This window comes from Sorex fumeus, unplaced genomic scaffold (genome assembly GCF_029834395.1).
Source record: "Sorex fumeus unplaced genomic scaffold, SorFum_2.1 ptg000045l, whole genome shotgun sequence".
Classification (NCBI taxonomy): Eukaryota; Metazoa; Chordata; class Mammalia; order Eulipotyphla; family Soricidae; genus Sorex; species Sorex fumeus.
Window position 1 is genome coordinate 15,118,127 of NW_026606102.1, and position 467,438 is coordinate 15,585,564.

Sequence of the window (467,438 nt, forward strand, 5' to 3'; positions counted from 1 at the left end):
TTTTGACTATTCAATGATTGTATTTTGGGGTCTAGGCATATTTGAGCCACACCCAGCAATGTCCAGGGCCTACTCCTGGCTTTGTGCTTAGAGTGAACTCTAGAGGTGCTCATGGGACCATATGTGGTGCCAGAGATTTGAACCAGGGTCAGTTGCATGCAAAGCAAGTGACTTATCCCCTCTACTACTATCCCTATGGTCCAAGGATCATAATTATTAAACAATGTGATCTAAGCAAAAAGGTAGAATTTTGTCTTTCATCCTACTTTTACTCAGGCATTTGTTCCTGCAAGTAAAGACAGCCCAATATAATTTTATTTAATTCTTTTTGGGAGTTACCTACAGTTAATTAGACATAAATGATACTGCCGTATGTGTCTACTGTACCCCTTTAAGATCTAAACACTCTGGGTTTGAACCTCAATTTTTATATTGCATAACCTGGGTAAGCTGGAAGGCATTCCTGAGATTTCTGAAAGTTCCATGAGAATCTATGCTCACACTTACCTCTGCCTCCAGTCTTCTTTTTCAACTCATATCTAGCCCAATGTCTAATTTCCCTATTCAAGTTTCAACACAACTCTCCTCTCAAGAAAACATCCCTAGAATGGGCACTGGTGGAGGGATGGATATTCGACTATTGTTTGACTGAATTACGAAAGTGTGTAAGTCTGTAATTCTATCTCACAATGTTTCATTAAAATATTGAAAAAATAAATAATTAAAAAATTAAAAAAAAACATCCCCGAGTTTAGTGAACTTTACTAACATCCATAGAGGCACAGAAAGTGGTTACATCAAATGAGCAAAAAACTTTTTCTGGAGCGATAGTGAAGGGATTAAGGTGCTTGTCTTGTATGTGGCTGGTTCAATCCCCAGCACCGTCTTGTATGTGGTTGACCCTGGTTCAATCCCCAGCACTGCATAATGTCCCCCCTGAGCACTGTAAGGTGTGATCCCTGCGTACAGAGCCAGGAGTAAGTCTTGAGCACTGCCAGGTGTGGCCCCAAACTAAAAACAAAACAAAACAAAAAACAAAACAAAATGAAATTATATCCCATTTTGGGCACTCCAATGCTTAAGCTCCCCCTTTTCCGCCAGGTTTGGGAATCTTTCTTCTGCTCCTTTACCATGTAGCACCTCCCCTTACCCCACTAATCTTACTAATCTTTTTCCTTCCCCACCTATCTCTCCACTCATTTGACCAAGTAAATCCCATTTTATCTTCCCCCCCCCCATGAAGCTTTTTTATTCCCCCTCTCCTCTGCACTTACATATCCTTGTTTCTCAAGAGCCTGAGTAGGACAAAATGCCATCTATGCAGCAGGGCTGGTTCTTCTGGGGAGGCAGTTGTGGTCGAGCACCACTTTCGCTGTTCTAGAAACTACCGCGTATCCTATTTATTGAGTGCTTACTCTGCCTGATCCACAAACACTTCCCCCAAAAAGTCTCATTTTCTCATCTAGTTTTCAGTGTCATTTGTACCAACAAAGACAAGTTGTGCGCATCAGAAAAATGAGTTAATTTACAAAGGATTACAAAGGATTAGTAAGCATGTGAGGGGAACAAGGATGAAAAACTTAATTTATCTCACCCCAAACCTATACTCTTCCTACTCTAAATGTGATCTTTCAAGGAGGAGAGTGATCAGAACTGAGGGTACATACATCACACCAAATGCTCTCCCATTGATAACTTTCTTTTTAATTGAATTCTTCCAAATGGTGCTTGGAGGATGGGGGCAGGAGAGTGGGGGTCTTTCCCAGTGATGCTTAGCCAGTTGACCCAGTATCCATGTTTGGACTTGAGAATACGGTGCAGCTTTATCTGGGGACTACCGGCGACTCCAGGGTTGGACCCTGCAATGCTCAGGAGGCCATGTAGTGTTGAGGATTCAGCCTATGCAAGGAATGCACCCCAACCTCTGTCTTCTACCCCCATCCCCTGTTAGACAACTTTAAAAGAATGATTCGATATGTTGTTTTATTTTTCCTGTGAAAAAATAAGCAAATCATTATCAAACCCATTTGGCACTGAGAAAGCTAGGGCTCATGGAAGAGAGGGTGCGAGGGCCAGGCTCTGTCACTGGGGGAGAGAGGGAGTGAGGGGCAGGCGGCACAGGATTCTTGACTTTGAGGCACAGAGGTACTAGTTCTGGATGATGAAAAATCCCTGGGTGGAATCTCGGGGGAGCCAGAGCCTGGGGGTGAAGAGGAGACCAAAGACTGAGGGAGACCCAGGAAGCACAGGGCTGCTGAAGTCACCAGGGGGATGACAGCACAAGCTAGTGAGGACAGTGAGTGGGAAAACAACGGCAGGGACTGGAAAGGAGCCTGGAGAGCAAGATGGAATCTTTGTGTGCGGGTGAGAATGAGGGCACTGAGCCCACCGCTGGCCTGAGGGTACCTGAAAAAAGGAAGAAGCTGCCTCATGGAGGCTGTGAGAGGAGTCTGTGAGGGCGGGCTCAACGAAGATGAGGAGTCACCTGGGCACTCTCTGAGAAGCAGAGGCTGGCCAGGAGCAGGCTCCTCGAGGGCACAGGGGGACAGGCTGACAGGAAAGGGGACCAGGAAGATGAGTGAAGTGAGGAATGGGGAAAGCTTGGGACAGTGCTAGGATGAGTCTGAGAGAGGTGGAACAACACCTGTCAGAGGGTTGTTCCCCAGGCTGGAAAGATAAATTTTATGTACAGTCATGATGGAATTCGTACAAATGGATTTTTGGTATCTGATTCAGGCCTTTAACATTTGGGATGGGAGAGAGTGTCACAAAGGACAATTCCTGAGGTCTCAGGATGACCTGAAGGCTCACCCAACTCATGATGGGAGGCGGGGGCTAACGGCCATCTGTACCTGACCAGGGGGTGGGGGACACCTCTGCAGAGCGAGGCCCCAAGGACCAAACAGGACTAGTCGCTCACTCCAGTCTACTTGTGACCAGTGAACGTTTTCATGTTTTATTTAGCAAGATGAAGATGAGATGGTGACGCTAAGAATTGCCACTCAAGCTGCTGGTGTAGAAAAGAATCAGAGAGTTGAGGAGAGTCAGTCTAGGCCAGAGTGACAGACAAAGCCTGGGTCTGGTGAGAACCAGAAAGGTGAAGAGGGTGGGTAGGGATGCCCCTGCGATGTGGAGGTGTTCTTACAGGCCCCAAGTGTAGAAAACAGATGCGTCCCTCCTTTCTACCACACACACACACACACACACACACACACACACACACACACACACGCGCTGGTTTCTGGTTCCTTCTGAGTGGCATTTCGGAATCAAGGGCGAAGAGCACAATCAGTGCGGGGGTTTCTCCTCTTGCAGTCAGCCCCCCAGGGTCCCTTCCTCCTTGGGTCCTGAGAAGATGGATGGGCCATAGGACCAGGAGCGGGCTTTGAGGACACAGACCGCGGTACCCAGCATCCCTCACCTCCATGATCATCAAAGCTCTCTGATCCCCTGGTCAACCCGTAACATTAAGGGTGGGACTCGGAACAGTCGCCCAGAGACTGGGGGACCAGGGGGTGGGGGACACCTCCGGCGCCCCAGCACCTGGAGGGGCGGGGCTAACGGGGACTCCGCCCCGGGGCGTGGCGGGGGCGGGGCCTGGACGCGGTCGGAGCCCGCGAGCCGAACTGGAGCCTCAGCGCTAAGTCGCCGCCCCGGGGACCCGCCCGCCCCGCGCCTCCCGGTCCGCGCGCCCCGCAGCGTCCAGCTCTCCGCTGCCCAGCCCCGCGCCGCGCCGCGCCGAGAGGAGCCAGCTGCTCGTCCTGCCCCCGGAGTCCAGGTAAGGGGCGGGGGCGCCGAGGGGACCCGTGGAGAAAGGACGCGGGGAGGCCGGGGGAGGGTCCGCTGCAGTGCGCGGCGCGGAGGTGGGGAGGCCTCGAGGGGCGTTCCAAGGGCAGGGGCTGCGGGGATGGGGGGCAGGAACGGGGGCGCCGGCTGGGGGCAACGCCGGGCGGCCGCTGGAGCGCAGTGAGGGGCGCCGGGGGGGCAGGGAAGGGGTGCGGAGACGCCAAGAGGGGCTGTGCCGAGATCTGGGGGCGAGCAGGGGCCAGGGGAGCCGTGGAAGTGAGGGGTCTCGGGGGGGGGGGTGGGAGGGGACCTGCGGGGGTCGCTTGGAGCCCGGGCGGAGGAAGGTGGTGAGGTAGGGGACTCGCGGGAGGAGCGGGGTGGCCGGTGGCCGAGGGGTCGGGGGGCGCCGCCTGGGCCAGGGGGATCAGGATCGAGCGCGAGGGGTGGGGCTCGGAGGTGGACGCCTGGCCAAGGGGAAGGTGGATCGAGGCGATGCGCACCCCGACTGCAGAGGCAGGGGGCGGGGAGGAGCTCTGGCTGGGGTGGTGGTGGGGTGGGGGCGTGAGGGGCTTCGGGGTGAGCTGCGAGCAGGCAGCTGTGAATGCGGATCTGTCCGAGGTCCCGAGGGTTAGGCGGTGGGAACGCCCGGGCAGGTTGGGGGTGGGGGCGGGGGCAAGGGGTAGTGTGCGCGTGAGCAGGGGCCTCTGGAGGGCTTGGGGCCTCAAAGGCTGCTCTGGGGACCCTGTGTGAAAGGGGAGGGGGGTCACTATGGAAAAGGACAGAGGGTGGAGCCCGGTGGCACGTCGGCCAACTCTCCCCACTCCCCCAATCCGAAGGGAAAGGGAGCCCGCGGAAGTGGGTGTGGATGTGCACAGGTGATGCCCACCTGTTCTGTGCCTACTACACAAAGAGGAAGACCCGGGGAGTCTGTCAGAACCGGTCCCCTAGGAAACCCCGCCCTGTGTTCCAGGGAGAGGAGAGACAGTGGTGGGGCTTGGACGGCGGTGGGTATGGGAAACCTTGGTCACCAAAGGTTTGACTGGCCTTGGAGGACAGTAGGGTCAGCAAGAAATCAATTTCTGGTTCCTTAAGGTTTATGATTTGAAGGACAATACCCAGTTAGCTTAAAGGGATGATTAAAACAGGTTCCCCATCCACAATGGGAACTTAGGGTGTGTATTTCCTGGGGCACAGCACAGGTGTCTGTAAATGCTGAGAGAATGGTTGGGCCCTGGTGCCTCAGGGTCCTCACACCTGGCCAAGAATAGGAACAAGCAGACGAGATGGTAGGTGAGGAGAGCCTGGTAGCCCACACAGCACTGTACAAACAGAGAAGCCACGGGTGTCTTTGTGCAGGTGTGCCGGCCTCTGGGGGAGCGAGCACGAGTGTACTGCTGCACCCAGAGTGCCTGGCATTTGGGAGGTGCTCCCTAAATCTAGCCATTACCATGCAGTTTCTGTGGCTCCGAGAGACCTGGAGAAGTGTTTAGGAGGTTGAGGGATGAATTGGCAGTGGGGAAGAGTCTAGGAAAAGGTTGAATTAGAAAAGTTAGGAGAGATAGTACAGTGTGTCCCCTGAGTCCTGCCAGGACTGGTCCCTGAGCACAGAAAAGAGGGTAAGTAAGCCCTGAGCATCGCCAGGTATGACCCTCCAAAAAGAAAAAGGAAAAAAAAAGTCAAGAAAAGTTAGTTGGGTGTTTCTTTCAGGAGGAGGCTGGATGTGGTATGTGAGGTCTGCATTTGCCTGACTTCCTCTTATTTTTACTGAGAGTTGTTTTCAAAAGGAAGATGGAATTACATCTATTGACAGCCAGGGGTTCCAACATCACCTAGAATTCTCTTAACAATCCTTATTTTACTAATGAGGAAACTGGACTTTTGTCATGTAAAATGACTTGTCAGAGTCTCACAGTTATAAGTGATAGAGCTGGAAACTCAGTCTACTGTGTTTGCTTTGGAATCTCAAGCTGTTTCCAACCATCTAGAATCACATGGTAGAGGAAATGAAGCACTAAGAGTTGTGTGTGTGTGTGTGTGTGTGTGTGTGTGTGTGTGTGTGTGTGAAGCGAGGTAGTTTTAATAAAACTTATTTAGAAAGATGTGAGGGAAAGAAAGAGAAGCATGTGCTTGAGAGAGAACACAGAATAGAAATAAGCCAAAAACAGAGAGACAAGCAGGTGAGATACGTGTTTAAGGGAGCGCCAGGTTTAAAGAGCTAGCAAGGTTTTTATTTTTCTTAAAAGAGAGATTATAAAGTGCTTTCCCCTACACTGGTTTTCATTCTTGAAAGCATGTCAGGAGTTGTGTGATTAACTCATTATGGATGAGGCAACTGAGCCAAATGTGATCTGCCTCAGGTCTCCCAACCATCCATTCTTCATCCATTCTTCACCACGTTTATAGTGAATAATGTTCCTTTCCGATGGCTTTTAGGGTTCTCTCCCGTCTGCTCCCTCTCCGCTGGCTTTTTCCTCAGGTCTGTCTTCCGCGTCCACTCCTGCAAGTTGGTGCTTATTTTCCACACCAGCCCACGGGTCAGGGGTGACTTCCCAGATGGTCCCAGGCTTCATCTGCGGTGCCAGTCACGGAGACGCCGAGTCTGTCCGGGGACCGTCACTGAGCGAAGGCAGATCTGACGGCCGCTTATCTGACAGACGCTGCTCTGCGCGCGCCTCTCGCGGCGCCCTGTCTGTCAGAGCCGCCTGAGGCGGCCGAGCGCGGCTGCCGGGTGCCTGTCGCGCGCGTCAGGGCAGCGTTGCCCGCTCCAGAGGAGAGCCCGGGGCGTCGCTGTGCAGGCGCCTTCCACCGCACCTGCCGCCCTCCGCTGCTGCCCGCTCCCACCCTTTCCTGCCCCACCTGACAGGACTTCGGAGCGCCTCTGTGTGGGGAGACCGCGGGGGTGCTGCCACCCAGGGCCAGGCGCTGGGGAGGAGATGCTGGGTAGGGGGCGCGACTTTACCCCCCTCCTCCAAGTTGTGCCTTTCTTCCTTTCTCTTTCTTTCTTTCTTTTCCTTTTTTTTGTTTTGCTTTTTGGGTCACACCCAGCAATGCACTGGGGGTTACTCCTGGCTCATGCACTCAGGAATTACTCCTGGGGGTACTCAGGGGACCATATGGGATTCTGGGAATCGAACCCCTGTCTGCCGCGTGCAAGACAAATGCCCTATCCGCTGTGCTCTCTAGCCCCCCAAGTTGTGCTTTTCCTGGTCCCTGAGTCCAATCAGAATGTCAGTAGATATTAGAAGTTCTCTCGTGATGCTCAAGCCTACTTGCTCTGAGATCTTGGAGAAATCATCTTTTCTTTGTGGACTCTCAGTTGTGTTTCCCGTAAGAGGAAAGGGGATGGATCAGATCAGGAAGGGAAAGGCTGTTTTTCTCTTTGCCTCCCTCTCCACCGTGTCAGGTGCTGCCTAAGAGAGGAGGCTTTCTTGGCTTTGCTGAAAGCCATTTCCCTCTGCTGATTCTACATTTCCCATGCTCAGCACAGCAGACGCAGGAAGGCCCCTTATCAACAGTCTCTTATTTGAAATTCATACTAGCCTTAGATGAAGGTAATATTATCATATCATATGTGCAAATACTAAGGCTCACAGTGTGACTTGCCCAGGTCACCGAGTTTCTGGAAAAGAGGGGACCAGTGTTTTTTTTTTTTTATGATAAAGCTGCTATTTCACCCCCCACGTAGTTTTAGTAATCTAAGAATTAAGTCAGCAGCACCAATAATATGACATTTCCATTGATCATCTGGCCCATGGCAAGTGCCCAATAAATTTTCACTGGCAGAAATACTAAGTCTGTTTACTAAAGACTCACTGGTGTGACAAGGGTATACGGAAGGATAAAACTACTTCGATCTTGAAGGGGATAGCAGAATGCTCCTTGTAAAACAGCTCCAATGAAGTTGAGATCAGGGAGAGGGCACTTGATCAAGATTTGACTGGAGAAATGAAATAATATTTACTGAGTTCTTCCCACACACCGAGAAGCCATGCCAGATTATTTACAGATGGTTACTGCTCCTCTTTTTCTATCATGACTCTGTGAAATAGACAATTCTTGCTTTTAAAAAACAATCTTTGGGGCTGGAGCAATAGCACAGCGGGTAGGGCATTTGCCTTGCACGCGGCGGACCCAGGTTCGATTCCCAGCATCCCATATGATCCCCCGAGCACCGCCAGGAGTAATTCCTGAGTGCATGAGCCAGGAGTGGCCCCTGTGCATCACCGGGTGTGACCCAAAAAGCAAATAAATAAGTAAAGAAATAACAGTCTTTAAAATAGGGGCCACACCCAGTGGTTTGGGCAGGGGGTGGGGAGGAACCACTCTTGGTGATAGGGCCTGATTCTTCAGTGCTCAGGCCCAGCTCTGTGTTGCTTGGGTCCAGCAGTGCTCATGTGTCACCACGATGAGTGTGGGTCCAGTTGTGCCCAGGAGCAGAGCAGTATCTTATGGGCCAAGCCTCTCACATGCCAGCTGTTTCTGACCCATATCCCTGGTTCCTAAAATATTTTTCTAATTGAGGTCACATTGGTTTGTGACATTGTATGTTTTAGGGATGATCTTTCACATTTCTTTGAAAATCAGTTGTAACACATGCCTACCACTGGACCCCCTTAACCCATTGTGCCCTCTACGCTTTCCATCTGGCACCTCAATCCTTGATCCTAGGGTTGATTTACCTGTTTCCTTGCTTTGTTTCTTTATTTCTACATGTAAGTGAGATCATCTGGTATTTATATTTTTCTGACATCAGTTTTGCTCACATTATACCCTCCACCTCTATCCATCTTGTCTCAATGGCAAGACTTCATCATTTCCTGTAACTGAAAACATTCTATTGTATATGCAGACAATACATTCATCTGCTCACCTATCACTGGGTGTTTGGGTTGTTTTCATATTTTGGCTACTGTAAATAGTGCTGCAGTGAATACTGCAATGAACATAATAGTGGACATGTCCTTTTCATTAATTATAGGGGCCAGACTTAGCAGACCTGGGACCCACAGGCTGGGCAGCCTGGCTATTGGGTGCTGGGTTCCAGTGATGTAGTGCTTCTTGGCCCATGGAAGCTTTGGCCACTACATCTGTGGTGCCAAGGATCAAACTTTGGGCCTCACATGCCCTAGGTATGTGCTCTACCACACATGTGATATCTCACCAGCTCTATTTATCCTTATTAGTTAGTATTTTTATAATTATTAAAATTTCTCTGTATTTGACCAAAACAGCGAAGCTTGGGGTTTATTCCTGGCTCTGCACTCAGGAATTACTCCTGGGAGTGTTAGGGGGACCATATGGGATGCTGAGGCTCAAACCTGGGTCATTGTACCTGCTGTACTATTGCTTCTGCCCTATTTTCTCTATTTTAAGATAAAAATGTTACCACATTTGGTAACATTTTGCTTTTGCTGTCACAGGTGCCATGACTTGCCTAGGAGTGCATTTAAGGAGTGTAGAAAAGATTTTTTTTTAACCTTTCACAAAAAAGTCCATACCATGTCTACTCTCAAATGTTGGCTGTGAGGCTTGGGTAAAGTTCCCTTAATTTATGCCCCTCAGTTTCTTTTCCAACCAAATGGGTTTACTCTCTGGCCTTTCATCTTTACTTCTCAGTTTTTTTTAGGGATAAAAGAAGATAAAGTGGGGCTGGAGCGATAGCACAGCGGGTAGGGAGGGTGTTTGCCTTGCACGCGGCTGACCTGGGTTCGATTCCCAGCATCCCATAAGGTCCTCCGAGCACCACCAGGAGTAATTCCTGAGTGCAGAACCAGGAGTAACCCCTGAGCATCGCCGGGTGTGACCCAAAAAGAAGAAAAAAAAAAAGATAAAGGATATGGAAGTACAGATTCAATCTGTGTTTATCAATCTTGCTTGGTTCTCCTAGGCAAAGGAAATAATTAAGAAAGTGAGCAATTAATTATGTAAAGAAATGTTATGGTTGAATTTATAATAATTAAGAATAGAAAAATAAATATGCATTAAAGGTTTGAACATCATAGGATGAAATATAATATAGTTGATTGAAATTGTTAATAAACAGGTTTTTCTCCCTTCAAAAGTCCTCATAGGTCGGGGCTGGAGAGATAGCACAGCGGGTAGGGTGTTTGCCTTGCACGCGGCTGACCTGGGTTCGCTTCCCAGCATCCCATATGGTCCCCTGAGCACCGCCAGGAGTAACCCCTGTGCATCACCAGGTGTGACCCAAAAAGCAAAAAAAAAAAAAAGTTCTCATGGGAGAGAAGAAAAGTGTCTGCTGAGGCAGGCAGGTGGGGGAGATGGCAGGAGAGAAACTGGGGACATTGGTGGAGGGAAAGGAACACCGGTAAAGAGTTGGGTGTGGGAACATTGTATGACTGAAACCCAATCATGATCACCTTTGTATCTGTGTATCTCATGGTGATTCAATTTTTGAAAACAGTCCTCTGAGGAAACACCTCCAGGAGAATTTTCTTGAGCACCACTGTCTCCAGGTCGGGGCAGACCACCTCTCACGGGCTCACTCCTTCTCATCATTATCTGATCCTTGTTACCCTGTGCTAACAAACTTTTAACTCTTCGTTAATGAGACAACATTCTGATTCATATGTGTAATTCCCTATGTCCAGCACAGGACTTGATCCAGAGCAACAGGTTCAGTAAATATTTGCTGTGGAAATGAAGGGGGGCACTTGGGTTCCACCCCCAGCCCGAGACAACATTGGGGGCAGGTGCACTGAGTCTTTCCTCAGGGGTGCCGGGGTGGTTCAGAGTGAGTGTGACAGCCATGAAAAGGTTGATGACTCGGGGTGACACTAGGGGTGTGTCCAGGAGTGACCGTAGGCTTCTTTTGCAGATGGCTTCCGTGACCGACAGCAAAGCTGGTGTCAAAGATGCTTCTGACCAGAATTTTGACTACATGTTCAAGCTGCTCATCATTGGCAACAGCAGTGTTGGCAAGACCTCCTTCCTTTTCCGCTATGCCGATGACACCTTCACCCCGGCCTTTGTGAGCACCGTGGGCATCGACTTCAAGGTGAAGACCGTCTACCGCCATGAGAAACGAGTGAAGCTGCAGATCTGGGTAAGTCTTGGCCATCTGGGGAAGGGTTGTCCTGAGAGATAACTTGTCAGCTTATACAGAGGCCAGGAGTAGGCCAGTTTGGAACTCCTGGGTTTTATGGTAGAAGGTTCTGATCGATGCAGTTTCAGATCTGGCCCATGGGCTGCCCCTTGCAGGTTTTATACAAGTTCCTTTGGGAGCTCAGTTATTTCCATGGCTTAACTATGCAAGAGGCTCTGTCCTGGTCGCAAATGAATCACCAAGAATCTGGCCTTTGGAGTTAAAAGACCTGAGTTCAAATTCCAGTTCTGCCACTTATCTGTTGTGTGAGTTTGACTAAATCAATTAACCTCTTTGGGGATTAGAATAGCAAAAAAAAAAAAAAAAAGCACATTGATTGTTTACAGCTGTATTTATAATCTATCATTGCCTAACAGATCACTCCAAAACTTGCGGGCTTCAAATAATGCTAATAACACGTCACACAGTAGAGCTTTCAAATCATGTATTCTTTATTATTTGTCCATTTTGCTTGCTAAATATAAGTTAATACATTATGAATACATCTTATTGGTATAGTTTATATACATACTTTTGATAATTATATCCATATAGCAATATTATCTCATAATTAACCTTTGAGGCAGATATTTTTTCAGACGTTATTTTTAAACTGTCTTACAGGAAATATACAAATTTAGAGATTAAGTAATCTGCTTTAGGAATATCAAATAACTGCAAAATGGGATTCTAACTCAGATCTTTAGTTCTGGTGTTCTTTTGTCTATAATGTATATTAGGCCCTACAGTGCACATATTTACAAAAATTTAAAGTTTATCTTGTTTTTTTACTCTATTATTATTATTTTGTTCATATTTTGGGTCACACCTGGCCATTTTCAGGGCTTACTCTTTTTATTTCAAAAATTTTATATTATTATTATTTAAAAAAATTTTTTTAGTGAAACACCATGAAGTACAGTTGTAGATTTAAAAATTTTTGTGCTTGGGTTTCAGTTATAAAGTGATCGAGTACCCATCCCTCCACCAGTGCCCATTCTCCACCACCAATGATCCCAGTATCCCTCCCACCCCCTATCCCCCCCATCCCACCCTGCCTCTGTGGCAGGGCATTCCCTTTTGTTCTCTCTCTCTTTTTGGGTGCTGTGGTTTGCAAAAGAGGCATTGAGTGGCAATCATGTTTGGTTTACAGTCTACTTTCAGCATGCATCTCCCCATCCTGGGAGGATCTTCCCAACACCCTTTATTTGGTGCTTCCCAGGGCTTAATCTTGACTCTATGCTCAAGGATCACTTCTGATGGGGCTTAGGGGACCATCTGGGCTGCCAGGGATTGAGTCAGGGTTTGTGCCAGGCCAGGGCCCTACTGCTGTACTATCTCTCTGGCCTTTTATTCATTGTATTAAAAACAATGAAGAGTCAGGGAGATGGTTCAGAGATCTGGAGCACATGCCTTGCATGCAGGAGGCCAGGTTCAATCCCTGGCACAGCATGGTCTCCTGAGCATTGCCAGGTGTAGCTCTCCCTCTTCCCCTGCGATGCAAACTAAAGCATTAGGAAGCAGACATCTGTAGAGACAGGAGTGGCTTTACCAATATCTTGCTCACTGCTCCTGGACGTGTGTGTCCAGGTCAGCAGCAGCAATACTCCTGGGAGCTTGGTAGAAATGCAAATTCCGATTCCCCTCGGATCCTTTAAATCAGAAACGTTGATTTAGTGTGGCTCAACATTCTGCTGTCACACGCCTTACAGGTGATTTTGAGGGGACCTGAAATGGAAGAACCAGTGATGTATTGAAACTGCTGCATGGCGAGAATCAATAAGCATTTGTAAAGAGCAGTTATGTGCCAAGTGCTTCCACCTGTGTTGCTTGACGTCATGCCATCATCCCAGCAGCCAGTGCACAGAGCGGGGGAGAGGCAGGATATTTGGGGCATGTGAGCATTACAGTGAAACTGGAGCAAGGCTGTGAAAGCAGAAAAGCAGATAAGGGGCACTGAGAAATTTGCTGGAGAGGCGATGGAGCTGGGGGTGGATGGCGGTGGGGGACAGAGAGGCCTTGACCAACAAACAGAAAGTTCTGCCATGGACCAGAGGGCATGTCTCCTTAGGGAGCTGAAGAAACAGTTACAGTTTATTTTTAACCATGAATAGAAAATAAATGTTTACTATGTGAATTGAAAGGGGTGGAAGGATAGCACAGTGGTAGGGCATTTGCCTTGCACGCATCCAGCCCGGCCGAGCCGGGTTCGATTCCTCTGCCCCTCTCGGAGAGCCCGGAAAGCTACTGAGAGTATCTCGCCCGCACAGCAAAGCCTGGCAAGCTACCTGTGATGTATTCGATATGTCAAACACAGTAACAACAAGTCTCATGATGGAGATGTTACTGGACCCACTCGAGCAAATCGATGAACCACAGGAGGACAGTAAATTGAAACAGATACCTTCATTTGATCTCCACATCAGATGATAACATCTCCGACATGCAGACTCTCTGAGTGATGTTCTGACATTGTGAGGATTTGGCCATGAGGGTTTATCATACGCTATTCATTTTCAGCTCATTTTGAGCTTTTGCAGTTTTGCTGTGCCTTGGTTTATTTATTATTCTACCTCTTTTTATCCAAAATGAGCCTGCACAAAACAGACTGTGTGGCCTTCAAAGAGTACTTGCAAAGAAACCTCTGATTGAAGACAATATTAATTATAAGGAACCTAAGTGAGTACAGAAAACAATTAAACTGATGCTGCTCTGACTCCTAGAATGAGTTCATTGTCAGTCATGCTTCAAGATAAAATCAATGATGATCTAGTTAGATTTGACATTGCTTTTGATATTACTTGCAGTTGCTTTTGTAAAGAAAAAATAGAGAAAGGTTTGTGTGTATGTGTATGTGTTTTCCTATAGCAAAACCCAAATTTTCTATACTGTTTATAGATACATATAAATACTATCTATAGATACACATAAATACTGTTTAGAGACACATAAATATTACTTTTCACTTTTATGTATTTTTAACATCTTTGCATAGAAGTAAATATGCATCAATAAAAAAACATTATGAATGCTGTCCTTACATTTTTCTTACCTGGAGAGACACACATTTGTAGACCACAGGCATTGGGGAAGTCCAGAAGGATTTTAAGAAGGTCCAGTATTCATTGTAGAAAAATATGCACTTTCAGGTTCTGATGGAATCAAGGCAAACAGCAGTGACCAAAAAAAATAGTCAAAGAGATGAGGGAAATTGTAAGGGTTTAGATTAAGTAATGTAGTTGGCTTGGGCTAAAATATCAAAGGTGGTAGACATAGGCTACAGAAAAGTATTTTTCTCACAGCTCTGGGGATGGAAAGTCCAGAAACAAGGTTGGCAGGGTTGTCGTCTGGCGCTGTCTCTCCCCACGTGTGACAGAGGACTGCCTTCTGGCTGTGTGCTCACATAGCCTTTCCTTGGCGTTTACATATGGAGAGAAAGTGAGAAAACCCTTTGTTCTCTTTCAGTTTACTTTTATTCCGTTTTTGAGCCACACTGGGTGGTGTACAAGGAATACTCCTGGCTTGGGACTCAGAAGTTGCGGTGATCCTGGGGATGTGCAGGGGACTATGTGGTGCCAGGGGTTGAATCTGGGGCTCTAACATGCAAAGCCTGTGCTCCATCCCTTTGAGCCATCTCTTTATCCTCTAGTATTATTTTTATAATGCACTTATCTTATTAGTTCAGAGCCCCCTTCCTTAGACTTTCCATATCCAAATATAACTGTATTGAGGGGAAGTGCCCATTAGAGTTTCAACAAATCCATTTTAGAATACAAACATTTAGTCCCTAACACTAAGATAATAGCAAAATAATCTAAGTGTGAGAAATGAGAGCAGTTTATGAGTAGAATATACAGAATTTCATGATCAATTAATTACATAGAATCAATAAATTACACAATTAAAACAGGGAAGGAGGAATACATAGTCAACTTAAATATGTCAATATGAATTCATCTAGTTTTATACAAAAATTTTGGTGATTTTTTAAAGGGGGGGTTGGTTTTGGATCAAACCTGGTGGTGTTTGGAGGGCTAGGTAGCCCTATCCTTGTGGCATACAAGGCTTGTGCTCCTTTGAGACATCTCTCTGGGCTAAATGTTTTGTGATTTTTTTGGTTTGATTTTTTTGCCACAGCGAGTGGGGGCTCAGGACTTCCTCCTAGGTCTGCACTCAGAGAGCACTCCTGATGGTGCTCAAGGGACCATGTGGGATGCTGGGACAGGCAGCATGCAAGGCAAAAACCCTACCTGCTGTATTATTGCTTTGCTCTTGTGTTTTTTACAAAACTCTCTTTGCATTCGGACACCATCTCACCATTGTGCTGGGCACATTCAGTATGCAGCCAGCCTTCTTCCTTTCTCTGTTCCCGATGCACATGCAAAGACTGTGGCTCCCTACCTGGGCTTCAGGAGTTCTGGGACAGCACCCAGGGACTCCCTCGCTGTATGAGAAGCACTTCACACTCCTTCAGCTCATTCAGCTGCTCATAGAGTGTTTCAATGTAGATTGCGGAGAGGGAAGAGGAGATTAGCAGCATCATTGAGCCAAATCATTCACAAAAAAGAGTTTTTATCACCTCTGGGGTTGTGGGCCTTGAGGGCTTTGGTAGTGCCCTGGGCCCCCTGGCACATAGGTCCTAGAGAGTCCCATCTGTTTCCTGAGAGATTAATTATTGAGAATCAGAGACTCTTAAGGGGAGGTGGAGGTAGGAAGTCTCCTTAATAGGGAGTGAGAATATGCACAGGTGTGAAGGGAGGGAGCCTTGGTTCCACAACAACAGCCTGACTAGAGGCCACTGGCTGCGGGTGCTGGTTGCCAAGCAACCCTTTGAACATCTGTGGGAAGAGAAGAGCAGAGAGTCCCTCACTCTGTCCAAGCAGGGCTTGTGACAAAGGTTGTTGAATCTGGGGCCAGTCAAAAGAAAAGTCAGGGGGTCTGTGGAGGACCAGGCTGATGAGAATGCTGGAATTCTGAGTTCCATTCCTGGCTCTGCTCTGTGCGGTCCTTTTGTGCTCTGGGATCACCTTTGCCCTCCAGGGGCCTGTTTTCCCAACTCTCGGATGAAGACAAGCATTTTAGCTTTTCCTCCCTTTTGAGTTGTGAAGATCAAGCGAGGAAATGGGAAGGAATGTCCTTTTATGAATTATGAATTCTTGAGTAGATGGGGCAGGTCTGTGGATGTTGTTGTGTGTCTTTAATCAGGGGGATAGTTTCCTCCTTAAAAATGGGTGACTGAAGAGATAGTACCTGGGTTAAGGCATTTGCCTGCACATGGCCAGCTCCAGTTCAGTCTTCGCCACCACAGGGTCTCGGGAGAACTACTGGGAGCAGTCTCCAAGAACAGAGCTGGGATTAGCCCCCAAGTACTGTCTTCTGCCCCACAAAATAAGGGGGTTTGGTTGAAGTTGCAAATGACAAGTTACTTGTGTGGAGCACAATTGTTGACTTCATTCTTTCACTCCTGGAAAGCTAATTATCTGGGGCTTACTCTGTGGGCGGCATTGTGCTGCCTAGGAAAACACCCTCCCTGCTCTTGTGGAGTGTTCATGCAAGTCAGGAGGTAAACACTAAATATTGAAATAAGAACTATTTAATATTATGGGGCAGGGGACTCTGATGGAGGGTGTGGTGTTGGAACACTGTGTGCACGAAACTCTTGTTAACAGTATTATAAATCATGGTGCCTAAAATTTAAAACAAACCAAATGAACTAAAAAAGAAATATCTAACTTCATTCGCAGGATCCTGAAGGAAAAGAACAGACTTGTTTCACACTTATAACTGGGACTGAGACTCAGGAATCACTGGGGATGACTAGGTCTCACTGCCTGCCTTATTGCTGGGTGATCTCTTTTCATACTGCAATGGTTAGTTTAACTGATGTTCCTCCTTACACCAGTTCAGGGGACACAGTGGAGGCAGGGACTGCCACTTCAGGTAGGTAGAAACTCCTCCTTCCCACTTACAGCAGTGAAACTGTTTTGGTGACCTGCATGTCAAGAAGACGTTCAAGATAGGAGTCTCCTGTGCAAAGATCAGGGAATGACTGGCTGGTTTGCCCAACATTCCGCTGTTGAGAGTTTGAGAACTCTGTGTTTTCAGCCAGAGCTAGCTCAACAGCCTGAGCACAATGCTTTGCATACAGGAGGTCTGAATTTGATCCCTGGTATTTCCTGGTCTCCTGAGCACTGCTGGGAGTGACCCCAGAGTAGACAGGATTATCTCCTGAGCACTGCTCAGTGTGTTCTCCAAACCAAAAGCAAACAAAGAACTTTGTCCTTTGTGAAGGCTTTATAAGGATCTACTGTTCCTACTCCTGGACCTGTCCTATTAGCATGGTTCTTCTTTTTCTTCAGCTCCTTCCTTGAAAGTCCTCAGTCATTACAGTGCTCATGTGGACCTCCATATTCTCGGCCATTATTCTGTTTTCTGTTTTATAATGTGGATGATGATTTTTAAAAAGATAATATATGGGCGGGAGTTATAGCACAGCAGGTAGGGTGTTTGCCTTGCACGCAGCTGACATGGCCAACCTGAGTTCGATTCCTCCACCCCTCTCAGAGAGCCCGGCAAGCTACCGAGAGTATCTCGCCCGCATGGCAAAGCCTGGCAAGCTACCCGAGATGTATTCGATATGCCAAACACAGTAACAAATCTCACAATGTTACTGGGCCTGCTTGAGCAAATTTATGAACAACGGGAGGACAGTGACAGTGACAATATATGTCACCAATTTACCAGCACAAAGTAAACTTTCAACAAAGAGGAGCTTGAAAAGTTTAGATTCTAGTGGAAATAAATAAAACTCTTTTCCTTTTCTCACCTAAGTTTGGAAGCGATTGAAAATGGTGAGCCAGACTTACTCCTGATCAAAGCAGGGAAGGAGCACCTGATCCAAGACTGGCAAGTGGGACCTGCTAGCACCTCACTCTGCGGTCAGCTAGACAAGACCCCCTTCTTAAGCTGACAGAGGTTGTCAGCTGCCATTATCCTAGACAGCATACACCCTAGGTGGAAGTCCATATGGCTCAGACTTACTATTGATTACAGTCTAGGTTATCAAAGAAGCTTCTTTCTCCACTCACCCTCAATCCCCTGATAGGGGCATAGAGGCTTCTCTGCTGACAGCCTTTTTTGTAACTAATGACATAGGTAGGAATAAGCATGAACTTCAAAGGGAAGCTGGAAAGGATGATGAAAGCTGGGACAAGCAGGAGAAGGAACCAGAAGAGGTTCCATGATTTCCATAGTAATGAGAGTGACTTCCTCTGAGAGTAAGACTTGGGTGCTGGACACTCAGAGGGCTATCGGCACAAGTCAGCTGACGTATTCCCACAGAGCTGCATCAGTGAAACTGCAAATGACCACTTGGGTTCAGAGTCACTTAGAAATACTGAAACAATAGCGTATTAAATTTGGGGATGTAAAAGACCTGTTAGAACAGAGATTATAATGGGTCTTAGAAATGTGGGAAAGAGAATTCTTCTAGAAACATCTACCAAGATGGAGGTTGATCTTTGAACTGTCATTTAACAAATACCATGCCAGACACTGGGGACAGAGAAGTGAACAGGAGTATAACATCCTCTTCTCCAGAAGCAAGTGAGACTGAATTTACCACAGAGTTCAAAAATATAATAAAACCAGTACCATGGTTCTCTTGTTCTGGATGAGGGAAGCAAATAAGGACATCAAGAAAGATAGATGTTCCCCTAGAATTGTAGAATATGTCATCTGTCAGCAGCTGTCTGATGGGTATCTGTATTCATTTCCTATAGCTGTGCTTGCAAATTCCTGTAAACTTACAATTTAAAACAAAATCAGTTTATTACTTTACAATTCCAGAGGCAGTCCCCATTTTTAACATCATACACAAAAGTCAAATCAAAGTGAATGAAAAAACCTTGATATTAGGCTTGAATCTATAAGTAAATTGAGGAAAAATATAGGCAGAACTCTATACGACATTGAAGCTTTAGGCATCTTGAAGGATTCAACTCTGTGAATCAAGTAAGCAGAAACAAAGGTAAACAAATAGGACTATAGTAAATTAAGCTTTTGCACCTTAAAGGAATAAATGACAAGAATACAGAGACAGACTTCACAGACTGGGAGAAAATACTTGACCACCACTCATCTGATGAAGGGTTGATATCCAAGATATATAAAGCACTGATAGACCTTTACAAGATAAAAAATTCAGGGGTCAGAGTGATAGTACAGTGGATAAGATGTTTGCCTTGCATGCAGCCTGACTGGGTTTGATTCTTGGCATCCCATATGGTCTTCTGAGCACTGTCAGGAGTAATTCCTGTGTGCAGAACCAGGACTAAACCCTAGGTTTTTTACATCACTAGGTGTAACCAAAAAAAAAAAAAAATCCAGCTCCATCAAAAATGGGGAGAAGAGATGAACAGAAATGACATCAAAAGCATGCAAATGGATAAAAGGCATATGAAAAAATGTTCTATGTCACTAATCAGGGAAACACAAATTAAACAAAAAAGGTGATATGACCTCATGCCCAAGAAACTAATACACATTAAAAAGAAGAAATCAACCAGTGTTGGTGTCATTGTGGAAGGGGAAAGAGGGACTCTCATTCACTAGCAGTAAGAATGTTGACTGGTCCAGCCTTTTGGGAAAATAATATGGACACTTTTCAAAAAACTAGGAATTGAGCTTCCATATGACCTAGCAGTTAAACCCCTTGGAATATACCCTACGGTTCCAAACATACAATGCGGAAAAGCCCTCTGCACTCCTGTGTTCATTGTTGTACTATTCACAATAGCCCAAATCTAGAAACAACCCAAGTGCTCAAGAACAGATGACTGAATAAAGGAATTGTGGTACATATACACAGTGGAATACTATTTGGCCCTAAGAAAAGATGAAATCATATAATTTGCTGCTATGAGGATAGATTTGGAGAGTATCATGCTAAGTGAAATGAGTCAGGAGAGGGACAGACACAGAATGATTACTCTCATATGGGGGATATAAAAAACATATTAGGGGAATAACAAATGTCCATAGGATACTTTCATTAGAAAGCATGCCACTGGCAGAGTGAGGGGCTGGGGATAGGGCAGGGAAGGGTAGGACAGGGAAAGGAACACTAAAGTGACATGCATGATATCAGTAACAGTATTGTAAATCATGGTGCCTAAAAGAAAAGGGAAAAATAAGAAGATGCCTGCCACAGAGGCAGGCGGGCAGGTGGGAGGGAAACTGTAGACATTGATGGAGGGAAGTGGCATTAGTGAAGGGATTGGTGCTGGAACACGGTATGCCTGAAACTCAATCATGAATAACTTCGTAATTCACGTTGACTCAAAAAAATTTTTTAAAAAAATTTAAACTTGGGTTCCCTCAGCTCAAATTTGACATGGTGACGGGGCTGTGCTATCTATATTATCTTCCCCATTAAAGCTCAAGGGGTGATTCTGTTTCCAGGCTTTTTCTGGCTCCTTAGGGCTACTTCCTTGGGACCCCCTTGTCTATTTTTTAGACTGGCAAGCCTCTCTAACTTCCTTCCAACACCCTTTCCCTTATAAGAAACTGTGATGGTTTTGGATTCAACTGATTAATACTATCTCAAAATAATTTAGTCTCCTTTTTCCATGCAAGATAACATTCACAGATGTTGTGGATATTGGGAGGGGAAGGGTGTTGATATTCTGAGTACCACAGCAATAGCAAGGAAAAGAGCTCATATAAATTCTTATCCTTTATGGTTCTAAATCAAGTTCCTCATTCTCAGATGTTCTCCCCCTTGACTGAGTGAACGCTGTGCCTTCTCTATCTCAGGATCATGATGCTCCCTCACCCCTCCACCCTCCACCGAGAATGCCCAGACTTCGTGAAGGATCCAGGTGAAGATTCCTAACACATTTTATTACTCCCCCTGCTGCCTTCAAGAAAGGAAACCCTGGCCACCTGATCATAAGCTGGGGACCTAAAGAGAGACCCCCTGACAGTCCAGAGGAGGCTGAAACGTGGATGGGGATCAAGGGATCTAACAGGTCCCCTTGACTCCAGGAATAAGAAGCTATTGAGTACAACATCATACTGTGTTCTTGTGATAATCAGAATTGATCTTTCTACGCAGTAAACTGCAGAAACATGTTAGTACTTTCATCTCCTCAAAGCTGCTGAGGAAGGTTTAATCTGATTTTTAAAAAACACAACAAAGAGCATGCGAAGGCAATGCTGGATTTCAGGTCTCCTCTGTTTTTGTCATTTGCAGATGAATTAAATGGAATCCCAGAGGCCTTCAGTCTTTGAGGCTACCCCATCTTCCCTTCACCTACATGGATATAGGAGAAACCATCTGTGCATTCATTCATTCAGTACATCATGCATTAGGTGTTAGGTGCTGCCACAAGAGGGCAAATAAATAGCCTGAATATGATATAAATGATATAATAAAGAGATAAAGACTCAGGAAAAGAGGCACTTTCTTTCTGAGGAAGTTATTGAAGGACTCACAAAGGAGGGGACACTTTTTGAGCTGAGTCTTGGCAAATAAGAAAGAGTTCTCTCAGGTCCATGCAGGGGAATATCTTTAGAAGGCAAAGAAAAGACATTTATCAAAGCCTGGTTGCTTGTCAGGACCATAACGTGCCTGGCTGGGGTGGGGTCTTTAGAGGGGGTGAGCCATCCTGTGCCTTCAAGAAAGGAAACCCTGGCCACTAGTTTCAGTGACACTAGGCATAGTGAGATAAAAAATACCCATGATGCTGCAGACTGGGGAAAAGGTCTTACAGAAAGTTTCATGGTGGTTTGTAGAGAGAATGATTTCTCAGCTTGAGGGCATCAGAGAGGGCTTCTGACTGGCAGAAGTGGCCTGATGATAATGAGAGTTGGTTCAAACAGATAAACGCAGCCTCCTGGGCAGGACTGACTGTCTTAGTCATCCAGTTCTGTAGACCAACAGGTGCGGGCTGACATCAGGGTTTGATTCAATAGCAGCCCTGATATCCCCTGAAAGAATAGCACTCAGCGGGCTGGGAGATAGCTCACATGGGTAAGCGGTGCCTCGCATGCAGAAGCCAGGAGTTCATGTCCCAGTATTAAAAGGGCGGGTTTGGGAGTAGAGAGGGGGAGTCTCTTTGGAGCTCTGCATCATGTAGTTCAGAACCCAGCCTTGGCGCCAGGTCTGTGCTCCAAATCCATTTCTGCCACCGTCATCACAAAAAAGTCTCATGACCTCCCTACACCTCAATTTCTTCTTTCCAAAATAAGGATAATTTTAGTAGCAATTACATAGTGTTGTTGAGAGAATGAGATGCTGCTTTCGCTCAGCGCCTGTGCACAGTAAGACTGTGAAATGATGTTCTTCCTGAGCAAGAAACCAGCCACCCTCAAGATTTGCCTTGTGGTGGCAGGAATCTGGTGGTCGTCTGCCCGGGCTGTGTTTCTAAGATTGTGGTCGTGGGACCTGCTCTGATGTGCATACCCGTTAGCTGGGGAGGGAAAACAATTCAGAAAAAAATAGCAAAGTGGATTATGTGGTGCTACGTGGATGCAATAGAAGTTTAAAGGTCCCAGAACTGGGGTGAGTGGGAGGGAAAGGTCTCTGGGAGGAAGACAGTGGAGTGGGGGCAATGCAGGATAGAAAAAGATGGGAGAGAGAAATGGAGCATCCAAACCCTGAACCGGTGGGGGGCAGATACTAAGGGAGAGGGTACGTGTGCTTTGAGGGGATGAGAAGCACAGAGGTAAGAAGCTTTTTGCTCTTCTTCCTTTGAGGTCCCAGGTCTCTGCCCACCTCCTGTGCCACAGACCACGTGCCTCACCACATTCCACCTCTCCAAGCTTCCCCTTTATGTCCTCGTTAATTGATTAGTAAATTTAGCAATACGTATGTTCTAGGCAGCAGCATTCTTCTAGGTACTGCAAATACGACAGTGATAGAAATCAAGTCCCCCATTCCCATCTCCCTGGAGATTAGACTGGCCATAAATAAGAACCTTTTCCCTGGGTTCTCTGAGGCATGCCCAGAGAAACATGAAGGGAGGTGCTTTACAAATTGAATCAGGTGGTAGGGGGAGCCTCACGGAACAGGGGACTTTTGAGTAAAACACAGAATGCAGAGGAAGGGCAGGAGGGTCAGCAAGCATGGCCCTTGGACAGGTGTATCTGCAACTCAGCTCAACTCAGATCATCAGCTATATCCTTGCCCTACCTCCTCTGATCCTGCATCCAGCCCAATGTTCTTTTAATTTTTTAATTTTGTATTTTATTTTATTGAATCATTGTGACATACACAGTTACAAACTTGTTTATGATTGGGTTGCATTCATACCCAATCCAACACTCGTCCCTTCGCCAGTGTACAGTTCCCATCACCAATGTTCCCATCTTCCTCCTGCCCCCTTCAAACCGACCTCTTGGCAGATACTTCAGCACTCAGTTCTTGTCCAGAATGATTGATTCCAACTATCATTGTCATGGTGGTCCCTTCTCTGTCCTAACTGCACTTCCCCACCCTTGTGGCAAGCTTCCACAGACTGATTTTCCTGGACTTCATTTTTATTGTCTTTGGGTATTATTATCACACTATGTTTTTTCATATCTCACAAATGATTGGGATCATTCTATGTCTGTCCCTCTCCCTCTAATTCATTTCACTCAGAATGATACACTCCATGTCCATCCATGTATAAGCAAATTTTATGACTTGATTTTCCCTAGCAACGGCATAGTATTCCACTGTGTAGATGAGCCATAGTTTCTTTTATCTACTCATCAGTTCTTGGGCATTTGGGTTGTTTCCTGATTCTGGCTATTGTAAATAGTGCTGCAATGAACACTGAAGTGCAGATGGCTTTTCTGCATTGTGTTTTTTGGGTCCCTAGGGTATATTCCCAGGAGAGGTATTGCTGAGTCGTATGGAAACTCAATTTCTAGTTTTTTGAAGAAGGCCCATATTGTTTTGCAAAAGGGTTGGACCAGTCAGCATTCCCATCAGCAGTGAATAAGAGTCCCTTTCTACCCACGTCCACACCAGCATAGTTTTTTTCTTTTTGATGAGTGCCAGTCTCTGTGGCATGAGATGATATCTCATTGTTGTTTTGACTTGCATCTTTCTGAATATTAGTGACTTAGAGCATTTTTACATGTGTCTTTTAACCATTTGTATTTCTTCTTTGAGGAAGGTTTGTTCGTCTCTTCTCCCCATTTTTTTATGGGGCGAGATTTTTTTTCTTGTACAATTCTACCAATGCCTTATATATCTTGTATATTATCAAATAAGTGTTGGGTAAATAATTTTTTCCATTCCATGGGCTATCTTTGTATCCTAGTCATTGTTTCATTTGAGGTGCAGAACCTTTTTAGTTTAATGTAGTCTCATTTATTTATCTCTGCATCTACTTGCTTAATCAGTGGTGCGTCCTCCTTGAAGATACCTTTAGCTTCAATGCCTAAAGAGTTCTGCTTACATTTTCCTCTATGTATCTTATGGATTCAGGTCCGGTATCAAGGTCTTTGATCCATTTTTTTAAATTAATTTATTTATTTATTGAATCACCATGGGAAAGGTTACAAAGCTTTCAGGTTTAGGTCTCAGTCATGCAAATATCAAGCACATTTCCCTTTACCGAAACTTATTTTTTACCATGAAGAACCCCAATAAAACCCCACCCCCACCCCTCCCAGTCCCTGTGGGGCAGATGAATTCTAGTTAACACTCTATCTGCTTTGATTAGATTCATTGTTTCAATAAAAGATTCACCACTATTATTTAGAGGAGAGCCGCTCACAGGGGGCAACTGGTGACCTTGTTAGGGCGTGAAGGACGGACCAGAACACCCCCCTTCCCATGAGGTTTTAGTCGCCCCCACACCCCCGGCTCATACCTGCTGTCCACAAGGCTCCCATGCGGCCGCCATCTTTCTTTCCAGAGAGGAGAAGGCGACTGGGGCAACACCCTTTCCCCTCCGGACAGACCTGATGGCCTGGATTAACGCATAGTCCATTCACTTTTCTGCTCCAAACTGCCGGGTTCTGCATTAAGTCCTTGTGCTTCTGGGGCTGTGGCCGTGCTGGAGAGCCGCTCATGGGGGGCAACTGGTGACCTTGGTAGGGCGTGAAGGGCGGACCGAAACGCCCCCCTTCCCATGAGGTTTTAGTCGCCCCCACTCCCCCGGCTCATACCTGCTGTCCACAAGGCTCCCATGCAGCCGCCATCCTTCTTTCCAGAGAAGAGAGGGCGAATGGGGCAACACCCTTTCTCCTCCGGCAGACTTGATGGCCTGGATTAACGCATGGTCCGTTCACTTTTCTGCTCCAAGCTTCCGGGTTCTGCATTAAGTCCTTGTGCTTCTGGGGCCGTGGCCGTGCTGGAGAGCCACTCGTGGGGGGCAACTGGTGACCTCGGTAGGGCGTGAAGTACGGACCGGAACGCCCCCCTTCCCATGAGGTTTTAGTTGCCCCCACACCCCCGGCTCATACCTGCTGTCCACAAGGCTCCAATGCGGCTGCCATCTTTCTTTCCAGAGGGAGGAGGGCGGAAGGGACCAACACCCTTTCCCCTCCGGGCAGACATGATGGCCTGGATTAACGCATAGTCCTTTCACTTTTTTGCTCCAAGCTGCTGGGTTCTGCATTAAGTCCTTGTGCTTCTGGGGCCGTGGCCGTGCTGGAGAGCCGCTCGCGGGGGGCAACTGGTGACCTCGTTAGGGCGTGAAGGATGGACCGGAACGCCCCCTTTCCCATGAGGTTTTAGTCGCCCCCACACCCCCGGCTCATACCTGCTGTCCACAAGGCTCCCATGTGGCCGCCATCTTTCTTTCCAGAGAGGAGAGGGCGGGTCTTTGATCCATTTTGACTTGACTTTTGTGCATGGCATTAGATACGGTTCTTAGGGCTTTTAAAAAAATTGTTTGTTTATTTATTTATATATTTTACATGTAGCTGACCCATTTTCTAGCACCACTTATTGAAGAGGTTTTCCTTGTTCCACTTCATGGTATTTGGATATTCAACTCTATTCCATTGATCTGAAGATTTGTTTTTTATTCCAATACCATGCTTTTTTAATTGCAGCCACTTTGTAATGCAGTTTAAATTTGGGGAAAGTGATGCCTTCCATCTTCTTTTTCCCAAGGATTGCTATAGCTACTTAGGTAGGGGGGGTGTTATTGTTCCATATGAATTTCAGGAGTGTTTGATCTATTTCTCTGAAAAATTACATAGGTATCCTTATAGGGACTGTACTAAATCTTTGCAATATTTTGAGGAGTATTGCCATTTTAATTATATTAATATTTCCAATCTATGAGCAGGTGATGTTTTCATTTCCTTGTGTTCTCCTTTATTTCTTAAAGTAGTATTTTGCAGTTTTCTTTGTATAGGTCTTTCACCTTTTTAGTTAAGCTGAGTCATATTTGTTTTTCTGAGACACAATTATGAATGGAATTGTTTTTAAAATGATATTTTTTCTCTTTCATTATTTGTGTATAGGAACATCATAGACTTGTGTATTAATTTTTGTAGTCTGTCACTTTACTATATGTATCTATTGTTTCTAGGAGCTTTTTGTAGAGACTTTAGGATTTTCTGAATATAATATGTCATCCACAAATAGTGAGAGTTTGACTTCTTCCTTTCCTATCGAGATACCTTTGATATTTTTTTCTTGCCTAATTTCTATGGCAAGTACTTCCAGTACCATATTGAATAAATTGCCTGGGTATTTTGTGCCTGGTCTCAGAGTGAATGACCCCAACTTTCTGAGGTCGTAGGAAGCCAGGTCATCAGCAGAGAATGAGGATGGGAAGGAGTCACAGAGTGAAGGAGAGAGGAGGATGTTGTCTAGGAAGGTGGGAGATGAAAGAGATGAAAAATATATCATTTGATTGCTTATTAGCATGGAGGCACCACTGGAAATGAGTGATCATATATTTAAATTCATGAATTGGAAACATGGTTTTGCTTATCTCCAGCCCTTTTTGCTCTGCGAATCCCAAGGTGAAGCATTAATAAAAGGGTTGTTTTGCTGACTGAGTTTAATAGAGCATGAGCGAACCAAGGGAGGCCAGAGTGCATGTGAGCCATTGTCTGAGTGGACTGTGAAATTCAGGCATTCAGGCAATTCAGAGTGTGTGGGTGCAGGTGGGTGGGAGACAGTTAAAGACGGTTGGGACTGAAGTCTGTTGACCATAGGAATCTGGCAGGAAAGCACCAAGTGATCAGAGTGTGGGGTACTGGAAATGACTGTCGGGAACCTTAGTGAAATGCAGGGTGTGACTGTGAGAGGTGTGGCTGAGGTTGGGTACAGCTACCCAGTGCCTGGAGTAGATGAGGGGAAGTGAGAGTGCAAGACATTGGAAGGCAGGTCCACGCCTGCGGATAGAGAAGTCACCGTGGATTTCTGATCATTTACAGTGGACCCTTCCTCCCTGCTCTGGAGAGGGAACAGGCAGCACCATCTCTTTTTGTGAGATCCTGAGCTGGCGGTGTTTTGTTTATTTGTTTTTTTTTTCTTTTTTGTTTATTTGTTTTATGGGCCACACCTGGTGGTATTCAGGACCTCAGAACTTCAGACTCTGTGCTCAGGGGTCAACTTCAGGTGGGGCTTGGGGGACCCTGTGTGTGTGCTGGGGATAGAACCGGGGTCAACCTCATGCAAAGCAAGCGCCTTATCCCTTGCTCCACCTTGATTCCCCATACTATCTCTCCAGACCCAGGGATTTCTTTTTTTGAAGGAGGAAAAGAGAACGATCTGGAAGCAGGTGTGAAAAGCAGTCTCTTACCTCCTGGTCCAGAGATTCCAAGGCAGTGAGAGAAGAAGCAGTGGTAAACTGGAGACTGGCAGGGAGCCTCATTCTCAGGGAGAAGCTGACTCTATCACAGCATAGAAGAGAAAAAAATACTCAGGGAAGTTGAGGAGAAAGAGATCATTCTCAGAGTTCAAAGTGCTAGCCATTACAGCATGGAACCAAGGGGTTGTTTTCAAGTAACTGCATTTCAGAGGACCCCATGAAGGGTTTTAGTGGTGAGGGGAGGAGATGAAGAAGATGAGCAGAACTTTGGGGGTGGAGTGACCCAGGAGATCTGGAGACTTCTTGTCACTACTGACATAAAGATAAGATAAAGATAAAGACCCTCCCGTTGATCGTCGATTTGCTCCGAGCGGGCCCAGTAACGTCTCCATTGGAGACTTTGTTGTTACTGTGTCTGGCGCCCTTCGATAGCTCAGCTGGTAGAGCGGAGGACTGTAGACTGACATGAAGAGAATAAAAAATGTCCCAAATAAATGATGGACTGGAGAGATAATACAGGTGGTAGGACATTTGTCTTACGTGCAACTGACTCGGGTTAGAACCTCAGCGCTGCATATCGTCCCCTGAGCACTGTCAGGGTCATGTTGAGCAAAGAGCCAGGAATAGCTCCTGAGCACTGCCATGTATGGTTCAAAAACAAACAAAACCAAATGACAATGCAGACACCAGTAGGGGGCGATATGGGATGAGATGATGGGGGAGGCATTTGTTTCCTCAGATTCTGTTTTTAGGGACACAGAGATCAATAGAGGTGCTATTCTCCTTCTTTTCCTCCCCCTCCCCTTCCTCCTCTTCCTCTTTCTGTCCCCCAGCAGAGCTGGGACGTTATTCCTAGCTCTGTGCTCAGGGGTTGCTCCTGATAGTTTGAGGAATCATGCTCTGGAGGAACATGATCAGACTGAGGAGGGTCAGACTGAGTTACCCAGCCACATGCAAGGCAAGTGCCTTAATCCTTGTGCCATGTCTCTGGCCCCTCTTGGTTTTTGTCACGATTTTCGTTCTTCAGGTCAGTGGTGGCAAGAAGCCCAGATCTCCCAGGCCATTTCTACCTGCTCACCTGGCGTCTCTCTGCATGTCCCATCAGTAACTACTATGGCAATAGACGGCAGCCACCATGTGTGGAAAGTCCTCCCTGTCCAGTCGGGATGTGCCTGCTGCTTTTATCAACTCCTCTCTCCACAGCTTCCTTCAGACATAGGTGCCGTTCTTGCTCCTGGTTGACAGAGAACTCCCTCAAGTTCACAGACTTACAGATGTGCATCAAGATCTGACTCAAGCCCATGTATGTTCTATTTTCTCCACCCCTCCCCTCCTCGCTGGCTCATTAGGTAGTAAGGACTCGGGTACTTCTAAAGCACTTCACAGATGGTCAGAATGCTGGCTGGGACCTAGCTCAGCGAGAAGGCACTGGCTTGCATGTATGAGGCCCTGAATCTGATACCAGGCACCGACAGTCACAAAATATTCAAAGTTAAAATGTAGTGGGCAGTAACTCTATATGATGTAGTATTTTACATACTTTCAGGGAGTTATAACAAAACTATTTCACAAGAACCAGTTAGAAAACTAAGAGTCAGAAGTTAAGAATCTTTTTTTTTTTTTTTTGTATTTCCTTTTATTTTATTTAAATTTTTTTGGTTTTGGGTCACACCTGGCAATGCTCAGATGTCTCTTCTGGATGATCTGCACTAGAAATCACTCCTGGCAGGCTCGGGGTGGGGTGGGGGGTGGGGGCGGAACACCATATGGGGTGCCGGGGATTGAACCTGGATCGGCTGTGTGCAAGTCAAGAACCCTATCCACTGTACTATCTCTCTGACTCCTTTTTTTTTTTATTTCTTTATTGAATCACCGTGGGAAAGGTTACAAAGCTTTCAGGTTTAGGTCTCAGTCATGCAAATATCAAACACATTTCCCTTTACCAAAACTTATTTTTTACCATGAAGAACCCCAATAAAACCCCACCCCCACCCCTCCCAGTCCCTGTGGGGCAGATGAATTCTAGTTAACACTCTATCTGCTTTGATTAGATTCATTGTTTCAATAAAAGATTCACCACTATTATTTAGAGTTTACCCCCCCCCCCCCCCAAATCAGACATGCTGAAAAAGCATTGTGAAGTGATTTGCTTTCTACAGCTGGGTTCAAGAATTAAATGTTGGTTTTGGATTTCTGCTATTTTACTTATTGAACCTGGAAGTATTTCTACTGAAAGTCAGATAGTTAAGAAATTGGTTTCTGTGCACTGGAGACGTGGCCGTGCTGGAGAGCCGCTAGTGGGGGGCAACTGGTGGCCTCGGTAGGGCGTGAAGGGCGGACCGAAACGCCCCCCTTCCCATGAGGTTTTAGTCGCCCCCACTCCCCCGGCTCATGCCTGCTGTCCACAAGGCTCCCATGTGGCCGCCATCTTTCTTTCCAGAGGGAGGAGGGCGGAAGGGACCAACACCCTTTCCCCTCTGGGCAGACATGATGGCCTGGATTAACGCATAGTCCTTTCACTTTTCTGCTCCAAGCTGCTGGGTTCTGCATTAAGTCCTTGTGCTTCTGGGGCTGTGGCCGTGCTGGAGAGCCGCTCATAGGGGGGCAACTGGTGACCTCGGTAGGGCATGAAGGGCGGACCGAAACGCCCCCCTTCCCATGAGGTTTTAGTCGCCCCCACACCCCCGGCTCATACCTGCTGTCCACAAGGCTCCCATGCGGCCGCCATCTTTCTTTCCAGAGAGGAGAAGGCGACTGGGGCAACACCCTTTCCCCTCCGGACAGACCAGATGGCCTGGATCAACGCATAGTCCGTTCACTTTTCTGCTTCAAGCTGCCGGGTTCTGCATTAAGTCCTTGTGCTTCTGGGGCTGTGGCCGTGCTGGAGAACCGCTCGTGGGGGGCAACTGGTGACCTCGGTAGGGCGTGAAGGACGGACCGGAACGCCCCCCTTCCCATGAGGTTTTAGTTGCCCCCACACCCCCGGCTCATACCTGCTGTCCACAAGGCTCCCATGTGGCCGCCATCTTTCTTTCCAGAGGGAGGAGGGTGGAAGGGACCAACACCCTTTCCCCTCCGGGCAGCCATGATGGCCTGGATTAACGCATAGTCCATTCACTTTTCTGCTCCAAGCTGCTGGGTTCTGCATTAAGTCCTTGTGCTTCTGGGGCCGTGGCCGTGCTGGAGAACCGCTCGCGGGGGGCAACTGGTGACCTCGGTAGGGCGTGAAGGACGGACCGAAACGCCCCCCTTCCCATGAGGTTTTAGTCGCCCCCACACCCCCGGTTCATACCTGCTGTCCACAAGGCTCCCATGCGGCTGCCATCCTTCTTTCCAGAGAAGAGAGGGCGAATGGGGCAACCCCCTTTCCCCTCTGGCAGACTTGATGGCCTGGATTAACGCATAGTCCTTTCACTTTTCTGCTCCAAGCTGCTGGGTTCTGCATTAAGTCCTTGTGCTTCTGGGGCTGTGGCCGTGCTGGAGAGCCGCTCGTGGGGGGCAACTGGTGACCTCGGTAGGGTGTGAAGGACGGACCGGAACGCCCCCCTTCCCATGAGGTTTTAGTCGCCCCCACTCCCCCGGCTCATGCCTGCTGTCCACAAGGCTCCCATGTGGCTGCCATCTTTCTTTCCAGAGAGGAGAGGGCAAATGGGGCAACACCCTTTCCCCTCTGGACAGTCATGATGGCCTGGATTAACGCATAGCCCATTCACTTTTCTGCTCCAAGCTGTGGGGTTCTGCATTAAGTCCTTGTGTTTCTGGGGCTGTGGCCGTGCTCCAAACTTAACTATGATTTTCAGAGAGAAGTGTTGGGTGGTTTACTTTGTATATATGAATCACTTTGTATGTAGAGAGATGTTGCGCGGCCGCGCAAGCGGCCGCGCGGTTTTGAGGAAAAGTCCTAGTTCCTGCATACTCGAGCTGTGGTTGTAGAGGCTTCTGGTCACCGGGGTTCCATCTGGGGGAGGCGGGATGCGAAACCTACCCCATCTGGGGCTTCCCGATGATCTCGACTCTTTTTGGAACCTGTTTTTTTTTTTTTTTCCTTCGGGATCTGCGGGTCCCGCCCTCCATGTTGTCCTTCTCTTTGGCTGAATGCTGTAAATATGGCGCTGGGGGGCGGGCTGTGGGTGTGACTTCCGGAATCAGAGGTTACCTGGGAGGTGTAGTCCCGGGAGATTTGAGGAAAAGTCCTAGTTCCTGCATACTCGAGCTGTGGTTGTAGAGGCTTCTGGTCACCGGGGTTCCATCTGGGGGAGGCGGGATGCGAAACCTACCCCATCTGGGGCTTCCCGATGATCTCGACTCTTTTTGGAACCTGTTTTTTTTTTTTTTTCCTTCGGGATCTGCGGGTCCCGCCCTCCATGTTGTCCTTCTCTTTGGCTCCAGAAGTTAAGAATCTTGATCTAGGTTACTGGAAAGATAGTAAAACAGGTTGGGCACTGCTTACCATTGTTCAATCCATAGTTCCCCAAGGCCCGTCATAAGTGACTCTGGAGTGCTGAGCCAAGAGGCATCCTAACTACCTTCTCCACATGTCCCCTTGCTGTGATATCCCGGGGATTGTTTGGTAAGTCAGTGTGACAGCTGACATCAGAGGTTCCGACCAAAGCCTGGCTGAAAGTGATTGGCCATCTGGGGGCAACTATTTCCTGTCCTCGGTCCTGCTGCCTCCCTTTCTATCACCCACCCCTCCCCATCCCGGAGACCTCCAGGTGACAACTTCCCAGCTACTTCCAATAGGCTGGTTGTGTGCCCTGGCAGACAGGCAGGTAAGGGAGTGACTGCTTCATCGGGAGCTTTGCAGGGAGGTGCCTCAGGTTCTGGCACAGGCAGAGGAGGAAAGGGGACCTGGTTAGTTCAGCCGTGTAGAAACAAAATGAACATATATGACAAGCCATGTGACATGGTACCATATTTGTGAATGTTGGCTTCCATAGCTATAAAATAGGAATAATACTAATGATAAGCCCTTTAGAAGGACCATAAAGATGAAATGAGACAGGGCTGAAGAGATTGTATAGGGGATAAGACACTTGCCTTGCATATGGCCAACCCCAGTTTGATCACAGGCACCAGATATAGTTCCCAAGCACTGCTAGAGTGACTCCTGAGCACAGAGCCAGGAGTAAGCCCTGAGCAGTGCCAGATATATGTGTGTGTGGGAAAGATTAAATGAGACAATTCACAGAAAGGTCCCTGATATATTAGGTGCTCAATCAAGTTGCCCAAAGTTGCACAGAAGATGGTGAAGCAGGAGAGATTCCTGAGTTTTGCTGACTGTGGCTGACTTCAGTTACTTTTCTTTTGTGTCAAGGAACTCTGGAGTTTACCTGACTCAGTTCATCAGCTGACTAACTTGTACTGTAATCCTTTTACAGTTTTTAATGGATGGAGAGAGTGGTGGGGGGGCGGGGGTGCTCTATCCCTGAAGAAATGCTGAGGAGTGTGGAGTGGGACCAGGGAGGACCTAGGATTTGGGATGTTCAGTTCCTCCCTCCACAGAGCCTTCCATTGCCCTATCAGTTGCCACTTCCATTACCTTTCAATTGCCACTCCCGTCCTCTGTCCTTTCTCCTCTGCTTTTTGCCTTCTGTTGTGAAGATTGTCAACTTTGTGCTAATGACGCAGAGGCTCAGGGTCTGGGGGTGGAGATGGAGGAAAGGGGCAATAGATAGGAAGTCCGGTACAAAAGGATATCTCTGTTCTCTTGAGCATCCCCAATCACTGCTCCCTACCCCCCTCTGCCCCCGCCCCCCTCAAAATAGGAGTGACTCCTCTGTTTTTCTCAGCTCTGGTTCTACTCTTGCAGTCATTCATCAGAGCCATCAGTTCTTTCTCAAATTTCTTTTCACTGCCTCCCTTTCTTAGTTCTGTGACTCTGGCTCTCCCTGAGCCCCTGTGTGCCTACAAATTTATTGTTCTTGGGCTGCCTTAGCAGTGGCCTAAATGGACTTCCCTGCTCTGGGCACTGCCTCTGCCTCCCTTCATGTGCTGGCTCATCCACCCACACCCAAGTCAGCCCTTTGCTTTCATTCCAGATGCCTTCTGGCCTCAGGGCTCTATCTTCAATGCACTAGCTTCAGGCCGTCCACACACCACTAGCTTCTTCAGGTCCCCAGGCTAAGTGCTGGAGGCAGGATGTGAATGGACACCACAAGACTGCCAGGGAGACGACACAACTGAAGTCAGTGGAAAAACTCAAACAAAAGATGCACTTAAAAAAAAAAAGAAGAAAAACAAAACAAAACAAAAAACCCAGCAGGACCAGAGTGATATTACAGTGGATAATGTGCTTGTTCCATGGACCCTGAGCATCGCCAGGAGTAATTTCTGAGTGCAGAGCCAGGAGTAACCCCTGAGAACCACTGGGTGTGGCCTTCAAAGCAAAAAAAAAAACAAAACCAAAAAACAAAACAAAACAAAACAAAACAAACAAACAAACAAAACCCACTATACTCTTTAGAGCAGTTTCATATTTACAGAAAATTACAAATATGATTACAGAGAATTTTCCTTTGTCCCATAACCGGTTCCTCTATTTTTACCACCTTCCATTGGTATGGTACATATGTTCTAAATGGACTGATACTAAAACATTGTTATTCACCAAATTCTAGAGTTATTTAGTATTTTCTTAGTTTTTACCTACTATCCCCTTGCTATTCCAGGGTTTCATCTGGAAAAACACACTTTTTTTTTTCAAAGATACCTACAAGGGTCTGGAGAGATAGCACAGCGGGTAGGGTGTTTGCCTTGCATCCCGCTGACCCGGGTTCAATTCCCAGCATCCCATATGGGCCCCTGAGCACCGCCAGGAGTAACTCCTGAGTTCAGAGTCAGGAGTAACCCCTGTGCATCACTGGGTGTGACCCAAAAAGCAAAAACAAACAAAGAAAAAACTCTACAAGTAAACATTTATTTATGTATTTATTTTGCTTTTTGGGTCACCCCCAGTGATGTTCAGGGCTTGCTCCTGGCTCTGCACTCAGAAATTACTCCTGGCAGTACTTGGGGCACCATATGGAATGCTGGGGATTGAACTCAGGTTGGTCGCATGCAAGGCAAATGCCCTACCCGCGGTACTATCATTCCAGCCCCTGAAAAACACTCTTTAGGATTCATTGCTGCATCTCCTTAGGCTTCTCTTGAAATCTAACCAGGAGTGACCATTCAGTGCAACACAAAGCCCCAGTCTCTCCCATCCTGGGGGTGGGAGGTACTGTTCGGTGGGAGGAGTTTTGAGTCTCACCCAGCAATACTCAGGGTTCTTACCTCATCCTCTCACAAATCCGGTCTCTCAAGTAGTCAATGTGGGAGATAGAGAAGGTGGGTTCTGAGTGGTTCTTTTGGAGGGGGGACAGAAATGGGAGCCAAGGCAGTCCTCAGGGCTGACTCCTGGCTCTGTGCTCAGGGGACCATGTGGGGTACAAGTGCTTTACCTGCTGTGTCATCTCTCCAGGTCTTTGGGGACTGTTGAAAATGGCACCAAGGTGAGACCACAACCCTGTCACCTGGCAGAACCTTTCCAGTTTCATCAGCTGGGACTTGGGGAGGAGGAGAGGGTTGAGGAGGGGAAGAGAGAAGGAGGGGGGTGCATCTAAGGTGGAAGGAGATGTCCTGGGAGGTGCATGGTGGGGGGGGGAGAGGGGAAGTGGGGATGAGGATGGAGAATGTCTCCACAGGAGACTGGCTTTCCCCGCTGCTGTGTTGCTGTGAGCCCAGAGGCTGGCCTGGAAATTTACCACCAGCAGAGGCATAATTAGTCCTTTAATTTCCTTTCAGTGGGAATTTGCTGAGACAGGCCAGTCTGCTTCCCCTGGCTCCTCCCTCCGAGTGCTCCTCAGCTCTCCAGAGTGCCCCCACCTTGAGGGCAGAGAGGCAGATTACTGAGGGCAAACTGGGCAGTGAAGAGGCTTCTGAGGCTTCCAGTTGCCCCAGCACTGCCCCTGCACTTGCCTCATCCTCTGGCCACACTGAGAAAAATAGAATCATCTACCCTGCTGGACAGCTAACATGTGCGGCTCAGGATTCAGGGTACTGAGCCAGGGCCAAGGCAGCAAGTGGCAGGCTGGGAATTCAACTCAAGAGGTGCTTCACCCCCAAATCTATACTCTTACCCCCCCCTCACAAATCCGGCTTCTCAAGTGGTCGGTGTGGAATGGGATGACACACACAAGTGATGAAGGGACCCTTCAAAGAAGGGAGACAGAGAAGGCGGGTTCTACGATGCTTTTTTGAAGGGGGGAGAGAAATGGAAGCCAAGGGATAAAAATGTTTTAAAAATTTATATTTTTGTCTCATTCCCAAAGGAATTCAAAGTGGCAGAGAAAGACTAGGAATAGGACATAGGACTTCATCTCCCCACACCTTCTCCTAGTTTGATGCTGACTCAAACAGAATTTTTTTTTTGTTTGTTTGTTTGTTTTTACCATTTTTGGCAGTGCTCAGGGGTTACTCCTGGATCTGTACTCAGGAATTACTCCTGGTGGGCTCGGGGGACCCTATGGGGTCCCAGAGATCAAATCAGGTTTATCCGTGTGTAACGCAAATGCCCTGCCTGCTGTATTTTTATTCCTGCCTTTCAAACTTAATATTTTTCCTGCTGTTCTACTGCCCTGCAATTTCATCCATCATACACAAAAGCCAAACCACAAAATTTAGAACAGGAAGAGTTTATTGTCTGGAAGAAGAGACCAACACCTTGGCAATCTGATTTCATCTGTTTTAAGAGAGGACAAAAGGGATAGGGAAGACTGTGAGGTCAGATATGGCCTAGCTTCGATCTTTATATTCTGTGTGAACTTAGGCAAGTATTTTAGCTGAGTCTGAGCCTATATCTAAAATGGGCTAAGGCACCCTCTCTCAGAAAGTTGCCCATTTGCAGTTCTCTGAAATAAATTCTGAATTATAAGCAGTGACTGGTTTTGCAAGGCAGGTGGTTCCAGCAGAGGGAATAGTATGAGAAAAACACAGTCACCTTGAGAAACACAATGTTTGGGACCTGGGGAGAAGGAACAGGGGGGAGTGGCAAGAGCCAAGGGCAGTAAAATTGTTCGGTTAGAAAATCAGTTTAGGAGCTGGAGCAATAGTACAGTGGGTAGGACTTTTACCTTGATGACTACTTACCCAGATTTGATTTCTGGCATCCCACATGGTACCCTGAGCAATGCCAGGAGTAATTCAAGAATGCAGAGTAAGGAGTAACCCCTGAGCACCACTGGGTGTGGCCCCCAAAACAAAAACAAAAAAATTCAGTTGACCCCCTACATATTGCTGGTGTGATCCCAAAAACACTGTCACTGTCACTGTCCTCCCGTTGTTCATCGATTTGCTGGAGCGGGCCCAGTAATGTCTCCATCGTGAGACTTTATTGTTACTGTGTTTCGCATATCAAATACCACACGGGTAGCTTGCCAGGCTTTGCTGTGCGGGCGAGATACTCTCGGTAGCTTGTCGGCTCTCCAAGAGGGGCAGAAGAATTGAACTCGGACCAGCCAAAAACACTAAAAAAGAAAAAGACAATCAGTTTACCATCCTAGAGAGGTGGAAGATGGGATGGCATTAGAGGGTAAACTCCTAGCTTCAATACTTGGTAACTTAGGTAACTAGTCTGTGTCTCTGTGCCTTGGTTTTCTCAACTCCTGTCCAAGAGCTGGTTGCCAGTACTGGCAAAGTAGTGCATAGAAACACACTTGCCAAAGTGCCTGACAGAAGCGGCTCAACTCTGGCTCACAATTATTGTAATTATTACTATTTATCCTGATTTCTTAGTGCTTTAAAGAACTCAAACCATCTAATCAAATATCCTGATTTAAAAGATGGAAGTGGGGGACATTCATAGCCCCCCAGTGCAAGTTAACGGAGAACTTAACTAATACCCAGGCTTCCTGCCTCCTTGCCTGTCCCCTGGGGCCCCTCCCTGCTGTCAGCCTGCCTCTGACTGCTTCCCCTTCCCCCGCTTGTCAGATGATTGTCTCCCCTCCCTTGTAAATAAATTTCACATGCTTTGTGGAGCAGAGTGTTTATCCTATTTTTAGAACACTCTGGCACCTGTATGCAAATGATCCTCTGGGGACTTGTCTGCTATGGTGACTCTGAGACAAGGCAAAGTGCCGCTCTGGGTAGGAAAAGAGCCTTCTTGGGGTGTCTTTCTAGTAAAGCAGGCCGGATGGACATTCTGAAGCTGCCTTCATAGGGACCTCAAACTCCTTGTGCTTCTGTTCGAACCTGAGTTTATACCTGGTTGGCAGGAGCAGGCTCTGAGCTGAAATTGTGGCCTTTAGCTTGACCAGAGACTCCAGAGAGTCTCACTTTCAGCAACTTGGAAGAAATATGGGAGACCAGAGGTGGACAGTGATTTTATTTGGCAGTAGTTCTGCTCTGCAGAGTGGAAGAGAACTGGGATGCAGCCATGATGGGAGAAGAAACAAGACACCTTTTCCTCAGATACCTTTTCCATAGCAGCCAAGGTCCCGCTTCAGCAGTGGAGTCCCCACCCTCAGTGGCCTTGCCATGAATGTCACACTTCCTCTGAAGAAGGAGAGAGTTAAACCTCAGAGATCCCTGTTTCCCTTCAGGAGAAAGTTCAAGCCTGAGGAGACCTAATGTTTCAGACCATCAGAGGTAGCTCACTTCCAGGCCTCCCCTCCCTAGCTGTGGAGTACCTTGCTTCAGAGAATTAAAGATGCTGCTTTGTCGAAATTGCTCAATGGTCTGGAACATGTGCTTTGCATGTGGGAGGCCCCGTATTTGATCCCCAGCACCTCAGGGGGACCTCCAAGCATTGAGCCAGGAATAGCCCCTGAGCACTGCTGGATGTGACTGAAACAATAGAAATGCTCTCCGTTGAAAGATATAAGCTTATTTCAGAGATACGAAAATGAAAAGCAAAAAATCTCAGACTTTCGGAATCCCAAAATGAGGCTGTTTTACAATGCAGTCCTTTTCAGATGTCTGCTCAGGACTTTGTGACTGTTAATACAGTTTTTTAAGCTGTTTATGATGGAAACTATCAAACATATACTCAGTCAGGGAGATGAAATATTAGTTGAATCCTATCATTCATTGCAATAACTATTAACTCAGCTTATTATTCATTTTTTCCTCATATTTTCTTCTCCCAGAACTGTTAATAGTAACAGCAATGGCCAACACTCACTATGGATATAGTTTTTCTTAATTATACGAGTAAAAAGAAGAAAATATTGTATTTGGGATGTTTTCTTCCCAGTTTCTTTTCTTTGAAATTTTAATTGTTGAGATCATATATTCAATGTTGTATCTTGTCTTTTAAAATATAACGTTAGGGGCCGGAGTGATAGCACAGCGGGTAGGGCATTTACCTTGAATGCGGCTGACTTGGGTTCGATCCCTGGCATCTCATATGGTCCCCCAAGCACCACCAGGAGTAATTCCTGAGTGCAGAGCCAGGAATAACCCCTGAGCATCGCTGGGTGTGACCCAAAAAGCAAATAAATAAATAATAAATAAATAAAATATAACATTAAGTATAATCAATGTTATAACATTTTAATGACTGTTTTCTAATTGTCATTATAGGGAGGATATATCATATTCACTCATGAGTTTATTCACTCAGCAATACATTTACCATATTTTAGAAATTCTACACAGTGATAAAAGAATGAGGCACAATGGTCCCCTGAATTTCCCTTGGTGTAACTCCAAGCCAAACAAAAGAATAAGGCACAATCTATGACCTCTCAAAACTTAGTTTTCCTGGGGGTATGGTGCCGCCAGCAGGTCAATCTGTACCTGTGCATCAGCTGCCTGATGGCGCCTTCAGACTTCCAGATACCCCAAAATTGCTGCTGTGCCTTTGGCCAGACCCCAAAAACTTGGGGCAAAGTTTACCAAGAAAGTAAACAGCCAAAAGTCAGGTATGTGGGAGACATACCCACAAACCACCTCCAGCTCAGCTATATAATTGGAGGCATGGCCTCTCTGGTTCCTGATGGAACTGCTTAACGGCCATGATCCCAGAGACTCAGAAACAAATCCTGAAACCCAACAGCTTTTGGCAGAAATGCGTCCTGTTCCTGCAGTAGGTTACTGGCACCGGACCACCCCAGGTGGGAACAGGTTTGGTGCCTTGGCTTGTTCCCCTGGTAGTCTGGTGGCCGCCATCTTCCAGAGGCCACTGGACAGTCAGGTTTGGGCCCACAATGACGAGACATGTGGGGCCTCAAGGGATGGGGGTGAAGCTGGCCCTTTTCTCCCCATCCCAATGAGACCCCGAGTTGCCACCCATGAACGGCCTCTCTGGCTCCTGATCAAGCTGCTTAATGGCCATGATCCCAGAAACTCAGAAACAAATCTTGGAACCCAGCAGCTTTTGGCAGAAATGGGTCCGGTCCCTGCAGTAGGTTATCGGAGCTGGGCCACCCCAGGTGGGAATAGGTTTTGTGCCTTGGCCTGTTCCCCCTGGCGCCATCCTTCTTTCCTCAGCTTTTGCAAAACCTGGCTCTCACCTGATTTTCCTTTCATCTTCCTGCCCTGTTCTGTCTCTTCCACTGGCCTTTTAACTGTTTTTTAGATTCTTCCCTTCCAAATTTCAACGAGAAACTTCCAACTGTCTGCTGGGCTTTTCTGTGTGAATGCCTCTGATGTGACTATAGTTGACTGTTACTTATGACCTACTCTGTCTTCACTGGCCTTAGCAGCACACAGCACTCAGCACCCAGCACCAGTCTGGGCACACAGCAGGTGCTTGAAAGAGGCCATCAGGAACGGTCTGGCATGGACAGATTTAGCGTTGTGCTATCAATCCATCTCCTCTTCATTCTTCCTGCTTCCAAATTGACAACAGCACCATTCACAGCATTCTGAGAAATCTCTCTGGGGAATTCACTTAATTTTCCACCTTCAGTAACCTTTATGTGACTCACCCAGCTCTTTATCAAGACAGGAAGAGGTAAGGGAAGAGGTGAGGGGGAGGGAGCCAGAAAAGAAAAGAGGCTTGGAACAAAATTATACTTAATATATCCCCAGGTCTTGGCAAGTAAAAGGAAATGAGAGTCAGGTCTCGTACTGAGAAATTGGTGTTGATAAATATAGAATTTTTGTTCAGGTAATTCATAGAAAATGAATTATTGATAAATATGTAGATAGTTGTTCAAGAAGTAATTGCAGAAATATCATTAGAAATGGTGATATACCATTTTTAATTATTGAATTTGTTTAAATTAAACTAGGATAATATTCAATTCTGCAAAGGTACAGTAAAATAGAAATTTTACTAGAGAGTAAAATTTCTCTCTTAAACCCAAAAGCTTTGTAACTTTCTGAGACCTGTAACTTTGTAACACCATTCTGAGAGATGGTGGAATCAGAGAGATGGTGGATAAGGCATTTGCCTTGTACATGGTCAAACAGGTTCGATCCCTGCCATTTCATATGATCCCCCTAGCACTGACAGGAGTGATTCCTGAGTGCAGATGCAGAAGTACTCCTGAGTATCATCATGTGTAGCCCTAAAGTTAAACAAAATAAAAAGATAAAGTAAATAATCTGAAACCTAGGAAAAGTTTAGCACTTTGCATAAGGTAAAAAAAAATGCAGCATGATTCATAATAGCACCAAATTAGTGGTAGTTTAATATTAGTTAAACTCTGGAGTGATAGCACAGAGGGTAGGGCGTTCGCCTTACAAGCGGCCAACATGGCTGACCCGAGTTCGATTCCTCCACCCCTCTCGGAGAGCCCGGCAAGCTACCGAGAGTATTCGATATGCCAGACACAGTAACAACAAAGTCTCCAATGGAGACGTTACTGGGCCCGCTCGAGCAAATCGACGATCAACGGGAGGGCCTTTACCTTTACCTTTGAACAATGGAAAACTAAGTTGGGTTTTTTTTTTTTAATGTAGGAGTACTGCTATTTATTCAGCCACTGATTAGCTGATTGAATTGGGCATGAATTCCACCTTACTTTTTTTTTCATTTTTCATAAGGTTTATTTATTGAATTTTATTTATTGAATCATTGTGAGAGCAGTTACAAAGCTTTCGGGTTTAAGTCTCGGTCATACAATGAAACATCCGTACCTTCACCAATGCCCATTCTCCACCACCAAAAACCCCAGTATATCCCCATCCCACACCCTCCCCCTACCTGTGGGGCAAATGATTTCCACATTACTCTCTCTCTACTTTGATCACATTCAATATTTTGACACCAGACCCACCATTATTATTTGGGATTTTACCCCAACACTCAGATCTGCTGGTAAGGCAACAGTAGACAATTTGTTTTCTATTGCTGGTTATGAATAACTTATGATGTTGCACGGCTGCAGTAGTGGTCACGTGATTTTGAAATTCCAAAATTCTAACACTTAAATCTGGAGGGATTTCTGCCAAGACCTGCTGGGTTCTGAGATTTATTCCTGAGTCTCTGGGATCATGGCCGTTAAGAGCTTGATCAGGCGCCAGAAAGGCCGTTCGTGGGCGGTGACTCCAGGTCTCCTTGGGATGTGGAGGAAAGGGCCGGCTCCACCTCCATCCCATGAGGACCCACATATCTCGTTACTGAGGGCACAAACCTTACTGTCCAATGGCCTCTGGAGGATGGCGGCCACTGAATTGCCTAGGTGAGCAGACGGAGGGACAGCACCCTTTCCCCCCTGGGGTGGCCCGACGACAGTAACCTACTGCGGTGACCAGACGCATTTCTGCCAAAAGTCACTGGGTTCTGAGATTTGTTTCTGAATCTCTGGGATCATGGTCATTAAGCAGCTTGATCAGGAGCCAGAGAGGCCGTTCGTGCCACAACTCAGGGTCTCGTTGGGGTGGGGAGGAAAGAGCCGGCTCCACCCCCATCACACGAGGTCCTGTGTGTCTCGTCACTGCGGGCCCAAACCTCGCAGTCCAGTGGCCTCTGGAGGATGGCGGCCTTCTTTCAGTGTGTGTGTGTCTGGGGAATGGTATCCTTGTTTTTTAGAGCACATTATTCACCCTTTTCTAGTTCACTCATTTCCCTGTTCATTTTCTATTTTTTGACTAACTGCCAGGTGGTACAGAAAAGAAAGGCCTGAAGCTACAGTGCACAGGAAATGGAGATGGGAGTGGAATCCTGTACTTGATGGGTGTGGTAGTATCTGCATATCAAAAATACATAGTGAAGACTTCAGCTCTGTCAGACATGTGGAAGAATGAAAGGAAGTCTTTAGGTCTTTAGTTTATCTGCTTGAAGCCAAATTGCATGTCCTTATTTTAGTGGGTATCTTGGATATCAGTTGTCTGAGAGGTTTGGAGTGATGAGTTTTTGAGAGTTTTTGTGTGGTGGAACAGGGTCCCAAACAAGAACTCAGGGTACTCACTGGCCCTCTGGGCTTCCAAGTCCCATCTGTGTGCCTGTCCTAGGAGATGTTGCATGAGTGGTCACTTATGCTCTAGGTGGTTTTGGGGAAGAATTACATGGTCTTACTCACAGGGAGCAACACTGGCTCGATAAATGTGAAATTGGTTCATCTTCTAGGGTCCCTTTGCTCTAGGAGTCTGTGCTCTGCTTTGACTAAAATAAATGCCTGATGGATCCAGAGAGATAGTACAGTGGATAAGGTGCTTGCCTTGCCCGTGGCTAACCTGATCAATCTCTGGCACCCTATATGGGCCCTAAGGCCCCATTAAGAGTGGTCCCTGAGTGCCGAGCCTGCCAGTTGCAGTCTCCAAACCCCAAGCAAACAAATAAATAAAGGCAAGCTCAAGTTATTCTGTGGAAGCCTAGAGGAATAATGACAGATTTTTTTCATTTTTTAAAATATTTTATTTTCATAAAGTTTCATGACAGATTTTGATGTTGGATCACCCCCAAATTTCCCAGAATAGGTGCCCTTGAGTTAGATCTCAAAGGTTTGATAGGAATGTGGTTGGCAGAGAAATGCTTTAGAATCTTCTGTGCAAGATTCTGGGGATCCCTTTCCTGCCCTCTTCTCTCAAGGACCCACTAAGTACTACCTCTTGTGTGATCCCGGGACCTCACAGCTCTTTAGCAATAAAGACAACAATTCATTATATGCCTCAGACAACACTGGATATAGAGTTGGCATATCTGGATTTGAGTCCTGACACAGCCTTAAAGTAAGTTGTTGTGTGACCTTATGAAAAATCACTTAACCTCTCTTGTTTCCCTACCTGTAAAATAATGGAGTCAGCCTGGATGAGTTGTAAGATTTATTTCTTTTGGTTCTAAAGAGTAATACAGGTAAAAGCTGAAATTTTCTTCTGCAGGAAAAAAAAATAATTTGCCTATGTCTCTTTCAAAAAAAATAGTAATACAGGGTCATTGAGGAATTTGTGAGATGATGCAACAGAAATGCTTATAAACTATAGGGTTCTTAACAGTTTACACTGCTAAGGACTGTAGCACTGTAGCACTATCCTCCCGTTGTTCATCGATTTGCTCGAGCGGGCACCAGTAACGTCTCCATTGTGAGACTTGTTACTCTTTTTGGCTTATTGAATACGCCCCAGGGAGCTTACCAGGCTCTGCCTTGTGGGCGGGATACTCTTGGTAGCTTGCCAGGCTCTCCAAGAGGGGCATAGGAATTGAACCCAGGTCGGCCACGTGCAAGGCAAACGCCCTGCCCGCTGTGCTGTCGCTCCAACCCACTGCTAAGGACAGATGGGCATAATACCAAGCCAGGGATTACTCACCCTTGAGTTCTCTGCTTCTCCCAGCTTCCTCAGAATCTACCTGAAAAGCTCTCTCCTTTTGATTTCCTTCCATATCTGCAGGCCACAGTGCCTCAGCTCCCATCGACAGCAGAAATAAAAAGGGCCTAGAGCCTAGCAGGTGTAGATTGGAAGTAGGGGCACCAGGAGACTCAAGCTGGGAATTCCCATTACCTGCCTCCTTGGTGCTCATCATCTGTCTTGTAGTGTGCCCTTTCCCCTAGCTAATCCTCATTCCTGCACTTCTATTTATTCCCTCTAGGCTCTGGGAATAAATAGAAGTGCAGGAATGAGGATTAGCTAGGGGAAAGGGCACACTACAAGACAGGTTTCAGGAATGGAAGGCCCAGAGAGAAGCAATTACCAGCTGTGTGACCTTCCCAGTCCTGCCGCTGTCATCAGCCTTCATCCCTTGTTCACAATATGGAACGGACCAGAAAGAGGAGGTGCTTTGTCTGATCTCACAGGCCATTTTATTTAGTCAATATTGAGTGCAAATGGGGTTTTGGTACAGAACCTATAGGCAGCCCTTGAGTTTCATTAACCCTCATTATTATTAATTACCTAATTGTATCAGGTGATATGATTAGGGGCCTGGACTTAGCTAAATATAAGGCCTAGTTGCAAGATGCTCATAATCCAGTGAAGAAGATAGATAAGTAATCCAGTCAAATAATACACACGATGCATGCAATAATAAAATGCCAAAGGACAAAAGGAGATTTTAGGAGGGGCAACTTTTACTTGAGGGAGCAACTTCAGAGAGACTGTGAGCTTTGATTAAGGTTATAAATTCTTAAATAGAAGGGGATTCCAGGCAAAAATCAGTATACTGGCTTAAGGCCCAGGGGTGTGAAGAAGCAGCTTATTTGGGAAATCACAAGTAGCTGGGCAAAGCTGGGACTTGTTGGTTCAGAAGAGGAAGGAGAAGGAAGAAGGAGGGGTGGTGGGGGGCGGAGGAGTCCTGGAGGATCTACATATTCTCCCGAGAAGCTTGGACTCTGTCATATGAGGTTTGGAAGATATTTAGATCAAGAGAGATGATGAGATGGTTTTAAAAAGATCCACCTGATGGTTAGTGTCCTCTGCCAAAAATGTTGCAGACACCCAACAAATCCATCCTTTCAATAAGTGCTGATTAGAAATATCCCACCTTGTGTGTCAGAGCTGTGCCAAGCACCAGAGGCACAATCGTCAGCAAAACCGGACATCCTGTTCTTGTGGCACTTGCAGTTTGGCAGGAGAGATCGACCTTAATTAAATAATTGCACAAATAATGCAGAGATTGGTTGGTGGGGCTGAGTGCTACTGAGCAGCGTGCAGTGCCAGGAAAGCCTGTCACGGGGACATCTGACTTTGCCAGGATGGCCAGGAAAGCTCCTCTGCTTAGCTGAGCCACGAAGGAAGAGTTGCCTGCGGAAGGCATGGGAAGCATCCAGGGGAAGGACCCACACCTGATTCCAAGCCCCACCTCTGAACACTTAACATCTAAGGGAAATGGGCATTGGAGGAAGAGCAGGAATATTGTCCAGCTGTATTTATTTTGACTTTGAACTTCAGGACCTAGCCAACACGGCAGAGAGTTGGTGCCCTAAGAAGGTTTGGGGGTGAGGGAAGGAAAATACTTCTTTTTGGGGGGGGGGTCACACCCAGCGATACTCAGGGTTAAGTACTGGCTCTGTACTCAGAAATTACTCCTGGCAGTGCTCGGGGGACCATATGGGATGTGGGGAATTGAACCCAAGTCAGCCACATGCAAGACAAATGCCCTCCCCGTTGTACTATCACTCCAGCCCCGGAAAATATTTTTGATACTTGAAGATTGCAGTAAGATTCCCCTAGAGTACTAAATATCTTCTTGGAATTGTTCCTCCCAAGATACTCTTTTTAAGTTCCCTTTCCTCTTTTGGTCACAATATTAATGGTCAATGTCTCTTTGACAGATTGTTTGAAACATCAGATGTGCTGTGAAAAGATCATTAATTTCTTGAAGCTGGAAGACCTTGTTTGATTGAAATCTCTTTTTGTCATTCACTATCTGTTGCCTCTTCAAACCTCAGTTGTCTTTTTTTTCCCCTGTAAAATGGGGATATTGGTTCTTCTATTATAGGATTTCCCTGGTATTAACTGAGATAATGAGGTATAAACTTTGTAAATCATAGAGTTAAACAAGCATAGGATTTAAATATTTAGAAGACTGCTGCCTAAGTGAAAAATTAGATTTATTCTGCGTTTCTAGAGAACAAAATTAAATCAATGGCTAGAAATGACCACATGCAGATTTCAACTCAGTAGATGAGAAAAATGTTCTACCCATGGAATGCATGGAATGGTGGACCATGTAAGATGGTGGGTACCCAGAACTGGAAACACTGGGGAGGAGAGAGAGAGAGAGAGAGAGAGAGAGAGAGAGAGAGAGAGAGAGAGAGAGAGAGAGAAGGAAAGTGACTGCCATAGAGGCAGCTTGGTGGGGGCATGGAAATGGGCATATTGGTGGTAGAAAATGTACACTGGTAAAGGGGTGTGCACTGTCACCGTAGCACTGTCCTCCCATTGTTCATCGATTTGCTTGAGCAGGCACAGTAACATCTCCATTGTGAGACTTGTTACTGTTTTTGGCATATCAAATACGCCACGGGGAGCTTGCCAGGCTCTCCAAGGGGGGGGGGGGGGCGGAGGAATCAAACCTAGGTGGCCACGTGCAAGGCAAACACCCTATCCACTTTTCTGCACTTCTGTTGTTTGTAAAACAGCCTCAATTTTTCAGTAAAATTGGCTGAGGCTTGTAAGATAAGGTCTTGCATTCTCTGAACTCTTATTTCACTTTAGTTTTAGGTTTTAGTATCGCAGCTCTTCCTAAAAGGAACAGATTCTTAAGTTAAAAAAATTTTCAACTTTAATAAGCATTAATATTCTTCCAATAGAAATTTAGATTGAGAAGTTTTGCTTTCTCTGTAGGCTCAACATTCTGATAAGAAATCTTTGTTTAGGGGCTGGAGTGATAGCACAGCGGGTAGGGTGTTTGCTTTGCATGCGGCCGAACTTGAGTTCGATTCCCAGCATCCCATATGGTCTCCTGAGCACCTCCAGCAGTAATTCCTGAGTGCAGAGCCAGGAGTAACCCCTAAGCATCACCAGGTGTGACTACCCACCCCCCCAAAAAAAATCTTTATTTAAACCTGGTCTTACAAGTTTTTTTGGCATATCACCTAGATATGTTTTTTGGCAAAAACACCTAGACCCTTTAAATTGCTGGACTGCATAGCACTCTGATCATCCCGTGATGATCCTGCTTCCCCAGGTCTAATTTCTACTACTGATTTTCACTCTGGCTCCAACACTCGAGTATTCCACACAGACGGACAGACAATGAACTGACTAAAAACACCACACGTATCTGTGCACACGTCTACAGTTGATCGATCGAACTGACCTTCAAAAATGGCAGGGAGAAAACTGATGGACTGAGAAAGGAAGGGTCAGTCCCCAAGGCAAAATTTGCTCTGTTGGCCGATTGGAACCTTGCCCCCCATTTCCCAGCCTGATCAGCCAGTTTCCTGCTTGTTAAAAATGGGTCAAAACATCTCCCCTCAATCATATGCTTATCTAATCTTTGATAAAGGTGCAAGTAATGTGAAGTGGGGTAAGGAAAGTCTCTTTAATAAATTGTGTTGGCATCACTGGACGGCTACATGCAAAAAATAGGCTCAGAACTCTGCCTAACACCATGTACAAAAGTAAGATCAAAATGGATTAAAGACCTCAACATCAGACCAGAAACCATAAGGTACATTGAAGATAAAGTTGGCAAAACCCTCCATGATATTGAAGCTAATGGTATCTTCAAAGATGCCACGCCACTGGCCGAGCAAGTGAAAACAGAGATAGATAAATGGGACTATCTTAAACTAAGAAGCTTCTGCACCTCCAAAGAAACAGTGACCAAAATACAAAGACAGTCTACAGAATGGGAAAGGATATTCACCGAATACACATCTGACAAGGGGTTGATATCCAGGATATACAAAATACTGGTTAAACTCCACAAGAAGAAAACATTCAACCCCATCCAAAAATGGGGCAATGAAATGAACAGAAACTTTCTCAAAGAAGAAATCCGAATGGCAAAAAAGCACATGAGAAAATGCTCTACATCATTAATCATCAGGGAGATGCAGATCAAAACCACAATGAGATACCATCTCACACCTCAGAGACTGGCCCACATTCAAAAGAACAAAAGCAACCGATGCTGGCGTGGATGTGGCGAGAAAGGGACACTCCTTCACTGTTGGTGGGAATGTCCACTGGTTCAGCCCTTCTGGAAAACAGTATGGACGATTCTCAAAAAATTAGAAATTGAGCTCCCATTTGACCCAGCAATACCACTCCTGGGAATATATCCCAGAGAGGCAAAAATGTATAGTCGAAGTGACATCTGCACTTGTTTGTTCATTGCAGCACTCTTTACAATAGCCAGAAACTGGAAGAAACCTGAATGCCCAAGAACAGATGACTGGTTAAAGAAACTTTGGTACATCTACACAATGGAGTACTATGTAGCTGTTAGAAAAGATGAAGTCATGAAATTTACATACAAGTGGTACAATACGGAAAGTATCATGCTAAGCAAAATGAGTCAGAAAGAGAGGGATAGACATAGAAAGATTGCATTCATCTGGGGGATATAAAGTAACAAAGTATGTGATTAATACCCAAGAATAGCTGAGATCAGCACCAGGAGGATTACTCCATAACTTAGAGGCCAGCCGGGTATCCTAGAGGAAAGGGCAGTTCAGATAGAGAAGGGAGCACCAAATAAAGGATGTTTGGAGGATCCTCCCAGGAGGGGAGATGCATGTCGAAAGTAGACTATGGACTGAACATGTTTGCCACTCAATGCCTCTTTTGCAGACCACAACACCCAAAAGGAGAGAGAGAACACAGGGGATTGCCCTGCCACAGAAACGGGGGATGGGGGGATGGGGGTGGGAGGGATATTATCCGTGGTGGTGGAAAATGGGCACTGGTGGAGGGATGGGTATCTGATCATTGTATAATTGAAACCAAAGCACAAAAAATTGTAAATCTACAACTGTAAAAAAAATAAAATAAAATAAAGGGAAAAATGGGTCAAAAAAGAGTTTTTGTTGATATAAACTGGCAAAATAAACTATGACAAAGTTGTTGAAACCTAAGGTGGTTAGATGTTACCATATTTGATCAAGGCTAGATTTGAGGCTGGGAGCTAGTATCTTCTTATCAGACATGGGGATAGGCTGCCTTAGCGACACACTTTTTTGTTTCTGATATCAAATAGTTAATCATATGATCTTGCATTTTCCTGCCTCCTCTGCTTTGATAATCCCATTTCTTTTGTTACCTGCAAAGATCTGACTGCAAAATGGTCTGGTAATGCAAACTGCCATTCACTGGATATCTTTCCCTGTGCTCTAGCTTGTACTCAGGCCACGTGGTGTTACAGAGGTCAACAAGACGTTCCTTTTTAAAACTATCTAGCTGGAGGCTCTTCCAATGTTTCAATAAGCAACCCAAAGGAGAATATTTGGGTATCGATGTAGAATTTCCCTTATCTCCTAAATGCCAGCAATAACCAATTGAAAGAAAGAAAAAAAAAACTAAAATAGGATAATTCCTTGGCAAGCTCTTCTCCTGGTAATTTCTCCCATGGGGCTCTGTCCCCTTCTGCCTGAACTGCTATGGTTCTAGAGGGTTCCAGTGCAGACATGACCACAACTGCATGCCAGCTTATCAGAAATGAACTGTTGTGGTAAAGGGGTGAAGAAATTTTTTTAAAAAAGAACCTCTGATCACATGACCAAACTATTGGAGTCTGCAGCCCTTGACTTCCAGATCCATTAAGCCAATACAATGAATAAGTGGGCTCCTCTTATTAGTGCAATGAATAAGTGGCCTCTCTTATTAGAATACTATGGGATAAACTGCCTTTTTGAGGTGGGGTGGGAGGAACCAGAAATATGGGTGGGTTGTGGTCTTTGTTAAAAATGCACAAGCTCTGGTCAAAGAATAGAATTTGCGTCCTTAAAGGACTTGTGATTCTAGCAATTTCCTTAATTCATTCTGTTAAATTTTTTCAGTAAATCAATATATAAAATGGCAATTCAGACTTGTCCTGGTTTGTACTGATAAAACAATGAGGAGAAATAATACAATATAAGGGAATCCTGGAAGGAGTGCAGGCTGTGGATGCAGACAGCCCGAGTCTGAAGCTCAGTCTGCCACAAGCTGGGCTCCAAGATGTTAGGCAAGTTATTGAACTCTTCTTCATCTGTAGGCAGAGATAACAATATTTCAAGGGTATGGGCTGGAGTGATAGCACAGCGGGTAGGGCGTTTTCCTTGCACGTGGCCAACCCGGGTTCGATTCTCAGTATCCCATATGGTCCCCCAAGCACCGCCAGGAGTGATTCCTGAGTGCAGATCCAGGAGTAACCCCTGAGCATCTCCGGGTGTGACTCCCCCCACAAAAAAACCCACAATATTTCAAGGGTATTTGGAAAGTTAAATAAAATTTTTAAAATGCCTCATATTGTGCCTGACACAGCAATGCTCAACCAGCCGTTTTCTTTTGTTACTACACATAATAAGTGAGCTCCCACATTGGAAAGGCATATTGGAGGGCTGGCACACAGACTCCGTCAGCTGCTGTGGCCCTGCCCGTGTGTCTGCCTGCCACACTGGCAGGGCTGCTGGGGCCAGGACAGTGGCTTGCTCACTGTCTGCTCCATTCTGGGACATGAAGCACTGCCATGTGAAGAACTTAATGACTGTTTAGTGGAAGTGAATTGATTACCGTTGATGACACGGGCTCCTGCCTCGAGTAGCCAGTGAGTCATGTGCCTTCTCCTCCTTCCTGTCTCCTCTTTCTATTTCTGACTCTCATCAGTGGGAGAGGAATCAACGTTTATCAAAGTGATTTTAAAAATAAAATAGAATAGACTGAGAAGCTATTTTCCGGGCTCCTTTCCACTGAGTCCGGGATACTGAGAGCAGGGCTGTTGTTTCTTCCAATCCTGCCTTCTCCTATGTGAAATATCAACACCGTCATAGGAGCAGCAGCTTTATGAAACATTATTTTTGAGAGGGGAGTGGAGGGAGAATGCATACACTTGTGGTGCTTAGGAGCTATTCCTGGCTCTGCCTCAGGGAGCCATATGTGGTGCTGGATATTCAAACCAGAGTCCACTGCATGTAAGACAATCTCTTAGCCACTTTGCTCTCCCTCCCTCTGGAGCTTGAGTGAGCACCTACTATGTTCCTGATGCTCTGCCAACCTCTACCTATCATATTCCTCATGCAATCACTTTCTTCAAGACTGGTATTATCCTCCCCACTTTACCAATGTGGTTAATTAAAGCCTAAAAAAAGCTAAAAAGTAATTGAAATACTCAAAAGTCCTGTGTTTGAGTCAGATATTATAAAGTCTATTTCAAAAACATTGTTTAGTTATAAGTATCCTATAAACTAGGCATTATGATTCCCACTCTAGATGTGAGAAAACTGAAACTCAGAGTTGGAAAACAAAACCAAAAGGAACCTAGTTAGTACAGAGGTTAAGGCTCTTGTCTTGCATGTAGCCAACCCTGCTTCAATCCCCAGAACCACAAATGGTCCCCCAAGTACCCCCCCATGGTTCCCTCCCGAGCACAGAGCAGGAACAGTCCTTGAGCACCAGGGTGTGGCCCAAACACCCTCCTCCCCACCCCCACCCCACAAAGAAAAAAAAAGAAAGAAAAAATCCAAGCGGTCCAAAGTCACTGTTGATGAGGGGCCAGAGTGGGGAGTCAGACCACGCTGTGCTGAGCTTCTGTGCTCCTCCATTTTCTTTCTACACGCCATTTGCTCCTCTTTGAGAGAAGTGTCATATTGAGACAGGCTGGCGCAAGCCCTGGGCTGGTTTGAGTGGAGGGAAATTGCACATGGCAGGAAATACATCAGTTCAAGCTGGCCAGAGACCAGGAGACGGGGCCGGCTGTAGGGCTTGCGCGAGAGGCACAGGAGCAATATCTGATGCCTCTACAGCAGGTTGGAGGTGTCAGGAATGATTCTAAACAGGGAAGATGCCGCCACCTTCTGAACCTTCAGAAAGACTTTCTGAGGAAGGCGTTGTTCTGATTCCCATTTTATAGAAGAAACAAAAAACCCAAAAGACAAATTGGCCAATATTACATATTGACATATATGTATCATGTATAACTTTTTTTTTTTTTGCTTTTTTGGGTCACACCCAGCGATGCTCATGGGTCATTCCTGGCTCTGCACTCAGGAATCACTCCTGGCGGTGCTTGGGGATGCCAGGGATCGAACCCAGGTTGGCTGCGTGCAAGGCAAACGCCCTACCTGCTGTGGTATCGCTCCGGCCCCCATGTATAACATTTTAATGAGCCATCTGAGGGAATGTTAATGCGTGCTCAAGCATTGCACATTCCAGAATTGTAATGATGCAGAGAAGATGGCTGGTTCCTCAGTCAGGACTGGACTTTGTAAAGCAAACACACTGGCGTGCTTGTAATGCTTTGCTGTAGGTTTAATTTTGCTTATTTACTTATCTATTTGACTTTCTGACTAAATTGTGAACTGCTTGAGAAAGGAATTATTTTAGTCATTTTATTTTATTTTATTTGGTGCCAGGCAATTGAACTCAGGATCTCCTACATGCAAAACATATGCTGTACCACAAAACTACATCTCTGACCCATTAGAATGAGATCTTAGTCATTTCAAAGTAAATATGCTTTGAGTTCAGATGTACTGAACCAAGTTTCCCTCCAAGACAACAAGGTGTGAGCTTGTCTATCTCTCTCCATCCTCACCTCTGATGGGAATTATTATTTTAAAAACAGGTAGTGCCAGGGTGGGGTTCAGAGTGATAGTACAGCTGGTAGGATGCTTGCCTTGCATGTAAACAAAGCGGTTTCAATCCCTGGAACCCCTTATGGCATTCTGAGCCCCATCAGGAGTGATTCCTGAGTAGAGAGCCAAGAGTAAACCCTGATCGTCGCTAGGTATGGCTTTAAGAACAAAAACCAAAACCAGGTTAAACACTTTGTACATAATAATAATCTGTTCACAGTTCTTCTACAAATTGTTCATTCTTTTAGCCCATTTTTTTCTATTGGTTTTGGTTTTTAAATTCTTTTCCTATGAATTTCTGTGGGGTTTTAGAACAAGTATTCTAGTCAATACAGTGTAAGATACATAATAGGCTCTCCTTAAATAAACGTTGAATTATTAGAATGTCATGCTAAGCACTTTGTGGATGGTGAGGCAGATATTTCAGATGCCAGCTCTCCCATCTCTCCGCAGGACACGGCTGGTCAGGAGCGGTACAGGACCATCACCACAGCCTATTACCGGGGAGCCATGGGCTTCATTCTGATGTATGACATCACCAACGAGGAGTCCTTCAATGCTGTCCAGGACTGGTATGAGCTTGCTCCTTTCTTCATTCCTTCATTCTGCAGACTCTTTGTGCAAACCTCTGTGTGCTTGACCCTCTGCTGTGTCCTCTGGAAATCTGGGAGCTTTAGACTTACCTTTTGTTTCCTGAAAAAGTTGATCCCTGGGCCCTCAAGGACCCCAGGCCACATCCAGGCCAAGTTTGTATGGATTTGACTCACAAAGAAAATCAGCACAATGCCCCACAATACAACATCTGAACAACTTCTCTCTCTTCCTGGTGCAAAACTTACAGGGCAGGAGGTGGTATGGGGGTGATGGGTGAGCAGAAGGCCTTGTGCCCCTGGTCCAAGGCAAGGTTGAGGATAGCAGAAAGAGAGGCTGGTGACTGACCAGGAACAGGCTGGTTTCCTGCTCCCTTTGACTCCATGGTTACCCTTTGAGGACTTTACTCCCAAGGAAGAGTTGCTGCCACCCTGTGAGGGACTTTGGGTGTCTTGGAGACTTGAGCTGGAGTAACTTTGCAGGCTTTCTACTATACCCCTGTTCTGAACAGCAGCTCCTGTGCTACGGGGCAGGCGTCTATCAGTTCTAGTGGTCTGTATTCTAAGCATCTAGGTTATCCTCTTCTTCCTTTCTCTCCTTTCCTTTAACAACTCTTCCCTGCAGTTTCCTCCTTTTTCCTCTTTGTTCCTTTTCCTCCCTCCCTTGTTCTCCCTTTTTTCCCCGCCTCTTCCTTCGAGTCATCATTTTTCTGCCTTCTTCCCCTTCATCCCTCCCTTCCCACCTCCATGGCAGAAGGATTGGTTCTTTACATATCTCGATGCTGCTCCGTGACCTCCTTCTCTTCTCCCTCAGCCCCTGTTCTTTCTGCCTCAGGGACACAGTGACTTGAACACCTGGTGACAGTTCCTCCAAGAATAGCCTGAGTTGCTAATCTGGGAGCAGAGTGGATGAGGAAGGGGACAGGTAGAGCAGCTGGGGGAGATGGGGAAGGTCGGCTCCAGTTACCTGCCTTCAAGACAGAATATCTCTCTTCCAAGCTGTGGTCTTTGAGCTTTGTCATTGGGAACCTTCATCCCCGCCCAGCTCAGAGCCCAGCATGGAACCTGGCCCTTTGCCAGCCCGTAACAAGTGATGGTGGAGTGAACTTGTGGGAGTGGGCTCAGCTTTAGGATCAATGGTGATGGTCCTGGCTGGATGGCTGTGAGCACCTAACTGAGGGACCCACCACTTGACTCACCCAGGAGCCAGAGAAGCTTTGTTATTAGGACATACCCAGTGATACTTAGGAATTACTCCTGTATCAATTGCTTGGGGATTACTCCTAATGGTGCTCACATAACTTTGTGGTTCCAGGGATTAAACCCAGGCCCTCTGCATGCAAAGATTATGCTCAACCCTTTGGGCGTCTCCCCAATCCTCACACTCCCAGATAAGGTTTTTAAGAAAGGATATGTCAGAGCTGGAGAAATAGTATAGCAAATAAGACTTTTGCCTTGCATATAACCAACCTGGGTTTGACCTTTGGCATCCTACTTGGTCCCCTGAGCACCACTAGGAGTAATTCCTCAATGCAGAGCCAGGAGTAACCCGTGAGCATTGCCAGTTGTCGCCCCCAAAGAGGATGTATCAGGGCTGGAGAGAGAGGGAGTACAGGGGTGAAGCCACGTGCATTACCTGGAGTCAACCCTGAATCAATTCTTAGCAGCCCTGAGCACTGCCGGGTGTAGCTCTAGAGGCCCGTTGGCTCTGCTGCAGTCGTCCACGTGAGCCCGAGCATACAGGGCCCAAGCAGTGTCGCACGCATAGGCTGGCTTGGTTGGGACATTGCTTAGGAGACACTTCTCAAGTGTTCAACAGCAGCAAAAAGACAGACATTTGCGAAAGAGCTCTCAGGGCAGGGAAGAGAGACAGGCCTCTGCACTGGAACCACCAAAATGCTGGGAGAGGTTTGCACCTGGGGCTCAGGGCTCAGCATCTGGGCAGTGAGCAGGGAACATGGTTCTCTGTGTCCGTCCATGGCTGGATTGATTTTCAGTAACTCAGTGCTGCTGGCCCCGTGGAAAGGAAATTGCTCCTCGGAGCAGTGCAGAGTCCTTTCCCACCTGGGCTGGTGTCTCTAATGCCTTCTCTCTTCTTCTCTCTTTAGGGCTACTCAGATCAAGACGTACTCCTGGGACAATGCGCAGGTCATCCTGGTGGGGAACAAGTGTGACATGGAGGAAGAGAGGGTGATTCCCACTGAGAAGGGCCGGCTCCTTGCTGAGCAGCTTGGTATGTGCCTGACACATGTGAGTGGTATATGACTGAGCTGTGTGTGAGCATGTGTGAGATATGCACACAGGAGTGTGGAACAGAAGGGATAGGCATGTGTTTGTACTTGTGACATTAAGGGAGAGCTGTGACTGTAAATCAAGATCCTATGTGCTCTGCGTGTTTTATTTTACATTTGTCCTAAGTACATGTGGGGCTCTGTGCTGGTTTTTAGGTAGTTCACTATTTATGAACAGGGATACTTTGTTACATTAAATATGTAAGTACAAATTTATTATTGAACCTGACTTAGAGTTCTTTTCAGAAACTTCTTCTGCAGAGGATTTGAAGTGACTTATAAAAACTATTATAGGACATCAATAAATCAGCAGTGTGTGTGGAGGGGGTGGTATAGGTGTATATCCAAACCAAACCAGAGTCAGCAACACTGGAAACATGAAATCCAAACTACAACAACCAAATTTTAGAATGTGCCTGTCAAGGAAGCAGGCCAGGGGATGGGAGGGAACCTGGGAACAGTGGAGGAGGGAACTTGACACTGATGGTGAGATTAGTGCTAGAATATTATATGTCTAAAACTCAACTATCAGGAACTTTGTAGATCTTGATTCTTTAATAAATTTTTTTAAAAAATCAATGATGGAGGCCAGGGGGTCAGTGCTGTGGAGAGGGTGTTTACCTTGCACACAGCCGACCTGGGTTCAATCCCTGGCATTATATATGGCCCCCACACCCCACCAGGAGTGATTCCTGAGCACAGAGCCAGAAGTAAGTGGGGAAACACAGCCAGGTGTGACCCCAAAACAAATTAACAAAAATCAACAACAACACAAAAAAATGGAAATGAAAGGTTTCACACTTTCAGGGACAGAGATAGTAGACTGGTATGGACCTTGCTGGCATATGACTGACTCTGATTTGATCCCCAGCACTGTCCATGGTTCCCCGCACCCAGCCAGGAGTGACCCCTGGGCACAGAGTCAGGAGTAGACCCTGAACAATACCAGATGTGACCCCAAATCAAAACAAAACAAAACAAACAAACGAACAACAGAACCCTAAAAGAGTGTGTTTCATTCTGTTCTCTATTGGGTCTCAACATAAGATCACGTCAGAGAACCCATCCCTAAGATAGATGCGTGCTCTGCCGAGCTTCCACTCAGTCCAGGCTGTAGGGGCTTAGTAAATAGGGGGGTTGGGTTGTCTTGGGTCTCACTGTTCTCCCCCCATCCCAGTCACTGAGGATTATCCAGAAAGTACCTCCACTATCAGTGGTTCATAGAATAGTAAAGATGGGGTGCAGCACCCTTGGCTGATGTCAAGCTCTCCCTTTGTACTTCAACCCACGGACCCACCAGGGACTCCAGCATCCCCAACTTCGATGGGAAGTTTGGAGTGTTCTCTTCTGTTCCCCACACCCATGTCCATGCAGTTGGTGAGCCCCGCCGCTCTCCAGACAGCTCAGGCTTTACATCTTCTGCCTCCCTAGAGCTCCTTCGCTCTCATGCGTCCTTATTTATTGTTCCTATCCCCCAAACTCCTGAGAACAGGAAATGAGTCTTGTTTATCTTTGTACACACAGTGCCTAGCGTGCAGTCTGGCCCCATAGAGACTCTGCCAAAAATTTTTTTTTTATTTTGATTAAATTTTATGATGTCAGCTTCTTTATTTTCCTTCAGTCTGTTCCAGACTCCCTGAGGTCCCCTGTGAGGCCAGGTACTGGGCTGTGAAATTCGATGCGCACCTTGTCTGAAGGGCAGAAACAGTGCCAGAGAGATGTGTTGGGATGTGGCCACAGAAGACAAGGCAGATTCATCGGGGTTCAGAGGCCATGAAGCCCTGGCAAGACTTGAGGACAAATAGGAGCAGGCATGTGTGGAAGGGAGGCCGGGGAGGCAGGCCGTCCAGGCAGGAAACAGCAGAGGCAAAGGCAAAGGCAGTGTTAGGAGCTCAGGGACCTGTAAGTGGGTGTGAGCCTCGGGCAGTGTGGAATGTGCAGAATGATTCCAATGGTATATTCAAATGTATATTCAAATATATATATATTGGGGCTAGGACTGTACTTCAGGTGGCAGAGCACATGCCTTGTATATGTGAGAGCCTGAGTTCAATTCCCTGTACCATATGTGTTCCCCACACCCAGCATTGCTGGGTGGGCCGCTCCCACCCCCCCCCCCCCCCCAAAAATCCCCTGAAATGAAACATATAGCCAGCACTTACAGGTAAATAGGCCTCCATTGCTAAAAGATGGGTTCATTCTGTGTTAGGAAAAAATATAGTCAACATTCCAAGTTTTTATGACTAAGGTTTCCCACCCCCTGCCGGTTTGGGAGCATTTCCCTGTGGCTCTCAGGGATTTCTCCTAACTCTGTGCTCAGAGGTCACTTATGGCGTTGCTTGGGGTGCCATCTCCAGTGCTGGGAGACCGAATTAGAGTGGTTGATTGTGTGCAAGGCAAGAACCTTACACACTATACTCTTTTATCCAGGCCCATGACTAAGATTTTTCAAAGTGTGACTTGAATAAATATTCAGTGTTTACCTCATGCCACGCACTATTAAAGTATTACTTGTTTTATCAGTTTTTTAAAAGAAACACACCGTCCTCCCATTGTTCATCGATTTGCTTGAGCAGGCCCAGTGACATCTCCATTTTGAGACTTGTTGTTACTGTGTTTGGCATATCGAATACGTCATGGGTAGCTTGCCAGGCTTTGCTGTGCAGGTGAGATACTCTCGGTAGCTTGCTGGACTCTCCAAGAGGGGCGGAGGAATCGAACCTGGCTCGGCCAGGTTGGCTGCACGCAATGCAAATGCCTTACTGCTGTGCTATCACTCCAAATTAATTTAAAATTTTAAATTAAAAAAAGAAAAAATAGAATAAATGTCATTGAGGACAAAAAAGTTTAAAAAGTGAAGTATAATTCATTTTAATAGAGTGGTAAAACCCTCTGAAATATGTACCTTTATTATTTCTAAGTTGCTTTTTTTTTTCGACAGATAAGAAAATTGAAGCTTGGGGAAGTTTAGTAACTAGCATAAGCCCACACAGTGGAGAAAGAGTCAGAATTTTTATTTGTTTGTTCGGAGCCACACCCTGGGGTGTTCGGGGGTTTCTTTCAACTCAGTGCTCAGGGGACTCCCAGTGGTGCTCAGGGGACCATGTGCTGCCAGGAATCAAGCTCAGGAGCCCCATTTGCAAATAAATGCTCCAGCACTTTGAACTATCTCCAGCCCCATGAATCAGACTCCTAACCCAATCTAAAGTGGAGGAGGTAGCTCAAAGGGCTGGGGTACGAGCTTCACGTGTGGGACTCTGGATTTGAGCCCTTGGCACCACATGGTCCCTTAGACACTACCTAGTGATCCCTGAGCACAGTTTGGGGAGAGTACTGCCCAGTGGGACCTAAAAAACAAAAGCAAAATAACTCTGAAAAATGAGGTTCAGAAAGAGTACGTAGCTTGCTTAAGATTACCCAACAAGTGGCAGACTCAGTGTAGATTTATCAAATTTAAGCAGGGACACAAAGTGAGATTAAAATGTAGCTTTCAGAGGCCCTTGAAGGCCATAATGAATCAGATTGGAGAACTCAGATAACCCATCTGTCTATATAACTACCTCCACTTTCCACTCTTGCTCAGCACTCCTGCCTACTTATTCCCTCTCTTTCTAGACAGCGAGAGTCGCAGAAGTTATGTCTAATTTGTTTCATTATCTCACAGTCCCAGAATAGGATAGCTACTCGTTTGTCATACGTTTGTTCACTTATTCATTAAAAAATTTTAAAATTTTATTTTATTGGGTTTTGTGCCACACCCAGCAGTGCTCAGGGCTTACTCCTAGTTCTGTGCTCAGGAATCACTCCCGACTGATTCAGGGAACCATATCAGGTGCTGGGGATCACACCCAGGTGAGCCATGTGCAAGGCAAGTATCCTACAATCTCTTCTATTGCCCCAGCCCCTGTAAGATTCTGTCTTGACACCTAGAATATAACAATGTACAAAAAGAGTTCAGACCCTTCCAATTTTGGAACTAATAGATAATGATACATTAAACACACACAAATACAAATAAACATTTAATGTGTAAACGGGTGAAATATATGGTGTGAGAATTACATATCAGTAAAACTTTTGTTTTGTTTTGGGGCCGTACCTGACTGTACTCAGGTCTTATTCCTTGTTCTGTGCTCAGGAATCTTATCAGGCTTGGGGAACCATATGGGGTGCCAGGAATCAAATTCAGGTTGGATATGTGCAAGGCAAGTGCCCAAGTGCCCTATTTGCTGTACTATTATTACTCTGACCCTCAATAAACTCTTGAACATTGTGGTAAGCTCTGCCTTGGTTATGACTAATTATGCCAAATGACAAAATGACAAATCAAACTAGATGTAATAACATAATAGAATTTAGGGGATGGAGAGATAGCTCACAAGGTAGAGTGCCTGATTTGCATAAGGGGGCTCCAGATTTGATCCCTGGTCCATGTGGTTCCCTAAGCACCTGGACCTACAGTAGTCTCTGAGCATCTATGAGTGTGACAAAAAAACAGACAAACAAACAAAAAACCCTAACATTTGGGGCCAGAGAGATAGCTCAATAGGCTGAACTCATTCTTTCTGTGAAGGAGGTCAGGGTCCCATCACTACATGGCCCCCCAGGCACCCCCTCAGCTCCAGAAATAATCCTGAGCACGACAGGGTATGACACCCCCCAGATTATTAGCATCTATAACTGGAGAGAGCCCTCCCCACCCCAAGGGACCCAGCCCCGGCAGCCGACCTCCACTACCACCAACCACCACCACGCTCCAGGCCACTTTCCAGACCACATGGCCGCAAAGCAGCCGTGCGACACATTATGAGACCTATTTATGCCTCTCGGAGAGCCTGGCTATCTACCGAGAACATCCTGCCCACACGGGCAGAGCCTGGCAAGCTCCCAGTGACATATTCGATATGCAAAATACAGTAATGACAATAGGTCTCATTCCCCTGACCCTGAAAGAGCCTCCAATCATTGGGAAAAAAACGAGTGAGAAGAGGCTGCTAAAATCTCAGTGCTGGGAGGGATAGAGACATTACTGGTGCCCGCTTGAGTAATTTGAGGATCAATGGGATGACAGTGATACAGTGATAACTGGAAAGTTCAGTCTTCCTAGGTTCAGTTATACTCTCCATATTTTAGCTGTATTCGTATTCAGCCTCTTTTTATGGCCAGACTCTGCTTGGGGAATTGGTGGATGCTCCAGATTTTTATCTGCGAAATGCCACTTCTCTCTGCCATCACTACATCCCAATCTCAAGGGGAGCTGGAGATTGCCTCCCCTCGCCCCAACAAGAGCCACATGCCTGTCCCACAAATGCGGGGGGCAAACTGCAAGTTCCACTTCTACCACAATTCTTTAAAATAGAGGGTCCTGGGACCAGAGTGATAGTACAGTGGGTAGGACATTGCCTTGCATGTAGCTGACCCGTGTTTGATCCTCAGCATCCTACATGGAACTCCGAAAACTGCCAGGAGTAATACCTGAGCTCAGAGTCAGGAGTAGCCTCTGAGCATTGCCTGGTATGGCCCAAAAACAAACAGAAAAATAGAGGGTCTCAGCTTGAAGAAATGATGGGTAGATCAACATAACCTCAATCTACCTCAAGTACAATGAAGAAAGTGAAAGCAAGAACCTAATTTTATACGCAAGAGTAAAGAGTTTCTGAGAAAATAACACCTCAGCTGAGAATTAAAGGATGAGAAGAAAGTTGGCAAGGCCAAGAGAGGCCTGCAGGGAGAGGGAATGTACCAAATCAGTAATGGTCCTGATGTGGGTTAGTATCAGGAGCATTCAGAATGAGAGAAGGCCATGCCCAGGGGACTGCCAAAGTAGTATGACCTGAGAGTGGAGAGGTAGGTAGTGGCCTACTGACCAGAATCTGTGGATTAGGTTCAGAATTTAGCAAGAGTGCAGAGTGAGAGTTCAGTGGCTAGGGCATTTGCCTTGCGTGCAATGGACCTGGGTTTGATCCCAGCATCCATATGGTCCCTTAAGCCCACCAGGAGTAATTCCTGAGCTTAGAGCCAGAAGTAAGTCCTGGGCATCATCAGGTGTGCCCCATTTCCTACTAAATAAATAAATAAATATTAGCAAGGGTGTGATTTGATCTGGTGACAAGGAGGAAGAACACCAAGCCTTCCTCATCTCCATGCCAGTCCCTCCCTCTGCTCTATCAGCTCTTACGAAAGTTCTTACATCCTTTTGTTGTTGTTGTTCCTGTGCCACACTTGATGGTGCTCAGGAATTACTCCTGACTCTGTGCTTAGGGATCACTCCTGGCAGGCTCAGGGGACTATGTGGGATACCAGGGATCGAACCCAGGTCAGCCACATGCAAGGCAAACGCTCATCCACTGTACTGTCACTCCAGCCCTCTTGCATCCTCTTGTTTGTGAGGTAGTGCCATTCTACTTACATGGCTTGCAGCGAGCATTAACATTGCGGGAGTCCGCACAACTGACCTTTTCTCTTCTCAGAGTTCCTGGGACCCAGGTGAGACTTTCAAGACACCGAGGCAAGTAGATCTTTGAGAAATGATGGAGGAGTTTCAGGCACTCCTGTTTCAGGAATTCTGCATGATATTTTAGGGTGTTGTCTCATTTTTGTGCCTCTCAAAAAGCAACTTCTGGTCACTTCCCTGACTGGGAATGGTCTGATCAGAGCATAGGGAGGTTCTCTACATTTCTGCCTTTAAGAGAAAGACCTCTTCAAACCAGTTTCTCTCTCTCTCTCTCTCTCTCTCTCTCGCTCTCTCTCTCTCTCTCTCTCTCTCTCTCACACACACACACACACACACACACACACACACGGAGGAGAAGCTCCATAGTCATGTCATGATTGTTTCACACACTCACTATTCAGCACTCAGATACAACAGACACTTGGAGACTTAATTTGGGTGTTTAGTTTGGATGAATTTCTCAACAAATTCATTTTGGATTGAGACAAACAATTGTAACTTTGTTTCACTGGGTCTGGTTTCAGAGACTTAGTTGGTGTTGATAATAACAGATTTTGGTGCAGAAACATCCAGTTGACAGTGTGCTGTCAAGACAAATCTCTTGTGTCCTTCCCAGTGGCATTGACATCAATTCTATTATATTGAAAAACAGAAGCTAAGTCAGGCCACTTGTGTTCTCTTGAGCTTTATGAGTTGTATCACAAGACCCTGTCTTTATCTTTTCACTATAAGACTATGTACTTTTCCAAGCCAATATGTAAGAGGTGGTTAGGCCTCAAACTCAGTATTTGTGTTCAGAATATTAATGTTCCCATTATAACAACCGATGGTGTTTCCCCCAAAGTTTGACATAGTTTCTCTTCTACTTTTCATCCCCAGTCCTAGAATTAGTCAGATTTCTTTAGAGTATGTCACAGTAGCATGGTATCTGAGTCAGGAGTTCAGATAATAAAAGTTGATTTTTCACTCACAGTACACACCAGTTCATTTTTGACCATGGAGCTCATTTTGTCCTGGGTGCTCCAGATCCCTGCCATAAAAGATTCTACAGGCAGTTTTGCTCTGGACATCCTCAGTAATTAGTCTGAATTTTCTAAATGCACTTCATCCTTCTGCTGATCAACAAAGCTCACTTCTAATACACGACTTTTGAGGCCATCAGATAAAACGTTGGTTCCTTGAGTTCTGATGACTAGTGTTCTCCCAATATTTCTTATGTTAAAAATTTCTGGTGCTTTCACATCATACCAGTATTCTTTTTTCTCTTGATTTTGGGGCCATTCCCAGCAACACTCTGGGGTTACTCCTGGCTTTGCACTCAGGAATCACTCCTGGCAGTGCTCAGAGACCATATGGGATGCAGGGGATGGAATCCGGGTTGGTCACGTGAAAGGCAAGTGCCCTACCCACTGTACTGTACTTCTAATTTCATACCAATATTCTTTTTTTTTCTTTTTTGGGTCACACTCAGAGATGCACAGGGGTTACTCCTGGCTCATGCACTCAGTAACTACTCCTGGTGGTGCTCAGGGGACCATATGGGATGCTGGGAATCGAACCCGGGTCGGCTGCATGCAAGGCAAATGCCTTACCCACTGTATTATCACTCCAGCCCCCATACCAATATTCTTTAGAAAATGGATCAGCCATTTTCTTCTTGGCTCCTTTTTTGTCACCTTTTATAGACACTATTTCTGCTAACTGCCATAATGCTGCTCAGAGAGCCAAAGGGCTCTTAGTTTAATTTTTAATATCTCCCCTTCTCTTCCCTCTGTTGTTTTGCTGCTGTGATGAGTGGGGGTTGCAAACACTTAATTGTAGTGCTCACACACTTGGGTGTGGTGCTCCTCAATGCTCTCACACACCTGATTTTGGTTTCCAAAGCTTTGTACCAGAGATTCAATGTTTTGTTGAAACACCAGGGATCCCAGTGGTAGAGCCATCAAATGACACTCAGCTTATGAGGCATTACTGGGGATTAAACTTGCAGCCTGGGGGAATAAATAAATAAACTGGAGACCTCATGCCTGTAAGGCAGGTGATGTATCACCGAACCGTTCTTAGGGTTCATATTCCCTCTGGCTTACATTTTAGGAATAGTTTTCATTTTCCTATTGGAATTTGAACGGTGTGGCAGCTACTATGAGCCAACATAGGAGAGGTCTGTTGTTTGTTCTGAGTGGGAGATGGATGGGGAAAAGAAAAGGGAGCATTCTGGAATCAGTAGTTCTATAGATGAGTAATGAAAATGATCCAGAGTCGGAGCCAGACAGTATTCACATGAACAAAAGCAGTGAATAAGAAATGGTAGATGTTTCTGGAATATAGACTGAGCCAGGAAAGAAGGCTGGGAAGGAGACAGAGATCAAATCAGGCAGGTCTTAGATGTGTTAAATGAGGCTACATATTGCATTAATTAGACCTCTTTTAGTTCCAGTGACATAAATCCAAGTCAAACTAATTCAAGTTATAAGGGCAGAGTTATAGCAGAAGCAAAATGGAAGAGAAGGTCACTGGAGATGAGATTGTCAGGAAATTAAAAGGCCAGGGTGTTAGATGGATTGTCCGCAGAAAACCGAGAGTTCCTGAGAATGAGAATAGCCTGGAGTAGAAGGGAATACAGTGAACCCTCACCAGAATCATTACTGAGCTGACCAGGAATATTGCTCAGCAGCTGAGCTCCACCTTCATGTGGTAGGCTCCGGATTCAGTACACACACACACACACACACACACACACACACACACACACACACACCACACATACAGTACCACCATCACCACTACCATTGCCACCACTACACCACCACCACCACCACCATCATCATCAGTGACCAGCAGACTGTGAATTGAGTAATAGGATGGAGAAAGAATTCTAACATTAAAAACAGAGAAGTTCCGGGGCAGTGTTGGGATGAGAAGTGTGTTTGACTGGTTGAAAGCTTCTAAATAGATTTCAGAAGCAGGCAGCGTGGCTGCTGGACCTGTGCCTTGGGACCAGTTAGGTAAATCCTATCATTCTGGAGTGTGGGGTGGAGGGAGTGGGGAGTGGGCATCTCCGATTCAGTCGAGAATTGGTCCCCATTAAAGATAGCAGAAAATCTATTGTTTGAAGCCAATTAGAAGGATGATAGGACTAGAGGCTAGTCTGATTAATTGGTTGTCATTTTCCTGACCTCACTGGATTCTCAGCTCCTGAGAAATTTTTAATGATCCTGAGGAAAAGGTTATAATGTGGGTGTGCTAATGAACAGCCTCCGAGGAAGTCTGACGGGAATTGGGCGGGGTGCTTGGAGACTTTGATGCTAGAAAAAAAGACCCACGGGCTGGCTACTTGTGGCGGAGTGTTTTCTACCACGGGTGCTGTTGAGTTGACTGTGAAGCCATCTCTTTGGATGCCATTCCATCTCTCGGTCTCTGGCAACTTTCTGCCTCATTTCTCACCACTTTGAGGTCCATGCTCTAACTAGGTAACAAATTACAAACTACCATGATTTTTCTAGCATGTACCAAGGTTGGTTTTTTGGCCCCTTATGTGTACTCATGCTGTTTCCTTTGCTTGATATCGTGCTCACAAAGACACCCACAAGCTCATGCCTTTAGCTAATAACTGCTCATGAAGTAGCTCCTCCGAGAAGGCTTCCCTACACGCAGACTGTCAGGTGTCACCTCTGTGCCCTTCTCATTTCCTGGATGCCTCCATTCTATTTTTCAAAATAGTAGTACTAGCCTGTCTCCCCCACAATAGAGTAATTCTCCTCAAGGATAGAAACTGTGATTCACCTCAGTGTTCCCAGAACCTACCATCTTGTTGAGTGGCATTCTCACCACCTCCACTATCCACATCTCCTCACCTGCATCCCCATGCTATCTTCACTAACCTGCTCGCTTAGCCAACACTCACCCACAGCATCTGTTCCTCCACTGAGCTCAGGCTGAGATAAAAACATGGACTCTGGCCGGGAGCTGCCTCTCAGAGGGACTTCTACATGCTCTTCTGAGGGGAGCACAGAGCAGAGTGAAGAGGACATGTCTCAGCTGGGTCCTAATGATAACTTCTAGATGCTTCCTCCTTTATCTGCCCCTCTCTGTCTCCTGCACTGCCTTCCTATATGATTTCTGGTTTTGATCTACCCAGATCAGAAATGTTATTGTCCGAACTGTCACTGTTCCAGCTGAGAATGAAACAAAGGGCCAGGGGGAAGCATAGAGCCTTGGCTTATAGCGCATCTCGGAGCCTAAGTTTCCCCGTATATAAGTTATGTGTGATCATTCTTGCTTGCCCCATTCTCCTCACAGGTTATTTTAATTTTTTGTGTATGAATTAAAGACTATATACATACATGTGATGGACACCATAATAAATGTCTTTTCTTCACTACTATGTTTGTGCTGACACTTAGTACAAGACCTGACACAAAGTGAGATTTCAAAATCTGCTTAGGGACCAGAGACTTGACTCGATAGCAGAGCACATGCTTTCCATGGACAGGCCCAGGCACCCCAGCTCTGCCAGGAGTGGCCCCAGATCTCCGAACACTGAGGAAGATGATTCCCAGAAGGCCAGGAGCAGTGAAGGAGTGAGAGACGGGACTCGGCTGGGCTGGAAACCTCCTGGGACAACTGCCGTGCTTCCCACAGGCCAGTCACTTTACATGCTTCTGGGCCCTGAGCTCTCACGAACCTGCGAGATGGAAGACTCACTCCATTCAACAGAAGGGTGAGAGCGGCCAGTAGCAGCCCAGGCTCTCACGCTCGGTGGGTCTCACAGAGACTCTCCTCAGCCCTGGCGCTCTGCCTCCTGGGCCTCTCTCCTCTGCATCCCCCTCCCAGGGTGGCACACGCCCCTCAGTGCCAGCTCCTCAGAGAGATTCGTGGCCTTGTCACCAGTCACACTGATGGAGAGAGCGAGTTTACATCTTTACCTGTGTATCCTTTCAGGCAAGTCACAAATTCCCTTCCTCCAGCACAGACAGTGTCACCATGTGAAAAGCCCAAGGCCAGCGAGTCCATTTCCCTGTTAGTCATTAGGGAGAGCCACATGCTGGCAGGTCTCTGAAGCCTGCTGGGTTTCTAAGGCCTGAGCATAATGAGCACGGTGGTGGCTGCCTCCGTCTTCACAGGCTGCCAGAGCAGGCACAGTGCGCTCCTCCTCCTCAGACTGGGAAATGGGCCAGACGCAGGCTGGCAGCGGGAAGGCCAGGACAGAGGAGCCACGTATGCCCTGGGCCATTAGCCCGCTCTGGGAACCCTGGAGAGCAAGGGAGAGGGAGAAAGGAGACAAGAGACCTCCTCCTTTGGGACAGAAAGTAATAAGGATAAAGAGGAAGTTGAAGGAGCAAGATGAAAGAAAAACTCAAAGAAACTCATCACGGGCAAAAGTTTCCTACAACAATTTGCCCATCATCTCACTCAGTCCTCCCAACGCTTCTCACAGGAAGACAGTGTTAGGCCGAGTTGACAGGAGTGTGATACTCAGAGAGGTTAAGTGAGTCAGAAAGACGTAGTGACTTGCCCAGAATCAGACACTGTGGTGGTTGGAAGGTTCAAGCAAAGGGGCCAAAGAGATGAGTAAAGGGAAGGGGTGGGAGTCCCATTTGGGTGGGGGATTACAGAAGAGTGAAAGGAGCATAAAGAAAGAAGTGGGAGTCAGGGCTGTGCCTGGACTTCGGAGCTGGCCAAACCCAGATCTAAACCTGATGTCCACTAACATGGTCATGTGACCATGGTATCTCTTTGGAGTCTGTGCTTTTCATATATAAATCGGAGCTGATTGTATTTATCTAGAAAGCTATTATGAGGATTAAGTAAGATCTCTGTTAAGTTCCTAGCGTTGTGTTTGACATATGTAGGTGCTCAGTAATTATTAACAATCCCAAGAAAATATGAGAACCATCAGGGAAAAGAAAAAGCCACAGTTTTTAAAAAAAAAAAAAGAAGAGAGAGGCTTTGGAGGAGAAATAATGATGGACTAGGAAGAAAGAGGATAAGGAAGGCAGACAGAAAGAAGAGAAGGGAGGAGGCTGGGCAAGACGATGCAGGAGGCAGCTCGGGTTTGCTCCAGCCCCACAGAATGATCAAGACCACCCTAAGGAAAGCAACCACACTGAGCCAGGAGAATTTCTCTCTCTCTTTCTTTCTTTCTTTGTTTCTTTCTTTCTCTCTCTCTCTCTTTCTTTCTTCCTTCCTTTCTTCCTTCTTCCCTCCCTCCCTCCCTCCCTCCCTCCCTCCCTCCCTCCCTCCCTCCCTCCCTCCCTTCCTTCCTTCCTTCCTTCTGTTCTTTCTTTGTTTTTGTTTTTGTTTTTGGGCCACACCTGGTGATGCTCAGGGTTTATTCCTGGGTCTGCACTCAGGGATCACTCCTGGTGGTGTTCAAGGAAACATATGGGATACCAGGGATTGAACCTGTGCAAGACAAGTGCCCTCCCCGCTGTACTACAGTTTCTTTTCTGGTGTCTCTTGGGACAGCCAAGTTCTGTTCATTGTCACAGAAAGTGTTATGGGGATCTTGAGGTACAAAATAGATAAAAATATTTCACACTCAGGTACGATTTGCCCTGGGGGATTTTGAACTGGGTTTGTGTGGGAAGGGAGAACCGAAAGTAATTTGCTGAGGAGTTCCGGAAGGAGAGACCTAATTGAGGCCATAAAGCAGCACCCTTTGGGTGGGAAGGACAAATGAAGCCAGGCTTATTCAGCACAGATCTTGGGTTCCTCCCAGAGTGAAAACTGGAGAAGTCCAGGCGGGGTGAGTGGGGGCAGGGCAGAGGTGGAAGGGCACCGCTCAGAAAGGCCAGTCTGGGCTGCTCATCCAGGCCCTCGTGGTGTCTGTCTTAGGGGACAGAGCAGACTGCTGGGCCCCCTTTCCCCCAGGAATGACACGCAAAGCCCAGTAGCTCATGGATGTGGCAGTTGTTTTGAAGACATGGACACATCTTCACTCCTTCCGTAAACTCTGAATAACCTGCCTCTGTGTCGAGCGGGGGTCTATTCTATGCCTTTCCCATGCACCATCTTGTTTTCATTCTGGAAATAATTCAGTGAGGTAGCAAGAGTCAGCTCCTTTTCTAAACCAGAGAACTGAATCATGAAGAGAAGAGGTGACTTGACAGGGGCTCACAGCCAGGAGGCAGAGCCAGGGGCCTGTGGTATTTTGTCCGTGGAACCGAGTCTCCTGGCTGTGAAGCTGGGCACAGCGCTTCATCTGGGAGCCCTGAAAGAGAAGAGCACATTCTCATGTCTCTCTTTCTCTCTCTCTCTCTCTCTCTCTCTCTCTCTCTCTCTCTCTCTCTCTCTCTATCCTCCGCCCCCCTCCCAGGGTTTGACTTCTTTGAAGCCAGCGCCAAGGAGAACATCAGCGTCAGGCAGGCCTTTGAGCGCCTGGTGGATGCCATTTGTGACAAGATGTCTGATTCCCTGGACACAGACCCCTCCGTGCTGGGCGCCTCCAAAAACACGCGCCTCTCCGACACCCCACCACTGCTGCAGCAAAACTGCTCATGCTAGGCAAGGCCCATCCTCCCTGCACCCCTCACTGTTGGCACCCCACCCAGTCCGCTTTTCCCTGTTACATCTTGTCCTCCCCAGTCCCGAGCAAGCCGATGTTCTTTGCCTGCAGCTGAGGTGCCGGCCTGCCCTCAGGCTCTCTGCGCATGCCCCCACTCACAGAGGCTTAGCACTGGACCAACGGTGTGAGCCACAGTGCAGTGGGGAGGAGGGGAGTCAACAGTGGGAAGAAGACGTCATTTTTCAAAGGGGGTTCACTCCAGGGACTTGGAATGTGAGTCTCTCCCGCCTTTAAAATAAGATTTTCTCCACTGACCAAGTGACACACACACACACACACACACACACACACATGCGCGCGCACACGCACACACACAAATTCTGACAGGCACCTGCCAACTATGTAAAGTGAAACCCATGTGCATTGCTAATCCTATTAAAGAAAACCTCTTAAACCGAACATGCTTGTTTCATACCAAGCTCCCTGTGGGGCTTCCTCTCACCACAGTCAAGCTTTGGCTCTCAGCGACCTGTGCCTGTTACCACGGAGGCCCACGGGGCCTGGGCAGTTGCTGTGGTGACAGGCCTGAGCTAATCTCTGGAGAGCTCAGACGCTAATGATGCCGAAGGAGCAAAGGCTGAGTCAGAAACACACTTAGCAGAAAAAGATTATCCCCTGCAAAATGTCAAAGGTTCCTGCTGTAGGACCGAGCAAGGGTGCTCAAGAGAGACAAAGAGAAAGAGGACGGGGTTTCTGGTGTGACTGTCTTCCAGCTGGTTCTTAATTCTGGGAGCTCTGAAATTGGCTACCAGAATCTGGAGATGTGGAGAGTTGGTGGAATCCCAAATATTACCTCCGCTCACTGCTCAGTTCTGATTCCCAGGTCTCTGACAACTGGGGATCACGCCTCACCACCAGAACTTTCTTCAGAAGCATGTCATTGTGCACACCAGCACTGGGCTGAGCTCCTAATCAGAAAGCATTCTCTGCCATGAGGGAAAAACTGCCTCCTTCCCGCCCCATTTGTGCCTGCTCTGAGAGTACCCCAGTTCTTGGCTCCCTCTGCTGTGAGACATCCCTAATTGACTTGAGAACAGACACCTCCGTGATTCCTGAGCTCTGTCATTCTCTAAGCCAGACAGTTCTGATTCCCTCAGACCCTCTTCACAGGGCCGTCTCCCCATCCTGTCCTTGCCTCCAGCCCAGCTTGCCCTACCTCCTGAACAGTACAATCTGGGAAATGGGATTCTAAGCAGAAGGAATCTAAGGGGCCAGGACCCTGAAAAACACCTGGAAGGCTGGACTTAGAGGTTCCAGTTGCAACCTCATTGTCCCGGAGCTGAATTCTAGTTTCTTCCAAATGGCAGAATACGCCTCTCCTGGTGAAAGACACTTCATGAAATACCTGAAAACAAAAAAACTTGCTGGCATCAGAAACAGACAGTAGTTTGTTGGGACATGGGCAGATATCTCGTTTGCAGCCACTAGAGTGACCTGCATTGGCAAGTGATTCCCTCAAATTATTTTTTCCAGGCCTGCCTCAGTTCCTAGCTCCCTCCCCTCCTCTTAGCTGTCACACCACCCTTATATCTTGGTGGGGAAATGGGGAAGAGTGCCCCTCTCCCAAGTTTCCTCTCACTTTCAAATGCAGCATGTGGTCAGGAAGGTGCGTTAACTAGCAACTTATCCAAGGACTTTTTTATGAAAGGGGCCTCCAGGGTTCACCTTGAGGAGACGTTTTCTTTGAAGATGAAAAACGAAGCTTCAAATTTAGAATCAGGAGACCTGGACTTTATGCTTAAGTCATGTGTCACACTCAATGAGTTCCTCCCAATCCCTGAGTCTTAATTTCTTACTTAGAAAACTAGGGGTTATGGGATGTATGTGGATAATTTTAAGGTTCCTTCCAGCACTGATAACTTGTGATCCCCCCCATTACATCATTTAAGTTGTAGTTAATTGCAAAATAAATCTGAGATGAGCACAGTTATCCCAGTGTTATTGTAGTGAGCCCTAATGTCCTGCTTGCTCAGTGGTGTGCATTATTCCAAGTGTTTTATGTATATTAACTCATTTATCTTCCTAATGTCTCTGTACAGGCAGCTCTACCATCAGCATTATCTAAAGATGAGGAAAGGGGCTGGTGTGATATTACAGTGGATAGGGTGTTTGCCTTGCACGCGGCTCACCCAGGTTTGATCCCCGACATCCCATATGGTATATGGTTCCCTGAACACCACCAGGAGTAACCCTTGAGCATTGCAGGATGTGACCCAAAATACAAAAACAAAAACAAAAAAAAAAGAAAATGAGGAATGTAAGGTGCCAAATATTGTGCTGGTCTTAGTTACAAAAAGATTAAAGGGTAAAATGAGGGCTGAGTCTGAGCCAACCCAGCAGCAGTCTTCCAAGCCCATCTCTTAAGCCAGTCTTTACTCCATCTCATATAGAGAAACTGTGATTCAGAGATTAAGAGACTTAGTCAAGGTCACACACAGCTGACAAGTGTCAGAGCAACAGAATTCAGTCCCCAGACCATCAAACTCCAAGTCTACTGGAGAAAAGATGTGTCTCTAGTCTCCTAACAGATGGCTCGACTCCAGCTAACCTGAGGTGATGGAGGGCTAACATTTCCTGGTGAGGAGAAGCCATTTCTAAGCAACCAAGTCCCATGAGCCTGAGCCAGAATGCTTGGTGCTTCTCAGCCCCAGGTCCTGGCTTTCCCTTATCGTCCTCCGTGAGTACATTCTTGGCTTTTTGTGCAGCCCCAGGGTCATCCCAGTGTTACTTGTGGTTGGACCCCAGGGGTCACACATAAGAGACCTGTGTTCCACCCCTCAGCCACAGCCTTAGCCCGTGTTACCTGGCTCCCAGGCCACTCTCTGAGTCAGCGCTCTGCTCCATCAGTAGGGTCAGGACTGGATGAACTCTGATTGCGGATGAATATGGTTTCTACAGTGCTCATGGTTTCCTGAACTCCTTCTAGTTTTGCTTTTTTGCAAGGTTGCATTCCATAGAGGTCAGGAACAGTTCCTACTTTTCTCGACAGTAACACTTATTTATCTAAGTGTTAGAATTTTGTGTGTGGTTGAGGGCATGGGATGGATACCTGGTGGTGCTCCAGGATTACTCCTGGCTAGGTGATCAGGAATCACTCCTGGTGGGGCTTGAGGGACCTTATGGATTTCCGAGGGCTGAACCCAGTGTCGCTGCATACAAGGCAAACACCTCACCTACTGTACTATCTTTCCAGCTCCAGTACTGGATTTAAGACCAAGCTTTTCACAACTCTTGGATATTTTAGTATACATATTTGATCATTATTTTTTTTTACTGATGATTTAGGTAAAGATCATTTTACCGAAGAACTGTTCTTTGCAATTCAGGAGTTCTTTACAATTCAGGAGCCAATTCAAGGGAGAAATCATCTTTATAACAGACGGAATCAAGAGATAAATGTAACAGTGCAAAGTCTTCTACTGGACCACAAACAGACCTGCTGGTTAGATGTCCATCTCCACTGCTCCGTGACCCCCTTTCTGCAGAGTGCAAGGCTGCATCTCCCAGGGCCTGTGGGGATGCTCATCCAACACAGTTATTGCGCAGTTAGACCAGGTCTGAGCTGCAGGCATCATGAGAGTGGTTACTTGTCCCCGTTTTCTTCTTGCTTCAAAATTCAAACACAGGAAAACTAAAAAGTAAATTCTTGCCCTTTAAAGAGGCAGAAGTAGGCCAAAAGTGTAATCTGGTGTTGTAGTTATTTACAGAATCTATTTTTGTTGCATGTGTGTGTGTAAATACAAAGTAATTTGTGACTTCTTATTGTCTCCCCAGCATTATTAATTTCTCGACACAGCTATGGGTTCGAGTGTGCTGAATGGTCATAGACTTGATAATATTCACTATGGAAGTGAGATCAAAGAAAACCTTCTCTTCTTTTTTTTTTAGGCAAAAATGTCATTTATTTCTTTTTTTTTTTTGGGGGGGGGGTCACACCCAGCAATGCTCAGAGGTTACTCCTGGCTCTGCACTCAGGAATTACTCCTGGCAGCACTGAAGGACCATATAGGATGCTGGGGATAGAACCCAGGTTGGCCGTATGCAAGGCAAGTGCCTTACCCACTGTAATATCGCTCTAGCCCCAACATTTTTTTTAATGTTCTACCTTTTAACTTATTTTCTCATTCCATTCATAAGCAAAGTGAGTATACTATTTAGTACATTGGAACTTACAAGATTTAAAAAAAATTTTATTAAGAAATAAACTATCTCACTGTGAGATACAGTTACAAAGCTTTCATGTTTGAGTTTCAGTCATACAATGATTGAAGACCCATCCCTCCACTAGTGCACATTTTCTATCACCAATATACCAAGTATCCCCCCTACATCCAACCCTCCGCCTGCCTCTATGGCCAGACTCTCTTTCTACTTTTGGGCATTATGGTTTCCAATACAGATATGAGAGGCTACATGTTTGGTCCTTTATCTACTTTCAGCACACATCTCCCATCCTGAGCGATCCCTCCAACCATCATTTACTTAGTGATTCCTTCTCTATTCCAGCTGCCTTCTCCCCTAGCTCATGAGGCAGGCTTCTAATCATGCAGTAATATTCCTGGCCCTTGTGTCTACTGTCCTTGGGTGTCAGTCTCATATTATGTTATTTTATATTCCACAAATGAGTGGAGTCATTCTATGTCTGTCCCTCTCTTTCTGACTCATTTCACTTAGCATGATAGTCTTCATGACCATCCACTTATAAGCAAATTTCATGACTTCATCTTTCCTAACAGCTGCATTGTATTTCATTGTATAGATGTACCAAAGTTTCTTTAACCACTCATCTGTTCTCAGACATTCAGGTTGCTTCCAGATTCTGGCTATCGTGAACAGTGCTGCAATGAACATACAGGTGCAGATGTCATTTATACAGTGCTTTTTTTGCACCCTCGGGATATATTCCCAGAAGTGTTATTGCAGGGTCATATGAACCTTAATAGAACTTACAAGATTATACGATGCAGAGAAGGAAAACTATTCCTAAAATATGCTTAACCAGGAGGCCAGTTCATATGCCAACCTCCAAGAACATGAAGATGAATATAGTCTGCCCCCTTCTGAACCTTCACTAACCACCATTCCATAACCCTCCTTTAGACCCTGGTGGGCAGCACATTTCTTGCCAACAATCATTTAGTGTCCAAGAAGCTTTCATCTTCTGCTGCAGAAATCTGGGTCATTGGTGTTTTGGGTACCACCAGGAAATGTATTGGTACATTAAGGGATATATGGAAAGAAGAACACTGCTCATCTTCATAATGATTTTGGCTGGGAATTTTGGGGATTTCCTTGCAGATGATCTTCCTGAAGGTTGGGTGATCTGAGTCTTGGAGATCTCATCTGCCATTTCTGCCTCCCTCCCATGCAGCTGTCTCAGAGAAAATCTTATCCAGGTGTCTTATTTTACAAAAAAGAATGTTGAGGTCCAGGGAGCAGTGTGAAGATGGGGGCTGATATTTCCTATGGTTGCCCTGAGAGTATTTTAGTGATGGAACTATGATGAAGTTCTCAATTGCCTTAGGAGAAATCTACCTACTCTCTAACAGTATTAAATACAATGCATGTAGATAAAAGCAAATTATTCCTGCTTACAAGATCCCAGTAATCAGGGAAGAACTGTTTTTAAAATGTTAGTATCCCAATTTGTCAGGCAAAGAAAGCAAAGCTTAAATGTTCGCACTCCTAACTCACCTCATCTGAAGCCCCCTCTCACTGACTCATAGTTTTTCTATTTTTCTCTTCAGATTGTCTCTCAGATGAAGCATATTTGGGTTAATGATAGTAACAGACTCTGCCAAGGATTCTCAGAGTAAATTAAATGCCCTCAGTTGGAACATTAGTTTCATAATGACTGTGACTGTAGCCTTGTAATATTGACAGGATGATTCAAACATACCTCACATCTGACTCCAACCTCTATCCTACACCAGACTCCTGTTTAAGGCTCCTTGCTTGGGTATCAGTTTTCCAGGGTGTCTTGAGGAAGGTTTGTTTGAATTTGTTTGCCAACAGTTTAGAGCACTGGAAGGATTTATTGTAACTGATGTCTTGAGAGCTTATCAATTTCTGATTCCCCTCACCAAACCTACACCTGATACCTGGCATCTCAGGTAGGTCAAGTTTGTCCTTGGGAGTATGTGCAAGAAATACACACTCTTTTTTGGAAGGGGGTCACACCCGGCAATGCACAGGGGTTACTCCTGGCTATGCGCTCAGGAATTACCCCTGGTGGTGCTCAGGGAACCATATGGGATACTGGGAATCGAACCCGGGTCAGCCGCGTGCAAGGCAAACGCCCTACCCGCTGTGCTATTGCTCCAGCCCCAAAATACACACTCTTAAGTGATGTTTATGATGGCCCAGATTCCATATATAAATTTAAAAATACCCTCTATTTTGTTTTGTCTTGGGACCACACTTTGTGTTGTTGGGGGATACCCTTTTGTCAGGGTTTGAGGGTCACTCCCACTGGTTCTCAGGAGATCATCTTTTCTGAGGATCCAACCTAGGGCTCCTACACGCAGAGCATGTGCTCCAACCCTTCAAACAATCATCCAGCCCTAAAAACGCCCATCCAACAGGTTAGAGTCTAGAATGTGCCAAAATATAAGAGGTGGCAAATATGACATTCCTCAGTTGGTAAAGCTTAATGTCCAGTAGTTTGTGATTTAACAGATCGTAAAACAATTACCTAAGTATAATTGCAAAGTTCTATGAAGGAAAGGTAACAGGTATAGTTGAACCATAATTTATTTGCGAAGCCAGCGTCATCTTTGTAGGTTTGTTTTAGAAATTCCTCTGCTTCTAAATATCCTCATTACCCAATAGCCATTCCTCAACTAAGCTTTTCTATTTCAGTTCAAAAGTTTGATAACTAACAAACACAAATCCTCTATCGAGAGTAAGAGTGAGAGACCAGGTGTGAAACACTTTTCACCATCTGGTTGACAGTTACCTGTCTGCTGAGAGCTACAGAAAACAATGACTTAAAATAGCAAGTATTTATTACTTCTCATGGCAGAGTCTCCTGCCCCTGCGCCTGGCTGTCCTTACCGGGGCCCCTTGGAGAGGGGGCGGGTTGAGTTTCCCTCCCCACCCTGAGCAGAACCCCGGCAGCTGAAATCCTCTGGAACCAGTCACAGCCATGCTTAAGACCACTCTCCCCATGTTCAGATGAGCCTCACGCATGAAGGAACCAGCAGAGGAACCCAGGTGTGCGGGACCTGGGGCTGAGACCTCCAAGCCTGCTCAGATAGGGACTGGGCCTCCTCCACGCAGATCCCTCATCTTCCAGTAGCTAGGCATTACACCCACCAACTGCCCCCAGCACCATGTTATCCCATCAATGGCCAAGACCCAAGGACTATAAAACCCAGCTCCTGGAAGCATGCGGCCGCATTGGCAGCCGCACAACCTCTTATTGTCTAGTTCTCACTCTTGGAAAACCCGACAGGCTACTGAGTATATCCTGCCCTCAGAGCAGAGTCTGGCAAGCTCCCTGTGGCATATTCAATATGCCAAAACCCAGTAACAATGATGGGTCTCATTCCCCTGACCCTGAAGGAGCCTCATGGCCAATGTGGCACTTGCTAAAAGCTCAGGGGTAGGACGAATGGAGATGTTACTGGTGCCTGCTTGAGGAAATCGATGAACAATAGGATAACAGTGATACAGTGATTACTTCTCATGGTTTTCTGGCTTGGCCCAGTGGTCAATGGAGGAGACAGGATGAGCTCGAGGACTTTATTCTCCTGTCTGAGAACCTAGCTGACACATTTGTGGTGGTGGCTCCAGTGGACTCCAGCTCTCCTTCAGGTGATTGCATCCTCCTGACCGGTTCCCATGGCACCAGAAGCATCACAGGAGCCAAGAGGACAAACTCCAACACAGACACACTTTCAAATTTCTCTGCATCCAGCGTGTCTCTCTCCCACTGATTATGCAGGTCACACAGCTGAGAGCTATTTTTGTTGGGGGGGGGGGAGCAGGTCACACCTGGCAGTGCTCAAGGCTTCCTCCTGGTTATGTGCTCAGGGCTCATTCCTACTGGGCTCTAATGAAGTTCTCTTTATTAGAATCCTAGTCTTCCATGTGCAAGAAAAGCACCTGAACCCCTGTACTATCTCTTTGCCCCCCACGCTCCTTGTACAATTTTAACTTAAAGGTGGAGGAACAGTCCAGTGGGTAGGGCACTTGTCTTACACATGGCCTACCCAGGGTTGATCCCTGGCATCTCATATGGTACCCTGAGCACTGCCATGAGTAATTCCTGAGTGCAGAGCTAGGAGTAACCCCTGAGCATTGCTGGGTGTGGTTCCACCCACCTCAAAAAAAAAAAAAAGATGAAGAGATAGGTGCCAGCTCTTTCGGTTTTTGTTTGGTTGGTTTATATGGTACCAGGAATGGAACCTTCACTATTTTCTCTTTCTGTATCTGAATGCTTGAAAAAGAGGAATTTCTCCACAAATAGTAATAGATAGTACAGTACAGGCAAAGGCCCTGTGATTAGGTGCACACCAGTGCTGGCCTCCTACAAGCTCAGAAGACACACAAAATCACTGACTCCATACCACTGTCTCCCCACATTTGCCAGCTCAGTGACATTTGCTCTCTTGAGAGAGCCCTAAGAACTAGGCTGAACTGGGTAGCATATGCTTTTCCTTGCCACTCATCTATTTTCAGTGACCCAAACAGCAAATATTCAAGTAGAAGTCTTTGTGAGACCCGAATAAAAGTCGAGTACAAAATTGATCCAGTACAAAAGCAATGTCCCAGAAATGCGAATGTCAGACAAAATAAATCAGGAGTCGCAGAGCATGTGATTAGGAGTCCCAGATCCCTTCAGTCTAACGCAGCTCTTTCCCGGCTAACCAATGGCCGGGGATAAAGCTAAGAGGCTGTGCAAACTTGGTTAAATTACTCCCCATCCCTGGAGCTTAGACCATCTGGTTCTATAGACTCTCTTGGTGCGCATGCTCTGGGGGGTGATGTAAGAGCTATAAGTGACAGAAAGGAGTTTGGCAGGAAGCCTTTCATGATGAAAACCTTTCTTCTTGGGCACAATGAAAGTAGCCACAGCTGTGTAGGCCCCTCACCTCTCAGCTGGGTTTAAGGCCCCAGTTTTAGAGGAATATAGCTTAGCTATGAAGTGAATCCGATTAGTTCATGCACGTTTTTCCTAGGCCAGAAGTTCTTCAAGTGTAACAAGAGAAAAGAGAAACTGGAAGTTCTGAGGAGCCTTATTAAAATGGAACAATGAGCATTCCTTTATGTAGATGTACTATAGTTTTTCTTTAACCAATCATCTATTCCAGTTGTTTCTAGATTCTGGCATTCCAGTTGTTTCCAGATTCTGGCTATTGTGAATAGTGCTGCAATGAACATAGAAATGCAGATGGCACTTTTGTAACTATGTATCTCACAATGATTCAATTAAAAATAAAAATAAATTTTAAATAATGGAGCAATGAGCACTATTACAGAAGAGACACCAAGATTGCTTTCCATAGTATGCAGCAAGGAGGCCATATGGTGCTGTTCTCAGTTTCCATCATAATTTAAAAAGAAAACTTTCTCTATTTCTGGAGCCCTTGATGTTTTGTACCAAGAAAAGCAGTTATAAGTAGAAGGATCTTGAACTTGGAATAGGAGTCAGGTAAAACTTAGTCAGAGACAAGAAAGGAACATTCAAGAAAACATCCTTAAGATGCACAGGGGTTACTCCTGGCTCTGCACTCAGGAATTACTCCTGGTGGTGTTTGAGGGACCATATGGGATGCTGGGAATCGAACCCAGGTCGGCTGCATGCAAGGCAAACACTCTACCCGCTGTGCTATCGCTCCAGTCCCTTCATCCTTAAGCATCTTTGTTGCATGACCTTGTTGAACTGCTACTCCCAGGACACCTGCCTGGAAGATACTCCAAGTCCTTCCTCCTTCTTCCTAGGAAATCAGCTTCCAGGAGTAAAGAATGAGTCAAGGGTTTAGAATGTTCTGGAGTTTTGTGAGACGTGTTCAGAAAAATACAGAATGTATGAGACCTAGATTTGAGTTCCTATTCTGCAATATGCTGTGTGACCTTAGATAAACACTTTTACCTACAAAATGGGATCAAAAAGTGAAGTCTAGACATGGAAATGCTGTGAAAATAACAATTGTTACGTTGATGGGTCCAGTGTGAAAGTCCAGCAGTGTTCATCCCTTTCCAGTCATTCCCGAGGCCCCTCCTCCTGCTCCCCATACCAGGCCAACATAACTTAGGCTCAGAGGTTTGGTTTGGTTGAGGAACTTCTGGAGCTTAAGAATAGACAAGGGCTAGAGAGATAGCACAGTGGGTAGGGCATTTGCCTTGCACATGGCTGACCTGGGTTTGATTCCCAGCATCCCATATGGTCCCCTGAGCACCACCAGGGAGTAATTTCTGAGTGCATGAGCCAGGAGTAACCCCTATGCATCGCCAAATGTGACCCAAAAAGAAAAAAAAAGAATAGACAAAAAGAAGCAGCTAGCGATGCTGGGATTGGATGCCCAGAGCACTAAACTGAGATGGGGTTGGGACCAAAACAGGGCAGAGCACAGCATGTGCTGGGATGAGAATACCAGAGCCAAGACAGTAAACTTTGTGCCTGTCACTTTCCACTTCTCAAAGCACATTTGGGTCTCATTCCAGCAGTCTCTGACAGCCCTGTAAAGTGAGTTTTATTACTCCCAAGGCTCAATGGGGACAATTGAGCCTCCTTCGTGGAAGCAGCAAGCTCAAGAACTGAGAGAGAAGGCATCTAGTGGCTTGGTGGGTGTCAGGACAAGGTGGGGTCCCCCCACCCCAGAGCAAATAGTCCTGCTCTGACACTGTATGGAGAGGGATGGGGCAGCCGGAGAGAAAGGCTGGGCTGAGCTGTGTATTCCCGATGCTCTGTCCATGGGACACGCACCATCTCCACAAACCGTACAGTAAGCCTGGGGCAGGGTTGAGCAGCAGGGGCAGATGGTCTCTGCGGTGACACAGAGAAATGTCACCTTACTCTGTATGCACACCATCTTCAATTCCCCCAATTGCTCATTCTAATTTATTCAGTCAGGCACTGAGCTGGTCTTATGCCAGCCTAGGAGATGTACCAAAACAGGCTTGACAGAATTCTGCAGGAGAAACAATTAGAAAAGCTGGAGCTGTCCTAGGTCTGAGAGAATGATTCGCTTCGTGTATCTTCCCAGCAGATTCTCGCTAAGCAGACGTTTTCACGCCACCATCTTATGATTGATAGACTCTGCAGTCCTCCCTGGACAACATATAAAGCATGAAATGTCACGTGGTGGTGAGACAAGTATAGATTAGAAATAAGAGGAAAGATGCCATTTCCTGTTTGCAAATATCTAGGGTGTCTCCTTGTGTTGTTTTATTGATACAAACAAGATGTGTGTTGGGGGGGGAGGGGGATTGGACCCAGAGCATCACACATTTACTCACTTGCTTTCTGCTGAGCCATTTCCCTGATCCCCAAACCAGCTTATATTCATGTGTGTGTATGTGGAAATGGGGGCCACAGGGTCCATACGTGCCTGTGCTCGGGTGATATTCCTGGCTCTGTCCTTAAGAGTGACTGCTGGCAGTGCTCAGAGGAACTTATGATGGGATCAAACCTGGGGTTGGAAGCATACCAGGCAAGCGCCTTGCCCCTGTACTCTTTGGCCGCGAAAAACTTTTCTTGAAGTATCTGAGCCTTATATCGGTGGCAATAGCAGTCTGTTCATTAAAGCTCATCTCAATAATTTCTCATGTCTGGAGTGACTGACTCTTCCCTGAATGTGTGCAAAGAAATTTAGGAGGAAACGCCCATCTGCAAAGCTCATGAAAAGGACATGGAAAAACAGATCCAACACCAGTGTGGTTTAAAAAAAAAAAGCCACAATACAGGGCAATAGCTCATGATGGGCACAGAAAAGGGGGCGTGGCCTGGGTGGCCTGAAGCAAATAGGGAAGGATGGGCCCTGGGTGGGATTGGGTGGGGGCATGGCAAGCTCAGAGGTTCTGCTGAGGCCCTGTGGGTCCTAGCTCTGTTCTGAATGACATAGAGAGGAGACGGGGGACCCCAAGGAGCAGGGCAGTTTTCCAAGCCCCAGCTCAGTATTAGCTTCCAGCTGAGAGTTAGGACACACTAGCGAGTAAAAGCAAGATTGCTGAGCTGGAGAAAGTAATGACCCAGCAGGAAAATGAAGCAAAAATGCAAACACAATCGGCAGCTCCAGGGAGGTACAGAACCTACCCACTGCCAGCTACCCCCCCCCCCCCCCCCCCCGCCCAACACTATAACACATGATGCGCCGCCAGAATGAGATTACAGCGGGTAAAGCGCTGTCACACATTTTAACTGGCCCCAAATTCATTCCTTTCTTCCACAACCCCATACAGACTACTGGAGGGACTTCTCCTTTTTTCCTTCCCTCCAGCCCTTGGTGCAGGGATTGAACTCGAGACTGCACACCTGCTCTGTTGCAGAGCCATGTCTGAGAACTACCTTCCCTTCTGTTCGCCTGGGTAACTCCCAGTCATTTGTGAACCCAGGCACGAAGGTGTCAGTCAGCCAGAACGGAGGTGATGCTGCGGATACATAGGGGCATGGTAGACGCAATGTTCATTCCGGTCCTTCTGATGCGGGGCATGGATACACTTTCATTTGTTTGTTTATTTTCTTTATTTTTTGAGGTACTGGAATTTACAATATCGTTAACCACATTCTCATGCATGCATCATTCTCACACCATGTCCACCACCAGAGCTGCTTTCCTCCACCAGTGTCCCAAGGACCCTCCATAAGCCTCCCGCTACTATGCCACCGATTTAAGCTGTTCGATAGAATCTTCAGCTCCAGTGCCTTTGATCATTCATTGTTCTCGTACCATGTTTCCTGCCCCCGACACCTATACACATAAAGATGAATAGAGTTAATATGAAATTACATAAAATTGTAAATCAGAATTTTTTTCAAAAGGGCTGGAGCGATAGCACAGCGATAGGGCGTTTGCCTTGCACGAAGCCAACATGGCCGACCCGAGTTCGATTCCTCCGCCCCTCTCGGAGAGCCCGGAAAGCTACCGAGAGTATCTCGCCCGCACGGCAGAGCCTGGCAAGCTCCCCATGACGTATTCGATATGCCAGACACAGTAACAACAAAGTCTTCAATGGAGACGCTACTGGGCCCGCTCGAGCAAATCGATGATCAATGGGAGGGCCTTTCGAGCAAATATTTTTAGAGGTTTATAAAGTTAAACATTATTATAGATACGTCTGTGCTTCTCCATTTTAGAGTTTGCATGAAAAAAGTAAGTCCTTGAATGTAAAATTTAGTAAGAGTGAAGAAAAGAACATTTAAAGGTAAAAATCTGAATAGGGGGGCTGGAGTGATAGCACAGCGGGTAGGGTGTTTGCCTTGCACATATCCAACCCGGTTCTATTCCCAGCATCCCATATGGACCCCCAGCACCAGCAGGAGTAATTCCTGAGTGCAGAGCCAGAAGTAACCCCTGAGCATCACTGGATGTGACCCAAAAACAAACAATAAAAGTCTGGATAGGTCTATAAAAGTACAATATGTGTACTAAGAAAAGGAATTTTTATTTATTTATTTTTATTTATTTATTTTTAATAGTGAGACATCATGAGGTACAATTACAGACTTACACATTTTTGTGCTTGGGTTTCAATTATGCAATGATCAAATACCCATCCCTCCATCAGTGCCCATTTCCCACCACCACGGACCCCAGTATCCTTCCCACCCCCCAATCCCCCCATCCCACCCTGCCTCTGTGGCAGGGCAAGAAAGGGAATGCTGACTTTATATTAAAAACATTGTATATTGCTTAAGCGTCTATATTAGTAATAGATTGTCATATAGCTCTCAATGGATGTAAAAAAACTAACCAGACAGAGTACTCTATATATAAATGAGACAATAATTTGTTACTGAAATTGTATAAAATCTCTTAGGACTAAACATAGCACTGGAGCACTGTCCTCTCATTGTTCATCGATTTGCGGGAGCAGCCACAAGTAACGTCTCCATTGTGAGACTTGTTACTGTTTTGGGCATATCAAATACGCCATGGGGAGCTTGCCAGGCTCTGCTGTGTGGGCAGGGATACTCTCGGTAGCTTGCTGGGCTCTCCGAGAGGGACGGAGGAATCAAATCCAGGTTGGCCGCGTGCAAGGCAAACGCCCTATCCGCTGTGCTATCGATACAGCCTAAACATACCAGGCTAAAAATACCAGGACTAAACATACCAGGACTAAACATAGCTTTCCTAATTCAGTAGGGGATGACCATAAGTGCCACGAGTGGGAGCTACACTCAGCATCACTGTGGGAACCTTCACTTTTCCTCCTTTGAAGAAGCCCCTTTAACAGTTCCTGCAGAACTGGCTTTTAAAAAAATTTTTATTAGTGAAACACCATGAGGTAAAGTTGTAGACTTACAAATTTTTGTGCTTGGGTTTTAATTATACAATGATCGAGTACCCATCCCTCCACCAGTGCCCATTTTCCACTGCCACTGATCCTAGTATCCCTCCCATCCCCCCATCACCCCCATCCCACCCTGCCTCTGTGGCAGGGCATTCCCTTTTGTTCTCTCTCTCCTTTTGAGTGGCAATCATGTTCGGTCCATAGTCTGCTTTCAGCATGCATCTCCCATCCTGGAAGGATCCTCCCAACACCCTTTATTTGGTGCTCCCTTCTCTATATGAGCTGCCTTTTCCCCTAGCATGTGCAGCTGGCCTTCAAGCCATGGAGTGAACCTCCTGGTACTTATCTCGGCTATTCTTGGGTGTTAGTCTCCTATTTTGTTATTTTATGTTCCCCAGATGAAAGCAATCTTTCTATGTCTGTCCCTCTCTTTCTGACTCATTTCGCTTAGCATGATACTTTCCATGTAGTACCACTTGTATGTAAATTTCATGACTTCATCTTTTCTAACAGCTACATAGTACTCCATTGTGTTGATGTACCAAAGTTTCTTTAACCAGTCATCTATTCTCGGGCACTCAGGTTTTTTCCAGATTTTACAATAGCCATATTGTAAACAGTGCTGCAATGAACAAACAAGTGCAGATGTCACTTTGACTATACTTTTTTGCATCTCCGGGATATATTCCCAGGAGTGGTACTGCTGGGTCAAATGGGAGCTCAATTTCTAATTTTTTGAGAATCGTCCATACTGTTTTCCAAAAGGGCTGAACCAGTCGGCATTCCCACCAGCAGTGAAGGAGGGTCTCTTTCTCACCACATCTGCGCCAACACTGGTTGCTTTTCTTCTTTTGGATGTGGGCCAGTCTCTGTGGTGTGAGATGATATCTCACTGCTGTTTTGATATGCATCTCCCTGATGATTAATGATGTAGAGCACTTTCTCATGTGCCTTTTTGCCATTCGGATTTCTTCTTTGAGAAAGTTTCTGTTCATTTTGTCACCCCATTTTTTGATGGGGTTGGATGTTTTCTTCTGCTTTTAGAAGAGAAGTTCCAAGGCTCTTGGGATTGACAACAAGCTCTCTGAAATGGGATGTTGAGGGAACTCCTTCCTTGAGTTGAGGAAAGGGCCAGTTCCCCATTTGGTGAGGCCCCACGTGTCTCGTCACTGCAGGCCCAAACCTGACTGTCCAGTGGCCTCTGGAGGATGGTGGCCACCGGGCACAAAACCTATTCCCACCTGGAGTGGCCCAGTGCCAGTAAACTACTGCAGGAACAGGACGCATTTCTGCCAAAAGCCGCTGGGTTTCGAGATTTGTTTCTGAGTCTCTGGGATCATGGCCGTTAAGCAGTTCAACAAGAAACCAGAGAGGCCATGCTTCCAATTATATAGCTGAGTCAGAGGTGGTTCGTGGGTGTGTCTACCACATACCTAACTTTTGTCCGTTTACTTTCTTGGTAAACTTTGCCCCAAGTTTTTGGGGTCTGGCCAAAGGCACAGCAGCAATTTGGGGGTATCTGAAAGTCTGACGGTGCCATCAGGCTGCTGATGCACTTGCCTCACAGGTACAGATTGACCTGCTGGCGGCACCATACTCCCGAACTCTGGAGAATTCTTGACTATAATTTCTTTAACTATTGGTTCTTGCTCAGATTCACCTTCCTGGTCCTCAGGGAGAAGGTAGAGGGTGCATGGGAGTTGAAATCTATCCTCTGCTCCAAGTACTTGTGCATTCAACTTCCCTTTTCCTTATAGGCTCCATCCTATGGCCTGGCCATTTATGGTGCTGCTACGTTACTTACGTTTTTCTCAGAACTTATGCCTGCGATTGTGTTAGCATGTTTTCTTCAGAACCTATGTCCGTGATTGTGTTAGCTAAGTTAAAGATAAACCTGGACAGCCTGTTTGCTAGCCCAATTTGTGCTGAACCGGTACTTCTGTTAGTAAATGCAGAACTGATATTAATCACAAAAGCAGAGCTGAGTTTAATCACAGATCCCTATTGTCAGTTTGATTAAGATTTAACCCCATCACCCATTCATTCATTCATCTGGATTTTGAAATTCTGACCTCCAGAGTTGTAACAGAATAATTTTCCATTGTTTTTAGATCCCTAGCCCCCCACCCCAGTTTGGGTTACTTTGCTACAGCATACACAGGAAACCGATACAGGTGTTCTATGGGGGTAGGGGTGGGGTGGCAGCAACCCAGATATGAGAAGGTTCTCTTCTACCCCAGGATGCTGGGAGCAGACCTGGAAAATGCAGATACTCCAGAGAACCCAGTAGAACCCCAGACCTCCTCCAGGACCTGCCTCCTAGGAGCATCCCAGAAGGGCCTGATAGTGTGACCAAGCTGCCCAGAAGAGAGGGGGCACCACTTCTGGGTTTGAAAAATAGACTGGGGAATGTCAGGTTTAAGTCTCTGAATAAGCTGTTCTTACTGTTGAATTGTACTGCCAAATAACTGCCACTGAATAATTGTCAAACCCTCATTTAGTTTTCATTGTTTTTCAGTAATATTGGCACCATTTGGGAAAAAATGTTCAAGTAATGGTCACACCGTGCTTTTCTTTTTTTGCAAAGAATTTAGCACAAAATTGGCAATGGTTATGCAGTAAAATATGGCACTCCTCTGTCTTAGAAGTGGTTAGATGTCTCCTCTAGGAAATTGCGCCCTTTCTTTTCTTCTTTCAGAGAACTTCCTGTGCAGTATTGTAATTTTCTAGTTACTATAAGGAATAGATTGTCCCATGATACAGCACACATTTTTTTTTTCCTGTGAAATAAGCATATTTTTCTATGAAATAATCCAGCAAGCAGTAGGCAAACACAAATAAGGAGCCTGGAGAAGCACTTAAGCAAAAGAAACGAGATGTCAAGATTTTCAGTAATAAGATTCAGAGTTTTGAGAATGAGGGGAGGTGGCTCTGAGCACCAGGCAGGGCAGAGTTGCGGGCACGTTGTTCCTCACAGCAGCGTCCCTGGCTCTACCACTCTCATTCTCTTTGCATTTCTTCATTGCGTTAATCCTCATAACATTATTCTTTGTGTGTTATGAAACTTTTAGGGTCACAGGGATCTTGCCTCTTTGTTCTTCGAGATAGTCTCAGAGCTGTTTTTTGCTTAAATCTGCTACAAATCTCTCATTTGTGAAAGGTGCCGTCTTCAGACAGGGTCACTGAGAGGATTAGTCACTGAGTGGCTCACGGGGGGCCAGGGCAAGAGATAGTGCAGAAGCAGCCCTAGGCTCCTGCCCAGCACTTCAAAAAAGAAAGTAAAACAAGTTAATGTAAGAGCTTACCTTGGTGCGAAGCGCTTAGTTGGCAGTCAATACTGGCCAGCACCTTCCATAGTGATTAGTGTCATTCACGCACTATTCCAGGTCCTCTGCATATTCATCAGTTTCATCCATGAAGCAAAATTATAAAAAAAAAAGTTCTGATTATTTATATGAGCAGAAGTACTGCTAGATGCGGCAGAAGCTGGGAAAAGTATTCGTTACGCCCGCCTGTCCTTCGCCAACTACAAGACCAAGATGACTGCCCTCCGACGTCCTGATGGATCCATCACATCCTGCAGAATGGCAATGGAGAAGATTATCCATGACTTCTACTCAAATCTCTTTGATAGCCATGTCCACTTGCCGACATACCAAATTCCACAGGATGGATATGTCGTTCCCAACGTTCTCCCTTCCAAAATCCGACACGCCATTTCATCGGTAAAGAACCGAACAGCACCCGGCCCAGACAAGGTCAGACCTGAACACCTGAAGAACCTGCCGTCAGTACTCATCAATACACTGGCTCGGCTCTTCACTCGCTACCTGTCTGAATGCAAGGTTCCGTCTCAATGGAAAACCAGCAGGACCGTACTACTGTTCAAGAAAGGAGACATCCATGACATTGGCAACTATCGCCCGATCTGCCTATTGTCTGTCATCTACAAGTTGTTCACTCGAGTCATCCTGAATAGGATTGGCAGAACATTAGATGAAGGACAACCATGCGAGCAAGCCGGGTTCTGCAAAGGATTCAGCACCATCGACCATATCCACACAATAACCAAGCTCATTGAGGTTTCTCGGGAGTTCAAGATGCCGCTCTGTTTAACGTTCATTGATTTAAAGAAGGCCTTTGATTCTGTTGAGACAGAAGCTGTCATTGAAGCCCTAGCCAATCAGGGCATTCAAGCCCAATACATCAAGATCCTCCATGAGCTGTATTGTGGATTCACTACCAGGATCTCACCATTCTACAAAGAAGTGATCATTGATGTCAAGAGAGGGGTTCGGCAGGGTGATACCATTTCACCGAAACTCTTCAGTGCCACCCTCGAGAACATCATGCGACGACTGGAATGGGAAGGAATGGGAGTGAAGATAGATGGTCGGCAATTACACCACCTCTGCTTTGCTGATGACATTGTTTTAATAACACCAAACATCAGCCAAGCGGCACAAATGCTGGCCGACTTTGACCGTGAGTGTGGAAAGGTAGGACTACAGCTGAATCTTACGAAGACAATGTTTATGAGAAACAGCCTCGTTCCTGATGCCCCATTCGCTCTCAACGGAATGACCATCTCCGAATGCAACAGCTATGTGTACCTAGGTCGAGAAGTCAACATGACAAATGACCTGGCACCTGAGCTGCGCAGGAGGAAGAGAGCGGCTTGGAACGCCTTCAAGAACGTCGAAGAAATAGCTAAGAGGACGAAGAACCTCCGGCTCCGGGCACATCTCTTTGATTCCACTGTTCTTCCTGCATTAACATATGCCTCAGAGACCTGGGCCCTACGCAAACAAGATGAGAACGCTATTCAGGTCTCCCAAAGAAGAATAGAAAGAGCTATGCTTGCAATATCACGGTTCACTCAAATGAGAGAAAAAATCCGGAGTTCCGACATCTGTCGACAATCAAGAATCAGGGACGCTGTCTCATTTGCCAAGGTGTTGAAAATCAGATGGGCTGGTCACGTAATGAGATTTAAAGACGACCGTTGGACTAGAGCTGTTACTCACTGGATTCCATGGGATGTCAAAAGACCACGTGGCCGCCCACCTACCAGATGGTCAAGATCATGAACGATCGGTTTGAGGCTCTTCATGATCCCAGAGCGAACAGATGCCATTGGGCTACACTAGCACGGGACAGGGACAAATGGAGACGTTACTGGCACCCGCTCGAGCAAATCGACGACTAACGGGAAGTTAAGTGATTAATTGATTATTTTATTTTGGGTTTGGGGGCGACACCCAATAGTGCTTAGGGGCTACTCCTGACTCTGGGCTCAAGGGTCACTCCTAGTGGGGGGAACCACATGCAGAGCTAGGGATTGAACCTGGGTTGGTAGACAAGTGGTCTACCTGCTGAACTATCTCACAGACCCCAAAAGCAGGGATATATAGATGCTGTGGCAGAACTTAAAAATCTAAAGAAATTATTAGCACAGAACTCAGGATGACCTCTGTGGGGGAAAGGAAACTTGTGAAAAATGAAGCCGTATGGGAGACTCATTATATGCTATACTGCATTTTTATATTTTATTTATTTATTTATTTACCTTTTGGGTCACAACCAGCAATGCATAGGGATTACTCCTGGCTCTGCACTCAGGAATTACCCCTGGTGGTGCTACGAGGACCATATGGGATGCTGGAAATTGAACCCAGGATGGCCACACAAGGCAAACGCCCTACGCCGCTGTGCTATCACTCCAGCCCTGTACTGTATTTTTAAAGATAAGTTGTAGATGTGTATTTGCTTTGTAATTATTCCCATATTGGTCTCACACATGTTAGATAACTTTTGTATGTATGCTGTCTCATTACAAAAAAATATATAGTAAATTCCTATTCGGATGAAAGTTTGTGAGGGCAGCCCCCCTTCACCCTATCCCTCTCTTAACCTCGCTGCAGCATTAGATGTGCTCTTTCTCTTTAGACAGCAAGCTCAATGAGTTATTTAAAGAACTTGATTGCTGTGCTGGGAAGATAGCTCAAAGGGCTAGTACACCAGTTTTGCATGATGGAAGCCGGGTTCAATCCCCAGTAGCTCCTGGTTCCTAACAAAACCGGGAGTAGTACTGGAGTACTGCTGGGTGTGGCCCAAAACAAACAAACAGCATTTGCAAAAGTCTTTTGTTGTTGTAGTTTGGGGCCACAGGGGTGCAGGGATCCAGTTGGCCACATGCAAGATAAGTGTCTTACCCTCTGTACTATCTCTGATTCCAAGAAGGTCTTATTTCCCAAATTGTGGTTTGATTTCCTCAGCACAGTCATATTAGTTTAATTCTTCCTCCCATGAGGAGATGAAAAACAATCATGTGTGGGCACAGAGAATAGCAAGAAGCACAGAGGCTTCAAGCCTAGCTTCTTAAACCAGGTCGTGACCCCCTATGGGGCTGTCTATTGAATGTGGGGGATAGTTTTAAAACCATTTAGCACTGTAGCACTGTCCTCCCTTTGTTCATCGATTTGCTCGAGTGGGCACCAGTACAACGTCTCACAACAAATTGTAAGAGTTGTTTTTACTGTTTTTGGCATATTGAATATGTCATGGGGAGCTTGCAGACTTTGCCGTACTGGCGAGATACTCTTGGTAGCTTGCCGGGCTCTTCAAGAGGGGTGGAGGAATCGAACCTGGGTCGGCCATGTTGGCAGCTTGCAAGGCAAACACCTTACCCGCTGTGCTTTCATGCCAGCCCCAAAACCATTTAAGTTGAATAAAAAGATCACGATCACGATCACAACCATCCTGTTATTCGTCGATTGCCTCGAGCAGGCCCCAGTAACGTCTCCTTCGTCCTAGCCCTGAGATTTTTTAAAAAGTGCCAAATTCAAGGCTCTTTCAGAGTTAGGAGAATGAGACCCATCATTGTTACTGGTATTTGGCATATTGGGTACGCCACGGGGAGTTTGCCAGACTCTGCCGTGTGGGCAGATTATATTCGGTAACCTGCCAGTTTGTCCAAAGTAGGAATGAGATAATAAGATGTTGTGCGGCCACGCGCTTCCGGGAACTGGGTTTTATAGTCTCTGAGTCTTGGCCATTGATGGAATTACACGGGGGCCAGTTGGTGGGTGTGACCCCTGCCTACTGGAATTTGGAGGATCTGGGTGGAGGATGCTCAGCCCCGATCTCAGTAGGCTTGGAGATCTCAGTCCCGGGACCCGCATGCCTTTGTTCCTCTGCCGGTACCTTCATGTGTGCGGAGAGTGGTCTCAGCATGGTGGTGACTGGTTCTGGAGGTCTTCGACTGCCAGAGCCCTGGTCGGGGCAGGGAGGGAAACTCAACCCGCTCCCCTCCAAGGGGCCCCGGCGAGGACAGCCAGGTGCGGGGGCAGGAGACTCTAAATAAAACAAATTTTATTAGGTTGAATAAAACAAATTTTATTAAATTTAAGTAAAACACAGTCTATTTTAAATATATATGAACTAGTAATTATTTATTAAATATTAAATCTATAAAAACTTATAGTTTATTTAAAATTATTTAAATAAGAGGCCGGGCCTCTCTGGCTCCTGATCAAGCTGTCTAATGGCTATGATCCCAGACACTCAGAAACAAATCGTGGAAACCCAGTGGCTTTTGGCAGAAATGCGTCTAGTTCCTGCGGTAGGTTACTGGTACATGGGAATAGGTTTCGTGTCTTGGCCTGTACCCCCTGGCGGCCCGGTGGCTGCCATCCTCCAGAGGCCACTGGACAGTCAGGTTTGGGCCCTCAGTGACGAGACACGTGGGGCCTCATGAGAAAGGGGTGGAGCCAGCTCTTTCCTCCCCGTCCCAACGAGACCCTGAGTTGCCACTCACAAACTACCTCTCTGGCTCCTGATCAAGTTGCTTAACGGCCATGATCCAAGAGACTCAGAAACAAATCTCAGAACCCAGTGGCTTTTGACAGAAATGCATCCAGACTCCGTAATAGGTTACTGTTGCCGGGCCATTCCTGGGGGGAAAGGGTGCTGTCCCTTCGCCTGCTCCCCAAAGGTGGCTTGGTGGCTGCCATCCTCCAGAGGCCATTGGACAGTAAGGTTTGGGCCCTCAGTGATGAAACACGTGGGGCCTCACGGGATGGAGGTGGAGCTGGTCCTTTCCTCCCTGTCCCAAGGAAACCCAGAGTCACCGCCCACGAATGGCCATTCTGGCTCTTGATCAAGCTGCTTAACGGCCATGATCCAAGAGACTCAGGAACAAATCTCAGAACCCACCAGGTTTGGGCAGAAATCCCTCCAGACTTACTTGTTAAAATTCCAGAATTTCAAAATTGCGCGGCCACTGCTGCAGCCACGTAACATCATATATTATTCTTAACCAGCAATAGAAAACAAATTGTCTATTTTTGACTTTTCAGCAGATCTGAGTATTGGGGTAAAATCCTAAATAATAATGGTGGGTCTGGTGTCAAAATATTGAACGTAATCAAAGTAGAGAGAGAGTAATGTGGAAATCATCTGCCCCACAGGTAGAGGTGGATGTGGGTTGGGGGTATTCTGGTGTTTTGGGGGGTAGAGAATGGGCACTGGTGAAGGTACGGGTGTTTCATTGTATGACCGAGACTTAGACCCGAAAGCTTTGTAACTGCTCTCATGGTGATTCAATAAGTAAATTATAAAAAAATTTTTAAAAAGTAAGGTGGAGTTCATGCCCAATTCAATCAGCTAATCAGTGGATGAATAAATAGTAGCACTCCTATATATATAAAAAAAAAAAGTGGCCAGGGAGATAGTACAGTGAGTAGTGCATTTGCCTTACATGTGGTCAACCTGCGTTTGATCCCTGGCACCCCATATGGTCCCCCAAACCTACCGGGAGTGATCCGTAAGCACAGAGCTAGGAGTAAGCCCTGAGCACTGCTGGATGTGGTCCCCCAATAAAATTATTTAAATAAACATTTATTTTCAATAAATGTCTGATTTGTATGCCCATTTTTCATGACTTATTACACCCAGTGTGATGCAGACATGTTTTGGGCAAAAAAAAAGGGCTGAAGAGGAGTGGGAAAGGTTTAAAAATGTCTGGACTTGACCACCTGCCTTGCAGGCATTTGGTCACCAACTCAGACCCCTGGTATCAGGCCAGCAAGATAGCTTAAAGCCCCCAGTCCTTGGACCCATTTAGGCACTGCATGACCTCCTGAGTACCATCAGGCACAGGTCTGCCCCTTGAATCTGGCAGCTCCTCTATCTGATACCTGCCAGCACAAGCAATTTCCAGCCACACTACAGTCAAGAGCGCGGAAGTAGCACCAAGTAGAGTGACCCTAGAAAGCACGGCAACTAAGTAGATTGCAAGTGCCGTGGCCAGCAAGAGCAGCCTCCAATGAACATGTGTTAGCACCGCAATCAAAGGAGCACAAACCCTGACAAGCACAGCAGCCAAGGGAGCAAGCGCTGGGCCCCAGGTTTCAGCTGACACACAGCTAAAAGTGCGAGAGCAGCACAGCCATAAGTGACCGCGCAAGGCCCTGTCATCACATCATCATTGACAAGGAGGCAATAGAAAGATCTTCTTCGGGGCAGTGTGGAGACATTCGGCTGGAGCAGGCGGTACTCACACGGGCGGTGCAGCACTTCATGATATTGAAATTTAGGGCTAAACTTGGTCAAGTCTTGAGTAGCAGGAAAAGTTCTGCCCCGAGTGGAAAAGGAGGTAGTAATTGAGGACTAATTTCAATTATCCTAGATCTTTTAAGGGCCTAGGGAATGGTTCCTCAAGACGTGGTAGTTGAAAATTGGTAATTCTGATTTTCACTTCCTCCCCAATTATTTCTTAACTCCTCTGAAGCGAGAAACCTATTTATTTTGGACCCAGAGAATTAGTACAGTGGCCAAGGTGCTTACCTAGTACACATCAGACCTGGGTTCGATACCCAGCATCCCATATGGTCCTCTGAGCCAGCCAGGCGTGATTCCTGAGTGCAGAGTCGGGAATAAGCCTTGAGCACAGCTGAGTGTGGTGCATAAACAGAACAACAACAATAATAAAAAAAAAAACCAAAATGAAACCTATTTCTTTTTCCTGGTATAGAGGAAGCCAGACTCAAAGGAATGTTCTGAGTACTCGGCTTCACATACTTAGAAAGTTGTAAGAAATAGAGCTCCAGTGACTCCCTATTTCAGCACTATAAGGGAACATTTATTAAGCCTTTGTTTTGAGTCAATTAGTATTATCTCATTTAGTTCCCATAGTATTTTTTTAACCTATGAGATAAATTCTTTTATACTCATAATACATGAAAAAATTGAGGCACACTCATAGTATGTTTCTTGTCCAATGTCTCACAGCATGAGAATCAGGATTTGAATCCAATTAATCTGACTCCACTATGTTTGCGAATGTCAATTTGCTATAATTGCTTGGTGTTAGTTCATTTATTTAACAAATATTTACTGGGTACCTCATGTATGCCAAGCTTTGTGAATAAATGAGAATAATTATCAATAAAGCAGCAGACTAATTTTCTCATTTTCAGGATAGCAGAAAAGCCAAATTAAGATAAAACTCAGGATAATTTTCTAGGCATATTAAGACATTGCTTGGTCAACAACAAACAAGCATTACTGCACACTTACTGTATGCCTTACATTTTGATAGTAACTAAGGATAAGGATGAGGACAAGGAGTTTAAGACCCTGTTTCTGGCGAGCCCAACTTGATAGGAAAAAAGAGACATATATGACACTTCTTTAACAGCAGACAGAGTTGAAGGCATGCCATAAAAATATCAAGTTCAGGGGCTGGAGCAATAGCACAGCGGGTAGGGTGTTTGCCTTGCACGCAGCCAACCCAGGTTCGAATCCCAGCATCCCATATGGTCCCCTGAGCACCGCCAGGAGTAATTCCTGAGCACAGAGTCAGGAGTAACCCCTGTGCATCGCTGGGTGTGATCCAAAAAAGCAAACAAGCAAACAAACAAAAATATCAAGTTCTGTTGGCAAACAGAGGAAGGAAAAAGCGCATCTGAGCTTAGGGAAGGTCCTTAGACATGATGGATGGCACTTTGGAGCTAACATTATTAAATTACAAAAGTGCCCTATGTCCTGAGTTTATTCCTTAATACATTTTTAGTGGGCAACTCTATTATATTATTTATGAAACATTTACTATTTACAGACATTGCAATGTGTAGTTATTTTAATTCTTAAAATTTTGATATAATTGGCATATATCTTTATATATATGTTTTAGGTGTATGACAACAATTTGATATATGTAATAATATATCGTCACCTAATACATCTAATTAGGGGTTGAGGAAATAGCTCAATGCACTGGAGTACAAGCTTTGCATGTAAGAACTTTGGAATCAATGTTCAGTACCACGTGACTCTCTGAGCACTGCTGGAAGTTACCCTATAGTGCTAATCCAGGTAGTAACCTGAATACTACTGGGTGTGGCCCCCAAATGTTCTATTTTTGAGGGGGCAGGGGTTTGAGGACTACATCAGGGTGGAAGGGGTCACAGGAGCTGAAAGCCTCTTCCTAGCTCTGTGCTCAGGAGTGACTCCTTGCAGCTCTCAGGGAACCATATGTGGTGTTAGGGATTGAACTGGGGTTAGCAGAGCAAGGACCTTATCCACTGTTGTCTCTCTCTCTCTCTCTCTCTCTCTCTCTCTCTCTCTCTCTCTTTCTCTCTCTCTCTCCCTCTCTCTCCTCTCTCTCTCTCTCTCTCTTTAGCCCCTAATGTTCTGTATTTATGTCAATTCCATTTTGTTTTATTTTAAGAGAGTTTGAGGGCTAGAGTAACAGTAGAATAACAGTACAGTGGGTAGGATAGGGTGCTTGCCTTGCATGTGGAATATCCAAATTCAATTTCCAGCACCCCATTATCAGTTCCCTGAGACCCTCCAGCAGTTCTCTGAGCACAGAGCCAGGAGTAAACCACATACTGTCAGTGTGCCACCCTTAACCCTTCTCCCCCAACAAGAGAGAGTTTTGAAATCAGAAAGCTTGATATCTCCAACTATATTTTTATTTTTGGCTTTTTGGGTCACACCTGGAGTTGCTGAGGGGTTATTCCTGACTCTACAGTCAGGAATTACTCCTAGTGGTACTTGGGGAACCATATGGGATGCCGGGGATCAAACCGCATTCAAGGCAAATGCTCTACCCGCTGTACTATCGCTTAAGTCCCTCCAACTACATTCTTTCCGTTAAAATTCCTTTGGCTTTTCAGGGTCTTTCTGATTCTAAATAAAGTTTAATTTTTTTTTGTCTATTTCTAGTGGAAGGACCACTGAAATGTTGATAGGGATCACATAGATTCCGTAGATTGTATGGTGTGGACATTTTGATAATGATAATTCCTCCAATCTATGAACATGGAATATCTTTTCACTAATTTTGTGTTCTTTTGTTTGTTTGTTTGTTTGTTTTTTGGGCCATGCCCGGCGATGCTAATGGATCACTTCTGGATTTGAGCTCAAGAATCACTCCTGGCAATGCTAAGGGACTGTATGGGATGCTGGGCATCAAAACCAGGTTGGCCTTGTGCAAGGCAAGTGCCTTACCTGCTTGTATTATCTCTCCAGCCCTTATGTTCTTCAATTTCTTTCATCAATGTCTTAGAGTTTTCAGTATATGTGTTTTTCACTTTCTTAGTTAATTTTATTCCCTAGTATTTTATTTTTACACGGTTGTAAATAAAATTGTTTCTGTTTCTTTATAGTAATTCATTATTAGTGTTTAGAAATTTAAAGATTTTTTGCATATTTAATGAAACATGAAACTTTACTGACTCATTGTAATAGGATCTTTTGTGAAGTGTTTTTCTTTCAAATTTATAATAACTAACTAACTATTTTGTTTTTATAAGACAGATAATAAAAGAATTTTGGGCATTCAATGTTTTAACTCCAAACCCACCACTACTGTTAGTATCCCACTGCCATCCACCAAGGATCCAAGGTTCCTTCCATCTCCCACTCTGCCTGATTAAGCAAACTATTTTTTAATGTACTTAGTAGCGTTTGGGTCATGTGCTTACAACAGTTTTGGCTCTTAGGGTTTTGATATACCTCTGAAATGTCCAAGATCCTTGACCAATGCCCTTGTTTTATCACCAGTCCTACTCCTTATCCACCTCCCCATAACTACTCTTTCCTCATCATTCTCATGTCTGTAATCCAGGCCAAGGCATTCCCATCATTTGATACTTTCCCTTCCCTTGTCTAGATAAATAAGAACACCCAGCATTGGTCCTTCTCCCTCTGACTCACTTTGCTTAACATAATAGCCTTCACTTCCAGTTATGTTACAGCAAACTACATGATTTTAATTTTCCTTATAGTTGCATGATATTCCATTGGGTGTGTGTTACACAAATTCTTTATTCATGTGTGGTTGGAGGTTTGGTTTGTTTCCACATCTTGGCTATTACACTGTAGTGAACATAGGTGTGCATGCATCTTTCAAATTAGTTTTGGTGTGTGTGTGTGTGTGTGTGTGTGTGTGTGTGTGTGAATTTTGAGGGTAGATGTCAAGAAGTGAACTTGTTTGGTCCAGTGGAAAGCTTTATTCTTAGTTTTTTGTTTGCTTTGGCAATCTCCTCACTGTTCCTTACAGGGGCTGAACATATTTCCACCAAAAGTGAATAGGAATTCCTTTTTTCACCACATCCCTTCCGACCTGGGGCTTAAGGGTCATTCCTAGACCATATGCAGTGCTGGAGAGCCAACTGGGGTTGGTTATGTTCAAGACAAGTACTTTTCATCTATATTATCTCTCCAGCCCCAGTAATGCTTTCTTAAATTCTGGAAGTAGTGATACTTGGAGGCTGGTATTTAATAGCATATTTAACTTTTTAGTAATGTTGATTTTCTTGAATTCTAATTACAACAGGGACATGTCTACAAGATCATTCCTTGAAAATGATGAGTAGATTATTAAATAAGCTTATCATAATGGGCTGGAGCGATAGCACAGCGGGTAGGGCGTTCGCCTTACACGCGGCCAACATGGCCAACCCGAGTTCGATTCCTCCGCCCCTCTCGGAGAGCCCGGCAAGCTACCAAGAGTATTCGATATGCCAGACACAGTAACAACAAAGTCTCCAATGGAGACGTTACTGGGCCCGCTCGAGCAAATCGACGATCAACGGGAGGGCCTTTTATCATAATATACTCTCAAAGTGCTTCACTGATAACAAAAGCCATTCCACAAATGCTGGGAAGCTGATAGACTCCAGGAGTTCTATTTGCATGAGGACTCAGTGGGCTTCTTAAAAAATAAGTATTCCTCCTAGAGCAGAGGAAAGACTAAAACAACTTCTGGTCTTTGGAAAAGAAAGCGAGACATACTAAAGGTTTTTGTTTGTTTGTTTGTTTGTTTGTTTAAATTTTATCGAATCATCTTGAGATAGTTACAAGCTTCCATGTTTGGGTTACAATCACACAATGATCAAACACCCATCCTTACAGCAGTGCACATTCCCCACCACCAATATCCCTGGTGTAACCCCCCGTTTCCCACCCACCCCCTGCCTCCATGGCAGATAATATTGCCCATACTCTCTCTATATATCTATACTTTTGGGCATTATGGTTTGCAATACAGACACTGAGAGGTTATCATGTTTGGTCTTTTATCTACCTTCAGCTCACATCTCCCATCACTACCGGTTCCTCAAGCCGTCATTTTCTTAGTGATCCCTTTTCTATTCCAGCTGCTTTCTCCCCTTTGCTCATGAGGCAGGCTTCCAGCTATGGAGCAGTCTTCCTGTCCCGTGTATCTACTATCCTTAGGTGTCAGCCTCATGTTATGTTGTTTTATACTCCACAAATGAATGCAGTCCTTCTATGTCTGTCCCTCTCTTTTGGACTCATTTCACTTAGCATGATACTCTCCATGGTTATCCACTTATAAGCAAATTTCATGACTTCATCTCTCCTAACAGCTGCATAGTATTCCATTGTGTAGAAGTACCAAAGTTTCTTTAACCAGTCATCTGTTCTAGGGCACTTGGGTTGTTTCCAGATTTTGGCTATTGTGAACAGTGCTGCAATGAACATATAGGTACAGGTGTCATTTCTACAGTGCTTTTTTGCATCCTCGGGATATATTCCCAGAAGTGGTATTGCAGGGTCATATGGAAGCTCAATTTCTAGTTTTTGAAGGACTGTCCATATTGTTTTCCAGAAAGGCTGGACTAGTGGGCATTCCCACCAACAGTGAAAGAGCGCCCCTTTTCCCCCACATCCACGCCAGCACTGGTTGCTTTTGTTCTTTTGAATGTGTGCTGGGGCTGGAGCAATAGCACAGAGGGTAGGGCATTTGCCTTGCACACAGCCAACATGGCCTATGCGAGTTAAATTCCTCCGCCCCTCTCGGAGAGTCCAGCAAGCTACCGAGGGTATCTCGCCCACATGGCAAAGCCTGGCAAGCTACCCGTGATGTATTCAATATGCCAAACACAGTAACAATGAGTCTCACAATGGAGACATTACTGGGCCTGCTCGAGCAAATCAATGAACAACGACAGGACAGTGACAGTGAATGTGTGCCAGTCTCTGTGGTGTGAGATGATATCTCATTGTTGTTTTGATTTGCATCTCCACGATGGCTAGTGATGTGGAGCATTTTTTCATGTGCCTTTTGGCCATTTGACATAGTAAAGGTCTTAACTCAATGTTATAGTCATCTTCTTTGTACTGACACCACATTTTCTCCAGGTAGAAATAAAACACATTGTTTTAATTTTTTATTGATATTCTGTAGTTTGTTATGTTATTAATATTGATTTCTTATGTGCATAATTCCATCACCAAACCATCACCAGTGTACCCCTTCCCCCTCCCAAGGACCCCAACATTCCTCTCTCCCAATCCCTCCCCCAACTCACTTAATTGTCTGGATCAAAATAAACATAGGCTAAAACTAAATAATATCTAACACCAGTGAGAATACCACATATAAAAATCATGATCACGATCACAATTATCCTGTTGTTCGTCGATTGCCTCGAGCAGGCACCAGTAATGTCTCCTTCGCCCTAGCCCTGAGATTTTAAAGTGCCATATTCAAGGCCCTTTCAGGGTTAGTAGAATGAGACCCATCATTGTTACTGGTATTTGGCATGTTGGGTACGCCACAGGGAGTTTGCCAGACTCTGCCGTGTGGGCAGGTTACATTCCGTAGCCTGCCAGGTTGTCCAAAGCAAATAATAGGAACAATCCTATTATGTTGACGGGGATGTGGTGACAAAAGAACTCCCATTCACTGCTGGTGGGAATGTTGTCTCATACGACCCCCGTAGCGAACAGGATGAAGCATTCTCAGTAAACTTAGAATTGAACTGCCATATGACTCAGGACATAAAAAACATTCTCTTAAAAGACATATGCACATCATTTTTCATTACTGCACTCAGTACACTAAGACATGGAATCAATGTAGGTGTTCAGCAATAGATGAATTATGAAGATGTGGTGCATATATATAATATAATATAATATAATATAATATAATATAATATAATATATACATAGGCTCTCTGAGAGGAGCAGCCGCGCCTCTTGGAGAGCCTAGCAAGCTACCAAAAGTATCTCGCCCACATGGCAAAGCCTGGCAAGCTACCCATGATGTATTCGATATGCCAAAAAAAGTAACAACAAGTCTCACAATTTGTTGTGAGACATTACTGGTGTGCGCTTGAGCAAATTGATGAACAATGGGAGGACAGTGGACAGTGCGATATATATATATATATATATATATATATATATATATATACACACACACATACACACAGTGGAATACTATGCAACTGCAAGGAAACGGTGACATCAATTTGCAATTTGCTGCAATGTGGTTGGAACTGGAAAGTATTATGGAAAGTATTATGTTGAGTGAAAGAAGAAAGGCAAATACTGGATGATCTCTCTTACCTATGGCATATAGAATACTGGATGAGGAGATGTAGTGTAGTAAAAAGATAATGCCCAAATCACCCCTGATCCCAGTGTTTAGCAAGGAGAATGTCAGAGAAAGAAAGAAATCAAGGAGGGATGGGGAGAAGAAGGGAGTGGAAGAACAGGCAAACAGGCACCAGAGATTCAGTTATACTTGGTGATATGGGTGAGGGGAATAGCCATATTCCAAAACACAGACTCAACAGCACTGAAAGCATGAGATTTAAGCTGCAAGCACTGAAACTTTGAATGTGCCTGACAAGTTGAAAAGCGGGGATGGGGTGGGGTTTGAAGTGGGGAGGGAATATGGAAACACTGGTGGAGGGAAGTTGACACTGGTGGTGGGATTGGTGTTGAAATACAATATAGCTAAAACTCAGCTATCAATAACTTTGTAAGTCACAGTTCTTTAATTAAAGAAATGAAAAAATAATGTGAATCAATTCTTCCCTTATGTTGCCTTTGGATGTTTGTTCTTGTTTGGTGTATACCTTTAAGCATTCCCACACATGAAAACAATTATTCTGCATCTATCCATTTCAGAGCTGGAGCGATAGCACAGTGGGTAGGGCATTTGCCTTGCACGAGGCCAACCTGGGTTCGATTTCTCCATCCCTCTCGGAGAGCCCCGCAAGCTGCCAAGAGTACCCTGCCCACATGGCAGAGCCTGGGAAGCTCCCAAGCTCTCCGTAGGGTATTCAGATATGCCAAACACAGTAACAAGTCTCACAACGGAGAAGTTACTGGTGCCCGCTAGAGCAAATCGATGAACAAGGGGAGGACAGTGCAGTGCTACAGCACTATCTGTTTCAATCTGACTTCATTCAGCATGATATTTAGTTTCATATTATATTGCCACAAATTGTATGATTTTTGTTTACGAAGACCTGCTTAGTATTTCTTTCTGTATATATACCCCAACTTCTGGATCCATTCATCTACATTTGGGCATTTGGGTTGTTTCCATATCTTGGGTATTGTACTGTGTGCTGTGATGAACACAATGTACACTTACCCTTTCAAATTAATGTTTTTGTTTTTGGGGGATAGATGCCAAAATGTGGTTTTGCTGGGCCATATGGTAGATGTATTCCTATTTTTGGGGGGGGGGATAGAAAAAATATGGAACAATTCATGAATTTGCATTTCATCCTTGTTCAGGGTCTATGCAAATATTCTGTATTGCTTCAATTTTAGTATATGTTGCCGAAGTAAGCACATAAAACACAGTATTAAAGAATATCTACTGAATACTTTGTCTCTCTTATAAAATACAAAACCAAAATCCTACCAAAGAAGAAAATTCAAAGACTCTTGTAACTAATGAACACGGGTTAAATGAACATGAATGAATGTGGCTTAACGGAAGGTGGTTTTTAATCAAGCAAAATCCAAATGAAAGGGTTTTCTTTTTTCCCCCCTTAAGTCTAAAAATACTTATTGAAGAGTAAGATACAGTCTACTGTATCTTGAGCTCCACCTTGTGGTTGACTAAGAAATCACCCATTCTTGTGGATGAAAGAAGCCATTAGCATCTTCATCGCTGCTTTTGGTGCCTAGTCTCTGACATAAATTTCTCAAGAACCTAACATTTAATCTTCACAAAAGCCTATAGAGGATGCGCACATACATGTTTATGTGTATCCTATCCATATTCCTGGCCCTCGAAGTATGTATTTTATAGATGATAATGCCAAGGTTAAGAAAGTTTGCCAGAGTTTTAAGTCTTGTCCAAGATCAGACACGTGGCAGAGTAAGGACCTAAACCAGCTCCCTCTAGGCTTTTCATGATTACTGATCTGGGGATGTGATTCAGTGGCAGAGAATAAGTCCTGTATGTGTGAAGTCTTGGGTTTGATTGCCAGCACCACCAATAATCACAGGTGATATTTTGCTGGAAGTACGGCTTGGTGGCAGGACAACTGTTTCGCATGTATGAGGCTCTTCAAGAATAGAAACAATACCTCTGCTCTTTTACTATTGTCTTTCTTCTGCACCGAGTACCTGCCTAGCACTCCCCCCACCTCCCTCTTTTATACCATAGGTGCACAACAATCCTTTCATTTAATCCTCTACTGGAGGAACTTACATTAATTTTTCTCCAGCAGGGATTTAAATTTTCAAGGCCATAAGAAGTGGATGATGCAAAAAAATTGATCACTTGATCACTTGACATCTCATTAGTCATCGATTTGCTTGAGCAGGCACCAGTAACGTCTCCATTCGTCCCTGTCACATGCTAGTGTAGCCCAATGGCGTCTGCTTGTTCAAGGAACACAAAGAGCCTCAAACCGATCGTTCAGGGTCTTGACAAAGAAGTCTGACCATCTCATAGGTGGGTGGTCATGCAATCTTTTGACGTCTCGTGGAATCCAGTCGGTAATGGCTCTAGTCTAGCGGTCGTCTCCAAGTCTCATTATGTGTCCAGCCCATCTGATTATTGACGCCTTGGCAAACGAGACAACGTCCATGATTCTTGATCATCAATGGAGGTCGGAACTCCGGATTCTTTCTCTCATTTGAGTGAAGCGTGATACTCCAAGCATAGCTCTTTCCTCTTTGGAAGACCCGAATAGCGTTCTCATCCTGTTTTCGTAGGGCCCAGATCTCTGAGGCATCTGTTAATGCAGGAAGAACCATGGAATTGAAGAGATGTGCCCAGAGCCAGAGGTTCTTCATCCTCTTAGCTATTTCTTCGATGCTCTTGAAGGCGTTCCAAGCTGCTCTCTTCCTCCTGCGCAGCTCAGGTGCCAGGTCATTTGTCATGTTGACTTCTCAACCTAGGTACACATAACTGTTGCATTTGGAGATGTTCATTCCATTGAGAGCGAATGGAACGTCAGGAACAAGACCATTTCTCATAAATATTGTCTTCGTGAGATTCAGCTGTAGTCCGACTTTTCCACACTCACGGTCGAAGTTGGCCAGCATTTGTGCTGCTTGGCTAGTGTTTGGTGTTATTAGAAGGATGTCATCAGAAATTAATCAACATATAAATTTAAGGCACTAGGGTCTGGGACTCTTATAAGTGTTAGGCCTTAAGTTCCATCCCCAGTACCTCCCCCCAACCCCAGCACCTGCCCCACATCACACACACACACACACACACACACACACACAAATTGGAGGCATCATAGGGCATTAGGACTTAGAGGGAACTATTCTTCATAAAAAAATAGGTAAAGGTAAAGGTAAAGGCCCTCCCGTTGATCGTCGATTTGCTCGAGCGGGCCCAGTAACGTCTCCATTGGAGACTTTGTTGTTGCTGTGTCTGGCATATCGGATACTCTCGGTAGCTTGCCGGGCTCTCCGAGAGGGGCGGAGGAATCGAACTCGGGTCGGCCATGTTGGCCGCGTGTAAGGCGAACGCCCTACCCGCTGTGCTATCGCTCCAGCCGAAAATAGGTTAATGAAAAAGCAGTGAGATTGGGTCGGAGTGGTAATACAGCAGGGAGGGTGCTTGCCTGGCATACAGCCAACCTGGTTTCAATCCCAGCGCCACATATGATCCCTGAGCCCTATAATGAGCAATCCGTGAGTACCACTGGAAGTACCCCTCCCACAAATAAACAAAAAACAAAAAAAGCAGTGAGATTTGTAATAGAATTTGAGTTTGAATTCTAGATCTGTGAGTAGCTGTATTATCTCTCTGATATCACTGTATTACAGTCATCCCGTTGATTGTCGAATTACTCGAGTGGGCACCAGTAACGTCTCTATTCCTCCCAGCCCTGAGATTTTAGCAGCCTCTTCTTTTGTTCTGTTTTTTTTAAATTATATAAACTTTTTTATTTCACAAAGTGTATAATTTATTGAATTTCGATGCTCAGAACATTACATTTCTTAAAAACAATAGACATAATTGTTATTATAAAGAATCCTACTTTTAAAAATGACTAGTGAAAGAGCCCTTGCCTTGCACATGGGAAAGACCTGGGTTTATGCCTCTGCATAGGAAAGAAAGAAAGAATAGAATAGAATAGAATTTGGGATGGAGGACGGAGATATAGTGGAAATACAGTTCTGGAGAAAAGGTGCTTGCCCTGGGTATGGCTGACCCCAGTTTTATCTGTGGCCCTACAAAAGGTCCCCTGAGCATTGCCAGAAGTAACCTCTGAGCTCATAGCCAGGAGCAGCCCCTGTATACAACTGGGTATGTATCCTCCCCTCAAAGAAAGAAAAGTTAAAATGAAGTAAATTTTGCTATTGATGGGCAGGTCTTAATTTTGAAGTAATGAAGATAGCTTATATAGTCAAAGGGAAAAAAAGACACCAAAAATACACGGTCAAGTTAGCAGCCTCTTCTTACTCATCTTTTCTCAATGATTGGAGGCTCTTTTAGGGTAAAGGGAATGAAACCTGTTGTTGTTACTGTATTTGGCATATCGAATATGCCACAGGGAGCTTGCCAGGTTCTGCCTGCATGGGCAGGATACTCTTGGTAACTTGCCGGGCTCTCCAAGAGGCATATATTTATATATTTTTCTCTCTGGTAACCCCCAAATATTAATGAAAAAATAATAAATTAAGGAAAACTAGGTAAATTTTAATAGAAATTAATTTCTAAAAGTTAATAACATATTACTAATGCATCCAGTTGGTATGTCATGATTGATTTTTAGTGGATAGAAGAAAGATTCACATCCTGAGTTAAACTTTTAAATATGGGCTAGAGAAAAAGTACAGTAGGTAAGACACTTGCCTTGTGGATAACCTGGGTTTGATTCCCAGCACCACATATGATACCCTGAATCCTGCCAGGAGTGATCACGGAGTACTGCTGAATGTTGCCCAAGATCAAACCAGAAAGATGTTAAGTGCTCAGTGAATCTCTGAGAAGTAAAACTTCAAAGAACACGTGAGGGGAACAGAACCCTCAGAACACCCACAAATTAACCATTAGATTTTATAAATCCAAAATAGGGAGATTCATGGTCACGGTCCTCCCGTTGTTCATCGATTTGCTCAAGCGGGCCCAGTAACATCTCCATCATGAGATTCGTTGTTACTGTGTTTGGCATTTGAATACATCAGGGAGCTTGCCAGGCTCTGCCTGAGGGCAAGATACTTTTCAGTAGCTTGGCGGGCTCTTCAGAGGGGCAGAGGAATCGAACTCGGGTCTCGGGTCGGCCATGTTGGCTGCCTGCAAGGCAAACGCCCTACCGCTGTGCTATCGCGCCAAGCCAATAGGGAGATTATTCTGAATTATATGATAGCACCAATTTAACAGCAAAGGTTGTTTTATGTAAAAAAGCTAGTCAGAAGAAGTAGAGGAAAAAAGGCACAGGGAACTGTTTTATTGTTTGCTTTGAACATAGAAAAAGGGGGGGGACACACATCAAAGAATATGAGCAACATTTAAAACATAGAAATGATGAAGAAATGTTCTCTTCTGGCTTTTAGAAAGGAGCACAGCCCTGTTAGCACTTAATTTTTTTAAAATTTATTTTATTTTATAAAGTAGTTCACAATATTTGATTACATTTAATATTCTAATACCAATCCCCACCACCATAACACCATCCCTCCACCATATTTTGGATGTTTCCATCCCAAATCGCAACCCCTGCCCCAAAGCAGAACTGAAATAATTTATTTTGTACTGTTTGTTATGAATAAACCACTGAAAATGCTCCAAAAAAGTTTCCTTAGAGGAAATTGTGTGAAGATTGTTATATTTCACCCAGGGGCCATTAATCCCTTTTATAAGAGATCACTAACACGTTGTTAAAGGTTGAGCCTTGTGTGATTTTATATATATATATATATATATATATATATATCTGTAAAATATATTTCCCTCTAAGATTGCTAGCATTTAATGTAAACTTAACATATATGATTTATTGTAAGACATCTTACAGGTTAGGTGTTTGTGTTGTATTTGCCTATAGATTTGTGGCAAGTCATCACAGCAGCAATTGAAAACTAATTGTCTATGACCATCAGTGTGTCCAGACCTACCATCTTTCCCAAGAATGGTGTGGGAGAAGCACTGTATTTGGAATCACAAGACCAATGCTGGTGTTTCAGTTCTGCTATTAAAATACAGTATGATTTCCAGCAAATCACAGCTCCTGCCTCAGAGTGTCAACCATGGGCAGCACCTTCCTCACCAAGCTGTTATGTAGCATAAACAAGATAATAAATATGTAGGTGCTGTGTAAACTGTAAAGCATTCTATGCATGTGGGCATGGTTATTTACAGTACCAGATACATAGTACACAAAAGTTATTTGCTAAGTGCAATTAATTACTAACAGTCCTTGAGATGTGGAAATGGAAAACACAGCAAATACTTTGGGGAAGATACAGAGACCATATCTGCTGTCATATCCTGTTGATTACAATATAATTATGTAGATGACATGCTGATGGAGAGTAAAAGAACTCACGTTTTATATAAAACAAAAGAAGTCAGAGTTACATATGATTTAAGAACCAAGGAAGTTATATAAAATAGACATATCTGGAGTTAATGTATATAATGGCTGATGAGAATGGCCTGGAGTTATCAAGGAAGCATCAAGGAAATTATCAAGGAAGCATCCTTGGAGGAAGTATTCTTGAGCAGGATCCTGGAGGGTGGGGTTGGATGAAGAATAATTGCTATTGCTCCATCCAAAGAATTTTTTTCTACCCACAATTTCAAGAGTACACTTTACATTTAAGGCACTGGCAGTTTAAATGTATCCATTCAAATGGTAATCTGTGTGACCTCCTTAATAGCAACATTTTTTATTTTTATTTAATAAAATTTAGAACTTACAGGTAAGTACAGAGAAGGTTTTTATTTTCTGGACCTTTGAAAGTAAGTGCCTGAATTGTGCCTCTTCAGCAACAAATTATACAAACCTGGGAATTAATGTCAGGGAACTAGATGCATTGCTGTGATCAAATCCAATGACCCAATTAAAACTCAGATAATTGTCCCAATAATGTCCTTTAACATGGTGCATTTGTCATATCCTGTTACACTTTAATCAAAATATTTCCTTGGTCTTTATTTTCACAACCTTGATACATTTAAAAGTTAGAGGTGAGGTCTTTTATAGAAGATTCCTTTATCCAGTTATTCAGCTCTTTCCTCTTAATTACAAGCACGTAATGCATTTTTAACTGGAATTGCACAGAGCTGATACTAGTTTTTTCCACACTGCATAAGGAGGTAATGATTTCAGCTTGTCCCAATACCGATTTGTCCCCTTAACAGTGTTCATAGAACTCCCATTTGACCTAGCAATTACTCTTCTTGGAATATATCCCAAAGGACTAACGACACAATATAGAAAAGATATCTGTACTCCTGTGTTCATTGCAGCAATATCCACAAAGTCAAAACTCTGGAAATGACCAAAATGCCCAGGAGCAGATGATAGAATAAAGAAACTATGTTTGATGTACACAGTGGAATATTACTCCACTTTAAGAAAAGATGAAATAATGTAATTTGCTGCTACATGAATGGATCTACAGAGTATCATGCTGAGTGACGTTAGTAACAGAGAAAGAGACCTACACAGAATGATCTCCTTCATATGTGAGACAAAAAGAAAAACAGCTGTGGAAGAATAAATGTTCAAGGACAATTGAAAGAACATGACAAGCAGTTTTCAGTAGGAAGTGTGCCACTTTGGCTGAGGGGTCAACAGAACAGGGAAAAGAACATTCTGACAAAGGTGGAGGAAAGGGGGCCCTCAGAGGAGGTGGTGGTGCTAAAGGTGTTGAAAGTGTTACGCATGGAATCCTATCAATAACAGTAATGTAAACCACAGAGTCTGAATTTTATAGTTAAAGTGCCTGTCATAGAGGCAGGCTGGTGAGAGGGTCCTGGTGGGAGGGGAACTGGGGATACTGGTGGAACACAATGGACACTGATGAAGGGATTGGTGCTGGAACATTATATACCTGAAACCCAAACTTGAAGAACTTTGTAATTCATGATAACTAAAAACAAACAAAATAATGTTCATAGATTAAGTGATACTTGACAAATTTTCCCATTGTTATGTTGTTCTCTATTTAAAAATTAGTAAAATTAATAAGTATTTTGGTAAGTGGGTATGTGGCTGAATCTCCAAAACTGGGCCTTCTCCACCCAGATCCCCAGTTTTCCAGTAGCTTGGCAGTCACACCCACAAACTGCCCTCAGTGCCATGTAATCTCATCAATGGCCGAGATCCAGAGACTATCAACTAACGTACAACAAGCCAGTTGACCAAAAGCTTACATTCGGTAGACTGGGAACACCAGTGAAACTCCATCCCTCTCCGAGAGCCCGGCAAGCTACTGAGAGTATCCCGCCTGCACAGCAGAGCCTGGCAAGCTCCCCGTGACGTATTCAATATGCCAAACACAGTGACAACAAGCCTCACAATGGAGACGTTACTGGGCCTGCTCGAGCAAATCGATGAACAACGGGAGGACAGTGACAGTGACATTAGGATGGGGGTGGCACAGGAAATAAACAAGGTCAGAGAGAGTCCCAGTGGGAAAAGGTTTGAGAAACAATTGTTTACATAAATTTCTTTCTGTTGAATTGATCATTACTATTATGACTGTCAAATGGTGATTTTTCTAATTCCACATCCTTCTACATTCACTGTTAGCATTGTACTTTAATAAAAGCCTTCTTCTTTTCCAAATTATGTCACTTTAGGCGCATTGATAGCAATCTGATACTGTGAGTTTCCAAAGAAAAGGGTGGGGGCACGACGGACTCTAGTGTTCAGTGGCCAAGAGCTGCCTCCCCAGGCTGGTCCGCGGCGACAGATGGGCGAAGGACCGCAGGAACAGAGAGACAGTGTCCCAGGCTGCTCGGTAGACAGTTTATTACTTTCTCCCCCCATAGCATAGTCCAATCTCTCCCTTACAGCTCAATCATAGTCGTACTTTTGGTTGTAGTCCCAGTCATCATAGTTCCTTCATCCTAGTCTCCTCGTAGACCTCAAAGTCCTGTCCCCTCCTACCCCTTACAACATCACTTGATCACTTGATCCCCCGTTATTCATCTATTTACTCGAGCGGATGCCAGTAACGTCTCCATTCATCCCTGTTGCGTGCTAGCATAGCCCAATGGCATCTGTTCGTTCTAGGAACATGCAGAGCCTCAAACCGATCATTCAGGGTCTTGACGAAGAGGTCTGATCATATTGTAGGTGGGCATTCACGCGATCTTTTGATGTCCCTTGGAATCCAATCAGTAATGGCTCTAGTCCAGCGGTTGTCTGTAAACCTCATTATGTGCCCAGCCCATCTGATTTTTGATGCCTTGGCAAATGAGACAGCGTCCCTGATTCTTGAGCGTTGACAGAGATCAGAACTCCGGATTCTATCTCTCATTTGAGTGAATTGTGATATTCCAAGCATAGCTCTTTCGATTCCTCTTTGAGAGACACGAATAGCGTTCTCATCCTGTTTTCGTAGGGCCCAGGTCTCTGAGGCATATGTTAATGCAGGAATAACAGTGGAATCGAAGAGATGTGCTCATAGCTGGAGGTTCTTTGTCCTCTTAGCTATTTCTTCAACGCTCTTGAAGCATTCCAAGCCGCTCTCTTTCTCCCGCGCAACTCAGGTGCCAGGTCATTCATCATGTTGATTTCTCGACCTAGGTATATATAACTGTTGCATTCAGAGATGGTGGTTCCGTTGAGAGCAAATGGAGCGTCCAGAACGAGGCTGTTTCTCATAAACATTGTCTTCATAAGATTCAGCTGTAGTCCGACCTTCCCACACTCATGGTCGAAGTCGGCCAGCATTTGTGCCACTTGGCTGATGTTTGGTGTTATTAGAACGATGTCATCAGCAAAGCGGAGGTGGTGTAGTTGCCGACCATCTATCTTCACTCCCATTCTTTCCCATTCCAGTCGTTGCATGATGTTCTCGAGGGTGGCACTGAAGAGATTTGGTGAAATGGTATCACCCTGCCGAACCCCTCTCTTGACATGGATGATTACTTCTTTGTAGAATGGTGAGATCCTGGTAGTGAATCCGTAATAGAGCTCATGAAGGGTGGGGGTACGTATGGGGGGGCTTGAACATTGTCATAACCAAAAACAGAGGTAAAGATACTCCTTCAGATGAGTTCTAAGGCATTAACTCAAGGACAAAATCTCATTTGAGGGTTCAGCACTTCAGATTAGTAAGAGATCCGCTCAAAGGCAGGATTCTATCCAGGGTGTGTTGCTTTCTCCTTTCCTCAGCTAGCAATCCATTTAAACAGTCACAGTAAATTTACTTCTTATAATATTTCTAGTCATTTTGTATGAACATATTAAGCTTAAAGGTTGGCTTTACCTGGGGACATCTTGCTTTATATCCCAGACTACAGTCCTCGGGCCAGGTTAGTCTTTCCGAACCCCAGCAGGGTCCTTATTTAGTTACTTCTTTTTGGGTCATGACAGAGTTTGTTCCATGATCATGCTTTTAACTTATTATATTTATGGTGCTTAGCTTGTCCCCTTTTGAAGCCAGGGTAGCTTACAGCTTGTTCCTGGGCCCATCCAGTCCCTTCATCAGGACCCTACTTTTGGAGTGTTAGGAACTAACACTGAGGCTTAAGTCAAGTAAATAAGGATACCCAGGAGTAAATATTATTTTGGAGTCAATTAACTTCCATGTTACAAAGCATAGCATGAACTGTCTTCCTGTGTCTATACAAAAAGGACATTGCTAAACCATGCAAATGACATAAAGGAAAGAGAAAAGCAATATAGTATTATTAGTGCTTGATGGAATTGGGTGTGCCTCAGGAGCACTGTTGTGGGAGTCACTCAATAAACCTAAGCTCCATGCCGGAGAAGCAAGGACAATCCAATATTATCCAACAGATATGATCCTTATTTTGATTCTCAAATTGCTTCCATTCTGGTCCTGTGGGGGTATTCAGGGATTCTTGGCACTGCTTCTATGTCTTTAAAATTTTTAATCAATTTTTAAATACCTCCTTGCTTTCTGACATACAAAATGCTCCAGATACATGTTCCCTCCACTGTACTTGGAATCAGCCATTTCTCTAAGTACTACTGGTTTCTTTTAGTGTGAAAGTGTTGTTTCAGTGGAGAAAAGCATTTAGATAAAACGATGGAGATTCTGGGTGGTCCCCAGTCTCAAGAATATGTCCATGTACACTTACATAGATTTTTATATCTGTACTGAACGCTACATCTATTTTTTATGAGCTCACACTGATACCTACAATTCTAACACTACAGTTTGTTCTCATTTCTCTTTCCATAGCTATAATTCACTTCTTTTCTAGTAAGAGAAGTGGTTCACAGTTTCTTCAATATATAGGATATCTCTCAAAGTGGTGGAGCATGTGTTTGGCATGGAATCCCCAAGTTTCATCCCGGCATCACATCCTCCTCACATCTACGGATAGCCCTCGAAGGCTGAGCACCACTGAGAAGGACACTTACAGAGGCAGGAGAAAGAAATAGGTTTTGGGGCTGACATGACTGGTGACAAGGAGCCCAGCAATGCGAAATGTAAATGAAAGAGAGACCTGGCAAAGGAGCACATGTAATGGAACTGCCCTAGTGTGCTGAAGGACATTAAAGAAGTCAGTGTCAAGTAAAGGGCAGAAATAGTAGATAGACTGTAAAATACAGGGATAGAACTCACAAGTGAGCCTTGTGGGCTATGATAAACAGATTTTATTTAAAGCACAAAAAGAAGTCGCTGGAGAGTTTTTAAAAAGGAAGGGAATCTAGGAGATAGATTAGAGGGTGAGAGGGGCAGGTCCTGCATGGAGGCCCAGGTTCAATTCCCAGCATCACAGAAAGTGACTCAAATACTGCTAGGACCAATAAAAGAGGGAAGAGATGAAAGGCCAGAGAGATGCCTCAGTGAGCTAGATCACATGGTTTGCATGAGGAGCCCTGGGTTTGATATTAGACATAGTAGGATCTCCCAACTCCACTGGGAATGACTAAGCAACACTGGATGTGTCGGCAGAAACAAAAAAAAAGAACAAATAATAAAAGAAATAATTATCATCAGATTTTATTCACGTTTCAAATTTCATTTTGTCCTCACATTTCTCCTAGACTGTCTTAAAATCTAATCTTTAGAGAACTGCTTAGTTAGGCTAATAATATAACTTTCATTTGCCATAAACTATTTTTTTAGTCATCGTCAACTTATTTTGAAGTTTGAGTATCAGATTCTTTATAGGACTACATTTATAGTACAGAATATGATTTTGATGGTCATGTGCATTGGTGTCCCAAGAGAAGGCTTTGCCAGCAGGCCTGCCTACTTCTTAACCTAGATTCAAAGCTACAAATGTGACAAACAATGTGGGCAGGGCATTTAGTAACTAGAGCTCCAAAGATGTAATTGAGAGCCTAGGACAAAATTATAATTTCTCTTGTGACCTACCTTATCTTCGTGTGCTTTTCCCTCCACAAATTAATAACCTCTCCACTTAGCCCAAGTTCATGATGCTCTCAAATTGCTCACGGTATGCCTCAAAAGGGGAGAAAAAACAAATCCATTCACACAATTGTGTTCTTTTCTGGGGGGTTTGTTTTGGGGCCACACCCACCATTGTTAGGGCTTACTTTTGACTCTGTGCTCAGGGGTCACCCCAGCTGGAGTTTGGGGATATGGTAGCCCAGATTGAACCCGGGTTTTTCATGTGCAAAGGCAGTGCCCTACCCACTGTACTATTGCTACAGCACTCATGACTTTCATTTTTTAAACTCCGAAGTTAACATTAGCATAAACTATTAGTTCTGACCTAGAGAGATCTTACAGGGGTTAAGGCACTTGTCTTAAAAGTGGCAGGTCCCAGTTTAATCCTGGACACTACTTACGTGCCCTCCCCCAAACACTGCTAGGATTGATCCCTGAGCACAGAGTCAGGACTGAACCCTGAGCACTGCTGGGTGTGGACCCAAAACAGAATCATTAGCTCTAAAGAGGACAATGAATCACTGACAGGGAAATTTAAAAAAATGGGGCCCATCTGGCTGTACTCAGAACTTATTCCTGGCTCTGTGCTTAGTGACCACTCCTGGTAGGCTTTGAAGGACCATAAGGGATGTCAGGGGTCAAACTCTGGTTGGTTGCATGCAAGGCCAGTGCCCTACATGCTGTACTATCACTCCAGTCTTCATGACAGGGAAATTTTAGTCACTAATGTTGAGATAATTTTGGATGTGAGGATTTTATGAAATAGAAGACCCAATCTATTTAATCTGAATCAATATTACACACTTGGGACTTCCCTTGCCTCTGAAAGCAGCAAGCAATGTAGTTAATAATTGGCCTTTGAACTTTCTGCCCCTCTAAGAGGTACAGTTTAATCTCTCAGAAGTAGGTATCACACGTAGAAATTAGATGTTTTTTATTTTCATGATTTCTGATCAGAGAAGGGTCACCAAACCTAATGGGAGGAAATTACTTGGGGAAAAGACATTAAGGAGCAGAGGTAGCTGAAAGATGCACTGCACATGAGAAAACACGTAAAGGGATTGAAGAGATGGTACAGCAGGTAAGGCGCTTGTCTTGCATGAGATCCACCCAGGGTTAATCCCTGGCACCCTAGCCCCACCAGGAGTGGTCCCAGAACAAAGAGTCAGAAAAAAGCCTTGAACACATTTGAGTGTGCAACCCCCCCTCTCTTTTTTTTTTTAATTTTTTTTTATTAGTGAAACACCATGAGGTACAGTTGTAGATTTACAATTTTTTGTGCTTGGGTTTGATTATACAATGATCAGATACCCATCCCTCCACCAGTGCCCATTTTCCACCACCATGGATAATATCCTCCCCACCCCTACCCTCCCATCCCCCCCTGCCTCTGTGGCAGGGCAATCCCCTGTGTTCTCTCTCTCCTTTTGGGTGTTGTGGTCTGCAAAAGAGGCATTGAGTGGCAAACATGTTCATTCCATAGTCCACTTTCGACATGCATCTCCCCTCCTGGGAGGATCCTCCAAACACCCTTTATTTGGTGTTCCCTTCTCTATCTGAGCTGCCCTTTCCTCTAGAATGCCCGACTGGCCACTAAACTATGGAGTAATCCTCCTGGTGCTGATCTCAGCAACCCCCTCTCTTAAGCACCCCCCTCAACCAAAAAAAAAAGTCCACAAAACTTACTCTAAGAGTCTAGATAACTGAATCTAAGAATCATCTCAACTTTCTTGGGATAGTTTTGCATCGTCCCAATTTTCTATAAAACAATAGCTTGTTCATGCTGAAAGTAGACTATAGACCAAACATGATTGTCACTCAATGTTTCTTTTGCAAACCACAACACCCAAAAGGAGAAAGAGAACAGAGGGGAATGCCCTGCTACAGAGGCAGGGTGGGATGGGGGGGATGGGGGGTGGGAGGGAGGGTGAGGGGTGGGAGGGATACTGGAATCCGTGGTGGTGGGAAATGGGCACCGGTAGAGGGATGGGTATTTGATCATTGTATAATTGAAACCCAAGCACAAAAATGTATAAGTCTGCAACTGTACCTCATGATGCCTCGCTATTAAAATTTTTTTTAATAAGAAAAAACAATAGCTTGTTTTCTCTGAAGAAATTTTGGGGACGGGTTCCCAAACAGTTATGAGAATGTTGAGGGGTCCCACTGGCAATTTTTGGCCAACCTGGTAGATGATTCAAGGCAAGGGGCTTGAGGACGCTGCTCTTGCTCAGACGGTACCGTGGTGCTGAGAACATCCAGGACTGCACCCATGCATTCTCAAGAGGCTGTTGTGGTGCCAGGAATTTATGGTATCTGCGTACCAAGTTTTGTACCTTACCACCACCAGCGTCCAAGACCTCCACCACTGTCCCTGTGTCCTTTGGGGTTTCTTTATAGAGTAAAAAAGGTCATACTGGCTATTAAACTCAATACTGAAAAGGAGGTAGGGAGGGAAAAAATTCTCTAAACAGACAGGTCACATAACCTATTTATCCATCAAACATTTATTTTCTGCTTTACAATGTGCTGGGAAGATTCGCTGAAGACTGGAAATATTAAGAAAAAAAATTATTGCTCTGAAAGAGCTCAGTCAGGTGGAGTTTGCTTATTTTTAAAAAATTCTTGGTTTGTCTGAAAATAAACTGCTGTATTTGAACATTATTTTTCATTTAAATTCTCTCAACTGCTATTATATGTCAGGTTTTCATCTACCTCAGCAGTTACCCTAGACCTTCCCAAATCATCCTAGCCCTGCATTCGTTATTACAGTATTATTTTAAATTGATGGTTTTCTCCCTAGTAGAACTTAACTCTAGAAAACTGTTTTATACCGACATCAATACAGCTTTCTGCTTTATGTATATTCTTTTTACGTGCTGGGATCTCTTGGTCCAAGGTGTCGCTAGTTTTTCTTTCTTTTTGGTTGTTGGGTTTTAGCCCACACCTGGTTGTGCTCAGGGCTCACTCCTGGCTCTGAGATAGGGGGTTCACTCCTGGAGGACTTGGGGGGCTCTGCCAGAGAGCATCTTACCACCTGTACTAGCTTTCTGGACCCAGCTATTTTGCACCTTTTTTGTATTTTGTAATAAGTCAGCTACCTTTCATTTTCCAACTGTGTTTCAACTACGTTTTGGAGCGCGAAGCAAAAATCACTGACAGCTGCGGGGGCGGATCTGAAATTCGACTTGAGGGCAGGAGCTAGGCACACAGCAGCTGCTCAGTTAAAAAGGGATTAACTAGCCTCCGCTAGGTCGGGAAGCTAAAAAACATGTTTCCGCTTAGGCGACGGCGCACCCCGGCCCGAGGTACATTCTTTTTAGACGGCAAAGAGCACCAAGGCTGGGCCAGCGAGAAAGGAGCAAAGCATCAAGACTTGGTGGGCGGTAGGAGGAGACGTTCAAAGGCTAGTTCAGGCTGCTAGCTCACCCGACAGTTTCTTTCTATCCAGGGGCGGTGAAAGAGCCTTAAAGGAGTTTATTATTATTATTTTTTTAAACCTAAGTGACAGCCGAAGGCTCTGCCCCGGGCCTAAGATAAGCAGGAGGAAGAAAATAAGCTATGCACGGGGGTGGGGGACCTAAACCCCACTCGCGAGTCTTCTCCTCCCGTGGCTCCCCGGGCGGAGTCAACATTCCGCCCCGGTGGAGAAGCGCCAGTCGGGCGTGGGGGGCGGGGCGGGTCGGCGACCAACTCCCCACGACGTCATAAACGGGGCGCGGTCGCCGGGCGCCCCGCTCCCGTCGTCCTCCGCGGCCCGCTCCCCGCCTCTCCTTCCGCGCCCCGCCCACTCGGGTTTCGAAGCGCTCTCTGGGTGCTCCGAGGATTCCAGCGAGTCGCCGAGGTTCCTCCGACTCCCAGCTCCCATTGGCCGGCTCCGTGCGCGTGACCGCCTCTCGGCTCTCTGATTGGCTGGGGTCGGGAGCGTCGGCGGCGGCCGGGGAGGGAGGAGGACTAAGCGAGCTAGAGCAAGACCGGGTTGGGGGAGGGGTTCGGGCCTGTCCTCCCCAGCGGCTGCGGTAGCACCAGCGCCGGCCGCCACCGCCTTTGGAACGCGGCGGCGGAGGAGGAGCGGCCGGAGGAGGAGAAGGAGGAGGAAGAGGAGGCCGGCCCCGGGGAGCGGGATGTCCATCGCTCCGGCGCGGTGGTGAATGCTGAGGAGAGTCACGGTTGCTGCAGTCTGTGCCGCCGGGAGGAAGTGGTGGCGTGAGGCCGGGCGGGAGCTCGCGGTGCTGTGGAGTGGCGGAGCGCGAAGTGGGCGCGAAGCCTCGGCTGCTGGCGGACCGTTTCCTTCCCCAATCATGCCCGGGAGGAACAAGGCCAAGTCGACCTGCAGCTGCCCGGACCTGCAGCCCAATGGACAGAATCTGGACGAGAGCGGCCGGGTTGCCCGCCTAGGAGCCGATGAGTCGGAGGAGGAGGGACGGAGGGGGTCTGTAAATAATGCCGGAGACCCGGAGATCGTCAAGTCTCCCAGCGACCCCAAGCAATACCGGTGAGGGGGAGGCTCGGCCCGGGGAGGAGCCAGGGTGCGGGCCCCGCTGGCTGCCGCCGGCCCTTGTCTCCGGGTCCCGGGAAGGAGCCCCAGGGGCGCCCTTCCCGGCCCAGTGCTGCCTCGGGCGGAGCGGCCGGGGCCGGGGAGCTTCCGTGGGCTGTCAGCCGGACCAGAGGCGGGTCTTGGGGTCCGCACGGACTCAGGACGCCGGAATGGAAGGGCCGGTCAAGGAGCTTGGCCCGTGGCCGGCCGAGGCAGGATGGGGGCGTCTCTGGGGAAGGCGGGTTGGCTGCTGGGGCGCCTCTTGGTCCCTCGTCACGGGAAGGTGGAGGGCGATGGGGGCGGTTTACTGGGGGGGACATTAAGGGCAGGTTTCCTCTGTCCTCTGTATTTGAGTGCCCTTAGTTGGAAAGGGTCAGACGAGTGGGGTGGGGGGCGTTACTGGAACACGGTGTGCCTTCAGCTGAAGAATTGGGGAATGGTAATAGATGAAGCGCCTGCGTTCCTGATGTTTGGGTAGCCTTTGACAAGAACGTGCTAGAGGATTTGAGACTCAGTTGGGAGAGGCAGAAGGTTTGTACGAGTACTGTCCTGAAATTCTCTACCTTTTTGGTTGATGCTGGAATTCTCTCAACATCGAAAAAGGTGCGGGGGTTTCAGTCCCACCTGACTATTTTTTCTAGAGGTGGCTTGATGATTTATTTGGTATTGTATTCATGTGACTATGGTCTTTTATGCCCATAGAATATCGCGTTTGTGATGCATTATAAACAGAGATTATGTTGTCCAACCACTTCGTTTTTCCAGGTTGAGAAAATTGAGATCCAGAGAGTGGGCTTCTTGCTCAGAATTACACAGCTAAATAATCACAGAGCTGGTATGGAAACTCTGCCCATTCCGATGCCAAACCCAGCGCACCATTTACAGACCATGCATCAAGTTCTCACTCATGCTGAATTGAGAGCTGAAGCATTCTAGGTAGCAGTTTTAAGGTCCTGCACTATGAGAGCTGAAAAGAAATTTTAAAAGAATGGTTCTTCCTCCCCTTTGACAGATGACCAAAACTGAGGTCTAGAAAGAACATAGTTCCAGCTTCAAAGTTAGAGATTAACACCACACAAGTTGGTACTGTGTTTTTCCATTTAACAGGCTCAAGGGATCTTTATGGTCTGCTTAGGTTAGTTATTTTTCTTATCAAGATGTATTAATAAAATGTATTTGAGCAAGTTGAAACTATAAAGGTTACTTAAATTTTTTTTTTAAAGGTAAACTATATAGTTCTATTTAAAGGAACTAAGAAAATGGGAGAAAAATGGGAAAAAAGAGCTAAGTGTTCAAGAGAAAATGGTTTTCTCCAGAGGGGAAAAAAGCCAAGGTTACTTAGTTTTTGTCTTTGAGACCAAATGTTCAGTTTTTTATTCTATTCCTATATAAAGTTATATAGTAGAAATTTATAAACTATACAGTGTAAGCCCGCACGGCAAAGCCTGGCCAGCTCCCCGCAACGTATTCGATATGCCAGACACAGTAACAGGTCTCACAATGGAGATGTTCCTGGGCCCGCTCGAGTAAATCGATGAACAACAGGAGGACAGTGCTACAGTATAAGATACTATTCTAACTATATTAGGAATATTATTCAATGATCTTATTTTCAGTAAAGTCGTTTGACAGTTTATTAAATGCTACTTTGTGCCAGGCACTGAGCTAGTTTTAAATCTTCTGAAAATAGTCAAATCTAACTTAACCTTTTTATTCTGTTGGTGGGGATAGAACAAAATTAAAATAGGCGCTGTTTTCAGGGAACTTCCAGTGTAGTAGAGGGACACGGATACTTTGAAAAAGGTAAAATTAGGGGCTGAAGGACAGTACGGCAGGTAGAGGGCATAAAGCTTGCCTTTCACACAGCTGAGCCTGCTTTGATCCCCGGCATCTCATATGGTTCTCCAGGCAGCTTCAGGAATAATTTCTGAGCACAGAGCTAGGAGTAACCCTTGAGCACTGCTGGGTGTGGCCCAAAAACCAAAAAGGAAAAAAATAGGTGAAGTTAGGGCTAGTTTTATAGTAATTATAATGAAAGAATATGCCAGGTATATTGGGAGATAAAATAAGGAGTGGTTAACTGCCTGCGGAAAAAGTTTAGAGAGACTTCAGAGGAAATAATGCTATCTTATATATAAATTGTTGCCTTTCCTTAAGTGGTCTTTTTGAAAATCAGTGTCCTTAGTGACTCATTTTTCTTATTTAAACTTAAGGAGGCTGATTATAACTTCTGTAACTCTTCTCAAAAGAGCAGATTCATTTTTACTTGTTTTATATACTAGTATTTCCATTATACTCTTGAAGAGAGTTTGTTTCTTCAAAGGAGGAAAAACCTTAATTCTTGATGGTTTTTAAAGACATGTTTAAGGACTGGAGCAATAGCACAGCGGGTAGGGCATTTGCCTTACACGCGGCTGACCCGGGTTCAATTCCCAGCATCCCACATGGTCCCCTGAGCACCGCCAGGAGTAATTCCTGAGTGCAGAGCCAGGAATAACCCCTGAGCATCGCGGGTTGTGACCCAAAAAGCAAAAATAAATAAATCAATCAATTTGCTCTATTTGCTTGAGTGGGCACCAGTAACTTCTCATAACAAATTGTGAGGTTTGTTGTTACTGTTTTTGGCATATCAGATACATCATGGGTAGCTTAAATAAATAAATAAAGACATGTCTAACTTAAAGTTGAATTTTGTGAAGTTTTGTAATTAGAAACGGGCATGGGCACCTGCAGCCTGGAGAACTGAATTACCTTTTTGAGATCACCCGGATATTATCTCTGTGAAGCCTCTCCAGGCAGAACTTATACATCCTCTCTTATATTTCTGTTAGGACTCTGAATGTGGTCCGCACAGTATATTTATTATAATCATAATTATATGTCTTTTGAATATATGTATAAGTGCCAGAGGCAGACCTATTAAAGGAGTATTGTGAAATAATGCCTTGAAAGGTTTGTTTACCAGCCTGCATTTATTAATAGTCTTTGGAACTTTGCTTCTGTATATGCATAATTTGTATTCAACTTAAAAAAATGTTGAGCATATCTCCAGGACATCTGTTCTGCTTTTTAAAAGGGATTTAAATAGATACTTGGTAAGTGATTCCTTTCTCTTCTGGAATGATTATGGAATGCCAGTTTGGGAACCATTGTCAAATCTTTATTGATTAAAGTGAAAATTTTCGATGAATAGAATTTATGGTAGTGTAGTTTAAATAGTAAATCGTTTAAGTCATCATGAGCACTTAGGAAGTTTGGATTAACTTAAAATAACTTTAAAACATTGCATGTTTAACTTGTTTGTTAAAAAAAAATGACCTGTATGTCTCTGAGGTAGGAAAAAACAACATGTAAAAAAGCTTCTGAAGACAAACCCTTTTGAATTTTGCTACAAGTGAGGAGATGGTATCTTAATAAATATGCTAACTGAATAAGGTACAGATTATTTCTGGACATTCATTATGTTATTTGCTGTTAAATACTGATGAACAAGGAGATTCACAATCTAAGTGAGCAGGACAACTGCACCGAGAAAGCCAACATTTATTTGCTGGCGTCCCAAAAAGGAATGGGGTGACTTCTCAAGCATCCATTTTAGACAGAACTTGAGGCATCACAAGAAAATTTTCATCGGAGAACACGTTTATAACAGATGATAACATGGGCTCTTTCTTGATCTTTTCGACTAAGACCTCTGGAGTAATCGCTATGCTTTTTTCAGTATGAGTCAGCACTTGATCTTGTAGTATCCGTTCACATTAATGGTAAGACTGTGCAACAAAAGAAATCATGTTATTTCCATGTATGTGAGTTTTAGGAACTTCCATGTACCTGAGACCAAAACTCAGTTTTGATTGCATCTTCTTTTTGTTAAGTGGAGAGGGAAGCCAAATTTTACCTTATAGGATTTAAGTTCATTTTAAAGTGAGTACTTTTAAGATGGAAATACATGAAATCTTAATTCTAATATAACTTTAACAAACATACTTTTTGTCTGTTACCATTCCTTAGGCTGCTTTCCTCACTCTGGGCTGATGGACTGGTAAGAATAGGAAAAGGATACGTAACTGAAATGTTTTCTTTTGAAATAAGATGTAGCATTTAAAAAATGATTTTGAAAAACTGAATAATAGCAAGGATTTTTTTTTTTTTTGCCTTCAAATAGTTTTACCTAGACTCCTGGTAGAGCTAGGGAATGAATATTGAAGTGGATCAGTGTAATAAGTGTTAGAATAAGAGATATGTGTAAAGTGAGATATTTTAAATGATGTAGTATCCCATGTCCAGTTCTTTGAGCATATTAATTTGATCAACCCATAAGCCATTGAAACTGAAAAAGGAACAGTCTGCAAGCAGGAGAAAAACTAATTGATGCTTTAAAATAAAACAACAGAAGATCCAGGCCCAGGGAGATTGTTCAAAGTGGTGAAGAGGAGCTCTGAGGTTTCCATGGAAAGCCTCCTACCCACAAGCCTTGCTAGGGAGACCTCTTAAAAAAACACACAACAAAAATAAGATCTAGTGAAGAGTGCTTTCAAACAATGTTTGATTATGCTGAGAATTAAAAAATAAACAATGAAGGTAGGCTTGGAAGCCAGGAAATTACTCATTCGTGGTGAAAGTTTCAAAGGAATGATAGGGAATTATCAGACGGAGTATAGGGAACTAAGTGAAGTAGACATTTTTTCAGAAGTTTGGTATTTCAAGAGGAGGAGGTGAGGAGGTTTTAGGATAATGCCTTTTATGTGACAAGGAAAAAAGATTCTTTTTTGAGATGGAAGAGAACATGTTAATTGCCTGAAGGAAAAAAAATACGGAGAGGTTAGTTGAAGATTAGTTAATGGGACAAAAGTCCCCTGTGATAAGAGGACAGAATAAGGAATATTCATGGAAGGATTAGTTTTTAAATGAAACCATTTTTCACTGAAAGTGAATGTATACTTGACAGTGTTGATGTAGGCAATAAAGTATTGAAAGCATTTCTTGTTTTAAAGATTTTTTTTGTAAGGTAGGCATTGAATTTTACCTAATGGTCTTGAAAAAGATTGTAGGGAAATAATGGGAAAAGGGAAACTTTGAGTGATGAAGTTGAAATTGCTAATGTAGGAAGTAGGTAAGATATACTTGAGCTGTACTAAGGAGCTATGGACTTTTTGGCATAAAAATATGTAAATGTTTTATGAAGATTAATCTGAAGTTAGATCAGTAGGAGATGGCGAGACTGATATAAGAGAATTAAATTTGGATTTGTGTTACATGGTATGTGGTATTTGCCTTTCTTGAATTTACATGCTCCCCTTTTCATTTTTCATTTTTTCTTTTCCCTTAGCTGAAATGTTTGCAGGCTAAAAATTCACGATTACAGAGATTGTGTCCTTTCGTTCACTCATTGCGTGGTGCGCACACTAGGTTCTCATATAGTGTTTGTAGAATATAGACGCATGAGTGTCTACATTGCCAGAATTATGAAAATTGGGGTGATGTTCTGCAGAAATATTTTTAGGGCAGCTTTGTATCATGGCTAATTTTTTTAAAAAAATTATGTTGATTTTGAGAGAAAAGTTATGAATAGGTAGGTTACAAAGTTATAAAAATAATACATATCTTTATACTATATATATTTAATTCATGTAGACACTGCTGGGGCTTGGTCAATAACTTTTTTTTTTTTTTTTGCTTTTTGGGTCACACCCGGTGATGCATAGGGGTTATTCCTGGCTCTGCACTCAGGAATTACTCCTGGCTCTGCACTCAGGAATTACTCCTGGCGGTGCTTGCGGGACCATATGGGATGCTGGAAATTGAGTCGGGGTGGGGGGGGTTGGAGGGGTTGCAATGTGCAAGGCAGGTCAGTAATTTGATTCAAATGTTAGCTATTACCATTATAATGTGTTCCTTTTTTTTGGGGGGGGGGTTATGGGCTCCACTTTGCAGTGCTCAGGGTTTATTCTTGACCCTGAACTCAGGAATCACTCCTGGTGGTGCTGGGGGACAGTAGGGGTTTCAGGGATCAATTCTGAGATGGCTGCATGCAAGGCGAATGGCCTGTTCATTTTATTAATGCTCTGGCATCGATATGCATTTTTTTTCTTGTTTAATTCTGTTTATATGAAATGCTGGGACTGGAGCAGTAATACAGTGGGTAAGACTTTTGCCTTGCGTGCAGTTTACCTGAGTTCAAATCCCATGTCGTCTCCCAACCTCTCTATGAGTGATTCTTTTTTTTTCCCTTTATTTTTTCTATGAGTGATTCTTGAGCCTAGAGCCAAAACACTTGAACACTTCAAGATTGAACACCCCCAAACCCTGAAAAATAAGAACTTAAAGAAAGTTTAAAATGCCCCCCAAAAGGCAAATTTGCCAGGATGGAAAGTGGGTCACTGTTGTCTGAGGCTTGGAGCTGGCAAAGTGATTGGCTACAAATTGGTGTGATAGAAAGTTTTATATAATGGAATGTTCTAAAACGGTTTTGTGCAGATGACTGCAAAACGTTTTTGAGTTGTATATTTATATGTGAATTTATAGCATATACATTATACTTCAGTATAGCTGTAAAAATTAATTCAGGGACCCGAGTGATAGTACAGCGGATAGGGCACTTTCTTGCGTGTGGCTAACCCGGGTTTGGTCCCCAGCACCCCATATGGTCCCCCAAGCCCTACCAGGAGTGACCCCTGAGCACAGAGCCAGGAGTCAGCCCTGAGCACTGCTGGGTGTGACCAAACCACCCTTCCTCCTCAAAAATTTTTTTCAAGTCAGGAGAAAAGGATATATGACTCAGTGGGAGATCATATGCACTTGCTTGTGTCCTCTCTTTTACTCACTACATATATATATGTGTATCCACACATATGTATTATATAAAGCATGTTATGTATATATTGTTAGTAAATGAAAGTATTATGTGTTCACTGTTGGAAATTTAGATAAGAAGGGAAAAAATCATTTTCATATTTTCATCCAGCATTGACCTCTGGCAACTTTTATAAGCTTTATTCCTTTCTTTTTGCTATGTACTTATAATTTGCTTTTTTCCATGGTATGTCATATTTGACAATGTTAGGAGCATTTTTCAGTGGTTTTTGTTAATTTTTTAATCCAGAAATTCATGGTATAGATCTATATATTATAACATCATGATACATTTTACAGGCTATTTAGATAGAATTTTTTTAATTCTATCTAAAGAAATTCTGTTTATTCCCAGTTGAATTCTTTGATTGTAGACCCAGTTTTAATGCATTTGGTAGATAATGGGTTTGTAGAGCTAATCTCTGGTGATCTGGTCTGTTTCTAGGATGTTATTTAATTGGGCAAACTGACAGACAAGCAGATGTTTTTTTCCTTTGACCTCTATTGGATATAAATCTCCATTCTGGATCCCAGAATGAAGCCACTCATCAAGTCAATTCAATTCACAGGAAACAGTATGTTCCTGTTCTAGTTTTACTTTGGGGGATGAGTGAAAGCTGAATGAAATTTATTTATTTTGGTTTGGAGACCATACCAAGTGGTACTCAGGACTTACTCCTGGCTCTGCGCTCAGGGATCACTCCTGGTGGAGCTCGGGAGATCATCTGGGGTGCTAATGATTGAACCCAGTAGGGTAGGAGCCTTACCCACTGTACTATCTTGCCAGTCCCTATAATTGTTTTTAGAGAGGTTGGAAATAAATTATAATTTGGGAATTTCACTGGAAATACCTCTACAGAGGGATTCAGATTTTATCTTTTTATTAACGACAATCAGCAATAATCTTAGGATAATTAAACCTGAAGTTGTTTAATGTTCCCTATGTACCAAGGACTTTCTAAGAATATATAGATTGTAATTTAGGCTTTACAGTAACAGTCGTATGTTCTTACTTCATGACAACCTAACTACTATTTGAAAATATATTTAGAGCAAATACTTGGGCTGCATACATTTAGAGCGAGTACTGAGCATTAGAATATAAATGGATTGTGTATTCTCATTTGATTCCTCAGAAGCAAACTTCCATGGCCCACTATTTTTCCAGTAGACTGTTTGGCTTCATCTTTTCTCTGTGTGCTACTTTTCTTGACACATGCTCTCATTTTTCATTCACGTTTGCCTTGTGAATTCAGGCATTATCTTCTCTGTCAATCCTTTCTAATTCTTCCTCATTTTGTCCCTCCCACATTGTGTATTTTATACTCCTTTTTGTCCTTTGCAGCATTTTCCCCTAAGCCATTATGTATTTCTGTAAGTTACATATTTCTTTCCCCTTATATTGAAACTTTCATAGGGAGGAACTTTGGCCCTTAGCATGCCTCCGTTTTTTGGTTTCTACTAAATCGATTGTGTGTACTGTTGTCTAACATCCATTGCACAGATTTGAAGGCTTATGTTTGATCCCCTTTATCTCTCCCCTTAAGTAAAATTTTGCCTTTTCTTTGTGTACTAAATCCCCCTTGTTAGTTATTCTAGTAATTGCTTCTTTTCCATCCTGCATAGTCAGTTACCCCCTTTTACTGGATCCTTCCTATGAGCATTCAAATAAGTTGTGATTGTTCCTGTCTTCAGAGGGAAGTTTTCATTCCTTTGTTCCGTACCCACCTGGAGCTGTCCCCTTCAGCCACTCAGGTTTCTCAGTTTAATTTGTAGTAAACCTTTCAGAGTTGACTTGCAATTTGCAGTTTATCTTACTCCCATCTTTTTTCTTTTCTTTTTGAGGGGGGAGGATTTGAGCTATACTTGGTCGTGCTTGGGGGAACATTCTTGGTGGTCCTCACCCTGTACTATCTCTTCAGCCCAATTTCCGAACAGAGTGGACCTTGCCACTATTGCTAAACCAAAGCATCTGTTTTTAAGAATTCCAGTAGATTTTATATTGGTCCATTCTCAAGAACTTCACTTAGTTCTCTCCTTTGGTGTGCTGGTTCCTTTTCTCTGACCTAAAATTTTAAGGTGCCTGGGGCTCCCCTTGTTTGTAAGGTTTTAAAGGTGTTTTTTAGGGAGGTTTGTTGACACACCCAGAACACTTGGGACTGTTTCTGAGTCTGGACCATTTCGGTCCCAAGGATTGAACTGGGCTCAGCTGCATGCAAGGCAAATACCTCAACCTCCCTACTATCTTTCTAACTCTTAAGTAGATTTATTTCCTCTATGGTTTTTGTATTTTATTCTTTCTGCATATTTACTTTCCCTTAAAAGTTTTACAGTTTTTCATTTTAGATTTGGGCAAGGATCATTATAATTTTATTAACTTAAAAATACACTAATTCAAGCAGTTTTGGAAAAGTCTGTCAGTAAATGTGTTTTTTTTTTCTGTGAAAGGCTAAAATGCTAAATATTTTAGGATTTGTCATTCAAGAAACCAAAATAAGTAATTTTGTGTAGTGCTTAATACAAAGAAAATATTTGTCCTGTTGTTTGGAGGGTGGGGCATTGTCCCCATCTAGCAGTGCTCAGGACTTACTCCTGACTCTAGTTCAGGAATCACTCCTGGTAGTGCTTGAGGCCTATATGTGATTAAGGATTGAACTGGGGTTGGAGATTGAACAGGGATTGACCACATGTAAGGCAAGCACCTTACCTCCTCTTCTGTCTTTCCAGCCTCACATTTCTGTGTTTTTTTTTTTTCTTCCTTTTTTGGTCACACCTGGCGATGCACAGGGGTTACTCCTGGCTCATGCACCCAGGAATCACTCCTGGAGGTGCTCGGGGGACCATATGGGATGCTGGGAATTGAACCTGGGTCGGCCGGGTGCAAGGCAAATGCCCTATTTGCTGTGCTATGGCTCCAGCCCCACATTTCTGTGCTTTAAAATATATTTTTTCTTTTCATTTTAGTAACATTGGTTTACAAACCCTAAATATGTTTTAGGAGTGTATCTTCACACATTTTTAAATCTATGATCCACACCACAATTATCACCAAAATGATAAAATCCTTCTTCATTGTCTAATTGACCTCTTTAACTCCTCCTCCACCCACTTCCCTTTCCCTCTGGTAACAACTATTGTGTCAGTATAAAGGTCATGTGGTGTTAGTAATTGTTAGTAATTGTTCGTAATTAGAGATAGAACTTCCTACATGTGAAACCCACTCCAGACACCTAAACTAGCTCCATATCCTACCGTTGGCGTCTCCCCCTCCTCCAGCTGGAGATAGAACTTGTGAGAAGCATGCTCTCTACCCCTGAGCTACACTCCTGCTCCACCATTTTTCTTCTCTGAGCTTTAGAGTTGGTCTTCCTGTCATCAAAGTTGATTGGAAAAAAATTCATCTTTTAATAATGATTTTAATGAGGTTTTTACATATTTCATTTTTTGAAAAATACGTTCTGCACTAATGGGTGAAACAAATATCAATCCATGAGCACCTGAATTTGAGCATATTTGTTGTTTGGAAGTAATTTATTCGATTTGTCTGGTATTTTTTTGCCTTGTAGCATATCACTGTTTGTAGACAAATTTCTTTCAATGGAAAATTAAGTGAAAGGTGAGGTGAATGTTAGCATTTGAGACATAAGACCCTGGGTTCAATTCCCAGGCTACAGGAACAGCAAAACTAGAAAATTATTGGAAACACGTCAGTTAATCATGAAAAGAACTCTGAAGTATGGAGATTTACTTTGAACTTAAAATAAATATAAATAGGATCAATATAAATTGATGCCTGAGAAAACAGTACTGGATCTGTCCTTCGCTTGGAAAATAGTTACCACATATTTATGTAGAAATGGTGATATGGTGTCTTGTTTGACTATTGACAGCACAAGAAATATATCATGCAGATTGTCACTACTTGTAATTCAGATGACATTTGTCGAAATGTCTTTACCATATATTTTGCTTAAAGTGCTGTTCTATAATTTTAGGTTGAATTAATCATCACATCAGGCCAGGGAATAGACTCAGTTGTAGAGTACTTGCTTTGCATGTATGGGTTCTGTTCCTGGCATCATAAAGAGGTCCGTTATCCTTCCCCAGCCCCTCATCTCCCCAGGAGTAACTTATAAATCCTTAGCAGGTCTGCCCCCTGCACCCCCCCAGCTCAAATGGGGGGGGGGTGAAGGGGAAGGAAAGGCCCACAACATAGAACATTTTGTTCTATACATATGTTTTTACAACATTATATATATATTTTTTTTTCCACTTTATGTTGTATTGTATTCATGTTTTCTCAGCCTTGTTAAAAATACTGTTTCTAGTTCTTCCACACAATATTCATAGAGGCTAATATCATAGTCACTTCAGATTTGTCCCTGACTCAAGCGGCAACTTAATATTTGTAACATCAGTTGACACATTAAGAGCCAAAATCTTGAAATAATTTACTTTGTTTTTTAATTGATCATGGTATTGCTACTAACTGCCTTACCTCTCTGAGCAATAGTTTTCACCAAAAGGCTGATACTCAAGTTACTGTCTCTGGATTATTTTCCCTATCTGTGACAACATAGTCTTAAATTGTTACTCTCTTTGCTTGGCTAATAAATGAGCCATCCAGAAGCTTATTTTGCAGTCCTGTTTTTATTTTAATTTTTGTGAAGACATTCTACTGTAATTGAGAATTTATTTTAAAATACTAAATTTTTCTGACTTGCTTTCTTGTGAGTTGGGAATATGAATGTAATCTGCTAATAACATTTGTGTACAGCTAAAATTTTATATAATGAACATAATATTTTTATATTAGATGAAATCTACAACTGAAAGTATCACTTGAATTCCACTTTTCTCTAATTGACCATGAGGAATTTGCACATCCACTTTTTAGAAGTTTGGCAACCAGAGAGATAATACAGTGGGCATGGCACTTGCCTTGCATACTTCCAAGCCAGGTTAGATCCCTGGCACCATGTATGGTCCCTTACCCTTGCCACAAGTGATCCCTGAATGCAGAGTCAGGAATAAGCCTTAAGAGCCGCTGGCTGTGGCCCTAAAGCCAAAAAAATTAAAAAAAATGAAAATAAAGTTTGCAGTGTAATGATACGTACAAGTCTCAAAATGCTTAGTAAGTTATAAATAAAGGGTGTCTCTTAGCAGTACAGAGCAGTGAAAATGCCACATATGTTCTCAGATTATTCTGTTCTCAGCCATTGTAAAATGAAAGCCGCCACAGGCAAGATGTAAATGAATGAGTGACTATGTTCCTGTAAAACTTTATGGAAACTGAAATTTTTTTTTAAAGATTAAAAAAAGGACCACTTTTAAGTGTACAATGTAGTGTTATGATTATATTCGCATTGAGTACCATCATTATCCTTCCTCAGAACTTTATTTTGTTTTTGATGCTGGGCTTTCGGAGAGCCTGGCAAGCTACTGAGTATTCAATATGCCGAACACAGTAACAAGAAGTCTCACAATGGAGACGTTACTGGGCCCGCTCGACCAAATCGATGAACAACGGGAGGACAGTGTTTGTTTTGTTTGTTGATGCTGGGCTTACTCTTGGCTCTTGCTCAGGGATCACACCTGGCAGGGCCTAGGGGACCCAAACTTGGGTCAGTTTGCATGCATGGCAGCACCTTTCCTGCTCTTCTCTCTCCAGCCCTCTCCAGCAGGTTTCATCTTCTTATGTGAAACTTTGTACCCATTAAACAGAACTCTCCATTTCTTCCCCCAACTTCTGGTAACAACCTTTCTACTTTCTGTGAATTTGACTCCTGAGTACCACGATAAGTGGGATCAGACATCTTTGTCCTTTTGTGACTTAATTTAGCTTTAATGTAGCCTGTGTCAGTTCCCTCTTTAAAAGTTTGTAAACATTATTTTGTTCCTCCTTTGTTAGATATTTGGGTTGATTCTACCTTTTAGCTATTGAATGCTAATTAAGTAGTTGTTCTGAGCCTTGGTTTACAAATTTTGTTCAAGCCCATACTTTAAATTCTCTAGGGTATAGATCCAGCAATAAAATCGTTTGATCATTTGGTGGGAGAGATGCTGTTTTATGAATCTGCCAGGTTTTTGTATTTGTGATGATCCACTTCAGAATTTAAGCGGCCCAAAACGTTAATGATTTGTTATTTCTTTCAGAAGACATTATTTCAGAATTTTTTTTTTTTTTAATTTGGGCTCTTGTGGCTGCATTTCTTTGGTGGGTTTTCTGGAGCTTCAGTGGCTTCAGTCACAAGTTTCGGGTTCAGTGGGGACATCTAGAAGATGTCTGCACATAATTTTGCCTCATTCGCAATCCAGCTCAAACTTACGCATTGGCATATGCGTCACCAGAGTGTGAAGGCAAACCTGATATAGGACGCCTTGAAGTCTAGACCCCAAGACACACTCATCAGTCTCACAAAAGGCAAAGTTACACAACTAGCCCAAAGTTACAAAACTGGATTCATAGGAGAAGTATACCCCTGATTCTGGCTGTGAAGATTGACCAGATCACTTGCAGGAGATGAATAACGAAGTCAGTTATACCTAATCACCTAATCACCTAATAGCAGTTCTACAGATAGAACAGCTTGAGAAATGGGTGGGGGTAGGGGGGCTGTCATTTGGGAGAGAAATAGGCTTCTGGTAGGTCCTAAATTGGATGGCTTGGTGTTATATGTCAGTAAGTAGAGAGATGTTGATGCTGTGCATGATATAGTGAGTTGTGTTTTTTATTTTCACAAACAGCTCATGGCTAGCTGGAAACTAATGTATCTCCCATGAGAAACTAGCTGACTCAGGGAGGCTGTAGATAGGCTTTACTTCCCTGGGTTGTTTTAAATAGTTGTCCTGGAATTATAGGCAAAGTTGTCCGAAGAGGCGTAATTTTTCTTAATAGGGGTCACACCCAGAAGTGCTTAGGGGCCACTAGGGCTATCGCAAACAGCAGCTCGGGCCAGGTACCTGTAGTTCCCAGGGTAGAACCCAGGGCCTCACAGAGATACCCAAAGTTCCAAACGTGTCAAGCGTAATTAATAACTAAGGACTAGACTTTTTTAGTTGCTAATTCATGTCTAAATAGTATTAACCCTATTGCTTTATTAGATGGTTAAGGGGATAATTTTATGACAGTTTAATAAAGTTTGTTGTAAAACTTTGAAGTTATGTAACTTGTCAGCACATCCGGTCATTGTATTTTTGGATTTAAATGTAGCAATTTTAGTGACTGACTAGTTTATTAGGAAACAAAAAAGGTAGATACTTTAAGTAAAATAGTGCTTCTTTGTTGGTAGACATGGTTAGAAAAACTTGAATTTTTTGTGTGCCAGGCAAGTGACCTGCCAGCTCAGTGGTCCCTCTCTTGCATTTGTATTAATCATTTAGGGTTTTTTGCTGTATTTCACAGACATAGCATATACATATACTGTATGTGTACATAGTCATATTTTTCCAAAACCTTTTCTATTTTATTTGATTTAGCAGATATTACAAGCAATCATTTATCATTCTCCCTTTATGACTTTAGTAATTTTTGTTTATTCAACATATGCTTGTAAGAGGCAAACAGTATCTCAGGTACTAGGGATATAACTATGAAGAAAAATAATCCTTCGTTGACAGCTAAAAGTACTGACAATTTTTTTCAGTGTGGGGATTTGAACTCAGGGTCTCATATATGCAAGACATGTGCTCCACCAGAACATTTTTTTAAAAGGCCCGTGATGATAAACTGGGGGAAAGGCAGGATAAAAGAGGATTAAAATGGACTGGGGAGCTATTATAGGTAGTGTGCTCAGAGAAAGCATTTGTGAAAAGAGGACATTTTAGCACAGGGTTGAAAGGGAGCAGTCCTGCTAATCCTGTACCTGAAACCAAAGCCTTAGGGCTGAGAGAATAGAAAGCACACATCCCCGCTGTGGAGTTTCAAGCCACAGTACAGATGCTTGATAGAGCAAAGAGAAAGAAGGAGGGATGTGGGAAAGAAGGTTAGAGGGAATAGGAAACCAGATGATGTGAATCTGATGGAAGACTATTGTGAGTGTGTGTGAGAGAGAGAGAGAGAGAGAGAGAGAGGAGAGAGGAAGAGAAGGAGAGAGATTGAACCCAAGAACTCACTCACTCACACATGCAGGGAAGCCGTTGTTTGTGTTCTGGTTTGGCAGCCACACCTGTGGTGCCACAAATCAAACTTGGGGCTCCAGAATGTGAAGCGTGTATGCCATTTCCCTGGCCCAGAAACCACTGTGGGTTGGTTCGTTTGTTTTTGGCTTAGGGCCACACCTGACTGTGCTCAGAGCTTGCTCCTGGCTCTGCTCAGGGATCACTCCTAGCAGACTTGGGGGACCAGATGTGGTGCCAGGGATCAGACCCAGGTCAACTGTGTGCAAGGCAAGCACCTTACCTGGCCAGCTGTGTGTGTGCTTGTCTGTTTCCTGTGTGTCCAAATTTCCTCTGCTTATAATGATACTAGCCAGATTTAATTAGGGTGCACTTTAACCACTAAGTTAAAGTTTGCCTCACTTTAAGCCCCTTTAAAGGCCTTATTTCTGAATATGTCATATTCTGAGGTACTGCAATTCACCCCAGGCCCCCAGGGCTTTGGGGGAATCAGGCTGCTGAGGATAGACCTGAGGTATGTAGGTGGAGGGGAAAGTCAGAATGTTGAGGTAGGAATGAATGTGGAAACGAGCAGCTTAATCAGGCCGCTAACATTGCCCTCAGAAGTCCTGTACTGATGTCCTTCTACATTGTAGTACCTCAGAATATAGATTTTCTAAGTTCATACTGATTTTATTCCCAAAACTAAAAACCACAACATTTCTGTTTTTCTTTTAAAATTTCTGGTTCTTTAGATTTTTAACATAGTAAGAAGATGAAACCACGTGTGCCATTTTCCATATTGAACCAAAATGTGCCCTTCCTTGTCTTTCTTTGCATGTTGATCTCAGTTTCTGTAAGGCTCAGGCTTTTATTAAAGGGAATTAATAATTTAAATATGTGGAATTTTTGTTTTAATTTTTAAGCTGGGAAGCTGGAGAGATAGGATAGCGGGTAAGGTGCTTGGATTTGATCCCTGGAACCCCATAGAGTCCCCTGAACCTGCTGGGATTAACTCCTGAGTAGACAACCAGGAGTAACTCCTGAGCACCACTGGGTATGGCCCCAAAACTAAAAAAAAGTGAAAAATAAAAAAGCAAGGATGACTTTCAGTATGGTAAAATGTTTATGTAATATCATAAGCTATAATACAGCAAGGGAGACTTAGTATTTAATTTGTTTTAATTTGTTGTATATGTTCAACCTCTAAAACTTGGTTTTGAAAAAAAAACCCTTGGTTTTAAATTGGTAAATTTATTTTCATATTTAAAAATTATTAGCTTTATTGAGAAAAATCGAGTTCGATTCCTCCGCCCCTCTCAGAGAGCCCGGCAAGCTACCGAGAGTATTCGATATGCCAGACACAGTAACAACAAAGTCTCCAATGGAGACGTTACTGGGCCCGCTCGAGCAAATTGAGAAAAGTCTAAGATGAGTAGAGAGAATGAGGAAGCGAGGGGGAGAGAGGAAAGAGGTGGTAGAGAGAATTTGTATCTGGATTTTTATTTTTATTTTTTCAAAATTGTTTTTTGGGGGGTGGGAGTGGGCAACGCTCAGGGGTTACTCCTGGTACTGCACTCAGGAATTACTCCTGGCAGTGCTCAGGGACCATCTCGGTTTCCAGGGATTGAACACAGGTCAGCTGTATGCAAGGCAGATGTGTTACCCTCTATACTATTCAGCTCTGCAAAATAGCTTTTATTAAAAGAAATTTATAGCGAGATGTGAAGGGAGAAAAAAAGAGGAATGCATGTTCAAGAGAATATGGGCATCAGAAAAAAGTCTGTTTAGTGGATCATTTGCTTTGGTGTAGTGAGTAATTTAACTAAAAGTGTTTTGTAACTTTTTTTTTTTTTAGTTACATCAAATTAAGGAATGGCTTACAGGCACTTTTGATTTCGGATCTAAGTAATACAGAAGGGAAAATGGGAGATACAACAGATGATGAAGAGGAAGATGAAGATGATGATGATGATGATGACGACGACGATGATGATGAAGATTCTGGAGCTGAAATAGAAGATGATGATGAAGAAGGTTTTGATGAAGAAGAGGAATTTGATGATGATGAACATGATGATGATATTGATACTGAGGAAAATGAATTGGAAGAAATAGAAGAGAGGGTAGTAGAAGTTAGAAAGAAAACCACAGAAAAACAGGTGCGAGTCAGGTCTATTTGACGCTTTATATTTGGGAAGGCTTTGGGATAATTTTAGCATTCGTGTTTGATTGTTTTAATGGAAAAATTCATCTTTGGATCTTTGAAAGTTCTGTATAAGATTACATTTTAAATACATTTTGCTCTGTTTATAAAAGTAATAAGTGCTCATTATAAAGACTATTGGGGGGAAAGAAAAATAGAAATAGGGACTGGAGTGAAAGTACAGAAGGGTAAGGCACTTGTGTTGCAAGTGGATGCTTCTACCTTGCTCTGGTTTGATTTCTGGCACCACATATCGTTCCCTGAACTCTCCTAGGAATCACTCTTGAATACAGAGGCACAAGGCTATCCCCCAAGTACTGTCAAATATAACAAATACTGGGAGGTGGGAATATGCTTAATTCTTATCCAGGGATACAGGAATAGGAGACTGTTAGTCTTTCAGAAACTGGAAAAAGTTAAAAAAAAATAAAGGTGGATAGTGTAGAATCCTCACCGGGGGCTGTTCCAAGAATTCTTATTTAGGTAATTCTGTATGAATCATCTTTCTTCATGGGAAAGCACCAAAAAGTGGCTCAATTAGATTGAAAGGATTGAAGCAGAAATGGGGAGTGGAGCTTAGTGAGCTTTGTGTAGCATATGTTAGCAATCAATGAAGAGATAAATTGGACTTGGTAGGAAAAAATGACTTTTTTCTTTGACTCTTTAAGAGTGCTTTCTTTTACAATGAAAAGTGCTGAAGTCAAGGATAATATTTGAAGACATTACAGTGGAATTGATCAACAAATATTTTTAAAGCTGCTTTTTTGGGCTAGTGACAGTGCTTTCAGCACGGAACAGTCCACATACAAATACATTAAGTTACGATTATTAAGACTAAAGTATAGATGTCAGATACACTGTGCTATAAAAGGTCATTTCTCAAAGATGTGAAAATGTGAGATGCAAGTAGATGGTATAACTGAAATAACCCCTCCCCCACTGCACAGTCACTTTTTTTTTCAAAGAAGGTTCCTTTTTTGCAGGAGGGCTTAAATCACATTTTCAAGAAAATATTATTTATTTGCACTCTGCTTTTGAATGATGTCTGTTTTGAAGTAGCTTATTCTTATTTTGTGATAGGTTAAGTACTTTTAGTTTAGAAAAAGCTTTGAAACTGATTGGGCCTGAGAGATAATACAGGAGGTCAGACTCTTGACTTGCGTATGGCTGATCCAAGTTTGTTCCCCTGCATCACATAATCTGGCGTCTCCCCAGCACCTCCTGGAGTGATCCCTGAGCGCAGAACCAGGAGTAAGCACACAGTCAGGTGTGTCCCCCCCCAAACATAATAATACAAATAATACTACTATGATGACTGCTACTAATAAATTTGGGACTGGAGGAATAATGCAGGAGGTGAGGCATTTGTCTTGGATGTGTCTGCTTTGGCCATGACCCTGGTTTGATCGCCAGCACGGCAAATGGTCCCCTGCTAGTGAGCATAGAATTAGGAGTGGCCCAAAAATAACAAGTTCTAAGGGTGAAAACCAAAATATTGGCGGAAATGTATGGATTTTCCATTTTTATAGAATAGTACTTTTAATTAGAGTAGTAAAGGAAAGGAAGAAATTTTTAAAGTTATGGGAAAGAACACTGACAAGAAATTTGAGTTTAAATATTTTTCTGTATGACCTTAGTCTCATATTTTCACTATTACTCCTTATTTCTAAAACAAGAGTATTAGATCATATGATTTTTGAGGTTTATTTTAGTTCCAGGAATATAACTCCATATCTGTAGGTTTCTTTTAGTATCCGATTATCTATTAACTTTTCCCAATGCTTTGAACTTTATTTAAAATTTTTTTGAGAATCAGTTATTAGTAAGACCTTATGGGGCCAGAGAGATAGTACAGGGGTTAAGTCATTTACCTTGTACAAGGTCTGCCCAGGTTTGATCCCTGGCATTACACATAGCCCTCCGAGCACCACCAGGTGTAAGCCCTGGTGTGGCCACAAAACGAGAAAACAATAAACAAAACCCAGACATTATTAAGTTACCTTAGATTTAGACTTAGAAATGACAGTGTGTGAAATCCTCTGACAAATGAGCTGTGTATCTAGTAGTTTTTGTATCTCTTATTTAGCTTATGGGCTGGAGCGATAGCACAGTGGGTAGGGCTTTTGCCTTGCAAGCGGCCAACACAGCTGACCCGAGTTCGATTCCTCCACCCCTCTCAGAGAGCCCGGCAAGCTACTGAGAGTATCTTGCCCTCACAGCAAAGCCTGGCAAGCTACCCGTGGCGTATTCGATATGCCAAACACAGTAACAAGTCTCGAAATGGAGACGTTACTGGGCCTGCTCGAGCAAATGGATGGACAACAGGAGGACAGTGACAGTGACATTGTTTTGCTTATGTGGATCAAACTCTGTTTACCTCTACTAGAAGCAAATTATCAGGTTTTAGAAATCATTACAAAGGCTTACATGCTAGTTTTGTTTTTCTGGAAACTCAGTATGATAGAGACCCTCAATCTATTGATAGTTAATTTTCTGGAATGTTAGAGAGGAGTGGAGGAACCTAATGTAGTTTGAAGAGCTTTGCTTCACTAATGGATATGAGTATGTTAGTGAAAGGAAATATTATTGTAACAGTGGAAAAATTTTTGTAATGGCTTATTCATTTATTGAACGGATAACTGCAGTTTTGAAATAAAGTAGTTTAGAAAGAGATGGTTTAAAAATACTCTAGGCGGGCCGGAGATATAGTACAATGGATAAGGTGCTTGCGTGTAGCCTCCCAGGTTCTGTAGAATGCCAGTGCTCCATAGTCCCCAGAACCCACCAGGAGTGATTCCTGACTGCAGGAGTAAGCCAGGAGTGAGCCCTGAGTACCGCTGGGGATAGCCCAAAGCCCCTCTCTTTCCCCTACAAAAGCAAAGAAGTTTACTTTCTGAGAAATCTCTTTTTATCCCCTAAATTTTCTTCCTCCTTATAGTAAAATGATTTTGATATGACAGATTTGATAGATTAGCATTGAAATTTAAGTATACTACATATCAAATTATGATTTGTTCAGGGCTTTTTTCTCCTTAAATTGTGTTTTGATTTTTTCCCCTATATATACTGTTTTTAATTTATAAAAGGTTACAATAGTGTTAACTTTTTGGTATCGATGTACAAAATTACTATACTTCCTACCACCAAAATGCCTCCTACCTATTTAGAGGTTTTTAAAGTAGTTTCTCAAGTACTAATTTCTCGAGTATGAATTTTGGGGATAGATAATTCTGAAGTATGAATTTCTTTTCTAGCAATCGCAGAACCTGTGTTTGCGGTGGTCAAAGCTGACTGATAGACTGTGGTTTAAGTCAACTTTTTCACAAATGTCTTCAACCCTGCTGGTCGAGACAAGAAATCTTTATGGGGTAGTTGGAGCTGAAAGCAGGTTAGGCACCTATTAAACATCACAGAACAGGTTAGACTGTGGTTTAAAGAGGTGATATTTTCCCCATTTTCAAACTGTGTGTATGTGCCTAAGTCTTAAAGGTAGATTTACAATGTCAAGTGATGAAACTATTTGAATCTTCTAAAGTTACACTTTTGCTTTCTGGCACGTGGTTGGACTTTATACCAGCCAGGTACATGCTCTTTTAAAAAATTCTCTTCCTAAGAGGATAACCATTAATCAAAAACAGTTTGTGTCACCGAAAGTGTTAGCCTTCAAAACTTTGTAAAGTTTGGGAAAGTTAATATTCAACCTCTAATACTTAAGGATTTGAAAGGACTTTTTCCCCCCACATTTAAAAATATTTTTTTTAACATTGACATAATGGTATACCCTAATTGTGTTAAGTATAGAGTTTTGGTGCTTTTTGATCATCTATTCTGCTGAAAGTTCTGATATTCCAAGGTAGCGTGAGAGTAGTTACTGATAGGTAATTATTCTATGTATCTTTAATAAGTAAAGAATATAAAAAGCCCCTTTTGAGTTCAGGGTTGTCAGTGGCGCCAGAAAGGTAGAACAGGGGCCAGGACCCTTGCCTTTTACACAGCTGACCTGGGTTCAGTGTCTGGCATTGTATGTGGTCCCTGAGCCTCACACAAGTGATCCGTGAGCGCAGAGCCAGGAGTGAGCCCTGAGCACCACCAGGTATGGCCCCCATATAAAAAACTAGACAACAACAAAAAGTTTAGTGCTGTGATTTTTTAATATTCAAAGATTTTTAAGGAATAATTAGGGCCGGAGTGATAGTACAGTGATTTGCCTTGCACGCGACTGACCTGGTTCAATGCCCAGCATACCCTGAGCACTCCCAGGAGTAATTCCTGAGTGCAGAGGCAGGAGTAATCCCTGAGCATCACTGGGTGTAGTTCAAAAACAAAAGCAATTTTTTTTTAACTTACTGTTTTTACGAGATATTGTTCTCATGTTATATGCTTTTTTAAAAAACAAAATTTTCTGAATAACACAGAAATCAACATCTATCACTGAGTTACTAAACATAGAGATTTTAATTGCCTAGATATTTTAGCTATCTAGATATATTACTGTAGATGTAATCTATCTAGGTATAAATACATCTACAATTTCCGAAATCTAATGCATTCAAGAAAAAAATAGAATGCATTGAGAAAAAGAAGGGAAAAAAAAACACCCTAATGCTTGAGAAACAAACTTGACTCAGAGCTTTGAAATATTGACACAAAATAGTATTTGGGTGGGCTGGCCAGTGCCCTTTCCTTTTGTTCCCTCTGTTTCTGCTTTTTCCCGTAGGTCTACACCTCTTCAGTCTTTGACAGGATGGCAAGAGGAGGAGCAGCAGGGTGAAACTGACACAGTTCTGGTGAGTTTCACTTTGCTGCTCCTCCCGATTCTCAGGGAAAGAAATTTGTTACTTTCAATGTGAAGTTTTCTACCTCCAAATGAATCCTTAAGATGAGATGGCAGCATTATCCTTCAGAATCAACTCACTGTGCCCATTTTACTTATTCCAGTCTGCGGCGGCTCTTTGTGTTGGCGTTGGCAGTTTTGCTGATCCAGATGACCTGCCTGGCCTGGCACACTTTCTGGAGCACAGTAAGATCTTTATAAAATATTCCAGGGTTCTTTTTTTTAAACCTCAAAATTAATATGAATTGTTTCAGAAATAAGTAACTGAGTTGATGGAAGCATACTTTTCTCAAGAGAAAAAGCTAAGAGTTTGTTATGACTGTAATGAGCCAATTTTAATCCCTTTGAAGGGCTGGAGCGATAGCACAGCGGTAGGGCGTTCGCCTTACAAGCGGCCAACATGGCCGACCCGGGTTCGATTCGTCCGCCCCTCTCGGAGAGCCTGGCAAGCTACCGAGAGTATTCGATATGCCAGACACAGTAACAACAAAGTCTCCAATGGAGACGTTACTGGGCCCGCTCGAGCAAATCGACGATCAACGGGAGGGCCTTTACCTTTACCTTTACCTTTGAATGTACTTGGCATAAGAATTACAGCAAAACCATTTAGACATTTATTTTTAGAAGTATTCTTCATTGTTAGTCAGGTCATTCAAAAGGTATGGTAAGACCAACAAATAAGACAGTGGCCAATCTCTAGAAATTTAGGCTATAATCTTGGAAAGGACAGCCTTCTCCTGGATTAACCAAGCTCTAGTAAATCAAAACATTAGAAATAGACAACAAAAAGACACGATTAATATAAAAACAAGACAAAATCTTTAGTTTATGAATGTACTTACATGAAACATATTTGTGAATAGCACTGTCCTGCAGCACTGTCCCCCCGTTGTTATTGATTTGCTCGAGCGGGCACCAGTAAAGTCTTCATTGTGAAACTTGTTACTGTTTTTGGCATATCAAATACGCCACACCACCGGGAAGATTGCCAGGCTCTGCTCTGCGGGTGGGATACTCTTGGTAGCTTGCTGGGCTCTCTGAGAGGGATGGAGGAATTGAACCCGGGTTGACTGTGTGCAAGGCAAACGCCCTAACTGCTGTGCTATCTGTGAATAGCTATTTAAATTCATTTTTATTTTCCTGCATTGTTGTGTTCTGGTTTTCTAAGCAAAAACTTACCTAGTGAGTTTTTCTAGTAACATTCGTCTGCATGGAACCTTATTAATATTGTAGCCTTTTTACAAATAAATCTTCATTTAAAAATAAAATGCTGGGGCCGGAGTGATAGTACAACCGGGAGGGTGTTTCCCTTGCACATGGCCGACCTGAATTCTAATCCTTGGCATCCCATATGGTCCCCTGAGCACCACCTGGAGTAATTCCTGAGTGCAGAGCCAGGAGTGACCCCTGAGAATCGCTGGGTATGACCCCCCAAAAAAAGCAAAATAAATAAAAATAAAAATATTTAGGGTCTGGTAATGTGGCTAGATTATATATTATAGATCAGTTCTATCAGTGGTGGATCATGTGCATCATTAAACAAAAAGACCTGAATTTAATTTCTGGTATCACATACAAAAAATAAAATGGTTAGTTATTTTCTGTGTAAAAGTAACATGTGATAGAAAACTATGATCTTTTGTGTTCTGTGACTTTGTGTTCTTTCCACTTAGTGGTATTCATGGGGAGTTTGAAGTATCCAGATGAGAATGGGTTTGATGCCTTCCTGAAGAAACATGGAGGTAGTGATAACGCTTCAACTGATTGTGAACGTACAGTTTTTCAGTTTGATGTCCAGCGAAAATACTTCAAGGAAGCCCTGGACAGGTAATTAACTCGAAATGTATTTTCCTTTTATTCTGGTATTTCTTTTTCAAGTACTGATTCTGTAGAATTGTCACAATACTTGATGTAAAGAAAAGAGCCAACTAAATTTGCCTTTGCTTTTAGTTTGTAATACTTAAGCTTTTGTGTTTGAAAATAAGTTGAAATTCTTAACACCTTTTAAGTTCTGTATATAATGCCTTTATTGACTTGTTTCAGTTATTTTAAAAATTTAGTAGTAAATGAAAAAAACAGAAAAAGGGGCAAGATTGCTGAGAATTTCACCATGTTGAGATAGCTATGCTATAGCTTTTGATAGTCATTTATATTATATCATGTATATGGAATCATTCATATCCTTTTAAATTTTAAAAGTCATTTTTACATATGACTAATTTACAAAACAGTATTAAGTGATTCTGTATTATTTACATTATATAGAATATACATACTCAGTTCAGTTAGTTACATATTGTACAGTGCTTCCTACTTTACTTATCTGTGATGCTGTGGTGAACATCATCTTTTATACATCCTTGATTCTCTCTGTTAGTTAACTTTCAAGAAGTGAAATTGCTGAGTTTATTTGAAATCTTTTTTCATAGTAAATTTTGATTTTGCAAAACCAATTTCCAAAATGTTTGCATAAGTAGAATTTGGTGTCATGAGGCTGCATACCAAAGATGAACTAGGAAAAGTTACTTGAGGGCTAGAGCAGTAGGGTAGGGCACTTGCTTTGCACATGACCAACCTGGGCTGGATTCTTGACATTCCATATGGTTCCCCAAGAACCACCAGGAATAATTCCTGAGCATTGCCAGGTGTGGCCCAAAAACAAAACAACACAAAAAAGTTACTTTATACCAAATTCTAAATCTTAGAATGATTTTTTTTAGAAAGATTTTTTTACATTCTAACATTATATTCCAAAAATATCTTGAATGTAATTAGGGTAATGAGGGGAGTTTTTGTCTGTCCTTTGATACATCTTTAGCATCAAGGTAGACTACTCATATTTGTTGAAATAATAGGGTTTTTCTTAGAAATGCGAAAAAATTCTCCACATGACAGTAGTCCAATTTTCTTTTAAAAATTTGTCTTGCCTCCTAGATTAAACTGACTTTAAATTCTTACATTTTGAGTAAATTCCTATAAACCCCATTGTATAAATAGGTTCTATTTTTGAATGATCACCCTCAAATTAACAGCTTTTTAAAACAGTACCAAAATTCCATTGAGATACTTTGGTGACTTAATGTATAATGTACTGTAACAGTGATTCTTTGTTTCTGTTTTGGGACCATACCTGGCAGTGGTCAGGGCTTACTCCTGGCACTGCACTCAGGGATCTTCCTGGTAAGGCTCAGGGGGTTAGATGAGGTACTAGGGATCAAATCCAGATTGGCCTTGTGCAAAACAAGCACCCTAACTGCTGTACTATTGCTTTAGCCCCAACAGTGGTTTTTACAGTGATTTATAATACTGCTATCTTACTATATTCGTTGAACTATCTTATAGATAAACTTTCTTGTACTTTAGAAAATTAGGAATATTTTGAGAATTACTCTTATTTGCTTTTGTTTCAAAGTTCTTGGTTCTAATGCTTCACAATTTCAGAAAGATTTGTATATGTGGGAAGAAATATATATATATATGTATACATATTTATGTATGTAAACATATATATGTGCTTTTTTCCTTTCTGGGCCACACCAGGTTATGCTCAGGGGTTACTCCTGGCTCTGCACTCAGGAATTACTCCTGGTGGTGTTTGGGGGACCATAATGGAATGCCAGGGATCAAACCCAGGTCAGTCAGGTGGAAGGCAAATGCCCTATCACTGTACATCACTCTAACCCCTATATGTATGGGAAGAAATCTTAAGCAGTTAATAATTTAATTCTCAAAACTTTGTATTTTTTTTATTCTATATATAAAGAGGACAAGTCACTTTATTCGAACAAGATAGGAAAACAATAGCTGAATAAATTCTAAATACCTTAGAGGTGATAAAAGTTGATAAAAAGAAGTGTAGTTAAAAAATCTGTTTTAGGGCAAAAGAGATATCTCAACAGGAGATATCTCAACAGGCTTTGCTATAACAGAAACCTGGATTCAGTCCTTGGCACCACATTGTACACACATACACACACACACACACACACACACACACACACACACACACACACAGAGCTGGGAGTAGCCCCTGAGCACCACCGAGTGTGACTCCACTTTTCAAAAATTCTTTTTAAGTAGGTTCTAAATTTTTTTTTTTTTTTTGCTTTTTGGTTCACACTCCATTGGAGACTTTGTAGAGGAGTGGAGTGGAGTGTGAACCAAAAAGCAAAAAAAAAAAAAAAAAAAAATTTAGAACCTACTTAAACTCGGCGATGCTCAGGGGTTATTCCTGGCTCTGCACTCAGGAATTATTCCTGGCGGTGCTTGGGAGACCATATGGGATGCTGGGGATTGAACCCAGATTGGCCGCGTGCAAGGCAAACGCCCTACCCGCTGTGCTATCACTCCGGCCCCGGCTCTAAAATTTTTTGATCTAAGGATAGTTTAGACACATTTATCATGAACTAAGCCAGGTAAAAAACAACAGACCAGGGCCAGAGAGATAGTACAGTGAATGTGATGCCTGCCTTGCATGGGGGCTCCCAGCTTTCATCCCCAATACCCTTTATGGTTCCCCAAGCTCTCCAGTAGTGATCCCTCAACACAGAGGAGGAGTAAGCCTTAAGCACTGCCAGGAGTGGTACCAAAACAAAGCAAACAAAAAATTGCCATAAACTTAAATATTAGGACAGATACAACTACTTCAAGAGAAAAGAAATACTGTATAGAACACGTTTTTTCAACGGAGGGTGATATTGTTCCCTTTAGTGGCAAAAATGGCTTCTTGGGATAGGGAAGAAGGAGGTTTTTGATTTTTTTTTTAATTGCTTGAGGTAATGTGATTTATAATACTGTTAATATGTTAATGATGGCCTCACGGGGCTCACAATTCCAATACCACACCCATTACCTAGGGAGGAGGTTTTGGGTGGGTGGTTTATGGCTCTCCATAGCCTTAATCCCACCTGGCAAATTCTTCACTTAATATGTAATTTCTTTTGTTTGTGTAATTTCTTGTGTTTATGGACTGGAGCGATAGCACAGCAGGTGGGGCCGACCCGAGTTCGATTCCTCTGCCCCTCTCGGAGAGCCTGGCTACCGAGAGTATCTTGCCCTCACGGCAAAGCCTGGCAAGCTACCTGTGACGTATTTGATATGCCAAAACACAGTACCAACAAGTCTCATAATGGGAACGTTACTGGACCTGCTTGAGCAAATCGATGAACAACGGGAGGACAGAGACAGACAGAGATGGGATACTTGAAAAAGTTTTCTCAAATATTCTATAAACACAATTTATATCAACAGTGAGTGATGGAAGATATACAAAGCGTATGCAACATTAGCTAAAACTGCTACGGAACTGTGGTAGGTAGTGACTGGGAATCTTTCAAATGATCGCTTGATTGCGAAGACATGACATGAGTGTTCCCCAAGTATAAAGTGCTTGCCATTGATTGCCTTATGGACATTGTTATGTTTGATATTCAGTGCTTTTCTCTGCATAGTCATTTTTAGAATTAAATTTATTTTTTATTATTAAATTCAAAAGTTATTCAATTTATTAGTTATGCAAAGTACTGAAAAGGTGTCGGGCTAGAGAGATAGCTAAACAGATTGAGCACATGCTTTGCATGCAGGAAGTCAGGGTTCAGTTCCCAGCACCACATGCTTCCCTAGGCCATCTAGGAGTGAACCCAAAGCACACAGCCAGGGATACCCCCAACCCCCCCGGGTGTGCCTCCAAAAGAAAAAGAACAAAAAAATGCTGACCTCTCTTTATTTAATAGATATAATTAAAAGTTTATTCTAAGATCACTTGATCACTTGACTTCCCGTTAATCATTGTTTTGCTCGAGTGGGCGCCAGTAACGTCTCCATTCATCCCTGTCGCATGCTAGTGTAGCCCAGTGGAGTCTGTTCATTCTAGGAACATGAAGAGCATCAAACCAATTGTTCAGGGTCTTGACAAAGAAGTCTGACCATCTCATAGGTGAGTGTCCACACGATCTTTTGACGTCCCATGGAATCCAGTCGGTAATGGCTCTCCAGCGGCCATCTCCAAATCTCATTACATGTCCAGCCCATCTGATTTTCGACGACTTGGCAAACGAGACAGCGTCCCTGATTCTTGACCATTGACGGAGGTCAGAACTCCAGATTCTTTCTCTCATTTGAGTGAAATGTCATACTCCAAGCATAGCTCTTTCGATTCCTCTTTGGGAGACACCAATAGCGTTCTCATCCTGTTTTTGTAGGGCCCAGGTCTCTGAGGCATATGTTAATGCAGGAAGAACAGTGGAATCGAAGAGATGTACCCAGAGCCGGAGGTTCTTCATCCTCTTAGCTATTTCTTCGACTCTCTCGAAGGTGTTCCAAGCCGCTATCTTCCTCCTGCGCAACTCAGGTGCCAGGTCATTTGTCATGTTGACTTCTCGACCTAGGTACACATAACTGTTGCATTCGGAGATGGTCGTTCTGTTGAGAGCGAATGGGGTGTCAGGAATGAGGCTGTTTCTCATAAACATTGTCTTCGTGAGATTTAGCAGTAGTCCGACCTTTCCACACTCACGGTCGAAGTCGGCCAGCATTTGTGCTGCTTGGCTAATGTTTGCTGTTACTAAAACAATGTCATCAGCAAAGCAGAGGTGGTGTAGTTGCCGACCATCTATCTTCACTCTCATTCCTTCCCATTCCAGACATTGCATAATGTTCTCGAGGGTGGCACTGAAGAGTTTCGGTGAAATGGTATCACCCTGCCGAACCCCTCTCTTGACATAGATGATCACTTCTTTGTAGTATGGTGAGATCCTGGTCGTGAATTCGTAATACAGCTCACAGAGGATCCTGATGTATTGAGTTTGAATGCCCTGTTTGACTAGGACTTCGATGACTGCTTCCATCTCAACAGAATCCAAGGCCTTTTTTAAATCAATGAATGTTAGACAGAGCGGCATCTTGAACTCCCAAGAAACCTCAATGAGCTTGGTTAATCGTGTGGATATGGTCGATGGTGCTGAATCCTTTTTGGAACCCGGCTTGCTCGCATGGTTGTCCTTCATCTAGTGTTCTGCCAATCCTATTCAGGATGACTCGAGTGAACAGCTTGTAGATGACAGACAATAGGCAGATTGGGCGATAGTTGCCATTGTCCTGGATGTCTCCCTTCTTGAACAGTAGTACAGTTCTGCTGGTTTTTCATTGGGACAGAACCTTGCATTCAGACAGGTAGCGCAGGAAGAGCTGAGCCAGTGTATTGATGAGTACTGATGGCAGGTTTTTCAGGTGTTTGGGTCTGACCTTGTCTGGACCAGGTGCTGTTGTTTCTTTACCAACAAAATGGCGTGTCAGATTTTGGAAGGGAGAACGTTGGTAACGACATCGAAGAGATCTGAGTAGAAGTCATGGATAATCTTCTCCATTGCCCTTCTGGAAGATGTGATAGATCCATCAGGATGTCGGAGGGCAGTCATCTTCGTCTTGTAGTTGGCGAAGGACAGGCGGGTGTTACGAATGCTTTTCCCGGCTTCTGCCGCATCTACCAGCACTGCTGCTCTTCTCTCTTTGAGGTCTTCTTTTATCACATCTCTGCACTGCTTTGCGAGCTGGGATGTTCGCTTGAGGTTGCCTGAGGCATGCGCCAAACCATGTTGGCGAATAAGCTCAAGAGTTTTTGAAGACAGGTATTTTTTTGTGGCTGTCTTTCTCTTGGCGTTCTTCACACAATCATGGAGGTGCTGAACCAGTTGATCGTATTCCTCATCAATGTTGTCAATGATGGCATCTTCCCATGTTGCAGCAATAGTTTCAAAGACCTCCCAGTTGGTAGTCGTTCTGGGAGTTCTCTTCTTAAAATTTGCACCCCTTTCTCCCCTCTCTGTGAAGTAGAATTTTGCATGATCAGCCGAAGAACTCCACATCGGGACCCATGGCCTAGAATGGAATGAATAGGGTGAGAGACTGTCTGAGTTCATCATGTCGACCAAGACCATCCATGGTAACTCACAGTTCCAGAAGGCTGAATCTAAACGTTGGACATGGGAGTCTCCTGGTGGACGGTTCCACAATGAAATTGACCACATCATATTTAATCGATGGTTTTGCCTGACCGATGTCGCTGTTGTCCCAAAATTCCAAATGGGATCAGACCACTGTCTCCTTAGTGCAAAATTCTACTTCTATTCTCAGATAGTAAATTAAAGTTAAAAGTTTATTAAATGTTGTTGGAAATTATTTAATACTTTCATTTTTTGAAAAAGTGATTGTTTCTTTACAAAAAATAACTGCTATTTATAGAAATGGATTCTTTGTGGCATATACATTTATATAAATAGATGCATGTATAATTGGCTATTGAACAATTTATATTAGTAGACAAAATACATTAAAAGCAAATAGTTACAGAGTTTAACTCAGGGCCTGAAACAGTGCAATGCAGGTGCTTGTCTTGAATGTGGCTAACCCTGGTTCTAGCCCCAGTGGGAATGATCCCTGAGTGTAGAGCCAGGGGTAAGACCCGAGTACTGCTGGGTGTGCCCTAAAAAACAAAAAAAAATTGAAAAAAGTTTAACTTCAACCTTTAAGAGCAACATTAGCACATTTTAAAAGTTTCACCTTTATTATACATTTTAATTTCAGGGCGAGGGAGCTCACTCACTTAGTGAACTGGAGTGCATGCTTTGTCTACTGGAGCCTGGGTTTGATCCTGGCTCTGAGTGCTTCCCCAATCATTTCAAGGTTTTTTGGGATTGAGGGAAAGTTTGGGCCACACCTAGTGGTGATCAGAGGACATATGAGGTGACTGGGATTGAACCTGGGACAGCCACATGCAAAGCAACCACCTTTTAACCTCTGTCATATCTGTGGCCCTGTAGCACTGAAAGCTTTTATTGAACAAAAACTGAAATGCCATTTTTTTTTTTTGCAGATGGGCCCAGTTTTTCATCCATCCACTAATGATCAGAGATGCAATTGACCGTGAAGTTGAAGCTGTTGATAGTGGTAAGAGAACTGTACTATGTCTTCTCACTATTTCTTCCATTATATCTATAATTTAGCACATTTCTCATTCTGTATCACTGGGCCATTTCTATACAAGTAAAGGGTTAGGGGTGGGAGAGATAGTACTTGTGGGTAGGGAACTTACTTTGCACAAAGCTGACACAGGTTTGATCCCTGGCATCCCATGTTGTCCCCCTAGCATTTCCAGGAGCAATTCTTTAGTGTGGAGCCTGTAATAACCCCTGAACATTGCTGGGTGTGGCCCCCAAAACATCTTCCAACCCTCTCCCCACCACTGAAGTTAAAGGACTAGCTAGCTAGAAATAGATGTCACTGTCACTGTCACTGTCCTCCCGTTGTTCATCGATTTGCTTGAGCAGGTCCAGTAACATCTCCATTGTGACAATTGTTACTGTGTTTGGCATATCGAATACGTCATGGGTAGCTTGCCAGGCTTTGCCATGCAGGCGAGATACTCTCAGTAGCTTGCCAGGCTCGCCGAGAGGGGCGGAGGAATCGAACTCGGGTCGGCCATGTTGGCCACTTGCAAGGCAAACGCCCTACCCGCTGTGCTATCACTCCAGCCCAGAAATATATGTATTATGTTTATTCCCGAAATTATAAAATGTCCAATCCAGTATGTATTTTATTTTACTATTTATTTATTTTGGCTTTTTTGGGTCACAACCGGCGATGCACAGAGCCTCCTGGCTTTGCACTCAGGAATCACTCCTGGTGGTGCTCAGGGGACCATATGGGATGCTGCGAATCAAACCCAGGTCAGCCATGTGCAAGGCAAACACCCTACCCGCTGTTCTATCTCTCCAGCTTCCCAGTATATACATATATGTATATATTTTTTCCCCCAGTATATATTTTAAATAAAAGGAAGATGGATTCCCCCCCATCTTTAACTTTTTTTAAAACTTAAGGTTTTTCATTAATTTTTGCAGGATAAGAGCCTAGTTCTTAAAGCTAATATCGGGTGTTAAAACTTTAAAATGGACTATACTTACAAAGCGATTCTCTGAGGCTTTAAGTATTATCATGATACTTAAATAGTTGGTCCTTTGTTATCTATGTGTGTAGGAACTCTGTGACTTACGTTAGTAGATCTGAAAACAATTGTGATGTATATATAAATGAATAAACTGGATTTCTTACCAGAAAATACATTTTATGTGTTTGTCTGGGCCACACCTGGCTGTTCTCAGAGTTTACACCTGCTCTGCACTCAAGGATCACTCCTGATGGGCTTGGGGAACAATATGGGGTGCTGGGGATCGAACGCAGGTCATCCATGTGTGAGGCAGGCTTCTTACATGCTGCACTATCTCTCTGGTCCCTATAAAAAATACTCCCTTGGAGAAATAGTTCAGCTATTAATACGCTTTCCTTATACGCAGCTGACCCCAGTTTGATCCCTGGCACTGCATATGGTCCCCCAAGTACCACCAGGAGTGACTCCTGAGCACAGAGCCAGGATAAGCTCTAGGTACCACTGGGCATGACACCCCGCCCCCCCCCAAAAAATTTCCTAGAACTAGAGAAATAGTATAGGAGTTAAGGTGTCTACCTTGGATGAGGCCAACCTCTGCCCTGTCCCTCGCACTACATATGGTCCCCCTAGCACCTCCAGGAGTTATTACTGAGCAGAGCCAGGAGTCAGCCCTAAGAACTTTTGGGTATGGCGCTGAAACATATATTCCTTAACCACAGAGTACCAGTAATTAGCACCTCTGTAGGTAAACCTTGATTACCTTATGTTAGCATTAGATATGTGTCATACTGAACTTAGGGGACTATTGCTTTACAGACCGCAGGCTTTGTTTGCAGCAGTTATGAGACAAGAATTCACTCTCAGTATTTTCTCTTTGGGCTTGATGATTTACTGCATCCACTAGGATGCAGAGACTGCAGGTGACTGCAGAGAACCATCAGTGTGTTGGCCAGCAGACTTGTGTTTTTCTTACAGAAGTATACCACAGTGTGCTGCCATCAGTTTGTAGAAGAGGGTCAGTGGGGTTAGATAAGTTCATCTAGCTCTAGCTCCTTGTAAGCAGGAATTAATTTTCTTCTTCTTTTTTTTTTTTGTTTTGCTTTTTGGGTCACATCTGGCGATGCTCAGGGGTTACTCCTGGCTCATACACTCAGGAATTGCTCCTGGCGGTGCTCAGGGGGACCATATGGGGTGCTGGGAATCGAACCTGTGTCGGCCATGTTGGCTGCGCGCAAGGCAAACACCCTACCCGCTGTGCTATCGCTCCAACATGGCCGACCCGAGTTCGATTCCTCCGCCCCTCTCGGAGAGCCCGGCAAGCTACCGAGAGTATTCGATATGCCAGACACAGTAACAACAAAGTCTCCAATGGAGACGTTACTGGGCCCGCTCGAGCAAATCGATGATCAACGGGAGGGCCTTTACTTACTTTTACCTTTACTTTTTTGTTGTTGTTGTTGTTTGTTACTTTGTTTTGTTTTTGAGCCACACTTAGCAGTGGTTACGTTTTACTCCTGGTTCTGTGCTCAGGGCTCACTCTTGGCATACTCATAACCATATGTGGTGCTGGAATTTAACCCAGGTTGATTCTGTGAGCCAATTACCCTAAGTACTATGCTATCTCTCCAGCTTTGAGTTGCTTAATTTTTTTTTTTTTTTTTTTTTTTGCTTTTTGCGTCACACCCAGTGATGCACAGGGGTTACTCCTGGCTCTGCACTCAGGAACTACTCCTGGCGGTGCTCAGGGGACCATATGGGATGCTGGGGATCGAACCCGGGTCGGCCGCGTGCAAGGCAAACACCCTACCCACTGTGCTATCGCTCCAGCCCCTGAGTTGCTTAATTTTTTGACTACCATATCAGATTCATCATGTTCGTTTGCCTTTATTTCTTGCCATCTGCTTATGGAAAAGATTCTTCCCTGTTTTTCTTTTTTTTTTTTTTGTAATTTACAACCATTTTCTAAAATCATCTTTTTTTTTTTTTTTTTTTGGCTTTTTGGGTCACACCCAGTGATGCTCAGGGGTTTCTCCTGGCTCTGCACTCAGAATTACTCCTGGTGGTGCTCAGGGGACCATATGGGATACCGGGGATTGAACCCGGGTTGGCGGCATGCAAGGCAAATGCCCTTCCTTTGCATTGTTTCATTGTGCCATGCGCAGGCAACTTATTTTTCTTTATTCTTTCAATGGTGTGATTGTATACATTCGTAAGCATTTATCTGCACAATGCAAAATAGATCTGTTCAACATTTGATCATTTTGAATAAATTAAAGCTCATAAATGTGTACAGGATCATATTAAAATGAGATTAAATTATTGATAAAAGAATATTATAGAGAAGAAACTTATTAATGTTTTAGCACTGTTTTAATGATAGTTCATAGTTTCACATAAACATCTGATTGCCCTTACATAGTATATTTTAGTGATTAAGAGTGAGAATATAGCAAAGTCCTAATCAAATTGACAGAATATTTTCTTGAGTGTTTCGATATAGTGTTTCTTTTTCAGGTTTAAATATCTATTATTGTCCTGTTGCTTATATGCAAATTATCAGCAATCTAGTGGCTTAAAATAAATTTTCTAAACTTTGGAGTTCCAAAATCTAAAATATATGCCAAAACTGTATTTCTTTTGGAAGATCCAGGGGATAATATATTGCCTTTTCTAGCACTAGCTGTCACTCCTAGGTTTTTGTTTTGTTTGTTTGTTTGTTTTGGGTCACACCAGTGGTGCTCAGGGGCTGTTCCTGGCTCTGTACTCAGGAATTACTCCTGTCAGTGCTAAGGAGACATATGGGATGCGGGGGAACAAACCCAGGTCCGCTGTGTGCAAGGCAAATGCCCTCCCTGCTGTACTATCACCCGGCCCCACTCCTAGAATTTTAAGCTCTGGCTTCTTTATCTTAAGAGACATCTGTTTAGGAGCCTGAAAGACTTCAAAGGGTTAGATCATAAGCTTTGCATGTTGGAGTCTCAGGCTAGATCTCCATCATTTCATGGTTCCAGAGCACTGCTGGGAAGAACTCCTGAGTACCAAGCCAGAAATAATACTGCACCCCTGCAGCATGGCCGGATTTTCCCGTCTCCCCCCCGTACCCTGCCCCACAAAATAAATAAATAAATAAATAAATAAATAAAATGTTAAAAATCATCAGTATAGGATTGGGGATGTGAGTCAGTGGCCTCACATTTGTAAGACCCCAGGTTCAATTTCCGAGCACAAAATAAAGTGGATCATTTTGTTGAGAGTACAACAGCTGTGTACTCAACAAAGTGTGATCCTCTGGTTTCCCACCTGTAAGGGTCCAGACATTTCCCAGATGATCCAGCTAGTCTCTCCTTTTCAGGATCAAAAATTTAATCAGATCTGCAAAATTACCTTAATAATTAAAGATAACGTTTTTATAGCTGACATGGGTTCAATTCTTGGCACCGAAGATAGTCCTGAGTCCACTAGGAGTGAGCCCTGAGCACTGCCAGGTGAAGCCCAGACACAAAAAAAGAGAGCGTACAGGAAGGGATTAAGGTGCTTGCTGTGCACAAAATTGACCCAGGTCTGCTGTCTGTGGTTCCCTGACCACAGAGCCAGGAATAAGGCCCTGAGCACCTCTGTCTATGGCCCAACTCACCCTTACCGACACCTCGAAGAAAGGGGAGAAAAAAATTAGACATCACTTTAGAATCTTCTGTCCTCCCTAACCCCCTTGTCTGTCTTATTCTTCTTTGACTCTGATCCCACCTGCTTTTCTCCTCCAAGGGTCCTTGTGAGTACATTGGGATGTCCCTCATAATCCAGGTAGTCTCTCCCTTTCAGGATCATACATTCAATCAAACCTGCAAAGTTCCTTTTATAATCTAAAGCAACATTTTCACAGACTGTAGAAATTAGGATATGGATATCTTTGGGGTGGGGGAAACGTTCTATATATCATGCCATATTTAATAATGGAATCATTTTTTAGTCATTTTAATTTTTTTCCAGAGATTTTTATATATATATTTTATAAATTTATTGAATCACTGTGAGAGCAGTTACAAAGCTTTCAGGTTTAAGTCTCAGTCAGTGATGAAACACCCGTCCCTTCACCAGTGCACATTTTCCACCACCAAAAACCCTAGTATAGCCCCCATCCCACACCCTCCTCTTACGTGTGTGGCAGATGATTTCCACACCACTCTCTCTCTACTTTGACCACATTCAATATTTCGACACCAGACCCACCATTATTATTTGGGATTTTACCCCAACACTCAGATCTGCCAAAAAGGTAACATTAGACGATCTGTCCTCCATTGCTGATTATGAATTTTGAAATTCTGAAATCTTAATAATTAAATCTGGAGAAATTCCTGCCAAAAGCCGCTGGGTTCCGAGATTTGTTTCTGAGTCTCTGGAATCATGGCTTACGCAGCTCAATCAGTAGCCAGAGGGCCCGTTCGTGGACGGCGACTTGGGGTCTCATTGGGGCAGGGGAGGAAAGGGCCATCTCCACCCCCATCCCGTGAGGCCACATGTGTCTCGTCACTGCGGGCCCCTACCTGGCTGTCCATTGGCCTCTGGAAGATGGCAGGCCTTGAGCCGCCAGGGAGAACAGGCGGTTGTATTTGTTTTGCATGCAGCTGACCTGTGTCTGACCCCAGTCCTCCATATTCCTGATCACAGTGCCAGTAGTCAGCTCTACTGGGGGTGGCTCAAATAACAAAGGCAAAAATTATAAACTTTTCAATTTGTCCATTTCCAGATCTGGAAATCTTCCTCCTCCCCCTCACCCCCGCCCATGTTGGACAGTGCCCTCATGTTACTGAGTTTCTGCTCATTCACCTGCTCAGAGGCAGCCCTCTGTGTTCTCTTTCCTCCTATACTTTTTCCTTATCCGCATTTCCACACTTATTCCACTTGTGGAATACTCTTATTCTAGTTGTCACTGACTGATACTACTTTAACATATGTTTGTTGGTTTACATACTGTTTCTCTCTCCTTCTAGAGTATAATTCCTTAAGGACAGACTTCTATTAATATTACTGTTTTCAGAAACTCATTCTGGAATACTTAGATCTTCAGTAAATATTTGTTGAAGGAATATATTTAATCATAATGATTTGATCATAATTATTCAGTGAGCTAGGCACAGCAATTCCATTTCATTTACTTATTTTTTGTCTCCATTGTTGTGGGGGCCAGGCCACACCCTCTGGTGCTCTGGGCAGGGTGTGGGATGTGGTTTCCAGCCACTCCTGGCAATGCTCTGGGAACTCCAAGTGCCAGGGATCAAACCCAGGGTCTCACATAATGTAGGACGTGTGTTCTATCACTGGAACCAAATGTCCGGTGGAGAGGGTGCTTGCCTTGCAGGCATTCAACCTGGATCCTGTCCCTAGCACCTTCTATGTTCTCCAGAGCTCCATCAAGAGTGATCCCTGGGTGCAGGGCAAAAAGCCCAGAACACAGCCAGGTGTGGTTCAGAAACAAGAAGAAACATAATAGCAGAAGTAGAGTGAAGGAAGTTAGATAACTTCCTTAAAGTTGTTTATTTTAGTAAAAGGTAAAGGTAAAGGCCCTCCCGTTGATCCGATTTGCTCGAGCGGGCCCAGTAACGTCTCCATTGGAGACTTTGTTGTTACTGTGTTTGGCATATCGAATACTCTCGGTAGCTTGCCAAAAATTGGATTGTGCTTGTTAATTCAAGTTCAGAATGATTGTTCCTATTACTACTTTATTACCAACATAGTTGATTTAGCAGAAATTTGTTGGTTTTACTCTGAATCACTCCTGGATGTCCTCCGGGGACGTATATGGTTCTGGGGATTGAACCTGGTTTAGCCACATACAGGACAAGTGCCCTATCTGCTGTACTCTCTGGCCGTAATTTAGTGGAAATTTGAACTGTGTATCTGTACATATGAACTGTATAAAGTTCGTAGATAGTAAAAAATTTATGGTGGGATGTTTCTCAGTGTTAGAGCACTTGACTGCTTGGGTGAAGCCCTGGGTTCTATTTTTTTTGTTTGTTTTAGGGCCACCCCAGTACTGCTCAGGGCTTACTCTTGGCTCTGTGCTCAGGGATCACTCTATGTTTAGCCATAGGGAATTTACTAGCTCATTGAGTTTTACTCTTCTTAAAACATTCATAAAATTAATTCTCTTACTGCCTTTCAGTTTCGTGAGCTTGGATTTTCATATAATTTAGCAGAATTTTGTTGTATTAAGAGTATTTCTTTAAAACTGACAGAATATCAACTTGCAAGACCTTCCGATGCAAACAGAAAGGAAATGTTGTTTGGAAGCCTTGCTAGACCTGGACATCCTATGGGGAAATTTTTTTGGGGTAAGATACTAAATATTCATTTTACTTCATATACTTTAGTTAAGGAAAGTTGTATTTTGAAAAATCTGACATAAGATGAAAGTTATAAAGTTAGGATTGCTGGGTACCTTTTACCTTTATGGAAAGTAGGTAATATTTCAAATAAAAATTAGCTACTCATGTCGTAATTGCTATCTTACAGTGGCAATATCAAGATTAGAGTCATGTTTTGTGAATGCTTTCTGGGTGGCAGATTCTCTAATGACACAGTTCAAATAATCTTCTTGATCATCACCAACAACATTGTTAATAACTGGTCACCGTTATCTCCATTGGAAGATAAATAGACTTCAAGATGTTATTCAATTTGTTTAAATGATTCACCAGTATGTGTGGGATTTGGATCTCTAATTATCTGATTTGGAAGTCTGGGTTCCATCACAAACTAACATTTCCATTTATCACTAGAGATTCAGCAATGATTTCTCTAATATACTTGAGGGATGATCTAATGATCTAATTTTGTTTGACTGGTAAGTTGTTTAAATGGTATGTGGTTTTACATGGCTTTTTTTGTAGTATTAGAATTCATTTGTGGCCTCAGAATCTTGGATGAGTTGATGTGAATGGTGCTTCATTCAAAGGATATTTTTCTTTTATGTATATTTTATGCCATTATATATTATATGTAATACTCAATAATTATGCATATTATTATAGATATTCAAAAATAAAGCTTTGATAAGCTACTTGACTATTAAAAAAGGATATGTAACACAATTACTATTATTAAGGTATTACAGATTAGAGATGAATTTTTAAAAACTTTTTTGAGATTAATTCTATTCATGCTAAAATATATTTCAGAATAATTTCTTGCAGATTTTTGTCTTATATTCCTATTATCACAGTTTGTAATAGTTCATATTATCACAGGCATTATACTGTAATCTTCAATCATGAATTAGTTTATAGTTTTATATAGTAGCAGATGATGTGATTGTTAGAGATTTTTAACACAGTAAAGTAACAGTTATTTCTATAATTTTATTTTTTATAGGAAATGCGGAGACTCTCAAACATGAGCCAAAAAAGAATAATATCGATACACATGCCAGATTGAGGGATTTTTGGATGCGTTACTACTCTGCTCACTATATGACTTTAGTGGTGCAGTCCAAAGGTAATATTATCTACTATGGCCTTAGAGTTATTCTGGTCTCCTTCCTCAGGATTTATTTGCCTTGATCAATATTGCATTGCACTGTTAATTACTCTGGTGCTTGATCCTTAGTTTACTGAAGGAAACCAGGATTAAAGGATCACTTAGCAAGTGGCAAAACTCAGGAAGTCCAAAATTGTGACTCTCCAGCCCTCTAATTTGGTTTATAGAAATAGATTTTCTCTAGGTTGGTCTATAAGTACTAATAGGTCACTAGTTGAAGTCACTTTCCCCGTGTTGCTTCTATTATCTCTAGTTCTGCATTTAATTGATCATAAGCCCTGATAGAACAAGTTGTCTTTCCACATCCCACCCGACCCCTGCTGTGCCAGGAACGGAACTCTGCCCTGCTTTATACACTCCAGGCACGTACTGTCACTGAGCTACTCCCAGCCCCAGGATGCCTGTCTTTTTTGTTCTCGTGGTTTTAGGCCACGCCTGGCTGTGCTTCGAGCTTACTCTTGGCTCTTTGCTTAGGGATCACTCCTGGGGGGTGCAGGGGACAGTGTGTGTTACAAGGAATCAAACCCAGATTGGCTGCATGCAATGCAAGTACCCTATCTCTCTGACCCGTGTATATATTTTTGTCTTTACAGAGGGCCCAGTAAATTATCATGATTAATTGATATCCATCGTGATGGTAGCTAAAGGATCTTTCATTTTTATTTTTTGTTTGGCAATCCTCCTAGCTCTTCCTTTCTCTTTGTTTTGTCATTACCTTCAGCAACTTGTGTTAACCTTTCTTCAAGAAATTTTGGCAGCTTTCTTGTTTTGTTTTTGAGCCACATCAAGCAGTGTTCAGGGCATACTTCGACTCTTTGCTCAGGAATTAGTCTTGGCGGTGCTCAGACAGGTGCTGGGATCAAACCAGAGCTGACTGAATGCAAGCAAAGCGCCTTAGCCTCTGTACTGTCGCTCTGACCCGTGGTTTATTTTTCATGTTTCAATCTTCTTAGATCTTTTCAAATCAATACCTTGCAAAACTTCTCTTTGACATAAATAGATGTATATACCCATTTCTTTTTGAAAAATGAATTCTCTCATCCTAATATTCTGCTTATAAAATCTTATTTTCTCGTTTTAAAAATTAATATCAAAAGGACTGGAGTGATAATATATTGGGTAGGATGCTTGTCTTGTATGTGACCAGTCAGGGTTCTATCCCTGACATCCCATATGGTTTCCCTGAAGACTGCCAGGAGTAATTTCTGAGTACAGAGCCTGGCGTAATCCCTAAGTATTGCTGGGTATAGCCCTGAAATATCAGAGCTGATGTTGCCCATAAATATTAAATTTCTTGGCATTTTGTATCAAAATCAATTCATTAAAGTTGACTTGAATGTGTGATAAATACGGTTAGATTCATTTGTTTAAATGACAAATATACTTCTAGATCTCTTTTAACATTTGTTAAAATGGGCAATTCCATATTCAGTATGCAATATTAATTTGCAATTTTTAATTTTTTTCAAGTGTCATGAACATGTAATATTTTGCTTAGGTATTGTTACTTTATCTTTTAAAATACTAATGTTTGTTGGGAGTTTCTAAAATAAGACTCAGGTAATTAGAGAATCTTATAATCAATTGGTTTATATTTAATCATTAAATGCCTACATAAACAGCATAGAATAAATTTATAACCTTATAGCACAGCGGTAGGGCATTTGCCTTGCACGCAGCCAACATGGCCGACCCGAGTTCGATTCCTCCGCCCCTCTTGGAGAGCCCGGCAAGCTACCGAGAGTATCACACAGTAACAACAAAGTCTCCAATGGAGACGTTGCTGGGCCCGCTCGAGCAAATCGACGAACAACGAACGGGAGGGCCTTTACTTTTTACTTATTAGCCTACTTCTTATATTTGCTATACTGAACTGTCTCTTTGGAGAATGAATGAAATTCATGTGTTTAGTGAAAATAAGCCTTCTCCAGTGATGGTAATTAGTCATTGATATAAAGCTGTTTTACTGGAAATTTCCAAAGGATTTTTCATGAAATGTAGAATCAAGGAAGTTATCTGTGCTTACTATGAAAGAAGTCCTGAGTTCCGTTCTTATTTCTGTTTTTGTTTTTGGGCCACGCTTGGCGATGATCAGGCTCTGATTCTACATGCAGGAATTTCTTCTGGCAGTGCTTGGGGCATGGTGTGGGATGTGAGGATTGAACCTGGGTCAGCTGCATGCAAGGCAAGTGCCTTGTCCTATGCTCTCTCTAGCCCCTGCGTTCAATTCTTGGCACTGAAAATCAAGAGATGGGAAAGGTGAGGAGTAGAAGAGAGAGGAGGAAAGAAGAGGAAAATAGGAAGAGAGAGGACTTAGAAATCAGATTATTTCTGGGGCTAGAGTGGATAGTACAGCTTATACGGTACTTGTCTTATATGTTGCCAACCTGGGTTGATTCTCTGACATCCCATAGGATTCCCTTAGCCTGGCATTAGTAACCCCTGAGCACAAAATGAGGAGTAAGCCCTGAGCATAGCTGGGTGTGGCCCCAAAATCAAAAAACCAAAAAACAAAACAAAGTGAAACAAAAAAACCCCAAACCAAAACAAAAAAAAAAGAAAAAAAGCAGTCAGATATTTATGAAGAAAATTTAAAAATTACAGTCTCAGCAAGTCTAAAGTAATGTGTAATAAATGGAGTTAAAATATTGGTGAAATAATAAGAAGGAGGGTTAGGGTCGGTATCATCTTGGGAATTATGAAAAATTTCCCCTGAGGAAGAAAGTGTTGACCCTTTTCACTAGCCTAATGATTTAAAAAAAAGAACAAACAAACTCTGAAGTACTTTTTTTAAATTACCAGAGAGAAATAGAGGAGTATAACAGAATTATATGTATGTTAGGATTTAAAGTTTTAATTTATGTTTTTAGTTGAAATAGATTCCATTTATTTTACATAGTACTTTAAAAAACATTTTTCCCCTGCACTCAGAGGTGCTTAGAGCTAAGTGCTCTGGGCCTGGTGCTTGTGGGCACCCCCAGCCAAGCCCAGGACACCAGATAATGCTGACTGTACGCCTGGCCTACTCCACGCAGAGCGTGTGCTCCAGTCATCAGAGCCATATCGCTCACCTGATCTTCTTTCTTTTTTCTTTCATCGTAGGCACTGTGGTTTGTTTACTGTAGGGTTTCATGCATAAAACATGCCCGCACCACACCCTCCACCAGCGTCAGCTACCTTCTGCCTTTGTCCCAGGGCCCCCTCCTGTTCGATCTCCCCCACCCCTGCTATGGCGAGCTTCCTGACGACTGTTTCTCAGTTCTTATTACCTTAAGGCTTTTATTATTTCTTAATTTTTTTGTACCCCTTATATGAGGGAGCCTTTCTCTGTATCTCTCTCTGTTTCTAACTTCACTCAGCACAATATTCTCCAGCTCCATCGACATAACAAGTTGCATGATTTCATCTTTTCTTACAGCCTCATAGTATTGCACTGTGTATTTTTGTTTGTTTGTTTGTATTTTGGGGCCACACCCAGTCGTTTTCGGGGCTTACTCTGCAGTCAGGGATTACTCCTGCTAGGCTCGGACCATATGGGGTGCCAGGGGTTAAACTGGGTAGGACAAGCCCCTTACCTGCTGTTCTGTCTCTCTAATCCTGATTTTCTTAACATTAGCATTAGTAAGGAGTTGCAAGTAATGCCCCAACTGAAATATACTCTTTTTAAAAAATAACTAAATATCAGTTAGAAATTTAATTGTATCTCCACCTTGAATGAATTCATTTCTTTTTTCCCCCCCTCCTCCACAGAAACACTGGATACATTAGAAAAGTGGGTGACCGAAATCTTCTCTCAGATACCAAACAAGTAAGTCCTTTATTTTCATAAATAATACACCTTTATAGAGTTTATATCCTCTTGTATGAGTCCCAAAGGTTCTTTTCAGTTTGCTTTTTAATAAGCATGTTATTAAGATTTAAGATGGTTTAGCATATGGCACACCTGTTGGGTGGACAATTAAGACAAGACCCTATTCCCATAGTTTTGGTAGTTCAAAATTTATAAGTTTATAACATACCTTAAGTAGTAATTCTGAAGAATTTGTGCCTTCTTAAGCATTTATTAAGTCCTTGTTTTTTTCCTATGTAGAGTGAAGTATAGAAAGAAGTATAAAAAGAAGCAAGTGTTATAGTGAGAGGCAGAAAATATAGTTGTATCCTCTGCCTCAGAAAAAATTGTGTTCTCAAATTTTTTTCTAACTCTGTTAAGAATTTGGTATGATTTTTTTCCCCCTCATAAAATAAATAAGCTGGTTGACTTTACATACTGACTAAAATCGACAGCTGAGATTTTATCTATATAAAATCTTTAGTTGAGCTAGATGACAAATTTTATTTAGGGTTCTATGCGAAAAGCCACTATTTTTCTTTTCTTTTTGGGTCACACCCAGCGATGCTCAGGGGTTACTCCTGGTTCATGCACTCAGGAATTACTCCTGGTGGTGCTTGGGGGACCATATGGGATGCTGGGAATCGAACCTGGGTTGGCCATGTTGGCTGCGTGCAAGGCAAACGCCCTACCCGCTGTGCTATTGCTCCAGCCCCACCACTATCTTTAATAACCTTAAATTAATCAAAATAGTACATATATTTAAAAGACAGTTCATTGTTTTGTTTTTCTAGTAATCCAAAAATTAAAAATAAGCATTGAACTCTTTCTACTCCTAGAAATTGTTTTTGCATTTTAGTAAAATAAATGAAATCATACACTTTTTATCTTTACGTCAGGCAAGTAAGCGTGTGTCTTTTTATAGTTCTTCATTACAGGTGTGAATTTGTTATAAAAAAGAAAAATTAGCTTAACAATTTTAGAATAATTTATAGCAATGAAAAATTGGTTATTATATTCGCTCTATAAATTTCCATTGATAATTAACACTATCTTTCATACATGGAAAGATAATGAAAGCCATGCCCATGTTGTGGGGTGGTTTTCTTTTTTTGGTCTGTTTTGATAAATGAATCTGAACTATGAAAATTTCAAATGTCAGATTTTAAAGTTTCACTTTGAAACTATTAAGAACATTGTTAAATCTTATTTCTCACTAATAACTTTTGTTCCTTAATATTATCAAATAAGTTAAAAGTATTCTACATAATACTAATTCACAAGTACCACGTTTTAGAAACAATATTAATTATAGTATTTTCAACCAAATGGGAAGCCCCTGGAAGAGTTTCAGTCTTTTAGTGTAGTGCTTTTTGTACTTGAGAATTCTTTTATATATGTTACTCTAGTATAAGTTTCCTTTTCATTATGGCTTTAGGAGGATAACTGAAGTGAAGAGGAACTGATAGAGTAAATATTGGGAAGAAATATCTTTTAAATTGTTTATATAGTCTCTAGTTGTTTTAAAGGTTTTTGAGTGGTTGGGACTGAGTAAGAATAGGTCACGTATTTCAGAATTCTGTGGCTTTGTGGCCATCCATTAGTTTATGCTTAAGATGCTTTTCAGCCAGAGTTTGTAGTATAAATTATAAATACCTATCAGCTAGGCATCCCTAAAGAAACTGCTTATAAAGGCTTTTGGCAATTAAATTTTAATGTATTTGTTTTATTTTCAGTGGGTTACCAAAACCAAACTTTGGCCATTTAACGGATCCATTTGACACACCAGCATTTAACAAACTTTATAGAGGTTCGTGAACCAAAGGTTTAAAACTGTTTGAAATAACTTACTCACATTCTCTAAAACTTGAGGCTGCCAATTTTCTTTGAAAATGAGAACACAATAGAAAGGACAGCTGGGCTGGAAAAGGAGTGGATGACCTAGAGACCCAGTTAGTGACAGCACGCCAGACCAGCTGCAGGTTGGTTTGGTACCTGCTGCTCTGAGTCCCTTCTGTGCTTCTGCCCTTGACTTCCTCTTGCTCCTTTTTCGTTCTTAGTTTTCTGTTTCTTTCCTGTTTTGTTTTTTTCTATAATCTGATTTTTTTGTTTATTGCCTTTATAAAGAAACATGAAGGAAAAAATGGGAAGGAATTTACTTTTCTCTTTCATACAAAATGTTTTTATTAAAAAATTGAAAGTGTAAAAAAAATACCATCCTTATATTTTAGATCTAGAGGAGTGATTTTGGCAGATTTCTTTTTGTATTTCTGTAATTTTTTGGTAAATATTTTCTATTAGTTTTTTAGGTATCAGTGTTACTGCACCTTTCCTAGCCAACAGAATGCCAGTATCCCTCTCCCCTGTCCCTAAGTCCCTTCTGTTCTCTACCACCCCTTCAGTACACTCAGTTCTGTTGGCAGAATCTCAGAATTTATTTTCATTAGTCATTGTCTGTTCCCATGTTTTGTTTTTTTATCCTCCAAAATGAATGAGTTCATCTGGTACTTGTCCTTCTCTTGATTCACTTTTCTTAACATGACACCCTCTAGTTCTAATCTAGTTCCAGGGGAATTTAAGAGTTCATCTTTTCTTATAGTACATTGTGTTTATACCACAGCTGCGTTATCCACTCATCTCTTGATGGGCACTTGTGTTGTTTCCAGATCTTTCCTATTATAAACAGCACTAGGCCTCCCTTCCTCCCTTCCACCTCAAATCTAAGACCTTGTCAGGTATAGTTTCTTGTTAAATGTATAAAGTATATTATTCTTTTTATTTGTGTACATAAAATTACTGCTCAATGAGCCAGTATATGAATATTATATAATAAACAACTTGTCCACAAGCGACTATTGCAGAAACATTGTTTTGGAGGATGGGGAACTTTTCAAGCAGTGATCAGGGCATTCGGGCCCTTACCCACAATTCTTGGCCAACTGCACTGGCAGTTCATTGTGGTGCTGGTTAGGCCTTGCAGTGCCAGCACACCCCAGCAATGCTCAGGGGACCAGATGATGCTGGGGATTAAATCAGGATAAGGCCTGAGCCTTACCCTGTTATCTCTGTGGCCCCTGAAGAAATACTTTTTATTCATGATTTCTCTTTCTTTGCTCTTTTCACCATGACAGTTTTTTTCTTTTCTAATTGCGTAGGTTTCTATACCACTTCCTCCATTGCAACTCTTCTTCTCTCTTTTCCTCTTTTGCTGGCTCTATTCTATGTGAGCAGACTTCCCAGAGAGAACTTATTTTCACTTGTATTCTTTGTAGCTTTTGCTTTCCTATTCATAGCATTATTAAATAATAGCACTGGGAATAATCTTAGAGATAGCTATTTCAGCCTAACCACTCACCATTCTATAAAAATAAAATTTCAGGAAGATTTAAATGTGGGTGGTTTTCTCAAAGTTGTATTAATGCATGATAGTGGTAGGATTGAATTTGCACTGTGATGTCCTTGATTCCTACTCATGAATCATTTCCTTGGAAGAGGGCTTAATCTTCAGCAGCATTTCATATTCTTATAGTTCTTTCATCTAGGATTTATCTACCTACAAAGCCAAATTGAAAAAAAAATTGTATATACTGCATTATTCGAATTGGAAAATTGGCAACTTGAAATAATAATTGCATTATATTTAACCTCCTGATTGTTGAAGGATAAAATAAGTTGAATTGCAGTTTTTGTGTGTATGTAGCAGTAAAAGTTAAGTAAAAGTCATGGAGAAACACTTATATTTACTCTTGTGAAAAATGTTTTTTGTTTAGTTGTTCCAATCAGAAAGATTCATGCTCTGACGATCACCTGGGCCCTTCCTCCTCAACAGCAGCATTACAGGTAAGAAATTACTTGGGAACAGATTTACTCCATTCAGTACTGAAAGGCATTTTTTCCCCCCTTCAGCACCAGGGGAGAGTGCAAATGCAGTCCCCAGTAACCACAAATTATGCAGTTGAGTTTCCAGTGTTTGGGAAATCTCAGGGGTCAGCACACCTGGAGTGCAGTGGATAAGTCTTGTCCTGGGAAAGTCAGTGTTATGATCATGGTATCTTTCCCACGAAAAGCATATTTTAAAGATTATTAAATAGTTTAAGTTTGGGGAAGGTCCAGGATTTATAAAAATGTGACGTGGGTGGTCAACTGGGACTGACTACTGCTGGATCTTCCAAACTTGTTCATATCTTGATATCTTCTTGTGTATGAAAACTTGATTCTTTCCCTCCCTCCTTTCCCTTTTCCCCTTTTGCCTCTCCTTTTTTCTCTCTCCTCTTCCCCTTTTCATTCCCTTTCTCTTTCTTTGCCCATATCTATCCCTCCATCCCTTCCTTTTTGCCAAGGATCAAACCAAAGACTTCATACATGCCAGGCTTATTAATCACCTATGTCTGACCCTAAAAGCAAGTTTTCTTTCTTTCTCAGTTTTTCACTTTTTGGTTTCAAAGCCATACCTAGTGGTAGTCAAGGAACCATGTGGTGTTGGGGATTTGACACAGGCTTCCTGTATGAAAAACATGTACACAAATCCTTGCAACCATCTAGTTTTCTTTCCTTTTTTTTTGTGTGTGTATTTTGGACCACTTCTGGCAGGACTCAGGGGACCATATTAATGTCAGAGACCAAACATCGCCAGTCAGCTGCTTTTTGTTTGTGTTTTTTGCTTTTTGAGTCACACCCAGTGATACTCAGGGGGGCCATATGTGTTGCTGGGATTGAACCTGGGTCGACCACATGGAAGGCAAGTGGCCCACTGTACTATCACTCCAGGCCTCGAAGTATGACTTTGACCCTTAAAGTAACTCATTTAACTTACCATGAAACTGATGTAATATAAAAAGGTTTTACGGAAATAGAGGGATTTATACCTGCGTTAGGCTCTAAGATGAAAAAATATATTTTACTTTTGGTAAGGCAAAAAAGTTTTATCATCAAAAGAAATGTGTGTTGTCTAAGAGAAAAAGTAGTAGTCTTACATATAATATTAAACTTTAGGATTACTATAATCCAGTGATTTCAGATGAAAAATGAAATTTTTTATGTTTTCTATATTTGTTATAAAATTTACTTATTTTCATTTTTATTAAACTCTGATATTGTTTATATTTACATTCAAAATATATTTTAAAAGATTTTTTGATGTAATTATAGCTTTTTAAAAGATATAATTTTTGATGTAATTATATCTTTTTAAAAGATATAATTTTTGATCTTATATCTTTTTACAGGGTGAAGCCACTTCATTATATCTCCTGGCTGGTCGGACATGAAGGCAAAGGCAGCATTCTTTCTTACCTTAGAAAAAAGCAAGTATTCAGTCAATTAATATTCTCATTGTCTCAGTCTCCGAAAGAAAATAGATCATGCATCTTATTATAGAATGCTTATTTATCTTTTAATGCATATTTACTTTTTATCTGTAAAATAAAAACTTCTCCACAGGAAACTTAGCACTAAATCTTTATAGACACTTTGATTGACTCAGATAGCTTTATTTATTTATTTTTAAAATTTTTTTCTTTTTGGGTCACACCAGCTATGCTCGGGGATTACTCCTGGCTCTCTACTACAGAAATTACTCCTGTTGGTGCTTGGGGGACCATATGGGATGCTGGGGATTGAACTTGGGTTGGCTGCGTGCAAGGCAAATGCCCTACCTGCTGTACTATCGCTCCAGCCCCAACTCAGATAGCTTTATGCCACTTTTTAAAGCCTGTGTTGGAAATATTGATACATAACATTGTAAAATACAAACATTATTGTTAAAAGTTACAAATGAATGTATAGGTTCCAGAATTATATAAAGGGTTCACAAAATTTGAATTGAGATTGCAATTGGAAATCAAATAGTAAGAGTTGTTGCCTCTCTACACCTTTCCAACCTTTCCGAAAGGTGGACTTAATCACAAAAGTTTCACTGGGCAGATAAGACATAAATATGGGGGCTGGAGTGATAGTATACAGCGGGTAGGGTGTTTGCCTTCCAGCGGCTGACCCAGGTTTGATCCCTGGCATCCCAAATTGTCCCGAGTATCCCAAATTGTCCTGAGTACCGCCTGGAGTAATTCCCAAGTGCAGAGCCAGGAGTAACACCTGAACATTGTTGGTGTGCCTTTCACCCCCCCACCCCAACCCTAACCCCAGAAAAGGGCATAAATATATGACTGAGAACGGTAATGTAGCCATGTTAGCAGAATGCTTTCGAATGCATTTAAGCACTTACTGGAATTATCTAAGCAAATTACAGACATGTAACTTTAGAATATAAACCGTTGTATTTTGGTAATTCCATTTTCTACATACTGATTTAGTAATGGGAAGGTAGATGTTAAATTGATGTAGCTTGTTTAAAAACATTGATATGTACCTGGAGCATTCAAAGAAATCTGAGAGGTTAGGGTAGTTATAAAACAAAAAAAACTGATGATATCAGGTACATATATAAGCTCTACACAAATGTGATATACTTTACCATTATGTAATCTTTCTCCCTTTATTTTATTAGAATTCAAAATTTTATGTATTCTGGCTTCCTTCCTCCTTATTCTAGTTTTTTTAATAGTTCTTAAAAAAAAAGGCCAAAACTTTATTGGCTAGAAATATATACTTTTAAAGTGCTCCACAAAAGATGTTATTCTTTTATTTCCCCATCTTCCTCTTTAACACCAGTGATATAAAGGACATTGTTCTACCTCTTGAAACTTCACACAGGTGTCCAGAGAGTATTGAATCCATATATTCTTTTGTATTTGCATGCTGCATACTCATTTAGCTCTCTGTAGATGCCATGTACTCCCTGTACTCCATCCTCCACTCAAGCTTTACCAGTGCTCGCTTTCTTGTAATCCTGAGGAAAGACCTGGGAGTGAGAGACAAAATCTTTGGGCTCCAGGCAAATGCAGTGTCCAGTGCCTTTAGGCTCTCAGGATTAGCCCAGTGTGGAGTCCAGTGTCCTGCTTCTTTCCTCCATGCACCTGCTGAGTAGCTGGGCAGCTCAGGGTGTGCAGGTGGCATTCCAGGTGGGGACATGTTGGAAGAGTTTTAAGGCTCCTCTGGGCAGACAGGTTGAAAAAGGGATGGGTGAAATGCTTTCTAGAAATCAATTTTAGTATTTGGTGCTTTTTTTAGTAATAGAAATAATGCTTTGTAAGACCTTTTATGTTATTAATATTTTCATGAAACACATGAATACAGTTATTATTTCCTTCTGGATACTCTATAGAAAGTTGTACCAAAATTTGTATTTTTTTTAGAATTTTTATATAGGCAATGATATAGCTCAGTGACTGAGCACTTGTTTTGCATGTTGAGGTCAAATTGATGTCTTAATAAATGAATAGAATTGCTTTTGGAACATGCTTTTGCATTCTAATCTGTGCTTCCCAAATTTTATGTAAAAATCCTACCCAAATTTTACGTAAGAAGTCTACCAAAATTTTATATAAAAAGCCTACCTTGTTTAGTTCATTTAAAATATTTTGGTTATTATTATTATTATTATTTTGCTTTTTGGATCACACCCAGCGATGCTCAGGGGTTACTCCTGGCTCTGCACTCAGGAATTACTCCTGGCGGTGCTTGGGGGACCAGATGGGTACCATATGGGATGCTGGGGATCGAACCCAGGTCAGCCGCGAGCAAGGCAAACACCCTACCCGCTGTACTATCACTCTGCCCCCTAAAATATTTTGTAAACTTTATCAACCCCAGGATATTAATTGGATAATTTTCCCCCCCTAACTGTAGGTGCTGGGCTCTTGCATTATTTGGTGGAAATGGTGAGACAGGATTTGAACAGAATTCTACCTACTCAGTATTCAGCATTTCTATTACATTGACTGATGAGGGTTATGAACACTTCTATGAGGTAAATGATTAAGATGGAGGGTATTTTTCTTAGGTGGAGATCACATCATACAAAAGTATAATCAAATGTTTCCTTTGTAGGTCGCTCATACTGTCTTCCAGTATTTAAAAATGCTGCAGAAGCTTGGCCCAGAAAAAAGGTAACATGTACTTACTGTATTAGGCCAGGAGCCACTTTGTGTTTTATTCTTTGGACTCTGTGCTGTAGTCCTGCTTGGAGAGTTTCCAGGCACTTCCTGCTTAGTTCCCTATGTTGGCTCCCTAGTCATGCATGCTAAGGGTTTATGCTCAGTCCATTTATTTTTATGCTGCTCTTTTCTGGCTAGTGATTCTAAGGAAATTTTAACCCCTTTATCTAAGTATTATTTTCTTCTTCTCATAGAATTTTTGAAGAGATTCAGAAAATTGAGGATAACGAATTTCATTACCAAGAACAGGTATTGAAAATCAAAAAAAATTTTTTTCTTCTCATTTTTGGGTCAAACCCGATGGTGCTCAGAGCTACTCCTGACTCTCCACTCAGGAATTACTCCTGGGCTTTGGGGACCTTCTGGGGCAGTGGAGATCGAATCCTGTTGGCCACATGCAAGACAAATGTCCTACCCGTTGTTACTGTTGCTCTGGCCCCAAATTGTTTTTGAATATTTTTTGTGACCATGCTGAAACTGGTGTGGATATAGCGCCTCTTGGAAGCGTCACTGAGGTTTTGTTCTGCTCCTCTCTGTCATGCAACCACAGTGTACTTGAGCCTATCAGAAAACTAACACTAGAGGGTTTTGTTTTTTTTATGGTTTTGTATTTATCTTGAGTTACAGAGGATTAGGCAGGTCTAACACAGATCCTGGTGGGTACCCTTTACCTATGCAATTATTTTTCTGTTTGTGCCTTTGACATTGGGGAACTTGTTATGGTACTTGATATTTTGAATATTTGATATTCTACAAGGTAATCTGTTAAATCACCATATATAGTGTTAGAAAAATAATGTGCTTTGGGACTTCAGGGAAAGGAGAGAATTTATCATGTTTTGAATAGGACTTGGGAAGAATTCACATGTAGGTACGTTTTATTTTTTTGGTCTGGGGCCACACCCATCAATGCTCAGAGTTGCTCCTGATTTGAACTCAGGAATCATTCCTGGCAGGGCTCTGGGGGCCATATGTGGTGCCAGGGATCAAACCCATATTAGTCGTGTGGAAGGTAAACGTCCTGCCTGCAGTCCTATGCTCCTGAATTTTGCCTCTTCACAGACAGATCCAGTGGAGTATGTGGAGAACATGTGTGAAAACATGCAGCTGTACCCACTGCAGGACTTTCTCACTGGAGATCAGCTGCTGTTTGAATACAAGCCAGAAGTAAGATGGTTTCTGTCTCTAGAGCTGCTAGAGGAAGAGGAGGGGTAGAAGATGCAGATAAGTGATTAAGAATCCTGGCAACAAAGAAAACTTATTGTCAGTCAGTTTTTTTTTCAAGTGTTGAAATATTTACAAAGTTAAAGGATTATGGAGTAATTTATTTCAGATACTGAGCATACTTAGTAGTTTGGTTTACCTTTGAATTTCATTGCACGCTGGACAGTTAAATTTAATCATTTGAAATGTTTAAGAAAAATGCAAGATTCCTGAATTGGACGCATCTGACTTAGAGGTATTATATCCATGTCAGGGTCTTTCCTCTGTTACCTGTAGGAGATAAGTCATCTTGCTATCTCTAGGGTAGCATTTCTCAGATAAAAGAGTTTATCTTTTGAAGATATTTGTCAATGTCTGGAGATGATTTGGTTGTCACAGTTACATTAAGCTCCAGGCCTCTGGCTCTGGGCAGAAGGCAGATACGCTACTAAATATTCCGTGATGCAAAGGATGGCAGCCCACAACACAGGAGGTCCATCCTACGTGTTACAATACCAGGGGTGAGAACCTTTGCTACAGGGTATTTCAGAAGACTGATTTTAAAAAAGACAAGGAAAGACAAAGAACAAAAGAGCAATCACACATTCTTGCCACCAATGTGTTTGGGTGTACAAGTGTTTACTGAAGAAGTTAATATTTAAACAGCAGTTAGATAATGATTGATTAATAACAAGAGTGTAGTCTTCGCAATCATACATGAATTTGGTTAGAGCCTCACTTGGTCCCTTTTTTTGGGGGGGTGAAGGGAACAAGACCTAGTGGTGCGCAGAGTTTATTCCTGGCTCTGTGCTTGGAGACCACTGCTGGTGGGGCTCTGAGGACTCTATGGGGTACTGGGGATGGAACCTAGGTTGGCCGCATGCAAGGCAAGCATGCTACCTGCTATACTATCTCTCCAACTCCACAGATTTTTAGAGTTTTGCCTTGTTTTGCTTTGGGACCATACCTGGTAATGTTCAGGACTTTCTCCTGGCTCTGTGCTCAGGGGTCATTCCTAGCAGTGCTTGGGAAACCATATGGGGCACCAGGGTTGACTGGCTGCGTGCAAGGCAAGTAGCTCACCCTTTATACTATCTCTTTGACTCCAAGATTTCTTCATATTAAACCTGAGTAAAGAAGTTCTAGCCTTGGAGAAAGAGTGGGTGTGGTGGAGATGCCCCGCCCCCCCCAATACATTTTAGGATTGGTTTTAGTAGGTTTTCCTCCCCCCCCCCCCCCGCCCCCGCACCCCTCCACAAGGGAGTACACCCAGTGGTGCTCAGGGCTCACTCACGGCTCTGTGCTTAGAGATCAGTAGTGATGGTGTTTAGGGGACTAAAGGCATTGCTAGGGATTGAATCCTGGTTGACTGCAAGCAGGACACGCACACACCCTACCTGCTGTAGCGTCTCTCCACTTTAGGATTATTTTTAGGATCGAATGAAATAACTAAAGACCTCACACATAGAAAAAGCTTAGTTAATAAATGATAGCTGTTTCCACTGAGGGTAACATTGTATGAAGGATTTAAAATGAGCACTGTTAATGCCAGAATGAAAATATGTCTAAGACAACTGTTAGACTAAGGAAGCTGTATTGATTAAAGTGTTGATGGGCTAGAGATGAGTTTATAAACACCAGGATGCTCTTGGGGGATGGAGACTTCTAGGCCAGTGTGGACCAGCTTTTTTTTTTTTTGTAACAGAGATGCGTCTTGTAAAAGTTGTGTGTGTTTCTCCCCCTCCACCCTCTTAGGTTATTGCTGAAGCCCTTAATCAGCTAGTTCCTCAAAAAGCAAATCTTGTTTTACTCTCTGGTGCTAATGAGGGAAAATGTGACCTCAAGGAGAAATGGTTTGGGACTCAGTACAGTATGGAAGGTAAACAATACCGGCAGTTGTCCTACATTCAGTTATATCTGAATCACATAGGGAATAATTTGATGGTTCTTTTGGGGGGCAGTGTATGTACTTTTGAAGCTTACGTTAAAACAAAATTATTTGTATTACTGTGCAGGAGATTATTTTCTGCTATGTTCATAGTTATATTAACCAATGAAAAATTACTGTGCTCTTGGTAGTGTGGGATAAAGTTTTGACAATATTTTATAAAAATTTTCTTAATCACCATTGTGCTTATGTATAAGCACTAGAGATTTTATTAAAGCAGAAGTGTGAAAACAAAAACAACAACAACAAAAAAAAAGAGTGGGATTCTGTAGGTTTGGGATAGGTCCTGAGATTCTGCATCTCCAGTAATCTCCCAAGCAATTCAGTGCTGCCAAGACCACACTTGGCAAGTGTGTAGAATGATTGCATATCCCACTCAGTCTTCCTAAGAAAAGAGGATGAATTTGTGAAGCTAGTCATTGATTAGTGTTTTAGTACGAGAATGATGAATATTGCATTATTGGACTAGTTTGCTTTTCATCTCTACAGATGTGGAAAACTCTTGGACTGAACTGTGGAAGAGTGATTTTGAATTAAATCCAGATCTTCATCTTCCAGCTGAAAATAAGTACATAGGTCAGTGAACGCTATATACATAATTCAGCAGTTGGTGAATGGAGAACTAGAACTTAAACACAGATCTTAGGACTCTATGATGCTTTCGCACATTCTTTTTTGGGGGGAACATACTGGTGATGCTCAGTTTGGCTCTGCACTTATGAATTATTCCTGGCAGTCCCTGGGGGCCTGATTGGATGCCAAGGATTGAGCCCAGGCGGGCCAGGTGCAAACACTTTACCTGTTGCAAACACTCTACCTGCTGCAAACACTTTATCTTTCTGGCCCTAAAAATGTTTTTTTAAAAAGTGTACAGCAGTTAAGGCACTTGCCTTGCATGTGGCCAATCTGGACATGATCCCTAGTACCTCATATAAGTCCCCCAAGTCTCACCAGGAATGATCCTGAGCAAAGAGCCTGTAGTAAGCCTGGAGGCACCATCAGGTGTGGTCCTGTCCAAAAGACATCCCAAAAACTAAAAAAAGAATTCATTTAGTTTAAGGCTGAGGTAATTTATTTTTGTGCTATCCCTGGGATGCTCAGGGGCTACTCCTTATTCAGTGCTTGCAGAGTGGAGGGGCGGGGTGTCATTCCCACCAGTGCTCTGGGCACGAGGGTATGACATGGAACCAGCCTGTTGAACTTCCTCTAGCCACAAATCCAAGGGAATCCCACCTGCCTCCTAATATGCTATTAATTTATTACAATCTAGCATTTGAAGTAGACTTAATTTCCCACAAAGTTAGACTTCTGAAACCAAGAACAGATTGCTGGGAATCCTGTTGCAATGCCTGATTGAATATTCTTTTCTCTTATAGCTACGGACTTCATGTTGAAGGCCTTTGATTGCCCTGAGACAGAATATCCTGTTAAAATTGTAAATACCCCTCAAGGTTGCCTGTGGTATAAGAAAGACAACAAATTCAAAATTCCCAAAGGTAAAATGTTTCTTTCTCTCACAGGAGTGAAATAAGCACAATACACCTTTCCCTACTCTGTTGCAACATTTCCCCTGTATTCCCCCTTTCAACCCTGTATTTCTCCCCTTCTTCCTTTGCTGTCCATTTGAGACTTTTCTGTCAGATCTAATTTCGCCTGTGCCATTACCGACATCTCTGGAAATACTGCAGATTCAGGAAAAGAAATCAGTATTCAAGCCTAACATGAAATTATTTTCAGATCGTTTCTTTCAGCTAAGTGAAAGCAGAGCCAGGGTTTTAGCCATCTGAGGGAAAAGATGGTACTTGGAATATTATTTTTCAAAAGAGAGAGAGAGGTTCAGAGTGTACTGAAGGAAATTATTCTTAGGGACAACATTGTAGCCCAGCATTACAATTGAGAAATATTTCACATTTTACTTCTTTCAGAAATATTTCACTTCTGTCTCCCTTGACAGTTTTACTTTTCAGCACAAAGGAAGAGAGTTACATAAAAACTCAAAAAGATTTTTGTCTTCGCTGTGGTAGTTCAGAATGTATTGCTTTTTAATTTTTTCTTCATGTGCAAAGCATAGGAACTTCTTGAAGCAATTTGGAATCAAAGGGCGAATGATCTTGGTTGCCATTGAACCAACATTTCTAAGACAGTTTGTACTGTAGCTCTCTGAAAGATTCCAGAGGTTGTTGGAAAGGTATTTCCTCACTTTTACTTGAAAAATTTCTAAACATGTTCTTAACATTCATTGAGCAATGGCAAGCATTACAGTAAAGAATCTCAAGGATAAAAACATAATGAAGATTCAAAGAAGATTAATAGTTTATTTCAGAGTTTTTAAACCATGATAGGGAAAATCGAATATAAATAAAATATTTGAGGTGGTGGACTGTGTTTTCTCATCAGGGGTCGTTTTTATTTATTTTAGCATATATACGTTTCCATCTGATCTCACCTTTGATACAGAAGTCTGCAGCAAAGTAAGCACTTATTTTCTTTCTAGAAAATATTTCTTATGATACTGAAAAACTTTTGTGCATTTTATTCTGAATCATTTTATTATTTTCTCTTTGTGTACTGTGTGTTTGTGCTGTGTGCTGGAGCAATAGCACAGCGGTAGGGCGTTCACCTTACAAGCGGCCAACATGGCCGACCCGAGTTTGATTCCTCTGCGCCTCTCGGAGAGCCCGGCAAGCTACCGAGAGTATCTTGCCTGCACGGCAGAGCCTGGCAAGCTCCCCGTGACGTATTCGATATGCCAGACACAGTAACAACAAAGTCTCCAATGGAGACGTTACTGGGCCCGCTCGAGCAAATTAACGATCAACGGGAGGGCCTTTTTTTGTGTACTTGAGCCATGTTGCTGAGTTATGTATTTTTTAAATGTATTTTATGTATTTTTCCATGCCCCAAACATTATTTGTATTGATAGAAAACATTAAAATAGAGTTGTGGCTGCTCTCTCTCCAGTCCCCATGTATATGAATCATGCCGGTAGTGTAGATTCTGTAGAATTATTGGATTGAGTAAAGTTCCTCAGATATGAGTTTGGGTTAGCATTTGGTGTATAATAAGAACTAATGGATTTTTTGATCCCATGTCTAGAGACTGCCGAGGAATCTCATTATACTTGGTTCTTTCCAGTGTAGATAGTTGCATTGTGGGAAATCAGAGAGCCTGAAATGTGTCTAAACCATGGAAGAGTTCAGGAATTGTTATACTTCTTTCTTTGACACTTAAAATGTAAAATTACAGCCTTAAAATGTCAAGCAGCACCATCATTCATTAATATTCCATTTACAAAGCACTTGACCCGTCCCATTCCTCAGCATTAACGGTCCAGTCAGCAGCCTAGTCTTGCAGGGATAACCAGAGCCATTAGACCTGGTGCCTTCTGCTCTTTCCATCATGAAGCACACATTTTCTCATTTCCTCTGTGTGCCTGACATGGAAAGCACTGGCAAGCACAGTGGAGGTGAAGTTCTGAGCAGCCCGGTGAAATGGTTCTGGGTGAGCTGCATTTACACCTGCATTACACCTGGGCTCAGTTAGTAGACACTTTACATTGTGGGGAAGTAGTTACCGTCCTAAAAGTGAGTTTCTCTGAGTCAGATTTATTCATGATGTTACTTGCATTTTGTACTCTCAGTGTGGTCCTCTTCGATATCTTTGTCAACATCCTTACTCATAACCTTGCGGAGCCAGCATATGAAGCAGATGTGGCACAACTGGAGTATAAGCTCGTAGCTGGAGAACATGGCTTAATTATTCGAGTGAAAGGATTCAATCACAAACTACCTGTAAGTTCAAGTGCTGTTTTTCTTCTTGCCTTTTTATATTACCTCAGGGCCAGAAAATCAGGTCAGGTGGTGAGAGCACAGGCCTGGCTCGGGAGAGACTCTAGTTCTGTCCCTGGCACGGCAGTGCCAGCCACCCGTGCTGTGTGGTGTGTCCCAGGCAGGCCCCACAGTGTTAAATAGGAAGTTAATGTTTTTTTTTTGCCGTTACCGCACCAAGCAGATAGACTTTTACATGGCATGCTCTGCATAGAAAGGAATATTTATTTCTTAATACAGCGGTATACAGCTTACTACATACATACGTGTATGTGTGTGTGTGTGTGTGTGTTCGTGCATGTGTAAAATTTAAAACTAGCTACAGTTCTGAGATATGGATGCAAACATTTTAAACATTTAATTTACTGAAAATTAAGTTTAACAGTGAAACCAAAAAGAGTAACCATAGCCAAATAATAGCATGGAAATGGCCAGTATTAGGAAGTTGATGAATACAGATGTTATAACAGAGGCCAAAAGAAAGCTATTGTGTGAATGTAGTAAAATATGTTCCAAAAGCCATTTGATAAATTTTGAGTTGATATTCCATGCTAGGGCTGGAGTGATAGATAGCACAGTGGGTGGGGCGTTTGCCTTGCAAGTGGCCAATATGACCGACCCGAGTTCGATTCCTCCACCCCTCTCGGAGAGCCCGGCAAGCTACCGAGAGTATCTTGCCCACACAGCAAAGCCTGGCAAGCTACCCTTGGCGTATTCAATATGCCAGACACAGTAACAATTGTCACAATGGAGACGTTACTGGGCCTGCTCGAGCAAATCGATGAACAACGGGAGGACAGTGACAGTGACAGTGATTCCATGTTAGAAGTAATGGAGGCAAGGAGGGACACACACACACACACACACACACACACACACACACACACACACACCTCTTTTTCTTTAAGAATTTACAGCACGGGCTGGAGCAGTAGCATAGCACAGTGGGTAGGGCATTTGCCTTGCTTGTGGCTGACCCAGATTTGATTCCCAGCATACCATATGGTCCCCTGAGCACTGCCAGGAGGATTCCTGAGTGCTGAGCCAGGAGTCAGCCATGAGTATTGTCGGGTATGATCCAAAAAGCAAAAAAAAAAAAAGTTACAGCACATATATTACTGACAAACCACTGAATTTTAAAATAGGAATAATCTGTGGATACCCACTATTACTGGCTGTATTAAGAACTATTTTAGAGGTTCTGGCTAGTATTTTAAAATGAAAAATGTACATTAAAATGAAATAAAAGTATGGGGGAAAAGTGTTTCTTTACAACTTCTATGATTATATTCATAGAAAACCTAAGATACTACCAAAATTTAAAAGAAAATGGGGCCGAAAATGTGGCTCCAGTGTAGAGCCGGGCCTTGCACCAGCGTGAGTGTCAGCAGTGCAGGCTCCACCCCCAGCACGCCAGGCTCTGGGGCTCTGACTGCCACTGGGCTATAGACCCTGATTAAAAGAAACTTGTGTGATGTGACTGGTTTTAAGATCAGTATATCAGAATGCACAGCTTTTCCCCCCTACAGTAGCAATAACTACTTAGAAATGCTGATAGAAGCAGTGTTTAATTATAATGCTGACTCAGTTAAATATCAAGGAGTAAGTAAGGAAAGTATAGGATCCATCTAAAGAACACCATCATCTTAGTCAAACATGCGAAGACTTTGGATAATGTTTAAATCACGTGTCTGGATGACAGTGTGAGAGCTGACAGTTGTCATTATTATCAAAATTGTATATGTGAATGTAGTTGTCTCAACCTATTCAGGTCACTTTTAGGGGGCTGGAGTGATGATACAGGGGTTGAGGCACTTGCCTTCCAGTCCACCAACTATAGTTTGAATCTCCAGTGCTGTATGTGGTCTGCTGAGCACTGTCAGAAGTGATCCCTGAGCACTGCTGGTGTGGGCCAAAAAGGCAAAACAAAAAATTGAAGAATGTTTAAAAATGCTCATAAAAAGATAGAGAACTATAATGTGGTGGGTAAGGTGCTTGCCGTGCACGTTCTGATCTGGATTCGATTTTGGCATCAGAAACATTACTTCGAGCATTGCCAAGAATAAGTCCTGAGCACAGCTGTGTGTGGCCCTAAGACCAAAAATAAAAAAAGAAAATTACAAGGAAAAAAAGTAAGGTAGTAGTTACTCCAAATTTGACAGTGGTTGAGCACTAGTGCCACGAGGATTGAGTCATCAGTACTTTTCATCTATTGCTGAAGTACCTGTTACCATCATGCTGTCAGGCCCATGGTAAAAAGCAGGGGAACACCAACACACCCTGCCCCAAACAGACGTTTCAGAAACTCATTGCTTGATGCTATCTCCACTCACAGTGCTGCTTCTCTGTTTAGCTCTTGTTCCAGCTTATTATTGACTACTTAGCGGAATTCAACTCCACCCCCGCCGTCTTCACCATGATAACGGAGCAGCTGAAGAAGACCTACTTTAACATTCTCATCAAGCCTGAGACTCTGGCCAAGTAGGTGCCCCGGGCCCTACTCATCTGAGACCTGCAAGTATAGGCTTCCTGGAGGGGGGTTAGGTGTGGTGAGTTTGAGGTCTAGTTTTCAGACATGTTAGAATTTTGCAAAGTGAATACCTGTTCATTGGGTTATAGGAATTCTAAACCCAAGTAAAAATCAGTGAAAATTTTTATTAGGAGAAGCTGGAGTGATAGCACGGCAGAGGAGACACTCGCCTTGCTTGTGGCCAATGCGGGTTTGAGCTCTAGCATCCCATTATGGTCCCCCAAGCCCTGTTTGGAGTAATTGGAGTGCAAAGTCATGAGTCGCCTCTCCCAGGGGCCCTGTGAAATGGTGCTGCTGGAGTCCAGTGGTGCTGGACGCCCTTGGGGCACACCTGGCAGAGCTGGCGATTGAACTTGGGGCTTCTACAGGCAAGACGTGTGCGCTAGCCCCCTTGAGCCGTCTCCCTAGCTCCTCATGATTCATTTCTTATAGGAAACCTTTATTTCTCGTCCTCTCTACAGAGATGTGCGGCTTTTAATTCTGGAGTATGCCCGTTGGTCTATGATTGACAAGTACCGTGCCCTGATGGATGGCCTTTCCCTGGAGTCTTTGCTGAGCTTTGTCAGGGAATTCAAATCCCAGCTCTTTGTTGAGGGCCTGGTGCAAGGAAATGTCACGAGCACAGTGAGTGTTGGGTACCCTGTGGCCGCGACCTGGTCTGAATGCTATTGCGAAGTCTGTAACTGTGTGAATTTGACCCTCAAGGAAAGTTCTGGAGTCTGGGCAGCCAGCATCATCACCGTCTGTATGGAAGGAAGCTGCCCACTCTGATATTGAGAAGGACCAGGAGGTCCTGGAATAACCAGGACTGGGAGTGAGACAAGTTTGGTAGATAAATGGAATTCGTTATACTGAAGATTCTGTGTGGAAACTACAGACAGTTTAAAAAGAGAGCTGGAGATGGGGAGGGATCATATTACATACAAATGTACTCCACATTTTTTTTTCTGGTTCTTAGGTCACACCTGGCTGTGCACAGGTTTACTCCTGGCTCTCTGTTCAAAGGTCACTCCTGGTGGGGCTCAGGAAACCATATGGGGTGCCAGGATCAAACCTGGGTTGGCTGCGTGCAAGTTCCCACTGTATTATCTCTCTGGCCCCAAAACACACACCCCCACATTCTTAGTCAGAATTTGTATGTCGAGCTAAGGAGCTCAGGCCGTATCTTGTTGTTAAGAGAGGGTCACTAAAGGAGTAAGGAGGGTTTGTCTAAGATCCAGAGAGACCAGTGATGGAACTGACAGAGTTGACATGAAGTGTTATTCTACTTCTTAGGTGCAGAGCAGACTCTGAGCCTGGGAACCAAGTAGAATGGGGACACTTAGGGGTGGGAGAGGGAGAAAGGGCTGTTGTTTATGGGTAATTTTAATTCTACAAAATGAAAAAGTCCTGGTGCTCCTTTTCATCCTCATTGATTATACGTAACACTGAAACTGTACTCCTAAACACGTTATGTGTTTTTACCAACAGAAAGAAAAGAACAGGCTAAAAAAATAATAAAACTAAAACGCTAAAGTGAGAAGTGATGACTAGGCAAAATAAGTGGAAAGATCCAAGAATTAGAGGATGACAAAGCTCCGGCACCAATTAGATGTGGGGATGAGGGAGAAGTTAGGGGCACCAGGGTCATGTGTTTTAGGGTCATGTGTGCCACAAATGAGAACAGTGTAATTGACCCTTGAGACTGCTGTCCCTGCTGCTGCTTTGTCCCCCACCACAAGCCCTGCTGAGTTTCTATTGTGTCCACAGAAAGAAGTGTGGGAAGCAGAAGTGTCTGCTTCTCGGAGCCGGTGGGGGTCCCCCTCATCTGGGTGCCAAGGCCTTAGTTACCATGAGTGGCCATGACAGTGGATACTCTGGAGGGGGAGGTGTCATGGGTCGGGGGTATAGTGGAGTCACGTAAGAGTGATGTGCGGTTCCCCGCACTGTTCCACAGTCTGGTGACTGGCCTGGGCTTTCCCAAGTCACAGCTGTCGTAGGGCTGCAGCCTCGAGGATGACTTGTGTGACTCCAAGTGACACAGTAGGAAATGTCAGTGTGTGGAGACGGTGCCCAGGGAGGGTGGAGGGCTTCAGTTCACTGAGAGCTGTGTGGTAAGGGGCTGTGTGAGTGTTGGTGATGCGAGGGGCCAGGAAGGAATGACCCAGTGGCTGGATCAGCCTCCATAGCATCTCCAGAGTGTAAAACTCAGACTGTAGCTGGCTCTGGAGGAAATGAATGCCAGGGAGACGGATGTTCTTACTCTCTTTTCCTTTGCCTCTTAGGAATCTACGGATTTCCTGAAGTATGTTGTTGAGTGAGTATTGGTTTTCTCTCTGGGGTTAGCTGTGTGCCTCCCAGCAGGGGGGCCTTGAGGCACAACCAAGTTACTCAGTCTGCAGTGAAGCTGCTTCTGTGGAGGGTCTTGGGGGCTGGTCACAGAACAGCAGCTGGGAAGGACAGGAAAGGTGCAGCCTCTCAGCGACTGTCCTGTTCCTCTGCAGCAAACTGAACTTCACACCTCTGGAGCAGGAGATGCCTGTGCAGTTCCAGGTGGTTGAGCTGCCCAGTGGCCACCACCTCTGCAAAGTGAGAGCCCTGAACAAGGGGGACGCCAACTCGGAAGTCACCGTGTACTACCAGGTCAGTTGGCCTCTGGTTTCCTCAGCCAGGGATGGGCCTAAGGTGCCTGCGAGGAATGACCCAGTGACCGTCAGGCCCTTTCACAGTTTCGGACTTGGGGTCACTTGTTCTTTTGAAGTGTGATGACTTTTTTTTTGGGGGGGGGGAGGGTGGAGGGTGCCACACCTGGCAGTGCTCAGGGTTTATTCTTGGTTCTGTACTCAGGGATCACTCTTGGTGGGGCTCAGGGGAATCTTAGGGGGTGCCAGGGATCGAACTCGGGTCAGCTGCATGCAAGGCAAGCGCCCTAGCTGCTGTACTACACTGTCCCCTGGAGACTACTGACTGAAAATGTAATATTTTACATTAGAAAATGGCTCTAGTCAGTGAAATGATGGGTGCCAAGGAGGGAACCAGGGGCCTCACACAGGGGAGGCAAGTGCTTTACCTCTGAGCGACAACCAGACCCAAATGTTTCTGCCTTAGTCACCCGGCCTCTAGTTTAGAGGCACCTATTCCTACATGCTCCCCTGATGCCACGCCCAAGAAGGCGGCTCTTTGTAGAAAATCCCAGTTTAGAAAGAGATGAAAGGACACAGCCAAGCAGCCAGTAGACAGCAGAGTTGCTTCAGGGTTGGAATGAAAGTTTTCAAAGCACCTGGGACAGGGGCTTTATTGGGAGCTTGTTTGGCAGGGAAATGTGAGGACCAGTGTCCCTTGTTTTCCTGCCATCAAGTTTTGTTTCTTGTATTTGGCTCCTTCGTTCCTTCCACACCACTCTAGAGAGGTGGGGTGAGGCACAAGGAACCAGGCTGGTTTACCTCAGCCTGTGGGGCCAGTGTCTGCCCACATTGATCTCAGACCTCCTGGACTTGGGGTTCTTGTGGTCGCTTTTATGGTCCTGAGGCTCAGCACGAGGAATCCCTTCTCTCAGGCCCTTCCAAACTCCCTGGTGTGCTTGAGCGGGGGCTGCCGCCGCCACCACTCAGTCATCCTGTGGTGCTTGTGCCCCGCGCATGTGTGGAGTCTCCCTCTGACCAGAGCTGCCCGGGTTCCTCCTCCCCCACACTGTAGGTCACGCTCCAGAGACTGGCAGGCCCCAGGCTTCATCAAGGGTCTGGCCTGGCCCCACATAGCTCTGCCCTCATTTCTGGATTTTTTCTGCCCCACACCTAGAGTTGTACACATTTTACACAGGATTTCCTGTTGTAGACTGTGTTGAGGTAGGGTCCATTCAGCACCTTTTAGAACTGATGGGTAATATAATTGCTTTTTAGGGAACTTCTCTCCTCACAGGTCATTTTCGGCAATCAGTTGATAAACTTTGTGGAAGATAATGTGGGGGTTAGGGTTTGTGCTTTGCATGTGCCCTACCCGTTTCATCCATGGCACCATGCGCCCCCTGTCCCCACTCTAGCATCACCGATCAGAGCCCTGGAGGCCCCCAAGCATGGCCAGGTGTAACCCCGCTGGTCCCCAGCACTGTCCTCGCTGGCACTGTCTTGCCTGCAGTGGCTGAGTGTCTCTGGGAGTTTCCCAGGCGCCTGCCGGTGTCGGAGCTTGAGCTGCGCTGGCGGTGCCCTGCCTGCTCGCCTCCTGCCCTCCCCTTCTGTTGCTGCTTTGCCAGGCTCTGGACAGCCAGGATTTGGTCTCCAAGGGAGGCACAGCTTCTTGGGCATTGAACACTCCACTCATTTGGCTCTCTGTTGCTGCAAAAGATCCAGTTCAGCCTTTCCACCCAAGGAGGTGGTCCAGGCGCCCCTGTTGATCCCTAGATACCTGCTCTCTTAAGACCTTGCTTTTTCTGTGTCCTTTGGGCCCGAGGACAGGTCGAGGCTGAGGATGTCTGGCCCCCCTCCCCCCATGACCCGCTGTTCTGCGTAAGGATAGGGAGTACAGCTGACCTAGTGTAACAACCTTGTTGAGGACCTGGGAGGGTGGGCTCCACTCTCCAGAGCAGATAGGAGGGCAGGGCTTGGGAATAAAGGTGTGCCAACGCTTACCGGGGTGCCCGAGCCTGTGAGCTGAATTCTCTGATCTGAGGCTTCTTTTCAGTCAGGTACCAGGAGCCTGAAGGAGTACACGCTCATGGAGCTGCTGGTGGTGAGTGGGCCGAGTACAAGGCAGCATGGTTGACTTATCTTCTGGGCATCGAGAGGGCAGGGAGGGAGACTGGACTTGGGAGCTGTGGAACCTTGTGGGGAAGAAATGGAAGATTCCCGTGGCAGCTGAACTGATGGGCTTGTGGTTGAATTACAGATGCACATGGAAGAGCCTTGTTTTGATTTCCTTCGAACTAAGCAGACCCTTGGGTAAGTCCCCAGCACAGCGCTGGGCTCAGGTGGAGGTTTGGCATGTGGCCTCACTCAGCGGCCTCGCAGCGCTCTTTGGTCCCTGCGGTCCCTGCAGACCTGAGAGCCCAACCCATAGCCCAAACCATAGCCTCCTGTCATCTGGCGTTTGGTCGCTTTAGTGAGAGAAACCAGGTCAGCCTGGATTCCTGAAGAGGGGGGCGGGGGGCATGCTGACTCCGACCTGAAAATGGGTGCACACACGTCATTCAGAACCACAAGGCCTAGTCTGTGGAGGCCTCTTCTTATGCCTTGGTGCCTGAGGGCCGGCTAACGATTTCCTCTCTGGCTCTAGGTACCATGTCTACCCAACCTGCAGGAACACATCTGGAATTCTGGGATTTTCCGTCACTGTGGGGACGCAGGCAACCAAATACAAGTAAGTATGCACGCAACTAGTCTTGGCAGAGCAAGTAGGCCCACGGATGCTTCCTGAAACCGTAGGCAACTGACCACTCAAGGCTGGCCTCATTCAGTCACAACTGTGGAGAGTGGCTCATCAGTGCCCTATCCAGCATGGGTCACTGGTTCTTTTTTGACTCAAACCCTGTAGTCGTTGAGCAGGACTTGTATTTCTTCTGAGAATAAGGCAGGAAAAGATGCTTTACCTGGCCTTTATGCTAGGACCAAGGTCTAAAGGTCTTCTCAGCTTTGGAATGTCCAAGCTTGGCTCACTGCAGATACCAGGGAATTGGGCAGAGGTCAGCTTCCTCCTGTAGCTTAAGGCCATTGGCCTGTTCTTTTTTGGCCTGGGCTGGGTGGTTTAGGATGGTTCACACCTGGTGATACCACGTGATGTGAGGCTTCAACGTGGGGCTCCCAGATGGAAAACCTCTGCTCTAGGCCTGAGAACCATATCCTGGGCACACAGACAACTTTTAACTGAAGATGTTTTATTCCAGCTCCGAAGTGGTTGACAAGAAAATAGAAGAATTTCTTTCTAGCTTTGAGGAGAAGATTGAGAACCTCACTGAGGATGCATTCAATACCCAGGTGACTGCACTGTTCTGGCTTACTGGCCTGTGATCCAGCTCTGCACTTGGCCAGTGTCTGTAGCCTCACCTTCATCTGACCCCCATGTCCGTGTTTTATCCCCCGCATTCCGCTAGGAGTGCCAAGTGGAAACAGCACTGCAGACCCGACTGTAGAGCCGGTGTTTTGTGGGAGAACTGGGTAATGCCACAGCTGCGCTCTTTCTGATGTAACAGGTCACAGCTCTGATCAAGCTCAAGGAGTGTGAGGACACCCACCTGGGGGAGGAGGTGGATAGAAACTGGAACGAAGTGGTGACGCAGCAGTACCTCTTTGACCGCCTTGCCCACGAGGTACAGCCACCCTGTCTGCATCACCAGTAACCAGCAAATCGATACTGTGTGGAGAGGCCTGGGCCGTGGACCCAGGATTGTCTGTCACTTGCCCCATCTCGTCATTGATTGCTCAAATGTTGGGAGTTTCTTTCTGTACTCCCTTCTCTAGCACATTAGGTGACAAGACAGCTGGATGCTAACCTTTGCCCTCTCGTGTCCTGTGCCGCCAATTTCAGTCAGAACAAACTCACTTTTGTATGACCGAGGCTGAGATTTGTGGGGGCAGAAAGGGTTTTATGTTCTAAAGAAAATTGGTCTTTGTGGGATGTTTTCAGGTCTACGTACATCATTGGTCAGTATTACTAAGTCACCCACCACTAAGTAGTAAAACCCACCAAAAGAGTTCTGGGTCCTCCAATCCAGGGCTCTGATAATATTCCCTATAAGGTGAACTAGTGAAGGCCATCTTCATTTCAGTGGGGCACGAAGAGTTTTTTACTGGGACCGGAGGGAGAGTACAGGGGGTAGGGAGGCACCTGTTCTATACAGTCAAAGTGACTGTTTACTCAGCCCAGTCCTTCAGCACTCCAGTTTTCCAAAACAGAGGTAGGACAGATCAGGTTTCTTCACCTGTTTCCCTAGTGGATTTTCTCAAGTTACCATGTGCATGCAAAGTGACACTGAGCCAGTGCATACAGCACTTAGCTGTAATTACAGCTTGCTTCTCTGCCAGGGCTGGTTGTTTCTATAAAACACAGATGTGTCACGTACAGAGAACTCATTTTTTATCCTACACTGGAAGGTTAAGGGGTCAAGCTGAGCCTTCAAAGGGCATGTTCAGGTGTGCTGAGCAGGGCCAAGGAGAGCTAGGGGTTATGTTTTAAGACCTATGGAGTACACTGTTAGTCTTTTATAGCTTGCCTTTCCTATTTTCTCTTTGCAAGATCGAAGCACTGAAGTCATTCTCAAAATCAGACTTAGTCAACTGGTTCAAGGCTCACAGAGGACCAGGAAGTAAAATGCTCAGTGTCCATGTGAGTATTTCATGCTTTACATAGTTGTCATGCAGATTGGTGCTGCAGATCCTAATAGGTCTTTGGCCTCTTTTCAGGTTGTTGGATTTGGGAAGTATGAGACAGAAGAAGATGGCGCCCCCTACAGTGAAGATTCAAGCTCTTCTTGTGATGCGATGCAGTTAACCTACCTGCCAACCTCTCCTCTGCTGGCAGAGTCCACCATCCCCATCACTGATATCAGGGCCTTTACATCAACACTTAACCTTCTCCCCTACCATAAAATAGTCAAATAAACTGCAGTCTTGTTGGCCTGAAGAACTGTGCACTTAAAAATGCGTATTTCATGAAATGTTACTATTGCCTTAGGGCTTCTGTACCTGCATCACAGAATCTGATTCATTCCTTCCAAGCCAAAGGTAGCTAGGATTGACAGGCTTGGAGGAGCAGTTTGAAACCACTGTCCCTCTCAGATTGACAGTCCCCATGTTACTGTCCTTCAGTTTACTGTTTCAGTGGATGGGCAACAAGATACTGGCAGTCCTGATGTGCACTATGAGAATTAAGAGTGGAGTAGATGAGAGTGACGGGGGTGAGAAAAGAACAGACTGTCCGTTATGGTCCATTGTCCTGGTAAAAAGTCAACTCCTATATTCAAGCTTGCCGAAATATTGGTACTGGTTTAACCATAAATACAAGAAACACATTTTTGGAAAAATCACTTTATGAAGCCTTTAAGAAGCTAGTAACTGTAGTCCAGAGTTAGATACAATTTAATAGGTCAATTCCAAAATAAAAATTATTGGAGACCATGAAATTTCTTAACACTTGATTTTAATACATACATTGCACTAATTTTCTAAAATAACTCGGAGGAAACACTATTTACAGTAAATGGAATATTCATGAAAAATCTGCCATCAGGTGTATATGTATATATGTATGTGTGTGTATATATATGTGTGCGTGTGTGTGTGTATATATATATGTATATGTATATATATATATATAACCTGATTACGTGAACTAGAAACATGTTGTACATCTCAGTAGCAGTAGTAGAATGCATAATTTGAGACCAGAATTTATAAATGCTTTTCAAAGCACAGAGTTTGGAAAAGGTGCAGACATCTTGTTTTCAAAACCTGAAGCGTTTCCTCAGGACTGAAGTCAAAATTGTAACTGCCACGGAAGAGGAAAAAAAGGAAGCTTCTCTTGCTTTAATTGTTCACCTGCATCGGAAAGTCCGGTATCCCTGAGATAGGAACCACTGCAATAAAGAAGGGAGTGAGCAGGTTCTCCCCAGAAAGGCGGCTGCTTAATTATGCCTACTGCTCTGGTCTTTGCATTTTCCAACCTAATGCTTGGCAGCACCAAGACGTTTCAGTAACGGTTCATCATAAACCCAACATTCTCCATCTTCGTGAAATAACTGTAAGAGAAAAGAGAGGAATTCAGTTGCACACTTAGAAACACAATCTTTGTACTCCGATTTTATTGCTGTATGTCTTCTCCCCATGGACCTTCACGGAGGGCAGTTTCATGCAGTGTCCCTCCCCAGGCCAATCGAAAGTGCTGTTTGGGGTAGCCCACCCCACCACTCAGAGAATTTAATGAGGCCCAGACCAGGGTGTACTGGGTGAGGAGCAGTGGGAAGCTGGCGCAGAATCTCCAAAGTCAGCTTACCCTTGTTTCCCACTGAATTTCCTTCTCCTTCCTGTCTCTAGCTTCTGCTCTCTGTCTTTCTTCAAGTCTATGTTTGGCTTCAGTTGCTGCATCAATGTCTCTGATTTTTAAGTTGAAAGTTACGTCCTTCCAAAGGCTAAAAAAAAAGCAGCAAAGGTGGTAAGTGGAAACAAGGCGCTAAGTGGAAACAGGAGGTGGAGCTGGCAGTCTTGAGAACAGGTCTAGGGCCACCCAAGCACAGCATCATTAGTCCAAATCAAATGGCATTAAGTGCTGTTTTCGAAGACAGGCGCTCTGTGGCCCCAAGGTACTGAGTTAACAGAGAGTGGAAGATTCTACTGCTAGTGTCAGGAAGAAACGGGTGGGTGGAAAGTGGAATCTACGCTGACTAGAAAGAAGAGAGGGAGCTGAGACTACTTCTGACTCCAGCCATAGCCCTGAGGGGTGTCAGCTCACCTCTCTACCTCCCATGTCCTTCACTATAGAAAAGGATTGGATCAGAAGAACTGAAGTTCCATTTCAGGGGGGGAAAAAAAGAAACGTTTTCACACCCTTAGAAATTCTCTCCCTGATATGCTAACAGAATTTTAGTGTATGATTCCTCAACCAAAGGTCTTACTTTACGGCCTGGAATGGAGCTCAGGTGGTAGAGCACATGGCTTGCAGCAACAGTAATTTAAACCTTATTTTATCATGCAAAAGGGAAAGGGGAAAATATGAGACTATTAGAAAACTGCAAGCCAATGAGCTATTTGATAATACTGAGTTTATTATTTTTGCTTCTGGTGTCAGGGATTCAAGTCCAGGACTTCATGCTCCCTTCATGGGCTTTACCTCTCCACAAACTACACCTCTCCTCCTGGAAACTTTCTTTGTAAAGCACTATAATTACACTGTAGCTAGCGTTTCTGTTTCTAAAAGTCATATTAGAGACACATACTATATACATTAAAAATACTTAAAAATAAAACTTTTTTGCAAACAGCAACAAAGACATGAAGGTATTTTTTTTTCTATCTACCTCTTAACTGGGATCCCAATGCTATGTCATATACAACAAAGATTGGGACTAGAGTAGCAGAGCAAGTATGCTGCTTGCCTTGCATATGACCAACACAGGTTCGATCCCCAATGCCTCGTAGGTAACTGGCACATGCGGGAGCTCGCTATGAAGCCAGGTGTCCTCCAGGCTGCTGTGCTAGCACAGCCCTAAGCCAGCCAGTGCAGGGCCCAGGCACACTCGCTCCCGAGCCGCTGTCTCCTTACCTTCGGGACTCGTATTCATTCTGATCTTCCAACTTCCTCACTTTCTTCTTGATTATAGGTAACTTCTTGGTATCTACAAAAACTGTATTTTCCTAGAAAGGAAAGGCAGGTACAGTTCTGTTCCCATTAGAAAGAAAGTGCAACTCTTCCTAGAAGATTTCAATTAACAGGTGTAAAACTCGTGATACGCATACCTCATCTTATCGCACTTTACGTATTATAACAAATTGGAGGTTTGTGACTACCCTGTGACAAGTCCGTCAGTGCTTATTTTCCCAACAGCCTGTGCTTAAATTTGTGTTATGTTCAGTGAATAGATGTATACCGAGTTGTAAGAATACTGCACACTTAAGGAGAGTACAACTCTGCCTTAGAACTTATTTGTGAAACTTGCTTTGTGGTGAGATTGTTTTGATTCTTTTTACAGGGTAGTCTGAGACCAAACCCACAACCAGAAGTATGCCCAAATATGTCAGTGCTGTAGACCTGCAATTCTCACTGGAGGCTACTGCAAGGGACCAACCAGGACAGAGGCAGGAAGGGGACCACTGCTGGAAAAGGCAGAGAAATACTGATGCAGATAACAGTTTCATATGTAATCTTCAGCATAAAAGAGAGTTGTGTGTCTTAAGTTTTGGTAATGATTATTCCATTCAATGGACATTTTCAATTTGGCTATGTCCTACAGATCTTGGGCTAATTACCTTGGACCCAAAACAAGTTTTTTTTTTTTATTGGTTCACACCACCAGTGCTTAGACCTTACTCCTGGCAGGCTTGGGGGACCATGTGGGGTGCTGAGGATCAAACCTGGGCCAGCAAGTGAAAGGCAACTGCCTTACTTGCTGTACCACTTCTCCAGCTCCCAAACAAGTATTAAGTATGGTCAGGTATTTTTTCACAGTTTGGACTCTCCATATAGAAAACAATTCTTTTTAAAGCATGATAATCACATTGTAGCCAGTGTTTTGTTTTTTTAAAGTCATGTTAGACACATACTATATAAGTACATACTTGTATGAAATAAAAATAAAACTTTCTTGCAAACAACAAAGACTTCTTGGCTCTTCTTGTAAGTCACATACTTCCTCCTACCATTTGTAAGCTCCTTGAGGCCCAGAACTGTCACACTCATTTCTTTATCCCTAGTGCCAGAGAGTGAGTATGTTTCTTATACAAAGTCAAACCGTGTAGAAAACACAAGCTAGTCTAGCATTTCATTAATGCATTACTAATTCTAATATGTAAGCTAACACCAACTGGATATTTGCTATGTGCCAAGCATTTTTGCTTTTCCACATGTATTCTTGGTGTTCTGACTGAAGAGGGGAGGAAACTATTCAACAGCCTGTTCTTCTGGGGAAGGGGTGGCCGAGGGAAAACACTGGCCTTCTATTAGCACTAGATTTCCAAACAAAGAAAGAGTAAAGAATAAGGTACAGTCCAATGTAACCCACAACAAGTGGCAAAAGACTTCTTACCCCTGTCGCGTATTTTGCATACATTATACCATTCCATTCCCCTTCAATTGAGCAAAAGGACTTCTTGTCATTTGGTGAACTAAACAGAAAAAGAAACATTTGTGTTAGTCTCAAGCTACAAGTTATTCTACTGAAAATATCTGGGGAACAAGGATGTGGCTCAAGTGGTAGAGCTTATGTCTGTGTTTAAGGCTCAGAGTTAAAGCCCAGAATGGCACAGCCCTCAAGCACCACTGAGTGCAGTCCCCACAAAAGTAACAAAAAGTATTAAAACCAAAAAACAACCAAGTTTTTACATGGAGGTATAAATATATATATGTACATGTGTATACTTGCACATATCCCAATGCATAAATATTACACTCTATATAATACTATATATTACATATATTATATATATATATATAATCTAGTCTATTAGCCTAGGTTTAGTATATAAAGTGCAGTATATACTAAATGCAGCATATTTAGTATATAAAGTTCTATATAAATTAGAAAAGCAACTTTTACCAAAATAAAATCTTTGGTAAAATTAGCTTAACAAAATGGGATTTCCCAGAGCTAACTTTAGAACCAGCACCCTAAGAAACTCAAGATCCCAGGAACAGTGACTGAGACGAGGAAGAGTGTCCTTTACTAGGTGCTGGGGTAAAAGCACACTACAGAATAGTCCTTGCCCTCAGCTCTTTATAGCCTTGTCACAGTCCTGCCAGGTGAGTTCATGTGCTTTAGGGCAAAACCTGTGGGGGTGAGTCAGGGAAGGCTTTGCGAAGGCGCACGATGCGGAAGACCCAGGCTTTCATTCGGATCGAGTGGTCTGGACTCTTCTCCTCAGGCAGGATCCTTCAAAGGTTCAAAGCAGCTAAGAACCCTCCGAAGGTTCACAGCACTACTGGGAGCCAGCAGTGCTATGTCATGCACATTAGAAACCTGGGAGATGCATCAAAGCAAGATTCAGAAAAAAGGATGAGGGGCCAAAAGATAAAACTACACAGATGGGGATGAGAGCTGCTTCACTGGTCCCAGACATAAAAGCTTCATGATTTAGGGGAGTGAAGGGAAAGCGGGACAAAAGGAAAGAATGATTGACGCTTACAATGTCATCATGCAGCGATTCTAAACTGCAGCCTGGGGACTTTGGGGGAGACCCATGCCTAAAGTCTAATTTATTCTCTTAGTATTAAGAAGCAATCTGCTTTAAAGCCATTTTTGTAGCAGTCTACAAAATTTTCCCAAAAGTTATTTGAGGCTTTGTAAAATGTACAGACTGACTTCAAGAAGTAGACTGGAGAATCTTGCTGTCCTCAAAATTGTGCAGCACTGCAGCACTGTCCTCCCGTTGTTCGCCGATTTGCTTGAGCGGGCACCAGTAATGTCTCCATTGTGAGACTTGTTGATACTGTTTTTGGCATATCAAATACGCCCATGGGGAGCTTGCCAGGTTCGGCCATGCGAGTGGGATACTCTTGGTAGCTTACTGGGCTCTCCGAGAGGGACGGAGGAATCGAACCCACGTTGGTCGCGAGCAAGGCAAACACCCTACCCGCTGTGCTATCACTACAGCCCCTGCCGATTATATACAGAAAAATTCACAAAAAAAAGTTTTTACAAATTTTGTTTTGGGGCCATAACTACTAGTGCTAGAGTGGTTATTTCAGAGCCCTTTTAGCTCAACTTTGAGGGTAACCTTGCTACCATCTAGTTATGAGTGATGCAGAGTTTCGGGAAACACCCCCGACCCCCTTTTCTCTATTCTACATCCTATTTTTGACCACCACCTGCTTGTTTGGGAGGCAAATGCAATTACAGTGGTGACTGTGTTGCTTGCTAAGCTTTATCTTCATTTAAAAAAAAAATTAGTGATCCTTAGTAAACTTCGCAGTCACATTCTGCTCAAAATTCGTTTGGCTGTTGATTTTGTTATCCAGATGTTCTCCCTGGAAAACTGGTTCTGTATGTTGCATCTAAAAAACTGTTTCTGGGCCGGAAAGATAGTATAGGGGTTAAGGCACTTGCCTTGCATGTGACCAACACTGTTCAAGCCCCGAACACACATATGCTCCCTGCCCAAGCACGACCAGGTGTTATTCCTGAGCACAAAGCCAAGAATAACTGGAGAATCACTTGGTTCGTCCCAAGAAACAAGATAAAAACATTACTTCTTGTGAAAGTTCTGGGGAGAGAGCAAGTCCTGCAGCTTTTCCTCTCCAAGTGACAAAGCCACCCAAAAAGTGACTGTCATTCAGAAAAGCTTGGCCTCTTTCCGCTAACTCAAGCCAAGATGAACGAGATGGTCACTGTGTTTCCCCAGTAAAGGAACAGGGGAAAAAGACACCATAAAGACACTTCAGTGGGACGGTCAGGCTATCAATGGACTAACTCAGGCCTGGTTCAATCCGTTTGAGAGTCAGAAATTCATTTTCTGGGGTAATCAGGAAGACTGGGAGCACCGGTTTCAGTTCCCTATGGCAAGGCTGGCTCCTAAGGAAATGCACTGATGACTTTGTCCTACCCAGGCTTTGGGCTGTTTTCTGAAATGCGGTATTAAGAAGAGATATGACTGAAAAGACGTGAAATACATTTTCAAAGAAAACAGCCCAATTACAACATAGAAGTACTTTTTCAAGGCAAAGGAAAATTACGAGAAGTAGAAAAGTACTGACGCGGAAAAACAAAATACCTACAAAATCTCAGCAGTTATTCTGTGCTTCTTGCCCCCATAGAAAGGTTTGGTGTGGAAGATGATAGTTGCACTATAGCCAGTTTTGGAACAATTTATATTGCATTCTCCTCCGAGTTCCACCCAGGGCACTGTGAGGATAGACCTGCAAGGATCAAGAGAATCCGGGTTAGGTAGGGCCTGATGGCTTGCTGATCAAAGTAAATGGACACAACTACTTGCCTTCCATAACCGTTGGGGAACGTGAGAATGTAATGTTCATCATAGTCTAGACACGAGACACAGCCTGTGGAGAGACGGGAAGACTCTCTGATGAGTAGTGTCAACTGGTTAGAGAGCCTTATCATCTGGCCGACAGAATCCCTGAACATTCCATTCAATTGAGGGGAGAAAACAAAAATCTTGTGCCACAACTCTACTCTTATCCCAAAACATGTGCTTACAAACAATGGCTTTCAAGGAGCCATTATCTCTAATTAGACAAGTGCCTAGCATACACAGAACACCAAACAATTCTCTCATTAAAAGATTGATCGAGGGGCAAAGAGAGCACAGAGGGTAAGGCGCTTGCTTTGCATGTGGCCAGTCCAGGTTTGATTCCTGGCACCCTATATGGTCTCCTGACCAGCCAATGATTCCTGAGTGCAGAGCCAGGAGAAATCCCTGAGCACAGCCAGGTATGGCCCCAAAACCGAAAAATAATTATTTTTTTAAAAAGAAGATTATTTATCCTGGGGCTGGAGTGATAGCACAGCGGGTAGGGAGTTTGCCTTGCACGTGGCCAACCCGGGTTCGATTCCCAGCATCCCATATGGTCCCCTGTGCAACACCGGGTATGACCCAAAAAGAAAAAAAAAAAAAGATTATTTATCCAGTGTCCAGACTTACCCTGTCCTATGTTGTGAACCCCAATTGACATCCCGAGGAATTTTGATTTGGTCCAGATATGAGCATTGAACTGTATCTTCTTGCTAAAGCATTCAGCATAAAAGGCTGAAACTGAATAAACATTGCTTTAAATTAGTGCACTATACAGCAACCCTAGAGGCTGAAAATAAAAATACTTGTTCTGGTTAGAAGCATGTTACTGATTTAACCCCAACCTTATCTCTATGGTAGTTTCAGTCTTAACACTACATCTAGCAAACAAGAATAAGCACCCCTTCTATGTCTGCAGAAATGATGTCATCTCACGGGTCTCAAAGATGCACAACTATAGATGACTTAGAAGCATTCGAAGTGCATTTTCTAGAGGCGAGAGGAGTACAAGGGTTATGTTCTCGTCTTGCATGGTTCAATCCCTCGCCCCACACAAGCCTCTCAAATACTTCCAGGGGTCATTCCTGAGCAGAGCCAGGAACAGCCCCTGAGCACGACCGAGCACTCCAAATCACCCTCAAAATACACACATAAACACCCCCACACAAACCAAAACACCAATCAACAACTTTAATGGCACTGTAAATTACGAAACCTAATTTTAAAAAGGTTTGCTTCCTAAATTCCTTCTTTTTATACATCTTGAGTCCACAAGGCTAAGAGTGTTTAGAACTTATGCAGGAACAGATATGAAGAAACAGTCCTCACAGAGTTGGGAAGATACACATCACCGGCAAACTGTCAGCAGGTGACCTCAGCAAGAGTTTCATTTCCAAATAAGCTTTTTCAGACAGAAAAGTTTGAAAGTGAATGCTGTAGAGAAGCTCTGGAACTTACTGGGTGGATGATGGGAAACCTGCTCAGCCACGAAAGTTACACAGTTCTTAGAAACCCAGGGAACTGGTCCCTCAGACACCAGCTCCTGTAAACACATAGATCATTTTCTTTGGATGTGGTTACACAATAACACTGCAGAAAATCATGTGACTGGAACTTCTGACTCTCTAGAAGTTTACCACTCCCACCTCTACAAACCCAAAGCATTAATATGACTTTTATTATGGCACTTATTACACTATTTAAATGATTTCTCCATCAATCTTCTTGAACAAGACATCCTTGAAAGCTTGGATCTAACTCTGGGCCTGGAAGAGTAAGCAGTTATCTATATCTACCGAATGACTACGCACAGAGGTACCCCGGGGGCTGGCGTGCACGCTTCACATGTGGGAGCGAGGGGTCCGAGCCCCTGAGCCCCACAAACAATTGGCTCTAAAGAAACAAAAACAAAAATAAGGGGCCAGAGAGACAGGATAGGGGATAAGGACTCAGCCTGACATGCAGCCTATTCCTGGTCTCACTGACAGCAAGCACCACAGGAGCTACTGCCAATCAGAGCCAAGATTAGTCCCTGAGCACCACTGGGTGGAGTCTCACCCCACCAAAAAATACATAAAGAGAGCGATGGTTCCCGGAGACTATTGTGACAGGCTCTGTGAACTAGGAGATTTTTTTCCCCATTCCTTCCTGAATATTCAAGTTTTCCATCACCATTTAAAATATTAGGGTTCTGAGGCTCAGGTCTCGCTGACCTACTGCCCTTAGGACCTGCTATTTCCACAGATGACTTGATCTAATCCAGGGCTACAGATGTTATCAAAATCTAGTAAACACGGTATACCTCAGCTCCATCCTGAACCTCTCCCCTGAGCTCCAAACTCCTAATTCTAACTCCAAGCCTCAGAGGCTCCACTTACCTGACTCAAAAGCCCCTCATCCTTTTAATTTCATACCAGAGTTCTTGACTTCTCATTCCCTGAGTCCAGCCTTTCCCTCTGCAGCAAAGAGCATCAGATGCCAAAATCTGGGTGCAGGGTTCCTCTCTGCCTGACGCCCCTAAACCAATGCTTGGCTCAAACTCCACACTAGCTAAATCATGTCTTTCCTAAAGGAAAGCTTCTATTTTTGCCCTTTTTTGTTTTTCCAAAAGCTCATCATAACGGTCATCAGAAAAATGTAAATGAAAGTCTCATTAAGCCATAAAATTATCATTATACAAGGCTATGTATATATGATCTGGTTTCCAAAGAGTTTCCTCCTTGCTCATTCTATTCAAAATATTCCAACCCAGTAACACTGATCATGGGTGGGAAGCATCTTTCAATCACTGCCTTTAATATCATCTGCCCCCAAGAAAACAAAATCCTGCACCTGTTCATAACTGTATTTCTTAGAAACTTCAATGCAGAACTCACCGCATTCTCTTCAGTATCATTTGGTAATGACCAGTGACATTGAAAGATCTCGCCCAAAATAGGGTTGTATGGCTTCTTGGCAACCGACCCCTTCCTTCCTGCATGAAAGGCTGAAAGGTACCATTTCACAACCTGGACCATTCGCTCTCTGGCATCCTTTTGATCACTAATGCTGCAAGGAAGAAATACCAAATTTATTGTCTTGCTTTCTGACAAGATGACGGTGCCTCTCAGACTCCATTGAGAATGGGGCCGCTGCATTGAGAGAACTAGGGCTTGTAATTATTACTTCAAAGTTGCTTGTTAAAATTGAGGTATAACAACATAATTAAATATACTTGTTTCTGATAAACCTGACAAGTATCTATGTCCAGTTAATGAAGCATCAACATCCAATTAAACCGAGAATCTTTCCGTGACCCTTAATCCTCCCGTTTCCCTATACTCCTTGCCAAGCAGTCCTGTTCCTTATCCTGCGGCAAACCCTGTTTCTGGTTTCTCATACCACAGGTTGCTTGTTCCAGAAATTCATTTAAGTGGATTGTTTAATTATCAGATGACTACAGAGTTGATTTTTGTTTTACTGGTTCTTTATTCTGTCCCCCTGGTTCCCTCATGTTACTGGTTTCTAATATAATTCTTTTTTGGTAGAAAATGTATGACTACAGTTATCTTAAATGTATTAAGTCCCCCAATATGTGGTTGATCTTGAATGTGCTACGTGCAATTCAAAGGACTAAAGCTAAACAACTGTTGGATGATACCTGGGAAAGTCAATCACGAACACTGTCTGCATCCTACAGACGTGCTGGCATTTGCTGCAGGGTTATGTGGAAATGTGTGCTGGGAGCCACTTCTTGACTTAATTCCCAAGGGAGGAACTGCCGGCCACCACCCCGCACTTCTCTGTTTCTCCCCAGGTCAGCCCAATGTTGCTTATGCACTTTTGGACACAGCTGTGCTCAGGAGGCCAGGTCTGCTGTACCTTGAGTTACTGGCTCCCCAACTCAACACTGTGAATATTTTGAAACTGTGTTATTAGGTACATGTGCACTTAGAAGTCTTATTATCCATACCCATATTTTATCATCAGAAGTATGACTTAGGTCTCCTTTGTACGGAGTGCATGCGCAAGGCCTGATTTGATCTGCAGCGTTCCCTGACCACACCGCTATATTCCCCTCGTACCCTGGAGGCTGGCACAGCCAGGTTCCATCAGCTTAGCAAAACCTGGTGAGATATGGTTAGGAGAGGCTCCAAGTACCCCTGACCTCCCCTGGGGAAGCCTCTATTAAAAAAAATAGAATTTTAATAAAAAATAAATGGGTTCTTATACTAGTACAGCCAGACTACTTTTATTATGTTCAGTGAGCATTTTGAATACTGTATTTTAATCTCTTCTTTTGTTTTTAACAAACCAATGTCTTAATACTAAAAGTTTCTCTCTTGTAAATAACATACAGATGGATTCTGCTTTTACAAAACATCCAGCAATTTAAAACAAAAAGGTTTTTGTTGGGGGGGGGACAATCGCTAGTCTCTTATATGGAATCACTCCCTTGTAAACCATTTTCACCTTATAAAAGTGCTTCTTTTATTAATATAAATATCTGTATATCACACAAATACTGATTAATTCCAATCTATAATTTGCACCCTAAACCACGAGTTCTTCAATGGCAGCCACCTGACTTTTCCCTTCTCCAGCTCTTAATAAAGTCTTTGGCAAACAGGTGCTTTAGAGGGAAAGAAAGCTCATGAGGAGACTGAGCTAGTGAACAATATCATCAGAAGTGTGACTTGGGTCTCCTTTGTACGAACTGCCGATCCCTGGCTCAAATAAGCTCAGAGCCCGAGTTCTGTAGCTGGCTACCCCTTCATGGGCTTTCTCAAAGTGTTGTGTTGAATTTGGCTGCCAACATCACAATCACCATGTAATTAATCTAAGCAAACAAACAGGCATACAACCTTCAATGACACTTTTCCCCAGAAGTATATGAAGACAAAAGAATACATATTTCCTCCCAAAGGCAAAAAGTCATTAACATTTTTAAATATCAGAGGGTATCATATTCAGTCAAATACCTCACAAACAGGTCCGGATGTGCAAAAAAGTCAGCGTACATTTCTAAAAGGGATCTTCTCTCAAGAATGAATGTCGGAAGAACTACCTGAAAAACATAAACACATTTCATCTTTTTTTTGGCCTTTTGGGTCACACCCAGTGATGTTCAGGGTTACTCCTGGCTCTGCACTCCTGGAAGTGCTTGGGGAACCATCTGGGATGCCAGGGATTGAACCCAGGTGGGCCACATTCGCTAATGCTGTACTATCACTCCAGCCTATATATTTCATCCTTGAAGATAAAATTCAAGTACAGAGAGAGACTGCTCCACCACAACAGCCAAAAGCCTGTCATTTTGGTGACCCTCACAAACCCGCCAAGTTTTGCCCAGGTGAGCATCTGACACCAATTTCCCAAACAATTCTCATTCAGAAATGCCCGGAAACCAACAAATGAAAAAACCAAACCAAACCAAACATTTGCTTTGAATGTTCAAATGTCAATTTCTCTAAATTCTTCTTTCAGAAGGAGGCATCACAATACCCTGTGTCAGATGCTATGGAGGCGGCAAAAACAAGTAGAGGAGAATCAGACTGGCATTTACTTTTTTAGGTGGAATGTCATAAATACAGACTTGCCTTTTTTTTTTTTTTTTTAACCCCGAAAGCCTGGGAGAAGGACAGACCAAGTTGTTTTCTGGCTCAGAATGAGAGCAGAACTGTTAAGTAATCCACTGAGGTGACCCGCCTTAGAGAAAAGCCTTAGAAAAGAAGGGGGCAGAAAGGAAGGCGGTATGGAACAGAAACAGGAGAAAACAAGACACTAAAGGAAAGAAAAAAAAAAAAAAAAGGAGATAGGAAATGGTGTGACAGAATGGAGCATGGAGCCCTGGGGCCTGTGAAGAGCTTTTTAAGAAGGGGGGCTGGGCAGGGGGTGTGGTTGGCACTCCCTTACAGGAGGTTGACAGGTTTCAATCACAGAACCCCCTAAAAGAGTCCCCTGGGCCCTGCCAGGAGTGCACAGAACCAGGAGTAAGCCCCAAGCACAGCTAGATTTGCTCCCAAAACCGGGGGCGGGGGGGGGGGGGGGGGGGGGAGGGGTGGTATTGAAAAGGAACACAAGCTTGGAAAGCAACACTTAGGCTACATTAACATTTGCAATGAGTCAGTTTTTTTTGTTCATTTCTTTCTTTGGGCCAGACTTGGGAATGCTCAGGGCTTACTCCTGACTCTGCTCAGGGGATCAAAGCTGGGTTGGCCACATGCAAGGCAACTGCCTTTTCCCACACTATCTCTCCAGCCCCAGAACTTTTCATTTTCCTTCCACAGAACATGTCTGCTCATACTCTGGTTAGACTAACAGATAGGCCTATGGAGTGACTATGTGACTTCTATGTGATCTCTACCTCTAGGAATACCAAGAAACTATAAATCACCAAGTAAGAACAAAAGAAGACTAAATACCTGTACTATACACTTTTCACAAATCAACAAAAGACTACCAGTAAGAAAAAAAAAATTGAACAGACAATTCAAAACAGAGGAGAGAGACAAAAATGTAAAGGTCCATTTTGTAACTAACCTAGTTAGATCCCTGAACCGCAGTCTCCTAAACACATACAGGTGTGACCCAGGTGGTCCCCAGCACCATGGGGCCCGAGTATGACTTTGCCAATCTCAGTCTTTGCATTGAACTGCCGGTCTGGCTGGCTGAGATTTTGCTGGGAGCATCCTCTCGGCAGATCTCAGCACCACTTGGGAGCACTTCTATCCCTCCTCCTCAAAAAAGAATGCTCCAAAAATATATAACAAGATTTGATGTGTAGTCAAAAGAAAAAGTGTTGCTTTTGTCCTCTCTACTAAAACCTTTTATTGAGAACTCTAAATCAAGATGTCTTTAACGCATGATACCTGTCCTTACACTAGATTGCTAGAGTTCTGTGGAAAGAGGGTAGGCGGTCTTCAAAGCTGAGTTCAAGGACTTAATTTAGATAAGGAATTCCTGGAAAATTAACTTCTTTAAGAAAGATAAAATTACACGCTCGGCGTAAATCTTAGGGCTGTTCTTAAGATCAAGTAAGGTAATGGATTATAACTGTGTAGCATTTTCAGACCCTATAAAACACTTGGAAAGTCACTCTTTTGTCACTGTTTTCTGTGTCACACCTGGAGTTACTCAGGGAGCAGGCAGCGGTGGAGACTGAACTTGGATCTCCCACAGCAAAACATGTGCTCCAGCCCACTGAGCTATCTCCCTGGCCCTGGAAATAAATCTTTTTGTAAAATATATTAAAAAGGTCTAATAAATAGAAGAATGAAATAGAAATTTTAGACATTATTACAATAACAGTTGGAAATGCATGAAAGGAATGAACATCTCAAAATCTTGCTAGTAATCACTGTCACCTATGCCAATGAAGATTTCTAAAATGCTCATTTTAACATTAGAAATTATGATTATTATTAATCATTCATAATAAAATAAGCTTCTTGTAGCTAATGACATAGTATGGACTCTCTGGCAGAGGAAATGATATTTTTAGTAATAATGATGATATATATTTATAGTAATAAATATAATTATAACTAACACTTTGGTTAATACATATCTCTCCATTATCCCATCCCCAGCAAGAGTTGGGTGACACTGAATGTGGATTAATCTATGCTGGTGTCTTCCCAAAGTAGGCAATGCTGCTGTACTGGAAAAGCCTTGGATGCAACTGGGGACTGTTTTGTTTATCTAAGGGTAGATTTCCAGGGGTGCGCTTTTTTTCCTGAAAAGCAGGTAGTAGCCCAAATAAGTTTGGGAACCTTTGATCTAAACCAATCATCTGGTCTCTATGCTACCAACATGGTCTCTAGTTATCAACATTGATCCCCTGTAGCCAATGAGATTCAATGAAAAGTGTGATCTGATGGGTCACATCTAGAAAAAAATTCCTAGTGATACCAACAAAAACACTCCACAAAAAAGAAACTATTTTTCAGTTCATAACATTTCCTTTTTGGGGGGGTTGATTTCCAAGTTGCTTGGGAGGCCCTGGGTGTGTGTGTAGGGCGGGGGGGTTTGTGGGGGGGGGGGGGAACGGGATGGGGATATCTTGGCTACCATAGGCCATAGTTCCATTTACTCCTGTTTGGCTCTGATGCTAGAATTACATCTGGAGCTCAGAGGCCTCCAGGGCAAGACCTGGTGAACTCCAGGGTTGCATTTGGTGATGCCTTGGGGACCATAAGGTGAGGGCAATAAAACCCATTCCCTTTGTAGAAGGATGTGAAGGATGTGAAGACTGAAAGCATGGCAGTCTTTTTTTTTTTTTTAAATGTAGAAGTCTTGCTATTAGTATGGCAGTCTTCTCACCATGATGAGGAAAGTCTGAGTGTGAATGGGCACTCCGCAGACAACAGCCGTGAGACAGAAGGAACCCTGGTCCTTTCTCAGAGTTCTGATTCACTGAATTATTCCATACTGGAACTACTCGACGCATTATGTGAGAGGAAATTTAGTAGTATACTGAGAAAATGGCTTACATTAAAAAGAACAAGTGTTAAAAAGGAGGTAGAGAAAAAAAGTACACTGGGTTCCACAAATTAATGCTCTTGTGTTGCTAGTTTCATTCAGATTTGGGGTAAAAGTGTAAATGCTTCCTAGGAAGTATTACAGATTAATTTAAGAGAAAGTAGATAAAAGGCACTAGTGAAAAGATTGCAAACCACGGAATCATAGACCACAATGGGTTCTAAGTTCTGCCCCTTAATGACTTAGCCAAGTTATTTAATCTCTTACGAGTTTCAAATTCATTACCTGTAAAAGGTAGCAGTGACACCTAGTTTGCACCTATGTCTACTCCGGTGATAATTTGTATGCTGTGGTGAGAATTAAGAAGAATGAGGTTTTTTTTGGTAGTACAGTGGCAAGGATAGAGAGAGACTACATCAGTTTCCTAAATTAGGCATTCCATTTAGAGCACCAAGTTCAGGGGCCACAGAGATAGCTCACAGGGGTGAGCACATGCTTTGCATTTGCATGTTCAAGGCTCTCGTTCTGGCTTAGCCCCTGGCACCAAATGTTCTCTCCGTCATGCTAGGTGCAGTTCTGGTAGTACCAAAGCAGTTCCTGAATGTGACTTTGCTGGCCCACAGCAACTTTAGGACCGAGCAACTTTCTGGAATGACAGGCCAAGCAGCTGAGAATGCTCCACAGAGTCTGAGTACTGTGGGGAAGATGCCATCCCTCCAAAATGACAGAGTTGCAAGTTGAATTAAATTCAAATACAGATCCCAATAATTGTATGGTTTATTGTGTGTCACATCCAATGTTCCATTCAGTGCCTATTCCAATCCTCTAGTCCTTACAAAAGCCCGTGAACAGGGCACTCTGTGCATTTTGCATGTGAGATTCCTAAGATCATGGAGGAAGGAATTTGCTCAAGGTCTGAGTTTGTAATAGCAGAGACAGGAAGCAAATAGAGATGGTCTATCACCAACATCAGAACTTCACTCATTTGGACCTATGAGCACTATGTTGCTTTCAGCCTGTTCAAATCACTAACCAAGTCCAATAATATTCTGGTTAAGCCTACATAAACCCAAATTTTAATCCATACAGTCCAAACTCTATGAAATTAGTTATAACGCATAAAATACTTCAGTATCCTCAACTACATTCAGTATACTCATCTAATTAAAACACGAAACAATAATCATTTATGCCATTGTCTACATTAGCAGACAGTCACCATCCGATCACTGCAAATGAGACAGGAACACAGTGAGCTTTGCAGCAAACGCCAAGTTCGCCTCTTACCTTGGTAAGATCCATTCCAAGCCGGACCTGGGACAGGAGGTGCATGATCACACTCTTGTGCTCTTCCACAGACCCAGCCTCTCCGTCATCATCTCGATCGTCATGTGAATCAAAAAGATCTGAAACAAAACAGCACCTTTTAGACCAGTGTGAAATTAGGTCCATAATCTGTGCTGCTACAAGGAATGAAAAAAAAATTTTTTTCCCCCAACTCAATCCTCAAATATCACTTACCAGCATCACTGGTTCCATTGGACATGGAAGAATTGAGCGACTCTGTCGTATCTGGACGCTTCAGACTATTTCCCGAGCTGCTGTGCGTCAAGACTGAGGCAGATCCAGAGGAGCTGAAAAACATTAATCACCTTCGTCAGCTCAAGAAAGCAATTCTGAACCACAGCGAGACGCTAGTTTTCAGAGAGCCAAGCTGAAAGAACACATACAGCGGACAGATAAAAACTTGATTCTTGGGTTGGAGAGATAATACAGTGGGTAGGGTGTTTGCCTTGCTCGCGGCCGACCAGGGTTCGATTCCCAGCATCCCATATGGTCCCTGAGCACCCCCAGGAGTAACTCTTGAGTACAGAGCCAGGAGTAACCCCTGTGCATCGCCACGTGTGACCCAAACAAGCAAAACAAAACAAAACAAAAAACAAACCAAACAAACAAACAAAAAACTTGATTTTTATAGTGAGCTGGTTACAAATACACACAGATACTTTCCAACTCTTCCCCTGGCATGTTCTGAGACCATCAAGACCGAAGACAAGGGGCTGGAGCATTAGCACAGCTGGTAGGGTGTTTGTCTTGCAAGCGGCCAACCCACGTTCGATTCCCAACATCCCATATGGTCCTCTAAGCACCGCCAGGAGTAACCCTTGAGTGCTGAGCCAGGAGTGACCCCTGTGCATCGCTAGGTGTGATCCAAAAAGCAAAACAAAACAAAACAAAAGACTGAAGACAAGGTCTCATATGTTTTGCACAGTTTGTCATCAAAAGTCAGTAAGACTGAAAAAAACACAAAAATCGGCAAGACTATCCTCTCCAGTGATTTTAGAACTCATTCTGGTAGGGAGTTTTCATAAATGTAGATTATGTCATGACTTTTGGCAACAATTTTAAGAACCTTAAAACTGCCACTTAAGTCTCAAAAGGAGTTCTTGTTTATATTTTTGAGATCCTCTGATAAAAGTCCACATGATTGTTATCAATGTTCTTCCCTATGAAGCTGAACTTGTGATTACAAAATAAATCAAATGTTTTATTTTGCAAATAAATTTATGGTAGTTGGCATTATGAAAGTTTGAGAGCCTAATAGTTGCAGGATCTAAAGGAAGCTTCCTCTTTTGAACTGAAGTCAAGTTACATACAAAGGTTACTTGGCGGAGGCCACAGAAATATTAGTGGGCGGGACATTTGCCTTGCATGTGGCCAACCTAGGTTCAATCCCTGTTGTCCCATATGGTCCCCCAAGCACTGCCAGGAGTAATTCCTGAGTGGATAGCCAGGAATAACTCCTCAGCACCACAGGTGTGATCCAAAAACAAACAAACAAACAAACAAACAAACAAAAACTCCAAAAAGTTACTTGGTGTATAAACATAGATTGGGGGAGGGGGTCTCCCAGTGGTGCTCAGTGGATCAGGCCAGTGCTGCAATGTCGGTGCCCAGGAGATGGTGCAGTTCAGGCCCTGCGGTCCCAGGGACGACTTGGGCCGCCCCCAGCTGTGCTCGGGGAACATACGAAACTGGTGAGTGACTGAGGGCTGCAGTCCACGACAAGGCATGTGTCTTAATCTCCGTACTATCTCTCCAGAACCTTCTCACAGTAGTTATAATCTATAAAATGGCACACAAAGTAGTATTTGATCACAAATTTCTATGTGCTAAACATAGTATATATTCTACTTTGAACATAATTTGCCCTAATTACTTAATTTCACCTTCATTTTTTAATTTTTAAAATTATTTGGTTATGGGCCGTAGCCAGCGATACTCAAGGGTTACTCTTGGCTCTGCTGGCGGTGCTCAGGAGCACAGATGGGATGTCTGGGATAGAACCCAGGTCAGTGCATGCAAGGCATGTGCCCTACCCACTCCAGCCCCAATTTCAGTTTTAAAATAAAACTCTTGTTTGAAGCAATTCGGAGTTCAGAGCAAACAGTAGAATGTCTTAGGGTGCTGTAGTATGTGGATTCTTCCCAGCCACATAGGTACACATGCACACATCACATCAGTGTTCACTAGCAGTGTAGTACATTCTGTAAGTCCCATCCCACCCTGCAAAAACCTTGAGGCCAGAGACTTAGCACAAAAAAAATTGAGGTATTATAGTTTATAACACTGGTGAAGCTGTTATTCTATAATTGCAGATTACCAAAACTTTTGTCTTAGGTTTCAAAACTTAACAGTATATATTTAAGATCAAAGATATGTTTTTTTCCCCTCACTCAAAAGCTGAATTTGATTGCAGTAACAAAAATTCTTAAAGCAATACAGCAATTTTCCTTATGAATTTTGAGAGCAGTTATGACACAATTTTTTGAATAAGGTATATCATAGTTTATGTGAAAACTTAAGAGAACTAGAGTCCCAGACAGTATTTCTCATTAAAAAGGAAAAGGGGACAGAGAGATAGTACAGGGGTTAAGGCAAAGACTTCACATTCTGTCGACTCTGCTTCTATCCCCTGCACCACATGATTCCCTGAGGACCAAGTACCACAGGGTAGAGCCCGGGATGCCTCCCATCATTGCTGGGGTGGCAATCCAAGTAACCCTGCATTCCTGGGCCACCATATTGAACCAGGTTGGCCTTGAGTCACTGTGAGGGGCCCCCAGGTCTCCTGAGCACCACCCTGGGAGGCCTCATGCCCCACTCCAAATAAAAACAAAACCAAAGTCAAGTAAGATTTTTCTTACAGAGAAACTCCACACTAGACTAGCACATGCTTTCCATGTAAGAGGTTGACCGGGTTTGATCCCCAGGACCTCTCGGACTCTCACAGCCAGGAGTGACCCCCCAGGCACCACTGTGTTCCAAGACACAAAACAACAATGGGGGGAGGGGAAAACAATCAAACACAGGGCCAGAGAGATAGTATAGCTGGGAGGGCATTTGCCTCACATGCCACCAATCCAGCTTCAAGCCCTGGCCCCACCTCCCGAGCTCTTCCAGAAGCGATTCTGAGAACTGAGCTAGGAGTGAGCAACGGGCACTGCAAGGGGCCCATAAATAAAAAATTAACCCTCCAAACTAAATCAAATGTATCACAAACATTAAGTAGTCTTAAAGCAAATAAATATTAATTTACTTTCTATTACAGCTTCTATTTCTGAGTGTTTATTACATGCTGGAAACTATATGAACAACCGACCCGCATCATTCTCATTTAAATGTTCACAATGACCCTTTAAAATTGAAACTTGGGGGCTGGAGCGATAGCACAGCGGGTAGGGCGTTTGCCTTGCACGTGGCCGACCCAGGTTCGATTCCCAGCATCCCATATGGTCCCCTGAGCACCGCCAGGAGTTAGTGCTGAGTGCAGAGCCAGGAGTAAACACTGTACATCGCTGGGTGTGACCCAAAAAGAAAGAGAAAAATTGAAAGTTATCTTCATTCAAAAAAATCAAAATCAGGTTTTATAAAGATAGCAACTTGTCGATATTATCCCTTGACTCAATCAGATTTTAGAGCCTATTCTTGTTGAGACTACAATTCAGAAGAGCAATTTATAATGTTCTAAAGGCTAAAACATTTAGCTTACCAGGTACCATAAAAGTCCACACAAAAATTATCACGTTAACCCATTTCCTTTACAATGGGTTAATGTGATAACATGAAATAGGTCAGATATAATTCTAGTGAAAATATCCTTCAATTTCTGTCACAATCTGCTTACTCTGGTGAAACCCACACATGTCCCTCCATTCCCATGCTATTATCTTAGCTCAGGCTGTCAGCATTTTTCAACTGAATGCCTGATTTTGCGTATGTAATGCAGTACCCAGCAGTCTCTTTCTTAGAACTAAAGACAAAACTTTTTCTTTCTTCGGAGGAGGTGAGGACGGGTGGTGCTGTCCTAAAGCCCTTCCCAGTGAAGACCTGAAGATGGGGTGTTGCACACAGACCTCCAGGGCTGCACCCTGCAATGTTCTCAGCGCCATGTCACAGCAGGGATCAACCCAAGTACAAGTCTGACGGTCAATACAAAGATTTTTTTGTTTTGTTTTGGGGCCACATCCGGCTTTGCTCAGGGCTTACTCCTGGCTCTGCACTCAGAAATTACTCCTGATGCTGCACGGGGGACAATATGGGATCCTTGGGGATCGAACCCAGGTCAGCTGTGTGCCAGGTGAACACCCTACCTGCTGTACTATCTCTCTCGCCCCATAGACAAAACTTTTCCTAAAATTTTTCTAATACAACCAAGGGGCCGGGGAAATAGCCCAAAGATTTAGTGCACAGGTTCTGTCTGCATGCAGGAGACCTGGGTTAAATCCCTGGCAAGACATGGTCCCTTGAGCACTGCTGGGGCAAGACCCAGGCACCAAACCAGAGCTGGGAGCAGCAACTGAGCACTGCCAAGTGGTGGCCCTGTCTCCCTGCACCCCAAATTGTAGTCTGATCAGTAACTGCTATTGTCTAGGACAAAATATCCAAACAACATACAAAATGAAAGAACTTTCCCAACCTAGCCCTTTTGTAGTTTTAAAATACATTGTTTTTGCTTGAAGGGAAGGAAGGTACGAACACTGGGCCCTGCTCAGGGTGGTCATGTGGCAGCAGGGATCAAATCCAGGGCCCGCCTGTGCTTTAAAACTCGAGTTACATCCAAGGCTCCTCTTAAAGTAATAAATACCCACAACTTCAATTAATACTATTGTCGCACACAGGAACGCACAACTCCCGAAAGCCCTAAGCCTTCCCTCCCCCCTCTCCAGGCCCCTCTTAGCAGGCTCCGGCTGTAGGGGGACATTTCCATTTCCCCCACCCACAAGCTGTCTCTCACCTCACACTTTAGAATCACAGCCTCTTTTCCTGGTGAATCTGTCCCTGACTTTTCAGTACTCAAAAATGATTACTTGATTTTCTGTGCTGATTCTTAACCCCCAGAACATAATCACTGGATTATAAAGGTCTGTTCCCTCAATAGATGCTAAGTTCCTTGAGTGAAGAAACTGATGATTTTTTCATTTCTGTACCATCCCTCTACCTAGTATGATGTCTGCCTTTTACAAGTGCTGACTATCTTCAACACAAAACACGTAGTATAGTACTTCACAGCTTACTTGCTACTCACTTGACTGTCTACTAATGCTGGTGCTAAAGAAATAAAACCCAGAGTTTAATTAGTAAATAACACTAGCTTATTATAACAGTTTGATGCTAATTTACTGCATTTGTATTAAGTTGGAGTAAAAATCAGTTACTATACAGCTGACTGCTCAAAAAGTCAACTAAAGATAAGTTTTAAAAAACGTCTTCCAAATAATTCAAAAGGGAGTATGTCATTAATTCACACTGGTCCAAACTCAAATTACGTTTTCAAAAACCAGGAGAATTGTTTAAATACCTATGTTAATTCACCCACTTACTCTATTAAGTGCTTTGGGGATGAACCACTTTGATGGAATTCATCGGCATCATAAAATTCATCTTCACTGCTAGAATAAGAGAATTCTGGAACTGTATTTGGAGACAAGTTGACATGGCTTGGAGAAGTGAGACTGCTACTAGGTGGCGAGTGCCCACTGCCTAGGAAGTTAAAAAAAAATTTCAAATTAGGGTGGAATGTTGCTTATAGAGGGAAAGAAACTAGAGAGATGGGGGTTCAAAGTATGCCTTTCTAAAACTAAAAGAAAGTCCACATTTAAACTAGACAATAAGGCAAATCTTAGTTCAGAGTAAGGGCAAAGCCATGTAAAGGTTCCCTGCTACGTTTCCATTATGTAGTAGTGGTCACCATCTACGTAATGTTCCCTAAAGATAAGCATACTGATTAAGTAATGAATTAAAAAAAAAAAAAGGACAAAGACTGTTAAAATAAAAGGTGTAGGAAAAAATATCTTTTTAGCCTAGAGTCTAAAAAGGAAAATGAAGAAGGGCCGGAGAGAGAGAGCTGGTAAGTTAGTAAGGCTGGGTTAGACCCCGGGTACCTGATAAGGTCCCATGAACACTGCCAACAACAGTCCCAGAACTCAAGAGCCTGTGTCCCTCAGCATAGCCAGGTGTGGCCCAAAAACAACAAAACAAAACAAAAACCAAGAGAAAGAAGACTGCAATCTAATCTCTGGAATGATCATCTGGTTGTTATTTTGTAATATTTTAATAACAATGAAAGTATCAAACAGAACAATTAGGTACTGAGACCAATTTAACAAATGTTTAACACCCAAGATTTTAAGGCAATTTATGCCAAGTAGGAATGCCTGGAGAAGATTAAATTTATAATTAAAAGCCAAGATTTTTTACTTCTAGGTAAAAAAAAACAAAACCAAGAACAGTTCTAGAGAATTCTAGAAAAACAGGATAAAAGGAATAAAAGTGAAACCAAAACCACCTTTTTAGCCCAACACTATGTCAATGGAAGAAACATTAAGGAAAAGAGTTCTACCTGTCACACTTGACACACACACACACACACACACACACACACACACACACACACACACACACAAAACAGATACTGTCCTCCCATTGTTCATCGATTTGCTCAAGTGGGCCCAGTAACATCTGCACTGTGAGACTTGTTACTGTGTTTTGGCATATCAAATATGTCAAGGGGAGCTTTCCAGGCTTTGCCCTGTGGGCGAGATATTCTCAGTAGCTTGCCGGGCTCTCCAAGAGGAATCGAACTCGGCTCGGCTTGCAAGGCAAATGCCCTACTGGATATCACACGCAAAAAACTGCCCCCTAAAAAATAAGTAAAATGAAAAACTGTCCCCTTTAAATGTAATGCTTATTGTGGAAACTCTAAAGAGAGTTAATCTCCGCATGTAACTGTAAATCCCCAATTTCCATAGTAACAATAAGATGGGACATTTTTGTCTCACTGAAAAAAAGACAAAAACAACCGAGATGATGGGGTTTTTTTTTTTTTTTTTGGTTTTGGTTTTTAGTTTTTTTTTTAATTGGCTGTTTTTCGGGCCACACTCATTGGTGCTCAGGGTTTATTCCTGGCTGTGCACTCAATAATCACTCTTGGCAGTCTTGGGGGACCATATGGGATGCTGTGGATCGAACCCAGGTCAACCAAGTGCAAAGTATACCTGCTATATTATCATTCTGGCCCAAGAATGATAAATATTAAGTAGTACATAAATACTTCAGGTGATCATATAACTGAAAATGAGTTCACAAGAAAACAGAGCTCAAATGCAAACAAAAGAACTGAGTTCTTATGAAAGCAAAGAATGTTACTTCTCAACTTTTTTTTATTAGTGAGAGAGGTAAAAAAAAAGTAAAGCAGATAGAGAAGTTAGTTGAAAATGCGAATAACATAAAATCACTTGCTAATCAAAAAAAATTTTTTTAAATTTTATTTTGTTAGGGGGCCACAAAGGCAGAGTGCAAGGTCTGACTCCTGGCTGTGTGCTATGGGATCACTCCTGGCACTGCCAGGGAAAACCATAAACGGTGCCAGGGAACAGGGATTGATCACATTCAAAGCAAGCACCTCTCTCTAGACGCAACAAAACATTTAAAGTATTATAAAATGCTGTTTTGAAATATCTTGTAAAATAATTCATCTTAATTATTATCAACACAATTAGTAATAAGAGCAAGATCACTTTTCAGTTTGTACCTAATTTTATATACCTCCAAACAGACAAATGCAACATTAAAAAAGGGGGTGGGGGCCTCGCAGATAGTCCAGTGGGTAGGGCATTTGCCGTGCACGCAACTGACTTGGGTTCAATCCCTGACATCCCATATGGTTCTCTGAGTATCTAATTCCTGAGTGCAAAGACGAGAATAACCCCTGAGCATCTCCGGGTGTGACTCAAAAAGTCAAAAAAAAATTTTTTTTTTTTGAGAGAGGACCATATAATGTGCCAGGGATGAATCTGGGTTGGTTATTTACAAGGCAGGTGCCTCAGCCACTGTACTATCTCTCCAGCCCGTTTTAAATTTCTTGACATGTATATAAAATCAGGTACTACAGTTAAAACGAACAACAGAGGGAATGGAACACATTTCGACATCATATTTAAATTGCTTATCAGCATTTTCTGAACATCAAATAAGGGATATTGATTTGTCTCAAAATTCAGAAGTCAACTATTCATGTTGTTAAATTTAAGTAAAATCAGCAACAACTTTATTAACTGACATTTTAAAAGAGGCGAGAGTCGTGTAGTAATTTTTCCTGATTACAGGAAAAAGCCAGACAAGGAGAGAAATCTGGGAGGAAGTGCTGGGCATTTTTTTATCTGCCCTAGTAGATTTGGCTTTTGCCTCCAGGTCATAACAACACAGATAAAATGAACTAAGGACTCCCCTGAGTTTAGTTTCCCAAGTGGCAACATAACTTAATTAGTTTTAAAACAAAGAAAAAAATCTAATTTTAACATTGACAGTATCTCTGTATATTAAGAGAAAATAAAGATCATTTAATCTATACAAACTATGAAAATGCAAATTAAGTAAAATATAATTAATTTTACTTAAGTATGTTTTACTTAATTAAGTATATTTTACTTAATTTGCCTAGGAAAAAAAAATCAGCAAAACAGCAACCTATGTGCCAGGCCCGGAATGTGACTGAGTTGATAGTGTAAACCTCTGGGTTCAATCCCCTGCATCACAAAACATCTCAAACAAAAATAAATACATGTGCCAAAAGTTACTGTACCAGGGTATTTACTAGTGTCCTGCTAAGAACAAGAAAATACTAGAAAAATCTAAATGCCCATCAGTGGAAAAACAAGATAATGCCTGCCCACAAAACATGATCTCACTGAGGTTAGAGGAAAACAAAATTAAAAATATGGGGCTTTATTATGTTCATATATGAAAAATAGAGAAGGAAAAGTGGAAAAGCCTTTCACTTTTTGTTCTCTGCATTGTCTGATTACTATTTTAAAAAGTACACTAGTCTAATAAGCAAAAAAAATGCAAATGAATCTTCAAAATAAATCTTAAGGTAAATAATCAAAATCCTATAGTATTTTAAATCATATTATTAAAGCGTCTTTATCACTTTATATGTGGAGCTGTAATGGAAAAACTGTTATCTCCAATAGAAATACATATTTTTTTCAACCCCCACCCCATCAGTTCCAAAACACAATCTCAGAATGTTAATGGGGAGTTGTAAGTAGCAAAAGATTTACAAAAATCTGTACCTGTACTATTTGGTGTAGGAGTCTGATGATGTCCCAGGGTAGCTAAGACGGGCCCAACGGGTAGGGAAGATGGACGCTGCTCTGACTTACACAATTGAGTGGGCTCTAGGAAATTAAACATGTCAAATGAGTTAAAGACGTAGCTGAGAACAGTATGTTCCTTATTGTGTATGATTCAAAGTCCTAAAGAGCGGGAAGTTCTGAACCTGGAATTTTTTTTCGGGGGGGGGGGGGTGGGATACACTTGTCAATATTTGGGAGTTACTCCGAGCTCTGCGCTCAGGAACACACTCCTGGTGGTGTTCAGGGGAACCGTATGGGAAGCCAGGAATCAAACCCAGCTCTGCCATGTGCAAGGCAAACATTCTCCCCGGTGGAATTTTCAAGTTCCACCATGTCAAGTTCCATTCTACTCCTCCTTTCTAACTTCCTATCCTCTTTTATTTTCTATGAAACATTGAAATCTGTATTTATAAATCTTATTTCATAATTATTTATTTTCTGACTTAACAGCCCTTGCTGAGAACACAAAGAAATGTTAAATTTTTAAAAAAACTTAAAAGGACAAATATAAAGGTGAGTGTTGGCCCTCACCTGATAGTTTTTAAAAATACTATTTGTTATTCTACTTTAAATATACACATGCGGGGGCTGGAGCAATAGTACAACAGGCAGGGAGTTTGTCTTGCATGTGGCCGACCCGGGTTCAATCCCCGGAATCCAATATGGTCCTCCAAACACTCCCAGAAGTAATTCCTGAGCGCAGAGCCAGGAGTTACCCCTGAGCATCTTTGAGTGTGACCCAAACAACAGAAAGCAAATATACACATGCACAGGAGCTGGAAAGAAGCATGTGGGAGGAATCAGGAGGGTCAGTCCCACCCCTGCATTTTCCCAAAGCACAGCTGGAGTAGCCCCCGAGGACTGTCAGGTGTGGTCTAAAAAAGCAACCAAAAAAGGGGAAGAACGTTGCTTAACAGTAAAGCACTTGCCTTGTATGTCTGAGGCCCTGAATTAGATAGCTAATACCCACTGGAAAAAAAAATCTACAATAAAAGTCCCCCAAGAAAACCATATATTGTCTATCTAACAAATTCCATAGCTTTCTTTTTAAGTCCATCATGAAGAAAGCAAATGGGAACATTCCTCGAGAAGATCACATGAAGTTGTTCATGGTATCTATGGATCTTGGGTCCGAGGATTCTCTTATTCTTTCACCAACTAATCTAAGTCTTTTTGTGTTTCATCTAACTTAAAAAACCAAAAATCCTTTAACTGAATCTAAATTGCCCCAATACCAAAATACCATCATCGTTTTCCAGTTCACTTTCAACTCTGTGTGTGTGAAAGAGAGATGCTTTTTCCTTTAAGTTAGGTCGGGTGGGTAGGAAAGGGGCCTTCCAAGTAGCGCTCAATGGGTCCCATTGGCCAACCAGGCCAGATGGTTCAATGCTCAGGCCCTCAGTGCCTGATGCCAGAGTAATCCTGCTCAGGGCCTCCAGGGCTAGTGCCAGGGATTGATCTCCGTGCCTCGAAGCTGTCTCTCTGCCCCCTTCCTTCTACATAGTCGGAAAAAAGAAAAAAGAACGAACCCCTGAGGATGAGGATGAGAGAATTTTTCCCCACATAGATAAATGTGTGGAGTATCTTCCAATACTATACCTGGAGGTAAGACAGTCTGGGAAGGCATTGTGTTGATCACAGGTTCCAAGGGACTAGGTTGATATATTGCATCTACAGGATTAATTGTACTCTGAGATAAAGAAACACAGCACAGTTATTTTTAACTAAATGCCTGTTTAGTGCTGACCCTCCCAAATATATAAAATGCCTATATTTGAAATTAAGAGCAGCTACATAGATACAATGATCAAAATGCAAAGTAGAAATAAAAATACATTTACTATCTAGCAGCCAGAGTTTCTTATTTATAAAAGCACAGTAAAGAAGGAAAATGAATGCCACAAGACGGTAAGGCTAAAGTTGGGAAGAGTTCTAAGACTGTGATGCATGGTTCCAGGAAGCCAAAATAATCACATCTAACCCAATGGAGGCTTCTCATATTCTTAATTCACCATAAATACTGTTTCACATAATGAACCATAAACACTGTTTCATACCAGGAGAAATGTTCTCTCTTTCATTGGTGTTACTGAACATTATACCAAGTGGAGCCAATTAGTATACCAATTAATAGCTAAGATCTTATTTTTGTGTCAGATACTGCTGTCACCTTTTGTTACTGTGCACTGTATTGCATAGGCATCTATTTTTACAGTCACATAAAGCAAAGAGATGGGGTTAGGAAGAAAATTTTGTTAGAATTCAAAGGAAAAAACTATTCAAATACATAGTTACAATTTTAGAGGGGGAAAAAAGGGCTTAGACTTCGGAGACAAGTACTGTCAGTATTAACAGCATTTCAAAATGAAGACCACAGACTGAATAGATAGTACAATGGGTAAGACACTTGTCTTGCATACAGTGGGCCCTGATTAATCCATGGAACAGAATAAGGTCCCCTGAGACCTACCAGGAGTGATTCCTGAGCAAGTTAAGCCCTGAGCACATCTGAGTATGGGCACAAAATGCGACTGAGAGATAAGATAAGGCACTTGCCTTGCACACAGCAGTGAGGGTTTGATCCTCAACACCTATATGGTCCCCTAAATCCCACCAGGACTTATCTCATAGTACAGGGCCAAGAGTACATCCTAAGCACTGCCCATGTGTGGCCCCCAAACCAAAAAAGGTCCCTCTCTCCACAAAAACCCAAAATAAATGAATAAGACCATGTGGCTTACTGATGCATTTTCATTTGGAGAAGGGGAGATATTAAACCACACTCTCCCTGACTAAAATCAGACCCACCTTTTAGAAGACTATATATACTCAGTACATAACTACTCTGTAATTAAAAGGTAAAATTGTGCAACTTGGAAAAACTAAAGAGAACTTGAGGTAATTATGCTAAGTGAACCAAGTAATAAATAGATAATTATCAGATGGATTCACTCACATAATAACAAAAGCAAATAAACTGGCAAAACTCGAGAGCAGTTCCTAGTTCAAGTGAAGATGATGGCACTGCTGGAGGAGGGGGTGGGGAGGGACGTAGAGGGGCTCCCTGATAGAGAACACGGGTCTTTGGTCCTGGGACAGTGAATCCTACACTCGTACAGATTAAGCTCTAAGTCTGAAATTCTATACTGTAAACGAACAAAAACCAAGAGGCCGGAACAAAAATACAGCAGCTAGGGCTTCTGCCTTTCATGCTGCCAAGCAGGGTTCATCACCTGGCATCCCATACGATTCCCCAAGTGCCACCAGGAGTATATTACTGAGTGCACAGCCAGGAATAACCTCTTAGCACCACTGGGTGGGTGAAAACACAACACACACACACACACACACACACACACACACACCAGGTGTGCCCCCAAAACAAAACACACAGACACCCCAATAAAACTCAGTAAGAAAAGAGATGGGGTGGAATTTGCTTGCTTTGCACGTGGATGTGGCCGAGCCCAGTTTGATCCCCAACATCACATATGGTCCCCTGAGCTCTGCCATGAGTGATCCCCAAGCACAGAGCCAGGAGTAAGTCCTGAGCACTGCTGGGTGTGGCCCTTAAAAAAACAATCATAAAATAGAAAACACTCAAACAGAATCTGACGAGAAATACTTTGCTTATGAAGCCAAAGTATTGGCAAAAACTTTTAAAAGCCGAAAAATGAAATGGAAAGAAATGAACTAGAACTTCTGCTGGCATAGCATGTACTCCAGCCCTTTGAGCCATCTCCCCAGGCCCATGAAGTTGGGAAGGCTTAAAGCACAAGGAAAAACAGAGATTTGCCAGGAATAAGCCCTGCACAATGCTGGGAGTGACAGGAGGAGGAGGAGGAAGGAAGGAGGGAGGGAGGAGGGGGGAAGGAGGAGGGGGAAGGACAAGGGAGAAGGATGGGGAGGAGAAAGGCGGGTAAGAGAAAGGAGAAAGGAAGGCAAAGGAGGAGGGGAAAGAAGGAGGGGGAAGAGGAAGAGGAGGAAGATGGGGAGGAGGGGAAGGGGGAAGAGGAGGAGGATGGGGAGGAGGTGGGGAGAAAAAGAAGGGATGGAGTGTGTGGATGTCTCGGACATCTTTTCTAGGGGTTGTCATAATTATTGTAATTCTAGTATGATATTGATACATTACCAAAATTCTTCAGGACTCTACTTTCAGGCACCAGAACAGGCTACAATCTCTAGACAAGTATCTCTACAAAACCTGGAACTTTCATTTCTCTGGGGCCTCACACTGTGAGCCCTGGGCTACTCCGTGTGATGTTGGGTGGTCGTCCGGCGGCGCTAGGGGGCCGTGGCTCTCCTGCATGCAAAGCCTGCACTCCAGCCCTCGCAGCCATTTCCCTGCCATGAGCAGTCCTTAAAAATAAAGCCCTTCTTTTCATGTCAGTGGGTTTTATAAAGGCAAAATCTCACCATTAATACTGTGATCCACAGAAATGAGAGAAAGTCACATCCTCTTAACCCTTCTCATTATATATGAGACCAGACTAACAAAAGAATTTTTGAAGAGGGGCCAAAATTCTTTTTCCCCCAATGTAATTTTTTTTCAAATGAAATGATCTAATACTAATCATGTCAAAGGAAACTACTTTAAACTTTCTTCATATAGGGTTGGAGAGATAGTGGGAAGGGCATTTGCTGTGTATGTGGCCAATTCGGGTTTGATCTCTGGCACCCCATATGGTTCCCGAAGCCTACCAGGGGTGATTCCTGAGTGCAGGGCCAGGAGTAAATCCTGAGCACAACCAGGTGTGTCTCCCCGCCCCCCCCCACCCCCGCAGCTCAAAAGAAACCATTCTGCATGTATATTAAAAGCACTCAGTATCTTTTATTGCTGTTAATAATAAAAAATGTAACATTTCTACTCTTAGCCACAACCCTTAGCTAATGAATTTCAGGCTAAATTATGTTTAATTCTATACCTTCCTTGAAAACGGATGCACAAAGTCCAGATGTGCAAGCAAATGATAATTCTCAGTCCTAATATGCTGGGACATTAGCAAAATTGCAATATAACATGCAGTTGATCCTTGAAGAAGGCAGGTGTCAGTACTGAAATTCAAAACAACTTTTCACTATAAAAAACTTAGCACTCATCACTTGATATCCAAGGAAATGGGTTTCCTCTCCTTCTCCCAACTCCAGCACCATGTAGGGGTAACAAAATCCACAGATGCTCAAGTCCCCTACAGTCACCTCAATTCTGCAACCAAGGATTCAAAACACAGTCAGGGCTGGAGGGCAGGCACTTGCCTTGAACATGATCAACGGGGGTTTCATTCCCAGCACCACATCTGGTTCCCCGAGCCCTGCCAGAAGTGATCCTCAAGCACAGAGCCAGGAGGAAGCCCTGAGCACTGCTGGGTGTGCCCCCAAAACAAATGAAGCAAGCTCAACCCTTCGGGGCAGAGCGCTAATGCAGCAGATAGGGTGTTTGCCTTGCGTGTGGCCAACCCAGGTTCAATCCCCGGGATCCCATATGGTCCCCAGCAACACCAAGAGTAATTCTTGAGTGCAAAGCCAGGAGTAACCCCGGAGCATCACCAGGTGTGACCCAAAAAGGGAAAAATAAAAAGCTCAACCAACAGATATCCATGTTGGCTTAAACCTGTGAATAGCTAAGTATAACTCTGAACCCTCAAAGTTAACCCATATGCTCTTGTTCAAGGGTCAACCATACATATATGAGTGTGTATAATATATATGCAAAATATACACATAGAACACATGTGTGCATGTATAATATACACATACCAGTTATATACATATATGTACATTTCCAGCAAACAATCTTCTTAGACTTAGTTTTCTTTATAGATGAAGAAACTAAGACTTAAAGGTCAAGTAACTTGCCTAAAGTCACAAGTATTGAGTGGCAGGGTTTGATCTTAGCCGTCTGGATCCAAGACCAGAATCATGAATAATTCCTTCCTTTTCTCTAAGTAAGAAACTCTCAAGGAAAAATGCCACAACCTGAATCATAGGGCTCAAAATTTTATTTCTGTAAGTTCCTAATTCCTTTTTTTGGGCTTTTTAGGTCAAACCTGGTGATGCTTAGGAGTTACTCCTTACACTGCACTCAGAAATTACTCCTAGCAGTGCTCAGGGGAACGCATGGGATGTTGGAGATCAAACCTGATCGGCCATGTGCGAGGCAAAAGCCCTACCGCTGTACTATTGCTCCAGCCCAGGTTCCTATTTTCTATGACTACAAAGTTTCTGGATTTTTAAAATGCAAAAGATCAATTTTTTTGGTATGCCTTATAAAAGTACTGATTTCTTTTCAGTATTTAATAAAAGTGACCAATATTGTTTTATAAGAAAAGAGACCAAAATAATTGCCACCATGATTTTCCTACGGTCTCTGAAATCATGAAATGCTAGACAACCTATCCTAAGAGGCTCACAATCTTTTTGTGGTGGGCGTTGCGGGTTGTGGTATGGAGTTTGGGACACAAATACAGAACTCAGGGACTGCTCCCTGCAATGCTGGTGCTAGGGAATCCAACTGAGGGTTAACCACATGCTAGGCAAGAGTCGGAACCCCTGTACTATCTTTCCTGCTCCAAGGCACACAATCTCTGGAAGATTTTATGCTGTAGTTATCTCACAAAACTGTACTGTATCACCATGGTGGAATCTACATTCTCAATGAAATGAAATAAGAATTCTAGGATCAAGAGACAGTACTGGGGTTAAGGCCTTGCATAGAGCCAATCCCAGCTCAATCCCCGGCACCAAGAACACTTCCAGAGTAACCCCGAAGCGCCTTCAAGGTGTAGTCCCCACACAAAACACTGAATAGTGTTTAATTAGAAATTTTAAAACTTTTTCTTATTTCTGCTTTTTTAAGTAAATATGCAAACATTGTATCACTTTTCATCTTGAACCAATTATAAAGATTACATGCTCTTCCTGTGAATTACAGTCAGGAGATGGTTCTGAAGATTTTAAAAAACGAGTTTCAATCTCAAACAAACTGGTTATTTAAAGGTTTTACAACAACAATAAAAACCGAGGGGGGGTGGTGGTGAGAGGGCTACAACTTCTGATTCAAAGATTCAGCCCGAAGGCAGAGAGACAGTCCAAGTGGTAGAATACATATGCCTAACATGTGCCAGGGCCTGAGTTCAATCCAGGGTCCCACCTGGTCTTCAAGCATTGCCAGTTACAGAACTGTGTTGTCCTGTCTACACAGCTACATCCAGCACTGCAGGGAGCAGCCCGGCCACAGCCCTGAAGGACTGAGGCTGAACACAAGTCACCGCGTTAGCACAGAACTTGCGTACTTCAAGCAAAAAACCTTGTAGCTCTTTTACTTCCAGTTAGGAAGTGTTAACATTTCCCCCTTTTTAAAAACAAAAACAAACAAACAAAAACACAAGAAACTGAATACAAGTAACAAGCCAAGGGGGAGGAAAGAAGAAGAAAATGGCTGAAAGTGAAAGAATTCATATGATTACTCGTCTCAGCAAAAATACAGCATATACTACAATAACAACTATATTAGCACAATACACACAAAAAAATAATAGGAACCTATAAACACTGAAGTGGATTGAGATGTTGCTTTGTTTTACCACTTCCTCTCTGCTTTCCCTGGAGAAAAATAAAGGCTGACAAGAAGCACTGTATAAGAAAAGCTGTACGGTGCACCATGATTAACCCTTTAAGTTACTGATGCATGCAGAGTGATTTAATTTGAACCAACACTTAAAAAAAATTTTGAGACTGCCATTTCCCTTCCAAATGATTGCTGAAAGATGGTCAACATTAGAAGGTCAAGGAAAATTGCAATAGTCAACAAAAAAAAGCAGTGAGTAGTGAAAAGAAGAATTTGCGCTGAATAATGAGTAGAAATTCAGGCTTCTCCTGACATGACTGGTTATAATGCTCTGCAGAAGTAAAGGGAAACAAAAAGATTAGATTAAACTTACTATAATTCCATCTGCGTGCTTCTCCGCATTACACTGGTCCTTAAGGGAAAATGTTAAAACATTAACTTAATTCTTTCAGTCACTCCTCATGTACTTTTGTCTCTACTAAGATAGCTTATTTTACTAAAAAAGTAACAATGCTAAAATAAACGTTTTTTTCTCCTTCCATTAAGATTTTAATTCCATTTGTACTTTTCTAGTCAAACACAACTCTGCCAACCTGTTTACATAACAATCAACACCAATAGCATGGCATTATTTTTTTAATACAGGGATTAAGGTGTCTGTTGTGGAAATATCCTATTGAATTATACAGTCACATTAGTACCAATAATTAAAAGCAATTATTATTAAGGACTGAAGTATTAGTGACTATCCCCATTTTTTCTAAATGTATTTTTTTTTTTTGCTTTCTGGGCCACACCCAGTGCTCAGGGGACGATATGGGATGCTGGGAATCAAACCCAGGTTGGTCGCGTGCAAGGCAAAGGCCCTACCTGCTGTGCTATCGCTCCAGCCCTCTGGATGTGATTTTATAGTAAATTATGCCAATTCCCTTAATTTGTACTAAACTTTACTATTAAAATAATTTCGCAGGAGCTGGAGAGATAGCAGAGGGTAAGGCACTTACCTTGCATGAAGCTGACCCTGGTTCAATCAATAGCACACAAGGTCAGTCCCCCGAGGCCAGCATGGAGGGATCCCTGAGCAAAGGGCCAGGGGTATACTCTGAGCACTGCCAGGTGTGGCCCAAACCCCTGTATTCCCTAACTAATCTCACAACTTTATTAATATTACTATATCTACATAATTGCTCTAATTTTTATTTTAATAAATCATCACATTCATGAAATGATACAGGAGTTAACACTGCCTGGCAGGTACCTGACATGCATTCAATCATTTATTCCACCAAGACCTCCCTAAGAAACGTTATGCTACTATTCCATTGGAGAGAGGAGTCACAGAGAACATACAGTCTGGATTACAGAACAGGCATCTAGTTTCAGAATCACATACTTATGTAATTCATTTCTCTGACTTGCCTCTCCTAGGATATACTTGTAGAGCGTGAGGAAGATAATCGGTAGTGGAACATCAATCACAAGAAAAATGGTCTTGTTCTATTAGTATTATGGAGACAATATGCTTAAGTTTAAATCAAACTAAACTTTTTTTTTTTTTGCCTTTTTGAGTCATACCCAGAGATGCTCAGAGGTCACTCCTGGCTCTGCACTCAGGAATTACTCCTGGTGGTGCTTGGGAGACCATACGGGATACCGGGGATCGAACCCGGGTCGGCTGCTTGCAAGGCAAATGCCCTACCCGCTGTGCTATTGCTCCGGCCCCCAAACTAAACTTTTAATATTTTAACTCTGTATTATTTGAAAGTTTTCCTATTTTAATAGAACCAATATTTGAAACTGGCTTTAAAAAATAAGCGAGTTGAGATCTTCTAACTCTTTTGCTTTCTCTACTGAGTTTATTCAGAAATCTACATTCCTGAAGGAGCAATCAAGAGATGTTTTAAGATATAAGGGTATTTTTTTTTATGCAGAAAAAAATTAACCTTAGGATTGCCCTAGGAAAAGGCTGCCTGTGAAACTGGCGCTCGTGAGGCCAGAGCGTCTCAGCAGGGCCCGCACACCAAGCGGTAAGGGTGGCTCCTCACAGGGAAGCTGCTCTCGCGTGACACCTGCTTTCCTTCTGGCAGCCCAGGGTCTATGCGATGGGATTTGTGCTGTAAAGAGTGCTGACAGGAGTAACCTCCAGTGAAAGCTAAACTTTCATCATTTTAAAATTATTCTATCTGAAAGTTTTCAAGTTTTCACAGAAACCAGTATTTGGAACTGGCTTTAAATTATGACCAAGTTGAGTCATTAGAGACTCAGGGGTGTTGAGTCTCTAATGACCGTCCCTGGGAGACAGAAGTTCACACGTGTTGTAACAACCCATTGCTGAGGAGTTAGGCATGTAACTCCACTGGGTGAAGACATGTAGTTTCCTCTGGATTTGGCCATAGGTCTTTCTGCTGCTTTGGATTCTTTTGCCATAAGAAGAGGGAGAGGAGGAGGGGGAGGAGGAGGGGGAGGAGGAAGGAGGGGAGAGGACGAGGTGGAGGAGGAGGAGAAAAAGACACGTATGACTGCATGTGTATCTTGAATCCTTGCGTAAGTCAATCGCCAAACCTACAGGTGGCTGGGAATCTTAGCACAGACAACACATATTTTTGCACATCCCTGAAAATACTTGCATTTTAATACAGAATATTCGATTTCCCCCTTCTATGCATAAGAGAATTATCTATGTTAAAAAAATCCAAATATCTACATTAAAAATTAATATAGCTGAAAATCCTAATGAGAATCACATACAAAAAATATTTAAAGCTTTTTCTTAGATAATTTATTTTTTTCCTATTAACACTTAAATTTATTAAAGAACTTCTTGGGAATATTGTGTCAAGAGAGACAGTATAGGAGCTAAGGTGCTGTGTAGCCCACCCCAGTTTGATCCCCAGCACCATGTTGCTTCCAAAGCAATGCAAGAGGTCAGGAGTAGTAACCGAGCTTTGTCAGGTATGCCTGAACTCCCACCTCTACCCCCCAAATAACATATATGTTATTTATACATGCATATATATGCACTATGCACTCCACTATGCATATACGCATATACACACACACACACACACACACACACACACACACACACACATATATATTACATTAAATTTTCCCAAAATGTTCCCAACAAGAGGCAGACTTCATATTTCCTATTCGAGAACCTAGGAAGGTCTCTGTGACAGTTTCTACCAAGTTAGCACAGCAGATGTGATTACTCATTATTACCCATGCTAGGCTCATGGAAATGCTACAAAATTCTACCCATTTTTCTTGGCACCCAACTACTAAACTGCAAGAAAACTCAAATAACTGTGAGACAATTATATACAAAAACAGCAGCCGCTTTGACTCCCCAAACATCCCAATTATATGAGTAATCAAATCTTGAAGGTAGATCCTCCCTAAGTCAAGCCAGGCAGGAGACACTGCATGAAGTCTACAACAAACCATGACGCTACTCAAATCGCAGATTTGAAAGCAAAATAGAAAACTGCTGCTTTTAATTCTTAACTTATTTTGGTTCCCAGAAGTTGAGGGTAGTAAAAGAGAGCAGTAAGTCTGTGTGGGCTTTTGGGTTTTTTTTTTTTTTTGGTTTGTTATTGTTCTGTTTTGTGATGTAAGGAACTAAATTCTGGGCTTCATAAATAAAATCCATGCATGCCTCTACTGAGTTATTTCCCAACCCCTGTTGCTGTTTTAAGACGCCAACTTTTGGGGTGGTTTTTTAGTGATAAGCTGCTGCTTTAGTACATTATATTATCTAAGAACACTACCACTATTAATTCTGGTATAATTAAATATCTTATCATTCCTGGCCCCTCTACCCCGTAATATTCTCAATAACGTATGAGATCAATGGGGTATTTCAAGTCAAAATTGGTATTATTTAACAATATAGTGGTTTGAGATTTAATACAGAGTCAAATCCACATGAACCTACAGACTATTCTATGCTTTGCTGTAAATTCATTCCCATAATGAACTTTAGGGATTTTGTTTTATTATTTGAGAGGCTTACGCTCATCCCTCACAAAACCTACTTTTTTTTTCTTTTCTTTTTTTTGTAAGCAAACCACTGCTGCCTTTCATCATACTCAGCTAATGTTGAATACCAAGTATTAATTAGAGATCTGACTTTTTTTTCCCTCAAAAGGGCACGGCGCTAGGCCTATTAAGTTTGGAAACCTCCACTATGCACTATGTACTAATTATGATGGTCACTAAAGATGAGCATATGATGGTTATCTTCTCAGTTTCTTAACAGTGTCTTAAGAAGCATGCAAAAAAAAAGCATGAGTATTTTAAATTTTACGAAAGAGAATGTCTAATTCCAATTTGATGACTTTAGCAAACTGTTAGAAGGCTAAATAGACACATCAAAAAAAAAAGTGAATTTAGATTCTAACTTGACACAACAATTAAAAATGGATCATCTGGTTCCATGGTACAACAGAAAGCATAGTTGCTTTACAAAATGGATTAGAGACTCAAATGTAAGAACTAAAACCATGTAATTATTAAGTAACACATAGGAGGAAATCCATGTGATCTTGTGTAAGTAATTCAGAGACATTCTCGGGTAAGCCACAAAAGGCATAAGCAAAAGAAAATTTGAAAGAATGACATCATTAAAATTTTTTAAATGTATATGCTTCTCAGGCTACTATAAAGAAAATTAAAAGATAACTGACAAAGAAAAGTTTGTTAGTATTACCTGAAGGATATCTTTATATCTATAACTTTAGATATTCAGAATATCTAAAGTTATTTCTACGACTCAGTAAATGGGCTGGAAGATATACCACTAAGAATGGGTGAAGAATTTGACAGGCGTTTCTCTAAAGAAGTTCTATAGGTCAGAAATAAAGAGGACTTTAAGGTGTAAGGTGCTGGCAAACTTGTGACAGATGATAGTTAGATTCCTGGCTCCACAACCTCCCTGCCACAGACAGGGGGTGACTGGCTTGATAAAAGCACAGGAAAAGATATTCAACATCAAGATTCTTTAAGGAAATGCAAATGAAAGTCACAAAATGCTATCACTGGAACTGCTCTTATCAAAGAGACCATCGTAAATGTCGGTGAAGATGTAAAATAAAGTGATAGCACAGCGGTAGGGTGTTTGCCTTGCGCACTGCCAGAATGGCCGAGCTGGGTTCGATTCCTCTGCCCTCTCGGAGAGCCCGGCAAGATACCGAGAGTATCTCGCCTGCACAGCAAAGCCTGGCAAGCTACCCGTGACATATTCAGTATGCCAAACACAGTCTCAGCAAGTCTCACAATGGAGATGTTACTGGGCCCGCTCGAGCAAATCGATGAACAACAGTGTGTGGACATACGAATATAAGGTAAAGCTGCTATAGAACTTGGCAGCTCCTCAAAAGGTTATTACCATGTTACCCCAAAATTCCACTCCTATATACTCAAAAGCAATTAAAACAGTCTACACAACAACACTGCAAGCAAATGCTCACAGTATTATTTATAATAATAAAGTGCAAACAATCTAAAGGTTCATTAATTGATGACTGGATTAATTAGTATTGCTCGGTGTTGTCTCAAGGTCCCTGTGTGTGTCCCTGGGGGTCCCTATACATTGCTGGGGTGGCCTAAAGCCAAATAAACACACAAAATTTTCCAAGTGCCCAGGACATTTCCCACCCAATTATGAAAGGTTTGGGAATGGAATTCAGGCATCGAAATTGTTAAAGATCCCAAGTCAATCTGATGCATAACAGAGTTTGGGAAAAGGTGAATTTTGGGAATCGGTGAATGTAATGGGCAGGAGAGAAACTATGGGACTATGGCGGAATGGAAGCTAGAATGGAAGAATAAAACTAGAAGGAGCTTAAAATTCTACTTATCGCATACTGCTGTGAAGAGGGTACTGCACTGCCCACCCCCCTTAAATAAAACACACAAAACCAGAGATAAATTAATTATCATTATACCCTTGGACGTCTGAGATAACAGCATTTTCTGAAAATAGCTGATTTCAGTATCTCATTAACTTACCAATGAAGAGAAATCTCCAAAACTGCCTATAATAATTTACATTTTCATTCACTGACAGGAAATTCCCCCATTCTTAACATGACTTTGCCACTTTAAAATTTATGCTCTCCCTAAAACATGTGAATTTAATACTTATTTAAAATTTGTTATTTGGTACTAAGAACATCAAAGACACTGAAATAGTTATTTAAGTATTATACTTGACAGTCTTACAATGCCAGTAAGCATACAGGTACTATTATCCATATTTCATATAGGAAGAAACCAAAACACGGAATCCAAGATATTGAAGATAATATAAATACTGCCTCTCATGTTACTTAAAAACCTTATATCTCAATCAGAGAGATTTAAAGATAAACTTTTTTGTGGGGGGTGGGAGTTGGGGTACTCTCCCATTCCCCATCTTTGATGTTATTGTTCAGAGGATGGGGCATCTAAAATCAAGGCAAATCAAGGTAAAGGTCCAATGGGTGGGCCCTAATTTAGTAAGATAAGTGCCTACATTATAGGAAAGCTTTCATCTACACTCCCTTATTTCCGCCCTTTCTCAGAGTACACAACAGAGAGAGGTTGTGTAAGAACACGGTGAGAAAGCAGTTGTCTACAAGCCAGAAGAGAGAACTCATTCACTGGACTGAACTGGCAGAAATCTAGATCACGGAGTGCAGCCTATAAACTGTGAAAAAAAGAAATGCTGTTTAAGCTACCAAATACAAAGTCCTTAAGGAGATTATACTACAAAAGACAACAAACAAGATTCCATAAAAATCTGGTCTGTGATGCAAGGTCATGAAGAAATGAAGTTAACAGGGGCTGAAGAGATGTTACAGCAAGATGCCCGTCTTGTGCGTAGCTAATCGAGGTTTAATTTGTGGCATCCCAGGTGGTCCCCTGAGCCCGCCAATTAAGAGAAATGGGTGATCCCTGAACACAGAGCCAGAATTAAGCCAGAGCACAGTTGGGCGTGGCCCAACCCACTCTCCCCACAAAAGAAATTAATGGAATCTGTGCAGTGTGGGCAGAGTAGTCAGGAAAACCTCTTCAAGTAAGTTTGAATACAAGTGAAACTGTGGGCCCTGGAAATCTGGGAGAAATGCTGAACAGGCAGAGAGGAAGGCGAGCACAAATTCTTGAAGCAAAAAATGCTTCGCCTGTCTTAAGAAAACAGGCCACAGTTACTGGAATGCTGTGATCAAGTACAGGTGAGGTAAAAGATTAAGTGAGAAATGGCCAAAAAGGAATAAGCAATGAAGAGTAGTTTAGACTTCGTTGGATGTGAGTTGGAAATCACCAGGGGAATTTGAGCAGGAGACAACACGGTCTGATTTACAATTTGAATAGATCTAAATTTATAAGAGTTCATACCAAGTACATAATCTGAGCTACATTTCCACATTATTTTAAAGACTTAACAAAGATAAAGTTTCTTATGAAAAACACTAAAAAGTCAAATTCCATTTACTTGCTCCATATTGCCCATTCTGAAGAACATTGAAAGGGGTTTAGTTGGATTAAAATCACAATCACGGTGCTCCCGTAATTCATCGATTTGCTCAAGCTGGCCCAGTAACATCTCCATCGTGAGACTTGTTGTTACTGTGTTTGGCATACCGCATACGTCATGGGGAGCTTGCCAGGCTTTGCCATGCGGGCGAGATACTCTTGGTAGCTTGCCGGGCTCTCCGAGAGGGGCGGAGGAATCGAACCTGGCTCAGCTGGGCTGGCTGCGAGCGAAGCAAATGCCCTATCGCTGTGCTATCGCACCTGGACTAAAATAAGCAGACAAATAACGAGTGCAGACTAAACTGTAGAAAATTACTGAAAGAAACTTTATACTTTGTTCCAAAGACAGAGCCCCAAATTTCCTAAGTAGTTAGACACAAGATGAGCTTCTGAGGAGAGAGATGTAGCTAGGTAGAGCACATACCTTGCACATATGAGGTGCAAGGTTCAAATTCTTGGTACCACTAAAAGACAAACAATGTAAGCTACTGAAAAAGCCCAGGATGGTTGTTTTTATAATATATAAAGCCTTGACAGAGTTGAAGAGCATCCTAACTGGTCTAAATTCTAATGGCTCTTCTGTTTCTATCTTCTACAGCAGGTAGCAAGAATCCCTCTAATACCTTCAGACCGTTAGACACGGTATAGGTTATTCATTATCTATATAGACATTTCATTAACTCTAGGGTATCCCCCACCTAACCATAGGCTTTCAACTTTTTGTCTCTCCAGGCCCTAGCTTCCTTTCTTCTTAAGTTTTTGAATGTGTACTGATCTATAAAAGTGGATTAGAAAATGTAGACACATATCATAATTTCCAAACCCAAATGCTAATTGTCTGCACACACCTGCTGGTTAAAAACCCAAGTGTACAATCAGGTAGAAATAATAAGGTGATATAATATGTATTTAGGTTTAACAGACCTTTCCCCCACCAAAAAGCAAATCACATCCATAAAAACTTTTGCTTAAAATAATTCAAAATATATTCATGAATAAGGGAGAGTCATTAAAGCAGTGGTTCATTAATGGAGTACAATACAAGAATTTCAAAACATTTAAAAAGTGTCTATTATATTCTTCATACGGGGAAAAAAATAAACCTCTACAATTTAATTCTTTTTCCTAAGGAAATCTTTTTTATAAAAGGTTCTTCATTGTTTCAGGAGGAGATAATGGACAAAATGAAAGGAAGGGGTGAGTCACTTGAACAGACTCCCTTCCTTCCCAGTCATGACCAGAAATCACCTTATCAGAAGCAGGAACAGTATGGGCAAGATAACATCCAATCACAAACACTGTTCAACAGTACCAGGAATCCCACAATACAATTTATGATAAAAAGGTAATAGATTTCAAAACCAAAATCTTTAGCAACTAAAACAATTTCCATTGCCATTTTAAATCCACTGAAGCGATCAAAAGCAAAATTTACTTACTTTAGCAATCTGCAGCAACACAATGCAGTGTTTAATTGATTCTACCATGCTCTATAAAAACAAAACATTAATTTTAGGACCTTACTTCCAGTAAGCTAAAAGCTTATTTGAATATAAAAGGCGGTCAAGAAGTCTCTAGGTAAGAAATACTCTCTCTAGAGATATGCTTGATAGTGTTAAGTTAAAATATTCATTATAGCAATTCTATGAATTGTTAAGGAATAACCAAAGAATGTTCATTTATACTAAATAACACCTAAATATTTTTAATTTTTTTTCCAATCCTTCAAATAGCAAAGAGTTATGAGTAAGCCTGTTAACTTCCAAATTCTTAGATTAACAACAGTCAACTCCAATGGAAGTTTCTAACACATCATCTCTCTAAGATTGTTATTTCAGAAACATAAAACTGATTCATTATACAATTTTAACTGTAAGAAAGGATGTACATGTCACTCATGGTAACAAACTTTTATCTGAGGATCTCAGACAAGACCAAAATTAAGTGATAAATGAAGCCAATTTTAATTAAACGAATCATTCTATTTAATTCCTTTGGAAAAATAACACAATTCTGAAATCTCTATAAAAATTCAAATCTTTTACTTTTTAAAATACAGGGGCCAGCCTAAAACAGAATACCTTAAAGCACTTTTAATACAAAACAGGAGTTTTTCAAGCACATAACTTACATTTGTTGTCTCTTTGAGAGTTTCAATTTTCTGTTAAAAAAAAAGTTTAAGTTTAAACAGCGATTGGTGCTTTTTATTGGTTAATTTATAAAAATCTTACCAAAGTGTACATAATACTATGAGTACAGCCAGGTTGTAAAGAGCGCATTGTTCTGCTATACTTTCATTATTTAAACACTATAAATTCTTATGAATTAACCCCTCAATTAAAACGGACATATTTCAGAGATTTTTTTTTTTGGCTTTTTGGGTCACACCTGGCAATGCAGAGGGGTTACTCCTGGCTCTGCACTCAGGAATTACCCCTGGCGATGCTCAGGGAACCATATGGGATGCTGGGAATCGAACCCGGGTTGGCCGCGTGCAAGGCAAACGCCCCACCCGCTGTGCTATTGCTCCAGCCTCTTATTTCGAGATTTTAAAGAATAATATGAGACATTCTTTTTTCGTTTGTTTGAAGGCTACACACAGTAGTGCTCAGGGCCTACTCCTGGCAGTGTTCAGAGGAGACAATGCAGTGCCAGAGGGATCAAACTGGATGGGCAGCGTGCAAAGCAAGCACCCTATAACCCCTGTACTATCGCTTGGACCCAAGGAAAACATGAGACATTCTTATTCTTTACATGAAAACACGCTTTGTCTTTACTGTACACGTCATTATGTAACTTAAAAATGCTTATTTTAGGGGTAGAGCGTATGCCTTGCATGAGGAGGATTAGTCAAATCCTTACCATCTTTTTTCTTTTAAGAGTAACTTTAAAATAAAATAATGCAAACAAAGTACATTAGAAACCAGTCAAGAATGGGAAAATGTCAATTAAAACAATAGCAGCAAAAAGTACAAGTTAGTTGTCATAAATCCATATTGGCGAGAGGGAAATAAGTGCAGTTGTAGGGATAATGTAAAAACAGAAGCAGAAAAGAATTCATAATTGTGAACTAGAATTTCTTCATAATTGTTTCCTCATCTGTGGCTTCCTATTAATTCTGAAAATGCTTGCAAGACTGCTAATATCTGAAATAATAACATGCAATCAAAATAACCTTTTCTTCAGTGAAAAGGAGATATGCAATATTTAGAAGATATGAGATGGGAGGTGGAAGTGAGGGAATGAGGAGAGAGAAAAAGTGTGGGAAGGGGGGAAATGGGAAGGATGGGAGAGGAAGGGCTAGTGGACAAGGGAAGAGGAAGAAAAGGGGGATGGGGGAGAGAGAAAAGAGAGGGGCCTGAGTGTCAAAGAAGAGAAAGTACACACCCAACTGAGATGTGAGGCAACTACAGAATAAAAGAGGCCAATAAAATCATTTTCTTTGAACATGTCTGAAGATGAAACTTATAAAAAGAGTATCATATTATTTCAATTACTTTGATTATAAAAGCACAACAGAAAAGCACCACAAGGACCAGAGTGATAGTAGAGCTGGCAGGGCACTTGCCTTGCTTGTGACTGACCAGGGTTGGATTCCCAGCAACCCATATGGTCCCCCAAGCACCAATAGGAGTAATTCTTGAGTGCAGGGCCGGAGTAACCCCTGAGCATTTCTGGGTGTGGCCCCTGCCCCCCAAAACAAACAAGTCAAATCCAAACAAAAAAATAAATTCTCTAGAAAAATTCCTTCAATGAAATTACTTACGGTAGTACCTCATAATTGATCAATAGTACTATTATAATAGTCAAAACTTTGAGATCCTCCTGTTATTTCTCCAAAAGGCTCTTACATTAAAAATGTTAAGTAAAAACTATGATTATAGAAGTTACCTTTCTCTGTTCATCATCTTTGCAGTTTTGAAGTTTGTCATCAAAGAGCTACAAGATTTAAAAAGCACATATTATTGTAAATATTTAATAAACACAGAAAAACAAACTTTAGTTTTCTGAAACACACTTTTCTAAGGATGATTTGTCAGCACTTTCAATATGATGTATTTTTCAAGTTAAATTCTACTGAATTACTTTCAGTAGCCATGATCAATTCTACTTCTATTTTTTCTTGGAGTGGGATTGTTAGGGGAAGGGAAGAGGCTTCTCCAGAATGGACATAAGCAAGCCAAGAAACAGACAAGTGGGACACCTGTTCAATAAGAAACCTGGGCTTGAAAAGCAAGCCTATTTTTAATCTGCTTACAAGCAAGAGAAAATAAATTACTTCTAGGAGAACAAAATATAGATTGAAGTCTTTTAGTGGCTTGACATCCAACTTTATGAACACTGTTTTCTTCCCAGGATTTTTTTTGCAATTAATTTTAAATTAGTGGTAGTTTAATATTAGTTAAACTCTGGAGCGATAGCACAGCGGGTAGGGCGTTCGCCTTACACGCGGCCAACATGGCCGACCCGAGTTCGATTCCTTCGCCCCTCTCGGAGAGCCCGACAAGCTACCGAGAGTATTCGATATGCCAGACACAGTAACAACAAAGTCTCCAATGGAGTCGTTACTGGGCCCGCTCGAGCAAATCGACGATCAACGGGAGGGCCTTTACCTTTACCTTTACCTTACCTAATTTTAAATTAAAAGTTAAAGAAGATAACTTCAAAAAATATATATAAAGAAGCAGAGATATCATCTTTCCGGTCCCTCAAAAAACAAACAAAAAACCAAAAACAAACAAACAAAACTAAGATGCCAGAAATTGAGCCACCTAAAATTTATAGGTTTCATAGAATGGTCTTTCAGCGGTAGGGCGTTTGCCTTACAAGCGGCCAACATGGCCGACCCGAGTTCGATTCCTCCGCCCCTCCCGGAGAGCCCGGCAAGCTACCGAGAGTATCTCACCCGCACGGCAGAGCCTGGCAAGCTCCCCATGACGTATTCGATATGCCAGACACAGTAACAACAAAATCTCCAATGGAGACGTTACTGGGCCCGCTCGAGCAAATCGATGAACAACGGGAGGACCGTGACCATAGAATGGTCTTATTTTAAAAACAGTGCATTAGTTTTTAAAAACTAATGACGCTTAGTACTAGAAAAAAATCATGATGAACCAAATCATTACTTCTAATAATACTAATAACCAAGTGTGCATTATGGGGTGTGTGTGTGTGTGTGTGTGTGTGTGTGTATATGCATATGTATACACACACACACACACATACACACTATTTACCAAAAATCAAGATCTCTGTATTAGTCACCTGGATCTTCCTATAAGCCAATCTAGAAATTGCTGAAGAACTGTGTCATGGATTAACATCAAGCAACTTTTAACAAAAAAATCAAGGTCACTGACAACTTTGTATCAACTCAGTAACATTGCCATACCTTTAATTGTTCTATCAAAATTTGTAGGTAAGCATCAGCCTCTGTAAGTTTCTTATCAAAGTCTTGTACACTAGGAACAAATCCTGAATCTAAACCCTAGGAAAAAGAAAATTTGCAATGAATCTAACAGTAGTTTATTTTTCATAGATGCATTCCCATTTTTAATGAAAATAGTACTTTATCTAATTCAATTATCTAAATTCTCCCAGAAAGAGGCACGTTCATCATCAAGAACTAGAACCATTCCTCCTCATCAATTCCATGTATTATTACTAAAAGTAGAATTCATTGTATTTCAGAATCATTTTCTTTTCTCCGAAAGTCCCCTAAACGCTTTCAGACACCTCCAGAGAACCAAAATTTAGGTAAAAGAAATATATACAGAGCAACCTGGATGATCTCCTGTTTCCCCTTAACTTTCTGCTAGTAAGTTTCATTAGTTTCTCATCTTAACTTTACATACTATGTATTTTTACTCCCTAAATTAGCCCATCATCTGTGAAGTTTTTCTCCTCTTACTATAAAAAGAAAAAAATAACCTTAAAATTCTTACCTCTTCCAAGAAGCCCAAGTTAAAGTGACAATGCTTCTCTCTTATTAATCAAGTTCTCTACTCACTTTCACCCTTGGCATGAATACTACACTCTGAATGTGGTGTAAATGTTTATTTATTTAGAGAGTTCACTTACTTCTCAGCTTAACTGTCTAGAATCTGCATGTCCTAGTTTTTTGTGCACTAAAAATATCAAACTCCAAGAGCAGGGGAATTGACTAAAAATATGCTCAGTTCATTAAGATCTCTATCTGGGAAAAAAAATCAATCCTGAGTGTAAAAGACAATGAACAGCTGCAGACTAAGCCCAATATTTTGCCATCTGTGGTGGTCCAACTATCATGCTGTTAAGGAAAAAAGGGTCACGAGCCGCTACGGTCATAGTCCCTACCCAACCACAAAATTCTGGATTTAAGGTTGAAACATGTTAGATACCGATTTGACCTTTACTTGTCATACTGTCCCCACTTTGGCCAAAACATTTCAATAATTTTTTCATGGACTTGAAGTAAGAGTTCATTTTATGGTATAGCAGCATTTCATTTCTACATATCACTGTACTGAATAACAAAACAATTTCAGTCATTATCTCAAAATATCATATTGAGACAATTTGTTATTATGAAAATAACAATGAGTTGGCAAACCTCGTTTCTAACTGCAGTCTAGCCACTAACAAGCCATTGTGTCTCTCTGAGCTTTTGTTTCTTACCTGCCAAATACAGGCATCCTGTTCGTACTATTAATGTGGCAGCTACCACCTCTACTAAAGACACAACCATTACTGTCACAACTGTTGCTCTTGCAAAACTGAAATCCAAATTCCGAATCAAAACATAAAACACTAGTCCATTGAAAGAAAAAGTTAACTTATATTGTAATGCATTTTCTTTATCAAATGCAGAGGCAATAAAACTGCCCTTTTTGTTTACCTATTTATTTGGCTTTGGGCACACATCTTGCATGCTCTGGCTTACTCCTGGACCATTAGGGATGCCCAAGATTAAACTAAGGTTGGCTGCAGGCCAAGGCAAGCACCCTAATCACTATACTGCTCTGGTCACAAAAAAATGCCCTTTAAAAAATACACATATAAAGAAAATGCTAAATATTGAAAAACCTCTTCCCAACGAGGTAACATAAAAAAACCCACAAAGTTTATAAAAGAAATATCTTATAGATCAATGCACATGTCAGATTATTTATAAAATTGCAATTAAGCTTTGTTTCAAAAAAAGATAATTCCCCAAAACTTACTATCAGAAATACATATTATGAAAACAAAAGATGAAAAAGAAAATCTAACTCCATTACATTGCTGAGATGCTAATTAGTAAGAAAGGAGTAATTACCAAGTTCTGTATCACAAGAAATTTGAAGTAGTTGGCTTTGGGTTTTCTCTCACAGAGCAATACAATATGATTATCAGTAATTTAACTCTACAATGCAGTTAAAATCAGACATATTGTTCTTACCAAATACTATGTCATTATTTAAGTAGTTATAATTAAAAAGTGAAAAATTAAGACAAGGGAATTTAAAAATTTTCTTTCTAAATCAATTTAGAACCACCACTGTTAAAATGTAATATAATTTTTAATAAATCAAAATCCAATTTAAAATTTTCCAGTAAATAAAACAAATTAGATTTAAATTACTGAGATCTAAAACCCATCTTAATTATTTGAAAATGATCTTTTGATGTGACTATAATCGTAACAGCCTTCTCTTTGTTGGTTCTATCATTAAACCTACTTCTAAGTCTTCTACAATATTCTGATGTTTTCAGAGTAAACTCCACAGGACACAATAAACAAATCAAAAATCCCCTGGCAATCTTTTTTCTTTTTTTCCCCTGCAGTGCCAGGGATTGAGCTCAGGGCCTTACACAGTGCTCTATGGCAGTCGCACTCCTGGCCTTTCGTTTTTCTTTATGTGATGTATAGTAGGGGAGTCATAGTTGTTAGAAGAATCACTGCAGTCCCTTCCATAGTAATCTACAAATCTTTGGTATACTCAAAAAGAAAATCTACATATATATACCTAGTCCATCTGCACACATATAACTGACAGTAATTAACTGTTATCTGAAATTGTATATGAAAAATAACATTAGGGGAAACCCCAAGTTTCCACTAGTGACTTACAGATACACAGACTCAAAGTCAGTGAGTCCAACCTCTAATAGCAGACACTTTAATAATGTCTTTAAAGGTCATCTAAATCTCTTCTTGAGTATCTCGAGATGTGAAATTCCTCACCTCTTATGACTATTTCATAATTAAAATTTACGCTAGTTGTAACTTCCTCTTCCCATTCACTAATTCAGTATGTCACTATGATTACACATAACATTTTTAGTGATTTTGTTCAAAACAGAATATACAAAATAGAATCAAGTCCTTTATTATGCTGACTGTTATCTTCCTTTGGGCAAAAAACTCCCAATAGGACAGACCCTTTGAGACACAGTGTAACTTCATACTTCTTACAGTGGTATCTTAAGAGTAGCCCATGAGAACAAGCAAACTGGAAGTCAAACAGATGAATCCTCCCGGTGTATTAGCCTTAACTAACAATTGTCACGGGTTATAGGTAAATATTTCATTGACAACTTCTCTTAAGTATTATAAACTCTATGAGCCCAGGAACTGTGTTCATTCAACATTGTATGCCTCAAGCTAGCTCAGTGCTGAATGAATGGGGACACTGACAGCAGCCTCTGGCAAAGGCTGACGTTAGTACACAAACCAATCTTCACAAATGCTTTCCCCTTTATTTCTCCTACCTTTCTGTTCTCTTTCTGCTGTCCACTGTATACTCCCTCACTCCCTTCCTTGTTTTACTTTCCTTCTCTTTGATCCATGTCCTTCAGGACTAATAGATATGTAAGCTTGCATTTTCGATAATCAGGACCAAAAAAGGTTTCTAGCTGCTTCCTAACCTACTATATTGATAAACCATTGTTCTAATCTGATGATTTCTGTATGAATTAATTTAAAGTTTAAATTAAACACTACACAGAGAAATAAAGAAAACGTGGTTTGTGATATATAAGAACTGAATTAGAAGAAATAAAACAGACATTAATCTGAATCTCACTGTAAAACCAGAAATTTACTAGAAAAATAAAAACCATTTATGTAGATACATGCAGTAAAAACAAAGTAGTTTCTAGTGTTTTAAGAGCCTTTTGCTAATAAAAAAATAAAAAGCTAAAGCACAAAGATAAAGTCAAGAAAATTTGGTAACATGTATCAGTCAAGGACACACCAAGATAAAAAATATAAACAGAGAAAGAAATACCATCTGGCTTGTTTTTATTTTATTACTGTAAGATTTTCAGTATTGGGGAAGGAACACTTGGGAAGAAAACATCAGATTTGAAGAAAAACATCAAATTGCTCAAAACTGTACATAAGTACTTCACACTGACTTTCTAATCATTATGCTGAATAGCATCGGTTTTCTCAGAAAACACTTCAAAGAAACTAAGAATTATCAGAAAACTAGGGCTGGAGCAACAGTACAGTGGGTAGGATATTTGCCTTACATATCGCAGACCAGGGTTAGATCCCCAGTACCCCATTTTGTCCCATGAGCTATCAGCGCAGAGACAGAAGTTAGTCCTGAGCACTGCTGGATGTGCCCCATGTCCCAAAGAACTATCCTAAAACTTAAATGAATTCCTATTAATAACTTTAGTTGGAAAATTAAATATTATCGTTTATAATACACATAACCAAATGTTTCATCCAATATAAAGAATACTGAAAAGATGTTCTTAAACTATGAATTACACAAACCACATATGTAGTACATACAGATTATATACAAAGTACCTATGAATTACAGTGCTTTGGAGAAAGACTCCTTGGGTAACAGGATGAAAGACATCTTTTGGGGTAGAATACCAAAGCACTTAAAGCAATTCTTGACAACAAAGGAGGGGGAAACGAATAGGGAAAGTTAAAGCCAGTGAAAGGTATTTTAAGGTTACTAGAGGTCAAAACCAAGAAACAGGTAAATTTTGGGCAATTTAAGGAACTGAGGAAAATAATATCGAACAGGAAGGGCTAAAGCTGAGTAATATTGGAAAGAGCCACAAATGAGTTCAGAGTCACGATCCTCCCGTTGTTCATCGATTTGCTCGAGCGGGCCCAGTAACATCTCCATCATGAGACTTGTTGTTACTGTGTTTGGCATATGGAATACTTCACGGGTAGCTTGCCAGGCTCTGCCGTGCGGGCGAGATACTCTCAGTAGCTTGCCGGGCTCTCCGAGAGGAGCAGAGGAATCGAACTCGGGTCGGCCGTGTTGGCTACGTGCAAGGCAAATGCCCTACCACTGTGCTATCACTCCAGCCCATCACAAAAGAGTAATTATTCTATTATATCTTATTTCACAGTGAAAACTTACATGACTACTCCTATGTGCAGTGTTTCTAAATATAAAACAAATATAGTAAAGGTAAGTTTCATAAGAAAAATTTTAGAAATAAAAAATTTTTTTCCTAAGTCTCATCAAAAAGTTTAGACCAACAGAATTACTAGAACTATAAAAGAAAGCAACAACTTAAAATTTTAAAAGTCTCCTAATAAAAAATGTCATTAATCTAGACAGAAGCAGTTGATTTTTAAAAATTAGCTAAACATATACCCTGTAATTAAAGTAATTAAAATTTGCAGAATTGTCATTTAGGAGTATTTGGATAGTTCATGTGCACAATCAGCAATCTGAGATGACATTCATTACAGATATGCTTTCATCCAATGAAAAAAGTATAGGGCATACTTACAATTGAATCACTTACAATTATTTTTGAAAATTCAAGAACTGGAGAGATACCAGAAGACTGGAAAAAAGCAAGTGTGGTACTGATCTTCCATAAAGGTAAGGAAAAGAGAGAATAGAAAGTTACCATGCTGTGAGTCTCACATCAATAATTAAAGGAATAATAAGAGAAAAATCTGTAATTATACAGAGGAAAAGTAGGTACATGAGCAGCAAGTGGCAAGTTAAAAATAAAAACATATTTGCCCATTTTGTTTTTTCTACTTCTTAGAAATTTGTTAGCAAAATAGTTTTTTTAGAAATGATACCATTTTGCCTCATCAAGTAACTTAAAAGTTGGATTAGTAATAAAACAGAAGTACAATCAAGAAACCAGAAATACGAACACAGTGAGTTTTGGGGGAACTCCCAAAACAGTGCTCAGGGGGCCTAGAGGCCAACTCCTAGTGATACTCAGCCAAATGGGGTTGGGAAGAACTTTTCAAAGCTAGCCCTACAATGCAGTGCTGATGCGGCCTGGCAGTGCTGGGTCAGCACCTGCAGGGCTACATCTGGGAATAGAACTCAGGTCCCTGCGCACGGCTGGTTCCTAACCAATCTCCCCAGCTCCAATGCCTCGGCTATATGTGCAGTATTGTAATTTCCTTGAGGCTACTGAAAAACTGGAAGCAACTGGATTCCCTGCTTTCTCTCTGACGTATCACTTCAATTAAATGAACAAAATTTGGAGGACTAGAAAATTTCAAAGGTAAGAATGTTCTCCTATTTTTTAATCACAAATAGTTTATAACTGTTTTTTCATTTGGAGGAAGTATTTTTAATTCAAAAATGCTCATAAAATTGTATTTGTTGAAATGTGTATATGCTGGGAATCAAACCCAGACCCTTACTCGTATGTGGTATGTGCTCCCCTCTGAGTCACGTTTCTGTTGCCACACCCACCTGTTCCCAAATTCTAAGCAGTTTTTCTAGTCATAATGGATTTAGAATATATTTTAAATTTTCTTTCAGGTGTCTTTAGTCCTCTGCTACACACTTTACAGGCTTTCTTTATTATCACAGCACAGTATGATTAACAATTATCCAACTCTGTATATGCTTATCCAAATTATCCAGTTTCGTTTTCTTCTCTATGTGGATTTTTATGTATTTTTTGTAGTGCTGGGAATCAAACCCAGGGTCTCACACATGCAATGCAAGTGCTTTACTGCTAAGATATATCCTAGGCTTAATGGAAATTTCGACCAGTTTTCTGACAACAAATACATTATTTTCTATTAAATAACAGTATTTTTTTGAGGTGAAAATCATGGCTTGTCCAAGAAACTTATGGCTGTTCAAGAAAAGGCTACCGCCACTTAACATATGGAATGCCCAGATCATTCAGAGGTACTACTATACTAATACTTATTATAAATTTTTAAATCTCTTTAGCTGTCCACTTAATAGATCTTCAATTTTCAACAGTCTGTAGGTAACTAACAACTGTCTGCATAATCTGACAAAGTTACTTTTTCAGTCTACAATTTCTCATCTAGAGATGGCATGAAAATAAACCAAAGTTGATAGATAAAATAATATTCAATATTCACAAAATAACAATAGTGTATGTTCTAATTCCTTTTCACAATATGAATCACAGTCATCAGGAATCACTATCACATCCCTAGATCTTAAATTACTACCTCGGTAAAAGGAACTTGATTAGTACTTGATATATGAAAAAAACAAATTAGGCAATGCTATAAAATTTTCATGGTGATCGATCAACTATCAAATAAATTATCTAAGTTAACAGCTGAGCTGTATTTAACATTCCTTTAAAAAATAAAAACATGGGCTAGAGAGATAGTAGAAGAGTTAAAGTGCTACTCCTGTTCAATCCCGGGTACTGGACTTGGTCCCTCAAGATTCCCCACATATGGTCCCCAAACCCAATCCACCCCCCAAAAAATGCTAAGAGCAACAAATAAAACATATAGCAAAATATCACATTGGAAAATATATTCCTTCCAAAAGCCCAAAAAAGACTTTCAGAAAAGCATTAAGCATTAGGCTTGCTTTTGAACCACAAGAAGCAAATTGTACTAATTATTTTGGTCACAAATAAACATAAGGAAGGGTTCCCCCCTGTAAAATAATAATATAATAATAATAATGATATAGTACTGTTCTAAAACTAGAATCACTTTTATCTTTAAATTTACATAGAAAATAATCAAAGCAATAATGAATTTGTTTTTCTTTTAGAAAAGCCCTGGCCAAGGGGAGAGAGTTGTGGGGGAGGGGTGCACTCCATCCACGTGACCATCCCAAACTTAACCCCAACAGTCCCTGCAGTCAGCCCCCCATCCCCAGACTGGCAGATCCAGGCAGCATGTCCCTGGGCTTGAGAACTGAACTGTGAAGCTGAGAGTCACTAAGAACGGCCGCCACACCCATTGTATACTACCTAGAAAATCCAAAGGGGAAAAAGTTGTTTTAAACACGTGCGGGCCCACACAGATGGGCCTACACAGATACACACACACAAACACACATGATGAATCTGAACTGAAACAGAACCGAGCTGCTATTTCAAAAGCAGTCAAGCACAGAGCAGTACAGTGTACAGCAGTATGGAGGGTGTGTGCTGCAGTTATACTGCAAGTATGAAACAGTAATTAGTAGCACAGTAGGCCACGATACCTCAATAAAAACAAAAATAATTTCATTTGATAAGGATTAGAGTGAATATTATGCAATTATTAATAATATAAAGTATTAATCTATATTTAATTATAGATTATTAATATATAGTTATTTAATTCTAATCTGTAAGTACAGAAAATCCATGAAGAACTTTTTTCAGAGCTAAAATTTTGAGAACTTATTTAAAACTCAGCATCACTACTTGTTCTTCTTGATTTCTTCATCTAATACAGGTACCCTGACTTACAGGAAAAGTATTAATCCGATTCCATAAAGTAGCCTGTTACTCAAACTATACATACACGTTTGAGATAGGTACCATTTCCCTTTATGTAAGTCATTACTCATTTGTCTTTCCAAAAGACTTCTCCCAATTTATTCAACAGACATATGTCAAAATTAAATAAATAAAAAATCCTAAGGATTTTTAGGTGACAGTAGGATGGCCACATCTCCCAGTTTACCTGGGCAGCTTCTCTTCATGTCTATTACAGCAAATTACCAACAGCTGCTACTTACAAAATTCCCCCCTACGGACAATATATTTCATGCTCCCCCCTCTATAAAGTATGTAACTAGATTTCACAAATAGCATGATGGGACCTGGAAAGCAGCACAGTGGGAGAGGCACCTCCTGGAACACAGCTGACCCAGGTTCATTCCCCAGCACCACACATGGTCCCACAATCCCCACATCAGCAGGCCCGAAGCACAGCTGGATGCATCTCATCCCCACCCCTGGCAACAGAATTCAACAAATTTTTTAAAAGAAGAAAAAGAACAAAAGGATAAACAAGAACAGCATTTAAAAATACCTAAAAATTAGCAATCACCACTCTACTAGAATGCTGGGAAGAAAACTAGGCAGTGAAACAATGCAGAATACCTAAAGTTTATTCCCATATCCTTTCCACGAATACCATGAACATGACTCAACATTCATGAAACCAAAAATACCAACTTCACTCCCTCTAACAAAATAGTTTTAGCACATGACTTTGGCAATTAGCCCAAGTTTTCTTCTCAAGACACCTGTAGGTTAGCTAGCAGCCATGCAATTGTGGGAAATCACAGTTTAGGGTCTGGGGAACCCTCTGCACAGGGGTCAGAGGGCACATGCCTGCAAGCCCAGTTTGAGCCAGGGCACCACGTGCCCACTCTCAACACTGCTGCAAACAGCCCTGGAGGCCCCTGAGCAGTGCCAGGGTGGCCCCATAGTCTCTGCACTGCCGCTTTAGAGCAGCTCTGCTTTCCTGGTCCCAAGCACTGAATGGTCTGACCCTGCTGGCAGAATATCTCCAAGAATGGCCCCCTGAGCACTGCTTGGGAGGCTGCCCCAACACCAGAACCTAAACAAGCCAAAGGTTACATCAGTGGTTACAACCACCAGTCCATGTGCTGATTGGCTCTCGTCCCTGAAAAAGCTATTGCCATTCTTGCATACACAAGGTATGCCTGGGTCAAACCGGCACTATGGCACTCATAGATAAACATTAACTTTTAAGTAAAAGCTGTTATTTCTGCCTTGGCAGTCTGCAAAGTATTTTATTCTCACCAGTTCGCAGGTGTAAGAAGGCTGAAAACTCACCAGACTGTGTCAATTCAGGATTGAAATAGTCTCTGAGGCCTTACTAGGATGACATGAAAAAATAAAAAACCAAACTTTATTACACAGTAAAGGAACAACAAATGGCCAAATGCAAGGGCATCTTAGAGCTAGCTGGTAGGGGAGGGGAAAGTGTGAATTCAAAGGGTCTTTGCACCACTGGTGGAGGAAGCAGTACTCTGGTGGTGTTGGAATGATGTATGCATGAAACTGTCTATCAGTACTGCAAATCACTGCATCAGTAAGGAAGGGAAGCAGCAAAAAAAAAAAAAAAAGGAACTTTCTTACCACTCTAATGGGATATTCAGTTTGGAAGCATTTTACAAGGTAAAACAACTTCCTAATTTGAAGGATTCATCAAAAATAGAAGTTTTCAACAACTTTCCGTGAAAACTGATCAAAGAGAAATTCAGTTTCTCATATAACCAAGAGAATTTACTTAGAATATGCAAATCCTTAAACTGCATATTTCAGTAGTTCAAATTTAAAATAAATGCAGAATTTTCTTAACAAAAAAGCTTGCTGAAAAAGTAGGTCATAAAACGTTTTGAAAACCAAAATGCCAGAACCTGAGAGATAGCCAACGAGGCAGGCTGCTTGCCTTGCATACAGCCAACCTGGGTTCAACCCATAGCATCCCAAAGCACCACCAGGAGTGATCCCTGAGCGCAGAGCCGGACTAAGCCCTGAGCATCGCTGGGTGCAGACTCAAAACCAAAACCAAGCCAACAAACAAAAGTGATATATATAATCTAACAATGTTGAATGTCTGTGTATAGCAAAATAGGACAAATAAAAACTAAACAACATCCTTGGGGATGTAAATGACGAAATCGCCAGACTAACAGATAATGAGCACCAAAGGTCTCTACCTCAAGCCAACCAGAAAAACAGAACTCTGAAATGAAAAGAATGAATTCTGTAACTGCTTTGGCATTTATTTCTGAGATTAAATTTGTCAAAGCAGTTTTTATAGATCTGATTTAAGCTGCCAGTTAGTGTCAAACAGAAGGAAACAAACTCAGTTTTGGCTGAAACTTTAAAGTGTAATACAGCATTGTCCTGACTTAAACCATTGTCAGAAATCTACTAAGGTTTCTACTAAATTTTAAGTAGGCTTATAATTTAAACTATTTTTTTTTTTACATATGCCCATGAGGAGAACTCTTGTTTTGTTCTCCTCTATATCATGCAGATGAGTGCTTGGTTAGTGGCATGTGTTCAACAAAAACTGTCTAAAGAAACGAATGAAGAAACTCTGAAATGTGCCTGTTAATTTTTTTTTTTAATGGGAACACAATTGCTTTAGGGCTTAGTCCTGGCTCTTCACTTAGGGTTCTTCTTGGCAGTGCTTAGGGAACCATGTGCAGCACTGGGGATGGAACCAGAGTCTGGTCACAAGCAAGGCGAATGTCCTTAACTCCTGTACTATCTCTCTGGTCCCAACATTTAAATAAGGAAAGTAATAAAGGAACGTCTGCAGATTATAAATTAGTATTTATTAAAATATAATCAATTTGCCCTAAAGGATTTATCATTACACAGATGGGTGCCAATTTTTTAAAAGCTAATTAAAAGTTTTAAAGAAGAAAATGAGCAAGACATGTTGTACTGTATAGGTGGTATATGATCAGGCAATGACAATGGCCTTTGTCCTCTAACAATACATTCTCATCAAATCTTCTCATGCGGACATTTTGACACATACTACTCTGGGCTTAGAATTCAGATTTAGAATAATGACTTATTCATCAGACATCTGTTGTGACTAAATAGCACTGTGGTAGAGCTTTAAGATGCCAAGATGAAGTAGACAGAGACCCTTCCCTAAAAGTTCCAAATCTATAGAGTGAATAAACATCTGTCTGTGTACAACTGACCCAAGCTTGGAAAATACATTATTAAAAGGATACAAAGGTCAGAGAAAGTTAATGACATGAGAAAGGTTTTGAGAGATAACACAGAGTGCAGGATTTGCCACTAACACATGGTATGCCGGGGTCATACCGGCACTATGACACTCATAGATAAACATTAACTTTTAAGTAAAAGTTGTTATTTCTGCCTTGGCAGTCTGCAGAGTATTGGACGTTTTACAGTATTACCAGATGGAGTGTTTGAACTCTTAAAAGTGGTTGGATGCCAGAGAGGCAGTATGGGGGTAAAGGCACATCCTGGCACTGCATACGGTTTTCACCAAGCACCACTAGGAGTGATTCCTGGGCACTGCTGGGGGAAGGGGAAAGGAGGGAAAGCATCAGAACAAAAGATTTCTCGGACACCCTGATATCAGAAATAGCAGGAGGTCTTGAACACCCCAAGTCTGAAGGAACAGGGAAAAAACCACGTCTCGCAGGGCAATCCGAAGGTGCTACACAAAGGTGATTCTGCCTGCGTTGTCTTTTCCAGAAAAGTACCAAAGAAAAGGAGCAAGAGGAATAAATCGGCATTTAATGACACCGCCAGCCCTCGATTTTCTCACTCCCAGGGGCTAAATCCGATCAGAAACTGAAACTGCCCCAAGTGACCACAGGATATGAGGAGGAGCTTTCTTGAGAAGAAAGCAGCAGAGAAGGAGGAAAATAAAGAAGATAAGTAAAGAAGAACCACGAAGGCATACTGCCAGATTTAGGGATAGGATGAGCAGAAAGAGGTGCTGGAAAACATGATAGGACCGCATGTGGAACACCATTCTCTTGGAAAATATGTGAGATGATATTTTTGAAATCCAAAGGCTGAATATGAAAGGAAACCCAAATTAGTGGGCTGGGATTTGGGAAGGAAGTAATGGAGTCCATTCTCTCTGTCAACAAACACTGTCCTCCCGTTGTTCATCGAGTTGCTCGAGCACGCCCAGTAACGTCTCCCTTTTTTTTGAGACTTGTTGTTACTGTGTTTGGCATATTGAATACATCACGGGCAGCTTGCCAGGCTTTGCCGTGAGGGCGAGATACTCTCGGTAGCTTGCTGGACTCTCCAAGAGGGGTGGAGGAATCGAACCCGCTCGGCCAGGCTGGCTGTGCGCAAGGCAAACGCCCTACTGCTGTGCTATCACTCCGGCCATTCTCTCTAGAGACAATAAAAAACTAAAATGAATAAATAAATAAATAAATAATAGGGCTCTAGTCCTAGTTATTCTAGTCTCTAACTGACCTTGGGTGGGCAAGTCACTTGGCTTCTCTGAGACTTTTCCCCTCCACTATAAAAATAGAGGTGGAATTAAAACTTGGTACTCTGGTAATGGTGAAGGCGTGGTAACTTTGTATGCCTTAAGAGATAAAAATTAACACTGTTGCAAAAAATAATAGATAAAGGTAAGGGTAAAGGCCCTCCCGTTGATCGTCGATTTTCTCGATCGGGCCCAGTAACGTCTCCATTGGAGACTTTGTTGTTACTGTGTCTGGCATATCGAATACTCTCGGTAGCTTGCCGGGCTCTCCGAGAGGGGCGGAAGAATCGAACTCGGGTTGGCCATGTTGGCCGCTTGTAAGGCGAACGCCCTACCGCTTTCTTTCGGGGGTTGTTTGCTGGATGCCTTGAATGGTTTTGCAACTGATCCTCCATGAACGAGTGCACAGGAACGTTCTGGATGAAGTGGTACTACAGGTTAGGCAGGGATTTGTATCTGCAGTGGCTACAGATCTATTTGCAGCGACTGGCTCTGTCTGCAATTGGAGATTAAAAAATAATAGAAAATGATGTAAACCAAATATACAACTAAAAAACAAAAAGAATCTCTAAGATTTCCTTGTAGTCCTAGGATTCTAAGAAGTCAATGTCTCCTGGTAAAGAAGCACGTTTACTAGTGAGTAAATAAATAGCTCATTCACTTTAAAAGATTAATTCTGTGAACTGCTTTATAAAATAAAAAAAAATTTAAAGACTAAATGAGGATATGTAGAAAGGCTATAAAGAAGCAATTTAAAGACGATTTCATTGGCTAAAAAAAATACTTTGAGCATCAATAACAATAATTCCAAAATATTAAAATGTCAAATAACAAAATAAATAAATGAAAAGATTAATTTCAGGGGCCGGAAAGATAGTACAACACATAACATCACTTGCATTGCAGGTGGCTAACCCAAATTCAATCTTTAGCATCCCATACAGTCCAACCCTTAAGCCCAACTGGAAGTGATCCCTGAGCAAAGAACCAGCATCCTGAGCACCACTGGGTGTGGCTCAAAGACAAAAATATAAACCAACCACTAAAATTAATTTTGCAATAAATAAATAAAATAAAATTAATTTTGTTTAGCTAAAAATAACTTACATATTCCAAATATAACCAAGCCCTCTGGGACATGATAAGAAATGCTGAAGCACAAGCAAATTCCACAATTTAATGTAACCTTGAAAACAACTGAGAAAGATAAATGCAACCAGATTTAAAACATGTTATGAAATGCAAAGGATGCAAAGAAACAACTGAGCAAGCAGAATAATTTGGTGACATAGTTCAGGAAAAAATAAGTTGTTCATTCTCAACAGAGCAAAGAAACAAAGATCTAAAAGGCATCTATAAATAAGTGGACTCCAATGTGGGGAAGACTATTAAATATCTCTCCCTCCTCTTGAATACACACATGGCCCTTCATACACTGCACAAATATTTAATTCTGTTAAGTGCCAAGTACTATCATCATCTTCAAAGGACATCTTTAAAGACAATACAGTTAATAGCAAATTATAATCATTACCTAACGTTCTGGAATAAGCTCAAATTTCACCCACCCAAGCCATCTCCCTAACTTCCCTATACACTTTTTTGTTTTTTGGTCGGGAGGAGGGCGGGCAGAGGGTCACACCAGGCTTACTCCTGGTTCTGTACTCAGGGATCACTCCTGGTTGGGGGTTAAGGAACCATATGGGGTTCAAGTGTCTAACCCGGGTCAGCTACATGGAAGGCAGCACCTTACCCACTGTACTATCCTGTAGACTTTTTCCCATGATATTACTTCAAAACCAAAATCTGCTTGTACTAATAGTAGTCTGTCAACTACATTGAGCCAAATGGAAAGAGCAGAAGAGGTTATGAGGAAGAGAATGACTGTGATTCATCTCACCATTATAATGCTGTTCCTCTAATCCTGTGTCTGGTGTGGAGGAAAGATTTCTAATTTACAGGGGTAAACTAACTTCAGCCAACTGAGTCAAAGATACACAGATTTAGGGCATGATTGAGTCAAATATTTGTTTATTTAATATGCATTCATGAGAACATACTATGTACCACGCAAGGTTCTCTAAATTCTAGGAAATGAGAGTCAAAGCCAAGAACCAGTTACGTAAACAGAACTCTACAATACTATGCTGTGACACCTATAATATAAAGGTATTACTAAAGTGTAGTCGCACACAAAATGGTAAGAGCAGAAATGAGAAAGCAAACCAAATGGGCTGGAGGGTATGCGACCAGGAGGCCTGGGTTCCATGGAGTGGCCATAAGGGCCCCTGAGCATCTTTTGGGTGATTCTCCCTCCCCGACTTCCTGACAGCAGGGAGATGAAAGTAGCCCCTGAACACCCCTGGGTGTGGTTCCCCTCTCTTTTCCCCTCCCAAGACAGAGGTCTAAAGTCAGAATCACTCTGCCTGGGAACGGAAGACATTCAAGAAAACAAAAGAGGAGCTATAAAAGAAAGAACAGGACTATTAGCTCTACCTAAAACATTATGCAAGAGGTACAGACAAAGAGCTGAAAGGTTATGGTAGTCATAAATGAGTATCAATTCACAGTGCTGGGTAGATTGCCTGGGTAGATTATCTGGACCTGGACCAAGACCCAAGGAAACTAAACTAGAACCAGGATGTGAAGGGCCTCGAAGAACATGCCAGGCCACTAGACTTCAGTAAGAGGGAATTAAAACATTTTAAAGTGAGTGACTCAGATTTGGTTTTGGATGAAGGATATAAGCAGAACATTTCCAGGAAAAGGGAGCCAAGGAAGGAGAACATTGAGAAAATATTACACAATTTAGTTAAGAAAGGATTTTGCTGGGTTAGACAGGTAGTAAACAGATTTAAGTGCTTGCCGTGCCCGTGCCAACCCTGGCTGGATCTCCAGACCACATATGGTACCTCCACGAGTAAACTCTGAGCACAGAGTCAGCCAAGAGTAAGCCCTGAGCACTACCTGGTATAACCCCAAACCCACCCCTCTACCCCCTCCTCCTCCCTGCAAAGGTTGTGGTATTTTTTTCTTTTTTTGGCATTTTGGGTCACACCCGGCGATGCTCAGGGGACCATACGGGATACCAGGGATTGAACCTAGGTCTGCCACATGCAAGGCAAACACCCTATCCACTAAACTATTGCTCCAGCCCTGATGATAAAGCTTCCCTGACCGGGAATCCCTGCAAAAGGTTTTGCAAGACTTGATGAGATCTGAATGAAAGTATTATCACATGGAAAAAAGATGTCAAATCCAAGAGAGTACTAAGGTAAACTTAACAGGACCTGGTGATTGGACATGGAAAACATGGGAAATGGCTTTAAATAACTAATTCCTTATGTGTGGTAAAACTTCCATTAAAAGCAATTCTTGACTTAATTATTTCAGTCTAATAATTACACATAATCTTGGGGGGCCAGAGAGATAGTACAGCAGATAGGAGACATGCCTTGCATGCAATAGGCCAGGTTTCAATCTTGGCACCCCATATAGTCCTTGTAGCCCCAGAGTAATCCCTGAGTGGAGAGCAAGGAGTAAGTGCTAAGTAAACCCATGTGTGGCCCAAAAACCAAAAAATAAACATAATCTTGGCTTAAGACTTCATTTTTAAAGTAATCTTCCTAAGTATAATTTTAAGTGAAAAGATATTATGGTAATTGGGAAAACGCCCTTTTCTACAGTATCTCCACAAAGTATCAAGCATCATTCTATAGTATAAAGTTTAGATAATGATAGAATTTAACATCCTTTAGGGAACACTCTAGGATTTTCTTTTTTTAAAAAAACACTTTTGAGGCCATACTCAGTGATGTTCCAGACTTACTCCTGGTTCTGCACTCAGGAATCATGCCTGGCAGTGCTCCAGGGACCATATGGGTTGCCCGGGATCAAACCTACATCAGCTTTACCCTCTGAACTATCTGACCTGAGAATTCACATTTTAGAATGTAAGACTGATATCCTTTTTCTCCTGTGAAGCACTGCAAATCATGCAACTGATTTCTAGTAGAATATGATTTGGTATCACAATGCTCTTTCCTGGCTATATCAAATGTACGTTGAACTTTATTCCTTGATAACGCTAATTTAAGACGGGATGGCAGTGTTTAAAATACAATTCTCACATTGGACTTAACAAAAATTTTTGTTTTGTTGTGAAACTGATGTATTGAACTTAAGAGCTATCAAAATGGATGTAATCAGCAGCATTTGAAAGGTAGAAAATACATGTGGGAATACTCTTAAGTATATCGACCGCCTCAGGACAAGCTGGAAACAGTATTATTATTTTTGTTATTTCTAGAGATATAAGCTTTTCTGAGCAAAGAAAGTAAGAAGACTTTCCAAATCTAAGTTTTCTGTTGCTGGGCTGCACAAAAAAATGAAAGTTAAAAAATTTTTAAGTAAGAGATGTTAATTCTGTTCATGTAAAGGGTTCTGTTGCCTACTCAGTTAATACAGGTAATGCTTTTAAGATGACTCACAGATAATGGATTAATATCCAATTGAAAATTCACTACAGAAGCACTTAAAATCAAAATTATTTTCGAGTTGTCTGTTCCAAGATTTTTAGAAGCTTCTCTACTGAAAATCAAGAGAAATAATTACATGATTTGCTTTTAGTTTTCTGAACACAGATAAAAATAGTTTAACAAATAAAAACAAACATAACTTGAATTTAACAAAAAAGTAGTTTTCTTGCTCAATACATCACTTTCACAGCAAAACAAAAACTTTTGTTAAGTCCAGAACCAAAGTTACAGAAAAACTCATACACGCTTCCTAATATACTCATCACACTCAACTTTCCGTAACTCGGCTAAGGCTGGGAAATGAAACCCCCCCCCCCCCCATTTCCCCTATTTCTGCAGCAGCTACCCCAAGAGCATAAAGCCACTTCCCTCCCGAGATACGTACTCCCAAATAATAAGAACCCGTGGATATTAAAACACAAAAATACAGGGTCAGACAAGAATACCGTCAAAAATAAGACAGCATTAATTTTGCCCGTGGCTCGAGATTCTGTCCAGGGGCAACTGGTGAAGACCAAGCTTTCCCACTGAGAGCCTGTGATTATAATAATAATAATACCAGGGGCTGTACGCGGAAGGAAAACAGCTTCACGCACATGGATCCAAAAGCGGGCCGAGATTCACTCCAGCGTCCGGCGGGGGGCGAGGACACTCGGGGGAGGGGACAGGAGGCCCCAGCCACGGCCTCCAACCCCCTCGACCCGAAGGAGGGAAGTTCCCCAGGCGAGGGGTCCCGGCCGGCAGCCGGGTGGTCCTACTCACCCCAGAGGGCGCCGGGAAGGAGGCAGGGAGAGCAGGCAGGGAGAGCGCGCGTGCACGCCCACCGCCCGGGCACTGCCGGTCCGGGGCCGAGAGGTGGGGGCCGGCCCCTTCCCCAGACCTTCAGGGTCTACTCACTCCGCAAGTGCCAGGCAAGAAAGCCATCCGCCAAGGCCCCCGCCCTCCGCGTCTCCGGGGCAGGGAGCCGGGGGCGCCGCCCAGCACCCACTCTCCGACGCCCAGGGATGGAGCCCGGGGCAGCGCGAGTCCAGCGGGCGGCCTCGCCGGGTCGGTCCGCAGGTCCTGGGCCGCCCCCGCCCCCGGCCCGAGTCGCCCGCCCCGGCTGCCCCGCCCCCGCGCAGGCCGAGGAGCCGCCCCGATTGGCTGGCCCTGCCGGTTCCGGGTAAAGAGAGCCCTGGCGATTGGCCACGGGTCACCTGCTGGGAGGTGAGGCGCACTCCGGCGGCGCGGGCCGGACTGGCAGGAGGAAGCCGGGCCTCCGGGAGGGGCCGGCCGGGACCCGCGGCTCCCGGAGAGGCGGTGGGGGCCCCTCGGGAGACCCCCGCCTCCCGCCGCCGCCGCAGCCTCCTGGGGAACCCGGAGCTCACCGCGGGTGTCGGAGGCCCCGCGCCCGGCCCGGTGGCCCGAGGCTCGCGGCCGCTGCCCGCCACTCCAGCGCCACCGCCGGGAGAGGGCCGGCGTCATCCGTGGGAGCTGGGGCGTGGGGGCGCGGGCGTCGGGGATTTCCATTGGACGGCGCCCGGCCGCAACCCTGCGGCGCCGACACCCACCCCGCTCGCTCGCAGCCCCGAGCCGGGAGCCAAGTTCCAGCCGGAGGGGGCTCGGGCTTCCTTCCGGAAAGTTGTTTGTGTGGCGCGCGTGGGGCGGGGATAGGGGAAGCAGGCGGGGGAGTTCCCACAGCAGTCGACACTGGCACGGGCGCCGCTGTCAGTCAGCCGCAAGGCCGTGGGCCCGCTGTTGCGCCACAGAGCCAGAAGGAATGTAGGTGGCTTGTGAAGAAGCTTCAGGAATCCCAAATGGCAAAACTTCAAGGCGGAGGAAAAGTTCTGGTTTATGGGTCCTCGAGACAAGCCATGCAAAAACGCAGCGAAGTGATGAACTTAACCGACCTGATCCTGTTGGTTCTTGCTTAGACTTCTAGACTTCTATTCAACTCCCAAACATCTTAATTCTGTCGTTTCACCGGTACGACCGGGCACTTGACTCGAAAGGTTCAATAAGTTTTAGAAGTACTCAATCGATGTCTTCAGTTGTTTCACGAGCATTTCCCCCCAAATGTCCAATGCTGCCTCTGCGCACATCTCAAAACGCCTCCTCTTCCACTACTCTCGGTATATGATACCACCAGCATTTTCACGTGCAAACCAACCGAGCAGTCCTCGACAACACATTCAATACCCACCATGTCCTGTCAATTTTGCTCAGCACAAACTCAGTAATGTTCCCCTCCCCATCACCACTACCATCTTTATCTACAAGATCTTTGGCAAAAATGTCCTTGGTTACAAAACTACCGAGAGTATTCGATATGCCAGACACAGTAACAACAAAGTCTCCAATGGAGACGTTACTGGGCCCGCTGGAGCCAATCGACGATCAACGGGAGGGCCTTTACCTTTACCTTTACCTTACATTTCCCCGAATTTACCCAGGAACCTCCAATTCATTCTCAACGTAACAGTCACAGTACTTCCAGTCTCCTCACTCCCTCATCAGCCAGCGCCTTACTCCTCAATTCAAGAACTTCAACTGTTGCCACAATGCTTAGGTTATAACTCAATCTTGAACAGCCTCGCCTACAAGGTTTTTTGGCCCTCCAGTAAGGAGGGCTTTTGCTTCATGACCTTTGATGACCTTTGCTTCATCGTATACTTTGTACTTCCCCATTTTCTGTCGTCCATGCAATGATCTTATTTTGAGTTTCTTGTAAATTTGATTTGCCATAAACCTTCCAACCTCAGTCCTTGTTATTTGCTGGGGGTGGTGTTTGTTTTCTGGGTTCCCCCACCTGGTTTTGGTTTTTGGGTCACACAGAGCAATGCTTAGAGGTTTCTACTGGCTGTGTTCAGGGGACCATATGATGGGATGCCAGGAATTGATCTTGGGTCGTCCATGTGCAGGGCAAACATCATACTGGCTGTACTACTGCTCTGGCCCCATCAGCTGTTATTTGTACCCTTGACACTGACTCCCTGACACTGATTCCCACTCAGAACTTACCCAGATTTTCTTCTCTGACTTTGTGAACTCTTCCTATCATCTATTCTCATTGCCCGTACAATGAAACAAAGCACAACTATAATTCTACATGTGTCTGAATTATTCTTACAAAGCAATGTTATAATTTATAATAAAATCCATTTTATATGTACAGTTTCAAAATATGAAACTACATATTTGACATGTTTACACACTTATAAATACAACTACAATTAAGACTTTACCTTTACCTTACAATTAAGACGAAAAATTTCTATCACTCCAAAGTTTCCCTTGTGTACCTTTTTTCTTAGGGTCCGGGCTGGACTTTCTTTGGTTTTGGGGCTACACCCTAAAGTTCTCAGGGGCTACTCCTGGCTTTATGCTCAGGAGTCAAATCCTCGCAGTGTTTGTGGAATGTATATAATTCTAGGGATTGAGCAAGGGTCAGCTGTGTCCAAGGCTAGGCAAGTGTCTTCACCCCAGCACTATCTCTCAGGTCCTCGGCTGCAGTCATAAAGGATGAGTTCCAAACTGAGATTTATTGAGTTGATTTCAAACAATTCTCTGACAAGGACACTGAGAATACAGCAGCCTGTGGAACCCCCTTCATAGATAACATGGCTCCCTCAAAGCAGCTCACAGCATCAACTGGTGACTTGCAAATTTATTACTGCTATGGCATCCAGAAGAAAAGTCTTGCAGAAGAAACTCAGTTTTTCATTTTTAAAAATTGCTCTTTAATTTCATGAGCTAATCTGTAAAGTGTCTGTATATATAAACAAACTTTCCCTTTCCATAAGTCCTCAATCATCAATCCTAACCTTCTCCGTCTATGTAAACTTTATCACCCTCTGTCTCCTACTTGCATTATTATTATTATGTTCAACACTGAACTAAGGTTTAATAAGGTGAATTTCCACAAAACTCCTGAAGTTGCCAAATTACTCTGAGAAAAAAATAAGTCAGGAGGCATAAAATAAAATGAGAGTAATCAAAACAGTGTGGTATTGGGGTCAGGCAGATAGTATAATGGATAGGGTGCTTGCCTTACACATAGCTGACCCAGCTGGCCCAGCATTCCATGTAGTCCCATGCATACCACCAGGAGTAATTCCCAACTGCAGAGCCAGGAATAACTCCCGAGCATCACTGGATGTGGCCAACTAAACAACAAAAGTGGGGTACTACAATTTTTTTTAAAAAAAATGATCAATAGAATAGAATTGAGAACCCTGCATTAAATCCTCAAATGTATGAACAGATTTATGACATAGGATCTCAGTATATTAAGTGGAGAAAAGAAAGCTCTTCAACAAATGGTTCTGGAAAACTCTGGTTAATCACATACAAAAAGAAAAAAAAACAAAGTCTCCTAGCTCATATCATACACAAAAGTTTTTTCAAGGGGCTGAAGAGATGGTACTGTGGGTAGAATCGTTGTGTGGCATGTGGCAACCCAAATTCTAAATGCAGGTATCATACATGGCCCCCAAGGTGAATCAGTAGTGATCCCCAAGTGCAGAGCCAGGAATAAACCCTGAGCACTGGTGAGTGTGCCCCCACCCCTGATTAATTCAAATTGGATTAAAGAACTCAATATTAGACCCAAATTGATAAAATTCACCAAGGAAAACATTGTCAGTATTCTATGATACTGACTTCAGAGGTGCTTTTGATGGTTCTAGTCCATTATAAAGGGGGAAAAAAGCAGAAATAAACAAACGGAACATCAGACTAAAAATGTTTCTGCATTGTGAGAAAAATACAGCGAAAGTTCAAACATAACCTGCGGAATGGGAAAAAAAAATAGCACATCATAAATCTGACAAAGGACTAATATTCAAGATATATAAAGGACTCACAGAACAACAGCAACATCAACAAACAACCCCAACAAAATGTTGGGAGATGGGGGGTGGGTACTGAAGAGATACTTCTCAAAGAAGACAGACATGGGCCAGGTCAGAGAGATAACTCAATGAATGGAGTGCATTCTTTGTGTGCAAAAGCCTGGGTTCAATTCTTGGCAATACATGGTCCCCTGAGCACCTCTGGGAGCAAAACTCAGCACAGACCCAGGAATAGCTCCTGAGCACTGCCAGGAGAGACCCCCCAAAAAAAACAGGAAAAGAAACTTAAAAAAATATAAGATGGCCATCAGGAATGTGAAAAAATATTAACACTGATCATCAGGAAAAATACAAATCAATGTAACATTAAGGTATCTTCTTATACCAGTGAAAATAGTACATAACAAAAATGCTCCAGAAACAGAGCTAAATAGATAGTTCAATGGGCTGAGCTCACACTTTGCATGTGGGAGACCTAGGCATGATCCCTGATACCATATGGCCCCTAAGTACCACTGGGAGTGAGCCATGGGATAGCCCCCAGCACTGCTGGGAGTACCGTCTCCACTCCTTCAATAAATTAAAAAAGCCCAGAAACAACTAGTGTTGGCAGGATGCTGTGAAAAAGGAACTCCCAATTCCCTGTTTGTGAGGCTGTCATCTGGTCCAGCCTCTATTGGAAAACAGTATCAAGACGTCTCAGGAAAAAGAAAGGAATTTCTGGGCCAGTTCGATAGTTAAGTTGGCCATGTGCGTGCTAGGTATGCAGGAGGCCAGGATTTACTTACCTGAACATGGTCCCCCAGGCACTGCCAGGAATGGTCTCTGAGTGCTCAGCCAATTTTGTTTTTGAGAAAGGGGTGGTAGGCCAAGTAAGTCTGAAAAATCTCTAAAACTACAGGGTATCAGGTTAAGTGAAGTCAGAAGAAGAAAGACAAATGCCTCATACTCATGTTTCATACTTAACAAAGAAAGGAAACGGGCAAATGGGCAATAAAATATTTGGGGACAGGGTCAGAGAGACTGTACAATCCTGCCATGCTCATGGGACCAAATCGGGCGCCAGGGACTGAACCCAGGACAGTCATGTGCAAAGTACTACTACTCCAGGCCCTTGGCACTTTGGTGGGGGTGGAGATGCAGTAACTTTGAGTATCAAAAGCATAAAAATTACAATACTATAAGCCATTTTATCTCATTAAGTAAAAAGGGGGGAGAATCATGAAAAGACCTCTCTCTCTCTCTCTCTCTCTCTCTCTCTCTCTCACACACACACACACACACACACACACATACACACACACACTATGAGGTTCTGATCTGATTTTGCTCTGCATTTTATTCTTAGTGTTTACTCAAATGCATGCATATACTCAATAATGGATTTCCCATGTCAATAATTTTGAATATAAACACCAATTCTATGATAAATATTATAGATAATGGAGAAAAAAAAACAAGATAATTTTGTCAGATAGACATGGTCAATGTCTAATCTTCACCAATATTGTTAAAAATGTTCTTTTTTTTTTTTTCCTTTTTGGGTCACACCCAGCAATGCTCAGGGCTGACTCCTGGCTCAGCACCCAGGAATTATTCCTGGCGGTGCTTGGGGGACCATATAGATGCTGGGGATTGAACCCAGGTCGCCGTGTGCAAGGCAAATACCCTATCTGCTGTACTATCACTTTGACTCCCTAAAAATATTCTTCGAATGTCCTCTTTTCTTGTTAATGTTGGGACCACACATAGTGCTTGGGGTAGGGGCCTACCCCAGGTACCGTGCTCAGAGGGTCATGCTGTCCTAGGGATCAAATCAAAGGCTCCCATTTGCAACATATACACTCTAGTCCTTAGAACCATCTCTCTGGCCCCCAAAGTTGCTTTTCTAGCAGTTAATTTTGTGCCTGAGCCGCTCAAGGGTAAAGCCACTCAAGGACTTGATTCCATATTAGCTGAATAAACAATTCTCCAGGCAAGGGAGGAAAAGCCTACATTGCAATTTTTTTTTTCTATACAGTGTACAGTATGCCCCTATGACAATACTTATTCTTACTTCTTACTTACCATTTCTATCATGTGCTAATATCAACTCCCTAACTAGACAGAAAAACCCAAGGGTCATCAAGGACTTTGTATGATTTCAACTGTCTGCTGAATCCTCTGCAGTATCAGGGACCATCGGCATCATCTGGAGTCAGTAGTCTCAAAATCTACTACATTTTCAGAGTAGAGTATAAATAGTTCTAATAAAAATTTACTGGGCTTAATTATCATTATTTTTATTTGATAAGGTTATATTTAAGGGCCGAGAAGAGCAAGATGCTTGCTTTGCATGCAGCTAATACTGGTTTGCATCCTGGCACCATACAGAGTCCTCTAAGCACAGTCAGGAGTGAGCCCTGAGCACTGTTGGGTGCAGCCCAACCCTCCTACCCAATTAGGGCTTAAGATTAGGGGTAATGGCAACAGAGAAAATTACTTATGACAGTCTCAACAATAATTATTGTTTTCCTCAACTGCATTTATAGAGCTTTCGTGTACTAAATTCTGTGTATTTTGGGGTAAAGGACTCCTCAGTAGTGTTTAGGTATCTGGGTAATTCTTGGACATCCGGGTGTTATCAATTTGGGTGACAGCACAAGTGTCAGGCCACAAGAGTTCCACCAATGTGCTGGGGGCCATCAGGGCTGCCTGCAGCAGTGCTCAGGGGATCATGTGGTACCACAGACCAAACTGGGGTTGGGCACAGGTGCTTCCAACCCTCCAAACTATCTCCCAAACCTCTAGTTAGCAATTTTTGTTTGTCGAGTTTGGGGGCAGGGGCCACACCTGAATGCGTTCAGGGTTTACTTCTGATTCTGAACTCAGGGATCACTCCTGGAGGGGCTCAGGAAACCATCTTGGGTGCTGGGGCTCAAACCTGGGTCGGCTGCATGCAAGGCAAATGCCTTACTTACTGACCTACCTCTCGACCCCCCACGAATGATCATATTTAAAAGAGGCCAGAGCTACAGTACATTTTACCATTTTATACCAGGCCTAAATATTTATAGCACAGAGTTCTCAGTTCCCTAATCCTAGAGTAAAGTCAGTGTGCATAAAAAAGATAGAGCAAGCGCCATCCTTTGAGTGCAGGAGCATCACGTGATCCATTCCCCAGCATTACATTATCCACAGAGAACCGGCAGAAGCCTAGAATATCCCAGTATGGTCCAAAATAAATAAGTAAAAAGATGAAACATTTACAATGAAAAGGAAGTACATAATAAAAGAAAGCTTTACCCAAGAAACTAGAAAGGCTAAACAAATTTGGCAATTACATAGTTTTAAAAAATATATAAGATGCTTCTAGTGAAAGTGAATAACCAGCACTTTAAACCCCAGGTAACAAGCTATAAATTCAAAGGCTCTTCTACATATTGAACTATGAATACTTGAACTACACAATAAGGCTGTTAACTGATTAAATCGCTTATTTATTTGCTTTTTGTCTGATATAAGGAGCACAATGTGGTAATTAGCATAGGAAAGCAATCCGAGAAAAATCAAAACCATAAAGTGAAGGATGGGTGTGGTGGCCTTCTTTAAAATGACAAGGAAGGGACTGCAGCGAGTAGTACAGCGGGTAGGCATTTGTGTTGCCTGTGGCTGACCTGGATTCAATCCTTGGCATTCCATATAGTTCCCCGAGAACCGCCAGGAGAAATTTCTGAGTGCAGAGCCAGGAGTCAGCCCTGAGCATCGCTGGGTGTGACTCAAAAAGAAAAAGAAAAAAAAAAGCAAGAAAATCTACTAGGCCAATTTTACAGCTATCAGGACGAAAAGAAAATTCTAAATACAGAATTCAAGTACTACTTTTAAAAAAACATTCAAAAAAGTTTTTCATTAGAGCCCATTAATATTCACCATAAATCACAATCTGCTTTGTTGTCATCAAAGACAAATGACCAATTCTTTCAGTATGCACAAAAGAAAATATAGAAAAATTCATAGCTTCCCTAAAAAAAATTTTAGGGAAGGCCGAGCTATGCAGGTCAAATAATTAGAGCAAGTAAGAGAACTCTTAGGAAACTGGAAAGACAATACAAGTGTTAAGATGCTTGCCTTACACCCCAGTTCAAATCCCTGGCACCAGTAATGGTTCCCTGAGTCAGGGATTACTCCTGAGCACAGAGCCTGGAGTAGCCCCTCGGCAATGCTAGGTGAGGCCCCAAAGACCTTCCCCCCCTAAAAGAAAGCTCTCAGAAACAGGATATACATGTAGTGCCATTATCTTGTTTATCTAGTACACAGAACTCTCAAAACTGAAGTCAGCCAAATGATTTCCATACAGAACCTATGGCCACTTAGAACGAACATATACCCCTAGGCACATGATAGAAGCAGCCCCTTAAATCAAGGCCTCCTTGATTTAAGATAGGTTAGCCAGATAAGGCAGTTTCGTATTCCAAAAGTTTTATTTGTAAATTTTTTTAAATTCTCAATGCATTATATAAACAAGAGAGACATGTCGATTTTATTTTCTGAAAAGGCCAAACCAGTTGACGTTTCCACTAGCAGTGAACTAGGTCGAGGGAAATGGGACACTAATGAAGAGACTGACATTGTTAGAATATTGCACACACAACTCAGTCATAAATAATTCTTTAAGTTTGTAATTCATGGTGATCCCAAAAGATTTTTTTACTTTTAAAAAAATTACTTGGTTACCAGGAAAGTGGATTTATGGTATAAAGTTCATGCAGGACACCTGTATTTGATTCCCAGGACCACGGGGTCCCCCCAGTACCACCAGGTATGGTCACTACACCCACCAACCGCCTCATAAAAAAATGAAAGAAAGAAAAGAAACACTTGGTTCATGGTTAGAAATAAGCATCCTCTCTCACAGTGATTCTACTTTAAAAAAAGAAAGAAAGATCCCCTCTACAGCCCCGCCAGGGATGAGACAGAGGACGGCCTTGCTCCACTCTGGATCTTTAGCGTCTCCTCAGACTGAGACTGGCTTATGTACGGTGCTTACTGTCTGCCGAATGGCTGAAATGCCAGCCACGAGGCTACCAAAGAGCAGTACAGGCAGCCAGAAAGGGTGAAATGGCCAGTCCAGCCGGAGAACAGAGGACGTGGAGAGGCAGAAGATGAGCTTTTGCATATCAAATTCCTTATTAACTCTTCTATCACTGAATTTCATTTTTTATTATTAATTTGGGGATATTTGGGGCTACATCTAGAGGGCCACAGGGCTCACTCCCTGCTCAGTGCTCAGGAGTTACTTGGGCAGCATTGGGGGACCACTGAGGTGCTGGGAATTGAACTGGTGTCAGCCACAAGCAAGGAAAGGACTTAACTCCTATATACTATTTCTCTGGTCCCATCATTTAATTTTTTAAATTATAGTAGGTCAGGTAAAATTCTGCAGTCACCACTTAACTGTCCCCTAAAACTTAATCTATAGATTTCATTAAAACATGAATTGTGTGCCAGGATGGAGTTCAGTGACAGAACACATGTCTTGCGTATGCAAGATCCTAACACCATCAAGAAAAGGAAGAAAAAAAGAGCAAAAGTTATAAAAGTACAAAAGTTCCCTGCCACAAGATGTATAAAATGGCTATATATTGGTAATCATTTTTTAGTTATCCCGCTTTTATGTAAACTAACATTGAAGTCAACAAATGAGAACTATATACATTTATCTCTGAAAGATGCAGGGAAAGTTACTACTTTCATTTTATATGTTCTTGTATAGTTCAAAAGTTTGTAGATGCAAGGCAGCCTAAATTAAAAAGAAAGCTATAAAAATTATTAAATTGCTTTTGAAAAGCACAAATCCCTTTGTTTGAGTCCATTGAGAGAGGGGGCGTGAGGGGGACATACCACCCAGCTGTGCCTAGGACTTACTCCTGGCTCTGAACTCAGGGATCACTCCTGGTAGAGCTCAAGACCTGGGGGACCATATATGGTGCCAGGGATAAGACGCAGACTAGCTGTGTGCAAGGCAAGAAACCCACCCACTATGTTATCTCTCTGACACCATCCATATTTATTTTTACAGTTTCTTAATAACCGCGTTGCTGAGTATTTCCTTCCTTCCTTTTCTTTCTTTTCTTGTTTTTGGGTCACAACCAACACTGCTCAGGGCTTACTCCTGGATCTGTGGTCAGAAGTGAGCCCTGGCATTACTTAGGAGAACATATGCTGTGCTGAGGATTGAACTGGGTCAGCTGCATGCAAGGCAAACACCTTAACTTCTGCACTATCTCTTGGCCGGCCAAGTGATAAGTAGCTCAGCATCTTGCAAGTTCTGGGACACCCCAAATCAGGGATTCTGAAACTTTGCCACTTGCAACTCCTTTTCAGTAGAAAGATATTTATGTGGCCTAGGGTATATAGATATATAAGCAGGAATATAAATCAAACATTTATGATAGCAAATCATGAAGAAACCTAAAAAGATCCCCACAGTCAGTCATCCTATAGTGTTCAGCAATACAGTTCAGGCAGCATTGCGCTAGAGAGAGAACTCAATGTCAGAGTGCAGGCTTTGCCTGCAGAAGACCCAGGTATTATTCTTGGCACCACATATTCCTAGGAGCAGCGCCTATGACCCACTAACATTTGGTTTTGGGTGTGGCTCCAAAACCAAAAGCAGAAAGATGTCAGGCCCTATTCCACCTTGTTTCATCAAGTCAATTCCTGACAGGACAAAGATAAGAAGAAAGGTTATAAAACATATATTCTCTACAATGCAATCTGTAAAGCAAATAATCAAAACAAAATGCCCTCTATGCATAATGCAGCTGCCCTGGAGAACAGACATAGCAAACAATTTCAGTACGGAAAAGTAGACATTCATTGACTTTGCTACCTAACATAGTTCTTCCTCATTCTAGCTTCATTGGGAGGAAACGGGGCAGGGACTGGGGTGAAGGAAAGAGCACCTCAGCTTCCCAGGGGCAGCATATGACTGTGAGTGGTGAAGATTTAAGAAATGACTGAAGGTGACCAGCTAAAATCCTTCAAATCCTAGAAAGAACTATTATTTCCCATAGACTTGTAGTTCCGATAGTGGGATTCTGAAATTGCTTCAACCATACTAGACCACAAAGGGCGAACCAATCTAAAATGAAACCAACCCAGAACTGGAACTTAGATATAAAAATGGCATATCTGGGTCTTAAGGACATTGTGTAAGTGCCCACCTCAAATTCCACGTAAATAGACTTGCTTCTTTCTTAAACCATTTTGCGTTTCTCCTTCCCAGTTTCATCTCAAATATATATGGTAAAAGCCAAATACAGTAATAAGAAGTGTGAATCAACTTTTCAATACATCTATTATCATGCACTAATCAATTAGAGATTACAGATTTTAAAAATGCACTTTAAGAAAGTCACTTTCTTTCCTCTTTTTTTTTAAGAAAGTCACTTTCAACATTATGTTGCACTCACTTGTTTCAAAAAAATAAAATCAGTATTTTACCGGACAGAAAGCAGAAAACTGAATATAACTTTACTATAGTCATGCAGATTAGTATAGCTTGTAGCATTGTAAGAGAATAACTTCAGGAATTTTAAATTCTCACACATCGCATCACAATTATTTAATAAGATAACGATAACGGAAAACAAAAACCTAATGGACTACCCATAAATGATGTAAAAACGCTTACTTGAAGCTGAAGAGTATGTCGAAGAATTGTTTCCTCTAAGGCATGGATCCACTTCTCTCGTTCATCAGCATCACGAGCTGGAAAAGAGAATCACAAAAATTAAAGCCTCGATATCTGCAAAAGAGTGACTGCATTTAATGTCACTGTTAGATTCTTGGAAATTACAACTTTAAGCAAAACAACATGTAATGAAAGCAGGTCCATTTAAAAATAACATTGTTTCCTTTAACAGAGGCCAGAATTTTTTTTTGTCTCATTAAGGCCTTAACCAATTGACACTGAACAAAAAACAATGTTATTTGAGGACCTGCTAGGTTTCCAGCCATATATCTCCATTTTCAAAAGAAAACATTTAAAAACACAACACACTCTTCGAAAAGATTTCAGTTGTGCCACTTCCTTAAGAGGTGTTTTTTCTTTTTGTTTGTTTGTTTTGGGGCCATATGCAGCATTGCACAGGGCTTACTCCTGGCTCTTCACTCAGGACTCACTCCTGGTGGGGCTTGGGAGACCAAATGTTGTGTCAGGGATTGAACTGGGGTCAGGTTCAGTAGCTCCCTACCAGTTGTATGATTTCCCTGACCTCAATAGGTTTATCTTTTGATTCTATCCAAATTTATGATCTACTAGTAGTTGTTTTTATTAAAGGGAGTAATTTTATTCAACAATAGCTGTTCACAAATTTTAAATCAACTTTGCCACTGAGAAATACTTTAAAAGCTGTAATGATTATTCAAAATAAACAACTGGCTGAATCTATTAGAAAACAACAGGCTGGTAAAGACAAACTAGGTCAAGCATTAGAAAGTAAACATCTAAATTAGCCTGTTATTTCAGAGCCACTTTTCTACTGGGAGTATTGTAAATAATAGTTGATTGGGCACTGTACTTTAAAAAGCCTTGTTCGTGAGTGTGTGCAGAGGAGGTAATGGCAAGTCGTTCTGCTTGATTTTTGTGTGAATACAAAGCTGTTCTTTAAAAAAATTTACTTTTACAAAAAGATTCTGTCAGGCCAAAAGTTGGATAGCAGGAGAAGCTCATGACAGAGGCTCTGGTAAGTAGGAAATGTTCTGATTGGGACTTCAAAGCGCTGTCTTTGGGGATGAAGAGTGAAATAAAACAGTTGCTAATCATCTGGGTAACTCAGAAAGATCTGGATGTCTGAAATGGATTAAAACAACACGAGGTTGTTAATGACTCCAGGCACTGTGCCGGCAAAAACAAATGAAAAGCTTTTCTGTAAGAAGATGTTATCATTTTAGCTGGCTTATTTTTATAAACGTGTAAAAAATAATGACTAGCATATTAGTGAAGATGAAAAGTATACTAGGGCACAAAATGCATAATAGTGAGAATTTTAAAAAGAACAAAACAGAAACATCAATGGAAACAGTTTAATAAAGCATGGATATTTGAACAAACCATCCCATACTTTACAAGTAACTATGCTGTGTGTGTGTGTGTGTGTGTGTGTGTGTGTGTGTGTGTGTGTGTGTGTGTGTTGGGGGAGAGGATAAGACATGTTTGGATCCCTAAGAACTGAGAGAACTGATGGGTGCAGTCCCTCTGGCCTGAGCACAGCTTAGGGAGGTCCCAATGGGGGTGGGGGTTGGGGCTGTAACCATGCTAATACAGTCCAAAAAAAGAGGGAAAACTTTGGCCTTCTCAGAACTCACTGTATATACATTTTTTTCATAATTGCATACAAGTTCTACAATTCAAAAACAACAGAAAAACTGAGAACTCAACAAAAGTGTTTAAAAGATTTAGCGGGTCAGGGATGTGATTCACTTTGGTAAAGCTACCCTAAGTATGTGTGAGGAGAGAACCCTGCACACCCACAACCACCCTCCACAGAAAGAAGGCACCGAAGAAACTTCCCTGAACAAAAGACAACAGTTAAAGGAACAGAATATATCAACGAAAGGGCATGCAACATGAAAGGTGAAAAGATTAACGTATATATGATTAAACTACCAGAAGGGGACAAAAGACTGAATAAAATAGAATAAATATCAGGCTGAGAATGTGAGTTTTTCCCCCCCTCTCTATATAACCGTTTATTTACTAATGAAATAGATTTCTAAGCAGTACCTACTCTCAAACATAAATTTAAGGTTCTCCTTTAAACATTAGTAAGTATTGGATGAAAAACAGTTGCTATATAATAAAGTAAACATCTTTAAACATCAAGTAAGACCAAGACTATATTAACTTATTCTTGTACAAAACAATTACCATGCAAAATTTTATAATAATTGCCTTAATGAATTGCTCTTGACTTCAACTATGTAGTTTACTAATTCTGATTTGGTTAAAATTATAAAATGAATGTGCTGTAAATTTAAGGGATGTTTTCCCAAAATTGTAGTTTAAAAATAAGAGCTGTGACTTTTATAAATTTATAAATTTAACAAATTTTATACTCATATAGAATTTTTCTACCACGCTAATATTTACAAATTAGAGGAAAAATTTAGAATTCAACTGATGTTGAAGTGCCTTTCAGTTTCCGAGGAATTTTAAATTTTCCACTGTAGCACTGCACTGTCCTCCCGTTGTTCATCGATTTGCTCGAGCGGGCCCAGTAACATCTCCATTGGAGATTTTGTTGTTACTGTGTTTGGCATATCGAATACGTCACGGGGAGCTTGCCAGGCTTTGCCGTCTGGGGGAGATACTCTCGGTAGCTTGCCGGGCTCTCCAAGAGGGGCGGAGGAATTTAACTCGGGTTAGTCGTGTCGGCCGCGTGCAAGGCAAACGCCCTACCGCTTTGCTATTGCTCCAGCCCACAGATCAAGAAAAAAAAATGTGGGGGAAGGGGGGCAGAGCGAGAGTGATAGTACAGTGCACAGGTGTTTGCCTTGCATGAGGCCAACATATGTTCAATTCCTGGCACCATATATGATACCCCAAGCCCACTAGAAGTGATACCTGGGCACAGAGCCACTGAGCACTGTTGGGGGTGGTCCCCAAACAAAACCTCTTTTAACTCTATTTTTCCTGTATCTCTTGAGTAACTAATTTTTGTTGGTGATGTTCTTTTGACCACACCCAGCAGTGCTCAGGAGTCAACACCTTGCTCTGTGCTCAGGGTTGTGCCTCGTGTTGCTTGAGAAACTGAACATGGTGCCAGGATTCAAAGCAGTGCTGCAGCAGCAGCCATGTTAGGCAAGTGCCTTAATCTCTCTTGGCACTGAGTAATCGCTGTTCAAAAAAGGATTCTGTGGATGGATTCTGTGGCTGAAGAGAGTGTCCAGGGCTTAAGGCAATAGCCTTGTACTCAGTCTGTTCCAATCTCCAGGAGCACATATGGTCTCCCGAGTTCTCCCAGGAGTGATCCCTGAGCATAACTGGGAGTGTCCCCCAAAACGATTATTTAAAAAAAAAATTTAAAGCATTGTACAAGCTTGAGAAATTTGAGATTTGATTCTAAGAACTTTAAATGACTGCTAGCTTTCTATATCAAACACTACAACTTTGTTAGTTAAGTGAGCTACATAATACCCTTGAATATCAACTAGAGAACCAAAATTTATTCTCTTAAATGTGTAGTTTAACCTATTACATATATCTTTAATAAGATATTCCTTCTTAGAAAATGTTCTTATTCTTTTATTCCTGGAATTATATTTTATAAACCTCAATCAGTGTGGACAATTTTTAACTGAATATTATAGAAAATTAGCTAAAATTAAATTACTTCTGGTTCATGATGCACACAGAATACTTCAAAGCTTTTAAATGGAATTTGCTTTGACCAAAAAAATTGAAATTAATGGGAAGGCAGAGACACAATCATTAGAGTTGAAGTCACAGATCACACATAGATACATGTTAACTTTTAAACCAAGCAGGGAGATCAGTGTTTAGGAGCACAACAATCTTGTAAGAATTTTTCTTAAGGTAAAAGACAATAAGCCAGTGATTTCAGAAGCCTCAAGAATTCCAAGTATGGCAAAAGAAATTTACAGATCTGCATAAACCATAAAAAGAAAAAAGTTGCTGCAAACCAAAGATACAGGAAATATCTGAAAAACAGCTCTATGGAAATGAAGGCAAAATAAGAAAAATTATTTTATCTATTTATTTAAATTTTGGACTTTTGGGTCCCATCCAACACTCCTGGTGGTGACAAAGGAACTTGCTGTTGGCTTTGCAAGAACCTTACTTACCCCTTGGAAAATCTCTCCAGCCCCAAGAACAGTAAAAAAGAATAATTAAATTGTGGTAAGCTCTCAAAAGAAACAATGGAAGCCAGAAGACTATGGAAGTACTGCACTGCAGAAAAATATCCTTCAGAGACTATGATGAAATAAAGTAACTTTTCAGACCTGACAAAACATAAATTTCTCAAAGTGGGAACATGTCAAAACAAACCAACAAAACATATGCATCAGTCTGAAAAAGCTCACTGGCCAAGGACCAAAGATCCTGAACAACAGAATAAATGATAGTATAATACAATATTATAATTCATAGAACATATATATCTGAGTTCAATACAAATATAAATGAATAAAGAATAAGGTACACATTTTCAGAAAAATTATAATAAAAATAGAGGGAATGAGAAAATTTTAAAAATCACTGTTCTGGAACACAGGGATATGATTCCATGATAGAGCATTAGACTTGCAATTCCCAGCATCACAAAACAAAAATATATTAAAATACCTACAAGAGACTTACCAGTCATGATCTAGAGACTCATAAAAATACCTACTAGACAAATACCAAAGCAATAATGGTTACCGGCAAGATCCATCAATGTCCTATTATTGACAGCTACAGTGAGAAAAAAGGGTTATATAGACAGGATAAAATCTCACAGTATCTCTGGATATTGTCTCATACGTCTCTTCCAAGATATTTAACAATTACAAAACAAAAACCCAGACAATGTCTTAATCTAGTGATCAAGGTTAGTATCTCCAAAAAGTATTGATATCATATATCCCTCTTCAAATTAAACCCCATTGAGAAGGAAACATCTGAGGTATTTTTAGCCAAAAACATATAATCTCAGTCTCTTCAAGGAAAAATATTAGATAAGCCCATATTGAGAGCTGTACTATAAAATAACTATTCATCAAAAACGTCAGGTCATGGAAGACAAGAAAAGAACTAAAAGCAGTGTGGGATTTTGGACAGAATCCTAGAATAGAAAGGGAGCATCAGAGGGGAAAAAGAAAACTCTGTGGTTTGCTTAAAAGCACTGTACAAAATTGGTGGAAAAATCCAACTCAGGACATGCAAGACCAAGCAGGATGGGAAGAGTGTGTATTATGCTGAGGAACAATTGGCCTGGGGCAGTAAAGCCTAAATCAGAATGGAAAAGGGAAATCTTGCAATGGAAAGTCAGAGCTCAAGAAAGGGTGCTCACATTGCAGAGGATGGGATCAGCCAGCACAAGATTCTGAAGGCAATAAGGGGGGTGGTATTCATACAAGGATGGGTGAAATCAAAGCCAGGAAATAGCTTAAAGTTCTGGAGTGCTTGTCTTGCATGTGGGAGGCCCAGGTTCTAACCCCAAAACCGCATGGTCCCCTGAGCACTGCCAGAAGCAACCCCCACCTTCAAGGCTACACAATGTGGTCCAAGACCACTGCCAAGTGTGATCCAAAATACAGGGGGTTAAAAAAAGTAAAAGTAATCAATCTATTTAATAGTTAAAACAATATGTAAAAAACAGATCATTTCCACAAAATATGTAAAAACAAGCGAACTCTTCTTCCCTTTTTTAATGTTTCATATATATCCAGTTTATATATGTATATATATATATATATATTTTTTTTTTGCGGGGGGTCGGGGGATGAGATACACCTGGAGATGCAGGGGTTATTCCTAAGTCTGCACTCAGGAATTACTCCTGAATCATCAGAAGACCATGTGGGGTACAGGGGACGCAAGCAAGCACTCAGCCTGCTGTACTATGACACTGGCCCCACTTTATGTCACTTTTTAAAAAGAACTGGGGGCTGGAACGATAATACAGCGGGTAGGGGGTTTGTCTTGCATGTGGCCCACCTAGGTTCTATCCCTGGCATCCCATATGGTCCTCCAAAGCACTGTGAGGAGTAATTCCTGAGTACAGAGCCAGAAGTAACCCCTAAGCATTGCTGGGTATGACACAAAAAGGGAAAAAAAAACCCATAACAATAAAAAGAACTGTGCTGGAGACATAATACAGAGGTTAAGGCACCTGACTTGCATGCAGCCAATCCTGGTTCAATGTGTGTCAGCACCACATTTGGTTCCCCATTCCGCCCCGCCCCCTCTACTGCTATGAGTGATCCCTGAAGAGATTCAGAAATAAGCCGCCAGGTGTGGCCAAAAAAGCAAAACCAAAGCAAAAAAAACAAAATAAAACAAAACCACAAAAACCCATGGAGTTTGGTCCAGTAAAATTCACAATGAACTTCCAAATTGCTGCTATCTGGTTTTTTAACACTGTTCTCACTACCCTGCCTTTCACTCTTTCTCCTTTTGAAAAATGTTTTAATTCTCATAGATTAAGTCACATGTTTACACAATTGGCATTTATGGTTTTTCTGTACAGTCACCACACTTCACCACCACCAAACCGCCCAAGACCTTCCACCAGTATCTTTGTTACTTCTCGTCCTAGTCGTCATCCCTTACACAGCCTCCATACTTGGCTTAAGTGTAGGTTATAAAGGTTGGTGATAATAACTAGTTTTGTTCCTAGTCAACCACTCCCTGAGGAGGATAAACTCTTAAGTTTTACTTTTGTCTCCTATAATCTAAGGATGATCATACCACTTGTGAAATGATCATCACAGTGCTTGGGTAATAATAGGACTCAGACGATTCCCGGTTGCTGTGAGCTTATTTTTCATTGTATTTGCAGGGGCCTTCCCAACGGTACTGAGAGCCACCGGGGCTACACCTACACTTGCTAGCCCATATGGTGCCAGGGATCAAACCTAGGCCCAGGCACATACCTCGCTGCACTCCAGCTATTTTCCCGGCCCCATTTCAAGGCTTAAATAATGACATTCCACCCTCGGATGCCCCCGTCCTGCTGAAGGGTGTTTACTTTTGCCTTGTTTAATGCTTGCTTTAAACTCTCAAAAAAAAATCTTAGAATATATAATATCTGACATATGCTAAGATGTCAAAATATACTACTAGTAGTCTCACACAGTCATGAGAGAAAATGAATTCTCTTAAGAATCTGATAAGCAATTAGGCAGAGAAGAGATAAGTATCAATTCTTCATGCCCAATAATGCCTGGCTAATATGAAAATAAAAGAAAGTGCACTGGAGATAAACAATATTCATCCAGGAAAATACTTACATATCCAATACTTTACAATGATAGTTTTTGGTGTAGCTGTTTTGTTTTTGGGCCCACGGTGTCCAGGGCTTATTCCCAGCTCTGTGGTGAGGGATCACTCCTGGCAAGGCTCAGGGGAGTGATAGGGTGCTGGGGATTGAACAGAGGTCAGCATGCCAGGCATGGATCTTAACCCCTCCTTCTCTCGCCAGTCCCAGTCTTTTATTATCTATCTGGCCACATATCTATACTTTACATATCTGATGCAGATCTTAGAACCCCTTATCACTCCTGATTATGCTTAGTAGTTTGTTCTCCTACTCTCATTTTCTTTTTTAAGTTATATAAAAATTATGAGTAAATCACTGTCTACTTATAAAAGGAAGTTATATGTTTAATTTGTAACTGAAGTAAAAAGAAGAACTATACTCCTTACCCTCCTTTTGTCTGAAACTCATTGTGAAATGAGACCATTACACAAACTTACACAAGAGTTAAGTGCTGAGTCACTGCTCAAATATCTACTGGGTCCTAATACGCATCAGCATCAGTTACAATTTCTGTGATATGGGCAAGTATAAGACAGCCCACAACTCAATAGTTTCCTGTTAAGAACGGTCACATGTTGGGGGAGGGGGCCGGGTGGGCGGAGTGATAGTATAGCAAGTAAGATGCTGGTGTTTGTCTTGCACAAAGCCCACCCAGGTTCAATTACTGGTATCCCATATGGTCCTCTGAGCCTGGGTCAGGCCTTGAGTATTGCTGGGTGGGCCTCCTCCTCCCAAAAAGAAAAATTAGCCAGTTGGTTAGTACAGCATTCTTCAACACCAGTCCTTGGATCATTTGCCTGCCCTAAGTGTAGCAAGTTTGAAAATTACTGGTCTAGCACCTTGGTTGTTAACTGTGGATCCGTGGACCCGGTATGTGAGACAGAAGTAGGCCACTGGTTAGAAAGGCTGAAGAACATGGGATTAATTTAGTTTAGTGAGGTGCTACCTTCACCCATTCCAGTAGGTTCTAATATCTGCTTACAAGAACTCTATTCATTCTTTTTTTTTTTCTTTTTGGGTCACATCCAGCGATGCTCGGGTTACTCCTGGCTTGGGGAACTACATGGGATGCCGGGGATAGAACCTGGGTCACCACAAACAAGGCAAATGCCCTTCCGGCTGTACTATCACTTTGACTCCCTCTATTCATTCTTCAGTCAATACTGACATGTTAACTGCACCACATAAGAAGACCTGCCCTCACTAAAATTTATTTAAATATTCCAATACTCAGGTTTCTGTAAATACAGGCCCTATTTTAGTCATTATCTTGGGCACTGGGCAATAACGTCAAGAATCGTTTATAGCTATCCCGCAACGATAACTGCAAGCCAAATCTACCTTTTCTGTCTTAGTTCCCAGCATGTCCCTCCATGAGTCACTACATTTCAGTTACATTATAATTACTGCTCACAGGACTTTGAATCCATAGTTTTGTTTTAGTTTTTTTCTGGCCACATTTTGCAGAGCTCAGAAATCACTCCTGGCAGGGCTCTGGGGACCTGATGGGATGCCAGAGATAGAATCTAGGTTGGCTGCAAACAAGGCAAGCAAGGCAAGCATCCTATCCATTGTACTCTCTCTCCAGACTCAAATCGCTAGGCTTCTGCTCAAGTTATTTTCTCTGCTGGAACCTTTGTTTCTTTGTATAAATACAATTAATATAAGTCAAATCTGTTGATACTTAATTTGTACCACTAGTTTGACACATATGTCTAAACATATAACATGCATGAACTAATTAACCCTCATAACAACAAGAGCAGGATATGATTGTTATTATTAGTGTTTTATAAAATCATAGTAACGGGGCTGGAGAAATAGAACATGTGTGTAAGCCCAGCCGAGTTCAATCCCATATGGTACTGCAAGCAACTGCAGAAGTGATCCTGCAGCACAAAACTAGGAGCAGCTCTGAGTACTTCTAGGTATTGACCATCCCAGATTAAAAAAAGAAAAAAATAAGAAAAATATTATCTGCAAAACAGCAAATAAAAATGGAGTCTCAGGGCTGGAGCAATAGCACAGCGGGTAGGGCGTTTGCCTTGCATGTGGCCGACCTGAGTTCGATTCCTAGCATCCCATATGGTCCCCTGAGCGCCACCAGGAGTAATTCCTGAGTGCAGAGCCAGGACTAAGCCCTGTGCATTGCCAGGTGTGACCCAAAAAGAAAAAAGAAAGGAGTCTCTGGGCCTTCAACCAATTTATATCCACTGATAGATAAATTTTGTTTTATGCTTTTCTTGGTAGACAAAATCCTTATTGGGAGATAATCTTTTCACACTTTGGTGATAATATATGAGAGAGATAAAACAAGATCAAAACTCTCAAGTCAGTAGTAATCAGTAATTTGTATAAATACTCCTGAGTTCAAGTTGGATTCAAGTCTGTCTCACTATTTTTGTGTGATCTCAGAAAGACAGTATTTAACACCTCTAAGTTGGATCCATGCATTTCAAAGGGGGTTAATACCACCAACTACCTTACAGTGAAAATTAGGAGGTGAAATAAGCAATCACTAGGAGTCCAGTAAACTCAAGGAATCCATAGCACATACTATTTTCATTATAATACTAATGCATCACTACCTGGGTTTTTCACTTAGTGAACAACAACGGTGGTAAAAATGCTGGTACCATAGAACAAAGGAGTCACTGTCACTGTCCTCCCATTGTTCATCGATTTGCTCGAGCGGGCCCAGTAATGAGACTTGTTGTTACTGTGTTTGGCATATTGAATACGTCACGAGTAGCTTGCTAGGCTTTGCCACGCGGGTGAGATACTCTCGGTAGCTTGCTGGGCTATCCGAGGGGGGTGGAGGAATCGAACCTGGCTCAGCCGGGCTGGCTGCATGCAAGGCAAACGCCCTACTGCTGTGCTATCTGCTCCAGCCCAGAACAAAGGAGTCAATGGCACCAAAGTGAACTGGCAGCCACCATACTCCTTAGCACCATACACACCAGCAGGGAAAAAAAAATCTTGTATCCCTTAAGAAAGTCTTTGAAGAAGCTGTAAATATTATTCAACCTCACCACTTGAATACAGGCATTTAATTTAATCTTATCTTGGTTTGAAGTTCACTCCCAGAGACTACTATCGGTTCTGTGTTGGGGTGGGGAGAGGAGTGGGTTAATTCACGGTGGTGCTTAGGGGACCATGTGGGGCAAGGGGTCAAACCCAGGCAGCCAGCACATAAACCTGCTGATCAACATACATGAAAATCTGGCTTTCCAACATAGCACTTCCAAGTCCCCATCTCCTGCTTTGCTCTTTTCTTTTCCGCATTGCACTTACTCCTTGTAAGACAGACACTCATTTTATGTTTATTACTCTTGCTGTCACCTTTCACTGGACTGTAAGCAGATAAAGGCAGAGACCTTCATTAATTCTACTTACTAATCCCAAGAATCACGTTGGGAAAACAGGCAAATGACATTTGTTAAACACGAGATAATGTTGCATTGATTTCACTCATCAGTGTATGGTTCTGGTTTTATATTTGAAATCTAAATATGTTACTTAGCTTTACATTTAGAATCTAAAACTGTTGAATTTCTTAAATATTATTTTTGCTTAAAAATATCCTGTAATCTTTAAATAAGTATCCTCCAAAAGCATCCTTTAAATCTGCGGTAATTGGCTCCTTCAAAGATTTACAAATAATTTTAGCTGAAGTCTCCAAACTGAAGAATGAAACACATGCAAATATTTATAAAAGTGTCTCTCCCCCACAACTTCTGTTTTGACTGCCTGAGCCGTATTTCTCTTCTCTTGGACAGTCAGCACTGCATGGGGCAAATGAATATTGGTTATCTCTGATGCAGTCAAAATAGACAATTAAATTCAATGTATATTTTTTATTTATTCAATCCACAACCACAAGCTTCTACATCAATATATTTCTAGTCAATGAAAATCCTTACCAAATGTATTTGTAAAATAGATCCTAATAAGTCATAGCTCCTGAAGCCACAGATTCCTAAGTCCTTTAACCTCCATATTTAGTTTTAATAGAATTTTAAAAAATTCAGATTTGAGGGGCTGGAGAGATAGTACAGGAGATAAGGCACTTACCTTGCATGTGCCACTGTTAAGATGACCTTGGCTTGAATTGCCAGTACCACATAAGGCCCCTGACCCAAGCACTGATCCCACGCTGCCCCCAACTCCCATCCCTGCCCCCGACACACACACACACACACACACACACACACACACACACACACACACACACCGGTTACAACCTGCCCAAAGTAAGGTTTGAGTTTTCAATCCTTTAGATATGTAATAGGGCGGGGGCGGGGGGGTGGGGGAGTGTTGAAGAAAAATGTTAGTAATAGGTTTTATTTATCTGGGGAGGGGCAAAAAGCTAGATGGTTTTTAACTGAAACCTATTTAGAGAGATATAAGGGGAGAGAAAGCAGTACAAGTCTGAGTGAGAACACAGGCTTCTCCAGAGTGAAAATTGGCCGAGAAACAGACAAGAAAGATGCACGTTCAAGAGAGAACATGGGCTTGAAGAGCAAGACTGAAAATAGAAAGTTTTAGATCGGATAACAGGGAGGGTGATTTTGCAGAACAGAGATCAGAAAAAGGTGTGTGGGGCAGGGAAGGCAAGGGAAGGGTGCTAAAAAGGCGACCTGAAGAAACTGTGAGAGTAAAACATCACATTGGTGACTCGGATGGAAAAAAAGGCAGAATCTGATGTGCATGGCTTCACGTGGTAGAGGGAAAATGGAGTAATTACATTTGCTGGGAAAGAGAAGATTTCAAATTTGAGTAGATAAACGTAATAGATTGTATCACATAGAGAGTAGAATATAAGAAGGAAAATAGGTTAGGACTGGTGTGTTACAAATATTTTTATTTACGATCTGAAGAGTCTCAAACACAAGCCTGAAATTTGTAAGTCTGAAGCCTGACCTAAGTATCTTATTACCAAAAGCTTTACTAAATTTGTTTAGTGCTTATCTATTGACTCAAAAATAGATAAGTCAAAAATAGGTTGACTCAAAAATACTTCTCCAAAAGAAGTAAAAAGTTGAATACAACTTGAATGCATTCTGGTCAAGAGAAAGGAGAGAGGGAAGGAGGGAGGTAATTTTGAGATGTTGGAGCCAAGTTTCAGTTCAGGAGGATAAATATAGAACTTCAAAAATATCATCAAGGCTAAAGGTTATTTGGAAAAGAAAAATGATGTTACAGAATTACTCCAAGTTTGAATCATGCAATGAAGGAAAAAGGAAGAATTAATGTTAAGAGAGGTAAAGGTAAAGGTAAAGGCCCTCCCGTTGATCGTCGATTTGCTCGAGCGGGCCCAGTAACGTCTCCATTGGAGACTTTGTTGTTACTGTGTCTGGCATATCGAATACTCTCGGTAGCTTGCCGGACTCTCCGAGAGGGGCGGAGGAATCGAACTCGGGTCGGCCATGTTGGCTGCTTGTAAGGCGAACGCCCTACCTCTGTGCTATCGATCCAGAGAATACAGTTTAAACAAAGACTAAAGCAAGGAAAATAAAATACATCTGCAAGAAAAGAAATTGGTTGCTGAACTCTTTGTAGACTTCTAAGGCAAACAAGGTCAAAAAAGAAATGAACAATAATGCTATTTTTGTTACTTTAGATAAAGTATTAAGGGATTGTTCTGAAAATATTCCTTACATGCTGAGGATAAAAAAAGCCTTTCAAACATTAAAAATAAATAAATAAATAAGAAGGATGCCAATGTACCTTTGGGGTATAAAGTGTAGCCGAGTCCCTTTTCTCTTACAATCCTAAGAACTGAAGGCTACACTCTCTGCCCAGAGCAACTCCAGGAATCAGAGAGGTCTGCAGTAAACTCCTTCCTCCCTCCTCAAGGTTTAGCTTTAATAGTTCGCCAATCACTTTTCTTTGGGAAAGCATGCATTTGCAGATCAAGAGAGCAATATAAATTCAAACACAATACCAGCACATCCCAGGTAGCCTGGAAGATGCATCAGTGACTTAAAGGCTTGCCCAACAAATGTGAGACCCCAAGTCCAAACCCTGTGACAGTGAGATCACGCTGGGATGATCCTGACAACCTTGCTCTCTGGATCCCCAGCAAGGAAAGGCCTAGAATTGGGACTCCATGGCCTAGAAGGCAGAAGCCACAAGATCCTGGGCTTACCCCATGGTGCTACTACATTTGCCCAAGCAAGCCTGACGACTCCCAATCTAATCATCAGGAAGCAAATGGGGGGGAGGGGAGGAGGTGAAGGGGGGAGAGGGGAGAGGCAGCAGGAGTGCACTCCACAAGCTTAAACTTGAAATTCTGTCTGACATGCTCTCTTTTGTGTTTTGCCTCTTGAGAAAGGGTTTATTTAAGACCTTATCACATCTCGCTAGGACCTCCATAATAAACTCCAAACTCAGTTCACTGCTTCTAATCTCAGTACTTGTAAAAGCATCCACAAACACCTCCCAGTGTTCCTTCAGAGACACAAATGTGGTAAGACATTTCCCTCATGCTGCTCCCTAACTTACAGAAAAGCTGCTTTACTGTATCTGATAGAGAGTTGGTTTTTTCCCGCTTTCCGGCTCACACACAGCAATGCTCAGGGGCCACTCCTGGCTCTACACTCAGGAATTCCCCCTGGCCAGTGCTTGGGAACCGTATGAAATGTCGGGGATTGAACCCAGGTGGGCCGCGTGCAAGGCAAATGCTCTACCTGCTGTCCTATGCCTCTGGCCCCTGATCGAGAGATTTTTGATGACTAGTTCTCGACTTAGCTCAGCCTGCCTTTGCCTCACCTCCCATGTCTTCTACATTCTCCTTCATTTTTCACATTCTCCAGTAAGTCATTATTCCTTTTCACATTTTCAAGTTTCTCAATAATTTCCCTTAACCTGAAATGTGAGGAGAGGTTTGAGCCACAGCTAGTGGCACTAAGGGACCATCCCTGGGTCTATGCTCAAGGGTCACTTCTGGCTTCGCAGATAGGTGGTGCCCAGGGACCAGAGGCAGTGCCAGTGATCAAACCAGAGTCACCACAAGCAAGCAAGCACTTTGCCCCATGTATACTCTCTCTCTCTCTCTCTCCCCCCCCGTCTCTCCTTTTGCTTCTAGCCCTGTCTATCCCCCTGCCTTGTTCATCTTGTGTCTTCTGTGAGCTTTTCCCTGCCTCCACCAATTTTCTCTTCTGCCATTCTGTAGATCTCTATATTTAGATTGTAGAGTCATGCACAGCTTAATAACCAGGATGCATTCTGAGGAATATGTCATGGGTGATTTCAATCTTGTGTGAACATCACAGAGTATAATTACACAAACCTAAATGGTAAGTAGGTTACTATTCACCTAGTCCTTATGATGCAGTCTGTTAGGATCACTGATGTGTATATGATTCATCACTGGCCAAAAAAAATCGTTAAATGATGCATGATTATTTGTTTCAAACTCTGTACTTCAGTACTTGTATGGTTCACTTTCCTCTGTTTCCTGCCCTTTGGAGCTACACAGATAGAGACAACAAATGTAAGCCTTTGGTACAGGTCTGCATCCAGCTGTCCTCTTCATACTTGCCTTAGTAAATATTCCCCCAGTCATTCCTCCCATTTAACCAAGCCCACTAAGTAGCAGGCATCACCTCCAGACCCCTGAAGCCATGCTCAACTGTGTGACCATTTTCTTCAAGAACCTAATTTGAGTTATCTCTAGCCCAAACTTTAGGGGAAAAAAGGAGAAAAGGGAACCCTATAAAGAGCAGGGCCACCCCCAGAAACATGTAAAGTATTAATAGCAACATCTACTGGTTTGGATCTCGGCTCTTTGCCAGGCATTATATTGAGTATTTTTGTGCATTTTCTCTAATCTTACTATTCTGAGTGGGTGGAGGGTTACTGTTGACACGCCCTCTCCCGCCATTCAACATTTAGGTTTCTTTGGAAGGCAAGACTATGTCTCAGGGGAGGAATAAGTAGGAGGTGTGTTGTTTTGTTTTACTCAACAACGTGAATATTCTTTCTCCCTTGGTACATTCAAAGAACTCTGCATTCAGAACAGGAATAAAATTAAATAGGGTACAGGTCAATGTTCGACTCCCTGTGCTTTACACCCATACAAGGAACGTTCCTGGATCTTTCTTTGGCACTTCTTGCAAACTTCCCACACACATGGTGAAAGATTGCTCACCTCATGCTTTTAGCCATGACTCACATCGATCTCCTCTGACCAGTGTCCCAGTTCTTTTACCTCAGTTGGGCTCCAGCCTTGGGACAAAGATCAACAGAATATAAACCGAGCAAAGGAAAAAGTCTGACAACAAAACCACCTCACAGTATGGAAATACTAATGTAAGCAGAGTAGGAAGCATACTGTCATGTTTAGAAGAGCGAAGCTGGAGCTACAAAGAGGCCACGGCATGGTGAAGAGTCAGTGCAGTGAAGGGTTAACAAGGAGTGGCGTGCACAAGCAGGAAAACAGCAGGCCTTTGAAAGCAGCCTCTGCCATTCCCCACGCACATGACTTTGGATGCCACTGGGGTCTCAGTTTCCTTATCTGAATGGGAAGATACTTATCTCATAAACATGTACATACAAGCAATACAGAGCTTAGGACAATACGAACTATATATAACCTTAGGAGATTGCCTCCTCTCCACCTCCCTCCCTCTTTTCCTCATAGGTTCACTTTTAGAATATAACTTTTTCCAAAAACTATTTTCAGTCATCCTCTCCAACACAAGAAAGTCCCACTGACACCATTAAGGAAGAGCTAGGTTTAATTCTCTTTAACATTATCCCAATACCTAGAAGTAGGCAATCGCCCATAGCAGATGTCCTCATTAAAGCAAGCCAGCCTTCGGGGCCAGAGTGGTAGTACAGTGGGAAAGGCACTGCCTTGCACAGTCAACCTGGGTGTAATCCCCGGCATCCATATGGTCCCCCAAGCACTGCCAGGAATGATTCTTGAGTGCAGAACCAGAAGTAAACCCTAAGGAACACTTGCCTGAGACCCCCAAAACCAACCACCCAACCAACCAACAAACAACAAGAAAACAACAAAGATGCAGCTTCTTTACAATTTATCTGAATTGTTATTTATTTTCCCAGGGTACCAAACTATCTATAAAGTTACAATTTGGGGGGGTGGGTGGGCATGAGGGATTTGGGAGGGAGGCATGCCTGGTTGTGCTCACGGCTTACTCTGGTCTCTGTGTTCAGGGATCACTCCTGGTGAATAATAAAGTTATTGTTACCATACCCTTCCCTGTACCATTATAGTTAAATACATAGGATATGAGGCTTAGTTTTGTCCCTATGTTAATTGGGAACCTCCCAAGTTTCCTGTGGCTTAAGATTACAATTTCATATAACAGTACTTCCTACTCAATTTTCATATGACTAGTACTTTTGTGTATATTCATGTCTCAGAGAAATTTTTTTTGTGCCAAGTTTTAGCTCTTTTTTTAATACCTATTCTACTTTTTAGAATCAATAATTATAATATCATTAATATTTTATTATTCATTGAATCAAATACTTTAATATCTGATTATAATTTACTTGAGGTATGACCTTTGGTTTGGAAATTGCAAATAAGTTATATGAAAAACCATCAAATAAATATTCCTAATATATTTCATATTTTTCTGATGCAGTTTTTTTTTAATAATTTATTTCTTTATTGAATCACTGTGGGAAAAGTTACAGAGCTTTCGGGTTTAGGTCTCAGTCATGTAAGTATCAAACACATTTCCCTTTACCAATACTTATTTTTAACCGTGAACCCCAATAGAACCCCACCTCCCACCCCTCCCAATTCCTGTGTGGCAGATGAGTTCTAGTTAATACTCTATCTACTTTGACAGATACATTGTTTCGATAGAAGATGCACAATTATTGTTTAGAGTTTATGACCCCCCCCCCCCATCAGATATGCTGAAACAGCGTTGTGAAATGATTTGCTTTCTACAGCTTGGTTTAAGAATAAAATGATGTCGCGCGGTCGCGCGGTTTTGGATTTCTGCTGTTTTACTTATTAACCCTGGAAGTATTTCTATTAAAAGTTAGATAGTTAAGAGATTGGTTTCTGTGCTCTGGAGTCGTGGCCGTGCCAGAGAGCCACTCGTGGGGGGCAGCTGGTGACCTCGGTCGGGCGTGAAGGACGGCCCAGAACGCCCCCCTTCCCATGAGGCCCCTGCCGCCCCCGGCCCCCGGCTCAAACCTGCTGTCCACAAGGCTCCCCTGCGGCCGCCACCTTTCTTTGCAGAGAGCAGCGGGCGAGCGGGACAACACCCTTTCCCCTCCGGGCACGCTTGGTGGCACGGTTTAACACATAGTCCATTTGCTTTTCTGCTCCAAGCGGGTGGCTTCAGAGAAATTTTTTTTTCCTTTTTGGGTCATACCTGGAGATGCACAGGGGTTAACTCCTGGCTCTGCACTCAGGAATTACTCCTGGCAGTGCTCAGGGGACCATACGGGATGCTGGGAATCAAACCCAGGCTGGCTGCGTGCAAGGGAAATGCCCTACCCGCTGTGCTATCACTCCAGCCCTTCAAAGAAATTTTTTAAATTTTTTCTCCTTTGACATTTATTCATGAAGTATTTTATTACACACTACTTTGAAACAGTAATGAATTAAACTATTTTATAGCTTTTTGGGGAGTGGTTGGGGGGTCACATTCAGTGATGCTCAGTCCTGGCTCTACACTCTGGAATTACTCCTGGAAGTGCTCGAGGGACCATGTGGGATGCCAGGGATCAAACCCAGGTCAGCCACATGCAAGACAAACACCCTACCCACTTATCACTTTGATCCATTAATTAAACTTTAAAAGGACATTTGGTATCTATATAATGTATCAGAAAGGTAGAGAGGTGGATGCTGCAGAGACTCCACACACTAGTCTTGACCTCACCTCTGGGACAGCAGGAGACTGAGCCTTGAATTGTCTTTTATCAGGCAATAAGTAGCTGCTTTGTGCTATCACACTACAGTTCTTTACAATATCAACATCTCCATGTGAAGACTAATGTTTATGCAACTATTTTTTAATACATTTAACATTCTAGTTAACATTACATAGATGAGAAGAAAACAAAAGTTAGAGTATCAGGAGTGACAATAAAGAAATTTAATCAACAGTATCATTTGTAAATAATCTTGCATTAGGTATGATGAAAAAAAACTCATCAAAAAGGCTCTCTTTAGACTTTGGCCATGAGACTTTAGATGGTTGCCTGTGTACTACCCTTTGAAGGAAGGGAATAAAAAGTACAACATCTTATGAGTAAGCAGTGCATCTAAAAGGAAAGGAGTCACTAAGCACTTTATAGCATGTCATAAAAATATATTTCCCTTCTAGCCTGGCAAGACTTTGTTCTCCCACTGTTCCGTTCCATGCATATTTTCAATAACAAACAAGTACATACTAAAGTAGGAAAAAGTTTTTTCCTTTAAACATCTTCCTTTACTCTTCATAGTAACACCTCCACCCAGGAAAATTTTCCAAACTGGGTTAAAGATTACTTAGCAATTTTTATTAAAAATTTCTCACAGTAGAGCTAATGAGCAAGTCTAAGACTATTCTTCTTTTAGGAAAGGATAGGAACTTGGGCCAAAGCAGAAGTACAGCAGGTAGAGTGCTTGCCTTGCATGCAGCCAACCTAGGTTCAATCCCTGGCACCCTATACAGTCCCCTGAGTAGTAAGGTTCCCTGAGCAGAGCCAGGAGCAAGTCCTGAGCACCGCCAGGTATGGGTCAAGAAACAACAAAACACCACCAACAAAAGGACTAAAGCTGAATATGCCAACAGCCCCCCAAAAGGCACAGGGAAAAAAAGTAAATGAATATACCCAAAAAATAAAATATTAGGTTGGCATTAAGTTTTAAATATTAAGTTTTTAAAAAAATTTAACAGACCACATAAGGAGTGTGACAAAGTATAGAGAATGGGGCCAGAGAACACTGGGCTAAAGCACTTGCTTTGCATGTAACAAGCCGATTTCAATCCCCAGCACCACAGGGAGTGATCCCTTGAGCACTGCTGTGTGTGGACAATCCCCAAGACAAATACAGTACAGGGAGTACAAAACAACACAATCTTCTAAAAAGTAATTGGGAGGATTGTTCCAGAAAGGCTAAAAAGAGTTGCCTTTTAAAAAATATTTTGTGGGGTTTTTTTTGGTTTTTTTTTTTGTTTGTTTGTCTTTTTGTGAGGGCTATATTGAACCATGCTCAGGGCTTACTCTGGCTCTGTGCTCAGGGATAACTCCAGGTGGTGCTCAAGGGACCACATGAAATGCCGGGGATCAAAACCAGGTCGGCTGCATGTAAGGCAAGCACCCTACCCACTGTACTATTGTTCTAGCCTGTTTTAAAATATTTTCCATCTACAGTAAGGAAAACAAGAATCTGGTTAATTATTTAATGCAAGGATATTTAGCACATCATTCAAAATAAAGACCCGTACAACACAAAGACTGGTTCAACATGATTATTCACAAATGCAGTATAATGTTACTATTTAAACTCGGGTTTTTAATTTACTATGGCAAATAGTAAATTTGGGAGAGAACAAGACAGAGTCTCCTACCCTATACCTGACTGTCTCCACCAGGGCCCAACAGCTGAAGACCACCGAGGCCCAGCCAAGGCCATGCTGGGAGCACTCTCCACACACTTGGATGAGCCTCACGCATAAAAGAACTGACAGAGGAACCCAGGTGTGTGGGACCCGGGGCTGAGATCTCCAAGCCTGTACAGTTTGGGACTGGACCTGCCAGTAACTAGACAGTTACACCCACCAACTGCCGTGTAACTCCAACAACGGCCAGGATCCAGAGATCATCACACTCAGCTCCTGGGAGAGAACAAGACAGAGTCTCCTACCCTATGCCTGACTGTCTCCACCAGGGCCCAACAGCTGAAGACCACCGAGGCCCAGCCAAGGCCATGCTGGGAGCACTCTCCACACACTTGGATGAGCCTCACACATAAAAGAACTGACAGAGGAACCCAGGTGTGTGGGACCCGGGGCTGAGATCTCCAAGCCTGCACAGTTTGGGACTGGACCTGCCAGTAACTAGACAGTTACACCCACCAACTGCCGTGTAACTCCAACAACGGCCAGGATCCAGAGATCATCACACTCAGCTCCCGGAAGCGCACGGCCGCGAATGACATCTTATCATCTTATCATCTTATCATCTTATCATCTCATTCCTAATTCGGTCAAACTGGCAGGCTACCAAATGTAACATGCCCACACGGCAGAGTCTGGCAAACTCCCCGTAGTATACCCAATATGCCAAATACCAGTAACAATGATGGGTCTCATTCTCCTAACCCTGAAAAAGCCTTGAATATGGCACTTTAAAAAAAAAAAAAATCTCAGGGCTAGGACGAAGAAGACGTTACTGGCACCTGCTCGAGGCAATCGACGAACAACAGGGTGGTCGTGATCGTGATCGTGATGGCAAATATTTATGATACAGTATATTTAACCTGACAAATCTGGAAACTACACAATGATTCAAGTTTGTTAAATACAGGTACAATACACACACACAACTAAAGAATGAAAAGCCATTCACAGTCATGTTGCTAATAATTATCTTTGACTGATGGGATTAGGGATGACTATATCATATTTATTCCATATTTACACAACTTCTACAGTAAGCAGGTGCTAACTTCACTACTTATAAATTATGGGAAAAGGAATGGTGCGATAAAACCAAATTACTAAGAAACTAAGAGGCTAGGTAGATAGTGCAGCAACTGGGAACCTATGAAAAGAGGTGGAACCTGAGCTTGAACCCCAGTACCGTATGGTCCCCAGAGCACCACACCCTGGAGGCCCCCAAACATTGCCAGGTGTTCCCCAGCATCACACAGCCCAAGGAGCATCACACCCTCAAACCGTAGCATTGAACTATCTGCCCCAGTGAGCAGGATATCACTGGGAATGGCGCTGGGGTTCCCTGAATACTGCTTGGGAGATGCCCAGAAAAGAAAATTCAAATTCGCTTTCAACCTAGATACTCACTAAGCCAAATAGTACATAATTGGTTAAATTAAATTATAATTTCAATATCCAGAGAGGATCTTGAACAGAAAGCAAATTAAGGAAAAGTACATGAGTGAAAATAACAAAAACAAACTCCTAATAATTCACTAATATTTCCTTACTAAATGCCTACTGAAAACATCTAATTGAAGAATTAATTGCTTCTTTTTTCTTCCCTTATATAGTCTACAAGTAATTATTTCGCTTTTGAGAAGTAAAAAATATAAAACCTACAGAGGGAATTTTTTAAGTTAATTATTACCAGGAGATAATGGAATCTGCTTATCAGTGATAACTAGTAAAATGAAATGGTTATTTTTAAAGCAAGACACTTACAGCCTGCAACAATGGGCTGGCTTAATGAGGTACCGTCTATCTTCTAAATGATTCATGATGAGGTACTGTCATACTGAGCTGATTGATGTTAATGCAGTAAGGATGATGTGGTCCTAATACACTTGATCAATACAACTTTTCTAAATTAAACACTTTCCTTCACCCCCGGGTTGATGTGCAGTAATTCTGCATCTTAATAAATGAGTGAGAGCTAACGGATTGAGTTGAAAAGGTCAGCTATCATACCAAATACAGATGAATTCCACTAAGACTTATGCGGTTCCTAAAGATTCTTCTATTTTAGGAAATTTGTTAATGTCAAAAATGTTGAATTTTACCTTATACGACTTGTATTGCTTTAAAAGCACTAGCCTGTAAATGTGCAAATGATTTTCATGCTTGAAATCACTTTGAATAACATGCAAGTGGTGTCTTCGGTAAAGGCTCTGAAAGTGAAGAATCTGTTTTTATTCTTTTGGTTTTTGAGCACATATGCAATGCTCAGGAGCCACTCCTGGCTCTGTGCTTGGGAGACCATCTGGTGCCAGGGATCAAACCCAGAACTCCTGTACTCAAAGCGGGAGCTCCAGCCCACTGAGCCACCTCTCCAGTCCCCAAAATAAATTATTTTATGAAGAATTAATCACATATGTATAATTAATTTTTTATATCTTAAAATTTTTAAAGTAAAGGCCCTCCCGTTGTTCATCAATTTGCTCGAGCGGGCTCAGTAACGTCTCCATTGGAGACTTTGTTGTTACTGTGTTTGGCATATCGAGTACATAACGGGTAGCTTGCCAGGCTCTGCCATGCGGGCGAGATACTCTCGGTAGCTTGCCGGGCTCTCCGAGAGGGGCGGAGGAATCGAACTCGGGTCGGCCATGTTGGCTGCGTGCAAGGCAAACGCCCTACCCGCTGTGGTTTTATGTACCAGGTAAGGTAAGACACTCCTCTAAGTAGGCTGGGAAAGTTAAGAGCGAAACCAGGTTATCTATGACTAGTCTCACATACAAAGTGGGGATAATTCCATTTAGTTATAATATATTGCAAGACAACAGCTGGAATAAAATGTGACCACTGGCTCCAGACCAATGAATCACCAATGCTAGAGTACATCAGAGTCACCAGAGGTTATTCTCAGGTTCTGATTCAGCAGCTGTGTCAGGCTCCAGAGTCAGTGTCCTAAAGTCTTCCCAGGCGATGCTGATTCTGCAGGTCTGGGACCACAGATCAAGGCTTGTCCATTGCAGGGCTGGAGAGAAAGCTCAAAGGAATACAGTGCACATTTTGTGTACATGAGTTGAAGATCTGATCCCTGACACAGCATGTCCCCCAAGCACTTAATAGGAGCCCACAGCACTGAGCCAAGAGTAGTCCTCAAGCACCCCTACGTGTGACCCCAGGAACAAACATAAAAATAAACAGAGAAGAACTACTGATTTAGAGAGATCTGGGCAACAATCCTAGGTCTACTACAAGCTACTCTGTAAATCAGCTTCTCTAATTCTAAAATTAGAAATAAAACTGCACCAATTTTTGTGAAATGTAGATTAGGAAGTAACGTAGAATTCCTTTGAGCACAGAGGCTGGTTCATAAAAGATGATTAGTAATGGTAATAGCAGTGGTTACTACCGCCACTACACTATTCCTATCAAGTAATGGACCATGTGGAACATTAACACTGCAAATAATCCTAATTGCATTAAATTTTACTGTAATTTAAAGCTGCTTCTTTTGTAAAATTAATTCCTTTCCTGAAAATATTAGAAAATTTCACAGTTAATAAATTTCTATAGTAACTTTTGTAGCAGTATGCAAATGACTCTTAAAAACATAACTATTTGGGGCTGGAGTGATAGTACAGTGGGTAGGGCGTTTGCCTTGCATGCGGCCAACCCAGGTTCGATTCCCAGCATCCCATATGATTCCCTGAGCACCGTGAGGAATAATTCCTGAGTGCAGAGCCAGGAGTAACCCCTGTGCTTTGCCAGGTGTGACCCAAAAGCAAAAAAAAAATAATAATAACTATTTGTAGTCAAATTTCTCCTTTGCTTTCTATTACCTATGTGTCCTGGTCTTCAGTTTATCTATGAAATCAAAACAGATGCACTCAGTTGTGGGATGTAAATAATCATAATATAAGACTAATATCCAAGGACAGTAGAAACAAGAGCCAGGAGGATTGATCCACGGTTGGAAGCCTGCTTCAAGTGCTTGAAGGGAGTTCAAGCAGGAGAAAGGTAGTTGAGATATAGAAGGGACCACTACAACAAAGACCACTGGAAATGATCACTCTGGATAAGAATCGTGTGCTGTAAGTAGGTAAAGGAACAAACATGATGACTTCTCAGTATCTGTACTGGAAACCATAATGCCCAAAAGGAGAGTGGCGGTAAGCAGGTAGGAGGGAGAGGGAGAGGGCGAGGAGAGGGGGGGGAAAGAGAGAGAGAGAGAGAGAGAGAGAGAGAGAGAGAGAGAGAGAGCGCCTGACACAGAGGCAGTTTGGGGGCCAGGGGTTGGTGGGAAGAAAACTTGGGTCACTGGTGATAGGAAATGGACACTGAGGGAGGTATGGACGTAAGAACATTGTATGACTAAAACTCCATGATGAACAGCTTTGTAACTATGTATCTCATGGTGACTCAAAAACAAAAACAAAACAAAAACTGGAAAAAAAAGAACAGTAATATTTACAAGACTGTGAAAAAAATGTTAATATACGGAAAACTGTGACTATTACCAGTATAAAATAAACATCCAATAAATGTCACTGCTACTATTATATGTCACAACAGTATACTGTCAGCATTGTAAATCATTCTATATCTCTAATTGTTAAACAGATCCAATTTATTTGAAGGTATAACTCAAAGAAGTAGATATTTTTCTAATTATGAATCTGAACCACAGTTATTTAGTCTTCTACTAAGTTAACTACTGATCTGCAACTACTCTAATGTGTAAAAATAATTCTTTCAGCTGTTCGAAACAGAGTTTTTCATCCTGATCTCTGATCATTCCTTTAAACTGTGGATAGTTGACACTACGAGAAACATTTCCAGAGAGATACAAGAACCAGACTTGAAAACAGCCCTCCAAGAGGATTTGCTACAGGTGTACAAATGCAGTCCTCTTGTGCCCAGATGAACAGAGCGGATCCTGGAACTTCCCAGACCTATACTTATTCCCACGATGAAATGGTACAAGACCATGTTCAGTACAACTACCTATCACATATTACAGTACCTCCAATGGAGAGGATGAGTCCAGAGACTTCAGACTCTTTAATCAACGTGAATGGGTCTAGCATACCCTTGATACCACAAACAATAACTGATCCTGAAGTAAGAGAGATGCGCCATAAACTCACTTCATTCACTAAAGTACAGCATGAAGAGTTGGAGTCTCTGTTTAGTCATACCATGTTTCTGGATAAAAATCTTCAGAAGAAAATGGCTTTGAAACTCAACCTACCGGAGTCAACAGTAAAGAATTGGTTCAAGAACTGGCGACTCAAATGGAGAAAGCAGAATCAGCAAGAGCAACCACTAAAGTTGTCAAAAAAGAAACTTTTAAACAAGAAACTACCTGACTTACCACAACCATCTACGAATGCTCATACTTCTTACCCTGCTGTTTCAGATATCTGTGGCTGCTCTCACACTCATCCCTTAGGCCCTTCCAATTGGACACAGGACTCCATCATGACTCCGAGTCCACCAAGTGACATCCAGATGCACAATCCTCAGTTGGAAAGCTTAGAGGCCTCAGTTCCTGCTTTGTTCCCTGATTCCTATGACATAACCCAAATCATGAAACTGTACAGTTTTCCTGATGAAGAGCTAACCAGCTCTTCATTTGAATGCCTTTATCAGTATCTCTCACTCAAATGCCCTTGATAGAAGAACAAGCTTTCTCTCTTAGCTCCCCCCTTTTTTTTTTGCTTTTTGGGTCACACCCGACGATGCTCAGGGGTTACTCCTGGCTCATGCACTCAGGAATTGCTCCTGGCGGTGCTCGGGGGACCATATGGGATGCTGGGAATCGAACCTGTGTCGGCCATGTTGGCTGCGTGCAAGGCAAATGCCCTACTCGCTGTGCGATCACTCCAGCCCCAGCTCCCTTTTTGGTACAGGTGTAGGTTCATCTAGAGTTTTTTCATGGGGAAAAAACACAAGAATTCACAGCCAATACAGTGTTTGTAAAAGTGTGTAATACTAACCAACTGTCTCAAAGTGCGGGAACATCTAGGGTGGGTAGTAGTATTGGGTACAATTAAAAAGCCTTTTAAACTGTTTGTTTTAGTTGGCTTAAATATGACAGATTTCTGGGGGGCGGGGGGGCGGTGCACAGCAATTCTTTTTCTGCAAAGGAAACAATAGACCAAATAAGTTTCAGGATTTCTAATCTAAAACACACCCATATAGCACTTAGTAAAATAACTAGAATATGCTAACAACTTAAATGTCTAATTGCAGCTAAACAGAAAAAAAGGAAAGACATGACAAACATCCATGATAGGACATCATGAACCTATAAAAAAAATAGAGACTGAAGAGACAGTACAGTGGGTAAGGCATTTGTTTTGCACAGAACCAACCCAGATTCAATCCCCAGTAACCAATCTCATGGTTCCCTGAGACTGTCAGCAGTGATCCTCAAGTGCAGAGCCAGAAAGAAGCCTTGAGCACTGCTGGATGTGGCCCCATAAAGATGAAATCTTGCAACTCACTGAAACTGGTATGGAACTGGAAGGTATGTGTCATAAGGAGAATGAATATGATATGATCTCACTCACCTATGACATATAAAGGAACGAAACAATAGAATGGGCAATATTCAATGATAATAATCCTTGGGATTACAATAGCCAAGTTGGGGTAAAGGCTGGGCACTACAGTGGTAAGTATTGGACTCAAAGTAACACAAACGCACTGTACTTTGGTAGTGGAGAGGTTCAGTAGCTGTACATCAAAACCATAAATACTCATATATAGAACTGAATTTACCACAGCAGGGACATAGTAAAAGGATAGAAACTTGAGAGGGGCGCACCCTGAGACTATGATGGAAGTAAGTATGGAAGCTCTAGAAGAATAGTGTGGTGAGGGAACACTGAATGCATGAAACCCTATCACTAACAGTATTGTAAAATCATAGTGACTAAAATAAAATTAAAATAAAAATATATTAACCCATAAAATAAATAAATAAATAAACTGTGGATAGTTCCACACTACTGAGGACCAAGGTCTGGTCCTCAGCTCTCCTCTCACTCATATCTTCCAGAAGGATCAGACCCAAAACAACCCTAGTTTTACCCAAAGAGCAGAAATCAGATTGGTTTTTAATCATGGATTTATTTTATTGTCCTAAATCATTTTTTAATCTAGAAACTAAACCAGATATACTCAAACTCCTGCCCCCGCCAACACGCATACACATGCTCACAACTTGGACTTGCAACATGGAACACACATTAGCACAAGGCTGCACCAATCTGAAATGCAGTAGGAGTGACATCCTTGAAACAGTGCATGAAACGGTCCAATCTCTAATCATCATTCAGCTTTACTCATTAACTTCCTAGCACTTAGGCATTCAAATTTTTAACATCTAGTTATATCTACCAGCCACATGCCAATGATGATCTCTACCCCAGGCGTGATCTAGCTGCCACTACCTGTTATAACTGCGTTTCCCCCTAACACTTTAAACATGAGAAGTTCATCACCACCTCTGCTTCCCAGATGTTGACCACATCCAAACAGTAAATCAAGACAAGAACATTGAATTTACTGGTTTCAATCTCTCATTTCACCTCTCAACCATCATTGGTGCCTAAAGATTTACCTCCTAAAAACCTCGAGTCTACTTTCCTCTTTTCCTTCCTTCAACTGTCAGCTGTAATCCATTCAGGGCATTATCAATAATCATAGCTATTTATTTCAAGTTCAAGCCTTCCTGTCACCTCTGCTAAAATTCCATACTTCATTGGTTCTACATTGACCTCAGAGTAAAAATACAACCGTTTCATATTCACTGTAGACCTCTATCTCTACCACCTTACACCCCACCCCACCCCTCACCCTACTTTTTTTTTTTTTAACAGAAGTGATCTCTGAGCACAGAGCCAGGAATAAGCCCTGATGATCACCCGGAGAGGCCCCAAACCCAAAAGTAAAAACAAAATATTCATAGCTCTCTGAACACCCACATTGTGAATTTCAAACAGGAAAAAGCATGAGTGAACAGGACTTAAACTTTGCTGGCTGAGAGCTGTTCCCCTGGTTGGCCCATGGTGATGGACAGACAAAGGATCAGGGAACAGAGAAGAGGAGCCCCAGGATGGTTAGTAGTTTATTTCGCTCTCCTCCCCAATGTAGTCCGATCTCTCTGGTTACTGCACAATTGTAGTCACAGTTTTGGTTGTAGTCCCAGTCATCATAGTTCCATCATCCTAGTCTCCCTGTAGACCTTAAAGTCCTCTACTAGTCCTTCCCTTTCTAGTCATCAACGTTTCCTCTTACCCCTTATAGCATAGTTATATAGAAATCACAAAGGGTGGGACTACACATAAGTGGGATTGAACATTGTCATAACAATAAACAGATGCAAAGCCACCCTAAAGGGGAAGTTCAAGGGCATTAACTCAAGGACAAAAATCTCATCTGAGGGTTCAGCACTCTAGACTTCTAGGAGATCCACTCAAGGGCAGGATTCCATGCAGGGTGTATTGCTTTCTCCTTTCCTCAGCTAGTAATACATTTAAACAATCACAGTAAATTTACTTCTTATAATATTTCTAGTCATTTTGTACGTACACAGTAAGAGTTATATTAAGCTTAAAGGTTGGCTCTTCCTGGGGACATCTCACTATATATTACAGACCATCGTCCTCAGGCCAGATTAGTCTTTCCTAACCTCAGCAGGATCCTTATTCAGTTACTTCTTTTTGGGTCATGACAGAGCTTGTTCCATGACCTTGCTCTTAACTTATTATATTTAATTTGTCTCCTTTCGATGCCAGGGTAGCTTACAGCTTGCCCTGGGCTCATCCAGTCCTTTGTTGGGTCCTTGCTTTTGGAGTGCTAGGAACTAAGGGCAACTCAGGCTTAAGTCAAGTAAATATGGATGTCCAGGAGTAAATATTTGGAGTCAATTAACAACCATGCTACAAAGCATAGCATGTACTGTCTTCCTGTGTCTATACAAAAGGACACTGCTAAACCATGCAAGTGACATAAAGGAAAGAGAAAAGCAATATAGGATTATTAGTGATTTATGGAATTGGGTGTGCCTCAGGGCACTGCTGTGGGAGTAGCTCAATAAACCTAAGCTCCCTGCAGGGAGGAGCAAGGAGAACCCAATGTTATCCAAAAACACATCATATTTTCATTCCTTTAAGGCATTTGCCACAACATCGCTCAGTCTCAAAACTGCTGTTCAATCTTCAAAACTATCAGAGGAGGCAAGGAAGGAGAATAGGGAGGCAGAACTGATGACAGGCAACTTTTTTTACAGTACATGCTTATGAACACCTTGAGGTTTTCAGAATTTACAGTACATTTAATTTTTGTTTCTGAGCCACACCCAGCAGTTGGTGTAGGTTGCTCCTGGCTCTATGCTCAGGAACTACTCCTGGTGGTGTTAGGGGGACCATGTGATGTGCGGGGTCCCACCTGGGCCTCCCACATGTAAAGTAAGTGGCACTAACCTGTTAAGCTCTCTCTCCAGTCTCCACACTGGTACATTTTAAATTGATTATTAGAAAAACAATTACTTGCTAGCAAGTACAATTCTGCCCTTCCAAGAAATACTGAGTGGTTTCCATTACTTCATGGCTTGTACACTTCTCCACTCCTACCACACAGTTCATAGTATTTTATAACTAATTCAATAGAAGAACCTTGACTTCCTTCTTCAGGTCTTTATTCGTTCGTATACTCTCAGTTCTGAGCACGGGGAATTACACGTTATACATGCAATGAAATGTTGGAACTCTGCAAAGACTAAAACCAACATGCTTTCACCCAAAGGTTAACCAAGAATCTACATGCAAACAACCTGGGCTAAATATAGGGAAAAGACTCAGTTTTTAAATAAGCAACGATTTTCTATTTTTAATCTCTGAAAAATACAGAATGAAAGCTGTAGGTTTCAAACCTTTGTAAAGTACAACTGTGCTAGAATTATAAATTTAATTATTGCCTTTAAAGGACACACATATATGTAATTCTACCTTTTCAAAACTAAAGTTAACTTAGGGCCTGAGAAATGAAACAAGCAGCAGAGAACATGCTTAACATGTGCAAGGACCTGAAGCCGAACCCCAGCAGCACACATCCCCCTCAGCACAGCCAGGTGTTGCTCTGTGCTCCCAGCATCCCAAGGTGTGATGTTAGGTATTGCCTAAGCACTGCAGGCTCTTGTCTGATGGAGTTCTCCTGGAAATAGTTCCTGCTCCCTAGCACTACAGGGTGTGGTGGTGTATTTTTTAAAAGAAATTTCAAAATTAATCTGACTTTGAAAATTTTATGGAATCATTTTTAAATGGTGATAATTTGAAATATCAATTTGTCAGAACTAACAATCAAAGCTGGAAATACAGTTCAGTAGACTGGATGCATGACTTGGATGCAGGCGGTCCAGGTTTTATGCCTGACATCACATGGTCCCCAAACACTGCCTGAAGGGACCCCTCTTCCCAAGCACCGAGTCAGTAGTAGTAGTCCCTGAGCACCACTGGGTGTCGCCTGAAAGGAAAAAGAACCACCAAAAATCTACTTAGTCATAAAGTGCTTTCTTCTTCATACCAATCCTCTTTGGTAAAAAATAATACTTCTTTGTATGTATGTATGTAAGTATGTAGGGCGTGTAGGACAGGCTTGAGCTAGAAACCACGGTGGGAACAAAAGGGATCGATAACCCACCTACACAGACTACTTCCATACACGTGGCTTTCCTGTTACCACAGATCAGTGTTTCTCAAAGGGGGAAAAGGAATTTCCCTTAAGGGACACTGAAGAATGTGACCTCCTCCCGATCCAGCAGCCTTTGATGTAACTGTGGGGAGAGTCAGGTGTTCAAGGGGGCACTAAGTGATTTTGTTTTCTGGAAAGAGTGTGGCGGGCCAAGTCGGGTTGTGAACATCTGCAACAACCCATTCCCCTAGGTCTTAGGTTTCAGCCTCTGGTTTTCTTAAGGACACAGATCAAACAACTCTTCCCCCTTACTCTCCTGCATGTCTTTTATTCAATCACTGCCAACTATTAAAGATGTGTTATTCTTTAACACATGTTAAACATGTTAAGGATGTGTTATTATTTCTCCGATCTTAAAACAAAACAAAAACTCCCTTGTTCTTATCAACTCCAGGTACTGCTATATTTCTGACCGTCTATTTATAGCAGAGGTTGAAAGTGCTAAATTCCTACCTTAAAATTGCTCTCCTCAACCTTGAAGAGCAATCAATGACCTCTTAGTTGTTAACTCCTGTGATCATTTCTCAGCCCTCAACTATTTGCTCTAACAGCATCTGACACAACAATGTCTCTTCCTAGAAACAATGTCCTTAGCTTCTAGGGTACAGCATCACATGGCTTTTATCCTCTTCAACCTCTACTGCCAGTTCAGTCTCCTGTCTGTGCTTTCTAAGAAAATGCTGAGTGCACCAGAGATCATAGCCTGGAATGGTTCTCTTCTCCCTCTATACAGACTCCCACATTCACAACACATTAAATATCATCTACATGTCAATTACTCCCAAATGGATATCTTCAGTCTTTTTTTTTTTTTTTTTTTTTTGCTTTTTGGGTCACACCCGGCAATGCACAGGGGTTACTCCTGGCTCTGCACTCAGGAATTACCCCTGGCTCAGAGGACCATATGGGATGCTGGGAATCGAACCTGGGTTGGCCGTGTGCAAGGCAAATGCCCTACCTGCTGAGCTATCGCTCCAGCCCCAATATCTTCAGTCTTAACTATACTCCTGAACTCTACATTTCAAGTGTCTACTTGCTTTCTCCACTTCCAAGTTTTATAGACATCTATAATTTGTTTATTACACGTCCAAGGTTAAACTGCTGAGGTCACCCCTCCTGTTCAATCTCCCCCATAAACGTGGACGCACACACACAAGCCTCACATCATCTTCTTCACCTCAGTCAATGGCAACTTTATTTATCACTGCTCAACTCAAAACTGTGTCAACACAGAGCCCTCTTTTTCATTCAGATGCTAAAGATCTGCCTAGCTATCATACAACAGAAAACCACCTAGCAATATAAAAAGGAGCTAAACTCACCAATGCACACACCATTGGTGCTGAGCTAAAACAAAGCCAGACAAAAGAGACAACATACTGTATGGTGCCATTTAGGTGATACTCTTCAAAGGTAAAAACAAATCTTTGTGTGAGAGCAATGAGTTCAACAGTTACCTGGTCAGGGAAGAGAAGTAGGAACTGACTGAAAGAATAAAGGAATCTTTGGAATGACAGAAATGTCTATACCGTGACTGCAGTGGCAGTTAAATGAGAAAAACAAATTTGACAAAACACACTGAACATTATGATGCGTACATCTTACTGCATCAATCATACTCCAATAAATCGATTAAACACAAGGTAATTCAACCACTTCTCACTACCCCCAGATGGGAGCCTCTTCTGGGTTTCCAAACAGTTTTCCCACTTCTATCTCTCCCCCCAGCACTGGGTGGCCAGAGGGACACTGCTGAAACATAATCACGCCACTCCTCTGCTTCTCAGGACAGTGCAGCTCAATGTCTTCAGTGGGATGGAGAAGGCCCGCATGTTCTCTGAGACCGCCTCACCCATTACCATCACCCACAGTGCTCTGCGAGCACCCGAGCCCGCCTCCTTGCTGCCCTTCCGTGTGGCTGGCCACTCTTCAGCACTTCCCACAGCCGCCCCACGTGGGCCTGCAGAATCCCATCAGGCCTCTCACCAAAAGCACCATCTCAGTGAGTCTCCCCCTGGCCACCCTCAAATTTCAATCCTTGCACACAGCACACACAGCCTCACTTCGATGGCATATCCTGCTTTTCTTTCTTTCTCCCTAGGACTCAGTATTCTCTTATTTATTGCATTTTACTAATTATCTTATTTATTGGCTTTCGCCAGAATGAATGACCCAAAGGACAAAGGTTTTTCAGTTTAGTTTACTACTGTAGCCTCAAAACTTAGAATGTCTAAGCTGTATGTCAAGCGGATAAGTACAAATCTGTACAAATTTTAGCTTGACAATTTTAGTTGACAGAGAGCGGGAACAGAGATAATACAATAATGGGTAAGGCAATTGCCTTGCATGCAGCCCAGCAGAGACCAGCCCCCTTTCCTCGCCAGGAGTGACTGCTGAATGCAGAGTCAGAAGTAAGCCCTGACTACAACCAGGTGTGGCCCCAAAACCAAACAAACTAAAGCAAAACTGAAAGAACAGAATCTGTTCCACAGATCCGTTAGTTGGTAATTCATTTTCTTTCAAAAATCCTGGTACATTATGGGGCCGGAGAAATAGCATAGCAGGTATAGTGCTTGCTTTGCATGCAGCCGACCCAGGTTCGATCCCCAGTGCCCCCCGATGGTCCCCCAATCACCACCAGGAGTGATTCCTGAGCACAGAGCCAGGAGTAACCCCTGACCATTGCTGGATGTGGCCCAAAAGCAAACAAGTAAAAACTTTTGAAATATTTAAAAATATGCTAATTCTTATCAGTCAAGCATACTTTCAATTCTAATAAAGAATATAAGATCAGATCTTGAGAAGTTTTCAAATCAGAATTTCAGAGACTGGGACAGGGGTGAGGGTCTGGGCCACACCCAATAGTGCTGGGGGCTATTCCCAGCTCTTGCTCAGGGGTTGCTCCCTACAGTGCTTCAGGTGCCAGGGAGTGAATCGGGGTCAGTCACATGCAAGGGCAAACACCTGAGCTCATATATTATCTCTCCGGCCTTCAGAGAATCTCTAATGAGCAAGGACCTATAAAGGTGAAATAACGCTCACTTTTGCCTAAATCTATCTATGGAAAAATATATAAATATGCATATCTCTATCTTTCCACATAGCTATATCCTAAATTATTAATAAAAGGAAATAAACCAATCAAGCTGAGTTTCAGAACTAAGCATCCATTTTTAAAATACATATAATTCTTATTTATCTTTGCCAATTAGTCATTCACTAAAGGAAATACTTGTTGTACAAACAAGCCAAATAAATACCGGAGAATTAATGAGATCAGTTTAACATCAGTTGTTTAACTCAGAGGTTTTTCCCTAGAGGTCTAAGTCTCCTCTCCTTTAAAAACAGCAAACAACCGAGCTTCTAAGTCCAAAGGAAGCGTCACCTTAGTAACTGCAGAGAAGAGAGTTCCATACCGCAGCCTTCACCCGCACCCAACAGCAATCACTTCAACTTCATTCAAGAGTTCCAGTATATGGGTAATATCTGCATTAGTCCATATGCAGTATTATACATTTAATCTGAAAATAAAGGCACCGGGCTTCCACAGTAAGATTCAAAATATTCCATACAGTTAACTAGAGTGGAAAATTTTAGGGGCACGTCATTAGTTAAGCTGCTCCATAGAAATAACATGAATCAAGACAGTCAACATTTCAAGGATCTTGTTCATATGAGAGATCATGCTGTGAAGTACATTGATTGGTTTTATTGTATACAGGCGACATCTTTTTGTTTCTATGTGTAATATCTTAAATAAAATAATAAAGAAAAAGAATTGCAACCTACTACTCTAGCAGAGAGGACAAAAGCTGTCTGTCAGGTTGATGCCAAACCCCCAAACCAAAATACTTAAAATCTATCTTATTTATCATATTATATAGAGCATTTATCACAATGCATTGCCATTTAAAGTTCAGAAAAAAGTGCTAACATCTCCAAAATTTTCTCATTTCTAAGTTATTTGCACTGCTCTAAAGGTAAGATAGAGATTACTCTGATTAGGCAAAATAACAAAAGCATCAGTAACAAAAGCTCATAGACACTATGAAGAGATGAGAGGCACATTACAAAAACGAGCATTAAAATGTGCTTTTGCTTGCTGGTTCAGAGTTTTCAAAGCAATATGAAATGAAAATGATCATACAGTACCTTACCCTTTCTACTGGTGAACCATAGCATGCAATGCCGAAACATAGCAGTGGCAGATGGCATTGGCGTTATTAACTATAAAAAGGATAATAGCAGAGAAATGACGGCTGGCAGACAAAACACAGAAAAGCAGATGAAATGAGTGCAAACTTGCAGTTCTTGAAGCAAAGGAAAACCTTTAAGCCAAAGGTTGCCACTAGCTTCAATTTAATTTACATTTAGAGTTTTACACGGACAAACACTGCAACCTTCACAATCAGTCTTTAGACTCTTCATGCAGAAGCAGAACCATACTCCTGGATAAAGAAGATCAGCAACCTTCTGTAAACACAAGCCAGCAGCAGCAGCAGCCCATTACTCTCTCCCTTCACTGATTTTTAGCCTTTAAATTTTTAATCTCCAATTGCAGACAGAGCCAGTCGCTGCAAATAGATCTGTAGCCACTGCAGATACAAATCCCTGCCTAACCTGCAGTACCACTTCATCCAGAACGTTCCTGTGCACTCGTTCATGGAGGATCAGTTGCAAAACCAGCAAGGCATCCAGCAAACAACCCCCGAAAGAAAGAAGCAGTTGGGACTATGAAGAGAAAGAATCTCTTCTTTCAGCTCACCCTGGAAATGGAAGGTTTTCTGATCAACAGTTATTGTGAAGGTGCTGTCGTCCTCATCGTCTATACCAATCACAGCTCCCTGTGAAACAAAGAGCAAAATCCCAATAAGGCAAACAATGACATCAGCAATATTCACTATAGCTACAGCCCTGGAATGCTCAATGCACCAACGACACCGCAAGCAAGCTAGACAGAAAAAAGGAGTCGGAGACTAGTTCTCTTAAGGAGGAAAAACTGGAGGGAGAGGGTGACAGGGCGCAATAGTTTCCCACAAGGGTACTTTCTCCGCCTGTTTAGGACATGGATGTGGTGGGAAGGGGAGGGGCCAAACCCAGAAGCTGAATCTGGAATCTGTGTTGATGAGCCAGTTGCTAAATCCTTCAGCACCTTTGGCTGCTCAGAAAACTACACTTCACCAGGTCAGTGTGAGGCTCTGGATTTTCAAAGCAGAGGATTTTCAGGCGGCTTGGAGCGATAGCACAGCGGGTAGGGCGTTAGCCTTACAAGCGGCCAACATGGCCGACCCGAGTTCGATTCCTCCGCCCCTCTCGGAGAGCCCGGCAAGCTACCGAGAGTATTCGATATGCCAGACACAGTAACAACAAAGTCTCCAATGGAGACGTTACTGGGCCCGCTCGAGCAAATCTCTCTTTGTATTTATTAGTGCGGAAAAGTCTGGTGATGCTGGCTTCAAAACAATGACCTAAGCACTTCTTCCAGCTGTTCCCATGACCACTTGTGCATGGCCCTACTGCTGCATTCCCCATATTACACTGTGATTATCTATGTACATGCCTGCCTCCTCCCACTGAGCCAAGAGCAGATCTTGGAAGCCAAGGATTATTTTATTTATTCTGATATATGTTATTGAAGTATCACTCTGTATATGTTCTCTAAAACAAAAGTATGGACAACTTTTTAAAAGAGGAAGAGAGGGAAAATAAATAAAAGAGGGAGAGAGAAACTGCTTTTGTAGGTCACTTGTTTTTAAAGGGAGATAGATTGTGGCTTAAACATTTATGGGTTTAGACATTTATAATTTGGGGGCTAGAGTGATAGTAACCGAGGACATGGCCCACCTGGGTTCAATCCCTGGCATCCCACACAATCCAGCACCACCAGGAGTAATTCCCGAGTGCAGAGCCAGAAGTAAGCCCTGAGCACAGGCGGGCATGACCCAAAATACAAAAAATTAACAATTACAATTTTTTATTTGACTACATGTAGCTCATATTAAGATAACAGAAATTAAGAAACAGGAAGCCATACAGAACAGGGAGTCTACCAGTCACTGTCCTTAGGAAATAAGTGTTTTGGAGGCCAAAGAAATAGTACCAGAAGTAGGGTGTTTGCCTGGCATGCAGCCCACCAATGTTGAATCCTTAACATCATATGTAGTCCCCAAGCCCCACCAGAAATGACCCCTGAGGGCAGAATCAGGAGGGAAGATGGAAGAAGGAGAAGAGAGAAAGAGGAGGAGGAAGAGGAAGAGGAGGAGGAAGAGGGAGAGGAAAAAGCCATAGTGTTTTAAGTATTCCAGAAAGAAAAGCTCAAGTGGTACATGGGATAAGTTAAATGCCCCAGGTGTGTCGGAAAAAGCAGTGTCTAGTGCTTAAAAGATAGTACAATGGGTAAGGAGCTAGCTTTGCATGTGGTCGACCCAGCTTCGATCCCCAGCACCACATATGATCCTTTGAGCACTGCCAACTGTGGCCCCAAAATAAAATAAAATGCAGGGGTTAAAAAAAATTCAAATGATCAGTTGCCTAATTGCATCAAAAGCATGCTACTTACACAAACCACACCCATAACAGGAAAGTCAGATAATACAGTCAAATATCCACCCATTTCTTTCCAGAGTTTGTCTGGATGAATCCCAACTCTAACCAAATCCCATGTACTTGAATTAGTTTATTCCTCAGATTCGGTGTGAGTAGGGATTAATATCCCATTTTCTTTTCTCTTGGGATGGGGCAGTGGGTGGGGGGTGGGGTAGGGGAGTACACCCAGCAGTGCTCAGGGCTTACTCCTGTATCTGCTGCACTCAGGTACCACTCCTGGTGATACTTGGAGGGGGAACCACATGAGATGCTGGGAATTGAACCCAGGTTAGCTGCATGCAAGGCAAGTGCCCTACCACTCCAACCCTTATTATCCTATTTTCAAGTAAGGCAAGTGTCTCCAAGATTATAATGATTGACCCAAGGTTACACAGAGTTAAAGGCAAAGCCAGAACCATCTGCATAGTGCCCGTCTATTCCATGATACAAATATAAACACAGTGGGCAGGAACGTATGAGAATAGCTTTTTCTGGTTAAGTTCGTTTTATAATTAACTAAAGCCTGTCTGCCTTCATCCTGGCCTCCTTCTAATCCAGTCTTTCTTATTGACAGTGTCATATATCTAAACCACAAACTTTAAAAAGTAGTTCCCACTGTGCAGAACCTTCCTTGGCTCTCCAAAAACTACTAAAAATACATTTCTTCATAATGCCATTCCATTCTGTTCAAAATCTGGCCCAGCCAACCTTTCCAATGCCCAACAATTTTTCTCTCACTCCAAAAAGAAGATATGTACACACACACACACACACACACACACACACACACACACACACACACACTCTCTCAGCCTCAACATTTCATGCATTGAAATTTAAAAAAAATAAGCAACTTCACTTTTTGTTGTTGTTGTTGTTTTGAGGGTACAACAGGTCATGATAAGGGCTTACGCCTGGCTCTGTGCTCAGGGATCACTTCTAGTGTACTCTGGGGACCATATGGGGTGCCAGGATCGATCCCAGGTCAGCTGCACACAAGGCCAGTGCCCTACCTGCAGTACTATCTCTTCAGCCTCCAACTTCACACTTTTATGTTCTTCCTCAGTTCTCCACGATCTGTTGCGCTGCACCAGATTCTTTTGGCCGGGCTCTGAGGACCACTCACTGGACCGGCTCTGTTGTACAGCACTTCTCCAAAGATTGCTGCCCAGAACACTTCTTCCTGGAGAGCCTCACTAAAGGTTCCTTACTATCTAAACTGTGCTGCAGAAACACTTCTACCCAAGACCTCTGACAACCTACAGGAGAGGAAGAATTCCTTTCTGGTCCATTAGGCTTTTCCTCTCTTGCCAGAGGCCCCTGGCTAACAATCTCCCACTGTCAGGACCCTGGACATTCATCAATGTACAATGCACAATAACTTGACACCCTGACTTCTGCAGCCTGAACTTTCCTGCCCTTCCCTTTCCACCACTGTCTATGGCAGTTTCTTAGACTTGTACTTACAGAATATAATAGCCCCCAGTCATGCATGGAAATTTCAAGTTTGATTTACATTAAAATTTATTCTAAACCCAATTATAAATCATGTTGTAATTCATGGTGACTTAATCAAATTTTTAATAAAATGTATTATACTTAAATCTATAATGCAAATTTCCATTTAAAATTAAGGAAAATTTTAAAAATACGTCATTCTCACGAGTCATATTTCAAATGCTCAAGAATGTACCTGTAAGGGGTCAGAGCAATGATACAACAGGGCAAGCATTTGCCTTTTATGCAGCCAAACTACGTTTGATCCCCAGCATCCCATGTGGTCCCCTCAGCCCCACCAAGAGTGATCAATCCCTGAGCAGTTAGAAGTCCTGAGCAGTTAGAGTGCCAGGTGTGGCCCAACACCAAACCCAAAAAATGTACCCGTGGATTCTTTTGAATTTTCCTTCTATTTCATTAAGTAGCTATGTACAAGAACAGTTTTCTTTCTCCCACTATTCCAGTCTTCTATCTTACTAATGGGTGAGGACTGACTGAAACACTGCCACTAGACTGGCAGACACCCGATAGGCCCTGAGTTGCTTCCCAGCACCAGATGACGCCAAGCACCACCAGGAGTGACCCTGCTACCACCAAGCAGCATCACCACATACTCAGCGCCTGGAGCCCTGAGTTACCAGGCCTGCTCAGTGGGGCGACAATAACTGGAAGTGAACCCCTCCCTTCCCGCCCCCCAAAACAGCTCCTTAGAAGGCCTCCGATAAAAGAACTTTCAAAGGCTGAACCCACTGGTCTAACCGCCGAAGCAGCCCGCAAGAAGTCTGCTCCATCCCAGCACTAGCCTCACTTTATCAAATCCTTGACCCGTATAGCTTGAAAGGTACCAATAGCCCCACGCTTTCCTCCCCCACCACACCTCAACACATGCCCTCTGAAACATCCCTCTCCTTTTTCGGAGTTTATACTTTTTTCACATCTTAGAGAACAAAACTCCCTTTGATCTTTTATGTGTGCAGGATACTCTTTCATGAAATCGTTAATGCTAACCCAGGAAGCATAACAAATTTGGGTTTCGGGCCTATTTCCAGGACCCACTGTGCTGATACACAAATGTGTTTCTCCTACACCGATTTAGCCATTCTGATGGTCAGAACGTGGACTCACCAAGCCGCACACTGCTCCAGAGTCACATCAGATGGTTCCGGACAGAAGTAACTAGAGCTTCACAGCCACCTCGAATTTCTTCTAGCCACACATACTTCAGGCATGAATCAGAGTTCTGATGCCAGAGACAAAAACAATCTTGCTCTGGTGGCTACAGAGGGGAGGGGGTGGGGGACTGGAATTCTGGGTATTTAGGGCCAGTTTCCCCTAGCAAGAAGAGAGGGGTGGGGTGGTAAAGTGGGTCCAAAGATAATGAAACAGGAATGCAGACAGTGCTAAAATGCACAGTATGGCAACTCCCGTGGCCCTCCACAACCACAGTTTTCCCTCCTGCCAACATGACATCAGAAGCCAACCTCCCACTCATGCAACACATGGAACATCACAGCTGAGATTTAAGCAGAAGAGCTAGAACTTTTTTATTTTTGCTTTGGGGTCACACCCAGCTGTGCTCCGGGATCGTTCCTCAAAGAGCTCAGGGGACTGAACCTCGGTGGGCCACATTCAAGACAAGTGCCTTGATCCCGGTCCTCTCTCTCCAGCCTCATCACTCTTCTTCAGAAAACAGAGAACTAAAGCTCATAGAGACATCTTTTTAAACTGCCCAAAGCCCTAAAGCAAAAACGCAAGGTAATTCAATTCCTAATCCAAAAGTGGTGCCAGGGATAGAAGCTGGGTTGGGCCACGTGCAAGGCAAGCGCCTTAACCCTGCACCATTTCTCCAACCCCTCTCCCCCACCCCAGGCCCTTTCTTAACGGGCATTGTTAGAAACAGCAACCATCACTGATTGCTTCAAAACACTTATTAAGTATCTTTCCTAAGCCCAAAACAATAACAGCCAGGGCATCCAAACAGGAAGATGTATCTCTGGCCTGGGAAGAGCACATCGGCTGAAGCAGGGAGAGGAGCCGGCAAGGCAGCAAGAAGCAGGAGGCTCAGGTTCAGCCCTGCCCCCACCCCCCAAGAAGCTGCTGGTGTGTAAGAGCTGCTTAAGCATCGTTCATTCATTCAACAAATGCCTACTAAATTTTCTAGGTGCCAGTTAGAAAGTGACAAATTGCTTTCCTTCCCCCGCATTTAATATTACTTTGAAGTATATTTTTATTAAATATGTGTGCATGTTACATATTATTTTACATATACATGTTTAGATTACCCATGACGAGAACATAATTATCCACTTCGCTTTCTATATAATATTCAACTGTATATCCATAATTTATCAGCTCCCCTGTAGAGAACATTTAGATTATTTTAGGTAATTTTAAATTTTCCTCTTCCACCAATGCTGTGATAATCATCACTACAGGTATCATATGGTAACACTTCTATGATAAAGTACCAAATACGCACTCTGAAGTAGGAGAAGTTCATTTTCTCACTCCATTTTTTTTCTTGTTTTGGGGGTGCTCACCAGGCAGTGCTCAGGGGTCTCCTGGCAATACTTGTGGGAGCACATGTGGTAGCAGGAATTGAAGTGGGGCAACTGGGGCAATTACCCATGTAAAGCATGTACTATCTGGTCCTCTTGCAAATGTTTGGTTTCTGGTTTTTTTTTTCCCTTAAATTTTTATTAATGAAACACCATGAGGTACAGTTGTAGACTTACAAATTTTTGTGTTTGAGTTTCAGTTATACAATGATCGAATATTCATCCCTCCACCAGTGCCCATTCTCCACCACCACTGATACCAGTATCCCTCCCACCCCCCATCTCCCCCATCCCACCCTGCCTCTGTGGCAGGGCATTCCCTTTTGTTATCTCTCTCCTTTTGAGTGCTGTGGTTTGCAACAGAGACATTGAGTGGCAATCATGTTCCGTCTATAGTCTACTCTCATCACGCATCTCCCATTGGTTTCTGTTTTGTGGGCCTTTTTTTTTTTTTTTTTGCTTTTTTGGGTCACACCCAGCGATGCACAGTGTTTGCTCCTGGCTCATGCATTCAGGAATTACTCCTGGCGGTGCTCAGGGGACCTATATGGGATGCTGGGAATTGAACCCGGTTCAGCTGCGTGCAAGGCAAGCACCCTACTGCTATGCTATTGCTCCAGCCCCTTGGGGGCCATTGTCAACATAGACATTCACTTACAAATACCAATCCTTTGCTTTAATTTTATTATTCTGTGTTACATGTTGATCAGGGCTCCAGTACAGTTCAGAAACCTCATGTACAAGTTGATTGTTCATCCCAAACTTTATTCAATAACATTCACTAGAACCTCAGAGTACAAGTACAGCAGCAGCTAAAGCAAGCACTTCCACCTTGCTACTGATTTGCAAGAGGACACTACTACTGTTTCAGTAAGCTCCACTTTGAAAAATACCAGTTACTTTTCCTGGTGGGTTCATCGTTCTCTCTTTATTATTCCTCCCCCCTTCCTGTTGTGGATCAGGTACAATTCACCTGTAGATTTCACCTCTTTCTTCCCCTTTCCTTCCTCCTCCCCTTCCACACATCCTCTTCCTCTTTTACTTGCTTCCATTCCCATTGCTGAGGGATGAGTGTTACTGGGAACACACACACACACACACACACACACACACACACCCCTCCCCACTCCTGGCTAATGAGGTAGGTAGGGTTGCACACACACACCCTCTCCACTACTGGCTAATAAGGTTGTGGCTTGAACCCGCAGCCACAAGGCTAAACCTTATACTCTTTTTGGTGCTTGCACAGAATTCATTGGAGTGTCACACTCTTTAGCTGAGGCACACATATTCTGGCTCACATTTCCTGGCTGTGGTCCTTGCACGTCTTTTGAGTTCTGTGCTCCATTCCATTGGTGGTGCTCACATACACACACAAACCTGGTTGAAGCGAGGCAAAAAATTACAGTTCCAGAGATGGCAAAGAGCAGAGCTGCTTGTGGCTCTTGACTCCATGCAGTGCCCTGGAGATTGGCGTTCATGGCCAAACACTGGCAAGGCAAGTTCTCAGAGTCACTCAGCTATTCCTGGGGATAAACAGCCCTTTCGCAGGCAAGAACATTATCTTCTATTCCCAGTTGCTCAGTCCTTAACACATTCCAGTTTTCTTACCTCTTCCTCCACGTTCATCCCAACGGTAGTATCTTTCCTCTTTTAATTTATTAATAGGTTAATTTCAAAATGAGCATCCTCGTGAAGTCAGTGGGTCCAACAGGTGACTCAGACAAGGCAGGGAGAGGAGAGAGATGTCCACTTTCTCCCAATCCACCCGTGCCACTTCAGAGCCGGCTGGGAAGGCTAGGACTGGTCAAGTCTGAGATGAACCCCTGGACTGCATGGACCTCGAGTCCCACAAGGTGGCCATCAAACTGCACTTAATGTCCACTTAATTTGATTGGCACAGGATTTAATTCCTATCACTCAATTTCTTAGGGAGCCATGGACTCAGGCTGGAGTGAGAAACTGCTCTTTACAGGAAAAGAAAGCCAGTCCTAGTTTTATCCAGTGCATACAGGCCCTTGTCCTTCTCACACAAAAGAATTTCAGGAGTGGACAAGCAGTGAAATAAAAGCTGATTTGGAGACTTCTTTTAGGAAGAGGAAGGAGGGAGAGAAAAAGAGAATAATGAGAGCACTCAAGAGAGAACGAGGCTTCTCCAAAGGCAGAGAGAGCACCCAGTACGCATCTCAAGAGGGGAGATACAGGCGACACGTGTGCTTGGCCATGTGGACACAAGCAGCACGCGGGCTCAGGCAACATATGCACATGCTTCCTTTGTCTAAATTGGCTTTGATAGGGTTTTCCCCATGCTGCCTCACATGGGGCTTCTAGCTAAGGCTCCGTTACTATGGTGGTTGTCAAGAGTGGTAGAGCTGGGATGCTCTTCTTTGAAAACTCTTCTTCTTGACCTTGGTTCCTACTGGAGCTTCTCCGGAGGGTGGGTCCAGGTTTCTCTGGTCTGGGCTAGCTCCAGGTAAAGGCCTCATCAGGTCTTAGCTACGGTAGCCGCAAGGTGGGTCCTGACAGCCTTAGGGCTAGGGGGTTTACCATTCCCCAGGAATTTCACTGCCATGAGGTCCCTTCCCTAATCTACCTGCCTACTTCACTAGTATCCACAAAATAAGTTCTAAGTTCTACTTGCCATAATATCTTTTGCTTATACATTTTTGGGTATGGTTTGCTCTATTTTGTTCATGATTTTGACATCTATATGAATAAGAAACTTCTACAAAAAACTTATTATTCCTTTCTTTTTCTAATTTTAAAATTTAATATTTAGCTCATTAATTTTCTATTTCTGTTTTATAATATTCTCATTTAAGATTATAAATTATAGACTAGCTTAGGTTTTAATGTGTGGCCCTTTATTATTATCCAGGTTTAAATATTTTATCATTTCCATTATGATTTCTCCTTTCACCAATTAATTATTTAAAAGTATGTGTGTGAAGCCCTGGAAGAGGTTCCTGGCTACTATTTGGTTAAAAAATTACTAATTTTTTCTACTTTTGCTCAAAAATGTTATCTATAACATTTTTATATTCTCTTGTATTCATAACAATTTTCTTCTGAAAGTCTGTTGTATTTGGCGTTAATATAATTTCCTGGCTTTTGGTTGACATTTTCCTAAAATATCTTTGCCATTGTTTATTCTTATTTAATTCTCTCACATTCAGAAAATACAGCACACAAAAAAAATACACCTATGTACCAATCACAAAGATCAATACAGTCAAATGTGTCTGGCCCACTGTCAAGTACACAAAGAGAAAATGTGTACAAAAAGGTGAAATTTAACATAAGAGGTAGGACTCAATAAAGTGTTTTTTTCATAGTGAAATGAGAAGACAACTGACAAATATTTTTACAGGATGCAGACCTAAGGAGATGAATGGGAAGGACATTATTAAAACTATATATTAACCTAAAAACAATACTTTTCACATTCATTCTATGAAGTCAATGATTATAAGATGCATCCAATGCCAGAGATATCAACGTATAAAACCCCAATATAGAATCAGTTAAATAAAGCACCAGCAGGAGAAGCCAGTTATTAAATCCATTTATAATCTGTCATGGCTCTCTGCTGACCCATCCGGTGATGGCCAGTCAGAGAAAAGATGATATGGCCCTCAGCAATCTGTCCAGTCTGATGCCTGGCATAACAGTCAAAAAGGGATCTGCTGGACAACTGAAAAAATAATTACTTTAAACCACATGTGGATTAGCAGTTTCTTTTTTTTTTTTTTAAAAAAAAGAACTTATTTTACCCCTTTCATTCGCTCTGTGGCGGTGGCCACTGGGATGACTGGGGGTCACCAACACTGGCTGCAGTGCTCACATTTTTGGCTGCACTGCTCACCACCCCGTTTCGTTGTGCTGCTTGTGTACACTGTGGATGCAGTGCCTGCTCGGGGTGCTGCAGAGTGCATGCATTTGCTCTCCAACGGTTACACTTTCAGGCTTTGGTGCTCACACATAATTGCTTACCCCACTGCGGGTCATCAGGAGGTTGCACCCTACTATCTGGGGGCTCGCAAATACCTGGCTGCGATGCAGCTGAAATGGAGGTTGGTGGTGTCACTGACCAAAGAATTACACAGCCCAAACAGCAGAGCTGCCAGTATCCTGCTTGGATGAGCACCTGGGCTGACCTTCCAGCCCACAGCTTCTAGGATAAACACTCTCCGCCACTGAGCTCAAGAGGATTGGAAAACGCGTAACACTTTAGCTTTAAACCTCAGATGAATATATTGTGATTCCTAAACCCTCTATAAGTTTTCAGAACCTGAAATTCATTTTTAATAATAGCAATAGTCATTATTAAATAATAACTATCATTATTAAATAACAACTACCATTATTAAATAACTACCATTCATTAAGAAACTACAAATTCAAAATAATATGGTATTTTTCATCTGTTAATATCGTTTTCATAATTCTATGAGCACCAGAGATACAGAAAATAGGACCCAGAGATAAAATGAATTTCCTGAAGTGACAGATTAGTAAATACAGAATCTGTATCTGAACTTTCATATGTGCCTGTTCTTCCCTCTTTTTTCAATCCCTCCCCTCCTGCTTTTCCTCCTCCTTGGTACTGGTGCCACTGCTGTGCTGGGTGTGGGATGGGGGGCTGGTACTGGGGGCACACCCCCAGGTGTGGTGCTCCCATATTTTTAGCTATGCTATTTGCTGGCAGTTGCCCATCAGGTTATGATTTTAGACCCTGGCCACATAGTTCACCGAGGATTGCTGTCCATTAGTTGAGGTGCTTGCATATGTGCTGACGGTGTGCGTGAGGGGAGGGGAGGCGTTTTCCAGCTGAGGGGCACATGTTCTGGCTCTAGTGCACTCAGGGAGTTGCTATAGGGCTCACTCAGTGCTCACCGGGCGATTCACAGTGCTGGCACAGTGCCCACACAGTTGGGAGCTCAGCAGGGGTCACGCTCCTTTGTGGTGTCGCCCCGGAAACTGCGGAGCAGACAACACAGCAGTGAATGCATGTGTCGAGCATAAACCTGACCCATGTTCAATCCCCGGTACCAATGGTCCCCTGAGCACCAGCGGATTTGCCCTGGTTCCCCCCGCGCTGCAGAGCCCAAACAACACTGCATCCTCAAGGTCTAGATGGAACCTAAGGCAAAGGGTCACCAGGAATGCACTCCAGTCCCACTGAGCACTGCTTGGGAGGAACCACCATCCACTCCCTAGCCTTCCCCACACACCCTAAAAAGAATGAAAATAAAAAGTGCTCGAAGCACTGTGAATCAGACAGCCCGGCTGCTGGGATCACGCTCAGAGCACAAAGTAGCACTAGGGGTAGCACTAGGGATTTGAATTCATTCCCACACACTTGCCAGACCGGCATTTCACTAATCCACCTGCCCCCACACTGCCTCTTTAATGGTGTCACTTTTCCATTTTGCACATATTACCTAGGAATTTCAGTATTTTACTTCAAATTATTACCGGGGGCGGGGGGGGGGGGGGGGGGGGGGGAGGAAGGGGGGTTGCAAGGCACATCACATCAACCCCAACACTCAACTAACACTTTTCTTTTCCACTAAGGAAAGGGCACCATCTAGCGGCACAATTTTCAACCACACAGTCCAAGTTAATGGGAAGGCAATGATTGTTTTCCTCCATAGGCTTTCCACTGCTGTGAAAAACAGTCCCGTAGTCAAGAACAGCACATCACATGTGAGGTCCTGGGTTTGATGCCAGGCATCACCAAAAAAAGAAAAAGAAAAAAAAAAGAACAAGAGAAAGAAGGGACAGAAGAGTCTCTTAAGTACTGAAGGACTTGGGACTGAAGGACTTGGGACCAAGGACTTGGGCTCTGTAATGGGGCTGAGGCAGATCCAAGTTCAATCTTAGATTCACCACTTACTGTGTGATTCGACAAGGTTCTAAAAGTACCTTCAGTCTCAGCCTTCCTGATCTGTAAAATGGAATAATACCATTTACTTGATAGATTTTTCCTAGGAACATCTGGGGAAACCATCCAGCTTAGTGGCTCACACTGAGCTTTTACAGTAAACCGGTTTCTTTCCCCGTCCTCCTTTTGTGCAGTCTAAAGCACGGGGAAGTTTGCTTTGGGGTCAGAAAACATCACAGCCCTGACTCATGGTATATTTAACTTTTTTGAAAATAACTTCCATGGCTCTTTTGCATGTAACTTATAATAAAGGCAAATTCCCCAACACTATTTTTACAAATAAAATCAACAAATCATATTATCAAAATCTGTTTATCATGAACCAGACACTGGATAGGAACTTATCCTTGACAGGGGATAGGAACTTACTATGGAATGGGGAGAATACGTACTGCGATGGCCACAGGGACAGAGTGTGAGAAGCCAGACAAGCGAAGACCAAGCGGAAGACCAATCTACTGCAAGAATACACAGGATTCAGGAAAGCTTCAAAGAAGAATTAACATTTCAAAGTCTCGTAAAAGACTGTCCGGTCTGGGAGAGAGCTCAAAGAGCTGAAGCACATGCCTGCACGAACAAAGTTCAAGTCTAATCCCTGGCACAGCGCCCCCCCCCCCCCCCAACCAAAGCACCACCAGTCATGGGCTAGGTCCCCAGCACCCCTGGATCTGAGCAATACAGCATCACCCTACTCATCACTGTGCGTGAGTACGTGCATGCAACGTCCCCCCCAAACACACACACACACACACACACACACACACACACACACACATCCCAATTCTGAGATCACTAAAATGGCCCGAGGAGGGAGGGGATAAAAAAGAAGTGACAGTTGTGAGTATGGAGAAAAAGGACCCTGTGCACTGAGGGGAATGGAATCTCTGTTCAGCCTCCAGAGAAAACAGGAAGGCTCCTAAACAGATCTGCCAATGAACCATCAATTCCACTTGCAGATACAGGGACCTACTTGAAAAATATAAAAACAGCGACTTTGAATGATATACGCACACTTAGGTTCCCTGCAGCACCATTTGCTGTAGGTAAGCTTCGTCCCCCACTGATAACCCATGTCAGCGGGGGACAAAGGAATTAAAAAATGGGGTGTGTATAGATACACATCTATGTTGTTTTCCATAGCTGTGTAGTGCTCCATCTTCTAAGACATTTTATAGGATTTAAAGCAATAGCACAGTGGGTAGGGCATTTGCCTTGCACACGGCTGACCCAGGTTCAATTCTTCCACCCCTCTCGGAGAGCCCAGCAAGCTACCGAGAGTATCTCGCCTGCACAGCAAAGCCTGGCAAGCTCCCCGTGATGTATTCGATATGCCAAACACAGTAACAACAAGTTTCACAATGGAGACGTTACTGGTGCCCACTCGAGCAAATTGATGAACAACGGGAGGGCAGTGCAGTGCATATATTATTTCATTTTGTATATATATATTATATATATAAGATGAAACAGAATGCTAAAGTATTACAGAACATCTAAAATGGAACATTACACAGCTGTTAAAAAAATATTAAAAAGATGAAACCTTGCCACTTGAAACAACACAGATGAAACTGGGTGCGATACACTAAGCAAAGTAAGCCAAAAGGAGAAAGACAAGCAGAGGACCCTGCGCGAGAACAGCTTCATAACTGTGCATCCTACAGTGATTCCATTAAAAACAAAGAAACAAACACAGAATGATTTCCCTCATAAGTGGAACGTAGAACAGTAGAGAAGTCAAAAATAAAGCAGATTAGTTTTTTAAATGGTGGTATTCTGACTACAGAAGGGAGCTACCAGAGAAGGCTGTGGGCGAGAAAAGAAGAGGACCCACCATCTGGGTAGGGCTGACATGCCAGCCTATATTTCTAAGGTGTGAAGCTGCACTCCTAAAACATACAGTGTGGGACACCACTCCTGGTTCAAATGCTTAAACATGGGGGAGAGCGCTGGATGGAGAATACAGCAGGTAGGTGCTAGTCTTGCACGGCTGGCCCAAGTTTGACCCCTGGCACCACATACAGTACCCTGAGCAGAGCTAGGAATAAGCCTTGAGCACTGCTGGATGTGGCTAAAATAAACAAAAATGAAAAACAGAGAGGGGAGAGGTCCACAAAAGCCAGAGAGATAGTACAAGGGTTAAGGCCTGTACATATTAGATCCCAAATACCAATGGTCCCCTGAGCACCAGCGGGTTGGCCCTGGTACCCCCAGCACTGCAGACCCCAAAAAGCACTACATCCTTAGGGCCTAGACTGAACCTATGAGGGTTAAGGCCCTGTAGTATCTCTCCAGCTGTTACCCTCCACTTTTTTTTTAATAATAAGTAATCTTTATTGGACACTTCTGCACTCGAATTATACAATTTCATTCATACACCTTTCTTTTTTTAACATTTGTTTTGTTTTGGGGCTGGAGCGGTAGCACAGCTGTAGGGCATCTGCCTTGTGCCAAGCCGGGTTTGATTTCTCTGCCCCTCTCGGAGAGCCCGGCAAGCTACCAAGAGTATCTCACCCACATATATTCAATATACTAAACACAGTAACAAGTCTCAAAATGGAGACGTTACTGTGCCCACTCAAGCAAATTGATGAACAACGGGAGAACGGTGTATGTGTGCTTATTTTGAGGTCACACCCAGCTATGCTTAGCACTTACTCTTAGCTCTGAACTGAGGGATCACTACTGGCAGGAATCAGGGAACCATATGGGGCGCCAGGGAACAAACAAGGATCAACCACATTAAGGGCAAGTGTCTTACCACCATACCTCCCCGAATCTCTGGCACTATATATTGTCCCCTGAGCGCTGCCAGGAATCACCCCTGAGCAGAGAGCCAAGAATAGCCCCTGAACACTGTCAGATCTGGTCCTCCAAACCAAAATTAATTGACAAAAATGAGGGAGGAAAAAGAAAAATTCATCAGATAAGAGCACAAAAGACCACAAATCAATCCTGATCCCACCCAATACTTATAATTATTTTTTTAAAAAAAAGAGGAATCAAAAAGAATAAAAAAAAATAAGCTGGAAAGAATGAGAAATAAAGAAAGAGTATGGGAACAGAAAGAAGAACAAAGTCAAAGAACACAGGCCAGGCTGGATGAAGATGAAAAGGTCTGAGGCAGTGACTAGCAGCAGACATGGGCCCTGTGAATCTAGGCGACACTGTGTCACCACCGATGTCATCACCACCCACATCAGTGGCTGTTCATGACTGTGAAGGACATGACAAAAAACTGTCGGAGAGCATGGCCGAGCCTCGCCACCCCAAAGACTCTATAACGTGAACTTCACAGAACTCGCTCAAAAGTACAGTCAGCAAGGGGTGGAGCTTAGTGGTGTGGGACCGGGTCTCCCAGAGTCTTTTTTCTATACCAGAGGTTCCAAGGATGACAGCGTCACACAACCAGCTAAAGAACCTAGCTCAAGACACAGGTCTTTGAAACACTGTCCAAAGAGCAGATAAGAAACAAATTCTCTGCGGGAATTTTTCCTTTTGTGGTTCTTTGGGAGTTTTTGTTTGTTTTTTGTTGTTGTTGTTTTGGGTCACATCCAACATTGCTCTGTGCTCAGGAATCACTCTGGCCACTGCTCAGGGGACCATATGTGGTGCTGGAGATCGAACTGCGGTCCACGTTTCTTACCTAAGAAGCCAAATGTCCGCTGTTTGAAAATACCACAAAGTAAACACACACACACACACACACACACACACACACACACACGGTTCCATGTATGTGCCAGGTATCTAAGACTCTTTAAGGATATAATGATCCCCACTTTAAAGAGAAAACCCAAGCGCAACGAGCTTACAAATAGTGCCTCTCTCTCCCCCCTCCCTCCCTCCCTTTCTCTCTCTCTCTCTCTCTCTCTCCCTCCTTCCTCTCCCTTTCCCTCTTTCTCTCCTCTCTCTCTCTCTCTCTCTCTCTCTCTATATATATATATATATATACATATATGTCAAAAATAAAGATTCAAACACAGGTATGCCTGGCTCTCCGTCATGCTGTGTGGAAGAGAGAATTTTGAAAATGATCCTGAGTGACCCTTGCCCTTGCCTGTACAGTAGGCAGAATTCTGAACCGGTCCTGAGTGACCCTTGCCCCAGTATTATCTCCTCTCCTGTGGGTGTGACGGGACCTGACTACAAAGGAGTCATCCCTGAAGTGATTATATGGCAAATGAGAAAACATGCTAATTTGTGGAACTTAATCCAATTATAAGAGGCCTTTTAGAAGAGAGCACAGATTGCTCAACAGGCTAAGCATGCATCCCAGGGTATAGGCAGCCCGAGGATCCTATCTTGAGCACCAATCCAGGAGTAGTCTCTGAGTATCACCAGCTACAGTAAAGTAAATAAATTAAAATTTTTATTTATTTGGCTTTTTGGTCACACTGCGGGATGCTCGGGGGTTACTCCTGGCTCTGCACTCATGAATTACTCCTGGCAGTTATCAAGGGAACATATGCAATGCTGAAGATTGAACCCAGTCAGCCGCTTGCAAGGCAAGTGTCCTAAACACTGTACTGTCTCTCTGGCCTAAATCGATAAAAAAAAATTTAAAAACAGAGTCCTTTCTGTAGCTGGCAACTGAATGAAAAGTCAGAGCAGGACTGGCTGCACCAAGCTAACCTGTAGAGAGGCCACATGACAAGGACTCTGCAGATGCCAGCAGTCAGCCAGTCTGAAACTCAGATTCATCCCACAACCGAAGGACTGGATTCTGCCGACAACTGAAATGAATTTGGAACCTGGTTTCTCCTTGAATTCTTATTTAGAGCTTCCAGAATAAAGTTTAACTTGGCCGGTAACCTGGTTTCAACCTTGTGAAACCTTAAGCAGAAAACCCTTGAGATACAGGTCTTATCTACAGAACTGTAAGATTATAAAAGGACAAAGGGAGTGTGTGTGTGTGTGTGTGTGTGTGTGTGTGTATTTTGAAAAGTAAATTTCTGCCACTTCAACAAGTTTAAGTATTCAGTAAGTGAATTTATTTTGTACAGCCATCATGTCTACTCCCAAAACTCTCATATTCCAAACCAAAAGTGCAACCTTTAAGTCCCCATCCCTGTGCCTCGCAACATCTGGAAACCACCATTTTGCTTTTGTCTCTGTGATTCTGACTCTTCTGAGTTCTTATATAAGAAGAATCAACATTTGTCTTTTTGTGACTGGTGTATTAATTTCTCTAACCCTGGGTGCCTTTTTTTTCTTTTTTTGCTTTTTGGGTCTTACCCAGTGATAGCCAGGTGTTATTCCTGGCCTCTACATCAGGAATTACTACTGGCAGTGCTTGGGGGACCATATGGAATGCTAGGGATTGAACTCAGGTCAGCCGTGTGCAAGGCAAACACCCTACCCACTGTACTATCGCTCCGGCCACTAACCCTGGGTGCTTTAACTCTTGGTAAATGCAAACAATACTACTACGAATATGGACAGATAAATACCTGTTTTTCACTCGAGTAATTTTTCAATTATTTGGGATAATATAAACATGTGTTTTCAGTACATTCATTATCTTGAAAATTGAATATATAAAAGTAAATAAAAAAAATTTTCCATTTGAACATGACCACTAGGTCCCAAATAATAGGTGAAGGGGTTGGGGAGACAGTTCAGGGATTAAGATGCATATTCCTTTCCTGCAGAGGACCCAGTTCAATCCCTGGCACATGGTTCCCTAGCATCACTTGGTACAGCCCTGGAGGTTCCTGGGAAATGGAGGTGAGGAGGTGAGGCCCTGGAGACACCCAGTCTCTCGGGCATAGCCCAGGTTATCACTAGCACAACTAGGCCCTTATGCACTGCATTTTGGAGCTCTTACACTGAACCACTGTCTCAGTCAGCTGAAAATAACTGTTGCAACCCTGGACCCCTGGAGACTGCTTCAATGAATCCCAGCCCTCAAGAAAACAGACAAAGAGAAGTGTCTTCTTGTGAAATTATTTCTGAGGCAAAAAATCTTTAATGATAGCATACAGTCATTTTGTATTCCCCAAATAAGTTCACAGGTCTAGGAACTGAGAACTGACAGCTACTGACATCAATAGAAAGCAAAACCCAGACATCACGTGCCTCCTGATAAAAGAACACACCACTACCTATCATCTTGCCCAAAGGATCACAGCTGAGTCTCATCCAGTCTTTAGAATCAGCTGTTGAAGTGTCTGTGTGTGGGGGGGGTGTGGGGGGGGGGGGCCTGGAAGGGGGGGCGGGGAACAGAGACAGAGAAACAAGCTGAATTGTGAATTGTACCAGCATCTAGTCAGCAAAAGCTGCACTATGAAAAACACCAAAAGACCGGAGGGCCTGGATTCTTCAGCAGATGAGATGCAGGGCAGAGAAATAGCTCAAAAGGTGCAGTTTATGCTTTGCAGGAGGGAGCCTGGGGTTCCATGGCACCACCTGGTCCTCCAATACACAAGGAGCAGCCCCACAATAAAAATGAACAAAAAGAACAAAAGATATCAATTTAAGTGGACAAAACACAGATTTGAAATACAGAATGTTGGGGGAGGCGAGAGATAGTTAGTACAGCAGTTATGTTGCACTCAGAACAGGAACCTGACACCAGTTCGATTCTCAGTACCACTAAGTACCCCAAGCATTGCTGGGTGGAGCCTGGAAGCCCCCAGCACCATCCAGGCAGGGGTGACTGAGTATCCCTGGCACTTCAGGGCCTGAAGCATCAAATCCTCAGGTCTTTACACCGAAACTCTGGCCCAATTGGCTAAAACTTGCCAGAAAACTTTAGCCACCGCAAAAAAAAAAATTATATATATATATATGTATGTATGTAATAATGCTAATCCGATAAGTGACTGATAGGATGGTGGTTAGTTTAAGAGATAGGAAGGGGGATATAATTTGGGGTTATATAGAGACGTTTTCTGGGTGGTTGGCCAAATCTTATTTCTTAGCCTGGGTAATAATCACAAGGGTTAACAATTCACCAATTTTCTTTTTAAAAAAGGATATAAGATGTAACAATGAGACAGTGGCCCAAATCCAGACTGAATTCAACTGAAGGGCTGTCTCAGTACAACTCTGCCAAAATCTTGCTATTAGTCTCTCTCAAGCCAAGAATGCAGTTAATACCAGACTGAGTGGTGACTGAGGTCAATAGCAAGTGCTTAGAAAAGCAATTAAATCGAGACAAGAGAAATCAAAGCAAAGGAACGATATGAAAGAAAAAAGATGTGGCTCATCTTGGAATGTGATTTTTTTTAAATCTTTGTACTACCGCTTCTGCTCAAAGAAAGCTTGTCTCATTTCCACCCTGCTAACTGACCACAAAAACTTCAAGATCAGCACCATTAGATTTTTATTTCTTTAGTTTTTCTGTTTTGTTTTGCATTTTATTTTATAATTTGGTTTCTCAGTTATTTCCCAATCCTATGAAGAAGCTACTGCTGATAAAGAAAGATATAAGCTTACCAAATATATTCCTATCTCCAGAAGTGCAGGTGCAGGTGGGCCAGAGAGATAGTACAGCAGGAAAGGCGCTTGCTTTATACACAGCCCACCTGGGGGTTGGTCCTCAGCGCCCTGAGCCCACCCGAAATGATCCCTGAGCACCAGAAGTGATCCTTGAGAGCCAGAAGTAATCCCAGAGTGAGACAGAAGTAAGACCTGAGTACTACCCCAAAACAAAACAAACAAAAAGCTACAGATACAGAAAAAGAGATGTCAAAAAGAAAGCAGCAAGAGCCTCCAGGCCATGAGAAATACCAAACTTGGATTCGACAGAGGAAGGCTCTTTGCTACAACAATCAATCCAGGCATTCTTAGTTGCCTTTAGTTATCTGGACAGTGCTGAAAACTAAACAAGCAATTACAAACGTCGCGTCGTTGTAGCCTGCGCTGTCCAATAAGATGGCAACCGGAGACATGAAGCTACCAGGTACCAGAAGTGTACCAGAGTGTAAAAGACACGCTGGGTTTTAGAGACTTGCTATGAAAAGAAAAGGGTCCGCATTTCTTAACTTTTAAAAAATTCATTATGTGTTGAAATATTGTGGATATTATTGCTTCACATCATGAAATATGCTGGCCTAAGTAAATATTATTAAATTAAATTTACCTGTTTCTTTTTACTTTTTTGGTGGGAGAGGTGGGACTTTCCAAGCAATGTGCAGGGGGGCCAGGGGTTATGCCCAGTAATTCTCTGCCATCCAGCCTGGTGGTTCAATGTGAGGGTCCAACGCTGAGGTGCTGACTTGGGCCCTGCGATGGTGGGGCTCCCCTGGGAACCCCAGCAGTGCTACAGCCTCTAAGGCTACACTCAGTGATTCCAGAGAAGGAGAAGAAACGTATGGGGCCTGGGCTTGAACTGAGGTCAGGCACGTGCAAGGCACATGCACTAATTCCTGCTCTCCCTCCAGGGCCTCTTTCTACTTTATAAATGTAGCCCCTACAGACTTACTTATATATGTGGCTTGCAGTACGTTTCTAGCAAACATTAAACAGAAGAAACAAAGCAGCTGAAAGTGATGAGATTTGGGGGGTTAAGAGACTTAGGGGGGTCTAGCTCAAAGTGGTAGACCCCATGTCTTTCTGCACAAGGTTCAGGGTTTGGTCCCCAGCACTATAGGGCTCCCCGGTTCTGCTGAGTGTGGCTCTGGTGGCCCTTGATGACAGGAATGCCATCCTCCCCAACAACAAAACAGAAAAACATCAACAACCAAAAAAGAAGGGAAAAAAAAAGGAGGATGATTTGGGGGGCAGACCCAGCAGTGCTCAGGAGCTATTCCTGGTTCTGGGCTCATAAGAGATGCCTGGTATGCTCAGACGATGCTTTGCCATGCCAGGGTTTAAACCGGGGCCGGCCACTTGTAAGGCAAACACCCTATTTTCCATACTAGGTATCTCTGGCACCCCAAAATTGGCGGGGGGGGGGACAGATGGTGGCTCATACTGAGCAGTGTCAGGGGCAATTCCAGATTCTGTGCACAGGAGAGATTCCTGGAGCTCAGAGGACTTAATGTGACGCTGGGGTGTCCAACCCAGTTCACGGCCACAGCAGCCACATGCGAGGCAAGTGCCTTTTCTCCTGTACTATCACTCCAGCTCCCTGCAATGTTCAAAATTAGAGGGTTTTTTCCCTACTGTGTGCTCTGCAACTACATTTCAACACATTGTAGCTTCATTTCCTGTCTAAAATGGGGTTAAAAAATTTATGAGCTGGAGAAAGAGAGATTATGCTACAAGTCTTGCCTGTGGCTGCAGCTGCAAACCTGGTTCCAACCCTCAGCACCACATATAGTCCCTGGAGCAATGCCAAGCACTGAACCTGAGCATAAAGCCAGGAGTAGCCCCTGAGCACTGCAGGACGTGTTCCACCCTCATCCCTCTCCCCCCCCCGAAAAAAAAAAACCAAAAAAGCCATTATCTGCATTATTAGGACATGGATTCAGCATTAAAACATGAGTATTGAATTCTATTTTGTTTCTCTGTGCTTTAGCTGTCTGTCCCAATAATTAAAGAACCTCAAATTTAATTTCCACCAAGACATATTTTTCTCTTTTTTAAAATAAGTTTTCATAAAATGAATACTCACTCTGAGTCTAACACATCCTCTGCGAGAGCCTCTCATCATTTTGTCCTTGGACTAAAAGAAAAACAAAAACATTCAATGAATAAAAGATTAACAGACTTTTAAAGCTATCTAGGGATCAGGAGACAAAATTCACGGTAGTTCCTCCCTTCTCTCCAGCTCCTTTTTATCCTTATCACTTAAAGATAAAAACTGGCAGATTTAAACTTTTAAATATCTTATAATCTATACAAATAGACTTAATCAACATTTTACATGTACATTTAATATAACACCCATTACACTACAATTTCCATTCCTCCTTCATAATCCTGAAACAGAGTGAAGTGTTTCTCATAGTTCAGTAAGTCTGAAAATTATCTGAAAGGTTAAGAATCAATCCCACATGATTCTGACTCAGAGAGAAAAAGCATGTTTTGAAAAAATGCTGCAATTTCTCCAAATGGGCCACAAATTTTGCCTCAGAGACTTCTTGTTCAATGTTCCTCAGCCTGGAGTATCCTTGACACAGGCCCAAGTACAGAAGAAGGTGGATGAGAGTGACGCTGAAGAGACACAAAGTGGCTGGGGACAGCTGTGAAGGCCCTGAGTGCCACCAGGGCCCAGGAGCACCACATCCTCAGACCTTAGCACTGGGCTGCCTGCCCAGTTGGCCAAGTATCACCGTGGGTGGCCCCCAGTATCACCATGGCTAGTGCTACCTGGAAAGCCCAAAGAAAAACAAACCAATCCAAAACAAGAGATGCGGGGACCAGATCCTGAAGTGTCTGCAAGAAAATGGTCAATATAGTTTATTCAATAGCTAATGGGGAGCCACTGCAGGTCTTCGAGGAGAGAAATAACATTCTCAAAATCGTGTATTGGGGGCCGAGGATATGGCTCAGTGGTATGGTACTGCCTTGAATATGAGTGGGCATGGGCTTGAGCCCCAGCACTGCTTGATACCACCAGGTACAATTCCTGGCACCACAGCAGTAAGAACAACAGCAACAACAACAAAGATGTATTTTAAATACAAGGACTATGGGGTGGAGGGGATGAGGGGAGGATGCGACTAGCAAGAGATAAACACTAATGCCCCTCTCTATGGGCACTTTGCACACTGTAAAACTCACCCCAAAATTGCAGGTAAGAATCATCACATCTTATAAGGGAGAGTGGCACCAAGGAGAGCAAGTAAATGACCCCGTCTACGTATGGGCGATGGGAAAACAGAGCAGAGTTAGGCACACCTGCACAATTTAGAATGGCTGTTCACAAATCCTTCTCCCAGGTCATATTCATGCTCTGCTCTCCCGGAAAACTCCTCTTCCATAGTAACATAAGCCCTGTCATTCTCTTCCCACCAGTACATGGAGCTGAAGGGAAGCTCATGGGATTAAATGCCCCATGTGCCTAAGTGCTGATAACTGACCAAGCTGGCCAATCATCACAGGATCCACTATAACCCACAGGGAAATGAAGAAGAAATGAAGAATCCTTTCCCAGATGCTTTTCTGCTGCGTTAGATAGAGGCAAGAGCTCTCCTTTCTGCGTGCTCTTGACACCTTCCATAGTCCTTGTACCTGAACAAAGCAACGACTGAAACTCTAAGTCTCAGCTGCCAGATGTCGCCAACTACAACCTAGCCCAAAGCAAACAACCCCGCCCAAGCTTAAGACATTCACTCGATATGAGAGGATTGAATTTGAGAATTTTAGTCACATCTGGAAATGGAAGAGTCCAACGCAGTCCCACGCCAGCAATCCTGCTACTAGGTGTTATCTTACAAATGCTCTCAAACTGGCTGAAATATACTCTCAGCAAGGAGGCACAAATAGTTGTGCAAGCTATAGCCCGGGTGCGAGATCTCTCCCTGCTTCCAGCTACAATCCAGCACATCAAGAAAGGATAACCCCAATAATTCAGAATGCTGCAGTCTTTTCAATGGAGTGTGAAAAAAGGATTCCCCACAAAGTGAAGAGATACAGGACTGGTATTTCTACTTCTGAGAGGTTCCAGAGCTAGCATAGCCTATTAGGTTTGGTGACTAAAGTTTGCTTTTTGTTTTGTTTTGTTTTGTTATGGGTCACACCTGGCGATGCACAGGTGTTACTCCTGGCTCTGCACTCAGGTATTACCCCTGGCGGTGCTCAGGGGACCATATGAGATGCTGGGAATCAAACCTGGGTCGGCTGTGTGCAAGGCAAACACCCTACCCGCTGTGCTATTGCTCCAGCACCTAAAGTTTGCTATATTTTTTGTTGTTTTCATTTTTGTTTTGGGGTTTGTTTGTTTGCTTATTTTTTGGTGTTTGGGTGTTTTTTTTTGAGGAGCATCCCAAGGTGTTCAGGGTGGGCATGGGTCATTCTAGGCAATATCCCTGGCAGGTCAACTGATTTTTCTTACAAAGATGTCAAGACCAGTCTTTCTAACAAAGAATGCTGAGGTAACTCGCATGCCCATATGCAAAATAATGAAACTGAACTGCCAGATGCCACACAAAACCACTAAGTTTGGGGGCTTGTTTTTACTGGTTTTGGTTTTTGAACCACACCAGGCAGTGCTCAGGCTCTGAGTTCAGGGATCATTCTTGGCAGGGTTCACGGGACCATATGGGGTGCCGGGGATAGAACACAGGTCAGCCACTTGCAAGAGTACATTACACCCTAACCACTATATTTTTGTTCCTCCCCACCCCCAAAACCACTAAATTATTAACAAGCTAAAACTATTAGGTTCTCTTTGAGGAAAATACAAACATCTATTGTGACTAAGATTGGGCAATGTGTTCTTAGTTAATAATACCAAAAGCACTACCAACAAAAGAAAAATAAACATCATCATGCTGAAAAACATTGATACTTCAAAGGACACAAACATGAAAGTGTGAGCTATCAACCAAGATGCTCAAAGAAACAACAGACTTGTATAGTAAAGTCACAGGCTATAAAATCAATACCCAATGGCTTTCTTATACACAAATATTGAGACAGAAGAAAGCAATATGAAAAAAGTAATCCTATTCACAATCATGCCCCAGAAAATCAAAACCTCAGAATCAGCTTAACTTTGTATGTAAGTTTTCTGTACAAAGAAAACTACAAAACACTACTTCAAGAAATAAAAGAGGACACAAGGAAATAGAAACATATCCCCTGCTCATGGAGAGGAAAATTAACATTGTCAAAATGGCAATCAATACTCCCGTGATCTCTATAAGAATACCCACGAAATTCTTCAAAGAAATTGATCAAACACTCCTGAAATTCATATGGAACAACACACTCCCCCCTCCTCCATGAATAGCTAAAGCAATTCTTAGGGAAAAAGAAGATGGGAGGTATCACCTTCCCCAGCCTCAAACTCAACTACAAAGCAGTAATAATTAAAACAGCATGGTATTGGAACAAAGGCAGTGCCAAAGACCAATGGAACAGAGGTGAATATCCTTATACACATCCTCAAATGATCACCTAATCTTTGATATGGGAGCAAGAAATGTGAGGTGGAGCAAGGAAAGCCTCTTTAACAAATGGTGCCGGCAAAACTGGACAGCTACATGAAAAAAAAAAATGGGCTCAGACCTCTACCTAACATTATGCAAAAAAGGCAGATCAAAATGGATAAACACCTCAATATCAGACCAGAATCCATAAGATACATTGAAGAAAAGGTGGCAAAACCCTCCACGACACTGAAGTTAAAGGTATCTTCAAAGATGAAATGCCACTGACCACGCACATGGAGACAGAGATATACAAATGGAACTATTTAAACTAAGAAGCTTCTGCACCTCAAAAGAAACGGTGACCTGAATTCAAAAACAGTTTACAGAATGGGAAAGGATACCCGCCCAATACCCTTCTGATAAAGGGTTGATATCAAGGATCTACAAGGCACTGATTGAACTCTACAAGAAGAAAACATCCAATCCCATCAGAAAATGTGGTGATGAAATGAACAGAAACTTTACCAAAGAAGAAATCCGAATGGCCAAAAGGCACATGAAAAAAATACTCTTCATCACTAATCAGGGAGATGCAGATCAAAACAACAATGAGATATCATCTCACACCACAGAGACTGGTCCACATCCAAAAGAACAAAAGCAACCGGTTTTGGTTTGGATATGGGACTCTCCTTCACTGCTGGTGGGAATTTCCAGCCCTTTTGAAAAACAGTAAGAGCTGTTACTGACTGGATTCCACAGGATGTCAAAAGACCGCATGGCCGCCCACCTACCAGATGGTCAGACTTCTTCGTCAAGATCATGAACGATCGGTTTGAGGCCCTTCATGTTCCCAGAGCGAACAGATGCCATTGGGCTACACTAGCACGCGACAGGGACAAATGGAGACGTTACTGGCGCCCGCTCGAGCAAATTGACGACTAACGGGAAGTTAAGTGAAGTTAAGTGATTAAGTGATTTGAAAAACAATATGGACGTTTCTCAAAAAATTAGAAATTGAGCTCCCATTTGACCCAGCAATACAACTTCTGGGAATATATCCCAGAGATGCAAAAAAGTATAGTAGAAATGATAGCTGCACTTGTATGTTTATTACAGCACTATTTACAAAAGCCAGAATCCGGAAAAAACCAGAGTGATCGAGAACAGATGATTGGCTAAAGAAACTCTGGTACATCTACACAATGGAATACTATGCAGCTGTTAGGAAAGATGAAGTCATAAAATTTGCATATAAGTGGATCAACATGGAGAGTATCATGCTAAGTGAAATGAGTAAGAAAGAGAGGGACAGACATAGAATGGCTTAGTACTCATTTGTGGAATATAATGTTACACAATGGGAGACTAACACCCAAGGATAGTAGAGATAAGGGCCAACAGGATGACTCCATGGCTTGGAAGTTGGTCTCACGTGCTGGGGGGAAAAGGCAGCTGGGACAGAGAAGGGACCACCAAGTAAATGATGCTTGGAGGGCTCGCTCAAGATGGGAGGTGTGTGCTGAAAGTAGACTATGGACCGAACATGATGGCCACTTGGTATTGCAAACTATAACACCCAAAAGGGGGGGGGGGGGGAGAGAGAGAGAGAGAGAGAGAGAGAGAGAGAGAGAGAGAGAGAGAGAGTAAAAGGAATGTGCCTGCCACAGAGGCGGGGGTGGAGTTGGGGGGTGGGGTGGCGGGAAGGATAATGGGAACATTGGTGGTGAAGAATGGGCACTGTTGGAGGGGTGGGTACTCGATCATTGTATGGCTGAAATGTAAGCACAAAAGTTTGTAAATCTGCAACTGTATCTCACAGTGATTCAATTAAAAAAAATTAAAAAAAAAAAAGAAAGAAAGTGTGGGTTAGTGCGGCGGATGGGCTGTGGCTGAAGTGGGATGCGGAGCCTGGACTTGATTCCCATCAGCCATGAGTGTGCCAGTTCCCAGAGCATCCCAGGAGTGCTCCCCAGCAGCCCCTAACAGGCACCATGAACCGTGTCCCCCAAGTACCATAACAACTGTAAGTGAGCAAGAACAAGAAGCTCCATCTTGAGCTGCACATATTTTTATTTTGCTTTTTGGGTCACACCCGGCAATGCTCAGTTCTGCCTGGCTCTGCACTCAGGAATTACTCCTGGAAGTGCTCAGGGGACCATACTGGATGCCAGAGGTTGAACCTGGGTCAACTGTGTGTAAGGCAAATACCCTACCCACTGTACTGTCACTCACACCCCCTCCACATAAACTTTTAGACTTTTCACTCACCCCTCGCCTTTCCCATGTTAACAAAATGTTCCTATAACTGTGTGTTTAGTACTAAACAAGGCTCTAATCACAGGTAAAAAGGAAGAACCAACAAAAAGGCCAGAGAGGTAGTACAGTGGCACTTCCTAAAAATGGCTGACCTGGGTTCAAGACTATGCACCATATCTGGCCTCTCAAACCCAGGCCTTCCAGGAGTAATCACTGAGCACAGAGCCAAGAGTAAGTCCTAAGCTCCAGCAGGCTTGGCCTAGAAACCAAAATTAAAAAAAAAAAAAGTCCCATACCTGATGGCGTCACATAGATGACAAAGACCAACGCTGCGCATGAATGCTGATGTTATCCTTTACAAATAAGAGGCTGATGTGCCCAAGTGATTTCAGGACAACAGCATGACCCTTATTTCATGGCAGGACCCCTTTCCCCACCTGCCTGCCACCATTTCTAGTTTTGACATTCCCTTTACCAGTTCTTTGTAAACCCCAAATTCCAGTTTGAGAGTAAGTAAGATGGTTTGGGGGGTCAAGTCCACCATCCTCTTAGGCTGCTGACACCTGAATTAATCTCTTTTTCTTATGCCACCCTTTGTCTCTTGAGTACTTGCCTTCAAGCAAGGAAGCAAACTGATCTTGGATCTGGTAAAACAATGACCAAAAATGAGAAGTGGGGGAGGGCGTGGGAGAAATAAGAATGTGAAAAAAAATAAAGAGACCAACACAGGTGCCCTCCCCTGCCATTCTGCCTGCTGGATCTGTGAGCCTGCGGTCTGCACCAGACTCTGGCCCTCATCCCTCGCTCTGGCGATCCCGACGTTCTGTGAAGAAATGGCAAAGAAAAGCAGCAAGACTGTCTGCCTGAATTTCAGAACTGCATTTTTGAAAATTTAAGTTTCCAGGCCGGGGGAAGGGGTGGGGGGCGGAGGGAAGCGGGGAGGAAAAACCTTCCTGAGTTTCGGTCTGACAATTTTTTAGGGCGTTTGCCTTGCGCACGGCTGACCCGGGTTCGATTCTTCTGTCCCTCTCGGAGAGCCCGGCAAGCTAGCAAGAGTATCCCGCCCACACGGCAGAGACTGGCAAGCTCCCCGTGGCATATTTGATATACCAAAAACAGTAACAAGTCTCACAATGGAGACGTTACTGGTGCCTGCTTGAGCAAATTGATGAACAATGGGATGATGGTGCTACAGTGCTACATGACACCAAAAGCATAGAAAACAACAACCAAAAAACAGGTAGAAAACCTGGACTTCTCTTTCTATCCATCCAAAGCCCCTCGTTTCTGTCTTTTAAAAAATCTCCCAAATCCTTTAACACTCCCAGCATAACCACCCTCATCCAGACCTCTTCAAGATGTCCCAGCAGACTCGTATTTTACTTTTTTTTCTTTTTTTGGCAGTGGTCAGGGGTTTCCTGGCTCTGCACTCAAGGATCACTCCTGACAGGGTTCAAAGGATCATTTGGAATGCCAGAAATTGAACCCAGGTTGGCCACGTCCAAGGCACACCTCCTGCCCACTGTACTATGGCTTTGGCCCCAAAACTCCTATTATCTACTCCTCTTTCCTCCAGTCTTGCTCCACACAGTAGCCAGAGGAGTGTATTCCAAGTATCTGGGAAGGCTATTTCCTTGATTTCAAAATGAAACAAGTAGGGCTGGAGACATGGCTCACAGGGTTGAGCACATGCTCTGCGTACAGATTCAGTTCCCAGAACTGTATGGTGTTCTGAACATTGCCAGGAAGCAAACCCCAAACAAAACCAGAAATAGCCTTAAGGCACCACCAGGTGTGGCCCCCAAACCAAAAATAAATAAATTAATTAAAATAAACCTAAACCTAAAAAATAAACCTTCCCCTCCCACCAAAATTCAATGGTTCAAGCATTGGTCTTAGGATAAAACCCGACTTTCTTAGCATACCCTCTCCAGAGACCCTGCTTGTCTGATCCAGTCCTGCCCGGAACACCCCCACACTTCTGTGTGACGGTCACATAAACCAGCAGTCTCTGAGGCAAGCCAATTTCCCTCCTCTAAAGATGTTCTCCATGAAGTAACTTCATCTACCTTCACTTCATAACTGGCTGGTTCCTACTCATCCTTTCAGTTTCCTGGAAAGTGGGCCTGTTCCTCAACACCTGGATTACTTCCATTCCAGACCTGCTCCTAAAGTTCTCTTATCACACTTTTCTTTCCCAACACTGTAAGGCAAGAAACTTACCTGAATTACTCAGTGCTCCTTTAAAAAGCCCTTTAAAAACCCAAGAGTCTTCCAACAATTCCACATACGTGAAGACTTGTTATGTTGTTTTCCCTGATCTGAAAGGATAATAAAAACTTCTTTTATTCCCAGAGGAGGGAACATTACAGTCCGGAACCTAGGAACTCAGGAATAGTTTCCTGGGTACCAGGAGGTGGGAAGCAGTTGTCTTTTTCTATCTGAAGAGTAGAGAAAAATCACTTTTCCTCAAGTCTGCAGTCACTGAATCACAAACATAAGACAACCGAGCCAACCCTTCCGGCATTGCTCTAGAGGTAAGGACTAGGGCAAACACAGGCTAGCATATTAATAGCTGAATTATATATGAAATCTCTGATCCAAAATTCCTTGCGTGTGTATTCAAGGTAAGATATTCTTATTTTAAGAACCTTCCTAAAGTGGGAGAGAGCTCCACAAGAGGAGTACATGCCTTGAGCAAGAAGCCCGGGTTTGGTACAACACTGTATGATCCCCCAAGCATCTCTGGGAATAATCCCCAGGCATAGAGCTGGGAGGAGTCCCCAGCCACTGGATATCATGACACAAAAATCAAATAAATGAACACATTCATATACATGGGTTGGAGCAACAGCACAGTGCAAACAGCACAGCAAAAAGCAAAGCCTTTCACTTTGCACGTGGCCAACCCGGGTTCAATTTCTCCGTCCCTCTCGGAGAGCCCAGCAAGCTACCAGGAGTATCCCGCCTGCATGGCAAAGCCTGGCAAGCTCCCCGTGGCATATTCGATATGCCAAAAAACAGTAACAACAGGTCTCACTTCATGTTCCTGGAGCGAGCAGATGCCATTGGGCTACACTAGCACATGATAGGGACGAATGGAGATGTTACTGGTGCTCGCTCGAGCAAATGGATGAACAACGGGTGGACAGTGCCAGTGTTGAATGATAATACAAGTGCAATTTCAAATTTTAGTAGATATCATCTATGACCTACATAGATAGTACTGTTTCAACAGCAAGTAATCTGAAGCTTCTGCTATTTCAATTGTGTTAGCCAGAAAACTAAAATAGTTACTAAATTACCTACCCTAGAACAAATTAAATTTGATAGCTCCTGTTTTGTTACTAAACTTATTAAATCTATCTCAAAAGAACTGTTGTCCTTTATGCTACAATCATATCTGCTGCACTTTAACTTTTTGCATGACTGTTTTTCTCCAAAACGCTGACTCTACTGTGCACCAACCAATACTGTGTGCATATCCTCGGTGCTAAAAATCTTAAGAGTACTAGACTCTCTACAGTGTGCTGCCCACTCCACCAATCTAAAATAGCTATATGAAATGGGGAGATGGTACAAAGAGCCGAAGCACATGTTTTGCATAAGGAAGCTCTGAATTCCATCCCTGGCAGCACTAGGTCCCCCTAGAAACCATCAGGAACAACCCCTGAGTGTGACCTGGGAGAAGCTCCAGAGCACAGCAAAGTCTAGCAAAAAAAAAAATAATAATAATAATTAAATATATAACTTGATCATGACTGCAGCTCCCAGGAAACCAAGAAAAAGAGCCTAGCCGCCCAAAGTTTTAATGTAAAATAGTTGGGTATACAATTAGCATAGCCAAAGAATCTCCTGAGAAGAAAACTACAATGAGGTAGGAAACCAAAAGAAACTTTTTGTTAATGAGAATTAAGCAGCTTGTCAAGAAAATTAATAAAAATTAGTAACAATTTTCCATTCCCATCATAAAGATTTATTTCTGAAAAGATCACATCAATCTATTAGAATGTATCATTGACCTTGTCAAAATTAACTGCAGAAATTATTCTGGAGGGGGCTGGAGAGACGAGAGCTCAGGGGCCAAGTGCATTCTTTGTACGCTGGAAGCCTGCATTTTTTCCTGGCACAGCATGGTCCCCCACAGAGCCCCTGAGCAATGCTGGGTGCTGTCCAAAAAGGAAAAAAGAAAGAAAACTATTCTAAAACACAACAGAACTTATTTAGGCTCCAGGAGGGAGTTTTGCGTTTCTGTACACCATCTCTCACCAAACCCATTCATCACTACCATCAAATATAGACAGAGACAGCTCGCTCTCTCTCTCTCTCTCTCTCTCTCTTTCTCTCTCTCCCTTCTTTCTCCTCTTTTCCCCCAGCGACCACTTTAGGAAAGAAGGTAAAAGTTCAGCATGCTGAAATATATATATGATATTAAATATTATTGACATTTCAGGTTTATAACAAGTATCACCCTGCTACCACACCATTATAATCTCTCAAATTAATGAGAAAGTTACAATGAAAACCCCAGTAAGTAACAATAAAATGCTCTCCACATTCCATTTTATTTAATCTTCATAACAGCCCAAGAGATTTTGTTCCCATTTTACAAATGATACCCTACCAGTCCGCGGTGGGCCAGCCATGGACTTGACACTGGCCCTTCCTCCCAAGTCATTCCAAATGTGTCTCTCTGGCTGCACCACACTTCATTCCAGCTACTCTGTCACTAACAGTTTAAGGTTATTGGCATCTCGCATCTCGCTTGGCATCTTTGCAGTCAAATTTTTTTTTATTATCTTTTTTTTGGGGGGAGGGTTGAGGGACTCATACTGAGTGATGCTCAGGGGTCACTCCTGGCATTGCTCGGGGGACAATATGGAATGCCAGGGATCGAACCCCAGTCAACTGCATGCAAGGCAAGCGCCCTACCCGCTGTAAAATGTTTGCAGTTTTATTTTGCCTCCCTCATTATTGGTACAGAAAAAGACTTTCAGATCTTAAACTTTTCAGATCAATCAAAAAGTAATACTTACATATTATTAAAGATTCAGAAGACAGAAAAATATAAAGAAGAAATGATTGACTCATTATTTCTTCAAATTGATGTTAAACCTTCTGGGGAGGTTTTTGTTGCATGCATTTTCTATGTGTGGGAGCATTATATGTACGTATCAGTGTGATGTGTGTGAACATTGGCCGGCATTTCCCATGTTGCTTAAACCCTGCACAGACGTTTTCAGCCAGTGTCTTGCAACATCTGTTAGATAGCCTTTCTCTGTGATTTTTGTTTGTTTTATTTCATTTTGGCTTTTGGGCCACACTCAGCAATGCTTAGGGGTTACTTCTGGCTCTGCACTCAGGAATTATTCCTGAGATGTCGGGGATCAAACCTGGGTCAGCTGCATGCAAGGTATGTGCCCTCTCCAGCCCAGTTTCCTTCGTTTTTTGACTCAATATTACTGTTTTGCCATTCACCCTTCAATGGACATGTTATTTCCATTTCTCCCAGGTCTTGCTTTCAATTCTTGTAGGTATATACTCAGAGGTGGGATGCTGGACATCTGCTTCTTTGCTGTTTTGTTTTTAATTTTGAATCGAATCACTGTGAGTTACAAAGTCCCAGCGTTATTTACGATTGCGTCTCAGACAGGCAGTGTTCCCGCAGCAATCCCCTCACCAATACCCATTTCCCCACACCCCTAGCCTTTCTGTGTGATGGGCACTTCTTGGTTTTCCCTCTCCCCCTCCCCTTTTTGATGAGTTGTGGTTTATAGGACTGTTAGCGAGAGGGTAACACGCACGTCACTTCCTTTTAGCACCTAATTCTGGTCCAGAGTGACCATGTCCCTCCATCATTGTCACAGAGGTCCCATCCCTCTCTCCCTCCTCCCCTTACCTGCACCCTGCTTACCAAGTTCTTCTGCTCTTCACATCGGTTGCCTTTGGGCATTTGATAAGTGATATTACCCCATGAAATTTGGCTGGAGCGACAGCACAGTGGGTAAGGCATTTGCCTTGCACGTGGCCAACATGGCTGACCCTGGTTCAATTCCTCATCCCTCTCAGAGAGACTGGCAAGCTACCGAAAGTACCTCACCTGCATGGCAAAGCCTGGCAAGCTCCCCGTGACATATTCAATATGCCAAAAACAGTAACAACAAGTCTCACAATTTGTTGTGAGACGTTACTGGTGCCCGTTCAAGCAAATCGATGAACAACGGGAGGACAGTGCTACAGTGCTATTGAGGGGAGGGGGGATCGTAGGATGACCACAGCTGGCAATGCTCAGTGCTTACTCCTGACTCTGCACTTAGGGATCAGTCCTGGCAGGTCTCAAGAGAACAAACCCATGTTGGCTTTGTGTAAGGAAGTACCCTACCTGCTCTGGCCCGATATTGTGAATGTAGAGCCAGAGAGATAGTACAGTGACTATGGCACTACTGAGGGTTTTTTGGGGGTCCCACCCACCAAAAAAGTATTTGTTCTGTTTGGGGGGGGGCTGAAGGGGGTGAACTCTTCAGAGGCACTGAGGCTCTGTTCAATGTGAGACCTGGAGGGTCCTGAGGTACTCAGGTCCTGCCACGCCAGGGATTATTCAGGGCTATCCAGGTGGTGGGGAGGTTGGGCTGGTCCTGGGGGGTGCTTCATAACCATTCAGGGCGAGGGATCCTAACAGAGTGGGACACCTGCAAGGCAAGCGTCTTAAACCCTGTACCCATGGTCTTCAACCAGCAGTTCATGGACTGGGGCTATTCGCAGTACAAGGTTGAAAGGCACAGGTTCACCGCCTTGCTTGTGCATGGCGGCCTGTGAATCAGCATGCAGGACGGGCCAGTCTGTAGGTGATGGGAGAACGCTACCCCATACTATTGTGATGGTCCTCAGTGTTCGATTTGTTAATAAACCTTTGATTCTACCATCCTTCAGGGGAAAAGGCAAGAAATTTTTGCCCTTCATCGACAGAATCATACACCTGTTATACAGTTTGGGATTTTTGGAAACAGCTTTGAAATGACTATTTAGAAACTAAGAAAAAAAGACCACAAGAGTAGCACAGTGACAACAATTCTCAAGAGGAAATTAACAGGTTGAATGTCAGTCTGAAGCTTAATATATAACTGGTTTTACAAATGGGTTAACAGTCTAATAAAGTCAATTATTACATTTTACACATATATTTTTTTCTGTTTGTTTTGATTTGGGGCCACACCTGGCAGTGCTCAAGGATTACTCCTGGCTCTGCGTTTAGGAATCACTCCTTGCACACTTGGAGAACCATTTGGGATGTCAGGGATTCACCCCAGACAGCCGCATGCAAGGCAAGCAAGTTCCCTGCTGTTATCTCCCTGATCCCATTCTAGGCATATTTTATTACTTCCATTTCATTTTCACTGTATCACTGTCATCCCGTAGTTCATCAATTTGCTCGAGCAGGCGCCAGTAACTTCTCCATTCGTCCCAGCCCTGAGATTTTAGCAGCCTCTCCTTACTCGTCCTTCCCAACAGTGCCGTACTAGTCGCTCTTTCAGGGTCAGGGGAATGAGGCCCGTTATTGCTACTGTTTTTGGCACATTGCATACACCACAGGTAGCTTGCCAGGCTCTGCCATGCGGGAGGGATACTCTCGGTAGCTTGCCAGGCTCTCCTGTTTCACTTTAGGATACCAAATTTTGAAAGAATGGCTACAAGTTTTCTAAAGTCATTTAAATAAAGAACAGTTCAGAATATTTTGATTTACATTTCTAAGGCTACAGATACATTCCAGTGAAATCTCTTAAATTTACAAAACCATGCCTAGAATATATCTTAGCAGTAGGGCACTTGCTATGCATAAATGTTTTGTTGGTTTTTGTGTTTGCTTTTGGCTTTGGGCCACACCCAGCAAATGTTAGGTCTTATTCCTGGCTCTGTGCTTAGAGATCACTCCTAACAGTACTTGGGAGAACTTATGGGTGGCAGGGGATTGAACCCTGGTATGCAGCAAGAACCCTACCTGCTGTACTCTCTGTACTCTTTGCTGTACAGCCCCCTGCCAAGCACATGTGAAGCCCTGGCTTATATCCCCAGCATGAGAAAAAAATAAATTGTATAATTACAAAATTGGGCTCGAGTGATAGCACAATGGTAGGGCATTTGACTCGCACGCGGCCAACCCGGGTTCAATTCCCAGCATCCCTGAGTACCACCAGGAGTAATTCCTGAGTGCAAGAGCCAGAAGTAACCCCTGTGCATCGTTGGGTGTGACCCAAAAAGCAAAAAAACAAAAAAAGTTACAAAATTAAGAGGATGGAGCTCACTGGTAAAGCTTGTGCCTTTCATATATGAGGTCCTGTCTTCGACCATGGGCCAAGGGCACCATAAAAAATATATGTATTTTTAATCCCCTCACACTAGAAGCAAATATAAAAATAAGTATACCCAGAGATATCAATCAATCACTGTCCTCCTGTTATTCATCGACTTTTGCTCGAGCGGGCCCAGTAACGTCTCCATTGGAGACTGTTATTACTGTGTTTGGCATATCGAATACATCACGGGTAGCTTGCCAGGCATATGTAGCAAATTATTCTAGTACAATTTAATAAAAAAAAATATGGGCTCTGAAATGAAGAGAGAAGAGGTTGAATTCCAACCCTAACAATTTGCTAGCAAGTGTGAGCGTGGTGAAGCTGCAGTTTCCTATTTTGTAAAATTGGAAGAATATTCTTATAGGATCCCTGCCAAGTTCAGAGTTAATATAAGGAGAGACAAGAAAAAGAAAGAAAAAAATTTTTAAAGGAAAAGAAATGTTGTAAGAAAGCAGTAAGCATAGAAAAGGTCCTACAGTCACATTCCTTCCTTCCACTTTAAATACAGCAAAAAAGACCCCCCACCCAAATTCATTTTCTTTAAAACTAAGTTAGCCCTATTCCCAAAGGGTCATACTTTCATTTCAGTGTAGTGGAGAAAAGCTTTTTCTTCTTTCTCTTTTAAGTTTTCTTCATTAGTCTAATCATTAAATTGCCATAAGACAGACTAACTGGAGAAAAAAAATTAAAATGTGTGAGATCTTATTCATATACACAAATACAGAATATTCAAAACAAAGAATCTTCTAAATTTAAAAAAAATACATTTGTGAAGAACTGGCAAGTCTGATGGGGGAGGGGTAAACTCTTTTATTGAAACAATGAATCTAATCAAAGCAGATAGAGTGTTAACTAGAATTCATCTGCCTCACAGGGACTGGGAGGGGTGGGGGGTGAGGTTTTATTGGGGTTCTTCATGGTAAAAAATAAGTATTGGTAAAGGGAAATGTGTTTGATATTTGCATGACTGAGACCTAAACCTGAGAGCTTTGTAACCTTTCCCACAGTGATTCAATAAATAAATAAATAAATAATTTTAAAAAAAAAAGACTTTAAGACTAGATTTTATTGGCCAGAAACTAAGCAGTTGTTTATAGCATTCTGCATCTTCAAGACTCTACTTTTGATGATAAGAATTTATTTCCTGGGGGCTAGAGTGATCGCACAGAAGGTAGAGTGTTTGCCTTGCACATAGCCAACCTGGGTTGAATCCCCGACATCCCATATGGTTCCCCAAGCACCGCCAGAAGTAATTCCTGAGTGCAGAGCTAGGAGTAACACCTGAGCATTGCTTGGTGTGACCCAAAATGCAAAATAAATAAACAAATACATAAATAAGTTAGGTACATACTGCACACAACAATTAAAAAAAAAATGTCTCTTTACCTCCTGGTACAAATGAGAAATCAGAGAAGGTTCAGGGTGTTTTTTTTTTTTTTTTTGTACATGCTATTTCTCAAGTAACTCTATTCCATTTTTTTAAAAACACTTAAAATTTTGCTAATATTGTTGGGCTTTTGTGTTTGTTTGGGGGCCACACCTGGTGATGATCAGGGGTTACTCCTAGCTCTGCACTCAGGGATCACTCTTCTGATGCTCAAGGGACTACACAGCCAGAGAACAGGCATTCCTCCACCACTATCTCTGGGTGTCCTCACTCCTGCTCTCTTATCTCCACAGAATTACTAAATAAACTCAGTTCTGTAGATAAGACTCTCAGGGTCTGTGAACAAAGGCCATTATTCAGTTCCTTACTATGTTTCTTTATACTCTATGTGAGATCAACGCCCTCCATTCCATCCAAGTTGCAGCTAACAGCCGAATTTCATACTTTCTTCCAGCTACATAGTATCCCATCGTGTATATATATTGCAGTTTCATTATCCACTATCTGTTCTTTGGCACATGGGTTGGATCTTGGCTATTGTGAATAGCAAGCTAAGATTACTTTAAGTGGAAATAATCAACATGCCATTGTGGCACATTTGGGGATGACATAACCTAAGCGTCAACACAGATACACTGCCCACCATCAACGTGGTTCCCTCTACACAGACATACCAATCTGCTTTAGTTATAAAAGCCTTGATAAAATTCAGCAACAGAAAAAAAACATTTCACTTCTTTTAATAATCATCTACTACCTTATGGGCCCCTTCCCAGTCCAGATCAAATATAATTTATTACATTCTACTTAGTTCATGCATGGTGCTATTATGCTAGTTATATTTCAGAATGTTAAACTGTAATTGCATACAATTTATAGCATTATAACTGTTAGTATGTCTACTTGCCGTGTCAATGTTTTTTTCTGTACTACAATTATTCTAATATCTTCCACAAATTAAATGCCTTGGACTTAGAGGGTATTAGGTAAATGTTCCCCAAAATAGCTACAAGCTCACTCCCCTTGAAAGTACCCTTCATTCAACAGACATTATTCACTTAAAATATGCCCTTTCAAGCCAGGGATATAATTCAGCAGTGAGCACTTGCCTAGCATGTGTGAGGCCCTGAGTTTGATTCTCATCAACACAAAAATAAATAATAAATATCTGTTAGCAAAACTCCCTTTGGTCTATTTTTACTATAAATTTGGCAGCCCATCATAGCTAAATTTAAAAAGCACAAAACCCTGGGTGTGGTGACGAATGCCCGTGAGCAAGTAGTCCTTGAGCACTGCCATATCTGGTCCATTCTTTGGCCTTTAGGACCCCCATGCCCCCCCCATCCATACACACACACCCCTTGCCGTGCTCAGAAGCTACTTGTGACTCTACACTCAAGGGGTCATTCTAGGTGATGCTCAGGGAACGGCATGTGGCACAAGGACGAAACCTGCAAGATGCAAGACAAGCATCTTACCCACTTTGTCCACCCACCAGAAAAAACACCCACTTTTAACAAAAAACAGGCCAAAATAATACAATTGTTTTTTATCAATTGTAATTCTACTTCAAAAAGGAGGTTCCAAAAAATAGATGAAGGCATAAGATTTAACAAACAACTGCAAGCAGTATGTCATCTATCAGAAATGCTTACTTTTCTCCCACGTGACTAAAATTACAAATTACCTTTGAGAACTTGCCATTTCTGTAGTTACCTCGGGTCGGCCATGTTGGCTGCGTGCAAGGCAAACGCCCTACCACTGTGCTATCGCTCCAGCCCGTAGTTACCTCAAGTGAATAAACAAAACCCATACCCCACTCAAAAAATTCTGAGACCGAGTATTTGCTCCCATCCCCATTTTGCCCCATTAGCAGGCTTTTTTCAGTAAACTGAAAAAGGAGACTTTAGTAATCCTTAGCATGAGGCATAAAAGCCTTTCCTTCTTGAGGGGGCAGAGGTACCGAGGAGGCACTAAGGGCCCCATCAACAATTCTTGGCCTGCAGACTCTTCAATGTACAGACTCCAGGGCCTGATGCTGCTGGGACCCCATGGTTGCCCTCTCTCAGGTCAAAAAGGTTTATTTACTCCTAGATGGCTAAGAGATTTTATACATTTTAATAACAATTTAATGTGTCATTTATATCAAATGTTCTATGCCTGATTAGTTTTTAATATAGATATTTTATTACATTCTTTTACTTATGAATACAGATACTTAACCAGTATCTATAATATTTTCTAATATAAAGCCAATATTCCCTTTAAGATTAAACACACCTGGTACTTTTATTGCCCCATTCAAATTTCCCCTTTAAATTTTCTTAATTCTTTTCACTCTTACTAAATTTTACATTTGTAGCAGTTATCTATTTCGTGGAAACTCTAAAATGTATCACTGTCACTGTCCTCCCGTTGTTCATCGATTTGCTCGAGCAGGCCCAGTAATGTCTCCATAATATTCTTTAAAAAAAAAAAAACTTCGCCCTCTCTTCTCTGGAAAGAAGGATGGCGGCCGCATGGGAGCCTTGTGGACAGCAGGTATGAGCCGGGGGTGGGGGGGGGCGACTAAAACCTCACGAGAAGGGGGGTGTTCCGGTCCGTCCTTCACGCCCTACCGAGGTCAACAGTTGCCCCCCACGAGCGGCTCCCCAGCACGGCCACAGCCCCAGAAGCACAAGGGCTTAATGCAGAACCCAGCAGCTTGGAGCAGAAAAGTGAAAGGACTATGCATTAATCCAGGCAATCATTTCTGCCCAGAGGGGAAAGGGTGTTGCTCCCTTCCGCCCTCCTCCCTCTGGAAAGAAAGATGGCGGCCACATGGGAGCCTTGTGGACAGGAGGTATGAGCCGGGGGTAAGGGGGAGAATAAAACCTCATGGGAAGGGGGGCGTTCCAGTCCGTCCTTCACGCCCTACCGAGGTCACCAGTCACCCCCCACGAGCGGCTCTCCAGCACAGCCACGGCCCCAGAAGCACAAGGACTTAATGCAGAACCCAGCAGCTTGGAGCAGAAAAGTGAACGGACTATGCGTTGATCCAGCCCATCAAGTCTGCCGGAGGGGAAAGGGTGTTGCCCCATTCGCCCTCTCCTCTCTGGAAAGAAAGATGGCGGCCACATAGGAGCCTTGTGGACAGCAGGTATGAGCCGGGAGTGTGGGGGCGACTAAAACCTCATGGGAAGGGGGGCGTTCCGGTCCGTCCTTCACGCCCTACCGAGGTCACCAGTTGCCCCCCACGAGCGGCTCTCCAGCATGGCCACAGCCCCAGAAGCACAAGGGCTTAATGCAGAACCCAGCAGCTTGGAGCAGAAAAGTGAAAGGACTATGCATTAATCCAGGCAATCATTTCTGCCCAGAGGGGAAAGGGTGTTACTCCCTTCCGCCCTCCTCCCTCTGGAAAGAAAGATGGTGGCCACATGGGAGCCTTGTGGACAGCAGGTATGAGCCAGGGGTGTGGGGGCGACGAAAATCTCATGGGAAGGGGGGCGTTCCGGTCTGTCCTTCACGCCCTACCGAGGTCACCAGTTGCCCCCCACGAGCGGCTCTCCAGCACAGCCACGGCCCCAGAAGCACAAGGACTTAATGCAGAACCCAGCAGCTTGGAGCAGAAAAGTGAACGGACTATGCATTGATCCAGGCCATCAAGTCTGCCGGAGGGGAAAGGGTGTTGCCCCATTCGCCCTCTCCTCTCTGGAAAGAAAGATGGCGGCCACATGGGAGCCTTGTGGACAGCAGGTATGAGCCGGGAGTGTGGGGGCGACTAAAACCTCATGGGAAGGGGGGGCGTTTCGGTCCGCCCCTCACGCCCTACCGAGGCCACCAGTTGCCCCCACGAGCGGCTCTCCAGCACGGCCACAGCCCCAGAAGCACAATGACCTAATGCAGAACCCAGCAGCTTGGAGCAGAAAAGTGAAAGGACTATGCATTAATCCAGGCAATCATTTCTGCCCAGAGGGGAAAGGGTGTTGCTCCCTTCCGCCCTCCTCCCTCTGGAAAGAAAGATGGCGGCCACATGGGAGCCTTGTGGACAGCAGGTATGAGCCGGGGGAGTGGGGGCGACTAAAACCTCATGGGTCGGGGGGCGTTCTGGTCCGTCCTTCACGCCCTACCGAGGTCACCAGTTGCCCCCCGCGAGCGGCTCTCCAGCACGGCCATGGCCCCAGAAGCACAAGGACTTAATGCAGAACCCAGCAGCTTGGAGCAGAAAAGTGAACGGACTATGTGTTGATCCAGCCCATCAAGTCTGCCGGAGGGGAAAGGGTGTTGCCCCATTCGCCCTCTCCTCTCTGGAAAGAAAGATGGCGGCCACATGGGAGCCTTGTGGACAGCAGGTATGAGCCGGGAGTGTGGGGGCGACTAAAACCTCATGGGAAGGGGGGCGTTTCGCTCCGCCCTTCACGCCCTACCGAGGCCACCGGTTGCCCCCCGTGAGCGGCTCTCCAGCACGGCCACGACTCCAGAACACAGAAACCAATTTCTTAACTATCTGACTTTCAGTAGAAATACTTCCAGGGTCAATAGGTAAAATAGCAGGAATCCAAGACCAACGTTTAATTCTTGAACCCAGCTGTAGAAAGCAAATCACTTCACAATGCTTTTTCAGCATGTCTGATTTGGGGGGGGGGGGGGTAAACTCTAAAAAATAGTGGTGAATCTTTTATTGAAACAATGAATCTAATCAAAGCAGATAGAGTGTTAACTAGAATTCATCTGCCTCACAGGGACGGGGAGGGGTGGGGGGTGGGGTTTTATTGGGGTTCTTCATGGTAAAAAATAAGTATTGGTAAAGGGAAATGTGTTGGATATTTGCATGACTGGGACATAGACCTGAAAGCTTTGTAACCTTTCCCACGGTGATTCAATAAATAAATTAAAAAAAAAAAAAAAACTTGCTTCACGCCCTACTGAGGTCATGAGTTGTCCTCCACGAGCGGCTCTCCAGCACAGCCATGGTTGTAGAGGCACAAGGACTTAATGCAGAGCCCAGCAGCTTGCGGCAGAAAAGCTTCCCTGGAGGGAAGGGGTGTCACTCCCTTCCGCCTCCCCCACCCCAGCAGCAAGATGGCGGCCGCCTCGGAGCTTATAGGAAAGCCAGGTATGAGCTGGTGGTGATGGGGCAACTGGAACCTCATGGGAAGGGGGGCGTTCCCCGCTTGTCCTTCACGCCCTACCAAGGTCACGAGTCGCCCCCCCCAAGAGGCTCTCCAGCACAGCCACGGCTCCAGAGCCACAGAAACCAATCTGGCTCTTGGCAGAAATCCCTCCAGGCTTAATAAGTAAAATATCAGAAATCCAAAATCATGCAGCCGCTATTGCGGCCTCGTGACATCATATGGTTCTCATAACCAGCTGTAAAAAAACAAATTATTTCACAATGCCTTTTCAGCAGTTCTGATTGTTGGGTGTAAACTCTAAACAATAATGGTGCATCTTTTGTCGAAATAATGAATGTAATCAAAGTAGAGAGTTAAACAGAATTCATCTGCCTCACAGGCATTGGGAGGGCTGGGGGGGGGGGGTATATTGAGGTTCTTGGTGGTGAAAAATAAATACTGGTGAAGGGGAAAAAAAAACTTTAAACACCATAGTTTACAAAGTTGTTCATCATAAAGTTGTTCTGGGCATTAATGTTTCAACACCAAACCCACCACCAGTGTGACTGTCCTTCCACCGCTATCCCCAGTTTCCCACCCAGTCCCCAAGTCTGACCCCTTGGCAAGCACAAAATAATTTATTTTATATTGCCTCTTACAAGAAAAGTGGGATTATCAAAAAACAGCTCAGTAAAAGAAAGTTTTGAAAATGTTATCTCTCACAATGGGGTTATTAAAGTCATTGTCTGAGAATTTACTGAGCTGTCTGTTGCTAGTTGAGCTTTCTGTGTTGTTTTTTTCCTACTGGGTTTAGGTAGCTTCTATGCAACTGTCCAATCTAATTGGCTGTGTTCCTACTGTGTCAGTATTGTGGAATTTGAAGGTGTTGTGCATATGCAGCCAACGCACTCGAGGAACTCCAGGATCTGGGTGCCTGGGAGTTTTGTCATGAAGCAGTGTTTGAGCTACTGTTTAAATTTATATCTAAAAAAACAAAAACAAGAAGTTTCTGAAAATAATTTTATTCATGATTTTTGGTATTTCAGAAGATGAGCTCTATTCATCTCTGTGCATGTGTCACAATATCCACAAAAAAGGTGATGGGAGGGAGAGAGATGTCCTGCTCTTCTGTACGTGAGTGTAACTTAGGGCTGGGAGTCAGCTCAGAGTTCAGATGCCCAGCTCAGGATTAGGAATATATGCCTCTGTATGTACAAGGACCCGACAGTGGTCCCCAGTACTGCATGCTACCACACCACCAGGTGTAGTCCTGGGGGTCCCCATCATTGGACCTGAAAACTGAATCCACCAACCCAGCTGGGCTCAGTGCTGCCAGTCTCCCTGAAGACTGCTGCTTAGAGGACTTTTCCCCCTGCCCCCTCAACCCAAATAGTAAGTCAAACAGTGTGATACAAGCATAAAGATCCATGGAACTGAAATGAAGAGCACCAGAGCCAAAGAGCTAGCTCAACAGGCTGAAACATGTGCTTGGCACGACCCATGTTCAAACATCAGCACTGCATGGTCCCCAGAGCAATGCCAGCAGCACAGAGCTGGGAAGAGCTTCCAAGCACCACAGGTGTAATCCAAAGTTTAAAAATAATTGTTTGGGGAAGGGCACACCCAGCAATGCTCAGGGGTTACTTCTGGCTCTACACCCAGGGATCACTCCTGGAGGTGCTCAGAGGACCGTATATGGGATGCTAGTATCGAACCAGGTTGGCCACGTGCACATGCCCTACACACTGTGCCATCACTTCAGGCCTAAAAAATAATTTTTTAAGAAAAGAAATAAGAATCTGAAAATAAACCATCATATTAATTGATTTGTAATAAGAACCCAAGACAAAGGGACAAAGAAGGATTTTTTTTTCTTTTTTTATCTTGAGCACAACCCAGCAATGCTGAGGGCAGCTCCCAGCTCCTTGTGCTGAAAGGGAGTTGCTCCCAGCAAAACTCAAGGGACCGTGTGGTACCAAGGATCAAACCTAGGCCTCCTGCACGCAAAACATACTCTGTCCATTAAGCTAGCTCTCTGGACTACAAAGAAGTCTATTTAACATAAAGTTCTAGGATATCTTGAATATTCATGTGCAAAGAACTAGTACAAACTCAAAACAAACTCAAAATGAACAAGAGACTTAAATGTAAAAGTTGTAACTATGAAACACGAGGATAAAATTTTTGACCTTAGATAAAACAAGTTTTAGATATGACAACAAAAGGCACAAGCCAAAAAGAAAAAGATAAATCATATTTAAAACTTAAAATTTCAGGGGCTGGAACAATAGCACAGCCGGTAGGGCGTTTGCCTTGCACACGACTGACCTGGGTTTGATTCCCAGCATCCCAAATGGTCCCCTGAGCACCGCCAGGGGTAATTCCTAAGCGCAGAGCCAGGAGTAACCCCTGTGCATCACCGGGTGTGACCCCCCCCCCAAAAAAAAAAACCTTAAAATTCCAGGCTAGAGCAATAGCACAGTGAGTAGGGTATTTCCTTTCCCTTCTGCCAAGCCCAGTTCCAACCCCATACTTATGATCCCCCTGATTCCTGCCAGGAGTGATTCCAGAAGTAAGGCCTGAGCATCAACTGGGTATGACCTAAAAACCAACCAAAAAAAAAGAAATTAAAATCAAATTTAAATTATCTTTCAAAGGACACGATAGGGGTCTGAAAGAGAGTATTGCGGGTAGGGTTTTTTCCTTGCATATGGTCAACCCAAGCTTTAATTCCCAGCATCCCATATGGTCCCCCATGCACCACCAGGAGTCATTAGCGCAGAGGCAGGAGTAACCCCTGAACATCGCCAGATGTGCTCCCAAAAAAAAAAAAAAAAGGACACTGTAAAGAAAGTACAGATGCAACCCAAGAAAAAATATATTTATGAACTGTATATCTAATATGTCAAAAGAACGCCTGGCTGCCCACCTACGAGATGATCGGACTTCTTTGTCAAGACCCTGAACGAACAGTTTGATGCTCTTCGTGTTCCTGGAGCGAGCAGAAGATGCCATTGGGCTACACTAGCACGTGACAGGGACGAATGGACATGTTAATGGTGCCTGTGCAAGCAAATCGATAAGCAATGGGATGTCAAGTAACACAAGTGATATATAATTAGCTACTTATAACCTAAATGTACCAAAATATTAGCGCAACAATAAAAGACAACCCAATTTTAAAAGGAGAAAAAGATCTACATAAATACTTCTAAAAAAAATATACAAATGGTTAATACACACATTAAAAGATACGAAACATCAGCAGCCATTAAGGAAATATATCCACAACTAGAATAACAAACTACTTCACACTCACTCAGATGGCAATAATCAAAATGACTGATAACAAATGTTGGCAAAGATTTAGAGGAACCGAAACCCTTATGCCTCTTGTGGAATTAGAAATGGTGTATTTTTTCTTAAATATGGCAGTTTCTTGGAAGTTAAACATAGAGAGTTACCATATGAAGAAATAATTTCACTCCTAGATACAGATCTAAGATAAAAACGTATGTCTGTATCAGGGGCGAGAGCAATAGTATAGTGGATTAAGCATTTGCATTGCAAGCAGCCAACCCAGGTTTGATCCCCAACATCCCATATGGTTCCCCTAGTGTCATCAGGAGTAATTCCTGAGTGCAGAGCCAGGAGTAACCCCTGAGCACTGCTGGATGTCACCCCCCCTAAAAAAAAGTCTACAATCAAATTATGTGCACATAAATATTCATAGTAGCATTAGTCATAAAAATTTAAAAGTGGACATGACTCACATGTCCATTAGCTGATGAGCAGATAAAATGTGAAATGTGGAGTTTGCCTATAATGGACTGTTTAAACAATGAAATGTACTGATATATGCTGTAGGATAACACTGGTCTGTCCTCTTTCCCTTGCCACAGGGAGCTTAGGTTTTTGGGTTACACCCATCACAGTGCTCCCGAGTAACTCCCATTCCTTTGTGCTTATCTGTAACTTCTCTGTGCAAACTTCCCCAACCAATCAATCACCTTTTTCCCCTAATCGGACTCTGTTAACTTGTAGGTCAGATTCGCCTAAGGACACTTGACATGTATTCATGTATTGCCTTTCTCCTCTCCTTATGTCTTTTACATAGTTTACTTTAAAGCAATGCCCCTTTAGTACAGACACAGGAAGACTGTTAATAATATGCTTTTGTAACTTGGGAGTTAATTGACTCCGAATAATATTCACTCCCAGGCATCTGCTTTCTCTCGACTTAAGCCTCAGTTGCCCTTAGTTCCTAGCAACCCTAAAGCAGGGTCCCGACAAGGGACTGAATGGACCCAGGGTAAGCTGTGAGCTACCCTGGCACTGAGATGGGCCAGGCCAAAATGACACAGTACTTAACTGTAAATTAAGAGCATCATCATGGCAAATGCTGTCATGATCAAAAAAGTAATGACGAGATTAGGACCATGCTAGGGTTTGAAAAGACTAACCTGACCTGAGCACTCTAGTCTGAGATCTATAGCAAAGGGCCCCTGGAGAGCAATTCTATAAACTTAATATATTTCTTACTGTGTCCATACAAAATGACTAATAGTATGAATGTATCTCTGTTGGACTAAGGAAAGGAGAAACACACCCATAATTGGAATTTGGTCTTGGGAGAGTCGCCTTGCTGGATGAGAATCTGTCCTAGAAGATGCTTCCCCGAGGGAAGGACTTTACCTCTGCTGATTGTATGACCACACCTACGTGTAATTATTCTTCAACCCCTCGGGATTTAACTAGGCTGTAAGAGTAGACTGGGGGAGAGAGAAGGAGAATGAAGTGGGAGCCAGAAGGAGACTGACGTAGAAAGGAGAATGAGGCAGATGCAGGAGGAGAATCAGAAGAGAATGGAGATGGGAATGGAAACAACTGCAACCGACACCAGCCAGCCTGGCCCTCGTTCCTTCCTTCATCCACCGATCGCCATTGGCCTCTCCGGGGTGGAGCCCGAGACCACCAAACACAGGCGGTGAGAGAGACAGAACGCCGCAGCCCTTTAGTAAATACACAATCACTTATTACTTGACTTCCCGTTAATCGTCAAGTTGCTCGAGCGGGAGCCTGTAACGTCTCCATTTGTCCCTGTCGCGTGCTAGTGTAGCCCAATGGCGTCTGTTCGTTTGAGGAACACAAAGAGCCTCAAACTAATCGTTCATGATCTTGATGAAGAAGTCTGACCACCTGCTGGGTGGGCGGCCACGCGGTCTTTTGACATCCCGTGGAATCCAGTCGGTAACGGCTCTAGTCCAGCGGTCGTCTCTAAATCTCAGTACGTGACCAGCCCATCTGATTTTTGACGCCTTGGCAAACGAGACAGCGTCCATGATTCTTGATCGTCGACGGAGGTCGGAACCCCAGATTCTTTCTCTCATTTGAGTGAAACGTGATATTCCAAGCATAGCTCTTGGAAATACACAATATGCTACAATATAAGTAAACCTCAAAAACACTGGTAAGTCAAAGAAGTCATAATAGAATCCACACTTTTTTAATACAATGCAGCAGAAGTGGATGGATGGTGCTCCGGGTGAATTTGTTGGTCAGTTTACATCTGGTCCATCCAATCCAAATAGATAATGGGATGATTGGGAGTGAGAGATATCAGCAGAAGTCTCAGATGCTCTCTACCAGTCCTTCTTGGCACTACCTTCACTCTCTCCCCGCCTTCTCTATGTATGCGCCCAGATGGACTATAGGGTCAGGTGAGGCTGTGCGCCCAGACAGATGGCCCAGGATAGGCAGGCCTCAGGCCCAACGGGGGCAGAAGACAGGCTGGGTTCAGTTGCCCAGGAAAGCCCAGGTTTAGGCAGGGCTTAGAAGCCCAGGAGAGACAAGGTGCTGTAAATAGGAGTCCCACCCCCACACAGTTGGTTATGGTGGCCAAAGAGGAGTAAAGCAAGGACAAACAACAGGAACTGCTGGGTACAGCTGAGAGGCCCAGCAACGGGTACAAAGATCAGGGATCTCACCCACATGCACTCTCACCATGGTGAGAGACTTAGAAAGATAAGACAGCAGGAACTGCTGGGGTACAGTTGAGATAGGTCTCTCGCCACGAGCACGTGGTCATGATGGGAAACTATGTCAAGGAATCGATCACTGGGGTACAGTTCAAGAGATTGTACCCCAGCAGCTAGGTTTCAGAAGTTGTACACTGGACTGGGTACCGTGAGATAGAACAAGTATGATATTGTTCTCAAATGTCAAACCTGGACATTTGGGAGGGACCCAGAACCATCTACTTAAACTGCACAATAAAATCTAACTTCTTGGCCTTCCAAGTTGTCTAGGAAAATCTTTCATACAATTCTTAAGAACCCACCAGCACAGGAAAACCCACTTTGCTATTAACAATATGACTCTATTTTATATGAGATATCCCAATTAGGCAAATCTTTGGAGAGAGAAAGTAGAATGGCTGACACCCAGGTGATATACAGAGAAGTGAGTGTTAACAGCAATGTTTCTATTGGGAACAATTAAAATCTGTAAAATCACTTCTGAGACGGTTTCACCTTTCTGTGACTATATTAAAATTATTAAGCTGCATATAAAAGCCCGGTAAGCTACCAAGAGTATCTCCCTGCACAGCAAAGCTGGCAAGCTCCCTGTGACGTATTCAATATGCCAAACACAGTAACAAGTCTCACAATGAAGACGTTACTGGGCCCGCTCAAACAAATCGATGAACAACGGGAGGACAGTGCTACAGTGCTATATAAGTGTTGGCAGTGGCTCCATAAATTGTGGAACAAATGAGGTGCACTGGAAAACAGAATTTCCACCTTTCTTCTCAACCCAACTTGGTCAACAGCGGGTAAATGCCTGGCCTAGGTTAAGCTAAGCACAGGCATTGCCCGTCACCTTAAGAATTTCAGTAAAAGGGGGCTGAAGCAATAGTACACGGGGCAAGGCATTTTGCTTGCACGCAGCCAACCCGGGTTCGATTCCCAGCATCCAGCACCCATATGGTCCCCTGAGCACCACCAGGAGTAATTCCTGAGTGCAAAGCCAGGAGTAACCCTGTGCATTGACGGGTGTGACCCAAAAAACAAAAAAAAATAGAATTTCACTAGAAGGTGAAATGGTTAAGAAAGTTTTTACTAAAATATCCAGGGCCACATGCGGCCACATCTGAGGACATGTGGTGCTAGGGGTCAAACTCAAAATCTTGTGCATGCCAGTCCTCTGAGCTATCTCCTTGGCCCTTAGTTGTGGTGATCTTTAAAAAGTTTTGCATAATATTGTTAAAACTAAGATGTTTACTTGTCAGAGCCAGAGAGACAATACAGTAGGCGAGGTGGTTGTCTTACACATGACCGACCTGGTTTGACCCTTGGCACCATGTATGGTCCCATGAACCCACCAGGAATGATTCCTGAACATAGACAGGTGTGGCACGAAAACAATATTTAGTTTTCATACTGAAAAATTAATATTCTTAAACAATAAAAGGTCCCACACAGAAAAAAGTAAAAGACAAGTAAGATAAAGGGAGAAGAAAAAACAAAGGAGAAAATCTGTAGACCAAGGTTCTTCCAAGTGTGAGCAAATGGAATTGAGAATGCCAAAGGATTACCTCCTCCACTTGAACTGAGAATGGATACAGGTGAAAACGGACAGAGGAGTAGTTATACTACCTAAAGGACGGTACCCAAAGTTGAGTGTTCTCACCAAATATATGCTATTGTCTCTGCAACACACTGCTGCTTCTTCTAGTGATGAGGGAAAGGGGAGAGTTGCGATTACAACGATAGTTGCCAGAGTGACAAAGCATCCACCCAATATTTTATTTATCTATCTGTGTCATAATACTGCTAAAATAAAACACCAGAAATGAAGTGGATAAGCTTTACAGTAAGACTTTTTATATAACACCAAGTATCATGTAAACTTAATTTCTGCAAAAAAAAAGTAAGTTCCCTTTAAAGAAAGCCCACATTAAAAAAGATAAAGTAGGGGCTGGAGAGATAAAATAGCACAGCAGGAAGGGCATTTGCCTTGCACGCGACCAACCCGGGTTCGATTTCCAGCATCCCATATGGTCCCCTGAGCACTGCCAGGAGTAATTCCGGAGTGCAGAGCCAGGAGTAACCCCTGTGCATTGCCGGGTATGACCCAAAAAGCAAAAAAAAAATTTTTTTAAAGATAAAATAAATAAGAATAAAAACAACTGACTGGGCTGATCATTTGTTTTCTCTATAAACAGTGCACCATTTTAATTTTGCCTAGAATTTTAGATCTATGTGAGAAATTCATCCTATTCTGAATTCCACATTTAGGCATGGCATATTTAACTGTAGTTCCTGTGTTTCCACAAACTACCACCATCTATAAACCTGTTGACCACAGAATAAAGAACTGACTGCTGGGGCTGGAACAAGATCGCAGTGGGTAGGGCGTTTGCCTTGCATGTGACCAACCCAGGTTCGATTCTCAGCATCCCATATGGTTCCCCGAGTACCGCCAGGAGTTATTGCTGAGTGCGGAGCCAGGAGTAACCCCTGAGCATCGCAGGGTGTGACCCAAAAAGCAAAAAAAATAAAAAATAAAAATGGATTGCTCACCTGACATAATACACTAAGCTAAAAACCTCAAACAGTTCAATCAGGATCTGGGTATTAAATGTCATTCATGTAAACTCAATTAGGTATTATATAAACCACAGCACTGTAGCACTGTCCTCCTGTTCTTTTGTTCATCGATTTCACTTGAGCGGGCACAAGTAACGTCTCCATTTTGAGACTCGCTGTTAGTGTTTTGGCATATCGAATACGCCACAGGGAGCCTGCCAGGCTTTGCTGGGCGGGCAGGATACTCTCGATAGCTTGCCAGGCTCTCCAAGAAAAGCGGAGGAATCGAAGCTAGGTCAGCCACGTGCAAGGCAAATGCCCTACCTGCTGGGCTATCATTCCAGCCCATATAAACCATAAAGAAACTTATATTTGCTATTAGTATAGTCAGTACAATTTATCAAAAGCTATAAAAGCAACAATACTCAAACAGCTTTCTGCTTCTTTGTTATGCTGAATGGGCCTTGGACCTTCCCTTAGCTCTGGAGATACAATGTAGGGCTTAAGGTTTATCATGTTCAGTGCTGTAGCTGAATTTACAAACTCGCTACACTGATTTAAAAAAAAAAAAATATATATATATATGTATATATATACGCAAGCAATATGGTCAGTTAATTATAACAGATACTAAGATGATTAAATACCCAAAGAAATTATATGAGCAATGCTCAAGAGTAACACAACAGACAAGTCTAAGCTGAATACAGAGTATTCAAAGAAAAACAAAAGATAAAAAATTTGCACATAGTTCTTCCAGCCCACACAATATGCCATTTTAGGAGGCTTCTTTGTTTAATTTCAAGACCCTTAGATACTTTTTTTTAACCTTTACCATTCTAAAGCAACTGTATTAGATTTTACCTATTAACATGTTTCAAGTAAGTTTAAGAAAAATCACATTTTATCTACTTAAGAACAATTTATTTAGAAAAATATAAATTTCCTCTTTTTTTTGGCTTTTTGGGTCACACCCAACGATGCTCAGGGGTTACTCCTGGCTCTGCACTCAGGAATTACTCCTGGTGGTGCTCAAGGGACCATATGGGATGCTGGCGATCAAATCTGGGTCGGCTGTGCAAGGCAAATGCCCTACCCACTGTACTATAGCTCTGGTCCTATAAATTCATTTTTTTAAATAAGCAGTGCTAATATTTTTCTAGAGGAATCTGGGACTACCTCTTTTTTTAAAAAAAAAAGTATTTAAGGTCTTTAAATACCTAAAATCCAAGAACCGAACTGCAGTGAAACACCATGAGGTACAGTTATGGACATTACAAGTTTCTGTGCTTGGGTTTCAGTTATACAATGATCGAATACCCATCCCTCCACCAGTGCCCATTGTCCACCCCCAATGATCCCAGTATCCCTCCCACCCCCTCTGCCCCCCATCCCATCCCACCTCTGTGGCAGGGCATTCCCTTTTGTTCTCTCTCTCCTTTTGGGTGTTGTGGTTTGCAAAAGAGGCATTGAGTAGCAATCATGTTTGGTCTATAGTCTACTTTCAGCATGCATCTCCCATCCTGGGAGGATACTCAACACCCTTTACTTGGTGTTCCCTTCTCTATCTGAGCTGCCCTTTCCCCAAGCATGTGCAGCTGGCCTTCAAGCCATAAAGTGAACCTCCTGGTACTTATCTCGACTATTCTTGGATGTTAGTATCCTATTTTGTTTGCTTTATATTCCCCAGATGAATGCAATTTTTCTATGTCTGTCCCTCTCTTTCTGACTCATTTCACTTAGCATGATACTTTCCATGTAGTACCACTTGTATGTAAATTTCATTACTTCATCTTTTCTAACAGCTGCATGGTACTTCATTGTATAGATGTACTAAAGTTTCTTTAACCAGTCTTCTCGGGCACTCGGGTTTTTTCCAGATTTTGGCTATTGTGAACAGTGCAGCAATGAACATAGAAGTGCAGATGTCATTTCAGCTATACTTTTCTGCCTCGCTGGGATATATTCCCAGAAGTGGTATTGCTGGATCAAATGGGAGCTCCATTTCTAATTTTTTGAGAACTGTCCATACTGTTTTCCAAAAGGGCTGAACCAGTAGGCATTCCCACCAGCAGTGAAGCAGAGTCCCTTTCCCGCCACATCCGAGTCAACACCGGTTGCCTTTGAACTGCAGATTTTTTTTCCCCACCATTTTCTAAACATTGTTAAGGATCACCAAATAACACTTTAAGATGCTTCAATTGTGAGTGGTTCTAAATGCAGTGATAATGGGTCTCTTCCAGTCAGTATGACAAAGAACACTTTGCGTGACTCTGGTGACATCAATTTTTAATATGATAATTAACTAATCCTACTGCTTACTTTCTTTCCAAAATGATATAAAACCAAAACAATCTACTTCCACACTCACTACTCTAAAAAGTTTCCACCCATCACCGAAGTCCACACTGACCAATGCGATGGAAAGAGACTCTTTTCGATCTTCTCACCAGCACTCAAGTCCACTCACTATTCCTAACTTCACTGCCACGTTCTTCTGATTTTTCTCCTTATCTCTGGTCTGTCCCTGGTAGGCACTTTTTTCTGCCAATAGCTTAAAACTGTATTTGTGGTGATTGGAAATCTGTGCTGAGTCTCTTACAACCCTTTCAGAAGTCAGAGCCTACTGCTACTCCCCTGGCCTAACATCCCATGAGCATAAACCGAAATTAAAAACTCTTTTAACAAAAGGACTACCGCAGAAGTGATGTTCTCAAGCTAGGTCATAAAAAGCATTGCGGCTTTCTCCTTGCTCCGACTGACATTACTCCCTCTGGGAGAGGCCAATGCCTTGTCATGGTGATCCTTAAGGCAGCAAGGCTATCTGTCAAGAGCTCCCTGTCATCCTGGAAGCAGATCCTGCAGCTCTAGTTCAGCCTTTCAGGTGACTACAACTCTAGCTGTGTTTGTTTTTGTTTGGAGGTGACACTAGCCTGTGTTTAGGGGTCACTCCCAGAAGCACTCTGGGGTCCAGGCAGTGCCAGGGATTGAGCCAGGTCTCCAGCAGGCAAAGTCTGAACGCTAACCCTCTGTTGATGGCTCCCTGAGCCCTGGTCATGTCATGTGCTACATCCTCTTAAAAGCCCAGTCAGAAGCACCCAGTTAAGTCATTCCCAACGTTCCCTGCTTAAAACTACAAAGTTTAAGGCCAGAGCAAGATAGTACAATGGTTTGGGCATTTGCCTTGCACACAACCAACCCAGGTTCAATATCTGGTATCCATAAGGTCCCCAGAGCACTGCGAGGAGTGACTCCTGAGTGCAGATCCAGGAGTAACCCCTGAACATAGCTGGGTGTGCCCCCCTGAAAAAAAACCTGCAAAGTTTGTGGTGTGATTTGTAAGAAAACAGTACACAATTGGTCCAACGGCATTTCTTTCTTGTATACTGGCCTAATTTTGATTGGGTTTATATTTGAAAATTGAATCCTAACCTAATTGCATGGCACACTGAGGAATAACTCTAGCTTCTGGGTTTCCACAAGTCATTACCATCCATAAAACTGCTTTCAATAGAATAAAAAAAAATGACCACTTAACTGGTGTAGCACACTGGGCGAAAGATCCCTCAATAGTTTATGAAATCTGAATCTTATCCAAGCTTTCTGTTCCCACTCAACTCTCCATATGCCAATATTTATCTGCAACCCAGACTTCTCTCTCAAACTCCAGGTCATAAGCCAGCATTACAATATTTTCAACACTATTCTGTCTTTCTTATCATCATTCATCCAGGTCAACCAAAAATCTGGGTGTCATCATAGTCCTACCACCTTTCACCCACAAACATCACCAAGTTAATATGCCCAAATGATTACTGATTATTTCTCTGTGACCACAGGTCCTTTATATTTAGATATCTGCTTTATTGCTTTCTTAATTCTCTCTTCCCTCTCCCGTCACCCTCAACCCCCTTCTCTTTATTGTTGACAATGCTGTAATGACCATTAGGCATTGCACACATGGCCGTGCAATGTTCACACATTTTTAACTCTGGTGCTCGTCAAGGGTGACACGAATTATGGCTGTGGTGCTCTTCAGGGGTGCTGGAGTGCTTGCACACATGCTCACTAGGGTCTGCTCTTCCTGGCTACAGTGCCTGTATATCTTTTCATTTGTTTTGGGGGCCACACCTAGCGGGGTTTGAAGCATACTTCTGACTCTGTGCTGAGATCACTCCTGGCAGTGCATGGCAAACCAGGGTTGATGGGAGCAAGACAACTGCATTACCACCTGTACTATCTCCTCGTCCCAGTGTACATCTTTTTAATTATGGTGATTGGCCCTGACTGTGGACCTTACTGTGGTGTAGCCAGAATTCTCTTGTGCTGCCCAGACTGCAGAGCTGCGAGACTCAAACAGCAGCACTCCCAGGACCATCCCCAGCACAAGAGACACTGAAGACCATGTCACCAGAAGCTTGGAGAGCAGGTGCTCTAAACCCCTATGCTATCCCATGTCCCACCACAGTGCTCTGTAAAGAATATAAATTTCACCTGAACTGACTCAGAGTTTAAAATCACCACCAATCAGAAATCATGTACAACTTGATGTGATATGCTCCATATATAAATCATTCTTACCCCAAATAAATAAAACCTGATTTAAATAGTTTCAAATTCTAATTAGCCATTTATAGGTAACAAGAAAGGCAAAGAAACATGCTTAAAAATATCAGAGGGAGGACTTGGCTTTCACAGTGCAAGCGCCAGGGGCGTCCTCTAGGACGCTGGGACAAAAGCAGCCCTGAGCCTCTTTCTCTTCGTCCCCAATGCCCTGCCAGTCTTCTTCCCATTCCAGCTAGTACCCCCCCACACACGAGGTTCCCAGTGGGGGCATGGCCTCTTTAGAAATGGGCGTGGCTTCTGCAGAACTGGGCGTGGCCTAATTTCGGGCAGGCCAACGCTCATGCGGCCGCAGTTAGCTTACTCACACCAAGAAATCTAGTAGAACATCTCAGTTCCCATACCGACACACCAACATGAAGAAACAACGCAAATTCCCATCACGTGGGGACAAAGATGAAAAGAGTCCAGAAGCCCCAGTAGGTACTACTCACCTAAAGGACCTCTCTGAGAAAGAATTCAGATATGAAGTCATGACGAAGTTCAATGAACTCAATGAAACAGTCAGACAGATATCCAGTAACATGACAGAAAAATCGACAAATTATGGTAAGAAATGAGAGCAGAAATGTTACGAATAAAAGACTCAGTCTGTGAGTTTTTTACAGTAGAACAGTAGAATTACCACAGCTGAGGACAGAATCAGTGAGCTGGAAGATCAGCTGCACCAAGCCAACAGACAACAACGAACAATGGCAAGAGACTTCAAAATAGCTCTAGAGCGAATCAGAGTCCTACGCGATGATTCCAAGAGGAACAATATTAAAATCATTGGAGTACCAGAAGCTCAGGGATACAATCCCAATGAAAAAACCACGGTTAAACAAATCATTGCTGAAAAATTCCCAGAGCTCAACAATGCAGCCATTCAGATTCAAACAGCCCGAAGGATGCCAGCTAAAAGAGACCCTAACAAAAACACTCCAAGACATATCATAGTTAGAATGATCGATGCCTCCGATAGAGACACAATACTGCAAGCAGCAAGGGCAAAGAAGGAACTCACATACAAAGGAGCACCCCTTAGATTCACAGCAGACCTATCAGAGGAAACCCTCCAAGCCAAAGGCAATGGTAGGATTTAGTAAAAAAACTCATTGAAATGAATGCTTCACCAAGAATACTCTATCCGGCTTAACTCTCACTCAAACTCGAAGGAATGGTACACTATTTTCTGGATAAACAGCAGCTCAGGAACTTCATAGACTCAAAACCAAACCTAAAACAAGGGCTAAAGGGGCTACTATAACACAAGACAAACCCTACAAGCACAACACAGTCTTACAGAAAGATGACACAAAACCCCATTACAATAATCTCTCTCAACGCCAACAGTCTAAATTCATCAATTAAGAGACACAGAGCGGCAAAATGGATTCAAAGACAGAACCCAACATTCTGCTGCCTACAAGAAACTCATCTCAACAGTCAGAGCAAACACAGACTCAACGTGAAAGGATGGAAAACAATCCTGCAAGCAAACAGGTCCCTCAAAAAACCTGGGGTGGCCATACTAGTATCCAACAACATTAATTTCACGTTGAAAAAGATTAGAAGGGACAGCAAAGGCTATTTTCTATTCATCAAGGGATAGGTACAACAGGAAAAAATCATACTCTTACATGTATATGCACCTAGTGAGGGAACACCTAAATATTTAAAACAACTTCTAATGGATTTTAAAGAGGACATTGCTAGCAACACAATAGTAGCCAGAGACTTCAACATTGCTTATCACCTCTGGATAGATCAACAAGAATAAAACTCAGCAAGGAAACATTAGCTTTGAAAGAAGAAACAGAAGAGAGAGGGCTTATAGACCTATACAGGGTGTCACACCCCAAAAAGAAAGAGTACACATTCTTCTCCAATGCACATGGAACATTTTCCAAAACAGACCATGTGCTAGGACACAAAACATACCTCAATAGAATCAGGAAGATAGAAATAGTATCAACAATCTTTTAAGCCATGATGCACTGAGAATAGAAGTGAATCACACACAGACACGAAGAACCAAATCAAACACCTGGAAATTAAACAACTCAATGTTGAAGGAGTGGGTCAGGAAGGAAGTCAAGGACAAAATCAAAAGATACCTGGAAACAAATGAGAATGAAGACACGAGCTACCAGAACCTATAGGATGCAGCGAAAGATGTGTTAAAGGGAAAATTTATAGCTCTGCAAGCATTTCTCGGGAAGGAAGAAAGGGCACACATAAACAACTTGAATTCACAGCTCAAGATCTTAGAAAAGGAACAAAAGGAGCCCAAATCAGGCAGAAGGAAAGAGATCATAAAACTTAGAGCAGAAATCAATGACATGGAAACTAAAGAAACAATCCAAAAGATCAGTCAAACCAAGCGCTGGTTCTTCGAGAAAATAAATAAGATAGATAAACCATTAGCAACACTCACAAAGAAAGAGAGAGAGAACCCTAATAAACCGAATCAAAAATGAGAAGGGGGATATCACAACAGAAACCAAAGAAATTCAAAAGATCATCAGAGACTACTTTGAAAGTCTATATGCCACGAAACAAGAGAACCTAGAGAAACGGATAAATTCCTGGATTCGTATAATCTCCCAAGGTTGAATCAAGAAGATCTAGAGTACCTGAATAGACCTATTAACATCAAAGAAATTGAAACTGTAATCAAAAGTCTTCCCAAAAACAAAAGCCCAGGTCCAGATGGATTCATAGCGAATTTTTCCAAACATTTAAAGAGGAAGTTTTTGCCAGTTCTTCTCAAGCTTTTCCAGGAAACTGAAGAAACAGAAACTCTCCCAAAGAGTTTCCATGAAGCCCATATCCCACTCATACCAAAAGGAAACAAAGACAGCACCAAAACAAAACTACAGGCCAATATCCCTGATGAACACGGATGTGAAGATTCTCAAAAAAATATTAGCAAAGAGAATTCAACAACTCATCAAAAAGATCCTACACCATGACCAAGTGGGATTCATCCTGGGGATGCAAGGATGGTTTAACATTTGGAAATCAATCAACATAATCCATCATATCAACAAAAGAAATGATAAAAAAAACATATGATCATACCAATAGATGCAGAGAAAGCATTTGACAAGATCCAGCACCTGTTTATGATGAAAACCCTCACCAAAATGGGGATAGAGGGGACTTTCCTCAATATAGTTAAAGCCATCTACCATTAGCCTATAGCAAGCATCAGTCTCAATGGGGAAAAACTGAGAGCCTTCCCCCTAAGATTAGGAACGAGACAAGGATGCCCACTCTCCCCACTGCTGTTCAATATAGTACTGGAAGTACTTGCAATAGCGATTAGGCAAGAAAAAGATATTAAGGGCATCCAGGTAGGAAAGGAAGAAATCAAGCTCTCACTATTCGCAGATGATATGGTATTATACTTAGAGAACCCTGAAGCCCCTACCAAGAAACTCCTAGAAACAATAGATTTGTACAGTAAAGTTGCAGGCTATAAAATCAATACTCAAAAGTTCATGGCTTTCCTATACGCAAATAGTGAGAGAGAAGAAAGTGACATGAAAAAAACAATCCTGTTCACAATTGTGCCCCAGAAAATCAACTACCTAGGAATTAGCTTAACTAAGGAAGTAAAGGACCTGTACAAAGAAAACTGCAAAACGCTACTTCAGGAAATAAAAGAGGACACAAGGAAATGGAAAGATATCCCCTGCTCATGGATCAGGAGAATTAACATTGTCGAAATGGCAATACTTCCCAAAGCATTGTACAAATTCAATGCGATCCCCATAACAATACCCATGACATTCTTCAAAGAAATGGAGCAAACACTTCTGAAATTCATATGGAACAACAAGCACCCACAAATAGCTAAAGCAATTCTTGGGAAAAAGAAAATGGGAGGAATCAACCTCCCTAACTTCAAACTCTACTACAAAGCAGTAAAGTAAATAATTAAAACATCATGGTACTGGAACAAAGGCAGAGCTGCAGACCAATGGAACAGGGTTGAATATACTGATATCTCTCCCCATGTACATGATCATCTAATCTTTGATAAGGGAGCAAGAAATGTGATGTGGAGCAAGGAAAGTCTCCTTAACAAATTTGCTGGCAAAACTGGACAGCTATATGCAAAAAAATGGACTCAGATCTCTGCCTGACACCAAGTACAAAAGTAAGATCAAAATGGATTAGAGACCTCAATATCAGACCAGAATTCATAAGGTACATTGAAGACAAAGTGGGCAAACCCTCCATGACATTGAAGCTAATGGTATCTTCAAAGATGTCACACCACTGGCTAAGCAAGTGAAAACAAAGATAGACAAATGAGACTATCTTAAAATCAGAAGCTTCTGCACCTCAAAAGAAACAGTGACCAAAATCAAAGACAGTCTACAGAATGGGAAAGGATATTCGCCCAATACACATCTGACCAGGGATTGATATCAAGGGTATAAAAAGTACTGGTTGAACTCCACAAGAAGAAAACATCCAACCCCATCAAAAAATGGGGGGATGAAACAAACAGAAATTTTCTCAAAGAAGAAATCCGAATGGCTAAAAGGCACATGAGAAAATGCTCCACATCATTAATCATCAGGGAGATGCAGATCAAAACAACAATGAGATATCATTTCACACCACAGAGACTGGCCCACATCCAAAAGAACAAAAGCAAACGGTGTTGGTGCGGATGTGGCAAGAAAGGGACCCTCCTTCACTGCTGGTGGGAATGCCAACTGGTTCAGCCCTTTTGGAAAACAGTATGGACGCTTCTCCAAAAATTAGAAATTGAGCTCCTATTTGACCCAGCAATACCACTCCTGGGAATATATCCCAGAGAGGCAAAAAAGTAGTCGAAGTGACTTCTGCACTTGTGTGTTCATTGCAGCACTGTTTACAATAGCTAGAATCTGGAAAAAACCTGAATGACCAAGAACAGATGACTGGTTAAAGAAACTGTGGTACATCTACACAATGGAGTACTATGTAGCTGTTAGAAAAGATGAAGTCATGAAATTTATATACAAGTGGTACTACATGGAAAGTATCATGCTAAGTGAAATGAGTCAGAAAGAGAGGGACAGACATAGAAAGACTGCATTCATCTGGGAAACATAAAGTAACAAAATAGGAGACTAACACCCAAGAATAGCTGAGGAAAATACCAGGATAAGTACCATGGCCTTCCATGGCTTGAAGGCCAGCCATATACACTAGGTGAAAAGGCATCTCAGATAGAGAAAGGAGCACCAAATAGAGGGTGGTCAGAGGATCCTCCCAGAATGGGAGATGCGTGCTGAGAGTAGACTTTAGACCAAACATGACTGCCACTCAATGCCTCTTTTTTTAATCACAGCACCCAAAAGGAGAGAGAGAACAAAGGGGAATGCCCTGCCACAGAGGCAGGGTAGGATGGGGGTGGGAGGGATTATTGGGATCGGTGGTGGTGGAGAATGGGCACTGGTGGAGGGATTTCAATCACTGTATAACTGAAACCCAAGGACAAAAATTTGTAAATCTACAACTGTACCTCAAAGTGTTTCACTAATAAAAATCTAAAAAAAAAATATCAGCGGAAAGTCTGAAGACCTCAATAGGTGGAGTACATGCTTTGTATTAGGGAAGCCTGGGTTCAAGCCTCAGCACCCCACATCCCCTGCACAACAGCAGAGGCAACACCCAAGCACGGAGTCAGGAGCAAGCCCTCAGCAACAGCAGGTGCAGCCAGAACCCAAAAGCATCATAACAAATGTTATCAGTAAAATCCAGAATAAGGAAATCCTACAGAACAAATGATCTGGTTTCTTCAACAAAAAAACAATAAAGTAACTGAATGTTCAGTTTCCTTAGTTGTACCAATTGCTAAACAAAATTTGAGTATTCTTTATAGATAGGTCATCATTTAAAAATTTTTACTTTTTACTTTACTGTTTATTTGTTGAAGAAACCAGATCATTTGTTCTGAAGCATAATGGGTGATACTTATAAAGCACTATTATTTAGCTATAATAATGGTATGATACCATTTCTTTGAAGAAATCTTACCTTTTCTTTTTATTTTGAGCCACACCCAGTGATGTTCAGGAGTTATTCCTGGCTCTGCACTCAGAAATTTCCCCAGTTGGTGCTCAAGGGACCATATGGAATGCTATGACTGAATCCAGGTCCACCACATGCAAGACAAGTGCCCTACACACAATACTATCGTTCCGGGTCCCTAGAGGTCTTAACTTTTAGGGTAGAGTGGATAAGGGCAAGCTTTGCCCTTCACAAACCTGATCCATATTCAACCCTCAGCACCACATACAATCCCCTGAGCCCCATTAGAGACCAGGAGTAAGCCCTGAGTAAACCCCAGAAGTGGTCCCAAGCCCACTTCCACCCCAATCTTTTTTTTTTTTTTTAGTGAGACACCATGAGGTACAGTTGTAGACTTACAAATTTTTGTGCTTGGGTTTCAATTATACAACGATCAAATACCCATCCCTCCACCAGTGCCCATTTCCCACCACCACGGATCCCAGTATCCCTCCCACCCCCCATCCCCCCATCCCACCCCGCCTCTGTGGCAGGGCATTCCCTTTTGTTCTCTCTCTCTTATTAGGTGTTGTGGTTTACAAAAGAGGCAATGGGTGACAATCATGTTTGGTCTATAGTGTACTTTCAGCATGCATCTCCCATCCTGGGAGGATCCTCCCAACACCCTTTATTTGGTGCTCCCTTCTCTATCTAAGCTCCCTTTTTCCCTAGCATGTGTGGCTGGCCTCCAACCCATGGAGTAAAATTCCTGGTACTAATCTCGGCCATTCTTGCCACCCCAATCTTTTTAAGTTAAATAAAATATGGGGATCTTAACTTTCAGAGATAAATTCTAAAATACAAATTATATGATACATCTGGGATGTTTTAACCCAATCGGGGAAAGAGCTGATGGGAATATTTCTTTTAAAGTCTGGGCATAAGCTAGATAAAAAAAAAAAATTTCTTCTTTTATATATATTTAAGTTTTTCTACAATGAAAGTGTCTGCTATAGGGCCAGAGATACAGTTTAGATGGTAAGGTATATGGCCTTGAACATGGCTGACCCAGGTTCAACCCCGGCATCCTACATGGGGTGGTGCCCCATCCACATGGGTGGTTCCCCAAGCACCACCAGGCGTAATTCCAGAGTGCAGAGCCAGGAGTAACCCCTGAGCATCACTGGGTACGGCCCAAAAACAAAGCAAAAAAAAAAGCCAAAAAAAGTTTTAACTATAATAAAATGTTTATAACACATAATGCCTCTCCTCTGCCCTGGGAGTAAAGTTCATATTCTTCAGCTCAGTTTCCCAGGAAAGCTCTTCACTTATCCCCAGTCCACTGTGACACTGCCCTTCTCAACGCCCCAAATGCCAAGACTGACAAGCTTCTCTTCTCTTACTCCCTACTCCTCCAAAAACATGTATTCCCCGGCGGGCTCGAGCACTTTCTCTCTCCACTCACGTGGCTAATCTTTGCTAAGCCTGCGGTGAGGAAGCCTTTCCGGACCCTGAAGACACAGTTAAGTAACCATTCCTCACAGCAGTTCTGCCTTGCTCACCAAGCAGTGGACTCAAAAATCGCCCATGCATGCCTGATTTTCATCCCTGGCATATAGTAATCGGCAAAAATGTGATAAATCAACAAAATATATGTTCTCTAACCTTTCAACTTTTCCAACATCTGTACCTCCCTCAACTTTCCCTGCCTCTTCATCTCCCTTTGTGATTTTGCTTCACATAATGGTCGGCTGTTACAAAGTGTTTTCAATGTTCTATTCTGAACCGCTCCCAACCTCATCTAATAATAAAAATGAAATTCACAGGACCAGAGAGTAGTATACATGGTAAGGCACTTGCCTTGCTTGTTGCTGCTTTGGACCCAACCCTGGTACTATGCCCAGCACTGGATATAGTACCAAGTACCCAGCCTCTGAGCATACCCTGTGAGTGGCCCACCCCATCCCCCACAAAAATCAAAAGACAAAATCCAATTTATAAATTCTATGCCACAATCATACCGATCTTCATCTCCAGGCATGCTTTATGGCTTCAAATATCTAAAGCATTTGATCACTTATCTCCCACCCACACCTTTACCCTACAGCTGCTTAGAATTTCTCAAGAATGTTCCTCACATTCTAAACTCCCCAACTTCGGGGGCAGGGCAGAAACACCCTACTCAGGAGTAAGGTCTAGCTCTGCATTCAGGGATCACTCCTGGCAGTGCTTTGGAGACCATATGGGATGCCAGGGATGGAACCTGGGTGGACTGCACACAAGACAAGTGCCCAGCCTACCAGCTTCCGCTCCAAGATCCCTAATTTATGCGACTTTCCCTTCTTTGAAATGCGCCCTTGTCTTCTAACCTTATCCTTTGGGTCCCACCTCAAATGTCTTTTTGGCCTTTCCCAGGCAACACTCCCATTGCACACTAAAAAGTCTATTTTCATTTTTTTTCTTTCAGGGTGGGGCTGTCAAGCTATGCTTGAGGGGGCTGAGAACCACTTCCTAAAATACTCAGATGAGCTGTGGAGACCTGATATACTGGGGTCTGGTGATGCAGTGCTGCTTAGACCCAGGGGTGTTTTGAGACCAGCAGGACTCAAGGCAAAACTGAGGGGGTCATGTGGTGCCAACGGTTGTACTCGGGTTTCACACATGTAAGGCATGTGCTCTAACCCTTTGAGTTATCTCCTTGGCCTCCTGCACTTATTTCTATTGTAGAATTTGTCATATTGATTTGAAATTATGTTTAGATGTCTGATTGCTAGACTGTAACTTTCTATTTCATGCTTACACCTTCAGCATATCTACCACAAAGTCAGTTGAGTGAACTATGTTAAATTGCTAATAATTAAGAGGCACATTGAGATTAAAAATGACTGCCTAAACCTACTTTCCAAAGATAATCAGATTTTGTTTCTTTAGAGGGCAGAATAAAATTCAGCTCCTTTAAAAAAAATAAAAGATCCAGATTATAAAAACAAAGGAAGTAGAGTTTTAAAAGACTTTCCATTCCCAGAGCCTAAGTGTGGGCCTGGAACTCGGCCCAGGGAAGACTCAGACTTAAGTGAGGTTCACGTAAATCTCCTCAGCACACCACAATCCCTGGGTTCCTAACCAAACCCTGTGATAATCTCAGTATCAAGTCTCAGGACAGAACAACTCTAAAACAAAACCACTCTAGCTTAACTCAAGGTTTTCATGGCTAATCTCACACAGACGTAATCACAGAATCAAACAGAACCCAAGAGATTTGGGAAACAATGGTTTGCTACTTGTTGTTCTGTTTAAAAGACCTGACAATGCATTCTGATATTCCTCCTGAAAGATGAAGCTCTAAGTTATCAATTATATGTAACTTATTAATTAACGGGAACCTTTATATCAGACTGAAACAATATTCAAGTGTCCAGAGCGCATTACCAACATTCCAGTGTCTCCCCATTCCCTAATACCTAGCCTTCCTAATCTTTTCTGAACCTCATCTAATTTACAACTGAGTAACATTTTATTTTCACAAGAGGGTACAGTGTGTCTTTTGCTGTTGTCCTGCCCCCACCTCTCCAAGCAAATACTTTACCATGGAAGAACTTAAAAAGAAAAAAAAAACTTTTAAATAGCCATTAGTGAGTAATATGATACCTCCTCCCTGGCAAGGGTGCTGTTTTATAGAATATAGTCTCGGAAGGGAAGTTAAGAATTGGGAGGAAAAGGGGTCGGGAGAGTACATGAAAAACCTGTATTTGGCCAGTAAAGCAAGAGTTGCCAGGACACTCAGAAATTAAAAGATCTAAGAGGAGAGGAAAATTAAAAATATACCAGAGACAGCTGCTCCTCTCTGGAAAGAAAGATGGCGGCCGCACGGGAGCCTTGTGGAAAGCGGGTTTGAGCCGGGCTCGGGGGAGCGGCGGGGACCTCATGGGAAGGGGGGCTTTGTGGGCCGTCCCCCACGCCCCACCAAGGTCGCCAGCTGCCCCCCACGAGCGGCTCTCCGGCACGGCCACGGCCCCGGAGGCACAAGGACTTAGCACAGAGAACCAGCCGCTTGGAGCAGAAAAGCAAATGGACTTGTGTTGATCCGCGCCACCAAGCCTGCCCGGAGGGGGAAGGGCGTTGACCAGCCCGCCTGCTCCTCTCTGGAAAGAAAGATGGCGGCCGCACGGGAGCCTTGTGGAAAGCGGGTTTGAGCCGGGCTCGGGGGAGCGGCGGGGACCTCATGGGAAGGGGGGCTTTGTGGGCCGTCCCCCACGCCCCACCAAGGTCGCCAGCTGCCCCCCACGAGCGGCTCTCCGGCACGGCCACGGCCCCGGAGGCACAAGGACTTAGCACAGAGAACCAGCCGCTTGGAGCAGAAAAGCAAATGGACTTGTGTTGATCCGCGCCACCAAGCCTGCCCGGAGGGGGACGGGCGTTGACCAGCCCGCCTGCTCCTCTCTGGAAAGAAAGATGGCGGCCGCACGGGAGCCTTGTGGAAAGCGGGTTTGAGCCGGGCTCGGGGGAGCGGCGGGGACCTCATGGGAAGGGGGGCTTTGTGGGCCGTCCCCCACGCCCCACCAAGGTCGCCAGCTGCCCCCCACGAGCGGCTCTCCGGCACGGCCACGGCCCCGGAGGCACAAGGACTTAGCACAGAGAACCAGCCGCTTGGAGCAGAAAAGCAAATGGACTTGTGTTGATCCGCGCCACCAAGCCTGCCCGGAGGGGGAAGGGCGTTGACCGGCCCGCCTGCTCCTCTCTGGAAAGAAAGATGGCGGCCGCACGGGAGCCTTGTGGAAAGCGGGTTTGAGCCGGGCTCGGGGGAGCGGCGGGGACCTCATGGGAAGGGGGGCTTTGTGGGCCGTCCCCCACGCCCCACCAAGGTCGCCAGCTGCCCCCCACGAGCGGCTCTCCGGCACGGCCACGGCCCCGGAGGCACAAGGACTTAGCACAGAGAACCAGCCGCTTGGAGCAGAAAAGCAAATGGACTTGTGTTGATCCGCGCCACCAAGCCTGCCCGGAGGGGGACGGGCGTTGACCAGCCCGCCTGCTCCTCTCTGGAAAGAAAGATGGCGGCCGCACGGGAGCCTTGTGGAAAGCGGGTTTGAGCCGGGCTCGGGGGAGCGGCGGGGACCTCATGGGAAGGGGGGCTTTGTGGGCCGTCCCCCACGCCCCACCAAGGTCGCCAGCTGCCCCCCACGAGCGGCTCTCCGGCACGGCCACGGCCCCGGAGGCACAAGGACTTAGCACAGAGAACCAGCCGCTTGGAGCAGAAAAGCAAATGGACTTGTGTTGATCCGCGCCACCAAGCCTGCCCGGAGGGGGAAGGGCGTTGACCGGCCCGCCTGCTCCTCTCTGGAAAGAAAGATGGCGGCCGCACGGGAGCCTTGTGGAAAGCGGGTTTGAGCCGGGCTCGGGGGAGCGGCGGGGACCTCATGGGAAGGGGGGCTTTGTGGGCCGTCCCCCACGCCCCACCAAGGTCGCCAGCTGCCCCCCACGAGCGGCTCTCCGGCACGGCCACGACTCCAGGGCACAGAAACCAATCTCTTAACTAGCTAACTTTTAATAGAAATTCTTCCAGGGTCAATAAGTAAAATAGCAGAAATTCAAAACCGCGCGGCCGCGATAGCGGCCGCGCGACCTCATTTTATTCTTAAACCAAGTTGTAGAAAGCAAATCATTTCACAACGCTGTTTCAGCATGTCTGATTGGGGGGGGGGGGGGGGGGGTGGGTCGTAAGCTCTAAACAATAGTTGTGCATCTTCTATCGAAATAATCTATCTAGTCAAAGTAGATAGAGTATCAACTAGAACTCATCTGCCTCACAATAATTGGGAGGGGTGGGAGGTGGGGGTCTATTGGGGTTCGGGGTTAAAAATGAGTATTGGTAAAGGGAAATGTGTTCGGTATCTACATGACTGAGACCTAAACCCGAAAGCTCTGTAACTTTTCCCACAGTGATTCAATAAATAAATAAATTATATAAAAAAAAAAATAAATAAAATAAAATAAAAAAGAAAAAAGAAAAAAAAAAATATATACCAGAGACAAGAAAAAGGCTGATTCTTTCTGAGCTAAGAGTTCCTAAGAAACTGAGCTCCAGGCCTCTCCAGTACCATGTTTGATTCACACCCTCACAAATTTGGGATTTGCAGAAGAACTTAACTTCAGTGTGTCACTCACTGAAATTAGTTTACCTTAAATAGATGGGTAAAGTCAGTGAGGTTTTCTGATTTATCACATCTATTAAAAGTCAGACTTACCCTTCACTTACTTTAACAATAGGATTTCACAGTTTGAGAGTTTTCAGAACATTACTTTCAGCATATAAATGCCTCTCTATTTAGAGTCTACCTAAAGATAATATAAAAACACTGTATTTAGGGGCTGGAGTGATAGCATAGAGGGTAGGGCTTTTGCCTTGTATGCGGCCAACCCAGGTTCGATTCCCAGCATACCAAACAGTCCCCCGAGCACTGCCAGGAATAAGTCCTGAGTGCATGAGCCAGGAGTAACCCTGTGCATTGCCCGGTGTGACACATAAAGGAAAAAAAAAACCCCACTGTATTTAAATCTCATTCATGTTTGGTCTTTTTTTCCCTTTACAAAGAATGTAGAGAAAGTTAAGCTGACAGTTTCTTGTTTAGTTTTTTTTTTTTACTTTCTTGTGACTCACAACTTTCCTGTTTGAAGGTGCAGTGGAAGTCACAAGGAAATTTGAAATCCTGATTACACCACTTACAGCTAGCTTTGCCATCTTCGGTAGGCCTCTTAAAAGCCTGGAGTCTCAAATTCCAAAACTATAAAACCGGGATATAAAATAGGGATAATGAATACCTACTTTGCAGAGTTATTGTGCATAAAATGAATTAAGAAAACCACCAAACAGAATATGAACTCTAGAGAAAAGAATGGTGACTTCTCGATCTCTGTCAAAGTCTTGTTCACATGTACATGTACATGTATTTACATTCCCACACACCCCTCGCCTAAAGCAATAATAATTAACATTAGGTTGGGAGTTCAATAAACCTTTTTAAATGAACCAATACGAGTGTCCCCACTCCATTAACCTTTCTTCCATGATGATAATTGTTTGCCTCTTATCTTGTACTATTTTCTAAAGCCTTGACGAGACTCAACTTGTTCTTTTAAGCAGTCTCCTCCCTCTCCTTGGCTATGATTAACTCTACACCATTCAGACAATGCACCTTTGGGAGTAATTTCGCTAATACCACCCACTTTCCACTTCGAGTGCCACGGGGGTGGAAGGGATAGAACACAAAATTCACAGCCATGCATGCACGAGCCCACAGTCCCAGATTCGTGGTAACCGCGCCGAAGCCCTTGAAATTAGCTCTCCGGGCATGCAACTTTCCGAGGCCGCCGCACGATTCATCCTGACTCGCGTGGGGGAAACCGCCTGCTCTCAAAAGTTCATGCGTGGACTGCACTCGCCCTCCGCTCCGAACAGCCCGTCACTGAGGCTGGAGGGAGAGGTGGAAACGTGGGGGGGCCCGTGTCGCGGGAGAGCCCTCGCACCGGGCCGAGGTTTTGCTCGGAGAAAGCAGCGAGCTTCCAAGACTGGAGGGAAGTGAAGGGGCGCGGTCGCCTACGGGGCTCGGGGTTGCAGTGTTAAGTCCCCGACAAAGTAGAGGCTCGCACGGAACGGAGCGACCAGGCCCTTGGAAACGATGATTACGACCACCCTCACGCAACAGACCCCAACAGACTGCGTCGGACCCCGCCACCGCCGAAGAGAAGTCCCGGGGGTGCAAAAATAGGCGGCTCGCCCCCAACCTATAAATCAAAACCCTGGAGTCTGCTTATTGGCTGCGCCGGCATCGCCTTCGCCCTCATTGGTCATGCCGGACGTAAGACCCTCCCCACCGAGGGAACCCTTTCGTACGGCGGCACCCCCAGCCCGGCAAGCTCGAGCCGGCTTCCCAAAAGCCCGCCCCCTCCCCCCAGGTCCCAAGACCCTCGGGGCGTTTGGAGCTGTGCCCCCCGGGGACTCACCGTGTAGTAGGAGAGCAGCCCCGCGTTGTAGTCGAGCACAAACCAACGGTACTGCCAGCCTTTCATCACATTAGTCCATTTGCTCAGCGGCCCCTCCATGATGGACGCCATCTTGGGAGCCGCCAATGACAACAAACGGCCTGACGTCACTCGCCTATAAGGCACTCAGCATGCGGGGGCGGGGCCTGCGGCGCCCGGGGGCGGGGCGGGGGCGGGGCCCGCGGGAGGCGGCTCCTTGTGGTCCCGTGGACCCACGCCCCTCGAGCGCGCTTTCCTGGAGCCCGTAGCGTGGAGGACTCTGAATGCAAACTGCTATCGTCGCTATTTGTTAACAAAAATAACTTTAATAAGGCTTTCAAAGCCTTTATGCATTCATAAAGTTCGAAAGCTACTTGTTTTGCGCTAGATATTTTTAGACTTTGGGAGTCAGCTGTCAGCAGGACAGATGGAAAGACTACAAAATATACGTGAATGTATGGTATATTAAAAATTGGGAGGTGCAGCCAAGCAAATTAAGCAGGGGAAGAGTAAGTGGAGGCTATTTTAAAATCCCAAACAGAAAGCCTGAGAAAACGTCACGGGGGGGAGGGGGGCAAGGGGGCTGTTGAGGGGGTGGGTACACCAACCACACCAAGAGTGGTCAGGGCTTACTCCTGGCTGTGCTGAGGGGGAGTATGTGTGGTGCTAGTGAAGGGTACGTGCAAGGCCTTAACCTCTGTACCATCTCTCAGGCCTTGGGAACTTTTGAGCCAAGGTTTATAGAAAGTGAAGAAGCGTAGTCTGGGCAAGAAAACAAACAGCATGCATAAGGACTTTTTTTTCTCTTGAGTGGGGGTGGGGTAAGGAGAGGGCACACCCAGTGATCCCACAGGTAACTCCTGGCTCTGCACTCAGGAATTACTTCTGGCAGTGCTTGGGGGGAGACCACACGTGGTGCCAGGGATTGAGCCCTCACCGGCCACATGCAGTCAGAGTCACCCTACCCACTGCAAAGACTTTTCTAAAGGGCAAAAGAGGTCAGTATTTAGTGGGGCAGGCACTAAATACAGGATGTAAGAGGTCCAGTGCCCCAGTGGGACAGGAAAAAAAATTCCCTGCTGCTTAAGACTTTAAATTTGGTGAAAAAGCAAGCACTAAAACTATATATATGTAATATACAGATATAGCAAGAAAAATATCTATACTGATTTAAAAAAAAACTTTGCAAAGTTTTTCATTGATGTAATAGCAAACCAAAGGGAAGCTGCTTTAGATTATTGGGTGTTCATGTGAGAGTCTTGTAAAAAAAATGACATTTATTTATTTGATTTTAGGGCCACACCTTGTGTGGGGCTCAGGGAACCATATGAGGTCCTGGGGGTAGAACCCAGATTGGCCACATGCAAAGTAAACGCCCTATTCACTGTACTGTCTTTCAGGCTGGGAAATGACATTTAAAGTGAAATGTGAAGGTTAAGGGGAAGAAAAAAAAAACGGGCTGGAGCAATAGCACAGCGGGTAGGGTGTTTGCCTTGCACAAAACCCGGGTTCGATTCCCAGCATCCCACATGGTCTTCTGAACACTGCCAGAAGTAATTCCTGAGTGCAGAGCCAGGAAGAACCCCTGAGCATCGCTGGGTGTGACCCAAAAAGAAAAAAAAAGTCAACCAAGTAACATGGGTGAAGAACTAAAAAGGGAATTGGAAAGTGGAGCATTAGCTAGAAGTGGCAATGAGATCAAGGGAATAGTTACTTTTAAATGTTTTTTTTAGTTAAAAATACTTTATTTAATTACTGTTGTAAATCCTTTTTGTTGTTATTGCTGCTGCTGCTGCTGTTTGGGGGCCACTACAGTTGTTGCTCAGGGCTTAACCTGTGCTCAGGAATCACTCCTGATGGACTCAGAGGACCATGTGGGCTGCTGCGGATTTCAACCTGGTCAGCTGCTTGCAAGGCAAGCACATACCCACTGGACTGTGTCTCTGACCCCTCTCCTTCTTTCTTTCTTTTTTGGTGGGTAGGCCACACACACAGTGATGCTCAGGGGCTACTCCTAGCTCTGTGTACACAGGGTTTACTCCTGGTGTTGCTAAGGAAACAAACCCCAGTCAGTCCCATACAAGCCAATCACTTTAATTCCTCTGCTCTCTCTCTCTCTCTCTCTCACTCTTTGACCCCCATGAATCTTTTCTCTTTGCTGATAAAGAAAAAAAGCACTTAAGGAGCAAAATGGAGACTCTGCTGGCTAAGTGGGTGAAGATGGAAGATAAAATGGATCAGGCTTAATTTGTTCACTCTTCCTCATCTCCAATTATATTGAGATATAGTTGAAGCTTAATATTGTATAACCTTCAGGTATATAAGGTAATGATTTTATACATGTATATTTGACAAAATTATTACATTAGGTTTAGTGAACACCCATCTCATAATTATAATGAGAACCTATAAGATCTACTCTCAACAACTTTCAAATATATAATACAGTGTTGTCAATTACAATCATTATGCTCTACATTAAATCCTACTTATTTATCTTAGAACTGGAATTTTATACCTTTTGTGGAGCCGGCTGGGCCACACATGGTGGGTCTCAGGGATTATTCCCAGTTCAATTTGGTACTGGTTGTTTGGGGGTGATTTTTTGGGGTTTTTGTTAGGGTTTGTTGTTGTTGTTGTTGTCTTGGGGTCACAGCTAGTGTGCTCAGGATTTACTCCTGGCTCTGCACTCAGGGATCACTCCTGGCAGAGACTCAGAGGACCATATGGGATGCCAGGGATCAAACTAAGGCCAGCCACGTGCTAGCCATATATCCTACCCACCATGCAGTACATCAGATCCATCTAGTACATCCAAAATCCACATCTTCTGAAGCTTTTGATGACTGTTTCATCAAAAGGTATAAGATCTTAACTCTTAATTACCTACATCTCGAATAGTCTTAAGGACAGGTGCTTAGTATTTCCATCAGTCGTCAATTGGTGATCACCACTTGATCATCCACCTGCAGAAACTAACTTCACAGGTGGGGCTGGAGCGAGAGCCTAACAGAGTGAGCACATGCTCTGCATGCAGGAGGCCCAGTTTCTAACTCCAGCACCATACGGTCCCCAAGCACCATTAGGAGTGACCTATGAGCATGTAGCTGGTTGTAGTTCCATATGTGACCCCAAAGCAAAATAAGGAAAAGAGATGAAAAAGGTGAGAGTGACCTTTAAAGGCATTGGTTACACATTCATCCAGTAACTGCAAGATAAATGTTGGGCCACTAGGAAGGCCAGCCTGTTTCGTGATGATGTTACTTCACAGCCATCACTTTGTGACCTTAGAAACTAAAAGGAGTAGAACAAGCTGTTTCAGTATTTCACAGGCATGCGAACAGTACAGTTTGTCTCAGGAAGATATGTGTCTTATCATATCACATGACTTGTAGCAGTTTCACATGCCGAGCTGCTCTCTTGCCTGTGGCTCTTCACTGGGCTATGTGACAGTATTGTAAGTAATACTCCAAATGAACCACATAAGTCAGCTTTTAGAAATATACTGACATGGTCCAGAGACTGAGAGCTCTGAGCTTGTGCACCAGGAGCCAAGTACGCATCCCTTGCCACTGGTGAGTTCGGTTGCTGCTCTGTTCGCCTTTTAAACAACATCGAACAAACTGAGATGATTATGCAACGAGACGTTATGAACTCATTTTTGAACTGAAAACATAGGGCTGCAACCTTAGTGTGGTGAATTATGGAAGAGTTGCAGGGTCTAATAGCAGAGATGCCACGATCAGGATCGTGCTTGGCACAGTTGTCATTATGGCACGTGTTCCAAGCCACTGTTCTGTTCCTCTGAGCACTGGTCTGTAGTTTTCCTACAGTTGTCTTTTCTTACCTGGTTTTACTTTCAGGGTAATTATAATATCTTGTAAGGGGAGTTTGGAAATGTTTGCTCCTTTTCCTTTTTTTTTTCCTTTTTATTTTTTGGGGGTGTGTGTTTTTAAGTTTGAGAAGAATTAGCATTTCTTTTTCTTTGAATATTTGTTGAAAGGAACATTGAAAACAGAAACAGGAATGCTTCATACATAATAGTATAATAGTGAAGGAGAAGAACAAAACTATGGGTTGGTGAGCAGAGTATTCCACAGGTTGGTAGTTTGATGGTAAAGGGGTGAATGAGCTTCCATCAGCTTCTAGTTGAAGAGTGGCTTAAAGCTTTTTGCTTAATGATGTGTCCTTGCGCTGGAAAGATAGTTCAAAGGGTTGAGCTCACGCAAAACACACTTTGCAAGGTTTTTTTTATAAGTTTATTTATTTATTTATTTATTTTTGCCTTTTGGGTCACACCTAGCAATGCTCAGGGGTCACTCCTGGCTCTGCACTCAGGAATTACTCCTGACGGTGCTCGGGGGACCATAAGGGATGCTGGGGATCAAACCCGGGTCAGCCGCGTGCAAGGCAAATGCCCTACCCGCTGTGCTATTGCTCTGGCCCCCACACCTTGCAAGTTTTTAAGGCAAATGCCCTAACCACTATACTATCACTCCAGCCCAGTTCCTCCATCTTGAATAAGTCAGTAGTAACAAAACATTGTCTTGAGTACTGAATGAGCTCATATAGGTAAAGGACTTTAAATAGTACTTTGTAGATGATAGACACAATGTCACTGTCACTGTCACTGTCCTCCCGTTGTTCATCGATTTGCTCGAGCGGGCTCAGTAACGTCTCCATTGGAGACTTTGTTGTTACTGTGTTTGGCATATCGAATACGTCACGGGGAGCTTGCCAGGCTCTGCCATGCGGGCGAGATACTCTCGGTAGCTTGCCGGGCTCTCTGAGAGGGGCGGAGGAATCGAACTCGGGTCGGCCATGTTGGCTGCGTGCAAGGCAAACGCCCTACTGCTGTATAATTCTTAAAATTTTTCAAAGAAACGTGAAGGTTAGTGAGATAGTACAGAGGTTAAGGTGTTGGCATTGCATACAGCTGACTCTGGTTCAATATCTGGCACTTCTTGATCCCTTGAGCACTGATGGGAGCATGCCCAAAGCACAGAGTAATCTCCAAGTACCCTGGGTGTGCCACAAAAGTTTTGAAAAAAGAGTCATTTCAGAGAGAAAGTGTGAAATTGAGTAGGTTATTGGACTATGTTACAGCTCATTTAAGAGTCACAGTCTCGGACAAGGGAGCTGATAGCTCACTACCTTGCAGGAGCCCTGGTTCAGCCTTAGCACTGCATGGTCCCCCCAAGAATTTTTGAATGTGTTCAAAAATCTCCCTACCCACCTTGCAAAGGAAAAGAGGGGAAGGAGGAAGGAAGGAGGGAGAGAGGAAGAAATCATGACAATAATGATTTATACTTTTGAATCCACCACCAATTTCCCCATTCCCTTCACCTGTGTTCCCAGGTTCCCTCCAAAATTATTTCATATTATTTGCTTCAACAAAATTTAAAGGAATGGCAAATTGGATTATTAGAAAATAAGTCAATTTTTCACGTTTGTTTAATATGTTGTTGACTTTTCTTAATCTAGCAGAGGAAAACCGTAGACATGTCACTGTTAGTGAGTAGTGCCTATGTGAGACACATGCCAGTGAGACAAGGCACTATTAGCCACACTAGTATCACATGTTGGAAAGTTGATCCTGTCCTTTAAAGGAGCGCTTTAAATGCTTCTTGAAAAATTGGTTTCAAGGCTATGAATTCCCAAAGCTGTTGCCTATCTTGAAGTTTTGTATTGTTCCTTAAAATCCGAATGATAATCTCATTGGATAGAGTAATATCCTTCCATGGGCTGGAGCGATAGCACAGCGGGTAAGGCATTTGCCTCCCACGTGGCCAATCCGGGTTCGATTCCTCCATCCCTCTCGGAGAGCCTGGCAAGCTACCAAGAGTATCCCGTCCGCATGGCAGAGCCTGGCAAGCTCCCTGTGGTGTATTCAATATGTCAAAAAAAGTAACAAGTCTCACAATGTTACTGGTGTCCACTCGAGCAAATCGGTGAACAATGGGAGGACAGTGCTACAGTGCAGTTTTGAATCTATAGTGAGACCAATCCACAGGCATGGATGGTTGAGGTCAGTTAGACTAACTTATGAGAGATACGGCAGGCTAGGAACAGAGAAGTGTAAGAGTTGCAGAAGTATTGTCCAATTCTATGTTGAGATCACCAGAATAATGACCAGTATAGCAGCACAAAAAGAGAGCTACAGGATAAAACTCACTGGCTGGGACCTAATGCCCAGAGGTTGGGCATATGACAGATACCAAGCAAAACAGAAAATAGTAAAGAAAAATGGCGAAGACTTTTAAGTCTTGGACTTAAAAGAGGAGAAACACCCTTAGGTGGTATCCCTATATTTGGTCCTTGGTAAGTTTTGGGACCGGAACAATAGCACGGCAGGTAGGGCGTTTGCCTTGCACACGACCGACCCGGGTTGGATCCCCGGCATCCCATATGGTCCCCCAAGCACCGCCAGGAGTAATTCCTGAGTGCAAAGCCAGGAGTAACCCCTGAGCGTTGCTGGGTGTGACCCCCCAAAAAAAGAGAAAAAAAGAAATTTTTTAAAAAGAGAGGTATGTTTTATAAAAGAGGAGAGACAAGAAAATAAATGCTTTAGTGGCAGCAAAGGACATTTAGTCTTCACAACAAATTGCAGACTGATAACTGTGAGTTTCAAGAGAAAGGCGTGGGCACGTGGTGGGAGGACGAGAGCAATCTGTGGCCGAGAGCTGAGAGCCGTTCCCCTGGCCAGCCCACAGCGACAGATGGACAAAGGACCGGGGAATAGAGAAGCAGGGCCTGTGCCCCAGGCTGATTGGTAGGCAGTTCACTTCTCTCTTCTCCCCAGCATAGTCGGATCTCTCCCTAACAGCACAATCGTGGTCATAGTTTTGGTCGTGGTCCCCGTCATCATAATTCCATCATCCTAGTCTCCTCATAGACCTCAAAGTCCTCCACTGTGTAATCTCAGCCCACCCAGGGACACCAGCTGTATAGTCTCCAGGTGGCTAGGGAGTCCCCATGGCTCTCTCTCGCCATCTGCATTTGGTGGACTCATGCCACTCTCCCACCAGGGAACGCCGATGCCATGGTGATGGAGGAGGAAATGAGGCCACCAGGCTAGTTGATGATAAATTGCCATTTATCCCATTCTCTCCGCATGCCTGTTCCAGTCGCACAAAGCCCCTCATTCCCGTCTCACACTGCCCCTAATTCCTGTCTCCTCCTGTCTCCCCCACTCATCTCTTTGTGCTTCCACTCACTGCCATGCTGTCCTGTCTCTCTTGTCTCTTCCCCTACATTCTTCTCCCTCCCTCTGTCTCCCTTGCTAGTCTCTCCGTGCTCCTCTTGCTGCCCTGATCTCTCTCTAGTCTCTCCAACTCCCCGCATTGGGGGTAGACACCACATCCCATCTGGTAGCACAATCAACATATCAAAAGCCCTTCCTGATTGACATCAGGCTCAAGGACCAAGGATAGGGATACCACCTAGGGGTGTTTCTCCTCTCCTAAGTCCAACAACTTATTAATATCTTAATTAACATCTTAATTCCACTTTTTAATATTATTTTGTATGGACACAGTAAGAGAGACATTGAGCTTGTAGGGTGGCTCTCCTAGGGACATCTTGCTATTGATCTCAGACTACAGTTCTCAGGCCAAATTAATCTTTCCTAACCCTAGCAGGGTCCTAATTTAGAGTTACTGTTTGGATCATGACAGAATTTGTTCATGACCATGCTCTTATAGTTAAGTATTATGGCACTTTGGCCAGGCCCATTTCGATGCTAATGTAGCTCACAGCTTGCCCTGGGTCCATACAGTCCCTCATCAGGACCCTACTTTGGAGGTGCTAGGAACTAAGGGCAACTGAGGCTTAAGTCAAGAGAACAGATGCCCAGGAGTGAATATCATTCAGAGTCAATTAACTCCGAGGTTACAAAAGCATAGCATTAACTGTCTTCTTGTGTCTAAACAAAAAGGACATTGCTCTGAATTAACTAAGCAAAGAACTTAAGGAGAAGAGAAAAGAATATTTACAAGTTAACAGAGCACAAAGAAAGAGGTTACAAATAAACACAGAGGAATCAGAGCACTGTGATGGGAGTACCCAATAAATATAAGCTCCCTGTGGCAAGGCAGAAAGGACAAACAAATGTTATCCTACACTCTACTAGTCCTTATCTTCATCATAGTCCCCACTCTCCCCTTTCAGCATAGTTATATAGAAATCGTGAAGGGTGGGGGTACACATAGGTGAGGTTGAATATTGTCACAACAATAAACAGAAGAAAAGCCACTCCTTCAGGGGAAATTCTAGGGGATTAACTCAAGGACAAGATCTCATCTGAGAGTTCAATACTAGGAGATCTGCTCAAGGGTGGGATTCCATTTAGAGTGTATTGCTTTCTCCTTTCCTCAGCTAGTAATCCACTTAAGCAATCACAGTAAACTTACTTCTTATAATATTTCTAGACATTTGTGTGAACACAGTACAAGATATATTAAGCTTAAAGGCTCTTCCTGGGGACATCTCGCTATATATTCCAGACCACAGTCCTCTGGCCAGGTTAGTCTTTCCTAACTCCAGCAAGGTCCTTATTCAGTTACTTCTTTTTGTGTCATGACAGAATTTGTTCCATGACCATGCTCTTGACTTATTATACTTACGGTGCTTAGCTTGTTTCCTTTTGATGCCAGGGTAGCTTACAGCTTGCTCTGGGTCCATCCGGTCCCTTTGCTGGGACACTCCTTTGGGGGGTGTTAGGAAGTAAGGGCAACTGAAACTTAAGTCAGGTAAATATGATGGATGCCCAGGAGTAAATATTATTTTGGAGTCAATTAACTCCCATGTTACAAAAGCATAGCATCAACTGTCTTCCTGTGTCTATACAAAAAAGGACATTTCTAAACCAAGTGACACAAAGGAAAGAGAAAAGCAATATAGGATGATTAGTGCTTGAGGGAATTGGGTGTGCCTCAGGAGCACTGTTATGGGAGTAGCTCAATAAACCTCAGCTCTCTGCGGGAGGAGCAAGGACAACCCAATGTTATCCAACAGATAACAATGCCATATTTAACTGTGAGAAAACGGAATATGAAAGATTGGAAATTCACAGAGGTACTAAATGGAAAAGCTCTCATTTAAGAGCTCAGAGTTCTTGAGCACTTTCTATGTGCCAGGCATTGAACTAGACACTTGTAGGACACAGGAGAATAAGATCCCTTCCCTGAACATGGAGGATCTAATGCAGGAGAGTCACACAGAAGCAATGACAAGTGTTTATACTTCTTGCTCTTTCCACTGAATTCACTCTCAGGTGAATTAGGAGATAAAGAAATAAATCTCCCAAATATAAGATATCATGGAAGCTTCTGGAATTCCATATTATACATATTACTCTCACCCTTATATCTCAAATGCATTCATTATCCACGAGAATAGAAATTTTGTCTATTAGAACCAGCTTAGAACCAGATTCCCTGTAAACAAAGCAGTACCCAAAATAGGAACGGGGCTCCTAAACATTTATGGAAAAAATGCTATCATTTCCTTGCAAAAAACCTGCTGATTGAATTCAGCAATCCATTGTATTAAAATTTATGAGTGAAAGACTCTGGTGTATGGATGCCTTGTTGCAGTGCTGGTCCCAGGGAGCTTCCAGTAGTGGGAAGCCTGGGTCATGTGGAAGTCGACGAAAAATGAAAATCATAAAAAAGGTACAAAGAAAATGGAATTCAAAGTCACAAGGTAGAAATTTGGTCAGGGAACTTACATACACAGTCAAGCAGCAGAGTCTTAGGAAAAGGCCATTTCACCATCACTAAGAGTGTATCACGTTTCCTACACTTGAGAGTCCGCAGACTGACACTCTACTGGCAGTCAAAGGTCTTTATATTATTCATTGCAAATTACAATTTATCTTTAAGGAATTCCGCTGATCTCAATAAATGGGAATATTTTCTATATTTGAATTACATGACTTTTCAATGATTATTACTACCAGAGACAGTACAGGGAATAGGAAGCACTTGTTGCTAGAATTAGAGATGAGGGTGACGCCTCCTGGCTGTGAGACTTGAGGAAAGCCTTTGCAGGCCTTAGATTTCTCTTTGTGTAGGTAACCGCCCCCAGATAACTTAAGCAATAAATTCTATCTCCAAAGGGATAGCACCTAATTAAAGTTTGGTGTTTTTTTTTGCAGTGGGGGTAGGGGCAAACCTGATAACACTCAGGGGTTACTCCTGGCTCTGTACTTACTTCTGAGGGTCCTCGAAGGACTCCTGGCACATAAGATGCCAGGAATCAAACCTGGATCTGCCACTTGCAAGGCAAACACCCTACCCATTGTGCTATTATTGCTCCGACTCCAGAGTTACCTTTCAGTTTCCCTCTTCCTTTTTTTTTTCCCTTTGGGATAGCCTCTTCACTGAAGAGAGCAATTCAATAAAGTTTATTGAGAATAAGACACATGTTTGGTACCTCCAGTAAAGCTCAAGGTTAAAGGACACTGTTCCTAATCAGAAGTTTCCAGAGCCACAAAATATATATGTAACTGAGTGTAATACTAAGCCACTCTATTTCTTTTGTTTTTTTCTTTCTGTTGTTGTTGTTGTTGTATTGGGCCACACCCAACTGTGCTCAGTGCTTACTCCTGGCTCTGTGCTCAGGGATTATTCCTGGCAGGCTTGGGGGACCGGTGGGATTCTGGGGATCAAACCCAGGTCAGCCGAGAGTAAGGCAAGCTCCCTACCCACTATTCTATCTCTCTGGATCCATCACTCTCTTTCTGTAGGGTATGAATTGTTCCAGGGATGTTAGATATCATAGGACATTTAGTCATTATAATGACTCTGTGAGTATAGCAGTCTCCATATTTTACAAATAAGGAAATAGATGTTCAAGAAAATCAACCAGCTTTCACAGCCATCTAACAGTATCATTAGTAAGTGTGTTAATCCAAGTAAACATTTTGTCTGGCTTTTCATCATGCTATATGGCCTCCCCCAAACACACCCCAAGTTTCTCAAGAAATTTGATATTCCAGAAACATTATTCAGCAAACATCTCATGTTGCTGATGTCTTTGGGGATAAGAAAAGTGCTGATATCTTGGAACATCATGATTCAGACTGAGCCAGAAGATTTATATCATGTAAATTACTGTTCTTCCATTAGCTTCTTAAGAGTGGGAAGCAGTTTAATCATCTCTATCACCTTAGAAACTAGCCCACTGCCTAGCATACAGAAGATGCTTAATAATTCACTTGGAACTTGGGGATGTGACTGAAACCCTTCGATGTGAGGCAGCAAACTCAATTATTGGTATCACCCCATGTTACCAACATGTACCTCCCTAGCATACAATAATTGTGTCACCCTGGATGTACGTACCACCATCATAAAGGAAAGGAAAAAGTAATAGTGATTAATGTTTCATTCTGAATTACACATTCCATTAAAACTGACCCAGGAACTTTCAAGGACTATGCTAGGCACAACCACCTACATTTTCTCCTCTAATTCTCACAATTATACATGTATATGTATATATTTTTTAACTGAATTACCATGAGATACAGTTACGGGCAGTTCATGGTTGAGTTTCCGTCATACAATGTTCCAACACTCATCCTTTCACTAGTGTACATTTCCCACCACTACCAATGTCTCCACAATGTCTCCAGTTTCCCTCTTGCCACTCTCCAACCCCCTCTCACACACACACACACACACACACACACACACACACATCTTTTGGGCATTATGGTTTGCAATAGAGATTTGAGAGGTTATCATGTTGTTCCTTTACCTATTTTCAGCATGCAGTTCTTATCCAGAGTGATCATTTCCAACTATCTTTGTCATATGCGCTCCCCCACCAGCACTTGTGGAAAGCATCCAACCATGCACCAGTCCTCCTGACCCTTGTTTCTACTGTCTTTGAGTATTAGTTCATACTATGTTTTGTTTTTTATGTCCCACGCGTGAGTGCAGTTATTCTGTGTCTGTTCCTTTCCTTTTGATTCATTTAACTCAGCATGATACTCTCTGTGTCCATCCATTCATAAGCAAATATCATAACTTCATTTTCATAACAGCTGCATAGTATTTCATTGTGTAGATATACCATGGTTTCTTTAACCAGTCATCTGTTCTCAACATCACTAATCATCAGGGACATGCAAACCGAAGCAATGAGATATCATTTCACACACTGGCACACGTTAAAAACAAAACAAAACAAAACCCAAAAACAACCAGTGCTGGCATGGATATGGGAAGAAAGGGACTTTCCTTCACTAATTGTTGGGAATGTCATCTGGTCTAGCCTTTTTGGAAAACAATATGGGCACTCCTCAAAAAGCTAGAAATTGAGCTTCCATACAACCAAGCAATACTACTTTGGGAATATATACCCTGGTGCCAAAAACACACAGCAGAAACGGCATCTGCACTTCTATGTTTACTGTAGAACTATTCACAATACCCACAATAATATCTTTTTAATGTAGGAGTATTGCCCACAATAATATTTTAAGACCTACACCCATATTTTTCTTAAATTTTTATTAGTGAAACACCATAAGGTACAGTTGCAGACTTACAAATTTTTGTGCTTGGGTTTCAGTTATACAATGATCGAATACCCATTCCTCCACCAGTGCCCATTCTCCACCACCACCAGTCCCAGTATCCCTCCCACCCCCCATAATCCCATCCCACCCTACCTCTGTGGCAGGGCATTCCCTTTTGTTATCTCTCTCCTTTTGAGTGCTGTGGTTTTCAAAAGAGACATTGAGTGGCAATCTTGTTCGGTCTATAGTCTACTCTCATCACGCATTTCCCATCCTGAGAGGAACCTCCCAACACCCTTTATTTGGTGCTCCCTTCTCTATCTGAGCTGCCTTTTCTCCTAGCGTGTGCGACTGTCCTCAAAGACATGGAGTAATCCTCCTGGTACTTATCTCGGCTATTCTTGGGTGTCAGTCTTCTATTTTGTAACTTTATGTTCCCCAGATGAATGCAATCTTTATATGTCTGTCCCTTTCTTTCTGACTCATTTCATTTAGCATGATACTTTCCATGTAGTACCACTTGTATATAAATTTCATAACTTCATCTTTTCTAACAGCTACATAGTACTCCATTGTGTAGATGTACCAAAGTTTCTTCAACAAGTCATCTGTTCTCGGGCACTCAGGTTTTTTCCAGATTCTAGCTATTGTAAAGAGTGGTGCAATGAACAAACAAATGCAGACGTCACTTCAACTATACTTTTTTGCCTCTCTGGGATATATTCCCAGGAGTGGTATTGCTGGGTCAAATGGGAGCTCAATTTCTAATTTTTGGAGGATCGTCCATACTGTTTTCCAAAAGGGCTGAACCAGTCGGCATTCCCACCAGCATTGAAGGAGAGTCCCTTTCTCGCCACATCCGCGCCAGCACCGGTTGCTTTTGTTCTTTTGGATGTGGGCCAATCTCTGTGGCCTACACCCATTTTTATAACCAATTTTTAGTGTTACACCCATTTTACAAGTGAGGACATCGAGACAGAACTATCAAGTTGCTTGTAAATAACAGAATTAGAATCTAGGTCTTTTTACCTCCAGATTCATTGGCCCCAAGCTCCAAGTTATATTTGCATTGTCTGTGTATAAATGTCTTGTAACATGACAAAGGCAGCAGCAGCAGTTTTGAAATCTGCTCTAATTTTGATCAGGAGACTAATTATCAGCAGGTTCTTCTACTTAGCTTCAAATGTCAAGACACTAGTCATCTGGAAGAAGCAAAAGCATGGGCAGTTTTGATTCCAAAGATCATGTCCAGCTGCACAGAATTCTACACCAAGTGTTAAACTACATGTGTTAGGTCATCAGCTAAAATTAGACATGGTGGAGACACATCGTCTCTCATTCCTACACTCCTCCATCACTAGCTTCTCATGGAGTGAGGTAGTGGCAGAAATAGAGTAGAAAATAAGGATTAGATTTAGAATTAGAAAATATAGAGAATGTTAACCATTAAGCAGCATATCAAGGACAGGAACTAGGACTAATTCATCCTTCCACTTAGAATATCAATAACAAACACATGTTACACTAAAAATATGATTTTTAAACGATCATTCTAGCAGCAAAATTAAGGAAAAATCCAAGAATCATGAGACTAGGGGCAAGAAAACAGACCAAAATAATTTAAAAAACAAACAAAAACCAGACAAGCTGTAGTAAGTCTAAACTTGAACAACGAAGAAAGGGGAGGTTTTGTCCTACATATTTATTGGAAAATCTTTTGGAAATAATATTGGAAAACTCATAAAATAATAGAATTAACTGAGCAGAAAGTAAGGGGAGAGAGAGATAACATCAAGGTTTTTAATTTGTGGAACTGAATGCTGAACAAACTCAGTTCTTTGGGTTTTTTTAAGGAAGGGGAGGGAGTGTGGAGTTTTCAGACCATACTCAGCAGTACCTGGGTCGGAGGGATAGCATAGCGGGTAGGGAGTTTGCCTTGCATGCAGCAGACCCGGGATGCAGATTTCTCCACCCTTCTCGGAGAGCCTGGCAAGCTACTGAGAGTATCCCGCCCACACGGCAAAGCCTGGCAAGCTACCCGTGACATATTCGATATGCCCAAAAACAGTAACAACAAGTCTCACAATGGAGATGTTACAGGTGCCTGCTTGAGCAAATCGATGAACAACGGTAGGACAGTGCTACAGTGCTACCCAGCAGTTCCCAGGGCCTATATTTGGTCCTGTGCTCAGGAATCACCCCTAATGATGCCTAGGGGATAATATGTGATCCTGGGAATTGAACCTGGGTTGACTGCATGCAAGGCAAGTAAGTGGTTTGCCCAGTGTACTATCTCTCTGATCCACTGATGAAGCATTTTTTTTTGAGGAAGAATGAAAGCAGCTTGAGTTTCTTCCTCAAAAATTTCCTTCCTTTACACAACTGCTTAGAAATGTGATTTTAAGAAAATTTTAGCAAGCCTGATTTCCAACTTTCCATCAGCACAATTGTAGGCAATAAATTGCTTCAATATGCATTATGCTGTTAGTTTGCTTTTCTCTTCCTAGACTTGCTACCAGCTGCTTTTAAAAGAATTGTTTTTATGGTTGCTACATGTCTGCATTGGCATTTGTTGGGTATTAGAATAGTGGCCTCACAACGCCCTGACTTCCAGGTGTCCTGGAATTGCTACCGCTCCACAGCTTCAGTGAGAATATGCTGGAACATGGCACTTTACACTGAATGAGCTCCTTGCCTTTCTCTTATTATTCCATCTTCTTAAAATGTTTTCTCAGAACCGAAGAGATAGTACAGTGGGAGGGTGTTTGCCTTGCACGGAGCCAATCCAGGTTAGATCCCTGGGCATCCCATGATCTCCTGAACACCACCAGAAGTAATAAGAGTGCAGAGCCAGGAGTAAACCCTGAGCATCACTAGATGTGACTGAAAAAGCAAAAATAAAAAGGGGGGTTCCTCTCCCTCTCTCTCTCTCTCTCTCTCTCTCTCTCTCTCTCTCTCTCTCTCTCTCTCCCTCTCCCTCTCATGCTCTCCCCCTCCCTCTCTGTCCCTCTCCTTCTTCCTCTTGCTCTCTCCCTCTCCATCTCCCTCTGCTGCCTCTCTCTCCCTCTCCCTCTCTCTCTCTCTCCTCCCTCTCCCTCTCCATCTCCCTTCCTCCCTTTCTCTCCCTTTCTCTCTGAAACTTTTCACTGGTCATTCAAGTCTCAAGTCAAATGTTATTTACTCTTTGAGTCCTTCTTCTGATACCTTACCCATCCTCTGTCAACACTCAGATAGTGCTAATTTTATCCTTTTTACTATGTCCCCCCAGCATGTAAGCAACAATCTTACAATGTTCTTCATGTGCTTATCTGCAAGGTATTATGGCCAGGGTATGCCATAATATCAGGATATATTTTAGAAGAACAACTCTATATGCTGTAACCAGATGAATAGCAAATGGCATACTGGAGTCAGGGAGACCATAGTCTGTAAGTGTCTAGAGGATCAAGGATGAAGATGGGATTAAAGGAGGAACAGGAGGGATGAAAAAGAAGGTGGTAGGGAGGAGAGACGTTAATAGATGAGGTAAAGGGAGGTCTCAAGGTAGACTCCAAAGTCCTAGTTTTGCAAACATAGAAAAGGTGAGAATTTCAGGGAACATGATAAATGTAATATTGTACATACTGAATTTGGATTTGTGGCCATACCCACAAACCCAAGGTGCTTGGAGGTCACTCATCGATACCAGAGATTGAACTGGTGTTGGCTGCATGCAAGGCAAGTATTTTAACGCCTGTCTGTGTCTCCAGCCTCAAGATATGTTGAATTTGAATAATGTTGGCAACAGGATCTACTAGGCAGGCAATGGATAATTTGGAGCTCAGGAAATACAACTGAAATAAACTTACAGGTTTGAAAGATTAAATCCATAGGTGGTAGCTGAAGGTATGAGGGACATTTGTTTTACTCAAGGAAAGTGAACAATGTCTGGTTTGAGATCAAACCATGAAGGATATCAGAGGTATAATGGGAAGCCAAGAAAAAAAAATTTTTTACGTATAAGTCACTTGAAGAAAGAGGATTAGGGTCTCAAAGCAGATAGAGTGTTAACTAGAATTCATCTGCCTCGCAGGCACTGGGAGGGGTGGGGGTGGAGTTTTATTGGGGTTCTTTGGGGTAAAAAATAAGTATTGGTAAAGGGAAATGTTTGATATTTGCATGACTGAGACCTAAACCTGAAAGCTTTGTAACTTTTCCCACAGTGATCCAATAAGTAAATTATTTAAAAAAAAAAAAAGAGGATTAGGGGACAGCAACACTGAAGGAAAATATTTCAAGGTTAAGTGTTAGAAGTTAATAGGCTTACTCTTCACTGGACTCTGTTTCTATGTGGACTAGGTCATTAGCAGAGAGTTAGAGAAAGTATGAGGGGTAGGAGATCTAGACAGTGAAGTTAAAAGCATAATGAAGTGTAACAGGAAAGAAAGGGATTTGCAAATCGTAAGTTTCAGGTACACACTGTTAGCTCTGATTTATTTGAATGTTGTCTCACCACCACCACCAATGCCAGAAGGATCCCTGAAATTCACATATGCAAGGCACTGAACCGCCTCCCTGGCCCCTCTGTTTGTGAATTTCTCTTGTTAAAATTATAGCTACCTAACTAGAGGAAGAACAAAACGAGAATTATCCAAGGTTAGAAGCATTTAAGGAATAGATGTGGCCAAAATCTGGGAATAAGGAGTTGAGAGTAATACAGAGGAAGATCTTGAAAGCAAGCCTGAATGTGACAGAAAAAAGGATCAGATTATGAGAAAGGAATCAAGAAACCAGATGGGCTCTTCTACAAGCTTCAAGAGGTTTAATAGGATTAAGGTAAGAGGTTATAATCATAAAGATCCAGCTGATGGAAGCGTAAGGGTATAGCCATAGATTGAAAGGATGAAGTGTGTGGATAGGCATCAATTAAAAGAGACCTAGAAGCAGGGAAGTCAGAATACTGGGCACTTCATTTACATGGAACTCAAAATTATCTGTTTGGTGAAGGGGTTGGAGTTGAGAGGAAAGCTGTGTGTCAGATGCTATAGCCTTAATGATGTAAGTTGGGAACTGATAATAACTAAAGATTTTTTCCATGATCCTGCAAATTTCCCAGGGGTCCAAGCAAAAGACTAAAAAAACTATGTTGAGATGTATCATACAGGGGTTGGAGCATGTTGGGGCACATTCAAGGCACCAGGTTTAGTCCCTGGGAACCCTTAGCTTCCAAGCATCTCCAGATATAGCCCTGGAGACCTCTAGCACCGCAGGGCCAAAACAGTACAATAATCTTGGACCCTGCCTCTAACTGGTAGTCAGTAAGACCCCTGGACTTCTTGAGCATTACTTGGAATCCTCCATACCCCCAAAAAAAGGGTAGGTTAATTTTTGTGAGTTATTTGAGTCTTATCAATTATTTATGAATGATAATTATTTATGGCACCACTTCACAATTCCAGCATGGATATTTTCTAGTGGCACAAAAAAAATAGCATCAAGAATTTTAATTTTTGAATTAAATTACATCAAATTTATCAGGCATTTGCCATTTATAATCATATGTCTACTTTCTTAAGAAAATGAAATAGACAAATATCACAGTTTAGACAATAATGTCCTGTCAAATGTCAACAGTCTGTGTCCCAACTAGATTCAAATGGGCCCTTCTTCTCATGCTGTATGTATCCTTCTAGGACTCCTATATGATCTGATATTATAATATGCCAACTTTGTAAGACTAAAGGAAGTTTCTATAATCATGAGCTTTGGGGGTTTCATTTCTTTGTTGTATTATGGAAGCAGTCTCCACTGAGTGGAAGTTCTGTCTCAAGTCCTGGACCAGATTTTGTGGGTCCAGGATCAGTCACACATGGTTCTTGTTCTCAAGGGGCTCCGAGTTCATCTGGAAACCAGGTAGGTTTCCACATCAAGTGAAACATGAAAGGCAGTGGTGAGTAAGGGTGCTAAGGTTGCACAAGAAGGCACCCTGGTGGCAGGGTGGTGTGTGAGTCTGCACTGGAGATAGTCATTCCTTTCTGTGTCCACTATTATCACATTTACTCAACCCTGCAACCATTTCACTTGGGAATTGCTACCACTGCTTGGAATTGCTAACTTCAGTCATGTCTACTTTATCCTCACCTCCAAAACTTGACTGTCAAAATACATTTCAGGACAAGATAGAATTGAGCTCCTTCCTTTCCAGTCTTGCCTTTGGTTTCATTCCTCTCCACCTCCAAACATGAAGCTACTTTCCCAAATTCATCTCATAGTTGATTTATGTAAAATCTTTGCCTTTTCTGTCCTTTTCTCCCATGAATATCTTTTCTTCTCTATTGTTTTGTTTTGGGGGTCATAACCTGGTGAATTCATGACTCCCTGCTCAGGAGTGACCCAGGGTACTGCTTGGGGATCATATGCAGTGTCAGGGACTTAAGACAAGCCCCCTTAACCCCTGTACTCTGTCTCTGGCCCCTACTCCTCTAAGTTTATCTGGAAAATGTCTACTCATCTTTTAATTTGCTGGAATGTCTGTTATCTCTAATACATAACAAAATTTTTCTTGAGACCAATGAGAGCTCACTTGGTAAGATATAGGCCTGGCATACACAGAGCCCTAAATCCGATCCCTGACATCACATGATTTCTTTGGTGGTGCTTTGGTGGTCTCAAACACTGCTGGGGAGGCTCTCAATATATTTTCTTGATTTCTTTGCTTTCTCCCCAACTCAGAAATCACCATCCCTTCATTTGAATGATTATAATATTCATAGATTTGTCTGTTAGTCTTTTTCATTGGGTTATGAATCTATTAAAGCCAAGAAAATTATTTTATTTATATCAGCACTTCGAGTACTTGACATAAATATTGTCAAACATTTTCTGCAATGCCAAATAATATTTTAAACTTTTCAGGCCAACATTCTCTATCACAGTGACTCAACTTTGCTTATGTCGGGCAAAAGGAATTAATGGGCCTGGCTCTGTTCTAATAAAAGTATTAAATAATTATAAAATTATTTTTTAAAAAAGGTCAAATTTGCTGCAGAAACATATTTTGCTGCCCTAGTATATGATATATATTATAATAAGTGCCTAACAAATTCTGTTGACTATATAATGAAATGGTCGAGGCAATGTTTGTATCTCATTACACTACGTAGCAGATGCCACTGGTGTCTTGTCCGTTTTTCTTGGCATTCATTTCTACACACTGAAACTGAAATAGCTATAGTTCTTTGCCTAAAGGAATCATTCCCCCCGCCCCTTTTCTGGTCAGAGAACACACAAGCAGAGTTAACTAGAGCTTTCAGAGGTTTCTTGTCAACATTACAGAGTGATAGCATTTGTAGTTTTGTGATGGGATTTAGTAGTGTAATGGTTGTTGTAATGGTTGTCCTCCCATTGTTCATCGATTTGCTCGAGTGGGCCCAGTAACATCTTCATTGTGAGACTTCTTGTTACTGTGTGTGGCATATTGAATACTCTCGGTAGCTTGCCAGGCTCTCTATTACATAATAGCCCTAAACTCGGATGGCAGTTAGGTAGTACCCCAGCCCCATCTCCTCACATTTGCGGGTATCCTGAATGTGTCCTAGGATTTCTCCCAGAGTTCCCCAGCTAGCTACCATGGTAACTAGCTTGATAATGTATACATTTTTGGCATCTTCACTCCCCCGTCTCACTACCCTCCGCTCACTGAGGTCTCCTGACATCATGTCCTAAATAAGTTGCTTCCATTTCAGCCTGAACAAAGACACACACACACACACTCATTCTGCTCTAGCACAATGTTTAGTCAGAATATCCTAGCTAAAATAGTCCTAAATATCCTAGCTAAATTTGTTGCCTGTAAAAGGGTTGAATATATAATATATAAAGCATAAATTATTAATATTCCCTAAAATATTGGCACATAGAATAATTCAGCTTTTTTTAAAAAAGGGGAGCTTGAAATTTAAAAATAGGATAATAGGCTCTGTTATTGTGCAAAAATACTTAACCTCTCAAAAAGAGACTTTGATTACATTTGGGAAATAGACGTAATATCACTTACTTCACCAGGTTTTTGTGAAGATAAAATAATATAAGGTATTAAAATTTATCCTCAGGCAGTTTTTTCTCAAAATCTTAGTCTTTTTCTCAGTCCTCATTCTCCATGACATGACCTCCTAGATATCTTATATCATAATCTCTCTGTATAATGTTGTTAGTTCTGGTACTGCCCCACCAGTATCTTTTTGTCTTATGTATAGCTGGTTTTCTCCTTGATATTTCTAGCTTCTCAAGGTAGGAACTTGATCTTCTTATTTAAAGTTAAATAAAATAATGTATTTGAAAATGGTTTAAGTTTGTAAAGTGTTTTGTTGTCACTCATTAATGGGGTTTTTGTGTGTGTGTCAGGGATAGGATGTGTGTGGGAGGAGCAGAAATTCCAGGGATTGAACCAGGGATTATAAAAGCAAGGCCTATGTTTTATTAGTAAGTTACATCCCTGTCCTAATCACCTATTTCAAGCATCCTCTGTGTGCCAGTCATTGTGCCAGACTTTAAAAATACAGAGAGAAATAAAATTTGGTCTCTGACTCAAGAATTTAGTGAAGGCATTATAAAGGTATATAAATGACTTGGCATGTAGTGATTTGTAATGGTTGGAATATGATAGAAGGGTTTTAAAAGCTTCAATAATGAACACCAGAATTGCCTAAGAGAAATATCCAGGCAAAACTGAATTCTAATTCTACCTCCACCCTTTATTAGCAGGGGGACAACATCTGACCTAGCTACTTTACCTTTTAAAAAAATTGTTTTTTGTTGTTATTATTTGGGGAAAACTCCAGGAGATGCTCTGAGCTTACTCTTGGCTCTAAGCACAGGGATCACTTCCTGTCAGAGCTCCCTGGGATTATATGGGATGCTGGTGATGAGGAAGGCATACGCCCTACCTGCTACACTATTGTTCTGGTCCCTCCTTAACCTTTAATTTTATTTATTTATTTATTTATTTGTTTATTTATTTATTATTAGTGAAACACCATGAGGTACAGTTATAGACTTACAAATTTTTGTGCTTGGGTTTCAGTTATATAATGATCAAGTACCCATTCCTCCACCAGTGCCTATCCTCCACCACCACGGGTCCCAGCATCCCTCCCACCCCGTCCCCCCATCCCACCCTGCCTCTGTGGCAGGGCATTCCCTTTTGTTCTCGCTCTCCTTTTGGGTGTTTTGGTTTGCAAAAGAGGCACTGAGTGGCAATCATGTCTGATCTATAGTCTACTTTCAGCATGCTTCTCCCATCCTGGGAGGATCCTCCCAACACCCTTTATTTGGTGCTCCCTTCTCTATCTGAGCTCCCTTTTCCCCTAGCATGTGTGTCTGGCCTCCAAGCCATGGAGCAAAACTCCTGGTACTAATCTCGGCCACTCTTGGGTGTTAGTCTCCTATTTTGTTACTTTATGTTCCCCAGATGAATGCAACCTTTCTATGTCTATCCCTCTCTTTGTGACTCATTTCGCTTAACATGATACTTTCCATGTAGTACCACTTGTATGTAAATTTCATGACTTCTTAGCAAAGGGGAAGGGCAAAGAGGAAGTTACCTGGCCTGAGCACAGGTAACTGGTTTTTCTCCTGAGTCACACCCATCTGTGCTCAGGGGTTACTCCTGGTAGTGCTTGAGGATGGTATAGGATACATACCGGGGATCAGCCCAGTTTGGCTGAGTATAAGGCAGGTCTTTGGTCCCTGAGATCTCTTTTATCTCTGATTATTTCCTATCCTCAGCCATTTCCATTATTCATTTAATGAACTGCTTTTTGGTGGGCTAGATTTAAAAGGACCAATTAATTTAACTAGATTACCTGACACCTCTCCTCTCCCTTCTGCTCCCAACATAACATTTGGAGTTCAAATGTCCAGTTATCTCTGCAGAACTGCAGACATACTCTCTTTAGACAGAAAAAAAAAAAAGTTTCTCACAGACCCACAGTGATTCAATCCTTAAATGGGAGCATATCAACCACAAGATCTAAACTCTTGTCTAATTCCCAAAATTACACAGTGATTTATAAAACATGGGCCTTAGTGCATAATTTATGCACTTACTTTGTAGCTTTGTAATTAAACCCAAAGGGGATTTGAAAACACTGGCAAAACTGGGACAACTCCTTGCATATATAAATACACCAAACAGGAGTATAAAATGATGATTTTTGACACTCCCTTTCAGCTCTCTCTCAGTAATGATGACTTGTATTACAAATGTGATTTAAGTGGTCCCAGAGGATAAATGCACAGACAGAAACTCAAAAAACTTGTAAATTGTCAACTGTTTGATCCACAAAATCATTCCTGGTAGAGCCAGGATCTGGACCAGACAGTTCAGCTTTCTGATATTTTGTTATGTAAGTCCCGAGCTATTCTCTGTGGGATTCAGTGAAAGAAACATGAGAGTAAGCTGATAGTGACTCTACTCTGGCATTGTGTGCTTAATTTACTCCATCCAAATTATTTCAGTTGCACAGTGGAGAAAAAAAAAATGTATTTGGATTCTGCTATAATGCAATATGTAAGTATCCCAAGTAATACTTTCAATTACCCTTCAAGTATAAATTTTTTTTTTACTTTCACTGAGATTTATTTTGAACCGAGATTTTGTGTGTGTGTGTGTGTGTGTTTATGTATAATTTCTTTTTTTTTTAACAAAGCTTTCAGGTTTAAGTCTCAGTCATGCAATCATCAAACACATTTTCCTTCACCAGTACTTATTTTTCACCACCAAGAACCCCAATATACCCCCCCTCCCAACCCTCCCAATGCCTGTGAGGCAGATGAATTCTAGTTAACACTCTATCTACTTTGATTAGATTCATTGTTTCGACAAAAGATGTACCATTATTATTTAGAGTTTACACCCCAAAATCACACCTGCTGAAAAGGTATTGTGAAATAATTTGTTTTCTACAGCTGGTTACAAGAACCAAATGATGTCACGCAGCTGCTATTGCGGCTGCGTGATTTTGGATTTCTGATATTTTATTTATTAAGCCTGGAAGTATTTCTGCCGAGAGTCATATAATTATGAGATTGGTTTCTGTGGCTCTGGAGCCATGGCCATGCCAGAGAGCCGCTCGTGGGAGACAACTCGTGACCTCGGTAAGGCATGAAGGAGAGCCGGGAATGCCTCCCTTCCCATGAGGTGTCAGTTGCCCCGTCAGGACCGGCTCATACCTGGCTTGCCAAAAAGCTAAGTAAAAAATTTGGGGGGGGGGGGGTCGGAGCGATAGCACAGCAGGTAGGGCGTTTGCCTTGCACGCGGCCAACCTGGGTTCAATCCCTGGCATCCCATATTGTCCCCCAGCACCACCAGGAGTAATTCCTGAGTGCAGAGCCAGGAATAACCCCTGAGCATCGCTGGGTGTGACCCAAAAAGCAAAAAAAAATGAAATAAAATTTTGGGGGAGGAGGGTCACACCTGGCAGTGCTTGGAGGTCAGTCCAGAGAGTATTCAGGGGAACATGCTATACCGTGAATCAAACCCATGACCTCACACTTTCTTTCTATGTAAGGCGAGTCAGTGTCCTACCCTGTGTCACATCTCTGTCCCTAAAGAATTTTAAAGACAAGATAATGATGGGGTCAGAGTGTAGTAATGCATAGGGTGTTTGCCTTGCACATGACCAACCCAGGTTTGATCCCCAGCATTCCATATGCTGAGCACTGTCAAGAGTAATTCATGAGTGCAGAGCCAGGAATAACCCCTGAGCATCACTAGCTATGGCCCAAAACCAAAAAAATAAGAGAGAGAGAACTAGGTGACACCAATAATTAGCCTCAGTGTCAACTTACCCATTCAGCATGGTAGGTACAGTGCTCAGAGCCAGAAAAATTGTTTTGATGTGTTAAGTTCTTTTAAAATCATAGAAAATAATATATCAGGGGCTGAACCAGAATTGGCAGCACCTTATCTTCTATACTAGCTTTCTGGCCCAAAGATTTTTTTTTTTATGGAGGAAGCAGTCAATGAAGACAAAAATGCCTAGGAGCCTCCAAAAAGTCATTCTCTAGTGCTTATTGGTCATGGGTCACTGATGGTAAGTGAAGACCAAGTCAAGGCAGGCCCAGGTAAAACCCAAATCCCTTTTGATTAGATGCATCTGGAAGATGGAAGCTGCCTGTACTCTCTCCTCTTGCTGGTTCATTGAGATAACTTGATACTTGCCAAACTAAATTGTACTGAGTCACCCCCTAAAGAGCTTTATACCATGAAGAAATAACAGCATATTCATATGGACTGAAGATAACTCTACAGAAGTTGGGAAAAGCAAGTGGGCCTTTTCCACTGAGAAAATAAACTTGGGGCAAGGTATGTGGCTCATGCGGTAGAGTATACGTATTGCATGTATAAGGCCTGGATAAAATCCCGGCACTGGGAGCCCACACACCAGAACTACTGGGTGTGGCCCTACTGGGCCCAGAGCACTATGGGGAGCAGCCTCCACAATTTTTGAAAACAGAAGAAGAGGCTGGAGAGATAGTACAATGTGGGTAAGGTGCTTGCGTTGCACGTGGCCTTCTGAGTTTCATCCCCAGCACCCCATAGAGTTCTCCAAGCCCTGAGTACCACTGGGTATGACCCAAACCAGCCTCTTTCTCACAAAAATAAAAAGTACAGAAGCGGGACCAAAGAGATAGGACAGTGAAGAGGGTGAGACTCTGCCTTGTGTGCAACAGATCCAAAATCAATTCTCAGCACTGCCACGAGTGATCCTTGAGCACAGAGCTGGGAGTAAGCCTCAAGCACTGCCATGTATGGTTCCAAAATAAAACAAAAACAACAGAAACAAAGAAGGGGGAAAACCCTCGGTAACTAAACTCTATTTATTTTGTCGGTTTGTAGAATTTTTATACTGAAAGGTGGTGATAAATATTTCCCTTCGCTTGTAATGAAGTTGCTCATCTTATTACTTATAGTTACTAATATGTCAGGCTTCTGACAAACCTCTGATGTCAGAATCATGCACTAAGATAAATAAAATTATGTATATGTTAAAATTTACTTTTGTTTGTTTTGGGTCCACACCCGGCAGTTATCAGGGGTTACTCCTGGGTCTGCACTCAGGAATCACTCCTGGTGGTGCTCAGAGGACCATATGGCATGCCAGGGATTCAACCCAAGTGCGCCACATGCAAGACAAGTGCCTTACCCACTGTACTATCTCTCTAGCCCTTTATATATATTAAAAATTTACATTCACTCCATCTAAAACATTCTATTAGTTATGGAGAATGTATAAACAGAGCAACAGTGCATGTCTCCACTGTGTGAGACCCCAAGATGCATCATAAAAACAAACCAACATACCAAGACAAAAGCAGCCACAGTGAGTGGTCAGTGAGGAGTCTTCGGCCAACCTAATCTATGTGTTTCACAATGAACAAACTCCCCAGGAATGTTAACAAAGCGGTATGGGTGGTTCCAACTTATCGGAATAGAAACAGAATCTGTTTATCACAGCAAGAGAGCAAGGGCAGAGACCGTTCCTGCGCAGAGAGCACATCCAGTAACCCAGTTTGAAAGGAGGTAACATGTGCCTCATGGTACCCTCCTTTCAAAACCCCCAGGTCCACCCATGCCTAGGGCAGTCTTTGTCAAGTGGAGACTAGTTTGGGGGCAGGCTGGGGGCGGAGGGATATAATGGTATATAAAGAGTGAAAGCCAGGAGAGAGGCTAGGCACCCAGCACAAAGGACAGCCTCCATCGCAAAGAATCGCCAGCCCCGAATGTGCTACCGTTGAAATGCTTTGGCTGAGGAACCAAACCCAGACTCCCCCTGGCATTCAAACCTGGGACCTATTTTGGCCCTTCTCACTTTTCACTTTATCTCCATCTGCCTTGTTCTCCGAGCCCTCCACCTGGTCAGAAATCTTAACACTCAGCCCTATGGGACTGTCACAGAGTTTAAAAGTGACAAGATGCTTGCTGCAAGGGCAGGTGGATGGAACTGTGTCTTCAAGTTTCACTGTCACTGGCATGTCCCACTCACCAGCTCTGAGCGTCATTTCCTTTCTCTGCACAGTGGGCTGATAACAGTGATAACTATTGCAATAGACAGCCAAGATAATGCAAGCAAAGCCTCTGGGACTGATGGACACATTCCTCTCCCCCTGTGTTCTTGCAGATTTTGCCTTTATTAGAAAGGCCAAAGTTTGGGCTTTCATGGTCTGACATTAGTTGCCCTAAAAGTCTTTCTCAACTGATGCAAAAATTTTTGAAAATCAAGGATTGGGGTCCATCTGCCTTGTCATCCTGTGCCATCCCATCCTGTCCACTATAAGTTATTAGTAAAGAGTAGATGCTGTTACCACTCTGTCACTCCATTTCAGAGAAGGGCAGTCTGCCAGTAGATAACATCTACAATTCCAAAAGAAACTCTTTGGGAGCCAGGTGTGACTACCTTTGTGGCCTCCAGTTCCTCTGCACACCTCTCAGGGTTGGGCTTCTTTAGCCTACTGGGTACTTAGCATAAACTAGAGGTTAAGACCCCTCCCTCTTGAGAAAGATCGCATTGATGTGGTCTAAAATACCACCTATGTGCCTTCCCCGATTTATATAGATATCCAGGGCTTCTGTGAACTTCAGATTTAAATATTTTAACAGTCTACTTGTTATCCTTCATTGATGGTATATTGATATCCTCAGCTTGGCACACACCCAGACCATGATCTTTTTTTAATTTGAATTTTTTTTGTGTTAGGGACACATCTTGTGTGGTGCTCAGAGTTTTCTGCTGGCTCTGGGCTCAGGAGTCATTTCTGTTGGAACTGGGTGTGAAAGTGACAGCTTTACTCAGTATACTATCTCGCCAGCCCCATACTGTAATCTTTTAAAAGAGTAAATTGAGTAGAGTAGAGCAATAGTACAGGATGTAGGGTACTTTCTTTGCACATAGCCAGCCAAGATTTGATCCCAGTACCACATATGATAGAGTACCTAGGTCGAGAAGTCAACATGACAAATGACCTGGTACCCGAGCTGTGCAGGAGGAAGAGAGCAGCTTGGAACGCCTTCAAGAGCGTCAAAAATAGCTAAGAGGACGAAGAACCTCCGGCTCTGGGCACATCTCTTTGATTCCACTGTTCTTCCTGCATTAGCATATGCCCCATCCTGGGCCCTACACAAACAGGATGAGAACAGTATTCGGGTATCCCAAAGAGGAATTGAAAGAGCTATGCTTGGAATATCACGTTTCACTCAAATGAGAGAAAAAATCCGTAGTTCCAACCTCCGTCGACGATCAAGAATCAGGGACGCTGTCTCGTTTGCCAAAGCGTCAAAAATCAGATGGGCTGGTCACGTAATGAGATTTAAAGACAACCGCTGGACTAGAGCTGTTACCGACTGGATTCCATGGGATGTCAAAAGACCGCATGGCCGCCCACCTACCAGATGGTCAGACTTCCTCATCAAGATCATGAATGATCGGTTTGAGGCTCTTCATGTTCCTAGAGCGAACAGACGCCATTGGGCTACACTAGCACGCGACAGGGACAAATGGAGACGTTACTGACGCCCGCTCGAGCAAATTGAAGATTAACGGGAAGTCAAGTGATCACATATGATCTCCTAAGCCCCCCCTCAGGAGTTATTCCTGAGCACAGAGCCAGTGGTACGACCTGAGCACTGCCAGTTGTGGCCCCCAACTGAAAATAGAACAGAGTGGGACACAGGGAATGAATAGATGAGTAAGAGGAAGGTGGAATGAAGGTAGAGGAATGAGAAGGCCTGAATTCATCTCTTTCTCTTACTTTTTTTTTTTTTGGTTTTGGGCCTGTCAGTGCTTATGTATCCCTCCTATGCAGTGCTGGAGACAAAACCAGGAGTCCAGCATGCAAAGCATGCATTACGCCCTTTGAGCTATCTCCCTGACCCCTGTTTCATCTCCTTATAATCTTGGCAAGTTACTCTATCTTTGGAGCCTCACTAGTTTGGTCTAGAAAGTGGACATGCTAGCTCTGACCTCATAAGATGGGTGAGAGTGCAAAATGCAATCACCCTGGCCCCTCAAGATCTAGGTTCCAAGACTCCCAGTAATGCCTGGAGCCTGCAGTTAGTACCCAGCCCTAAAAATTGCTGTACTTTTGTCTATGACTATGTTCCATTCCATGATAAAATGTTTGTGTGAGTAAGAGATTGAAAACTGTAGCACTGTAGCACTGTCCTCCAGTTTTTCATCCATCTGCTCGAGCCGAAGAGCTCTAGAACCAGCCACAATCATGCTGAGACCACTCTCCACACACATGAAGGAACCAGCTGAGGAACACAGGCATGCAGGCCCCGGGGCTGAGATCTCCGAGCCTGCTCGGATCAGGACTGAGCATCCTCCACCCAGATCCTCTATCTTCCAGTAGGCAGGGGTCACACCCACCAACTGCCCCCGGTTGCCAGGTAATCCCATCAATGGCCAAGACTCAGATACTATAAAACCCAGCTCCCAGAAACGTGTGGCCACATTTGTGGCCGCGTGACATCTTATTATCTCATTCTTACTTTAGACAACCTGGCAGGCTACCGAATGTAACCTGCCCACACGGCAGAATCTGGCAAACTCCCCGTGGCATACCCAATATGCCAAATATCAGTAACAATGATGGGTCTCATTCTCCTAACCCTGAAAGAGCCTTGAATATGGCATTTTTTAAAATCTCAGGGCTAGGATGAAGGAGACATTACTGGTTCCTGCTCGAGGCAATCGACAAACAACAGGATGATTGTGATCATGATCTGCTTGAGTGGGCACCAGTAACCTCTCCATTGTGAGACTTGTTGTTACTGTTTTTAACATATCGAATATGCCACGGGGAGCTTGCTAGGCTCTGCTGTGCGGGCAGGATACTCTCGGTAGCTTGCCAGGCTCTCCAAGAGGGATGGAGGAATCAAACCCAGGTCAGTCCCGTGCAAGGCAAACACCCACAATTAGGAAGAATAAAATAAGACAATTGTGACAATATGTCGGGGCTGGAGTGATAGCACAGCGGGTAGGACGTTTGCCTTGCACACTGCCAGCATGGCTGACCCGAGTTCGATTCCGCCACCCCTCTAGAAGAGCCCGGCAAGCTACGTAGAGTATCTCGCCCTCATGGCAAAGCCTGGCAAGCTACCCGTGACATATTCAATATGCCAAACACAGTAACAACAAGTCTCAAAGTGGAGACTTTACTGGGCCCACTCGAGCTAATCGATGAACAACGGGAGGACAGTAACAGTGACAATATGTTGTACTGAATCTTATGTGAAACTGATTTCTCCCTCTCATCCTTAAAATATTTTGGGGGCAGATATTTCAGTGATCAAGAGCACATGCTTTGCATACTTGGGGCCTGAGTTTGAGCTCAGGCATCACAAGTTCTCCCTCCTCAACCTCAAACACTATTGAGTGTAGACCTGGAGGCCCTAGTGGCCATTGCAGCTCCTGAGTAGTTCTGAATTCTCAAGCTCTGTTGACTGAGGGTCACCAGGATGGATCCTAGGTACCCTGAAGACCCTCATCTCCTCCTCCAAATATATTTATTTCAGGTAATATTTCTGGAATAGAAGTAACTAAAACTGAGGCTAAAGGGAGAAGACTAGCAAGCGGTAAATCCTTGGCACAGTGCTCAGCAACAAGCAGAATGGATCACATCTCAACTGAATCAGAGCCTCTTCTGTGCTCCTTGGGCCATAGGGGTTTCAGTTATGATGATGCATTATTACTCTGAGAAATAAGAAGCATTCTCTAAGGAGGAGGGGAGGGAGAGAAGGAAGGAACTAAGGAAGGAAGTTTCAAGGGATGGAGACAGGGATGATGCCGAGAGCCTTGAGAGCACCTGGAGCCATCTCTCCTACCCTTGGGTAGACTTTGAGATCCCAGAGCCCAGTTCCCGGCTGGCACTGCCACTCTGCACTCCCCAGAGACCCTCCCTGAACAGTTAATCACCCTTCCAGTCCTCCAACACTCACATTGTATGCTCTCCAACTATTGGCTATGGTCCTTCTTACACCCAAGGTGGCAAATGAGCAGCAGACAGGTGCAGAGCACAGGATCCTGCCTTTCCCCCCAGGGAGAGGTACAGAGGACCTTGCCCTGATGGGCTCAGAGAGGCTGGACATGGTCCTGCAGAGGCCACTGCTGCTGGTGGTGGTGGTCACCTGTACGCTGAGGGTGTGGTCACTGCGCTGGGTTTACCTGCAGGAGCAGTTTCATGATGGGGTAAGCAACTTGTGGGGTGGTGGACCCAGAAATTGGTTGCCAAATCTCTGCTCTTTTTTTCCCCTGGATCAGTGGTGTTTCATATCCTATCTCTATAAAATGAAGGTTTTAAAATGGATCTTGCAAAATCGTTCTAAGAATTAAGTGAAACAGGGGTATAAAATATCTCCCCTAGAGAATTGGTGCCTGATAAATGCTTGGTTCTGTTCCTTTACCCTAAAAACTAAAGTCAGAGAACTCTGGAGAGGAAACGGAAGCCCTTATCATTATAGTGGTTTACCTATAGTGTCTATAAAATACCAGAAGTCAACAATCTTGGAGAGCACTGGGCCTGGGTCTTCTGGAATGTCCCAGAGACAGGAGGGAATCATGGCAAAACACTTACCTAAGAACAGGTGCTCAACCAAACTGTTTTAACTCACAGGGGGAGGAGGAGTTGTGGGGGTGAATTTGGAATCACTGGACTGGAGTGATAATGTAGGAGGTGAGACACTTTGTGTGAGGTGTGAGGGTTGTACTGTGGAACTGACCAAAACTGAGATGAGACAAAATGAGAGCAAGGGAGGGGCAGATCAGGAGGAAGGAAAACCATCCACAGACTGATAGTCTTGGTGAAATGGGAATGACCTAGCTGGGGGATATAGGGATGGGGCAAAGGTATTTAGGAGTTAATAGATAAAGCTCTCGGCTTCTCTGCCAGGCTTGGACTTGAAGGTTCTAGTGACTAGGGAATCTCTTAAGTGGCTTCAACCTCTTCCAGGCTCAGATAAGTAGCCCCTCAGGAAGGGGCCTACTTCAGCCATCTTGGCCAGGAGGCCTGAGAGTCTGAGCTTCTGTGAGAGTAAGCTCCAGTTCACTGCTCAGGGGAGGCTTCTCACACAAGCCTCCTGTCAGGGCAGAGTGCACGCCTCACCTCCCCAACACGTGAGCAACTTTGCTCTGTGGGGCGGGAGTGAAATGCCCAAAGATGCTACTGACAAATGCTCCTGAAATACTCCTTCGAACAAAGACAGAGGGGCTTCCAGGCCCCAATGCCAAGACAGTTAATGAGGCCCAAAGCAGAAACAGGGCTGGAGAGAAGGCTCAATGCCTGAGCATTTTTGTTGGATGTAGAAGGCTCAAATTCAAGCCCTGGCACTGCAAAGGCCCACAGTATCACCAGAAGCAAACTTCAGACACAAATCAGGAGTAGTCGCTGGCATCACCTGGTATGTCCCCCACAGTAACAACAACAATACACACACACACACACACACATAGAAACAAACTCCAGTACTTGATATGCTCTGTGGGGCACGATGTTCTCCAGGAAGCTTACCTCAGTTTCCCTGGTTCCCTTAATCTCTGTATCTCCATAGTTTCCACACCGCTTATTCTGCTTACCCTGATTCTCCTGATCATACCATCATCAAGGGTAGTGATTGGAAGTGGTTGAAAGATTGTATTGAGTGAAAGTGTGTGCGTGCTTAAAAAAAGAGTAGATCCAATGAAGAAAACTGTTATTTAAAGAAATCTGCTTTAGGACGGGGAGATATGTAATTGCTGAGGTTAATGCCTACCTCCAAGGAACTGATGCTAAATGTCTTTCTGTGGAAAGCAGGGAGGTCAGACCAATGTGCTGAGGGTTAGTGGCATCACCAGGGTTTGAGGCTAATCCTCAGCTTGAAAGACTTAAAAATCCAATACTGTCTGGAAAGAAAGATGGCGGCCGCACGGGAGCCTTGTGGAAAACAGGTTTGAGCCGGGCTCGGGGGAGCGGCGGGGACCTCATGGGAAGGGGGGCTTTGTGGGCCGTCCCCCACGCCCCACCGAGGTCGCCAGCTGCCCCCCACGAGCGGCTCTCCGGCACGGCCACGACTCCAGGGCACAGAAACCAATCTCTTAACTAGCTAACTTTTAATAGAAATTCTTCCAGGGTCAATAAGTAAAATAGCAGAAATTCAAAACCGCGCGGCCGCTATAGCGGCCGCGCGACCTCATTTTATTCTTAAACCAAGTTGTAGAAAGCAAATCATTTCACAATGCTGTTTCAGCATGTCTGATTGTGGGGGGTGGGTCGTAAACTCTAAACAATAATTGTGCATCTTCTATCGAAATAATCTATCTAGTCAAAGTATATAGAGTATTAACTAGAACTCATCTGCCTCACAAGAATTGGGAGGGGTGGGAGGTGGGGGTCTATTGGGGTTCGGGGCTAAAAATGAGTATTGGTAAAGGGAAATGTGTTTGGTATCTACATGACTGAGAACTAAACCCGAAAGCTCTGTAACTTTTCCCACAGTGATTCAATAAATAAATAAATTATAAAAAAAAATCCAATACTATACAGCATGAGGAGAATAGTTAACCTACAATGTTGTATATTTAAAAGTTGTTGAGAGCAGATCCCAGAAACTTTTTTTTCTTTTTTGGTTTTGGGGCCATGCCCTCCAGTTATTCCTGGATTTATACTCAGATTACTTCTGGTGGGACTTGAGGAACCATATGGGATTTTGGGCATCCAACCAGTTTGGCCACATGCAAGGCAATGTACTATCTCTCTGACCCCAGATCCTAGAAATTCTTAATCATACACACAAAAGCTTTTGTAACTGTGCAATGATGAGTGGTAATTAACTTGATTGTGGTGCTTATTTAATAGTGTATACAAATATTTGGTCACTGTTGTATACCTGAAACTAATACGTTGTGTTTCAATTATATATCCATTTTGAAAAATTTGATTTTGTTAGACTACAAAAAACTGGGAAGATTAAGGCACTAGCTTGAGTTCTACCAAGGTCACATGGGGCTGCAATATAAAACATATGTTCATAAATTTATGAACATCCAGACTTAACGTATCCCATACAAACTTTTGTGTTCTCCTCTACATTTGCTCTCCCCAGGATTCCCTCCATCTTAGTAAATGGTCCAACCATTAATCTAGTTTAATCTGGTTGTTTAGATTCAAAATATGGGTAAAGGGTGTAACTCTGGTGGTAGAATACTCACCGTGCTTGGGAGCCAGCGAGACAGTACAGTGGGTGGGATGCTTGCTCTTCACACCAACACGGTTCCATCCCTGGCACCCCATATGATACCCAAAGCTTACCAGAGTAGTCTCTGAGCCAGGAGAAAGCCCTGAACACCTCTGCATGTGGCCCCCTAACAAACAAAACAGAGGACACCCAAGGTTAGATCCCTATTGTTTATTTTTTCTTATATTTATTTATTGAATCACTGTGGGAAAAGTTACAAAGCTTTCAGGTTTAAGTCTCGGTCATACAATGATCAAACACTTTTCCCTTCACCAGTACTCATTTTTCACCACCAAGAACCCCAATATACCCCCCCAACCCTCCCAATGTCTGTGAGGCAGGTGATTTCTACTTAACTTTTCTCTACATTGATTACATTCATTATTTTGACAAAAGATGCACCATTATTGTTTAGAATCCCCCCCCCCAACAATCTGAATTACTGAAAAGGCATTGTGAAATACTTTGTTTCTATAGCTGGTTATGAGAATCATATAATGTCACGTGGCTGCGATTTTGGATTTCTGCAAAGAGCCAGATAATTACGAGATTGGTTTCTGTGTATCTGGTGTTATGGCTGTGCCATGGAGCCACTCGTAGGGGGCAACTTGTGACCTCGGTAGGGTATGAAGGATGAGCTGGTACCACCCCCCTTCCCATGAGACTGCAGTTGCCCCATCACCACCGGCTCATACCTGGCTTTCCATAAGTTCTGAGGCGGTGGCCACCTTACTGCCCGGGGGGGGGGGGGGGGGGGAAGGAAGCAACACCCTTTCCCTCCCTCCTGGGGAAGCATGGCCCGGTAGTTTAATGCATGGCACATTCACTCTTCTGCCGCAAGCTGCCGGGCTCTGGATTAAGTCCTTTTGCCTCTGGAGCCATGGCTTGCCAGAGAGCTGCTCGTGGGGGGCAACTTGTGACCTCGGTAGGGCATGAAGGATGAGTCGGTACTGTCCCCCTTCCCATGAGACTGCAGTTGCCCCATCACCTCTGGCTCATACCTGGCTTTCCTATAAGCTCTGAGGAGGCGGCCACCTTGTATGCGGTCCAGATGCATTTCTGCCAAAAGCCGCTGGGTTTCAAGATTTGTTTCTGAGTCTCTGGGTTCATGGCCATTAATCAGCTTGATCAGGAGCCAGAGAGGCCATTTGTGGCGGCGACTCAGGGTCTCATTGGGATGGGGAGGAAAGAGCCGGTTCCACCCCCATCTGGTGAGGCCCCACATGTCTTGTCACTGCAGGCCTAAACCTGACTGTCCAGTGGCCTCTGGAAGATGGTGGTCAGCGGGCCGCCAGGGGGAACAGGCCAAGGCATGAAACCTATTCCCACCTGGAGTGGCCCAGCGCCAGTAACCTACTGCAGGAACAAGACGCATTTCTGCCAAAAGCCTTTGGGTTCCGAGATTCGTTTCTGAGTCTCTGGGATCATGGGATCATGTTAAGCAGTTTGATCAGGAACCAGAGAGGCCATGCCTCCAATTATATAACTGAGCCGGAGGTGGTTTGTGGGTGTGTCTCCCACATACCTAACTTTTGGCTGCTTACTTTCTTAGTAAACTTTGTCCCATGTTTTTGGGGTCTGGCCAAAGGCACAGCAGCAATTTTGGGGTATCTGAAAGTCTGACGGTGCCATCAGGCTGCTGATGCACTTGCCTCACGGGTACAGATTGACCTGCTGGCTACACCATACTCCCAGATCCCTATTGTTGTTAAGGTATTGTGGGGTCACACAAATGCCTTAACTACAACAAAAATCAATGAATTATCTTTGATTATCTTTTTCTTTTCTCCCACATCAAGTCCATCAGCAAGTCTGATTTGATTATACATTTTATATATATTCTGAGGGCTGGAGCAAGAGTACAGTAGGTAGGATACCTGCCTTGCACACAGTCAACTGGGTTTGATCAATGCCTAGCACCGCATATGTCTCTCGAGTCTCACCAGGATTGATCCACAGACAGTCAGAAGTAATCCCTAGGCACTGTCAGGTGTGACTTCCAGAACAAAATATGTCAGTAAAGAAAATAAATATCTTTTGAATATATTTTAACTTACCCTCATATTGCCATGTCCCAGATACCATTCTCATCCAAGTCAACACCCTCTGCCATCCAGAATATCGCCACAATGTGAATGGTTTCTCTGCTTCTGTTTCTGTCTCCCCCAATCCTACATAAATTTCAAAATGAGAGTTGGGAGACCACTTAAAGAATTTACACTTCTGGGGCTGGAGAAATAGAACAGCGGGTAGGGTGTTTGCTTCGCACGTGGCCAACCCGGGTTCGATTCCCAGCACCCCATTTGGTCCCCTGAGCACCGTCAGAAGTAACTCCTGAGTGCAGAGCCAGAAGTAATCCCTGTGCATCACCGGGTTTGATGCAAAAAGCCTTGCATGCAGCTTACCTAGGTTGATGCCAGGTACTCCATATGGTACCCTGAGCACCACCAGCAGTGATCCCTGAGCACAATCAGGTGTGGCCCAAAAACCAAAACAAAAAAATTATTCCTCCATAGAAATTAAATTCTATCCTTTTATGTGGATTAGTTTTATTATTGTTTTGTTTTTGTTTGGGGGCCACACATGGCAATGCTCAGGGCTGACTCCTGGCTCTGTGCTCAGGATCACTCCTGAATTGGGAAACCATATGTGATGTTGTACTATTCCTGCAGCTCCTATGACTTAATATTTTAAAGTCAATTTTTTTAGATATAATTTATATTGAGAGTTTTGTTGGCTTTTGGACCATACCTGGTGGTGCTCAGGGCTTACTCCTGACTCTATTCTCAAATGACTCCTGGCAGGCACCAGGGGACCACATGTGATGCCAGGACTCAAGCCCCACTGTACTATCTCTCTAGAGTAGAGCATAAATAGGGTATTTAGAATACCCAGTAAAGGAGGAGGTCTGGTTAACTTGATGGCAGGGGTGGGGAGTAGTTGTAGAAAGTTAAGAGATTTAGGAGGAATGGGCAAGGTAAGAGAACTACTGTGCTTTCAACTTTCCTACCCCAGAAAATGTTCACTTAAAATTTGCGTAGAAATAGGAAGGAAAAAGGATTGTGAGTTATGCAGAAAGGAACCAGTTGACTGAAAAAGAAAATTGAGGATATCAAAGAACAGAGGAGAATTAGCGGTAAAGGAGGTCACAGTCCTAAAGCAAAGGATCATGAGTTCAACATTTCAAAGGAGGAATAATTTCCACGCCTAAGACCCAGAGTGTGGAAGTTGAGGCAGATCACTGAACTGGAGTTGAAGTAAAGATCAGTGGAGATGCGGGGAAACATTAGGGGATAAGCCTAAATGTCCAAAGTAGGGGACCAATAAAATAAAGTGTGAAACAGCTCTAATAAGTATAGATGTTTTTAATGTTATGAAAAGACTTTGATCTAAAAAATTACAAAGTTTTATATGTAATATATCTGTAGTCACTCTAAACTATATTTGTGCATAGAAAAGAGGATAAAATAAAGCATACCACAATAAAATGTAATTAATTTTCAGATAACTTTTTTCCTTTATTTTCTATATTGGAACTTGATATTCTTTCATTAAAACAAGAACCCCCCCCAAACAAAAACCAAACTATTAAAAGAACTGCTTTCTTTTCAGAGCTCTTGTAACTAAATGCCCTCTTTTTGAATACAGATTTTACAGCAAAATTATATCTGGTATCTTAAGTATTATTAGACACAGCATTACTCACTAGGCATGATATGCTGCAATCAACTTTTCAAGGTAATTAATATTTTTTCCCAGTCTACAGACAGTATAACAGAAGCCTTAAGAAGATGAATGATTTGAATAAGGTCACAGAGTTATAAAAAGGTAGAGGCAGAATTTAAACCTAGGACTGCAGAGCAAAACTGACTTCACTTGAATTACTTTTGCTCTTATCCCCAACACTTCCCATAAGTCCGAGTATTTGAAGGTCTGATATTTAAAGGGTATGGTTTTATAGCAACTTTAAGAAAGGTAAATCTGGGGGTGCAGAGAGATAGTACAGCAGGTTGGGCTCTTGCTTTGTATGCAGCTGATCTGGGTTCAGTCTCTGGCACATTGGATCCCTGAGCCCAGCAGGAGTGATCCCTGAGCCAGGAGAAAGCCCTGCACACCACTAGGTGTGATCCCAAAACAAAAAAACAAACAAACAAAAAAGGGTCAATCTGGGCCTGAAAGATAGTACAACTAGTGAGGTGCTTGCCTTGACAGAAGCTAACCAGCTGATTTCATTTGGTTCCTGGATGAAATTGGAGGGGGTCAGGCGTGTCCCTCCACCTGCCCCCAAAGAACCCCAGCAGCTGCAAATCTCCAGAACCCAATTGCCACCAAATCCATGCACATGGCTGACCTTCACAGGCTCACTGTGAAAAGTCCCAAGTCCCCCACACATGAGAAATCCAGGTATGTGGGACCAGTGACTGAAATCTCCAGACTCGCAGGGAGTGGGGAGTGGGCTTCTCCTCCCATCTCCCAGTGCTTCCGGGTTCCTGGCAATCACATGCATGAACTGTCTCTGGGTGCCATTTAAGTGCATTATCAGCCATGATCCAGAGACTCACAAATGAATCTCAGAAGAGAGCAACACACTGCAGAGTTGCTCCCATACTCGCAAATCTCCATCCAGTTTAAAAAAAAAATTAACTCCAGCTCTAGCATCTTATTTAAAATTTTAGAATTCCAGGAGAGCATGGCCACTTTCATGAACTCATGCCATCTCATACTTTTTGCCACTGATACACCAAGAATAGCACACTACATTTGATGGAGTGTAAGGTAGATTAAAACCAGGAGCCCCATCCTACCCTGCTCTGTCTGCTTCCACCAACCACTGGCAACCCAGGGATTACACACAGAAGACCCACCCTAACGGTACCAGATAAATACCTCACTGGCAGACCTCCACTGCCTCCACTACCCAGCTGCCGCCACACTCCAGGCCGCTTTCCAGACACATCATAGGATACTTAATACCCATCTTCCAGGATTGCCGCACCATATTTGATGGGGTTCAAATATGGTTTGAACCATGGGAGCACCTGCAAGGGCGATTAGAGGCTGCCCTAAAAGCCTCTACCCCTCTTGAAGAGCCTGGCAAGCTACCGAGAATATCCCGCCCACACGGCAGAGCCTGGCAAGTTATCCATGGCATATTCGATATGCCAAAACCAGTAAATACAATGGGTCTCATTCCCCTGACCCTGAAAGAGCCACCAATACAGCAGCATTAAGAAGGATGAGGAAGGAGAGGCTGACAAAATCTCAAGACCGAACTAGGCTGCCAAAACGAAGAAAGACAAAAATGACTGTCTGTACTTTCAATGCACGTACACTGGCATCAGATGCATCCATCGAGGACCTGATGGTACAAGTGCGAAAGATCAAGTATGACATTGGTCTGACTGAGATGAGAAGACATCAATCACATCGCTCCGTTTTTGACACTGGAGAAGAACTGTTCCTCAGAACATGCAACAAAAGAGGCATCGGTGGTGTCGTTATCCTTGTCAACACAAACTTGGCCATGAGCATTGATTCATTCGAATGCCTAATAACTCAAATCAGATGATTACACTTGAATAGATGTGGCTCACTGCCAGCAGTTTCTATCTTCATTGTCTATGACCAACATCCAATTATGTTGAAGAAGAAATTGAGAAGTTCTACATGGAGCTGGAGAAGTTCTATAAAGAAGACCGCACCTTCTACAAGACAAATTGTGGGTGATTTTAATGCCAAGATAGGACCGAGAAGATCAGCTGAAGAACTGTACATCAGGACCCATGGCCTAGAATGGAATGAACAGGGTGAAAGACTGTCTGAATTCATCATGTCGACCAAGACCATCCATGGTAACTCACAGTTCCAGAAGGCCGAATCTAAACGTTGGACATAGGAGCCTTCTGTTGGACGGTTCCACAACAAAATTGACCACATCATATTCAATCGATGGTTTTGCCTGACTGATGTCGCTGTTGTCCCAAAATTCCAAATGGGATCGGACCACCGTCTCCTTCATGCAAAAATCTACTTCACAGAACAGGGATAAAGGGCTGCAAAGTTTAAGAAGAGAACTCCCAGAACGACCACCAACTGGGAGCTCTTTGGCACCACTGCGGCAACATGGGAAGATGCCGTCATTGACAACATTGACAAGGAATACGATCAACTGGTTCAGCACCTCCATGATTGTGCGAGGAATGCCAAGAGAGAGATAGCCACAAAAAATAAATGCCTGTCTTCAAAAACTCTTGAGCTTATTCTCCAACGTGGCTTGGCGCAAGCCTCAGGCAACCGCAAGTGAATGTCTGAGCTCACAAAGCAGTCCAGAGAAGTAATAAAGGAAGACCTCAAAGAGAGAAGAGTACAGTGCTGGCTGATGTGGCAGAAGCAGGGGAAAGCATTTGCAACGTCTGCCTGTCTTTCGCCAACTACAAAACCAAGATGACTGCCCTTCGACGTCCTGATGGATCTATCACACTTTCCAGAAGGGCAATGGAGAAGATTATCCATGACTTCTACTCAGATCTCTTCTATAGCCATGTCCACCTGCCCACATACCAAATTCTGCAGGATGGATATGTCATTCCCAACCTTCTCCCTTCCGAAATTTGACACGCCATTTCGTCAGTAAAGAAGCAAACAGCACCTGGCCCAGACAAGGTCAGACCTGAACACCTGAAGAACCTGCCTTCAGTACTCATCAATACACTGGCTTGGCTCTTCACACGCTACCTGTCTGAATGCAAGGTTCCATCCCAATGGAAAACCAGCAGGATTGTATTACGTACAAGAAGGGAGACATCCATGACATTGGCAACTATCGCCAATCTGCCTGTTGTCTGTTGTCTACAAGCTGTTCACTCGAGTCATCCTGAATAGGATTGGCAGAACACTAGATGAAGGACAACCATGCGAGCAAGCTGGGTTCCAAAAAGGATTCAGCACAATTGACCATATCCACACGATAACCAAGCTCATTGAGGTTTCTCGGGAGTTCAAGATGCTGCTATGTCTAACATTCATTGATTTAAAGAAGGCCTTTGATTCTGTTGAGACGGAAGCGGTCATTGAAGCCCTAGCCAAACAGGGCATTCAAACTCAATACATCAGGATTCTCTGTGAGCTGTATTATGGATTCACTACCAGGATCTCACCATTCTACAAAGAAGTGATCATCGATGTCAAGAGAGGGTTTTGGCAGGGTGATGCCATTTCACTGAAACTCTTCAGTGCCACCCTCAAGAACATCATGCACAAGGGGTTGATATCAAGGATATACAAGGTACTGGTTAAACTCCACAAGAAGAAATCACCCAACCCCATCAAAAAATGGGGTGAGGAAATGAACAGAAACTTTCGCAAAGAAGAAATTCGAATGGCAAAAAGGCACATGAGAAAATGCTCTACATCACTAATCATCAGAGAGATGCAGATCAAAACCACAATGAGATATCATTTCACACCACAGAGACTGGCCCACATCCACAAGAACAAAAGCAACCGGTGCTGGCGCGGATGTGGCGAGAAAGGGACCCTCCTTCACTGCTGGTGGGAATGCTGGCTGGTCCAACCCTTTTGGAAAACAGTATGGACGACTCTCAAAAACTTAGAATTTGATCTGCCATTTGACCCAGCTATAGCACTCCTGGGAATATATCCCAGAGAGGCAAAAAGGTATAGTCGAAGTGACATCTGCAATTGTTTGTTCATTGCAGCACTCTTTACAATAGCCAGAATCTGGAAAAAACCTGAGTGCCCAAGAACAGATGACTGGTTAAAGAAACTTTGGTACATTTACACAATGGAGTATTATGTAGCTGTTAGAAAAGATGAAGTTATGAAATTTACATACAAGTGGTACTACATGGAAAGTATCATGTTAAGCGAAATGAGTCAGAAAGAGCGGGATAGACACAGAAAGATTGCATTCATCTGGGGAACATAAAGCAACAAAAAGGGAGAGTGACACACAGGAATGGCTGAGATTAGTACCAGGAATTTTGCTCCATGAATGGAAGGCCAGCCACAGGCTCTAGGTGAAAAGGAAGCTCAGATAGAGAAGAGAGTACCAAATGAAGGGTGTTGTGAGGGCCCTCCCAGGGTGGGAGAAGCATGCTAAAAGTAGTCGATAGACCAAACATGATTGCCACTCAAAGCCTCTCTTGCAAAACACAGTACCCAAAAGAAGAGAGAGAGAACAAGGGGGAATACCCTGCCACAGAGGCAGGATGGGATTGGGGGGGGGGATGAGGGTGGGGGGGATGCTGGGACCCATGGGGATGGATGACGGGCACTGGTGGAGGTATGGGGACTTGATCATTGTATAACTGAAACCCAAGCACAAAATTTGTAAGCCTATAACTGTACCTCATGGTTTTTCACTAAAAAAAAAAAAATTAAAAAAAAATAAATAAAAATTGAGCATTTCTTAAAAAAAAAAAGATGTTTTTGCTATATAAAAAAAAAAAAGAACGTCATGCAACTACTGCAATAGGAAGGAATGGGAGTGAAGATAGGCAGTTAGTAACTACACCACCTCTGCTTTGTTGATGACATCGTTTTACTAAGACCAAACATTAGCCGAGCAGTACAAATGCTGGCTGACTTTGACCGTGAGTGTGGAAAGGTCGGACTCCAGCTGAATCTCACAAAGACAATGCTTATGAGAAACAGTCTCATTCCTGACGTTTCATTCGCTCTCAACAGAACGAACATCTCTGAATGCAACAGTTATGTGTACCTAGGTCGAGAAGTCAACACGACGAATGACCTGGCACCTGAGTTGCGCAGGAGAAAGAGAGTGGTTTGGAACGCCTTCAAGAGCGTTGAAGAAATAGCCAAGAGGACAAAGAACCTCCGGTTTTGGGCACATCTCTTCGATTCCACTGTTCTTCCTGCACTAACCTCAGAGACCTGGGCCCTATGTAAAAAGGATGAGAATTCTATTCGGGTCTCCTAAAGAGGAATTGAAAGAGCTATGCTTGGAATATCATGCTTCATTCAAATGAGAGAAGGAATCCGGAGTTCTGACCTCCATTGACGGTCAAGAATCAGGGATGCTATCTCGTTTGCCAATCATCAAAAATCAGATGGGATGGGCACGTAATGAGACTTGGAGACGACCACTGAACTAGAGCCGTTACCAACTGGATTCCACAGGATGTCAAAAGATCACATGGCCGCCCACCTATGAGATGGTCAGACTTCTTCGTCAAGACCCTGAACAATCAGTTTGAGGCTCTTCATGTTCCTAGAATGAGCAGATGCCATTGGGCTACACTAGCACACTACAGGGATGAATAGAGACATTATTGGCACCCACTTGAGCAAATCGATGAGTAATGGGATGTCAAGTGATCAAGGTAGAAGACAACTGATCTTGATCCTATATATATATTAGCACACAGAGGCTCAATCTCTAATAACATGTTAATGATACAGGGGCCTAATGGCTCCAAGATGAGATACAACAATTTTCACACACTTTCCTCTAAGGGGACTTTTTGGGATCATTTTAGTGAATTATTCATAGTAAGCAATGCAAAATAAATTATTTAAGATCTGCCTTTGATGCAGGCTTGGGTGGTGATGGGAAAATTTGAAATAATGGTGGTGGGAAGGTGTAATGGTATGGGATTAGTGTTGAAATATTGATAAAATGTAATACATTATTGTGAATAACTTTATGAAAATAAAGTTGAAAAATTAAAATAAAAAGAAAGTAGCTGAACTAGGGTGCAATGAATCTCTGACATCACAAATGGTCCCTGGAGCACAGAGCCAGGAGTAAGCCCTGAGCACTGCTAGGTGTGGCCCCAAAACCAATCAAACACACAAAAGGGTAAATTATAGATTCTTTAAATGTTAGCAGTGTAAGTTACGAGCCCTAAGATCAAACTGATGCTCCCAAAATGACCTCTTCCCCATTCTCATCTGAGAAAACTGAGTTCAGAGAGAGTATTTGACATTGCTGAGTCATCTCATGGGTTTGCGACTAAGCTTATTTTGAGCTCATTTATTTCCGCTGTTTCCCCAGACTATTCTAGAAGCCACAGCACTGTTTCACAACTCAGGGGTGTACAAAGCCTTTCAAAGCTAGCCTCTTACTGAATAGATGAAGAAATTGGAACCAGACAGAAAAGATGATTTCCCCAAAGTTACATAGAGACTCAGTGGCTGAGATTCTGTTTTGCTGTGGTTGGGCCACACCCAGTGGTATTCAGATGCTTCTCCTAGCTCTGTGCTCTAGGCGGCTTTCAGGGTCACGCACTGATAGGGATCAAACCTGCACCTCCTGCATACAATGCATCCATTCCAGTCCATTGCCCTATCATTGGTCCAGGGGAGATGTTTGTAAATCCAGGTCTCTTACTTCCATGAGACACAAAAGCCACTGCTGCAGGTTGCTAATGTTAATCACCGGCACATAAAGGGACAACATAAGCCTGTAGGGTCCCAGGTCTTTCACTGAACCTGGCATTTTAAAACCCGTAGGGAAGTTGTTGAACTGACTAGACATGATGTAGGCAGGCAGATAGGGTAGGCCCCTTCCCAAGGCAATGACAGTAAATCTCCTGGGAAGCAATCGCCCTGACCTCATGGAGAACTAACCGACACCAGTCCACCAGTCTGTGGCAGACCCTGTGGAGGCCGGACATCTACAGGGATGACAGCAGAAGATATAGAGACCAATTGGACCAGAGAGAGATTAACTAGAAACACCAAAGCTGTTCCTTTGACACCTGACCAACCCCCTCCAACAGAAGCCCCAGCAGAAACAAAAGTCAGGAAAGGAATTTCAAAGAAGACCATTACCACTCCCCAATCCCTCAGCAACCTCCCTAGCAACGGACTTTTATCTAGGTAGAAGCCTCACATGGGGGCAGGTTGGAGAAACCTTATAAAGGTCACCTTGAACAAAGGAAGTGCGAGCAGATGCTGCCTGAGCACATGTTGCCCGTATCTCCCCTCTTGAGATGTGTACTTTTATGTTTTCATGTCTAATGCTGGGATGTGTGTAGGGGCTCTCTCCGCCCTTGGAGAAGCCCGGGCTCTCTTTTGAGCAGGTTACTCTCCACTCTATCCTTCTTTATCTCCCTCCTTCCCTTAAAAACCCTTCAAATAAAAACTGTAATTTCACTGCTCTTCTACTCCTAAAATTCCTTTCTGCAAGGCGAGACAAGAACCCAGTAACCCTGGGTCCCGGGTGGCAGAGGCAGATGGGGAGAAAGTGACCATCTTTCTCCTCCCTGCTTCACGTAAGTCACCGAGAGGCCTACCGACATCAGACAGACAGCTGTATTAGTGATACAAGTATGTGTGAGGGGAGAACTAGTGGTGAGAGCCGTGGTCACTGCAAAAGTACGAAGTCAGGCAGAAAGACCCTGGAATTCAGATGAGGGCAGAAGGACCAGGAGTTACAAGGCGGGTGTGTGTGCATGTGAATGTGAATTCTCTCAGCTCTCAAACTTGACCAAGAAAACTTGGCTGAAGAGACTTTCTGAACAAAGGGCCTCTGTGCCCAGCTGGCTCAGGCCCACTAGGGATAGCCCAGCAGGACCGAGGAACAGCCTGCTGCTCAGACTCCCAACTGATAAGCAATTGGGACCATCTGTGAATCGTGGCTACTTGGACATGCTGGGCCTGGGAAGAATCCCCCTGGACACATGCCCAAACCCAAACTGCCTGATCCAGCTGGGCTGTCCAGGTCTCAAGTGCAAACTGATGGCAAGAATCTCTCCAGAGGCTCCAGGGATGTGGTGCTGAGAGCAGGGGGCCTTTGTTAACACACAGGCAAAGGCGGGAAGGAACTCTATCAAAAGATTGGCGATGACCATTTCTGAGAGTTGGATTATGGGCATTTTTATTCTTTATTTTCTTACTCTGGGCCATCTACATTTTCTGTCATAATTGATTTTACTTTGAAAAATCGTGAAATTCAAAATAAGAAAAGCAGGAACATTATCTGCCTTTCTTGCTCATTACAATGTGAGTTCCTGAGGGCTAGAAGGATTACATAGAAATCATACGCTGGCATCCCCCGTAATATATTGGCTGTGTGTATGGGGTAAGAGGTGGAGGGGTAATGAGATATGGAGGTTGGATGTGATGGAGGAAAAAAATAAGTTTTCATACATGCAAAGCATTTCATACATCACTAAGCCATATTCCTGCCCTGCACTTTTAGTTCATGCTATTTTCCTAGTATGCCTGGCTATCTGCTTCCTACAGTACAATTGATTAGAAATAAAACCTACTTGATGAATGGCAGGCCCACTAGGACACCTACTTTGTCGTTTGCAGGCCACATCCTGTGGTGCTCAGCACTTAGGGGGTTGCTCCTGATTGCGTTCAGAGGACCATACCATGCTATGAAATTGGATCTGGGCCTCCCTTATGCTAAGTTTGTGCTCCAGCACTTTGAGCTCTGTCCCCAGCCACTAGAGATACCATGAGAGGAAATGCACCTATTTGACCCTCATAACAACCCATCACTCAAGAAGTATTGATAGGGCAGCTACTATGTATACTATGGCCCTTTGTTAAATAATTTAGGTAGAACCCTGGTTTACAGATGATAGAATGTATTCTGAAAAATGAGTGGCTTAGTCACACATATTGAAGTATATGCTCATATCGCTATACATATACACTCATTCAGTGCTGTTCAACACTTCACAAAGCTTCTTACTAGTAAATGTTTGAGTACATTCTCTGTGGTCTAGGTGTAGCTCCACTGGAAGGTAGAAAGAAAAGACAGTGATCAGGCAAGCTGGCATGCAGGTAATCAGGACAAAGTTCCACTGGTTCAGAAGACTTGGGCAGATAGCCCGAGGCACACCCTGACTGCAGGAAGAAGTCTTGCAGAACAGGAACTAGAAGACAAACATTTCAAAGCAAACTTCTACTTCTGTTGCATATTCAGCCTAACATAGCTAAACAGAAGGAACCTGAAACTTTATTTAGGATTCTCTATACAAGAGCTCAGTGTTGGGCTCTTAGGATGTGGCTCAGGCCGAGTGCCTGCCTTGCATGTGTTCGAGCCCCAGCACCACCTATCACAGAGTAAGATTCTCAGCACTGCTGGCAGAATCCTTGCTCTGCAACAAAGTGTTTGACCTCCCCCTTTTCCCATTCCCCCTCACCCCCACTGCAACTATACTATGGTAGCACAACCAAGAGGAGGGAAGAAGAAAAGAATCGAGCATTTAAAGATTTATCTTTTGGTGCTAGAGAGACATACATGCAATCAATCCAGGTTCGATCCCCAAATACCCCATATGGTCCCTCAAGCCCACCCCGGAGTGTGATCCCTGAACACACAGCCAGGAGCAAGTCCTGAGCACCATCTGGTGTGGCTCCTTCTCTTTTCCCACCCTCCAGAAAAGATTCCTCTTTCTTTGCCTTTGGTGTTGTGTGTATTTGTTTATATATAGATTCAACAGAATTCATTGAGCCTTTTCAGAGTACCTGCATGCTACATTGCTTGCTGTTTTAATTCTCCCAGGAAGTCTAAATTTGATAACTTCTTTCTAAAGCTGAAGAAATGGAATCCCAGAGAGATTGAAGATCCTGTTGAAGCTAGTGGCAGAGATGGATCTATAGTTGAGTCTTTGATTTGAGCTACATTGCATACCAGACATGAAAAGAGGTGGAATGTGGTGATTTGGCAGTTCATGGTTATGTAACCTCCTTGGTTCTTTGTCTCTGTGGGCATGAATGTGATTGTGTGCTGATATCTACAGGTATTTGGTTAATATAGCACCCAACCTTGGCTTATATACTCTTCTCTTGCTAGGAAATAGTTCAAGGAACCTTTGCACATAAAAGGCCAGATTTGATCCCCAACACTGTGTATGATTCCCTGAGCACTATTTGGAGAGACCCAAAGCCCCCGAGAACCATCAGTTGTAACCCAAAAATAAACAACCAAAAAATTTTAAAAAGGTGGGGGCTGTAAGTACTCTTCTCTAGGGCCAGAGCAATAATACTGTGGGAGGTCACTTGCTTTGCACACAGCCTATGCAGGTTCAAACCCTGGCACCTCATATGGTTCCCAAAATCTGTCAGGAGTGATCCCTGAATGCAGAGCCAGGAGTAAGCCCTGAGTAGTGCATGGTGTGACCCCAAGAACAAAAAATAAATAAATGAATATTCCCCTCTAGATCACAATTATAAGAACTCTTCTTGAGGTTGGAGAGATAGTACAGCCAAATGACCCAGGTTCAATTTCTGGCACCATTTATGGTCCCCCAATGAGTTTAGGAGTGTTCCTTGAGCACAGAGCCAGGAGTACGCCCTGAGCACTTCTGGGTATGGCCCTAAAACAAACAAAAAGGCATTAAGAGGAAAAGTGTAAAACATCAAAGTGGAAAAAAAAGAAAAAAAATATTAAAGTGGGACTTTACTAATCATGTGAAATGTGTCAGGTTTGGTTTGTGTCAAAACATCACCTGGAGGCCAGAGATATAGTATGGGGATTAAGGTATAAGCCTTGTATGCAGCCGTTCAATATCCAGCACTATGAGATACCCTGATCAATACCTGGTGCAGCCCTGGAGACCCCAGCACTGCTGGAGTGGTCAGAGTAATCCCCAGTACCACAGAACCCAAGTAAGCACTGCATCCTCCAACCCTCTCATTGAACCACTGTTCCAGTTGTCCAAAATATCTGGGAAGGTTCCCTAGGTCTCCTTAGCACTGCTTGGGAGCTTTCCCATCCCTGGAAAAAAATTTTTTACCCTGAAAATAACTGGTAATACAAAGTTCTGAATATGTTCTAATGTTTCCTACTAAGTTCAAGTCAAAGTTGAACACGATTTCTACATGTAGCCAGGTTCAATTAATATTTGTTTAACAGAGTGACTGAATCCATTTTGTAAGTTTGAGAATCTGAGACAAAAGGCATAATCATGTATCCATTCAGTTACTGAACAAATATTTTTGGCTATTGATCCCTGGAAAACAATGGCAAGTAAATTAATTATGAGACATACCAGATTGGTGGGAAACACACACATTACTCAAATTATACACCACTTACTTTATGAATTACAAGCTATGGAGTACTACAACTGACTAACAGCTTTGATAAATACTCAGGTTATTTGAACTTTTGACATGTACACAAGACCATGTGGTCTTGTGCATTAGAGTTGGAAGAACAGTTTTGGGGTTGCAAAAGACTGGCTTTAAGATTGCTCTATCTACTTAACTGCAAACAGTCCTCTTGGACAAGTTTCTTAGATTCACTTTCCTCATCTTTTGAATTTATGGCAAAAATAGGAAATTCACAGAGTCGTTATGAAAATGCAGTAAGTTTGTGCCTCTAAGGCTTTCCGCACAATACCTGATATATGATTGGTTGCTAAACAGTAATGTTATGGTTAATTATATGTTTGTTTTCTTCGTAGCCCTTTTCCCTGTATCTCTAGAAGACAGATTTTGAAATCTCAGGTCCATCATTTTATAGATGAAAAATGAAAACAAACAATACCTATGGCTTTGTCAATAGACTTTAAGTGAGGTGAAAGTTTTAGGAAGCTACATAAGGTCCTAATACATGAAAACATTTTTTTACATTGCATTAATACTTTTGTTTTCCATTTTAATACTTTTATTTATTTGAATCAAATTAAGCCTTTTTTTTTTTTTTTTTTGCTTTTGGGCCACATCTGGTGATGCTCAGGTATTACTCCTGGCAGTGCTCAGGGAACCATATGGAATGCTGGGAATTGAACTGGGGTCAGCCACGTGCAAGGCAAGTGCCTTACCCATGATACTATTACTCTAGCCCATACATTGAAATTATTCTTTATTATTTTTCCTTTGGTCAATTATAGTCAAGGATGCAGGATTCATTTAATTTAACCAACAGTAACTTTCTTTAGGAAGAACGTTCTGCAGCCTCTCACAATAGGAGTACTGGGTGAGGTTGTCACTGCAACGCCCCAGCGCCTGTAATGCTGAGATCCAGAGGTGGGGAGGGGACTATAAAACCAAGACCCTTCTTGTGTTTCACAGACATTCATCCATGTCCTCAAATCAGTAACAGGAACAAGCAGGGCTGACTCAGTGTGATCTCATTGGCTGCATGTTGATTTGGCATTTCATGGACAAAACTAGATAGGCAATAATCCTAGCTCTTAGGGAGTGGGAGTTGAGGGATTTCTGTTCTGTGACAGGAAGGAGATGAGATTAGGACTCTCCCCAAGGCCTCCTCCATCTTGGCCAAACAGCCCCTGCCCCGTGACTCTGGGACCATAGCGAGTCCAGGAAGTGGGAGTCAGCAACTCTGAAGCGTAAAATCAGAAAGACACTGGATGTTTGGATGGAGTGCCAGGTCCCCAAAAGAATGTCTCTTTGTCTCCATGCGATCCATGCCAAAGCAAAGCAAACTTCTCAGTGACTCCTTCAAGCTGCAAGGGAGAGTCTAAAAAAGTTAAGCAATGAAAAAGGGTAAATGTAGATTTATTGCTAATATAATCGTGACTAATTTGCAGAATTTAAAATGGTATTGCCCGTCTTTTTATTTGGTGAGTTGATTATGTTTTACTAAACATAAATATGCTTAAGACTTTAGTCTCCTAACCATCATTTTCCATCTATTTTTATGAAAATGTCTCATACCTTTCATTATATATTCTTGTGGAGGTTTTCAATGCTTATTTCTTATAAAGGATAGGATTAATACAGAAGTGGTTCAACTATTTGGTGGTTGAGCAAAGAGAACATGAAAGGGGGGACTTAGGTATCAGAGAGTAAGAAGGATTTCGGGAATATGCTCTGATATTCCCCCCTACTGTTAAATCTTGATCTATCTTAGTTACATCTTTTTGGGGGATTTGAGTTCACCCATTGTGTTCAAGGCTTATTACTGATTCTGTGCTCAGGGATCATTCCTGAGAGGCTCAAGGGACCTTGTAGGGTGGTGGGGATTGAACCTGGGTCAGCTGGGTTGGCAATGTGTGCAAGGCAAGTGCCTTATCCACTATACTATTTCTCCATCTTATAGCACAGCGGTAGGGCGTTTGCCTTGCACGCAGCCAACATGGCCGACCCGAGTTCGATTCCTCCGCCCCTCTCGGAGAGCCCGGCAAGCTACCGAGAGTATCTCGCCCGCATGGCAGAGCCTGGCAAGCTCCCCGTGACGTATTCGATATGCCAGACACAGTAACAACAAAGTCTCCAATGGAGACGTTACTGGGCCCGCTCGAGCAAATCGACGAACAACGGGAGGGCCTTTACCTTTACCTGTACCTATTGTCTTAAAAAAAACTACAAATTATTTTAATAAGGTGCTTTTCTTTTGCCGCCACAGGTGGATGGATGAAAGGAGGGTGGAATCTATTAAACATAGTCCAAGTTAGGGCAAATTTCAGCTTGGCTGGAAAATTTTATGTAGACAAAGAAAAAGATAGAGGTAAAAACTGGAAATCAGGAATAGGCTAACTGGAAAAATTCTGACTTTTATACAGTTGGTTTTATCCAGGACTACCAATTAATCTCTCTTGGATTAAAAATGTAGTAGATGGAGAAAATAAATTTTGCACAGAAATAATAATGTCCATTTGTGGGGATAATAGTTCTTTAAAACCAAGACCTTGGCCACACTCTGCCATTCACTCTCAGACAGTTGAGAGCCATTTCTGTGCCAGCTCCATGCAGAGGGGCCTCGGAGGGTGGGGGTTTCCCAGGCCTGTAGACACAGCTGGGTGAGGAGGAGCTGACATCTGGGGCTAGGTCTGACTTCAAGACTGTGCTCCTCCTGGCTGGCCTCTGTTGCTTGTCCCGGCCCTAGGGCTTCTTATGTAAAACTTCTTGAAACAGGGAGAAGCGCTGGATGACCTCCCAGTGTTCTCTCCCCTGGAGCAGCTTGTTACTGTGGAAAGTGGAGCAGATGGACCCCAGGCTAACTCTCCGCACTTGCTAGCTAAATCACTTGGGCAAGGGTTTTCGCTTCTTCAAGCCTTGATATTAGACAGAGATAACTAGCTTCACCTGCCTTGCTCCTTAGACAAGCTGCTGTAAGAGCCAAATAACCACACAGGAAGCAGAGCTCTGACGACAAGGTCTGCAGGCAAGGGATTTTTCAATGTGAGTGTCTTTTTTTTTTTAACTGAGAAAGCTTTTGTTCTATAAATAGAATCCATTGATCGTCCCCTGGAGTGATTTCTCATCTTCTTTCTTCTGGCTACTGTTATGAATCTCATTTTCATGTTTATTAGAGAAGAGAATTAGGAACTGGCATGAAAAAAACTCATTTAAACCTGCTCTGGAAGCTTGTTCCCAGAGGAGAGAGAAGTGGAGACAGTCTGAAGCCTACAGGACACTTCTGGGGCAGTCTGCAGAGCCCTCCTGCTCTGTGCTACAGTTTTGGCTAATTACTCCTTATTAGCACATTCCTTAGGATCCTTCTTCCTTCCTTCCTTCCTCCCTCCCAATAGTACAGCAGATAGGATGTTTGCCTTGCACGCGGCCAATCCAGGTTTGATCCCTTGTGTCCCATATGGTTCCTGCAAGCACCGCCAGGAGTAATTCCTGAGTACAGAGCCAGGAGTAACCTATGAACATCGCTGGGTGTGGCCAAAAAAAAAAAAAAAAGACTTGACATGCTGGAGAGATTGCACAGCGGGTAGAGCACACCCAAGGTTGACCCAAGTTCAATACCCAGCATCACATATGGTCCCCTGAATCCACCAAAAGTGATCCCACTGAGAGCATCACAAGGTGTGACCCTAAAATAATCAAAACAACAACAGAAAGACTGGACAAAGTCAGTGTGATTAGGAAAAGTACAAACTGTGGTGGGATCACAAAGAAAGGATCCTCCCCAAGCCTTTGATCACACTAGCCCCGTGCACTTGGTGCCAATGCTTCACAAAATGCGTTTCTCACTTCCTATCCCTTTGGCTTTCACAGGAACCCCAAGAGGCATAAATTTGTTTGTTTGTCTGTTTGTCTTTGGGCCAAACTTTGCTATGCTCAGGGCTTTTTCCTATCTCTCTGGTCAGGGATCACTCTTAGAGGTGCCTGGAGGAACCATATGGGGTGCTAGGGATCAAACTCTAGTTGACTGCATTCAAGGCAAGTGTTATACTATCGCTCTGTCCCCTCCTCCAAGGTATAAATAATTATTCATATTTTGTTAATGAGGAAATTGAGGCGCAGAATTAAAGTGTGAGTCTCTGTCATCCCCTATAACTTAGGCAGTTGCATGGAAAGACCACTAGGCTGGAATTCACTTACATATCTGTTCTTTGTCACCATATGATTTCTTTTTTTTAAAATTTATGTTTATTTATTAAAGAACTGTGATTTACCTATCATTTCTGATCGGTAACTCTCCCTTTTTAGGGCTTGGGAGTAGGTCCTAAGTTCTACAGGAGTGACAGGGGCGGGAGAGCAATAAAATCTTAAGGTGGAGGCTCTGAAATCGGATGATGGCTTGCATGATGAAGTCTTAATGCTGGAGTGGAGATTTTGCAGGCCCTTTTGTGAGGCTTTGTGAGGATTAACCATGCTTAGTAACTGATAACAAGACAATCAGCATAAAATTCCAAGGGCTATCATGATTGGTGTTTCTAATTGTTAGCAATGGTTACTATGGGTTTTTAGAGGCTGTGCTGGGCCCTTCCTACCCCAGCAATTGTGCAAGAGCCTGATTCTGATCATGCAGGAGGGCTAATGCCTTGTTTTATAAAGATGCAGAACAGTCTTCAAGCATCTCTTAGAATCAAAAATAATTTGGTTTTGGGCAATAAAGAGACAGGAAATAGGGTAAAATCCCAGTTTAGCTCTTTACCAGCTGCATGGTCTTTGGGGCCCTGACACCCCATGACTCTGATTCCAGGTTTGGAAAGTGGAGATAATATCTACTTTGTAGGGTCTCTCTGAGACTTGACTAAGTAAAGTGTTTAAAGCACCAAACACAGCACATGCACACAGGAGGTATCTGAAAAACAAAACAAAACAAATAAACAAACAAAAAAACTCAGAGATTAGCAAATCTCTGGCTACTTTTAAGGTATTTCAGCTTAAAGAGTCTTTGTTTTCAGCTCTCAGGTCTTCAGACCAGTGAAAATACCAAGTTTGATGCCCTCTTAACCAGGTTCAAGCCATTCGGCAATGGTTCAGTTTTCAGCAAAACATAAGCAAGGCATGGGTTGTGGTGGCAGTTATGTGAAACTCTTGCCCGACACACTGAACCAGGAGGATCTGCCTACAGAATCCGAGTATGACATCATGTTTGGTAAGCTCTCTGCTAGAAGTCACTACCAGCCCCCTGAGGGGAACCAGTGGAATCAAAAAGCCACAGATGGGCTTGGAACAGGAAATTCCTGCTGTGAGAGCTGCACCTCCCTGTGCAGTGAGGCTCTTCAAAGACCTGGGAGAAAGCAACTCGAACCTAACTGGTAATAAAAATAGACCTAAGGGGTGAAGAGTCACAGGGGCAGTGCCCAGAATTCAGTAACTACAAAGAGACTCATGCAGGGAGCATTCCTGGTGCAAAAACCCGACATGGATCCATGACAGTAAGACTGTGTGTTCTGAGGGTGGGCACCTTGATTGATCCCCGTCGGGTATCCAGAAGATGTCAGCTGCAACCTCAGTGAGTCACTGGCTACCTTGGGGACAGTGCAGCTCTTATTTTGTGCCAACTTAAAATCTAGTTCAACCAAGGTTACTATTAAAACAATAATTTTTTTAAAAAGAACAGCAGCACACCCAACCCCCAAAGTTCAAATCAAGAATGCTGACTTCAGTGAACATTTTTGTATGCGATCAGAGGAAAGAGTTACCCTGTGCACAATGAAACAGTATTTCCTGTAAAGTCTCTGCTTCTTTTCTTTTCTTTTCTTGTTTCTTGTTCGTTCGTTTGGTTTAGGGATCATATCTGGCAGTGCTCAGAGGTTACTCCTGGCAGCACTTGGGGGGACCCTATGGGGGGACCATATGGGATGCCAGGGGACTGAACATGGGTAGGCCGTGCGTAAGGCAAATGCCCTACCCATTGTACTATCCCTCCAGCCCCCATATTTCTTTTTTTTTCCCAGTTAGCTTCACCTCTTTCTTCAAGCCTTTATCAAAATCCTCTTCAATCTTTTTGTTCTTGGTGAATGTGTATCCTCTTTCAATCTTTCTTCCCTATTTTACCTTCTTTTTCTTATGAAGAACAATAGAGTATTTTGGATATGAAAATGTATCTCTTCACCCACTCACCACCTCTATTCTGAGACTTTATCTTTCTCACAATTTATATGTGTATATGTACATAGAGGTTTCATGAAAAATTGAAAATCATTTTAATGTGACTTTTCCCCTTTCATTTAAATATTATTTATATGATGCTTATAAAACTCAACAGGTTTGGGTTGTTACCATCTCCATTTTATGAGGAAATAGAGGCAAGAAATTGCCCCAAGAGGAGTAAGTGGGTAACCATAATTTTAACTCAGTGTGTCTGGCTTCAAAGCCTATACTTTTTCTAGTCCAACATTTGCCTTGTATTTGATGGAGAGGGTCTATAAACAATTTTTTAAAGACAGAATGGGAGACCTACTTACAAACAGTATTGGTGAGCCACTATAAGATCACAAAAGCTGGCATGACTCAGTTTAACGGGGGCTTTGGGGAGAAGGTATTAATAGTTCTTTGAAAAACGAGTTCATTTTCATTAGGCGGAAAGGGAGATGGAGGAAATGTAATGAGGGCAAAGGAAACAGTTTGCACAAAAGCTCTGAGTCTGTATTTAAATGCAAGTAGAAAAACCACAGAGACCAGTGGGGTGTGTGTGTGTGTGTGTGTGTGTGTGTTAGTTGGAGAGTAATAACAGTGGGAAATGAGGCTGAAAAGCTAGGTTAACCCTATTCTCAGATTTTTGTCAGGTTAAGCTCTCTCAAGTTTTTTCAGAGCAGAAAAAGTCCCACACTTTGTTTCTATATTGACTTGGGTTTGAATTCCAGCAATGCCAGCTGTTTGATCTTGGGTAAGCTGTTTAACTTTTCTGGGCCACAATTTTCCCAACTAAAAGTGGGGATGGTGATGTTTGCTTATTCTGGGAATTAAATACCAAGATAAAAAGTGACTGGTATGGTTGGGGAACCAGGGGGTACTTCCTGCTGGGTTTCCTCACTGGAAGACTTGGCAGGAGATCAGACAAAGGAGAGAGAATTGTGCCCAGCTTCCCTGATGGCTGCCATCTCGACAGAGCCCTTCTTCTTGGAGACTTAGGTGATTGCTTCTCCTAGTCTCCCAGACTTGAAGAGTCTGGGATGGGTATAGCCCCATTGCCTCTGACCCCAGAACACAGTATTTTTTTAAAAGAAGTCACTAATGGTGGTGCTTGGGGGATGCTAGGGTCATACAAGGGGTTCTGTGAGTGGCATGCAGTGCGTGGATCAAACTCAGGTCTTGCCTAGGTAAGACATGTGTTCTACTACTTGAGTTCTCTCCCTTGCCCTATTCCTTCTTTTTCTCCTCAATCTTTGTACGTAGACCTTTAATTAAATTCTTCTCAAATCACCCCCCCCCCCAAATTTGAGTGTGGTATTTATTTCCTACAGGGACCCTGATTAATATATAGGCAAACTGCCAAAAAGTGGCATGAAGCATGAAATTGGGATTTAATTTTCAGGCCCTGACATCTGTTGCTTTGGCAAAAACAAAGTACAAGTTATCCTTACCTACCAAGGGAAATACCAAGAGAACAAGGAGACCATCAAGTGCAGGGTGAACGTGTAAAGGGGAAAGAGAGCATGTTAAATATGTTATTTCAGTGCATCCCTGCAAAAGTCCTATACATTGAATGCTGCCATCTCACTTACAAAGGTCAAAAGAAAGACTTAGTGGGATGCTGGAAGTGACAGTGCTCACATGGGAGTGGTTGAAAGTCTGAGAAGCCGTCATCCTCCCTTTGAACCATGCTTGCACAGCCCAGCAATCTGGACTGTCAGGAGAGGAGGCCTGGATGCATCGTGCTGGGCTTAGAAGTAGAAAGTGAGTTTATCTTAGTAGCATGCGGTTAGTGAGACCTAATTTGGCCAGAGGATGCCAGCTGGGTGCCAGCAACAACTCTACAGGCATTCATCCAATGCCAGTTTGGTGCTGTACCTTTTCTGGGAATGAAGTGAGCCAACCATGGCCCCTGAGCTCCTGGGGCTCCCTGCACAGTGAAGGGGACGGCCAGCAGGGGAATCACCTAGCGTTATTACACTCGGTAGGAGCACACAAGCCCCTCCCAAAATTGGAGACTTAGAAAGTGCTTCCTGGAACAGTGTCTCTTAGGCTTTTTCCAACCATGACCCCCTTCCCACCTTCTTTCCCTCTTGCGGTTCCTGACCTACTGGTTGGTTCCCTGATCTTGTGCTCTGGCGTCTCATTTATGCAATTTTCACCTGTCACCCCCTAGGAATATCCTGGGGGGCCTCCCAGAGACCATAGGGCCCAGATAGGAAAGTGTTAGAGGTTTTTCCTGAGCAGAGTTTTGAATGAAGAGCACGAATGGGGCTTGGGAAGGGGTCATGGTCATTTTAGAGAGGGCTGAATTTCTAAAATAGGTCATTGCATGAGAAAAGAGAAGAAGACTTGAGAGTGTGGCTCTGAAGCTGAGTACAGAGTTGGGGCAAAAGGTGAGTCTAAAGGAGCCCACATGGCCCAGAGAACTTGTTACTAGGTCTGAAGCCTTTCCCGGCATGGCTGTGGACAACCCCTCCCCCCCCACACACACACATAGACACACACACAGAGACACATACACACACACACACACACACTCACACACACACCATGCTCGGCCTGTGGAGTCAGCTCATGTTGGAAGCTGTAGACACAGAAGATGCATCAGCCATGGCCTCACACCATGGGCAGCTCATGACCAGTGGGACACAGAAGTAATAGACAAGGTGAGAGAAGGGCTGGAGGAAGCTGGGCTGGAGGAAGGTAGGGGCTGGGGAAGATGAGGAGTGTTTCCTTAGGAGAATGACACCCATCCAGGCTCTGTGAGGTTAGCCAGAGAAATGAAGGTTGTGGTAAAGGGTGTTTGTGAATATGTGGGTGGCTCATGAAGGTTGACTTCAAGAGGTGCATGTAAGGCTGAAGTTCTAAAGAGGTCAAGTAGGGAACTCAACTAGTTCCTATTCCCTTTCTAGATCAACACAGACACTCACCTATACACTCTAATTATTCATCCCAATACTACTTATGAAGTCGAAATCAACAACCAGCGAGTGGCAGCTGGTGCCCGGAGGGTGACTGGGACTAAATCTTGTATCCCAGGAAGGTAAAACCCTCTTCTGCCTGGAAACCAAGGAAATGGGATCAATGTCTGCAAATAGTGGACCCTGCAGACAAGAAACCCGAATTTTCAAATTAGGGTATAAAAATATATTGAGTCTGGATTCAAACAATAAGGACTTGGATCTGAACTTCCCATTCACTAAATGAAAACACAGCTTACTAACAGACCTTGCGCAAAAATAAATAACTGTCATGAAAGTCAATTTCACAATCAGAAATCACTCTCACATAAACACTGGGAAGATGGTTATGAAGATTAAATAAGGTAATGTAAGAAGGGGCTGGGGAGATAGTTCAAAGGAATGGACCACATGCTTTGCATGTTGGAGTCCTGGGTTTAATTTCCTGCACCACATGTTCCCCTGAGTGCCAGGAGTAGCTCTGAGCACTGCTCGGTGTAGGCCGTAAACAAAAATTAAGTTAAAAGATAATGTAATAAATATAAGCCAGTGACTGGTACATAAGTAAGTCCTTTAATATGTGATATTTATATGGTAGTAAAGCACTGAATCTCAGTTATTAAAGCAAGGGAGGTGGGATCTCGGGTTGGAGGGAAAAGTCTTCCAGGCTCTGAGAGAGGCAGAAACAACGGCACCATGGGGCTGGAGCGATAGCACAGCGAGTAGGGCGTTTGTCTTGCACGTAGCCAACCCAGGTTCGATTCCCAGCATCCCATATGGTCCCCCGAGCACCTCCAGGAGTAATTTCTGAGTGCATGAGCCAGGAGTGGCCCCTGTGCATCACCGGGTGTGACCCATAAAGCAAACAAACAAACAAACAAACAAGCAAAAAGAAACAAAGGCACCACAGTTAGGTGGCAAGTAACAGGTTGTGAAAAGAACCAGAACTATCAGTTCAGCACTGGGGCTTGAATGTTCAAGGCAGGTGGGAGATGAACTGGAAAGGTCTCTTGGAACCTGGACAAGTCACCTCAACCTCGCTGTTGCAGAGACCAGAGTCAGTGACCTTCTCATACAGGAAAGATGCTGAAGGACAAACTGTGGGTAACATGGGACTTGTTCCCTAAGCTGAAGTCGGTCTCTGAGGAGCAGCTGGTGGGGGTAGACAGCAGTCTCATAAGGAGGGTCCACATGGGGCCCCAGTTACCTGGGACAGAGACACAGTTCAGGGGTGAGGCAGAGACCCACCCTTTGGCACAAAGGAAAATAAGGGGCTTCATTTCTTCCAGCAGCCTCAGAGCAAGACTAACCATAGACCCTTTCCTGGTACCTAATGTCCTCAGGTTTGTCTCTAGTGCTGGTTAGTAGGGAAGAGGCTGTTTTCTGCTGAGGGAAGTGAAGAGTGATGAAATAGGTGAGACTCAGAGAAAACTTTACCCCAAATCCCCAGGATAGCCCCCTCAGGAATCCCAGTCCCCAATGGAGACAGCCTAGGACCTAGAGGGCCTTCTCAGTTGCACAGCTTCTCAGTGACTGTGAGTCTAGTAGGTTTGGCGTCAAAACCTTCTATCCATCCGAACAAACGGTCAGCACCAGGGAGAACTGCCAGATGGATAGAGCAGAGCCTTGGAAATTCCAGAGCTAAAGAAATATAAAAGTTGGAGTAGAGTATTTGTGACTAGAAAGGGCTAACATGAGTCTGGGAGCAACTTAGTTACAAGGTAGGTCACCAAGAGAAGTCTTAGCAAGTGCCACCAGACTAGACCTAGCAGGACAATTAGGGCACATGACTGGGCAAAGGTGGATCACAGACAAAGGAAAGTTCAACTTAGTTGTGCTTAGAGCACTCACGGCCAAAGTAATCATCAACCTGAGGGGGCTGAAGTATATTTAGATTTTATTATTATATTTTTCCGTCATGGGCTAGAGCGATAGCACAGCTGTAGGGCACTTGCCTTATAAGCGACCAACATGGCCGACCCGAGTTTGATTCCTCCGCCCCTCTCGGAGAGCCCGGCAAGCTACCGAGAGTATCTCGCCCGCATGGCAGAGCCTGGCAAGCTCCCCGTGACGTATTCGATATGCCAAACACAGTAACAATTGTCACAATGGAGACATTACTGGGCCCGCTCGAGCAAATCAATGAACAGTGGGACGATGGTGAGAGTGACCGTGAGAGTGATTTTTCCGTCATATTTGCTGATACTGTGACTTATATTAATAATTATATTTTCATGTATACATTATTCCTACACTGCATCCACCACCAGGGTGCCTGCCTCCCTCCACCAAGGGTCCCAAGGACCCCTCCCAGTGGCTTTTTCTCGCTTTAGGTTTCTGTGTGTGAGTTTGTTTCAGGACCACACCTAGAAGTGCTCTGGATCTGCACATAACTCTGTGCTCAGGAGTTACTTCCTGCAATGCTGTGGGATCAAACCTGAGCTTCTAGTACGTAAAGCATGTGTTTAGCCCATTGAGATATTTCTGTCACCCTGCACTGCGTTTGTTGAGAGAGTCCTGAGTTGGGCATTCACTGATATGAGGACTGTAATTGTGGGGCATAGGAAAATAGGTTCAGCTCTGTGTACCCTGAATCCCCATTTTGTCTCAGTTCACATGTCAGTCCTCAGGGAGGAATTTTTGTTTTGGTACTGGGAGGACCTTGACTATATCCCAGGCTCTGGAATCAAGAAGCCAGATGACTGGGATGACGCAATAGATGGGGAGTTGGAAGCACGCCTGATCCCAAACTTGAAGGGCCTGTGGCTTTCTTTTTAATGGGCATGAGTAATAAGACAAAAAAGAGATGTAAACTTTCATGTGCAAAACAGAAGCTATAAGTGGTCGGAGAAACAGTACAGTGGGTAGGGAGCTTGCATTCTATGCTGCTAGCCCCAGTTCAACTCCTGGCATCCCATATGGTCCTTTGAACACCACCAGCAGTAATTACTGAGTGCAAAGTCATGAGTAAGCCTGATAATCACCACCAAAAACAAAACAAAACAAAAACCCAGGAACTCTGAGTTTCTGTGATCAACATCCTCCTTATTCCTTTCCCACAGACTGTTCCCTTCTCCAATTCCTGTCCTCTGGGCTCTCTTCCCTGGGAGAGGACTGGCTGGGGAAGCAAATGCAGGAAGGGAAAGAAAGATCCAGGCAGTGTTAGGTGAGAGGTTTGTCCAGAGTGGTGGAAAGTGGCCAAAGACATGATCAAAACAGGAAATGTATCTTGGGTCAGGAAGAGAACTCTCAGAGACGGTTCAGAAAGGGAAAGCGTAAGGCGTGAATGAGCCAAAAGTACAGGCAAGGGTTGGGTTGAAATTCTGTTAAGTTTCCAACTCCTCATGTCAAAAGCAAAAGAGAACTGAAGGAATCAGCTCTTGAATGATCCAGAACTAAAACTGACTGAAAGGAGTATGCTTTCCAGTGGCTCCGTGTTCCTGTGCTAGGCACCAGGAGAAAAGGAAAACAGCAGCCTGAGTGCCAGAATCCTCAATGACCTCCTCTCCAGTTTGTGGGGTATGAAAAAAGGCCCATGGAGAAATAGAACCAGGCTCAGAACTAGTCTCGTTCACTTGTTTCACTTCCTCTGGTTAGAAAAGGCAATTTGAGATTCTTCTAAAGACTAGAGAATGGGAAGGAAATGCCAGGAACCCTGCTCTGAATCCTTATATGTAAGATGCATAAATTGATTGGCCTTGAGGTTAGAGTGATAGTACAGCAAACAGGGTGCTTGCCTTGCACGCAACAGATTCGGGTTCCATCCCAGCACTCCAGATGGTTCCCTAAGTCCCACCAGGAGTGATCCCTGAGCATAGAGCTGGGAGAAAGCCCTGGGCACTGTTAGGTGTGGCTCCCACCAAAGTAAACTGAAAATAAAAAATAATTAATTGGTCTTTCTGATTATATGAGATCAGAATGGAGAGCTACTAATGCCATATCTTCTCCTTGACATGTTACTTTCTTCTTTCTTTCCAGTCTGACCTGAAGAATGTGGTGGAAGAATTTTGCAAAAGTTGCCACTATTCTTCCTCCCAAGTCTTCCCTTCCCTTCCCTTCCCTTCCCTTCCCTTCCCTTCCCTTCCCTTCCCTTCCCTTCCCTTCCCTTCCCTTCCCATTCTTGCACATCCCCTCTTTCTCTCCCTCTTTCCCTTCCTCTCTCCCTCCTCCTTTTTTCCTTCCCTCCCTCACTTCTTTCCTCAAAAATTACAACTCAAATGCTCTACCATTGAGACACATTCCCAGCTCCTGTCCTTGGCTTTTTCTTTCATTTCAGATAGGTCACGGGTTTATCCCATAACAACGTTCAAAGGAGACACACCTCATATCACAGCCCTAGCATCCAACCATCATACTTGTGATTCAAACGGGATGTCAGGGATGAAATCTGGGTCCACCACCATCAAGGCAAGTCCCCTACCCACTATACTATCCCTCTGGTCCTCCAAGACACACTTTAAACTGTATCATTTTTTAACTGTGGAATTTAAAATAATTTGGCAAGTTTGCCCAAAGTTTTCTCAACCTTTCCATGCAGACAGATTCTACTGGGGAATGTAAACCACACTGAGGGAGCTGCTCAAGTTTTCCAGTGCTCTTGTGTCACTTGAGGATCATATTAAAATACAGATTTCAAAATTAAATGAACCATATTCTGATTTCTCTTCAGATCGCATAAATCTTTTGCCTTTTACAAAATCAAATGGACCAAATGACAACAAAATATCTGAACATATAAACAAAATATATAAAGTATATAATAATATAAAGAAAATGAAAACTCAAAAGGGAGTAAAAATAAATAGAATGCATATTTGGGGGCCCAGAAAGATAGTTCAACGGGCTGAGTGTATGCTTTGCCTGCAGGAGGCCCAGATTCATTCCCCAGTACCATATGGCCCCTTGAGCACTACCAAAGATACACCTGAATACTGAGGTAAAGGTAAAGGCCGTCTCGTTGTTCATCGATTTGATTGAGTGGGCCCAGTAATGTCTCCATTGGAGACTTTGTTGTTACTGTGTCTGGCATATCGAATATGTCACGGGGAGCTCTGCCGTGCAGGCGAGATACTCTTGGTAGCTTGCCGGGCTCTCCGAGAAGGGCGGAGGAATCGAACTCGGGTCGGCCATGTTGGCTTCGTGCAAGGCAAACGCCCTACCGCTGTGCTGTCGCTCCAGCCCTGAATACTAAACTGGGAATTTTTACTGATGGAATTAGTTATAGTAATACATTTTTATTTAACTCAATATATACAAAATATCACTTAAATACCTCTTCTGCATGTAATGCAAGTTTTTTTTTTTCTTTTTTTGTATACAGCCTTTGGGCTGGAGCGATAGCACAGTGGGTAGGGTGTTTGCCTTGCACGTGGCCGACCCGGGCGACCAGGGTTCAAATCCTCTGCCCCTCTCGGAGAGCCTGGCAAGCTAACGAGAGTATTTCGCCTTCACGGCAGAGTCTGGCAAGCTACCTGTGACATATTCGATATGCCAATCGCAGTAACAACAAGTCTCACAATGGAGATGTTACTGGGCCTGCTCGAGGAAATTGATGTACAATGGGAGGACAGTGCTACAGTGCTACTACTGGGTGTGGCCGCAAACCCAGAAAAAATGCAGATTTTGGCTGTGAAGTTTGCCCAGAGGCTAGAGTGCATGATTTGCATGTGAAGGTCCAGTTTCAATCCCTAGTACCACAAGGTCACCTGAGTCCCAGAGGGAGTGACTTCTGTATACTGGCAGGTGTGACCCCAAACCCAAAGAAATAATTTAATTTAATGCAAATTCTGAGCTATCAGGTCCAGAATGAAACTTTTTTTAAATTTTTATTTATTTATTTATTTATTTATTTTTTAATAGTGAGGCACCATGAGGTACAGTTGTAGACTTACACATTTTTGTGCTTGGGTTTCGATTATACAATGATCAAACACCCATCCCTCCACCAGTGCGCATTTCCCACCACCACGGATTCCAGCATCCCCTCCCCCCCCCCCGCCCCCATCCCACCCTGCCTCTGTGGCAGGGCACTTCCCTCTCTCTCCTTTTGAGTGCCATGGTCTGCAAAAGAGGCATTGAGTGGCAATCATGCTTGGTCGACAGTCTACCCTCAACATGCTCTCCCATCGTGGGCGGATCCTCCCAACATCCTTTATTTGGTGTTCCCTTCTCTTTCTGAGCTCCCTCTTCCCCTAACATGTGTGGCTGTCCTCCGGGTCATTGAGTAAAATTCCTGGTACTAATCTCTGCCATACTTGGGTGTTAGTTTCCTATTTTGTTACTTTATGTTCCCCAGATGAATGCAATCTTTCTATGTCTATCTCTTTCTTTCTGAGTCATTTCGCTTAACATGATACTTTCCATGTAGTACCACTTGTATGTAAACTTCATGACTTCCTCTTTTCTAACAGCTACATAGTACTCCATTGTGTAAATGTGCCAGAGTTTCTTCAACCAGTCATCTGTTCTCGGGCACTCAGGTTTTTTCCAGATTCTGGCTATTGTAAAGAGTGCTGCAATAAACAGACAATTGCACATGTCACTTCGGCTATACTTTTTTGCCTCTCTGGGATATATTCCCAGGAGTGGTATTGCTGGGTCAAATGGGAGCTCAATTTCTAATTTCTTGAGAATCATCCATACTGTTTTCCAAAAGGGCTGAACCAGTCGGCATTCCCACCAACAGTGAAGGAGTGTCCCTTTCTCACCACATCCGCGCCAGCACCGGTTGCTTTTGTTCTTGTGGATATGGGCCAGTCTCTGTGGTGTGAGGTGATACCTCATTGTGGTTTTGATCTGCATCTCCCTGATGATTAATGATGTGGAACATTTTCTCATGTGTCTTTTAGCCATTCGGATTTCTTCTTTGTCAAAGTTTCTATTCATTTCATCTCCCCATTTTTTGATGGGGTTGAATGTTTTCTTTTTGTGGAGGTGAACCAGTATTTTGTATATCCTTGAAATTAACCCCTTATCAGATGTGTAGTTGGCGAATATCCTTTCCCATTCAGTTGACTGTCTTTGTATTTTGGTCACTGGGATGCAAGGCTGGTTTAACACTAGGAAATCAATCAACATAATCCACCACATCAACAAAAGAAAAGATAAAAACATATGATCATATCAATAGATGCAGAGAAAGCATTTGACAAGATCCAGCACCCATTTATGATGAAAACCCTAGCCAAAATGGGGATAGAGGGGACTTTTCTCAATATAGTTAAAGCCATCTACCACAAGCCTACAGCAAGCATTGTCCTCAATGGCGAAAAACTGGGAGCCTTCCCTCTAAGATCAGGGACGAGACAAGGATGCCCACTCTCTCCACTGCTGTTCAATATAGTATTGGAAGTACTTGCAATAGCGATTTAGGCAAGAAAAGGATATTAGGGGCATCCAGGTAGGAAAGGAAGAAATCAAGCTCTCACTATTCGCAGATGATATGATACTATACTTAGAAACCCCTAAAACCTCTATCAAGAAACTTCTAGAAACAATAGGCTTGTATAGTAAAGTGGCAGGTTATAAAATCAATGCCCAAAAGTCCATGACTTTCCTATATGCAAATAGTGAAAGAGAAGAAAAAGACATGAAGAAAACAATCCCATTCACAATTGTGCCCCAGAAAATCAAGTACCTAGGAATCACCTTAACTAAGGAAGTAAAGGACCTGTACAAAGAAAACTACAAAACTCTACTTCAGGAAATAAAAGAGGATACGAGGAAATGGAAAAATATCCCCTGTTCATGGATCGGGAGAATTAACATTGTCAAAATGGCAATACTTCCCAAAGCACTGTATAAATTCAACGCAATCCCTATTAGGATACCCATGACATTCTTCAAAGAATTGGAGCAAACACTCCTGAAATTCATATGGAACAATAAGCCCCCACGAATAGCTAAAGCAATTCTTGGGAAAAAGAAAATGGGAGGAATCAACCTCCCTAACTTCAAACTCTACTACAAGGCAGTAATAATTAAAACAGCATGGTACTGGAACAAAGGCAGAGCGGTAGACCAATGGAACAGGGTTGAATATACTGACGTTCCCCCCCCCCCCCCCAAGCATACGAGCATCTAATCTTCGATAAGGGGGCAAGAAAAGTGAAGTGGAGCAGGGAAAGCCTCTTTAACAAATAGTGCTGGCAAAACTGGACGGCTATATGCAAAAAAATGGGCTCAGATCTCTGCCTAACTCCATGTACAAAAGTAAGATCTAAGTGGATTAAAGACCTCAACATCAGACCGGAATCTATAAGATACATTGAGAAAAATGTTGGCAAAACCCTTCATGACATAGAAGCTAATAGTGTCTTCAAAGATGTCACACTGCTGGCCAAGCAAGAGAAAACAGAGATAGATAAATGGGACTATCTTAAACTAAGAAGCTTCTGCACCTCAACAGAATGAAACTTTAAAGGCAACATTTCCAATACCCCAGCATTATCTCATCATCTCATTTCCTTGTGACACAGTTCTGTACAGTGCTGATACTGCCTCGCGGGCACCTCTTAGGCTCGGGGCTCAAAGATCCTCCCCCCACTCCCACTGTCCCCCTAGGATCCCCAAGGTCCTGATCCTCTTTGGAAAAGCTTAATGATGCTCAGTATGGACGGGAATTCCCACCCCTGCTCCACAAGTTACATTTCCTGAACCTCCAGCTCTCTGCTTCCACACCTCCAGACTCAAGACATTTATTCCCCCACCCTTAGGCAAAAGTAATTGCATTCTTTCATGAGGACTGAGACTGGGAGGAAACAGCCACAAATATTTTTTTATTGAAGTAACTACATGAGGACATGTTTCAGGCATGCATCATTAAAAGTCAGCATGTGTACTGACTTCTCTAAGTTCACCACTAAAAATCCAATTCCACTCTTCACCATACATTTTATTCCTGTTCCCCGATATAACTAGCCCCATTCCCAGATAATTCTTTTTCTTTCTTTTGGCGGGGGCCTGAGGGTTTGAGTAATATCCTGTGGTGCTCCTGACTCTGTGCTCAGGGATCACTCCTGATAGTTTTTGGGAAACCAGTGCCAGGGAACAAACTAGGGCCAGCTGCATGCAGGACAAGCATCTTAACCCCTGTACAATCTTTATGGCCTTAGATAATTATTATTATTATTTTTGCCTTTGAAATTCAAAGTGCAATACATGCAGCCTTGCCATAAAACAAAGTCTATTGACTTTCTTTGAGTCATGTGGTCAGAGCCACCTTCCTGCCAGGCTGGGAGCCGGAGGATTTGTCACCCCCACCTCAGTGATGGGAAGCTGAGGACTCAAAGAGGTGAAATGAGTTGTCAAGACTCCATAGTAATAGCCCTGATTTATGCTTTTTAAAAATTTTTTTAATTTATGATCCGTGTGGGTTGGGCTGGAGCGATAGCACAGCAGTAGGGCATTTGCCTTGCGCCCAGCCAGTCCGGCCGAGCCGGGTTCAATTCCTTCGTCCCTCTCGGAAAGCCCTGCAAGCTACTGAGAGTATCTCACCCACATGGCAAAGCCTGGCAAGCTACCCGCGACGTATTCAATATGCCAAACACAGTAACAAGGAGTCTCAAAAAATGGAGACGTTACTGGGCCCACTGGAGCAAATTGATGAACAACAGGAGGACAGTGACAGTGACAGTGATCCACGTGGGTTAACACAGGAAACCAGGGAGCTTTCAGGGAATGAACTTTGTAGGCTTCATAGCTCTTTCTTATGTGCTCATTTCTTTTGTGGACTACTTGAAGAAAGCAGGGGAAATCTGATTTCTAGATCTGTCACCTTCTAGATGAAAGCGAGCAGGCTCAGAGAGGATGTGAGTGTCCCAGAAAGATCACTGAGCACTAGGTTTTAGGAAGCAGGGCTAGTACTCAGGTCCTGATTTTTTTCTGCGGGGAGGGGAGAGTTAGGGGATATAATCAACTTTGCTTAGGGCTACTCCTTGCTCAGTGCTCAGGGAACCATATAGTACAGGAGATTAAATTCGAGTCTCCAACTACCAAAAACATGCGTCATCTCCTCAGTCTTGTTCTGATTTCAAGTTGAAGGAAGAACCATGAATTTCATGTAAAGGGCGTGGTTCAAATGGATCCTGAAGAGAACAGGAGAATCGAGAAGTACTTTATAGGGAAGAGCCAATAATGAACAGTTCTCTAACAGACTGCTGACAGCTCAAAAGAGAAAGAAACAAAAAGTCTTCCAGTAGTAATGAAATATCCTGATTTTGCACCAGGAATTATTAAAACTAATTTTTAAAATAACACTGACCAAAACAATCTGTATTCAAAGTGACTATTTTTTCATTATTTTTTCTGGAGAGAGGGTTGCCTAGAAAAATTTTTTCTTGTTAAAAAAAAAAAGTGGCCTGGAGCGTCACAGCCGTTGGGTAGTGGAGGTTGGCTGCCAGGGCTGGGTCCCTTGGGATGGGGAGGGCTCTCAACCGCCCCCCTCTGGAGTTCCCCTAGTGAAAATAGCCTGGAGCAAAGTCCCTTCTTACCCATTTTCCATAATTACCATACCATGTTTAATGGAGTTCAGACAGTAGGCAACAGATCATAGAGCTATATATATACATGTGTGTGTGTGTATATATGCACGCACGTATATCTCTCTCTCTATATATATATATGTATGCCTCTCGGAGAGCAAGCTACTGAGAGTATCCCACCCGCACGGGTAGAGCCTGGCAAGCTCCCCGTGGCATATTCGATATGCCAAAATCAGTAACTGTAACAGGTCTCATTCCCCTTACCCCGAAAGAGCCTCCAATCATTGGGAAAGACGAGTAAGGAGAGGCTGCTAAAATCTCAGGGCTGGGAGGAACAGAGTCGTTACTGGTGCCCGCTTGAGTAAATTGACAAACAATGGGATTACAGTGATACAGTGATTTAAATACTGTAAAAAAATACCAAGGCCAGAGCAATTGAACAGAAGGTAGAGAAATTGCCTTGCATGCAACGGCCTGGATTCTATCCCGGCACCCCATCTGGTCTCGCAAGTGCTGCTAGGAATGTTCCCATAGTGTAGAACCAGGAGTAAGCCCTGAGCACAGCCAGGTGTGGTCCAAAAACAAAACCAAAAACCCAACAGCAAGTGAATCTTTCTGAAATTCAATTAAAAACAAGAACAAAAACCCAATAACTTTTTTCATACCCTACAGAAGGGATACTGGATAACTCAGGCTGGAACTATCTCTTGGCCACGTGGCTGCTCCCACACAGTTACACTACAGCTCTATCTGACATATTGCTCAAGTCAAAAAACAAAGCATTCCTTTTGTTTCTTTTGACAATATGCAGACACTGAAAAGTTGTGATAATAATTGCTATCATTTCCATGGTAACAATTATCTGCTGACACTGTGCTTCAAACACTTTGCCTCTAATTCTCTCTTAGAACAATGTTAGGGACATTCCCTACCTATGAATAGACTCAAAGGGGTTGAGTACTCTTGGGGTCCTGGCTGTCACACTCACGAACTGCCTCTGGCCACCATCTCAGTACTTTAAAGGCCTTGATCCAGAGACTCACAAATGAAACTCAAAATGGATTAGCTCCCTACAGAGATGTCCCTGGGCCCCAATCACTTACAATTTTAAAATTTCAGAAGCTTTGGGCTGCTCCATAAGAAGCATTAAAAAATAAATAATCTAGCATCAGTCCCTGGCAGGCAGGCTTGAATGGTGGTGGTAAAATTCGAAATAACGGTGGTGGGAAGGTGTAATAGTGGTGGGATTGGTGTTGAAGTAGTGAACATAATCAATTAATGTGAGCAACCTTATGAAAATAAAATTTGAAAAAAATTTTTAAAGGGAATTGAGTAACTTGTCCAAAGCTACGCAGCTAATATATAACTGAGTTGGCCTGACTCTACATTTGGGCTCTTTCTAGTCCATTAAATCAAAAAACACTAAAAGTATGATATACCAATTATTTAATTAATATTTTATTTTAATTGTAAGTACTAAAAACGTTATTTCAAGTAAATAAAGGAAAATGGTAATGAATATAAATTCTTCTTACATTTGGGGGCTGCGCACAAGGCAAACGCCCTACCGTTGTGCTATCGCTCCAGCCCGAGGTAGGGTGTTTGCCCAGTGGTAGGGCGTTTGCCTTGCGCATGACTGGCCGACCAAGCTGGGTTCAATTCCTCCGCCCCTCTTGGAGAGCCCAGCAAGCTACTGAGAGCATCTCGCCCAGACGGCAAAGACTGGAAAGCTACCTGTGACACATTCAATATACCAACACAGTAACAACAAGTCTCATGATGGAGATGTTACTGGCCCGCTCAAGCAAATCGATGAACAATGGGAGGACAGTGTGACAGTGCTACAGTGCTACAGTGCTACATGGGGTGGGGGAGCGATAGCACAGCGGTAGGGCGTTTGCCTTTCACGCAGCAGGTCCAGCCGATCCGGGTGGGATTCCTCCACCCCTCTCGGAGAGCCAGGCAAGCTACTGAGAGTAACTCGCTCGCATGGCAAAGCCTGGCAAGCTACCGTGACTATTCAATACGCCAAACACAGTAACAAGTCTCATGATGGAGATGTCACTGGCCCACTCGAGCAAATCGATGAATAACGGGAGGACACTGCTACAGTGCTACATTTGGGGGAGGTGTTATTTTGGGTGGAGGGTCACACCCAGTGATGCTCAGGCACTATTCCTGACTTGGGGATCACTCCTGGTGGTGCTCAGTGGGTCACTCAGTCCTCGGGATTGAATTTGGGCCTCCAGTAAGCAAAGCATTCATTACAGCCTGTCGAGCTATCTCTCTGGGTCTTGTTTGCATTTATTTGGTTTTGTTTGTTTTGTTTTGTTTATTGAATCACCAAGAGATATACAGTTACAATGTTGTTAATACATTTTCCACCACCAATGTCCCCAGTTTCCATCATGCCCACTCCTACCCCAGCCCGCTTCTCTATGGCAGGCACTTTTCTTCTCTGTCTGTCTCTCTTTGTCCCTCTCTGTCTCTCTCTGTCTCTTTCTGTCTGTCTGTGTCTCTGTGTCTCTGTGTCTCTGTCTCTGTCTCTCTCTGTCTCTCTCTCTCTCTCTCTCTCTCTCTCTCTCTCTCTCTCTCTCTCTCTTCTTTTGGATTATGGTTTGCATTACAGGTACTGAAATGTTGTCATGCTTATCCCTGTATCTACTTTTGGCACTCAGTTCTTGCTCAGACATCATTTCCAACTCTCATTGTTGTAGTGGTCCCTTCTCTATCCTAACTTCCCTCCCCCACCCACCACTGTGGCAAGTTTCCAACTGTAAACTAGTCCTCTTGGCCCTTGTTTCTACTGATCTGGGGTATTAGTCTCATATTGTGATTTTTTTATATTCCACAAATGAGTGCAATCATTCTGTCTCTGTCCCTCTCTCTAACTCATTTCACTCAGCATAACACTTTCCATATATATCCATTTCTAAGTGAATTTCATGACTTCATTTTTCCTGGTGACTGCGTGGTATTGTGTAGATATACCATAGTTTCTTTATCCAGTAGTCTGTTCTTGGGCACTCAGGTTGATTCCAGATTCTGGCTATTGTGAATTGCGTTTGTTTGCATTTATTTGTCAGGGCAGGGGTGGAGGGAAACACTTCCAGTACTCAGAGACTGCTCATGGCTCAGTAATCAGGGCTCCCTCTCAGTGGTGCTTGGGACACCATGGAATGCTGGGAGTCAAGTCAGGGACTTGCACATGCCAAGCATGCAATCAGACTGCTGAGCTGCCCTGGCCCTCTTCTTGCATTTATTATAAAATACTTTCCCTCTTTTCTTTTAGTTTTTATGATTATGTTAAGGGAGTATTTTAAACTATATTACGAAGACCTGTTATTCAAAAAGTGTACATTAAGGGCAGGGATGTGACTCATGGTATAGCACCTGCCTTGCATGTTTGAAGTTCAATGTCTGGCAGTATAAAAACAAAACAAGGCAAAACAGTATCTATTAGAGTAAATACAGACACACAGATCAGTGGAACAGGATTGAGAAGTAAGAGATGAATGCGTCCATTTGTGATCAAGTAATTTGTGACAAAGAAGCTAAGAACATTCAATGGATAAAGAACATTTGCTACACTAAATAGTGTTAGGAAAACTGGACAACCACGTGTAAAAGAATAAAACTAGTTCACTCTCTTATACCATCTACAGAAATTAACTAAAAATAGATTAAAGACTTGGGTTTTGGGGCTGGAACAATGGCACAGTGGGTAGGGCGTTTGCCTTGTACGCGGCCGACCTGGGTTCGATTCCCAGCATCCCATATGGTCCCCTGAGCACCGCCAGGGGTAATTCCTGAGCGCAGAGCCAGGAGTAACCCCTGTGCATTGCCGGGTGTGACCCAAAAAAGCAAAAAAAAAAAAAAAAAAAAGACTTGGGTTTGGGGTTTTTTTGTTTTGCTTGATTTTTTTTTTTGAGAGAGCACTCTCCCCTGGTGCTCGGGTTTCTGCCCAGAGCTCTGTGCTCAGGGATTGTGTCCACAGTAGTGCCCAGGATTGGCTGCATGCAAGGCAGGCACCTTAAACCCTGTACTTTCTCTCTCTCTAGCTCTTGGATTAAAGATTTGAAGGTAAGGAGCCAAAGAGATAGCATAGTGGGTAAGGCTCTTGCCTTGCACACAGCTGATTTGAGTTCTATCCCAACCACCACCGTTTGGTCCCCAAGACACCATTAGAAGTGATTGCTGAGCACAAAGCCAGGAAGCCCCAAATACAGCTACATGTGCCCTCCAAACAAATAAACAATAAAAAATACTTGAAGGTTAAGATCCAAGACCATCAAATTTATTCTGGAAAACTCTTTGGCATTAGTTTTAGCAATGACTTTGTAAAGTTGAATTCTAAGATGAGAGAAACCAAAGCAAAAATAAGTAAATGATACATTAAACTAAAAAGTCTATGTACAAAGAAGGAAACCATCATGAAAACAAAGGACTGACTGAATGCAAGTTTGTGCTGATCACTGTTCAAAAGAAAATTTAAAGGCTACCAAAAAAGATTTTGTTACTGTAATATTGCAGAAAGAGGGCTAGACTCAGAGCTGGAAAACCTGGTTTCTAATTCTAGTTCTACTACTCACGAGGTATGTAGCTTAGGCAAGTCATTTAATTATTCTGAACTTCAGATTTCTCTTCTGGAAAGCTGGACTTGTAACACCTCATACGTTGCTGTGAGGAATAGAAAAAAAATGTGTTTAGTTTTTCTAACACCATATTTTAGCAATTGTTTGGCATTTAGTAAATATTTATTGAATCTGTACCAGTTTCATTTATGAACAACACACACACACACAGACACACACTTCTCTACTCCACACACAGAGAGTATTTGTATGTAAATCAACACCATTCCAGACATCTCTAAGAGAGTGGGAAGATGCCAGACATTCCTAAAGTGGACTAACTTTGTTTATATTTTCTGTAAATTATTTTGAAAATTTCCCATTCTAAACAGGATGCAAAGAAGAGAAGGAGAAAAACATATGAAGAGCCAGGAAAGAGAAAACAGGAAGAAGAGGTCAAAAATAAAAGAGGAGGAAAGGGAAGCTGGCATATGGGGCCGGGGGGTGTGGGGGAGAAGAGGGAAGTGGAGAAGATTCTGCTGAGGAACCAAGACCTGGAGGGCAACTGAAGGAAGATGCTGCTGAAAGGGCACTTCTGAGCGGAAATGAAGAAGTCCCTGCTGACAGAAGGCTGAACAGTGACTGGGAAAACGGTAACACTCACAGGCAAGGGTGTTGACTTGGAAGGAGAAATGTTCATGAGCTTGGCAGAATCTGGGAGTAATATCAAGTCACTGTTATTGAATCAGCTTTGGACTTCTGTTTCTCTTCCATTGCCTTTGCTCTGTACAAACTTGGGAATGTCTTGCCTTTTTTACCTTGTTGATGGAAAGATACTGATAATTTCTATTACCTGATGTTATTGTAAGGGATTAAGTAAGCTAAACGTTTGATCTAAGTAGAGAGTCAGCAAATAGTAGCTATTCCCACTATCATTAACATGGTGGCTATTAAATTTTAAGTGTTGGTAGCTTCACTAATGTAAAAGATGGATCTTTGTTTCCAAAGCTTCTTGAAACATCCAGGGATCTTACTTTGTTTCCACATATTTCTCAGTATTTGCTGAGTAGTTCTAATGGTTATTCTTTCAACTGGTAGTGTTCTTTTCTTGCAGATGTACCAGGCAGTTAAAAACAAAACCAGACTTCCTCTTTCATAAATAACTCTGTGAAATATTCATTTTTATGCTGTTTTATGCCCTTTTTCTTTTTTTTTTAAATATATGTTTGAGGACCACGACCTCTGGTGCTCAGGGATAGGTGCCCAGGGGTAGGTGCCCAGGGGTCAATTGCCCAGGGCCAATACTGGCATTGTTGGAGGATGATGTAGTACCAGGGATCAAATTCAGAACTTCTGCATATAAAACATGTGCTCCAGTCCTTTGGACCATCTCCTTGGCCCGCTGTGCGCTAATGAATAGTAATTGTTACTGTTTGCAGGTTTGATGCTTTTATATTTTCTTTCTCTATAACCTGCTCACATCATTATCATATATATTTCTGTTATATTCCTATGACTATATAATATTCCATATCATAAACCATATTCCATTTGTAGCTCTATAGAAATTATATAGCTCTTTCTCATAAAATTGAGAAGTTCCTGAAATGTGTCCATTTAGCTCTCATGCCAGCTTTGTCAAGCATACCATTACCATCTTCATTTTACATACGCAGAAAATTGCTTAGAGTGAGCCAGTCTAGAAAAGGGTAGCTCAGGGGAAGCACCGATATCTAAACAGCAGTTGCTGTCATTCCAGAGCTTGTCCTTCCATTGTAGGAGACTTCTAAATGAATGAAGGAAACAAATGAATGAATATTTATTGTTATAGAGTACAGCAGGCAGTGTTTCGAAAACATGGTAAAAATACACAAAATAATTTTTCTCTGCAGTCTCTGCCCCCGCGCCTGGGTGTTCCTTCCCGGAGTCCCTTGGAGGGGAGCGGGTTGAGCTTTCCTCCCCGCCCCGACCAGGGCTACGGCAGCCGAAGACCTCCAGGACCAGCCACCACCATGCTGAGACCACTCTCCGCACACACGAAGGTACTGGCAGAGGGACAAAGCCACGCGGGTTCGGGGCCGAGAACTCCAAGCCTACTCGAATTGGAGTCGAGCATCTTCCACCCAGATCCTCCAAATTCCAGTAGGCGGGGGTCACACCCACCACCTGGCCCCCTGGCGCCGTGTAATCCCATCAGCGGCCAAGACTCAGAGACTATAAAATCCAGATCCCGGAACCGTGCGGCCGCATTCGCGGCCGCGCGACATCTTATCAGAACTTTTCTTTATGACATCTTATTATCTCATTCCTACTTTGGACAAACTTGCAGGCTATCGAATGTAGCCTGCCCACAGGGCAGAGTCTGGCAAACTCCCCGTGGCCTACCAAATATGCCAAATACCAGTAACAATGATGGGTCTCATTCTCCTAAAGAGCCGTGAATATAATCTCAGGGCTAGGATGAAAGAGACGTTACTGGGGCCTGCTCGAGGCAATCGACGATTAACAGGATGATGAAGTGAAATGAATTTTTCTCTTAAAAAATTTCTCAACAAATGAACATACGAACAAGCAATTGAGGGAAATGTGACAGCTTTTTAAAAAATAATCGTCATACCCAGAGGTGTTGGGAATGTATGGAGGGACAGGTGGTGCCAGAGATAGAACTCAGGACATCATACAAGCGAGGCTATTGTCACAGTGATTTTTTCCTGGCTCTGCTTATTGATCAACTAAGTTACCTTGGGTAAGTAATGGAACTTTCTTGTGCCTCATTTTTTTGTTTGCTTGTTTGGGAGCCACACCTGGAAGTGCTCAGGGCTTACCGATGACTCTGTGCTCAAGGATCATTTCTGGCGAATTCAGGGGACCATATAGGTGCGGGAGATTGAAGTTGAGTCTGCCATATGCAAAGCAAGCACCCTACCCAGTGTACTCTCTGGCCCCTCTGTGCCTCACTTTTTGCATTTGTGAAACAGATTAATAACAGGAATTACTGCCAACTTGACTGCGGGGATTAACTGCTGACTCCCTCCTTCTGTTTTACTAGGAGATTGCAGAGAATTAATGCCAGTCTAATTTGAGACTCAGCCACAACTATTCCAGGATAGCACAGGGCTGCAAATAAGATCCAAGATATAAGCAAGGACACAAATATTACCTTAAAGAGTGAACAAGACTCTGGCCGGTGGATTTAGTGAAGATTTTATGATGAAAGTCACTTCTCTTGCAGATCTTGAAGAATGTATATGCCTGTTTCATAAATAAGGGTCTGTGTGTCACAGAGATAGTTACAGCGGGTAGGGCAGTTTGTCTTGCATGCAGCCAACCTAAGTTTGATGTCCCACATCCTGCATGGTCTCCTGAGCACTGACAGGTGTGATCCCTGAGTACAGAGCCAGGAGAAAGCCTGGAGTACAGCCAGGTGTCTTTGCCCACCCCCTCCAAAAGAAAGGGTTATGTGGACCAAATGTCAGAGTTGCGTTGAGCTACAGGGGCTCCCTGGAGCCTTTGGAGCCCCAAATTCCCCAGAGTAAAAATCAAATTTATTCTCTGTTCCTTAGGGTCTTCATCGAGGTCTGAAGATTAATTGGCATAAGTAGATTAATATAAGATTAAAAACGTTCATATTTCTATAGCATAAATTTTATGTGACACCAGAGCCCTCAGAAAGTAGGAAATGTTTAAAGAAGTGAAAAGTATAAATATTTTGGGGGGCTGGAGCAATAGCACAGCGGGTAGGGCGTCTGCCTTGCACACGGCTGACCCGGGTTCAATTCCCAGCATCCCATATGGTCCCCTGAGCACCGCCAGGAGTGATTCCTGAGTGCAGGGCCAGGAGTAACCCCTGTGCGTTGCCGGGTGTGACCCAAAAAGAAAAAAAAGTATAAATATTTTGATAATAAATTAAACCAAGAGAGTGATTGGTGGAAAAGTGGTGAGAGTTATTTTTTATAAGATGTTCTCGAAGAATTCTGTCTTAGCTTCCTGCCCTTGATGATAAGTATGTTTTTTCTCTTACCATAGATGATGGGTAACTCTCGCAATGAAATTTTTAGCTCTTGTTTTTCAGAAAGGGAGAGATTAGAGGCCTCTCATATTTGATACTTCTCAAGTGTCTTTAGAAATTTAAGACCAGAGAGATAACTCAAAGGGCTGAGTGTATGCTTTGGGAGATCTGTATTTGATCCCCAGATGACCCCCCCAAATCTGTATTTGATACCCCTGTAATGTCCTGAATTTGCTGAGTGATTCCCCCAAACATAGATCCAGGATTAGCCCCTTAGCACTCTCAGGAGTAGTCCAAAACCATGAAAAGAAACTTGAAAGGATTCCTTCTTTATTTTTTTGTCACAAAGAGCTCTATGTTTGGGGGATACTCTGGGCACTGTCATGACGACTAGGTGGTGACATTCTTCTAGCTGTGTTACTCACATCAGTGCTTGGTCACTCAGCAGCTGACTTACCAAGATTTGCATTTTTTTGTTGGGGAGACACAAACCTGGCTGTGCTCAAGAGTGACACCTGGCTTGGTACTCTACGGTTGCTCCCAGAGGTTTGGTATAGAATCCAGAGCTCCTGCGTGCAAAACCTGCACCTGACCATCTCCTGGCCCCGACATTCCTTTAGTTCTGGTGCCATGGGGTGACGCACACAGCTGCAGCTGGGGAGTTTGCATGAGGTTGCTGTAGTGGTCTTAGGTGGGCTCACCAGGGATTCACTTCCTGGCCACGTTTGCACATCTATTTGGGGGTGGGTAGGGCCACACCCAGAAATACTCAGGGACTTCTCCCAGGTCTGTGGTTGGAGGTCAGCAGCTGTTCTTGGCAGTGCTATGGAAACCATCCAGTACTAGGGATTGAACCAGGGTTGAGCCACAAGTGAGGAAAGCATGTATTGCCTACCTTCTCCTTGGCCCTTTGCCATTTCTATCCCTGTAGTTTTAGTACTCCTCTGGAGTCATGCTTATATTTGTAATGCTTTTATAGACACCTAGCTTTTATGCAGCCAAAAGTCACTTCCATCACTAGAAGTGCAGGTGTCAGAGATAACAGAGTGGTCAGGATCAGACTCAGGACACAGTGAAAACCGGGGGCTTGAATTCATCAGCCTACACTTGCAAGGAAAGCACTCTAAGCCCCTCTGCTGTTTCTCTGGACCTCTGGTGTTGTTGCAGTTTGGGGGCCACACCTGACTGTGCTCAGGGCTTACTCTTGACTCTGTGCGCAAGAAATCACTTCCAGCAAGGCCCAGGGGACCAGATGTGATGCCAGGATGGAATCTGGGTCAGTGCATGCAAGGGAAGCACCTTACTCACTATCCTGTCTCTCTGGCCATGTTGTTTTTTAATATGCCAAGTTAATTAGCATGGATTCTGCTGGAAGGTGGATGCCTTGAATGATGAATTCTAGGAAGTTTACTCAATCCAGCGTAATGAAGCCGGAGTGCTACGAGTACTGGCAGAAACATTGGCTGTGCATATTGAGGCCAGATTTTGGATCAAACTGTGCTGGTTTGAGCAGATGCAGCAAGAACTAGAACCCTGGCCAAATTTTTCTCCAATGGCTCCAGTAGAGCTGTTAGTAATTCATCTTGCTCTCTCAGATGTAACGGGACAAACAAAAAGGCCATTTAAAATCTTTATTGAAATTGTTCTTCGTGGGGGGGGGGGGGATTGAACCCAGACCTCATGCAAATGAGACTTGCACTTCACCACTGAGCCACATCCCCAGCCTCTAAGATTTAGTTGTGTATTTTTCTTGTATTCCCTTTCTCTTCCCCACATCGGCAGCTAAGTTCTATTTGATGTATTTGTCTTTGTATCTGTTCTTATAAAATGAGAACATTTGCTTTACATGAATAAGTCTTTTTTTTTTTGTAAGGCCACTCCCAGCACTGGGTCCAGTGCTTTGGTGCTTGAAGGACTTCAGTGCTTCAGAGCTATACCTAATGGTTATGTGGGACCATGACGTCAGGGATCAAACTCAGGGTCTTGCATATGCTAGGTATATGCTGCACCCTTTATATTCCAAACCTTCAGAGATGTGCTTTTTGCCCCCCCCCCAGGAGTAAGACTCCACACCTCCCATCACCACCATCATTTTTTTAAAAACACTGTAATTTGCAATAGTGTTGATATAGTTTCAGGCATACAATGTCAGAATGTCAGTGTCTCTCCACCAATATCTCAAGGTCCCCTACCTGTATATATTTTTGACATAGGTAAATAGAATTGTGTTTAAAACTCACAGTATTTGTTTCTGTTTCTCACCGAGCACTGTTATCAAAATACATTCATATTGCTGTGTAATTCATCTAATCTATCCCTTCTGGTCATTGTTTAACACTTCCTGATGCAACAATGAAGATCACATTTTAGCTGTTTACTCTCCCACAGATAAATAAGGCAGGATGCCTTCACCATAACAAATAACACTGCAAATGAAAAGAGTCTCATGCACAGGGATAGAGAGATAATACAGTTGTTATTTTTGCCTTGCACATAGCTAACCCAGGTTCAGTCCCAGCATTCTGTATGATTCCCCCAAGTGCAGAGCCAGGAGTAACCCCTGAGCACTACCTGGTGTGACCCCAAAACCCCCCCCCCCCCAAAATATCTTATGCTCAAGTCATCTTGTGTCTGCATAAGATCCTCTCAGGGTCAGGAACTAGAGGGTGTGTACAGGAAATAAGGAGCTTTGCCTTGATGTGGTTGACCCTGGTTTGATCCCTGGCATATATATAGACCCTTTAGCACTGTCAGGAATGATCCCTGAGTATACAATCAGGAGTAGTCCTGGAACATCTGCAACTGTGGCCCAGGAAGAGGGAGGAAAGGAAGGAAGGAAGGAAGAAAGGAAGGAAGGGAGGGAGGGAGGGAGGGAGGGAGGGAGGGAGGGAGGGAAGGAAGGAAATCTCACAGTGACAGTTCCCATAGTGGCACTTCTGACTCATTGAGTACGTGGGTTCTTAATTCACATTTTAGTCAGATAGCTTTCTGCAACTGTGAAACCAATCCATACACCCACCACTTTCATGAGGATTAGTCTTCCCCACAAGTTCATCAGCTGGCATTATCAAATATTCTAATTTTTATAACTTAAGTAACATAAAAGGAGAGCATGAGGTTTTTTTTTAATGTAGGAGTACTGCTATTTATTAAGCCACTGATTAGGCTGATTAAATTGGGCATGAACTCCACGAGCATGAAGTTTCAATGAACATTTCTATAACTTTTTTAGCCCTTCTTTATGTGCTTTTTAATTTTTGGATTTCATCTCTGTTCATATATGTTTTGTTATTTTTTCTGTATTAGCCCTTGTGTTGTACAGTGCTACAGCCCTTGTATTTTTTCTTCAGCCCCATATGTTCATTTCTTTTTAAATCAAGGGTAAGATTGACTTATTTGCATTTAATGTAATAATTACATGGTAAGACTAGTTCTACCATTGATTTATTATACTTTTAATTTTAATCTTCATTTCTGTTTTTCATTGACTAGACTGAATTCTCTTCTATGGGTTTAAAATAGATACAATATTTTTTTTATTGTGGTGATGGCCTTAATTTCAACCTCAGAGCTATGGGAGAGATTTCCATCTTAAATTTTACATTCAGGAGAGTTTTTATGTCTCTACACTTTGATCAAAAGCCTAGACTAAAGTCAGAGTTCTGATGTATCATGTGCTCATGTTGATCCAATTACTTGCAGATGTAAAAGGTTTTTGATCTCCAAAGGAAAAAAGGTACTGGTATATGATAGTAAGGGGCAACAGAAGCTGTCAGTCCATAAAAAAGATATATTCAACTCTTCATCACTTCACTTGTATCACTTGTCGTCCCGTTGTTCATCGAGTTGTGTGAGCGGGTACCAGTAATGTCTCCATTTGTCCCTGTCACATGCTAGCGTAGCCCAATGGCATATTGGGGGATCTTTCAGGGTCAGGGGAATGAGACCTGTCATTGTTACTGTTTTTGGCATATTGAATACGTCACAGATAGCTTGCCAGGCTCTGCAAGGCTCTTCATATTTAATAAAATACTTTCAGACTCAGTTTCTTCATCTGTGAAGTGGCAATGATAATACATATCTTAAAGAAGTGATGATATGGAAAAAAAGACAGAAATGTCCCTTATTCATCATAAAGCTGGACAAGATTATTCTATCTCTTGCTTTCATTACATGGTATTAATAAAATTAGCTATTGGTATTTGTATTGTTGTATGGGAAAGTTCCTTCACAGCATGCTACTTAAACTGTGCTGATACCTGTGGAATTGGTTTTCCTTTTTCAAGAATGATGAATGGGTAAGATGCCAGGATTATGTTGGGATGATTCCAGCTTCTAATCCAGAGTCCTGAAATTGCAGGGTCTATTACTTGCTAGTTGAACAGCTAGTCTGCACATAGCTGAAAGTGGTGTGATGGTGCTAACGTGTTCTAATTCCTTATCTACCTTGAATTAGTTATGTGACCTAAGTCAGGCCATGTAATAAATTTCCTGAGCCTGAACAATGGTGGTCCTAAGAAGAATTACTTCCTAAATTGTGTAGGGTTAAATTAGTAAAAGTAAAAGTAAAGGCCCTCCCGTTGATCATCGATTTGCTCGAGCGGGCCCAGTAACGTCTCCATTGGAGACTTTGTTGTTACTGTGTTTGGCATATCGAATACATCATGGGTAGCTTGCCGGGCTCTCCGGAGGGTTAAATTAGTTTTACATATAGGTTAATCTCTCTGGTCTTAACAAAACCTTTTCTGTTTGTTATGTTTTGTTGAGGGGCCACACCCAACAGTACTCAGGGCTTACTTCTAGCTCTACACTCGGAAATCACTCCTGGTGGTGCTCAGGGGACCATATGATGAAACCTGTATCAACCATGTGCAAAGCAAGTGCCAACCCACTGTACTATCTCTCCAGTCCGTCAGCAAAGTCTTTATCTTGTCAGTATCAGAATCAAATCTCTTTATTGAACATTTACTAATTTCTGTAGGTTGAGTCCAGAGTTTTTTCTGTTTATAAAGTCTGTTGAATTTGAGGCTGGAGCGATAGTAGCACAGCAGGTAGGGAGTTTGCCTGCATGCAACCAGCATCCCATATGGTCCCCTGAGCACCACCAGGAGTAATTCCTGCGTGTAGAGCCAGGAGTAATCCCTGAGCATCATTGCCTGTTGTGACCCAAAAAGAAAAAAAGAAAAAAGGTCTGTTGAATTTCTTTGTTTACTCAGAAAATGACTTTGTCCCCCTCAAAGTTCTCCATATTCTGCATCTGGATTAGTAATATTATCAGCAGTATATTCTCAGGAAAAAGAATTTACTTAGTGGGATTGTCAAAGAGATCACCCAGAGCCTCTTCGCAAGGCTTGTGTTCTACCACTAAGTTATATTCAGTTCCTTAAGATCTAACTATTTAACGGCAACCAAAGTTACTGATTCTTTTTATATAAAAAGAATTTAGATTTAGATGAAGCTGAAAGATAATCAGTGCCTATTATGTTTAATGAAATAGGCTCTTCCAATAAGTTCTTCTATGTGACTGTTCAGAAATATATGAATATCCCTTGAATCAGGGATCATTAGCACCCCCTTTTTAGTCAAAGGAGGTAAAGGTAAAGGCCCTCCCGTTGATCGTCGATTTGCTCGAGCGGGTCCAGTAACGTCTCCATTGGAGACTTTGTTGTTACTGTGTTTGGCATATCGAATACTCTCGGTAGCTTGCCGGGCTCTCCGAGAGGGGCGGAGGAATCGAACTCGGGTCAAAGGAGATTCATATAAATTAACTAACTTGAACAAGAAGATAGATGATACAAAGTGACTATCAGGAAATGTAAAGAGGTTGGGATTGGCGTCAAATCCCATGAAAACTAGGAGCCCTGCACAAGATTTTGAACTTTGGTCTAATCTGTGGACTAATCTCTTAAATCTGTTTGTTCATTTGTAAAGTGGGTACTTCACCCAAATGTTTTAAGGTTGAATTAAGAAGAGATAGGTAAAAGCAGAGGGTCTGTCAGGTGGGGTAGGTGCTCTTGGAATACTTAAGAAGTTGCTAAGGTTCCTGGAAGCCCAGAGTCCCTTAGAAGTCTACCTGCAGTACTAGCTCATGGGAACTTCAGTCATCATCAAGCTCCTTCAAAACAGTTCACTGCATAGTCAAGTGGTTAGACTTGCATATTCCTTGCTTTGTGATTCAAGATGACAGTCCCAGAAAGGAAATGAAACTACAAGAGTCTGTGAAAGCAGCAGTTATGGACCTGGAATCTTTTGAATTTAAGGACTGTGGGACCAAGGACAAGCAGTTTATCTCTCTGAGCTGCAGTTCCCTCATTTATAAAATGGAGACGATATGTTTAACCTCAGAAGGCTGCTAAAGATGCAAACTCATGTGAATGCAAACACTCAGATATGCTGTGTAAATGTGAGACTTTTCCATTTACGTTTTCTATCCTCCCCAGAGGGATTAGAAACAGGACTCAGTGATAACCTGAGAGCAGTTTCAGTGAGGCCAGATGGACTATTTATTTGCTGCTGCGGCTGCTGTTGATACAATTTGGCCCACAAACCAATCACTGTGGTGCCCTGTCCTCAGCCCTGAGGAAATGCAACTCTCCCAGACCACTCTCCCCGCTGCCTGCCCAGCTCAGCTGTTTTGGATGAGTCTTGGGAATTGGATCCAAAGACAAGCCACTTACTGAGCTTGCCAATGATCTACAAATGTGGCCTGGCTCCCAAAAAAACAAGTTGAACAAATCAATATTTCTCTCTCAGGAATTTGAGTTGGGAAACATCAGGTGACTAGGCAATTAGCAGCAACAAAAACTATGACTGAAAGGTTTAGTGAGAAAGAGGTCATGAGGTTGAGCAGAGGTATGCATGGGTGGAGACACTTTGGACTATGACAAACCTGAGTGACAAGAGAGCAGATAAAATAAACAAAAGCTATGAAGTCGCAGAGTACAGTAAATGTTTCTCAAACAAATATTACTAGAAATCCTACTATGAACTGAGGGTAGTTAGTCTCTGAATATACAAAAATAACTAAGACTTGGCCTTTGACATCACAATATTTAATTTTAGTTGGGAGGAGAGACAAAGCAAGGAAACAAATAAATAAATAAATAAAAACATGTTAAGGTCTGCAAGGCAAACAAATATGGGGCTGAGAAGGAGCACTACTGGAAGGGACCTACTTAAGAGACAGCAGGAGGAAGGGAGTTTTTTTCAGAACAGATCATTAGTGTGAAACCTGAAAATGGGGAGTCACAGAGAACAGACTCAGGGGTAGCAGAGGTATAACACCTGCCAGCTGGAAAGGACGTGATCACCTTCAAGAACCTGATTTTAAAAATTCACATCCAAAACCAAAAGGAGCCAGCGATACAACTCAGATATAGAGCCTTTGCTTTACATATGTGGGATCCTGAGTTGCATCCCTGGCATTGGAAGCAGGAGTAAGCAGAGTATGTCACCTGGGACCTGGAAGCCCTGGAGAAGGAGCTGGGAATTTAGTCCAAGTGTGGCGAGAAGTCATGAGAATAGTTAAGGCCAGGAAGAATATAATCCAGGGTAACATGTGGGTTAGCTTGAAAGCTAGAGTTCATCCAGGTCCAAACATAAGTTCCATTTACTAGCTATGTGATCTGGTAAAAATGACTCATTCTCTCTGTGCTCCGTTTGCCAAAAATTTGAGTTAGAATTAGATTTTATCTTACAGAGTTGTGGAAATTAAATGCAGTTCCTGGCACATAACATGCAATGAATATATGTAAGCTTATATTTTTATTGTGTTTTTTTTTTGAAAGATCATAGTAGTATTTCATAGAGAATGACTGGTGAAGAATAAAAGCCAGCCCAGCCACATGAAGACTGATGGATAGGCAGAGTGTGAGATGGTGAGTACAATGGAGAAATCGACTCATTTGACATATTTTTGAAAGTAAAGTTTTCATATTTTGCCAAGAGATTGGACATGATGCTTGAGAAAAATAAGAGAGTCAAGAATAATTTCTAGGTTTCTGGCTAAAATACAAGGTAGATGAAAGCAGGTTTGGCAGGGCAATTAAAAGTTCTATTTCAGACTTGTTAAATTAGAGATGTCAGGGATAGATCCAGTAGCTTTCAATTAGGTAGCTGATTATAAGTCTGGAGACCAAAAGAGTGGTCTGGGTACAAAGATACGAAGTTAGGGTCCTGGGATATAGCACAGTGGTATAACACTTGCCCTGTATGTGTGAGGTCTGGTGTTCAATCCCCAGTTCTATACAGTTCTATACACACACACACACACGCACACGGACACATGAGGGTGTGGGGAGATTCAAATGTCAGTAACATAATCAGAATAGCAATAATTGAAATCATCTTTGAAGAGAATGTTCCTATCATAAAGATAGGAACCAAGGGAGTTCTGAGAGCAACATATGTTAGAAAAGTTGAAGAAACAAGAAGAATAAGGAGAGTAAATCCAGAAGGGTCAGCAGTGTGATGAGGTCTGATAAGGAGAGAAAAGCACTGGTCACAGGTGTGTGTGTGTGTGTGTGTGTGTGTAGGTGTAGGTGTGGGAGGGGTACTAAGTAAGCATCAAATAGACTGAAAATAAATTGTTTTGGCAATACAAATGTTAAACTGGAGCAATACAGAGATAATTGACATGGCTCCTACACATAAGTGACAAACTTGTGAAACATTCCTTATGCTTTGTGTATGAAGAATATTTAATCAACAAGAATGAAAGGCAGTGGAGTTCATGCCCAATTCAATCAGCCTAATCAGTGGCTGAATAAATAGCAGTACTCCTACATAAAAAAAAGAGAATGAAAGGCAATTTACAACAATACAGAGATACTTATAAATGTGCTGTACTATCTTTCAGCCCAAGATGAATCTTATCACTAGACTTACTAATACCAGCTTCACTGGCCCTTCGGTTTCTCTCTTGTCTCTAACTCTTCATTGGGTTGAATGATAGCATTGTTAGTAATGCTCCAAACAAACCATGCAAATTGGCTTTCAGACATATACTGATAACATCCATGCACTGAGAATTCTCAGTTTGAATTGTGTGAGAAGAGAAACATACTTCCATACTTCCATTGCTACTGGTGAAGACAAGATGATAGATTGTTAGCCACTTTCACGCTAAAAAAAAAAAAAGGGAAAAAAAAAAAGAAAAACACCATCACCAATAAAGAAAAACAAATACTTATGGGGTGAAGGACATTATATTTAAATTCTAACTATTTAGGCTGGAGAGATGGTACAGTGAGTAGGGCACTTGCCTTGCACATGGCTGCCATCCTACATAGTCCCTAGAGCCGCTCCAGAAGTGGTTACTGAGTGCAGAGGCAGGAGTAAACCCTGAACACCACTGGGAATGCGCCCCAAACAAACAAACATATAAATAAAGTCTAACTACTCTGAGGGGGAAAAATCTGATCCAAACTATTTTGTGTTATAATAACACTGAATATGATGTCAAAATGAACATAAAACCAAACCAAATTCTAGATTTTAGGGTAGAAACCTGGTGGTATCTACCAAACTGATCAAAGTCACCACCATACATAATGAGAACAAGTGGCACCAGGTTTTGTCTCATGTGACACTCAAAAAACAGAAAGATGTAAATCAGATCGATAAGTATTTTCAAAGTAGGTGGACATTTTATAAAGCACCGGCTTGTACTTAAAAAATATCATGAATAATGATGAATTTCTGGGGAACCATGATTAAGGGATATGAAGCATTATGTTAGTTAAGTTCAATCCATGATTAGGGATCAGGCGCTCAGCCTGTCCCTATACTGAAGGAAAATTGCTGCATAGCACTTTATCAAAACTTTGACTATGGACTATGTATAACAGCATAACAGCAAATGAATTATATCAGTGCTAAATTTCCTTAACTTGATCATAAAGGGGGTGGCACACATATGTAAGAAAATGTTCTTGTTATTAGAACTATAAGCTGATGGGGCCGGAAAGATAATACAGGAGTTAAGGCACTGCCTTGCATGAGCTACTCCAGTTGACTCCCCAGCACTATAAATGATTCTCCAGCACCACTAGGGAACACTCCTAAGCACAGAACCAGGAACAGCCTCCTGAGCGTTGTCAGGTCTGGTCCAACGACCCCCAAGCCCCACCAAAAACAAAAAAAGTGCATTGAAGTATTTATGGTATTAGAAAGAAATGTTATTCATTCAATTCAGGAAAATATATGCATGCATAAATAATAAAAACATACTATATACGTTCATGCATAAAGCACACAGTTTGGGAAAATAGAGCAACTTCTGATACATTTGGGAGTACACAAGGAATTTTTGTAATCTATGCAAGTCTTCCAAAACTTTGAACATATTAATTGGTAGTGGGGTGGAAGAATTGGGCCACGTCTGGCAATGCTCAAGGGCTACTCCTGACTCTGTGTTCAGGAGGCTGCTCCCAGCGTGGAACCCAGCAGTGCTGGGAATTGAACCTCCCTCAAACATGCAAAGTATGTGCTCCAGTCCATTGACTATCTTTCTTTCTGGCCCTGAATTAATTTTTTAGGGTAAAAGGCTTAAAAAAATTAGTAACAGTTGAGTTAATAGAAACAAATGTAAACAACTCTTTTTGAGAAAGCTGATGGTGGAGGGGAAGAGAAAAATAGGACCTGAGTGAGATTCAGAGTTTAAAATAGTTCTAATAGGGGACAGAACTAATACAGCAGGCAGTGCATTTGCCTTGCACATGGCTGATCGGGGTTCGATCCCCAGCATCCCATTTGGTCCTCCAAGCACTGCCAGGAGTGATCCCTGAGCCCAGAACTAGAAGTTAGGCCTGAACACAGTCAGGTGTGGCCCCCAAACCAAACCAACACACAAAAAAGCTTTTAATAAGAGAAACTGGAGACCGTTTGGATCCTGATGAGAACAGTGATGCTTCTCAGCCTCCTCGTTAAGAAGGCTTCCATTAGACACCCTTTAAAGTTCCTTTCTGCATCAGGTCCTCTAAACTCTCCTACCTTGATGTACTGAACTCTTTGGAAAATCTTTTTTCCCCTAAAACTGCAACTAGGCAGAAATATTTAGGCCACCACTTGAGGGCAGTAGGAAATGCTATAAGTTTTTATCATTTAAGGTGCTGGAAACAAAGCCTTTCATAGGATTTTCTCTTAAGTTTGTGTGTGAAATAAACCTTTCATTTATTAAACCACTTTTGTTTTCAAATGTTTTAAGCAAGACAAGTTCCAGACAATTTATAAGGGACAAGGAGGAAAGAGGAGCTGATGCTTAGGAAAACACCTGATGTGTTATAAGTTTAATTAAGAATAAATGACAGGCCAGATTGTACAGAGGGTTAGGCATTTGCCTTGCATGCATTTGGCTAACCCTGGTTAGATCTCAGACACCACATGGCTCACCAAGCATGGCCAGAAGTGATGCCTGAGCATAGAATCAGCAATATCCCTTGAGCACCACTGGGTGTGGTCCAATTTTTGTTTTAAGAATAATCACTAAAAAATTAGAGCATGTTAAGGATGAAAGAAACCCTAGGAAGACTGAAAATCTCTCATGTTGTAGACAGGCTCTTGGATTCTGGGAAGGGACTTTGCCAAAACCACAATGATATGGTGGAGAAGGTAATGGTTTCAGTTCTCAGACGGCTAAGTCTGTGAAGATAGAAGTACTGTGTTTGTTTTTTTTTGGCTTTGTGGTCCTGAGGATGGTCTCCAGGGCCTCATATATGTGAGATATGCCCTCTGCTGAGGCACATTAGAGTCGCTGGATCTAGTAATTAAGGTATCATTAAATGATATTGACCATGTCTATCTTTCCTAGGAATACCTTGTTCCAGGAAATAGCTTAGTTGAGAAATTGCTCCTTCTACTCTGGAGAATATGACTTGCCACTCTCAAGGCATCTATTTCCATTGGTCCCAACGTTCAGGATCATCATCCCATTCACGAGCAGCCTAGATGTCATCCTCTGAAAGACACAACTCCACACCCTTTAGCAAGGCCTCAGGAGTCTGATGACTCTTTTGTTTGTGGGGCAGCCTCTCTCCCCTGAGAGGTGGATATGGGACTGCTTTGGTGACTGCTGATATTACTGATCTCCATCTTGGGGGTTAGATCATTCTCTGAGCTATTCTAGGAGCCCTTGAGTTCCTATTGAGCTGGGGGAACTGCAACTGCCTGATCACTGGCCATCTAGACAGTCAGAAGTTGTTGTTTAACTGTTGTCTTGGAGCTGGCAGACATGGCTCCCAGGCTCTGCCTCTATTGCCTCCTCAGAGGACTGGTTGTTGATCTACTTGTTGAGGTCCCAGATGAGGAACCATGCAGAGAAGACGGGAAATTCATGATCCTATTGACCAGCATGATGCACATGGATGGGCTCCTCACTGCTGGGCCCGTTTTCTGTACTCCTGACCTCAATCAGCACTTCCTTCATCCACTCACTTCCAGTCTTCCCAGGCTACAAAAGGATCTTCAGGTGATGAAACATAATGTCATACTTTTCTAAGTCTTCTTGAATAAAGACCACTAATTCTTGGATCAGGGAGATGATTCAGAGGGCTAAAACATACAGGTTGAATGCAGGAAGACTGTTTTCTTTCCCAGGCACTGCATAGACCCCCAGACACCACAGAAAAAGGGCCCCGATCTCTGATCAATGAGTAGTCCCTGCATAACCCTTCTAGGTATGGACCCCAAAACAAAACAAAACAAAACAAAAACAAAACAAAAAGAAAAGACCTTTTGCAAGGTGCCCATCTTGTTGCTGGAGCACTTACCTGCTTCTAGGTGGAAGCTGGAAACATCCTTCGAAAGATTCTGGATGCTGGGCACGAGTCCGGCTCCCAAGAATAAAAATGATCCTGACTTTCCAGCACCATTTTGTTGTTCTTCCCAGAGATGACAGTGACAACACCCGTGCCATCTCATGCCAGTTACTGCTGCAGGCTACCCCAGTCAGAAGTATCAATACCAGCTCTGACCAGCAGAAAGATGCCCTCAGTGAAGGAGGGGCTGGCACCTCCACAGCCTTGGTATTGTAGCTGTCTTGGGTGTCTTATATGTGGGAGAACCTTATGTGAGATGCTGGCTGCTCCTTCCCCCATGCTCACTGCTCTCCTGGAAGCCCACTAAGGGAATTCCAATTCTCTTGGAATTTACCTGGTTAGTCTGTAAAGACAGATTTTAATTGAAAAATTCTATTTTGAAATTTATTTTGCATTATTGGAGAATGAACCAAGATCTCATGCTATAAGGTCACATCCACTTTCACAGCCTAATGATTTTTTAAAATTTAGCTTTATGGTTTTGGGTTCATAGCTGGCAGTGCTTGGTGCTTGGTGCTCTGGGCATTCACTCCTGATGCTGCTTAGGGACCATGGTGCTGGTCCCTTCACAAAGCAAAGCAGGCTCTTGAGCCCTGTGAACCATCTCCCCAGCCCTCAGTCTCCTGGTTTTTAAAGGTAATATCATAAATACAACTTGCAAAGATTTCCTTATAAATGTCTAGATAAATTCCTGGGTAATCAGGACACTTTTGTTGTGAAACTGGCCCCTGCATCTTCTGCTCTGGGAAGAAGACAAGAAAGTGGGGGTGGTGGGCATTGACCTCAGGTGTGGTGGCCCAAAGAGCATGGGCACAGGATGCACAGGGTGTGGCTGGTGGTGTGGACAACAGGTAGCAGCTGCCTGTGCATAATTGTTCAGGGTGCTTGTTCAGCATCCCTCCTCCTCCCAGAGTTATCCTCCACTACTCTGAGCTCTACTAGCTTACACTGGCTGTGCAATATGGTTTGTACATAGAAGCAATATTCATCAAGAACAACAAAATGCTCTTTCTTTAAACTTTGTGCATGGAAGCACATAATTACATCCACACAGAGCAAAATTGATGCTACTCTTCTTTTTATTTTCATTTTCATTACTTTCATTTTCTGACTTACTTTAGAAAGAGTAAAATAGCTTCCTGATTGGAGGTTGCCCCATGCAAGACAAATGCCTTAACTCCTATGCTATCTCTGGCTCCTAATTGCACTTTTAAAAATCAAAGCCACAGCTCTCAGGATAGCACAATGATAGAGCATCTGCTTGTAAATATGAAGCTGTAAATTCGATCCCCAGCACCACCCTACAAGCTGAGTGTGATTCCAGAGGCACAACAAAAGTGTAAGCACTACAATTAAGTGCGTGGCCCTTGGCCAACACAAGAACAAAGGGAAAAGAAGAGGAACAAAAAAAAATATTTTTTTAAACCCCAATCGTCAAGGTCACCCAATTTTATAATGCTGTCAACACAAAACAATGAGTTTTCCCTTTACTTCCTTCCAGTGGTGAATTTGTGTTCTGAGAATCTCCAGATGGACATATTTCACTAAGCCACTTCTGTTCCAGCTGCAATTCCCTCAGGATATTTCTTATTATCCACTCTGTTCGTCTCTGCTAGATCCTCCCACTTTCCAGCTCCATTCCACCAAACATCTCAGCATGCCGGGAACATTCTTGTCTTTCTGTGCTTTGTTGACACATAGTTTACCTGGAATGACCTGACCTCAGGGTAGACCATCATTAGGAGTCTGTTTTTTAACAGGCTGTAAGTTCCTATAGGAGTTAAGCAAGGACATAACAAGACCTAGTTTACAACTTTATTTATTTATTTAATTTGGGGCCATACCCAACTGGGCTCAGGGTTTATTTCTGGCTCTGTGCCCCAGAATTACTCCTGGAAGGGTTCAAAATCTAGATGTGGTACCAGGGATTGAACCCAGGTTGGCAGCATGCAAGGCAAACATCCTACCTGCTGTATTTTCTCTATGGCCTCTGGTTTACATTTTTAAATGATTTCTGCATAACAAGGAGAATGAATATAGGTACCAGCACATTGGGAGGAATAGTTAAGAACAGTGAGAAGTGGTCCGCGCTGGAAAGTATTTTGGAAACAGAATTGGAATTTCAGACATATAGTGGAGTCTGAACCAATAAAACTTGCTGATAGATTTAGGCCATGAGTCTTGGGCTGTGAGAGAAAGCAGACAATTGGGGAGGAAAAAGTCCTGAACAAGGCATCCTCTATTTGTGTTATGAGATACTCTATACACAGTCATTATTTTAAACTGAGACACAACTGTTCAAATGGCCTAGAGAATATTTGACTGAAAGAATTGTCTATTTGTCATTATGTGTGTATGTAGGGGTGTCTCAGTTTTACCCAACTACATGGAGATGCTAAGTGCAGGACACCATGCTATACTATTTCATAAAACTTGCATCATTTGACTTGCTCCAGATCTTCAGAAGAACTATAATCCCAAAATAACAGAGAAAAAGCAAAAATCAAAGGCTTAATTTATAATTTGGCTGAGGTTATTAAGGATAGTCAGTCAGGAGTAGAGCTAACATTTGAAGTCAGATTTGTCTATAAAGTCCATGTTCTTGTCACTGCAACAATTCAAAAGCACAGAATCAGAACAGCTAAAATGTTCTCAATTACTTGATGCTTCTTTGACTTTCATGTGCCCTACTTTGAAACCCAAGGCTGGCAAAACAGGACAGCTTTGTTCTGTCTGGAGCCCATCCGCTAACTTGCCGTGGGATTCAGGGCAAGCTTTTTAATTTGACGGTGTCTCGACATCACCATATGTTAAGTGGGACTAGTAATTAGTGATGGAGATGTTGCTTTGAAATTTGCAGATGAAAGGGCCTTCAGCCTTGTGTACACATATTTCCCAGGGTGTTCTTTTAGTTTCTTAGAGCTTCCAGGACCCCTTAGAAGGGGTTAAAATAAATAAAGGACAAAAAAATAGGACAAATAGTAAAATTGTACTGGTTTGCTTACTAAAACACAATGAAACTTTGAGACATAGATTTTAAGATATTCTTTATTTAACATATATTAATAATACTAATAAATATTGACAAAATAATAATAAATCTTTCTGATATAAATATATTCTATTTAAAAATTAAGTTATATTTTGGAAAGCCACTGAATTGCCTTAAAAATTATTGCTCTTTTTGTTCTGTCTTCTTTTCCTTCTTCTTCTTCTTTTGCTTTTTTGGCCCACATTGGACAGTGCTCAGGCTTAGTCCTGGCTCTGTGTTTAGGGATCACTCCTGGTGGGCTCGGGGAACTACAAGGGATGCTAGGAACTGAATTTGCTGGCCATGTGCACGGCAAATGCCCTAGTTACTATAGTATTGCTCCCACCCCAATCAATGTGTTTTGGCTTCTTAAACCTTAAATATTTTCCAGTAGGAATAAATAGGAGCAAATGCTGATCACGGGTCTGCCCTGTGCCAGGTCTAAGGCTCACTAACTGCTTTCATATGTAGCCTCATTGAATCATTATAATGGCATTATAAGGTCAGTGTTATTACTACCTTCAGTTTACGGAAGAGAAAAATCATGGATTGGTATTGTTCACTGACTTGTCCAAGGGCACAAAAAAGAAGTTTCAGAACCAAGATTGGCCCATGCTGCTGGACCTTCTGAGCTCTAAATGCAGGGTTTTTTTCATGACATTTTGTCATCTTGAAAAATTAGTGATGACAATTCGAAGTGTCCTATTACTCTCTGAGTGTATGTGGCATTAAAAACATCTCCTACTGCTTGTTCTGGTCAGTCCCTGGCACAGGGACAGTTATTTGTATAGCACAATTGTTATTATTTTGCAGACTCACATGTTCTTTCGGTCTTGGGCAACATGAACAATGATGGGCTATATTTATGAAACAGCAGTTTAGAAGCATGAGCTCCAGATTACCATGACAATTATTGTAGCATAATGTTTTTGGTAGCTTCACACCACTGATATGGAAAGCCTTTCTTCAAATCTCATGCGAATAAATTGGCTCTTTGTATATTCAGAAATCCTCATGATTTGTTTGTTTGTTGTTGTTGGGTGTTTTTTTTGTTGTTGTTGTTGTTCCCTTCCCCCATCCCCATTCCCATCATCCTTCATTTCTAAGCTGAAGTCACAGATGTCAGGAGTGTTCATGAAGATCTGATATGATAGTCACTTCCAAAAATTGGAGAGTGAAGAAATAGCTGTGGCTTCCCTTAGAGGCAGTTCAGGACAGGGTAGCGGGAGATAGAGTAGACTAGAAATATGAAAGGCTAATGACAAGCTGTTCATCATCCAAGTTCTCTTTTCAGCCTCATGTTGGGTGTAGGTTATTGTAAATAGAGCCTCATCTTCACATTTTGATATTCTAAAGCCCATGTTATCAGACTTTGTAGTGCCTGTAGGACACCTACCATGTGTCCTACAAAAATCATATTTGAGTCACAAGACCTGTGTATAATTCTTAGCCTCGTTACTATATATTTGGACAAATTCCTATAATATTAAAAAACTCCATCCTCCCATTGTTCATCGATTTGCTCGAGCGGGCCCAGTAACATCTTCATTGTGAGACTTGTTGTTACTGTGTTTGGCATACTGAATACATCATGGGTAGCTTGCCAGGCTTTGCCCTGTGGGTGAGATACTTGGTAGCTTGCTGGGCTCTCTGAGAGGGGCGGACGAATCAAATCCGGCTCGGTCGGGCCGGCTGTGCGCAAGGCAAATGCCCTACCGCTGTGCTATTGCTCCAGCCCCCTAAAATATTATTGTGAGAATTAAATAAAATAATTTGAAATCAGAGATTATTGGTTACTAATATTTAGAGTTAAGCCCCTCACCCAGGGGCTTTTTTGGAAACCTACTTTTCCAATGACAAGGATATGTGTGTCAACTCTTTCCCTGTAAATAATATATCTACAAAACTAACTTAGTAGTTGGAGGGTTTACTCATCACTGGCATGGTTGTACTTAGCACACCATCCATTAGTTACATTTTACCCTCAAAAATGTGCCAAGAGTATCTCACCCGAATGGAAAAGCCTGGCAAGCTACCCATGACTTATTGGATATGTCAAACACAGTGACAACGAGTCTCACAATGGAAACATTACTGGGCCCGCTTGAGCAAATTGATGAACAATGGGAGAACAGTGCTACAGTGCTACCCTCAAAAAAAAAATTGACCTAAAGTTGTCTGAGGAGTAGAGTTAAAAGATGATCTTGAAGAATGGTATCTTTATAAATACCACTATTGAACACTATTTGACCATTCTCACTTATAGAATTATCTTCCTGCATTAACATAAGCCTCAGAGACCTGGGCCCTACAAAAACAGGATGAGAACGCTATTCGGGTCTCCCAAAGAGGAATCAAAAGAGCTATGCTTGGAGTATCACGTGTCACTCATGTGAGAGAAAGAATACGAAGTTCTGACCTCCGTCGACAATTAAGAATCAGGGACGCTGTCTTGTTTGCCAAGGTGTCGAAAATCAGATGAGCTGGACACGTAATGCGATTTGGAGATGACCGCTGGACCAGAGCTGTTACCAACTGGATTCCATGGGACGTCAAAAGATCATGTGGCCGCCCACCTATGAGATGGTCAGATTTCTTTGTCAAGACCCTGAATGATCAGTTTGAGGCTCTTCGTGTTCCTGGAGGGAGCAGAAGCCATTAGACTACACTAGCACGCGTCAGGGATGAATGGAGACGTTACTGGTGCCCGCTTGAGCAAATCAATGACTACTGGGATGTCAAGTGATCAAGTGATAGACTATGCTTTTTTGTTTTGACTTTTGAACTCTACCTGGTGCTCAGGGGTTACTCCTGATGGGCTCAGGTAACCATATGGGGTGTCCAGGACTGAACCCAAATTGGTTCTGTGCAAGGGAAACAACCTAGAAGCTGTACTATCACTTCAGTCCTATATTTATCCATGTTTTGTAGTCTTTATAATCTCTCGACCTGGCAGGCATTCTTCCAATGTATACATGAAGAATATGGGGTTAGAGATTCAGATATATTAAAGTGCCCTAGAAAAAAAGCTGGCTTGTCCTTTTCATCTGCTCCATAAAACTCACTCTTGCTAAAATAAATTAGATCACATCAGCCATTAGTTACATTTTGCTCTCCAAAAATAGATTTGAATAGGACACAATGTTTTTGGGGATAAGCATTTTTCAGACTGTTATTGGTGGGACTGTATATATATATGATAATATACATAATATATATCATATATATATACAGTCCCAGAAATTTCAGGCCTTTTCTGAGTTTGAACTATCATTCCTATCTCCTGTTTCATATAACTTCTTCAATTTATTTTTTATTTTTATTTATTTATTTATTTATTTATTTTTGCCTTTTGGGTCACACCCAGCGATGCTCAGGGGTTATTCCTGGCTCTGCACTCAGGAATTATTCCTGGCGGTGCTTGGGGGACCATAGGGGATGCCAGGGATTGAACCCAGGTCAGCCGCGTGCAAGGCAAACGCCCTACCCGCTGTGCTATCACTCCGGCCCCTAACTTCTTCAATTTAAACCAGAATTAATGATCAGATAAATGACCAGTACAAATTATTGGTGCTCTGGAAGGGTCCTGGGGCAAATTCCATTTGATGATTTTTTTTTTTTAGCTAGTTTTTTTCTTGTTGAAGGTTCTGATAATCATCATCTTTATTTTATAGCCAAGGCATAAGACTGCTTTGAGTGGACCTTATTTAAACAAGTTATTTATAAAATATTTGTTCCTTGGTTTCCGAAAATGTGGAATGAGGATAATAAGGATACAAATAATAACTAAAGAATACTATTCAGATTAGTTCAACAAAATTTTAATCATGCACCTATTAGATTTCAGGAGTTGTGCAAGATGCTGTATGCAAATACATGTATAAACTGTGAAAAAGCTAACCTGTATAATACAATACAAACTGTTTTTAAAAAATAATTTTTCATAAACTTAAGGTGAATTAAAAGAAATCAAATAATAACTATAAGGGTAATTCTTTTATTTCATCAGCATTTTTCATACTGATTTTCTTTCTTTCTTTCTTTCTTTCTTTTTTTTTTTTTGCTTTGTTTTGTGCACAGGGTTTACTCCTAGCTCTGTGCTCAGGGATCACTCTTGGTGGGGCTCAGGGAACTATGTGGATGCCAGAAATTTCTTTAGGCCACCCACCTCCATTTGCTAATTTGGGGAGTTTTAAATTTTTTAAAATTGAATATCTATGAGATAAACCATTACAAAGCTGTTCATGATTGGGTTTCAGTTATACAATGATCCATCACCCATCCCTCCACCAGGGTACATTTCCCACCACCAATGTCCCCCCTTTTCCCTCTCACCATCTCTTTGGCTTTTGGGCCATATCTGGTGGTGCTCAGGGGTTACTCCCAATACTCCCCTCCCCCACCTGCCTCTGTGGCAGGCACTTTTCTCCTTTTTTTTCTCTCCTTTTGTGCATAATGATTTGAAATACAGGTACTAAGAGGTCATCATGTTTGTTCAGGGTGTTCAGTATTTTTATCTGGCTAGTAAGGCTGGAGTAGCTTTTTTAACTGGGTGGTAGCTTTGGGGTATGGATGTGACTGCCAAGGCTTCCACAAATACAGGCATATGCGGGTGGGGGGGAGGTTGCCCATCCTGACCCCAAAAACGCCTGGAGAGTTCAGTCACAAAACCCATGTATCTGAATTTTCATCAGATTATATCTCGGTGAGATTCCTCACAAGATAGTGGAGTCCAGCCAGGGGCATGGTGGTGATTTTGAATTGTGGCCATTTGCTGATTTTTTATGCAGGTGAAACTGATGCTTGAACAGGTCAATGGCTTGTTGGGCTGAAGTGATAGCACAGCGGGTAGGGCATTTGCCTTGCACATGGCTGACCCGGGTTCGATTCCCAGCATCCCATATGGTCCCCTGAACACTGCCAGGAGTTATTCCTGAGTGCGGAGCCAGGAGTAACCCCTGTGCATCACCGGGTGTGACACAAAAAGAAAAAAAAATCAAAAACCAAACCAAAACCAAACCAAACCAGGTTAATGGTTTGTCTAAGTTACCACATTAAGTGACCGCATTGTATTTTCTTTACTTTCCCACACTGCCTTTTTAGGAGTTCTATGTAGGAGGAATGCTACTCTGTTCACACAAGAGTACTATTTTCTGTCTCCTAGGGTTTGGAGGAGTCTCTCTGAAGAGCAAGTAAATTCATACCCCTAAAAACAATTTATTCTGGTTTTCAGAACTCAGCTAATTTCATATATTTGTAACTCTAGGTAGTTTCATAAATGCTACACTATTCATCCTTATAAAAAAATCTTAAATTTATACAGCTAAAAACAAATGATGCATTCTCAATTGTAATCCGAATGTTTCTGATGTCCAAGCTCTGTTTATTCCACTATGTGATCCTGCTTTGGTCATTAGCTGTATTACTTTGGGAAAATCACTAACCTCTGTGACCTTCAGATACCTCATCTATAAAGTCGGCATAATGATTATCATTGCCTTAGCTTTGTTGTGAAACTCAAAGGTGATCTCATAAATAGAAATTCAAGTAGAAATATTCAAGTAGAAATTCAAGGCTTCAATGGTTATCTCTCTTTCTCTCTCACTCTCTTTCTCACACACACATTTTAAAAACAGTATCTTCCATTCTCTCTTGAGTTAAAAAAGAGATCAAAGGAGTCTTTCTTGACTAAGTGATTGCTTTCTAGTCATGTGCAGTTTGATGTTTATGTTTGGGCCTTGTAGAAGGGGATCTACGGAGCTTCTGGAGTCACTACTGGGATAGTTTGCCTGTGGTAGCAAAGGTTTAAAAAAACTTTGGTTGAGTTAACTCCGTCAGGAACTTGTTCAGTTGGCCCAACTGGGGACTGCTATGATAAATTAACAGAGGTGCGGGCCTGATAAAACTGTGGTTTGCCTTTGTGGGGAAGCAGGGCGACTGAGAAAGGAAGGTCAATCTAAGAACAAAGCAGTTCTGAGTTTGGCTCTGTGCTCAACTAAACTGAGGGGGATGTACTAATCAAACCTTCTGTTCTCAAGCTCTTTTATGGTGTGGGGGGAGGGAAGAGAAAAGTCCTCAACTCTTTAAACATGACAGAGTATGATAAGGATAATTTCAGAGCAACTAAGAGGTGGGGTGGGGAATTCCTAGAAGGCTTCTTGGAGTACATGGCATCTAGCCAAGATGTTAAAAAGTGAAGATTTCAAGTAATAGTTGGTTATTTACATGAGAAAGTGTGGGTTGTGTTATGTTTAATGCAGATAGCAGTGACAGCCTTTGTGGAGTAGATATTTTCTAGACAGGTTCTACAAGAGAGAAATATCAGAAACAACTCCTGGCCAGTTCCCAGTTTGGGGGGGAGGGCACAGAGATGTAAATAGTCATTAGCACAAATGTTAAAAAGAGGAGAGGTGCAGCTCTGCCTTGTAGAGATCAGATAT

The 467,438-nt window shown here is 43.0% G+C and overlaps 3 protein-coding genes, 1 non-coding gene and 3 pseudogenes across 10 annotated transcripts; 3 read left to right on the forward strand and 4 right to left on the reverse strand.

Annotated features, from left to right (window-relative positions):
• The first annotated feature begins 3,589 nt into the window (after window positions 1-3,589).
• On the forward strand, window positions 3,590-70,140 carry RAB3B (RAB3B, member RAS oncogene family). The gene is made up of 5 exons (XM_056122318.1): window positions 3,590-3,778; window positions 10,622-10,849; window positions 53,709-53,827; window positions 55,954-56,078; window positions 69,909-70,140. The coding sequence occupies exons 2-5, from the start codon at window positions 10,622-10,624 to the stop codon at window positions 70,094-70,096; spliced, it is 660 nt and encodes a 219-aa protein (XP_055978293.1). The 5' UTR covers window positions 3,590-3,778; the 3' UTR covers window positions 70,097-70,140.
• A 5,011-nt stretch (window positions 70,141-75,151) lies between these two features.
• LOC130031131 (adenosine 5'-monophosphoramidase HINT1-like) lies at window positions 75,152-75,507 on the reverse strand (annotated as a pseudogene).
• Window positions 75,508-102,650: 27,143 nt separating this feature from the next.
• LOC130031160 (uncharacterized) lies at window positions 102,651-102,751 on the reverse strand (annotated as a pseudogene).
• A 15,199-nt stretch (window positions 102,752-117,950) lies between these two features.
• NRDC (nardilysin convertase) lies at window positions 117,951-186,940 on the forward strand. Of its 2 annotated transcripts, XM_056122446.1 has the most exons (33): window positions 117,951-118,449; window positions 135,299-135,602; window positions 138,901-139,034; window positions 140,364-140,433; window positions 140,585-140,666; window positions 142,154-142,307; window positions 149,350-149,423; window positions 156,660-156,755; window positions 157,795-157,917; window positions 161,710-161,767; window positions 163,525-163,598; window positions 165,559-165,628; window positions 167,014-167,091; window positions 169,532-169,652; window positions 169,733-169,791; window positions 170,034-170,088; window positions 170,902-171,006; window positions 172,798-172,921; window positions 173,480-173,566; window positions 174,367-174,486; window positions 175,410-175,461; window positions 176,631-176,781; window positions 179,171-179,298; window positions 179,809-179,971; window positions 181,612-181,643; window positions 181,831-181,969; window positions 184,004-184,051; window positions 184,208-184,260; window positions 184,595-184,678; window positions 185,202-185,292; window positions 185,508-185,624; window positions 186,551-186,640; window positions 186,718-186,940. In XM_056122446.1, exons 1-33 carry the CDS (start codon window positions 118,106-118,108, stop codon window positions 186,913-186,915), a joined length of 3,678 nt encoding a protein of 1,225 aa, XP_055978421.1. In that variant the 5' UTR covers window positions 117,951-118,105; the 3' UTR covers window positions 186,916-186,940. The 2 variants fall into 2 exon arrangements, with proteins under 2 accessions (XP_055978421.1, XP_055978420.1); XM_056122445.1 differs by lacking the exons at window positions 138,901-139,034; window positions 140,364-140,433 and having other exon boundaries at window positions 117,955-118,449.
• Window positions 186,941-187,369: 429 nt separating this feature from the next.
• On the reverse strand, window positions 187,370-368,218 carry OSBPL9 (oxysterol binding protein like 9). Of its 6 annotated transcripts, XM_056122447.1 has the most exons (25): window positions 368,089-368,205; window positions 320,360-320,410; window positions 298,973-299,051; window positions 263,494-263,570; window positions 239,002-239,070; window positions 233,636-233,731; window positions 232,132-232,179; window positions 230,372-230,401; window positions 229,680-229,730; window positions 221,093-221,131; window positions 214,752-214,842; window positions 213,090-213,194; window positions 209,337-209,496; window positions 203,974-204,086; window positions 203,740-203,858; window positions 198,951-199,036; window positions 196,866-197,037; window positions 195,448-195,532; window positions 194,620-194,730; window positions 193,954-194,017; window positions 193,736-193,876; window positions 191,052-191,130; window positions 189,572-189,663; window positions 188,306-188,441; window positions 187,370-188,051 (listed from the first exon to the last, which is right to left on the reverse strand). In XM_056122447.1, the coding sequence occupies exons 1-25, from the start codon at window positions 368,197-368,199 to the stop codon at window positions 187,977-187,979; spliced, it is 2,280 nt and encodes a 759-aa protein (XP_055978422.1). In that variant the 5' UTR covers window positions 368,200-368,205; the 3' UTR covers window positions 187,370-187,976. The 6 variants fall into 6 exon arrangements, with proteins under 6 accessions (XP_055978422.1, XP_055978426.1, XP_055978423.1 ...); XM_056122451.1 differs by lacking the exon at window positions 239,002-239,070 and having other exon boundaries at window positions 368,089-368,218; XM_056122448.1 differs by lacking the exon at window positions 221,093-221,131.
• Window positions 368,219-419,219: 51,001 nt separating this feature from the next.
• LOC130031007 (calreticulin-like) lies at window positions 419,220-428,866 on the forward strand (annotated as a pseudogene).
• A 1,492-nt stretch (window positions 428,867-430,358) lies between these two features.
• LOC130031178 (small nucleolar RNA U13) lies at window positions 430,359-430,461 on the reverse strand. Its single transcript, XR_008793628.1, has one exon. It is a non-coding gene; the product is annotated as a small nucleolar RNA U13 (small nucleolar RNA).
• Window positions 430,462-467,438: the final 36,977 nt, after the last annotated feature.

What these genes read in the sequence shown, in the direction of transcription:
- RAB3B (XM_056122318.1), top strand. Translation starts at nt 10,622, where the DNA reads ATGGCTTCCGTGACCGACAGCAAAGCTGGTGTCAAAGATGCTTCTGAC. An exon ending in GAGTGAAGCTGCAGATCTGG is followed by an intron (nt 10,850 to 53,708) that starts GTAAGTCTTGGC and finishes ATCTCTCCGCAG; the next exon opens with GACACGGCTGGTCAGGAGCG. An exon ending in TTCAATGCTGTCCAGGACTG is followed by an intron (nt 53,828 to 55,953) that starts GTATGAGCTTGC and finishes TTCTCTCTTTAG; the next exon opens with GGCTACTCAGATCAAGACGT.
- NRDC (XM_056122446.1), top strand. Translation starts at nt 118,106, where the DNA reads ATGCTGAGGAGAGTCACGGTTGCTGCAGTCTGTGCCGCCGGGAGGAAG. An exon ending in GTGAAACTGACACAGTTCTG is followed by an intron (nt 140,434 to 140,584) that starts GTGAGTTTCACT and finishes TACTTATTCCAG; the next exon opens with TCTGCGGCGGCTCTTTGTGT. An exon ending in GATTCAATCACAAACTACCT is followed by an intron (nt 176,782 to 179,170) that starts GTAAGTTCAAGT and finishes TTCTCTGTTTAG; the next exon opens with CTCTTGTTCCAGCTTATTAT.
- OSBPL9 (XM_056122447.1), bottom strand. Translation starts at nt 368,199, where the DNA reads ATGGCGTCCATCATGGAGGGGCCGCTGAGCAAATGGACTAATGTGATG. An exon ending in GACATACTCTTCAGCTTCAA is followed by an intron (nt 239,071 to 263,493) that starts GTAAGCGTTTTT and finishes CCTTTATGGAAG; the next exon opens with ATCAGTACCACACTTGCTTT. An exon ending in CCAGACTGTCTTACCTCCAG is followed by an intron (nt 213,195 to 214,751) that starts GTATAGTATTGG and finishes TTAATTTCCTAG; the next exon opens with AGCCCACTCAATTGTGTAAG.